At 39.6% G+C, this 542,644-nt stretch overlaps 8 protein-coding genes, 2 long non-coding RNA genes and 1 pseudogene across 21 annotated transcripts; 7 read left to right on the forward strand and 4 right to left on the reverse strand.

Annotated features, from left to right (window-relative positions):
* The first annotated feature begins 15,589 nt into the window (after positions 1-15,589).
* UNC93A (unc-93 homolog A) lies at positions 15,590-32,980 on the forward strand. Its single transcript, XM_068185193.1, has 8 exons — positions 15,590-15,885; positions 18,219-18,400; positions 19,177-19,406; positions 22,430-22,555; positions 24,967-25,184; positions 26,313-26,448; positions 27,984-28,115; positions 32,465-32,980. The coding sequence occupies exons 1-8, from the start codon at positions 15,799-15,801 to the stop codon at positions 32,728-32,730; spliced, it is 1,377 nt and encodes a 458-aa protein (XP_068041294.1). The 5' UTR covers positions 15,590-15,798; the 3' UTR covers positions 32,731-32,980.
* A 3,272-nt stretch (positions 32,981-36,252) lies between these two features.
* On the forward strand, positions 36,253-41,557 carry LOC137469945 (uncharacterized). Of its 2 annotated transcripts, none has more exons than XR_010996816.1 (3): positions 36,253-36,310; positions 36,817-36,920; positions 41,284-41,557. It is a non-coding gene; the product is annotated as an uncharacterized lncRNA (long non-coding RNA). The 2 variants fall into 2 exon arrangements; XR_010996815.1 differs by lacking the exon at positions 41,284-41,557 and adding an exon at positions 39,005-39,143.
* Positions 41,558-41,965: 408 nt separating this feature from the next.
* Positions 41,966-70,757, reverse strand: LOC137470022 (centromere protein J-like; annotated as a pseudogene).
* A 15,971-nt stretch (positions 70,758-86,728) lies between these two features.
* Positions 86,729-93,102, reverse strand: CCR6 (C-C motif chemokine receptor 6). Its single transcript, XM_068185194.1, has 3 exons — positions 92,098-93,102; positions 88,982-89,054; positions 86,729-88,339 (listed from the first exon to the last, which is right to left on the reverse strand). The coding sequence occupies exons 2-3, from the start codon at positions 88,988-88,990 to the stop codon at positions 87,254-87,256; spliced, it is 1,095 nt and encodes a 364-aa protein (XP_068041295.1). The 5' UTR covers positions 88,991-89,054; positions 92,098-93,102; the 3' UTR covers positions 86,729-87,253.
* A 16,176-nt stretch (positions 93,103-109,278) lies between these two features.
* CEP43 (centrosomal protein 43) lies at positions 109,279-133,578 on the reverse strand. Of its 2 annotated transcripts, XM_068185195.1 has the most exons (12): positions 133,251-133,578; positions 124,894-124,947; positions 123,022-123,076; positions 122,304-122,392; positions 120,243-120,377; positions 118,601-118,684; positions 116,915-117,132; positions 114,216-114,325; positions 113,563-113,631; positions 112,789-112,828; positions 112,055-112,148; positions 109,279-111,590 (listed from the first exon to the last, which is right to left on the reverse strand). In XM_068185195.1, the coding sequence occupies exons 1-12, from the start codon at positions 133,338-133,340 to the stop codon at positions 111,516-111,518; spliced, it is 1,113 nt and encodes a 370-aa protein (XP_068041296.1). In that variant the 5' UTR covers positions 133,341-133,578; the 3' UTR covers positions 109,279-111,515. The 2 variants fall into 2 exon arrangements, with proteins under 2 accessions (XP_068041296.1, XP_068041297.1); XM_068185196.1 differs by lacking the exon at positions 118,601-118,684 and having other exon boundaries at positions 133,251-133,561.
* Positions 133,579-137,377: 3,799 nt separating this feature from the next.
* RNASET2 (ribonuclease T2) lies at positions 137,378-160,791 on the forward strand. 4 transcript variants are annotated; one of them, XM_068185197.1, is made up of 11 exons: positions 137,552-137,570; positions 140,899-140,994; positions 141,640-141,744; positions 143,669-143,735; positions 149,205-149,260; positions 150,313-150,370; positions 151,204-151,274; positions 153,583-153,696; positions 155,935-155,980; positions 156,197-156,271; positions 158,345-160,791. In XM_068185197.1, exons 3-11 carry the CDS (start codon positions 141,656-141,658, stop codon positions 158,534-158,536), a joined length of 768 nt encoding a protein of 255 aa, XP_068041298.1. In that variant the 5' UTR covers positions 137,552-137,570; positions 140,899-140,994; positions 141,640-141,655; the 3' UTR covers positions 158,537-160,791. The 4 variants fall into 4 exon arrangements, with proteins under 4 accessions (XP_068041301.1, XP_068041300.1, XP_068041298.1 ...); XM_068185200.1 differs by lacking the exon at positions 140,899-140,994 and having other exon boundaries at positions 137,378-137,570; XM_068185198.1 differs by lacking the exons at positions 137,552-137,570; positions 140,899-140,994 and adding an exon at positions 138,020-138,064.
* Positions 160,792-182,984: 22,193 nt separating this feature from the next.
* On the forward strand, positions 182,985-458,369 carry RPS6KA2 (ribosomal protein S6 kinase A2). 6 transcript variants are annotated; one of them, XM_068185218.1, is made up of 23 exons: positions 182,985-183,175; positions 183,291-183,369; positions 186,525-186,569; positions 362,620-362,736; positions 366,780-366,861; positions 387,412-387,492; positions 388,282-388,361; positions 391,352-391,458; positions 400,531-400,568; positions 401,293-401,435; positions 407,711-407,781; positions 408,628-408,716; positions 415,531-415,595; positions 423,352-423,454; positions 427,923-428,053; positions 429,688-429,813; positions 444,223-444,312; positions 445,797-445,955; positions 447,111-447,272; positions 451,200-451,276; positions 453,734-453,851; positions 454,784-454,921; positions 455,298-458,369. In XM_068185218.1, exons 2-23 carry the CDS (start codon positions 183,307-183,309, stop codon positions 455,421-455,423), a joined length of 2,211 nt encoding a protein of 736 aa, XP_068041319.1. In that variant the 5' UTR covers positions 182,985-183,175; positions 183,291-183,306; the 3' UTR covers positions 455,424-458,369. The 6 variants fall into 6 exon arrangements, with proteins under 6 accessions (XP_068041319.1, XP_068041318.1, XP_068041322.1 ...); XM_068185217.1 differs by having other exon boundaries at positions 182,985-183,369; XM_068185221.1 differs by lacking the exons at positions 182,985-183,175; positions 183,291-183,369 and adding an exon at positions 229,746-229,815 and having other exon boundaries at positions 186,535-186,569.
* LOC137471142 (uncharacterized) lies at positions 440,636-475,719 on the reverse strand. Its single transcript, XR_010997431.1, has 3 exons — positions 475,479-475,719; positions 454,414-454,515; positions 440,636-440,817 (listed from the first exon to the last, which is right to left on the reverse strand). It is a non-coding gene; the product is annotated as an uncharacterized lncRNA (long non-coding RNA).
* Positions 475,308-486,201, forward strand: MPC1 (mitochondrial pyruvate carrier 1). Its single transcript, XM_068185224.1, has 5 exons — positions 475,308-475,486; positions 480,335-480,338; positions 482,610-482,706; positions 484,306-484,438; positions 485,199-486,201. The coding sequence occupies exons 1-5, from the start codon at positions 475,416-475,418 to the stop codon at positions 485,215-485,217; spliced, it is 324 nt and encodes a 107-aa protein (XP_068041325.1). The 5' UTR covers positions 475,308-475,415; the 3' UTR covers positions 485,218-486,201.
* An 8,373-nt stretch (positions 486,202-494,574) lies between these two features.
* SFT2D1 (SFT2 domain containing 1) lies at positions 494,575-513,602 on the forward strand. 2 transcript variants are annotated; one of them, XM_068185202.1, is made up of 8 exons: positions 494,576-494,743; positions 500,787-500,873; positions 502,669-502,751; positions 506,110-506,191; positions 508,577-508,612; positions 509,362-509,420; positions 510,751-510,780; positions 512,893-513,602. In XM_068185202.1, the coding sequence occupies exons 1-8, from the start codon at positions 494,681-494,683 to the stop codon at positions 512,930-512,932; spliced, it is 480 nt and encodes a 159-aa protein (XP_068041303.1). In that variant the 5' UTR covers positions 494,576-494,680; the 3' UTR covers positions 512,933-513,602. The 2 variants fall into 2 exon arrangements, with proteins under 2 accessions (XP_068041304.1, XP_068041303.1); XM_068185203.1 differs by lacking the exons at positions 508,577-508,612; positions 509,362-509,420; positions 510,751-510,780; positions 512,893-513,602 and adding an exon at positions 507,287-508,028 and having other exon boundaries at positions 494,575-494,743.
* Positions 513,603-514,789: 1,187 nt separating this feature from the next.
* On the forward strand, positions 514,790-517,251 carry PRR18 (proline rich 18). Its single transcript, XM_068185201.1, has one exon. The coding sequence runs from the start codon at positions 516,029-516,031 to the stop codon at positions 516,845-516,847; it is 819 nt and encodes a 272-aa protein (XP_068041302.1). The 5' UTR covers positions 514,790-516,028; the 3' UTR covers positions 516,848-517,251.
* Positions 517,252-542,644: the final 25,393 nt, after the last annotated feature.

Here is a 542,644-nt window from a genome sequence, read left to right on the forward strand (position 1 = left end):
ATCTGGTTTACTAAAAACAAATATTTAAAGTCATAGGTGGCTGCAAAACACTTGCCTTCTTCATTATACTTCCTCCAGACCCAAGATTTCCTGATTCTTAAAGTATAGTCCCCTCTCTTCTTTGGGCAAGATCAGACCTGTGTGCCTGCAGGAATGGAGACTGCATGTGGAAACCTCTCACCCTTTGTGCCCTTCCTGATCCCTGAACCCACAAGAAACCAGTACTCCTTTGACTTTTCACCTCCACGTTCCTGCTTTTTCCTTCCTACCCACTGCTAGCAAGGGTGGGCTGTAAAAACATACATAACACCAAAATACTTCCTGGAGAGATTGGTTTGGTTTCTGAATTTGTCTGGAAAAAGAAGTGGCATGCTGAGAGAGGCTTTTTTTACTCTCTCTCTCTCTTTTTCTGTCATGCTATTTGGTATTTTTGTGAAGTCCCAGTTTCCAGAATTATGTACAAGGATCTCAGCTCTCATTTTGAAAAACACAGTGAGCTGTTACCCTCATAACTAAAAAAAAGTGAAGCTTGTATCTCCAAAACTAGATGTCAAATGGCATCTTATACTTCTGATTCTTGAAATCTTACTGCATTGAAGACAAAATGATGATATTATCAGTTATAGCAAGGATTCTGGCTATAATTTTGACTATACAGAATCAGTAGTGCTGTCTTTCAGTTTTCATGAGCACTGAGAATGGAGGGCACTGAAAAATAATTTCAGACATCCTGGGGCTCAAAGCAGAACAGACTCTACTCTGACTTACCAGCTGCTAGGACAGTATCTTCCAGCATGAATGTGCATTCCTGAATGAGTAACATACATTGAACCTGAATGTTTTAGTTTGCACCTTGATCAACAATCAGAATATGTATTTTGTCCCTAGGAGAAAATAAACCTCACAATGCTTTTACTGAAAAGCTGATACAGGACTAAGCAGGACATCTTGGGTTACTGAATTCAGTCTGGTAGGTGCCATTTGTCACTTTGGTAAATTGACACCATTATTTTTTAAATTATCTGAGCTTCTCCCTAGTCACTTGCTCTGAAAAATACCCCAGAATGTTTTTTTCCCAGATGATTTGACAGCTTGCTTGTATGCAGCCTGTTTTTAACTGTGACATAGTTATTTGATCTTGCACCATCTTTGTCCTTTAACCTTCATAAAACTTTCTCTGCAGTGTGATTATTTGTAGATAGCAATCACATGTCTTCTCAGCCTTTAAAAAAAATTATTTATTTTGCTGTCTCTGTGTATCTTCCCATCTAACCCTCTCTTCCCTCCCCACCTCATTACCTTGCCTTTTTCTTCAGCATGGTTGGCTGGGATTGCATGTGATGTCTCCAAAAGAGGGGCTTAGGTTTTTTTTTCTGTGCTGACAATCAACATTCTTCAAATTCAGCACATTGGAATTCTGGGGGTTTTAGGATGGGAAAAAAAAAGTAATCCCAGTTGACAACACTCAGATATTTGATAGTTCAGCAGTGTAGTGAAGCAAGGTAGAAGAGAAGAAGCAATAATTTCAGATTCCAAATCATCCATCTGTAAAAGGACTCCAGGAATTTTTAAAACCTGTCCCACCCAACAGTCAATGAAATGTATGGATAACATAGCACAGTCTTTGTCAACCAGGATAGCACCTGATTTTACACAGAACCTTACAGAGCTGGAGAGTCTTAAAGTACTTTAAATAGCCTCACTTCCCAGATGACTGCATTTAGTAGATTACACCTATAATTAGCAGTAAGAGGCTAGGGAATGCTTCCCATAGGGCCTGTCTTCTCACAAGGACTTTACCCAGGTATGCTGAGATGTGCCTAATACACCTCTGTAGGACTGTCTGTGAGAAACAAATTCCATTTGCTCTTCTTTCTGCAGACTCGAGCCCATATCACTCACCTCCTGCTAGAAGGGTGCCCAGCCTGCCAGTTCATGAGCCCTGTGATCCACCCCTGCCACACATTACATGGGGGAAAAGCAGCAAACATATGGATAGTTTTGTAAACCAGTCATGAAGATATTCACTCCTTGGGGAAGGAGGAAAGAGGCAGACTGGGTACTGGATCCTGTGTTTTATGATATGTGGTGGTTAATATGAAAAAGCAAAACATGGAACAGGGACCACCTCTATGTTTTCTCTGCCAAGCACTGTAAGAGTGTTTCCAGAGACTTGCAAAGCCTTTTGCTGTTCTGTGGATCTGCTTCTAAGTTATCAGAAATTTTAAAAAAATGGTTTGTAATATGCTGTTTCACCTGTCCTATGTTTTCCTTTCAAATATAAAAAGAGAGAACTGTTTATCCTTTGAAGTATTTTGGCTAGACTAAGAATACAGCACTCCAATGCACTCATCAGCAAGGCAAGAAGATATGCCTGCTTTTACAGGCAATTCATACAGTCTCATTAATGTGCTTTGGCTTGCAATGGATTCCAGATTAGGCAGAAAAAACCCCAAACCCCACAGATTAATTACATCCAGGCAGTGCTCAGCTATGGTAAATCAGCCTGGACTCATTGACTTCAGTGAAAGTACAAGAATTCACATGGGTACAGATGTGAACTTAGAGACTGAAAAAAATCCTTGATTACTTTCCTCTTATTACAAACTTACTGGAATCACCTAGATTTCCCTCTGAAAGCAGTGCCTCTCCACAGACAATAACAGCTCATCAGTCAGCAACACAGCTTCCCATCCGTTAACTTTCCAGAGTAACAGAGAGGAAGCACCAGGTATGACCTTGTGCACTTGGTGGTGTACAACTGAATTTAAACTCACTGGATCTACTGGGCTGCACAGCACAAACACCCAAAATGTGTGTGCAGGTCTGTGCAAATGGGTGTTTTGGGCAATCAGTAAAAATTGACATTGGGGAGCATCTGAGTAAACATATGAGAAAGATTACAGTGTGTAATTCCCAGAAGGATTTAATATATGTAGGATGAAGTAATAATTTGTATTTTATTTGCTTATAAAGCAATCTTAGATGTCTGACAGTAGGAAATTTGTAAAGTAGACCTTGAGTGTTGATGAACACAATTACTTGTAGAGCTTTCCCCACTGTTTTGTCAGAAGCCAAGGATAAGCAGAAGTCATACAACAATTTTCTGCATTTAGCACTGGGTGTTAAACACTCCTTTGATAGTGGAAGATCTCCATTTGGAGAAAACAAACAGATTGGCTGACTTTGTTGAGCGGTGACTTTCTTGTGAACCACTGAAGACCCAATGCTGTCTAGGTAGGAAGGGCTGCCCAATGCACGAGATACATAGGTAAGTGCCTGTTCCTAGAGAGGATAAGTTTGTGTGAGGATGTGTTTGAGACAGTATTGATGCTGTGCCAAGCCATTGCTGCCCAGCTTCAGGGTTCAGACCCCATCAGATTCCCTCTGGCCCAAAGTGCCCTTCTCTGCATAAGGAAGTTCAGTGCCTGGAAATGGTCGGTACTGCAAAACAGTGCAGCATTGTAGTTCCTTTCTACCCAGCACTGAGTCTTGGGAATTCCTCTGCACCTGTTCCCTGTAGCTCTCCTGGAGAGTGGCCATGTGGTGCAAATGCATGATAACGCATGAGACACTACATGGTGCAGAAAACTAGGAAACAAATGGAAAACTTCAACCTGCTACAGAGGAAAAGAGGATTTGCTTATAGGGCAAACACATGGATCTTGTTGAAGGTTGATTATGGGCATCCTGTGTATCTTTTCAATGCAGACTAAACTGCTTTTCAAAGGTTCATCTGAAAACTGACACACTAAACTGCATTTTCTGCATACTTTTATTCTGAAGTTTGGCTGTCCTGATAAGAAAAGAGAAATTATGTTCAAACAAGCAAAAATAAAACCTGTTTTTCTAGATGAAGTTGTGCTGGCCAACATCAATAGCAGTAACTTCTATACAACATCAAGAACAGTCACTTCTATATTCCTAATTTAGCACTGACACTTCATGACAAGAAATGCTTTTATTACTTCTTTTCATGCTTCAATATGCAGGTCTGTTAAGTGATTTTCCATAACCCTTATTTCACATGGTTTGTTCCACTAAGACAGTTCTTTCCACCAGTGCATTTAGTTATGTGTCCTTAAATTTTGCATATTACCATTTCTCTTTCCAGTTTTTCCTGGAGACAGGTGAAGAGTAAAGATCACATTTATCTTCAGAAAATTATAGTAAAAAATTAAGGAAAAATTGTACAATTGTCTCTCACCAAAACTTCCATTTTCAAGGGAAAAAAAAAGAAAGAAAAAGTATATCTATTTGTTACCAAATATTTGTTGAAGGGAAAATGGAAAAGAGTAACAACCAGAATGGATTTGTTAAGAACAAAATATTATGTCCCACTGGTAGAATTTCCTTCCTATAGTGGGTAAGGGGCCTCTAGTACCTAGAGGAGAAGAAGTAGGAGTCACTTATCCTCATTTTGTTATGTTCCTGTCCCTGGTTCACGTGATATTTTCATAAGCCAGGTAGAGTGTTGATGAAGCAAGTGCAGGTTGTGTGCAAGCTCACAGCTACACTCAGTGACCACATATCCTGGTTCACAGCTAGAGTGGAAAGACAAACTGAGTGAGGTTTTGTTGGTATCTATCCTGGACCTCCTCCTCCTGTGTGCTGGTTTCACACAACATCTAGAGGTCTGAACACCGAAGGAGCTGACTACATCTTCAGAAGACATTGGAAGAGACCACAAGTAAGACAGGATTAGAATTTGAAATGAATTTACAAGTGTTATGCAAGACTTTATAGACAGGAGTGTCATCTGCAGGTCATACAAAATGACCTCCCAGTTCTGCCTGGCATTTGTGAGGTCCCAGTAATTGATTCCTACAGAAGGAATAATGACAAAAATTATCTGTTAAAAGAAGGTTGTAGGAGTAAAAGGTCTGAAATAGCATGCCAAGGGAGGTCCATACCAGCTTCCTACTTGGTCAACTTTAGGGAGAGATTAGACAAATGTTTAAAAAATGACTTTGGTAAAAATATTACTGCCGTGGGATAGACAGATGAACTAGAGGAGCTCTTTAAGTCACAGGTCACACTTCTTTTTCTCTTTCCACTCATTTTCTTGGTACCCACATTCTCTCTCCTGGGGAAAAACAGACTCAAAAATGCTGTTTGATCACCTATTTTCTAAATACAGTGCAATTTTAGGAGTCATACACAAAGTAGTATTTCATGTTACCAAATTGCCAAATATCTACCTGGTTTGTAACTCAGTGACTAATCCATATTAGATAAAAAAATAGGTCACTTGATTGCTCTGGCACCAGTTTATAAAGGGTTTTCTTATTAGGTGCCAAAGAAGTAGCAAATGCATACAAACTCAGAATGTTGTGACACAGTACCCACATATTAGCCACCCACACACCCCCCATCCTTTAAAAGCTGTATCGGCCCTCGTGGATATCCGTGCTGACTTTGCAGTTTTAAGTATGTCTGGCTTCCTTTTTCACAAAATATCAGCCAATGAACTTCTAAAGGAGCCTTTGAGCCTTTAGAAGACAGCCTCTTTCCCCCCCCCCCCCTCTCATTTTATACGCTTTGTGATACTAAGTAAATCCTCAGAGAAAGTTCTTAGTGAAAGCAGGAAGTCAGAAGCAGAGCTCTCTTTGGTAATTTGCAATGCCTGAATTTTGTTAAACAGAGTCAGATGCTGAAGAATCAGGTCTCCAGGTTCAGGCTGACAGGTCAACTGTATTACTATGTTCAGCTTTTCTCTTTATCATCTCATGGCTCAGAGACTGGAGAGGCAAAGATGATAAAATAAGCAGGGTAAAAGAGAGATCAGCCATGACAGAGGTGAGACTGGCAACCTCTGAATAAATATGGAAACAATCACTGAGGAAAATTAGTACACTGAGCAAGTCCAGGGAAGTTACTGAGACAAGGTGTCAAATAAGTTTGATATCTGAGATTTGATCTGGTGGAAGGAGTTCAACCAGACAGAAGGAGCACACCTGAGTAGCAAGTCAAACAAAGCCTCTGAATTCTTAAAGGAGTCATAAAATCCTGTAGTGTTTGGAACATCAGACTGCTCCACTCAAGAGAAAAGGCTCTGTTGTCAACTGTATTAAAAAAGAATATAAACCCCACAAAAACTAACAATCAGTTTTCTAAATCTCAATCTAGAACAGAATTCTCAATCCTCCAAAGAACAAGTTATTTTAACATAGTAATTTGCACTAGCCCATTACTTGCAGAATGATTCAAGATATGAACTCAAACGATGACTAAGGCACAATTCGTGGTTATAATCTGAATTTTACACTACAGTCAATTCTAACAAGTAGAGGACACTGCACTACCTACTGTGTAAGGCTGCAAAGGGTACCTATGGAGTCTGTGAAAAAGCAGGCTCTCTCTGTAAGCATTGTGTGTCTGAGCAAGATGGTCACTTGTGTCTCCAGGAAATGTCTCAGCACCAGGGCTTCCTGTCTTAGGAATAAATTTCATCAGCAGAATTGTCCAAGGGAAACCCCCACTGTTCTGTGTCAGGTCATTGGAGAGGTGTGTTGTGGTAGTCCTTGGAACAGGAGCACCAGCTTCAGTCCAGGCTGTGTTATACCAGGCCACATGGCTGATCTGACTTAGTGCTGGTGGCAGCACAGCTTGGAGCAGGAGGCAGGACTAGCTGATGTCTAGTGGTACATTCCTCCAAGATTCACGTGATTCTATAACTTTTGTCCAAAAGAACTGCTTTTGGATCTGCTGTGAACGAACAATACAATGCAGTTTGATTTTTGCTTCCCTCAGATATACATATGTTTCCAGCAGTCTCTCAATTATAAAAGTCAATTTCACAGTCAGTAAATGGTTCATTTATTGATTCTCATCTACTAAATTCAAGCAGCTCCACAAACAACAATATACTGGAGATGTATTGAGGAATAAAAGAAATAACTCACAGGTTTTTTTCCCTGTACAAAGCTACAAACTGGCAGCCTCTTTTTGGTACTGGAGCTATAATTTCAAATGTCAAAAACCTTTGACATGCCTCATATATTACATCTTTGAAGAGCCCTACTTCTGTTTAAAAGCTGAAATTAAAGGACTTTTACTTATTTTGAATTGTAATTTCAGCAAACTCTTTAGGCTGCAATATTTAATCTATTTCTCTGAGGTTTGCATTACTTATGCTGCCAAAGATCTCTTAGCAGAAGCCAATCTCCATTGAAATTCTGCACCTACACTCAAAACATAAATAGAAAGGAGAAAGATTTAAAAGTATAATTAATCAAAAGCCCAGATCAGGACCTTGACTTCTAAAGGGTAAAAGAATGCTTGCAACTAAAAGATAGGTATGAGCTCTTCTTGTTGCAAAACTAAGCCTCTGAGATTAAGGTCCTGGTGATTCTCCAATAGCAATGCCAAGGACAAGAAACAGATGACTTCTCCTGGCTGGGTTTTCATCCCTGCAGAGGATTCTGCAAAACAGACAGCTAGGTTATAGTCTGCACCATTACCTACCAAACCATGTCTCATTACAGCTCCAGTTCCTGCAAAAGCCACAATGAACAGCTAGATTCATATGAAAGAGTCACTTGTTTTTATCATTTCTCTCCACTACAGGAATGCCTTCTGGAGAAATGGCCCATGCACCCTGCACTGCTGCACTGCCTACATTCCCTGCTGATCAAAGGCACCACAGCTGTCCCAGGGGCAATAGCTTAAAATAGCCTCAAGGCTCAACAAAGGTTCAGCTTCAAGAAAGTGACAGTAGCAGGAGGAATTGGGCATATTTACAAACAAAGCAAAAGTAACTCATTATGAAAGTCAAAATTAATTGATATTCATTGCATGTTTTTGTAGCATGGATTTTGTACATTTACTGAAAGCTTCTTAATGTGCATTCTGCTCTTTTAATAGAGAGGTGTGAAAGTGTATCTTCCTCAGAAGATTTGAAGAGGATATGAAGATTTTGATAGTGAAGTATTTGGTAATCAGAAGAGCAGGCCACTAGTTTATTTTCTTTTCTCTAACTGCTCCAGTAAACTCCCTGGTGCTTCTTCTCCATAAGGTATAGTTTTACTGCCTAATTTCCTCCCCCCCTTGCAGAGAAGAGATCTCACCACAAAAAGACACTGGAATTTTCTGTAGTATACTCTGGATTTCTTCCTATTTGTCTGTTTATGAAAAACACTTATAGTCACTTAAAAAGCTATCTCTGGAAGAGAATGTTTCAGATAAAACTTAATTAAGCCCAACTTCAATGCTGAATAATTAAAACTACTGTACCTCCAGAGGTCTGGCATGGAGGAATCTATGTTTCACATAGTTTTTGTAATTTCAGAAAGTTAATCATACTGATTTTTTTAAAAAATAGCTACAGACATTCAGTCCACTGTCTGTTGGCCTTAGGGAATCCAGCAAACAGAACTGAAATGTCTTTTCTCACAAATAGCCTACTGAAGTCAGCAGTCTGTTAGGAACTAGATGCTGCATCTGGATTTCCTGCACACTGCTCTGAAAGTTTTTCCTCCACATTTCTTCAGAACTGTCCTAAAATGCTCAGAACTCTTTAGCCTCCTGCTTAAGCTGACTTCATCACACTTTAACTCTTTCATGCGGGAAAGCCGAGGGCATCCATCAATGGGAGTATGAAGAGATGAACCAACTGTTGTCAAAGTAGGAAGTCTTCGAGTGATTGCAGTGGATACTGGAACATGCTCCATGAGTGACTTTTAATAGGAAAAATCCCAAGAAGAATGACTTTCCGGACACAATGAAGGCTGAAACTCTCTGTATGCAGTGACTATTTCTGTGGCACTTCTAAATGACAAAGGAACTGATGGTAATTGGCTATCACTTCTCACCTTCAAGCTCCCACAGTGTGCCCATCATACTGTGGTATGGGTGACTGATAGTCCCCACTATCCTGAAGTTATGGAAATTAGCTTCTGTGAAATGGATGGAGGGACGGATTAGGAATCTTAGTACTTCTCTGGAAGTGGGAGCAGTTTGGTGGAAAAAAAAACATTTTGCAGTGAGCGATTATGCAAGCAAGAGTGCAAATAAAATAGTAATTTCTCTTTTATCAGATGATAAGCCAGAGGTGGAGTTGTATATGACCTGTCTTCCTACATACTGTTTGCTTCTTGGTTCAAGTTTCACATAAGGACTGACAAAACTGATGAAGAATTTCAAAACTCGGATGGTATAGGTGTTTTGCAACTCTCTTGAGCATATTGGGGCAGTTTCTGTAAAGATCAGTGCAAGTTTAGAAGCACACAGCTTGTTCAGAGCAGCAGCTATCAAGACGTTTCCAGCTGGACCCTGGTACCTGTTTCCAGGGAGGTCTATCATAGCTTCATATTTTCAAAGTACAGGAAGCCACTGGAAAAAGGTAATTTGATTTGTTTGAATGTAAGGATATGCAGACTAATGGGCCAGTGATTGGAGGGAGAAGGCAGGGCTGCAGATAGGGGGAAAGGGGTCAGGGACAGCTGGTAGATAAACAATGTCCTGGATGGCTGCATGATTTACTGATACTGGTAAGGGAAAGTGTCTATTGTTCGGACCTGGGAGAGACTCCCTGTCACCCTAGGGGAAGGTTATATAGTTTCCCCATGTTTTGTGTCAAAGAAAAGGCCATGTAAAACTGGTAATCACCAGCCCCAAGCACCTGATCATATCTACTGGAATAGGGAGGAAATTTTATCATCAAAATTTTCTGCAGGATTGCCTGTTCTGATTAATAGATACTCTGTTTTGTCCCTAAAAACACCTTTCTCCCATACCAGCCTGTACAGCTGCTTTTTCTAGTATTTCACTTTCAAGAGCCCCTGCTTACACTTCTGATTGGTAGCTCTTGCCCTTAGAGGTAGTTGTAGTATATTCATAGAAAGAAAGAAAAAGTGAGGCTTTCAGAAGAAGATACTCTGAAGGCTACTTTCCCTTTTATCTTAGATATCTTTATATAGATATTTACACTGATGGCAGGTGGGAGGTAAATAGGCTGTAAATATTTCCCTTATGGCAGTGTCCAGTCATGGGTGTAACCAATATACAAAAGAAAGGTGGAAGGCACCAGGGGTGAGAACCTTCACGTTCCAGGACATGTACACCAACATGTCTTTAAACAGCCCTTCTCTCTGGGATCAAGCCCCATTCTTTCTTTTTCTTTTTATTTCCATTGGCTGATAAATTCATCACAAATCTTAGTGATAGCCTTTCAACAATAGGGGCATCCTGACTGATCACTATAGACCTTTTTTTGAGCTAGCTTTATAAAGGTCATTAATAACATGAGCTGCCACCTCTGAACAAAAGAGAAAAGGTGAAAACGTGTATCATTTGGGTTGCTGAGTCCCATCCTCCCAGCACACATAATGGGTGTGTGCAAGGAATTTCACATGCATGCTCATGTGTACAACCAGTATGCAGTCATGCAGTTTCCAGTAAATGGCTCTAAAGATTTCAGAGCCACTGCCCTACAAAAGTTCATTGTTCATATACAGGATCTGCCTCCCTGCCCATTCATTATAAAATCGGAGATCACAACAGTGGCATGTTTATCTTAGCAGGGTGTTAAGTCCAACCAACTGAGTCACAGTCGCTGCTTTAGGCTTAGAAATGGGATTACTGCAGCTATTCTGAAACATCTAAAATGCAGGACAAGGCCCAAGTACTATGTCAGTGCTCAGGCAACACTTTAAAGAAAGTAGAATGTTACTGGGCTGAGTTTGAACCAGATAAAATCATTTTATTATAAGAGAATGAATGCAAGACCACTCTGGTGGAGAAGCAGGGGCTTGTTCATAGGCAGCTGTCAGCCTGGTGAGTCCAACCTCTTTGACTGTCCTCTGTGGAGAGGTTGGCTGCTCTACAGGGCAGTGTGTTACCTTCAAAATGCTTGAACTTCTCCCTAGGCTAGAATTAGTGTCTGTGAACACTCTCATACACAGGTTCATGCATTGAAAACTCCAGCCAAAAGAGATGCAAATCTCAGGAGGTGAGCAACAGCTATAAGAAGTCCAACAATTAAAGGAACTGTTTCTCCAGGTCATCAAAATTTATGAGTGAGTCTGGATTGGCATCACATTATCCTGTCCTAAACTGAGTTCTGTCTTTATTATAAAGACAGTATTGGTTATTTGGAGAGCTGCATTCAACAGAGCAGACAAGTGTCCTGCAGGGTAAGTCTCCTGCATGGCCCTAAGGAAAAAAAAAATCAATTTCATTCAAGTCTGTACCCTTCTAGGCTCTTTTCCCCTTTCTACCATGACCTTTCTCCCAACTGTCTTGGTTTGAAAAGACAGGAGTCTGTGAAGGAAGGCAAGAGTCTCCTGTGAAATGGAAAAGGTAAACCCCCTCTTTCCGAATTACCACAATTTCAAAAGAAAAAGGCTCTCAGGCAAAGATATGGGAATGGGAATAACTGTTCTTTACCAGAAAAAAAAAACAAACTCAAAAAATGTAATTAGTACAAAGAAAACTACTGATAGAGTCAGAAACCTGACATCCTAAGGAGTCAGGGTGTTGGTGATAGCCTTGTCAAATGGTGGCTTCTCCTCCTGGAGTTGTAGATGAAATGCTGCTGAAGTGGTGGTCCTGTAGCAGGGTGTAGTTTTCTCTGAAGGTCTGTTGATAGAGTAGATGGGCCTGGTTTTCTTCTGGGAATCCAACGGAGAAGAAGTTGCTCTTTTGGGAATCTAGCAAAGAGGCTGTTCCGTTGTCCCAAAAAATGCTGATTTTATGCAGGTAGGGATGCTTGGCTCCTCCCTCTGGGTGGAGCATCTCACAATAGGATGATGTAACATCAGTTATGTAGTGAGTCATTCAATGGCCCATTAACAGAAGATATCTCCCTGGAGGGAGACATTGTTCTTGGAAGAGATAAGAAAACTGCCTAACTTAACAGAAGATACCTGCCCCACGTCCAACAGATAGCAAATAGAATATATGCTTATCTTACAAGCTAGGACACCAACCCAGAAGAAAAAGTGTCTCTTCTCTTCTTCCCTAAGTAATAGGGAGTGGAGCTGGAGAAAATGGACCTCATGAGAAATTAAGAGTGGTGTTAAAGGAGGAGAGACAGAGACCTTACAGCCAGTGAAGCTAAGAGTAGTATAATAACCTGTGAAACAAGAACACCACCTGCCGTTTTCAAGCCACTCCCTTAAGAATCAAAAAGTCTGCTGGCACTCAGAAGATGAGGTAAGAAGAGAGAAGCAGCGAGACAGAGGCAGGGTGATGGCTAGGGAACAGCAAAGCAGGAATTAAGGAAAGATGGTATACATCAAGGACATAAAGGAAGATTGAGACAGACAGTTTGGCTCCTCTAGAGAAAGACAGAGGACATCAGCAGATAGGGTTCAGACAGAAGTGGTATACTCATGTCTATACAGCTGTTCTGGTTTGAAAGCAAAACCAGTGAGAGACTCCAAGTCAGAAATACAATTTATTGGGAAAAAGGGAAATGAAACAAAATACATGCAATAATACAAAAGGAAGACTACTGACAAAGTCAGAATACAACCTGACACCCCTTTGGCCAGTGTGTTGGTAGCAGTCTAAATTGGAGTGGCTGCAGTCCTCTTGGAGGGGCAGACGTGGTTCTGTTAGAGCAGTGGTCCTGTAGAAGAGGTGTGGTCATCTAGTGGAAACCCCAGTTGTGTCTTCTTGGAAACCTGTGGGAAGGCTGCCTGCCTGTCCAAAAATCCCCGACTATATCTAGGTGGGCAGAGCATCTCACAATGGGCTGATGTTATTGTGAGTTGTGCAGTGAGTCCTTGATCACCTGTTAAACAGAAACAGCTCCTGAGGGGGAGTTATCTCTGAGTCATGTGGCAAGATATTGATGGGTCCATCAACAGGAGATGAGGAAAACTGCCCAGAAGACAATTGCTACACAGATGGTAATAGAAAACATCTTGATTCTCAATCTCGGACAACAGCTACATATGCAGAGGGAATCCTGGGAGAAGACATGAAAGGACAGTACCTGTGGATGCTTTGCGCAGTAGGAGAGAAGTATTTGAAAGGGGAGATGGGAAATGCGGAAAATTTGAAAATGAGACCTCAAATACTGAAGAAGGGTGAGGTGTTCAAACCTTCATAGACAAACAGGAGCAAGTTACAGTTTTGAGCCTTTGACACTACAAAAATTATTTTGTTCCAACTTTGTGGGTAAAATGTGTTCACTGACTGGTAGCTCCCTTATAACCCCCTTCCTGGAAGAAAACAGCTTTTCTTGCTTGATCTGTTCAGTTCACTGTTACCTCACTTTCAGATTATGACCTTCTGTCAAACATGTAACAGGTAGTAGTTTCCAATGCCCCTGTCAGAAATGGCTGAGCTTTGCTTTTCCTGCTCCAAATCCAAAATGAGCAGGGCACAAACACTGGTGAAGGAGGAGGAGAATAAGGAAGTAACATGGCCAGGCTTTCACAGCAAGAGAGGAAATGCTGTGTAAGTAGTCATCCTTTCTATAGATAGATGCTAGGGATACTGTGTACCACCAAGGAAATAACCAATTAAAAGCCTCTTAAGACAGAAAACCCTATGATGAGTATCCTGGGTGTTGTGGGGCTTTCTTCTGTTATTGTTAAAATTACTAAACAATAGTAAACAATTGCCTAAACAATAAATTAGACTAGAATAAGTAGGGAAATGATAATTATGAAGCACAAAAGCCTCCAAAGATTAGCCTCTGGTGCTATAATCTTTTGAGCAAAGACTCCCCTCATTTACACTGAGAAAATAAACAGGTGAAAACAAATGTAATCACCTGTGGGATGGAGTAATGAATCTAACCACCCTCTTTCATCTCCTGTGTTTATGATTGTGCTCTGCAAGTAATTTTCTTTTGGTGGCTGTAGTCTTCTGTGTGAAACCTAATCCCCAAATACAGCACACAGCTCCTGAGGCTCACTTAATCTTGGACTGGTAGAAAGAATGAAAGAAGTGTCAAGGGTGATACACAGCAGGCCTGCTGGAGCTTTAGCTGCCTGGCACCAAAGGAAAAGATCCTTGGCCTTATCAGATCCCTTTGGTAAAGACTCTGCACATTCCTAAGGAGGGGCTTGGGACCAGTCAGTTGGATAACCCAAAGCTCTGGGCAATAGATGTGGAACAGGCTGAATGCCTTTGATCAGTGGAAAGAAGAGGAAAAAAAAACCTACACACAAATTACCACTATCCCCCATATGGTCTCCAGTATCATGCTGCTAAGAAGATGTGATGAATTAGGAGTCAGAAAATCCTCCAGAGCAGAAGTGCTGATCAGATAACCTGTCCAACACTGCATTTTAAAAATACTGTCCAGTTAATGATAAATTTTTAAGCTTTCCTATTATTACTTCTAATGTCAAGAAAGAGAACTAATATAAAGAGTGCTCTTTGCACTATTCCTGGTTCTTGCCTGTGCCGGAGTGGGTGATGATTGTGCTTTTGTTTAGGATAAGCATTATTTTTACATATTCTCAATAGTTGTTTTCAATTGTTTAAACCTATGACTGCAAATTCCTAGACTTTTGCAGACCTTTTCTAAGGGATCCAAAACAGAAACAAGCATGTTATCACCAGTTGCAAATTTCTTCTGAAATATTGTCACATGAAAATTGCAGGGATCCATAAACCTGAAAAGATGGGGGAAAAGTACCACCAGTTTGGTCTAAGCTCCTTGTAGAGGCTTATAAACACTGCCAAACAAGAGCAGCATTGTGATCTCATTCAAGGAGTTCGCATGCTGAGCATAGTAGCCTGTAAAATAAAAAGCCATTATCTAGACTTGCAACATAGAAGTACCAGTAACAATAGAGAATTAAAAGATTATGTTTTCTGCATTATTTCATTTGAGAAGATTATAAGGCAGAAGAAGAAAATGAAAAGGCACATACTGCAGTGTTCTCCAAAGCAGAAATTGGCTGTGACCTCTTAAATGTTTTAAATGAATTTATGCATTAAAGCTTCCTCCCCTTACCGATGGATGTCCCTGTGGGAAGCAAAATTGTGCCATCTAGTGGGATTTAGACTAAGTCTTAGCTGTGCATTCTCAATGGTCACTGTGGACACCCTACAGACCTGTTTACATCATAGCATGGACATTTTTGGATTCCACTTTGCTCCCAAGTTCAAATCCCTCCTCTGCCACAGATGCAAGAAGGGTCCATTCACCCTACGAGTCTTAGGGCCAGAGAAGGGGAGGGGAACTTGCTTTTTCAGTTATCTGCTCAATCCACCTTTCTTTCTATTGGCTTCTGCATTGATGAGAAAGATTGGGAAAAATAATTTTCATGAGTATGACTTGGTAAACTTGAGGAACCAAAGCCCCAAGGTTCCCCATGAATGAAGGCTGTCCCACTTACCAAGTAGCCACGCTTTTGTAACACAGTTAAGCAAGAGGTTTGACATAGATATCAGTACAGCGTTTAATCTTTGTCCCTTATGGACTTGTGTATCTTTATGACAGAAAGTGATTTCACAGCTTGCAATTTTTTTCTTCTGCGCTGATCACAGTGGAGAGACATATATTACTTCAGTACTCAAATAGGTGCAAGTGTTGCAAGATACTTATATACCTCTGTAAAAAAACATGATAGGTGCCCTTGGGACTGCTGGCTATTGCCTGAGTAACAAGTGAATGAGTAACAACTCCATAAGAATTTTTCAGTACTATTTAAAAGTAAAGTTCACTGGTCAATCTTCAAATAATTAGCAACTCTCTTCTCTACAAACACAGAAAAAAGTGACCTTTTCCAACAAGGCATAAGCTGTTTTTCTCCAACTCAAATCATCCCCTGGAATAATTGGATCAGCTTTGCCCACGAGCAGACCTTTTGTCTTCTATGAATCAACATGGAAAGGAATCTTAAGAATGTTTTGGTCATTTCTTTTGGATTTTTACTTCTCTTTACTGCTTACTCAGGACTCCAGAGTTTACAGGTAAGAGGGGCATCTCCCATTGGCTATCAGGACAGCTGGTCTGGAAGGGCACCAGGCCAGCTGGTAGTGTGAAAAACATCAGTCTTTCCATGGTGTCTGTGAGGAAGGCATGCACAGTATTTTTTATGAGGTGGGTTAGGACATTAACTTGCTGCAGGTTAATATTCCTCACCCAGATCCACAGCATTTACTAAATATTTTATTCTAGTATTTCTCAAATAGCTCACATATTTGTGTCATGCTACTACTCTAGATCCACAAAATCTGTTTCAATGGAAACAGAAAAAAAAATTAACCTGAGATGTCTTTTCTCAAAAGAAGGTATTGCCAAATGGAAAACAATTCAGTTTCTGCAAAGGATTTGTTTCGAATATTTCTAAATTGCTAAGATTTTATAATAATTATTATTGTACAGAAATGTGAAATAATTAAAAATTATGCCCAAACCATTAAATAGTTTAAGTATAAAATAATACAGTAATTTCTAGGATAATTATATAAAATAATAAAAATATTATTTTTTAAATAAGGCATTTATGTGGCTTTACTGACATTAACATCCTAAAACATAGTAGCAGAGATGGGTTTCTAGAATGACTTGAATCCTCAGGTTACCATTAGAGCTCACTTGCTCATCCAAAATAAAAGACTGAGGGGTTTTGTTGCTGTCTATGAATGCTTCTGAGTACATAAACACAAGTAGAAACTTCTCAGCCTTAAAGGCTCTGCTGGTCTAATGGCTGATAAATGAATAGAAGACATTGACAAGCAACTTTAGGCAGGACATTAACATTTGTATTAACATATGACCATGATCAACTGTATTGAATTTTCCAGCAGGAGTAGGTATCTGTATGCCTTAAAATTGAAGTATGTCACCTATTAATCAAATCAATCAGCAAAACACTGCTAAGCAGTATAGAATTGCAGAATGGTTTGGCTGGAAAGGACCTTAAAGATCATCTCATTCCAACCTTCCACCATGGGCAAGGACACCTTCCACTAAACCAGGTTGCTCAAAGCTCCATCCAGTCTGGGCCTGAACATCTCCAAGGATGGAGCATCCATAGATTCTCTGGGCAACATGTTCCAATGCCTCACCACCCTCACAGTAAATATTTTCTTTCTCATATCTACCCTAAAGCTCTCTTTTAGTTTAAATCTGTTGCCCTTTCTTGGCCTATCACTATCTACCCTTGTAATAAGTCACATCCCCACTTTTTAATGTCCCCTTTGAGTACTGTAAGGCTGCAGTGAGGTCTTCCTGGAGTCTTCTCCAGGCTGAACAATCCCACACCTTGCAGCCTGTCTTGGAGAGGTGGTCCATCCTTCTGATCATCTTCATGGCTCTCCTCTCCAATAGGTGCATGTCCTTCCTGTGTCAGGGAACCCAGAACTGGATTAAGTGCTTCAGATGGGGACTCACCAGAGCAGAGTAGAGGGGGAACCAGACCAGAGTTGCCCTGCTGGTCGCACTTATTTTTATGCAGTCCAGGATGCAACTGGCCTTCTGGGCTGTGAGCGCACACTGTTGCTCTTTTCCTGGTCTTCATGCACAGAATTCTCAAGTCCTCCCCTGCAGGGCTACTCTCAGTGAGTTCTTCTCCCAGTCTGTACTCATGTCTGGGATTGCCCTGACCCTTGAATTTGGACTTGCTGAACCTCATTAGGTTTGTATGGACCCATTTTTCAAGCTTTCCCAGGTCTCCCAAATTAACCTTCTCATTTCAACTTTCAGACCTCAAGACAAAAGGAGAACTAGTTTGAGCATAAAACTATAAAACCTGGTTAGATCAGTAAAATGTTACTCCTTCTTTGTGAAAATGTGGGTGAATCAATTACTTCCAACTACCAAGGGCCACTGCAAGCCTATTAGGATATTTGGATCTTGGCCTCTGAAAATCTTAGAAATTATCAGACCTATAGTTTAAAGCAAAGAATCTCCCACTATTGCTATGCCAGCCCTTGCAATGCATATCTGAGAATATTCCTGCCTGAGACAAAAAATGAAGGCCAAGAAAAGAGATTATCTTTCATTCAACTTGCTTTCAAAGAGAAACTCAAACCAATAACGTGAAATAATCTAAAGAATGACTTACCAAAGCTTTGAATGTGGGCAGTCCTCACCTGGTTTTGTATCATGTTTTCATAAATGGTCTATCATTTTGAAGAAAATTCCAAGTCCATAATCAGGCTGTTTTGGGGAGATGAGACAGTGATACCCAGCCCCAGATGCTGTGTATCTTTATTTCTGCCCAAAGCCACTCTCTGTACACCACAGCAATATGTACCTGTGATAAAATTTGTCTCAATCACTGTTTTTGTCCCTGCAGAGCAGTCTCAATGCAGAAGAAGGCCTGGGCGTTGCTTCCCTAAGTGTTCTGTTTGCTGCGCTCACCTTATCATCCATGTTCCTCCCTCCAATCATCATCAAGAAGCTGGGCTGCAAGTGGACCATTGCAGTCTCTATGTGCTGCTACGTCACCTACTCCTTAGGGAACTTCTATGCTAGCTGGTACGATTTAAATACTTTAACCCTCTCTGTTGTGTTCAAACAAAATAAGTAAGGGCAAAGATCTTCTTTTTCTTTTCCATTCCTACTCTAGCTCTGTGTTGCAGAGTAGAAAGTTGGATGCAAAAGGTGCTACTTTGAACAAATCAAGATAAATAAATCCAGTTTTAGGTGGACCAGAGAGGTGAAAATGTGCAAAGAGTCAGAATGAATAAATCCATCCACCCACCTGAAGCTGCTTCTCTAGCTCATATTTGTAGCAGAGATTCAGCCTTGGGGAAAAGAAACGACAGAAGTTTCATTTAAAAGTCAAAAGACTTTTAGGGTTGTTTTTGAAAAGGTTGAAGGGAAGACTGTTTTCCAGCCAGTAGCTCTGGGATAAGTGGACCACAGGTGAAGGCTAACTCCTGCCTAGCTCTTTCTAGAAGTGGATGAACAATTTCTGCTCTCCCAGACAAGGGTTGCAACTCTAAAGGAAAGTTGTCAATATCCATCTTCTGAAGTGCATGTGCAATTAAGTTCTCAGTTATGAGACGTTAAGGCACATGAGCACAGACCTAGCCAGCCTGGCCTAGGCCTAGTCCCTGCACAGACCTGCATATGCTTGCATAGCCTAAACTTCACAAGGCTGGCCTTTTCTTGATTCCATCTAGCAGATTCATTGTATCATAAAAAGGATGAATCTATTTCTTTGTTGTCTATTTTTGCTGCTGGATCTTTGGGCAAATGATTATTATGCTAATGGTAACAACTATGCTAAATAAAGTGTTCTTTGGCAGGTACACACTAATCCCTACCTCTGTGATCCTGGGCTTAGGAGGAGCACCACTCTGGTCTGCCAAATGCACTTACCTCACTATTGCTGGCACTTCGTATGCTGAGAAAGCAGGAAAAAATGCAAAAGACATTATCAACCAATACTTTGGGATATTCTTTCTGGTGTTTCAGACTTCCGGCGTCTGGGGAAATCTTATCTCATCCTTGATCCTTAGCCAATCTTCCAACCAAGGTAAAATGTAATTAAAATTTTGGCACTTCTTTCTATAAACATCAACTAGTTCTGGATAGATGAGAGGTAGATTTCTGCAGCTGAGTTTTCATAGTCAGTGGAAACAGGCACTTCAGATGAGAGTTAGTCCATCTGAGGATAGATGTCTGAAATAGATGAGATAAATTTCTCTCTGAAAGTGTCTATTTTTTATCAAAAATCAGCCATAAAGAGAGTTCAGACAAATAGCTAAAAAATAGAACTCTATTGAATTGTCTTTAAATTCTACCCCTGTATTGCAAGGCTTAGATAGGCAGCAGGCAGTGACAGCCCTTCACATCTGGCTTCTATTAAAAGTGGTTTAAAACAAAAGACAAAATACTGACCCAACCTTTTTGCAAAGCTTGTAATATTGGGTTAATTTGCTGTTATGCATTCAAAATTAGTCAGACTGGTTTCTGGGCTTGCTGAAAATGAGTGCTCTACAGAGCTGTCAAGAAGAAATAGCAGTAGCTGTTGGCAGGAGCCTGCGTGCCAGGGCTCCTATGCTGTATTTCAGGCTCAGACAGCAGATGCCAATGTAGCTTGAAGAAATCACTCAGCAGCAGTGCCCTCATTTCCCATGCATGCAATTGGCATCAATTTTAAAAGGGTAGTTGTGAAGATAAATTAATATTTGGATGCCACCTTAGAGATTCAAAATGCTGTGGTGTTTTATCTTTGCAGTCTTCTGTATGTTCCTCATCCTCTCAAAATCAAAACATGGTCATTCTCCAGACATGGAGAGAGCTTTCCATACACATTGCCACTATGAGTAGCAAGAAATTACCTCTCTCCCACCTCAGTTAAACAGTATGTCCTCTGAAGAATTCTCAAATAGCTACTAGGTTAAAGCTAAATGTCAGGAAGCTGGCATCAGGTTTTAATCTTTGTATCTTTGGATTTATGTCAAAGTAGTTGTAACAAGCTGTGATACTTACATAGAATCATGCTTCCTTTAAACCTAAGTAACTATAGGAGAAACACCATTGAAGCGGAATGCTGGCAGGCTTTTTCAAGTGCAGTGGAGCTCTGCTGACCTGATCCCAGAGCCACATGATGACTCAGGAGGGACTGTGTTCGATTTCACTGGCAGGGGAGAGGCAGTGGTGCAGCTGTGGGGCCTGTATAGACTGCAGCCGTTTGACTCTCCTCTGCCTCAAAGCACACATAAGTTTAAGAGGAATAAAACACTGTTTTTTGGTCTTGTAAATCCCTTCCTAGTTACACTTTTGTGGATGTTCCTCCAAACTCTAAAGACACTTATTTTTTTATCTATTACATAGAATTTCAAAAAATGATGTGTTCCTGTGAACAGCTCTCAAAGCCAAAGGCCTTGCACATCTTCACGACAGTGATGAGCAGTTATGAGTTTCACTACTGTGTCTTCTCAGTGAGACACAGCTTTAATCTAGAGGGAACTTCTTTGCTGGGGCAAGGGTGTAAGACTCTCCAGTCATGCAAATCTTGTTCTCTCCTCTGAGACTTGAGCAAAGGCATCCATTAATATTTTCATGTACTTAAAATGTATCATTTCACTGAGCAGTAGGAAAGGTACAGCATGTATCTGGAGAATCAAAATACATAAAATTCAGACATGTACCTACTCTTGACGTATTGCCTGCATCACTGCATCCAGACACAGCAAAGCAAAGTTACACCATGTGGTAAGACCAGAACTGAAGACAGTAATCAGTGTAAATTACAAGTCATCCTTCCTCACTCAACAATATTACAGTTTTAATTCAAGAGAAACAGTGCAAATCCTGCCTTGCAGCTTGCATATGACTAATTGCCTGTGCAGCTTCATCTTCAGATGATGCAGGAACCAATAAAAAACTTGTTATACACACTTCCACATTTCACTCATATGACTTATCTTTTGCATATGGCAATTTTGCTGAAAGTCTGTAGTAGACCTGCTGAAGGTCTGTAGTTGTAGTGACTATAATAAAGTAATAATTTTCTTTATATTACTACCTTTTATTTTATGTTGAACCTAAATTTGTTTATGAAGCTGGTTAGACAGCTGATTCACATCACAGCAGCTTTGATGGGAAGCAATGAGGAAAATACATTAAAAGTAGTTACACAATAAGCTTAATTGAAAAATTATGGATCAGCTCTTCCTTAAGGAATTGGCCAAGGTACAGCTGTATTGCCCTTTATTGTGCTTGGACCAGAGACAAATTCTGCAGTGAAAGCACTAAAATTATTGTGTGGGGTTTGGATCATCGTCCTCCAGTAGACAGTTTATTCAGGCTTACACTTTGGGTTAGCCTTTATTCTTTACCAATAGGGTACTGGAGGAAGTAGGCACAGTGTGCTGGTGACAGTGTGTGTGAGTACATGTGTGTTTGTGGCTTTGACATATGCCCTGCACAAAAACGGATAGGACTGCACAAAGCAAAGGTCTTACTCCAAACCCTGCTGAACTGTTAGTTTCAAGTGTGCTCTCAGAAAATTATAAAGGCAGTAGTAAAATAATAAAGTCAGGAAAAGCAGGCTACTTGGGAGACTGCAATGCTGAGTAATCATAATTTGAATTTATAAAAAAAAAAACATGTCTTGAGGTGGTTTCTGTCCCTATAACATATACAGAAATTATCTGGAGAGGGAAAATGTGGGGTGGCTGTAAGAATTGAAGTCTATCAGTCCCTTGCTGGTGTAAACTTAGAGACCTATCTCGTGAGGTATTATGATTAAGAGGTAAAAATATATACCCAAACTTTGAATACTGCAAAATGAGCTTGGATTCAGATTTTAGCCTCTAACATTAGTCCCTGTCCTCAGGTAACCATTAATTCAGTATCTCCTTTATTTCTCTTAAACCAAATTGTTGTGTGTTAAATGAGGATTCTGAAGTTAAATATCTCTAATCAGAAAAAACTTGAAACCAGGACCAATCACTAAGCACTGGATTCCTTATATCCTCATATCCTTACACATAGTGTGCATTTACCTTATCTCTTCACTGACCTGCCTTTCTTTTGGTTCTTAATTAGGGGAGATCTCGGAAGAAGACCTGGAATGCTGTGGAGCATATGACTGCCTGACTGATGCCACTAACAGCACTGGGTCAGAAAGACCCTCTGACTCCTTAATCTATACACTGGTAGGGGTCTATACTGGTGAGTAGTCCACACAATCTTTAATCAGTATCACTAATGGAAAGCCTAGTACTAGTGGAATCTAGCATGGCTTTGCAGATTAAGTTTCTGACTTTCTCCTTCAATCCAATTTGCTAAAGGAAAATGAGATATGTGAGATCTATAAACAACTCCTTCCTAAATAGTTCTAATGCTTTTTGCCAGAGCTGTATAATTTTCATCTAAAGGAGAAAGATATTCTTTACATTTTTCACCTGGAATAAAGCTGAAGCCCAGTGTGGTAACCCAAATTAAGCCAGGCAAATTGGCATATCTCCCATTTAGTAACTACAGCTGCTATAGACCTTCTTTGCACAAGGCTAGAAAAGAATTAAATACAGGGAAGCTGATGACATTAAAAAAAATAAATAGATGTACAAGGAATAGCTGAGTGAGGAAAGTTCCAAAAAGTATCCTATTCAAAAGATGGTATTCTCTGGATAAAGGAAAGTATCTGGTAAGGCAATGTGCACCTTAGCTCTGTCAAAATATTTTCACAGTCTCTGAACATAGATGTAGTCTCTGTGCTGAGACGGAAGCATAGAATTTGCCATTACACTCCAACAGTGTGTATGATCCAGGCAGGGCCAGGTCTCAGTGTACAAGGGCATTGCAGAAAATTCCTCTGTCCCCATCCTACATTCACAATTGGTGGGAAAGTGTAAAAAAGATGCCCCCACTCTCCTCCCAGAATGTACTGGAGCTGATGACTTTCTGCTAAAGGCATGTTTGTCTGTAAAGTTTAAATTTAAATTTGATGACTAACATATAAGCACTAAGCACTCCCTTAGGCTTTGTGCTTGCAAAGTGAATGCAACCCTGCTTCCTCCTGACCCTTCATCAGTGGGGTTTCATTTTTATTTTAAGCTCTTAATAAAAGAGATGTCTTTTCTTACCTCAAGGGAAAGTAACTGGCTAAATATTTCATTCACAGACATTTTTTAAATGTGTCCTCAATTTGATGGCTGAATACTTATTTCGCCCAGCTTGGTTGGAGACAATAATGGATAACTCTTCTGCTGTTTTGCTTTCTCAAAGACTGTGAATGTTCCAATTTATGATCATACCAACCACTATTAAGCCATGCCATTATCTCCTATAATTGCTCCTGATTAATTTAACATATTTGTTATATATATTTTTCTGAAAATGTGGATGTCCTGCTCTCACCCATTTAAGTCCAGCAATTAGTCCATAAGTACTAATAAGCACTCTGGCAGAACCAATAATGACTTGAATCATGAAGGGTTTCCAGCTCAGCTGCAGTGGGGAACCAGGATGCTGGAGAAATTCTAGGAGACATGGATGAAAAATAATAAGCAATAAAAAAATGAGGCAATATTAAAAGTTCAGAGTAGAGACAATATCATACACATAACATAGGGGCACATTAAACAAGCAAAGCAGATGGAAAGAGGTGCCTGATTCTCATCTTACTCTGAACTGTAGTTCTTTCCATGGATGGAATTCTAGTCAGCATAAGTGAGGAAACATTATCATGCCCTGCATCCATAATGAAGCAATCAGTTGTGAATCGATGATTGTCTCATGTATATTATGAGGCATGGTTATCTTCTTGATAACATGAAAAAAATAGTTTTGATTCTATACACAAGCAACGAATCTAGACTGATAAATGCATGATCATTTTCTGATTAACTACTCTATATATTCTTTTATATGCTGCTTCTGCTCGGAAATTATGGGTTTAAAGCTGTAACTTCCATCTTTTCAAGTTAACTAGAGCTGCTCACTATCATCTTCAAAACAGCATATATTCCATACTCAAAGCATGGTTCTGAGCCAAAAAAAAAAAAAGGCAGAACATATACTGGGTTTAAAGACGGCATTTATTTTTTCTTTCCATGTATTTGAAAGAAGAGCCCCGCTAGCCATGAAAACCTTGGCACTGGAAGTGAATACTCCTCTCTCTTGTTGATTTAAAGCCTTGTGATAGCTCCTGAGGGAGCTGTTTCTGGCCAGCTCCCATCCCTGTGCCCCTGGACTGCCCTGGAAGGGTGAGCCATGACCCTCTGCGGCTGTGCAGCTGGCCCGGCGGCTGTCACAACAGGCCAGCCACAGCTAAGCTGAGGGGATTTGCGAGTGCACAGCTGTATGCAGAAGATGTGAATGTAGATCAGGCCTTCTTGTTTATACAGAAATGGCCTTTACACTGAAGTGGAATCTGAGGCAGCTGCCAAAATATCCCACAGAGAGCTAAGCACCAAGTCAGAACAGTAACAGCAGCAAGCAACTTTCCATCATTCTTTCAGCATTCCTCAGTTTTTCATGAACTTTCTGTTTTGTTTTGGTGGTTTTTTTTGTTTGTTTTTGTGGTTGGTTTTTTTTTTTTTTTTTTTTTTTTTTTTTTTTTTTTTTTTTTTTTTTTGCAGCTAGTGGTGTGCTAGCTGTGTTGCTGGTTGTTATATTTCTGGACCAGATCAAATCTGACCAAGCAGAGACTGAGAACAAAAAACTAGAGGCATCATCCTTTTGGTCTACGTTCCTAGCAACTTTCCAGCATCTTAAAGATAAAAGACAGTGCCTTCTAATACCTCTGACAATGTACAGTGGGTTTGAACAGGCATTTCTTTCTGGTGACTACTCAAAGGTATGGATTTAAATGAAAATATATCTGTCTGATTTTTTGTGCTGTTGCATCTTACTATTACATCTGATCAATATTTACTTGTCAAATAAAGATGTTTTTAATGATGATTTGTGGATTGCAAAATTACTGCTTACTTCCACGTGAATGACCTCTGAGTGACATCTTCAAACAGCAGTAAATATGTCTCTTGGAACAGCCTCAAAATGAATGCAGTAGAGAGCTAAACTCACCAGTGGAGGCCACAGCAGAGAGCTACAGGTCCAAACTCTTCACCTTGTTGTAAATAGCAAACTGGGAGAAAAGCCAGAAGCCAACAAAGCTTTCATATCTTCCTTCCTCTTCTGGTTTCCCTAGAGCTTGTATAAATGCAAGTCAGCCACATTCCACATATTTTATTTTGACAACCTTTACGGTAAGAAGGCCAGCCCTCAACATGGCTGGCTGAAAGCCCTCACCAGTCACTACTGCAACAGGTCCAGAGCCTGACAGATTGAAGCGATTAAAACCACCTCTGCTCCTCCAATTTCTCGACAAACCTAGACATGCAGCAGGTGTGTTCTCCTGGCATTTGTTGAGAAAGCCTCAAAAGAAAGAGGGCAACCTTCCTGAGCTGCTTCTTTCATGCTTAAGGCTTTCAAACTTTGCATATAAATCGGATGGAAAGGTGCACTTGTTGCTGTGTTGGAACAGATTGAAAGGGGTGCTCCATGCCAACCTCCACTGGTTATATGCTCTTACAGAAGAGGTCCTCTTATTTTTTGGGAGCTGCTCTGTCATGACCGGAGTGTCAATTGTCAATTTCCATCTCTTGGGCTAAGATGGGAAGGGCAGAAAATTCCTAATGCTACTTCCAGGAGTTTTATATGTACAGCAAGCAGTGCTCAGATTTGTTCTGCTTGTTATTCCCCTGTTTGCATGACATCAGTCTGATTGGGAACTGGGGTAGCAAAGTTGCTGCTGAAGACCAGCTGTGTCAATGCACCAGGGACTTGTCAGTAAACTCTCTAGCTGTGCTTTTTTTATCTTGTCCATGCTGTCTATTTACCAAACACTCAGGCTAAGATCTTTGAACTTTAGCTGTTTATTTTTATCAAAGAAAATGTGACACCACTATCCCTTCTCTTCCAGAGTTTTATGACCTGTGCCCTGGGGATACACTACGTTGGCTATATGATGATCTGCTTTGCAGGCATAAATTCCCTCTGCTCTCTGCTCTTTGGAAAGATCTCCCAGTTCACGGGTAGAAAACTTCTATTTGCATTAGGTATGTAAAGATTTCTTGTATGACTGATCACCACAAGTAATCACATCCACTACTCCCTCCTTTGCATGTACAAAGGGATAGCTTACTGTCAGCTTTCCATTAAAACCAAAGTCAGTCTAGAGACAGACTTCAGAAACTTCATTCATGAGAAGAGAGGCAGCTCAGCTCACAGCTAAGCACTGTATTGATGTCTTTGCATCACTTTGCTGGTGATGTAAGTTCAGCCTGCTTTTGAGGGCTCTATCTATGCAGAAAGTGCCCTATAGCTTTGATGCTTTATAGCTGTGATGCAGCCAATGACAAATGATCTCACAATGCAGATGCTGAGACTTGCACTATCATAAGTAGGATTTCTCCACTGGGCTGAAACCTCCTCAGCCTTATGGAGTGAAAGCAAGTCACTGTTGACCTGAGTCTCAGGAAATTACAAACTTGGAAATTTGAGTGAAATTTCAGGAAGCTTTTTAAAGTTGGCCAGCTGTCCTTTTTACTACTTGTTCTATATGGAGAAAAGTCTTGTGTATGGGACAGTAATTTTCGTGTTGCCTTGAGAAAAGATTTGCATATTTAAGAACATCTCCCTCTCCAGACAACATTGTTCCAATAAGTAATGGAGGAATTAAGAAATACCAAGAAATATTTCTTTTGTGCCTCTGTATGCATTATGTATATTGAAGTGGACTAATACCTTATTTCCACTATGCAATAATTTGTATTTTTAGAAATATCACTGAATAGATCAATATGCATCAAGACATTCTAGGCATACTCTCCACAGGAAATTTTAAATCTGGACAAGGAAGAAGAAATTTAGAGCACTTTCTCTTATAGTCACTAGCTCAAAGATTCTTCTGTTTGTTCTAGGTGTGTGTCTCATTCTATAAAACTCAGATATAAAAAAACCAAAAAAAACAAAAAACCAAAAAAAAAAAACAAAAATTGTAGCAATAAACAATTAAATCTCCCCCAGAACTGTAGAGTTAGAAATGGAAGGCCTCTGAACCTCTCAATTCTGTGTACTGGTCATTTTAATCAGCCTGTGAATGTGCACCTGTGGGGGGAAGAATCTGTGACTCATTTACAAATCACTTTTCAAAAGAAAGACCAAAAGCCACCCCCTAGAAATCCTTAATCGTCCCCTCTGTCCCTAAATGAAAACTTCATTTAAGACAAGGACAGCAGAAGAGTGTTTGGTCCCCCTTCCCACATGCCTCACATGATGACTTCAAGTCTTTCAGAGGCTCCTTCTCCTACTCAGTGGTTTGTGTCCTTTGGGCTACAACCACATCAGCACTGAGGATCTCTCAGCTCAGGACACTGCTCAGAATTATGAATTAGACACTGTCAAAGGCTTGCATTGTCTTGTATTTCATGTGATATCAACTCAGTCAGCACAAAGCTCAATGAACCAGAAAGATTTTAAGATTACCTTGTGCTTTCATTGGGGGTAGAATAAAAAAGTGTTATCTACCACAATCTGTCCTGATTATAATTGCATCTATATTTCTCTTCTTTATTTCCTTCTAAATCAACAGCTGCAGTTCTGAACACAGGCTGTATAATAACTGTACTGCTCTGGAAACCTGATCCCAAGCAGCTTGCTGTGTTTTTTGTAATCCCTGGTCTTTGGGGCGTATCTGATGCTGTTTGGCAAACACAAACTAATGGTAAGTCCCAGTGACAATGAAATGTATTCTCTTGAGATATAAGAGTCTGCATATTTGAATCTATTAAACAATGCTGCATAACAATGATAATGGCTTTAAGACAGCATCTAAAAATGTTAACTCTTTGGAAAGCAGAAGAAATAGAACAAATTGGGAGTATGAATGCAAAATACACATTGAACCAATTTTTCCAAGACGAAGAGAGAAGAATACTGCAGAAGATGGTAACGGGTATTCAGAATAAGTATTCTGGAGGAGTATAAGTATTTCAAAGTAATTTAGAAACTGAGAAGAATCATACATTTAGTCTGTCTTTTGCAATAAAGGAGAGCATTCTGGATAAAAATTAACTCAAAGCTCAGCAACAAAAGAAGAAGAAAATTGTCTGTTATGAGATATTGAAAAAAATTTAGAAGAAAACCACAGAAAGCAATATTATGCAGCCAAGTAACTTCTTACAGCTCTGGTTTACTCCATTTCAAAACCATTTCAAATCCAATGTGATAACACATAAGTAGGCAATAAAAAGAAGCAAGGCCATGGAGCACTTCTCCTTTAAGAAAGACTAAAAAGCTAGAAATCTTTAGCCTGGACAAGAGTCAAGTATGGAAAGCAGTCACTTAGATAATTAATTATATGGAAAAGGTGACTTGAAATTCACTGTATCTCCTAACTACAGGACTAGTGGCACCAGATAAAGTTATCAGGCAGAAACCTTTATAGAAATCAAAATGAATAGTATTTCTCACACAATGCATAAGCAAAATATGGAATTCATTGCCAAAAAATTAAGCTGGAATTATATCACATCATTACCAAATCACTTCAGGGGAAAGTGCTCCTCTGGGCACACATCAGATTATGTGTCTTGGCCTTCCTTCCTCTGATTCCTTTGGTTGTTTTAGTACCTTAGAAGATTTCACCCACTAGATAAAGTGTCATGTTCCTCCTGGAGAGCCAGATGGAAAACATGGCAGTCCATTGCCTGGCACTGACAGTGATCCCCTTCCAAGCACGTCCCTGCCCCTACACACAAGGGCCAGCATGCTTCTCTGCCCCTCCAGCAGCTCTAGCTCACATCCCCTAGAGGAGAGCTAGTACATACATCAAGGGACACCCTCTCATCATCTCACATCCTTACCAGAGGCTTATGCCTTAGGTAAAAATTTTAAATCATCGCTCTTGATAATACTCAGGGTCATGGAAGGACAATATCTGTGAGGATTTGCTCTCTCTTAAGTAAAGTTGTTCATTCTTTACCTGCTTCTTCAGTCACAGTCTTTCTATCTGCTCTGCAAGCTTCTTCCTAACACTTTTGAGAACTTGTCTTAGTCTTCCACTGGGATAAAGGACCTGTCCTTCATCCTGCTTCTATCTTATCCAGAAAGCCTTCTCCCTGGATACTGTGCTTCTTTCAGAATCACAGTGGGGTTAGGGCTGTAAAGGACCTCTGAACTTCAACTCCCTTGCTCAAGCAGGGCCACCCAGGCACAGCCACTTACTCAGGACCATGTCCAGGGAGACTTTGATATTTTCTAGAGAAGGATACTACACAGACTCTCTGGACAACCTGGAACAGTGCTCAGTCACTGTCATAGTAGAAAAAACTTTCCTGATGTTCAGAGGTAACCACATGTATTTCAATTTATGCCCATCACCTCTTGCCCACTTTTCTTGAACACCACTGAAAAGAGCTGGGCTTTGTACCCTCTCTTCTAGGATTTACATACATTTGAGATATCCTTGAGGAGCATGTTTCCTCAGTAAGGTCCCTGCACAGCTGACAAGAATGTACCTGAGGCCCACATTAGGGAAAAAAGGGGTACGTACAGAGGACTTAAGCATTGGAGAGGGTGGCTGAGAAGTGACTGTAGTTTCCAAACCCCTCAGATGAGGCAAAGACAGTGGACAATGCTTCATGCTTACTTGATGGCAGAGTGAGCTCTGCAACTATGTGACAGGATTAATCTCTATTTACAGCACTGTTTCAGGTCATCTCCATTCCCAGATTCCTGCAAGATACTTGTGAAAATTTCACATTTGTGTGAAATTTTTCACATTAGGAAAACACCCAAATGTTCTTTTTCCTTGCATAGTGTCTTTTTTTGGTCTGTACCTTACTCAGCTGTTTCACAGCTCCCATTTATAAAATTACACAAAGTTCTCTTTGTCACATTGTCACAGTGAAACATCAACTGATGACATGAAACCTTAATAGAGAGGTGCAGTGACATTACACCACAGTGCTGCATCCCAGAATAGGATCTTCAGATTGACCTACCCATGTAGGATTAAATGTCTTATCTCCTTCAAAAGTTTGATACAGATATACATCACATAAGAAATTCCCAGCATCAAAGACTGTGAGGTGAGATAAGACCTCCAAAATAACCTTGGTTTACAAGGTCTGTGGTCCTTCCTTTGCTAAGCTCCCATGAGTGCTGCTTGGGCACCAGTAGATTAACCAGTGACTACATAAATGGCACAGTGCCACATACTTAAGGCATTCTTTGGTTTGCTTTGTGTCCTGTGGATATTTAATACTCGAGTACCCCCTAGAGGATATGTAGGCCCACGGTGGATGAGTCACTTAATCTTATAAAGTTTTCCTGACATGTTTGTGTTCATGTGTGGATGTTGTCACTTATTTCCAATGAAAGCTACTTCGTTTCAGAGCATGTGGTGCTCTTTCTTACCTAACTTGAGCACAGATGCTGATATTACCCGCTGACAAAAATTGTACCTGGAGCCTAACAATTGTGTAGCGCGGAACTATCAGGTGGACTACAGTAAAACCAAGTTCTTTCCAGGCTGATTTGTGTCTTTAGAAAGTATATGAGTCTAAAGAGTTAATAAATCCAGACTCAAATAATTTCCAGCAGTCCTGTTATATACCCATGCCTACTAGTACCAGGGGAACAAGTAGGAAAACAGGCAGTGGCAAAAAAACAGGATAATTTCCATGGAAGTGAACTGTGAAATTTCAGAACTAGCAGCCTCTCCACTCACTCAGCCCAGCAGGTCCTGCTGAAGCTCATCCAGGCAATTTGTTTCAAAATGCCAAACATGTACTAGCTGAAAACCAGACAGCCTTTAGACACAGAACGGCCATGGCATCAGAAACCTTCCTAATATCTTTCCAGAAGGTAACACTGGGCATATCACAGAATTAGTATGAACAACTTTTACTTTTTCATTTATTAGGTAAAACTATGAAGGACTATCATATCTACACTCCACTCAGCCAGTTTAATGAACTAAGTACATCTTGTGATGCATTTGTCCAGATTTTCCATCATGACTAAATTGAAACAATTCAGTAAATGTCCTCTTGCAGTTATCAGGACACACAAGCTTTTTCATACAGATAAAGTCTCCCCCTGCTTAACAAAAATGAAGGGGTAGTTGAGTCTACTCAGATTTTCAGAGAACTTTGCATTCCTCTTTGCCTTTTGGCTGAATGTACATATTTCAAACAGATGTGTTGTTAGACAAGTGGATGAAAAGAGTCAAAGTTCATTATATTCTTCTCCTTCCCTCTGTGCACACCATGACTCAGTCAGAGTAAATGCCCTGTTCTTCATCACTGCTGGTGCTAGCTCAGCACCCCGAGGAAAGCAAGCTCCCTCCCCTTCCCTGTGTGCTTCACTAGTCAGACCTGAAGGCTGGAATCCCTCCCTGGATCCCAGTGGTGGGTGGGCAACTGACTGAGCTCATTGGGAGCTTCCCAGTGAATACAACTGCATTAGGATGATCATTTGAAGTGAGTCTCTATGTCGAGTAAGTTTTCCAGTTGCTGCCTGGAAGTTCTGTATGCATCAAGGATATTCTCTTTGCTAACCCATCCCTGAGCTAAAAATTTGAAAACATGGTTAAGAGAGACATGTCTTACCTGCATACTTAATCTGTGCCCATGTTGTGAAAGCCTGTAAGGATTTGGTATGAGCTTATCAATAGTTATACATAGAGATTCTACAATGTCAAGGCCTCCTTTTTCTCCTTACTTACTTGTTCATCAGTGCACCCTTGATTTTTGTAGCTAATAGTTTGAAAAAGAAGTCCTGCCATCTTACTTCAATAGATCACATCCTTTCTTCCTCTCATTTTGTTCCCCTTTTCTTCCATGTTCTCTATTTTGTTATGTTTGTTTTGTTATTTCACTTGTTACAATTCACAGAAGCACAATTTTTTTCAAGACAATGTCTGTATTTTCCTTTCTCTGACATTTATGAGGGAGTGTTTGTCTTCCCCATTGTGCTCTATTTATTCCCTTTGCAGAAAATATATGGTTTCAGATTTAATCTTCACAAGACATGTTTTTGCTTCCTTTCTTCCTTCCTTCCTTCCAGCACTTTATGGCATTTTATTTGAGAAAAACAAGGAGGCTGCCTTTGCAAATTACCGTCTCTGGGAATCAGTCGGATTTGTCATCGCCTTTGCTTACAGCACCAAATTGCAAGTCTACATCAAAACGTATATTGTACTGTCTGTGCTTGTGCTGTCCATGGTGACCTATGGAGCGGTGGAATACCTCGAGGCTAAGAGCTCCCCTGGGACACCTGCTGCTACAAAGAAGGAAAATGGAGGACCCCACTCCCAGGAAACACACATGTAATCCAACAGGGTCAGAGTGATGGAGGTAAAGCAAATTGGTCAGCTCCTTACAGGCATGTCTCCAAGGGTGTTCCAGTGTGTACTGTATCCAGAAAGATGGTAAAGGAACAGATTTCAAGGCCATTACAATGCAAATGTCTCAAGAGTAAAAACCTCCTTTGACATCTCACCTTTATAAGGGAAGATTATCTGACTTTACCCTTTCATGCAGATGACCAACTAACTAATAAAGTTTTAATAAATGTAAGCAAGATTCCTTAAGTCCTCACCTTTTTATTTCTGTAGATAAGATCTGGTATAGCTTTACAGTCAAACCACATGCAGAATGAAAGAAGCAACTGGGGTTGCTCAGTTGATTGCAATTAACACACATCATTTAATGGAACCATTAATTTTAAAGATTTATGTTGTTTTTATGCTACATTCTTTAACACCTGCTGTAAATTATGTCAGCCTATAGACTGGCTATATCTGCAGTTCATATCGCACACCACAGAATCAACTAACCACCGAGTCCACCAACCTGTCTTAGGTCAGCACACAGCTGTGAATCTGCCCATGTCATCCATATAACTCAGCACTCTTTCTCTTTTGATTTTCCTGTCTCAAAAATTTCTGTCACCGCTTACAGAAACTTCATCCTAAAAGAGATGCCTTCTACAAGACAAAATACTTCAGTGATTATGACCTTGCCTCACTTTCCTATCCAGGGACAGAGCTATTTTCAAGATGAGCTGCCAGACCATGGGGAACCCCACCATGACAAGAGTGCAGGTACAATGTACAGACCTCATGCTCATTACTGGTAATATCACATTCAGATTCTCTGTGTGAGACAGCACCAAAGGAATTGCAGACAAATGCTCTTCATGTCCAAGACTAGTGCTGCCTCTGGAAATAAACTACACATAGCTAGCTAAGTCGTTGCCTGCCATGGAGATAACTTGAAACTACTTCCTCTCAGTTACTCATCACAGCAGGAGGATGAGACACTACACGGTGTGGCAACAATAACACAATTTGTGTGACAAAAATACCCAAATTGTTATGTCTTTTAAACAACAACAAACTTCATGCTACTTTGCCATCTTTCTAATATTTCTCTTCCCAACCATCTGGACTCCCCTTCAGACTTCACTAGTGTTGATTCATGGCTTTTCACATGATGAACTTTTTTCCAGATGTCATACAATAAAGTAAAATTCATTATGTCCTGCAGAAAAGAAGGTGACAGGTGGGTTGCCTCACATGTGTAGCTTTCTCTTACACCTTTGCCTTGTCAGCTCAAAGACATGCTGTTGATCTCTCTGTTGGAAATACAAATGGCAAAACTATTGTGGCTGAAGGATCCTGACAGCCTCCTTTCTGCCCAGCATGCACAGATGGATATTCTAGGCTGCTGCTGATTTTCACCCCACACTGCTTCCCTCTCATAAAGAAGCAGAGCATCGTGTTTCATTGCATCTCTGAATCCTCCTCTGATTCTCTGTTACAAAGTGATGTTCAATGGCAAGTGAAGCAAAGAGGATTTCTGAGGTCAACGTCATGATGGAAAACTCATCTGTGTGAATGTAATAACTTTTTATTTGTAACAACAAAGAAGTCAGGATCCTGCTACATGAGATGCTCTACAACCTCAGAACAAAAAGATGACCCCTACCTAGACACTACATAGCTTTTTTTTTATGTAGTTTCTCTTTTTACTTCCGTACTGAGTCTGGCTGGGATGGAGTTAATTTTCTTTGTAACAGACCATATGGTGCTGTGTTTCAGATTTTTACAACTAAAACAGTGTTGATAACACACCAGTGTTTTGGCTATTGCTGAGTAGTGTTTGCAGAACATCCAGGTTTTCTTTATTTCTCCACTCTTCCCCCTCAGTGAGTAGGTTGCAGGTGCCCAAGAAATTGGGAGGTGACAAAACCAGGACAGCTGAGACAGAGTGATGAAAGGGATGTTCCATGCCACATGAAGCCGTACTCAGCAATAAAAGTTCGGGGCAAAGGAGCAAGAAAAAGGTGTTCTGACCTTGTTGAGGACCTCAGCATCACTGACACTGAATCAGCACAGAAGATAGGACATTATGGCCTATGGTTTAAGGAGCTGGTTTTCACTCTTGATTTTTCACAGGACTTTATGTAGTCATTTCCTGAATGACAGCTGTTCCAATGCACAGGGACAATGAGGAAAAACTCTGTTACCTTGGGAATGAAAGCCACAGCTACAGGCACCAATGCAATGAACGTGCTTTTGCCTGGGACAGGATGAATATAAAGGTGCCCATCAGTTTTGGACATGACTTAAATGAAAATTGCCACTTACATTTTTATGCATGGCCAATACACAGTTATAAAACTTATATGGTTTTGTTTATTGGAAAGGCTGTAGGGATTTTGCTGCATAGTATATATAAAAAGTATTTAGGCAGCTAGCAACATATATTCACTGAAATGCATGAAAATAAATGATAGTTGAGGTTGCTGTGGCACAAGACATCTGCTCTCTCATGGCCAAGAAAGACTCCACAAGCCCTGCTTCAGTCTTGCAGGCAGCAAATAGCACAGGTCTGTCTGTGCTGAGGCCTCAACCAGCAGCAGAGTGCAGGCAGACTCACCCTGCTTCACCACATTTCACTACCAGACAAGCTCTTACCTCACCCCCAACAACAGTTTTCATTTTGCAGTGAAACAATAACTTTTATCAGTCTGACTCTGACTCTGTGAGGTTAACAAGAGCAGGTGTAGCCGCCTTAAAGGACGCTAGCTTTGGGGTTTGAAGGGGTAGCTAGATGAATCCCTCCCAGCTCAGTCATGTATCAGGCACAGCTCAGTCGTGTGCCTGAAACCTTCAAGAGCTCTAAGTCAGGCAATGGGTAATAAGCCTGTTGGTGTTTATCTACTGAATGCTCTGTGTTCCATGGTGTCACAGAGAACGGCATTCTGCTCTCCTCATGGGGAAGGCCAGGCTGGATGGGGCATTGAGCAACTTGGGCTAGCAGGAGGTATCCCTGCCCATGGCAGAGGGTTTGGAACTAGATGGTCTTTAAGGTTCCTTCCAACCCAAAATATTCTGGTTGTATGATTACAAGCTCTCTGCTTCTGGGTGTTGGTTGGCAGCAGCAGAACATGGGTGTTAAATTGGAGCACGGTCAGAGACAGCTGTGGTAGTTTCTGTGTTGTGGATGAATGTCTGCAAACTCACGGGTGGGTTTACAAGTTATTAAGGAAGGGGCTGAACATAGAACCCATTGGGAATGAAGGCTGGTGAAAAGATGAGGGTTCACCTGGGCACACATTTATACTTAGTGAAGTGAGTGAAATTTATCTTCATTCATTTAGACCAATGCCTAATTGCAGAGTCAGTGCTTCATAATTGCGCTTCAAGAGCTTCTGCTTACATGTGATAAAACTTTCCCAAAAGTTGATAGGTGTTCTTTGTTAGTTAAAGTGGTTTGTTTTCCTATCTTGGCATTTAATTATCTGGGAAATAGAAGCAGAAATTTGTTATATCTAGGTTTGGTGAGCCTGTAAACTGGCATTCCCTGAATGTTGAAGTTTAATTTCATTCCCTGAATGCCAGAGGTATGAAAGAAGTTCATTAATACAAGGTGATACAAACAAACTACCAAAGAAACTTCATTGTTCAGACACTATCAACAGCTTAATTTATGATTACCTAGTAGAGACTGTGTTGTCACAGTGTACCACACACTGGCTGCATGTTCAATAGCAGAAACACTGCTAAAAGCATTGCTGAGCAGTGCAGAAAAGACAAAGCTAACTGCAGTCTTTAAGGTGACTCATCCAAATTCTTACCATTGCTGTGCAAAACTACATAATTTTTTTCTTAATTTTATAATGTTTGCTCCTGGATTTGAATGAGCTACTGTAAGTCTTGTTTAGTTTGGTATGGTTGAGTTTTTTGGTATTTTTTGTTTTCTGGTTGGTTGTTGTTTGCTTGTTGTTTGTTACTCATTTTTTACTTAGCATGTGGCGTAGTGCTGTTTAATAAGCAGGCAAAGCAAAGAATTCCCAGGAAAGATAGTGAAAGGAAAAATAACCATCATTTTCTGGGATCATCACATTAGGTTTATATGTAAGATCAGCAGCAAGCCCTCAAATTTCTGGGGCTGAAAAGAATGACTGACTGCAACAGACACAGCCAGGCTACTACTCCTTCATGGCATTTTTTGTAAGTCCTATTCCATCATGACCATACTTCAGTAGCTGCTTACTGAGTTTATCTCCTGTTCCCTATGAGCCCTCACTCAAGGAAAGCTCTCACTAAGGATAATTCAACTTCAGTCTGTCTCTTATCTATAAAGGGATGCTCAGCAATAATACCAGTGCAGTTTAGATCTTGCTGCCTCCCTTCCAAAACCAGTTTAAAACTGAGATTGAAGGTTACTCCAAGTCTAATTGTAGAACATCACTAAATAGATTCATATACATATTAATATTGGAATAGAGAATTACATATTATTTTGCTCTGTGGAAAGTCATTGTTTACAGAAGTTCAAATTTTGGCCACAGTCGCAGCCATTAATGATGCCTGAAGTCTCTTTCCAATAGGAGCCTTATTCCTCCCACCCTGGACTAAAGCTTGCTTCAAATCCCTTCTTTTTTTAGGCAACAATTCCCTCACTAGAGAATGTGAGATGGTCCAGGACGATTTTTAGCCCACACACTACAGGGCAAAGGATTCACAGGAAAGAAAGTCCTGTGGTAACCTTATGCTTCTAACTGCACTGCCCTGCTTCCCAACCTTCCTGAAAAACCTCCTGGACACTTCTCTATGCATTGGACAGCTATGACATAGGTACATCATAGGAGAGAGTCCCAAATGTGAGAGTGGAGAGAGAAACATGTTTTTCATTCCCAAAAGATTTTTTTTCCACATTCAAATAAAGTGATTAGAATCCTAACTATTCTGTGACTTGTGAAACTTTTGAATTATGTTAATTTACATTTTGACAATGGCAAAGCATTTCATTTCATATTTGGGCTTTTAGTTTTAAAACTAAATTGGCATTTTAAAAAAGTCTTCCTGAACCATTGTCTCTTAAAAAATGAAAAGAGGATATTCTGACATTTTCAAAAAAAGAAAATTAAAGTTAAATTAAAGCTATCAAAAGACTACATTTTTTCTCTGGGAAAAAAAGTTTTCCATTTCAATTAAATGGTTTTTTTCCCATAGAAAAGTATCCTTCCCCAACTCAACTGCATATTGTTCATGGCAGTATATCCAAGTGTGACTTTTTCCCTTTTTTTTCTGTAGTTGTTTGAAAGGAAGAGATTACTTGTTCTGGAGTATAAAACTCAACCTGAAAAGAAAAAACAAGCATGCCACTACAATAACAGGATGTGAAAGTGTCTTGTCTAGCATACAGACCATCCACTTTGTATTTTTTTACTTGCTACTTTCTGAGAGAAGGTGAGTGTTGGTATGTTAATGTTTTGTCAGAATGGTCCTCAGATCAAACACTCGTCTTGCATCCAAAAAACTCTCTGCCTCAAATACAGAGTCTAATCTTCAGGGACAATTAGACTGTTGGATTTCACCACTGTAAGTTTCCAGAAAAATAAAATGGAGAGAAAAAATCTACAGATCCACTGGCATTTTTCCTCTATGCCACCAGCCAGTTGAACACGTCTTTAGTTTGAGTCTTGTGTATGTTGAACTAGCTGGGTAGGGAGGAGCACATTTCATGAGCTGTCTAGATGAGAATTGCCCTGTGCAATGTAGCTCAAAATGCACTTCCTACTCAAAAAAATAGGTGGGGTCCATCACTCACTACCATTGTAGACAGTGGGAAATGGTACTTCATTTAGAATCCATGTATATTTCTATGGAGCATTATTTCCTTCAGAGGGAAGTGATGAGACAAGAAGGTACCCTGCTCCTCAGGAATTGGAGGAGCTCATTGGTGGAATAGCAGAAGATTATCAGTGAGTTAAATCAGCACATGTCAGAGGAGGAAAAGAGAACTGGAATCAATAGGCATTTTCCTACTGTCTGCTGTTGGTTTTGCATTGGGCTTTATGACCTTAGCCAAGAGAGTTTTCTCAGAGCAGGGTAACATACTGAGTTAGCATAATGTGCCAGTAATGCAGCAGTGCAAAGATAGTCATCTTAAAGTAAGATGGAAGTGAACGCAGGTGACTATGATACAAGAGATATTTTGAAGCTGCGGGAGTTCCATCTCCATGAGAATGTTTATGACAAATTCAAACCCCGGCTTTTAGAACTCAACCAAAATCCAGCCTTGTGTTTAGGCTGTTCCATGGATGACGCTGTGAGAAGAAAACTTTTCCATATTATTGCTGAACTGCCGAACTACAAGCAGATTGACACTTGCAGGCCAAACCAAGTAGCTGGGATGAAGGCTGGCAGAAGGCGTGTGCCCTGGAGCAAAGCTGGTGAGAGTGCCTGGCTTACTTGCTTATGAAAAAGTGGCCAAATGTACTTCTGCTTCTTCTCTACAACCTGCCCTGCAGGCTGCAAGAGGATCGATTCCTAAGGTGGCTGTCCTAACTAAGAAAACTGCCAGAGCACTTCCAAGAAAAACACTGACTTCTCAGATGCAGGAAAAAATAGTGTGCCCAAAATACCCTTTCAAGCAAAAGGTGAAGCTAAAAATAAACAAATCCCAGGAGGCTGGGCATTCTCCACACAAGTCTGCCCAACTCAGTTGCTGGTTACCTACACCTGACTTCTGCAGCTGTGAGCTAACCACACATACATTTCCTCTGACAAAGACCAGAGGCCCACACCCCTGGCTGTCTGAGTGGAACTAGCTCTGTTCACAAGTCACAGCATATTCTAAATGTGAAAAAAACTGAGGGCAAATCCTGACTGTAGCATGTTTTTGCTAATATGAGGAAAATCTGTGAAAAGACAAAAGTGGTAATTCCCAAATATGTTCCATCTCCCTGAAGGATTAATGAAAATTTCATTGTAAATCCTCCAGGACAAAAAACATCGAAAAGCAGCTACGTGTCTTGCTACAGTTTAAGCACAATATACAGTCACACTTAATTTGGATTATTTTTGGATTATTTTTGTTCCTACAGCTATGAACTATAAATGGTAGAGCTATGCTTCTGGTTAACTGAGGCAAGCGGAAGGTGGAGGAGAGGGTGTGAGAATCAGCCTGTGAAAAACAAAGTGGGATGTGTCAGAGCTCATCTATGAAGAACTCTCAGTTATAACACACCTGACAGAGATTGTCATTCATGTGGATGAATTTCCTGCTTCCTTGTTTCCAAATCCAATGTGTGCCCTTTATGTCAAAAATCCATTTACTGTAAAATATCACCTGAAAAAATGAGTCTTGGTAAAACGATGGTCAGACACAGGCTGGCAAAAGTGCTACAAAATCTTCAGTAGGGTCACCCTTGTGCACAGCTCAAGGGACTGCCTTGCACATATTCCCCATGTGCCACACATTGTGCAGGGCCAAATTATTCCAAAATGCTTCCTGAAATTAGAGTCAAGAGTGCTTAATGAATGAAGCAAGGAGCAAGAAGCATGATAACAAAATTGTTCCTTATTTAGTTTATAATTAGGAGGGATTACTTATGCACAGGATTCTGTGATTCAGTGACAGGTTATTGAATAGTAAACAGTGATTTAAGGCTAAAAGCTGTGAGCAAAGCCTGTTTACTGATTTACTACAGAAACAAAAAGAATATCAGCATTTTAACAGGAGAACAGGGACCTTTTGTTAGAGGAATTCTTGGGAATAAAAACGATGGTCCTTTATAAAACATTGGTATCATATCTAGTTTCTCAGTCAAACTGAAAACACTAGCAACATTCACTTTATTTATGATGCTTAATTGAGAAAAAAAAAATCAACATAGATCTATTTTGGTCAGCATAAGGTAGCACAAACTGAAATTCCTACTGAAACACATGGAAGAGAATGATGTCTTGATTTTATTTTAGTTAGAGTTTTCTTTTACAAAACAAATAAAATATATTAACTATTTCTGTAGTTGAAAGCAGGAGTGTTATGAAGCAGTTAAGGGAAAACAATACAATTTTACCATTACACCAGCTGATATCAAACTGATCACATCTTCATAATTAAATTGATAAACTGAAGTATGTGTATGATCAATACCAGCAGTGCATCTTGCCCTTTCTTTGAAAGATGCTCTGCAATTTGAGTGGTGATTTGCTGATTGTCTGAACCCCTGGAAACAGAAGAGAAGAGGGAGCAATTGCAAAATATTGCAATTTTTGCACTTAGGTGTGAGAAAAGGCTAAAGCAGCATGCTGTGAGAGTGTATTTGTTACTACAGGAATTTGAAGGGCATAAGGAGATAATTTGCTATCTCAGTCAGTGGGCAGGTAATGAGCTGAGCTCTACAAGAGAAGAGTTTCAGTGATTTGGAAAAAATTCACTGGAAATGTTCAAGGCCAGGTTGGATGGGGCTTTGAGCAACCTGGTCTAGTGGAAAGTGTCCCTGCCCATGGCAGGAGGAGTTGGAACTGGATGATCTTTAAGGTCCTTTCCAACCCAAACTATTCTATGGTTTTCTGACAGGCAGTCTATGGGGAAAAGAGCTGAAAGCAACATCTGATAAATTATTAATCCCTCTAAGTATCAAATGCCATCCAAAGAACTTTACAGATGGAGAGATTCACTGACCAGAAATATTTTTGCACTACTGGAGCAATAAAAGGAATAGTGGGAAAGGTTATTTCAAAGACAAAGCAACACAGAGGAAAGACTGCTCGAGGAAGAAGATTCAGAAGATCCATATCTGTGGTCCAGAATAATCACTAAGATGGAATAAACATTACATTTTATTTTCAAATGCATAAGGCAGAGTTTTTAAATTATGATCATATAAATTTTGAATAACTTTGGTCAGAAGGAACATCCAGAGCTGTGACTGTTCTTTTCACTCTTGCTCAGGTTTTGGTCTAATGTCCAGCTCATGATAAGTCTTGATACATGCTGGGAAATTCTGCTCCAAAAAATCCAAACAAAGTGAAAACATTAATCATTTCCACACATTGTTTGATGATTAACTCAGAAAATAAATACCCATGTAGATTTATTTTAGTCAGCATAAGGCAGCACTGAACTGTATATTTGGGGTTCTTATAATATAGTTATTAATTGTTGCAATTTTCACAACAAATTGCAGAAACACTAGAGAAAATGTGATCAGTACCATGAAAGAAACACTTTGGTGAGAAGTACTGTGGGTATTTGTTTTAACGTTGAATACAGAAAAAGGGTGTGACAGCATCTCCTTCAGTCTTCATTTCATTCAGGTAATGTTACTCCAATCTAAGCACCAGTTGCTGAGCCAATGTAATTTCAGTCCTACCGATCCATCCATTCACTTTCACAAGTTAGATCTTCCTAACAATTCTGACCTGCCAAAAAATGCTTTGAGCTACATATGTACAGCACAGCCTTCTGCAGGGTGAAATCATCTCTTATCTAGGATGAGATTACCCTCCTCATCCTTGATTTGGAGTTGTCCAGTGGAGCACTTGGTTTCCTGTCTGCCATTCCAGAACACAGTTTTCACGGTGCCATCCGGCTACTCCCTCCTCCTGAACTGCGCAGTGTGAATCTCCCTTTGGCCATCACTGAAAACCCATAGTTTATCTCTGCTCCTGAAAGAAGTAGCAATGAATGAAGTGATGAGAAAACACTGTCTTTTATTAACCTGTCTCACAGAGCTGTCTAACATAACTCAATGAAATAGGAAAATAAAGTCAAGTGGAAAACCTCAGGATTTACATGGAATGGCATTAGAAATCTGGTCCCACAAAAAGACTTCAATACATAATATAATAGCTAACGGATGGTGAGATCCAAATTTTACATGACTTCATGCAGGAATCTCAAGGCATTTTGCAGGCAGAAAATCTTTTTTACAGCAGGAGCCTTCCTCTTCCCCAGAAGAAACGTGTAAGAGTCCCAAAGCTGTTTTTCTCATTTGGCATGGAGGAATAGAGAGATAATACCGATTCACAGAATATGACTAGGAAGAGACCCATAAGGACTCTCAAGTCCAGTTCTTAACTGAATAACCCTTTCAGGGATCAAATCCACAGCCTTGGTTTTAATAGCATGGTTACATCATATTGTAACCAACTGAGACAATCTCAATCCTTGCCCAATATTAGAGGGGGAGCCAAACACCTGGGAATAGAGTTCAAGAGCCCTCATCCTGAGTCCTTTAGTATCCATATAGCTAACACTGACAACTGGTGATTTCCCAGCTACTCTGGCCAGTGTAAAGTTACATGGAACTAAATGAGGAATATTTCACAGTCATTTTGCCAGTGGTGAATTGTCACCTATCATTCAAGGTGGAACTGAATTTTCAGTGCCACATTCTTGCAAAATCCTTGTTATCTTACAAATCCTTTTCCCCTTCATCTGGAAATTTCCCAGCTATGCAAAATCCAGCCATAGTTCTAAATGTCAGTGCTGCTGTACCTGTGTCCAGAGTGTGGTCCCTGTTATTTACACAGGACTTACTTTTCTACCTTTACTACTGTGCCATCTGAGAAAAAAGTTTCCTTCAGTCCATCACTGTAGAGCCATTTCACTGTGTAATCTGGGAACACAATTTCTTGTGTGCCATCGGGAAAATGTTTTTCTGTAGAGAAGAGGATGTAAAAAGTCTGTCTAGTATTCTTTCAGGCTGCCTTACATAAAACTAGATCAGGATATTTTTTGGGTCATTGTGGTATGTAGGATGTGAATTATATACGCAATACTGGTAAAAGAAATTAAAGAATCACATAAACAGATAATCAGAATTGGAAGAGCTACTTTTACATTCCATTATTATATTTGCTTTGTAGGAGGAAACTGAGAAGTGAAGTGATGGAATATACTGAAAGTGAAATGCAAAGACAATGTGAAATGGCAAGAAAATACCCAATCTGCTGGAGTCAGAATTCAGACCACACTTTCATAATAGAAATAAATCTGCACATACAGTTCACATTATGAGATCTTGCATACCTATCTGATTATTAGGGAATTGCAACACCTTCAGGCCATATGGATAAGCAGTGTGAGTTATCTGTGCACCTGCCTAATAATAAATCTGGAAGGAGAGTGAGATGATAGCAGCATATTCACAATATTTGCATAAGCAGATTCAACCATAACAATGTGCTCAAAAGTAAGCCATCTTTAAAAGGTCATATTCTGCATCTGTCATCCATAAAAGTAGCTATGTTCACATTGCTGTTCCTTTCTCTCATTCACCCTCATAGTTGTGTCCAGATGATGCTACCTCTGTAGCCTGCAGGAGAACAGTGTGCACATGAAAGTCATCCTCCCACCTCTATGCTCTCATCCATGAACTACTAATTTTAAAAAATCCCAGTGCTGCAAAGACCTCACTAATTTCCACTTTAGCCCCCATTGTTATTAGCTATTTATATTCACATAATGCCGACATGGAAGAAACCTCCATACTACCTACTCTACAAATGTATAAAAACCAGTCCTTGCTTCAGATGGCTGCCTGTGTCCCTTACCTTTGTTTAGTCTCCTGCTCAGCCAGCTACACATTTGTTTCTTCTTTGACTGTTACCTTCATGCCTTTCCATTTCTGTCTTTGTAGATGAAGCACTTTCACTGCTCAGGGTTGTTAAACCAACACCCTTCCTCATCTCTGAGTTTCTCTCAGAATTGATAGCTAAAGATAAATTACAGAACCTCGCTGGAAAATCAGTTAATCATTTTATTTTCCTTAAAGAAAACGGAAAGTTACCCACCACCCTCTGATCTGGCATGATCTTCTTTGCATCTCCATTGGATGATCCTTTCATCATCCTTTCATCAGCACCAATCTCCTTTTTAGTACCATTGTGGAAAGTGAGGATTTAGCGTCCATCAGAAAGCACCTCTTCTACCTTCAAACACCCAGAGCATCCAATGCAGATGAAGTCAAAGGAAATGAGCAGCACTGCACTGCCTTCCAATTAAATTCTACTGCACTGCACAGCACTGCACTTCCTTCCAATCTTGAAGGAAGTCATACTACATCTTTCTATTTCAAAAGATATCTCTGCAGAACAGGCATTATTTTTGCCTCATTTGTGTGTAAATGAGGATAAAAGAAATTTTCTTTTCACAAGATGAATTTACTTGTAGCACGTGTTCCAAGTTCTCACCCCACCACTTTGTTTTAATGTTAAGCAAAATAAGGTACACATCCCTGCAGCAATAGCAAAGACAATCAGGTTTCTTCTTGACCAACTTTAGTGAATTACTGACCAGATTAATTTCATATATTCTTGCACATATTCCACGCAGGTCACTTGGGAGATGCCTGGTTCTGGACTGAGTGAATCAAAATGATTGAACTTGATGTATTAACACAGATTGCTGATGTGGTAGGTTAAGAACAATTTCTTTCCAAGTAACCCTGTATGGACCTTCAGTGCTACAGAATTAATTTTGGCTGCATGCACAGACCTAAAAATTTGCTTGAGACTTCTTATTGACAGCAGGCAATAATGTCATTAATATGTCTTCTACAGAAAATGCACTAGTCAGAGAAGACTTCATACCCAGCATAGCCTCTGGTTAATAATTTTGCCTGGTGTTACTGTTGCAGTTGTTTCTGTTCAGTATATATTAAATACCATGGTATAATTCATTTAGTAACACTAAAGAAGAAGGCACTACACTAACCAGAAGATGGACTACATCTTTGTCATATTGTTCCAGTCTTATCAGAATTTTCACAAAAATGAAATATCTCCCAACCAAAAAAAAAAAAAAGCTATTTTCTCTTACCTTTCCATCATGATACTTTATTTTTTCCTGCACCTCTTCCACATGCTTTCCCCTTCCTTAATGTAACTTTGACCTTCTAGATAATATTGATTTTGGAGGTTATATTATGAAAACCTCAAAGTCAGTGTTATATAAACAGAAATGTTGTAAAAATATATTCACTAACTTAAAACAATGGTGCAAAAAAATTTATTTACTTTCACACACAGAAGAAAGATTCCCTTCTTACAGGTATTGCCTTATATTTGCAATGAATTTTCCTATTTTATTTGTAACTAGAAATGCTGCACATTAATTCCAGTTTTCTTCCATTTGCAAAGCAAAAGATAGCAAAATGGAAGTCCAAAAATGAGGGGATAAAAGTGCATTCTGGCAAAATTATGCTGCAAAAAAAGGAGAGAATAAACACAGGAACAGAGAGCAGAACTATCTCTGAGTGTTGGGTTACTGATTTACAAAGAAAGGTATTTGTATTAGCTAGAGTCACTCTTCCAAAACAAATTACACAGCTCTTAGCTGTTAGGTAGTGCTATCTATGTAACTAAGGGCCATTCTGGATGTTACAGTTCCAGTTTACCATTACCACAAATGCTCTTTGCCATCTGGCAGTGTGTAAAGGAGCCTTAAGTCAAGAGACATCTGGCACACAGCATCCAGGGCAGTTACAAGCTGATGTTAATTACAGTTTGAAGATGTGGTGAATTTTGAAGGAATAGGGAGAACTGCTCCCCACAAGGCAATGATATGCTTCACTAAATAACTATAAACACCATGCTTAAAGTTGCCAGATCCATCTCTAAAGCAGTGTCTACTGCATAGCATAGGAAGTGGGAACAGAATACTTTCTTTTTCTTAGTGTGTTTTATTTCTCCTCACAGATGGAAAGAACACAGTTGCTGCTCATGTAAGAACTGGAATTTTAAGTAGCTCAAACCTTTACTTCATCATCCAGAAAAGCAGGAGAACTGTCTGTAGGTACTTTGTTGTCATATGCAGTTCTGCCATTTCTCTTGTGTGTGGTCACAAAAGCCACTTTATTCTGAGCTCTTAGCAATTTTCCTGTCTTTTTAAGGCCTGCTTCTTCCTGAGACAAAATTAAAATGCTAACAAAATAAATGTTCAACAGCTGTGCAGAAATATATTGACAAAGGAATCTAACATATTATTTGAAGCCATTGCAATATTGTCTTAAAGACTGCACTTATATAAGGAGTAAAGGAAAAATAATAAAGCCAGGAGAGTACTGTTGTCAAATGAATGAGAGTTAGCATGCTGTTTATGAAAACTAAGACCACAGACTCACTGTAACTCTATTTTATAGAGTTACATGGCAAAATACCTCTGTTTCTTCATTGTTCTTGCAGGGTGCAAAGCTGCAAGTTCCTTTCCTGTAGTTATGTGAGAGGAAAGTGTCTTCTGAGCTATATGAAATGGGCAAAAGTGTCCCTGTAAGAAAAATTAAAGAAAAAGGGATCCTTGAAAGCACATGAATATTGATGAAAACATTTCCATACCTATCTCAGGCTTTTTAAAGATGCTAGCTCTCAGAGTCTTGCAGTACATTGCTTCTTACGCTGATAATGTTTGCTAACAGCTTGTCCATCTTCCCAAAGGTGCTTTGTCCTGGACCAAAATGAAATGCAGTCCACATCCATTCTCCCACCTCCTGAACCTCTGGGACAACAAACTCAGTGAGTAAGTAGGTGGCAGCACAATCTGCTTTCCCTCTCTTGTAAAATATGAATTTGACAATACTTCTGAGAATCATAGATGTGTTTTAGTGACTCACATTCCCTATGAGTCAAGAGCTAGGGACCAGTTTCTCCAAGGCATCTGTAGACCATTTTAAGCAGGCAGAAGGCTTCCACAGAACTTACCTTTAACACAGGAAGGTGAGCTGGGCTCCTTAAAACAACCACTTGTTGTGAGACAGCTCCAGGTGACTTCCTACCTTTATATCTTCTTCCAGTAGAAGAGTGCTGATGTACAACCTGAAGGAAAATGGAGAGGCCCTGCCTTACAGTCATGCTTCACTTCACTATGGGAGCTACCAGTGATATGGCAAGAGTGTGCCATACACTTCTCCTTCCTAGGAGCTTAGCTGTCTGTGTGTGGATACTGTACAGGTGTCTAAGCTTGGTTCAGACTGTTGCAGAGCATGTATGAACAGCCTCTTAGATAATTACTGACAAAATCTGCAGTTTCAGGGAAAGAAGGCCAAGCAGTGGGGATCAGGATCCCAATACAGATTCTGGACAATATCATGAAAATAAAATAAAGGCAGTTTAAATAGACCTTGCTGCTGGCTTACTTTGTCTGATTCAAAAGGTATCAGTCTTCCCTGATGAAGGGTCCCTCCTGCCAGCTGGTGTTGTGCTTCTGGAACAGTCAGATGTTTCCTCTTCTTGATGTTCCTTCATCACTAATCTCAAAGGATCAGCTTTTTGCACAGACCTATTTATGTCCTAAAAGGTGTAAATACATTTGTATTAAGTAAATATAAATATCTTCAAATAGCATTAAAAAATCCTCCTACAACGGGTACATCATTAAGTGGATAAAACTTTAGGCAAATGTTTAATTGTGTGTGTGGGCATATCCACAAAGACACACTCAAGAACACACACACATTTTATACATAACTCTACATTTGGAGTCTGGTTTTGCTTCCCACATTTTTCTGTGCTTGGACAACAATGTAAGTCAAGGCTAATCCAAGGGGCAGAGTGTGAGGCCAGCAGCTGCTGAAAGGCTCTCATCCCTCAGTCCCACCACCCTGCCAGCTCTCTCTAGGTTATCACAACTGAGCTGAATATATTGTATGACAGCTCATTTTTACTTCCTGGATGTCCGACCTTTCTATGTTATGATCTCATACATCTCCATCAATCAAGGCTGACACAAGACTTGCAGGACCCTGAGGGATGTGTGAGCCACAGAAGGGAAATGAGATGCAAAAATTTTCAACCAAACGATAGCAGTTGTTTAAACTGGAAAGATCAAGGAGACTCAAAAGCATTACCCCAATTTTTAATGCAGATCTTAGAGCAGAGCACAGAGAAAACATAACATATTCCTGCATGACCACCATGAGATACTTGGGATTTACAGGATTTACACAATGACTCTCAGGTGTTTACAGCTCCCAAGTATACGATGGTAAGAAACAAAGAAACAATCCAAAAAAAGTTAGAAATGGCATCAATAACTCTCATTTTGAAATGTCTCACACACTGAAGAGTGGCTGCATGAGAAGATGTGTGTAAGCTATTAATGAAAAGAATATATTTGCCATCAACTTAATTTACTCAAGTCCATGAGCTATTGCTCAAGGAACATGGGACTAGCGAAGCACAGACAGGAAGACTGCACTGCTCCTTCTCTGATAGCAATGGTCAATGTTTGATGGCTATAAAATTTTCTCCATGTCATCAGTGAAATTTAGGGTATCTGCTGCTGCTGTGGTTGGTGATGCCTTATTCATATTAATAAATGACATAACAATTTAATGTATGCTTATAAGGAAAGAGCTAAGAAAGCAATCCTATTGCAACACCAGAAAACTGCAGGATTTTAAAAGGCTAATTTTTTTCTCCAAGAATAAAACAGTTCTCAGCAGGAGAAAGTCAACTGATTAGCTCTTCAGACAAGGTTGCGAGAAAGCACATAAATTAATAGAATTTATTGTTAAAAAGAATATAATTTATATTTTACATTTGGTGATATTTTCTGCAGGCAGAGTCTATGGATATGTCTAAGTTCTTCAAACATAATCAGGTTTTCAAATAAAAGTGGATGGGCAAACTGTCAAAATATGCCTGGGACTTCAGCTTGAGACAAATGGTATAGACCTAAGGATCTTTAAGACTATTTCTGATGAAGAGACGTTAGCTAAGATATTGCAGAGAGATAGAAGGAAAGAGCATGCAATCCATCATTGCATTGCTAAATATCTCGAGATTGAAACTGCCAAATAATTTAAAACAACTTGAAAAGCTGTTGGAGCAGTTTCACAGCAGCTCAAACCAATTCCAGCCCAGACTCCTGGACTCTCACTCCTTTTCTTCTGTCCACAGCCACATGTTTCCAGACCCTCCCATCAGCAGCTACAGAGGGGAATTAACCTTGTTCACTGAGTAGAATCAGGCAGAGATGAACTATTTTCTTGCTGCCTGGTTAGTTTTGAGCCAGCTGGCTTACCATCTTCAGAAAGTGCCAGTAGGGCCACAGCAGCTCAAATATTCATCAGCTTCAGTGAGACACAAGCATGTGGCAGCATTTGTTTTCCTTGTGGTTTATTATAGAAATAATGTTGCAATTCAGGCTCTTAAAAACTTTACATAAGACTTGTAAATAGAAGATATTTTATGGCAAGATGGAGTCAGAGAAAGTAGTACTGTTTCCATGAACATGATGAGATGTATCAGCCAATTCACCTGAAGGAGCATCCATGCAGAACAGTGCTAGTACTCCAGCTTGTTACACATGCCATTGTAAAAGCCAGATTTCATTTTTTATGCATTGCATACACTAGCATACCTATTTTTAAAGCAATAATGTCAAAGGAATCCAGACAAGCTTACATGAATCAAATGCAGTCTATGTTTTCATTCAGAGGAATGTCATTCTAAGAGATAATTTTAAAATTTAGAGCCATCGCTGTATCCCAGGCAACCATTACAACTTTGCACTGCATTTTTTAAGACACTCATATACTAAGCATTTGGACTAATCACACATGACTGCATTCTTGATAAAGATTCTCTCAATTCTATCACTTTCATAAACAAAGCCATCAAATTTTCTCAATTTTCTTCATTGGAACTATGTGGATGATCAGTAAATGCAGACCCTTGGTGTAAAGGGGCTACAGGATTAGAGGAAGAAGCAGCATCCCAACATGCACAAGATAGATAATTTTTTTCCAATCTTCACTGAAAACATAAAAATTTAATCACCAGATCAGCTGGTGACAACAAAAGAGGTGTAGTTTAGTTATGAAACCCAACTTCATAAATGAACATGTAGGCAGTTCATTCTGTATCTTTGTCATGGGAGCTAGTGAAACACAGTTTGAATTGCCATCAGTGACACTGATCCTGCTCTTGGCAAAAGCAGGGACCTCATGAAATTCCTGTAGTCCTACAGATCTATGCTATCAGGAAGGCAGTGGAGAACAGAAGGAGATATTGTTATTGAGTGTCCACCTAGACCACAGGAATTCTAAAAATATATTCTCCTAGATCGTCATGCTCAACAATAATCAGTTATATTTTCTAATGAGCTTTTGCCTCCCAGCTGTTAATACCTCCAGTTCTTCATCAAATTCTCCCAGATATCTCTCACTTGTCAATTCCCATAAATAAGGGTCTCTTATTATCTTCAAATATCACAGTTTGTGTCATGTAGGGCTCACAGTCCCCCTACAAATCAAAAAGTTGAGAAAAAGCAACAACTACACATGGATAAAGCAGTGAAGTTCAAATGCTATGAAAGTCTGTTCACATAGTCACAGACCTTCCCTGCTTCAGAGTTAGTAATTTGTCAGCAAGAACGTTCATAGGCAAAGAAGTAACATGCTCAAAGGTCATCAAAATTCCTTGCAAGATTAGACAGCAAAACCCATCTAAGACTGGAAGTAAACATATTTGACCTTGGCTGAATCATTAAGAAATGCTATCAGTATACCTTTCAGTGGAATTCCCCTCACCTCCTCCACTTCCAACCCTGCCAGGCAAATGAATTCATGTTTATTCATTGAAATAATGAAAATCTATCCATAGGTGCACATTGGGCAGGAAACTGGCAACTTGTTCCAGGTAATGAGCTGCATTCAGAAATCAAGTTGTTTTCAGAGGATCCATGTTAGTAAATATTAATAACTAATAAATAATAACTATTCTGGCTCATCTGTTCATTCTTTCATAGTCTGAAAGAATAATTAATGATGTGCAGTTAAAATGGACATTTTTCTTGTCTCACTAAAGTACAACTTGAACTGAACAGTTACTCACTAGCTAGGTCATGTTACAGCACAAATAGAGATCATCCTTAAAAGTATTATAGATGACCAGAATGCATCTTTTCCAGAGATGTGCATCTTCTCTTGGTTATGTTTTTTTTTTTTTTTTTATATCATAAAATCATGTCTACAAAAAATTTTTGTCTTTAACTCGTATTGATCGTTACTCAGATTTGCTCGCCAACTCTTTTTGTGCTTATCCTCAAATTCTATTAGATTTGAAAAAAAAAAAGTCAGTTGTCAATTTGTTCTTGGTTACAGGTGACTAAACTCATCAGTCCAAGCTAGTTTTACATGTATTATAGAAGACATGCATGTCTTCTTCCAATCCTAGAACCATAAAATATTTTAGGTTGCAAAAGTCTCTCAGATCATCAGTTCCAACCATTGACACAGAACTGTCAAGTCCATCACTAAACCATATCCCAAAGTGCCACATCCACACATTTTTTGAACAGTGCTAAGGATGGTGATTCCACAACTTCCCTGTTCAGCCCATTCCCATGCCTGACAACTCTTCTGCTGCTTATCCCATTCACTTTGATGTGTTGTTTCTTAATTTTGGATAGAAATAGTATGATAGTTTGTTTTATCTATATCCAAAATTCTGAATTATCCATATTCACAGGATCTGTGAGGAAAAGCATCCACCAGCTATCAAAAGAGCTCAAATGCAAAGAAAATACAAGTGAGTCACCCTGTGCAGATCTACTGCTATGTCACGGATTTTGGGCTTCTGTTTAACATTCCATTTACCTGAGACTTCAATTCTAGAGTCAAATAACTGGCAGCCACTCTTTTCACTGTAAAGTCTTTCTGTGCCATCAGATCAGATAAAGAGCATGTGTCTCTGTCAAACATTTTAGAGTTCACTCAGGACATCTGGGCACTATGCCCACCAGTCTAGCTCATGCTTGTGCTGGATTCCAGTTGGACTGGATCCAGTCCTGGCTGGATGGTGAAAGCCTAGAGAGCAGTGAGCCCAAAAGTCTGCTGTCCTCAACTTTCCCCTTCTCAAAACTGTTGCTGAAGTCACAATATCTATTGCCCGTGGCTGTGTGCCATAGGAGGAAATTATCAATATCTCTTTTCATATCTGGAACTGTATAGAATTCACTGAATTTACTGTCTAGTGACTTTCAAACACATGCTGTCATGCTCACTATAGTGGAACAGTTGCCTCCCTTCTCATCTGATATCTTTTACATTTTATTTCAGTCCCTACACAGGCAGAGAGCAGAGTGTGTTGGCTAATCTAAGTTTTCCTTTAGCCAAAGGGATAGTTTCCAGTAGAGAAGATGAATTTCAGAGAGATTGTACACTTGTACAAAGCATAGATTTCAACCAAATCTGACCAAAAGTGAGAAAAAGGACTTGTAATATCCAAGGTGCCCATAATAGGAAACAAGAAATACAAAGCAAAGAGAAAGAAAAGCATAAAGAGATAGTTAGATATCTAAATTCTAAAAATTGAGATGTGTTAGAAATGTGATAAGATGGCTGTGGAGGAGCAGTCATCGGCACACCAGCCAGAAACAAGCATCTCACTTGACATACTGAGCTAACTTGTCACAACTTGTAAAAATCGGAGTGGTTTTCCCACTGAGATGAACTGGGCGAAGGACACTTTTACATATTGGCAAGTAAAGCCTAGAATGGCAAAATACTAGATTTATGGTTTGCCAAGGCAAGGGGATTCAGCCTTGTGGAGTATAGCCTTGTGTAAAGTCAGCCTGTGGAGTAGAAGGTGCAACAAGTTAGGAAAACTCATTGAGAACAACACACAATTCAGTTTGGTCTAGAAAAGAGGGGGAAAAGAAGTTTTTTCTCCTGCTACTGCAAAACCAGAAGAAAATTGAAAATTGATGTAGAATTATGCACAAGTAAGAAAACATGATCATGCTTATATACACTTTCATTTGTGGAAATTTTGATTCCAAAGAACATCCTCTTAAATACATATTTGAAACTCTGGAAAAGTGACTACTGGCAGTAGAGATGCATACCTTCTTATTCACATCTCTAAGGAAGTGTTTCTGCAAAGATATCTTCAGCACCACATGAGAGATGCTGTGGCTCTTGTGATTATCTCTCCATGAACTTTCTTCTTGGTTTGGATGAAGATGCTGTCCCTCGCAGAATAACTTCTGAAACCTAGTGGAGAATTTGTTATAAATATGTAATTTCAAGTTCAAGTCACACCTAGTAGAATCAAGCAGCCTTCAAAGCCATCTGATACAAATTTTAAGCCATTTTCTTTTCATAAAGATTAAGATATTTAAATACAATGAATGAAATTCCACGTTTTTCTGCTAGGGTCTGAAAGTCCCCAGTATTAGATGAAAACTTTGTAGGTACTGTCCTAGCATCTCCATATACACTATCCTAGTATTACTTTCACACAACAAAAATATTCAGTGTCTTCAGTAGTAATTTTACATCAGCAAAGCAGTACAAATAAAACAGAAATCTGGCCAACAGCAGAAGTCAATTAGCTTTTTCTTATCCTTGCTTGTATTGGAATTTATATGGATTTTAATTTTATACCTGTGACTAATAGATTTTTTTTTCTGACCTTCACAATCTATAAAAGGATGAGTCATAAGAGCAATTTGGTTCAGGAAAGGTAAAAATAGAGTGAAATTTAACTTCAAATTACATTTTCAATGAAATTTAAGTGTTAGGCGAAAAATTTCATTAACGAGTACATTACAATCAAATAAAAAAAGAGACACAAAACTTCCTCACTCCAATAAAGCAAACGACAAGTTCATTGGTGGTTCTATTATTTTTAAAAGATACCTTACTAGAAATTAGGTTAGAAAATTAGAGAAATGCCTTAGAGAAAATGGCTCAATTTTATTTTCTTCTAGGTTCGGCCATTCTGTGTAAGTGTAGGGTACCTCTCCTCAGACTGTACCATCTAGACATAATTATTTTTTCTAGTTTCCTTGACACACATAGGATGAAACTGACCCTTCAAAGCATGTCTTTTTCTCCCTTGAATACACACAAGGAAAAGAAATTATCCACTCAACCCAAATTTCAGGGTTTTTTTTGAATTCTAGTCTGAACTATTTAATTTCACCAAGACTTGCTCTCTCCTGTGTAAAAAGTGAGTAACTTTTATTTCCTTTAACTCTCTTACAAGAAGTTACTCAGTAATATAATACTAATGAAGCAAGTAAAATCCTACAAGTACATTAAACAAGTGGAATATTGAATAAAAAAATTACAAGACACTCTGTAAACCTATGATTAAATAATTTTGATTTCCAGAGCTTAGCAAAGACATTTACATTTTCCAGCTATATTTTCCACCCTGTTTATCCCTCCTGCTTCATGCCAGTATAACTCTTATTCAAGAATCCAACTTGTGCCTCTGTAATGCAGGCCACTCTTGGTGTTTCCTTCCAGAAAGTTTACAGCATAAAATAAGAACTAAGATTTAATAGAAGGTCCAACTATATTTTTTCCATGTTGAAGAGATGTTTTATCAAAAAGCTAAATGGCACTATATATATGAAGAGTAGAATTATTTTTAGGAGGCTTTTTAGGAGGCTTTAATTTAGGTACTGAAAGTAAATTAGTTGCCTAGACTTCCTTCCTAGTTAGTGGAGGGAGACATCTGACCTAAGCGTCTATGATAGGATGACTGTATCAGCTGGCAAAGCTGCACCCCTCGTGGATAAAAAGTCTAGGTGGAAGACAGCCACACAAAGAGTGCATTTTAACATGGCTCACTGTAGAGCTGACTTTCCCTGCTTCAGGCTGAGCAGGAGTGGAGGGACAGTATACACACATGACAGCTCCAAAGTAAAACTACTGAATTTTTCAAACAGTATTAAGCAGATAGTGTCTTCCAGTACCAGGGTCTCTGATTTTCTGTCCATGGAATTCATAGCTTTGGGGTTTTTTACTGCTTTCCGTCTCTGATGTTCTGAAACTCTGAGCTAATCTCGAAGCTTCATGTTCTGCCTCGTCAGCAACTCAACCTGGTCTCTCAGTTTGCTGCAGGCAGTACGCCAGTAGGGCTCAGTTCTCTTGAGCTCCTCCTGCAGTCCAGCAATCTGCTGTTTGAATATCTATCAGTGAAAAAATAGAAATGTGCTGTGCCATTGCCTATTCTGAGCTAGGCATGCCCACCTTACATATCCAGAAGCAAGCATAGAGCCTTTTGTTCTGCTTAAAGGTCTACAGTATTAAGGTATGCAATTAAAAAAAAAAAAATCACATTTGAAATTTTTTTCAACAAAGAAAAAAACCTCCCCTAAACAATAAAAAATATTACTTTGCAAACTCCTATATTTAAAACAAACCATTTGTTACAAAATGAGCAGAGACAAGTCCATGCTGATGAAAATCATGAAATTCAAACTAATCATGCAAATAATCAGCATTAAATGTCAATGTCTTTAAGAAAAGGCTAGAATACAAGGTAGATTTTAATGACAAGAATGTCAAGTAATCAGATCTTCTTGTGGCTAAAAGGGCACAGGAAAAGTTAGATCCTTCTTATAAAGAGTATTGCAAAGACATAATTTTCAACTGAAAAGAAAATGAAAGTAATGAAATTTGGAGACAACATTTCCATATGCATCCATCTCCATTATTTTTACCTTCTTCCTTCACCCATGCTGATGCAAACACTGAGTCCATTTCCTTAAGGCACTAATGCTGGATAGTGCAAAGAGAAAGGTGGAGTTGAGCTAGAAATGTGCAGTTTGCTCTGTAGTCAACCAACTGTCAAATGCAACCCTTTCTCACTTTCCCTCCATTTGTGTGTCTGCCCATTTGTTTCCTGATCACATTCCTTTCCTAGCTGTGAGCTGCCTGCTCTGAATTTGGCACATCCGTCCATTTTCTAGAAGCAGCAGACTTCTGAAGTTGGGAATTATGGAGATAAATAACCCCAAAAGTATTTTGGTTTTGTTTTGTGGAAAATTAAATTTTTGAACCTGCACTCTTTAGGTATTTCAGGTGGGATCATAAAATTAAAATAATTCTATCAAATTCCATCTCTAGAGCTACGCATAGTCAAGAAACACAACTATTCCCTGGCAAAAATTCTAAATTTTCTTTTTCTAAACCCAGGTGGAATGAAAATTGATATTTTAAAATAGTGTGCAGAGAGTACATTGAAAATATTTTTAATCAAAATACTAAAATGGCCTCACTGAAACACTTCCTATTGAAAATGCAACTTGTAGACAAATATGCAACATAAGGAGAAAAAACGTTCCCTATATGTATAGTCCAAAAATATGTATCTCAAAAATGTACAAATGAAAAATAAAGTATAGAAATTTTGAACAAAGTACTATGTTGCCAGTTTTAATGGTTCTGAAACTTCTTTGATGATGAGTAATTTAAATTGTCAGTTTGCTGTCAAATATATCAGTTTGGTTTAGACATCCTTTTGCAGCAGAATATTGTTCCAGACATTTCTGAGCATTACCATTGCCCATTCTTTTATTTTGTAAAAATATATCTTTCAGCTGCGTCATCTCTGTTATTGGTTTTGCATGGCTTACCATTTTTTTTCCTCTGTTTATCAATTATTCTTTTAGAAAATTGCCCCTTAAGTCATATAATGTCCAGCTGTTTTTAATAGGGATAATAGCCACTGATAATCAGAGATGATTTTATCACAAAGAAGTCTGAAATAAAATCTTTAAAAAGATAGAATCCCTTTAGAAAAAACCATAATAGGAATTCGAAGGAATTTAGAAGAAACCATAATAAATTACTTGGGGATGTTATTAGGCAGGTTAGATTGTTAGACACAGGGCTAGATATCATAAAAATACCTCAAAACCAAAGATCAGGATAGTTTAAAGAAAAAATTAATAACAAATACTCAGCACAGGAATGAGAATGATGGCCATTAACTGTGTTGTACGTGGCACAATGAGCCCTAATATTTACAAGTAGGAAAGTTCACTACGCAGGAGTTGGAAATTTTTCAAGAGTCAGCTCAGCTAAGCAATTCAGTACGTGGAAGTATGAGGAACATGGGAACATTTTAACATCCTTAAAAAATGGTAGGCACAACCTAATTTTTTTTTCTTATACAAAAGAACCCTTTCTTTTGTATGTGCATTTAAAACACAAACCAAAGCAGTATCTTATTAAAATTAAAATCTTCACCATATATCTAACCATCCTAAAGAAGTGGCATGAATAATTGGCCTTGTGTAGAAAATTGAAAGATACAGGTAAAAACACAGGACATTTCAATGGAAGGATATTAATTGATGAGAACTGCATATTTATTCTACAGAAGACAGCTTACTTGCATTTCTTCTGATTTCACATGTTCTCCAGTGACTCTAGCTGCTCCTTTGAACTTGCTCTGGGCAATTTTTTCTTTCTGCAGTAAGTGAGCTTGATCTCTATTGTATTCCAAATGGTGAGTCAGCTCCTGGCTCCTGACAGTCTAGAGCTGGTCTATTCATGTTCTCTTCACAAGGTAAACAAAGAGTATGAAATTGGCATATGAGACTGTAATGAAGGACTGTCTTCAAATGTACCTTCTTTGGGCATGATCTTTGGAGGGCTTGAGCATGTCCCTCATACGCTGATACTGCTGGGAGTGGCAAGCAGTTATCAGCACTTGTCAAAATTAAGGTACTTCCTCCCTGGGAGCACTCATGCATGCGTTCATCTGCAAAATTTGTTCTATTTAGCAGCTTGAAAGAATTCTAATTGAAATTTTTGACAATGTAATGACCATGAATTTAGAGGCTTTTAAACACATTTTGTATTTAGAGAGCTAAATTAGGGCAGACCTGTAGAAGGCACAGCTTGTTACCTGCCAATGTATCTGTGAAGCCCTGCAATCATGCAAAGCTGGGGACTGGGCTGTATTTTCATCTGCCCAGTCATTATCGCAAGTCAGATTAGCCATGGATCTGAAAGAAATGGGATAAAGTACTTACATTCCACAGGTAAATACGCTCCAAGAGTTAAATGTGGGTGTTCAGAAGAGATTTTGCCTATGAAGGCAATGGCTCAAGACATGACTGATCTGGAAATGCACTTAACACTCAGAAACGTGGTAAGAATACAAATCTTTACATATCCTCAAGCAGAGCTTATTTATATGACTGTGATCTAGCTTCTTAGTTAATTTTTAATCTGACATGAAATTATTTGTGAGTTTCCTGCTAACAAATAAATACTGAGCTTCCAGCTCCCTTCATGACATACAGCCACCATCTGTCCTTTGCTATTACTCAAAAAGAAACATGAACTACAGGCATATAACCTCAGCCATGAGGCAGCTGTGACTTCATGTTTCCCTCTCAGTAACAGAGTTTAGCACCTCAGGACTAAAATGTGAAAGTTCTCACAGATACTAAGAGAAAAACAAACTCCCTATAGCTACTGCTCTTTGTAATTAATTACCTAATGTCGTTGATGTTGCTGTTTTCTATTCTAAATCAGCTTGACTAATATTCTGGTTAAAAGCATGATGGAGAAAACCTCAGCAACGGTCAATATAAGTGTTAATTCTCCTCAAAATAATCAAATTGAATGAGTAAACAGAGCCCCTGTGTGGTTATGTCAAGCCTACCACTCCTTCACATCCAGACCAGTTACTCTGAAATACAATGCACTACAACAAAAGTAAGAAGCAAGATCTATGTATAGAATTTTCCACTGCAGACTGAACAGTACTGTGTTAAGTCAAGGCTAGAAAATAGGCTCTGCCCTGAGGAGATGCAATAACCAAGGATACCAGGGGCACTTGCAACACTTCTTTGGAGCTGCTGACAAACAGTTTGTAACCCAGCTGTAAATTACAAATAGGAGTTAGGTGCAGAACACAGATAGGAAACACATTAGAAATGGCTAAGCACTTTGCACAAACTGAAACTCTTGCTTGCGTGCTAGGCACACCTCTGCATGAGGCAAATTGAGGCAGGGCTGCCTGTGAGGCAAGAACATACATGAAGCAAGTGTCTTTTTTCCAAGACAAGGTTTTGCAACAAGATGCAGGTAGGAAAAAATAAACCAACCACCGACACGTTGGCTGTTGCCATTGGTCCAGAAAGTGTGCAAATTCCATACTATAAGGAAATTGTGCATTAAAAATGGCAAACAAGCTGCATTTTTTGGGGGAACAAGCAAATAACCATCACAGAATCCTCTGGCTGACACCAAGTGCCAGCAGAACAACCTCAGTGCTGCAGGGGTGGAGCCACAGGCTGATGCCTTGAGCACTGTCCAGGCTCTCTTAGGCACCAGATACACACAACACACTACATCCCAATTGGTTTTACCCTCTTGCTTATAAGACTTGTGCCTGGAAAGGTCTGAAAACAAAGCGCATGGAAACAAAGGAATGGATAGGTTTGGGCAGGTTTGGGCATGTCGTGCTGCTCTGAAAAGGACTTTCATTGCTTCCAGCGAGCTCAAGTTGTCACGCAGCGCAAGTGAACTGTTATCAATGGGCAGTCATCTTGTGTTCCTAACAGGGTTACTGATTTTAAAATGCAAAGCAGATTCTTGGATTGCATAAATCAGCACAGGGCCAACATAGCCAGGGAGGACAAGCTGCCTTTTGCAATTAGTTTCAGCTCATAAATTAGAAAAAGTGAGTAAAAAAGATGTATACATTATACTGGGCAGGCATTTTTGGATAAACATCTGTGTGGAAATGCTAGGGGCTACTATGGCTAATGACATTAACAAATCCATGCAAGTTCTTTTAAAAATATGCATTATTATGAAAAAGTCAAAGTAATTGCAATGGTAAGGCAGCACGGTCAGCAGGCAGAGAATACAGTGCTGGCAGAATTTGGCACTGCAGTAATTCTGCACCAGCACGTCACGCCACAGTCAAAATTTACAGCAGTAAAAGTAAAAGCAGCACTTAATTTCATTAGTAGTTCCATGAACTGCCAAATCCCACAAATACTCACATCTGGAACATGTATCATGGTCAACTAGAGATCCAAGAAGGATCTTTAATGAAACCATTAATTTTTAAGACCGTGAAAGAAATTTGCTGAAAGGCAGGTATAGGAGAAAAATTATACAAACTAATAAATACAAAAAACCTTTTGCACTATTACCATCGTCTTTGAAATGAAGAAGAATGGACAAGTAGATCTGAAATATAATTTTTTACTTTGCATAATATACCAAAAAAAATCAATAAATTATGCTAATTTTGTACCAGTTAATAGCTAGTTTTGAAATGAAAAAAGGAAAATAATCTCTCCTGTATTTATAGTAGATGGCACTTACTAATTCTAACAGATTTCATCACATTAAAGATTCTTATTTGATTTGATTGTAAGCAAGCTCAATTTTTATGGCCTACAATTAGTTAGTGCTGTGAAGACACTTCCATTACAAACCCCATTGCTCCAAAATTATTAATTGCAGGGATTTTGTGCTAAGAAATTATTTTTCTTCCATGAAGATATAAACAAAAACTAAACTAAAACTTTTACAACATTTAGTAATTACAAATTATAAAAACAACTCTCTTACTCTCTTGAATTTCCAACTTCTTAAATTTATATTGTATCAAACACATCCTCAGTCTGATCTAAAGATTAGTATTCCTGAAATAAGAATGCTGTTGGCATTGATTTGTCCTCTACACTTTTTGTTAACCTCAGAAATATGTGCTACCCTGATGTGAATGTGAGAAGTATATCCTTTACTCTGTCAGTACTAACCTTATTAAAAAAAAAAAAATTAACATGAGTTCTTACTGCCTTCACTGTAATCCGAAGATATTCAGCAAATTATGGGAAGCATTTGGCATTACTCAGCTTAAGACCCCAACTGCAGAAGTGTTTTGAGAGCTGGCCTCCTTCAGTGAGGTGCTTTACTTTTAATCTAGACGGCTAAATAAGTGTTTCAGTTAAAAAAAAAAAAACAAAAAACACAGATGCCCCTGGAAAGAAGCTAGCTGATAAGTAAGAATTTAGCAACCTGATTTTAAGGATTCTAAAAGAAATATTTTTCTCACTGCACACACAAATCAGTTTCTTGTGTATACAGATTTATCTGCAAAAATGCATTGCTTCCTCATGTTCTTCTCTCACCACGGTCAGTGAAGGGGTTCTTCTGTGGTATATGTCAGTCACTAATCCTCTGCTAAGGATGTTCCAGGTTTCTTCTGGACAGCCATCTATGATAATACACAGAACCTTGTGAATATTTATGAACCCTTGCTATGTTTTTAAAACCATGGACTTCATAAGTGCACTAAACTTTATTGCTAAATCTATCAAAAAGAATTAATATATTTTGCCTGTTTATGCAAGTATTCCATTCCCATAGGTCTTAGTAGTGCAATCCAAGCCCTACAAATCCCGCAAGTGAAACAGATTTGGGTGTTTATCAGTGTCAGTAGCTGAACTCCTTTTTAGGAATGTGAATGCCACATGATGATTCAACTTTAATACTAATGTAACTTTCAAAGAGGCCTCAGGACCCCTTTCTTAACAGCAGTCTGTCCCAGAGTATAGTGTGCTCAGTGGATTGTGACAGAGCATTTGAGAGCCATCAGAAATGAGTATTTCTGCCCTGGTGATCATTGCAGACAGGAAAACATATTCTGACTGATCTTACATAAAGAGAATGCCAATGGATTTAGGATGAGGAGTCAATGTGTGGGAAGTCCTTCAGTGGAAACTAAGAAAAGGCAAGAACCTGTTTAATAAAAAGGACTAAAGCCTGCTGAAGCAGGATACCATTTCATTACCAGAAGTAAGATCACTGGGCCCAAAGCTGAGAAACATTGATTGACCAAAAAGCTGGAACCATTTAAGGAAAAAGTGAAGATGTTCTTAGGAAATTGTAACATTGTCACTGATCTGAGGCTTCCTGTGTCTTAGGAGAAAAACATGCAAATTTGGGAGGTAATTTACTAAAAAGTTACATATGGTATCTCTGAGGAAGTTAAACAGAAAATGTAAACATTTCACTGTCAAGGGGTAAGTCATACCTAAGCTACAGGGAATTCTAGCCCTGACTTCAGGAATTCATTCAATACTGCACCCATTTCATCAGATCAAATGTCTGCACCTGAAAGTGTGCCTCAAACAACAGACTTAGGAAGAATGACTAGTGATGATGGAGAAGTAAAAAAAACAAGGGGCCTGCAGATGTATTCTTCTGTCTTCTCTGTTTTTTCCAGTTTAGGTCTGAGAAATACTGACAGAGGTGGGCATATAGCTAGAGAGCACAGGCAGAATGAGTAATAAATCCAAATCAAAAAATTTTCCCCACTGAAAAATAAACACAAACCAACACTTGGGTAGTTCTTACCTAATGTGTCTGCAAACAGTTTTTTCTGTAGTTTCTCCTTTTAGGGGTTTCTTTAATTTTGAAAGTAGGAATCTCCACTCTTGAAGATGACAGTGCTTTTAACATTGCCCTATTCCCATTCTTAGACTCAGGCTCATGCTGTCTCCTATTCAATCTTGTGAGGTGAAATAGGGACTGCTGAAAAGGAGAGCAAGCCTTGCTCCCTTTCAGACCAACAGCTCCAGCACTAGAATCACTGCTGCTTCTGCTGCAGGAGACATGTTGTTGACCTGAAATTGCTTGAATATATTGTTTTCTTGGTGGTGATCTGCTGTATTTCCTAACAGATTTTTTTCTGTTCCACTGGGTTTATCAGTAGCATAATCACCATCAGAAAGATCCAAATGTCTGTCAGTGTGATCTACTCCCTGGGGCACATGCTGGGAGGGATACTGAGCATGGTGAGATTTGGGGTCATCATCCCTTTTTGAGGGTAAGCAGCTTGACTCACAGGATATGATGCAACTTTCCGTGTTGAGGCAACTGCTCCCTTTCTTTGCCATTCTTACCTCAAGTCTGAGAATGAGCTTCCCTCCTCCACAGCCTCAGGTGAGCTACAAGTAATTGCCATTATCTTGTCATTATCTTGTCATTGACTATCTTAAACCCAGTATGGATTTGCCTTTTGCTTTTCGAGTTCTGGCTCTCCACAACTTCCTGTGGGCAGAGCTGAGCCCACTTCTGACCCTCTGTGAATGCAGGACCTGCACTCCACTCTGCCTCCTTGACATGATCTGTATCTACATCCTGGAGTGGATAACGCCTCTGTAGGACTTCCTAGGTGGTTTTTGCTCCCTCTATGAGATGACCTTCCAGAGGCTGATCCACCCCACCTAGGTCCTTTTGCAGAATACTGTCCACAGCTCTTCCAGCAGTTTTGCCCACTTTTCCTAGAGGATTCATGTGATGAGTCTCCATTTCCTCACCTACTTGTAGGTTTGTTTCTGGCACTGTTCTGGGACATGGTTGCTGGATTTCAGGCCATCTTCTCTGTGGTGAGTCACCAAGATTTTCCTTTGAGTCTTCATCTCCCCCAATCGCTTTTTTTTTCCTGCACTTTGCTCAACTACTTTTGTTTCACAATCAGTCTTAACGTTTTTCTCCCTGTCAACCAAAGCACAATCTGCCTTTTTGTTATGTGTATCCATCTGAATGGAGCTACTGACCTGCAGATTTAGCTGAGAGCATTCCCCTGGCTGCAGTATGCCTCTGTTCACTCTGTTCACAGTATGCCTCTGTCATCAAACCAGCTCTTTTGGAATACCTTCTGTCTTCTTTTAAAGGTTTGGGTTTAATTTTTCTGAGCCTTCCCATGCCCTCTCTTCATTTCAGAAAAACCTTTCAAGGTGTTATTTTTTGCTTGCTCTGGAAGAAAATAAAAACTAAATCCTGACAATCACAGACAGAATCATTCTCCAGAAAGGAAGATATTTGCAATAACTGAAAAAACTGAGACACCAGAACTCTGAAGGACCCTGGGTATGTAAAACTGAGTACATAAGTAGCCCTGACATTCCAGGGAAGGTGTGAGAAGCACCTTTTTAGAAGCAGTCGCTATGTGAGGTCTCTATTCATTTATTCAGGAGAGTTAATGGGTGCTAAATGTCTCTGTGATAGAAGATAAGAAAAGTTCTGTCCTTATTTGTTTTCAAAGGAAGTTCCAGTAGTTTTTACAATAATTTTTACAGTAGTTTTTCCAGTAGTTTTTACAATAGTTTTTAGAGAAATACGTAATTTTGAGATGTTATTTTGCCAGGGAGATATAGAGAAAATTTCTGAGAGATGAAACACACAAGTGATGAAACTTCCAAGTCACCAAACCGAACCAAATGCTGAGTGTGACACCTAGAGGTGTCAGGCATTAGATCATCTCAAACTGTACCCATGGCAAAAAGCAGAACACTCTCACTATACTTGACCTTTGTACAAGACCTGTATTTGGAAATGCCCCCATTCTCACAGCAGTGGCACGTGAGAGACCAGTTATTATGGAGCAAACTGAGTTAACCTTGATGTCTAAATTAACTGTCTCGAGACCTGGGCACAAACTATGACCCAGAAAATAGGTGGAAACAGAGGAATCCAGTGGGAAATCATGGATGAATGGATTGTGAGTGAATAATATAGCCCTTCTCTTTTTCACTTTGGGAAAAAGTCTTCCATTATCACATGAAAGAACAGTGGAAAAATGTGCTACTATGTAATGAACCAAAACAGAGCCCACACAATATCTCTGTCCATGAGAATTTGTTAAAAAACTAAATGAATACACTGATGGCCACAGTACCTGTTGCTCCTTCTGCTGTTTTTATATGATAAAAGTTTTAAGTTGTTCTTCAACACGTCAGCAAATTTTCCAGAAGTCTTCTGTCTAATACCAGTTGCTGGTGTGACTTGCCTAGGCAAGGAACAAGAAGGTACTTATTTGTAACATTCTAGTTAGAATTCTTTTGATAATTTGTGTGGAGGTGATACGGAGTTTAGAACTGTAAACGGTCTCTGAAATTCTTTTAAAATGTGAAGCTTGTTAGTAAAATGTCCCTATTGTGTGAGTCCAACTCTCACTTTAAAACATCCTATCTAGACCAAGCATTAATTGTACTTTCAGCAAACAACATTTTTTGGCTGATATCAGTCGGTCCTTAGAAAAAGGTAAAAAATATTCAAAAGGAAAAATATTTCAGTCATTTTCTTCAGACTAGAGTTGATGACAATCACAAAGAACTCACTATCTTTCTGATAGAGTGGCTTGAATTAGATGGTGAAGAGTGATAGAGTAGAAAAAAGTAATGCCTATAATGTTGTAGAGAGCCAAAATGAAATCTGGCTCAAAGTGAAGCGTAGTACAGCATACATTTTTCAAAGGAAATGTTCCTGAGCCTTGATTTAGTCTCTTATTCACAATTTCTACTAAATATTAAAAAAAATCTAGGGTTAATAGAAGTGCTGGTTGTGCAGCACATCACTGTCCTTCCTACACTCCATCTCTATCCAGCGCCACTGTGTTACCATGGAAACCTTTTGATTTGTCAGTCTGTCTCTCTTACCACACCATGACCGAATAGTATTAGCTTTGTAGGGAAAACTCTTGCTAAAGAGGACTCAACATTAGGCAATACTCATTTCAGAGAAGATTGCTTCAAACCAAATATAGCCTGGTGCCACAGTGAAAATGTCATGAAAGCTAGAGAACATTCTGTGCTTTAGTTTCATCCGGCTCATGGTAACATCACAATGTGAACCAAAACACAGCAAGTAGGGGTGACTGGGAGACAGACTTCAGAAGCTCACTGCTGATCCAAAAATACATTCATTGCCAAAGCCACTTGCCTAGTCATGGATATGTTCCTGCCACATCTTCTCAGCCTTCTGCTCTGGAGGTCCCTATCTTCCTTCTCTGTCCAACTCCCATACGGTTGACACACGAAAATTCTCATGACATTTGCTCTCAGTCTGTGCTTTTCTACAAGTTTGCTGCTTCTTTTTTATACTTGATGAAAGGCTCAGCATGCCAAACACCTGCTGCTTCTGTCTGCATCAGTTGAGGAAAGATAACAACTTGGAGCATTTTTTCCATCACCAGTGCCAGCCCAGCCATTCTTGCCCATTGTGAGGAGCCCCACAGTGTCCTTTTGCAGTGTAGTAATGAACAACATCAGAAAAGTGATCCAAGTTAAATGTTACACTTCTCTCCAGATAATTTTAACAAGGGATACTTTACTGCCCTGTTCAATATATAGGCATATAAAAATTTGCCTCTGCACAGATGAAGAGGCAGAAGAAAGACAGGGATGAACAAGCTGCCATCATAAACTGATGGCCACTGCAGAAGTGATGGCATATCAGTAGATTTTATCTCTCCTTGCCAATTTTTCCCTTACTTCTATGCTTTGAAGATCACAGTTACAAAACCAGTTCATTCATATGGTTAGATCAGCATTCCATTATACAGAAGTAGATCAGATGCCAGGCCATAGACGTGCCCAATTTTTGCCCATGCACACCTGCCACTCTCAAGCAAAGGAAAGAGCTGTTGTGTTGCATATATAATACAAAGAGTATATACACCATCAGTGGAAAATATGTATTTGCAATTTGACTGACTAAGATAATTTCTCACCTGGCTTCTATATTTCCAGTCTTCATCTTCCCCTCTATGCCAAAGTGAGATGAAGAAATCTCCTTGTTCCCATCCTGCTTAATGGCGACATCTCCTCTAGTTTTTCTTCTTCTTCTTTAGCAGCAGAAAAAGTTTCAGACAAACCCCTTTCTTTTAATTGACTACTCTCTAAGCAGCAGGAAAAAGGGCAATGTAAACAAAGCTTTTACAGAATGAATAAATGAAAAACAAACATCCTAAATTAATTAGAAATATTTGTTTTCAACAACATACACAAGGTTTTGATTTTTGAAAACATTTTACAGAATACAATTGAATTAAGTAGGTGGAAGGATGCAATCTGTGGGAAAAAATAGGGGTTTGATCCTCAAATCTAGTGCTGGAATCATGGAAAGGATAAATGGTAAGATGCGTGCTCCCTGCCTATAGAGATTTGTAGTGCTTGCTTAATTTGTTCACTACAGAATGTGGCAGTGAAGGCACTGCTAGACAGCTCTGAACAACTTGTGTGTCTATAATTATATGACTTGTGAGCCAGTTCATTAAACAGTTTAATAAGCAGTATTTGTACACATGAAAATTTCTAACAAGGCATCTTCTGGTTTATTTCACAAAATTGGAAATGTGTGTATCTTCCTATTTAAACTTACTGGCTATGTTCACCACAAGAAGGCAGCTTCTACTTCAATTAATTTTTCTTCTGAGTGTCAACTAGTGGTAAGTTACTCTTTTAGGTCAAGTTAGGGCTGACAACTGGAGCAAAAAGCCTTTACTTGCTCATTCATAACACACATTGTTGCTGTAGCAGGAACTATATAACTCACTTCATCACGTAAATACAGACAGTGCTACTGAAGTCCTTTGCAACACACTGGAAGGACTTTCTGGTCCAAAAACAGGAATACAAAAGTTTGTGTTCATCCCTCAGTCTTCCCTAGCTACCCAACAAATATCCCCGACATCTCCAGTCCCAGGGCAGACAAGCAGTGCTGTTTCAGCAGCATTCCCACCTGACTTGCACCAGAACATGGCTGAGGAGGCAGAGGTGACACAGTAGGTTGACAGCAGCAAGGGATGCAGAACCCACATGTCCCTTCTCACAGGTCTCACATGTGGGGCTGTGCCACCTCCAGAATGCTTTACTAGGAGAGGTGCCCAAGCTCTTTAATGTTCAACTAGTGCTTCCCAGTGCAAGGCAAGAGCAATGTGTCAAAGCAGCTGTGTGGTTTTCTTTTCTCTTTTTTTCTTTTCTTTTCTTTTCTTTTCTTTTCTTTTCTTTTCTTTTCTTTTCTTTTCTTTTCTTTTCTTTTCTTTTCTTTTTTTCTTTTCTTTTCTTTTCTTTCTTATTATCTTCTTGAGCATCTTGTCTGGAAAGGTTTTTTGTGGGGCTCTCTGTAGACTGCAGCAATGGCTCAGTGCTTATCCCTTTAAATCAGAATGTGAAATGTTTAGCAAACTGTTGATATGTTCGTGTTTGTGATTCCAGCAATAAAAATCCAGACTCATCACAACAGTCAGAGAAGTGTCAGCTAGCCCAGTCCTCTAGTGCAAATTCAACTGAAGCATATTTCAAAGACAGTGCACTGACCAGATCCAGCTGGAAATTACCCTGATATTATAGTGCCTCTGCACTTTCAAGCCTTAGTTTTACACACAAGGCAGGTTGAAGTCAGCACTGCTTTCAATAAAAAGCAGTCATACCTGCCCCTGTCCTAGTGTGCTCTTGCTGTCAGATTCCTGCTGTCCAGTCTCATTCAACTTGTCCATCAATAGCCTGGATGAAGGGATAGGAATCACCCAAAGCAAGTTTGCTGATGACCCAAAACTGGGGGGGAATGGCTGATCCACCTGAAGGCTGTGCTGTATTCAGGGGGACCTGGATAGGATGGAAAGTTGGACAGAGAAAAACCTAATGAGGTTCAACAAGGACAAGTGCAGGGTCCTGCACCTCAGGAGGAATGACCCCAAGAACCAGCACAGGCTGGGGACTGACCTCCTAGAGAGCAGCTCTGCTGAGGAGGACCTGGGGGTATTGGTGGATGACAAGCTGAGACAGAAGTGCCCTGCAGCCAGGAGAGCCAGTGAGATCCTGGAGTGCATCGGGAACAGTGTCAGCAGCTTTAGCCCTAGTGAGGCCACTTCTGGGGTATTGTGTTCAATTCTGGTCTCCACAGTTTAAGAAAAACAAGGACTAACTGGTGAGGGTGCACCAGGGGGGTCACCAAGGTGATGAGGGGTCTGGAGAATCCCTCTTACGAGGAGAGACTGCAGGAACTGGGCCTGTTTAGTCTGGAGAAGACTGGGAGGGGGCCTCACAAATACATAAAGGTATCTCAAAGGCGGGTGCCGAGAGGATGGTGCCAGACTCTTTTCCATGGTGCCCAGAGTCAGGACAGGGAGTAATGGACATAAACACAAGAAGTTCCACCTTAACACTTCTTTAGACTAAGCATGGCAGAACACTGGAACAGGCTGCCCAGGGAGGTTGTGAGGTCTCCCTCTCTAGAGACATTCAAAAGCCACCTGGATGAGCTTCTGTGTCACCTGCTTAAAGTGACCCTGCCTTGGCAGGGGGTTCAATCCTAAATGTTTTGTGGATCTGTCATTCTGTGATTCAGTGATTCATCCACCCACAGGCTATCTCACAATTCCCCTCATTTGTACTGTCTGAAGTATTTCTGAAGCTCTGCTGTACTCTTCACTGGGCAGTGGATCCAGTGTAAACCAGCAAGAAAATAAGAGTTCCAGGGACAAGAAGGAGACCAGATTCTTTCAGTGAGAGTACCTGCCCTGAGCTAGCTTGAAGAATATGAGATTAGAATTTCAATTGTACTATGGGAGTGGCTTACAGTATCACAGTCAGGTCTCACTATAGAAGTTCAAAGGAATCCAGGATGCATGTCTGGATTATATTTATATTCTCTTCCCTTTAAAACTGTTTATTCCTTCTTCTTTTTGCTCCTCTCCCCCATTTGGAAATCAACTTTTGATTTCTTGCAAATTGCTCTTTTATTCTTTCTTACCCTTTGGTATTTTTCCACAGAAGACAAGTCTGGCCAAGTATAGCCAAGAGAAGATGCCACGTAGCAGCTTACATTGTTTTAACTCTCAGTGATGCAACTATATATCACTGTGAGAAAAACCAAGATTGCTGACAGAGAGCAGGCCTTCTTAGCTACAGAAACATGTTCTCACACCTTGGGAAGCTATAGCCACTTATGTTATATCCTACTTACGCTTTTCCCCCTAAATATAACATATTCCTTACTTCATATAACTTAGCTTCCCTAACTTAATGACTTCTTCATTTTTATCTACAAGGTGGAACTTCTCTCAGTATGAGAGGCAGGATGACTATGATTCAAGAAGTAAAAAAAAAAAAGTTTACAATGCTATAAAAGCTTTTATTACAAGCCACCATAAAACCCAAACACCTTCCCCTGACCTGCAATAAAATCAGTTAGAATCACTATCAAAGGCAAAAATACACAGGAGTTGCACAATAGACTTAGGTTCAGATTTCCTTTCCAGCACCTTTTGTCCACCTGAATCTGAAAGCTGCACGTGTTGTCTTGAGATTTCTAAACTGCTCTCGTTTGGCGTGAACTCCGGGGATCGGCTTCACCAAGCAGAGCACATTGCTAAGGGAGACGTCTGTGAGAATTCCAGGGTCTCAGCTTGGGAAAAAAATTGTGATGGGAACTGGACAGAATTGAAAGTAGCTGGAAAGCATGAAAGGGGTGGCATCATGGCTGCCAGGTGAGAAGGAATTCCAGGAAAAACAAAAAAGCCTAAAAAAAATCACCAGAGAAGAAAAACTAGAAAAGCTTAAGACAAGTACTTTTGCATTGAACTAAAAATCTCTTGCTAAACTGTTAAGACATGACAACAATGTTGCTTTCATGTTTCCTGGTGGTTTGCAGGTTCAGAATGAAATAATCAAAATTTGCTTTTGTTATTTTATTTAAATTGCAAAACCTGCTTGCCGCAATCATAAGTTATAACAAAAGTTATTATATGATTAAAGAGAACTTACAAAGTACTCCTGAGCATGCAAAAAAACCCCATTTACCCTAGGACTCCTCAAGTCCACTAGGAGGTAAAAGTTGGTATCTCAAAATATTTCTGAGGCATACATTAATGGAAAAGTGGAGAAGGTTTTCCTTTTAGCTCTGGATGGTTACACATTCTGTTAGAAGACTTACCGGTGGAAAAAACATAAGCAGTTCTGCATAGTCAGCATTCATTCCTTCCAGGGAAAAAAAAAAAAAAACAACTTTATAAATTAGGCTGGCTTTTAATTTTCTTTCTTTATACCATTAATCCTCTCTGTCCTGTGAGTTAACTTCAACAAGTAGAGAGAGAATGGCTGAGACTGAAAATGCCTCACCCCTCAGTTAAGGCATTTTTTGTAAGAAGGCTGACCTGTGGATTTGATACCTGTCTGGCATAGACTCAGGAAGATCCCAACTCATTACTCCTGAATGCTGTGTTACTTCTTTAAATGTATGGCAATATTAAAGCAACTACCTTTACCATAATAAGATACATCATAGCCCCACTAGTTCTTCATATTTTATGTCTTTAAAGCTTAATGGGACCAAATTAATGCAATGTCCTTTGCTATCCTAAACCTACACGGCCTCCAGTAACAAAAGAGGACTTTGAGTGCAGGTTTTTCCTCCTTTTAATTCAAGTCAGCATTCTTTCTGTAGCCTTATGTGTTAGCTAAAGGTATGTAAATACACCCAAAGAGAATCCTATAAATATATTTCTTACTGTATGAGCTTTGTCCTGAGTTCACAGTACTAACTGTACTTGCTTTCTTCAGAAATGTATTTAAGGATTCACAGCACTGGGGCAGGGGAAGAGAAATTTGTATGTTGAAGCATAGCAGACTTAAGACACTTTCCTTCTCATGCTTCAGCCCTTCCTGAGAACCCAAAAGTGGCACAGCCACAGAACAGTTCTGCTCCCAGTGAACTGCTGGCAGTAACAACAAACACCTTGCTAATTGTGGCATTTGGGCAGAGATTAATGAGCAACATAATTACTCCTTGGAGGTTCTGCTTTGATTAGAAAATGTGGAAGCCACAGACTGTACTTGTTCCACCTAGTCACCCCAGACAGCTTGATGGCTTTTGCCTGCCATTTCAACCAGACTTTTCTCTCAGGTAAAAAGAACAAGATGATGAAGGTTTCATTTACTCAGCCATAGTCTCCATCTTCTCTCTTTCTCAGGCTGTCTCCCTAGTGCACAGAAGTGGGTCTCGACAGCTAATTCACAGTGGCATAGCTCCATCAGGAAATCTGGTACAATGACAGCCAGGCCTGTTTGTGCCACTGCTGCTGTGGCTTAGCTTCTGGCTGTGGGGTCAATGGCTGAAATCCTGCTTATCCCACCCCAAAAACTCTTGATTGTCACACACCATCTCGTTTGAAAACCAGACTTTCAAACAGATCTGACGCTGTGTTCTTCCTCAAGTTTCTCATTCCCTTCAGTCTCATACTTCTTTGTACTGCTGGCATCATCAGGAAGCTCAGAAAGGGCCCCACAATGCAAGCAGACAACCCAAGCTGCAGAAAGACTGATTTTGGTGGTCTCTGTTGGGATGGTGGTTGGCCCTTGCTTCCCACCTGGTGCACCTACCCCAGTATACACCTCCTGCCTGCACATGTGCTCCACAGCTCTGACAGATGCACAGCTTTTCCAGCTGCTGGGAACATGTTCAGTGACAGCACCTGCTGCACCCCAATGGTGCAATGATCTGCTTGTCCACTGTTTATCCAGCCCAATATTTTGTCATTCCTACAGAAGGTTCTCTGAACTCATGAGGCTGAGAGGGAATGAAGCAAAGCCCCTTTTATTTTGCTAGCTAACAACAGGTATTATACTCATGAGTGATGTAGATGAAACTTGCTAAAATTTCATTTTTTTTTATGAAAGCAACAATGCAAGGTCATATTTCCCTAAAACAGTGCCAGCTCCAAGAGTTTCCAGGATAGGGGACAAGGGGATGGCCATTAAGTCTTAGGTTTTATTATTGTCTTTAACTGTGCCTAAAGTTATGCCTATTGTCTTGAGTGAACCTTTGCAAAAAGATGTTCCTCATATGGCAACTGAAATAAATAGAATTTTGATTATGAATGATTCCATCAAAACTGGTCAAACTAGATGTGCTATGAAGTATTTTTATATGTGCATGGGGGAGCAACAAAAGACATGACTGTCCGAGACGACTTAGTCACACCCTTTATGATTAGAACATGGGAAAAAATCTTTGAAAAAAATGTAGATTTTCAATTCTAAAAAGCTCTTGCTGGAGGACTCACTCATATTGTCAACCCAACCTGGGTATAAAGAAGATGCAATCTTCTCAGTCATACTGGAAGATGGTACCCTGCTTGTCAGATCACCGGCAGTCTGCTGTGATGGATGGTCCTCCTTGTCAGATCACCGGCAGTCTGCTGTGATGGATGGTCCTCCTCCTTAAAAGTGTCTGCTTCTATGCCCTCATTTCCAAAATCCATTCTAGGGAAGTGTGTCAAAAGTCACCATGAACAAATGTGTCATACTGATGTAGCAAATCCTGTGGTTTATTTTCTTTCTTTATCCAAGAGAGGTTATGTTTTAGCCCAGGCTGAATGCAGAGTATCATCAGACTCCAGAAACTGTATGCAAGTTGGTTGTGATTTTGAGGGGAATTTTTGGTGTTTGTTTTGCCTGGGGTATTTTTTACTTTTTTTTTTTAATAGTATAGAAAACAACACTTGCCTACAAAAACCACTAAACTGTTCATAGGCTTCAAGTTCAAATGGTGAGCTGTCAGCTTCCAGCATAAAGGTTATGGTCTGTAATAAGGTACAAATAAAAAGTGTGTTCGTGGCTTGTCACACTGACATCACATTTTGTACCAGGTGCATGGAGACTTCATGTCCTGGTCGTGCTTTCTCCAAAGTATAAATGAAGGAATACAATCTTAAGACTGGGAATGGTGCAATCTGGAAAGAGGGAACATTTGCCCAGAGTCTCTCTCAACAAATACTTCTCTTTAGGCATCTCAAGTAAGGCATTACGAAGAAATGGATTTTGTGAGGCAGCTTTCTTGACATGATAGTCAAGGAAAAAGATATTCCAACCTTGACATTGATAGGGAGGTGTCTGAGTGGCAAATGTGACACTGTCAGCTTTTATTCCAGCAAAAATAAAAGAAATTCTGGTAACTGTCCATCATAATTTACATTCTTCATCCGTTTAATGTATTTTAAGTTCAGGAAAGCAGGGGATGTATTCTTAACACACAAGGTTTCATACCTAAGAAATTGTTTATGCTGGAAACTGCCTAGGCTGGTAGCTGACTTCAGTCTGTATAAGAAACTGAACACGAAAGCTGGCTCTATGATGAACCTTTTCAATGTTTGCTTTCTCATTGTTTCTGGTTGTCAGGGAATTATTGAATAAACAGAAGTTCTCTAAAGCCCTGATCCCTGCAGTTCTTCCTGATCTGCACCTCTCAGTCAAAACCACATGAAGCCACTCGTGCTCCTGGCAACAGAGTAGTTCCTCAGCAAATATGGCCAAATAAGTCCAACTGCTCCCTGTGAGGCAGAAGTACCACTTCTGCATGGTACTGAAGTGGTACTTGGCACCACTACCTTGGCAGCCAGCAGGAACAAGCAAGGAATGGTGGTACAAGTTGATGATTGGCTTGTGAAGTGTTTGTGAGGAATCTCTGCTTTAACAGACTTTTTTCATTTAAAAACGATCATATAGAGCAACATGTTTTATCTCAGGCAGTTACCTAATAAATATTAGACAAAGTAAATAAGAAAAATAATTTACACTTTCACAGGTCTTCCACCCTGGTAATTTTAAAACATCTGATGTGTTAACTGGAAGGGTTAACCAAGTCAGTATGTCTATGAATGCCTGATCTTTTAATACTGCTGAAACCTCACAAATTCCCCTAAAAAAAAGCATAAATCTGATTGAAAGCCCTAACACTTTTAATCAGGTCCCCAAAACAGTATTAGGACGTTAACCCCATGTAGCAAGGCTTGCAGACCTCAGCAGAAGCCTCACAGCCAGACTCGTAGCCCTGCAAAAGAACTGCCAGTGACAGGGGCACCCAGGGGAATCCCCTTCCCATTCCTCTCTCTGAAGGACTTAGGGAAGAAGAATTTTCCTAAACCCTGAAGCAGTTGCACAAGTTTCTCCCTACCGGAGATAGCAATGAGAAGTTACAATTTGTAAATTGCTCTTTTGCTTTTTAAAATCATATTATTAACAGTGAAGTAGCAGCCATAAACTTAAGGCATATAGATAAACAGAAAAAAGAGACATAAATCAGTGGTGGCAATTTCTTGTAAGTAGCACAGAATATAAAATATTCAACAAGCATTGAAATGCTGGACTTATCCTGCACTCACTGCATTCTCCAAAATCTGATGAATGATTTATTGTTCTTCATCTTCACTGCTCTGATACCTAACAATCCAGGTACAGATCTTGATCCTTCTGTGTTGAAAATCAGAGAACCCCAAAACAAAATTACACTTTATTTTATTTTATCTACTTATGCAAATAAGTATGCTTCATGTGTTATATTGCCCTTCTGTAAACATGGAGATTCATGGACTTTTGGAGCAAGTCCAGAGAAGGGCCACAGAGATGATTACAGGGCTGGAGCACCTCTGCTGTGAAGCAGACTGACAGGGATGGGGCTGTTCAGCCTGGAGAAGGCTCCCAGGGGAGACCTCACAGCAGCCTTCCAGTACCTTAAAGGAGCCTGCATTGGAGCTGGAGAGGGACAAGGGCACATAAGAGAAGGGGAATTTGTCTTAAGATAAAAAGGTTTGAAAGGTTTAGATAATATATTATTAAGAAATAGTTCACTTTTAAGTTTGGTAAGGAACTAGGACAGGTTGCCCAGAGAAGCTATGGATGCCCCATCCCTGGAAGTGTTCAGGGCAAGGTTGGATGCAAATTTGAAAAACTTGGCCTGGTGGGTGGCATCCCAGCCCATGGCAGGACGTTTAGAACTTTAAAGTCCCTTCCAGCCCAACCCATTCTATGATTCCATACAATATAAAACCCAACAATAACATGAAATGGATGAAGTCTGGCATTAATTTGCATTAACTTATGAATGCTGTGGAACGTGTCTAAACTGACACAAAGAAAAATACCATTCACAAACACAAAAATCCCATTAAATATTTTCTTTTAATAATACTAATTCCCAAAAATACTTAGCTAGCCAACTGCTTTTATAGAGAAAAACAGAGCTATCAGTAATATCAGAGCAATATCTAATGCTTCACACTTCACAGTGATTTTAGTGAAAAGCAAGACTGGTATCAACTAAGCAAAAAAAAGTTCCAGACAGTTCCTAGAATTAATTAAATTTAGGATTTAATTATAATCTTCAAGTCTTTTGTCATAAGAGATGGACTGACAAATAGATTTAGAAAGTATATAGATTGATCATGCTTTTTAAAGTTATTAATAGGTTTGTGATATGTTTATATTTGCCTGTTTTTCATTATACTTTGAGATTCAGTCTTCTTATACAATATGTATTTTTTTATTGCTTATTAGGAAATTACAAATTTATTTAAGGTGAGGAACACAGGCATTTATTTGTATAAAGTTGTTATTTGCTTCATGTGACCACAGTGGCTGGTGCATTTGATAACTGATAAAATTAATTACTGTGATACTGTGACCACTGACATCAAAGAGTGGCAAATTATTTCTGATCTATGGCCAGTTCTGCATGTGTTATTTGTCTCAGTATTTGCTACTAGAATATCCATCATGCCACTGGAGTCAAGAGGAGCAGCACTGGAGCCCTTCCTGTGTGGTGGAGTGACACTATTCCTCACTCCTAGCTGAGAGCAGCTTGGCTGAACTTGGCCTGCTGCAAAGTGTAAGCACCTTAATATTGATGTTCCTAACATTTTTATTCTTTCTCCAAGTGGATGGCAGGTCCCCTTGTGGCAGGATGCTGCCAGCTGCTTAACTAGCAAGCTGGAGTCTTTGGAAGCAGCCACAAAGTAGAGCATAGACTAGTTTTTCTCTTTATTTTTTTAAATCCCTCTTTTTCACCCAGCTGCTGATAGCATGGACAGCTGTCTGCCCCAAACAGCCTGCTCAAGCATGTAACAGTGGCGTGACCTCCAAACTCAGCTATATCCTGAGTAAAGTACTCAGTAGTTTATCCAGTACTTCCTTCTGGATTTTTGGATAAGCAGTTTAAGACTGAGCTCACAACTTCCCCTGTCTGCAACAGCACAGCTTGAGGTCTTACTCTTCCTGAATTAGTACTTGTAACTGTGATTTGTTTACTAGCTTTGAATGTACACTAATAACAGTATGTATGAATGTACACTAGTAACAGTACAACTTAGTATCCACAATGCGGTATAATAATTCAGTTGACATGAGCTGCTCTCATTGAAGCACGGCTCATTTACTGTCTACCATTTAGAATACTCCAGGGTGCTTGAATTATATGTAATTTATCCTGGCCTCTGTAAAAGCTCCCATGGAGAGATTTCTGTTGTCTTGCATGCTGCCCATTCAAGTTTCACCACAGCAGAGTTATGGTAACAGTGGCAAACTTCCAAATCAGTTTGGTTTGGAACTTTTTTTTTCCTCATTTCTATAACACACCTCCATTAATTGTAGGATGGTTTAGCTACCTGTTAAAGTTAAATATGATCAACATTCTGAAAATGTCCCAAATCACAGGAAGCTAAAGAAGATCTGTCAGCATGTCCTAGTAAAGATTTCTCTGGAAATGAAAAAGCACCCTACATTTTTTCCTGTAGTCTCCTATTAGATACATGTGCTACATTTTTCTCACTGCCCATTTCTTATCCAAGCTTCTGATATCAACTTTTTGTCCTAGAGTGGAGCAGTGGCTGAGCTGTCACATCCTTAGTATCCATGAGACTAACATGGTGAGATGTTAGCAATCCTCTGGTATCCAAATACATTCATATTCAAGAAGAAAATATAATGAGTGCTGATATAATGGGAGTAAAACTCAGTCACAAACCACATGAAGTCTACCCTGCTGTACAGTTAGTTAGGGGCTGTCTAGCAGTGGAAGTGATCCTGAAGTGATCTGCAAAGCCAATAAATATGAAACAGCAGGATGCTTAGGACCTCTGACAAAGAAATTTAAGGAAGATAAAAGCTGGATGAAAATGAGACCTGGAAGTTCACAAATAAGGAAGCAACACACAAGTCTACAAATATAAACCTAATATATACATATATAAATATATATATATATATATATATAAAATATATATATATATATATATATACATAAATGTACTTCTTGGTTACACAGAGTTTATGAAGAAGCCATCAGTACCATGAAGAAATAAATCTGGAGAGAAAGCTCGATGTATAGAGACACTTGCCTCTGCAGTGGACTGTCACAAGGTGAGTGCAATTCTTTCCAATGGCTCTGCTTAATCCCTGGCAATAAAACTTACGTGCAATTTTCTGGGTGGAATGAGGATCAATTTACATATTGGCCAGTGTAGTAAAACCAGTAACTCTCTAAGACAAAACAAGTAGGCATTGTTAACTGAGTATAAGCAGGGAGGTTGGACCAGCTGACCCACTGTGGTCCCTTCCATCTTTACCCATTCTATGACTCTGTAATAATTTAACCCCAAAAGAGAATAGTAAATAAAAGCAGCTTGAGAATGGATTTCAAACTTCCTCCCGTATTGTTAATTTCTATAAATTAATCCTAAGAAAAGGAATTCACCAAAGAGCTGCCAGCAAATGAGCCTGAATTAGACTTGTGATATTTTGTCCCTTTTGTTATATGTTGCTGTGTCTTAGAAGAACAGAAATTTACAGATAAAGTGAAAAAGAGGCAGAGATTTAATTCTCTGAAGACACTATTATCTGCTATGAGGAAGAAAAATTATTTCTGCTTACTGGACAATACTCTCACATCTGATGGAAAAAGCTGAAGTAACTGCTAATTTGTGCTGATATAACTGGATCCAGATCCTCTGTTAAACAAAGACAACTCCAGCCCTCAATGAAAAAAGATCTGACTTGGGGAAAAAGTAAAACATGTGACTACATTGTGCTCTGTGATATGATTCCCTTATACAAGCTGTACAGATTATTACATCTACAAAGTAATTACATCTATTTAAGGTCTGACATATGTGTGCATCCTTTTGGTGTAAAATGACAAAACTCTAAGATAGTACAGATATGACACTTTGTGCATGTTGTAACCACCAGAGGGAAATCTTGCACCAGTCTCAGTGTGCAAATAAACTAAACTGGAAGCGCACATATGATTTTTTAAAATGAAGCAATGAAAATAATTTCAGGCCTAAAAGAAACGTGTGCTCTCTGCACAGATCTTAAGGGATTCTGAAGAAAGTAGCAGTGTCTCACAACAAGTTATGATATTACATGTGAAATTTCAAAAGTTTGTACTCAAGGAACATTGGTACTTTTGTAAATCCTACTGCCTACTAAACTCAGAATGAATCCTGAGTTTGGGATTAGTTTGGGGCTAAAAAGCCCACATGGTTTCTGAATACATCCAAGCATCCACTCTTGCGTCAAGAAGACAGCGACAAAGATTTGTAGACAGTTTTTAAATTGTTTCTGATCTAGGTGATACCATGTAATTGACTCAGTTGTTTTATACCATGGCCTCCATTTTTCCATCTTGAGTGAAGCTCACCTTGAGTGAAGTTCCCAAGATGAATGCTTTGCCTGTGCACCTACACTGGCCGTAGCAGGCAACAACAGTAATAATGTGGGTACAGCTCACAGCAACAAAACTGACCTTCTGCCACTTACCACTACCCCTACTTCCTTTGCAAGATGGATTTCCATGAGCAGTACTACTTTGACAGCTGGATCCTTGGTTCCTAATTAGGTAAAGATATTTTAAAACCTCACCCTAATATACTTTTCACACAATGCTTATATTTATCTGCATAAGCTTAATGAGTTTTTGCAGAGCTGTATCATTACTACAAAAAAACCAATGTGTACCTTTATGAAAATAAAAAGAAAGAACAGAAAAAGTGAAGAGGAATTAAATCCTCTAGTTTGAGCAATAAAGCCATCTTAAAACCATGATTTCCATGTCTTTCTTCAGTAATGTGTTTTGAAGCCAAATTACAAATCAACAGATATTTATAGAAAATTTGGGAGGGATGAAAATTGTCTAGAGAAAACAACAGAGATTATAAATTATTTTTAAAGAATGCTGCCTCATGCAGTCCAAGACAAGAACAAAAGGTTAATGAAAACAAAGCAGAAAATGCTTCCTGCATTGACAAGTCTGTTAAAAAAACCCTCTTTTTATGAAAATCCCAGAGCACACAATACTTTTAACAACAAATACTATGCTCATGCCAAATTAACTCCAATGTAAAAAGTACATCGGGCTCTTCAATGTATGTTTTCACGATTAATATATCTGCTGATGTTGTTCTTTCTTAAAAGAAGTTGTTTTTGAAATGTAAACCCAACATATATATCCACTGGCCTGAAAATACCATAGATTGCAAAAAGCTTCTGAACACAGTACTATTTTTACCACTGTTGTTATGAGCTGAATCCAGTTTGAATCTGAATCAGAAAAAAAATACAAAGCTATTATAATTTTCTATTATAATCTTATGAGAAAGACTGTTAAAATACATTATAATTCACCTGAAATACATTAATAAGATGATTTTACTTTTCATAAATAATCTTCTCTTAAAAATCAAACTATCAACCATAAATACACATAATTCATGCATTCTTCCCAACAGTACATTTTCTGTATCTCAGTATCACTTTTTCCATTCTGTATTTCTATAATTGAATACAGTACCTAGAAGTTGTTTTTATAAAAACATTCTTGATCTAGCAAAAAAAAATTGCATGGATTAGAAGCAAAAGTTGGTCTGATACCTGCAAGAAATTCATAGGTTTATAACTGAATAGGAAAAAGATCAGCAAAGAAAATCAAAAACAGCAATTAGAGTCCCAGTAGTAACTACTTTAATGGCTCCATATTTTTGTAAAATTTATCAGAAATGGAACCACAAATCACAATAAAAACAGTACCTGGATGATCTAATCCAGGATAAGAAAAAAACAAATGAAAAAATGACCAATTTTCTGGTAATTAGATAGGTTTTTACTTTATCATTCCTAACCACTAGAAAGGACTAAGCACAAATACTTCAGAAATAATACTATCATGTTTTGTCCTGAAGCATCACAACTGTCTGTGGTTAGCATAAATCCAGATCACATAGTTTCTATTTTGAAAAAAAACATTAATTTCTGTGTTCAGCCACTGTTTCTTGTGGAAGAAGCAGTTGTTCTCTACTTCCTCTAATCCTGAGTGAATCACAAATTCATAAATTAATTCCAGTTGTTACAGACTAAATACATTAAATATATATTATACATATTATTGTATCAATTTGTATTAACTTTAATAAATATCTGGGAATGATGAAGCTACAGTAAAATGAAATAAGAGCTTCAAAGACTTTTGGTAGAAGAATATTAATTTGACTTGTTTAGCTGAGCCTAATATATATAGGCCAAATTGATAATATAACTGATAATAATTCAATATATATTTCCTACAAAAAGAGAGTAAATGTAATTGAAAGATGAAGATTTCATTAGAAATATGAAAGGTGCATCAGTATTTACAGTAGGGTTACATAATATCATCAATTCAAAGAAAACTAACTATGAATATCAGCTAGAAATTTGCACAGGCAATGGGTTATTTAGTTTGTGGGGAAAGCAGCCCTGATTTGGTGGATAAGAATTTTTACCTTCAAAATAGCTTTTTTATTACTAGATTTTGTTTTCTAGAGTAAATAAAACTTAGATGCCTTTTGACTCAGGTTAGGCAATGGAGTTCATTCAATCAAAAATGAAGAAATTGTTTTAAGGAACTCATCATAAAAGGAACTGATCTATGCTCCAAGTGCTGAAGAGAACAACACTGCTCAGTGGTCACATCATTACCACTACGTCTTCTGTCATTCATCCACACTAGAGGAGGTGTAATTTAATTTCCCCTTCAGCCTGAAGGACATGCAGAACAGAAGTAAGATCTACTGGTGTAGGAGAATTTGATGGCGAAATTTTCACCTTTTTTAGATGTACTTTGCATAGATTTTTCAAAGAGGCTATGAGCCCTAAACTCACAAGGGGTAACAGAGGATTGGTACCCTCTGCCTTAGGAGGCAGTTGGAGGGAATACCCTGATTACTTGACAGCAGCATAAAAATGTAGGTTAGGAACCACTTTCAGTGGTTTTGTGAAATCATTTCCTTGGCATTTGTTATAGTATCTGAAAACTAACCAGAAATGTCAAAATATTTTAGATGCTTCATGAGACAAACTGTTTTGACAAATTGAAACTGTTATCATTTTCACTTAATCTGAAAATTTTTTTCAATTTTGTCCAAATTTTTAAAGCTTCAAATACCATCTCTTGCTACTCTGTAGTAAGAAAATTTCCCCAGAATTTCTACAATTATAAATAACAAGTTTGCCCTAGAAAGATCCAAAGCAGAGTTATATCTGTTATGTACTTAACCATCATTAATAACCTTCCATAGCAATATGTTCTTCTCTAGACGGTTTTTTCAAGTTCCCCTTCTGTTTCCACTAATCATCAGTAAATGCTATCTACCTTGGTGTATAATTTTAATTTTCTTTCCTTTGCTATTCCTTGCTAGAAGCAAGGCACAGATGGCTCTGAACTTATTCTGTCCACTTTGACTCTCTTGAAGGCTCACCAATTTATAGTGATCACTCTTCTAAGAAATTTAATATATAAATAGAAGAGACACCACATGAACTTTAAATTTCACCCTGTGAAGAAAGTTGTCATTTATTGTGGAAAGAATAATAAATGAGGTCAATTTTTATGATCATAGATATCAGAAAGCAGATTCAGCTTTAGACTGTCTGCACTGACTTTATTTAGTGGTGTGCACTGATGACCTATGTCCTTCTGAACTGCTAGAACAGGAAGCATCAAGCAGGGCCACTGTGTACCCACCTAAAGCAGAATGGAACCTGCCAACAAGAGAGACCTTGTAGGTCCAGCCAATACCACAACTCAGCCCCAGTCCCCAGCTAGAGGAAGATATAAATCAACTTCTCTAAGCTTATCAGCCACATCTTCTCTGTGCAAGACATGATGCAACACTGCATATGTCCTTCTCTCTTTAAATGTGGTGGGAAACAAGGACCCGTGCAAAACTAAGTCTTATCTTTCCAAAAATCCCAGATGGAATGCCTGCAATGAAAAAGAAAATCTTACCATATGTTTGTCATACACAACTACGACAACAAGGAGAAAATCATAATAAAATGCAGTACGCATAGTAAGCTTTGAAATGTTGCTCTATAAGCATTAAAAGGAACACCAAGTTCCCAGGCTCCTCTAAATCTGTGCTCTTTTCATGCCTTGAACTACCAATATCAGCCCCAACGCATGAGCTGATTCTACTGACATGGCCACCAAAGGCATGATGGAATATCTGAGAGCCCACCAACCACATCCACTGGCCAGCCTGCCACTATGGCCATCTCCTTCTGGACATCGAGAAGAGTAATCCTTCTCTTCCACTACTTTTTCTCTGAATTGGTCTTTCTCTCTTACCTTATGGTAATTTTCACAAAAAATGTCAAGGAAATATTACACCTAAAATAAATTTCTGTCTACCCACCCTTCCATCCAGTAGTGTATGTAAAAGCGTAAGTGTAGTGTAAGTGTATGTAAAAAGGCCAGCATCCCAGTGGCTGGAGCTGTGGTTCTCCCTGTACAGCTGCCCCCTGGGAGTTGTATTGAGTTTATGTGGTCAGGTTTTGGTAGTGGGGGAGCTTTAAGGGTGGTTACTCTGAGAAACTGCTAGAAGCTTCCCCCACATCCAGCAAAGTCAATGTCAGCTGGCTCCCCCAGGATGGACCCACTTCTGGCCAAGGCTGAGCCCATCAGCCATGATAGTAGTGCTAAACAGGAAAAGTTATTGGCACAGAAGTAATTGCAGACAGAGAAGACAGAAGTGAGAATATGTGAGAGAATCAACACTGCAGACACCAAGGCCAGCAAAGAAGGAGGGGGAGAAGGTGCTTCAGGCACCAGAGAAGAGATACATTTGCAGCTCATGATGAAGACCACGGTGAGGCAGGCTGTCTCCCTGCAGCATTCAGAGTTCCACAGGGGCTCAGACATCGACCTGCAGACCCTGGGGGAGCCCCACATGAGAGCAGATGGATGCTTGAAAAAATGTTGCGACTTTGTGACGCTGTGGGAAGCCCACGTTGGAGCAGGCTCCTGGCAGGACCTCTGGCCCTGCGGAGAGCAGAGTCCATGCAACCTAGTTTCTTGGCAGAACTTGTGACCTCACAGGGAACCCACGCTGGAGCAGCCTTTTCTTGAAGAACTGTAAGTCATAGAAAAGGACCCACACTGAAGCAGTTTGTGAAGAACTGCAGCCCATGGAAAGAACTCTTGCTGTAGGAATTAATGGAAGACTGTCTTCTGTGTGAGGAACTCCAGGCTAGGGCAGGAGAAGGACTCCTCTTCCTGAGGAGGAAGCAGTGGCAGAAATAACATGTGGTGAACTGCCTGTAATCTCCATTCCCATCTCCCTGCTGTAGGAAGGAGGTCAAGAATCAGGAACAAAGTTACATCTGGAGAGGAAGATGGGGGGAATGTATTTTTAAGATCTGTTGTATTTTTCATAATCTTACTCTGATTTTGACTGGTAATAAGAGCAATTAACTTCTCCAAGTACCATGATAGCAATCAGTGAGCGATCTCCCCCTGCTCTTATATGAACTCATGAGCCTTTCATGACATTTTGTCTCCCCTGTCCAGTTGAGGAGGGGAGTGATAGAGAGGCTTTGCTGGATGCTTGGCAACCAAATATGTTAAACCACCACAGGAATCCATCCCATCCTCTACCTTCATCTTTCCTAGGGACAGGATACTCATTCATGGCAATCAAGATTTTGGCTGCACCTCAAGCAGAACTTTTGGCAAGGCCTTGGAACCAGCACCAAGTGCTGTTTTAGTCCCCACATGTGTACCAGGCTCCTCTTCACTCAGCAGGACTTCTCTCCTATATGCATTTGGGAGTAGCTGGGTACATTTTCTACACTTCAATGTCATTTCCAGTGAGAATTTTACCCTCACAAAATCCAGCAGCTGAGAAGCTGTGCTGCTCCTGCCCGAGGCAGCTGTCCCACACCCCCACTTCCAGCTTGCCTGGGTCCCTCACAGTTACGAGGGGCTGGCGACCTGCGAGGCCCCAGGCTGACCCCTCTCTCTGGGGAAGGCCCAGGTCTGCAGGACCATGCTTTGTTCTCTTTCTCTGCCCTCCCCCTGAGGGAGGATGCTCTTTCCACTAACCACTTCAGGAAGGCTATGGCACACTTTCCCTGCCCTCTCCCGGGGTCACCACTGGTGGGACAGTGACAGTGCCCGGTCAGTGACCGTCCCTTGGCTGCTGTCTGGCCCTCGAATGCCACTGGGGCAGTGTTTGGGTTGCTCAGTGGCTGAAAGCCAATGCAGGCATGGCAGTGGGGTGACAGGAGGTCGGAGATACACTCTGGAGCCTTGGGAGGTTCTGCCCAAGAGCCCCTGCGGCTGCTTCAGCTCTGAACCTCCTGCCCTGGGGCACGCTCCCTCAGGGAGCCCACAATGGACAGACTGTTCACATGTGACAGATTTTTCACAGAGTCAAAAAGAATGTTTCGTGGCAACATAGCACGGAACTCTTTGATATGAGGGGATCTTTTCCTTTTCAGTTACATTTTTTATTTGCTGAATTCTCTTCCAGAAAATCATCATTGCTACGTACAGCAAATTCATGCATCTGTATTTACATAATTTTCTACCATATTCTTGCAAAATTGCTATTCAGTTATGATAAATATATGTAATCTTTATCATATCTGGTACTGATATTTAAAAACCTGACACTGCAGTGGAAACAAGGATGGATTGTACTAGCCAAAGGGGTATTAGTTTCATTTGGCCTATTAATGATTTCCTCAAGGGATCTTCACCTCCTGCTTCTGGCTACCTCACTGTCCCACAGTGACTGCAACAGTGGTAAAGCTCACTCAATGAGCAGATGATCCACTGAAGATTTGCTGAAGAGTCAAGGCTGGGTAAAACTAATTGCATTTATTATAAATATTCCTATATTCATAGTGAGTCAAACACGGACTCAGTAAAAATTTCAGCTGAATTAAGTCAGATTTTGCTCTTTTTTTAGACAATAACTTCTAACTAATTTCTGAAACTATATATATGCATATTTGAGCTGGTAAATGCATTCCTAAGGAATCTTTGCTAGCAGTAGCTGAATACAAAGAAATGCTTCATATTTTGTCACCATTCACATCCCAACAAATTGTGTTGGAATAATTGCAGTTTTATCCAATTAGTTGCCTTTTAAAAAGTAGAGTGTGAATTTCAGGTGGAAAGAGGCAACCTTTCACAAAGAGATATTAATTGGATTCCAGCATCTGAATCCTGTGCCAAACAATGATAGGAAACTCTAGCAAAGCTTCACTCTCTGCTCAGATTAGCACTGGGCAAAGATTTACAAGACCAAGTAGCTCAGCCCAGCTATGTCAGCAGTCCCGAGCCTGTTTTTTTCATTTTGCAGTTTGCATTCCTTGTCATGCTTTGCTCAAATGCCATCGCTTTGGGTTAGTATTGTCACAATGTCACCTGTCTGCAATGTAAGCACAATGGAGAGCCACACTTCACTAGGATTTCCAGGTAGAAGTAATTAACAGAAACAACATAAATGTAAGAAAGAGCCTAGACATAAACTTATTAATTTACTTATTATTTTGGGGATATTTCAGTGTCGTAGGACAGATGAGATGCAATTTTTTCCTTACACAATGATGAGGGTTCCTCTTTAAACTTCACTTTCTTTATAATTCCAAGAGGATGTCGTTTAGAAGAGCATTAAGAGGAGTGAATAAAGTTTTAGTTTTACACAGGCCAGTATTATTCCTTTATCTAAATTAGTTTCCTGAAAGGAGGTGTAGATCATTGGATGTCATTTAGAGGCACAGAGAAGTTCAGATTACTTGCTGTCACATGCACAGTGACATCGGTTGAGGTTTCTTGGTGAGAAGAGTCCTTCAGTACTAATGTTGTTCAAATTTATTATATAGTAAAAGATGATCCATTGTCAGTCAGAATTTCACTAGTCTGTCTTGAATGATAAGTATCAGAGTTTGTCCTTGAACTACGTTTATTGTCTTTCTTGTATCTCTTGCACCATAGGTCCTTCATTAGCTTCACAAAATAACTTCTGAACTTCACTCCAATAAATGCATAGAGCACAGGGTTCACACAACAGTGTAAAAATGCTATGGCTTCAGTGGTGTATTTTGCATAAGCCATTATCTTGTCATTGTCACAAGATTTGTCAATCTTGCCCATGTTGACAGCTATTATAAGAAGAACAATGTTATAAGGTACCTGGCAAATTAGGAAAACAGCTATAATTAATACGATCACACGAATTGCTTTGTTTCTTTTGGAATTCTGAGCTTGTTGTAAGGATTTGACAATGAAGGTGTAGCAAAAAATCATGAATATGAAAGGTATAAGAAATCCAAATGCAACTTGTAGCCATAGCAGCAGCGATTTCAGCATCGTGCTTTCAGAAATTCTGGCAGATCTGTGATCACAAATCTCTTTGGTTTCATTCATGAAGAAGCTATAACTTTCACTGTACAGAAAAGAGGGACTAGAGATTAGAATTGATGATATCCACACAGCCAAACAAATGAGTTTGCTATGTGCGAGAGTCCTTGCCCTGAGTTTAAAAGACTTCGTTGCCTGTACGATAGCAATGTACCGGTCCACGCTGATAAAGGCCAAAAGCAGCATGCCACAGCTGAAGTTGATTGCATAGATACCTCTAGTCATTTTGCAAATGAAATCACCAAAAATCCATTCATCAGCAGCGTAATTCACTGCCCACAGCGGAAGAGTAAGAACAAACAGAATGTCTGCTATGGCCATGTTGAAGAGGTACACATCCGTCATGGACTTGGCTCTTTCATAAAAAGCGAAGGTCATCACCACAAAGATGTTACCAAAGAGGCCGATGATACAAATCAATGAATATGCAACTGGCAGAAATGCTTTTGTGAAGTTCCTGACTTCCAGCTTAGAACAAGGTGGCGTGATCAGAGAAAAATAGTCTGAATCATAGGGGTAATCTGTGGAACAAGGTTCTGTCTGCAGAAAAGGAGAACACCAGTTAACACACAGCTGTTAATCTTTAATCCCTGTATGGTAGAAACGTGATAGGTAACTGACCACACATTCCAATTACAAATGCATTTAACACTACAGACAAGGCTTGTAAGAACTATCTAAGAAATTTCATAAAATCATACTTAAAATACGAATGTGGAAATAATCCTTTTGGATGTCCCAAAGCCTTCTTATTTAAATGCACTGTGCAGAAAGGACTAATCTTCTGTCACAGAAGACTCTGTAAAAGTCCGAATTTGAATTAGGGGCCTAGTCTTCCTTTACCATCACACAAGGCAATGAGGCCTTTATAGCATGCTATGCATTTCATACTAATGTAGCTTGACTAAATCAAGCCCAAAAATGATTACTTCTCTCTACTCAGCTAGAAAGGCAATCTGTGATAGCTACCCTGAGACACATTTACCTGCACCATAAACAACACACCTGCAGTGAAAATCCACTAAAGTGTGTGCTTTGACAGTGAACTCTGCTGTCAGAATCATCTCTTCAGATTTTCACTCCTGAAATTACGGTGTTTGGATCTGCAACCTCAAGGAACTGGGTCTTACAGAGTCATTGCTTTATTGATATACTAACATAGTTTATCAATTAGGTACTTACAAAATTCATTTTGGCAGTACACCTCTCAGAAAAATATGTTCAGAAGGACCTCAAAATATTTTCCCAAGTATTTCTGAAAAGAAAATAAAGTAGATTGGATCAGGAAACCAGCACAAGAAGTGTGAACAAGTAGAAAAACAAAATTGGAAATGAAACCTACTCAAAACAGAATCTCATCGCTGTTAACAAATGTTAACAAATCACTCATCTCTACAAAATGTGCCGTTGTAGAAAGTGAATGGTTTTTATCAGTATTATTAAGAGCACAGACTCATATAGTAAATGTTTATTCATAGGCTAATAAATTATATATGAGAATATGTGACCGCTACTTCACATTGAATTTACACAAAAGAAATTAAAATAAATTAAATTTTACTTTGAGAACTTCTGTATGACAATAGCAATCCGTGTATTGAGGGAAATACAGAAAATATAAACAGCACTCCCTTAGTATACTTCATAATGCAGCAATTTACCCTTTTTTCCCACTCTGACCCTTTATCAGTGACCCTTTATCAGCACTTTCAACATAACATTATTTGTCCTTTATTATTACACTAGTGAAGTAATAGAAGAGCAACAGAATAATCTCCTATAGTGCAAAGGATAGTACACAATGTATGAACAGACTGAGCACTGGTGTTTTGTCTTTGTTCAGTGCACAGATTTACTGTGCAGTGCTCAGTGTGCAGTTCAGACAGCACCCTATGAAAAAAATTTGTTGTCTTTATCACTGTGATACCTATCTGGTTTACAGATAGGGCTTACTTAATTTGCACAACACTCTGTGGTGAAGAAGTGTTGCCACCTTTGTTTAAAAGTGAGAATCTGAGTCATTTAAGTATCCACTTAAGATGTTTGGTTTGAGACACGTATCCCCCTCAACATCATTTCTAAAATTATGAAGGACTTCAGCTAGGTAAAAGATTAAACCCATTGACTGTTTGCATCCAGGATCAGACTTCTGCAAATCAGATCACAGAGTCTAAAGTCATAGAAAAATAAAATGGGGAACATGTAATTGGTGACCATACATGGGAAGCTAGGCTTAGGTAACTTGTTCAACCTCACACAGGAGCTCATGGGCAGGAGATTTCATTCCTTAGGCTCCCCTTGCATGAGTTCAGTCCCTCCCTTCTTTCCATTAGCTGTTCTCTGAGAACTGCACCCATCAGCAAGGCAGTAATTTCAGGGACAGGATGACATGAGGTCCCATATTTGTCAGGGTTGTGAAGGACAGTTTTATCTAGAGTTTTTCTGCTTTTTGCTAGTCATGCTACCAATTGGGAAGAGCACATGGGTCAGCTTTAAGTCTACAAAACCAAAACCTTCTTGTTTGGGAATTACCTAATGTTGAAAATGAGAGAGAGAGAATTTGTAAAAGTGGGGCAGATGAAGTGCAGATACAATGGGGAAATTGAGGGAGGGAAAGGACAGAACACTCTCCAAAAGCATAATGAGGATGACTCATGTGGGGATGCTGGCTCATGACTGAGGGCTGCAGCTGGGTAAAGACCTGAACTATATGATGTAGCTAAGGCATCACAGCTTATCTTGATTTCCTGCCCTTTAAACAAATCTTTATCTCTCCAGCTTCATATATTGGCTTTTCAAAACTGATTTTTAGAAGCTGCAGGAATATGACAGCCTGAAAGTGCTCGAATACCTTCTGAAGCAAATCTCAAACAACTTAAAGGTGTCTCTCAGAAGTGCAGAGATGTATAGGGTAAGCAGGCAGGTTATGCAATTAACCAGGGGCTGTGGTCCCCTAGCCCATCTTTGCACAATTTTAGTCACTATCCACTGCTTTACAGTTTCTGATCTCATCCAGAGACACACTCATGACCTTTCTTGGTGCTTCTGTTACCCTTTGTACTTGGCAGCTACAGTAATTCTTCAGATGGACAGAATTAAAGGGGTACCTGTCTAGGTTATTATTTTTGAAACTGTTATTTTATCATTGCATAAAAAATACCATTCTAGGTGTCTGCCATTCATGGTTTTTTTAAGACCTACATGGTTAAAATATACAGAGTCTGACAGCATATCTTCTATCAGCCACCCTGAAACATGAGCATAACATACAGAAGGAAGGTGATTAAGTGAGGACATTTAGAAGAAAGGGAGCCATGAGTATTTCCTACAGCCTGCAAGGAGGGCTAAGAAGGGAGCTCTCTTCAGATGATCACTTAGAAAAGGCTCTTTAGTTCGCAGAAGAGCTCAGCAGAGATCATATGGGGAACAACAACTACTCATCATAGGAGAGATGCATATTCTCCCTGATCCTACAGGAATTCAAAAAGGCACCACCAGCCACACATTTATTCACAAAATTACTTCTACTGTCCAGCAGAAGCTTCCTGAGGATGGTTAGTATGAGAGTTGTAGCAAAGGACTCAAACTGAAATCAGAACTGCAGACATCAGATTTAGACCTGATTTAAATCTCTTGATCTAACTTCCTTTTCTGAATTTGAAACAGCATTCGGAGAAGTTTTTAAAAAGATGCACTGGCTGCTGAGGAAGTTGAATCAAAAGTCTTATAAACACAATTTCCTTTTCAATTTAAATCTTTCTAACAGTGTTTCAGTAGGCTCCTTTATAATTTATAATCTGCATATTTACATCATTATTTAGCATTAATGTATTAGGTAAATATAAAAATAAATTTTCATGTATATATGTAAAGTGGTGTGTCCTAACACTGGTTATGTACTACATATCAGTAGTACATGTCTGTGCATGCATGCTCAAAAACATGTATGTTCTGAATATTAAATATATAAGCCTTGAATTTTTGAGCTTAGTATTTTTCCACTTTATCCACGCCATTACATTTCTTTTCACTATGAAAGCAGTATGCGAGGACTCAAATGTAAGACTAAACTGCAATCTTAAGAGCAAATATACTATTTGAATTGTACAAACAAAACACAATGAATAAAGACAGACCTGGGGAAAAAGACAGAATTCTATGAAGAAAAAAATTCAGTCATTAAGTACTTTTAAGTGTAGTCCACCCTTGTAAGTAGAATCCCACTTACATGTTCAGTTTAATACATTCGCTGCACATATACACGGATCATAGATTACCTGTTTTATTTTAGTACTTACGCGATTTGAAAATTGTCTGAAGGGCAGGTGAAAGAGGATGTGTGATTCTTTTGGCTGCCTCAAGCACATTTACCAGCCTCAACAAGAGTACACTTTAATTTAGAAAACAAGAAATAACAGCATTAGTTAAAGATACAGAGTTAAATTGAAATAACCACCACTTCCTCCTCACAAGCAACAGCAATAACCTGTTTTTTATGTAAAGGAGAATGTTGCTGTGCTGAAAACATTCAAGCTGGAGGCAAATATGTTATTAATTTACTTATTAGTCTACCTATGTAATGATATTATTTTTAAAGTGATCAAGCTAGAATCAGAATCATAATAAGCAGGGTGTTAATTGTCATTGTGCTCAGAAATGTCCTGAATGATGACCTCGTTTTGCAAAGGGTGCACTTAATGTCATGCAGATGAGTAGTTTCAACATCAGTCATTTAAATCAACAAGACTGCTTAGAGTAAAACTGTGAAATGAGACAAGTAATTACCAAATTGATTAGCAGCTGTTTTAGAAGAAAAAAAAACACATAGTAATCTGTTATATGTCAAGGTGCACACAACCCAAATGTTTGTCCAGATCTACTAACACAAAATGTGTAAATGCAGGTAGGTAAGTAAAATGTGGTTACATTTGCCTGTTTGACACAAACATTTTCTATTCATGTTCATGCTGTTCAAGTCTGTTGCTAAAGCTAGTTGGAACAAATTTTAATTTAATTTCATGATTCCTGAATTTTAAAACCTAGAAATGTTTATTTTCCAGACCGGAGTTTGAACACAACTTAGGTGTTTCCATTAGCAGGAAGGGGGAAAAAAAAGGAAAAAAAAAAGGGAAAATGTCATAAATACAGACAGTCTTGTAAGATTCCAAGCTATGATTAAATTAATAGAACACTGGACCTAAAGAAATGCAGGATGACAGATGTTCTGCTCACTCATTTTTTTCCTAAACAGAGCATATCACAGGAGTAGTAGCTCTCTGCCAGCTTAAGTTTGGTGCTTCTTTCCACTGACCACACCCAGCGAATGGAACAAAAACACTGCCAGATGTCAAAAGGAGAACTGGTGCGTTTAAAGCACCATGTTGTAATGGTTCATAGTCATCTAAGCAAGCACATTTTCTCAATGGCTCATTTTCACAGGATCCAAGATTTCAGCTATTACCAAATACATGTGCATGGAGCAACACAGAGATACCTTGTTTTACTGAAATGTGCATGCATATGTGGTGAAAGCATGTTTTGATTGTTACCGCTGAACAGCAATCTTCACTGTTTGATGCATACAAAGCAAAAAAGTGTGAAATCTATCTGTGACTCAAATAACTTCAGCAGGGTCACTACAATATTAATTTGGCCTCCGTATCATTGTTTGGACTAAACCACTCCCTGTCATCACAGATCTGGAGCAGGTTGGGATTAAATCCATAACATGGTTAAGCACTTGAAAATGGTTTTATAAAGTTCAGTAACATGGAGGAAAGAAGATGTGGGAGTTTCAGTGCAGAGACAAGGAGGTGAAGACACAAGTCCTTGTGAATCTTTCAAGACATCCTTAATCACAATAGAGAAGTACTCTTCAGTCTTCAGTTAAGATTTTATAACTCATAACAATCCCTATCTTTAAAAGTCACAGGTTTTCGGGCCATCCTTTGAACATTTCCTGAAAGGGGCTTTGACTTTTCTTTTAACTGCATTTTTATGCTGGTTTGCTAACTTGTTATTTGCATGTCAAATTGTAATAATGGAAATCTAATTAACTTGAGATGAGGAAGGTACTTTCTGGACTTTCTTAGACAGAAAACACAAGCTTCATTTTCAAATCTCCTGTCCCTCAAGTGCTGCAAGGCACAGTACATTTACTCCTGATAAACTGAGTTACTACTCTTTGTAGTAACATAGCTACATATAGCAGCCTCGATCCTGTTTACAGAGATCCTGCTTACATTCTGTAAACACTGCCTGTAGAAAATCACAGATTGCTCTTCACAGTCTTTGACAGTTTGAAACAAGGTCTGAAACTCTGTTAAAAGCAGCAAATTCAGAGTAGGAACACATTCTGTTGGTAATGTAATTTGCTGCTATGTCATTGTGGGATATTTCACTGAAGCATTTCTAGTGCTTCTTTCTCATAATCTGGGGAGGGAAGAGATGGATCTGTGTCTTGCAAAACAAACTTCATTGCAGAAAGACAAATGTAACACATGACAGTCACGTAACCAGCAAATAATGAGTGACTGAAGTAGAAAATCCCTCTCAATTACAAAACCATCTGTGACTTCAAACCACCAAGTCCATTGTGATTGTAATACATATTCAGACAAGCACTTCTAATAACAGCTTCCAACATCTCTCAGATAACACCTTACCTTTGGAATACCAATATTAGGCTATGAAGAAACTAAGTATTATCAACATATTTTCATGGAATGAGAGTCATCAAAATATACATCAGATTTTTAATGCTTAATTAAAGATAAATCAGAGGCTAATCCTTTACAAAAACTATTGCTCACCTTGTTCCATAATCAGCTGCTTCCTAATTTAAATGTATCCTGTGCTTTTAGTCTGTAATATATTCAATATCCAGCATAAATAACAATCTTTCAGAAGGTGAAGAATTCACTGTTGGGTGAATTCCAAAGTTACCACAAGGTACCTAGCCCAACTTACCTTTTCAACACAGTTTCTTTCAATCAGTCACCCTTCTTTACAGGTGCTTTGTGCTTCACCTTCACACTGTGGCAAGTGGAAAGAGTTCGTTCTTTTCAACACAGCTATTTGTTAATCTCTGTGTTAGCTATTTTTGGTTCATATGTTAGAGCTCTGAAAGGAAATCTGCTCTCGCTTAGCTAATATGGTAATTGTGGTTTTTCAAATCTTACCACATTGTTAGTTTTCTGCCACCAGTAATTAAGGAAATAAAATATTTAAAGATAGGGAAAGCAAAGCCATTGTCTGAGTTGTTCCAGAATCCACAAGTTTCTTCTGAAATGACACAGTATGTCACCTTTTTAAATTCTAAAAGAAAGGCAGCATGCAACCCTATGTTCTTCCAACCTGATTTCATGTTTCTTCAGTTCAATTTAGATCAGTCTAATCTAATTCAAAAACCTAGCCATCAGCTGAAGTTGTAGTCTCTTCATTCTTTTGGACTATAAATTGTAAATTATCTATTTACATTCAAATTGTTTATGTTACCTATTTAATTTTCTTATCATGACCATCCTACATTGTCAACATATATTTTTTCCTCATTAATTCTATCAAAATTTCCTTCTTTTGTTTGCATCTAGCTTTTTACTTCTCGTCAAACATTTTTGCTGGTTTTGGTATTTCTGTTTTTTAGTTTTTTGGTCTCCCTATTTCTTCCTCTTTCTTTGCTCAGCTTTTCTAGATTTCCCTTATTCCCATCTCTTGTTTTTATAATTTCTCTTCAGCATTGTGTTTTGTAATTCCCCTCACTTCCTTCCCCTTTGATTATTTTTGTTCCCCTTTTACCTCACTCCCATCTGCTTCCATTATCCTCTTGCCAGATGCAGCCCTCCTCTCACATTATGAGGTGTCAGTGACTGATATCCATCCCGCACTGACCAGCATCCATCAATGTTTTTAATCACTTGCTCACCTCTGCCAAACCTGTCAGGGAAGACAGAGCCCTCCTAAAAGCCTTCTCTAGGGTTTTTTTCCTACAGGAGCAACTGGGACTCAGGGATTAAATGGGTAGCAGTTGTAAACTGAGCACTTGGGAAGGAGCCTGCACAGTCAGTACTTAGGGCTCGCCTCCAGCCCAAGGTATGACTGCATATGTCAGGTATCACAACCCATCGCTTTTCTTCCACCAATGCACTTGATATTTTTCTTGAAAATGAAGTCAGGCTGAAAAAAACATCTGATGGGAAACAATTTGCTGCTCATGGTAAAGATTCAGATGTGATTTCTTCTCAGACTAGATATGGAATTTCTGAAGGAGGAGCACAGTCATACTCATAGCACTCCTCTGCTGCACTGCAGCATCACTTCTTAGAACCAGCTGAGCTCATAGTGGGCCTGAGTTCCAGAAAGAAGCATGAAGAGCAGTAAGTGCATGCTCCTGTTGATAATCACTGACTTCAGAGAAGCTGGTTAAACAGATTTTATTCTATTGGAGAAAATGCTGATAAACCAAAGTTGTAAATTAAAAATCTTCAGTTTAAAAATTTAAAATACTAGTTTATAAAATGCACCAAGATGGACAGCTGAATTTTCATATGCCTGTTTATGTTTTTATCCTCTTTTGTAGTCTCAGCTTATCAGTCAGGTTAAGTTTCCTAGCTTTGGACAGAGGAAGTAGGCTGTGAGTAATGTCATTCCATGGTCTAAGATCTCACAGAACTTTAGACAGAAAAAGGAATAGAAATCATAAGGAACACCAGCTTCCATGAGACATAAGACCAACTTTTTCCAATTAACGCACTTCAATTTTTCATCAGAACGTTTCTGAGATAGCTAAAGGCATTCTGAAAGAAAAATCTGGTTTATTGAAATAATGGGGTTTCTACTTAAAGAAAAAGCTTTTTCTAGATTATGCTGTATTTGGTCTCTTTCTTCCTATTCCCTTTTGAGTGCTTATCTTAAAAAAGGTTTTTTAAAAACCATTTCTGGTAAAACATCTCCCCCTGTTATGCCAGAAGTAATGAACTCTAACAGTGATAAACACAATAACACAATCTTTGTACTGCCAAGGGCCTACTAAGTGAAGATGCCAGGCACTTGTAATCTCACTTTTTTACCTTTTCAACACAAAAGAAATTATTTTGCAGACCAGAGAATATAAGTTTGTTCCTGAAATTCCAAGAAAGAATGTGTACTGCAAGTCACAGTCCCGTATTTAAGGGCTTAAGATCATATTCTTGCTAAAGTGGATGTAAATATTTTAAAAATTAAGTATATCACATCAAAGAAGACAAAATATTGCAAAATATTTCCAAATAACTGCTTTCTGAAATCAATGGTCTAGTGAAAGAAAATTCTGCTGAATTGTTTACAAAGCTCTGCCAGTGTTTACATTAGGCTGTAGAGGACATGTGAATTTCCATGTCAGAAATGTTGCACACATGAGACAAAGATACAAGCAGAGTTAAATATGCAGATGCTGACATAATTCCTATGTTTTGATCCTGTAGTCAGATCATACCCATTGTGGTGACATTTTTAAATTGTTTCCCTCAGTCACTCACTGTCTATTTCATGTCTCATTGAAAAAACTACCAAGGTAGTTTCTCAGAGCCTGTCATCACTCTGTACTCCCAAGCATTTACATTTTAACCTGAATACGTTGAATTCAGTGACCTGATTTCTTTTTAGACTTGTACTTTCTTCATAAGACTGTTTTTTCCAAGAGAGCCACACCATGGAATGCCCCAGTCCCATCTCGCCAGCAGTGGGCTTCATAGCCTGAGTTAGAGCTAAAGATAGCTTAAAAGTTGTTTGTATACCTAATGCTGCAACTGGATGTGCAGTATGGAAGTTTTAAGGCATCTGTAACCCCAGCTCCCATCTAAAGCCATAGATAATGAAATGGAAGAATGAAATTTGAATTTGTGTCTGCACAATATGCACTCCCTGTGTTGGCTGGATAGAGATCAGAGACGATTTCTTTCCTTCTGCAGGGAACCAAGTTACAGCGCGTGCCTTTCAGCACGTGAGCTGTGATTTTGCTGATTGCAAAGACAAACTGAAGGTACTGGCTGGCCTCTTCAATGAGACAATGACATTTTACATCTATACCACTAATCACACCAATGATCTCAGGCTACCCAGAGAGAAACTGCTACAAGAGATTGCTCTGGAAGGAGGAAAATCTGCTTCCAGGTCTTCTGAACAGGAGGAATTACTTCTCCCATACAGTCATCACTGAGATGCCACTTGTGCAGGCTGGTATAGCAAGGAAGTTGTGTCCTAATCACACAGCTTCTCTATGCTCAGATACTAATCAGTAAGACAATTAAACACGTTTAAATAATTTGGCTTTTAACAAGATTTAAATGTTTCAGGCGCTCAATTTTCACAGCAGAAGAGTTGCACCATGATCCCTTTAGAGCATTGAGCATAACTATTTATTTCTGTGTGGATTAGGAGGGAAAGGAAATGCACAGAGCTGTGTTATGCCAAGCAGATGACAGGGAAAATACTTGCTGACACAGGATCCTCTCCTGTGCACAGCTAACACATCTGTCTGAGTTCATATTGCAGCAGATAGATAACCTTTCACTTCCCTTATAAGAGTGGGCAGCTGCTGTTATCATTTGATCTCAAGGTCTTTATGCATGAAATCACTGGTAGTTAGAGCTTTGATAACATTGATTTTTCCACTTTGATTTCAGAGGTGGTAAAAAAATTTAAAAAAAGAAACCAAAGAAGTAATGGGAGGCAAGTTACTGAATGTTTCCTCCCAGGAACAACAAATTGGCAACTGCAGTTGATTAATTTTGTGCTAGAAAGAGAATGCAAGCATGTGCTTACATCCATTCCTGAGGGATGATGGGTTTGTTTCCTTAAATATAATCTAGCCTGCACAAAGACAGGAACTTGCTAATGCTGTGGGACAGGTATGTTAGAGAATCAAGCAGCACAGGTAAATCTACTGAAATTATACTATCGGACCTAGAGTGAAGAACAGTTAGCCCAGTTACTCAGGTATAACTGTCCTGGTGAGACTAGGAGCACAAAGGTACAGGTCAGTTCTGTAGGCATTCTGGCACTGATTTGAACTTCAGTGCTGGTTGGTGGGTTGACCCTGGCTGGATGCCAGGTGCCCATCAAAGCATTTCTATCACTCCCCACCTCAAATGGACATGGCAGTGAAAATATAATGAAAGGCTCATGAGATAAGGGCAGGGAGAGAACACTCACTGATTGCTTTGCCTGGGCATCTCTAGAGCTGTTATATTCTCTCATAGATTCTTACTCTTCTTTATCTGCCATTGCTCTTGTGAAGGATTCCCCACCCCCCCTCCCCTTTCTTATATATGTTATCCCAGAGACTCTGCCACCATCGCTGATAGACTTGGCCTTGACCAGCAATACATCTGTCTTGGAGTGTCTGGCATTGGGTCTGTTTGACATGGGAAGCTGTAGCATCCCCCACCCACCTCCACCAAAACATTGCCACACATACCCAATATAACCTGGAAAACCAGATACTTGTTTATGGCTCTTAGCCTTTTCAAGGAAATTTCTTCATCTGCAGCAAAACTTTTTAACAGGTCTCTCAGTGTATCTTCCTTACCCAGGGCAAAGCTATGCCAGTTCAGGTGGCAGAAGCAGTACAGCCCCCAAAGGATCTATTCATCTATCTCCAAGTTAGATTATTTTTGATGACTGCCCAGACACCTTGCTCATCTCTTCATGGCATTGTCCCTGCTTTTTGCAGGGGGATTAGACTAGATGACCTTTGAAGGCCTCTTCCAAATCAAACTATTCCATGACTTTAGTATTAGGTCATTGTGCTGTGTGGCACAAATGTGTTCTTTACTGAAGGGGAAAGGTATATGTGTTTGGACATATACCTGTACCTCCAGGACACAGTGGAGAAAGCTGGCAACCCATGGTCCTTTCTTCCCAGGATGTTTTGATTGCCTCCACTGCTGAGATTTTGAAAAGTGAACTAGTATTAACCACGTCCTGCTTCACTTCATCTTCCTCCCAGTTTGTTGGCTAGGCTTGACAGGCATCTAAATTTGCATTGGTCTATCACTCATCCCCAGTGGGCTCTCACTATTCTGAAGCTTTAGTGCCTGTTCCAGAAAGCACCACATAAATGCTAACTGGGACACCCTCACCAGGATCTGCTGCTGCTCCCCATTGCTGCTCTCTGTGGTCCTCCAGGAACTCTTGGCTCTATCTACTTCCTCCTACAAAGATGACCATCGGACAGATATGTTTCTTTCTCTTGCCCCAAAATATTCTTTCTGTCCACGTTCAACTGACCCCACCAGTCTGTGTTCGGAGTGAGGATCACAACTCAGCTGGCAATATTTGGGACAGCATTCTTGTTCTTTCATTACTTCACAGGCACAATATTCCTTTTGCTATTTCCAAGCTCAGTTTCTCCCAAAACATTTCTAACCTGAACCATTGCTACCTGAAATGCTGAAGTGAGTCCTGGCCCAGCTAGGCATTTCCTTCTACCTGCTTTCAGTTGTAGGGCTAGAGGTGCTGCTCCTCTGCACTTTTTGTACATTTGTGTCAAGCATTCTTGCTCCCTGTTCAATCCACAGTGCCAGGACTAAGTGTCTTGACTCCAAGGCACACACCACAAGAACCATTTACCAGACAACCTTAGTATCAAATATACAAAACTGGAATCCAGAAAGGCTCCTCAAAGCAGTGTTGGTTACATGAGGTTTATGTGATCTGTTCCTTGACTTCTCAACATTAGTGTGAAGGCACAGGGTCAACACACCCACAGCTAAGCACTGCACTGCATTTAACACTGCAGCACTGACTCTTCAGCCCCTCCTGAGCCAGGGAAAGCCTCACACTAGTGAGGTGTTTAGATCTCTGCCTACTTCTAAATGCATGGATAATCTCAAAGGTGTTTTCCAGTCTGGTTTTAAATGATAGACGGGCCAACATGTCAGCTGCCACAGACATTTTCTCCTGGACTCTGGCACCTGCCTTTCTCTCCTAGTTTCTGTCTTAGTTTGGCAAAACAACAGAAAAGTGTTCATTCTCTTTCTTTGTTGTTTTATGCTGTGTTTTGTTGGTTTGTTGTTTGGGGTTTTTTAAGTGAGGAATTTCCCCCATGTTTAGCAAACCAGCTCTCTCTGGGATCAGCCAAAAGCCAACAAGAGGAGCCCAGACTTTGATCCTAAATACTGTTGGGTCTTGCTTAACTCCCCTACCTGTGCTTGAGGAACAAGGGTTCTTGGTGAGAATTGTCACTCCTATCTCCAACTGAGAGGGAACCACGTGGGTGAAGTTTGTCCACACTAACCCACAGTGAAATGTGAAGTCTGGAAAGGGCCCCCTAATCCTCACACTGATTGTGGAGAGAAAATTATGTCTTCCTGACAGGACATGATGTGTCACATATGCTAGTCATGCCTGGGTCACCCTGCCGTAGATGGCACAGAGCAGTCCATCCTTCAGGAAGACCAACAGAAAGACAATTCTGTTACGCTGGCATCAGTACCGGAATCCACTGCCAAACCATGTCTCTGAGGACATGTTCATCACCCAGCTCCATAGTGGGGTGTGTTCCTCGTGTCCAAGTTCACACAGCAGCTTACTGTCAGCCAGGGTGCATGCAGGGGGTTATTTTCTTTTCCTTTTTGACATACATAAGTGTTACATGATGCAAATTTTACTTACTGTCATTTATGAGGATGGAGGGAAAATCTGCTTCTCTGTCATTGGGGTTTCAGCCTTCATGGCTGAAGAAGAGAAAGATGTCATGCCACAGCAAATGTGGACAGCAGGACCAGAGGTGTTTGTTCTACAACAAATGCTGCCAGACCCGTCTGACCAACCTGATCCACACCACCTCTGGCTTTAGGCTTGTGCCCTTGTCAAAGGATCCTTCCTGTTAATACTTCAGTGGGGTTAAAACAGGCAAGCAGCTTTCACTAATATGGGATTTTTGCTACACTTTTCCCAGTGATTTTATGAAATGAGCACCCTGCCTCAGCTGTGCCAGAGAAAGGTATGGACTCCTACTTGTTGAGCTCAGTCAGAAGGTTCCTGGATATCCTTGAGTGATAATCCTTTGGTCTCTTAAAAAATCTAATACAAACAAATACAGCAAAAATGCTTGCACTGTGGTGCCTCACTGAGTTGTATTACTGAAGAGAAACTATTAAAGAAGCTGCATTGTAATTACTAGATTTGTGTCCTCTGCTGTTCAGATGATACTGCCTGATAGCCTTCAGTGACACCTCAGAATTCTGAGGTTACCTCAGCTCTACAGGAGTGGAACCAATAGCAGGATTAATGTCTCAAACCCCAAATTCTTGATAAGATATGGTATTGCAACCCTAATTTGCAATTTCCTCATCATCTGAACCAGCTGCAAAGTTTCAGTACTCAGGCAGACATTTCTTAGTGCAAAAGGCTGGTAAGAGTGTAAGAGTGTGAGAGAGAGGCATGCCAACAGCTGGAGAGAAACCCTTGAGCACAAAATGAAGCTCTCAAATGCAGCCACTTTGCCTGGTTAAGTGAAATGGAAGGTGAATGTGAGACTGGTCCAGTGTGAGACAAGAGGTGTGTGGGAAGAGTCAGTATTTTGTAGCTCTCCCTGAAGGCTTTTTTATGATTTAGAAATACCTTTTCTTTACACTAACTTTCCTTTTCCATTACTGCTGAGTGCACAAAGACTGTTAAAGGCAAGAGAGAATGATAGACTGGAAGATTTTTACAAGAAACAGGAGATAGGTGATTAAAAGTTATTTTGAACTTCTGCTGAGGAAGATGCCTCCTTACTGAAGGCAGCACAAGGCTTTATTTTTAAAAGCTCCCTTCTGATTATTAGTTAATTAAAAAGCTGCTGTTTGAATAACGAAGAAAGAAACTGCTAGAGTTCAATTTTCTATGACCCATAAACTAAGGTGCTTTTTTTTTTGGAGAGGGCTTAAGAGAATTTTTAATGAAGTTAAGATCTTATTATTCTAATAATTAGAAAATACCAGAATCATTGAAAAATACTAGTCTTGTATCTTTTAATAGTCATATATACAGAGATTTATGATTCCTTACAACTTTATCTTCTTGTATCTGAGGTGACAACATCCTACTCTAAAAGTCTTTCATCTTCTCTCTTTCTGCATTCCTGCAAGGCCCCGGGTGGTTTTCAGTCTGTGTTAGAGTACAGTAGCATCTGAGTCACAATGAGACTTTGAAGCAGTTGTCAACAGCAGATTTTTCATGGGCCTGCTGCCAGCCTGCTCTCCCAAGAAGGAGCTCTTCTGTCCCTATACCACTCCAATGCTCTGAACCTCAGACTGAAGCACAGCCCCTGCACAAGGACACTTAAGCACATTTCTGGTATGCCCAATTCTGTCTCACAGTCCCTCCTGAAAGTTCAGCCTCTCAGTCTACCTGGTTCCAGAATCTCTTCTCAGTTGCACTTTTGGTGGTACATTAAAGCTGCTGTACACAGCAGCTTTTGTACCACCAAAAGTGCAACATACATTGTTGAACTCTTCAGGAGCTATACAGTGTTCCTAAGGGGAAAACCAAATCTGCTTGATTTGAAGGCAATCCAAGGGTTTTCTTCCAGGTCCGTGGAAGACCAGCAAATATATTAGTGAGGCCCCTGACCCACATGCAGAACTATGTTGAACTGTCATTACTCACATCGAGAGCCTGCTGTATCTTTCTCCCCTCTGACTTACTCTAACAGCTCAGATCAACACCAGAGTAGGTTTTGTTTCCTTCTAAGCAACAGCGATGCCATCTCCTCAGACCCCAGTCAGTCACAGGACTTTTTAAGTAACCATTTTGTGGTTACCTGTGCTGCGCTTAGAGCAGCATGGTTCCGAGTCTGACAGACTTCACGACTAATGAAAGCAGAGGGCTTTTCTGAGATCAGAGGTTTCTACCTTTTCACAAACCATCAAACTACTGGGAAGGAAGAATAACTCAACTTCTTGCCAACACCACAGTGCAAATCTGGAAGTGAGGAATGTTCTGCACTACAGAGCTGGAGTGTGCCTCACCAGGGCTTCAGTACTGGTCCCACACTGCCTCACCACTGCCCGTTCCAACCCCAAATACGCAGGAGAGGATCCTCAACTGTACTTCATCTCCCTCCTTTCTGTGCCTGAGATTAGATCTAATTTGTGCTTGTGTAGTTTTATCTAGAAGTGTAGTTTTCTGCAGGTAGAGGTTAAAAGTAGTCCATAAGACAGATCAGTGTCCCTGCATTTTTTCACTTCAGTAGGTTTAACATAACAATATTAAATTCCACTTCCCAGTGCAACTTTGTGCACAGAGAAGACACTGCCCCTTCCCAGACAAATGGTCAGTGGGGGCCGTCCTCTCAGCACCTTGCTCTGGTGGGCAATACCTGTAGCAAAGTGGCAACATTTCTGTTTCCCCCAAGTATTGGCAAATTCTACACTCCTGAGAATTTTCTGCACTGCCACATCTTGAGATGGAGCCTTAAATTCTATTAAATATCATATTTACTAATAATAAAGCACACAGTTCACTAACAATCATTCTAAGTAACTGTGTGCCCCAGGCTGGTAGCTAACAACAGACTGCTGTGCTTTTAAACTCTCCAGGATAGGAAAGGGGCAGCCATTCTCGAGAAAGAAATCTGTCTTTAGCTATGTGATTAGCTTGTCACAGCTCAGCTTCTGCTCTCCTATACTGTTGGAACCAAGGAGAGAGAAAATAAACTCCAAGCAATTAGGTTTGATTGATTTGAATGATCTCTTTTATGTTCTTTCCTGTTGAAAGTTTGTTTCAATTCCCCTCCCCAACCCCTCAAGGAGAGGCTCAAGTAAATGTAAAATGATTCATTAGCAGAATTTGACTCTACCTGACAGAAAAAAACCAAAAAAACCCAACAGGTAATCAGTGTAAAAAAACAGTAGTGACAAGAAAATGTTTAGATGCTATTTATTTTCAAAGACCACACAATTCTACAGTGTTCAGTTTGCTTTCCATGACAAACAGATCCTTTTATCATATAACAGCATGAGTCAGGATGCATACATTTTTTAAAAATTCTAACTACATTGAGAGATGAGTAAAAGAAAAAGGCTGTTCTGCAAGATTTCCTGTTCCGTGATGCATGGGCAATTGGCCTACATTTGTGACCCCATTTTTCTTTCAGGTCTGAAGCTGTACTGCACAGACCAATCCTTTGCTTCAAAGTCTGAAGGAGTGGGAATGGCCAATGCTGGGTCCAGACTGAGTCTGGAATGAGCTGCACTGCTCTCTAACGCACACGATTTCTAGCTTCCACGTGGCTGTAAGCCTGAACCAGACATTAAGTTCTGCTCTTCAGCAAAGGAAGACATAGAAAGAGATGAACAGCCTCCTCCCTCGGGCACCTCTGTGACTCTCACTCGAGCCGGAGCCCCAGGCAGGGTGGGGCCGTGGTGGGGACACGCTGGGGCCGTAGGAAGAGAACCTCTGCGGCGCTGCTCCCACCATCGACACAGACAGGAGAGTCACTGCCCTAAAAATCACGTGTTTCACAGGCTCTTTACATGGCGTGTACTGCTAGAGCTGTAACATTACAAGGTATTTCTGTGACAAAGAACTGTAGGGCAGAGCTGTGAGATCTTGTAGTCTATATGAGCTGCTACAGCCATGCATCTCCTAAGCTCTTCCCAATTTTCTAGCTCATTCCCTACAACACCAGGCCACAGCCAAAACTAAGGTCCACCTTCTGAATTTTTCTTTACAAATGGGATTGTGACCTCCTGGTTCAAAACCAGAGTGCTCCTCACAGTTAATCTCTAATACGATGCAGTCATTTCTTCAGATTTTTATATTTTTAACTCAACCCTTGTACTTGCTTTTCCCTGCTCTAAACTGCCCAGCTTGGTATCTGCTTCACCATCAAGAACACATCCACATGCCTGTGGGAAGGAAGCACAGCCACAGTCATTCTTTTTCAGTGCAAAGGGAGTTTCCTGCACCAAGCCACAGCTCTTGTGTGGCTGCCAGCATTCTTACTTTGTCAAACACTTTTACATAACTTGCTCTCTGCTACCATCCATTGCCTTCTCAGCTTCATTGTTCTTTGGGTTAGTCTCAATTCGCGTGCATGCGCTTGATTTAATTTTCTTTGTACAAGCTTGATTGACTTGAGTTCTTTCAAAGAGGTACTTGGCACTGATTTCTGCATATATTGTTGCGCCTCTCTGGGTTCCTTTGCGTTTTTCCAAAGTTTATCTTAATACATGTTGATATTTAGTGCAAAAGCATGCATGCAAGGAATCAGTGCAGAAGAGCTCCTATGCATTAACATCACACTAGTGTATCCTAATCTCTCTTCCCAGACTAGATGAGACCTATAGCCCCAATGCATTTATTTGACTGGCACTTCCAACTCCTTCAAATCAAGTGCCATCAAATTAGCACACATTAACTGAAACCAGAAACTCATGAAAGTATTCATTAATTTTCTCTTTCATGGAAGAAGACCATGAGAATTTGTCCTCTTTGTCTCTGAGATCATCAGCACATCTGTGACCACACCTTAAAGAGACCTGCACTGCCAAAACTTGCTCAAAATTCAAACCTTTTTGTACAGTCAATAGTTTCTGTTAAGGTGCCAGATTTCAAATTTCAGTAGGGATTAATTAACATTAGTCTATTGAGTGAATGTAACTGAAAAACACCAGATTTGCAGTGCTACAGTTAACAACAGCTCGTGTTTTGTTTGTGTTGCTTTTTTTAGTGACAGAGCCTATTACTTAAAACTTATTCCATAAGAATTACTTTAAATTTCATATTTCTCCCATGATATGTGTTAAATTATGAAGTTTAAGTGTACATAATTCTCACCTCCAGGACTGCTTTAGCTTGCTTGGAATGCTTTGAACTACTTATCTTTCGATTTTATCAGTTTCTTTTTAATGAATGAGCACAAACCTCTTATTTTGCAGTTCAAAGGAGATGAAGAAAACATCATTCAGGATGTCAGGTACTTAACACCATAAAGGTGCTTTTCGTATAAAGGCTGCCAGAATAATTTTGTAAAATTCAATCTCTGTCTCATGTTTCTAGGTAGCCAAGTATCATATTAATTTCAAGGAAATGTATGCTTCTATATCCTGCCTAAATTCATCCCTAATTTATCCACAAGCCAGTATTACTTAGACAGTTTTAAGCATTTTATTCATGTTTTGAAAGAAGTGGAAAGAATTTTTAGGGAGAGCAGACAGTGCCGTGAGGGGTAGGCACAGCCAGACACACTGCTGAGCAGCAGCCTATTTGCACACAACTGCCCTCTTCCCTCTCTACCCATGCTTGTTCCTCCAAATCACCATGACCCCTCCCTTTCTCCCCTTTTGTTTATGGCTCTAAATATCCCAGAACAGAATTTATGCAACCCCCAAACAGTCTTCTCCAACATCCCATCAGCCCATGCATCTGTAGGTCACTAAACCCATGAGGTGACCCAAGGGCTTGCCTGGGGGCACCTCTCCTGAGATGGCCCAGGAAAGAAGGCAAGAGGTTTCAGCTTCAAGAGCTCCAATTCAGTATTGGGCTTCCCCTTGCCCTTGCTTCTCTGTGCTTACAAGAGCTGAGCCTTAATCCCAAACCCAACATTCACCAACGCCCAAAGGAGGTGGGCTGCACTGTCACCTCTCTTCATACGGTGTTTCCCAGCCTGTTTCAGCTCCTGCATGGGCAGCACTCCCCGCACAGAAGCTTGCTGCCACTGTGGGTTCTGAGGGCTTGCTGATGTGGGTGGCTCCAGTGTGCTGAGCCGCACAGCCCCACACTTCAGGAGAGAAGCTGCTGGATCACAGCAGCCCCAGCAGTGGCAAATGCACCTGCACAAGTTACCTCTTTCCTTTGGCCTGCTTTCCATTTGTGGAGCTGAGATTTTAACCACATAACCTAACACAAACCAGAATTACATGTCTGAAACATGATGAGAACATCAGTTTAAAAGCAAGTCTGCCACAATCACCTGAGCCAAAAATGCATCTGGAAACACTGCTCTACCACATGCCAGCCTTTTCCCAACAGTTCCCCTTGCAGCATGGCCTGAAGGACACCTGCCAGCCAAAACAGACCATGTTGTGAGCACAAGGTGAAAACTTTTCCATTTCAGAGAAAAAAAAAAAAAGCTGAAGTAGTTTCTTGCTATGAAAGTGCATGTGATACTTTTACAGGGGAACAGGGCAAATGACCTGATTTTACTACCTTGTATCTATTGTGGTTTCCCCATAGCACAGAGCAATTGAAACAAAACACTTAAAGCTGTTAAGAAACTGAAAAACAACTTCCAGAAAACTTATGCTTTGTTTTTAAACTTAGATCCAAGTATAAGGATCAGCTGCAGTTACTCACAGCACTATTCAATTATGCTCCATGTTTCCTAAAAGATTTCTTCAAGGACGTAAGATTTAAATCCTTACAGCAGAGTCAATGTTAAATTACTGTACTTGCAAACACTGGCCTTTTTGGCTATTCAGTTAAATTTCTTTTGGCTCTGCCTTACAAGGAAAACATCAAACCAAAGGGCCTGCCAAAAGACATGCATCTGGCACCACAAAGTTCTACCCATGGATTAATTTTTTCCTGAAAAGGAGGCTGGTCTTTGTTGATAGTATTTCATCAGTGAAAACAACTATACTTAAATGAAAACGAAGTAGTAAACTCCATCTTTACCAGCATCACCTAATCAGGTGTTTCAGTTGTCTCAAGAGCTAGGTGTAGTATCTATATGTTGTCAAGACAGTCTAAAGACGATAGTGATTTTATTATAGCTGGGGAAAGCATCACTTACAAGGAAATATTTTATGAGATATGCTGTGGTTTCCCACTTAAATTAAAAAGAAGTGGAATGCAGCAATTTCACTAAAAAAAAAAAAAGTAACATTTTTATAATCCATCCTTATTACAAGAGCCATGTTAATGCTATGAAAATGTCAGCCATAATCTAGTTTTTACTTCTGAAAAACCACAGAATTTGTTAAAAAAAATACAGAAAGCATTTAACAAAATAGAGTATTTCTACCCAGACCTAGTTGATACAGAACTGCACAGAGCAGTCATCAGTGAGTGGTTGTCAATTCTAACATGAGGTGGGGTACTCAACCACATTGGTCCTTCTGGGAGAAGCCTATGTGAAATACTAAACAATATGGTTTGAAACACAGAGTGAAACAAGCATTCAAAAGAGCTTAACTTGTCACTTATGTTTAAATACCTCTAACAATGGTAAATGAGAGAAAATTTTGCCAGTCGAGACTGATGGGTTTCTTTCCTTTGTTGAATCATAAACCATCTGACAAATTGGGCTGATACCACTAATGTAATTCTGTCAAGTCTTAATCAGATTAATTATCAGGAAGTGCATGATCCTTTGGGCTTAAAAGGATTCTCAATTACAGACTGGACTATAAAAAAAGCATTTTTCATAAAAACCCCTCAAATTGCATAGAGCTTCCTTATTTTATCTAAATATTAAGATTTCTGGTTCAACAAGTCTCAAAACATGATTTAGCCAGCACAATAGCTTTATTTTACAATTTGAATTATTATACACAATTCAGTGAAAATTCACAGGAGGAACAGCATGGAGACATACCACTTTTTGGTATTTCCTTCAATTAGAGCCAAAGTGCAAGGTCTCCAATTAACTGCCAAGATAAGAGAACAATACTTGGCTGTTAACACAAGTCATGTTAACATTTAAAACATCAAATTAGTTAATGAAAAGGCCACATCTTCAAATGCAATTATAAGTATTTTAATAATAAACTTTTGGTTTCTTTTGGTAAGATAAATTGCCACATATCCTACAGCTAACAGGTAATGGAACATCATGTTTTTCCAAGGCATGTAAGAAAGCCAACAACACTGCCTCTGCATTATTCCCTACACCTTAAAAATGAATGCCAAAAACAACTGTTCATGTGAAATTTTATTTCCTTCTGACATGCGGATACTCTTCTTAAGAAAAAATATAGGAGAAAAAGAAAGGAAAAAAAGTCCAATCCAAACTTTTCCATATACATTATCTTGAGGCACAGGTTCCCCTACCCTTAAATGAATTTTTTACACAGGCTATATCATATGTTACAGCATTGTTCCTATTTGAAGTTATGGCACATTGACTTCCAGGGGTAAAAAAAAAATCTCCTCTGTGTTCAGATGCTACAATATGGCACAAAGTTAAAAGTTAAAACCATTACTAAATACTCTGATGCTGTTTTGCTGGCTATTTTTGGGGTGCACATAAATAAAAGGCACACTTTTGCTGTCTCCTCTCAAATCATTTATGTAATATACAAGCCTAACTTCCTAGCACTGCTCCAGGCCTGCTGGCCCAGTGCAAAAAAATACTTAAGTCAGCTTCTAGTGCTAGTAGCAGCTTTATATATTTAACCAATGGCTTTAGTTTAGCATGCTACTTCCACTGTGGAGACTACTGATGACAGGCCAACAGTGTTCGTGAAAAAGAAAATTACAAATCCTCAAAAAAGAAAATGACGTTAAAAATAAAATTATTTATATTCACTTACATGTCTGTTTTCCAGATGTGTTCACAATGTTCAGAAAGTGCACATTTTGAAGTCTTGTTTCAGTATTACAAATGTCTACGACCTACACATTATAGCAGTGCCACTTGCAACAGTATCATTGAAGAAGTGTCAACCCTGCCACGACTGACCCTGTTCTGCAAGAGCATCATGAAAATACAAGAATTTGCTCTTAGCTAGAACTTAGTGTCCATAATGTCTTCAGTATGGTATTTTAACATATTTGCATTGAACTTTGTACAGCAGTCAGAATCTGAAAAGTAGAAGTTTAGTAGTTTCACTTTTTGGTGCTCATTTTTACTTAAAATATTTTCAAGAATGAAAGTAATCTTACAGCACATGAAGAACCCTCAAAAATAAAAACTCCACTAAATATTACACACAGTTAAAAACTTACCCCATGAGATTTAGTTACTGGTTTGTGAATCCTTACAATCCTTTTTGTGATTTAACAACAGATAATATTGATAAAATTAGCATATATAAAAACAGCTTAGGTCTTAACATCAATGGTCTGACAAACATATTTAAACAAGAATATTCTGGGTTAAGACTAGTGCTAAATTTAGCTCCTAAATATAGCTAAATTTATGTTTAAGAGTTTAGATACTCTCAATTTAATATGCCTTTAAAAAAGGTAAAATCCAACTTTCAGAGGAGTCTGTAAAGGAGCAGTTTCAAGTAAGTCTGGAATAATTAGGTATTGTGGCTAAAGTTACCATAAATATTGACTACATGCTGACTTGACAAGGTTGTGTTAAAAGAAGTGTAAATTGAACCACTACCTTTGAAGGTTCTTGCTTTGGTTATCTTTAAAAAAAAAATTGACTGTTAAAATAACAGTGCAAGTTCACTATAAAGCCACATACCTCTTTCTCAATGTTCTCTTACCAATTGGTTTTTATTATGTCCACTGCCAGCAATGGACATTCTGCTTGGAAAATCCACCTCCTTCTGTGAAAGGTTTGGCTGAACCAAATGAAGAAAGTAATTCTGATATCAGAGTCAAATGGGAACACACTATTTCATTGAGTTCTTGTTCAGAGTATTTAAAAACCTTCTTCACCTACAGTATTTTTGAAACACAAGGCACAAATAGGGAGTGGACATTCCAGCAAAAGGTGATTGTCTGAAATTAATAGTCCACAGCAGTCTTCTAGTCCAGCACAACGAAAGATTTTTGCTGTCCAATTCTATGCCACGTCTTCTAGATAATCTGCAACGTCGCTTAACTGAGAAATGGTAAGGTCTTGTGTGATGCTTTCGAGCTAGAAAATAAAAAAAATTGCAAACTCAGAAACCACAAAACCAGTAAGTATTATGTCATGTATTCCTTCATATGCTTTCATATACCTTTTGGCCTCAAGCTCTTTTAGTGAGATTACACAATCCTTTAGGAGGTACTCAGACAGATCTGGAGATACTGGGGTAAACCTTTGTATGCTGGGCACTGAACCAGCTTCCAATATATTTTACACACCTAGAAAGGCACAGTGAGTTGTGCTACTGAACAGCTGCTGCAGGGTTTTTGTTTTTTTGGGATTTTATTAATCAGTATAGCATCTAACTTAGCAAGGATACTAGGTGTAAAAACCAGAACGTAACGAATAATAGACCTTAACATACAACCTAGGAATTAAAGATAACAGCATGTTACTTCACAGAAGGTTGGAAACAAAGTCAAGACAAGATCAGAAGAATATAAAAAACAACAATTCAAAAATAATCATACTTTATCACTGGCATTTGACTCTTCTGTTCCCACAGAAATTTCATCTATTTCTTCACCAATACTGATGTCACTTTTTTCTGAACGATGACTTGTACTAAAGAGAAAGCAAACCATAAGCACAGAAATAAGGTTTCCTTATCAAACATCCAGGTATGACATTTACTTTATACCTGGCATTTGACTGGAATTGCACTTCCTAGCAAGTCAGATGTGAAGTTGGTAACAATGAAAGGCTTTCTACCTAAGCAAAGTCATAATAAATACTGAGAAATACTTAGGCCTCAATCATGCAATTTACAACACCAACACCTTCACATCATAGGCATAAGGTTATTAAATATGTGTCACCAATTACTCATGATGCTTTATTTTACAATTGAATATCTCAGCATACAACATAATTATTGACTAACTTCATTAATTGCTAAAACATTATTAAGTGCATGGTTCAGGAAAAACACCAAACCCTTTCCACAAAGAACCCAACATAGTATCATGCTGAAGTTAACAGTAGGTTTTTAAGGAACTCATTATCCCTATATAAAAAGAGACATGGTTTGGTTGTTTTTTTAACTGGTAACTAAATCTATTAAAATAGCAAACTGAAGTTTAAAGGAGTTCAGAAATACCCAGTGATAGTCTGTCTGCCGTATTATGAAATAATTAAAATATGCTAGTGGATATGCTTATACTGCATAAAGTACTACCCTACTGAGGTATGATCCTTCTTTTACCTGTTGAAGTCATCAGCATATTCATCATCATCTCCATTTCCTAAATAAGATTTAAAAGCTATTAATCAAACAAGTTCTCTTCAGGAAACGCAAAACCCCCCAGTCTATTCCTGCACCAAAATACATGGTCTGATGACCAGCAAGAGTGGGAGTAGATTAAATCAGTTACACTGATTAGGAAGACAAGTTATGTTTGCCATTATTTAATCTCAGTATTATTAACATAAACTGTTTCAAAACTGAACATACATTTTCAGGACATTAGCTGCATTGCTGAATACAAAACTTAAATACTTGACAGCTCTATTTTGAGAGAATTCTTCCATCACACCTTCATATTGCACCAAAAGAAAAGCAACTTTCAAAGGTGTGGAGGGCTTCTAAATATGCCACTGAAAAGCAGTAATATTTACCAGGCTATTTTTTAACACAAATATAAACCTGCTCTTTTCGTAGAAACCTCAACAAAAAAAATCATCACTTGGTATTAGTAAATGCATGCACAGAATGAATCAAATTTTTGCTCCATGTGTAAAATATTAACCCACAAGAGACCAGTTTTCACTTTTCTGGATTCCTTTAGATCACATGTCACTTTTAACCATATTAAGCTTCACAATCTATGTTAAATAAAATAACATAAGTAGAAACTGAAGATTTTAGCTCGATATGTGTATTTGAGTTTCTCAGATTCCTCTAAGAAGCTGGGCCAGAATTTATCAGTTATGGCCAACCAAAAATATCAGAGCTTCCTCATGTTTAGCAGTTACTTGCCTAATTCTAGTGATCCCAGCTTTGCATTCACCAACCGTAGGTCTTTTAAAACAGAGTTTCTATCCAAATCTGTAAACAAAAGCATTTATATCAGAAATTGGATTTGTCACTCATTAGTAAGATCCCACTTACATATACAAACTAACCATTTATTAACACCTGTTCTTTTATATCAACCTTATGTACTTTTATAGCATAGTACAGCAATATCATATTATGTATTTTCACAGCTGAACTCTGACAACAGTTAAAGACTCGAGGAGTAAACGGGAATAATTTCCTGCTACTCAGGGATTCGCAACATGAAAGCAAACACCTCTAAAGAATTGGTACAAATAGTTTAAGATAATACAAAGGAACAAGCCACTTTCATTTAAAACTGAGCAGTAGAATTATATAGTCCTTTATATACAGACAAAAAACGGGATGTAGGTAAGTATTTCATGCTCCAAAGCGTAAAATGCCCCAGTGGTAGCATAATATATCCAAACAAGTATGCCATCACTCCCTAAAATAGCACTAGTGTAAAGCACATTACAACCAGAAGGGGGCCACATAATCTATCATTCTTCTATCTGAACTTGTAGCTCATTCATTGCATTACAGAAATAACCTCTACAAACATCAAAACACAGAAAATTATGAAAACTTACTATCAGACTCCTTTAGTAAAGGTGCACCCGTCAGGGAGCTTAACCCACTTTTTAGAGCTGGTGCATCAGAAAGGGATGCTAGACCTCCTGCTTTATTAGCCTCAGTTTTCCTGTAAAAAACAAATAAATAAGTACTCCACTCCCAATAAGAGCTGTAAAATATGCATCATTACTTTCTTTTCTGTTATTACAATGTCATACAACTAAAACAGCAATACTACAGCAAAAAAGAGCAAGGAAAAAGCCCTATTCACTGCAACCTTAAAAGCAGTAGGCACTGGCACAAGTGTCAACCACAACACCGACTGAGAAAGCCACTTTCTCACCCATGCAAAGACTTCCACCTGTCTTCTCCCACAGACAGAGCACCTTCATCAGCATCACTATTTATGGCTAGGGGCCTTTCATCATCCCCACATGTAAATGCAGCCAAAAGAAAATAGATTCAGACATAAATCAGTACTTCAGTTTGTTTCACGGCTTAAAGAAATTACTTCTGATGAAGCTATTAATTCTAAGTGCAGTCAGTTTACAGAATGAAAACCTCTTGGTTATAGGAAGATAGAGCTCACCACATGTTAAAGTTCATTTGGCTACTACCTAGTTCAAATCCTACTTGCAAATAAAGGATAAATAAACACAAATAAAAAGAGACCAAGATTTTCACATTTAGTATTTCCAGAACTTTTTGCTATTTTGATTCCATTCCTATTAATAATGGGCATAATTTGAATCATTCATGATATCTAGATCACCAAAGTATCATGTGTAACATCTTATGTTAAAGTGCTTCAAAATTTTGAACAATGGGTCAGAGACCTGGAGATAATGATTGCCTGGATCATCTCTCACACTGCCATTAGCAACTGCTTGCTCTGAACCCATCTTAAATGAACAGGCAAGAGTTCCATAAGGAAACTACCGTTTTTGCAAAGAAAGCAATGCTGGCAGCTGTCCTACTTATTTACCCCTTGAGACCCCAGCACACCAGCACAAAGTACCACAAAGGGGATTCTACCTGAAGAATATGGGGGGGTTTTGCCCTCTAGAAGAGTTGTCTGGAAGATAAAAATGAGCAATTCAGCACACACAGCTCAGCTACAAATAGCTTCTAGCTCATTTGTTAGTAACACATTCAGCACACCTTATTATGGGATGTTACTAGAATAGCTGCATCACAGTAATGTGCTACAAAATACTACTTGTGAACTGTGACTCTAATACAGACAGGCAATCTGGAAACAATTTTTTGTGTAGGGAGTTTCTCTACTAGGAAAAAAAATCCTTACTTTACTAAATAATTAGCCTGTTTTTTGGATTGTCTTTAAGAAGAAATCTAGTTTACCCAGTTTCAAAGAAAATTTCCCTTGCTGTCATATGAAAATGCTCAAAAAATAAGAAATTAGTTAATATTATTATGCAAAAGTTTTTACAGTCTTTTCTAATTTACCCAACTTATCATTTAGACTATCTGCTACAACGGTTACTTTGGTTAAAGGCTAGCTAAACAAGCTCTTGAGTAAGGAGGAGTAAATGCACTCAGATGCAGTTTTAATCTTGATATTAACAATGAGAAAAGAAATACTATAGTAGGGTTAGTTGTAACACACAGTATTTTCCAGAGTACAATCACTGCCCTTTGAGGAAAAAAAAGTCTGCTCCAACGAAAAACATCCAACAAATGCTGTATTATAAATAATCTTTCACAAAGAGTCCATTAATTTACTAGAGACAGACTTGTTCACCTGGTATGATGACTTTGTGCTCTACCAGAAGGATCCTACTCCAAGACTAAGCATCAACTGTAGCACTAATACAAAAAAGCTTATGCTGCTCTGCCCACTATCAGCATAGTGGGGGAAAAGTCAACTGCCAAACCGACTTACAAATGATCCTGGCAACCTCTTCTTAACATCTGCTAAGCTGAAGCAGTTCTCTGATTACTTGAGCACAGCAAAAGAACACCATGAAAGGATCTTGCAGCATTGCTCAATACAGTGGTATCTAAGCTAAGCTTCAAGATAATATAACACAAATGTTTCAGTTTTATAACAAAGCTGCTGCATAGTTCAGTCACTAGTTCTTGTTTCAAATGGCATTTTCAGTCATCAGATTCCACAGATGAAGAATAAAAAACGTGCTTCATATGCATCTGCAAAATTGGCACATGCAGCAGTAACAACACTTCACTGAAAACACAAGTGTTGCCATGTGAAGAGAAAATCCTCAGCTGTAAGGAAACTTTCCTTATTATTACAGTCTGTGGAGCCGTTTAGAGGAATACAAAAAACACTGTTTAGAGTGGTTTTTGTATTCCTTACAAAGCTGTACCAATATTTAATGCACTGTCCCTGTCCCCTTCCTTTAGTACAGATCACCACTGCAGCTCTGTTGCAAGAAGAAGCACTCAAGTCTGTGCCTCACACATGTTCATTCCACCAAAGAAACAGACTGTTAAATTGCCTAACTGATGCATCTTGAAGTGATACAGGTTTTTCTACTCATAGTACATCCAAGAGATCCCAGAGAACACTGTGCATAGAATAAACAAAATCAGAGATGTTAACATTTTGGAAATAAAATATTCCAGATCTGAACACTTACAAGAGCAAATAATCAAATAACTAGTAACTCTCAAAGGTCTGCAATCATTCAGAGGACAAAATAAACCATGTATTAAGAACATCCATGTTACCTACCAGCCATAAGTTCTTTCTGGTTTGGGTACAGGATCATCAAAGAAAGAATCTCCCTCTACATCATCTTCATCCACAACTGGATCACTTTTTTCTTTGGTATTCAAGTCTTTGTTTTCTAGTTGAGGATCTAGTTTTGTTTCATTAGGCAGAAAATGAATACTTCTTTTGCTTGCTTCCCCTGATGAGACACTTGTATCACTCAGAGTGTTTTCAGCAGCCTTGAAAGATAAAGACAGGAGTAAGTATTCATGTCATGTAATAGTCTAAGTGCATATATAAATGCCCAACACATAACATACACCTAGCATCACTTCTTAAAATATTACCTCAAATTCCTGAAAAGGAAGCAAGTTCATTAGTATCGTCAAGAGTCACACCATAAAACATTGTTTTATCACTTTACAAAGTGTTCTTTATTGCTGCTGCTATTAATATCTTTTGTTCCAGCCTGTGCATTGCTATGCTATCTACATCACTTCTATTATAAAAGCAATTTTAAAACATCTTGGTTATCAAATAAAGAAATCTACAGACAGACTGATTCTTACACTTTATTCATGTAATTTTGCAACATCTCTACAAACAAAGGTTCTTAGTTATAGCCACTGTCTTCAAAACAAATCAATTTAAACCCATGAAAATTACTCTAAATTCCCTACTAAATGGTAATCTCTGCAATATAGTATTAGGTATTAAAGTAATGAGCATAAGAAAACTAGAGTCACTGACACATTCTCTCAAATACTAAAACCAAAAATTACAAAAGCGAGACTTTTGTACGTAAATTTCAGTCTTCTTCTCATGCTTATGGCTCAGTCCCAAAGTCTGGAACGTAAGGACAATTCCATGTGCAACCTTTCACATCAAGTCATACAACTCAAACTGCAACTTAGCATGGCTTTGTGGCCCAAAAAACAATATTCTAATTTACCTAGATAATCAAGGTGCTGAGAAAGAAAAATGTTTTTTTATTATTACCTAGCAAGGAGTACCGCTATTTTTACTTTCTCCTAGACTTATTAAAATTAAGCCAGTAAAAGATTTATGACACTAGCTTCCTTTCTACAAACTAATAGCAGCACAGTTTTGAAACAAAACAAAAAGTATTATTTAATCCAGATAGCCAATATGTATGCAGGTTGTACTATCTGAAGTATTTTTAGTATTTTTTTTATCAGTCATTAACTTGCATTCAGAAGGCTGAAGCCAAATTTTCAAACTGAAGGCCATGAAAGTTAAAATTACCTTCGTAGGTCTTTTTCATAGCAAGGCTATTTTATCTCAGTCAAAGAATCACATTCAATTGCTGGCAGTAGCTCAGTTTTTCTAGGGCCGGAAAAAGTACTTAAACCCACAAGTGGTAGTAATAAAAATATTTTGATTTCCTATCTAGAATAAGAGAATTGTTTTTAAAAATTAAGAGCTTGATGATAGCCTGGCTACAATAAAAGGGAAGCTACAGCTACTTTTTCTGTTCTGGGACCTGTACTATGTCATGTCAGAAAAGTATAAGCACAAAAGTTCATCTTTGCCTGGAATCATAGATGGAAGTTTTGCTGAGTGGAATAAATATTTTCAAATTGCAGATCATTTAAGTGAATGCTGTCATATCTGCAGTTTCACAAGAGTTCCCTCTTTTACTCATCTCATGTATGTTACAAAGCTTTTCATTATATATAATCTTACCTTATTTGGTATAGAGTGTGCACTTGACCGTCCATCAGATGATTTTGATGTGGGGCACTGGCTGTCACTTAGAACTGGAGCCACCTAAGAAGTTTCAAATAAGCACTTACTAAAACTTATATTTCATTTTGTAATAACTGGCACTGGTGAGGTTGCATCTCGACTACTGCATTCAGTTTTGATCCCCTCCGATTAGAAAAGATATTGAACATGTCCAGAGAAGGGCAACGAGACTCACAAAGGATCTAGAAAACATGTCCTAAGAGGAACCGTTGAGGTAGCTGGTCTAAACAAGAGGAGGCTCAGGGGAGATGTAGTGAGGTGGGAACTAGACTCTTCTACTGTGCCTGCAGTGAGAGGTCTAGAGGAAATGGCTTTAAGATGAGACAGGGGGGAATTCAGATTACATATTAGAAAAAAATGTTTCACTGTTACAGTGGTCAGGCATTGGAACAGGTTACCCAGAGAGGTGGTGGAGTCACCATCCTTGGAGGTGTTCAAGAGGCATCTGGATCTGGTGCTGGGTGCTGTGGGTTAGGGGTTACAGTGATGGTGCTATGCTGATGCTTGAACTGGGTAATATTTCAATGGTCTCTTTCAATCTCAGTGATTCTGTGATCCTATGATAATTGCATCCAAGAAGAAACAAGGCTACCACCCTCACTTGGACAGTATGCAAACCTTGACACTGGGAAGACAACTGAGGATAGAACTAGAGAAAACTGGGAAGTTCTAGTCACACACAGTATGGAAATCACAGAGTGAGGAGATCCAGCAGGGACTCTCCCTTCTAAATTGCACTATGGGATTGGACTCCAATACGCTGCTGGCACCTGTCCCGCAGTAAGTCAGTTAAACACCCTCCAATACAGTGGACTGCTCAGTGGAGTCCCCGTAACAGGACACAGACAGACTGGCAAGCACAAGAGTCTTGGCTTTCCTGGGGTATTCCCAGACAAATACAAGGAAATACAAGGGCTCAAGGAAATCCCACTTTCATGTGACAGAAAATTATTATGTTAAGAAGTCTATGACAACTACTCTGAATTTAAGCTTTCTTTGGGACACTGAATACATCCTGGGTGTAGAGAACTTTCTTTCAAGTCACAATCAAATGCTATTGGTTGGGTTTAATCCACTTAATCAACATATTTGTTATCTATTCCGTTCAAAAACTACTGTCACTGTCTTCAAATAGTTAAATACTTTTATATATTTAATTTTAAGTACATATGCTTTGCCTTAAAGCTTTTAACAAAACTCATTTGAGGCTTTTCAGGTCATATTAAAATTAGAAGTATGCTAAGGAAAACAGGTATAGATAAAAGTGTTACCAAACCACACCAAAAATGAGAAAATAAGTGACACAGTGTTTTGTGTCATTTATCTAGATGCACTCTGTGCTACTATGCTGTAGTAGAATATTACTAAAGAGCCCTAGGGTGGTATTAAAAGTAATAGTCATAAAGTTTATCTCTCATCTCTCTGATTAAGTTGAAGGCATAATATAATAAAGACCTGAACCTGAAACAGTATAATAGTACAACAATAGCCAAGTGTTTATAATTTCAGTTTATTTTTCATCATTAAAAGAAAGAATAAATAATTATAAAGAAAGAAATTTCAATTTAATATTACTTACTTCTCCACCACCTGAAGTCTTTTTCTGCTGACACTTCCTAACAACCTCCAACAACAGGGGGCCACCCACAGTACCTTCTGCTTCTGTAATTCCCAAATCTCGAGCTAAGTTTTCTCGACCATCAAGGCCATTTAGCTGGGGGGGATAACAGAAGAAAAAAGAATCACAGCATCAAAATAACTGTCAGAAAACAAAAGATAAATTTTGTAATACAAGAAAGTCTTATTTAACACAGCTCTACCTGAACTAAACAGTGATTATTTATGTTTTTTTGTTGCTGGTGGACTAAAGTAATAAAATCACAGAACCACTCAGGTTGGAAAAGACCCTTAAGATCATCAAGTCCACCATTACACCATGCCCCTAAGTGCCTCATCTACACCTCTTTTAGACATCATCTATTGCATAATTTACTTCTGATCTGCACCTGAACTTGTAACAGATTATGCAAAGTAATTTTAAATATGCAAGAAACCACCATTAGCGTGCTTTGGGATTTAAGAATTTATATGGCCAAACTACTTTAGCCTATCACATTTAAAAGTGGATCCAAGGACACCTGGCCAGTGGTCCCAGCAAATTCATGGATGATGGGGAGTCACCATTCCTGTGCATACAGAACTATGCTTGCACAGGTTAACACTTACTTTCAGTCTCTGTTCCACATTAAAAAATACATGGGTTTGGACAGAAAAAGGGATGAAAGCAATTTGGTATCATCCAAAAAACCCCCAACAACACTTTTTCAAACTGAACTTCACGCTATATGAGAAGCAGAATGCTACAGCAAACCCAGGCTGGTTAGCACAGCCCCAGATAGAAACACTGCAAAGGGCACCAGTTCATCTTGATCTCTTATGACCAAATAGTAACACTTCCTATCAGAACACAGGTCTAGCAAATACTGAAGTGAGCTACAACTAGCCAAGCACACTGGATAAAGAGACAGCACAAGAAACTGTTCAGAGGCAGAGGCTAGTAGAGAAAGACAAAGTCAAATCTCTCAGCACCCTACCCAGCAGTCTTGGCCAGCTCAATTAACTTTGGCCAAATTTCCTTTATGCTCTTCTATACATGAAATGGACACATTTATTGGAAAACAGAAGGGGGTGTTTCAAAGAGCATAAGATGCCTTTACAATGCAAATGAAGCACTGCTCCCAAGAGTGAGTGGCACCACAATACAAAGTGTGGCTGTTTTTATTTGTTTCTATTTGGTAGCATGAACATGAATCTTTGTACAGATGTGTTCTAGTAATAACTTAGCAACTAATTTGGCTAAGGATATTTGGCAAAGAACAAAGTTGTACAGGATTTTCTTTGAATAAACCCCTAAAATGAAACATGAATTTCTGAGAAATAGAAGTCAACTAACTGACTGATTTGAAAAAAATGGATTTTTAATATATTAACTATTTAAACCAACTTCAAGGAAAAAAAAAGTACTTGAGATATAATGAGAAATTCTGCAGTGAAATGAAACTGCTTCAAATTCAAAATTATTATTAAAACTTTTATATCATAAAGAGACAAAGATGATGAAAACCCTCTAATTCAGTACCTAAAGCCTTAAAGCAATCAGTTGTAATCACTGTAGGTCCCTCCCAACTGAACTATTCTATTCAAACACTTTTTGTCAAGTATATCTGCACGAAGTCCTTTTTGTCACTGAAACTTCTTTCAGAGCAGATGACTGACATTATTTTAGTTTTCATGTAACAATACTAACTTAGTATTATGATATAGTAAAGTTAGTGGCAAAAAATCTTGCAGGGCTATGCAGGATTCATATACCATTACATGTTTCCACAGAAATTATCAGCTTCTTAATTCAAAATTAAATTACTTTCTAGCATTGATTTTGATAAAGAGAAATATTAATATGAGTCCACTTTCCTGAAAAGTGTACTTTTTTGACACTAAGTATCTATTACAGACAAAACACAAAAACCACATTAAAAAAAAAACAAGTGGTTTAAATAAATCTGCCATAGCTTCTGCATTCATTGCCATGCACTTCAAACAGTGAGCACTGTATACAAACAAAACCAGTCTATCTTACTGTGCTTGATTCAGGCTGAAAAACAGCTAAAGTAAAATCAAGATTGAAAAACCGTAGAAATTCTGCAACAAGACCTGCTACCAAGCGACCTAAAAAGAAAATAAGAAGAGTTAAAATACACCAGACAGAAACAAATCTTATTTCAAAGATTTAACAGTAACACCAGTACACATGGCTTCAGTACGGACATAGTATAGACACTCAGCCATCTACCACCTCAGAGCAAGTTTTATACCAACTCCCTAATTTTGAACTTGGCCATCAATATCAAAATCAGTTAAGCCAGTAATACTGCAAGAGCATTATAGACTGCTTACAAAATTCACATGCAGCGGTTTCTTTAACTATTTAGCTGTTTTAAAAACATCATTTTGACATTTGTCATATATGTGCATTCACTCCTGTACCTCTACTCTTAAGTTTTCACTGGTTGCTGTTTCTATCGGTCTAGAATGTCTCTGAGTTAGCACAACCATAAGGCACCGTGAAATATTAACTTCAATTACTTAATCACCTTAATTAAAAATATAACTTCAGCAATATTAACTTTAAAAATTATATATTTAATTATATTCTGAATGAGTAGTAATTAGGGCATTTGAAAGGAACAAAAGCATACTTAATGTAAATGGAGACTACACTATTAGTAAGATTCAAAGATTTAATCCTTTGTCTCCTATTTTTATTATCAGAAGTATATACTAAACAAAGAACTTACCATCCTTTGTACCTAAAAAACTTTTCAAGCTTTCATTTACCAGAGGTGCTTTGTTCTGTCAAAAAGCAAAAACCAAACAGCAATTAACGTCATCTACATGCTAGCAACAAACCGAAAACCACAAAAAGCTAGTGTTCTGATGTACTCTGCTGCACAATGAAGCCCTGCCCATGCAATGCACTCCTTTAAAATCTAACTTTGTATGAATTCCATAACTACAAGTAAAAGCTATGTAGCAATAACTTTATTTAGGCAAATTAAATTTGTCTCGGAGCTAAAGTAATTTCACCAAAATTCTTAATAGCATATTGATTTTTGTTTATCTAATGACTGAAGGGGTAAGTTAAGCAGGTAACTTCCCACGTTGCTCCTCTAATATAATGCAAAGTTTAAGGCAATTCAGTCCAGCCTTTTAAAAAGGGGAAATTTACAAATCTTCCAGATTTTTGGATGATGATAATTATTAGAACACAAATCAATATTAATCTTCTATTAATTAAAACATCTTCAAAGGTATTATGAAAAATGCTTTTTTCTCCCTTGTTAGATTTGGCCTCTTCAATTTTTAAATAGAAATAAATCAATATGCTGTGTCTGGGTTTGTCAAGATTGTACTGGGATTTTTCAAAATAAATTTTAAATGCCATTCCTAAAATGGAATGGGTATCCTGGGTAAGAAAAGGATCAGTCTTAGGTATTTATCACTACAGTTGCAAATGCTAACACACAAGAAAGTGCTACCTGAAAAAAGGAAATCTTGCTTAATATTTTAGAATTCAGAGTCGTGGTAAGTATTAACATGTCACCAATGTCAGCAGTGCAAATTTTAAATATCATGATACATGTAAGCTTTTTGAGAAATGGTGAGCTGAAATACAATGTAGCAAATCTCTCTTCATGTTACTTGAACTATTGCTATTACTCTTCAGGTTCTATAATAACCTGAAGTTTCCCATAAAGAGATGGCACTGTTCTTCTATATTACTCTTCCACCACATCTTCTTCAGCAATCTTATGTTAAATTTCTGGAATATGGAATCTCAAATCATAGAATAACTACTATCCATCCTTACTAACATCCCAATATTGTCTGTTTCAGTTAACCAGTAGAGGAATAGAACAGTTTTCCATTCCTCACCTTTTGAAGCAGAGAGGCTGGACATACAGCACTCTCTACACCCCAATTCTAGAAAATGGAAAGACAGAGAAAATGAAGCTAAGTCAGCAGTAGACGAGGTCACAAAACTGGTATCTGTATACCACAGCAGTACTCTTATGCAACCATGTGTCAGTATCTCATTCCCTTAATATTAATATATTGCGGAGATGTCAGTACACAGTCCATCTCTTTATTAAGAATTCATCCTTAAGGGTTAAAGCAAATTATCCTGAAGCAAGCCTACAACATCCTTATGGGAAATACCATAAGCATTAGCATACTTGGCATTTTACTGGACTAAACTGCTTTTGAAATATACTTGTCAAGACACCCCAGTAAAATATTTTCAATTTCAAATGAGATTATTCTGATTTGATAAAATCTTGATCAGTCATGTAGATATCTTTTTTAAAAGATGTACTTGATGGAGAAAACATTCAGCCATTCTAGCCAACTACTGGACAGAAGCCATATAAACTCAGCAGAGACAGACACTTAAAATTATAACTTCAAAAGGCTATTTAACAATTCCTATTTTTAAACATCAGGAAACACCCTGATAGTCCCGTTTTGTGTTCTTTATACATCTTATGCAGAAATATATATTTTTATCTTGTTACATTTCACAAATAGAAAATATTAAAGCTAATATATTTAATTCTACACAAAGGATGTTTTTTTCATTCTGATTTGTTTTTTTACGGTTCTCTTACCTCTACTTTCTCTTGTTCTTCTAATGCCAAAAACACAGCTGCTCTTAACTCTGCCTGCCAAACAAAAAAACAAAACAAACAGCATTTCTACAAGCACCTTTTTCCTAAGCAAATAGGATGCAAAAAGCTAGCAAGTAGCTTTACAGCTATTTGTTTCTCCTCAAGCAACTTGGCATGGACTGTAATCTATATCAGTGCAATTAAAACACTTAAGATTACAGGCAGTGTTACTTGAGGCAGAGAAATAATAGTTTCCACTCTGAGAACAAGGCAGGGGGCAGCATAATTTGATACAAGACTTCCTAGATTATTTCTTTGTATGTAAAAAGATTCCAAAGTACCTAAATTACCTCCTATTCGTTTCTTCTGACAGTTAAACATCCATCTCTTTCAGACAGCTCCAAAACACCTACCCTTCATTTACAATTCACTCAGGAAATATGAACAAATAGGCCATAATAGCCCGTTAAAAACTAAACATTAAGCTATACAAATTGCTGTGATTTCTTGTCAGATTACACTCAAAACCCCAGAATTTCTCTAGAAAAAGAACATGATCACAGTCATTCAAATACTCCTGGTAGTAATAGTTTACCTACATGATTCTAAATATATTATTATAAAGAATCAGAATTCTTCTAAGGACTACTTTGAATATTGAAGCTTATGCCTTGCCTACTTTTTAAAAAAAATGTAAGCATTACTGTTCTTCTACTTTCACTGAACAGGTCAAATGGATAACATACATTTGATGAATTAGTCTGCCACTTTAATCAACCCTTAATCTGACATTTTGAAGTAAGTCAGTAGATAACACTGTTGTAATAAACTAGAAAAGACAGCATATTAACATTCTCTCAATAGCAAAAAAAAATCAGAATTTAAAAGAAAGATTTATTTCCATAACTAAGAATAAGACCAATATAAAGAATGTCTGGACTTTCTAATTTATATAACAAGAGGTAACTAAACGTGAAGTAACTGGTCCCTCCCACCAAAAAAAATAAAACCAAAAGCAAATGCCCACCCATAAAAAAGCCCAACAAAGCAAAAAACCCCAAACCCTATCAAAAAAACCCCAACCCACTCAAAAAACAACCAAACAAAAAAACTCAAACCCAAAAAAACCTTTCATGGGAAAAACAAACACTTCTTTTTTAAGGAAGCTTCTCTTTGGACACCTTACTGAAAGACAAAAAAAAATGCAAAAAAGCAAGAAGGATTTCTCACCAAAAGAAGAGTAAAATGCTTACAACAATTATACTCAATGGTCATACTGACACTGCAATCACATTTTTTCAGTTGCTGGGATACAGTATTCAATCAGAAAATCCTCTTATAAGCAATTAATTTATTTATTATTTTTACCTTTTTTCCTGATGTTGGGGTGCAGTTGTCAATCAGTGAGACCCTTTACACATCTCATTAACGTAAAAATTATTCTTACAAAATCAGTTTCCATTTAACTTTGCAACCAGCAGCTAATAACTTATTTATTTAGTCTTACCTCGCTAAATTAAACCTGAAAGCAAGGCTTTCTTTTCACTTTGGCCACAGAAACCAAATATATTTACATAATAGGATAATAAAAATAACAAAGCATTTCTGACTGGCTGTTAGAGCTGTTCAAAATAAAACACACCAGTCAATGCATGTGGGCAGGGTAGGGGTAAACCCCCCTAAGGTTCTGGATCATGGGACCAGAGAATAAAGCTGTCTGAAAGCAGTTGCCATTACATCAGCTAATCCAGAGTCTGACCTGTTTTGAGATTCTGGAACAATATCAAACACTCACTTTTTTTTTTTTTTCCACTTAACTGGGATTGTTTGCCTGTTCCACTCCTCTAGGTCCAATCCCCTGGCTCTTAATTACTAATGGAGGTGCTTTTCTTCCTCTTCTTATCTATTTAATGACACATGGTCAATTTCTCTCAGACGTTGCCATTCCCCATGAATAGCTAGTTCACTTTTATTTAATTTAGTGCCTAATTAATAAAATTAAGGTCAGGAGCTGACCACCAGAAGATAATGCCACTGGTATTTACATGTCCCTTTAGCTTACCTGTATCACCTAGAATACCACCCTAAAGCCTTTCCACAGATACACAGCCCTGCAATCGACCCTCTAACCCTGCAAGCATCGCAGTGTTTAAAGTTACATGTTCCTGTACTATCCCCACAAGGAAAGACCTTCATCCTTTGTGGTGGGTACTGCTGAGATCATAGCACAATATTCTCAAAATATCATCTCAATAAATTTAGACAAAGAACCACACACTAGAATTTGTGTGAGGTTAAAGCAGTAATTCTCAACTTCATGCAGAAAGTAAAAAGCAACAATAACAAAGCTGAGGCCAAAGGAATAATCACCCTACTACAAGATGAATCATACTACACCAGTAGGATGGACAATGTCATCTAGGCTTTTCAGGACCTGAGGCTAGACATGGAGAATTTAAACACCAGAGACTAAGATTACCATCATCAGGTTCGGCCACAGCAATTTGCTCCCACCAGCAGATATGAAGGTTATAACTACACAGATTAATCCACTTAGAGCGTTCCTCTCACATTTATTTTGTTTTTAATGGGTATGAACAGATCGCATTTCTCTTTGGCCTAGTACCCTTTGGCACCAGCCCAATATGTTTCACACATTGTTACAATCTATGCTTGTCATTTTCAACATTTCACTACTCCACACTGCCTCATTCTGCTAGCAGTATTCAAAACAATCCAAATACACTGTGAAGAATTTTATTCACAGTCTAGTAGAAAGGCAGACCAAAGCTCGATATTCCCCAGCCATATTCTTTCTAAGTCTTCAATAAAACAGGATTATGTCAACAGAGACAGATGTTGATGAGCCTATCACTTTTACATCCATCAAACTTACAGACTTCTTTCTCATAGTGTGAATGACACCCATTCTCTTCTATCACTAAGAAATTTTATCAGGCAAGAACTCATGTCAATGAAATGGCAATTTGGTTTCACTGAACTTGGCTAAAACAAGGAAGGCTATCATTATATATGACAAATACTGCCTGTTTTAGAGAAATGTATGGGTCAGTGTTTTGAAACAAAATTAAATTTCCCCTTTTCCTCACAGGCATTTACAGTTCATCAGGCAATACTGGTTTTTACTGACTGTTATTGTACTGTAAATCAGAAATTGAAGTCCATGAAAAAAAGCATGTTTTCTGCACTGAACTATAGCATCCCTCTTTAGAACCTGGGTAAGTTTATCCTATTCCAAATAGAGACCCATTTGCATGTACCCTATGGACTGTCCATGAAAACAGCTCCCTCAATCTGCAGCTCCCTAGAAAAGAGGCTAACAGTTCTTACTATCTCAAGAGCAAACACACTTTTTAGGTGGCATCTCAAAAAATGCCTATCTAATTTGGAAATATGCTTTTAATAGGAAGACAACAAGTACCTACATTAGGAAGGTTATTGGTCTGATTTAGCAGTATGCTTGTAAAGCCATCCACAGCATCTTACATAGCAGATACTGGATGAAAAGTGAAAGGATAAGACAGAGACAATTCAGGACTGAATGATTACCTGTGACCTGTAACAACCTTCCACTTGTAGACTCCAAAATGTATAATATTTAGCAAGTCCATGGAATTTCTAGTTGGTTTTTTTTTTTGGTAGTATTTGTCTTTGATTGTGCTAGAATAGATTTGTCCAGGACTTAAACAAGAGATCTGATTTTTCCTAAGAAAAAAATTGAGACAGTATTTTCCAACAGGAAAATACTTGTAAACTTCAAACACATTTCTACACCTCAAAGCACGTAGGCACATCAGTGGCCAAGATGATTTCTCATAACAAGCACAAACTCTGGATATGGCTTGCTTTTTGCATTCTGTCTCCTTTGTACAGCTACACAATTCACCTTCAATCCCCATATCCCAACACATTCCAAATAGATCTCATAAATTTTTTTTTTCCTATCAAACTTTATTCATATTTTCTATTGCTGGCGCAATATTTCATAAGAATGAGCAATGGTTTCCCAACACTGATCTCCAAATGCCGTGGAATACTAGGTAAAAAAGTGGGAACTTGAGCTTCATAAACTGCTTCGTACCTGTAGCACAGCTGAGTATGACACTGTCTGCTAGCTAACAGAGCCTTGCTGTCTGCTTTGTGCATCTCTCAACATTTCTACTAATGCTTAGAGTTCTGCAGCTTTTGCAGAGGAAGTCCTGGGCTTCTTTTTTCATCCAAGACTCATTAGCAGAAACCATAATATAAATTTCAGCCTGTCAAACGCATATGCTACCACTCTTCTCAACCCATTTCTGCAAGCTGAACACAGTTTTTGAAGCCATACAGGCAGCATTGTGTATTCCTTAAGAAACAAGGGGTAGGCAAGCTCGGCAAATGCCAATATGGGAGACACTTCAGAGATCTGCAATGGGCCAGCTGGAGGTGCAAAATCTCCTGCAAACTTGCACTCACAAGATGTGCATCAGAGGATGCTGTGGTTAAATGTGTGGTTTAGGGAAGTGAAATGATTAAAGTAATGCGTAAGATTTCTCAGAGACCTGCCAGCTAAATCACAGGAATGTGTAACCACCATCTGCTGCAGCATTGTGGAACAGGCCCATGCATGCCCAAGCATAAACAATCCCTTGCATTTGTAAAATTTAGTGGCACATGGGCACCCTTCTGCACAACTTTCAGTATCTCCGCTTCCTAACTCCAAAACAACTCTCATACACCTTGGTAGATAGAGAGCAGATGCATTGCACTGGAAAGAGACATGGCTGAATACTGAGCTGTTTAACTGCTGCTGATCAACCTAGGCTAAACCTCTGTGTGCACCAGGATAAACACCTCTCCCAGTCTACATGCAAATCCAAGGCTGGTGTCAAACCACAACCAGGAACATCTCTAGCAACATTACTCAGTAATATCCTTCCTGTAATCTCCATCTGCAAAATCTGTAAAGGTTCTCATCCTTGAGCACGTGGTGGGTACGCTCACCCCCACTGCCCACTATACTTTGGAATCTTGGCTAAGTGACATAAAGGAGTGATTGTGCACACATAATTCCCTAAACATAAACAAAGTCCTGGACTAGGAGTGGAACCAGTTAGACTTAGACTCCTCCCTGAGAATATGATAAGGACCATATTGACATATAAATGTTGAATTTGTTAGTTTATTTGAAATAATTAAAAATGGTTATATTTTACTTGACTTATAAAACTAAAAAAAAAAAAAAATTAAGTTGACTTTCTGGTATGAACTGCTTCAAAACAACACATCACAACACGCAGAAAACAGGAGGCTACACAGCAGTGCACAGCATGCTTACCATGACAATTAATAATTCTAAGACATTTAAAAGCACTGTTCATTACCGCACATGGATTGAAGAAGCAAAAGCAAACAGGACAATTTTAAATGACCTGTGCACATGCTCATATTAAAAAAATAGTACTTTTATCCTCTCTAACATCTCGCCACTTGCACTGAGCTTGTACCTCAGCTGTCCAGGTTTTGAAGCAAATTAGTGAGAAATTAGCAGTACCACCTGGCCAAAAGCTCTGCTAGGCATATGACATTAGTGATGCTAACCCCCCTCATATAATGGCAGCAACAGCAAGTTCCAGAGAAGATGCAAAATTCAGGTAATATATACTTAAAGTATTCCAAAGCAAGAGATTAAAAGATATAAACCAAAACAAAATAAGATAACAAAGAAACACACAAGAAGCATAATGGCTCCTCTTACTCAGATGACGACAGCTTCCCTAGGAGAAAGATCACATTCTCTTCAAGATAGAACACCCCTATTTGTACACTATCACACAGAAACAGTGATAATTTTCACTGAAATACAAACATCTACAGTTATATTGTGTGCTTACAGAATTCATTAGAAAGCTGTTTCATTCATCAGACTAATCCCAATGATCAACAAACTACATATAGTATACATCTGTACTATATATATACATTTAAGTGTGTATATATACCTATACACACATATTGCATTTTAGAGAATACAGGAAATTCTCAACTGCAAGCAGTAAATACATTTATACAACTTCCAATTTTCACAATATTACTTTATTAATTACCTCAGTGCTCAAACTTTAAGACAAATACAAAAATTATGAACAAATTTTTAAAATGTCATGTAAGTAATATTTTTGAGCTAAATAATTTACATCAACAACAATGCACCCAAGAAATTAATATCAAAATAAGAACTAATAAACTGCAAGCCATTATAAAATAGTGTCTTAGTAGAGAACTAAATTATGACAATAAAAATTACTCTCGTTATGTTACAAAATGTGTGACACCCTGATACATTCCATCCACTGAAATAATTCCCCTTGAATTCTAATCCTTCCAGTGCTTCATACCAATGCAGCTATACGTTGACCACATATTTATCTCCTCTATTGTAGTTTTCTAGCCTCATCCATCTTGAAAAATGGTCAGTTCTCATTCTACAGTATGAAACTAGCATCAATTTTGGTAACATGTAAATGTTCAATTCTACCACTTAATAAAAAATATTGACACATAATAGATAAGCACTATTGCACAAAATCAAGTTTAACTAATTTTAATAAAAGGATGACTGCAAGTTTTTTTAATGGATGGTGTAATTTAATTTCAATTAAAAGATGACAGTTTTAAAAGCCTTGTTCAATCTTAATTCTTCCAGCAACAGGGTTTTGTCAAGTAATAGTAGACCAGAATCTCTAAGTCATTAACACTGCCAAACAACACTCAACAAACTCACATGCCAATTAAGGTTTACAGCTAAGAAAAAAACCACCATGAGTTCTTCCAGTCAATAGCCTTAGTCATAAGCATACCAGTTATTAAACAGTAGCACCTTGTATTAAGGAGAGACATCATCTGGCAAGGAGGCTGCATTTTGTACTTTTCTAAGTCATTTGATAATTTGCTGTAACAGCACCTTACACAGTATTGGACACCACACACTCTAAACATTATAGAATAGTGAACTACAATAAATTTATTCACATAAAACTCAATGGACTGTCAACCAAAGTATGAAATTTTACATACTACACAAAGGTAGGAATTAAAAAATTATGGTTCACGAGCGCCATGTGACCCAATTGCCTTGCCATGCTTTTTTAAATTACAATTTTACTACCACCATACTTGCATTGTTTAATAGTAGGTGAGTGGTTAACAGGTGGCCCAAAAGGCCTATCTGACATCTATTAGAAAAGCCTCACTACTCAGAACACAGTTACTTGAGCTAGAATCTTCATTCTCTTACAGAACTTAAATAAGGATCATCCAATTTGAAAGGGATGAACAATGTGGTTTTGAATATTATTTTGTTGAAAAGTAGGACGAGTTCAAAATACAGTAAACTTGAAAGTACATACACAAAGATGCTCTCACTTCCATAAACCAATTCAGCTGTTGAACTGTTCTTGAAATATCAGCAATGACCATCTACCTCTGGAGACTTAAAGCAGCACTGTGGAAAAAGACCACCATCCCTCATCTGAAAACTACACTTCATTTCTCCTCCAACTTCGAAGGAAACTTGCTCTCTATTATACACAATAATTATTCCTAGAAGCTTTTAATTTGAACAAGAATTCATGGAACCAATTTTCCTACCCTTTCTGACACAAGCTCAGCCTGCACCACAGACTCAGTAGTAGCGCGCACTCCACTATCTTCTGTATATTTTCTTAACATAGCGCTATTTGTTCCCTGTAAGCAGGCAGCATCCCCGAGTTTCCAGACTTAGCAAGCCTTCAAGGCACAACTGAAGTAACCCACACCCAAGAAGAACAAGTGCTTAAATAGCGACCCACAACAACTCCCGCTTGAAATTTTCAGTAAGGGCTTTCCGTATCGAAGCAGTGATTAACTTCACCCACCCCGTCCCGCACCACGCTGCAGCCCACAGCTTCCAGCCAGTCTGGCGGCAGCAAGGGATCTTTTGCGGCCACACGCTACCCGAGAGCGAACGCGCACAGCCGGCGCCGGGCTCCCCGCGGCGGCGGCCCCGCGCTCCCCTCGCTCTGCCCGCCCGGGGGATCCCGAATTCCCGCGGCCGCGGGGCAGCGCCGTGCGATGGTCAGGCCGCGGGCCCTCGCACCAGCTCCACCACGAGCAGCCGGGGAACACCACGGGGAAAGCAGGCGCCACCACCGGGCCGCGACGCCGAGGGAGCGCTCCAGCAGGGAACACCGGCTGCAAGAGGGAGCGAGAGGGGACGAAGCACGGAGATCCTCGGTTCTCCCACACTCCGCAGGGCCGCGAAGCGCCGCCAGACCCAGCCAACACTTCCCGCCGGCGGGAGGCCCTTCTTCGCCCACCTTAATCTTATTGAGCACCCCGCTGCTCTCCAGCGTCTGCACCAGCAGGTCCCGCAGCTCCGTGTCCTCCTCCGCCGCCGCGGCCGCCATCTTGCTTCTCCCTGACAACCGCCCAAACCGCGCTAGCGGCGGGACCAGCCCGGCAGATTCGCCGCCGCCGGAGGCGCCAGCCTAGGGCGGACCCGAGGGAACGGAGTCGACCGCGCCGGTGGCCGCCCTCAGCACCGCCCCGAGAGGGGACGCAGAGAGGCCGCGGCCAGCCGGCGCTTTTGCCGCCCGCTGAGCCTGGAAACTGCGGCGGCGGACGGGCAGCGCGGGCGGCGGGCGGGAAGTTCAAAGCGGGGGCGGCGGTAACGGCTGAACTGCGCGGCCGCCCGCGCCCGCAAGCGGCCCCTCAGACGCGCCCTGTGTCCCTCCCTTTCTCCCGCCACGCTCGAACCCCAGCAACTGTACGAGGAGCGGCTGAGCTCATCTGGTCTGTTCAGCCTGGAGGAGACTGACGGGAGATCTCAGCACAGTCTACAACTTCCTCGCGAGGGGAAGCAGAGGGGCACGCAGCCATCTCTTTGGGGTGATCGGTGACAGGACCCGAAGGAACGGCATGAAGCTGAGTGGCGGGCGGTTTAGGTTAGATACTAGGAAAATGTTTTCCTCCAGAGAGTGGTTGGGCACTGGAACAGGTCCTCCAGGGCTCCCCATGGAAGTGGTCACAGCACCGAGCCGGTCAAAGTTCAGGAAGCGCTTGGACAGCTCCGACACCTGGCAGCTGCAGCCGCTCTGTGCTCGGGCTGAAGGGTGAGCAGCCCCCGTTCCGGGGCCACGCTCGCTCCAGCAGCTTCTGATGGCAGCAGCCGGCTCCGGGCAAGGTCTCACCCGCCTGCTCTGCTGCCCACAAGGGCACCTGGCGCTGAACAGCACCAAGAGGGGCTTCCAGAGCCCTCGTTTCCTAACAAGCGTGTTTGTTGTTGCTCCTTAAAACAAAAAGTATAGCTTTGTAAGTTGTAATGCTTTCTCTGCAGAACTACATGGGGCATTTTTTTCCATGCTGAACTGGTTACATTTTTTATTGAAGAGAAGTCCAATATATGACAAATAATTTTGTAAGTTAGGAATGCTCCAAGGGAGCACGTACGGCCCTCGGGCAAAGCAGGGTACTGCAGGAGGCTGGTTTTAAAACACGTACACCGACTGCTCCGGGATACTCTAAACACTTGGCCAAGCCTGTGAGGACAGGTGTCCATCACTCCACCCCATTTCTGCTGGACACATGGGAGGTACTGCTGGAGTCCTATGCCCATCCCCACAGCTGCCCAAAGAATATAGTGTTGTATTTTGAAATCCTGAAGTTCGGAAACATTAGCAGTGTTTCACTTCAGTACAAAATTGTGTTAAAGTAAATCCAAAACACTGTACTTAAGCACTTAACAATTCTTTCCATTTAATTTTTCAAAACCATGTCAGAAACAAATAGTAGAGGGAGAAAGATAATGTCTGGTGCTACCGTTATTTTTATTTGTTCACTAGATCTCTAAACTTAATGGAAAGACAAAACCCACTTGATAAAATAATTCATGAAGAGAGCAGAGGAAGACAAATCAGTAGACGTAGAAGATAGTTTATAATTTGTAAGATTCATTTAGCATTTCATAAACAGTGCCTTCCAGCTTTCAAATACATGTAGAATATTTTGAATCCATTCTACAGATGTTTTTTGAGCTATGCAAAACAGCAGACTATTATATAGCTAAATATCCATCAGCTTGAGGGCAGCAAAGCACAGTCCAGTGTCCTATTGAAATGCACTGCCTCAAATTGTCTCACATTTGAAGGAAATGTTTCCATTTTGAATTTATGTAATTCCCAAGTCAACTCGGTGGAAATCATAGAAACACATAGTTACAGGCTATTAAAACAATTTAAATAAAATTTAAGCTTTCAAAATAAGCCATGGACTAAGTCTATTGATTTAAAATTAGGACATGAGAATATACATATATTCCAAAATATGTACATCTGCTCAGAGTATTGTAAATGTTTCTTTACCACACTTTTAGGAATAAAGTCTAGCTGGATTTCTTTGTTCTATTTGCGCAATGGGAATAATCAAAGCAAAACAACACACTGTGTTATAGAGAAAAAATTTGAAAGTCTCTATCTTGACTCTTAAATCCTAATGTAAACTGCTGAAAGCTGGAAAAATGTATTCCTTTGAAGCGTTTCGACTCATTTTGGGTTGAGTTTTTTTCAGGCCACACATTTCAGCATATAAACATATAGAAATCTAGGGTACTACCACATTTGTTCAGATTTTTTTGAGGAGAACATAATTTTCATGAAATTTAAAAGAAACTTTTCAAATATTCTGACATTTCCTCTTTTTTTCATAGCAGTATGAGTGCTAATAGGCAGCAATCAGGAGATAAAAGACAAAAGAGAAACAAAAGATCATAGCAGACAGACAAATATGAAATAGAAAGTCTTAAGGAGATAGTTATCCAATGTAGCTGTCCGTTGTCTATCTCTGCATATTTCACAAAAACATACTTTTTAACAACAGTGTCCATTAACATGCACCATTTTATGATATTGTAACATAAAATTGTGGCTTCTTTGTCCTATTATATTAAAGGCGTACACTTTTTCTGAGTAGCTTTGGATCTCTCTTTGTAGTCACCCTAATGGGAAAGTTGTCATTGAACTTAGTTTTCACAAAGTGCAAAGTGTTAATTTTGGCACTCTCAGAGAGCAAATCCCTGTTGCACCTCAAACAAGATTAGCACTGGAGCACATGACCCTGCGGGCTGGAGAGTATGTGCAGTGCAGCCCAGTGTTTTCACCCCTAGTCTGCAAAGACAGAATCAGTCTAAGAGAACAACTCGGTGTGCTTATCTTCTGATTTAATGGGCAGTGACAAAGACTTCAGTGCCACATGGAGCCCTGGTGTCCTCAGCAGCAGGAAGAGCCTGCAGGAAGAGGACACTGCTTACAAGGATCTGGAGAGCTTCACTATTTTTCACTCTTCGAGAAAATTTCTGAAACTTTTGATAACTCTTAGACAACAACAGATGGATCACTCATTCCATCCAGAACATTTTCACGTTTCCACAGAAAGGTAGGCAAAGAGATTAGTTTTGCCTCATCCTTCTTCCTACCACGTAAATACGAAAACATAATTAAATTTTTTTACTAGTTAATAAAACTGAGACGTTGAACAAAGACATTATTACAAAGACTGTAATTAATCTGTTTTAAAACAAATGTTGTTTTGCTTGTGAAAGCAGATCTGCCCACGTATTTCTTAAGTGCATTGATGTAGGCTGGTTGTAACATACCCCCTGTAGTTCAAAACTTCATAATAGTAATTAATAATCACACTTTGTATTTATGACTCATGCATCGGCAGAGAAAGAAGGGTCAGAATATGTTTCATAGTTTAACATACCGCTGAGAAAATACTGAACCAAGTTCTGACTCATCCCTTGGGGCTCCTTCCTCAGGAACTTCCTACTGCTTCCAAACACGAGTGGTTACCATTTCAAACTTCTCTATTTGGAGAAGCACACCACAGACGCCTGTGTCAGCTCCTGGGCTTGCATTAGTCAGTAGTCTCGTATTTAGAGTCCCCATCGCACTCTCGAAGACCTCTGTGCCGCGCGAATGCTCAGTATGAAACCAACATAACTAAATCCTTGAATATGCTAAACAAGAACCAACCAAAACAGCAGGACGAGCCAAACCACCCACATAAATTACTTCGTCCGCAGCTCGCCGCTCCTTTCTTGCCCGCGCTCACAGTGCCCTGCTCCCGCGGTACCCGGCTGGCCGCGGGGAGGGCGCGGGGAGGCTCCGGGGACACCGCGGGGCCGCCGCCTCGACCGCGTGGGCCCCAGCAGCCGCCAGCGCCCGGTCAGGCCGCGGGAAGCCGCCGAGGCGAGCGGCAGCGCCGGCCCCGCCGCCCGCCCTCCGGGGCGGGGCCGTGCGCGGGCTGGGAGAGGCGCGGGCGCAGGGCAGCTCCTGCGGGCACCGCCGGGGCAGCGGGAGGAAGGTAACGCGGGTCGGGTGCGCGCCGCATGCTGAGGTCTGGACCCGAGGCAGCTGAGGTCGGATTTGAGAGTGTCCCTGCTCCGGCCCGCCTTGGCTCCCTCTTCCCGCCCCCTGCCCGCCGTGGGGCTGCGCTCCCGCGGTGGCAGCCGGGCAGGAGGGAGCTGCGGCTCGGCCCGCCCGAGGTGTTTCTGAGTATGGCATCTGCCATACCCAGGCTTTTCTGTCTGGGAGTGTGGCTCTCTGCCACTGGGATCCTCAGTTGCGCGAACTGCAGAGGTGGGACTTGCAGGCCTGGGACGGACCCAGATTGTGTTTGCTTTCACTTCCTGTGCTTTAAATTCCACGCGTTGCAAATCGTAAGCCAGCCAAATAAGTGGCAGCATTTCCCAGAGGCGGGAAAACTCTTAATAAGATTTTTGGTTTTATTTTTTTCACTTTACATCAGCTTTGGCATCCTCCTGTCGCCTCGAGGCCTCCCGCTTCCGGTGCTTGGGAGATTTGCATTCTTTACAGCTTGTGCAGACGCCTCTGTAGTGATTGTTTATCCGAGCAAAGGCTTTCTGCTGTCGGGGTGACATCGGTGCTGGAGCGGAGCCGTGTGTTGGTTGCCGTGCGAGGAGGGCGCGGTGCCGCCGTGCTCGGCGCTTCCCCAGGAAGCCGGCGGGGCTGAGCGCAGCCCCTGCTCCCTCCGGGCTCAGCCCGACACGGCTCAGCCATCGCACTGAACGCTGTGAGAGGGGCACTGCTGAACTCCTGCCGTGGCGGTGGGCGTGAGTATTGCCTCTGAAAAGGCTTCGAAGAGCCTGTTGCAGTTACTCGGACCAGCATTTGGGCTTGGCATGCATGGTTAGCTGGGAGTGGACAGTGGAGGTAAAAGTTGCCGGAGCTAAGAGCGTTGTTAGAAATTAAATTAATGCTTCTGTCATACAGTGTTGTGACTTGGCTTGTCCAACTCGCTGTGGCACATGTGGCATGCTGATTTGTTAGGGGTGCTACCAAAGCCTTGGGTGTTTATTTTTGTGGCTTTAGATGCCAGGCTAACTGTCCTAAATCTTATCTCTGGACATTGTTGCCAGCATTTCGCTGCATGCATCCTATGTCATAACCATGGGCATCTCCTGCTAATGCTTGAGTGCTCTTCTGCAGCATCTTCTCTTTTGATTTTACATGCTGAACTAAACTGTAGAGCAGGAGACTTTATATTAATGAGAGGTTTGCTAGCCAAGCTAATTGTTAAAAGCAAAACAGAAAGAAAATAAGGAAGTAAAATAAGAGGTGACCAATTGCTAGAGTCCAAAAGAAGCATGTGCTATATCAGCACTCCTCTCCAGATGGTATATTAGAATTCAAACTATAGTGAATGTGTTAAAGGAGGATTTCCTCAGTGTTTATTACAAGTTCTCTCTAGTGTTTGATAAGCCTGAGCAGATAATTTTGAAAACAGCATGGAACAATGCTAACATAACTGAAAGTGACCTTGCCCTGACTGGGTTACTAAAACACACAGAAACACGTGTTTTGCATTCCTTTTCTAGATACAGTAAATCAAGAGTAATCTCAAAGCTATTATTGCACTTTGGAATTTTATCCATAATGAAAATATGTTGATAGCCTAGTGTCAAGTAATAATTTTATGTCTGTGTGCAGCTTTTATTTTGCAGTTTTAAGTTTTCTATGTTATGAAATCTTTTGGAACTTTTTGACTTTTTTGTAACTTTCATAATATGAAATCCCTGTTTCTTATTAGAGAAGAGTTGGTGTAAGATTTGTTAAATCTGTTCTTTCTTGTATTAATGAAATCAGTAATCTAGTGTAATTTTTAGTAAACAGAAGCAATTTTTATTAAAAATGTATGTGCTCTTAGTTGTTAATACAGTTTTCATATGGATGCGTGTATTTCCTCAAATGCGCATCATTCAGATGCCTTTAAGGTGAGATTGATGCACTTTTCACCTGCCACCATCAATGTCACAGACAAATAAAAGGTCAGCTTGAATAAATCAGTCTGTCGTGATAGTGTTGTGGTAGTTGCAAGGTTGTCCTCTGAGCTAAATCCTTAGAGAGAGTTTATGTATTGTTTATCAGTGGAAAAAAAGTGAGAGCTACAGACTGGGGGCTTTCAAACCTGCTTTGTTGCTCTGTGTTCTGGTTTCATCGGTTCAGAACAATATATAGAATAAATCACAACCTTCTGCTGCTCTGATAGCAGCATTTTTTGAAGCCCTCTCTGTTCCTGGTCATCACTTGATCAAGCATAAGAGTCCAGTGAGAAAGTACACAATTGCCTTTATGCTTTTTTTGCAACTTAGTCGCTGAAAAAAAAGCTTCTTTCTGCCTACCAACTTACATCAAAAGAAATGCTATAACGCTTGCTGGGTTATTTTTCTTCATAATTGACTTCCTTAAGGTGTTTCTTCCACACCTTTGTAGAGTGCAGCTTTTTTTTTGGTGATGTGTGACATTACTATCTTTTAAGTGGTGCTTCCTGCTTTTTGTAGGTAGGGCAGAATTTTACATGAATCTTACACTCCTTACATCTCTCAGTATTTTGTCTTGATAGTTTTTCATGTAGAAAAGTAGTCTTGCTTGGTTGGTTTTCAGTTCAAAATAATAGAAAATGAAACCATTAAGCAGGTCTCTAAGGCAGAATCTCACATCATCATTAGTTCCTGTTGTTCAAATGATGAGACTGGAGATCACTTCAGGTGCAGAACTCTTGGGGAAATGGGCTATCCAGCAGTTAATTGCTTACTTGTAACTTTTTTTATACTTTATAAAGTCACGAATTACTTATGTGTGACTTTATAGTATGACTATATGAATTTCTTTAATACAGCATATATATCTTGCTTTGGCTAGCTTTTGCTTTTCTATACAAGTAGCACTCTCCAAAAGATTTTTAAATTTTTTTTTTCTTATTACCTGGTGAGTGAAATTCCTTCAGGCGTTTTTAAGAAACTAGATTGGGAAGTTAACAGTTGGCAACTAATATTTATCTTCTTATATCTTCTGTTAGGCCAAGTACCTTGATAATGTGTCCATTACAAGTTACAGAGGCATTAATGTATGAAACTGAAGAATGTCTTAAAAGTGTTAACTTCCTCACAATTTAGCATTTGTGATAAATGTAGCTGGTTAGCGGTTACTGTTGTTGCCCAAGCCCCTCACGAGTTTTGAAATCCCCACACATTTTGCAAGTCAGGGGGCTCCCTCCTTTGTACTTCAGCTCTGGCACAGCGTTTGCAGAACTGTGGGGTTCTGCAAGCTGGTCCAGAGCCACATAACAACTGTGGGAAAATGGGCTCTTCTTTATAATGACCTGTGAATATGAATTACACTGAGCTTTATCAATGGAATGGCAGAATCAGCCATGTCTTCACTGGTGTCAGAATAGGCTTTACTTGACTGTGGTGAGCATGAATTAAAAAAAACCTTCATAGAAAAAAAGAATACAACTTGTGTAGAGAGAGATCTTTGAAAGGTCACCTAAGTTACACGTGGTGTCTTGTGGTGTAGGGATTGTCATTTTGAGAAAGCTGGGAAGTAGGTTTGGTGAGGCTTTCATAACTTGCATGTAAATATGTGCATGTACATTCCTTTCTAGAAGGTAGCATTTGAAATGCTGTGAAATGACTGGTGGATTTGGGAGACAGTTGGGATTTTTGACCTGTGCCAAGTGAAAGTCCTTCTGTTTGTGAAGGTTGATTTGTTTTTTTTTTTTTATCCCATGACTTCTAAGGTCCGTGAAGTATTAGGCAAATTGTTCTTGGTTTCGTAGAGGCTATCTCAGGTTTATAACAAGAACAGAAACTCATGTGGTTTTAGCAGCATTTTAAAAAAATATTAGTTTAGTAGTCAAGGGGCATTTAGACAGAATTTAATCTTTGGACATCATACTTGGCTTCCTGTGAGTTTCTAATATCGGCCTTGGCCAATCCAACACAAATACTCAATATTAAATTCAAAGCTTCTGTAATGAATCACTTTGGGCATTTGAGCTGACTACAAGTAGAGTCTTCAATTCCATAAAGTATAGCTGTGCAGAAGATTTATATATTTCTCTTGATTGGAAGGTGGCTCTGTTGGAACCGTGTGCAAGTAAAGAAAAAAAGGAAATGGTGATCTCATCCTTGATGGCATTAGTTTATGAAAATTACCATACAAGCTGGGGAATCAGGCACAGCCCTGAAAGACATCCCGATTTTACCCATGGTTATAAATCTAATCTGGTGTTACCATTACTTGCTATTTCTGACATAGTGTTGTTTTTTTTTTTTTTTTTTCATTTTAACATTTAAGTGTGCTGGATTGGTAACAGATTTCTTCTTTCAACACCTTTTTACAGCTCTTTGGATAGCAAAATGAAACCTGCAAAGTGGCACTATTGGATTCTGGGTTGGTTTTCCATGGCACTGTGTTGTTGGTGTACTTCAGATACTTTTACTCAAAGGTAAGTTGTGCTTTAAAATGAAACATCTGACACCTCATTCTTAAGTGCAGATCAGAATAGATTAACTTCTAATGTAAATTTGTTATTTTGTACTATTCTACCCTTAGATGATTTATAGTAAGGCATCTACATTAACTGGAGAAGCAAGTATCATGCCTGAGGAAATCTTTACATGTGTTGGTATAAAGAAAGAGGGGAAACCTAAATTCCATTTGATGCACTTAAAACTTTTCTAATCTTGCTGTAGATGAATCATTTAGAGTTGTGATGTAGTAATGACAAAACCTGAAAATTATTTTGACACTTATAGCAAAAAAAATCTGGAGTCATCCCTGTGGCATGAATTGCACTAACTGTTACATTGTTTAGCTTTTTATTTATCTTTTTTTTTCTTACTGTTTTCTCAGTTCTGGCAATATAAAATTCTTTTTAATATGACATCCCGACTGAGGCTGTATCTGATTGCTGGTTGTTATATCTGATTTTGGTGGTTGTTGCCCCTTGGAAAAATCTGAACTTCAATATTAATGGGCCGTGGGAGAAACCACACCCAAGTCATACACTTCTGTGGTCACAGCTGAAATTCCTATTGCATTATATGAGGAAATAAACTTTTCTGCTTCCTTTTAGTGCTTTGGCAAGAGAAAGGTTAGGGGTGCTCAGTTCAGTGCTGAACTTCTTTCAGTGCCTACATTGCAGTTAGTGGGTAGCTTAGACACTGTGCTGATGTTTTCTTCAATCCCCAGGATTTAGGCTCTGGCTTGGCCATTTTGGCAAAGAATCAGCTCAAGAGCCACATTCCTGTGCTGCACAGAGCAGGATAACTCTGGTCCAGAGAAGGGGGGGATATCTCTGAAGCTGCATGGGTATTGAAAATGGCTTTCCTTGGATCCCAGTTCTGAGCTTAACTTGCTCTGTTTAATAAGTACTGCTTTCTGACCTATCCTTAGCCAAAAAGTGTGTTCTAGGACAACTCTTTTCGGCACAACTGACATTGCAGAAGTTCAGCTACTATTTCAAATACAGATAAAGGTCTAATGAAAAGTCTAATGAAAGATTGTTTCTAAGCAAGGGCTTTTTAAAACCAAATAAATTAACTGTTCTGCAATATAGGGCAATTTCTCTATTCAGGTTTCTACAGCAACAGTAAAGACCCCTATAAAAGTGTTAGTAGTTTTCATTGTGGCTATGCCTGGTAAGTTCCAGAGCTATTCTCCTAAATTATATAGAAAACCACGAATACATGTGAATGCTTAAGAGAAAATGTGGCCATTGCAAAGTAGAAAAACTAGAGGAAAAAACTGAGGTGTGATATAACATGGAAGCATACCTAGGCTGCTCTCAGGTTGAGAAGAATTAGCTTGGTCTTTTATTCCTTTTTTTTTTTTTTTCCTTTTTCTTTTGGTAATATACCCTCTAGCAAGAACTAATGACTGACAAGTGTCTGTTAGCTTCCAGAGAATAACAATTTATTTTGACAGTTCTGCACGTAATGTTGTCGGTTTAAATAATTTACAATTCTCTTTATTTTTTCCCATTTGCTCTTCTCTTTAATTACTTTGTCTGGTTGCTTAATAAGTAAATATATCTGCTGTAGTGTCTGATGCAACAGGTTTTTTATTTACATTTACTTAACCAGAATAGGTCTGCTCCAAACTGTTGGAAAAGGCCGCTATAGAAATGATACAACACTTCTTGAACAAATTTTTGAGTTTTTTTTTTTTTCCCTCTGCATACTTAAGAAATGCATACATATGGAAAGCATATGGAGATAGGATGCCAGAAGGAGAATTTACTTAATAATGGGGATATAAGCATGTTTCCTTATATGTTGTTTATCTTTGAATCACTAGTTTGGAGTGTGTCTGAGTGTTCCCCTTTTTAAAATACTTGAAGAAAAATAAATTTGTCTGTCTCTCTCCAGTGGCATCCACCCTCATGCCTGGAAAAAGCTGTATTTTGCTCATCATTGGCCAGTGACTGTATGTAAGGTGAGGTTTTTGTGTTTCTACTTTATCCTAAAAAAGGTAGCATTGGATAATAAATGTGTGAACAGATTGAATAAAGCCCATTAAGTATTTAATCTTGGTTATGCCTTTATAAAGGCTTTTCCTGATCTTGTTGCAACTTCTGCTACTTCCCCTGCAATGCAGAGCAGCCATAACAGGAAAGATTGTGGTGTGTTACAGATACAGTTGTCAGTGTAGGGTATACTGTACACTAAGCTTGTTACAGAATTTGTGACATTTTATAAGTTATAAACTTAATCCTAGACTTTCATTAGACTGTATAGGAAGACTTGCCTGCCTTGTTTGACTGATGACAGTTCAGTATTTTAACTATCTGCTGCACAATTAATTTTTTTAGCTTTGTAATATTGGCTCCAATATTTCTTTGATGTCATCAAATATTGATTCAGTCAGGAAAGAGAGCTGTAAAGGTGTTGTGGCAGGTGTCTCTGAGTATTTCTGCATTTTTTGCTGTATTTGAGGGGTGTGAACCCAAAATGAACCCAGCCTTCCAACATACATCTGTCAAAGCACAGCTAAGAGGTATACTGTTGCTATTAAGCATCTACTACAATCTGATAAGTAGAATACTTTTCCTATACTGGAAGTATTCAAAGGTCTCTTCCCATACAGTTAAGTTTAAAGTATTATCAGATTTACTGACACAAGGTTGAAGAACCTTGTGGATAATACATTAGCTTCAGGTTCAGCCAAATGAATGTGGAGGGTAATATCAACAACAAAAGTCAGATGTGTGTGACTGTGACCAAAGACCAAGACCACTGTTCTGTTTTTTGTTTGTTTGCATGTTTTTGAGTGGAAATAAAGATTTGATGCAATTTTGTTTGATTTTCTGTTGATTAAACGTCACCATTAATGACTTGAAGAAGAGGTGTTGTTGTTGAAGAGTTTGTAGTGCCTACCACAAATCAGTGTTCAGAATCAGCAGCTGTGCAAACCCTTGCTTGTATGAATGAGATGAGAACAATTGGGAAAAAATAAAAAAAATAAAAATGAAACAACCCGAAATTAAAAAAGCAAGCCCCTACCAACCAGTTTTCTCACTGTGTATTTATGCTGTTTACTCATCTGAATTCCAGGGTAGTGTAATTGATAAATAGACAAATATTTTCATAACCTTCTAGTGACGTTGTAGTGAATAATTGAAGATCTTGAACATCAAAAAATGTAGGCATCCTTGCACTTTGTTGATTTCTTATGATATCTGTAGTAAGAGGTGGACAGATGCATTCAAAGAAGTGCAGAAATAGGGATATTAAAATCATATGAAGTGACCTTTTTTCCTAGTTTCCCATCATTGAGTCATATGAAGAAACAAGAGCTCAACTATACTCCTATAACAGCTTTCTTGTTTTTCGTAAGAGGAGTTCCTAAATTCAGGAATTAATTGAAGTATTTTTAAGTAGGTAGATTCTTCTGTGTATTTGGTGTATTTATCTATGAGAACTGGTATTTTTTCAGGGTGTAAATATTTTTAATGTTATTATTCAGTTTAAAACTCCTGACGTGATGTTGAAAGGAAAAAGCTGTGAAAGAAACAGCAGAAGTCATTATATCATTTATGGCAAAAGCTGTGAGATACTTTTTTTTCTGAAAGTACTTCTTAGTTTATGCCTCCTGTGTAAAGGAGTCTGATTGTAGACTCTTGCATACACAGTGTGTTCTTGAGGTGTGTGGATGAGCTGCATCTTAACTCCTACCTTTTTTGCAAATCTGTGCTTGAAAAGTTTTTTTAGGCTTTTGAAGGCCCAAAAGGCCTTCTTTAAAATTTAGAGGGCACGGATCAGCATGCCAGAAATTTGAGAATACATCTCTCCCAGCTCTTCCTGGGCTTTAAAAAGTAAGTATTCAGCTGATGCTTTTTAATACTGAGTGTGATTGGCACAATTAAATTGGAAAGTGTTTTGTAATAATATCTTCCAAACTAACCCATTAAAATAAAGTGATATCATGGAAGGAGTGATAACCCCAGGACCTAATTACTGACTACTGCAGTGAAAAGGGTGAAGGAAGAAAAGAGATTTTCTTCCTTGTAAAGTGATTAGAAATTCCAGTACCACATAATTGACCTAAGGTGATTATGTCTTATACAAAGATATCTAAACTAGATTCACAGACCTGAAGTAATTGTGAATTTCATGTTCCCTTAAAAAATTGTGCCTGTGGCTAATTCATGCCACACTTTCCAGTAACAAATAAGTGTGACTTAAGAGCAACTCAAGGGCAAGAAGAGGGACTTTCCTACTCCCTTTTTGTGGAGATGTGAAAATCTTTTATTCCAGAACTTAAAAAGAGAACTATTATTTCAGCTTTTGCATCCTGGAGATTGCAAAAAGATAAAATTTTCTGTGTTGTTGGGTTTTTTGTGTTTGTGTGAAATGTGGAAAATCCAGTGCAAGTTTGTAAGTTATTCAGTTACTTCTCTGTTAGTAATGGGAAGGACAATAAAGAAATGGTACCTGCTGTCATCTGCCTTTTACTTCACATATATGCTCATTAAAGGAAAGAGTCAAAAAAAGGACAATAGAATAGAGTAATGAACAGAACAGACTGAATTCTAGTTTGAATGTTGTGTTAAGCAACAGATTTTTTTTTTTTTAATTTTTAGTTTTCAGTATGAGATAAAAAATTTCCTAAGTTCAGGCTTTGGCAATAATTTTATACCAGAGGCTTAAATGAAGAATAGAAATACTTGTTTTCCTTCTTTTTTTTTTTTGTAAAAAATAGAAGTAATCACATAATACAGAAAGAATTCAAATGACTAAAGGAGGAAGGGGGAGTAATTGCACACTGCTTGAGGGGAAGAAGTTGAAGAGGTGGACTCTGCACAGTTTGAAAAGCAAGAATTTTTATTTCCAATTGCCATGTTTCATTACAAAATAACTTATAAGTTATCTTAATTAAAGAGATGGTGTACTGAAGCAAGGTGGTTGGAAGGGAGAACAGGATTAAATATTTCACTTCCCAAAAGCTGATTTTTATTTCAATTTGGTATATCTGTATGTGATCCAGTAGCACTACTCTCGTCTTTTCCGGCTGCTGTACCAAGGGATTTGTAACTGGGCAGCTCAACACGTGATGCTTCTGGGACACATCAATGGTATTTCACTTTTTGGTGTTTCAGAGATGATAAAAGCTTCCATGCTTCTGGCACATGCTATTTGTGCAATGACTTGCTGTTGCAAATAGGCTAATCCCTCTGCTGCAGTGTTCCCTCTGAGTGTGGTGGGTGCTCTACAGCCTCACTAGAACTTTGCTCAGTTTTATAGGTCATGTATGGTTCATTTGGATTGGTTTGATTATCAGTTTGCTTTAAAATAGAATAAAACAGTGCTTCTTTTTCTAATGAATATATATATTCATTATATATATATATATATAATGTATATAGGGCTTTCTGGGCTCCAGTGCCCACCTGAAAGTATTTGTACCTCTGTTGCAAGTCAGTGGTTGCCTGAGATTGAATTAATCCTCCAGCAATCAGTCTGTGATAAACAGGTAGGCTGACAAGGAGTGGTTTTGCACCAGCAAGCAGGGACACCCAGCTTTGTTGCCCTGATTTCTTAGGATTTTCTAAAGCCTTCTGCGTTTACATTCTTGTAGAGAACTTTCTCATGCAACTTTCTGTAAACAATCTATTGTTTTGCACTCTTTCATAGAGGTGGAGAAATTTGATAGACTGGTAGTTTGTCCACTGTCATTGGAAAGGTGGCACTTTTACCCTTATATCCACTGGCACCTTTAATGCCAGAGAACTATAAATGATTGGAGTCAGAAGAAATTAATTAGTCTCTTCCTCATGACCAAAGCTGTGGTGCGTCGTTTTTCCTTGTGTCCTCTGGTGACACAGCTTGGCAGACCAGCATTTGCGTTTTTTATGATACTGATTTAAAATGAACATTGGAAAGACGCTAAGGCTGGAATGAACAAGGAGATTGAATGAATCTGGCCAAAGCATGCAGAGTGTGAACTAATGTGTTGTAGGTTGCATTGACCTCCCAGTTCTGCCAGCACATAGGGTAACACCAAGAGTCTGACGAAATGGATAGAAAAAAACTGCTAGGAATGTTAGTGCCATGATTTCAAATCTGAAATGCTTTGGCTGTTAGATTAGCATGTCTGAGAACTGCAGTTAAAGACTGAATAAGCACAATTGCACTGTTTTTGTTGCCACCTCAGCTGAGCAAGCTGTTGACTATTAATTTGCTGTACTTTGGGCTAGATAGCCCAACCCGTCCAGATCCACAGAGCTTGTGTCATGACAGAGCAATACTGTTTAGGCATTTGCAATGTGTGTTTGTTCAAAATACTCCTTTCAGAAAACAAAGCTGTTGCTGGGTGTAATTGCTTGTATTGTTGGTGGCAAGAGAGGAGAGGAAGGAAGTGGACACAGAACAAGAAAGTCTTGCACAATTTACAGATTTGCTGCCACTGGCCTGTGGCATGTGGAAGGCAATTAGTGAGATTACAGACCTGTCTCTGCTCCTCTCTACACTCTGCTCTTGCTCTGGCATCACATAAAAGGCATTTTGGCATAATTACGACAGAATACAGAGCCAAAAAGGAAAGCTATTATTATGGGAAAAGAATGTCTGGGGAGGTTGTTAGTTAATGGCAAAAATGTTTACTTGAAAGAGCTGTAATTCCTAAGAAAAATAATCAGGGAAAATACAGTAATGGTATTCTGTGATGTGTGACACAGATTTTTTTTTTTTTTTAGTTTGTTCATCTCAGGCATATGTCTCTGCTCTAAACAGTAATTAAAGTGTAGACTATTTCTCCTGTATTTTCAACAGTTTTTATTGGAGGCTCTATTTTTCTGGTTTTTGTAGGAAGGTATTTAGTCTTCCTTTTTTTCTCCATTCCCTTGTCCCTCAAGTCAAAATCTTTAAAGCATAAATCTGTTTTACTTAGAATAAGCAATATATTTAATATCTTCTTTGTATTTTTTGCTTTTAATACAATGATAAAACTAGTCCTGAATGCTTAAAGAGGGTTTTGTGCTTGTCCAATGTTATAGTTTATTTTGCATGTTTTTATTTTAATGGCTCTGCACTCCTTGAAAATATGTGGTAATGAGAAAAATACAGAGAGCTTCCACCTGGAATACTATAAATGCAGATAAAGCTCTGTTCATTTAGCGTGGATCAGGCTACTTTCTGTTACCTCAGAACCTGTCCGTTTGTCTTCTCTTTACGCTGTCTGTTCAGATTTCACCAATCTGCTTCAAAATTCTAATGCCAGTGGGTCCCTAAGTGGCATAATCCATGACAGCTTTAAGTAACTGGAGTTTACCAGTTCCTGATTTGGCAAATAAAAGTTGGCATGCCACAGTAGAACCTTGGGCAATCACTGAATGAGGTTTTACTTTTGCCTTTAAACTTTTACAGGATACATGCAGCAAATACTCTGTGGTTTTGTTTCCTACAGATGAATGCTAATGATTGTCATGACCCGCCAAAGTATTGGACAATCCATGGATTGTGGTATGATCATAGAGTGATTTTATTTTAGCCTGGAAAGGAAAAATTAAATTTTGTACCGGGATGTTTAGTGATTTGGTTTTGTTGGGTAGGGTTTTGTTTGGTTGGTTTTTGGTGTTTTTTTTTTTTTTTTTGGGTCTGTGTTTTGTTGCTTTTTTGTGGTGGGTTTTTTTGTTTTTTGTTTTTTGGTTGGTTGGTTTTTGGGTTGTTTTTTTTTTTTTTTTAATATTTTAATCTGTCCTTATGATTGAAACAAAATTAAAACCCTATGGCTTGACATAAAACTGAAATACACTTCTTTATCTCATGACTTGCTGAAATCCTCTGGCTACATAAGCATTTTATTTACAAACTTCCTCATAAGATCAGAAATAGTCTCAACCACAAAGGGAACTATTGTTTCCCTTCTTTTTGTCTCTCTGAGTAAAAAGAATTTGTTAATATCTCATGACTGCTTGTGGCTTTAAGTACCTTATCTCTACACAAATACTGCAAAAGTATAGGAAAAAGTAATCTGTTTCAAAGGAATCAACTCACTGGAATTGATGCCAATGGCAGCAATTAAAAAATTTTCTGGACAAATACAGGTTAGAATCAGTACAGGAGTTTAAGCTGTGCCTCCTGGAAAAGTGAGCAGCATTATGTATTGATTCCCTGAGAGTGTCTTGGTGATACTTGCAGAAACATCAGATGGGGCAGCAATTTAGGAGGTCATTGCCATTAGTGACACCAGTGACATCATGTGCAAGACCCTTCCAAGTCATTGGCACACCCAAGTGACTTTTACATAGAATGAAAGGAACCAAAGGGCCAAACAAAGAAATCATGACAAAATCTTTTAACCATTTTCTGAATTTTCATGAGAAATCTTCTGGTCATAATTAGTGTCTTGAAAGTTTTACTTCTAAACCACTGTAGGTTCTGATGGTTTACTTGCATTTTTAAGTAAAATCTCCAGCTGTAGTCGTGCATATTTAAAATTCAGGCCAATGATCTGTTAGTTACCAGTAGTGAGTTAGGAGACATCTTTCTTCAATTTTATTTTGCTTCCCTAGGCCTGACAGAGCTGAAGACTGTAATAGGACATGGCATTTCAATGTCACCGAGATCAAGGTATTGAAAACAAAACAGACATACCAGGCAGAGCTAAGTGCAATTACTTTTGCACATCCTATATGCAAAATTTGCAGTTTATACTATCACTCTTAATGTTTACTGAAGGGTATGGTTTTTTTAAAGACTCCAGAAATTCTTTTAGTGATTCTGGTACTATTTGAAGTTGCCATCCTTGTGATCATTAGCAGCTGTACCTATTTGATTTTGTGAACATGCAGTTTGGCTCATTCAGCCACATCCTCCTTAATAAAATCTATAGGTTCACCACCACATAGGTGATGGATCTGCAGTGACAAAAAGCACCTGTGAAAAGAAAAAGATTCAGTCAGTCGGTGTTCTCCCTTCACATTTTCTACTGCAAAATCCAAACAAAGAAAGTAAAAGTTCAGAATACTGTTTTCTGTGTGTTTTCTCCTAGGCCATTAGTCCTTTTTTGTTCTTTTTCTACTTAAAAAAAAAATCCAGTGTATTTAATTCAACAAAGTTCATTGATGTATTATAGACAGGGATAAGAGACTGGAGCTGACAAATGTGAAACACTGCATAATTGAACAACTTCTGCAGGAACAGTTGAAGGAAAGTCTTGCTTTGAGGCAGTGTTTCAGTATTAGTATGTTCAGATATTTAGGTAGGTGTACCTGTTACCTCCAACAACAGCATTTTCAAAATATGGGGGGAAAAGACCTTTTCTTTTTCTTCAACTAAATGTTTCAGTCATGGACACTGAAAGATGAGGCTTTAGTTGTAAAAAAAATTATCAATATATGTAGATTGCATAAGAAGTAGCTTTTCAGTGCTGTAGGTGCATTTATTAATTATGGTATTTTTAGGATCTTATGTCAGACATGAGACACTACTGGCCTGATGTGCTTCATTCATCTCAGAATCGCACCCAGTTCTGGTGAGTACAAAAAAGCCCTTAAAAGCATTTTGGATATTATTTTATAAAAATCTGTCTGAGTAATTCTTCAGGTGCATGAGAGGATATGTCTAGGAGGCCACTGAAGCAGTGTGTCTTGCTAGTCTCATTTACAGTATAGATCTGTTCTCTTATAAAATACAGTTGTTAAAGAGAGGGCTATAGCAGAAGTTTTAGAGAAATGAAACTTAGCGGGATAATGTTTTCTCCCTTTGTTCCCAGGGAGGAGAAACAGCTGCTGTTGACACATTAAATCTGATTAGCAGTAGCACTCCTGGGATATCCCAGCTAGCTGCAAGAACAGCTTCCCAGATCTCTTTCCATATCTAGTTTCACTGTGTTGCTGGTCTTCAGAGAGCTTTCCTTTGGGGCTTCCTCATAGAAGAGAAAATAGAAAAACAGAATGTGCTGTGTTGTGGTAGCCACTTCTCTGTTCAATAAGGTTACTGACAGCAGCTCTGTGCTACCACCAAGCTCAGGGGTGCAAGAGGTGCAGAAGGATGGAGGCCTTCATGAACACCTGCAGCTGTTTCAGTATCTTTTTTTTTTTTCTTTTAACATGGCTGTGCTGCAAAATAAAGTGACATTGTATCATCTAAAAGTCTTGGTAAATATTTGTGGAGACTAAAGTCTCTGTCCATTCTGGAAGCTCACAGGACTGATTAAAACACTTGGGCCTGGTGCATTCTTGGCTTGCTGCAGATGATGGTGCACAGGCACTGTCAGTGCAAACTGCACCAAACCACTCCAACAGCAGTTCCATGGTAGCCATAATAGGGTTCTTGAATGCCAGCAGGTTTTTGGCCCTCTATTTCTGCCTTCTTTTTAGAAAGAGCTTAAATATAAGTACTACTGAAAGCCTTCAAAAGACAGGTACATTACCATTAGTTTTACAGACATGCCTGTGTGCATTCTCTGAACTAAAATTGTCATCCTACATGCAAAGCCTTGCCTCCAGCTTGCTGCTGTTTTTTTAGTAGCCCTTTGGATCTGACTATTACCTGCTTCTGATGCAACCTAACTTGCTAAGTTTACCCCCAAAAGACCTTCTGTTTACTTAAAAACAGTGGTGTCTTTTCTCATTAGGAATTTAAAATCCCTTGTGGATAAATTTGCCCATGGAAACCAGACTCTTCCAGGCAGTAAACAATTTATTTGACATGCAGTTGTGTTAAATGTTACAGCCAAGATGAGAACTCTCTACAAGGCTAAGTTTCGGAATATACAGTGAAAATCTTACAGTAAAACATCTTCTCCCCTGCCTCAAATCTCCTGACACCGCAGTTGCTTTATTAATTTTCTGTTCAGAAGTAGTGCACCGTTTCTCCAAATCCAAACATAATTTATTTTAAGGTGTTTTAATTCCTTAAGAAATCTCTGAAGCTTTAATATGAATGGACAAATCTAAGGTAGGCTTTCAAGTGAATAATAGTTGTCTCCTTCTCTGATTTTTTATGATGTACTTAAGGCATTGTAAGGTCACAGGACGCTGTGATGATGGCAGGAGTTTGTGATTAGATAATCTTTGAGTACGTCTGCTGAACTGATACCTATATAGTACAAGTGGATTGTGAAAATTTGAAAATAATTAAAAAAAAAAAGACATCCACAGACAGTGTCACTAAAGATTATACTGCTTAGTCTTTCTATGGACTTTAGAATTGATAGAAACATTTTTGTCTTTTCCCCAATTTTTGTCCTGTTTGAGTATGTCTGCTGTACACTGCAAGAATTTCTTTTGCTCTCTGTTCCTTGCTCTTAGGAGGATAGTGGACTAGAAGCAAGACTTGAGAGGAGGCCTATGAAAATTCTGCAACAGGCCAGCATAAAAGCTGATGCTAAAATCTTAGCAGCTTGTGCAATTACACTGTTTCACCCAAAATAAGGCTTAATCCTTTGAGTTCAGAAAAAAATTAGTGCTTTAAAAGTGCATTTAACACAAAAGGTTGTACTAAAACTTACAAGAAGTGCAGAGATAGTAATTTTCTAGGCAATTTTTTTTTGCATTCTGACCTCCAAACATCTTTGTGTAAATACACTGAGGGGGCATTGTATTATAAGAGAATGATATATATTTATATATATCATATACAGATGTTGCTGTAATTGAAATGGTTGGAGTGATCTTGCTTGGGTTTACCTTTTACATGTGTGATAAATTTGAATGCAGTGTCCTACTCCACAATTGTAGCCTTTTGGGTACTTGATTTAAGTACAGTGGCTAGCTTGTACAGCACATGTATCTGCCAGTAATGTGTTCTAAAATTTGCATTTTGCTTTTCTCCTGTAGGAAACATGAGTGGGAAAAACATGGCACTTGTGCAGCCACACTTGAAGTCCTTAATTCTCAGAAAAAGTACTTTGGTAAAGCCATAGAACTCTACCAGCATGTTGATCTCAATGGGTACGTAAATGAACTCAATGATCTGGCTTTTATTTCAAACAGTTCCTAAAGGTTTCAGATCTAGCCTCAAATGAAAGTCTAAAAATCTCATGGCAGAGAGGAAATGAGAATTAGCCTAAATTATTTTTAGTACTGAAGTTCAGAGGAAGAGTTGTTACCCCAAGAAGCAGTCTCTGGTCGCTTCAGTCAGATAAGCCAGCATCATTCTTAGCAGCATCCTTCTAGACAGTGTGAGCTGGTAATTTTTTGAGCAGCTTTACAGGTTGTATCTTGGTACCAAAAGCTATGGTACCTGTGAAGTTCTAAATCAAGTGACAAAACCCCCCAAACTTCTGAGCCATGCTGAGCCCAAACACTTCTTTTTAAGACAGTGCTCTGCTCAGGGGAAAGGACAAGCTGCAGGCAAAATCATGCAGGACATCCTGGGAAAAGGCTGAGAGGCAACAACAAGAGAGGAGGTTATGAAGGGTTCAGTTGCTGCAGGCAGTCCTCTTTGTGACAACCTGCTGTTCTTTGTGACAACCCCAGTGTGACTGGGACTGCTTTGTCCTAGGGGCTGATTTCTCCTTATTGTTCCAAAGTACTGGCCATTCCAGATTCAAAGTCTTGAGGAGACTGTTGTGGCTTGTCCAAGTGCTGTATGCATGTGTTCTGGCTGTGGTTGAATGCCAGAAGGTTAGAGTCCTTTCCTGATCAGTGCTTGGTATGGATGAGAGGATGTTTGACTTAGATTCATTGACCACGAGAGGACAGTATCTGAGAGAGGAAATAGTTTTGTACAAAGAAACATATCTTAAAAAAATTCAATAAAACAACCCCAGAGGAACCTGAAACTAGCTCACCCCCTTTATGCTCTGCCAGTATGCTGTCCAAGCAGTCTCCTAGATGAAGTCTCATTTATTTTGCATATGCACAAAGAAAATAAGTCTTTCTTCCCTCCTACCTCGGTTTTGAAGATGTCCTTTAAAACTGTAGCAGATTTTACTGAGAGGGTTTTCAGTGTTTGAGCATGTCACGTGTAACGTTAAAATTAACGATGTCTAAGTCAATTTCCTAAGTAGCTGTGATGGTGTGACTAAAACATTTACAGATGGCACAGTGACCGATAATGTGACTCTGTATCACCATGTGCAACACTGCAAAATAATAGAGACTGAAGCATGTTGAAATTAATTGCTCAAAGCTTATTATCTATTGTGAAAATGAGTGCAATTAATTTTATCTTTACTGAAGAGAAAAAAGACTGAATATGTTCTCATTGTATGTAATTTCTACTTGAAAGACAAAAAATGCCACAAAAAAATTTAAAAAATTATTTCCACAAATCAAATTATTAAAAAGCGGACATCATGCAGCCTTCTATAAGAATTAACAGAACATCATCTATTTTATTGGCCTCCTTATCCAGTGTAAAATGACAGTGAAAAACAGCTTGTCATTTAGTCAGCTGGGTAAAATCTTCCATGTGCCAAAACTGACATTGGAAGGGAAGGGTTGAGCATTATCAGCATTTATGAATTAAATCCTGCAAGATACTCACTATTCCCACTTCTTAGAGAAGAAGCTGGAACTCACAGACTCATCACATGTTAGGTCCTGAATCTTGCCAGCTTGGAAATGTGAACTCTCTCAGGACTGAGCCTAAAGGAAGGGGTACACAGGCTACAGGTTCCTGAGCACTACCTCATTTCTCTCATGTGACCAGCTTTTCCTCTTCAAAAACATATTTATTAGGGACAGTTTCTGCCCTGACAGTAACGTTGATTCTGACCGACATGCTGTATCCCTCTCCCAGTGTGCTGTGTGTCTCCCACCACAGGAAGCCCATTCTGTGGTTGAATATGAGGGTGTCTGGAATGCCCTCACAAGTCTGCCCCGGTGCCCTCCGCAGTGGCAGGAGCACGGCGGAATGACTCAAGGCAGGGGAAAGGAAGCAGTTACACCCTGGCACTGAACAGAACACTCAAACTCAATTTCCCCTAGCTGTGTCTGAAGACTGAGCTATCCTAGTTCCTCAGATTAAGGTGTGGGAAAGGGTTCTTCCTGACCTTGCCAAGTCAGATGGGAAGTGTCCTTTCAGAAAATGGCTTTTCCTAGGCTGGCAAACAATGAAAGACAAGTTGCCCCTGCTCCCGTCACTGTAATGCTTGACAGGTTCTTAAGATCTGTTTTACCTAATGATTATGAAGGTATATTTGCATACATGAAACATGGAAAAATGTTTTATCTTTGTTTCAGTTGTCTCTTGAAAGCTGGGATAAAGCCGAGCAGTTCATATTACAAGGTAAGAGGCAATCTTTAATAAAACAAAATGATGTGCGTGGACTTTTTTTTCAGTTTGGAGTCAACTAATTTCTGTAGAACAAATGAGCTTTTTAAAATTTTGTAGTTCTTTAAGGTTGTGCTTTTTATAAAAGTTTTTGAGAGTTTAACCAGTGTGGGAGCTGTTGGAAGATGTCCTTGTGACCTATTAATCTCTATAAGCATTTTAATTTTTCAGATGACTGCTATAAAGGAAGCTCTTACAAGATTTTATGGTGTAACACCAAAGATCCAATGCCTTCCTCCAGAAGAGGTAAAAGCTCCCCTAACTTCCCAAAATGGGAAAAAAACCAAACAAACAAATAACTTACTTTTTTAAAGGAGCACTTCTATCAAAAATATAGCAAAAATAGAGTGAAAAATCTTCGATGTGGTGACACTTAGGTCTAGGTGGTCTTTGTGTATACAGCTGTTTGCATATAGGTATTGTTTGATTCTTGGACTTGGGTTTTAAAGGTCTCTTTGTCTTAAAAGATTTAAACTTGCATCTCTTGCATGAATGCTATAACCCCCCTGCTGAAGGTATTGCTGTAGCTGAGCACTTTCCTCCATGCCTGCTAAAGTTTAATTGCTGCATGGCAGATTACTAAACCAGCAAGAGTGAGCTGAATGGAGGCAGTGAATGTCAGCCTTGGCGAGGGTGCTGCTTTCAGAATCCTTCTGAAATAAAGCAGTTCAGAAGCTTGTCTCTGAGATTGTTCCAGAGAGCCCATACCTAAAGAGGTCACTGTAGTCTTTCCTTTTGAACCAATCTTGTCTCAAATTTCCATGTCTTTTTACTTTTCCTTGCCAGTAATTGTGCTGTGCATCATGATGCAGTAGAGAAGGTGGTACACAGAGACAGTGTTCTGTAAAGTATAGTTCGCCATATCTGAACCAAAAGTGCCTTTGAAAGAACAATTAGTGTTCTGAACATGTGTAGGTTGTAGAGCTCTTTCCTTTTTTTTCAGCTAGGTTACTCTACTCTTACAGAAAAAAATAAAGCAAAAACCAAAACCCACAAGGTTAGCTTTCACTCTTATGAGTGGTTCCTTCTTATCTCAGCTTGTTCAAGGTGATTTACTACAGAACTCCTGGCAGAGTTACTGCCAAGTTACTGTTACAGGCAGCAATTTATGAAAACCTGCTAAGATACTGTTGCTATTGGAGTGTGTTGTCAACTCTTGCTTTAGTAATGCTGTGAGGTTTTTGTACTTATGTTTTTAACATGAAAAACATCTATAGGTTACAATATTTTTAACATGTATTTATATGTTACTTTAAGGAACAAAGGAATTTTAGCTAAATGTGGGTTGTATACTCACCCACCTTTTGACATTAAAGAAATACAGAGCTAACACAAACCCCAGTTCCTAGCTCTCTTCACTGTAGTTCTGCCATTGCTTTTAGTACACTTGGCATACTGCTCCAATTGCATGAAAGTAATGTACAGCTTGGGTCTCCTGTACTTAACAGCTGAAGGTATTGGGTAATATAAATTAAAAATTACATCTCAGATATTTGAAGATAGGCCGTTTTCAGAGTTCTAGACCTGTCCATGCCTGAAGTGCATGATGGAGGCACTTTGTTTGAAATGGATTAGACACATTCTCTCTTCTTACATTTCTTTAAAAAACCCCAAAATAAACAAACTCCCCTACAACACAAATTCCAAACAAACAAAAAAACCCCTCACCTCAGTTACTTTTATCTTGTACATATCCTTTTGTCCTGCTTAATTGTATCAAAACCATTTTTTCCACATTTTGTTAGACCTGAGCATTGGGGGGGATTTTCCCGTAATCTTTTTGCTATATGAAAGGTCTCCATGCCCGCCTGCTTTATTCGTGGTCAGTATTTTTCTTCCTAGCCTGTCCTGTAGTCAAAAAATGACACTTCTGCTCCTTCTGTCAGCTTGCTTCTGTATTCTTTTGTGTAAAAGCTATTATAAAATTCAGTTTCTCTTCTCATGTATGGAGAATTTTACTTGCCTCAATTCCTGTCCTGCTATGAAGAGTTGGTGAAAAGTGTCTTTCTGGTCACATGTGCCCTTCAGTATTCACAGAGTTCAGCCAGAGCTCATCATTGTGCAGATGAGTAAAGGCCAGGATAATGTGTCACAGCATTTCATAACAAGGCTTACCAGTTAGACAAATCCTAGATTGGTACTGAGTAACAGTCTGCTATAAGCTGTTCAGAGTGGATGCCTTTTGTACTTTTCTTTGCATTTGTTGTCTGGTAAGTACACAAATAATCACTACTATATTCTATAGATAGGGCAGTGTAGCTGAAGAATTGATTTATTTTCTCCTTCCCATGAGGCTGATCTTACCTTTCATGTTTCTAGGGTGAAAAAGCACAAACAATTGGCCAGATTGAATTCTGCTTCACCAAAGAGCTGCAGCTGGTAAACTGCACGGCACTGGAGGGTGGATCCAACCCAGTGCAGGCTCACTTGAAGCTTGGAACTTCGGAGCTGTCGGTGTGCAATGATACTCTCCCAACCTATTATCCTTCAGAGGTCCAAGATGACAAATGAAGCCATAAGAGTTTGAAAAACTTTTTAAGCAGCAACAAAGCCTGAACTCGTGTAATATTACAAGTCTGTGTCCATATCACAGGCCTACCATGGCCTACAGTGAAGATTTCTGCTGGAAAACACAGTTCTGCTATTAAAGGAGAGTGGCCCACATGATGGGATCAGCATCTGATTTACAGCGTGGTCTGGAATTTTTGGCTTGCTTATGGTTTGAATCAATGTTCAAAAGAGAACTGTGACTTCTCAGTTTGACATGCAGTTGTCTGCCACTTTAACTCCTTTTTGGTTTTTACTAGTGAGTCAGGGAACTTAATTCTTAGTATTTGAAAGGATGATTGTCTCTCTGAGATGAGGTGACAGGTTCTTGAGAGGGAAATACTGTAAACAGAAAAAACTCTTGAGACCTGTCTGGAGGTCCATTTCCATATGTAATAGCCACTGCCTTGCATAATTCTTGTCCCAAAGTATAGAAGAGAGACCATATCCTCTGAGGTGCTGAACCTTTCCTCACTGAGGGATCACAGTGGACCAAAGACAACTTTTGCATAACTTATTAGTGAAGTAATAACATTCTCCAAGTTTGGGCTTTTCTACCTTAAAAGATCTCAGGGAAACTCTATTTGTAGCCTTACCCGTCCTTTATTTTCATGGCAGTAGCTCTATACAGTCTTGAGGAACAACCAATGCTAGAACTTACATGTTAGTACAGGAGAATGTTAGGCCCTAGAAATATATTGTTACTAATTTTTAGTTGTGTTTGAGCATTCAGCATTACCACTTGTGAGTGCCTGCACTTGTATATAAAAACAAGATTGTCACATAATCACTTAGTTCTAAGGAACATCTTTTTGTAGATGAAACAATAAATACTACAGGATTTTCAGTAAAAAGTACAGATGTTGGCAATAGTGCCTCTGTACCCCATAATGATGAGTAACATGCCACAAAGGTGGATGTTTCTAAAGGCAACTAAATTTTGATATCTTCCCCAAAGTGCTGTATTGATCTATGTGTCTCAAATTGTGTTTCAAAGAAAGACAATTATGGCTCAAGGAATTTGTTTGTTAGAATAATGTTACTGTGAAAACATGAAATGCTGTATTAGAAACAAATTTCTTATTTTGAGGTAGTTAGAAACCATTTACTCTCATTTTTGACTGTTCCTGTTTCTCTACAGCCTTTCATTTAATGCTCTGTTACCTTTCCATTCCAAAATGCTGTCAGTTTCTTTGGCCTCTCTTGAAACTCAGATATTTATTTTAACAGCAAAGAAATTATTATGGCCTGTCAAACCGATCGTTGGGTTTGCGTGTTTTTTCTGCAATTGCTTTAATGCCTCAATCCTGTTTCTCAGTCAAAGGTAAAGCTGACTTTTGCCAAAAGGAGTCAGCAGATACAGGCATGAGTCACAAATGACCAAACTCTGCAGCAGAGTAGATAGTATGGATTCCATGCATTTTCAGCCTCATTTTCAAATGCAAGAAATGTGAAGGAGCTGATAAGTCTTAAAACTTAGAGGAGAAAATAACATTATCCAAAATGAGTGAGGGAGACAACATGCCAGTAACTGAGTAAAAATTGACTAAGAAAAAGTAAAAGCTTGGCTAAAACAACCTCACATACTCTAAAGTCGCATACCTGAAGTACAGTGTTTGCCTTAAAAAACCGACACCCACGTACTTTTTATTACAGATTAAATAATTACATTTTCTCCAGTGAACTTCTGAGTAGTAGCAATAAAACACTGTGTATGTGATTACTCGTGCTTGGATTTGGCAAACCCATCTGCTTAGCTTCTGGGAAGATCCAAATGTCTCTTTAAAGCTACTTACTGATTTTTATACAGAGATGTGCCAAGACATTATGAAGTTTTAAGTGATATATTTAAGGGATGCTCTAAGGTCTGTATCTGGGCAGCCAGAAGAGCAGATGTATGAATGCTATCACCACTTCAGACCAAAGACCATTTCCAGCCCTTCATGTTCTTTCTAGCAATGGCTCATAGCCAGTTGTGAGCCTGTTAGTTGCTTTCTATCAGAATGTGTGTAATTTCAAGAGTTGGATTAAGGCAGTTTAAATAAAAGAAGTAAACAAAGGTATATTGGGAGCCATAAAATTCACTTCAGTTCTGAAAAGCGTCACTCACTTCCTTGTGCAATATAAATTCTGTCAGCCTTGAAAATTCAGCACAGCCTGGGGATGATGGGTCCTGTATTCTTTTCTGCATCGTTGAATAAATTAACTAAATTCCAGCAGAGATGTTGTGTATGCAGTCTCAGTGGTTTAAAATACTACTTAACTCCACAAAGGGACTTAGCTTGTTTATACCCTTAGTTCTTGAGCTCTCGTGCAAAATGCTTAAGCATCCCTTGGCATGTAGGTTAGAGCGTGGGTGTGTGTCCCTTTTCCAAGGACAGCTCCTCTTCCTGGGCCATGGGCAGGTTCTTTTCTCTCTGTTGTTTTTTTTTTCCTCTCTCTTCATGGCCTGTGCTGAGCCCTTCTCAGCTGCACCAGAGCCCAGCTCAAGCCAAGTTTATGGTGGGGCGGAATAGGAGATTGGGAAATGCAGCTTCTGCTCAGTTTCCTGAGGTATATATATCTTGTGCTTAAGGGCATATCTGTCTCATTCTACCAGAAGACAGCTGATCTGCCACTATCAACCTGAACAGGAGATGGGAGAAGCAGAGGGGACCTCTCCCCATCACTCTTGTTCTTAGTGGGGTCAGCAGCTGGTTGCAGTTGCCCAAGGGATGAGGAAGGCTACCTCTGCAGGCTGGAATGGAGGTGGCATAAGCCTCTGGCTGAGTCCCTACTCTGCCCTCTCAGTGGTTGGAGAGTGCTGGGCTGTGCTACTGCCCCAGCTGCCACTGACTGGAGGGAGGAGTGGGGGTAGGACTGCAGTGTCCATGCAACATGTTAACACACTGCAAATCAAGTCCCACCAAGGGGGACAGGCTAGGTATCTACAGCTGCAAAGCAGCAGGTTGGGAGGAGGGATTTTGACCAGAATGGGTCCTTGAGTTTGGGCACCTCAGTTCTGGTGTGGTTCTGCTTCTGTCAGCTGGGCTCTGGATCTGGCACTGAGCACTGTTAAGCCAAGGCCACAGAAGGTTAATGGTGCTGCTAACAGTGTTATTGATGCCCGATGATGCAAAAAGAAATTGTCAGGACTTTGCAAGTTGCTTTCCCAGGAATGGAGCAATCAATGATGAGGAATGTTGTACTTATTGTAAATTCAGACTCATGCTGATATGGCAGCTTCCTTCACAAGGGTCACTGCATGCCTCCTGTTCCTGTATATTCCCTGTTCCACGAAGTTGCCATAGATCACTCAGAGTCGATACAAATAATTAATTTTAGAAAGGATTTAAATTTGTGCTTTGAAGAATAAGAGGTTTTCTATACAGGCTAAGTGAGACCTGATGTGGGAGATAGGCAGATTATTTTGTGTTTGTGCTGTGATTTTCGTTATTCCTTACCCCAAAGTACACTGGAACATCAAAGACTGTTGGAGGAGGATTAAATAGACCTCAGGGGCAGCCAAACCCAACCATGCCCACAGATTGGTGGTGTAAATCAATACATCAATTCATTCAGCATGAAAATCAGAGTGCTGACATTCATTTGCAATGCTTTCTCTAAAGGACTGATATGTCAGTAATCTTTTATAAAACAAACGAAGTAAAAATGGCCATATTTGATAAGAAATTTTAAGGTGTTATTAAATTCTTAAGCAAGCTGGAGGATACCATAGTGCTATTTTGCAAGAAACACTTTTCTGAGTACAGCTCATTTACCAGAAAAGAGGCTGTTTGCTTAGGTTTTATTCCATAACTCACACAATTGTTCGTGTTAGAGACTTGTGCTCTGCATGCAAATCAGGAGAGATGAGCCAAAACAAAATTAGCAAGAATTAAAAGCACAGCAGTTACCTTGTAACAATTACAATCTCTGTAAGCAAGCATGATGCATCCCAGCAGGTACCTGCTGTTACATCACTTACTTCTGCTTAGTATTGAATAAAACTTGCTGCTGTCAGCCTTGGAGGGACTTCTCTCTATCCAAAGTGCTCAGCTGAGGGTGGAGAAGTTGTGTGTACTTCTGGCAGAGGTTGGAAGAGCTGTCCTGTCACCTGACTGCTGTGATTTTAACCCATCAGCCTTCCACAGATCCATCTCCCTTTCCAAGATTTCATAGGGTATGTTATGAAGGCTGCACATACCCAGATGACTTGTGCTAACAATTCCCAGTGCCAGCTGTTGGCTTTTGTTCCAAAGAATATTGTGAAGGGACTGCCCCTCCTCATAAACCCTAATTTGCAACTATTTGCTAAATGCCTGGGGTATGCATTTGTCAAGGATTTATTAGCCAGGAGGCTGGCTGACTGATGTGTGAAGTGGGAACCACTTCGTTTTCTCCCAGACTCCCAAATGTTTGAGGCTTAGAATACTCATATCCTACTGAGGGGGTTCTTTTACACGTAGCAGCTAGCCCTGACTTATTTTTTATCCTTCAGCCCCTGGATACCTGGAGAGATTTCAGTCTCACAATTTCTGTGGGATTTAGTGAGCAGCTTGTCATTTCTGAAGCCTACTGCAGGATAATCACTGTAATAAAAGATCTCTGGGACAGAAACTACCCTCTCATTTCCAATGCCTTGTGTTGTTTTCTCTTTGATTCCCTTCATTATCCTCAGTGACTTGAGGGATGAATGGACCATGCTTTTGATCTTGCAGAGTAACTGAAGGCGCAGATATTTTAAGAGAGAAAAATCTCTTGAATCTCATGGACAAAATATTCTCAAAAAAAACACCTATTTGCTCTCTTCATTTCTCCCCTTCTATGACTTTAAAGGATTCTAACTGCAAGGAACCCTGCAGGTCTGAAAGAAGGTAGGTGTATTGATGGATAGCTTTTAATCCTTTATTTGTTATGTGTCTGGCACCTAATTTTTGGCCAGCCTGGCTGATTAACAGACTTGCTCTCACACAACTGACCAAGAACAATATCTTGAAAACTGAAATTAAAAAGGTGGGAAAAAATGGATATTTATTAAAGTAGTTAACAGTCTGAGGCCTCTACAATCACTTAAACAGAAACATGGCATGACTAGCCTGGTCTGTCTGGGCAGATGGGAGAACAGGGAAATTGGGGTATGTTTTCTTACTTAGCTCTGCCACCATCCCCCCTGTAAGTGAAATTCAGCTTGAAATCTGATGACAATTTTAAGTCTCACAAATTAAGTAAGACTTCCACGTACTTGCTGTCTGCAGAGGATCATTTCATCCTCCCTAGCTCTGGATAAGTAACTTAAGTCTAAATGCTTAAAAATATCATGTCTCTTAGAGGTAATAGAACGTGTGGTTCCTACAGTGGTCAAAACCCTGGCTTAAGCAGCTGAGTTCCTTTTGCTTACATGGTGTGAAATAAGCAGCACTGCAGAGAGATGCCTCATGCAATAGCTGGACCGAGTCTTAAATCCAGCTTCTTCCCAGGGTGGCAAGGAGGAATGTCCTGCTGCTCTACTGCAGCCCTTCCTAAGCCTTTTGAGATAAAACAGGTATGGCATTCGTGGCAGGAGTGCAGACAGCACTGGTTAGTGTAAATGAGTACTGCTTAGTCACGTGGCACAGTCACACTCTTCCAGTCACCCCAAAGAGGTTTCTGCTGCTACAAAAGGCCTCTGGAGAAATTGCTGAAGCAGGTTTTGTAGCAGAGATGAGAACCAAGGGCTTCTCCCCACTTCAGGCAATATAGCCAGTTTTCTTCACAGCTTCACAAGGAGAGACTTGTAGGAGGCCTGTGCAGAAAAAACCCTCAGTCTGGTGGTTTGGATGCTCAGAGGGGAGGAAGAAGTCCTTGTCCCCATTTGACCCTGCCAAGGGGAGAGTGCAAGGGACCTCCTCTCCTGTGGCTGAGACCACTGCTTCACTTGCTGACTCCTGCAAACAGCTCCAGCACTTTCAGCTGTCTGTTAAACACAATGGATGTTGTCTTTTGTGATGAATTTTATCCTGTTGGGATAAGTGACATGGACTCTTAGAAAGCTGCCCCAAAAACTGATAGGTGAAGGAATAACCTACCTGGCGAGGAAGGAGTGCATTGGGTGCTGAAACTCCTCCTCCTCACCCAGATGGATGAGCCTCAGCAGTACATATCCAAGTGTCTGGGGAATGTCAGAACAAAAGGAGAGGTAGGACCTTGCAGAACAAGGTGCCAGGTGAAGCAGAGTTTCATAAAGTAAGATTTTATGCTTTTCATGCCTAAATCCCCCAAATTTCACCAGGAGCACACATGCTTTTTCTCATCCATCTCTTAAAATTTGCTTAGCAGTGTTCTGTGCATTTCCCCTTCTCCAGCTGAATTCTGGTGGAAACCACTAGTGGTCAGTGGTGGAAATTTTAATTACGTAGTTTATTTTATAAGCCACAGGGAGCCAGACAGAGATAATTCCATAACCCTAAATTATAAATAATGTATTATCTAATAGAGATGCTGCAGTCCCTTTAGGCTTGCAAATCAGCCAGTTAATAACTTTTTGGCTTAGATGTACTGAACACTGTAATAACCTGATGTCATTTTGAACACAGCAATTAAGAATTCAGTTTACAAGACAAATTGAGACTCATTAGAGTCAATCAGGGAGAATTACACAAACTTAAATTGCAGATATTTCTCACAGTTTCTCAAAAGAAAATTTTATTAGCTATTTTGAAAGAAAAAACTGCTGCTTTGTTATTCTGTCTTCTTTATAAAGAGCTTCTAATGAGCTCCTGTTCCAAACCTAATGTTTTTTAGTGATCTGACTGCACCATGTCATTATAGGTCATTGTGAAATTAGAAAGTGAGTGTGACAAGTAGATCACACTGGCAATTTCTTAGCAATTTATTTTAAGATTTTGCAATTGTGATGGCTAAAAGGAGGCAAAACTTTATTTTAGGTAATGCAATAGGAACTGATTCAGAAGCCAGTGACTTTGAGTACACTGGACAGAAAAAAAACCAAATAACCAAATAAACAAAGAAAACAACAACAACTCAGAAAAAGAAATAGTGAGATTTTATATGCTTAGTTCATAATCTTTGCTTATCTTAGAAAATGTTGGGAATTTTCCAGTACTTTAGAGCTCAGTAACATAAGTAATTCAAAGACCACTTAGTTAAATACACAACACACATATTCAATTATTTATGATTGCAATTTTTAATTATTTTAATACCACCCTTCTCTGTAAGCTTTGTACTATATTTATCTTTTTTACAAGATTGAATAAGCTGTAATGAAGCTGCCAAAAGCCAATTACCAATTAGGGTAATACTAATACTTCGTAGCAGAGGAATTGGAATAAAACTGTTTCCATTTAGCCAAGGATTTCAGATGAAATATTAAGTAGCATCATGGCTGGATTTACAGAAAGAAACCAGGCGGAGACTGCTTTTCAGAAACTTGCTTGACATATTTTTCCCCCTCAATTTCTTTACAATACAGAAGCCCAGTGCTATTGGCTCCACCTATAGCACTTGAGAGTCCTATTGCAGAAAGGCAAACTTTTATTATCAGTTGAATAAATCACAGAAAGACTCTGTTAATCCCTAACCTTTGCATCATTACGAATGCCTGACAATAAAACTCCTGTTTCAACTCCCTGCTTTCAGTAGCAGCATGTTTCTCTTCTAGCTTATTAGGCATCATTCAAGTTTCGGCTGAGAGGTTGTGTTTTGTAGTCACTATTTATGAAGATGTAATTTACATGAGCATTTCTTGAAATATCACAGTCAACTTCAGTTTCAATAAAGGATATTGGTATTACAAGACAACTGGAATTTGCATTCAAGTAACAGAGCAGAAAGGTTTGCAGAGAAAACCTAAAACAAAGTAGTTTTGCCTTAGAAAAGCAGTTACTTTCCATAGGAAGTTTTGTCTTCATCTTCTTTATTCCACACAGAGAATTAGATGTAAAGACTCTGAGATAGAGAACATGCTATGATGCAGCCTGACAGTTTATTACCAAATTTTATTCCAGACTTATTATATTTTCTGGAATTGGCTACCATGTGTCTTGCTCTCAGAAGCATTTCAGCGTAGTTTATAAAATAGAAAAAATTGTACTGTTGGTGTTGTTTATATGAGACACTAAGCAATTCCAGATTCTGCTAGTTGTGACTTTTTGGGAAACATTTTACTTTTGAGAAATCTTTTCCAGTTTGTCAGGTGAAAAGTGGGATTTGGTTAGAAGAGAAGACTCTCAATCCAGCTAACATATGGGATCTGTCCAGGTTGGCCAAATAGCTGATTTGTTCCAGGATCCCTCCAGAATATTTCGGAATCTCAGTTGTCCACACTGTGCTCATTGGCTGCATTTCTGTCCTGGGAGAACAACTTTTCAAGCCAACCACTTTCTACAGGTGTGAATTTTATTTCCCAGTGAGCTTTTTCTAGGCTTCAGCAACCACCAGAAAATATCCCTAATGCAGCCAAGATACTTGCAGTTCCAAGAATATCACAGTGCAGATCTGTGCATTGTTCTGTTGTAACTGGATCAAAAGATTAGCACTTCAGACAATTCAGTTCCGAAATTCTGAGACTACTTGTACTTCTAATCTGAACTTCTGCCTTGTTTAAATTAGCCTTCCTATTCTAGATTTTACAGAAGAGGGAAAGAAACCAAAGGACCAAGTGACTTGCTGCAGATTACAGAGAAGTAAAATCAGCCATGACCAGAACCTCATTTAGTGCTGCCTGTATTAGCTTAAATTAGATTTGCAGCATTATTTGCTCTGTTTCATTACACAGTATTGTTAGGGATTTGGCAGAGGATTTGTTTATGTGACGGAGAGCAGAATTATAAATAGCAATGTTTTGTTCCTACAGGTGCTGTTTCACAAATAAAATGACTGCAGGAGAAACAGAGTCTGAAAATAATGTGCCGTGTATCTGCTTTCAAAATGCATTAATTTATAACAACAAGGCAAGTCAGCAAGCATTTTTAAACATTTCTTATAAGTCTTCCAATTCCCCCAGACAACTTGCATTGCCCATGTGGAGATGAATCATGGCTGTCCTCAGAAACCTTGTACACTGGAGCTGGTGGAAAGCTGTGCTGCCAGTCGACCCGAAGGGCTTCTTTCTGTAAAGCACCCACTAGCTAAGAACAGCGGCCCCTTAGAAAGCTTTCCTATTTCCCAAGTTTTCCTGCTTAGCAAGCAAAATAAGCTCTTTTATCATGTTCTCCCAAAGACTAGGATGCTCCCTGCAGCCTCTGTATGCAAAGCGATGCACATGTGGGCCTTTATCCCTAAAGCTTTGTTAGAGGTGTGAGAATTTCTTTGAAATAAATTCTGCAATTTAAGAGCTACTGTGAGGCAGTACTTTGAGACTTGGAGGGACTGGTCTTCTTGGTGGATGTTTTACTCCTGATTCTAGGTCTCTGAGTGTTAGAGACTTGAAAACAGGTGGCAGACTCACAGGGATTTATCTAGTCAATTACATCTAGAGAGAAAGAAGTAGAAAGAAGAACTGTAGAAATTTTTAATTGCCATTTGCTTATTTTGTGAAACAGGCATGACTGCAATGAATAGGCTGAGCCAAATGTAAAGTAGTTAATTGACTCCACTGGTGATCTGTGGTGGAATTTGTATCTATTGATCAAGAACAGAACCAAACAGAACGGGAGACAAAAGAAGAAAATTGTCTCTGTTAAAACTGTTTGGAGAGTGCTGAGAGGTCTAGTAATTAGACATACATCTAAGTGGGGGCAGCTGTTTGCCTGGGATTGTTTTTAGCCTTGTGACTTAGCTACTTGGTCATGTTATATGGCAAGATAATACACTCACAGAAATGCTTTATATTGCTTTATGTAGGAAACTTCTAGTCAACCATGTCACAGTAATGTCTCAAGGCAAATTGCAGCAAAGCTTTAAATAATGTTTTGCAAATTACTTAGGATGACACAAACAACATTTTTCTGGTTTTAATGAACTGAGAAATCATAATTATTCAAGTAAGCCTTTGCTTCTCCAGTGGTAACAGACAGGTGATTGAGAAACTGTTTAAAAATAATACTGTCTCATATACTACTCAACATGGATAATTTTTTTTTTCTTTCAGCAGTATATTGAGGAGCTGTATTATTGCTCATAATGGAGTTTATGATATTAGAGTGGAAATTGTACCAGTAATTACTCAGGTCAGAATATCCTGACATGAGAAAATAATGTTTCTCAAACCTCAATTAACTGAACTGAATGATGATTCATAGCTGTGTACAGGATATTATTGGTGACCCATAGAAATGATAAATGTATAATTATTTCTAGAACATTTAAGGCATCAAATACCTAAGCAGTAGAATCATATTTGTAATTATTTCCAATTGAAGCAGTAAAAGGAAGTATTTAAAACAACAGGTTTTAAATATGAGGTAGAACTTAGGGCTTTGGAAAACAGCAAAATTCTAAGATAAAACTACTTTTTTGAAACAATTTAAAAGCTGAGATAATGTAAATTCACTATTAAGGTAGCTACAGCAAATATAATTTTTCCACATTACACACCACACAGATCAGCAATCATTACAACATTAAAATCAAAGAATAAATTAGAGATACTTAATAACTCCACGTGTATCTACTTCATTGAACAAGGTGCCTAAGAATAGGTATCCTAATACTAAGCATTGCAGAATTGTTGTGGAAACCATTGCAAAATGACATGCACAAATAGCTGTTACAAAAAAACCAAGCAAAAACCCTCAACAAAAGCATTAAGTGGAATACTTTTTAATAAGTGCTGGGGAAATGTCATGAACTCAATTTCTGAAAAATTGGTTATGCCCTTATTTGGAAAAGGGCTGGATTTCATTCTTCAGTGTATCAAAGCAATTAACTAAACTAGGCAGAACAAAATGTGTCCAGGAATTTTATAATTGGGTCTATGCCATCTGCAAAGTAGTTCTGGTCCCTGTGAAACTGTCTTCTCCAACAAGTTTATGGGCTAGAAATGGTATATGTAGCAGGTATTAGTTGCTAGCATGAAGTTTTTATCAATGTAATTCCAGATTTGGTTTCATAGAAGTACACAAACTGCTGAAATATTTGAAGGTTGTTTGACCAGTCCTGTTCAGCTGCAAATCTACAAATCTTTACATACAGGACTGGTTTACTAGTGAGCTTTGACTTCTATTTTCCCACTCCTAAATGTGAGGAGTGAAACCAGCTCAGATTGTACAGGTGACTCCTTAGGTCACTTCATAAGTCAATTATATGCAGGAGGTTACCACAAGGGCTAGTGATTATCTCAGCAGAAGTATAATTCTTGAAGCATCTCACCAAGAACAAAGGTTTCCTGTTTTTAAAATGGTTGGCACAGGATATCAGATACAAGAGGAAGGGAGCAGAACATGAGCTTCTCATTGCATTAGTAGAACTTTTTTTTTCAAGAAAGATCATTAAGACATTATGAACCTGTACCTAAATGGATTTCTAGAAGCAGTGATTCATACATCAGAACAGTCCCTCCAGCACATTCATTTGAAAACTTCTGAAGTGTAAAAAGATTTTTTTTTAACAAATCTGATTTATGCTAATCTCTTGCAGCATTTGAGGAAATCTGTGCAAGATGTAGACTCGTCTACTTAGGAAAAAAAATGTTTCTGATTGCAGCATGTTAGGGTCTGTATGAAGTGAAGCAAATAATTAAAACATAATGCATTTTCCTTGCTGTATTTCTGTCTGACATTGAAAATGTAGGTCACGTGACAAAGGTACTTCTGACCCACAGTTTCAAGTCCTATTTGTAGAATCCTCAGGTAATAATTAAATTTAAAAACTTCTGAGGATCCCTAAATATAATTTTCCTTTGTTTTATCTTCATGATACTAAGAAAGGTCTAGGAAAGTTTGAGCATGTGTAAAACCAGTCCCAATCCTAACTGGACACTGATTTCAGACTTGATTGGAAATGAACAGTGGATTGAAGAGTCCTTCTTTACTTGACAGAAATTCCTGCTTACTTCTGGTGGTTAACCTCGTTTTACAACCTTCTAGATGTAATATACTCTGATCCTAATGGTCTTACTTGGACTTAAAGTTCATTTTCAAAGCCAAGATAGGTGGAACCTAATCTGGCTTTTACTGTTACGTAATACTGTGTGACACTGTTCTGTGAGATTACTTAGGGATGTTAAAATTACATTTAAATTGTGACAACTTTGGTAAGAAGTCTGAAGACGTGAGACAGAGTAACACCTTTGATGCAGACACATGGAAAAATACTCCAGCTAATGTTGAGTGAAAGCATAGGATCCCAATGGCTTCAAAAAGTACAAATACCCATAGAAATTTGGATGTAAGGAAATTGTGCAAAAAAGCAACACAAATACTAAAAAAATCCATACTAAAAAGAGGCGATACTTTGTGTTTTAGTTAAGGGGCTAAACACTCCTGGAATGTAGAGATCCTTTATTTAGCTCCATTTTTTGCCCAAGAGGATTCACATTTTCCACCATTCATGAAAGTCCCTCACCTGACAGAACAGTCTGGTTTGGATTGCATCAACTGTTTGTATTGCTCTTTCCCTTTGCACAAATCAGCACTCTGCTGACAGGACTGGGTCTTGAGACTCTTATCCATCTGCTGAACTTTTGAGACACCACACACAGTCATGAATTGCCCCTTCTCTTCATCTTGGTGAAATTTCGGATGTTTTATGAAAGGCTAGGCAGTTTTTCAGCAAGACTGAGGTGATTCTCCATCCAGAAAATAACAACTCAAGACACGTGGTGTGAAGAGTGGGAAGTATGGGTTAAAGTGTCTCCAGGACAAAAAGGTGGCAGTGAGTCTTCAGCACTGAAAAGGAAATTAAAATTCTGCAATGCTCTTCTGTCTGTTGCTTCCTAGAAAACATTTTAATATAAAAGAATGCAGTATGGGGTAGAAAAGTACTGGGGGTAAGCTCTGTAGATACACTAAGAAGTACATGCCAATTAATCTGGATGCTCATTATTTTGTAATTATTTTGTTATAAGTGAACACTATTTTTCTGTCTTTCTCTGTGCTTGTTGGTTTGTTTGTTTGTTTATTTGAATCTTACAAGGGATGTCCTTCTGCAATGCAAATAATTTAGAATCCAGTTACTCTTCACTGACCTTGATAACTGCCTCCAGAAAAAAAAAAAAAAAACACCTTTAAAATGCTTTCTAGTTGAGAGGTTGGAAAGAAATTCAATGCATTTACTGAAAATTTCCACAGCAATGGGCTGCATGGTGGCCTGAGCACTGTGCACTTGTCACACGAGGTATCAGCCAGGCCACATCTGGCAGCCACCTGGGAAGCGCGAGGGTGACAGCAAGTTCGTGTGGTGTCCTTTGAGGTGCCAGTTCGATGTGCACAGCCCACAGAGGTAGAAAGTTGGAGCTCACTCCAGTCAAAGGCTGTATCCCAAAGAGATCAGCTCAGTCTGCTGTAGGAGAAGGCAAGGGGATATTCCCTGTGGGGAAGAGTTGGTTGAATATGGAGTTCCAGCAAGGAGGTGCACAGGACTTTTGTCATCATTATAAAGGCCCTAAAAGTCCTTACCAGTGGCACTCATGGGATGGTCCAGGTTAGCTGAACAGATGAACATGCAGGGTTAATTCCAAGCTTCAGCCTCCAAGAATCAGCTGAAGGCTGTTTATCTGTGTAGGAGTTAATTGAACCCTGAAGAGCCAGATAGGCAATACTAAGCTAGAGAGTAGGGAAATACTAGACCTCTGAGAGAATGAACATGAGTATGGATATGTTAAGCGAAGCTGGGAAATGAGGGAGGAATTATCCCTTCCATTTTGTTTTATTGCTTATTGAGTATAGATGAAAATGCTGTGAGGGACTTTTACCACCCTGTTCCAGATTTGAATTGACATGAGAGACTGTGCAATCCAGCTAAACTTGAACATGTTGCTAATATTCTTTCTGCTGCTACCTCGGTCTTATACAAATCTGCTAAAATTTGAAAAGCAAATTGCAGGTCTAGTGGGTAACAGCAGCCAAGAGCCATGTATGTCTGTTTGAAAGGCTCTAATGAAGCCAAGGGAATTTTGTTTTGAAATCTAGCAGCCTGACTGCTCTTGAAGAATTCTCTTTCCAGGGAGAATGTGCCTCATTTGCAGAATCGAAGACCAGTTTGCCTCTGGTTACCATTGCTCTGCACTCTCTGGTTGAGTACTGATGTGGAACAGCTGCAACACTGGCTTGATTTTTGTCTCTTTTTAAGTCTTTGGCCAGCTGATGGTCAGGCTCATTTGGCCACCTGTGTGTGAGGCCTCGAAAATTCTTTGGAAGCTGCTTTACAAATAACTCATGAGAATAAATTCTGCTATTCTTGCAGAACAACTGTGATTCTTTTCTAATACCAATAAGCTTTTATTGATTAGTACCCATACACCAAGTTTGGCAAGCTTTTGCTTTTCATGCCTTGCTTCATAAATTGGGCATTAAATTTTTTTGAGAAATACAAAATTAAGTTAGAGACATATAATGGTTCTTGAAGCAGAACACAGGTATCATAATATATAAGGGAACATCAAATATAAGTAAAATGTAAAATTCTACTGCAGGCTTAATTTTATTTACAGACAAGAAAAACATTAATTTTGGAACAAATAATATACTCTACTTGTTCCAGAACTTTTTGAACTCTCTTGATGGAAAGATAGCAAATTGATGATAAAAGAAGACCTAGGAATTCCATATCTTAAAAGTCAGGATTTTTTACTAGCTGAGATTTATTCTGTTGTGCCCTCTTCCTCTCAATCATTCTTGCTAGCAACAAAAACTCCACTATAAGTAAGTTACTACAATTTCATATGCATCTGAATCAAAATATCAGTCAGCCAGAGCTGATCTGACTGACAGCTCCATGGGGCAGATGTGAGACCACAGGGCTCTCTGCATTTCCTCCACTGCCCTTGCTCAGGGCAGGATGTGTATCTGACCTTCAACAAGAGGTCAAGAGCAGCAACTGGTCCCTTCTTGCCAGAAAGCTGTTCCTGGAAGGTCCTCCCAGCACTAACAGGAGTGATGTTCTTTCCCTCTGGAGCCTAGGAGCAGGTGGCTCTCCTCCAGGTGGCCCTCACCCAGGTGATCCTTGTTACACGAAGGAGGAGCTTTAAATTAGGGCAGGCTGGGTATATAGAAGCCCTCTCTGCTTTTGTGGCTGTGGGGTTTTCTGCCGTTGGTGTTGGTATTGCTGTACTTTGGGAAAGCAGCATGATCTGGATGGTGAATGTGGAAGTACACCACACCCATGGGCTCCTGGGGCTATGGTACTGCTGCACCTTGACCTGTGAAGGTAGGAAAGTGGCTTTGAGTATGCACCATTTCCTTACTGCTTCTCAGGAGGGGGAAGAAGGGCACCTAGAGATAGGCTGCTAGCACATACCTTCCTGACTTATTCATCTTGAAAAGTGGTAAATGGTATGGAAAGTGTATAGGCAGGCTTGTTGTTTCTGTCTGGGCCTTCCTGCTGTGTCTTGTGTGGTGGGAGCCTGGCTGTGTAGCAGAACAGGCTCCCCTCTGGACACCCCATTCCAGCCTTGTGTGTTTCTGCCTCACCAGTAGGTAGGAATTCTGGTTTGTGCATGCAACTCATCTCTGTGATATTGCTGTGGAAAGCACTTGCTTGACCTCTAATGTCTATTTTGGAGAGCTGCTATGTTATAGCTGGTGTCTCTCTGCTAGTGGGCACTGGAAGTGTTAAATTGTTTGGTCCCATGTGCAGCTTGATTTTAGCTTGCCCATCAAACTGCTTTTCTTTTGGCCTTTCTAAAATCTTCCTGGAAGGGATATGAAATGTGAGTTGGGGAGGGTGGTATACAGCTGTGCTGTGTAGCCTGGCTCTCTGTTCAGCCTCACAACATTAGAGGATTTTAGCTCTGCTCTATTGCTTGCTGTCCCCAGCTCTCCCCTCTGTCCTTGCCTTTGCTAATGGCAGCGGCCACGATGAGGGGGAATTCTTTCTGGAATGGTGCAGTTTACAGATACTGGCTGGGCTACAACCAAAAAACCTTTAATCATCACCCATAATATACTTCATATCTTGAGCTCAGATATTCAAATCTGAATCTCAGTTATCTCATACTTGTCTATAAAAATAAGCAGCTATTTAGTATTCATTTGGAAAAAGTAATGAAAATACAGCATGTCACATGCTTAAAATGGAAAGCTAAAAACCTGTTACTTCTGTCTGCTTAAAATTCAAAACACTGGAGAAATTAACTCAGTTCGGAGTATAATTTTTTACCAGAATTGGATATAAAGCACCCACAGAGTCCATCTCACCTTCAAGCTAAAGCCATCTTTAAAAAGACAAATTCAAACTGATTGAAGGGGAAGAAATCACACTGACTGCTTAGTTTTGGATTAGAAATTCTTGATTTCTGATTTAATTTGTGTTTATGCTTTCTGAAGTCTTTATTGATGTGAGTGTTCTGTTTGAAAGGTAATAATTCCCTTTGATACTAAAGACACCTGATGTTGCAAAGCTCCTGTAATAATGGAAGATTTGTGCTGGTTATGTTGAATAGCTTTATTAATTTCCAGACTGTAGGTTAGATCCCTTAAAGGGGAATTTATGAAGCTGAACTACATCAACTTCAGTTGGGGCTGCAGTCACTCCTGTTCTGAGTGTGTGAGATCATGGTTTACTGAGTGAAAACCTAAAGGCATGCACAAGATTTCAAAATTAATTGTAGATATTTTGGTCCTTTTCTTTGGTCAAGGTTGTGGCTTCCTTAGGCTCTGTGTGAATCTTATTAATTAATATGTTTTGTTTCTCCATTGAATATGCTTTGTTTCACCATTGTTTCTGCAAATATCTTTGCAGTTGCTGAAAATCTCACGTCCATTTTCTTGACACAGCTTTTTTCCCCTGACATTGAATGAAAAATGGGTCTTCTTTTAGGAAGGCTACAATTCAGTTATTCCATGTGTTTAAGCAGCTCTTTAGCAGGATCTAAACTGAAAGTTTGCCCACAAATGAACTAGTAGCTTTGTCTTCAATCACCTGAAGTGTCTGTGGCACAGCTATTGGGTAGCTTATTGTGAGATTTCCTATGACATGTAATCTTACATCACATTAACGTTACTCTTACTGAATTATGCTTGAAATATTGCTTAGAGTCCTCTCTCTGTATTTTAGGCTATCTTAAGGTCTCTCCTATGACAAGGTTTCCTTATCTGTTACAGGCAGAAAACAATTGAAGTAAGGTTTTTAGTTCTAAATTTTTTTTTAATTTAGAAAGTTCTGCACAAAAAAAAAAAAATTAGTTCCTGAGTATTCTGTCACCAGAATGCTTTTCTAGATCTAAAATAATAATTTTGTTATGTACTTAAGTTGACAATTTGCTTGGACTTCTAAATATAACTATTGACAGAAACAGTGACCTGTACAAAAGTAGTCTGTTTGGTCAATGAAAGATAAGACCCAAGTTTATTTCTTGAGGACAATGCCTCTGTGTAGGCTGGAGTAGGACAGGTGCTCTGACCCTGTTCAGTGCAGTCCCATCCACCCTAGTGAGATTCTAGTAGCAGTGCAGCCCTGTTACCTCTTCCTGTTGTTTCTGCTGCGTCTGCATGGTCCAACTGAGGTACCAAAGCTGTTCTTTCTCCTTTTAGTGAGGAAGTGTTTAAACAGTTGGAGAGACTAGGTTGCAGCTACCATCTCTTTGCTGTGTGCCCCACACCTATAGCACTGAGGTGACAGGGAAGAGTTTTTCCTTGGTTTTTTGGGGATGGAAGAAGGGTACGTTGGTGTGAGGATTGAAAGACACAGACCATGCTATGCAAGTAAAGCCAGTTTATTACACTGGTCACCAGTATTTATAGTTCTCTAACTGCCACACAAAATTTCCCACTGGGACCCCTTTGCCCTGTTCCCTTAGTAACACAGTCTTTTTGGTTATAAAGTCCTTGTTGCATTCTTTTGTGCCAGCAATGTCCTTGTTCCATCTTGTCTCGTCAGAGTGACCAGACATGATTTCTTCACTTTTGTTTTTGGCTTGAGTTTATCTCTCTCATGGCTTCCACTGTACCAGGGCTGAGAGGTGGGTGGTGCTACCCAGCTCAGCTTCTGCAGCTGTCTGATCTTCCACACACTGGGGTGGTATTATCTCTGGATGCAGTGAGTGCGGCGAGTAGAGCAAGTGAAGTGTCAAACATTGTCCCCCATCATCCTGAATTGCTGTATTGCCTCCAAATCAGTTTTCCTGGCCCTGAGTTGAGGGCAATGTGACTGTCCTTTTCCCTTCCTATCCCCTCATTTTGGCTGTGGTAATTGTTCAAGCTGTGCTGCAGCTGCTGAGAAGCCTTGATCTAGCCTGGTTGGAGCTGTTTGTGTTCAGCTCTCCAACCTCTGACAGAAGTGGCTGTGTGCAGCAGGCAAGTGGAAGCCTCTTTGTTCAGCCAAGGTACTGCTGCTGAAAAGGGAATGTGTCCTTGGAACTGGCAGAAAAGGGAATGTGTCCTTGGAAGTCTCTGCTCTAGGGCATGTGAGCGTCTCCTTGAAGAGCTATATACAGTGCATTTTGGGGAAAACAGTCTCTTCTGTGCTTGTAAGATAAAAATATGAAGTCACAAAACTCAGTGTAATCTTGTGTAGCAGGAAAGCTTTTGCTATAGCTTATCTTTGTTGAACATCTTTAACTAGTGTTTACCAGTGTGTATATTTGAGGGTCAGCATCTTTGCCACAGGAGTCCTTTCTTTCTTTCTTTTTTTTTTTTTTTTTTTTTTTTTTTTTTTTTTTTTTTTTAGGGACAGGATGTAGAAGGTAAGGCTGCCCTGTGTTTGATGGCTCAGCTCTGAGAGTGGTTAATGCCTTGCACGGTAAGGAGACTAACAGGTTTGGGTTTTGGGCAAACTATCAGCAAATCAGACCAGGCTTTCTAGCTGTGTAGGCTTGCAGTGCAAACATGATGCAGGTACCCAAATGGCTTGTGGAAAAACCAGTTATCACCTGGTTAAGTGTAGGTGGCACTCAGGTGGATTGTGGAGCTTGGCTGATGCCATGTGATGCCACTTGGTGCTGCTTCCAGTATCCTGCACTGGCTCACCAGCCCCACGGCATTCAGGCTATTGAAGCCAGAAAGCCAGACCCAATATTATACCTCAGCTAAACTAGTGGGTCATTGCAGGAACAGAAAGGGGTCTCTGCTGTTCTAGCCAATTATCCCTACTGGGGACATCAGCTAAGCCATGTCTGTACTGAAGGAGGCTGCTCTGCTGCAGATATCTGAACTAGGTTTGCTGTTTTCCGAGTTAATTCTTCCAGTATTTAACTATTTAGTAATAACTGATTAATGTAGGATGTGCTAAGTAGCTGCAGCCTTAATGCAGATAAGTAACAAATGTGAAAAGTGTTTTTCTACAGTTCCTAATAGCCCTCATCCCTGTTTGGCAGAGGCACCAGGCTGGCTTGTAATAGCTGTCTGTTACCCCCTTTAAACTGAAGAGTCTAATTACTCTTGCTGCTCTCTAAGCATATTGATTTTAATGTTCAGTCTAGACCTTCTCATTAAATACAAATGGTGAAGCCAGACCATTGCAGAGGTTAGGAATTAAGCTGACTTTCTCTCCAGTTTTGAGCATTTCTTATTTCAGGGGACTCAACAGACATGATTTTAATTGGAAAATATAAAGTTATGAGTGTTGCTGGGGGCAGATGCACACTGCTTTGATACTGAATGCCTTATCTGCCACTGTTTCCTCTTGTGCTTCTCAGGCATGTACTTCACAACCAAACAGTAAATTGTTTTAGCAGCACTAGGGATGCCTCTCCTATTGTAGTAAACACTATTTTCCCTGTGTGTGGCACAATTAGCAGTGTGTAGATACTGTTTTGTGTTTCTCTCAGGTTCTGCACAAGTGATGGTAGGTTATTCAAATGCTAAGTTTGAAGTACTTAATGCTGAGACATTGAACAAATAAGCTGAGGAGGAATGTATTCATCTTGTTTAGGAATGAGCTTAAATAATTTCAACACCTGCTCTCACAGAGAAAAAGTAGTGTGAGGTATTTTATTTGCTTTCAACCAGAAAGAGTACCTTTTGGTAACTTTAGCATAGAACCAAAAATGTATAGGCAAGTTAGACTTCCCTCCATCAAAGAATGATGTATAGATCCTGTTTAAAACCTGCCCTACCTTTACTAGTTCCTTCTAGTATTTGACACTTACCCATTTGCCACAGATTTCGTCCGTCTAACACAAGCTTAACTATACAGATTACAGGAAACTAGTCACGCCCAGCATGTTTCTTTCACATTTGGGATGGTGCAGTGAAAGTCCCATAGGGGCCTCAAAGACCATGCTTTCTACTTCCTCCCATAAGGCTGCACGTTATGGCAAACTAGAGCAGCAGCTGAAGGATATACCATTGTGATGGATACACATGATGACAGTGGTCTATGTGGATCTAATGCCATCACTGGGATGTGCTCAGGCTCTCCTCTTGTGCATGGTCTGTGTATGTCACCTTCTGCCACTGTGTGTGGCCAGCAGCGTTTTCTTCATCATGGGGTGCCAAATCCTTTAGCTGAAGGGTCTCTATCAGCAGGACTTCTAGAGAAATTTCCTCCAGTTTATGCCAACCATTTACTGTCAAGTGAGGTATTTTGAAGTATTCTTTCAATGTACCTTGGTCTTTTTCTGTTTAGGACATTAGGAGGAATTTTTTCACAGACGAGGCAATTAAACATCCTTCCCCATGTGCTTATTCCATAGGTACAAATATGCAACAGAATAAAAAGGCTACAAGAAGACTACTTGCTTGAAATATGTTTGTGTTGCATGAAAGAGTTCTTTCTGCCCCAGGTTCATCCTTTTTTGGCTGCAGTACGTAGCAGGAACCATTGGAAAGGACCAGAGAAATTCCTTTTTTGTGCCTTTGGAAACTGGATTAATCTGCAGGAAATGTAGCTAGTGCTCTACTCTGATTTTGTTCTTAAGTGACCTTTGAGGGATCTTCAGCACACATTGTATAGTCTGATTTCTTTGGAGGTTAGTGGATGATCAGTGGCCGGGTCTCTTGTAGTTGAGCATTCAAGGCTTTCCAGGAGTCCTTCAGCAGCCAAAAATGGCATCAGGCAAGTAATGCACTCTATGTATAATCTCTAGTGCAGCATGTGAAAGGGACAGTGGGCTGTTATTGCTTTGCTCTTGGTAATTTTTTCCTCCCACTTTTAATGATGCTAATGACACTTCAGAGACCAGATCTCTTTTCAGCACTGACATTTGGGGAATTCCATCCTTTAAGAAAATGTTCCATGTAGCTCTTACTGAAAATTAAGCTTTAATTTTGGCTGTGTAATGCTGCAGATGAGCAGACAGGCAAGTGGTCAGTCTTGCCCTAGAAAGTTATTTGGAGGAAAGGAGTTTTCAATTGAATGAAAACTTGATTGAAATTTAGAAAAGGGGGAAAAAACTCAAAAAAGTTGGGCAGGTGATGCTGGTTTGACAGTGCAGCCAGCCTAATAGTAGGTGATTGTACTGTGGCAACCAGGAAGAGGCTTTAAATGCAGAAGGGGATGGTGGGAGTGCCTTTGAAGGAGAGAGGATTATTTGCTGACTTCTACATTGGGTAGTATCTTTTGGTCGTTGCACAGGCAGAAAGCTAGCCAGCTCAAGCTTTGAGTGAGCTTTGGGCTCAAGCTGCATGCAGATTAATCATGTGTTCTGGCATGAGGTGATTCCATTCAACTGAACACTGAAGTCATGAACTTGGGTGTTGAGCTAGTGGCAGAGAATAATATTTCTCTGTGCTTCTTCCCTTTTGTGCATCAAATGGAGAAATAGCCCTTTCCTTTTCCACAAAGCAGAAGACAGTAAGTTATTAAAGTATCTTAATGTTATTTGTACACAATGCTCTTAAGAAACTTTCTTCTGTACTAGTGTATCTTCTGGTAGTGTAGGAATTACAGTGACCCAGCAGGATATTGATGTTTCTAATCTCCCACTCTGCATCTAGCAGCAATCATTAGCTACTAACTCAGGAGACAGGTAAAAATAGAAGAAAAATCACCATGCAAGTAGTCCAGTGCTTCCTTACATAGGAAATAAAAATGCTTTTATTATCTTGATGCAAGTTGAACTAATCTCCTTGCAATTCTCAGCCTAGTTAGCATATCTGTAAATATTACTTCTGCTAAATTTTCAGTGTGGTTAACTAGCATTTTTTCTTGGGAAAAAAAATCTGTAACTACTTCTTGCTCTGACCAGACTTCGTGTGTGTCCTTGGACACCAATTTCTTTGAATTTGTCTGCTTTTTTGTGGTTTTTTTGGTTTTTTTTTTTTTTTTTTTTTTTTTTTGCCTCTGTTTCATCCCTCTCTTCCCTTTTGTTTCTTTATTCTGCTCCTAATGAGGTCTTTTGGAAGTGGACTACTCCTGGTTTTGTGATGCTGCAAAATATAGGGCAGGGGAAAACTACACAAACCCACATTTTCGTTTAAGCTCACGTTAAAAACTTCTGTACTTTGTTAGGTGGGGATAAAAAATGGAGTATGAAATACATGCTTTGGCTAGTCCAATTATTTTTGAATGTATAATTTGGGTCCAAGTAACCTTGGTGCTGGAAAGAGTGTAGGCAGTCTCTACTGCACAGTACATGTATCGTGCTTATAACAGAAGTATGTATGTCAAAGCAATAACAAGTTCTTATCACTTGTTTTTCCCTGCTATTATTTTAGGCACATTTAGGCTGACCAAACTGGTCTGGAAATCAACTTGTGAGTTTTGATGTCCCAACTTGAGAACAGATTAATGCTTAAGGAAGAATTTAACTGTATGTTTCAAGAATTAAGTGAAGTTCATGGAAAAGTTGTAAAACCATTAGGTCTGCATGCACGTGTTTTTTACTTGATTACAGTGCAATGACCCCAAACCTTGGATTTGCCTCCCTTGGGATAATCTGGACCTCCCCAGTTCCCTGTTGTTACAGACACCTTGCTCTCAGCCTGTAGCATCCAAGATTTCTATCTCAAAGGTTAAAATACAGTCCTGTAACTTGGAATGGAACATTTTTTTCAATATCAAGATGGAATGTGATATAATCATGTACAATCTTCTTGGGGTTGATATGTCTGTTTGATAAAGGTCCTTGGGTTTGGTAAAACAAGTGGGGTTTGTGCTCTGAATTTGTTGTGCCTGGTCCTGACCTCACAGTTGTTGGTGCTATGAGGCTGTTTGGGAGTGCCTGTATGTCAAGTTAAAGGTAGGAACGCCTTCCCTCATGCGTTGCTGGGGAAGAAACGGGGACAGGACACCAGAGCCAGGGAGTGTGTTACAGCCAGGTACGGCAGCTCCTGACCTGTGTCTGTTATGTGATTAACATCACTCCCACTACACATTTTTGGTGAGCAGTGAGCAAAGGCAGTAATCTAGATATTTAACTGCTCAAACTGTAAAGCAGATGAAACTGCATAATTGGTGTTACAAGTTGTTACTGAAGTGTTGTCATGGATGTCAAGAAAAGTGTTCATATTCTAACACAATTAAAAGACTGAGTTCTCACAGCAGTATCTGAATGCATGGCTCTGTTTGTAGCTCTGGTCGAGGACTGATTTTTTTTTTTTTTTTTTTTTTTTTTTTTTTTTTTTTTTTCTTTATTGTGGTTGGTGAATTTGATTTTCCTAACCATGCTTAGCATTTGGACTCATGGAAAGCTTATTCGTGTTAAATAGAGTTTGGGGAAGTTGAGATGGGACTGGAGGAGGAACACTTCTCAAATGTTCCTTTATAGACTGGTAGAAGAATTTTTGTTGTTGATGAAAGCTTGTGTTGAATTTGTACAGCACTGCTTATATGGAAGCAAACTATGGCATTTTGAACATGGAACAGAAGAAAAATGTACGCAGCACATTGATCCTTCATTCCAAAATGGTTCTTTGAAGAGCAATGATTTATTGAACACTAAAACCTTTTCGTTCCTGACGAAGTTGTCCAAACAAATTAAAATGCATGTGTTGTCCTAAATTTGAGGAGAACTGAAGTCAGTATCTGCAAAAACAATGGTCTCTGGCATGTGGTGGTGGTTATGCTTAGTAAGGTTGTAATAGCTTATGAGATTTGAAGGAAAAGGAAAGGGCATGTGAATAAACAGATTTTACTACAGGCTTTGTAGTACACAGGTAAAATAGTAAAAGAAGTGATAGTCAGTTCTTTTTAGGACTGGACTAATACTGGGCTTTGTAAACCTTGTATATCCTTCTGTTAGCTGCACGCTCGTTCACGATTCCAACATTCCACGCAGTGGTTATAAACTCATTTTCCCGCCGCCTCTCCAGCCCCAATTCGGCCGCGGCGCCGCTCTCTCGCCGGCCCCGCCGGTTCCTCGGGCGCTGCGGGCGGGGCCGGGCCGGGCCGGCGGGGGGGCCGCGCTGCCGTTGCCATGGCAGCGCCCGCCGCCGCCGCAGCGTCCTCCGCAGCAACTTTCCCCCAGCTTAAAAGCGAGCCAAGGCAGTCGCGGCGGCCGAGAGGGACGGGACGGGGCGGCGAGGGTCCGTCGGCGGCTGCGGAGCGGCGGCCGCTGCCTTGTCCTGCCTCCCGCGGCTGCGGAGCGCCCGCGCCCCGCCTGCGGCTCCCCTGGGGGCAGCGCGGAGCCATTTTGCCGAGCCGGTGGGTGGAGGGTCCCGGTCCCCTTCGGCGCCGTGTCCCGGCCTCCCCGACACCTTCCCTTCTCCGCTCTCGCCGGCGGCCGACGCGCGCTCCTTGTGCTTGATCCCGTCCTCAGGCGGGAATCGCCCAGCATGCCGATCGCCCACTTGCTGGAGCTATGGAAAGGGATAGAGGTGGAGCCCATGGAGACGGAGGTGAGCGGCAGCGGGGGCGTGCGGCAGCGGCGGTGCTGCCGGTCCCCCTTTCCCGCCGGGGGAAGCACCTCGGTGCCCAAACCTCACGAAATATGGGGTGTGATGAGCATCCCTCGCCCGCTCTGCTCGCTGCTGAGGGCGGGGAGCCAGGCGAGGCTCGGGAACCTGTTGCCTCACAGGCGGAGCGAGTGGTTTGGAGCGGCAGCCGCGGAGCCCGGGCGGTGCGGGATGTTCCGTCCTGTCCTGCCCGCCCGGCGCCGGGCTCGGGTCGGAACCGTACCCCGGGGGACTGGGGTAGCTGGAAAGGAAGGAGTTTTCCAACAGATTGGAAACCCACAAAGTGGCCTGAGTCGTACTCGGGCTCACATTTAAGCATGAAGTATGTGAGCTGTAATTTGAGGCTCGAATAGGTCCATGGACCTCACTTGGGTTCTGATTACCCATTTGCCCATTACCTCTTAGCCTAAGACTGCTTTCCGTATCATACTGGAAACCTGATGCTGTGATAATTACCTGGCTGCTGTGTTACGTGTGCTCACAATTTGTCTTGCAGTGTTTTCATTGCCGGCGATCTGGGGTTATCTTGTGTCAAGAAAGGCATCATTCAAATTCAAGAAGTGTTTGGACAGTGCTCTCTCACATGGTGTGATTCTTGGGGTTGTCCTGTGCAGGAGCTGAGCTCTATAATCCTTGTGGGTACCTTCCAGCTTGGGTTATTCTATGATTTTATGGTTTTTGTACTGTAACGGGACAAGGTAGGTTCCTGAGTATTTCTGGGGCTGTTAAGCAGTGCAAAAACCCCAGAGTATTTCAGGTCAATTGTTTGTAGCACAGGATGCATATCTGTAACAGACAGGTGGTAGAAATAGATGAATGGAACCTGTGAGGTGAGGGATGTTGGTGTCTGTTTTTTAACTGCTCATCCCCTTGTTTGATTGAAATACTGTAGAAGGGTTTTGGTGAGAGGGAAAGATGGGAGTGTAACTGAGCCAGACAGGTTATGGAGAACACAAAACACTTGATTCAAAAGGAGCTGCTGAACTGCAGGAAAGGTTTCATGCTAGGTGTTAGTTTGTGCATGTAAATAATACAGCAGAATAATAATTTTACCAGCACAGATCATTCTGGAGTCCCTAGGTTAACAAGCTGTGGGGCACTTGCAAAGGTTTTAATCATGTAATTCACTTCTGAATACTGTCACTTGTTCCACTTTGTGGGATGCAAGGAATCTGAGGGTTAATAAATAGGTTATAGCTGGGAAGCTGTGTATCATTCCTGTTTTTGCTTTAGAAGTCAACTGACAGCTTGTTAAATCACTTTGACAATGAGAAGACTTGTATAGCTATATTTATGGTGAACAGTTTTCTGCTGGTCATCATAGAAATGGTATTCCCCTCCCAAGTCTACCTTTCTGTTGACTGGTATTCAAAGTGCATATGCATACCTGTTTTTATTTTTTCTTCCTCCTTTCCAAAATCAGTTCGTTTTTTGTGTGCCCAATGTTCTTTTCTTTCCGGCTCAGACAGAAAGCACTTCAGTCATTGCTTTTTCTGTTGTCAATTTCTGGGGAAAACTCCCTTAGATCACAGGGTAAATCCTGCACTAAAGCCCAATGTACATTGCCTAAGGCAACATCTTTTTGTTATATCTTTCCCTGGTAGAGAACTACTTGGACCTTTCTTTCAGACAAAACTGTGTGGATATCCTTACCAAGGATAATTGACCCATTGCAATGATAGTTAATCAGATGTGTGGGCTTGTAGATTTTGGTGGTGCTTTTTTTCCCCTTTCCTGCTTGAAAGAACAACATAGCTGAGCTACACTGTTCCATCACTTCCTGAGATTTCACTTACAAAAAGTTGAGGATTAAAGAATTGCAGGTATAAACTCCTGCAGTTTAGATAGGAACAACATATAAAACACCATTTATTGGCTCTATTTATTGCGGTCTCTAAACACGATAAAGATATGCTATAAATTTAGACCTTTTTAGATCGTGCTGTAGATAGAATTGCTGAAGTACTGTTTGCTCAAATCTAGTAAAAGCACATAGAAATTAATTTCATCTCTTATGGGCTCTTGTCCATGAAGACATTTTCAAACAGCAGAAACATTTATTCTTTAATGAGCTGAATGCAGCTCAAACACTAGTGGTTGTACTGATTCAAGAGAACTGTCATGGTCTCTGAATCTGTGTGGGATAAAATGTTTTCATGATTGTCTGCAAGTTGTTATTTTTCATGGAAGCTTTTCACAGTTAGCAGACAAGGAGGGAGACAGTTTAATTCTTTGATGCATATGGACCGCTTTTTCCTTCCCTTCCTTAATGCCAAAAACCCTTTTAAAGCATAGACATTTATGAGAGCCTGTGCATGACTCAGGTGAATGACTTGCAGATATTAAAGACAGCTTTTATAGTAAATCAATCACTTGATAAGGAAGAGTGCATCAAGGGCATGTTCTATATTATGTTTGTGTAAAGGAAGATTAGAGTGAAATACTGCTGCTTTCACCTGTTGACTCAGGAGGTCATTAATTGTGTTTGACAAGTAAGCAAGAAAATTGGGATATTTGCTGTTCTAGAATTTCTTTGAAAGTAGGCAAAGCTATTGATCCCACTCAAGCTGGATGGATAGGATAGTAAATTACAGCCTCGGAAATATTTTTCCTGAGAAAGCGTTGTGTGATCAAGTTCTATGTAACCTTTCTACCTATTTTCCAAAGGGTTCATCACTTAATGATTTTAAGTAAGCACAGCATTTAGATGGAAGCTGAGTGTTTAGAAAATTTGCTCCTGTATAAACACACATAGTCTCTCTTCCCAGTAAGAAATTATGTTCCATTTCTCTAGGGTTTTTTTTTTTTTGTTCTTTATCGAGTCTATGACAATTTTGGCTTCAACTATTCATCACCAATTTTAATAGTTCTTTAATTGTGCTTTCTTCTCTTAACATTTTATAGATCTTGGAGAAAGCAGGTCCCTATGGATTCAAAGGTTAATTTACCTATGCAAAGTGTGAAGAATTGAACCAGCCTACTATAGTAGGATAAATTGAAAGCAACTTAACTGCCTCAAACTAAATTTACTAGATCTTGGCTTTCTTGATAGTGTATATTTACAGGATTTTTCTTCTCTTTTCTCCTCTGTTTACTAGACTGTAGTGGAAGATGCTGCCCTGGATGAAGAACCCATAAAAGAGGTAAATCAGCTGATTCATGAATCACACAAATGTTAACAAATTATAATAATATCACCTTCTGTCTTCATGAAAAAAATGTCTCTGGTACCTATTCTCCACATGCTTGTAGCTGTCAAGGTACAAAGCCAACCCATTTTTGGTCTCTTATTGCAAGGTCAAGTGAGGAATAAAAAGATGCATTCAACTGGAGGTTAGGGAAGTTTATTTTACAGATACTGGCTGTGCATTTTTTCCAATAAAAAGCACACAACTTGAGGTATACAGTTTTCCTGCAGAGACCATTTTGTAATGACCTTAAAAAGAATAGCTGTCATGTTACTAAGGTTTGTGTGTTGTAAATTGTGCATGAGTTAAGTCATGCACTCTTAAATTGAAGTAATTACTGCTTGTTCCCTTGGCTGGCTCTTCACCACAATAAGACTGAGCTAACCCTTTGCTTCAAGTTAATCTGTTGTTTATATTATTGTGGCACTGTACTATCGTGCTAATTAAGACAAATCCCAACCCTACAGGAAAAGGTAAGTCTTGCCTCAGAGTGTTTAAATGCCAAATAAGTAATATGAAGATACAGAGCGGGCAAGGTCAAATCATCATTCACTATTATGATGAGCTGAGGGCAAAGCTTGTGACTGGTCCCATGTGTCAGTGGTCAGTGCTGCTGGTTTGTGTAGAGTGACCCAAGGGATGCTTGATAGATCATCAGCCATTTGCTGATGTCCAAAAGCAAAGCAGACTGAATCCCTTGAGGACTGAAGGGAGGCTGCAGAGATGTATGTCTAAGTAGCCAGCTTTTGAAGATCAACTTCCTGGTATCTCTTACTCCTTGAAATACAAAACTTACCTTTGATGTCTGGGTTTATGTGCAAGGATGTGGTTTTGGCAATTTTTACTATGTTAAAGGCATAGTTTAACCCCCTAATGATAGGAAGGAGGAAGAAATCTTAGCTTTGATCTCTGAAATGAGTGCAACTTCCAAATGGATTTTTTTCCCCTTCCAGTACCATTTCTTAAAAAGAGCAGTAAATTACTCTTTAAAAAGCTTGGGGAAGAAATTAAGTGCAGATTGCTTGGTTCATCACTTTCTTTGAGGCTATGGCTGAAGATAAAATTTCTGATTTGTGGATTTTAGGAGGACTCTTTTGTTAATACAGCCTTCATTTCCCAAATTAATTTAAACCTAGTTAATTTCCATTAGGGATGCTTCTTTTTTAAGTTTGAAATTTGGCAGAAAAGGCATGTAATAACTGCTTGTATAGAAACCTTAATCCTGTGTTCTCATTTTCTGATGTAAACATTGCAGTGTGCAATTTAATATCTGTCATGGTGTTTCTTTCTGATTTCTTTTCTCCCTTTCTCTGCTGCTGCCATGCTATTTCAGCCCTTTGCTGGCTCAGTCTGTAAGCCTCTTCCATTTTCATGGAACTTGTGTCCTGCTGTAGTGGTATTGTAAGAAAGACAGTCTACTCCTCAGGTGACTGATAGCTGTACTGTGCCCAACCCCAAAGAATTTTTTTTTTGTTGAGAGACATCGAAGAGTGACTTAAGGAGTGAATTTAAATCATGTAATGCAGTTGTTCATGCCTGCTTAAAGGATGTTTTTGTAAATTTCCTGCCTTAGGCTATGTTGGCCTCCTGATGTTTATCCCATGCTGTGTGTAGTGTGGACAAATGAGATGGTGGTAAAATGCATTGTAAAAACTGCACTTCTCATTGTTTTTTGAGATCTGATTTTCCTGTTGATGGATAACTTCTTTAAATGCCTTGGGGGCATAAATTCATGGGGTTGTTGGATAGAGCAAGTGTTCCTGAGACACATCTTGGCCTTAGAGCATTGTGTCAGCTCTGCTCTAGAATTGTCTCCCAGATTACCGAGGGTTGCTATCAGGGCTCTTTCCTAGGATGGGGAACACCCCACAGACCCTGTTTGTCCTGTCACAAAAGCAGATTAGTGGATGGAAATTTCCTTAAGAGGATTTTATACTCCTGCAGCATTTTATACTCCTCCCATCTTGTGGGATGCAGTTTTTCCTTAAGAGGTTCTTTTTGACAAAATGGCCTTTTCTTGATAGAGAAGGGTAAGTCTGACCATTTGCATTTGTTAGAGGCCCCAGCATACTTAAGGGTGATGTGTCCTGTGGTCTAGTCTAGGTCAAAGTGTTGGCATTCTATCTAAACTTCCTTGAAGGTGCAGCTGGCACCAAAATTCTTTGTCACGTTTTTCTAAAATAATATTTATATGTACAAAACAGCTCGCAGTCCTTTGAAATTACAACATTAAGAAGCTATCTTGTAACACTTATTTGAGCTGTTTTACCCTTTCAAGAGAATTTGTATCCTCTAGTTTAAATGTTGCATGGGGCTCTTGGGGAAGGTAGAGCAGATATGCAATGGAAATGCTGATACACAAACAGAATTGCCCAGCAAAACTGAAAATGGCAGTACCTAGGCTTATTTTTAACTCCTGTGTAGTTTTCAAAGACATGTGACTTCTGCTTATAGTGTGTGCACTGGTGAAAATGTGAGTAATAAAAGCGGAACATGAAGCTACATGTTGCAGGCTCTGCCACTGTCTATAGCAAGGATATGAATTTATTGGATCGTCACTGATAGATATAGTTTCTATGACTAATGGCAGTAACAGCCTGTGTGATACTTGTTAGGAACTGAAGGAAAACTGCATTAAATGATCACAATGAGGAAAACATGAAACCTGCACATCAGTGGAAATATCATATTTGTTGCTCTAGTGCTGCTGTCATCAAGGCAGTGAATGTTCAGGGCAACATAAAAAACTGATGTTTTCTATGAAAAACATAGAAAAAGAGATGTTGGAAGGTGCCTCTGGAGGTCATCTAACCCAACCTTCCCTGCCTTGCTGGAAGCAGTGTCAGTGGTGCAAAAGTGCTTGGTTCTGCATCCACTTGTGCCTTGAGTGTTCTCTACAAGCTCACTGGGACCCAGTTCTAGCATTTGATCACCTTAAGAGGAAAAGAAAATATTAATATCTAAAGTTTTCTGTGTTTTGGTTTGTGCTCACTGCCTCCTGTCACTTCACTGGAGATACCATTGCAAAGAGTCTTGTTCTGTCGTTTTTATTTTCTCTCTTTGGGTATTTATATATGTGAATAAGACACATTCTCCAGTCTTTCCTTGTCTCCTGAGTTGTCTTCTTCAGGGGCTACAATTCCAGCTTTCTCAGAATCTTTTCTGTAGGTCAGAACTGCTCTTCCATTGTTTATTTTTTTGGTGATTCACCTTCACTTGTTCCAGTATATTCATGGTTTTTTTTGTTTTTTTTTTTTTTTTTGAACAGCGTAAACCCAGAACAGGGCATCACTCAGATGTCTTAGCAGTGCTGAATGGAAGAGAGGGATCATTGCACTAGACCTGCTGGCAACACCTTCTCTAATACAGCTCAGAATGCTGTCAACTTTCTTTGCCAGCTGGCTCAATTGAGCTTCTCCACCAGGATGCCCAGGTCCTTCTCTGCAAAGATGAATTCTGGCTGTGTAGCCCCTAGCCTGTAGCATAGGGTTATTTTTCTTGAGATACAGAAGCTTTCATATTCCTTTGCCAAACTTCAGGGTAATACTGTTGGCCAGTTTCTTCAGTCAGCAGAAGTCCCTCTGAACACCACTCAACTCTCTGGTGTTACTAGCTGTTACTGCATTTTGTAACATCTGCAAACTTGTGTGTACTCTGCCCAGTCATGCAAATAATTTATGAAGATGTTAAATAATCCAGGGCCCAGTGTTGATCCCTGGGGTACGTCAGTGACTGACTCCAACAGAACTTTGTGCTGATCACAACCCTGTGGGTATTGAAGTTCAGTTTTTCATCCATCTCACTGTTCGCTTATCTGATTCAATCAGTCCTTCTACTGTTTGAGATGATGTAGGAGACAGTGTCAAAAGTCTTACTTGAAGCCTGCACCTTCATTCTTCAAAATGGTGAAGGCTGTCAGGGTGTTTAAGCACAATTTTCCTCTTCACAAATCTATGGTGACTATAGCAAATAATTTTCTTGCCATTCATATGCTTGTGAATTCTTTCTAGAGCAATTTGATTCATCACTCTTTCAGGTACTGAGGTGAAGCTGACTGGCTTGCAATTTGCTGGATCTTCCCTCTTGAAGAGAGGAACTACATCCTTTCTCACACCTCTCAGGAGCTTTTCTAATTTCCATGTGTCTTCAGAGTACTGAGAGTGGCCACACAATTATATTGGTCAGCTCCCTCAACATTAATGGATGTATCTCATCGAATCCCACATTCTTTTTGCAGGGCATGTTGTGTTTGTTTAAATGCCCCCTAGCCTGACCCTCCTTCACTAACATCAAATCCTTCTTTCCCACCTTTTTTGAGGGGCTTTGGAGTCCTAAAGGCTCAGAATTACCAGTAAAGACCATGGCAAAGAAAGTACTGGGTACCTTGGCCTTCTTGTATCTTTTGTCACCATATCTCCTTCCCTGCTGAGTAGCTGGACCAAAGGTATTCCTTTTGTTGCTGCTGGAACTACAGCAGTCCTTGTTACTCTCTACCTCTGGCACCAGATGGAATTGCACATGGGCTTTGGCTTTCCTGACACCACAACTACATGCCTAATAGTCTTCATGCTGCTCCTGGACACCTGTTTCCTTCATTTAGATTTACTTCTCTTGCATGTCTGAGGTTTTTCAGATGCCCCTTTTTCATTCATGCAGGCCTTTGGCTCCCTTTGTGTAATTTTTTTTTTCTTTTTTTTTTATTTTTGTTGGTCAAGGTGGCCAAATCCTGAGCTAGGTGGAAAGGTGATCCTTGAAAATTATCCAGCTGTCTTGTACCCCTCTTTCTGCCATGGGAGGCATCCAAGCAGGTGCCTGAAGGGAACAAAAACTGTTCTGATGAAGTCTGCAATTGTAACCTTGAGTTTTGCTTTGCCCTTTTGTCTTGGGATCTTGAGTTTCTTTTCATGATAACTGCAAGGAAAACCGCTCTGGAACTTCAGTCTTGACCAGTTCTTTCTTGTTTGTTGAGATCAGGTCCAGCAGAACCACTTCCCTTATTGGCTTGTTAATGACCTGTATCAAGAATTTGTCAATGCAGCAATCTCTTGGATTGCTTTTGATTTTCAGAAGATACGAGGGTCGATGAAGTGGGATTCTTTGAGGTTTAGGATCTGTGCATATGAGGCTTCTTCCTGTTGTCTGAAGAAGGCCTCTGCTTCTTCCTGGACAGGTTGTCTGCAGAAGGTACCTGCCACAGTGCTGAGGCACATCTGTGCCAGCGTAATGTTGAGCCACCAGCAGCAGCCTCTGTTTCAAAGGGACTGGAATCACATTCAGCTACAGAGACGATAGGGAGCGCTTCTAGGCTGTTTGTTGTCATTTTCACTAGGATTTTGTCAAAACAGCTTAACAGTGCACACCAGCACTAGAGTTGCTGGTGTATCTATTTGTCTCATGAAAAAAACAGCAGTGAACTTAAAGGAGGTCAGAACATTCTGGTTTGCCAGTAAAAGAGTTGCTTTTCTTGCAGAGTTGGAGAGCTGGTGGTTGTTTTTTCTTTTTTTTTTCCAGTAGTATCTGGTGAACTTACACTTGTCTCCCACCTCTATTAATTAAAGGTCTCATTACACCTGGTATGCAGTGTTCAATCCATTATAAAACTAGATGTATGTTGGTGATGATTTTTAATAGTAATTATAAATGACTGCACTGCAAAGGAAAAAATCTGCATCTCTGTGGTTGAGCTTGTAGGTCACAGATTAGCATGTGTATTGAGGTCTTTCAAACAGAATGACTTTATTTTTCTGCTGCTTTATGGGCTGCATTTTAGTTGTCAGGAATGATCACAGAACACGAGACATTTTTTGGTATATATGTTTATACATACACTCATAAGAAGTCTGTACCTTATTAAAAAACTTGGCCTGCAAGAGGAGCTTTTCATTTCAGGGAAAAATAAATAGGAAGCTTATTGTCAAATGAGTGGTATGGCACAAAGTGTAGAGAAATACAATTTTGTAATATGATGTAAAAAACTTTTGAGGAGGGAAGCCTGGTATGGGTTGCTAGATGACAGCAACATGTTTACTGAACATACTGGGCTTTTTGCTTCCTCCAAAAAACCAAGCAACCAAACCCAACAACATCCAAACACTCAGAATTAAGGAACCTTGTTTAAGAAAAAGGTTTGAAGTAATGGTGTTTTTTTTTTGTATCAAATAATGCTTTATAATCACAGTATGTAATTGTAAGTTTAGATATCATGCTACACACCTTTCTAAAAGAAATATTTGTAGGCATCTATCTGGGATGACTTTTTTCTCTCTATACAATTAGATGCTCAGTGAACTCAAATACAGGCCCTTACTGGAAAATTATGACCTTGCATTGATTCTTACAAAATGGCACTGGTAATGTATTTAAGAAAGAAATTACTTCTCCTTTCTATGCTCTTTGAGCATGTGGTGTAGGCAGTGTAAGCTGTTTTGCTTAAATTTTTTCATTTAAAAAAAGTAATCCCTAGTATTTAGCTCTTACGAAGGATTTGGTAGATAATAACTTGTAAATTGATTTTTAGAAACTGTTTTAATTCCCAAAATGTATTAATCTACAGTGCCTATCATCTAATACTTTTAAAAAGAGTAAATAACTGCAATTTGTTTTGGAATGAAGTTGATCAGGCAACCAACAGAATATTGGTTTCTATTTAACTCCATGAAAAATAGTGTATATTAACGTGTGTCCTTGATAAATATTAAAGGTTTTATCATTGACTTTGTGTGGCTAAAATGTGAGAGGGGACAGCTGGGGTCATGGAATAAATGAAATGTCTCCTCCTTCTCTTGCACCCCAGAGCCTGTGTTCAGAATCCCAGCAATGAAAGGGAAGCTGACAGCGCAACAGCTGTGCTACTCTTATTGAAATAGAGTTTTGTTACTTCTGATTCCTTGTAAATTGGTTTCTTGTTGTCACTGTCTCAACTGAATTAAGGCAGACCTAGGGGAGATATCAATATAAAAGGAAAGCCTATTATTTTTCCACTTTTTTCTTTCTCTGTCCCCTTGTATGTTTCATAAAGCAATTAGAGACACAGAAAACTTCCAGTTTCGTCAGTAACCAGGGTGTAGAAAAACTTATCACATTATCTGAAAGACTTGTGACATTTGAACTTAAACATAAGTTTAGCAACATATTTATATATAATATCCCATTCATATTACACTTTTTGGTTCTAGCTGTTATTGCCCCATCAGTGTTACTGTTTTGAATTACTGCTTTCAGGCAGTGTGCTGTTGTGGCTCTGATGCGTTAGAGAGAAGATAACAGCACTTTAAAAGAACTTCTTCAAAACCCTTTTCAGGAGTTTTCAATCCCTCTGGCTCTCTGCAGCCTTTGCTAAATGCTGCTGTCTGTGGTGAATGGCAACCTTCATTGAAACTATTTTCTCTGTGGCTAAAGGGTGACGGATTCTGTTTCTCACAAACCTTAGTCTTTCAGAAGCAAAAATGAACTGTCTCTGTATCTACTGAGACCCTAAAGGATGGGTTTTTAGCTGGTAGAGAAAGTCACTGACAATTATAGTTGGCAGCAGAGCTACCTTTGAGAAAACAGGTGATGCTCCCTCCTATTGAAGTGTAACTTCTACATGTGTTTGCCTTGATCATCTTGAACCTTTATTGAATCAGGACCTTGATGTGATGGTGATTTCTTCTCTGTTCCTGATACTCCAGGAAGTGCTGATGCATTGGGGTGGTGCAACCTGCAGAGTTCAGGGACAATGCGGGGGGGGGGTGTGGGTTTTGTTGGTGTGTTTTGTCATGTGTTGGATTTTTAAGCTTACAGTGTTTAGCAATGGAACAAACAGCTAAGCAAGCAAATATTTTTTGCTAAGTGGTCACGAAAATGGCCAATTCTGATTTAATCAATTAGGCAGGCACATGGATGCACAGAAAATATACTGTATTTGGAAACTTTTAACATAAATGTTGCAGACTGGAGTGCAGTGGTCACAACTGAGTAAATGTCATGCTGAATAGGGAAAAGAGGTTCTGACAGTATTTGCAAGATGTAAAATGCTTCATGGAATTAGGCTGCTTGATTTTGAACAAGGGTTATTACTTAAGACAAATGAAAGTTCATCTGGGGAAAACTATTCCCTCATAAAATAATCTTATACCGTAATGGCTGTTGGTCCCCAAGAGCATGCTGGCTGTGAGTGAATTGTGTCATCAGGAGAGATGAGTCACTTGGCAGTCCCTAGAGTCAAGGATAAATTGTTTCTCTGATGAGTATGGTGCCTCCTAGAGAGATGTGTTATTTAAAATAGAAACAAACTACAATTTACATGCAGATGGTTACAACTTTAGGGTGAAAAAAATAAATTTTTCTTTATTTCAATGAATTTGTAATTCATTTTACAATTGTTTTGCCTTTTTTTCCCCTACTAGATTGCTCTAATTTTCTTGCTCACTCTGTGGTTTGTTCTTTCCTTAGAACATAGTGTTTTGTATTGAAATAAGACTTATTTCTTTGAATCTTCTACTCTTCTTTCCTGCTACTTCCAAGGTTAATAAATAACTTTCACCATAAGGAAAAGTAATGTGACAAAGAAGCAAGATGGGCACTGTTATTTTGGAAGAAAGTCTTCCTCTGAATGCTTTCTTCCAAAGATTTGATAGGAAAAATCAGAAGGTAGCTCTAAATTGAAAAAAAAAATCAAATGGGCATGGTTAGATACAGAGAATTATGTTGTTATCGGAGGTATTTAGCTTCTGTTTCTAGGTAGTTATGTGCTTCATGCTGTAGTTTATTTTTTTCAAGACTTGACTACTTTTCCCTGCTGACTAGAAAGGGAGCTTTTGGTAATAAATTAGTCTGGCTTAATTTTGAATGACAAATTAATTACACTTGCACAAGTTTAGTGTTTATAAAATGTGTGATCAGTACTCAGGCATGCTTATTGTACTCAGGGTTTCACAAAGATTATATTGACATTTAGAAGTGGCATGTGAAGTAATCAGAGCAGCAACAAAACCAACACTGCATAAGTTTTGGAAGTCAAGAAGGAAGGCAAATTACCTCTTCTCAAGCACTTGGATGCTTAAAACTACCAGATGCTTTGTCTTATTCAGCCAGTTATTTCTGAGAGGTGGCCACAAAAGTCACATTGTGTATCACCTCTGTGGAAGAGGGCTGCTTCAGGAAAGTGTGGGGCTGAATATAAAGACCGGATGTCTAGGGTTGCAGGTGGGTGTTTTTACAATACTGTGTCTCTGAAGTTAACTGCAAGTTCCCAGCTGTTCAAAACTTTGATCCAGCATCTATGTAGAATTCCTGGTACATCTAAGTTTCTTGAAGTGTAGGTATCGTGATCAAATGACCTCTTTGTAATTACACAAGGTAGAAACCTGAAGTCTTCCAAAAATTTCAGTTTTGGATGTGAGGAGTTTTGTAAATGACAAATTCTGCCCCTGCTCAGACTTGTCTCATCAAAAGTGGATATGGATTTCTTGATTGCTATTTTCTTTTCAGTTCATTTCTCAATTTAATTCAGGTGAAAATGTAATATAAATATTTAACAATACCTCTTATGGAAGCAAACATTGCAAACAGAACAGTGAGCAGTATGGTACTGTTAAAGCAGATATACTCTTGTACATGAGACCTGTTATTTGAGTGGATTGCTTCCTGGTTTGTGCTATTAATCATGCATGTTTAGTTGGTATAACCTCCTGCATTTTCCTATAAAAAGTCTTCTATTATGATGAACAGTCTTGAGAGACTTTTTGCACAGTATATATTACAGCAGCTTTTAATGTGTTTAGCTTTCTTAAAAAAGAAATAAAGCAAAGGATTGTGAGTCACCCTTCCTATAAAGGAAGCTGTTACAACAGAATTAAACTGCATAAGTAATGTTTTGGTTATGTCAAAGAGCCACCTCTGAGTGTCTGTCATCTGAAAATTGTTTCTGAAATCCTGCTTGAAATGCTGCAGCAGTGGTCTTGAAGGCTACTCTGAGCACTCTGCACAGCTGAATAGGGAGAGCATGGTGAGAGAGGTGTTATTTATTTATGATTTCAGTTAAAGTCGTTGAAATGCTTGGTCTCTTCATTTCTTTCAACTCAATTTGGGAAGCTCCTTAGAAAGGGCAATGTAGCAGTAGAAGGAGGGCTGACTTCTCTTCCTAAAATAAAAACTAAAGCAAGGGAATGCTTATTGAATCCTAGTTTCCTAACTGCAGTATTCCTGACTGCACCTGACAAAACAGGGCTCTGAGGTGAGGTCTGCTTGGAGCCTGTTCTGCAGCAGCACTGCAGAGAAGCTGTTTACAGAGGTGGAGATGATGGGTTTTTTCCAGAGGAAGTTTTCCTAGGGCAGCATCTTTTGGGCTGTCCTGCTTGTCAGAAGGAGCCTTGGTCCCTTGGCTCTGTGGCTGCCAAGAAAGGGCTGGGCCCTATCCCAGCAGGGCTGTGTGCTAGGTAGCTTGATACACACAGGTGTTCTTAGGAGCTCCTTCTCAAATAACTAAGTTCTCCACAGATGCCTAAAGTGGTCTCTTGTCCTGTTAGTAGCCAAATACTTGAAGTGACAAACCTGAATGCCTAAGCCAGGTATGTATAATGCTGTTAACTTTTAGGAGAAAACTGAAGAATCCTTCATTCTCACTTCAAACTCATTTATTTGAAATTTGTTAGGCTGTAGATTTGATGCATAGGGCACACCTGACCCAAAGAATAGTCAGAAGATCTGTCAAGGTAGGAGTTTTGTGGTGTGTGTCTGCATTTATTTCTATATCTGATTGGTTTATTCTCTTGAATTTCCTGCTGTTGGTTTTTCCTAGCCTGGCATAAAGTTTTATCACACTTCAGGGAGAGGAAGGTAGCCCTGAAGCTCCAAAGTATGCATCTGGTTTCACAGAGAGATTTCCTCTGGAAATAGTGTATGAGAAGCAAACTTACTGCAGATATTAATATGTTTCTGTGGGCGACAGTCTTGTTGAGTGAAAGGAAGAGCCATGTAGCTCAGAGATCTGAATGGTATTTGTCAGTTTGCAGTCTGTAGTTTGTTTACTTCTGTATACAGACAAGATAAGTGATCAAATCCTACAAACATCTGATTCCAGTATCCAACAAATATATAAGCAGTAAAGCACAATATTAAATAATTATGACTTGATATCCAGGCTTGATGCATGTCTTGTTCAACATTGTTGTGGAGGTAAAGGTGAAGGAAAAGGTATAAGAAGGTTCCCCGCTTACTTAATGGTTTGAATCAGGCTTGATTTAGGGTTGCATGAAGAGTTTTGCTATCTGATAGCTCAGTGTTGGTAGCCATGGTGAGGAGTTCAGCAATGTTCAGATTAATAGTGTGGGAATGGTTGAAGAATTAATCTTTCCTTCTACAGGGTAGGTGTTGCCACCTGAAGCCTCAAGTGCATTAGTGGGACTGGTCTTGAAAGTCAGTACAACCTCTGCCACAAGTATGTCTCCTCTGAGCTACGTGTTTAACACCAGTGCCCTTTGACTAGGGGAGGGCAGTAACTGCATCTGGCAGGATGTTTTTTAATGGAAGCGAATCCAAGCATGCCTGTGAAAGACCTAATCTACTGCTGTACTGGGGACCTCATCTTCTTGCACCTCTGTTCTGCAGAATGTGTGCCCTCAGCTGTACAGCTTTCTGCTGACTGAAATGGTAACAGTGACATTTTGTTGTGTGAAGATTGTTTTTGTCCCCTTGTCTAACATGGTAAGCTAGTCATTCTGCAGGCCAGGATGTTGAGGATGGAGAGGCATACACTAATAGCACTGCAGGTGTGTGAGAATTTAATTATAAACTGCTGTACATATTTCATATTGTAAGAGTGCAAAGGACAATGACTGTGTTTTACTTGGGTTTCCTTGCAGCCATCTAGTGGTGTGTATGGTTTTTTTCCCATGTGCTACTGCTCTACTTTTTTTTAAAAGGCATGATGGAGGCTGATTTATAGCACATCTAATGTATGTTCTGTGGATCCTTCCAAACTAAATGTCTATTGTACATTTTTCTGTGGTCTTGTGGGACCTCAGAGCTCTCTTCTGTGTTCTTATTTACTTTAGCTCATTGCTGTCAGCAGTGGGAGTAGGCAACCTGTGGGCGACAGGATAACACATATATGTGCATAATGATTTTTATTTTAGCATCAGGGCTATTTCGTGCAAGTTTGAGCTCTTTTACTAGTAGTCTATCTCAATAAAGGAGCTCAGGATACTGCAGTGTATAATAGGTAACAGCATGGTAACCACTGAGCACATGCAGTGGTGTGCACAATGATGACACAAAACTTGTGCTAATAACACCATTACCACTGTCTCTTTGCCTTCTTCCAACAAAGGATGGAACATCGAGGATGTCTTTCTTTGTAGAAGACACAGAATGGGAGAGTAGTAGATCAGTGTTGCAGGGTCATCTGGCAGCACAGAGAGGATTAGCAGAGAGCTTGATGTCAGTGCCTCAGCAGTGACTGGCTGGTGCAGCCTCTGGGCTTCGAGTCAAGGAAGTTCCCTCCTGCCTCCCCCTGCTTCCTATCTGTGCTATGATGGCCTATGAAGTGAGGAGTATCCTCCTGGATCTCTGCTTCAGCAAGTCATTGTTCAGCTCTAGAAGTAAGCAGTTTGAGTTTGCTCCTGTGATCTAGCTTCCATGATTCATACTCCTGCTTGCCAACTGGAGTTAGTGTAAGGCTTAATTAAATGTGTAAAACATTTTGAACTTAGTGAGTCATTTTCCTGAAATATGCTGCATGTAGTTGGCAGACTTGCCCGCCTTTTTGGTTCTCAGAGCCAGCTTTGAATAAAGAATTGACTTTGAGCAGGTGAAGTATTTGGTGTTCATACTGTCAGCCTTGAAGCATCTGTGTAAAAAGAAGAATAACTTAAAAATGCTCAAGATGAACAGATGTATACTTAGCATGCAAATGAAGAACATGGTTTTTTTTGTTTGCTTTGTGTTACAAAATTTGAAAACCCCAGAGGCTTTGATGTCTGGGTAAAGCTTATACAATCCTTTTGATGAAGAAGCTAGGCTGAATCCAGGTCTTGTCCCTGGAGTCCTCCAGGTTTCTGTATTTGAAACAGGAATTGAAAAATTGATCTTCCTTCCTGACAGGTAAGCAAGAGTTCTCATGCACATTAGATGATCAGCCAGGAGTCTCTGACATTGTTATACCTGGATTCTCATTTTGACTTCTCGAACTCTTTGGTTTTGCAGTAAGCTCATTTGTAAATGTAGCTTTGTGAATATTTTCAGATGTAACTGTCAAGGAATAAAAAACTTTCTGGAATGTCTGAATTGGGAGAAAAGAGATTTTAAGTTCAGCTTCTTCATGGAATAACTGTTTATCTCTTTACATGATGAGTCACTGTTGTGTCTGATTAGATCAGTACAAAATTACCCTTCTTTAGTCTTATTCTTGCAGGTTTTGCCCAGTCCTACTTTTTTTTTTTTTTTTTTTTTTTTTTTTTTTTTTTTAAACTATTCTCCTAAGTTGCTCTATCAGCTTTGGGGGAAAATTTGACCAAGCTTCTTTGAAAAGCCTGTAATACGCATATAGTTCCAAATCCTATAGACTGGAACATACTGGGGGGACCTGAGCTTTTAATATTTAACTTTTCTAATAGTATAGATGCTAATTAATGGTACACTGGGCTCTGATTGCAGGTACAGAGTGGTTTGGTATGGCAACTCATTGCTTCTCTTGCCCATGAAATGCTTTATCTTGAAACCAGGGTTCACTTTCTGGAATGTCTAGAGCTATGGGAAGTTCTTGCTGCAGGTTTGAAGTGATGACTCCATCAGTTTGCCAGGTTTGGTGCTGTGACTGTGGTGGTTCTGGGAAGGTGGTGTAAGGGCATCAGCACAGCATATTTTAAACTGACTCTTAACTCCCACCTGCTGTGCCTGGAGTTGAAGGTCTCCGGGCTATTGCAGAGTGGGTTGAAGCAGGTTAAAAACCAGTAATGCCATGTTGCTTTTATGCTGTTTAGTGTGGTTTTTATGATTGTGTGGGGTTTTTGTTATTTTTGGGGTGTGTGTGTAGTTTTGTTTTTTTAGAGGGGGATGGGTTTGGTGTTTTGTGGCTTTTTTAAGTAGCCTGTATCTGGTACCTGTTCTCTAAATATTACTACCAATCTTTGCCTTCAAGGCATTACAGCTCTTTCATTGTATTACTAAGTATCTTGGTGGCATTTAAAAGTGCATTGCAAGCATAGTTACAGGCAACAAGTGGCAAAACAACTGTTACCATCTGGTTGGTGGCTTAAATGACTGTGATTATCAGAGAACACTTTGTGAGCTTTCTTTTCCACTGGCTTTTCTTATGACTCAATTATAAATGTTGGGTACAGGTGCTTCTGGAAACTTATTCTTTGCTGTATATGTTCAAGGAGAAAACTTGTCACTCTACAGGGCCTCCTCTTAAATTTAATATTTTGTGCCTGGCATAGCATTCCTTACACTTGCTGAAAGTCTTGGATTTCAGTTAGACTGCTAAAAAGCCAACTATATGCTTACTTACATGTTACTGACCGGCAAGAAAAGCATGTGTGCAGACCAAATGCTTCTAATGTACTTGTGAGGCTGATTTTAGCAGATAATTTTCTCCTTGAGAAGAAATACAGATTCTCAGCTGTACAGCTTGAATGAGGTGAGGTCCTGGGAGATAAGTGGATCATTAAAATACTGTTTTGCCTAGCTTGTTCCTTCTGGGTGTTTTTTATTCTTTAACTAATGTGGATGGACCCTGCGTGAAGAGTTGGAAGAGCTGCTTTTTATGAGATGAAACAGCTCTGGATTCCTGGCTGACAGCTGGGGGAAGCATTTAATGGCACAATAAGTGCTGTATGAGGCAGATGCTGACAGCATGAGAAGCAGAATAAGTCTCTAGCTGTCTGGAAATAATGGCTTGTGCAATTCTGAGCAGGAAATCTACTTGGATTAGGGTGTTTCTTTCATAATAACAAAAAAAATCCTGGAGGATGGGGGAGCACCTGAAAATCCTCTTCAGCAAAGAATACAAGTGCTGAATGCCTTCCCTGTGGTATCTGCAGGGTGATTAGTCTGCACCTCTATCTGCAGCTGACAGGGAAATCGGACTTTTTATCACAGTGAATGGAGAAATCCTCTGAGATTTGTGATTTTGATTTATTTTTTGCCAGAGTATCTGGAGATGTATTGGAAAAATTGGGAGAACTCTTCCTGCACTGTTTCTTTTAGCTGTTATTTCTTTGGGAGTTATACTTAGGCGTCATGCAATGTCCAGATATACTGTTGATCACTTGAATTTAGGGTCACAAACTTGTATTGTTAACTGTCTTTCACCTCTCTGTAAAAATAAAAGGAATTTAATATTGTCTAGTAGAACTGATTTTTTTTTTTCTGTTAGGCTTTCCACAGATGGGCAAGATAAATGTTTTCAGAAAATATAATGGAAACTGGAGTTTGACCTGTCTTGTGACTGTGTAGCTTAAAGATAAGAAATAATGCAAGATTAGCTTATTGGGGATGGGACTGCATAGTGTTTTGTTCACAAATCTCCTTGCTTATGTTGTCATCAACACCAAACTCCCCTTTAACCCTGTATCTGGCATAGGGTCTGTTTCTGGGCCTGAATAGCAGATTTTTCTGATGAAACTCCTGTCTGAAGACTGCATGCTGCAGCTTTTTAAGGGAGAGATAGTTGTCCTCTCTGTGAGGAAAGGAGACTTGCCTTGGGGCCCAAAGTTTGACAAGGAAACTTCAAGAATAGTTTTTTTCCCCTCCCGGTATTGTCCTTATGAATTAGGAAAAAGTAAAGAGTTTGGTATGCTGTTCATGGCGGGTCAGGTGACTGCTGATCTGGGCACCCAAATCTACCTGCACATTGTGTATGGCAAGTTATTGTGATCAAATGATCTATTCAAGACTGAAATGAGTAACCTAAGAGTTTCTTTCTGAAACATTTTTGCTTCATATATAGCAGTATAAATACTAGACTAAATCAGAGAAATAGAAGTGAAAGATCTTGCTGTGTGACTGTTCCAGTTCTTACAACAAAGCCAGTGTGTGAGACCAGAATCAACTATCCTCATAGCTTGAAGACATGGAATGAGCATAACTCCTTCCCCAGGTGAGTGTCTTGAGGAGACTGACTGCCCTTTTCTGCTACAGTCTGTGTGAATTAGCAGAAATATCCAGTGACTGAAGATGGTGCCAGCTCTATGCAAGGGATTAAATAATTTTCATTGCATTGCTGTGGCACAACATGAAATTTCACAGGCTTGCCAGAACTTAGTGTTCTGATGGGTAGATGTGAATTTTGCTTAAGGAAAGCAGAGATTTTGGTTTGAGTATCACCCTAATGACGTGAATTCAGACATACTCAGGTCAATGACCTTTTTAGCATAACGTGGTACTTGGAAACATTCATAGGCAAAAGGGCCAAATGAAGTGCCTGCTGGGCCCCTCTGCCTGTGGTTTAGGAATTGTTGCCTCTCCTGTTCTGTGTCTATATTAGTCACAAACACTTTAAGTAACTGGGTTGTGGGTTTGGGTTTTTTTTTTTTTTTTTTTTTTTGTGGGTGTGAGGTGGAAATGACTCAGGTACACTGTGTGCACTTTGTGTCTTTTATCTGAATACATGAATCTTGTAAAGTGCACACTGAAATAATTTCAAATAACATGATGTGCATTTCCTACCAGGTGCTGCTCTGCAGCTGGTTGTGATACTTCTGCAGCTGTGGGACAGAAAGTTTCAGTGTCAGAAGTAGATATGTGATGACAGCATTGAGCTTTAGCTAATGAGTATGTACTCTCTGTGTAGCCCCTAACCCATACTACTTAGGATATACTGCAACATTTTTTTGAACTAGCTAGACTGAAGCTGGCAAACAAACTGCAATCCCATCTCCTGAGTGGAGTGGGGACATGACTACATGATATGACGTGACAAGACCGTCCCAGCTCTCCAAGAACACATTTTAAAGACAAAGCATGTTGTTTGTTAATATTTGTCCATGAGAACAGAAAGCTGGTTTTATTCTTGTTCTCTGACCACTATGCAAGCTTGACCCTTAGTAATCTAGAAGGAAAATGCAGTGCTTTGGGAATACCTGTTCACTGTAAGCCTACATGCCTGCACCCGGACATACTGGGGCAGGACTGACACCTAGTGTGGGCTGGGTAGAACTGAACATTCAGCTCATGAAGCTACTGCAAAGCTCAATGAAATTTACTTTAAGCTTTGGATGTCACAAAGCTTTTGATATGTAAGTTTTCAGTTTGGACATCTGAGAGCTCATCTTTCCAGCTGCTAGCAGAGATGCTGCTGTAGTGAGGAACCTTGGCAGCTGGAAGGTGTGGTCCTGTTTTTACCTGACCTCCTTTCTCAGCTGGCTGTTTTTAGGCCATCAGACACATTTCTGCATTATGTAAGACAGTCATTCACTGTATTTTCTACAGATAGAACTGCCTCAGTCATATTACTGTCATACTTCAGGCATTGAAAATTGTGCCTATACTGCTGGCATTAATGCAATACTGTGCCTTTTAATAAGTGGTAACTCTTGAGTGTCTTACCCTCTTGAAGAAAAGAGAACAGGTCTTGGAAGGTTGAAACAAATCCAAAAAGCAGGGTGAAACTTAACCATGGCAGTTATGTATTTCTAATATTGAACTTAAGCTGCTCCAAAGCTTCCAGATAATTTTTTTCATTTTTTCATATCTATGTTTTGAACTGCTGTGATGCGCCTTGTATCGTCACACCATAATAAACTGGATGTAGTGTAACTCTGTTGCAGATGGTAACGCAGAGTTTTGTCGTAAAGAGCAACTATCATAGGTGTAATTATTTACTTTTTTCTAGCAAGATTTTAATTCTCTGGGTATACACACCCCAACCAAGTATTCAAAGACAGATATCCCTTGCTCCAGGTCCTACCTCTGAAACATGCCCCAGCTTATAATTATCTCATTTCTGCCACAGAGTCTGAGTGAAATCTGACTTTAGACTGACTTTTTTTGAGTATGTAGTTCATCTATGTTGCCTTGTTAGTGCTTGCTTCCAACCCAAGTGAAGTTATCAATGTGGATTTTAGCCTGTTTCCTCCTTGCTCTTGCTTTGAACAGTGAAGAAGGATAATTCTGTTTCTTAAAATCATAGTCTGTTATTTCAGTGGAAGGCTCAAGGGAAGATGCTGGTTGTTTCTTAACCAAATAAGAAAGCACACTTTCAACTCTGGTATTAGGAACACCATCACAGCAATGTTGCAGTCCATGGTAACTGTGGTGCGACACAGCGATCTGGCAGGGAGACTGGCCCCCTGGGTAGCCTGAGTACAGCCGTAGTTTAACTTTGACAGGGTTGGCATGCAATTTGGGATGCTGTGATGGCAGACATGTTAGTCCCAGTGTCATAGACCTCAGTTCAGGTCAATGGAAAGCCGACCTGAAAACAGGCATTTTGATATTTGTGGAATATGCATTCATTTTAAATCTTTAAATTCCTTAGTCTTGTTAATTGCATCATTTAATTCTGCTTGTGAGCTCTATAGCACTTTATTTTAAGGAGCAGCAGCAGTGCCACGAAGGGTAGCTTTTTATGACATTCTGAACGTTTGTTTCCATGAGATGGGTCCCTCAGGAAGAAATGCACTAGGAAGGAGGGACTGACCAGCTCATCTTGTACTTGGCTACCTCTGCCAACAAGCCATCTCAAATGCCACTATTTGGCATTACAGCAATGCCATTTCGCATTGCAAATGCCACTATCTAGCATTGCAGCCACTATTTGGCATTGCAAAGGTGCAAGCAAGAGCCTTTCTTTGCACTGCAAGCTATAACCTATAACCAGCTCAAGGGAATGAGGAAGTTTTGTGAAGCTTGCAGTAACTTCATCCAACAGCAGAGGTCTGTCTTGTTTGGGAAAAGGGTTTTTATCAGTTAAGAATGAATCATTGTATGAGAATTTGGGTAGCTTTTCAGTGGTTTTTAGGGTGGAGTTTTCTTTGTGTTTCTTTGAATACTAATTTAAAGTTTTTTTAATTATAAGAACTGACCTAAAAGTGCAGTGTGCAGTTAAGTGAATAGCATGTGCAGTAGCTGGCGAACTCTGGCAATCAATGAGCTGGTGTGAGAAAAGCTGTAACTGGAATATGAAGCCCGTGCCCCCTCCCCAGGCCCAGCATTGACAACAGAGATACAAACTGCTGGCAGTTTTTTGGGAGTGTGGGAAGTGGTATTTCAGAGGTAAGGAAGTGAGCTTGCAATTTTCAAGTCAGAAGTGAATTCCTTTCTAGAAAATTTGCTTTAGCCAAACCCCAGATATTTGGCTTCAGATAGGCACAAGTGGATGAAAGTTCATGGCTAATATTAGACAGGAATTGTTACAGCAGATGAAGGTAGGTTTTTTTTTTTATTCTAATGTTAGCTCATAAAACTACAAAGCTTCTGCCAGAATTTGTCTTTCAACATGAATCACCTCCAAGTGTTCTCCATATCAAATTATCTTTTACATCTTTGAATGGAGGGATTCTGTACAGTCTAGAAATGGCTTCACAAGATCCCAAAAGCACAGGTCTCTAGTGTGGGTTTTCTGTTACTTAACTCAAACCATCTCTAGTTCATCATTATCTATTAAGGCATGCAGTATTTTCTTTAGCCATTTGCTGGTACTGTTCTGGAATTATATTTTCCTTTACATTGTGGTGCTGTTTTCATCGAGCTATTGGAAGCTTATGTTTGATTTTGCTAAAGTTGTATGACTTCAACCCAAACACATAATTTGCCATTTATGAGTCAGAACTATGATAATTTCTGCAAATCATCCTGTAAAGCATCCTACAGCTTGGCTAACTACACAACCTACAGATGGTCCTCTTGTTCCCTCTGTCCAAACTTAATTCAAGTTTGCTGTTAATCAATATAAATTTCAAAATCCTGTTTCCTTATTCCTTTGCAATTTTGTAGATAAGAATTTGAGAGGCAATTGAATGACTTTCTTGCATTACAAAACAAATTTGTAATGGTAGTTCTTTGGGTACTTGTTCATATAGAAATTTTGAAAGGTAAACACAGTGTAAAATGCTGCATAAATTCAGTTAGAAAATACATCACATTTAGTGGGAGGTTATTCAGTGAAAATACAGTCCTGCATTTGCTAATCCTTAATTTAGGCAACTGCAAGGTCTATTTAATTAAGCTGCAGTTTTTGCTCTTTTCCTGGCTTTTTTTGGTTTAAGTGAATGTTGTAAATATAACTTTAGAATTATCCCTGTATTGACAGTGTTTTTGCTGCCTTATTGCTTTTAACATTCTGGATCCTCTGCCTCACCTGAAAGGTAAAACTCCTGTGAGAAGCACTATATTTTCCAACCATTGATCCCCTAGCACATTGTTTTGAGGGACATTATTTAGCAGAGTTTGTTTTACAGTAGGTTATGATCAACTGCAGAAATTACTGGAATTAGGGCAAAGAGTATTATTGTGCTTTGCACATGAGATAAGATAATAAAGTCAGTGGAAAGATGGATTTTCTTAAGTCCATGTGCAAAGAACTTCTTTGTTGTCATTGTGATAATATATTCTACACTTATATTTCTGGTACATTCACATAATGTCTTAATAAAAGAATAATGACATCTTTAATCAGATGAAAAAGCTCTGAAGGTGAAGAGAAAATGGCTTTTTTTTTTTTTTAAAGTCACTAGAGTAGCTATTTCTAGAAATCTCTCTCAAAATGCTAGCAGTATGCAGGGATGGCATTGTTATGCCAAGTACTGTGCCACTGTGGGAGATGCAGAGCACAGACTTTGGAGCATCAATTCTCTTTCTGTTTCTCAGGCGCTGGGGGACTACTGTAGGCAGGAGGAGGTGAATAGGTAATACCAGCAGAGCTATGCCACTGTGCTGATTCTTCTCAGTTGGAACCCTCTTTTCAGTTCCAGTCATTTCACCTTTGAAAAAGTATAGAGAAACACAGTTATTGAGACGAAAGAGTTGGTGGAAAATTATTAGAGCAGTTGAGAAAAATGTATATAAGGAGATGGGAAGAATATAAAATCACTTTTAAATAAATGTGAAATAGATAGGAGATGGTTCTTTTGATTTGTGTATTTTTGCTTTTGTGTGGGGAAGTGAAGATCAACTAATGTAAGAAATTAGAACTTTTTTTTTCCTTATATGTGTGTCTAAAATGTGTAAGAATCACAAATGAAATTAAACTTCAGGTAGATTCAATTGAATACTAATAAACAAAGAGAATAGGATTAAGCTTGTATTTTATCCTAAAGGAAAGATGTGACATATTTCCAGTTGTAGGTTTTTCTGCTTTTCTCCAAGATCTCTGGCTTAAGTCATGTATTACTTCTATTTTTATATCCTTTATAGCTATGAACAAGGCATAAGAGTCACCAATACAATAAATATTTTTGTAACTCTGCTTGTCAAGAGACCATTGCGTCCTTTGCACGTTCCCAGTGCTAAGAGCTATTCTGCTAACCTAGGGTGTGGTGCTTGGCTGGTAGAGATGGTGCATCACAGGCTTGCTAAAACAGTAATTGCAGAACCACAGGGTGTGTGGTACTTCAGAGCTGGGTCATCAGGAGAGCAGAGCTCATCAACGGTACATCTGAGCTTTAAATCTGGCAGAGCTCAGCCATCTGCATACAGCCCCTCTGGAATGTGCAGCTGTTCATTTTACAGCTGGACATTTGCTATAGACTCCTCATTGTGGATGAGGAGTGAAACTCCTCTAAGATGTCAGCTACTTCCTTGATGCTTTTCCTATATGTGAGAAGATGTAACTTGTTTCTGTTCAGAGGCAATTCTTTAAATGTCAGGGTCCTAAGTGCAAGTATTTGCAAGGTTTGTACTTCTCAGAAATTAAATTGCTTTGAAAGCTTGATAGCCATGTGTAACTTCTCTGAGGGTCCTTCTCTGAACTGTTGTCCTATGATTCACACTAGACCCTTAGAAAGAAGCCCTGGTTTCAATTTCAGGTTGAAAATTTAGGGTGCTGTCAAGACTGAGCTCTTACAGCATGGCTGTTGGTGTTGTGCTTTGTAAGTCACACTAGAGCTTCATGAGCCGTGATCTGATGCCACATTTTGATACATTTCCTTGACTCAGGCACATTTGAAAGTGTAGACCTTCATTCAGAGGAACAAGACTCTGATGATTCTACTGAAGGGCTCTCTAATGAGAACAGCATTAATTAGGGACCTGGATTAGGTTTCTGAATGTAAATAATTTCAACTCTATACAGTGTTAGAAAACTTGCTTCATCCATAGGGGTATTTGATCACTACAGAACATTTAGTGGCATTTATGAAATGAGAGAAAATACTGCATTAGAATATACTGAAAATATAGTCAGAACTTGTAATTTCCTCTCTTTATTTCCACTTATCAACACACAGTAGAAACCAAAGAGTAAACTGTGACTGGGGAATCACCTCCGAACATGTGTGGCTTTTGGTAATCAAGTGAAGTGCATGTGGAGAAGCATGGTGTCACAGACTTATTTATGCTACAGCCTTTTGTTGTCCTGTTGCTCTGTTTGTAACTTCCATCCCTTTATTCTGCCTCCAGCAAGGGGTGTTTCTAGTAGGGTAAAAGTGAAGTTATAGGGAGACTGTGAGCAGAGCTGCATGTTTGTGGACATGGGTATTTTCCTCTGCTGGGCTCCTTAACCCTATCACCTGCCTTCTCATCAATGCAGAGGTGCTCTCCTCTCTTCTTCCAAAGTTGAGCATAGGCCTTGGCTATGGTAGAAATAAGGGAGGGTTATCTCATGTTTTAACTAATGTGAGTTCTTTGTTACCAGGTGCACAGTGTAGAGTCTGAAATAACTTGAACTTGGTTCAAAACAGATCAAAATCTCAGGAGGGCCATGAATTGTAATGCCCCTTTTCAGGATAATTTGATTTTTGTCTGATGAGGAGGGGGGAAAAAAGAGTATGGATTATTGTCAGTTTGTGTGAAATATCCATTCCCCCTCCCATCCCCCCCCAAAAAAATCTTCACTCTTGGAAAGATTTGCAAAATAGCTGCTGTATATTGATGCTGCTTAGAAAGGCTTCTGACTAGAAATCAACTTGAAGGTGGCTTGCATTTATAATAAAGATTTAGAGAAAATGCATGGAGCTGTTTTACCCTCATAGAAATATAATGAAGAAGGGGAAATCTTGATTGAACCTTGATCACAGAATCCAAATTCACAGCAGAACTTGAAATGAATCCCTTAAAAACCTTGGCCATAAATCTTCTTAAGCTTTGTGATGCAGTAAGTTTCAAGAAATAAAATACACCTCTCTTTTCTTAAACGTTGTCTCCTTTCCCATTTAGTTACTTCTACATCTAGATATTTCCCAGCTGTGATGTAGTAATGTTTCTTCTTTCTGTTTGCAATTGCAGAGAACTGTTGTTTGTTTCTGGTATAAAGGTGATGCAGTAACTTTTTCATTGAGAGCATCTCAAAGGATAACTCAAGGATTCTTAGGGTAGCAAGGAAACAAAGTGGATCCTGTGGAGAAATGAATTCCTTGCTTTTATTGCAGTAATCCTTGGTATCAGTCCCCCAGGGAACTGACTTGGTGTTGGGTGCTGGGGAAGGGGTGAGGGGAGAGGGATTTCTGTGAGAGTTGTTTTAAAGGCTTGAGCAGGATCTGCCAGGCAGTGTTGTTTGTTAATTGGAATGAGAGGGGAAAATCAGGTGCTCTTGCTGCTGCCAGAAGTGAGCACTTCCAAACCTAAGCTCCTGTGGATTTTGGCACCAGTTATTTTCAAAAGGGAGTGCAGTTCTGTTTTCCAAGGTCAGTGCTCTTGACTTGCTCTCATGTACTCAGTGCTACCCAGACCACAGGCACTATGCACTGTGGTCTGCTCCCTTGTTTATCCCTCAGGGTGGCTCTTGAGGAGATGGGGTTGGTGTAATAGGACCAAAGAGAAGATGATATAATTGTACCTTTAGGCTTTTGAGGAGTGGGAGGGGAAAGAAAAAAGTTTTTCTGTAATCCAAACTTCTGATCAAATATACTTTTATCATTTTTAAGTAAGTTTGAGGGGGAAAAAGTGCTAAAACAGGTAATCATATTGGAATCTTTCTTGATCTAAGTTACCAATGATCTTTAAGAGAGCTGTATCTATCAGTTATTTGCTGTGCAGCCCAGGAAGGTTAAACAAATTTGCATTAGCTAGTTGTCTGGAGAAATCCTTTCAGCATCAAAAAGGGAAAAAAAATCACTTCTCTGTGTAATTACTTCAAATAAATTGATGGGGAAAGGCTGACAAAAATGGCAGTATCGATTTTTTGAGTATGCAGAAACTAACTAGTATTAAACAATTCTCCTAGTGTTTTGTAAGTCTGTGATTTTGTAAATCAAAACAGGAGGTAAAAAGGAAACCTGTCAGCTATCGGATTAACATTTGGTTAGGATTGCTGATAAAATCACTTATTTTTTTTGAAATTGTGCTTCTTATTCTTTTTTACCCATGTGAGTTAAAGCAGTGAGGTATTTTATCTTTTCAGATTTGAGTTACTAAGGAAAGGTAACTTCAGTGGGTGTAGAAAAGAGTATCTAATACCACCTACATTTGTATGGAACTCTTTAATATTGGTTCCAGTCAAGAGTAACACTGCATTGAAAGAAAAATCTAAGCTATATTTTTCTTTAATTAATGAGAATTGGTATTAGATGGGAGTGGGCCTGCTAAGAATGGTGTAGTTCATAAACAAACAAAAAAAAATAAACAGCAACAATAATTTGAAAAATGGTGTTCCTTTTCTTGGTTAGGTCAGAAAGATTAGGTGAGCATTCATCAATTAATGAAGAACATTTCATTTAAATTGCCCAAGCAAAGTCTATATAACATATAACAGCACACTGACTTGAAAAGGGCAGATAACTGCGCCTGGAAGGAAAGGTGTTTGTGCACATAGAGTTTGGAGGACCTGTTTATATGTGAAATGTTGCTTTTAGTTGAGAGCATTGTGAATAAGCAGGGACTGTGTGTGTTACATCTGTTCACTGTCAGATTTAACAAAAAGCAATTATCTACCATAGTAACCATGACAGAATTCAGAATGTATTCTGACATACAGACATAGATAAATATCTAAAAATAATGCTAAAGGTGTGTCTTCAGTCCTCAGTGTTCTTCTTGATTTTAAAGAAACACGAAGCAATGCAAACAACAAAACCACAGCAATTTGTAATTACAGCTGAAAGTCTACCTTTGACCTTTGCTGTAATACAGCTTATTTCCAAAACCTGGTTACGTATTAGAAGGCATGGAAGTGTATTTATGGTATTTTCAGCTTAAATCTAAATGTTTAGCTTGAACTCAACTTTAAATAACTAGATGAGTATAGAGTTTGGGATGATTATGTACTATCTCAAAGAAAGGAAGTCTCAAATTCAAGATCCCTTCAAAGTATCTTTATTTGCTTTTGTAAAGGAAAACCTTGCAACTTCTGTGGATGTGAGTGCAGAAATGAAAATGCAGCCAAATAATTCCAATAGGAAAAATGAAATTTTAGGTCAATGCTGTTTGGCTCTGGGGTATCTCCTGGCCAGAAGTTCAAATCCTGAGAAAATATGATGACCCTAGTGATCTGGAGTAAGAATTGTTACTTTAAAAAGTAATATGCTTCTTGGTAATACATACCCCAAAATAACAGGGGTTTTAAAACTTGCAAGGCTTCAGGTTTCAAAATGAAACTTGCCCATTTGTAGCAGAAACTGTTGAGAAAAATGCTATAGCTATATAGTATATTAGATATACTATGATATTTCTGCTACATGCATCCAGGTGGGTTTTATGGTGTTTTAACCATCCCTTTTTTTTGTGGTATCTTGGATTCTTTTCCACCTTACACAGTATACAGTGAGAATTTCTTAAGAAATGTTTTTTCTAACTTTTATTAAAATTGAGCCCAAAGGCTTCATACATCTAACACACCAAAGAATTAACTCTTGTCTTGGTTCTTGTGTTCCCCAGTTGTCAGTTTTGGAACAATTTCTTAAAATTGGACTTGGAATTATCGTCTCCATGTTGTTTTGATAGCTATCCTCATGGTGCAGGATGCTTCTCAGAAAACAAGTCTGGATTTCTCCATCAGTTTGAATGCCTGAGGGTCAGAAAAATCTAAATATTTGGTCTACTACTTATCTTCAGCTGTTGGTTTATCACAATAATTGTTCTGGGTCTCTAGCTTTCTCCTGACTGATACTTTGACATATGTTGCACTTCTGTTCTGTGGCATTTTCAGTGTGCTGCCTCTCCAGATGGACTTGGGGTGCATAGTGGCGTTAGTTCTCAGAGTTTGGTTCTGCATTTTACTGTAGTTATTTGCCTGTCATGTTTGGCCTTCCCTTAAACACAAACTTCTGGAGCTAAGTGTGTGCTGAACTCTCTTAACCTCCTTTTTCCTTGGCGTGCCTCAGACCTCACCACTTGCTGGAGGTTAAACACATGTGCCTTTGTAGGAGTGGAAATTTGCAGTGATATTTGGTAGGGCTTGTGGTACTTAAGCTCCCGAAGAATCGGCAGCAAGAGGGCCGAGGAACAAACATAGTCCTTGTGGTAAGAAAATTACTCAAATAGCAGAAAAATTATACAGGTAGAGACGGACTGTTAAGAGATTTGCAGCTTGTGGAAATAATATTTATAGTATAAAAACAGGAGATGGAGATTGGGGAGCAACTGGTAATGTTTGGACGAAATTCCTCTTATAATACGTTTCTGTGTATTCTTACACAGACTGACTCTTCAAACGCTAATCTGGGAATAGCTTGATCATGGAATGATTTTTTTAAACTGATTAAACTAGCTGCTTCAGCATGTGCTTAATTCTTAAACATAGGGATTATCCCATTGGCATAACTGGGAGTGACCACAGTATTTGAGATTAGATCACCCTACAGCACTTGCTGTTCTAGGACAGCAATGGACCAGAAGTTATGCAGCATTACTAGTGTGCTGCTGAGCCCTGTCTTTCCAAATCTGAAGCTGATCTTTAGTTGCAAATTCCCAAAGGGAAGGCAGCAATGCCCATGATTGCTGATTCCTATGGTATTGAATCAAAATCAGCATTGGTGTGCTCTATAAATACCTCCATATGCATCTGTATATAACATCTTTGCATGCATTCTCTCTGTGTAGAGTTTTTTCTAAATATTCAGAGGAAATAAGTCTTCCAATGATTTGAAGAGAACACAAATGACAGGCTCTTTCCTATGCTTGGCTGAATCACATACAGTGTGCTTAATTAACAGGTGCACAGTGACAAGCTGCACTCAGCAGGCAGTGCTGGGTTGTGTTCAGACACTGAGTTTCAGAAACTGGACACTGAGTTTCTTCTGTAGCATGGGATTTGAAAGGATCAGTGGGATACTGAGCATCTCTGTGTCTCTTTCATCTTGCAAATTCTTGCCCCTGTGAAAGCACCTTCTTTAACTTTGCAGCGTTTTTTAAGGGGGCAATGCAGACCTCATACCTATTATTTTCCTCCTTGTGCTGTCAACACAGCTGAAGTATTCAGATGGACCTGGAGTGTTTGCGTTAGAGCTTTCCTCAAGAATGAGATCCAGCCCAGCTCTTGTCTTTTAATCTGTTGTGGGGCTGGGCTGGTGTTTGGTGACGCATTGGGCTAAGCTGACTGCAGCGAGTTAATAGAGAAGGCAAAAGGTGTCAAGCCCCTGCAGAATGGCTCAAGGACTTGCAGTGCCTGACCTGTATCCCATATAGTGAAAAAAAGATGATAAAGCTGCCTCACAGGAAATTGCAGAAATTTTTCCTTAAAAAGGTAAAGTGCATCTTTTTTGTTTGCTTGCTTGCTTTAGTTAGGTTGGTGACAAAATTTGATAATTGCATTGTTTTTGTGCCGTCAGATTTGTGATTTCTTTGTACTGACATGCCTTGAACTGTTCTCTCAAGGTAATATTATTCTTGGCTTCAGGTCTGGGACACAATTAATATCCATCAAAAGCAGGCTTCAGCAGCATGCTGCAGGGGTTAGTTTGATTACAGATACAGTTTACAGGTTCTGTCACCCTGTTGTATTATGCTGGCTTTTAGCAGTGCTCCTTGACTCAGTGGTGCTCTATATTCTGAATCTGCCAAGTAATTTAGTGCTAAGTTTTTGCAGTGTACAAGACAGAATGCTGCTCATTGACTGGTTTTCATTCAAAAAAAGAGTTGATATTAGAAGATATATGTATATATTATGTGTAGGCTGTATATTTGCATTATTTTCAAATATATTCACAGAATATATTTGAAAATAAATCACTAGAGATATGGATACATCTAACAGAAAACTGTATACTTCCAGGTAGATCTCTTTATAAAATTGAGTTTAAACTAGGTTTAAAACTATCCCTAGATCATATGTTTCTATAATGCACTTTATCTAGCTAGGTATTTGAATGCTGTGGTAATTAGCTGTCTGAAATACCATTCTTTAATTTTAATGTCTGCATTATCTAGATCTTGTGTTGGCAACATAAAAGGATTTATCCCATAGGTTTTGAAAACATACTAGGTTTTTTCCCTCCCCCTCCTTCTCATCTTGGCTACTTATGTCTGGGGTTTATTAGTGGTTGATTAGAAGTGCAGTCTCTTTATTCTGTAGAGCATCTCAATTTTCATGCAGGGCATTTGCAGTTGTAGTCAATTGGCATTTGGTGTTTTCACCATGCTGTATAATTTGACTTACATGATATTTCATATTAATATCTGCAATATGGTTCTTCAAAATGAAATACTCAACTTGGTTGTGTACTAATTAAAACAGTTTTAAAAGGCCACGAGAGAAGACAGTTGCATTTCAATGCAAGTTAGATCTGGCACATGGCTCACTGATTTTTGGCACATTCACAGATGCAGGTGATTGGTTGTACCTTTTTCTCTGGAATTAATTTTCAGTATTTAAATGTTGATATTACCGTTGTGCTGTTGAACTATCCTTTTAGGGTTTCTTAGGCTGACTAAGAATTTTCCCATTTGCTATTTTATATATGCCTTAATGATGGCATATCTGATCAAATGGCTGTAATTTCACTGGTATATATTAATAATGGTGGATTTTTTGTTGTACTCTTGAATATAGGACTGAAGGCACCCAGTCAGTTAAAGTCGATTTAAGTGCAAGAGAGAAGACTTATGCTGGATTTTATTTTAAAGTAGTTATTAGAAATTTAACTGAGCTACTAGTCTGAAGTGACAAAGTGGAGGTGGGTACAACCAAGTTGGTGACGAGTGTAAGTTAACATGATATTAACAGTAGGTTATCGATAGTCTCAGGAGTCCTATAGCAACTTTCTCTCTCAAAAGGATGTCTGTATGGTGCCGCACAGCAGAAATCATATATCATTCATGTACTCATTATTGTTGATATTTCCTGGTATTTCTCTGGAGGTGGATGAAGTATTTTAAGCAACCTGGTTTTGTTTGTGATAATGTGCAAAATAAAATTGTGGAAAACATCTGTAACCCTTCCAAGAGTTATGTACAGGTTCAGTTTGGAGAGGCCTTTTTCTAGATGCTAAGAAAGGGAGGCACCACAGATCAAGTGGCCAGATCTGCCCTAAATTATGTGTGCATACTTTGTGCTCAAGTGAGTGCATGTACTTATTATGACTGCACCAAGTTTCTGTCCTATGCTGTTATTTGAATCACAGGAATCAATAACCTATGTCATCCTAGAATGCCTGAATATACCATAGTTAGTTAGTATAGAGAATTTTGTTTCTCTTATTCTTTAATGAGGTTGTAGGGTTGTGGTTAGAAAAAGTAATGTCCAATACTAGAAGGTGAATTAGGTCAACTAAGTCTTTGTGTGGTGGCTAGGAAGAACTTATGCATGTTTTTTGAGGGGGAGTTGCTGTGATAAATACAGACTTCAGCTAATGATATCTCTATTTAATGTGGCCATTCTTACTGCAATATTTTTTTGAAACAAGTTTTGAGAAGAACCCATAGCTTCCTACTTGTTTTTTGAATATAACATCTACCCAATGGCTAGCCTACATGAATATTTAGATGTTAGTGCAATTAAGTTGCTAAAATAACATGCTTTTAATTTTACATATGCCCCAAATTGACAAGTTTCTTAATATAAGTAGATCAGACCTAAGCACAGTCCTGTATTTCTGGGAAAAAAGTATCTACTGAATGACATTGAATTTGATTATTGCAGTAAACATCTTCAGAGCTTACTCTTCAATATTATATACTGAAGTAGCAATCGAACATCTTGGCAGAAATTACTCAGCTTGCTGTTTGTGTAGGCACCAGCAGCTCTTAGACAAGTGAATGATTCTTCTTGAATACACAAGGGGTGGTTTCAGAGTTGCATCTTCAATGGTTGTGTTGAAAATATGACTTTGCCCTGGAGAGTGAATGAAAAAGGACATGCTTCAAAGCTCTCAAAATCCCACAGTGGTTCCTAAAAGAATTTTTTTCAGGACCTGAAAAAATTAATTGTTAAGAAAATATTTAACAATTTTGTTGCTTACTGAACCTTGAAAGAACAGTTGTCCTTCCAAAGAAAGGGCAGCTGTTTAACATGTGAGAGCAAATTGTAAATTGCATTTCCATGTAAACTTATCTGCGCTGCTCAGTTTCTTCTGAAAGCTTTGTGTGAAACAATCATGTAAAGACAGAGAGGTGTTCCTCCTGTAGTGCTTTAACATTGAATTAGTATGCTTTACAAAATTGTTATGCATAGAAAATACAGTATCACCTAAACTGTTTGATTTAAGGAGTTGATCTGAAAAGTTTCTTGTAATAAATTATAATTCAGTAACTGAGCCAGCATGAAAATAAAAAGCTAGTGAAAAACATTTTGAACAGCATTCTGACAGAAAAAAAAAAAGATTTTATTAAAAATGGGTAATTTAGAGTTTCACTGTTTAAGAACAAGATGTAATGTCATCTAATAAGAGAGAAGCACTCAAGGAAAACAAATTAAAACTTCAGCTGATGCATTCTTTTACAGGGATCTGATGCTGTAAATACTGATTGCATTATTTATGGAAATGCGTACATACTTTGTAGCATTAAAAAGGAGGATCTTTAATTCTTTTTCAGCATTGTGAAAAACAATTTGGTAATGACTGCAGTATTGGCAGAATATTGCTCTGTTGTAGCTCGTGATAAATGCTTCTGCCTTTTCCCCATTGCCACCAATAGAAGTTTCTGTCCTTAAGGAATATATGACTGAGTCACTGATGCAAAGGACAGCAGAATGAAAAGATACCGAGCACCAAAAGAATCTGACAGCACGGACCTGTTAAATGTCTCTCTGTACATTCTCACATGGAAGAATCATACACATGGGCAAGGTATTTTGTGAGTTTTGTTTCTGGTATTTGTTTGTGTTTTATGTAAAACAATATATTTCATACATGTCTGTAAAATTAGCTGTTTGTCATATGCATGCTTATCTGTTGTGTTCTCAAGGACCCAGTCAGCTCAAAGGAACTGCTCTATATTGGTGATGATGCCTGTCCTGCTTGGGTGGAGGGCTTGTATCCTTCATAATGGAAGGGTTTTCCAGGACTCTTCCCCCATCCTGCATGGATGCCACCTGTAATATTCAGTGTCACAGTTCCTGTCCTCAGTAATGACATTGTTTGGTACAGGGTAAACTCTTGGGCATGTGGGGAATTCTAGTGGTGTTTAACTGATTCATACATTACTGTGTGACTGTGGCAGGACCCTGATTGTTGAGGTAGTGAAATGTGCCTGATCTGGCAAATAGTCTGCTTCTGTCATGATAGGGACAATGTTAGAGAAAAAGGGTGAAGATAGTACTTCCCAAAAATGTTGGAGAGCATAGAAGGCATGAGAATTAACTTGGGGAGCTGTTTCAAATGGGTGTGTGGGGTTTCTTTTATGCTTTGTTTTGTAAATAACTTACTAATGGCAGTGTGTGTAGGGGGTTTCTGGTATCTGGTCCAGCAAAGGTACAGAGGGGGGGCAGCCTCCTTGGCTCAGGTTGCAAGGACCTAGGTGTTTGATTCATGAGGGCTTTGATTTGTGCATGAGGTTGGCACATCATGACCTCTGTTGATATTGCTTTGTCTTATGAGTACATGCTAATGAATCTTCATTTTACTGCTGTTAGGACTCAGCCAAGCAAAATTACTTCTGGCAGTTGTAGGGATGCTTTTGAAGCCAGATATGGGAAAGGACTCTTTTTGTCACACTCAGCATACAATGCCTCAGATTGTTAAGCTGCCAAGAACTGTTGTAGTCTGGGGCCAGCAAGGCTGCTGGGTGGGTTTTGAGGATGTTCTTCTTGAGTATGAAGATCTGAGGCTAGTCAAACCAGGCATCTTCCCCCACGTGGTAAAGAGAGAACAGGTTGGAGCTGGGACCACCAGGTCAGGGGCAGAGTTCTAGAGAAGCAGCCTTGGGCTGTTGCTGCATCTCCTGGAGAACTTGAGGGATGGGACAGGTTAGAGAGTGCTTCATTTGTCACTTGTGCAAATATGAAGCAAACTGCTGCCTTGTGATCCCTATCCTGCATTTTGTAGGAACACGTGTCTAGCTGTGTCTGGGACTGTGCTATAGGCAGGATTGGGCAGGAGGGAAGACTGTTTTGCCCCATACCCTGGCCTGTTTCTCTAGGCAGCTGCATGCCTTGATTACACCTAGAGCTGACACCAATGCTGTATTGTCTTCAAGATATAAAATGGTGTTAAGAAATAACTGTAATCTTTTGAACGTGCAACATTAGCTGTAAGTCCATAGATGTTTTTATGAGGAACCTTGCTGAAAGTTGTGCTCTAGAAAATATGTAATTATTTAAAATTATCTAGGTCCTCGATTCCCAGAACAGGTAATGGGTAGGCATGATCACTTTGAGTAAGAAATCACAGTACAAGAGAAATCACTGTCAAACTAACTCTTGAAGCATCTGTTTTATGAGGAGAGGAAAGAAGGAACAACTGGATATTATTTCTGGTTGGTCTTTAAAAAGACAAGTTGCAAGCAGGAGCAGTTTGGATCCCTTACTGTTGGCGTGAGACATTAATGGTCAATTAAAAAGACTTGCCTACTTCACCATCATAATACAAGTCTTGGACTTGTCTGTGTGGCACTGGTGGGAATTAAAACTCCGTGAGTTTTTTGGTTCACGTGTTTTTGTAGCATTGAGTGGCAGAAAATGTATTTTGTTGGTAGTTTATTTTGAAAAGTTGCAGTAGAAGTTTTCTGAAGTGTACAAGTCTCCTAAACTTCACAAGACACTAACAAGACAAGTATGCTTTTGAATGTGTAGTTCTTATAGCTGAAGTACTTGTTCAGTTCTTGGTGTCAACAAAGAATGAAGCAGGCTGTTCACAGAAGAGGGAATTTCTATTCAAGTAAAGGCAAAGAGTTTTATAAGGAAAGCAATAACTTTCTGAGTTTAGCCTCGCTACAGTTGTGTGTTATAATGCATATAGCATACTGACATGGAATTAATATAACGACCAATGATGTGTTAATGTGGCCTTCACTTGTGTATAAGCACTACACCTGCTTTTGCATGTTTCAGCCAAAATGCTGTATCTTTATATAAAAGGAATATTAAGGTTGAATATAAAAGACTCCTGAATTTAAATAGTTTGATCACTTTTGAAATGACAATGGGAGCTCATCTTTATCTTTCTATTCTGTCTTTTCCTCATGGAACAGGACCTGTACATATTTCTGCCCTTTGTACTAGTCTCAGTGTTCCAAAGGGGTATTTTATTTGAGGGAAGCAAGGAATGGTTTGTTTTTGTCCTAAGCAACACCTTATTCTCAGAAATAGATGAGCTAGTTAAGCTTGAAAGTTTGCAAAAGAATTGAGCCTGAGGCAATCTTCTGGCATCAAAAACTTCAGTCTAAATAGACTTGAGTTGGTAGAAATAGAAGCAGCTGAAGCATAATTCTTTGATAGAGGTGCCTCAGTAAATTCAAGAGGAGGTGGTGCTTGTGGAGGCGTTCTGGGAGCCACAACACTGAGGGAGAATGCAATCCAGGTCTTGAGCACTGTCTTCACTCTTTCTTCCTCCCTCAAGCTGCATGTCTTGAGCAATGCCATGCCCAAGTCTTTGAGTACAGCTTAGAAACATCTACTTACACGTACCACTAATATGCCAGTGAGACAGCTCCTGCTGTCCATGGCTTATGTAACTGAATTGAAAAAGAACTGAGAAGTCATTTGAGTTGAGAATTGAGAATTCGTTTGTGGTGAATGTGCATCTGTGCAATCTGGGTGAGTTGTGTTGGTATGTCATTTGCTACATGTGATATAGCAATTATTTCAGGGCCTAGAAACAATAGGGGACACAGCATGTGGACAAGAAACTTTTTATTCTTGGACTTGATGTGGAGGAAAAATAGGTTGCTTTTTAAACTGGCACACTGGCCCTAAAGAGGGGTTTGGATGGAATAGCAGTAGATATGTTCAACAGATTCATATCAGAAATCCAGAGAGTTTTTCATATTTATCAATCAAGGAAGTAAAATATTAGCTGTACTTTCCAAGTCCAAAGGCTGGATGGGGCTGATCCATGGTTCTTTAATGACAATTCCCTGCAGGCTTTATTCTTCCTCCTCTTAAACAAACAAACAAAACCAAACAGAGCAACAAGTGAAACAAAAAAAAAAAGAAAAAAACACAAAACCAACACTAAAATATAACAGTGATACAGGAGGACCTGTGGAAATGCCAGCAAATTTCCATCTCCTAAATGTACCTGCTGAAGTATAAAATTGCTTATGTGGAGCTTAACGCTCTCTTAATGCTTCAATAAGTTTGTGATCTAGTGAGACAGACCTTGGCAGTGCTTTGAGAAATGTATTCTTTTGGCCAGGGGAAAAGCCTAGAGATGCTAAACACTACCAGGTGATCTCTGCATTCAGCCTGCCTCAGCTGCTTTGTGTTCTTTGTTTGCAGCATGGCTTGGGCTGTGTTGCCAGCCTGGTTCTTGCCCTGCTGTGTTCCACTGGGCACCTCTCCTGGCTGTGAAACACCATTGCCTCCCCTGGGAGTGCTGGGAGAGATTCTGGGGAGGGCAGGACCTTGATGCATGCGGGTGTGGGAGTGCTTCTGCCTCCCTGGCTGAGGATGGAAGGCTGCTTCATCTGTCTCCTGAAGTTTGCATTTCACCAACAGATTCTCATTTTGGTAGGACTGGGGAAGGCTGTGGAAAAGAGTCTGACTGAGGGATCTGACTGGGGCTCCAAGGTGGGAGGAAGCACTGATGGGCTGAAGAACGGAATGAGAGTTGTGACATTGATCTTTGTAAAATTGATGTGAATTTCCTGGCTATCGCTAGCCTAATATGGCTTTTAAGTTTGTCTTGTAATTTAACTTGTTTAATGAATTGGTAGGTAAAGAGACACTACTTGAAACACCACTGTAAGATTAAATGCAAGAAAATCAACAAAAACAATTATGTGTAGTGTCACATACTTACATACACTAACTTTGCCGCACAGAGATGTGTAGCAGAATAATATGATGTTTCCCTTCAAATCCTTCCTGCACAGCAGTGACCTTCCTCCCTGGAGCACAGAATTGTAGTAATATCCTTGAAGACTATTTTCTAGAATTACTGCTTGAAGGCTTGCTGCTGAGTGTGCACAAAATGTACAACTTCTCTTAGATGAAACTTTTTAGTATTGTGCAGATTTTTGCTCTGTACAGCAATTTCTTGAGATCTGCAGTCAAAAGTTAAAGTTCGGGTAGAGGTGTACTGTATATCACAGCTTTCTCTCCCCCTTGTTTTCCTACCAATTTCTCTCTCCTTTATCAATATCCTTCTCTTTGTGCAGCATCTCTTTAATAGATTGTGTGACCAATTCACTCTTAGTTCAGGAAAGTTTTCTCTGAAATACCTTTTCCTTTTGACTGGGGACAAGCACAGGTGCTTTAAGCTCCAGGTTTTCCCACTGGGATTTGGGAAATACCTCAGGGCTTCAAATATGTCCCTGTACCCTGTGTGTTGGGGCAAATGCTAGAGCAGTGTAATTCCTTTAAATAACATTCCTTCTGAGTTTCAAAAAGAAGCTCCCTGTGTGATGACTCCTGGTTTCACTCTGCTGCCTGCTACCCACCCCCAGGGGCACTGACTAGTTAACTTTTACCCCAAAGATCTACACAAAGATAGATGTGTATTTGTTTTTTAAAGTGAAATCAATACTGTTTTTACTGCTATGAATATGCTTTGCATCTCAAGTAAGAGAAATGTGCAAGAGATGAGGAATTGGAAGTCTGAGAAGTGCTACTGCCTTTGTCTGCTCAGCCACCCAGTAGGATGAAATACCTCTGAGTCTGTGGTGGGCTGTAATTGCCTTCTGGAAGGCTTTTCCACATACGTGTGTAATATCAGATGAAAGCCCAGATTTTAGGAAAGTATTGCATAAGAACTGTTCTTCTCCCCAGTATACTTGATTTTGGTGTGTTAGAAAAACAGGAAGAGTTGATTTCTTGGTGCACATGCTGTGGTGCCATTGTTAGGTGCACCAATACTGTAGTCACTGGGTGTGTCTCTGGAAAACAGCTGACATACTTTTATATTAAGCTGAATTTCTCCATACCTTTCTTTATTTTTGAAGGTTTTTGTGAGTAGATATATGGCTTTCTGTGAAGAGAAGCCTTTTTTGATTTGTTTATGTTAATGACTCTTGACTGTGGTTATGCTCAGGTCAGTTACTGTAGCTTGTTGCAGAAGATTCTGAGACCCAGTTCATAGCAGAAATGCTGAACAGAACTCAGCATAGCTGGTGTCTTTTGCCTGCAGTGTGTTTAGCCTCTCATAGCACTTTTAAAATAGCCCTATGCCATAAAGGGCTGTTCCCCTCTGTAGCTTCCATGGATACCAAGGCCAGAGCAGTCCTTATGCTTTTAAGCCCTGCTCTTCTGTAGCTTGACTGAGTGCTGTATATGCTTTAACTTCTGATATACCCCTAAATTCTCCCATTGCTGAGTAGTCCTATGCTGTCCACTTCCAAAACATTTCACTGAGAATTCATGAGGACTTGTGATGAAGAGGCATTTGAAAGGGGCACAGTGAAGCAGCAGAACTTGACATCAGGACATGCACAGGTCTGGTGTTCAAGAACCTGACTCTGGAGTAATCATCTTATTCATGTTTGCCATGAAAATAGGGCATAGGAGTGGAACTTGTCTGCAAAGAATAGCTCAGCAGCTTTTCTGGGGACGGAAAGTCAGTATGAAATAATTGATGTACTTTTCTCCATCTTATTCTGCACTTCTTTGCTTCTGTAGCCTGTTATCTGAGCTTAATGTGTGTACTACATTTGTATTGCCTTTCAGAACAGCAAAATGTATTATGGCTTGGAAACTCTTAGTCGAAAAGTCATGTTCCAATGACTGAGAAATCTACAGTCCTGGAGGAGAAGTCTGAGGCAGAAAGTAATGTTTGTGTGAAAGATACTTGAAATAGAGAAACTCTTTTAAGGAATTAGAGAATTTTTAATTCAGGGGCAGAGCACAATTCTGCATAAATTCTGGCAGCACTGCTCAGTGTTGGCATTAGTCAGTTCTTATTTTCTGCACAGGTAGTATGCTAGATTCTTTGTTTTAACTAGGCCTAGTGATGATAAATATCAGTTTCTTGTTCTGAAAATCAGAGCATTCCCCCAAATGACTTTATGATCAATGGTTCCAAACAGCTACTTTTCCCTGCATGGAAACTTGTCTATCAGGGATTGTACATGTAAGCCCTTTGTGCTCTGTTGTCATTTAAGTTATTTACCCTTTATTAACCTGCAAAACTCATAGTGTGTTTTAAAGAAAAGAAGGAATTAGCAGCTTCAGAAACAATTAATGATTACCTTGTGTAAGCAAGTTGTTTTCTTTGCAGAACTGCAGTTTCCTTTGCAGGTATCTTAAGAAGCAGTAATGTGTTTTTTATTGTTTTCTTAATCCTCTTTAATTTATTGCTCTATTTCTTGTCTGACTTTTTAACATACTTTTTTTCAAAGCTTTGGTCTATTATATTTCATATGTTTCTTTATCTTGATCTTTTTAGTGAATATTCTTCAGCTTTAGAATGTAATGAACTTCTAATAGCATAGTTCAGTGAAGTGAATTTACATTAATGCCAGGACAGTATAAATGTTCTCAGTTGTCTTTGAGCCCTTTTATTTGCTCTTCCTTCTCTGATAACTTTATTTTTCACTTCATGATTACAGTATCTGTGCTAATCCAATTGTGGTTGTAAATGATGAATGTTATCACATGTTATCTTCAGAGCCACAATATTCCACTTGTCACTGGGTATGACTTAACAACCCAGATCCTTTTCTGTTCCTTTTGTTGGCATGCCAGAAAGTCCTTCAGGAGTTTGTTGGTACTTGATGCAACATATGTGACCATTCCAATACTTTACCCTTCGTATGTTGCACCTGAGTAGACTTTTCAAGCTACAAAACTATGCTAATGGAGGCTTCAACTTTTTCTTTCTATTGTTCATGATAGCACTACTTTAGCTATCTCCTTGATTATACCTGGTTCTATACATCCATTAGAAAGGAACCAGAATTTGTACCTTGATCTATGCTGATATTTACTGGACTTTTTGAATAAAATGGGGCAGAATGGGGAGGAAAGAAAAGTAACCTCAGCTGCTGCATGATGTTCAAGCATGATCATCTTGCACACCTGCACTTAAAATTCAAGCATTTATAGAATTAGATGTAAACTAAATAGTGTGTGGAGGAAAACAATATCAACATACAGAAATTCAAAAATTGATCCTGAAGGCATTTTATCTATTATATGCAAAATCATTTAAACACTACTTGTAGTTGTGGTGCAGCTGGATGGCTACTTGCATAAAATTGCTCATCCAGTACAACTCCTGTTGAAATTTTTAATAGTAACTATATCTGGTCATGACAGTTTGCAGCATGCCTGAAGGATCAGGGCCTTAAATATCATTGGTGCCTTTGGACTAACTCAGAAACTTTGAAATGTGCAAACAGTAGAGTAACTGCTGGTCTTCTAATAAAGCAATATTAAGTTGACCTTTTATTTGTTTGTATGCTTTAAAAAATATTATTTGTAGAAACATAAGAGAGGAAAGAATCACGAGCTGCAAGTGAGTCATTACGGTGTCATTGCTAGCTTTGTTCTGTTATATTTTGGTTTAATGTTTTTGCATCCTGGGGCACAATCTCCTTATCTTTCAGTTAGTGGTGGTTGTGCTTTTATGAAATTAAACTTATGGACAAAACTGTTAAAGAATAGTTCTTTTTGTTTTGGAGCATTCCCCTTCTCAAGTTACTTTTTCAGGTATCTTCCCTGGCTAAAGTTTGGGATTTCAATGCCAGCAGCATCCTCCAACATGTATTCAGTGTCAGGTTCTCTGAATGGTTTAGGTTGTCTTGCATGTGTTGTTGTTGCTGAAGAGTTACTCTTTTGATGTGCAGCAAACACAGATTTTGTAGGATTCTTGTTTTGCCAAAATTTTTCTATCTAAGTCCAAGTAATTTCCTTCTGCAATCATTCAGTACTGAAGCCTTCCTACAAAGACAGGTAAATCTTGACTCCTTTTTGCTTAAGACATAGACTCTTTTGGAAAAGTTGTTTCTTTGACTTTAAGAAAAACATCACTCCCAGAATTAATCTAAGGCGCCTCAAGCTACCAATGTTCATTTATTTCTTAAGGAAAAACTAGTGGCTGAGCATGAAGATTTTTGTGTCAGCTCTATTGTACCTTCTCCTTGTATTACACCCAAGGGATGCTGTTCTGAAAGATGGAACTCCCTTTTCTGCACCTAAATGAGGCTTTAGCTTCTTCCTTTGTGGAATATTCAAGTTGTTTCTTGTCCTCTGGCATAATCCCTGAATTCTTTGCATTGATGTCCCATTTGTTTTGTCTGTATCCAGGATTCAGTACTGTTGCTAACAGCAAAGCACACATGCTGTGCACCTTCTGCTGCAAGCACAAGTCATCCTTCCTGTTATTAGCTCTTTCAATATTCTGAATGCCATTCAGGCCAAGTTAATTTTTCTTACTCTTTTGCCAGTGTGATCTGCCTTTGCCTTTTTGCTTTAATTAAGGTGGTCTTCCTGTTAATTAATGCATCCCCTTGAACATGAATATCAAGTGTCTGCAGCAAATATAATCCATATATATTTTTACACAGGCAGAGGCATTTTTTCCTTGCCATACTGGGACCAGCAGCACTGAAGTGTTTCACCTTCTTTGTAGTTTTCCAGAGTGATGCAGTGTCGTCTTTCAGCAGTCGTTGCTGGCCTTCAGAAATTATATTTAAAAGGGTGAAATATGCACGTGTTCAGTTTTCAAACTCTCAGGAAGTAAAAGCAGCAATCTTGGCAGAAATCTCTTCTCAATGACTTCTGGTGCTGCTATATAAAGGAAGGTATGAGTCATGCAATGAAGGTAGGCTCCTGTACATTTCCATGCAGGCATAACTTTGTTTTTTTTCTCACCTGTCTTAAGCTTGATGCAGGCTACCCAACTGGGTGACTCTTAGAGGGAGTATGAGCATATATACAGTGTTTTCTAGAGAGTAATAAATCTGCACTGTAGTTATGCAGGTATAGAGATAAGTTACCTGTTTCTTACTAGCAGTTGTGTCAGCTCAGCACTGCCTAATTTAACTTAAAAGGTAAGTTTGAGCTGTATCTTCATTTGCAGCTCCCTGATGGATATTAGCTGCATTCAATCTCTAACTGGTCTTCTGCACCAAGCAGAGTAATATTCTATCAAAACCAGTAAAAATTGTTGACATTGCATTTGGAACTTTGCATATAAACTAGGATTTAGTATTTTCTAACTTTTTCTAGCTTTTTTTTTTGTACTGTATACTGTATTTGCAAGACTGTACTAGTTTCCAAAAGACACTGGTAGAAGTAAGGAATTATAAGATATGAGATCAACATTAGATCTCCAGTGGTGCTCTGTACAGAAGTTGTGGGGTTGGTCTTTGGCACAAGCTCCCACAGTAGGTACCTTGGGAAGACCTGTCAGACAAACAGTCCCTAGAGGGCAAAGCTGGGGCGGATTGTGTGAAAGAAATGTAAGATTGTTATTTTACTAGCTCAAATCCAAGACTCACCATTTCTGAATTGAATTGTGAAGATAGTTAACTAAGATTTGAAGCACAGACCATATATTTTGTTTAATGTGAATTCCCCTCTCCCTTTTAATAAATTTGGGGGTTAATTACAATGTTTCAGCCTTTGACTAGAGTGAAGTCAGTGCACCATGACATGCCCTTAAATGAAAAATAGCTTTCTGGCCAAGTGGAAATGGAATTATTTTCCAAAGGAGATTATTTCCCTTCAGTTCTGCCTACAGGCTGGTGAAAGTTGTGCCATTCCCAAAGCAAGTAGTGAAGCCTTTTTCAAGTAGGTATCAGGTCATGTTCAAAGTCTGTGGGCTGGGGAGCTCAATAAGATGAGGAGTTGAAAGTTTACAAGTGTGGTTTTTCCTTTGTTTTTATAATTGTATTGAGATCAGGGATGTTTATTTAATCTTTAAAACATAAGGGGAAATAGGCAGAGTATAAGGAAAAGCAAATCTTAATATGTCTTTAATAGCCATCTAATAAGACAGTAAGTCTTAAAATGGATTGGCAATGCTTTACTGTATTACAATACTAGTATCCAACAGATGTATAAAGTTGTCAATGAACTACAATACATGTCTCTAGCTTGAACTGTAGTTAGCTTTCTCTTCTTTTACCATATAGTTTTATGTTGCAACCTCCTGCTTTGCTCACAGATCTTGGGATTCAGGTATTCCTCAGCTCTGCTTTCAGAGAAGTAAGCTAGCAGGAGCCATGCAATTATGCAACATGATTTTTCCTCCCCCCTTTTCTGACTGTTGTAGTAAAGTAACAAAGGAAATGTGGATGGGCTTCACTGTGGCATTTTATGTACTTTTTTTTTCAGAATTTGGACTTGCTGTGTCTGTTTTTTCTATGCTAGATTATTAATTCCCCTCTCCATTATGCTGCACTTGTGAAAAACTGCCATACACAACCCTTACAGATGTCTTAACGTGTCTTTCCTAAGTAAAAGTTTCTCTATTGCGCTTAGTCCATTGCTTGATGTTGTTTGAAATGAGATTCTGCAAACCAGGTGATAGACTTGTATAAAAAAATCTTCTGTTTTAACATTTTCTCATCCCAAATTGGTTTAAAATTCTGGTTTGTCCTCTCTATTATAGATATAGAAATATATTTGTGATTCACTCATGCAACCAAAATGGGAAATGAATCTAGATATTCAAAACAAAGCTCTTGTACGAGGTTATTCATTTGATGGAGCTCTTAGGCATCAGCTGCAAGGTTTGGTACTGTATTACCGTGGAAGGCTGCTGCAGCAAGCAAATAGTTCTGCTTCTTTATGACTGGATGTTTATAGGATCTTGTTCCCTTTTATTCTCCCTTCACTTTCTCCCTTCTTATTATTCATATTGTTTTTCTCCTTCCTCAAGGGTAAAAGAAAGCCCCGTTGAAAAAAAAACCTTAAAAAATAGTCTTCCTAGCTGCTTGCTCAAATATAAGCACTCTAAGTCTGGAAAATAAAGGTACACTTACATATGTCATGAAGTGACCAAGGCAACTGCTACAGATCCTGGCATTTCCTTAAGCATTTTATTCAAAAAGAAAATGAATGCATATTTAAATTTCATCTCAAGAGGATTATTTCTGGAGTCTTTAGCAAAATATGTTGTGGAATTCTGAAAATCAAGGAGATCTTGCAGCCATGTGTGCCCTTTTTCTTTTGTTGCCTCCCTCAAAGAGCAACTCCTTTACATGGGAAGGCATCCACTATATCTCATTTCAGACTCTGGTGGTAGACAAAGTCACCTTAATACAAGACTAAACTATTGTAAGCAGAAAGAAAACTGACTAGAAAGTCTAAAAATAATTTTTTGGCACGTCTTGCTTAGGAAATAGCAAGTTGTTTTTGTTTAACAGAAAACAATTGAAGGTACAGGGCTGTGTAGGGTAAAATGAATTATTCATGAAGACATTAAAAAGTACAAGTGCATATCAGTTTGAAGAGCTGTGAAATGTCATGGCCTTGTGTACCTGTTGTACTTTGTATGTATTCATAAGCTATACTGTATGTTTATTGTATGCTGAAGATTCAACCTCTAGTATTGATTTGCCTGAATTATCTTGCAGGATGGAATTGTAAACATCTTCATTTATCTGGGAAAGAACTAAGAGCTCAGGTGCACTGCAGGGATAACAGGTAGTTATGAAAGCAGCTTTCTTTCCATAGATGAACATATGTAGCAGTGGTGGAGGAGGACAACAGAACAAACAAAACACCCTCTTCTTCCTGCAAATACCCAATGAAACAAAAACAACAAAAAAAAGACAAAAAATCCAAACACCCTCCCCCTCAACCAAAACAATAAAAAAAAAAAGCAAAAACAAACAAACAACAAAGCCTCAAAACCAAAAAATCACTTAATGAACTTTGGAAGCTCCTTTTTTTTCCCTGGAAGTCAAATGGTTTTCTCATGCCTCAGATTGCATCAGAAGGTATCACTTCAATCTTTCATCTTTTGGGGTAATAATAAGATTGCATTATTCATTGAGTGACACAAAACATCTGTGAAATAGCTGAAGATAGCTGTAAGAGACCTGTTGATTGAAAATAATTTGCAGAAGAAACAGTGATAAACCCAACAAAGATGTTTTCTCAGTTTTGGTCTTGGCCTTTCTGTTTGATATTGGAAGAGAAGGTTTAACTCCCCTCACCTTCAGTGCTTTCTGGTTTATCACATTTAGCTTTATGTCAAAGAGTTTTTAAAATAACATTTTCCTATTAAAAGCTGCAGCTGTGCTCTCACTCTTAGTGTCAGACTGTAGTGAGAAAGACAATCTGCTTGATTCGGAGAGTCCTTCAGATGGTTGTGCGATTCCATTTGCCCACTTAAGTGAGTCCAGGCTAACAAAACCTGTGATTTTTCCTAGCTCAGAAGCAGACTACTTACTGTCAATGTCCTACTATTAAATGCTTCTGAGGAGGCAGTCAGCTGTTGCAGGTGATAAAGTTGGTTACCCAAGACTGGTATGTGTGTCTCAATCCTCATGTATAAATATTCCACTAAAAACTAGATGACATTTACTGGTCTGCAACTGATGTTTGTCAAGTCTGTGTTGAAAATGTCACAGTTTAGTCTTGGCAAGTAACAGTATGGGCACAAACAAGAAATGGACATTCTGTCTGAATATGTGGAAAAACTTAACTGTGATGGTGACAGAACATTGGAACAGGCTTCCCAGAGAAGTTGTGGTCTCTTCTCTGGAAATAGTCAAAACCCAGCTGGATGCCATACTCTGCAACCTGCTCTGGGTGAACCTGCTTTAGCAGAGGGGTTGGAATGGATGGTCTCCAGAGATCCCTTCCAACCCCCAACCATTTTGTGATTTTGTAATACAGGACAGAGAGGTTAAGGCAAGGGCAACCAAACCTACATTATTAAGGCTATGTAGTTACTTAATGTAAAAGAAAGTAAAGAGGTTAGGACTTTTTTAGTACTTTTTCCTCCTCCTGCCTGAGAAGTTTGTTCCTTAATAAACTAACACTGGTCGATATTGATAGATATAGGAAAAAAAGTCCAGCTATATTAGCTATTAAAACTCCAGCATTTCCAGATTTTCTTTTTCAGTCTGCTATGTACGCAAATTTGTAAGGAATAAATAGAAAGTGAAGTCCTTCCATTATTTCATGCTTAGAATCCAAAATATAAAGTTTTCTTTTAATATTGGTCCAAATTTTGCATGATCATGATGATAGGAAAATAAAATGTGAAAATGTCAGGAAGCTTTTGAACATTGGTGTTTTCAGATAATCTTTTTTGCAGTAGAATATAGATTCAGTGTTGTAATAAAATATTGACTCATAGCTACCATGGAGAAAGGAAGTAAATATACAGTTATAGTCCCTGATGAAAACTTTATCAGGCTCCTTTTGTGACTTGGCAGCAGCAGCCTGTCACGAGCATTTTACCAGCTCTCTCCTCTCTCCTGTTAGACTCCAGCATTCTGGTTTCACATTATGATCAAGGTAGATGGGGTTCTTGGGTCTGAAGCAGCATGCTGTTTCTGGTTTGCTAGGGGAAGAGTAATCTCTTGTTAATTTTCATGTTAACATCTGATCCAACTGTCTATTCAATATCAGCAGTAATGAGGAGTAGTTGCATGTTATGCTCTGTGTGTGTGTATGGGAATATCAAAGCTGCTCTCTGGTTTGGTGCTGATCTTTAGGAGTGAAGTTAAAAGTGCATAGCAGATGTTCCCCTCAAATAGCTCCAAAGCTAGCATGGCTGCATCAGCAGCCAGTCTCGTGGACAGAAAAGGTGTGAAATGCAAACAGCCTGCTGAATAAGCTATGCCCAACTCCTGGTTTTGTCCATTGTTTCCTTGGCAACATGGCACCGTGGCCTGATGCAGCTGAGCAAACTGGTCTCCTCAAACCTGGCCAATGACTCGCTTTCATGCTTGCCAGGGAGTAAAAGGAGAGACCTCCCCTTTTGGGCTTGTTGGCAGCAGTGCTTCTCACAGAAACAGCTTCAGCTTATAGAAATTAGTTTATGGGCTCTTAGAGAGGAGGAGGAAGAGAAGACAGTGAAAACAAAGCATAAGAGCCATCAGACACAGGTGGCTGACACTAAATATCCATTCAAAAAGACATAAAAGTGGGAAGAAAAGGTGCAAAAGAAAGATGTCAGCAACAGACTTTAGAGGACTGAGCTGGGAAAAGAAGGCATGGTGACTTAAGCAGGGATGAATGTCTGTTTTGGGGAAAAGGAAGGTAGGAGGGAGTATCTGTAAGCTGTTGTGAGGTTTGGGCTGAGGTAGTGGCCATTTTTGTAACCTCCTGGAACTCTCCTTTGTCAGGGACATGGCAGGCAGGATGTGAATGGAGAATGGGAGCCAATGCTTTTGCTTGGTATTGCTTTACAAGCTCCCAACTTGCATCACTGTACAAGGATCTATATAAGTATATCTTTAATTAAGAACTTGGCTTTGGAATCCTACAAGCCGATTTGAGAACCAGTATTTACAGATAAGCTACTTTAATTTTCCTCTTATGTTCTCAATGAACAGCATATGAAAGCAGAAAGGAAAAAAGATGCTCTGTCCTGTAACTCCAAGTAATGTTATAGATGTGGTAAGAATGCTTGTGATGAAATTTCTAGGCTTCAAAGTGCTGTTAGATTGAGACTAACAAAATTAGAAATAGCTCATAATTTTGGTAAGAAGTATATTTGGTGTTATTTTTGTAACTTATATGTGTGATAAGATAAAACAACCAAGTCTGCCTGTTTGAGAAGACTCTTCAAATAAAGCAGATTTTGACCTTTCATTACTAGTAAAAGTTTATTCACCTTTGCAAATAGGTAAATTAAATATAAACCAAAAGTGACCCATAGTGGTAGGCAGTTACTTGGAGGTCAGCAATAGGATAATGTTTCACATTAACTGAATTGAATGAAGGATGAGTACAAAAACATACAAAATTTGCTAATTCCTTTTAAGCCCCCACTAATCTATGTGATTGTGGATAATCCTTCAGGATGGCACCAAAATCAGTGTGTGGAGTGTAGTCATAAGCATGATGTTCAGCCTTGCAGCATTGCTTGTAGCTCACTAAAGATTTTAGGACACTGCACTGTATATAACTTTCTTCTATTTGACCAAAATAGGAGTGTCTTCAAATTTAGATGTGTCCCTATCATCCCCTTCTCCTTTGCTCTAGGTTTCTTCAAGATTAGATTGGATGGTGCAAAGAAGACAAACATGTTTTTCCAAATCTATTGACACAGGTTTTTTTAGGTTATAGAGACATTGAAAGCAGGAAAGCTCCTGACTTGCTAGGGAAAAAAGCAAATTAACACCTGCATATTCATCATATCTCTTTACAACTTATATTCTGGGGCTGTGTACTTCAGGGTTAGTGTTCTTTACCAAAGCTACCAAAGATTAGGAATGCTCTCTCTAATCAAAGGACTACTTGACCTAATATGGTTTCTTCTCATTCCTTCTGTTGTCTTTTCCATTCCTACCACTTGGAAGTCTTTCTCAAGACAAGCAAGCTGAAAATGAAAACCCTCAGCTTAGCAAGCAATTAAAAGGTGCCTTAGTTATGCCTAGACAAGCTGCTCTTGTTACATGCATATCATTCTTCCTTCAGTCTCTAGGTTTAATAGTGAGTATTGTTTTTAATAGAAAGATGGAAATGTACTTCAGAGTAGTCTTGAATGTGTGACACCAGAAATTGAAGGGGTGTAGATAGGGGGAATGTGTCCTTACAGTTAAAATATCCCATACTTCATTAGGAATATAATTTAATTGAAATAATTAATTGAAAGTCAAAAATAATTTAATTGAAAGTCAGAAGTTTTAAACTGTAAAAAACAGTTTAGCTTCAGAAGCTTTTGTTTACTCTGTGCAGCACTGATTTCTGTGCAAACTGCTCCTTCTAAGCTTTAGCAGCATTGCTGCTGCAACTTGTTCAGGCAGACAGATGGTGTGCTATTAAATCCACCTGACTGCCTCATCAACAGGGACAGTGGACGTTGGATGGTTTATCTGCTTTTAGGGAGGGGGAAGAAAAATCCAGCATTGATACTAAAACAAATTGGTATAGCGTTGTTTATGACAACCCTGAAAGTGATAAGGGGAACTTCTAAAGGACTTGCCTAGATGATTTTTTTTTCTTTAATTTCATTTAGATGGTCTTTTATCTTCATGGTTGCTCTCTTATTTTCATTCTGGATCTTTGGTTGTTTAACCTTGAAGAGAACACTAGAATACTGGAATAGATGAAAATCAGCCTTCTGCTTAAAGACAAAAGCTTTTATTCAAATGAGAGCAATTGATATCTAAATATGATATCAAACTCAGTAAGGTATCTTAAAGTTAAAAGCAGCACTTACAAAAAAAAGGATTGTTCTTGTGTGTATGAATAATTTGTAATGACTCATGCAGGTTACCAAATAATCTGATTAAAGGACTTTGTTACTGGCAAAAACTGACCTATGAGAAAAGGCCATGGCCATTAATCGCTGCCCATTCTAGACTTGTCAAAAGAGTTTAAGGCAAATGTACAAATGAAAAAAAAAAAGTTATTTGTCTATTTAGCCTTATCAAAAGTGTTAACTTGGTGAATCTTGATTAGTTCTTGATTTTCCCCTTCTGTAAGTGGTGGGATATATTTACCTGGCAAGCAACTAGCCCTGCTACAAGTTTTGATTAGAAGGGATGAAGGGCTTTTGGTTCCATTTTGTTTGCTGTACTGGAGTTCAATAGTATGGGGAAGAAAGTTTGCACAGCACGCATTTCTTGTGGTCTGGGAGCTTGGTCTCATTTTTAATGTGAAACTAGTGATGCAGGTTCCTATTTCTAATAAATGATCATTGAGTTCTACAGCAGTGGCATGTAGAGCAAGAAATGACATTGCACATATTTATGGGATTGTTTAGTCTTTCAAAACCTAAGAATGAATGTGGTTCTTACATCTACACCTGTATCAGTTATTTCTGTCTGGTAGCTCTCAAAACTGCTTTTTCTTTTTCTTTTTCTTTATGTTGGAGACTATGCATATTTTATCATTCACAAAAGATTCAAGTTTCATGATTCATTCTGAGATAAGACATTTTCTGAGACCAATTGATGCATGGTAATGTGTGAAAATAAAGATCAAAAGCAAGTGTCATGATACAGAAGAAAGACAGTGAGCTTAGGTTTTCATTATTAAATGGCTAAACCTCAGTTTTAGTGTAAGAATTCCCATCACTTTCCCATGATGCTTTAATGGTGAGGTAGGGTGGAGGACTTTAAAAACTGGATGGTAAAATGCAGTGCATATGAGAAATCCACAACAGCCAACATTCCTCAGATTTTAAAGTATATGAGCCCCAGAAGCAGAAATAACATGGGCAGATACTCCTATGAATTTAGATATTCATATTCAAAGTAATAGCTGGTGGTAAAACAGAGGGCCAGAATATGACTATATGACTCCAAACACACAGGATTGCAGCATTTTCAATCTGTGCCAAAGGTCACCTCTCCACCCACTTTCTCATGCCTCTAACTTGCTTATTTTGTTTTGCTATTGAGGTTCATTTACATAAAAAGTCTTATGGATCTCAGCAGTGATAGCTCTGACACTGTGCTGGTACAAGATGGTGTCCTGGACTTGTGCCTAAGACAGGGCTGATAATATCTAGATGTTTTTGTTATTGCTGAGCAAGGCTTGCACAGAGCCAAGGCTGTTTCTGCTGTTCAAATTGCCACACTGGTGAGGAAGTTGGGGCTGCATGGGAGGTTGGGAGGAGACACAGCCAGGACAGGTGACCCAAAGTGATGCTTTTACTCTTCCACTGGTGAGTGAGTGAGTGTCTGCGTGGGGCTTAGCTGCTGGTTGGGGTTAAACCATGACACACCCTTAAATGGTTTCTATTTTTCTCCCATAGGCTGCTTCACCCTTAATTTCACTTATTGGAACATTATCTTGCTCTATTGCTCTCCATTACCTTAGTTCTCTCCCAGTTGTGTGGTTGAGAATGTGGATAATACATGTCATTAACTTCCTGACCCTGGGCTTATGATGTATAGAGATGCTATTAAGGGTTTGAGGTATTAACAATCAGAGATGATGACAAGCTTTCCAAGTAAGTGCTGACCTGATGTACAAGGTTAATGTAAGTGTTTGATCTGCTTAATGATGGCTGATAACATTAAATATTTGCTGAGTAAACTTCCAGGAATCTAAATGGCTATTATACAGGGCAGGTAAAATGTGTGCAAGGAAGCCTAATTCATATGAGTTTAAGAGGATGGCCATGATAAATGGTCTTCTAGTTGTTGCAGTGTTTACCAGCCCTTGGTTTTGGGCTTTATATCAGGTACCATTGTAAAAAACACTGTCTTCCTATCTGATTTGTTTCTAGACTCTTTCTCAGATAGTGTTAATAATAGATGTTACAGCTAAATCTTTGAAAGAAACTGTGTTCAGATCTTGCAGTGGTGGCTCTTTTGGTTTCATATCCCCTTTTATGCATTTCAAGACCAGTATTTAAAGAAATCAGCGGCTTCAGTATGGTCTAAATGGCCAGACACTTGGTCAAATACTTGTATTCCCCTTTAGGATCAAAACATGTTTCGTTTCCAGCTGGCGAAGAGATTACAGTTCAGCTGCCTCTGAAGGAATATGCTATACATGCACCCAAATTGCTAGGTGATCTTAAACCAGCATCAGTTTTTGTGGATGATGGCAGGATTTGCTTCATGGCCCCATTACCACTCTTAAGTAGAGCAGTAGTGCAGGCATGGCGATGGGAGCAGATGAATGGGTGTTTTCTAATCTTGGGGAATTAATACTATGTTGTCATTAGTGCATGTCTGCCTTTCAAAGCAATGAGATGATAGTTTGTTTTCTACGTACTAATGTGGGCAGAACTGCCCCATCATAACTTCCATGCCTTGGTCTCCTTTGCTTTGGAGCTAATTTGTATTGTGCAAAATGGAGCATGTGGATTGATGCCTAGCTTGTTCATGCATGTAATGATGTGAATTGACTTGTTTATTCCCTGCATTCTCTTTATGGAGTCATTTTAAAATAAGTTTATCAGTTACAAATCTGAGTAGTTTGTGAGATGGTTGAAATGCTATAATTTTCCATCTCAGAAATGGAACGGAAAGTGCAGCAGCTGGAGTGAAAATGTTCATGTATGTTCACAAACATCAGTTTGCATAAATCAAAAGCATGACACTGATGCTCTGCATCTGGGGATCTAGGCCATTAGAGAGATAATGTACAGTGAATAAAAAGTGTGCTATGAGATTCACTTGTGAAAAAGGTGTTATTTACATAATACTACAGTGCTACTATCATGCAAAGCTGAAAGTATTGCTTAGGCAGACTGTTTCCTAAACAGATTTAGTAGCCAGCAAATGTGAAGTGTAAGTTGTAGTGGTTTTTTTATTTTTAACAAAAGGAAATGTTCTTTCAAGAGCCTTTTTTTTTGTTACTGACATTTGTAGCCATTCATAATTTATTTCCAAGCTTCATGGATGTGATCTCACTTCCCATAACAGTGATGAGAGAAGTTCCAGAACTGCTTCTTTTGACAGTTTTATAGGACTGAATACTACTTAAGAGCTTTGCATGGCTTTCTTTCCCCCTGCCCCCCCCCAATAATTTTCTTCAGTTGTGGAGGAAACTCTCATTTCTCTCACTGCTATACTCTTCCTCTGCAAGGAAGAAGTGCTTTGGAGCCTGGTGCATTGCTTTTGGGAAATTAGAGCCTCCATGTCTGACTTGGATAATTGTTTTCCATGCTCTTCTTTCAATTTTTTTTTCAGTCTCTGACAGCAGAGTATTGTGACTTTTATGTTCCTACTTAATTTGGTTGCACCTAGAGTAAGGTAGTGCTGCTTTTGTTATTTCAAACTCATTGAAAAACTTTATGCTATCAGAGTGCTGTGTAATTGGTGAGGAATATGATACTTGGCTAACATAGGTATTTCAGCTCTCAAGAGGAAAAGTAGATTTCAGGTGCCAACAGCAGAGAGCTTTTAGGAACAGGTAGATTTTTCTTGTATTTCTGATATGTGTTATTGGAATGAGCATGCATGATAACAAATATCGATATACTTACTTAAATAACCCAAACACTTCTGTGTACAGGCCTTTTCTGCATTTTTGTCTTTTACCGTATACATTTCAGCCTAATTCTCTGTGCCAAGTAAACTTTTCAAACATGTATGACGAGATAATGCTGCTGAGGTGAGCTCAGAGCATGGTGCTAATGAACACCAAGGTTGTGGGTTTGGTCCCTGTATGGGCCATTCACTTAAGAGCTGGGCTTGAGGATCCTTGTGGATCCCTTCCAAGTCAGAATATCCTGTGACTGTTAATATAAATATTCTCTTCTATTTCATGCTTTTGAAATATGCTTCACTGGCTCATTTAACTCTTGAGCCACCAGAAGAAACAGCTTTTCCCTGATGAGTGGAAAAAGTTCTATACTGACAAGCACTGAGATGTTGTTGATTCATTCATGGATTGATTGCTTGATTTGAACTAACTGTCTTCTGTTTCTCTATTCTTCTATAGATGCTCAGAATATAGTAATTTTTTATTCATAATCACTAATTTTGAAGCTTTTCTTCTGCATTTTAAAATAATTTAACATAGCAAATAAGTATTACCATTTTTTATTATCCTAGAATAATATTTTGATACAAATGTGAAAATAGGGACTGCTTAAGGTCCCTATTACGTTAGAATTACATTATATTTTAGGTTCATTAAAAAGCAAAAGGTCGTAAGGAGAATAGAGAAAATTGCAGTCTGGTTGTGTTTGTACCCCCTCTTTTCTCCTTGGAAATTTGCCTCAGTTTGAAAATCTCAATATCTTTTTAAGACTGCATCTTAGATAATTCTCTTTTATATATATATATATATATATATATATATATATATATATATGCTTGAAAAAGTGTAATTTTTTTTTTGGTATAAGTGTATTTTAAGCCTCTGTTAGCATGCATACTGTATCGAGAATTTTGAGGTACCAACAGTGTATCAAATGGACTTAACAGATTCTTTGCACTTCAGCAAAACAGTTTCACAGTTAATTTTCTTTATTCAATTACACTACATCAATTTTATTTCTTCTTTGTAAATAAACTGGAACTTTTCTGCTTAAACATATAACCATTTTTTTTAAAAAACACTTTTGCCTACAGATTTTCTTGATCATAAACTTTCATCCAATCTTTATTTTCTGTAAGCCAAAACAATTTTTCATAAGAGTTGCCTATATCATATGCCTTATAACTAATGTATATCTATTGAACACATCAGCAAATTTTTAAGGGGAACTCAGTAGAGTATAGAGTAATGTAATGTGAACTGGGTAGATGACTTGTGTGGCAATGCTTTTTTTGAATGATTTCATGTAATACTTAAACTATGCAACTACTTCAAAAATTGAGTAAAACACTCTTGAGCAAAGTTGATGTCTTACTCTTTGAAGGCTGTTTGAGCATTGCTATTTGAATTTGCATGGTAGGACATTAAAGTGTTCCTTCAATGCTTCACCCATTGAAGTAACGGGTGTTTTCAGAACTTTATTATAATGACTTCTTGTCAGGAAAAAAAGGTATTTTAACAGTACAGTAATTTGTATATTGTCAGAAGGATTTTTTTTCAATATTATCTCTAAACATGAGAATACCCTGGGAAACCTAAAAAGGACCTGTCAAGAAATCATAATACCCACTACAATAATTTAGTATCAGCTGATACACCTGATAAAGCTAAAGAGTGTCTATGTTAAACAGAGGACAATGAGGCCTCTTTTCTTGTTCTTTAAAAGCTTTGGTATTTTTTTATTTTATTGCAATATGTATTTCTCGCTTGCAGTTTTTATTTGAAGTTTATGAACTGCAAATCTGATAGCATTGAACTCTTGGATCCATTTTCCTATTAGTGGTGATAGATATTTTTGAACTGAGTGCCGGTAATGATGCACACTTATGATGATAAATGCTCTTTTATGAATGGGGGGGGGGAGTTCTCCAAGGTAGGGATGCAGCAATCACCTCCTCAAGTCCATGCCATGACAGCTCTTGAACACTGCTGTATCTAGTCTCATTGCTGCTTTTTAGTGCTTCCCTCTTTACAGGACTCTTAATTTTGACATCATGCACCATCACAACACACCTGCTGTTGGAAGATTTCAGGTTTTCCTAACTTCCCCACCAGGAGAGCTGCATCTACATTTTGTGACATGGGATATTTGTCCCTAAAATGCATATGTGCAATTTCTTCTCTAAGAATGCTCAGCAGTACTCAGTAAATAAGTGTATGCCACAGCTCCTGCTGCTTTGGGCAGTCAATTGACCATTTGTTGCTAGAAGCTGTGAGAAATCTGCATATTTCTCCTGTTACACTACTTCTCCCAACAGCTTGTATGATCATCTCTGAGGCAGATGTTGGCCTAATTGTTTTAAACCAAGATAGCCTCTTGCTTTTATGCCTGCCTCATATTTGCTAATCACATGTGGCTGCTTCACTGGGATACTTTTAAACACAAGCCTGAGGGAGACATAACCAATGCAGCCTTTTTGAATAGCTTTTCATTAGGCTACTGCTGTTGAAATTTAAGTTCATTGCTGTTAGGTGTGGCTTCTGATCAGTGTGTGCTGTAGTGATCTGTCGCTTCAGAGTTGACTCTACCCTTAAGGGCAGCAAAGTTCTTTCTCTGCCTACCCTGCCCCCAGCACCCACATTTTCTTCAGGCTGATGTGGCTTTTTTCCTGATTCAAAATGGCATCAGACTTCTGTTTCTGTGGCAGAAATACACCCACACAAGAAGTCTGCATCCCCTAATTTCAACAGTAACCATTACACAGACTTGTTTGTTTGCTGTAGCAGCTGTGTTTGAAACCTCAGGTATCTGTATACTACAGTCCTTAAGGAGGAATTTTTATTAGTTGTAAAATCATATCCATTATTAATTTTGATTTAGTATTATCTGCTGAAAGGTAACTAGAAACTAATCCCTTCTCACTACCAATGTAATCCTTCCATTTCCTCTGAAATAGATGCGTTTCAGACTAGTATTTAATGTATTAGAATGGCACCATTTGTGAGTTTGAATCAGAAGTAATTGATGTTTACACCATATGTTGTTTGGTACTCTATTTTGGGCAAGCAATTAAAAAAACATTTCTGTCTGGGGATGCTATAAAAAGAAAGAAAAAAGGCAGCTTTCATTAATTGTTCTCTCTACCCATTGTAAATCTATGCTGTTGGTCAGCCGGCTATTCTGTACCAGAAATTTTTCAAATTATTTTTTGTGTCTCCCTGTGTGAATTGTTTGGGCTAAATTAAGCAATCTATCAACACACGCAAGGAGTTTCTTTCAGAAAACAAACCATAAATCTTTCAGTCCCATTCCCACTGCTGTTTCACACAGTGTTTGTCAGTAGAAGTCACATTCCTATTTCTCTGTTCTGACTTAAAATCTGAGTTCAAGCTCCACATTCAGCAGCAGCAGTAAGTTCTTGCTCTGAGAGGCCTCTTGGCTGTGTTCACACTGCACCCACTGAAGGACTTGTGGGACAGGTGGCATATTCTAGAACATCACCTGTAAGCCCGTGATCCAGGCAGGCAGCGTTCCCTCAGCCCATGCTGAGATCACCCACACATCCACCTGTCCTCACAGCACTGCCTTGGTGCTCCTGGGAAGCCTCCTACAGATGGCCTACTTGGGTCCCTGGGAAATCAAAATGTGTGCTGGTGTTTCCAGCCTTCTGCAGGATGATGTGCAGCTGACTGGCATTGCAATTCCTGTATTGTCAGCTGTGTGGTTGTGTGCAGCAGGAGCAGGATCTCTGCTCTGAGAGCATGGGACAGTGTGAGGGGTGGGATGGGATGGCAAGTTTATAATATGTGTCAAAACGGGCAGCTAGGCATCTATTGTTTATTAAGCATGTTTTAGGTAGACATACCCCAGTTCTGACTGCTTGTGAAGTGGAAAGAGCACTCTATAAAAAACTTATAGATTTGAAGGGTGATCTGACAAGAATTTACCATTAAAATAAAATCAAAACAACCTGCAACCAGTAGTACCATATTTAAAGTAAGATATTTATTTACCATATTTAAGTAGATATTTAAATACATAGACTGCAACTTCAAGTGCTAATTTTGCACTCAAAACAATTGAAACAAATGGTGAAGAATGGTTCATAAGTTCTAGGAACAAATGGAAATTACTGCCTGCCAGCCTGCCTGGGCCTATAGAGTGTATCTTTTTTGTCTAATGGATATACTGGAGCCAGTATGATTCCAGACAGGTATACCTGGGTTTCTGAAATCTCTCAACAGTTTAAACCAAAACCAAACCACTTTGTTCCTATTACCTGTCATGTCAACCCACATATTTTCTCCCCATATTTTTTCTTCCCTCTCTAACCTTTTATCAGTGACTTTGGTATTGCAAGCTAAGGAATGAGTTTGTACCCTTTATTTTATTGAAGCAGTGTTCCTGTCAGATATGTGTGTAACAGTAATGGTGTTAGTAAAGGGGTGATTTTAAGAGGAGTGATGTTTGCTGATAAATGCTAGGAACCATTGTTCTGCATCTTACCTTACCCAGGGTTACTTGGCAGACGTTCAGAGCTCACAGACTAATTTTTACTATTCGGCTTCTAAAGACGATGGATGAAAAACATTTAGAGTTCTGAGTCAGAAACAAATGAATCTAGCTGTTTACCTCAGTACTTATTGCTAATGATTGAGTTTTATTGGTACTATATTTAAAAACTTAGCAGCTAGAATTGTGGTAACGCATAAGAAATGTGACTTTATCTTTTAAAAGTAAAATATTTATTTGCCCTTCTAGAAGAAGCTTTGAAAGTGAAATTGGATGTGATATACCCTGAAAAGCTGGGAGACACATAAAAAGAGTGCAGTATTAATTTCAGAATACTTGGTTGTTTTTGAGTGAGTCATGGGATTTTTGGGAGACAAGTCTCCCATTTTGAGTTTCTGTGTTGAGCACCTGATCAGGCTGAAGGCATAGGAAGGAGATGAGGGGGTTGGGGGAGGCTGGACAGGGCTTTCCCACGTCTCTTGGAGCTGCAAGTGGTCAATCACTTTTTCCTTCCAGCCCTGTTACACATCCAAGCCCAGTGCTAGCAAGAAATAGTTATAGAACAGAGACTTCTTTTCCTGAATGATTCAGTAATATGAAACGGCATTATTGCAAATAAAGTAGCTGTCATCATCAATAAAATTTTGGCACAATAGAATATTGGTCCAGGACTGGTATTTACAAAGAATTCTGGCAATGTATGTTGTTCCAAAGCAACTGATAACTGTTGCAAAATAAGACTTGGTTCAACAAATGTGTATCTTTATTTGTGCCAAAGATAAAATGCTTTGCTAAATAAAATCTCATGTTAGAAAAGGGATATAATTTTTTTAAATCCTTTATTCATCTTATGCTTCATAGCTTTCACTATGCTAGGAGATATCTAACATGAGTCTAGTCTCATTTTTTTAAAGAACATTGAGTTGCAATATATTATTTGACCACTAAATGTCTCTGAAAACCATATAAAGTGCCAGGAGCAAGCAGTAAGTAGATCACAAGTAGGGAGAAGAAAACCTACATAATTCTATTGAGTTCCACAATTGTCACTAGTGATGGGCCCACAGCAAATCTCACAAATTACGCTTTCTGTAATGTAGCATATTCTGATAATTTCTTTAAGTTATTCTGCTTCTTCCTGCTTCGTGTATTTGCGGAGCATAGCCTGGAATCATCTACTGCACTCTATCTGCTTCTCCCTGGGTTATCCTGGATGTAGCTTGCAATTGTACTTCAAAGAAAATGTCCAGAATGCAGCCAGGCCTCACTGAAAGACTTCAGGGGACAAACACATTCTTTGAGTCTCTTAGCACTTTTATCCTCTGTCTAGTAACTATAGCTCAAAAGGTTTTTTGCCTTGCTGGAAGTATGAAAGTGGTGGGCTTTGGCTTCAGCTATTGTTTTTTGCTGTATCTTCCTCATTTCAGGTATGAGTATAGTGGAGGATCAAGCTGTCCTTACAATTATGAAGCCTTCTTTAAAGAGCTTGTTCTAAAGAATTTATCAAAAAGGGGGAAAATGGTTCTTGGGGGTGTTCTCTAGCTTTTGTGGGTGTTCTTCATACCTTCTGCTACTTTGTTCTTTGAGATATGTGGAGACCAGACCTAGACCAGACCCATTTGCAAAAGTAAAATTCTCACTGAAGAGTAGTGGCAGGAGCGAGAATGTGGTGTCTTGAATTTGCTATTTAAATGTCCTTCTGAGTCGCATATTTTTTCTATGCAGTGGTGAATATCCTTTTTGTAATCTGTTGTCTATAGTACTACTCCATTTGCTTGATTTTTGTGCTTCCCATTGTCTAAATTTTTTCCTAAACTTCTCCATGGAAGATCCAAAATTTGTTTCCTGAGTTGTATTTGTAGTAACCTGGGTCTGTTCTTTTTGATCTAGGAATTGTTAAGCATTTTGAAAAGCTTTTCAATAACATTTAGTCCTCAACTGATCACCCCCTCAGGTTTCCTTTAAATACCTAATCAGGTGTAATCTTGTTTCAAGTGTGAAAGTCTTCATCAAGACTTTGGTTTGGAGAGTAATACTGTCATGAGGTATGAACCTGGGCTGTCTGTCTCAAGTCTTCAGCTAACAAGCACATGCCTATCTCAGAAGGGTGTTGAGATTTTTATACAAAAAATGTTTTTGTAGGTTTTAAAGGTCTTTGAAATCCTATGAGAATGGCTCTTGTATTTGTTTATTTCTGACAAAAACAGATTAGAAATTACTTTTCTCTTTATTTGAACTTTGGACATTATTGAGCTGTTTGTGTGAATTACTTAATTGCTTAAAGAATGATCTATAAAGTAATGAATTAAGAAGGAAAAAAATATCCCCAATGACAAAAAAGAGCTAAGATTTAAAGAAAACTGTTAAATATTGATAAAAGGCATGACTCATTGTGCTTAAAAACATAGTTGACATTTATTATTGAATTTTAGAATAACAGGTTTTAGTGGAGCTGAGTTTGTTACCAAATTTCCAACTTTTCGTGTTTGTTGCGAGGGAAACATGTCTATTTTGGTTGATTTCCCCGAACAATCTCCTTGGAACCAAAGCTTTTCACACAAACATTTTGTGAAGAAAGCTTCCCTTGGGTCAAGGTAAAAAAGTGTTTCTGGGGGGTGTGGATGACAGAGTAGGTGCATGTGGTGACATCCAAACCAGGGGCCCTGGCAGAGGGGCACAGGCTGCACTGGGCAAGATGTGGTTGCCTGGTCCCTGGAATCAGGGCTGAGTCAGATGGCACTTGGGGCAGGACAAATTCCTTGGCCAAGTGTTACAGGTGCTATGGTCTTTCAGTTGTCTGAAAAAAAAAATGGGAAAGATTTATATATCTAATATTATGTAGTTTCTATCCACGGACTGTTGAGTTGCCTCTGATGGATGTTGCTGAGAAGTATATGTATGTTTGTAAAGGCTTCTGGACACTGTGGTGTGCCTGACTGTGCTTCACAAAAGACAGACTGAGGTTTATATACTACACTGTTTTTTGTGTGTGTGGAGTTCTTTGTATAAAATATCTGAATTGTTGGTTTCAGCAATGACAGTAAGTCTAATGCTGCTGGAATAACACATTTCAATACAGTTCTTCTCCTATAAATAAATCACAACTGCATTTGACCCCAGTCCTAGGGTGGCAGTGGTAGAGATTCCATGGCCATGTAAGTGGAAAATATGTGGAAGCGATCCACGTGTGTGTTCATAGAAGGGTATGTGGGCAGATACAGCTACTGGGTAGCATTTTCTGTCACTACAGTTTTAAAGGCCTTCATTTTTCTGATCTATGTGTGTTATAAACACTGGAATACAGATTGAAGAGTAACTGCTGCAGCATTAATGATTTCCAGTGCTTGATATACAGAATTTGGCCTAGGATGGGAATATTTATCATCAATAAAAGGATAATATTTCTCTAAAGGGTAATTTTTTGTATTTGCACGTTACATTAACAAGATGACAACCTTCTTCCTCTCTGCCTCTGCAAGACCACTGGCAGTGGGTGTTTCCTGGGGCATGAACATGCATCAGAGAAGCAAGCTCCACGTTGAAATCATTAATATTAAATAAATTAAACTAGGAAAGTGTTTGTACTGTGGTGGTGTGGTTTATAAATGGTACTCCCCAACACAGTGCTCCCACTGAGACTCTTCATACCATGCTACCACTTGCTTGCTCTCACTTCTCACTGGGGTGGCATGGAGAGGAGAAGTGGAGGCACAAAAAGGTGATGATCATGGATTGGGATGAGAACAATTTACTGGAAACAGCAATGCCACAAAAAAAAAATGCAACAGCATTTTTCATAAAAGAGAGAGTGAATCACATGCAAAAATGCTCACCACAGCACTCAACTTGTCCCTCACCACAGCCTGGTACCCTGAGTGCTTTCTCCAGTTCAGAATTGGTGACACCTGACCTCTTCCTCCAGGCACAGGTGTTTCTGCAGGGGACACTTCACTGCCTGTCTTGCTTCAGCAAAACTTAAATGAGGAGAGCTTGTGCTACCTGTTGCTGCTGAGCTGACAGAAGTTTCAGCAGTTAGCAGTTTCTTTCTTTTGGATAATTTATACAACAGCTGCTATTTATCTATCCCACTCATTATGCAGGAGACTTTGGAAGGAATATGCTGTTTAAAACCACTGCCAAAATAAGAATTGTACAGAGTATTTAGTACTTGGTGTTGCATGAATAATAGCACTGAACCAGAGTTGTGTAGAGCAATGCTCCCTGTAACACTTTTGATCCTTTAGAAATTGTTTACAGTTCTCTAATCAGATGTATTTGCATTTAATTTTAATTTGGTAATTTATAGAGCAAGCTGTAACTAACACAAGCTAAGACAATAATAAGCTTGATTTTTGATGCTGCCTCTTTCAGTCTTTGTGATAAGCAGTTCACTGGCAAAAGTTATGGACCTCTGCTTGCCAAGAGATGCGTTTTTGTGGTTTTGAGGAAGGTACTTCTAGATGTGATCTTGAGGTGGGAAAAAAAGATGCTTCATTCACTATGATTTTTTTTGCTTTACATATTATGTTTCAAATTTATCAAAAGAATAAATTAATGAAGGCTTTATGGGAAGAGCTTCAGCTAATATCAAACATTTTTTCTGTCTTGTTTAATCATACTTCCTCTTTCTCTCTGAACTCTTCCAAAAATATTGTGTATTTAGAAAGTACAGAAAAATTACTTCATAAAATGACAGTGGTAATTTTTGGAATCAGGCTAGGCATATTTGTATTATTTCAGATGCTTCAATCCCCTGTTATTTAGACAGGTATCCCATCCTTATCTCAACATGACCATATTTTTACATACCAGTATTTCACAGGAAATGGTGCTTTCTCAGTGTTGCACAAGGAGCTGGTGTCTGAGAGGGAATTGAATCCAGGCTTCTCAAAGTCTGAACTTGATGCTGTTCCTCCTCCCATGGTAGGGTCAGTAAATGTAATACATTCTGCCAAAACTAAAGAGACAGGGAAGAGTTGTTCTATTTATATAAAATTCAGAGAAGAAAATCAGGGTTCTGCCCTCCTCTAGTGTTGAGAAGTTTAAGAAATCTTTCTGTCTGGTTTTGGCATTTCTCTTGCTAAGCAAAGCTGGGCCCTTTCCAGACATATTGGGAGCAGTTGAGTGATATTGTGTAGCCTTCTTTTTCTTCATTCTTTCCTTAAGAATATCAGAAATAAATCTAGTGTTCCAGAACAAAGAGTGAGGATTTGCAAGAATTTGGAGCCTGTCAACATGTAAAATTCCTGTCACTGCTACTTTTGCCATGGTTTTGCCTAAGCAGAATGAAAAGATTTGCAGATATTTGTTTTAAACATGTGAAAAAAATTCCGAAATCAGTGACTTGACACTGGGACAGAGTTCCATGTTGGTTCAAAGACCATAGTCTTGATTTTAACAAAATGTTGGATTTTGCTTTCATTCACACTACTGTAAATCTTAACTCTGTGGAAAGCTGTTGATTTATTCCAGAGTTCTGCTAGTGTGACAGAGTAGAAGTTCCTTCATCAGCTTTGTCCAAAAGCTAAGGCTGAGTGCCCAGGTAACTAAGTAGTTGTACTTGAAGTAAGTTATTCTCTATATTATGTTCTCCTTCCAAGAAAACCTTTGCAAGACGTTGTTTTGTTTGTTTAAGATTTGGGAGGATTTGCATCCAGCCTTGCCTGCCTGTAGCCAGCCTCTTTGTATGAGCTGTGTGCCACTGCTAGTGGCTTATGCTGTGGAGCTGATGGCCAGGGGGGTGATTTGGATGACTGCACATTGGCCCAGTTCCCTCTTTGTTCTTGCTGTCACTTTTCCCTTTGCTTATGCCAGAATTTTCCTCTGTGTTGTCTATTGGCTCTCATGTGTCAGGGAAGGGTCACCCTGAGGCACCTCCTTGCAAGCTGGTACCAAGTGTGGTGTGTGGCAAATACTGGAACAAGCCACAGAGTGACTTGGGTGCAAGGAGTGAAGCAGGTCTGTAGCTCCTCTGCCCCTTTGCCCTTTCCTTTCTCTCTGATCACTTACAAGTTCAGAAGAGCAAAGCTTGACTTTTGCATTTGGATACCTTTTTGTAATATTTCATCCTAGCACTTTCCTTGCCCTTTTTACCCAGGAATTATCTGTATAAATGTGTTTAAGCATTGTAGGCAGTAAGCATTGTAGCAGGATTTTCCTCCTAATTGTATAATAATCTTTATTTGTTCAAGCATTTTTAGTCCTTAGTTAAAACCCTTCAAATTAACCACTTTAATAACTAATAATTGAAATAATGTCTATGTGACTTAGTGTAAAGCACCTATGAGGCTCCTTTCTAGCACAATGGGAAAGGAAGGAAGTGAACCTTAGCTTTTCCTTGGAAGTCTAAGAAAGGAAAATGCAAATGAAATTAAGTTAATAAAATTTGGAAGTAAGCACTGACAACATTCCTGTAAACGATGCCTGTAAACTTATGCAATTACCTCCGTAGTGCTACAATTCATGCTATTTGTTTCCTTTCAAAGCAAGCAACAGGGAAGACACATCTTCACTCTAGGAAATAAATTGCAGTTTAAATATGTGGCTTCTTACATTCATAATTTTCTTTTAAGTCCTGACAGTGTACCTGTACTGTTTATGATACAGCATGAATTTGACAGCAGAAAGAGATTACAAGATTTAGAAAATACCTTATTTTCTCCAACCTGTGAGGTTTTTATTTCCTTCAGGATGGTAACTTGTTTCCTTCAGTATAATTCTATTTGTATCTTTGACACATCTGTTCCTCTTGGTGTTGAGGTGCTTTTACAAGATGAATTATGTAGTAATTGCAGAGTGCCAGGGCTAAGTGCTGCCACCAGCTGGGTGTGGATGGTGACAAGGACATGCAATCTGTGTGAATAGCTGCTATCTTGCCTTTTAGCCTGGTGCACACATCCTGGGGAGTATGAATGGAAAACGAGGTCTCCCTGCCTGATAAAAATCCTTAACTGTAATTCTGTTGGGATGGAAGGATTGGTGTTGCATCTTTCACTTTATGTGATCAGTCCAGTAAAATTGTGGCTTAAACTAGAGATCACTGTATGAACCTGTTTGGCTGGGGGAGCAGCTCTGCCTAACAATCCTAACTAGTTCCTTTTTACCAGGATAGGTAGGGGAGCTTCATTTTCATTAAAAAGGAGTGTTCATTAAATAGCACTTCCATTTATGAGAATACAAGTACTTTTTCATCTGTGTGCTCTTCTGTGTCTGATTAAAAAAGCCCTTACCTGTAAAGACTGAGTAAATATATTTCAATTATCTTTTTGGCATGCAGAAGAGAAAAAGAGGGTAGCTACAGTGAGCAGAAAAATTGATGTTGAGGAGTGTACAAATTAGTTGTTCTTGTCATGAGTGAGAGCTAGGTAGCTGACGGAGTACTTTTCAGGAAAAAAAATATTTGAAATACAAAGGGATTTTTTCCCCTGTAAACAGGAGAAGAAAAACAGCTCTTTAAAGATTTGTTAATCTTACAGCTCCTGCTTTATATTGGAGGAATTTAGATGTAGATTACCTTAGTATATGCACTTGTCACTGGAAAGATATCAGTAGGAAAATATCGGGATTTTTACTTAAAAATTGTTTTACTAATGATGACCATTTACCAATATGCTATACTGTAAGTGAATAATTGAGGAGTACAGAAATAGATGTATCTTGTGGATTTAAGTGAGGAGCTTTACAACATTATCACTGTGTTTTAGTTCATGTGATTTTATAAGCTGAAGCATAACTTAATACATCTTACATTGGGAAAAAATACTCAGCTGTTTCTTAACTTGGACAGCTGAAGGAAGTGAAGTTTTTCCAAAACCCTGAATAAGCATCTGTCCTGAGTATGCAAGTATTTGATGAAGCAAAGCCACATAAGATGTGAATAACAATGCCTCATTAGCTATCATTTGTTTCAGTTCAATTTTGTCACTGCAGTCTGTTTCAGTTCACAAATTAGCATGCTGGTGGCCTTTTACTGCATTCATTTCAATTTTGTCAAGGAGCAATAGCCAACTGATTGGGAGGTCTCAGACCAGATGGCAAGAAACTTGGAACCAGATTCTGATTCTGCTTGCATAAGGAGAAACAAGAAATATTGTTTATATAAGTGAAACTTCATGTAGAATAAAATCATTTCACAGGAAGCAGTAGGAAAGCCATAGTGTTTTCCCTACTCTCTAGAAAGTCTCACAAAGTCATACTTCCAAATTTATTCAATTTGAATTACATTAGCATGCATTTTAAATTTCTAAGTGAGCTCAACCTTTCAATGCTTCAGTTAATGCTCTGAGACAAATCTTACCCCGGTGCAACTCCACTGAAATTGGTAGACTTAAACTCAGAATTAAATTGGCTCCTAAATTTTAATTTGTTTTAGTCTTTCTAGCTCAATGTAAGACAAGTTCCTATAGAACTCATATGTTACATGTATTAATAGTTTTTTTTTTAATGAACTTGAGTTGTAATGTAATTTGGATTTTAAGTGTACTGGTTTTGCTTTCTCTTCTGTTTTTTATTCTACTCCTTTGTCTAGTGGTATTTGTCCTAATGATAGTTAGACTTTGTGATTTCTTGGAAGGCAAAACATTTCAAAAGCCATAATTAAGCTGTGCAACATTCTTTCTTCATATTGATGAAAGTACTGTCAAAACCTTTGGGAGTGATCAATGTATCTGCTCAAAACAAAGATGGATTTTTTTTTTCTGGATTTTAAGATCTGGGAAGTTCAAGCATTATCTCAAAAGTAGTAGCTGCTAATCCAGATATGAATTAAAAGGAGCTGCAATTTAATACATGCATCAAAAATTGTTTTGTGAAGTACTTTTGCAACATTGTAATTTGTATATTTTATTCCTTTTAAGTGTGTAATCTGGTGAGAGATTAACCAGTTAATTGTGTTTCCAGCATCTTGATGCTGATTCCTGTGAAGTGTGGAGTAGCTGAGATGAGGGAAGCTCCTATAACATCTTGATCTTGCTTGAGATGCCCAACCATAGAGACAGGCAAAACTTGTGTACCCCACCTGAGTTACAGCCAGTGCAGTGCATCTGGGTGACATCAATTTTTTGGGAATGCTCAGTAAATCCCTCTGTTTCTTGAGAAGCGTATCAAGGAAAAAAAAAAAAAAAAAAGACATGAGATGTTTCATTCCACTGAGAGCTTTGCTATGAGCCCTTCTCTTGAAGGGTTCTGTTGGCCTGAATTTATCCAATATGTGCTTTTGTCTCCCTTCTACTTTTAGTCTGTAAAATGAACTGCCTGGCCAATAATGCTGCTATTTAAGAGTGACTTGGAAGATCAGGGATATGTTGTGTTGACACTGAGTCAGCAGTTGTCTCGCTGTACATATGTCAGAATGACTGAGGCTTCGGCAGGCAGCCAAAAGCCATTTGTGACATATTTCTTCACAGAACTCTGATGTGGTAGGAAAGAGTTGGTAGACTTTAATTGCCAGACTCCCAGTTTGTGAAATATGTCTTCAATGTCTTTTAACTCTGGCCTTTCATAGTAATTTTTGTTCAGCTTTGTCTACACAATCCAATTATTGGTGATTTAATTAAATGATAAAGAGATAAACCAACACTAAGTGACTTAGTGAGAATGAAATCTTGAGTAGGTTTGCCCTGAGCACATGTTTAAAGAGAGCTTCTCCACGCCATAGCCACCTCTCCATGAGAGCACCTGGCTCTGGGAGCACAGGCAGACAGGTCTCACCAGGAAACAAGTATTCTGCTCATGCCAGCATGGATAGGTTTTAACAGCTTGTTTTGACCTGCAGTGGAAGGAGGCACAGACATACAGAAATGTTTATCAAAAGTACCTGCATGGAGAAGCACTTGATGCACAGCAGGCATCAAGTAAGAACCTGGCTCCTCTCATAGTCCAGGTAAGAGTCACAGCTGTTCACCTATTCTGGAAGAATTCACCTTAAAAAAATAATAGTTGGTAAAATTGTCCCCAATTTAAATGGAGCCAGAAAAACTGGAGATACTATGGTCCTGCTTTCAAACTGCAATGGGATTAACTTTGAATGAACTCATAGATAAAAAAAGACAAATTAAAATGTTGTCAAATTCCATTTGAATTACAAAAAGGCAACAGAAGGAAGTCATTTTATTGTTCTAAGCCAAAACTTTCAAAAGGTTAGGGTTAAAAAGACAAACTTGTGATTTTTTGAATACTTGTGACTATGTGGTCTGATACTGCATTTAATTATACAGCCACTAAACTCTTATTTTGGAAGTGTGTCATTGATTGAATGGAATTCAGAGTGCTGAGTTAATTGGTGTATGTTGTTTTTTTCATCCTCTTCCAACATATTTGAGGGGTTGAACATACTACATGTTACTGTTACCTGCTCTGAAGACCATGTTCATTTCTTACAGGTGCATTTACATACTGGGAAGTTAGAATCTGGAATGCTTTAGCAAAACGACAGTTATTAAATATAAGTGGGGCTGTTTTGCAGCTTGAAGAAAGGGAGACTATGGCATAGATATGAAAATGCAAATAGTCTAGAAAAAATAATAAGTTGTAACGTTTCAATTAAAACTTATGTACAGAAGTCCTGTGGCAGGAAAATAACTCTTTGGAGGGAATCTTCATATGGTAGTGTTTGCTAGTTAAAATGAGCTGAAATAAGCTCATGTAGAAGCAGCATCATTCCCAATTCTAGAAAATGCTGTAGCCCTCCTTATAACAGCAGCAGACCTGCTTGTTGATACTTTTAACATGCATAGTTTTTCATTCAGCATTTCCTTCCTTATTTTGTTTGTATATTTTGTCTAAAAAAAGTTAGAGTAATATAGGAATTGTATTTAAGAAAAAAAAAAAACAAGAACGCAAATATCTGTGGGGGTATGGCAGAGATGACTCATGAATCATATGTCAGTTTATGTAGTACATACTGGAGACACTTTGAGGCCCTATTGAGTAACATATTTTTACAACAGGATTCTAGTGAGTGACTGGTGTTGTAAGCTGTGTTGTTCTAAACTATTAGCATGGAGATGGGACACAAGTAGATAACATGGTTATGCTATGCCATTTGCAATACCTGTTCTATTTCGCCTTGAATCACAGCAGACCTGTTTCTGTGCTGCTTTTTATGCATTTTCAGCTTTTAAGAGAAGGGGTACCAAAAATGTATTGGTTCATTTGGCCAAATTAAACATGTAATATGCACAAGAGTTGAACTAGTCCTAGCAACTACATCAAAACCTTTAATTTTTCTAGTCCTTTAAGATGGTGAGATGAACATGGTGAAGGGTCTAAGCAGTTACCATTTGGTCTGTGATCCCATTGCTTGAACTCTGACAAATCCGTTCACAAGAAATGCAAGAGAGCTGGTACTGAAAAAGTTCTCTTAGTAATGTCACATGTCCCAGAATACTTTATGTTGCTGGAGGTGTTACTCTCAAAGGTATTTGTAATAACAGAACTCAAGACTAAATGCTCCAGTTCTTCCCCCAAAAACAGAGGCTGTTGTGGTGCCACAGTCAAGCTCTCTTTGGGTGAACCATTAGGACTGAATTTCATTTTCTTTTAGTTTACAAATTCTTGCAGGTTTTTGTTTCATGAAGCTCTGTGGGAAGAAGGATGTTGGAATTGGCCCATATAAGCATATGCAAGTAACAGTTGTGGTTTACAGGGGAGTCTGTGGCAGAGCAGCAAGTTGAATTTGAGCTTTCTGAGGAAAAGTCTAGAGTCTTGCCCATAGAAACAATCTAGGTTTGCTCAGAATGATCTGTAGAACTGGAGGAGACCTCCTCTGAAATGTTTATTTCTGATTGTCAGTAGTGGAGAAATGCTAAAACTTAGAGCACAACCTTTAAAAGAATCTCTTGGTGTCTCCATGGCACGTGCCATTTCTGACTTACCAATATCATTAAGAAAATGCATTATCACAAAGTAGCTGAGCCTTTTTCCCGAGCAGCTGAATAAACTGCTTTCTTGAGGCAAATATTGTTGTACCGTGAATGGAAATCTTTATCACAGTTTAGTCTGGGGCTTAAAGATTTCTTGCCTTCCTTTCCTCTTCCTCTCACCTCATCTGTTCCAATTCAGCCTCTTACCAAAAAGCTTTACTGTAACAAAATATGTGAGATAAGCAGTCTTAGGAAGCTGGCGTGTGTATCACAGCAAAGGCAATGTTTTCAGTTTGTCAGCTTAGAGCAGACCACTTCTGCAAATCTATAATGAAAGGGCAAGGGTGTTTCAAACACCCTGGCACTCATTTTCCTGACAATAACCTATTTTTCTTCTGTTTAGAAGAGGTACTAGTTAATGGCCATTCTTCCTTTTTGGCACAAAAACTTATTGATTGTTTCTTCATGAAGTCCATCTGTGGATTTGATGAATGAAGAAAGGAACAAGGGAGACCATAATTTAGTAATTGTTAGTATGAGAAAATACAGGGTTGCTGGAAAGGCTGGGGAATTACTAACAGCAGGATCAAATACATTTGGCAGTCCTTGACCCAGTGTGTTCTGAATATGCCATTTAGCCTGTCTCCAGCCAGCTTATGTGTCTCAACAACTTACCCTGACAACCAAAGCTGGTGCCTTGCACGCATCATGACTCTGTGGATATGGACAGAGCAAGCAGCCTACCTACTAGCTTTGGTACTTTTACTCACAGTGAACTTCACTTTCACTGGTTCAGTTTGTTCCCTTGAAGTTGAAGAGGGGACTGTGTCATCAGAGATGGAAATGAATATCAACTTGCTTTCCTGGAACAGTTGGAACATCATTCAATAGGATGTCTCTTGTTTTTTGAGAGACTTATATTCCAGAGAGCTCTATAGTCTCAATTAAGCCACAACCCCTCTCTTTTTCATCTTTTTCAATTTTCTCTGATTGGTGAGAGGTGATTTTTTTTTTTTTTTGGTACTTGTTTGCATTTCTTTAGTTTTGTTTTCTTCCTTTTTGTGTAATAATCTGTATTCCTTGTTGAATTCTACTGCGTTAACTTGTTTGCAGGTATCTGGATAAAGTTGGTAGGTTGCTTATTTTAAAATCATTGCTAATTAGCTGTGTTCCAGTTCATTTGTTAACTGGGTTTGTAATGGAGAAGAAAAAAGAAAAATCCAGAAGTTAGTATGATTGAAAGTGGGGAAGGTTCCCACACCTGCTTTTTTAGTTAACATCAAAGTAACACCCATGAACACCTGGATCTCCTTTACTCAGAAAAGGGACAGTACAAAATTGTTAGTAAAAGAGGCTCCAGGCCTGGAACTGCTTAGTGAAAATCCCTTCTGCAAGGAAGATACTTTTGTCCTTTGGTATCACATCTCAGCAGCCTTCAATAGCACAATGTGAGTTTGTGTTCTTTCCACTGTTCTTGTTAGGCTTTTCCTATACTGTAGAAAAATACTGATTTATTTATCATATTTTTTTTTAGTCTTTTGAGTTTATTTTTCATTTAGCAAGTTTTGATTAGATTATTTTTTTCTTGAGCATTTTGTAATTCTTTTGCTGAAAAACCCCAAAATGGCCACAGTGTGGAGTCCCTGTTCATCACTCACCCCAATCCAAGCTTGTCAAGGGTGGGTGGTGTCTGCTCATTTTGTTCAAAAGTCAGTCTCATGTATCTCCTCTGTACTCGCCCACTTGTCTGCGTTGGTGTGCCAGGGAGATGTTTTATTTGACAGGCTGTATTTGAGGGTTTTCCCTGCAGAGGTCTTCACAGCTCCCTCCTCCAAAAAGCATTTGCAAAGGTGCTGCTGATGTCCCAGTAAAACTATTTTCCTTGTGGTCCTTCACAAGGATGTAGGAGCGAGTGCCCAGGAGCTGAGCAGAACTAATTTGATTGCAAATGACAGCAAAGCTGTGGCCACAGAGAAACTGAGGCAGGAATGGTAATTACTCTGTGACTGCTGAGAGGGCTTGACAGAAAGGAGGGACCTGATAAAAGTCTGAGAACTGTTTACCACAGTTCAATATTTCAGGAACCCAAATAATGATGGTTGTTCCTTTCTTTCTTACTCTGGGTTAAATACAGACATCTGTAGCTTCAGCTGCAGAATGAGGAGCTACACAGGCAAATAATTAAAAATGCACACCAGATAAAAGCAATTCAAAACAGCTGTCTTCCTTTCTGCGGGACTTTGAATGACTCTCACTTGTCCAGGATTCCTTGCAATGAATAAGGGACAGGTAATGCAGAATAGAAAAAATATTGATGAAGCTACTTGTTTGATGTGTTATTAGAAAAAAAGAGGGTGAAGTGTAGAACCAGAAATGAAATTAAAAAGCAGGACATCAAATTCTACATTACATAATTTTTTATTTAATAAAATAGTATTTGAAAAATGCTATTAGAGGAATGTAAAGCTTTGGCCTGTTGAAAGGATAAGACAAGTAGTTTCTGAATTTGTATTACAGCTATCAATCCAGCAGAGTCAAGACAACACCAGATAACCCAAAAATTCATGGACAAGGAGTAAGGGAAATGTTCCTTATTATAATGTGTTCAGTTTCTGTAAAGATAAAGTATTAATAATTTGTATATATCAAATCCATTACGTTATTGGAATCCTTTTTACTTTCATTTCTTTATTTTGTTGTGAGGTAGGATGCAAATACTAGTTTTATAGAGCAGGAGATGAGTTGAAGTGCAAACAAGTTCCAGCCAGGTAGATCAGTCTTGGGATGGGAACACATTGTGCTGAATTGCCCACACGATGCTGCCAACGTATGTGAGTCATGAGTACCAATGCCACTTCCATTTATAGATTCCTTAGGAACAGAGGCATCTATAAATGCCACAGAGTGGCAGTTTTTTAAAAGAAGGTTTGGACTCAAAATTTTGAGCTCCACAGAACTAATTACATCAACACAAGATGTCCAAAGTAATTCCCCTTTGAGAAATTACTGCAGTTGCCAAATACAGCTCCCATCCTCTAGGGAAGTGCCAAGACTTCAGTAAAAGCTTTCATCCCCAGAACACTCAAGCCATCAGAAATGTTCACATAAAACATTAACAATGAAATGTGAAGTTTTGCATAATCAATATTTTGCAATACAAACTTCTTGAAACAAAATGTTTGATCCTTATTTTTCTAGGGGAAAGTTCTAAATTTTCAACAGCAAATAGTATGAGATTCACAGTCTGAAAATTCCCAGGCTAAAAGTTTTCTCAGTTAAAGTTATTTCACCTATTAAGGTGGTCATAGATTGAAAGAGTAGGGTACCTTGAACTATATGAGTGTACTATATGTGGAGTATAAGCTGTGAGTAACCATGTAGTGTAACATAATTTAACAGGCTGAGAACACCATATGTAATGTGCATATAGTAACTTAATACTTATGCACATGCTTCATATATATGCATATGTTTTGGGTAAATTAATTTACATTTTCACACACCAAGTATTTATTGAGAAACCAGGGAACTAATGGAATAGGAGTTGCAGATTCCTTTTCTATTACCTTATGAAAAAAATGGTCTTCATGGCCTATACAATTCAAACTTCAAAATATCCACTGTAGATGAGACCTTTGTGCGTGAAATAATTATCAGGCACTCCAATCTGTTGTTTCTATTGTTTCTATTTAGATGAGTAGTCTTCTTTTTCCTTCCACAATAAAAAAAGAATTTAGGAGATGCTACTGTTCATATGCATATACATGTGTGTATATCCATATGTATATTTTTATAGTTTTATCTACATTTAGGATTGTTTCTCAACATCAAAATTTATCACCTCTCAACAGAGGAAGTTTCTGGTATTCAGATGGGAGCACCTACCCTGGCAGAGCACACACACAGTGTCACGTATTTAAGTCCTGTGGATGTAGTTCAGGTTGAGAACTTGAAATTGTCACTTGTGTCCTATATGAATGTCTTAACCTTGAGGCATTTTTTGGGATGTTACAATTTCCGTCTCTCTTGTGAAAACAGCTCTGTTTTATGTAAGTAATTAAAATACTAATTGAATCTGGATCTTTCACAACTTGAGATAAGTCCCATAACCAGTGGGCTTGGAAAACCAGCCTAGTTAGCCCTGTGAACGGTGTAATTAGTTATACAAGATGAGGTTACTCCAGTAGAATAATTGAGAGCAGCTCACTTGAGAATAGCAGAAAAGTTGGTACTTAGTGCACTCACCTAGTCTATAGGAGAGCCACTCATTCCTAGTAGGACTTCAACTCCTGTGCTGGTATTTGAAGTATGGCATTTTGGATTTCCAGTGAGGCTGTGACTGGTTAAATTGTGGGAGAATGCTTGTCTAGATTTTCATAAGAATTTTCAAATTGTTTGGGGTTTCTCTGGATGAAGAGAAAAAGAGATCCTTAAATTTTTTTGTAGCAGAAGAGTTTCTTCTTGCATACCTCTATTAAGATTAGCAGCACAAGAAATTCAAGAACTTTAAAAAAGCATCAGTAATGATTCTTGAAATATTCCTTTGTTAATATTATAATTTATGATGATGCATAATGAAAGTCATTCCTGTTGCTGATAGGAAAAGTAGACAATGGGAAACATGATGTTTGCATTGGCCTGTATTTGTGTCTTGACTTCTCATAGTGTTTACATGTTTTTCTTCCTCCTGAGTTATGGAAAAGCCTTAGCACTCTGTTTATAATAGATTCGGCATCCAGCAGTTCCTTTGGGAAATCAAAACTCAAATACCTAGGAAATGTTTCAACCTATCTTGCCTTTCATAGGATGTGACAAACTTCCTCTTGACACAGTATGTGGTGTCTCCTGCAGTCCTGCTTGCAACTCTCTGCAGTCAGGTCCCAGACACTTCTGATATGGGCTCTTCCCTTCCAAGTGTTCTCAACCCACCAGGATGGATCTGTGGAGAGTATTGGCAAAACATTGTGGAGTAGCTTATGCTGCCCAAATTCTTAACTGTATTTGTTCTTTGGAATGTAGGGAAAGCTCCTCTCCAAAACAGACTGGGGCTGTGTACAACATAGGCAGTGATAACCTGAGTTCCAAAATAAATTAGCTCCTTACAGTATTTTGACAGAACACAACCTCACAGAAAATCTTTTTGCCCTCTCTTAAGGTGCACTATTTGCACAAAATCTATCCTGCCTTACAAAATAAGAGTGTAAGTGCTCCTGCAGTTAACTGGTGACTTAGGAATTTAGTATATAATATAATCCTACTTATGCAAAATTGTGCTTTAGTAGTCCAATACTATAAAATGCTGAATCTGTGTGGAAAGCTGATCTGTTCTATTACTTGCTTTGGTTGTCTGAGAGTAGTTTGGCTCCATAATTTGTACGAGGGAATGGATACATTGAGGCTGTTTTTGTTATCATGTGTTGCATATTAAATCAACAAATGGTTGCTGTCCTTAACTGCAAACTCTTGGGTCTGTAGTCTCTTAATTTTTTTAATTGAAAATTCCATTGTGTTGCGTAGTGCCAGTCAATCATCCCAAAATGTGCTCTGTTTCTCTCACCTAAGCAAAACCGTGATGCTGTGCCAGACTTGGCTGGAGCAGCCTTCTGACTACCACAGAGAAATAGTAGATGGCTCCTTCTGCGACAGCACCTTAATACTTTTTGGCAGCTCTTTTTGGCACTCAGAGACAAATGTTACTGAAGAGTCCTTGTTCTGCTTAACTGCTCTATCTGATGTTTAGTAATAGGAAGCACTAAAGGGAAGCTCAGATCCACTACAGTGGGTAGGTAGATTGATGTTCAGTGGTAAGATTAACTATTATTTTTATTGTAACTCCAAGCTGTCTGATGCCTGTGTATCAATATCCTCATTTAAGATATTTTGAAGATTTGGATGCAGGTTGTTTCTACTTTTGCACCTGTGGGCCAGTCAGGAGACCAAACAGTTTCTCCAATGTCACAGTCCCATAATTTTCTCTTTGTCAATTAACTGAAGAGGCACCTTTCATTCTGTGATGGTTCTAGCTCTCCTTTGCACTTGCACTCATACTTCAGGCTATCGCTTGACACTGTTAAAGCATGTACAAATGTCATCTGTCACTTCCTCCTTGATAGGCTTTAATAATTTATGTTCATGTGCTTAGCCTATGATACCTGACACCTTTTCTATCCAAGGGATTCTGGATTTCTCCCATGAGGTTGTGAAGTTCATCTTTTATCAAATGCAGTTGTTGAGTTCCATGACTTTGCATTGGCAGGGAGAAAAGATTTAACAACATGACTAAAAATTTTTTATTTAGTATCAATTTTGATTCATGCTTCTACTTTTATCCCCCTCCCTAAATTTTTAGAAGTTTATCAAAGCCTCTTTTTGACCTTGGTTTGCATTGCTTGAATTGCAGGAGGGTTTATTCATCATCATATGGTCTGCTTCCTTAAAGATAAGATGATACAAATGTAAAAATATTCCTTTATCTGCTGTGGATCTGGTTTAAAGTAATTAATAGGCATGGATTTTGGCTTCACTCTCAATAAAGTGACCAACATGTATTGCTATGTCTGCTAATAACTGATCTGATTATTCTCCTGGGGGAATTAAGTGAAAGTCACCCAAATGTGCCTTTTGTCTGTGAAACTTCTCAGCTGCTCACTGTGCTAATTTTGTTGCACTCCAATGATGACCAGTATTAACAATAACAGGGATATTATACACTCTGGTCTTATTCCAGTTATGGCGAAAATCAACTGGACTGTTTGACAGCACAACTGCTATACAGGCTTTTTGAAAATCTCTAATATTTTTCATGAATGGTTCTTGTCACTTTACATTAGCTGTATAAAATGAGAACAGCCACTTGACACTTGGCTTAAAGTCGGCTTGGTGCTTTCTGGCCTGGAAACATACTTGCTTCTAAACAGGTTGTAGAAGGAAATTGCTCTTGATTTTTATTTTTTCCTGCTCCCCAGTGAGGACAATAATACAGGGTTTGGTTAGTTGTTGAGGCTGACAATGCTGCCATCATCTGAAATGCCTGCTCTGGGTCTTCCTTCAGTTCAATTTGTATCTTCTGTATTTTCCATGTTCTTAAAAGCATGAGATGACTGAAGGTTTATTTGCCTCTTGTTTAGCAAATGCTCTCCATTAATTTTTTACTTTTTGTATTTGCTCAGTTTTATAATTTCTGACACTTTGAAGTTTTTAAATTTGTCAGTCAGAAGATCTTTATTGCCGAATCTAGTCCATCATTTAGGCTTGATCTGTTAACAACAATGTAAGCATATTCTGATTGTTAATTTTCATTTGAGCTTGTTATTTGTTAAGACTTTTCCTGCTCGTCTGCTGGACAGGCATGCTGATTTAAAAAGCACACATTGGCTGTTTGATCTTTTTTTGGAATCATTTGCCCTTTCAAACTATATTTCTCTAGAGTTTTTGTCACTTGTTTTTGGTTTGGGTTTTTTTTTTTTTTTCTTCCTATATTCTTGTTATCTAGACTTTGGTGTTTTTTTTATTGCTGCTACTAAATAAACAATATAAATTTATTCCTTCCTTTTTCATTTAATTCTCTTTGGAAAAATCTTTTTACTTTTCTGCTTGTACTATGAATAATTGTGGTTACCACAAGAGGCATAAATCTTCAAGGTAGTTTTTAACCTTTCAGGCTTACAGCTATGAACTGTAAACTTGAATAAATTTTTTGAGGTTCTTGTCTTTGATTTTTACTTTAGCCTTACAGTGATTATTGTTGCAGCCTGTATTTGCTTGTTTATGTGCATAAATATTTACTAAAGGATTGTGAAGTTTACTTTAAATGAAGTCATTTATATATAAAGTTGTATGTGAATTACAGTATTGCTTTCTATTTTCCTGCAAGAAAATAGAAATAGACTTGTGAATTTTCCTTGAGGAAGCTACATTGTTTTTTGTGAGAAAAATATTTTCATAACCAAATTATCCAATAAGGCAATATAATTATCCAATACCAGTAAAGGCAGCTTGAACCAAGAATATCTGCACCACCTAGGAGGTACCAACTCTTTTGTAATGAGGGAAGTAGACTTCAGTGTTGATAATGGCTGAATGCATTTCAGCTATTTTGTAAAGTGAATTAAGTATTCCAGTGATAAGCATTTGGAAGCAAAATCTCCTTCTTCAGCGGTGTGCTGAAAAGGTTTTGTTCATGCTGAACATGATAACTGAATGTTAGTTTAAGCTGTTGTGCCAGGGTGTGTTCATACTGAAGTTCTCAAATGCCATTATAAAATCCAGCTAGTTCCTTGCTTTTTTTGGAAATATTTTTAGTTATTTAAGATGCTTAATTTCACATTAAGGCAACTGACTTCTGTTCCTCTCTTATCATACCTGGTATTCAATTTCTCTGCAAAGAATTTGCAAGTATAGACACTCCTGTTCTAACAACAAGGCAGGGTCAAAGAACTTTTATGCTCCAGCAGCAATTAAAGTCTATGCAAGGCTGCTTAGATATTTTAGAGAGAGACCTATTTTGAAAATCAATTAACTGCTTTCACCTCAACTTGCCAACCTACCTATGCTCCCTCTAGTTCACTGCCTGAGAGAAAAATATTAAAAAGGAACACGATGTTTCTACTGGGAAATGGAGTAGTTTCACCCTTTCACGTGTGCCTCCTCATCATGTCTGGGCCTTGCTGCATTATGATTTTTTTAATTTTTATTTTTAATTGTGAGAGGTGTGCCACTGTTGCTAGGAATTCTCCCACAGTGGCACTGACAATGCACAGGCCTCCAGTTCTACAGCCATTTGCAGTGATAGATCACCTTAAGGCAGCTCAGAGAAATCCACTGGATTATGAAGACAGCTGCTGGAGCTAACAAGCCTCAAGTGCTCATTCTGACAGTCTGCATACATATAGTGCTGAGCTGCTGTTAGCTGTGGTGAGGATGCTTTTCTATAGATAATGTTATATGTGGGTCAGTTTCAAATACTCAAAATCCAGTTAAGACTGAGGGCTTTCAGTTTGCCCTTCAGCTACTATGAGGGCAAAATTATCTCATTTTTGCAAAGAAAAGTGTCATTATAAATGTTTGTCTTGACATCTGTGAAAGACATTTTTTACAGCAAACTGTACCTTCCTCATTCTGCTCTTAAGTAGAGATGAATGTCAGTGCAACACTGGGGTTTGCATAGTCAGAGAAAACACACTTGGCAATATCATTTAAAAAAAACCAAAACCAAACGACAAAATTTGGTTGTAAATGTTTTAGTGTGGATTTTATCTATCTTGACTGCTCAGGTGATCACATAGAAATTTAGTAGATGGGAACCAATTGAAAAACATGCAAATTCGATGATTTGTTGTTGCTTTTGTTATTTCAAGCCCTAACCACATAATCCTTAGCCCAGTCAGCTTTTGTGTTTTCCCATTACATATGCACCCACAATGTGATGAATGCAAATGCTTAGTAAATGGCTATAGTAATACACTGTACTCCAGCAGTAATGTCCTTTTTGGTCTCTTGAAAGCCTCTTGATGCAGTTGGTGCACATGCTACAAGAATTTCTCTATGAGAGGCAAATTGGAGCATCCAAATCACATGAAAGCTTTCTCATCTGTGGGTGAATATTGATACAATCCAGCAAGGTTAAGAATGAATTTGCTAACATTAAAAAAAAAAAAATCAACACTTAAGAATTTCTCTGGCTATTAGAATAGCTTATAAATGGATTCAGAAACACAGTTTATCTAAAAATCCAATATAGGAGAGGGGAGTTATATTTCCATTTATCTTTGTCTATGAAAATTGTCTGCTATGGCCAATGGAATTGTTTTACATTCAATAAAATGGGTATGAAAGTGTCAGCATTTGCAGCACTTCCTACACTTCATGTTAGGTGAATGGAACAGCAAATGTTACAGTAATTTGACTGAATTGTTTGAGACAAAGTGCTCACTGCATTGACTGGTCCATGGTTAGGACTTCCAGGTGCTGTGTGATACAGTTAGTAATATGCCAGTTTCAGGCAAAGTTAGATCCCAGCTGTACAGATAACTTTCCATGCTGGATGCTAATGGTAATTCAGTTTAACTGATGGTTATCTGACAACTAAAATGAGGAAAAAAACACTGATGAAAAGAGACTGGGAACAACTGAGAAATTAGGTGGACTGTTGATTCATTAGTTCATTTTTTAATGCAGTTATCAGGATTATCTTTTTCTCTCCTTTAATAGCATGAACTTAAGCTAGGAAGCTAATGCAATTATGCCTTCAAGGATAAATTATGTTAAAATCTTGCAAATGGCTCCTAATGCTTCAGACAGTATGACTAGAAGCTTTCCTGTGAGGGAGTTGTGGTTTAAAATTGTGCATTTGGTGAAAGTTCTGCAGTGGGAGAATCTTGTTTGAGCTAGTGTATGGATAGCAGAAGAGCCACAGAGTTTTTGGGACTTGGAAATTGAGCGTTATTACTTGAAATCTGTGACTGTCTCTCAGAGGCTTCTTATAAAATTTAGTAGAGAGAATAGCAGTAAGAAGATCCCTTCAATAAGGAAGAAATGTTTGGAAAATGAGGAAAAGCAGTGAATTAAATTGTAGTCTTTCTCAATATAATGAACTTACAGTTGTGACCTATGCTATTTATAAATATATAAAAAAGACAAGGAAAACAATTAATTTGGTGGTACTATGTTACTGAGGATAAAGAGAAGCATTGGTAATGAAGAAGTGGCAGGACCTTCATGTGCAATAAAATGGCAGATGATGCTGAGAACAGATAACTGTAACCTGTTGCATGTGTGAAAAAAATAATAGCAGTTTTATGTACACAGTGATTTTCCCTGGGTTGACTATTGCCACTCAGGGAAAAAAGGGTGCTGGTGTTATTACCCCAGTTCCATGAAAATGTCAGCACAGCACGTGGTAGCCGTGCAAAACACAACACACTACTGGAAATTATCAGAGAAAGTCAGAGAACAAAATGTCTTTTTGCCATTGTAGGATTGTATGATGCACCTGTGGCTCGAATTATGTGTGGATCTCAGGTCCTCCTACATTTCAGGAAAGAATGGTACAGAAATGAGAACAGCACAGAGACAGGCCATTAGGGTAATCAAAGATGTTCCCTGTGAGGAACAACTAAATAACCCAAAACTCTTGGCTTGAAAACGAGACTACTGAGGGAAATGAGATAGAAACCTACAGAATCATGGTACTGGGACAAGGTTAACACAGGCTGGCCAACTTCTCTCCTACTGCAAGGGCAGGGGGCTGCTGGGTGAAAGTAGTGAGGGCTTCTGTGGAGCAGTGAAATAAGCTACTGATTTACTGTCTTGTGTAATTAAGCTGTGAAACTCCTTGCCACCAGAAGCTAATAGTGTATGTGGGTTCAAATGGGGCTGTACAAACTAATGGCATAAGAAATTGTAACTGGCTGTTGAATGTAAACTAATTTTGGCTCAGGAATTCCCTGACGCATAGAAAAGTACAAGAAGGATATTCAGGAAATATCAGAACACTCTGATGCCACATTCTCTTGCTTATTTGACTACTGCTACAGCCTGCTGTTGAAGAGGAATACTCATCTCTGTGGGTCTTTGGTCTGAGCCAGTGTGTTTTGTTCCAGGGCTGATAAATCCCTTGCTCCCATCTTTGTTGTCTTTTGCTCCAGATGTGGCAGGCATCTCCAAGACTCCTCCTAATCAATTTCTACATCTATATATTTACCAGGGGCATTTAATACCTGTCATCATAGAACATATTACCAAGGGTTCCTATTTTGACTGCAGAAAAAGCTTATCAAACCTAAGATGTTTCTGAGAAAACATTAGGGGCTAAAAAATGGGTGTCTCTGGATGCTCAGCTTAGCAGAAAACATTCACTCAGCTCTAGTCTCCAGGAGTTTGTAAAGCTTAGCAGCTTGTATTCTGATAAAGGGCAGAAAGTAACACTGCCACGTGTGCCTGTAGGCTGTCCTGGAGCTGAGGCAGGGCAGCAGTGCCATGGGGCCAGCAGTTCTGTTCTCTGCCCTGTGGGGTGAACACTGCTTCAGTGCTTTATCATGTGAGTGAATGGTACTACATTTTAGGCAGTTCACTTTAATAACAATGCCCTTTAGTACAGCTGTTGAAAATCCCTGAAGCAGTAAACCTACCTGTTCTATATTGCTCAGAGTTACCTGATGGTAAACTATTCTATCTACTGTTTCTTTTTACTGTGAAAATCTGGGCATAATGTTTGAAGCATAGATGAAGTGGAAGTCGAGTCAAAAGGGAGAGACTGTGGGGTTTACAGGTAAAGGAGAAAAGGAGAACATTCTTCTAGTTCAGCAATTCTGGCCAGTCAAATTATTGACACATAGTGTATCTGAACCTGAAAGCCCTGACTGGGAGTACATGATTGGCTGCACAACTATTCAGGTTGTTCTCTCTGGAGACCGATGGCATATTCCTTGTGACCTGAAGCAGCCGTTTGCATCCAGTTAATATTACTACTGAAAATCCCTTGCTGATGATTAAAGCAACAGATTCATCTTGGTGCACAATGGACCTTTTTGAGCAACTTTTACAGTGTTGTCTTTGGTAGAGTTACTCCTGATTTGCTGGAAGGAGAACCAAATCATGCCCAAAATACTTTTGTTTATGTGGAAACAGCACGCAGCTGTTCCATGGAAAACCTTTGCCAATCTTACCCATCTACAACCAGACTTGAAATTGTAAACACTGTACAACTCTTTTGTGGTGTAATTCTCTTCTGTTTTTCTCTTCCTTCATTTTTCTGTCAATGTCAGTTTTGCTCAGAGTATTTCTAAGCCTAATCAGACAGAGTACAGTTAGGGTGAAAAATTTCTTAAAATAAGGTGCTGGTATTTATTCTTTCCCCAGCCTGCATTGCTGCTGAATTGCCTACATTTTGTGTGCAAATATCAGCCCAGCATCTGACCCATTTGTTTCTTCAAAAGTAACTATGTTAACTCAGTATCCTGGCCAGATTTCAACCTGGATAATTACAAACTTCTCTCCGTAAATTACCTTCTGACTTTCATTTCAATAGATGACTGTGTTCCGCCTGTTGTATTTCAAACCCTTTTAGATTACATTTTTGGTGTTCACTTGTCCTCTGTTACTTGGAAGTAACTTACTTTTGAATTCTGTGGCAATTCATTAAAATATTTTCTCTCTTGACACACAGTGCATATCAAAACCTTCAGGGAGGGAATGTACTTCTATGTGTCACTTTATTATTATCTCAATTACAATTATATAAGAGAAAATATGAGCATATTTTCAACTTAAAGCCAAAGTGAAACAGCAGAGGACAAACACCGAGAAGAACTTTTGTAATAAAAAAAATACAAGGCTATAATAATTGAATATTAAATATTTTCAGAATTTTGTAATACACAGAGCAAAAGAATTGCAGTAGCAGTTTCCCTAAACAAAAATTTTAACTTGTATTCATTTTTTGTCTTTTTGTACTGTTCCACTCTCATCCTTGTACTCTTGGCCTGGAGGAGAAGAGTAGATTCCACAGAGATTTTTGCTAATTTCCAATTAGATAATTTCCTTTTTTTCAGGAAGTCATATCTTTCCTTTAGTTTGTGCAATTGGAAAAATAGGGAATGGTCTCTACTTCCAAAATCATTGTCATTGTTCATCATTAAATTTGCAATTTGTCTGCTTCCAAAGTGGATACACTTCCTATCAGGCAGTGGTAATCATGGAATGCCTGCTGTGTTCAAGGGCTGTTATCTGTTATTTGGAATTAATTGCACTTAATAACTCATATTTTTAGCAGATTTTGTTGTCTCCATAGTGAAATATCTGTCTACAATAGCATGTGTAGATATAAAAATATACACCTGTAAAGATGAACAAGTAACAATGTGAAACCAATATCTGGTTTTACCTTGCCTTTAATTACCAACCTAAGGTGCTCTAGGATATTGTGTACCTCCACTTTGTCTAAAGTGTATTGCTCCACTTTTTCAGCTGCTCTTGTGCTTTCTTCTTCAATTTGTTCTCGTCTAATGCTGGTTCACTCATGCACCTCAGATGTTGATGGGCTAGACCTATTTGTTTTGTGATGTATATAAGAACTAAACTCTTATTCTAGGCACTAACAGCTGGCATCAGATTCTTTTGGGGGAAACATCATCTGTCTGCAAAAATCTTTGAGTTATCTGCCTATGTCTAAAAATCACCAGATAGTTATTTCTTTTTCTACCAGGAGATCACAGAATGGTTTGGGTTGGAAGGGACCTTTATAGGTCGTCTAATTCCAGACCCCTGCAAAATGCAGAGACATCTGCAACTAGATCATGTTGATGATCTTCAACATGACCTTGAATGTTTCCAGAAATGGGGCATCCCTTACCTCTCTGGGCAAACCTGTCCCAGTGTTTTACCACCCTCATGTAAAAATATTCCTTTCTTTTATCTAGTCTAAATCTACCTTCTTTTGGTTTAAAACAATTACACCTTGTCCTATTGCAACAGGCCTACATAGAAAGGTTGTCCCTATATTTCTTATGAATCTCCATTAGGTTTTGAAAGGGCATAATGAATTCTCAGAGCCTTGAGGCTGAACCCCCCCAGATCTCTTAGCCTGTCTTCAGAAGAAAAATGTTCCATCCATCGTTTTTCTGCCCTTCCTCTGGACCCACTCCGATGGGTCCATGTTGCTTCTGTGCAAATGACTCCATAGCTTGGTTGCAGTACTCCAGGTGGACTCTTACAAAAGCTAAGAGGGGAGAATCCTCTTCCTCCAGCTGCTGGTCAAGCTGCTTTTGATGCCACCCAGGATAAGGCTTTCTGAGTCACAAGCTCACCATGCCAGCTGAAGCTCAGCTTTTCGTTCACCAATACCCATAAGTTCTTCTCAGCAGGGCTGTTCTCCAGCCAACCTTTCGTTCCCCAGGCTGTATTGATTCTGGGAGTTGCACTGAGCCAGGTGCAGGACTCTGCACTTGGCCTTGCTGTACCTCAGGAGGTTCCCGTGGGCCCTTGAGCTTGTCCAGGTCTCTCTGGATGGCATCTGATTCCCCAGACATGTCAACTCCACCACTCAGCTTCATGTCATCTGCAAACTCGCTGAGGGCACACTTGATGCCATTACTGATGATGGATGGAGATGACAAAACAGTCCCAGTACGGACCCCTGAGGGGATACCACTTGTCACCGTTTGTCATCTGGATATGTAGTTATTGTCTACTATCTTCTATGTGTGATCATCCAGCAAATTCCTCATCCACTTAACAGTCTGCCCATCAAATTTGTATCTCTCCAGTTTAGAGAAGAGGATGGGGGACCATGTCAAAGAGCTTACAGAAGCTGGGATAGACAATATCCATAGCTTTTCCCTTGTCCACTGATCTAGTCACTCCATCATAGGTTGGTCGGTCCGGACTTACCCTTGCTGAAGCTGTGCTGGCTGTCTTGTATCATCTCCTTGAACTCCATGTGCCTTAGCAGAGCTTCTAGGAGGTTCTGTTCCATGATGTTCCCAGGCACAGAGGTGGGGTCAGTAGTGCCTGGGGTCCTCCTTTCTACTTTTTTTAATAGGTGCAGTGATGCCCTTTGAAGTCTAGGTAAGGTGGGTCAATATTTTATGCCTCCTTAAAATACTCTGCAGTGGTAGTATTGGGGCTGTTATTGCTATGAAATATGATACTGAGAAGGAAATGTTGGCATCTGAGGCCTTGTAGCATGCAGAGACAGATTTCATGATTTAGAGCAACAGCCATGGAAAGTGCATGGGGAGCAACCAGTGCCTGATGGGAAGAGAATAGATGAGGTTCCTTTGTGCCATGCAGAATTTGTGATCACCTACATACTTGTCTACTCAGGAGCTGCTTTCAGTCACTGTTAATATGATCACCAAGCTTTAGCATTTCATGCCAGTATTCTCTAGGCTGTTCTTTAATAGTACCAAGTGTATCAATGCTGAGCCTCAATCACAGCTTTTTGCTGAGTGTTGTACTGGGACCACTCAGTCTGTCACCAAGCTTGGTGAGCATTTTATGGTTCCCCTGAGGAACTGTTGACTATGTAGAACAAAAGAGTGAGGCAATCATTCATGTTCCTTTCGGCAGGTTAATTTATATGAAATGAGCATTGGATAGTACCTGCTGAGCACATTTTATGTGACTTGGTGGTAGTTCAAATTCATTGCCTTAAGGCACTCATCATGACCTAGTATAAGCAAGGATGTATGACTCAAGGAATGTGTTGGCTGCCATCTGTCCTGGCTGGTGCATGTTTTCAAATGTGTCCCCTAAGGCTAAGCAAAAGAATAAAGCATCTGGATGGTTTTGCCCAGTTTTAAATGCCCTCCTATTATCTAGGCATGACTTAATCTTTTGACCATTAATTTATTATGCAAAACCAGTAAAACATCTGTGGTTAAAATTCACTGGAATTCACGTGTCGTCTATAATCTTGTTTGGAATAGTAGTGCCTTAGTTTGAAGTAGTTATTCTTAGTAATATTCTGTGAAGAAGGAATTGACCAATCCAATTCATTTACAGCTGTATGAATGTTAGAATATCTGTACAGTTTTACCATCACACTCTTGAAGCAAACCATCTGTCAGCATGATTTACATGAGAAAACTGCTTCCCCTCTAAGCCACTTGTATAAGGAGAGAACAGTGCCATTGCTGCAGTGATCTTTGTACTGTGTCCCAGTGTCTGACAACATCTCACAGAAACCTGCTGTCATGTGTAGCTGTGCATGCCTGTCCTTCATCAGAGCATTCTTCCTACTTTCTAGTCATTTCCACTGCCGGTTTCCCCTTTCGTTTACCTGTGATACCATGTACTCAGCCTGTAGAGGATTTGGAGGCAAAAATAAAAGCAGTGCATTTGCTGGGTGGAGTGAAAACTGAGCTCCTTAGCCTTTCTGGGAAGATATATATTTAGAATTGTAGTCATTTGTCAGCTTCAATGCTTAAGCAGCACTGGCAGTTACAGTCTGAGGTACCAAATTGTTTGATTTCTCAAAATGGGAGCAAGAGTTACATTTACAGTTTTCCTCTTGCAGGTAATTTCCCTCAGTTTGTGAGGAGAAGGGGAGCCTGTTTGAGGATTTGTAAAAAGAGACTCCGCCAGCCTTAGAGTACTGTGGACCTGGTTCTTTCTGTCCTTGGTCCTTCCATGTGTGCTCTTCTATGAATTACTTTTCTGTTCAGGGAATAATCCATGTAGCAGTAGGTGTTATTAAAGGAGCTAAGCAGACCAAGGTTAGGGTGATCTTGTCTGGCCCTGAAGATGATTTAGGTGCTTTCAGGTGCTTGATTGAAATTTTAAACTGTTTCCAGAGTTACTCTTAAAATAGTTGCTCTTGTTGAATGGGCATCTAGACATCAGTGAGTACTGCTGCTATTTCAGTGCTCTTCCTCAGACAGCTTTTTCTCACCACTGAGTATCTTTTTATTTTCTTCTTCTCTACATATGTATTTCATATGCTTCCACACATTGTGTTGCAGACTCTAAGGGCAGGAAAACTGTTTTGCAAGAGGAAAATTCAGCTGTTACTTGTTTTGCGCTGTAACGAGTATTGTAAAATATGTTTCTAGGTTTTACAAAAAGTCTTCAACTTACAAACCACTTGTATAAATATGGATTACTTTCCCAATATATTTTTTTTAAATTCTGATTTGAGTGTTGCTTTCCTGAATAGTGAAGGTAGCGGAATGACAGAATTAACTACAGGAAGAGCCATGAACAAATACTGCAGTCCATGAATATTGCATTGACTCTGAGATGCAAGTTTAAAGAGTCCCTAAAGATGTTATTTTGTAAACAGTGCTAGTGTAAACCAGGTTTAGGAAATGACTACTGTTGCTTAATGGCTTTCCAGCAACATTAAGTGCTCTTTCACCCAGAAAAACAAATGCATAGCAACAGGAAATTTAAAGTGGCTTTTATTTATGTGATTTGTACCATTGTCAAAGCAGAATTTTTTAAATATTTAATGATCCAAGCAGTTATAATTAGAGGTAAAATATTCCAACCTCATGTTATTAACATAAATGGCAAAATATTTTAAAAAGTCTTGCTCTTGAAAAGTCTCTTCTGACATGCCTAAGTACTCCCCATTAATTTAACCATATTTACCAGTTGTTCTTCACTAATATCTCCCTATTACCATACCAATAAATTTTGCCTTGCTTTTGTACATTTAAACTCTGTCAGCTATTTCGTAATTGTCTACATATAAAGAGAAGTGTAAAATAGAATTGCTGTCATCTTATTTAATTCTCTGTGTTAACCTTTGCTTTTGGAATAGCAAGTAAGGGCTGCCCTGGCCCAGAGAGAAGGTGTGTTCAGGGGCTTGCTACCCTATGCACTTCTCTGGGCCATCTTGGGAGCTGCAGGGCTGTGGCAGTTTTGGAGGGTAACAACAGTCAGAGGATGGTCAGAAGCGAGTAGGTTTATAGCTTTGCCCTGAGAATTTAACCCATGGCAGCAGCAGCCCATGCTTTTCTCAGAGACACTTTTTCAAGGACTTGGGAGAGGGTGATGTGTGCTCTCCTCCTCAGATGCTGCCTAGAGGCTGCTTAGCTCTTTTCTGCAGTTAAAAGTTGGAGTTACTCTCAATGAGATAGTGCCCCAGCCCCCCTTAGATTGCATGATCTTACTATGTCACCAATGCATCAAAAATGTTGCAGAAAAAGTCCTGAACTAAATAATTCTGTTACTGGGGCCTGGGTTTTTAGGTTTTTTTTTAGTTCACATAAGCACAGAATAATAATTGCAGTTATAGGAAAAGAAATTTACTACAGATGTGCCATGCTGAACCTGTGTTGCAAACTCTGCTAGCTGTCCCTGTGTCACCATCCCTGTGTGGGATTTGATCAGCCACCTTGCTTCTGAGGAAGCAATGATCAGGAGATAGTTGGTTCTTTATATGGTATCTCTCATACCATCCTAACTGCAGAAACCTCCCTTATTAAAAATACCCCATACCCACCAAAATAATTGAAAACTGCAAATAGCTTGATATCTGGTAAACTGTGTGTGTCTAGGTACCTAGCATTTCTTTTGAAGAAAACAGCAACAGCAGAACCATTTTGTCTTGTTAACAGCTGAAATTCCTTCTGCAGCTTGTGTGATAGCTGTGACTTTGCACACCAAAAGAAGCAATCTGTTGCTCCTGCTAATCCTTTCAGCCTCTCCTCAGTAATTCTGAGGCTACATAGCCTGAGTTCATCAATGCTAACATGAAATCAAACATTTTTCAGAGTGTATTAAAAACGTTGTTTATAATAAAAGTCCCGTAATTCCCTTAGTCTGTTTTGAATGTGCTAGCAGATGGAAAGATCTCCATGCAGGCTGTGCTGGGAGAACACCATCTGCTTTGCTGGGCCACCATCTCTGTGCCTCTCTTGCCAATCTGGTTCTGAAGTGTGGTCTGAAAACACTTAGCTTTTTGTCTCCTTTTGGTGGATCCTATTCCAGCTGTTATATTTGGGTCTTTTCTTCCTGCATCTCTGTGATTCTGCTTCTCCTCCTGTGTCTACAGATCACAGCTCTCTGTGCTTTGGTGTCATAACCCCTTAGCAGTGATGACAGTCTTGACTCTCCAGTAGTTCTCAGGATATCCTCTCCAAGGACACATAATACTCCTGGTAGAGCAAAGCAGTTTTGAGACTTTTCAAGCTAATATAGCCTGTATAATGTTGAAAAATTATTATATTCCTACTTCGGGTATTTGGTTTTCTAACCTGCAAGTGTGATGGAGGTAGGGAGTGTTAGCAGCAAAATCTGAAGCACAAATGCAATCAATTTGCTGTTTTATTTCTAAAATGTGAAATTACAAATTGAACTAGCATTACATTATCCTGCTGGTGGCACACGAAAACATCATAATGACTACCTGCTTAGAACAATTCCCTGTCTTAGAGGTGTCATGCTGTGTCTTGAGAAAATCTTTATCGATATACTACTTTATTCACCAAATCTGCCAAATAGGACATGAACATTAGTTTCCTTTTCCAAGACATTCATTAAACAACATAAATATTGAAAAGTATCAACAAACTGAGTCACCCAGTTGCACCCATAGCATTGCATGTTTTCATTTCTCTGCTCTAGAGCAGAGCAATAAAATTGCAGCAAACTGCTGAGATTCAGTTTCTGGCAAATAACCTTGCAGGGATGCATATTAATTAATCTTCCAGGATTATGACCCATATCTCTGCTCTTCCTGTGTTGATTGGGCTTACCTAATTACATCATTTGTCACCCGATTCCTGGTGACATCGCAGGTTGATCTGACCTAAGCCCTGGTCTTAAAACAGGTAAGTAAAATGAGCAGAAAAGAACAGCAGCTTGAAAAAGACAAACTGGCAGAGATCCTTCTGCATCTGTCTCTTTTCAGGAGTGTAGTTTCAGAATGTTTAAGGAAGAGGCACAGCTCAAGGAATAGCTCTGTGGCTTTTCTTGGGTAGTTTTGGCTTTTAGAAATGCAACAGGAAAACAATATCAATCTTCTCCTCTTTAAATGGTCTTGTGTCTATATGGTCCTCCACTATCTCCAGCCTCCTTCCTAGGGTGCCTGCCTAGCTTCCCTCAGCACCACCAGATGCAGTGTAAATGACTTTGGCAGTGCTCTCTGATGTAGCAAGCTGGCCTAAATATTGCACCCTAACAACTTGGAGACTTCCATGGTGTGTTCTTGTTGCTTTTCCCCAGGTGTTAGGAGGGTTGCATGGGGTTTGCTGGATGGGCTGCATCCTCAGGAAAGCCTGTACTTACTTTCTCAGGTGTAATGTTCAACAAACATGTGCCAGCGGTTAGATTGGAAAATTCTCATTTTATTCAAGGGAAAAGGCAGCCTGCACCTTCAGAAGTAGTCAAAGGAGTAGTAATTTTGACCTGAATTCAAAGTGTACTGTTTTATTTTCCACAGTGTAGAGAGTCTCCCTGAAAGGTTTCTTCCTTTCTGTGACAAGTATGGAAAACACTTCAATTATTCTACTGCTATTCAGCCAGTCCTGGTCCTTTTCCTGCTCACATATGCTGGGGCAGAAAGGCAACACCCACTGCAAGCTTCTCTCTACCTTGAATGGACCCAGCCTGTAAGAAGCATATGCCAGAGAATAAAGGGACACCTGGAAAGCTCTGGTTTGTTCTCTGTCAGCTTCTAGGCGGGAGAAGCCAACAAATCCGTATTTGCAGGGTGTGAATTCCTATTTGTCATTCTTAGAGGTTTGCTTCCATGCTCAGAAACAAATAGGAATTTATAAATGAAGCTTAAAGATTCCTGTTAGAATAAAACTTGTAGCCACAAATGCACATTTATAGTCAAGCAAAATTCTACCTGAAAAAAATGATGGCTTGACCATAATTTTATAGTCTTGCCTTGTTCTAGGGTATTGATTGGTTTTTAATTCCATAACTTAATAGTATCTTTTAGTATAGTTGGTATCTTGAATGAATATTCAAAGCTAGAGTTAGATATTTGAATTAATTTTTTAGTGGAAAGATGTATAATATATATATATGCATAATAACTGAACAGCAAATATACCAGTAGGAAAATGTATGTTTTAATGACATTCAGGGACTCCAAGTAACCAGATTTGCTAGTTCAGGATGGGATTTTTTTTCATGCTATCTTTGCTTCTTTTGAAGAAAACTGCTGTCTCCTGAAAATTGTCTAAATTTTGGTCCCCCCACCCCAACCAACTTTCCAAAGAGCTGGAGAATGGGAGCTTGACTGTCTTTTCAACCCCCCTTTTCTTTGGTGTTTAGTTCTGAAAATTATTGCTCTTGTTTTCATCTATCTGTATTTAGAGTATAAATTCTTGAATACTGGTTTTCTAACTAAAGTCAGGAAGAACTATTTAAAATGTATTCAATCTGTACGGTGGATTTATAAGTTGATTTTGGGTACATAGAGCAGGGTTTAGAGGGAAGATGGTTAAATGCATGTGCGTATATCTAGATTAGTGGCTGTGCAAGATGCATTTTGCACTGTTTAAAATTGAAAAGTAAGTCTTGGTAACATTGATTTAATAATTTTCAGTCTGAAAAAAAAATCATTGTTCTGTGTCCAAAAAAAAACCTACCAAACTTACATTTCTAGTATGTTCATAAATAGTGCATATCTAGTAGAGTGTTTATTGCATGAGGGCCTGTGTTCATTTACAGTCTCACGAATAAACTAGTTGGCAGAGGGGAGAGGTCTGTAATGCAGGCACCACTTTTTCTTTTGTGTTTAGCCACGAGACTGTGCATTTCCTTGTAAGCTCCATAAATTGTGCTGGGACTCTGCCAGGTGATGGCAATTGCAGTGAGCCCTGGCTGGGTCAGCCGCTTCCATCAGCACCCGTTCCAGCACACGCTGTGGGCTCATCTGCACCTCGCCACGCACGGGGCAACTGCTGGCCACCACAGCATGACCCATAGAGACAGTTATTCTTCCCACTTCCCAAGCAGAAAATCTTCTTTTTGGCTGCATCTTTTGGCTGCAATTGCCACAATGTCGTTCATGACCTCCAGACTGAATTTTTATGTTTTATAATTCGGCTCTGAGTCAGTGAAGAAAAAACATGGGGTAATCGCTTCATGCCATGATGTGCAGTTAGGAAAGTCACTTAAATCTCTCTAGACAAATGATTTTTAAATGCCTTTTCAGTATGTATTAAATAGTAATTCACTATGTATTTAACTTAATTCCTGCACTGATTGTTTTATTTTTGACTAAGAGGTCAGAGTCCTTGAAGCAAATATTGGTTTAAGCTATTCTTTCATCATGTTAGAAACAATAAGGAATAGTCAGGCCTAAAATGGTCAAACTGTAGCTTGTTCTCAAATTTCCTCCTGCTTTGGATAGGAGCTGATTTGATTATCTATCAAAATAAAATTTAAAGATATTGCATGCTGTCTGCTAGCTTATACTTTTTCCATTTTGACCAAAAATATCTTATTATGGCTTCTGGCTGCACGTTCATATTTTAGTGTAGCATGTACTACAGCATTTTACAACATCTTGGTTACCTGTTGCACAGTCTACTTTTACTTTGTAGTCTCTGATCCCTGAACTTCTTCATACAGATTGAAAATATTTCTAGTAACAGTGTAAGGTCAGCTGGTTACTACTGGGGCTGTGCTGGGTTTGCTGAACAAGCTGAATCCCACAGTGAGAAGAAATTGCACAAAACAAGTAATGTCACATCTCTGATTCCCTGTTACACACTGTAGCTGGTCCTATCATGAACAAGGTTGTGGAGTCCTGAGGAGCCTGTAAAACATTCCTGGAGCTCTTCCAGGTATGTAATAGGTGCTGTCTGGACTTTGACCATCTGCAGATTTTCTTTTACAAGTTATTAGGTCATATATAGTGCCTGACCCAGCCATGATCTGCAATAACTGTTTCTAACAGTAGAAATGTTTATGTTTTAAAGTTAGGAGGGTATTATTCTCTTTAAGTTGCATGTAGGAGAAAAGGCGATAGTGAGCAAACTGAAGAAGTTTCTCCAGTTTCAGGTTCTGCCTTCTGATTTGTAGAGAGGATTGCTGCTGTCACCCTCATGAGGTCATAAGTGTTTCCCAGCTGCTGGTGTTTGGGCAAGTTATTTTCACTTCTGACCATTGTTTCTGTAGGGGTCATCACAAATTCCTTTCTCCTTCTTCTCATCCAGTGGCTCTGCAAAGCTGACACTGCCAATTGAATTCACTGCTCCATTTTCTAATCTGACAAAATATGCAAACTGCTGTACTTTTCATTAACTGACTGGTACTAAAGGAACATGTCTGAGTTGGGGTACAAATGACAAATTTGAAGCCAGCATATTGTATACCACATGTTGATTGATGTTAATGAGCTCCCTGTTTTCCTAGCCTTGTCACCTCTGATTCATTAATTAAATGACAAGACTCCAAAAAATAAAATAAATCCAGAGTACCAACAATTTGTTTTCTGCCATTAGAGAGGATTCTCTCTATCCATCTTTGGAAGAAAATCAACTCAAATTAAATTTTGTATTTGTCTTATAGGGGATTAAATTACAGCAAGAGGTGGTATTTTCAGGACAAGTAGGGGCATATCCTCCTACCTGGTGCTGATGTCTGGGAATAGAGCTTGTGTGGGACCCAGTGCTCTCTGGGGGTCCATGGCCATTGTGGTACTTCCCCTTGTCCTGTGTATTTGTTGCTTCCTGCCCTTGTAGTCCTTCAGAGGGGGCAGTAGTCTGTGTGGTTTGCACTTCGAAGCTGAGGTGATACAGATAGGTCATGCTAATGGCTGGAGTGATCCAAATATTTTTTCTTTGTCTCATGTACTCTGGGTCTGTCTCTACTTCAGCACAGTTTGCTGGAGTTCCTTGTGACCAAGGACAGGATCTGGGAGCAGGAGCTGGCAGTGAGGGGCATGTCTGTCAGCAGCCTGGGCAGCTGTGAGCATGGTTTAAGGAGAGAGAAGCCCCTTCCTTCCATGCCCTGCTGCCCCTGTTGGGGACTGGCCTTCATATCTCATCACCAGCAGCAACACAGGCAAGCATGTGCAGAGTCAAACACAGACACCATCCCACTAAACTTTTTGTTTTCCAGTCACAGTTGACCTTGTACTAAAGTCTTAGTTGAGGCCAAGGCTTTCTGGGCTTTGCCTTGGCCCAGAACTCAGTGTTTTCTGGAAAGCTTGAGCTCAGTCACACAGCTGGTCAAAGTATTATTTTTCTCTCTTTGGTTTTGCCTGTGAGTCTGTTTGAATACAAACTGCATTATTAGCAGCTCATATTAACCTTATTTGTGACTAATATATTATTTAAGATGAAGATGAGAGTAAATGACCATGCATTCCCTATACAAATTATAATCCAAGTGCATTAGATTATTTCCTTGCTTTTAAGAGTTTTGATTACTGTGAGATAATGATGTCTTAACACTATGAATAAAACCCTAAGTAATGTGCAAAATAAGTTATGTTTATTTTATATCCCTCTGATAGATACTTGGCATAATGTAGAGCATAGTCCAAAGCAACAATTCTCGTTCAGTGGTGGGAATTTAATTTCACATAATTTTTCAAGGTCACACTATCTCTTTCACTTGGGATTTAAAAAAAAATGAGGGTGAGCTCATAAAATCATATTGAATTCATATACACAGGTTTTATACATATGTTGCATGACTATATAAAGTAATTGTAGTGTTTTAGAGATGCTATCATTCTTTACTAGTATTAATAGTCAAAATGGGGAGTATCTTCAAAAAGTTGCGTTCAAATTCAAAATTCAGCCTTTATGGTGCGCCTGTTTTGGATTTGAATCTATTGATGCATAATACACACATATCTCTTTACTTTGTTGCATGTCTGCAACTAATCAATAACTTAAAATTTGGCTCTTGCATTTTTTATGCTTCCTCTTTGATAAAATGAAACTTTTGAGAAACACATTATGCAGTCTCTTAGACTCCTCAGAAAGGCTTTTCCACTAGATTTCTGAAGAATTAGGGAAGATATTAAAATTAAGACACTTTTTTCAAAGACAAATTCTCTCTTAAAATTGTGAACCGTAGGTGTTGAGCTGTTACTGCATTTTGAGGCAGGGTGTGCTCATGTGCACACGTACGTGTCTCAAGAAAAGACACGGGCATTCTCAAAGGCACAGATGGCAGCAAAGCTGTTCAGTCTTTCTTGGCCCAGCCTAGGACCAAATGTTCTTTCACAGCTGTGGGAATCGATAACATAGCAGGAAAACTGATCAAATGTTATAAATGAGTCAGTTTTTATTTCTAAGACTCAAATAGAAATGAGAAATATCTTTGAGTACTGGAACTTTACCTATTTGAATCGGCTTTTTACCTTCCTTCTGGTGATTTGGAGGTATAGGTTGGTGCAAACTGTAGTTCCATCCACTTTTAGGTATCTTTCTGCTGATGGGCCAGGTCAAGGGAGGTTTTATTTAAAGGGTAATGGTTCTATTAATTATAATGTTCTGCCTGTGTTATTTTAATGAAAAGAAATTTCATATGGGAGTGTGAATTTGCTCAGCTGTAGGGGATGTCACCTATACTGCACTTTCTTGAAGAATAACCATGGCTAATGCATGTAAAGTGCTTTGATTAGGGAAGGGGCTAAACTTAGAAGGTGCTGAAAAGCACTCTGTGATGGATGTGGCAAGTGAGTTTTATGAAGGCACTTACAGACCAGCTTCCCTGAACATCACACACCTCATTGCCTTTGTGTGCAAATTTTTTCTTGGTGAAAACTGAGGTGCAGGTTGGGAGTAAATGCAATACAGAATCACTTCCAAAGTCTGCAAGCAGGGAAGCACAGACATCTGAGAGATCTGGTGATGGGGGACTGAGTACTAACCCTGTTTTGATTCTGAACATCTCTATAATTGCATAGCTGTCTTTTCAGATGATGTGTGTATAATTCTGCTGTGTCATCTGCATAGTGGTTTAGGGAATTAGAAATAGATTATGGTATTACAAGACTCAGTCCTGCTAAGATTTATGTGGAACATTTTGCTCTCTTTCATTATGGGGTCATCTATGTCATTCTGTAGGAACAAAATTTACATTTGTTGTCCTTACTAGGAGACTATTGCAGGAACAATAGTGAATGAAGAGTATCATATGAAAGATACTTAGTAACTGGTCCTCAAGTTTTGTTTCCAAGAAAAACAGGCTTAAGTACTATATTCTGAAATGAATTTTCATATTCTGATATTTTCTGTAAATGTGTTTGGTGCTAATACTTGTTGGATTTAGCAGTCTAGTAAAATGAAACTAATATTTGAAAATGCTCGTATTGCTTATAATTACCTCACTGACAAGAAATGTATAAATCAAATGGGAAATCCTAAAGCTGTTTTCTTTCTGTGATCTGTTTTGATTGGTTTTGTTGGTTTTTTTCCATGAAAATGCTTAAAACTGTAAGGAAGCTTCAGTCTTGGCATAGATACTTGCTGGTTGCATTGGCTTCCAGGAGGTCTCTTTAGCTTCTGAACACAAGCATAATTTACTCTGCATGCCATACCTTTTCTGACCTTGCAAATTTATGTCCTCTTTTCTGAGCTGGGAATATGCCTTCCCCCATGGTTGTCTGTCAGTTAAGTCCAGTGATTAGCATATGTCAAATTTCTGTGACTTATAAGGGAGAGGGAAAAATGTTCCAAATGGAAATCGTCATTCCAATGGAGGAAATTTTTAGAGGACACTTTGGTACTTAATTGGTACAGAATTAAAGCATTACTTTAACTGAAAGTCTCATTAAACTTGAGAACAATGAAAACCTGTAGCAGAAGTGACATTATTTTCACTCACTTTCTGTCTGCAGCAGACCTTTGGGGATTGCAGGGGAAAGATGTATTTGTGCATGGCTTTCCATGCAGTGACAATAGCATGGAATTAATATGTGTTGGTCATTCAGAAACAAAATGAGTAACATTACTGCTCCCCTGCTCCCCTTGCTAATTTGTTGATTTATGTTCTCTGAACATGAACAATGCCTTCCACTGCACTAGCTGACTTTGATTTCAAGTAGACTGTTCACAAAGTTACCTATTTAGCACAACTCTGCCCAGCTGGCAGTGTACTCAGAGTGGAGAATTGTGCGTGCTTTTGAGTCATTCAGCCTAATAGATTGCAGGAGTGTTTCGAACTCTTTATAGAGCCAATTAATGTTAGTGAAAAGTGAAAGCTGAAAAACTTAGGAATTTGTCTTTGAAAAATTGTTGATGTTATGTGAATGCTTAGCAGTATCACCCAAGTAGCAAGTGTGACAGCTGTACACTGGTCTAATTAAGTTTTTCAGGCCAGGTGTGCAAAAACAAAATATCAAAAGCTCATATATTGTAATGAGTAAATAATTTTCTAATCCTGTGTTTACCAGTCCTGTGGGCTGAAATGAAAGAGTTACCTGTCTTTATTCTGGACTCTGTCTGATCCCCTCCTTGTTTAATTTGAGCATGTCTATTTTACACATTCAGCTGTTGCCACTGGGCCACATGTGGCTGCACATACTCAGCCACATGTAATATCTCTATCACTGGGCAGAAATTCCTATTAAAGGAAGAATCCTTAATTCATGGATGCTTCACAACAAAACAGACTTTTGTGGGGACAGTAGCAGTAAAGTCTTTGATATGACAGAGAATGAGGACTCCACTAAAATTCAGCTTTCCCTTTGGAAAAGCATAGTTATACAAGGGGAAAGGATGATGGTGATGGTTTTGAAAAATTGTCCTTAGTGGCAAAGCAAGTAGTAACTGCTAAATGTGTGTGTGTCATGTTATCTGTTGTTTAATTATTGCTATGGAAAGATTCATTACAGAGTAAGTGTGAGGCATCTTACCTAGACCCAGGAAAGAGTGTGGAACAGATAATGTGGACAAAAGTAAGACAGGGTTTCTCCAAAAGGAATCTTAAACAAAAGGCTAATCACAATAAGCTTTAAAATTAAGTGTTGCCATTCCATCTTGTTCTCTAGGTATGAGAGATAATATTTATCACTTAGAGTATTTTGTCTTGCTTTTTCTGACCTTTTTCAAACAATCCACGCAATAAATCCTTCTGAGCATTGAATCTTTAGTGCCTGGATTGTTAAGAAAGTCCCACAGGAACTGTCATTAGCTGAAAGCTGTGATGACATTAGTTGGGCATGGCAGCTATAGAGTGACTCTGCATCTACTCAAACACAGTGCAGATCATGTGTATGTATCTTGTTATATGAGGAGGTCCTATGCTAAAAATACAAGAAAATAACAGTCCTGCAAAAGCTAATTCTTTCAGGAATTTATGTTAGAGTCTTTTTAGTGTGTCCTGACAAACCTCTGTGAGCTGATATAAGCAGTGATATAGGAAATCTTAAATACCATGTCAAATGATAGAAGAACTCATGTATAATGATTTCTTGTGGTAGATTTAGTATCTTTGTTTTTTTGGGTTTTTTTTTTTTTTTTGTCTCATGAAGAGATTAAGAAACTAAAAATATTATTTTGAAACTCCATCTTTACTCAAAAATTTTATAGACTGAAATGTAAGGGTACATACTACCACTTTTCTCTCATGCAAGCTTATTGCATCTGAAACAAATTTTGGAAAATGGTTGATAATGAAGCTGGATCATCAGTTGCTTACACAAACCTTTTTTTTAATATAAAATGCATCTATTGGAAAAAAATAGTTTTAAGGGGCAGTGCATAAAGAAAATTATTTTCAAGACTTGACGGATTTTTCAGCCACCTAAAATTTTCAGTGAAAAAGGAAAGTCTTCAGTTGAAGCTATAACAAACTTCCAGTGATAAGTTACAAATACAGTGATGATTATGCTGATTATTGAGCATTAGGTGTGCATGAAAACTGAGTAGAACTTACACTCAAGCATGTTTTCATTATCTTAGACTTCCCTGAATTACATTCAATTGGCTCTTAACTTAGGTTAAAGAGATTTTCTTTAATTTGGGATATGGTAAAACTCAGATCAATGAATAAGACAAAAAAGCATATGAAAGCATAATCAACCACTATTCCAGTGAGTGAAAAAAAAGAGATAAGCTCATGCTGTTAAATATAACATGTTATTATTAGATACACAGTGAAACCAGCTATATGAAAGGAAAATTGTTGAAACATGCAATTATTAAATAATCTGTAACTGTTTTCCCATATTTGAAATAATTAAAGGTTCTTATTTCTTTATCTGTGCTTTTCTGCATTAGTAATAATCTTTGATTAGTTGTTTCTATGTTTTACGAAATGTTGTTGTTTCTCAATTAGGTTGCAGTAATTATTGGTTTCTGTGCTGTTATTTGTGCATTGCTCAAGCACCTAATATGTGCTTAATGCAGATGTAGAGAACATGTATCCTCTCTGAAGAGTTGACTGTAATAAGGCTGTGATCCTGGGATCACTGAATGATGCAGGTAGCTTTTGGCAGATGAGTAATCCCTTCCTGGCCAAGTTCTACTTGCTTATATTTCACTCTGTTGGTTTAAGTGAAAAAATGCTAGTGTGTCTTGCTATGAGTCCTAAATGAGAAGTAGAACGGCTAAATATTTGCATTTATGTTATGTGTACTCTCTTTTCTGTCCACTTAATTTAATCCAAGATTTAAATCTGCATGTGTTTCGAGGGGAGGGGATGTGGTGGTGTTTGGTGTTGGTTGGTTTGGTTTGAGGTTTTCTTTTGTTTGTTTGTTTTTTTGGCTTTTTCTAGATGCACTACTAGATGTGGAGACTGAGAGGGATTTTGTTTGAAGGTTTAATTGTTTGAGTTTTTCATCAATTAGTGCATTACTTTTACCCCAGTCATTCACAGTATTGAATACTGCAAATCTATATAATGTTAAGAAAACGTAGTGAATTTTGTGGTGAACTTTCAGAAGGCCAAATGGCATTGTTGGATGCATGTGGTCATTCTCCATTCCTTCTTTTCTAAAGAGGGGAAGAGGGGTTGTGCCATTGCCTGTATCAATTGGTAAATTAATAGCTTCTCATCAGGCGTTTTAATGCAGTAATTAAAGTCACTTCAGGTCATGTTTCAAAGCTTGGCAACCCTGCAGTTCAGTAATGTTTTGCAGCTGCCTGGGGTCACGGGAAGAGACATGGTGACAGAATGGGTAAAAGAGGTTGCTGTTGGTCCTGGTCTGTGTGCTTGCATGCTCTGGATCTCCACTGTGCATAAGCACAATGGGCCCACAGCAAATGGTGTGATTGGTGTGAGCTCCTGTGTGCACACTGTACATAGGCATGTGCGTATTTACCATGGGAATTCCTAGAAGGAAGAGTGGTAGCCCCAGCCTTCCTGCCCTAAGTCAGCACTGGGATCATCAGGGCCATGAGACTAGTGATAACTACTGGCTTTATCCATGCAGCTCTCCTGTGTGCTGCTGGCTGCACAGGCTGGCCTACCTTGCCTATGGAAAGCTTAGGATAGACCTCGGACAGCTCTAAAACAAAACACCATGTTTTTGTCAGAGATGAGAGTAATTATTTTCTATTCAGTTTAAAGAAGGCTTCAAGTAACATATATGCTAAAAAGGTAAGGTCCTGTTTAGCAGTGCAGTTAAGCCCACCCCATGGGCAGCTGTTCTGGAAGGGCTCAGACTTGCCCTTCTGCTCTTGCATGCTTCCAGCATCTCCTTTTGCTCAGGTACTGAAGCTCTTCCAGATCCTCAGGGGTCAGCTCAGAGGAGCTAAACCAGCAGAAAATGTGTGTATGTAGAGTATCTCTGTTCCTTGGACCAATTCATTGTAAGCTCCCCAGCAAAAGGCAAGAGAAGGTGTTAAGGGAAAGGAAGAGGGAAGGTGACAGAGCATGGGAATCACTTTATCAGTAGCAATGGGTAATGACCCATTAATGCATAATGTCAAACTGTACCACTGTAATGATGTAACTAAAGCAGAGAATGCCCATCGGTGTAGCAGATGGTGTTCTGTGATGAGGCATGGAGATGTAAGGGGATAATCCTGTATTTAAAATGAACTTGGTTTTGTTCATAACTCTATCACAAACGTACTGAGAGGCCTTGAGCAAGCAGCTTCTCTCCTCATTTTGTGTTTCTCCAATTGAAGAGACAATAGTATTGCCTTCTTGTCAACAGCTGCTATTCAGGTGCTTAGCTGTCCTCTGCTAGAACATTATGAAAGTAAAACTATAAAGTGCAGCACTCTAAATATGGAAAATTAGTAAAAGATGTTAATCTCCTGTACTTTAGTATTGCTTGGACCTACAGGCTTAAAAAAAAGAGCTTTCTTTTAATTAAAATTAAAGCTTCATTACTCCTGAGTACATAAAAGCTCAATATGAAAATATCATTGCTATTCAGAACTACCATAATCTATTGCAAGTCATCTGTGAATCATCTCTAATTAACAAGGTGCTCTATTACAGGGCTTTCTGAATAATGGCAGGCTATTCTTTGCAACCCTCTAAGCTAAAGCCTATTAGCTTTTCATTATCTTAATTACTTTTAATATTCTGGAAAAACTGTTTGTGGGGTTTGCCTGATGAAAAACTCCAAAAAGCAAAGTTGCCACTGGAAAATAAGGGCATGAAGTTTGCCTTCCAACTCTACAAGAAGGATATGCGGGTTCCCTTAAATATCTAGAAATCAAAGTTGATGTGAAGTTTTTGTAAAATCTTAATGTACGAGCTGTAGACTCACTGTTTATTTTCGGATGGTATCATCAGAAGGTGGGCTTTGGTTACCGAAGGCTTAAGGCAGCTGCATACCCACTGTGACCCATTTGGTAGATGTCAGATGTACCTATATATGTTGTTCTTGTATTTTCCAAACTATGTTTGCCCAATCCTCATGCTGTTGTTCACAGATGTTCTCAGAGTTTTTCTGAAACTTTACAGGAAATTTTGCAAATGTCTCTTTTGACTGCCATTTCATGCATATTTTTAAGAAATACCATCTTAACCAGCTCTGACTCACAGTGTTCTACTGAGCCACTGGCTTTGAAACTTTAAAGTTTTAAAAGTGATTTAAGAATTGTACATTTATCTAAGAAATATTAGATGGTATTATTTATTCTGGAGTTGCTTACCTTCATTCTATTCAAATAAAAATCCCCAGGAAGTATCCAAACAAAACTCAAATCAGGGTTAAGGGAAAATTCAGATTATGCATTAGTGGTTGAGCAGGGGAATTTTCTCACAGCTATGTTGGAGTTGTCACCAAAACAAGCACTACTATGTTCCAAGTTAATAAATAGTATCCTGAAAAGATATGGTTATTTATCAAGGAAAGAGAATGGAATCATAGGGTTGGGTTGGAAGGCACCTTAAAAATCATATAGTTCCGGCACTCTGCCATGGGCAGGGGTGCCACCCATTAGATCAGGTGCCCAGGGACCCATCCTACCTGGCATTGGACACTTGTAGGGATGAGGGAACCACAACTCTGGGCAAGCTCTTCCTGTGTCTCATCACCCTCTGAGTAAAGAATTTCCTTCTAACATCTAACATAAGTAGTCCCACTTTTAATTTAAAGCCATTACACTTTGACCTATCACTACCTGCTTATGTAAAAAGTCACTTTCCATCTATTTTTATCAGCCCTCTTTAGGTACTGGAAGGCTGCTGTAAGGTCTCCCCAGAGCCCTCTCTTGTCTAGGCTGAACGATCCTAGCTCTCTCAGCCTTTGTAGGAGAGGTGCTCCAGACCTCTGATCCACTTAGTGCCCCTCCTCTGGCCTTAGTCCAAGAAGTCCATTTCCTTATGTTGGAGGATCCAGAGAGGGGATCAGAGAGCTTTCTGTCTTATTCCATTGAGTACACAACAGGTTTAGAAGTCCCAGTTAGAGCATACCACCAAGGAAGACTGGCTAAGTTTCCTGATTATTTTACAGGGCAACAATGAACTAGAAATTTGAAATAGTAATGGAAAAATTGAGGAAAATCCTAAGGTATTTCTTATGGTGAAGAATTACTAATTATTGCTAATACTGAGGGTCCAATAAAAACTCTTCTGTTCATGACATCTACAAAGAAGATAAACATAGACATCATGAAATCTAGGACAGGGCTGTGTTTTGGGACGCAAGCAGGGAGAGATGGTGGAGTGAGGGGAAGTTAATATCTCACTCTCATTTAGTATAGCCAGTCAAAACTGTGAGGAGATATGACTACCCTTTGAAAAAGAATCTGCCTGGAAAGATGCTACTATAAGAGTAAAAAAATTTAGCTGTGATGCATCTAAGGTAGGCACTAAAATGAATAGGAAGGTGAGTTTCTAGGCAGCCTCCCAAAAAGACCAACAAGTACTGAAAACTTAAATAACTGCATGATGATTTTGTGATGGCATTAAAACAACTTCATAGGAGTTCATGAACGTTGTGTTACCGCCTGTGGTTACATCCTGTGGTTGCCTGTGGTTACATCCGTGTTGCATTTGATAGTGGTTCTCAAATTCACTGAGCAATGTGCATCAAACACATCCAAGCTGTACAGTTCAGGTCATGCTGTTTGCATTCACACAGGTGTCTCAGACCTGTAGCACCCAACCTGAACTCAAGTTCTGCATTTATGCTGACATAAATACTACATACCTATAGAAATTTGTAAGAGGTGCATACTTGTGCATGCAGTTAAACAGTTCTGGGAGAACATGTTGCTACCTGACAGGGAAAGTGTTAGCACCCATAGGAGATTAAATCAGAGAAGTGCCAGAAAATATTGTTCAGAAAATCAATTGAAGTGGTGCCAGTTAACACCACTGGAACTTGCAGTCTTAGTTCTAGAAGTCTTACTACACTCCCAGTGGTTTGTCTTCAGCACTAAAGAGGAGCCCGGTCAGTTCTAGTAGGGTTCTTGGCTTTAAACAGCCCTCTGAATTTCTGCAGGGCAGTTATAGGTTACTCTGTCACCCATCTGGGGATCTTTTTCCTTTTAAACAATCCACAAATCTTTTATAGATTCAACTTTTTGAAAAGCACATTATCTCAAAGCATAATTCCAAGTTTTGCATGTTTTTAGCCAATTCACTTTGTCTAGTTTTATAATAATAAAAAATACTTCAGGACATTTTAAAGTGTCCTTTCTATACCAGAGCTGTTATTTTAACTTTCACTGTGATTGAAAGAATAGTTTGACATGGCCTGCTGGGTGATTCCAGTTCTGCCAGGCAGCTGCAGCATGCCAGCTCTGTGTCTGGGAAGCCAGCAGTTAGTGTTGGCGTTAGCCATCCCTGCCAACGGAGGAGGCAGAGCCGACTCACAAGCACATGCATTCCTGTCCCCTCCACTGGAAAAAATATTGAGTAGGCACAGATATTTGTTTAGTGATTCAGATCACGGAACTGAACTGGTTTAAAATTAACATTCTGGGGTGGTATTTGGACCAGTTCTCCAGTTCGGTTCATTCTGTGGCAGTGGGAATATTTGTGCCAATAGAGAGGAAGTAGGAAATGATGGCCTGGAGATGGCAGAGTGAGGCCACAAGCGAGGGCTTACGCCAGGACTAATGATATTCCTTTAATGAGCCAAAATTTTTTTTTCTAAAATAAAGCAAACCTCTACACAACCTCCAAACCCATGTTTATCTCTGTGAGAAGCAGGTGCCTTTAGTTTCACTCCTCCTTCCCATGAAGAACTTGTTTCCGTTCCTGTTTCTCAGCATCTCTTATAGCTGCACCCATCTTTCAGCAGATTGACTGGGCCAGGGCTGTTATATTTTCTTCTTCGGTGAAATCATAGAATCATTTAGGTTGCAAAAGACCTCTAAGATCATTAAGCATAATTAACCTGGTACTGCCAAGTCCACAACTAAACCGTGTCCCTAAGTGCTGCACTTAGACATATTCTAAATACTTTGAGGGATGGTGACTCAACCACATCTCTTGGCAACTTCTTCCCATGCTTGATAACAATTTTTGTGAGCAAATTTTTCCTAATAGCCAATCGGAATCTCCCCTGGCAGAGCTTGAAGCCGTTTCCTATTGTCCTGTTGCTAGTTGCCTGGGAGAAGAGACCATACAACCTCCTTTCTTCAGGTACTTGTAGAGAGCAGTGAAGTCTCCCCTGAACCTCCTTTTCTCCAGGCTGAACATCCCCAGCTCCCTCAGCCAATCCTCACAGGAGTTGTGTTCCTAACCCTCTCCCAGCTCTGCTGCCCTTCTTTGGACTCACTCCAGCACCTCCATATCCTTCTTGCCCAAAACCTGAACACAAGGATTTGAGGTGTAGCCTCACCATGGCTGAGTTACAAAGCACTGCCCTCATTCTGCTGGTCGCACTATTCTTGATACAAGCCTGGATGCCACTGTCCTTCTTGGCCACCTGGGCACATGCTGGCTTATGTCCAGCTGGCTGCCCACCAGCACCCCCAGATCCTTTTCCACTGAACAGCTTTCCAACCACTTGCCCCAAAGCCTGTGGCAGTGCAACAGGTCAACACTCCTTCCCTGACTCGGTGTCATTTGATGCAAACTGGATGGGAGTGCACTCAATCCCCTCATCAGATCATCAGTAAAGATATTACACAGGATTAGCCCCAGTACTGAGCCATGGAAGACACCACAGGTGACACAGCTGGATGTTTCAACTCTGATGTTTCCCATATATCACTATGACTCCAGAAGCCAATAGATTTTAAAGCTCTGTGTGCTCAAAGACACACAGTAATGCTTCAGAATTCAGTCATGCTGCTAAAAGGATTTCTTTCCATCTATTACCAGTTTAAGTGTTACTACATAACAGATACAGCCCCTTGAATATCCCTTTCTGATTTGTTCTGTCTCATATTTCTTCTTGCATGTTTTTGGATCTTCTGAAGTCCAGAGACATGCCATAAAATAGTCCCTAAAATCAATTATCAGGAAGCAATTCTCTTTTCAAGCTCAAGTTTCACTTTTTATTTTTTTTTTAAATTGTTAGTTTTATTATTTCAACTTTCTTGAGTTAAGAGGAGTGAGTCATGCTTTTGAAGAGACGATCTGGGGAGTAGGAAGTAAAAAGAGATGAGGAGAGGACTCTGGAGTCAAGGAAGCGACTAAATATTGTAAATATTAAGAACATAGTAAAATCACAGTGGAAAAAAAATACAGCATTTTTCAGTTCCCAAAGCATTCAATAGCAAGGTTCTGCTGTGCCTTTCTGAAATACTCCTTGATGTCCTTGCTTGCAGTTCCTAAGCAGCCCAGCTAGACCAAGATGCCCTTGAAAAGCTTTTAGGAAGCTCTAAAAATTCTCTTTTTCCTGTGATGATGGGAGGGAGAACCTTTTTACAAATCTGTATAGTAGTTCCATTGTCTTTTGCTCCTCCTTGACATATGCATCTATTTTCTCCTTCGGGAGTTGAAGCAAAAGAACAATCTCAGTCTCCTAATTGGTAGATGTTCTGCCCCACATCACTCTGCATGGTAAGATTTCATATGTTGCAGATGTTAAAGGAAGTATCAGAATAGAAATCAGATCCCAGTAGCATATTAGGGCAAAGGTGTCACATTCCAGTGAATGTATATCAGGTGAATCACACGGTATACACTGCAAACTTTATGAATATGAGATGACTGCTTTGTGACATTAATTATGGTTCAAAGGTAAGTGGTTCTTACAGGATTTTTGATTGGTTAAAAAAATATTGGAGACAAAAATCCACATTGCTAGTGAAATAATGAATTTAATGTTTTTGTTGTGATTTAAAAGATGTTCCATTTTGTTTGAAGAATGTCACTGTATTTAAGTAGGCAATATCACTTGGGAAGCATTTTATATCATCTTGGCCACAACTGTACATCTTCCCTGTATATTGAAGCATATGAATAAGTATTTGAACCTTTATTAAATAGCATGGCTTACTCTATGATATAATTAATTGCACACTTTAATCTCTAGTTGATGAAAAAAGATAAAACTGCCATTTTTGTGTTGTGCATATGGGGAGTCAGATTCTTGCTTTGTTTGTGTTATACATAGTGTTGCTTATTTCTCTGTGTGTATCTCATGTTAGGGATGTTTTGGGATTTGAAAAGCTATATGAAATTCACAGAAAGATGTCAAAGGATTAAAATTACTTAATATGATGAATTGCCTTTTTTGGTCCATTAGGTTAATCAAGAATCTGGATGTTGAATATTCCACATGTGCTCTTTATAACTAATTTTGCACACTTCTTAGATGAGTAGGAAGACATCTACAAGATGTTGAAATTTCTTGCAGATATTTGATGATGCATCACCAAGGAAGACTCACTTCCAGTGTGGGCAGGCTCAGATATGCAGGAAGAACCTCATGCACTTCCTACTGCCTGGTGACTTAGGTGTGAGAAGTGACACTGCACTTAAGAGAAGGTGATACTTTGTGTATCTGAAATTAAATAAGGAAAAGGTCATTAGCATACTAAATATATCCAAATAATAGTGCAGTCTCGTGACAACAATCAGTCCTAAACCGAGACATTTTATGGTTTGTCTTTCTTGCTTTTACTTGTCAGCAGTAAAATAGGACCTCAGACTATATTTTTCTGGATGAATTAAGAAATCGTTATGTATTTTGGTGAATAGCAAATGGAGCCTAACTAACCTTTTGAGGGGTAAAATGATATTGTATTTTTTTCTAGTTTTGTACTTCCTATGTTGCTGTATTAGACACAGAATTTAGGACTTTTTTTTTCCTCTGATGGTTTCTTCAGCTTCTATTTAAAAAACACGCAGGGATAGATCTGCCTCTAATCTGGAATTAAGTACTGACACTACATTAATTTAAACAGTCTTTGAAAAATTGTCTAAACAGCCTGACAAGTCCAACAAGAGAGAAATTAATGCTAAAGATTTAAAGTGATCAATGATATTTTATTTAAAAATCTCATTTTTGTTGTGTCTAACATGGGGTAGGTCTTAAGCCAAATTTTCAGTGCGTTAGGTGTGTAATATATTTTGAAGATACTCCATGTGTCATTTGTCCTGCTAGATGTAATGCCTACCAAGGTAAATTTGCATGTCCCATTTGTTTATTCTTTGACATTACTCACAGTTAACCTCTTTCTGTAAATAAATCTAGCAAATATGTGACAGCCTTCAACTAAAATTTCATCTGTGAATCACATAATATCAATCATTGTGTTTTCTCTGAAAGAGGTGTCTTGCAGTGGCAGAACATTCTAGCCCCATTTTATGGAAGGAGATTTAAAGCAGGGTTTTTTCTCTGTGTTGCAGTGCAGGTGCAAACCTTTAGGGTCCTGAGTTTACATACCCACTTGTCAGAGTGCTCTCTGTCTCCTTTCTGGCTGAAAATACCAGGAGGTATTTTCTTCACTGGGGACAGGAGATGGCAGTTGGGAAGAAAAAGAGGAGAATGGTACAATCTGTACCCTCATTCTGACAGAGGATCCAGGATATGGCTGGATTTTGTACAAGCCCTGGAGCTAGGAATAGCTAGAGAGTTTAAGGTTCTTCAAGGTCATACAAATAGTTTTAGATGTAAAAAAAGGATATTAATTCAGGTCACTCAGTTCAACTAAATATGATGCTTTTGTATACCTCATTAACTTTTGTGCCTTACGTGTGTGGCTTTATTAAATAATTAAAGGGAAAAATGTTACCTAAAATTGGTACTTCGCTGAATAAAATTTGCAAGCTCCATTATACACTTTTCTGTTTCTCAGCGTTTCAATGGCAAACAGTGGTCTGGTTTTTCTGCTCACTTTAGTGTCAGCTTGCTCTGTCAATGATTATTAGAAGAAGATATGGGTGCTCCAGTAAATGTTGCATGCACTATTTCTCCTGTTAGGTGTAGGATATCTTTCAGAGACTATTAAAGAAAATTGCCGATTAGCAGATTTTTAACAAATGCCTCTCTTTTTAATATTGTTCACAGCTAGTCTGAATAAACAGTAAACATACGCTGTGCATAATGAAGTTCTTCCATCCAATTTTCTATTGTATAACGTTCATTCAAAGTGATATTTGTAAATATTCATGTGATAAAACTGTTCATAATTCAGTTACTAAGTATCATCCTTCCTTCCAGAAAACTTCCATTCCTTTATAGGACAACAGTATGACTGTCTGATTGTCCAAAGGAAAGAAAGCACAATCGTATCTTTGGCAGTCTCCTTCATGTTGGAGTAGAAGCTTTTGTAATATGAAGGAAATTGGATTTTTGCGTTCTTTGTCTTACATTTCTATCTAAGCCATCAAAATCCAGCAAGACCAGTATATAGTATCAGCAAAGAAAGTAAAATGCTCAGTGACACTGCTAAAAAGCAAAAAAAAGAGAACTGGGGCTGATACTCTTCCACTCAGATTGCTAGACATGGAAATCTCCATCCTAAGAGCAGTCCACAGCTGACTGACGTGTGTGTGGCCAGTGAAGCTGCTGCACGTTCCCATGAGTCTGTAAGAAGCAAAGCACATATGGGAGCAGTCAGTACAGCAGCTGTGACACTTGCCAATCTGATGCTCCATCACTAACATAAGATGCTTTTGTAAGAGTTAAAATGTCTGTCATCTGGTGAAAACACAATCAAATATTGTTTTCTTATTTCTGGAACTCTTATTTCTGCAGCACTCCCGGGTCTCCCTTTACAAATAAGAACAAGCCACATGTCCTCATAGTGCAGCTCATTTGGTAGTCTGAAAGTAACACTGTAACCATGTGACTGGTGGGTGTTTAGGAGGGATTGGGGAAGATTTTTAGGCAACTGAACCGAGGAGACATCAGTGGTATGAAGGAGAGATTTAGCTTGTATATTAGGAAAAGGTTTGTCGCCCAGAGGGTGGTTTGGCACTGGAACAAGGCTCCTCAGGGAAGGGGTCACAGCACCAGCCTGACAGAGCTCAAGAAGCGTTTGGACAATGCTTTCATGCACATGGTGGAATTCTTGGGGCTGTCACATGCAGGGCCAGGAGATGGACTCAATAATCTTTGTGGGTCCCTTCCAACTCAGGATATTATGATTGTTCTGCTCCAGCAGGCACAGAGATGGTTCACCCTCTTAGTGCCACTGTCTAATTTTTTTTTTTTTTTTTAATCTTACTGTTGATGTAGTCTATTGAAAACTCTTCAGGACTTTTGTCTCTATCTAAGCTACTTGCATCTCTGCAAAATACCGATTTCAAATCTATCAAGAACTTTTGATGCCCATTTTTAGGAATGTTTAAAGGTGTTGAATGGAATCCACTAAGTGGAATATCACCAGATCAAGCAAAACAAGTCTTTTTAAAGTCACTCTCCTGTGGTTGATGTGCTTCTATTTATACAAGTTACTCTTCATAAAATTGCCAGTGTGTTGGATGATGCTTTTAGCAACAAGGGAATGACATAGATGGGGGTATAAGAGATACTCTGCTTTTGCCTTGAGGTTACAAGTGCAAGATTAAACGGAAATGTTTATGTTTCTCTTGGGATTAGAGAAGACTGTGTCCTGCCAGTTCATCAGACCCAGTTAGACAAGATGTATGACTTCGCTTTACCCTTCCTTCTGAGCAGTGATTTTAATTCGCAAGATGGCTGAAGGGGCCTGCACCTCCACTGGAATAATACATGTACAGAAAAGGATCAAAATTACTGAAGCTTGTGATACACAGCCAGGAGGTGAGAGAAAGGGGGAAAAAGCACTTCCTTTCCTGCCTCTTCCCTTGTATCCCCATCCAGCCAACATGGCTGATCACTTGTCAGTGCTGGTCAGAGATGGTAAGTCACTGCCTGTATTCTGCAGTGCTGGCAGGGCAGTGTGCCTTTTTGAGAGAGAAAACTCCAGTGAAGTGTGTGCTAAACAGGACAAGGTACTTAACTATGTACAGCAGCTGGAAGGGCTGAGACCCACATTGGTACATTGGTGTAATGAGAGCAAACCCAAGCACTTCTTTGGGCAAAGCCCATCCCGTATTATTGAAAGAAAGATCAAAAAGAAAAATAGCCACCTTATGTATTCACTGAGGAAACAAAAGCCATATGGCAATTTGTCCTGCATTCAAGATGAGGAAACAGCAGTCACTGAAAGAGTCATATACAATCTAACCACCGGGGGGAAAGTGTTGTTCCTTATTCAGCTGATTGGTGTCCCTTGGAAACATCTGCTCTTGCTCCAGAGTTTCTTTGATGAGAGCATAAACAATGCTGCGTAATTCACCTTTTCTGTAGCATTGTCTCTTGGGCCTCTATTGTGGGAGTCTCATTTTCCTTTTTTCTGCATGTTGTGTTCTGATAGTCTTACTTGTTCTGTCTGTGGTGTCTCTGCTTCTGATACTTTCTTATTTCTCTCTGGATTTTTTTTTCTGGCTTTCTGATGGACTTACTGAGGAAGGATTGGTAATACTGATTACATTTGCAAGGAAGATACTATCAATTCATAGTTTTTACTTTTACGGTGGTGGCTAAATTTTCTCAAGTAGCAGAGTCATTCTGGGTTTGCTCATAAATTGTTGATTCACATAAAAAAAGGCCTAATTTTGACATAGGGCCTGATGTTCTGTGTAATACAAAATTTATCTTGGTAATTATATCATCCAGTTTGTGGTAGATATCTTGGACTTGCATGTTCTATCATTTAGAAATTGATGACTCATCTGGCATTGGCTACTGGCATCCTTCTCACTTGGGTGCTGTTCAGGCTGTTCTGCTGCCCCATGTTAATTTTTTAAGCCTGGGTCCTTCAGTCCTTTACTGCTCTTGGTATGGTCCATCTGTACACATGAGGAAAGGACCTTTGGCTTTCTTTAGATATTAATTGGGAATTCTCCATTTTTCTTCTAAAAATTCAAACCCAGGCTATGTAATATCTAATTTTTGGGGATTCCTGTTGGAGAGTTTGTCTTGAATCCTGGCTATGAGCTTTTTGGTTTGGGAGTTTTTTTTAAACCTTTTTCCAGCTGAAGTAAACTTTATTTTGCAATTAAACTTACTGCGAGGAGGGGCAGATAGAATATTGTATTTATTTGTTTTATGTTATAGCATATAGGAGTCTAGTTTCAAAAAGCATATTTCAGAATACAGATGAGTATTACTGGTTGATGCCAATGGGTCATATGTCCCCTTCACCATTTTTGTTGTTTATCGTTGTCTTAAACAGAGACATTTGGAGATTTTTTTCTCTATCAAGTTCCTCAGTAGTTAAAATTGCTCAGAGAAGATAAATAATTTAAAGACATGAATTTCTAAGTGCAGTTAATATTTCACATTGTAGATTGATCTGACCGTAGTGTGTTTATAAATGTTATGCTGAATGTTCCAATTTAATCAAATTTATTTTTTGGCTTGCACCTTTTTATTAGAATCACTGTGAAAAGTGGTTATTGCCTGACTTATGTGAAAGTTTCATCTAATGTTCTTGATCTCTCTTATTTGTTTTTCTGAAGAAAAGTTCAATGTCTTGAAGCATGCCACATGGAACTGTAATAGAATTTGCTTTTCACATATTTATCTCTATGCTTTAATTTTGCATGCATGTGTATTTTGTTTAATTTCTGCATTTGTATTTTTTATGCGCATTTTAATGTAAATTTTACATCTCAGTTGCTTTTGCTTTCTTGCAAAAGTTGGAATATATTCTGCAATATCTCTGCTGCCCAGTAGAGTGAAGGTGGTTGGTTGTCCTTCTGTATTTAATCCCTAATCACCTCTCTGAAAGCAGAGTAAGAAAACCAGAAGAACATGCCTATTTCCATGCCTTTTTCATGTCAGGGATGTAAGAGAGTTACTTCCTAACCCTGGGCATGGTGCTCAGTGTTATAGTCTAACCTTTAGCATGCAAGGCTAGTTTCTGCTCTGATGTGCACAATAAATTGCCAATATATAGTGATAGATTTTTTAAAAAAATATTTATTTTTGTGGTAAAGAACAAAATTCTGAATGTAATAAATGTACTTGATGGTTAGGTATTAAGTCATGGCCTGTGTAATTTTACTGGAAGTTTATTGCAGTGCAGGCACAGTTAATGGTGAATGCATGTCCCTGTATGTGAAATCACCACTGATGTCATGAGAAGGGAAGGTTGTGATAAATCTGCCGGTGTAATAGTAACAGGCACTCATAGACTTCATGCTACTACACAGAGCCTGTATATTCACAGTGGGAAATTATCACCTCCTCTGCATTAATAAAGATGTCAGTGACCAGAGATGTATCTGTGACAGGAAGGGTTCAGGGACCTTTCCCTGGACTTGTCTGATTGCTCTTTAAGGCTGAAGTAGCTTTCACAGGTGGGAATGTGTGAGGCTGCCAGAAGCCATTGCCAGTACAAAGCTTGGTCCAGCGTGTGCCAGGACACCTCTTTGCTAGGGAAAAGGCAGGACAGAAGTAGCAGCAGCTGTGTGGTGTGTCAGGACAGGTGAGGGGGAGGTCAAATAATCAGCTGAGTGCCTGAGGCCTTTGTAACACTGCAGATTTTACTGCAGCAAGGTTGTGAGGAGATACAAAACTTGACTAGAGAGACTGCATCAGCAAGTAATTTTGGCATTGACCACCTAAATTGCCTTTTAGCCTATTCATTGTTTTGCCTGTGTATAGGTGTACCTATACACACCTGAGGTTTTCTTCTTGGACACTTGCCCCTGCTCCAGGATCTTTAGTTAGGGAAACAAGGGAACTGTAATGGCAGAAGGCTTCTAGGCTTGACATGGCTTGCACTGGGGCAGCACAGTGAAAGCAACCCCCAAAGGTATTTTTGTTGCAAACCAAGAGAATTAGAGAAGCAATCAGAAGGTGTGCTGAGAAGGGATAAGGAAGAAGCAGACTGTCCAGATTGTCACTGCGAAACAGTTACCTTAGGCTGGGGTAGCACCAGGGTCCAGGCATAGCAGAGTCAGGCTCAATGAGATTATAGAGCCCAGCAGTAATGGCAGCCTTTCCAATCTAGCCTCCTTTCCAATTAAACCATAAAGGCCAAAGTATGCTTTTCCTTTTTTTCTTTTTTCTTGTTAATACTTCTTTGGATGGATATAGGCCATGGTGAGCTCTAGGCAGAAGAATAGGACAAAGACCCTGAGAAAAAAGCAGATATTGACTGGCATTGCTAGCCAAGGTAGTTCACAGCAGAGCCCAGATAAGCAAGTAAAGCAAAATACACCCCTCTTTTAGAGCAGATGGACTTGAGAGTCGTCTCAGGCTGTAGTGATGTCTGAGGTTATTGGGAGAAAGGCATGTCTAGGTGCTCATTGGTAGTCAGAAAGGAAAGGCTGACATGGAAAAAGAGACTGAACTGTGTGCAATAGGCAGAGAAAGCTCTTTGGTCTCAGGAACACACTGAGATGCATTAGTTTTTGAAGAACAGCTGAAAAATGTGATTTTGTTGCAGGGAGGTGGGGGTGCAACTGTAAGTCTGCATGCTTGCCGTGCAGCTCAAAATTACAGCCCGTAAATAGATGTACATACTCAACCCCCTAGAAGAACCCCCCTACTACAGCTGTAGCTCCCTGCTGTAGTACAATAAGAATAGTTATACTTACCATTTAGATTGTGCTTTTTATTTTCAGAGCTGTGCCAGTGTTAGGTATTTCAATGTAAAGCGGGCGGGTGATTGTGAACAGGATATGGCGAGCTTTTCAATTTCGGGTGTTGGGGGGGACAGTGCTATTTTCCATACTCCCTGGAATAAAAGGAGACTCAAACCCTTCTATTCTGGCAGTGGGGGCACGGCATCTTTCAGCTTTCTTCCAGGAGCGACTCTCACAGGGGAGCCGATTTCTTCTCGGATCTGACCACCACAGCCCTCAGTAATTATAGCAGCGTCTGAATTCTGAGCTAAAAACAGAAGTGCAGCATGTGCCTATTCCCCATGTGATTCAGAAAGCAGGAAATTGAAAGAGCCTGACTGAGAGGAGAGGGAGTGCAAAGCAATAGACACATCCAATATTTGTCTGAAACCTGCTACGCCTGGGACGCAGGAGCTGTCATCTGCCGGCGCTGATTCTGCGTGCAGCCTCAGCCGAGCCTGATTGGGCGTAGTGGGACCGAAGGCAGGGGGAGAGGCGGCGGGGACAGAGTTGGGCTCGCCGCACCGAAATGTAAACAGTGCGAAGCGGGAGGCAGCGCAGCGCCTTCATGCTCCGAGGAGCCGGCAGCTGGCTCCGGGCTGCCCCGGCTCCGGCAGGGACCTCCGGCGGCAGGTCTGGCTGTGGCCGGCTCGATGAACAAAACCAGGCACTTCGGAGGATCTCCTGCCTGTGGATATAAATAGGGAGCAATCGGGATGCGCTAGCTTTCTTCGCCGGCGCCGCAGCTCCTTCGTGCTCCGCGCCGCTGCTGGGACGGGGCGATGGACATGAACATGAAGAAGTTCACAGTGCGTCGCTTCTTCTCCGTCTATCTCCGCAAGAAGTCTCGGTCAAAGAGCTCGAGCCTAAGCAGATTTGAGGTAAAATTCCCCTTAACTTTGTTAAATGTAGCAAATGGTGTTAGGTGCAGGTAGCAGAGGTCCAAGAGAACGCCTGCATTTACTGATGTGATAAGTAGTTAAAGGTGCTCTTTCCCTGGAGGTGGTGATATTCGCACCCAATGTTCTTAGTTTCGGTACAATTCAGTGCTTTTCTCGGTAGTATTCAATACATTGCATAATATATTTAGTGTGTTGCCAGGAGTCCTTTTATCAGCCTTTCAGGGGAGGAGGAAGCTGGTTCAGGACATCATGAAGTTGTAGGAAATAATTACAGATCCACTTAAATTAGCACAAATGACACCATAGTTTGAAATAGCCTCACATTTTAGTCTTCCCCTGCACGTGTACCATTCTTTCTTAGTGCTAGGTTTCCAAATAATTAATCAGTTTGCTAGTGCCTTTCAAATATATGTGGTATGTTAGACAGGGATTCTCTTGATTATTTCTCCATAGGTTCTCATGTTTGCACATATTTTTTTGCATTTATCATCTCTCCTGGTATTTTTTCATTTACTTTGTTTTAGGAGAAGTTGTTCTTTAGGAGCTGGGGGGACAATGTCGAATTAAACCTTTCATGATTTGGCAGTGTGGGGAGATGAAGGCAGCTCAAGTAGGAGGCATGAGCAAATTGGGATGTGTGAATGGGTTAGAACCCGGATTTCTGCCTGTCTTCCTCAAACCATTGTTCTTCAGCCCTGTATTTCGAGCTGTGAATAGTCGGCAGGATGTGAGATCTATTGAATAATGTCAGTTATATTTATTTTGTTCACTTTACCATTGTGGATGATCTGCAACCTCTGCATTAAAATAGAGGTAGATGGGGCCTGATTCCCTTCTGTCTCACATTTATTTTGAGCTGGTGTACTTCAATTGACCTCTGAGGAGTTACTCTGATTTGCACTGGTACTCCCAAGAGGATGATTAGTCTTATGCTGTGTGAATACATTTTGAAGCATTATTCTCTTAGTGTCCTATTTAAAGCACCAGGTAATTGTTTGAACATAAAGTTCTTCATGTGTCATTGCTTAAACAGGGCATGCTGAAAGGCCAAGTTTTTGACCTGTGTCTTTTGTTGTTTTTTTATTTTCTTTCCTAACTATTTAAAACCAATTTCCTTGAAAAAATGAGCATGTAAAAATTTATTTTCATCATCAAACAGACATGCTAAGCATTTAAAACAAACTAATAACTCCCTCCTTGGAAAAGTCGCATCCCAGTAGGACCGAGGGGAGAGATGGGGATACCTTTCCTTTCCTAATTGTCTAGTCAGAATAACAGAGCTTAAGCTAGAATAAATGTTCATTGTAACACATTGTAAATTCTCTAAGCTTGTGGTCCAACAGAGACAAGTAGACCTGGAGTTACTTGAAGGAGTTCTGAGACAAATGAGTATCTTCATAGGCCACCAGTGTCGGGATGGGATCTTGGGAGGGGAGTTGGATTGGAGAGAGCAGAGCCTCACCAGACCTGATAACTACTCATTTGACAGTGCCATAGTCCGGGAGAAACAGTTTACACCATGCTAATTATTTAATTTAGTAGATAATCCAGTGTCAATGACCAATACAACTCAGCACTTGTATCAGACTAGACTCCTGCTTCACTTACAAAAAAAAAGAGTCTTTGCAATCCCTTTGACCACCAGTGTTAGATTTACTGGACTTTCTCAACAATTATGAGATAGTTTTCCCTTATGTGAGTTGTATTGTAATGATTTTTTTCTGTTTTTAAATAATTTGCTTCAAGAAGCAACCTGATACATATCCTGTCACACATGTAGCTTCAGAGCATTTCATCTACTTCCCTCCTTTCTTCCCTGGCTTGTCAGTAATGACCAACTTGATGGAAAGTGACTCAGTATTATAGTGGAGTGGAGAATAGGGGCTGTTACAGCTATGAAGAAAAAAATATTCATAAATTCTGTTCTGCTATTTAATCATCAGAAATGTTTGTTCTTTGGGCAGAGGGTGACGGCCAAACATGAACATCAAGTCTCCTCTGTGGTTTTCATCTCTCAGTACTTCTGTGTATTAATTTGTAATTGTAGGCTAACAAGTGCTTATCAGACAAACAAAAAGTGTGAGGAAGCCTGTTAGATGGCTTTTTTAGAAGTGAGAATATTCTTCATCCTAGTAGGTAGATATTTTGAAAAATGAAGTAAAAAGGTAAAGGTTGTTACATCGTGGAATGAGTAAAATAAAGGAAAGAAATTTGGAAAAAACACATGGGGCATTGCTTTGCTTAGTGTGCATTAGCTAATGTACCTGGCAGAAATTTTGTTGCACAATGTCATTTGAAATTTGGAAGGGAACTGTTTTTACTAGGTTTTGTGGGATTTTTGTTATGTTGTTATCTTGGCAAGTTGGGAAAGAGGGTTGAAGGGTTTAAGATAGATACTCCTAGGCTCAAGCATTTAATATGCTTAAAATACCACTATTAGAGTAGATTCAAAAATAAGACAATATTAGTTATAAATATCATGATTAATTTCTTTTTCTACTGTGATATTCTGCACTTCAAATTCATTTGTAATGAGAGTGGTAGCTTACAGGGCCAGGATACAGCTGCAGAAAAGGACTTAGCAAATCACAGCTTGTAACCTGACCTTTACTTGATTGTTTCAGATGCCAGTGTCATTGCTATACATGAAACAACAAGATGATCACTTGGGTAAACAGCTGGGTTTCACACTTTGTCCTTCTAAAAGAGGCGGAGTGCACTCTGGTAAATGGAATGGTATTAGGATTTCATTTCATCTTGCCTAAAATTCACGCCCTTTTTATTATTCTGGAAAAATCTGGCTGAAATTTGAATTTATTTGGCTACAGTTTAGGGGTTTCAGTTTATATTATTTTTCAGTATGGCCTGCATTGTCCTTCATTGAAAAGGTATCTAGTGATGTAATTTTATTGAATGTGCAGAGCCAAGTTTTGCCCTTCTATATGCACAGAGTTCTGATTGAAGTCAGCTGAAAATTCAGGAAAGTCAATGGGAATTGCATGTGTGCATCTGAGAAAGGGCTTTGTTTATGGTTCTTGCTGAGTGTTGATGAACATGAATGTGAAACCATCAGGATAAAGTACACACAGTGGGGATCTGCTAAAGACTTTGAGACCCAGTGGAATGCATCTTATGGCAGTGAGCAATATCCCTTGATTTATAAATCAAAATTTAAATATGCCATTGGAATAAGCTAGGAAATACCTAAGCATATAAAGAATTTGATAATATTAATTTCAATGATGCAGGAGTATCTTTTTTTTTTTTTTCCTTTTGAGAAAACTACCACTTAAAACATTACCTTTTATTCTTTTTGGAGACATTTCTGACTTTTGTGTTCCTGATGTATTTTTAATTCATTATTCTTACACTTTAAGTCTTCTAATTCGTTTTTAGTCTTACTGGTAATGATGAATCCAAATTATGTTTAATCTATGTATGGGGCTTAGAGCCTAGCAGAGTTCTTGGAAATTATCTCAGAATTAATCTGGGGCCTGGTGTGCCTTGGCATGGTCAGTTTGAGAGGCAGGATCTCCTGAGGATGATTCAAGCGTGGGTCCTCCTTTGGTTCAAGCACTGGCACGAAGGAAATGGAAGCAAGCCTATGAAGGCTTGTAAGTAGCAGTGCAGAAGGACTGGCACTGGCTTTGTAATACTTTGTTACGAGGGATTTTTGGTTCTAATCTTAGGCTCTGATTCTGATTTCCTACAAGCTAAAGTTACAGCAGCCTTAGGAAAGAGCCAAAAAAATGCTGAGCTAGACTGCTCTGTTTCCACAGTGGGCTGGAGCAACAACGCTTTGCTTGCAAACGCTTGTGAATTCTTCTGCACTTGTATAAAGAGAAATTATGTTCCTTATCAGCAGTATGTCCTTTATTCTGTCTTTTTAAAATTATTTTTATAGTTACTCACTTGGTAGAGGAGTAGAGTCTTTCTGTCAAATGTTAGCCAGAATAAAGGCAAGTTAAAGAAAGGAGATGGGGATTATCAGCCCAGGAACATCTCTGCAAGGTCTACGTCCTGAGGCAGCTTTAGTTTTTACTTTTTTTCTCCTGTGGTAATGATCATATTTTTGATGTGTGTTCTTGTTACAGCAGAAGGTACTGACACTGTTGCAGTGTCTAACTTCCCCCAGCTGCAGGCAAGACTTTCAAGAGAAAATGCTGCAGTTCTTGTATTCTTTCATGACTTGCTGGGGGGAAGGGAGGCAGGGAGGGGAGAGAGAGCAAGAGCAGGAGGAGTGTGTAGTCCCTCAGACAGGTCACTTGAGGACCCAGGAAATCCATTTTTCAGGCTCATTTTGACAACTTGCTGTGTCATTACAGATGGTTCAGACCTTTGTGCTTTGCATTTCCCATTTGAAAAAAGGAAAATTATGATAAATATTCAAATCCTTTGATACTATTCTACCTATATACCCTGGGTTTGAGAGCAATACTGATATGTGTACACTTTCATAATAAAGAAATTGCTTCCAATTCCCCAACTGCTTCTGACTTTATCCCAAATAAAGCCTCATGTACCTCAGGCTTGATATGTGCTCCTTCCAACAAGCCTTAAATTAACTGCTGAAAGGAAAAACTAAGCAGGTAGATGTAGGGATAACGTACACAGAAAATTGGGACTGAAAGGCATCTAAAAGCCCTTGATCTAGACCTGTCTTTCCTCCTTAGGCAGCATCAGCTATATCTAAACTTTTCCACCAAAGACATTTTTCTAACCTCTTATTGAAAGCCTCCAGTGGTAAATGCCTAGAACCTCTGTACGTGGTATATTTTGCGTTATCCTCAGCATCTGAGGGTTTTCCTGATATCTAGCACAAGTTTCCTTAAGGCAGTTCAAGCCTGTGTCTTCTTGTCCTCCCCACTGTAATTGTGAGAAGGAGTTTCCTTTTCTTTGCAGCATGATTTTTATGCATTTGGAAACTCTTCAGGTCTCTTTTCTCAGTCTTTCTGGAAGGGTGGGAAAAATTTTTTTCTCCTTTCTGGAAGTTAGGGATTTCCAGGAAGAAGAGCCCTGGGTCAGTTACAGTGACATTGTTAGGGAGTATCTCTTCCATTTTTGGATGCTAGTTGTCCCTCATAAAAATCAATTATATCTCAAAGGCCCCTACCCTGCCAAAGACCAATCCAAATTGTCATTTTATGCTCCATTTCCACCATCTCAGTGTCTGCATGATTCCTTGATCTGATGGTATTTGGCATCCACGCCAGTGCTGACAGAGTTGATCCATGGGCTCTGGCATCAGATGAATTTCGACATAGATCACACAACTAACTCTCAGTCTCTGGTCACATAGCCAGGGTACACGAATGTTTGGGCATAGAGCAGGGGCATGGGATTGTCATATAACAGAAGAGGTCTTCATTTGGTTGTGGGATAAGTCCTCTCTGATCCACAGATGGGACCCACACGTGCCTACAAACCAGTGATGGAATGCTGAGAGGGAGGGGCAGTGCCCGTCACTCTCTGAGCCAGCTAGTGCCCTGATTCCCTGTGCCTGGAGCATCTGTGTCTGGGTGTACAGGAGATGAAGAGCTGAACCTCAGGGACTGGATGGAACCTGTGGGCAGCTGAGCATTTATTTGCAGTAATGTAGATTTATGCAAGTGTAATTTTATTTGAAGTTTTAGCTCATAGTATGGTGACCTGTCTGACCCTGTGGCACAAGAAGTTTGTTCTCAGAGGGTTTAGCTCTCCTACATCTATTTTTATTAGTAGTAGCATTTGCTTCATACATTTGTCTGCTAGTCTCAGGAGAAGAGTCCTTTTTTGTGTGCTTTTGCATTTGTATCATGACAGGTAACTGGAAGTATTTCTAAGGTAAGACAGAAATTGGAACAAAAGCTCTCCTTATATTGATTTACCAGTTATTCAAGTACAAATAATTTTCATCTAAATATTTTCTAGTAATTTCCTTTTGTTCATTTAACCAGACTTACTGTCCCAGTTCAGCAGGGATTCTGTAAAAGTGTTTGCTGTTAATAAAGTCTCCAAGTAATGCAGGTAAGCAGCAGTTGGTTCTGCATACAGGACACACTCTGTGTGTGTGTTACCATCAGCTCTTACACAGAGCTTTTCTGTTTTGCTTCCTGGAGAACAAAGTTTCAGGAAATGAAAAAGAATGATGTGATTACTAAACCTGCTTTGAAAATAGCTTTCTGACTGAGGATATGTAAGGAAGCAAGTGATCCATCCATTCAAGGTCCTTGCACGACAGTTATGATTCACATGCAGGGAAATGCCTTCCAGGCAAACAGTTTGGGGTGCACATTTCCTCAGTGAGTGCATGGATGGTGATGGGGTAGCCACAGCATGGCTTTGGAAGGCTTGGAAGGGAGCAGCTGTCCTTTGCTGTTCAAACTCTCTCACTCATTTGAAGTGTATTGTATTTGAAACATATCAGTATTACAGCAGAGCTGCTTTTACTGTGAGATGTGGGAGAACTTACAGCTCTCTTCTAGCTGAGAGCAGGAGTTCAAGGGTACTGGAAATGGAAACCTTTTAGAGCACAGAAGACAAAACTACAAAGTTATAGTGAAGAAAATATTTTCCTCAGATTACAGATTATTATTAGACATTGTGTAGCAGTTCATAGGCAAGAAGGGAAGATACAGTTTGCCTGTGCCTTCAGGTGGTAAGTAATGATAGTAATAGGCAAAATGACAGTTGACTCATTAAACCTTAGCACATGAACTCATATAAAATCCAGATGTAATTCAAGAGTGTCATGCCTCTTTCCTGCAAGGCCAAATCTGAGCCTGTGTATGACTGGCAGAAACAGTAAATAGTTTTACTTTCAGGAATTGTAACGAGTAAACTGGGGAGTGAGCTGAATGTGTGGCTTTATCTATAACAGTCATCTTTCTTTTCTTTTGGTAGAAATTTCTGTTGCTTTTTTCTAGTGAGTAACAAAGAAAATCCTGCATTAGTTCAACTTCGTTCTCTCTACGTTCACATTGTCAGCAACTACTGGACAGGTTTTGTGACTCTGAAAGATATCTTAGTCTTAAACTTCTGCATCAGTAGACCTCCATGCCAGTCTTCGCTGTATTATACAACCTCTGTGCTTAGAACGTGTTGAGACAGCAATTAAACATAGTAATTGCATTAATTGAAAAGCCATCTCTCTGAGTATCTGAAACCCTGCTGGATCTGCTGCTAGTCTGCACAATTCCTACTTTATGGTTATGGTATGGTTATGCATTGCAGTTATTACTGAAGAGTAATCTGAAAGCAAGCCTTTATGTTAGATTATTTCTGTTACACAGTTCAAGACCAATTCATATCACAAGATTTGAACTTTTTTAGTATTTAGTGTGTGCAGATGTTAAATAAAACACACTTCAGAAGTTTTTTTATAACATTTCATTATGTCGTAAAAACCTGAAGCTCTTTTCTGGCAAGTAAATCACTTATTTTTATCCCAAAACAAACTCCTTAATATTCAATTAAATCAACACTATTAGGATAGCTAAACCAAGATGTTTTCAAAATGTGAATGATTTTCATGTGTTGGCATTGTATGGCTGATTTCAAACACATTGCGGTGCCTGATTTGAAAGAATGGAGAAGATGATGTATCTGTTCTTGTTTTTCAGACTCTTGTACCCTTGAGAGTCACCTTCTTTGTATGTGGCAACCAGTGAAATAGGCATAAAAGGAGGGAAGGAAAGGGTGATAGTTAATCTTAGCTTTTACTTCTGCATTCTGTCAACTTCTCTTCAAATTCTACTTCCAAAGGAGGACCACATGGCTGGGCTTACTCAAGAAATGGGTGAAAGTGGGTTATATGAGTCCACACAGAAAAGTGCTGTGTGTTGTAAAGGCGAGAAAGTCCCCACTGAAGTCGGCATCAATTAATCCCTCTCAGTCTCTCCAGCACTGTGAAATTGTCCAGGTTTATGAGGATAATACTGTTCTATTTTCGTTATTTAATCCTCCTTTGTTCATCGTGAAGTTTTAACAATTGTAAGGCAGAAAATACGTAAAGCTAAAAAAGCAAGAGTTGGGTCAAACTAAGCTGAGGGGGATTGAGGGGAGGCTTTGCTTTCTCCTATAAAAAGTTTTAATGTGCATTATCCTTAGCTTTGTGACCAAATCAAGCTATTATAAGGATAAGCACTTTGGGGGCATTTTCTCTGGTCGGAAAAAAGATGGTTGTGCTGCCATGTTAACTGTAAACTGATCCAAGACCAAAAAAAAAAAAAAATCACCCATTAGCAGAGCTGGAGACAAACCAGTTTCCCAAAATCAGTTGCTGAGATTTGTTTTTTCCCCCATGATTTCAAGTTTTTATGCATTTGCAGAATTGAAGAATCCATACTAAAAACATACTTCAAGTGCACCTTTTTTTTTTTATATAATTTTGTGGAAAAATTAATGTCACAACATAATATACCAAGTGGCAATGCTGATAAGGATGGTGGGCCACAGAACTTACTCTGTCTCCAAAGTAGAAACGATTTATTTACCCACTTTTCCCAGTTCCAACAGCACAGGTACGGCAGCATCCAGATGTCTTCTTTTCTCTTCCTATGGCTGTTAATGCCATTGATGCTACAGCATCCCTTCTCACACACCAGAGGAACTCCATCTGTATTTGCTTTTCTCTGAAAGACCATGTGCTGAAAAAAAAAAGCCTAATAGCATCTTTTGCCTGATGGTATGAAATGAATTTCTGAAAGTCCTCTCTGCAACAGGGATTTTTTTTATTCTAGAAAAAAAATTTTTCATTTTTCCCAGACAGGAAAACCCATATGGGACATTAGAAGGAATACTGTTAATGATTCTGAGGATTGTCACTTCCAAAGCACAGACTACCTCTTGTGATTATCTGCCAAAAGATACATGTGTTATCCCAACTGCCTTTTTGAAAATCTCTCCACACATCAGGATAAAGCTTACATACCAATTTACTCTTGGAGATGGGTATTCCACTGTGAAATGGTGTAAGTTACCCATAACAAATAATTATGTGAATGGTGCCAATTGCAATTTTTCCCTTGCTTGGTTTAAAAGCATTTTTCTCTCTCTAACAGGTTGTTAAAGAAGCCGTAAAATTAATTTGAGTAATGTTTGTATTGAAAGAAATGCTATAATAGGCAGACATTTGTGATGTTATGGGAGGAGTTGTTTCCCTGGAGTTGTAAGGAAAGTCTTAAGGTTTTGACTTAGTGTTTCTGTCTTTCTCATAACATGTGTCAAATGAGTGAATTAAACTGTAATCTTTTCCAGTGCAGATGATCTGGGTCATTTCAAAAACATAACTTTTATGAAGAGTCTTATTTATGAAAAACAGATCAGTCCTTTGCTTCTGCTCTTGACCACTTACTCTTCTATTGATCAGTTTGGGGTTTGCTTTTTGCCTCCTTTTTTGTGTTCATCTCTTCCTCCTTGTTGTTAACCACAGGCACAACCATGGTAATTATAACCTATCCCCAGAGAAGTGGGGACTTAAAAAACATTTAATGGGCTGTATGAACCACAGCCAAGAGAAAGTTTGCCCTTTTACCCTAGCTTTTAAAATCCTTCTGATGGTGTGAAATTCGTGGGACTGAGAGAGAAATAAGAATAGAGCTCTCTCCATGGAGTACCACTATGGTCTACAAGCACTCATTTATCTTCCTGGTGATCAGAGAGCTGGTTTTGTCTGGGATTTTGTGTCATCTCTTCAGGGAGGCACATCAACTCCCCATTTTTCAGTTACTGAAGAGAAGAAATTAAGTTGTTTTGCCCTCCTGGGATATGATTTTTTACTCTTGTCTGCAGGCTTTTCTTCCCTCTTGTAAATAAAGGTTGAAGATTTGAATGTGCTGGTGTAGAATCACGCAGCTGGGCTGCAGAAATGCTGAGCTCCATGCTCGTGGGAACTGTGCCCTTGAGACCAGGCTCTTGTGTCCTGGTGTCTACTGAAACTCACTTTGCCTTCTCAGATGTTTCCCTTGTAAGGTGACAGTTCTACTTTTTCCTTCTCCCTCACACTATCACTCATCTGATTCAGCTTTTTTTGTTTTATGCTTTAGACTCAAACAATGCAATCACATGCTTTTGCTTTTCTCATACTGTGTCTGTTTTGGTACTTTCCACCCTCACTTCACTGAGGTAACTGGGCAGCCATCAGTAAAAACAAAACTTTGTTTGAGGAAGTGCTGATTCAGAGATGATACTCACCTCTGAGGCTGGGCAGTGGTCAGATGGCTCTGGAGCAAATCCCAGATGCAGTACTTACTGAATATCTCAGAAATGTCCCCATCTCTTATACTTCAGTCCTTGCCTATTTTGCTTCAAATGTCTCTGCATTCTGGCTTTCTGTAGTTTAAATGTCTTGTGATCATTTCTCCTTCAGGGAGAGCAGCAGAAGAAACTCCTAGGGAGACCCCTTGCCTCACAGCTCCTGAGCGTGTTGCTGAGGGTTTCATACCTATGACTCAGCTCTGTTCCCAGTTGAGCATGAGCGTCTGTCTGTCTGGGATCTTAGCTTTATATAGTACAATTTTCACAGCACCTCTACTCTGACTGTGAAGCATGGTTACTATGGCATCTTCAATATCTTAGAAAATAGTGAAATAAAGATAACAGTGTTCACATTTTGTGTTGCATGACAGCTTTTGTGCCTGTTTTGCCTCTGTTTTCTTCTGAACCTTGATGAAAAAAAAACTCACAGTGGAAATGAGATCCTTTGTCATTTTAGATATGTGAAATCATGCAAAGTTGCATGGTTTCTGCTCAGTCATCATCCATTTCAACTTCCTGAAAGAAGTAAACTGCGTAGTTGTTCATCTTGGGATTTCCATGACAAAGTTAAAACCAGCCTGCATTAATTTATTCTTTTATGATAAAAAAATCTCCCATTAAAAGCACCTTACCATTGTAGTAAACCAGTGCAAATGGACATGATTCAGAAGAAAAACAAATCAAATAGCTCTATTTCCCTCCCCGGAACTGTAATGAAATCTGAATCAGAAGAAAACTTTTATTGCTTTTGTTGGGACAATTAACACCACAGCAGACTGGCGTTGTTGATAGTGCATCATTCCTTCCTCATTTCCAAAACTTGAGATACAGCAGAATGCTTTAACAGCCTACTCTAGGTAAACTTCCTTGGCTTCTCTGTCTTCTGGCTGGTTGCCAACGAAGACTATAAAAAACAAACAAAAAAACCCCACGTAGTTTAATGTTTAAACGCATCTTGTATTATTACCAACTTCTGGGCTAGCACAAAATTAGTGTCCTCATAGCTGAATGTGTAAAAGAGTGTTATCCCCTGGCCAAGCTTGTGAACGTAGAAGGCTAAATTTGATAGTGTTGTTGGGTATTGCTTATGGCAATACATCTGGATCTGAAATCAAAATATTTCATCCATTTGGCCTCTAAAATATATTGAGATTGTCAAATCAGGAATCTCTCTTTTTCTCAGTGTAATTCAAACTCTTGTCTTGAATCTTAAAGAGTGTCTTGTTCTTTCCTCCTAAACTAAAAACTCTCAAGGCGTATTGATTAAATAAAACCAGCAAAGTGAATCTTGAACTGCTGATGTTCCCAGCTAGTAGTGGATGAACGAGGTATTCTGTTAACTCCTGCAGGGATGCAAACCAAAATGTCAGAGTATTACACTGGTTTTCCTTTTCTTTTCTGAAATGGTGATGTGTCAGTGTGCTGTGTGTCCATCATGTAGTCATCTCTGTGAGCACAGGAAATTGACTGAAAAACTCAATTGTTGATTTGGACTCTTTGTTAGCGTAGGTCCCTAAAAAAAATGAGGCTTTATACATGCCTCCACTCTCCTTTCTAGCCCTTTGCTTTGAAAGAACCATCATATTTAACAGAGAAAGGGAGAAAAGTGTTCTTGAAGTGTTCTTGTTCATAATGTTCCTGTAAGATTCTTGAAAATAGGACCCTGGAGAAAGGACAACGCTGCTACCCCAGAATGAAGGAACAGGGAGTGGGAGCAAATTATTTGCTACTAAAGAAACCAAACAGAGAGAGATGGTGGGAGAGAAGGGGACAGCTTGATAAGAAATGGGGATTTCTCACTTCTCTCTTTTCAGAACATTACTAGACTTTGATGCCAGGAAGCAAAATAGGATTTTTTTGTGGAGAAATGTGTTTGGATTTACCGTAGAAACAAGTGGATTAGTCTATTTACCTGTGTAAATATTTGGGCTTTGAAATACTATAGTCCCCAGCAATGATGTCATTTATCATAATAGTGCTGTCTTTTACTGATGTTTTTCCCTTACAATGAAGTAAGCAAGCTCTTTTGTTTTAACAACTCCTGCTTCTAATGTAATGGGTGAGGCAGAAGAAGTCACTAGCAGTGCTAGTTTATCAAGGTTACTGAGATGCGTTTGCTGTAAGGGACGGGCAATGTAGTATAATATTAGGGCTTTTTCCATTTGGAAACCAGTGATCACCTTTGTGTGGAAATGTATTAAAGATATTTGCTTGAAGTCACTTGAAGTGTGATGTACCAATGGGGAAAAAGAAGCATTTGACTATAATTTGTGGAGTCAAAAGCTCACAGAACATTAAAAAAAAAAAAAAAAAGACTAATTTATCAGTAAAATTATTTTTAAAATCCTGTAGAAGTTAGTAGAAAGTATAGGCTGGCAACGAATTCATCAGAAAAAATTATCGTAGTATTATAACTTAAAAGGTTATAGAAACCTTGTTACAGAATTATAGTAGAATATCAGTGTTTGCTTGAAACATCCTGTCTTGCTAGCTCATTGTTGCTTTGATGACATGAATAATTAATTCCTTTGGATAAAAGTGGATATTTAGACTGGCAAGAGAGGCTTTGCAGGTGCAATGATGAGTCCTCAGGAATATTGAAGTAAGGAAGTCTGGGAAGAATATTGGTGTTTACTGATGCTGTAAATGAAATAGTGCATTATAATAATTGCTTTTAAATTCTGTTGCATATAACTAAACACTATCAAATTACTTGGATTGGTGTCTCATATTTGCATGCTGAACAGTCAAGTGGGTCAATCTACAAAATTTTGACATTTTCTGATGTTTGCAGGATGTGTAAATAGCAAAGCAAGATCTCTGCTTGGTGACACTCACTTGTTGAAGCTGCTAAATTTCTTAGCCAAGACCTTACTACATACCTGTGCCCCACAAACTGGAGTTAAAACTGATCACTTTTGTCCAGCCTCCTTACATTTTGCCTCTGAATTGCAAATAAGACATCAATGCATACAGGAGAGAAGGGGAATTGTGTGGGCACATATAACAAATGTTTTACACTAACCAGATTATGCACATCTTTTTAACAGACAGTCTGTTCTGTTGTTTGCAATAAAGGAAACATAAGCAAATAATGTCTAGTGGTCTTTGCTCTTTTTCAGGATGGTTTCTGAACAGGATTCGGATGATACAATTTCTAAGGAATGTGTTGTGATTACAGCCGTATTTTGTGTGTATATATATGGCATTTACATGAATAATGCATTTAACAGTGTAAATACATATAGTGTCGCAGTTTTTCCATGGAAAATGCTGCTAAGAGGATTAGAGTTTGATCCCATAATACTGTACACAGCCTGTCATTGACTCAGAGCAGAGGATTGTTTAGTTCTGGCAGTCACCAAACAGATGCATTCTGTTTGAACTGATATTGCTAAAAAGATAACTTCTTTATTTTAAAACTCATGAAAATCTCTCCCCAAACTGATATTTTGCAACTTATTTTAAACATTTTTTTCTCTATATCACGGTTTTAATTCCTCTTAAAATGATTTTTAGGGCATAAATGAACAATTTCTGACCTTGTTCCTTCACTTTTGTTCTCAGGGTTGAGCCATTTTTATATATTGTCTCCTGTCCCCACAGGTGTAGATTTTTCCCTTTTGGTCTGTTAGAGGCTCTTCCTGTCCCTGAAAAGAGCTGCTAATGATATAATCTTTTTCTCAGCTGCTTCAGATGCATCTTCTGTTCTACTGCTGAGGCCCATCCTGTAGACTAAGCCACTTACCTCCCCTTGTTTAAATATCTTATAAACAACCATTCTTGTCACTAACTGAAGCAAACAAGTTCATTTCATGCTGCAAATGTACTTTATTTGAAAGTTCTGAAGTTTTTCTGCTGCCCTCACTTCCACTCTGCAGCCCTTCCCTTTCTCTAGAATGGCAGAATGGCTTGGGTTGGAAGGGTCCTTAAACATCATATTGTTTCAAGTTCCCTGCCATGGCCAGAACACTTTTCAGTAGACCAGACTTCTCCAAACTGTATCCAGCTTGGTCTTAAACATGGGGTATCCCTAACTTCTCTGGGCAGGCTGTTCCAGTCTCACCACCCTCACAATAAAGAATTTCTTCCTAATATCTTACCTAAATCTAGCCTCTTTCCGTTTAAAGTCATTATCCCTTGTTCTGTCACCACATATTCTCCCTTCTGGTGTTGTACCAAAGGTTAAAGACCCTCTTTGGCCAGGGAATGTCTGCAGGTCATGGAGGGCAGCTCATCATTCATATTTAAGTCCTAACCACTGAGAGATGTTTTTGCTTTTGCACTGAAATTTTCTAATACACACTGTGCACAATTTACTAGTGACACACGTGGCTTAAATATGAAGTCACCAGTTGCATACCTCTTTGGTTTTTCAAATATCTATGCTGCTTTACAAAGCCTTCCAGCTTTTCCTTTCACAGTTCATTATGCTAGGGAAGTGAATGGCTTGCACCCAAAACTCTCTCTGGGTTGCCAATGCATTTATTAGCATAATGTTAAGGACTATGAGAGTTTTTGATTCTGTATGATAATCAAAACTATCTGCATGATTATAATGGTAAAACTCCAAAACAAAATTCATACATTCTTTTGGTTCAAATAATAGATGTGTGTGTTCTCCACTGGGCTCTGTTTCTTCCAGATAAATAACTCTCACTTACAGAGAACACCCACACTATCAAGCTTACCCAGTGTTAGTACACCCCTGTTTTATTTCACAACCAGTCTGTTCACAAGCACAACAAATAAATGGAGTTTCTTAGAAACTTGAGGATGGGAAACACTCCATTTATTTGTTGTGCAAGTGTCCCTCAGATGAGATAGACACTCCCTGGTCACTGCACTGGAGTTCTTTACTGTGCCACCATGGTGAGCTCTTGTGTTCTTATCTGTCCTGATTTCAGTGGTACTGCAGCCACCTTCTAGAGAACCAGGTTTATGCTTACTACTCCTACACTAAAAGCACTTTGGTTCTGGACCAACCAACATTGAACTCCCCAGCAGTCTTTAAGTACACTTTCCTAGAGCTTACTTCATGTATGCATTCTGGATTAATATTCAGGGGTTCCTGGTAGTTTGAGCAAAGAGATAAAAATACTGTAAGGTTTCCAAACCTAAAGAGCTTTATCTTATGGAGAAAAAAAAAAGTGCAGTGTCAGAATAAAGTTTGTACATGTTTCCTTGCCTTTGTTTCTTCCCTTGCTTAGGTATTGTTGAGTCTTGATCAGGGTGCCCTAAAGGGCACTTATGGATGTATATTCAGATCTCTGCATCTGATTAATCTTAAAAAGTTTTTTATCCTACCAAGTCCTGCACAGCTTCCCATCCCAGATACTCCTCTGAAAGGATTTGTGCTCTGACCACATTGTTTCTCTTCCTGACTAGTCACATTCAACAATACCCCCTCTCTGGAGGGGTATATAAACAGGAAAACAACTAAATATAGATCACAGAGAAAGAATAGAATGCAACAGTGTGCATAAAGAGAAGGACTGCCTGCACAGATGGTGTAAGGCCTAGAGGAAATGTGGAGGGGGGGGGAGAGAGAGAGAGAGAGGCTTGAGAATGAACAGAGATGGGGAAAAAATTACCTGTGGCATAAACTGTTATGGGAGAAAGGAGGCAGGCAGGACATCCATCTGTTGCCTGGAGCAATCTGTAATGAACTGGGTTAGCATGATCAGAGAACAGAGGTCAAACTAGACTTGAAATCTTGTTTCCTTCATGATTATCTACTGCCTTGATTAGAAGCTGGTCAGCAGAACAGTCTTGAATATTGCAGCCACCTCCTTGGGGGCAGCCTGCTTTGGTGGAGCCTTTGGTCAGCCTTCATATTAAACAGAACATAAATATAATCTCATGGAATGGCACACCATGAAAAATTTAGGGAGGTGCTGTTGCAGGCATATTCCTGCCTTGATCCATTACATTTTTGAGTTTCATTCTCTTATGTATTAACATAAGTTGCTGACCCAGAGCAGTCTAACAGCCTCTGGTCAACTGACTGGCTTACAGGAGAAAGAGGAACCTTACATTTCTCCTTCCCCTTCCTGTAGCCCTTACCCAGCTCTTACCCTTTCTGCCCAAGCAGGTGGGATGTGACTGCAGCACACTGCTGTGCCCTTACACATATGCAACAGGATCCATCTGTACTCCCAATTTCCACTTTCTCAGCAGGCATGCATTGCTTTGAGTGCCTCTGTAAATTGGGAAGATGAAGTGCTTCTGTGGTAAATTACCCACTTTGCAGCAATGGCAGCAGGAGGGAATGGGTGGCCGTGTTTTGGCAGCCTGCAAACAACGCCCTGGTGTCTTGGCTCAAATCTTGGACAAAGCAGGGCTGACACTGATACCCCAGGCTGCGGACTAGGGCAGTGATGGGCAGATCTCTATCTGTACTGCCTCTGACACAGCAGCCGTAATTTTCAAGGGAGATGGAGGAACATATTTGGTTGGGAAGCAGAAACATATTAGATTCCCATTGCTAAGTCTGCAAAAACATGATGGTTGGAGCCTTGGTTCATTTTTGGAAGGATACACAGAAATCTGTGTAAATTAATGCTGGATTAAAAACCTTCTTCTGCTTCTTTCTGTGCACAAATAGCTTCTCTACAAATAACATGTCTGTCTTTCTCTTCCCCAGCATCCTTCCAACAGTTCTGCACAGGCTAGACTGTTAGTCGCTGATGACCTCTTTTTGGAATTGATGGTTATGTGGGGCTTTTTATATTGCCAAGCAATTTTATACTGTTTTGCTTTCTGGTCTATGTATAAGTCTGCAATTACTCATATTTTTTTGTTTAGAAATATATTTGGAAAAAAATTATAGTGACAGAAAATAGCCATCCAAAATCCCATTTAAGTTTAAAACTATTCTTCATTCTACCTTTTATTCTTGAAATAAGACACATGTACATTTGAGGAAATTTGTTCTTATTTGAGCAAGAATGAGGAAAAAAGACTATTGTAGAAAAGCTTTAAGGGGTCTTGTTTTTCTGGAAATTAAACAAACAGCACATTTTATAATGTTCTAAAATGGAGAATAAGTTTGGTTTTTTTTGGTTTTTGCTTGTTTTGTTTTTATTTAACTCATTTAGAAGAATATTATTTGACAGTTAATTTATTTTTACAAATCAAATATATCAGTATTAGCTTTGTTGGATTTAAAGCACCAGAGAGCTAAGTCTGATATTAATCTGTTTGTGGAAAGATCATATTTGAAGATATTATACTGCAAGTATTTTGATGAGAAATGCTACTTATTATTGAGGACGAGCCAGTAATTGCATTTATATTACAGCAGAAAATTATGGGGAGTAAAATCAATGTATACCAGTTGTTCAGTTGTGTTCAAAGTACTGCCGACTGACTCCATTCTCCACTCTGCATTCTCCTGCATGGTAAAACCTATTGTGTGTACCTGCACGGTTTTGGTTTTTTGTTTCTTTTTCTGGCAGTCAGGAAAGGTACCTTGCTGTTTGAAAAGATTAGACTGATTATAGCACAGTAATAAAAGATGACACATCTCACCCCTTCTGTCCCCAGTAAGATCAAGGTGGCCCAGCAGTAGAACCAGTGCAGAGAAGGGTGTACAGAGAGTGCTCTACCCATCCAGTGTCCAACAGAAATATGTTATTGGTCCTTTAGAGATGGGAGTCTGCTTCAGACTCCAAATTGTTCCATGAGTTTTATTCTTTTTCTTCTAACAAGGAGTTTCTCTAAGGAAGAATTGGGATTGTTTTTTAATATGGTATTAACTGGCATTACTTCTCAGGTTGAAACTCTTTAATGGCAATACTTGCCACATAGGTCTAACCTAATATTTGTTAGACAAGTAACTGTGAATTAACAATAAGGTAAATGGTTAAGAATCTGTTTTGTATATGTCAAATAAAGGCTATTGTCAGTTATTGTTAACAGATATCTGCATTTTTGTTGCTTTACATAATATCTGTTATTCTAAAAGTATAAAAGTGCTTATGCAGCTTTATATGTTCTGTATTTCATATATACTATATCTCATCTGTATGAGAAATCACAATTCAAATGGACAATTGGGTGGTGATGAGTTGAAGCCTTCAGTTTTTTTATTTAGCACTTACAGAGAGCTGTAGATTCTCCATGGCCCCTGCCTCCTTTCCCCAGTTCTGGCCCCTGATGCCACCAGCAGTCCTGCTGTGCATGCAAATTAATGCGCACATATACACACACGTGTGCCTGTCCTACCTTGTCCATACTCCAGACAGCTCATATCACAGGTTTCAAGCTTGTCCCCACCTTGGGATCACAACCACCACAGCCTGAGCCCTTTGGTCCATACCCTGAGCCTTGGGTGTGTCTGAGAAGAGGCTGTGATGCCTTTCCTTTTGGGATGTTTTGCCACACCAGAGATGCAAGAGGAGCGGTGGCCTTTCAGTTTATTTGGGGAGCTGTTTCTGTAGCTGTGGCTTCTCTGTGTTGGTGCTCACCAACAGGACATGGCTGTGCCAGATGCTTTGATTGTGAAGACAGAAAATGCCCTGTGGACTTTGTAAGTAAGGGGTGCGATGGCAAAGGTGGCAATAGGGGGCTATAACAGAAAGGGGGAAAGTTCAGCAAAACTCAGAGCAAAGATGCAGTGCTTCAGAAAGGGAGGAAGGCTCCCTTTGAACTCTTACTTAAAATGAGAGGAGAAGGGAGGAGAGAGGAGTGTGGCAGAGGGAGGAAAGGAGGCACACTGAAATAGAAAACAGAGAAACAAGAGTGTGGAGATGATTGGAGTGAACACTCAACACAAGGCTGAGAAGCTTGTCAGAAACCTACAGAATGCTGGATGTCTGGAAAAAGCTAAAACCTGTTTTGACTGTTTCAGCAGCTGTTCCTGCCAGCTGCTTTTGTACTCTGCAAGTCTTGCCCCCCTCCCCCTACGCTTTCCCCGAAGTTCACTGTGGTGAATCACAGCTGGTAACTCCTCCAGCTGTAGATGCTGTTTGAACAGAGGAAAGCTAATATCCTCTGGTGTTTCCAGTTTTTGGCTGGAAATCCTGTGAATGATAGACAATCTGCAGGCTCCTGGTTTTTCTAGCATAGCAAGGTCCGGCAAAGAACATGCAGATTGTGCCTGCAATATTACAGAGGAATGCAACAAAAATCTCCCTGTAAAAGGGAAGCAAACCCAACAGGAGGACGGTGGTTGGTCAAAGTTACATCTCTGTACCAGACAACATTTCTTTCTCATGTTCACAAATAACAAAACTGGGCCAGCAAAAACTTGCAGATCAGACCTTAAATAATAGTGACATAAGCCCAGCAAACTCAATTTCCTATTTTCAATGGCATCTTTTCCAGGTTAGATACTGCTGCTCTATAACACCTTCAGTAGAGCATCACAGGCAACCTGCCATTTGAAATTTTGTTTAAGGGCTTTGCTGGAAGAATAACCTTTTACAGCAGTCACTGCATGTGCATGGGACTACAGTCACAATCTGGAAAATAAATACCATTATCATGACATTACTAAGTTACTGTCCACCTGTGTTTTTCTAGATTATGTTGTTATCCTTCTTTAATACAAAAATGCTAATAATTGTTACAAAAATGCTAACAATTCCACTTGCACTGTTCTCTTTGCATGGTTCATGTACTTTGCATTCCCCAAAACCTGGATAATGAACCTAAGTTGACAGATTTGGGGTTGGGTTTGGTTTGGTTTGGTTTTCTTCAGAGTCAAGAGTTCCTTGAGTTAATTTTTTGGGAAAAAATTGGGTCCACAGTCTGATGGACTTGTTTGTCAGTATATGGTCCATGCCAGTTTTTAAAAAGATGATGGGTTAATTTCTGTAAAGTATATGGGACTAGAGAGAAAAAATACTTACGTACCTCTGCTGCTACAAAGTGTTAAAGATATGCACACATACCAGAAAAGGTCCCTTATTTAACTCTTCAGTAATTATTTCATTTATTAAAATTACCACCAAAACTCTGAAAAGCAATGCTACTTTTTTCAAAGCCACTTCTACTGACTTTAAAAATCTATTTTAATATAACTTCCATCTATAATATGTTTAAGCAAGGCCTTCAACATATAATTTTAAATTCAAGGTGTAAATTTTAACATGCATTTTCAAGACCTAAGCCAAAATTACTTGCTGAGACCAGGCTGCATTTAACAAGGAGTATGAAAGTAATGCATTAGAGTACAATGAAAGCTAAAGCTCAAGCTCAGCTATTACAAATTCACTCTGAGGCCTTGAATGAGGCTTGGACCAATATGATGGCCTTTGAGATCAAGTTTTCATCTGAAGGGAAATTTTTTCCTACTTTTGTGTAGTGCTGCAAACTGTAAAACAGCAACAGTAAATTAAAAAAGCATGCTCCCAATCCTGCATTTCCAGAGGCATGCAAGGCAATAAGCAGCTGATAGCAAATTGGAGTGTGTACCGAGTAACGTTTGCAATTTCAGGTCAAAAGAATGAGTTCTTTTCAGTGTGCATGAGGTGTGTGCAGATGATCAGTTTTCTGCTGGGACGGCAGGTTAAGGTGCAGTTGTTAACTGCACTTGCCAGGAAAGAGATTCAGGGCTGCTGACATGTGAGTTCACTGCCGTAGGCAGCATGGGCTAGGTTTTTCTAAACCTTCCCCTGTACTTCTAGCAAAATATGATTCTCTTCCTTTGAGCTCTACGTGTGTAAGATCACGAGATCTATAGTGTTGGGTGAACTAAGAATTAATGTGGAAAAACAAATCAGTAACACATAGCACATTTGTGTAAGCAAATGACTGCCCAGTTCTTAGCCTGTACTGTGCACTAGTTTTACCACCAGTTAATGTAAAAGCCTAATGCATCCTCTTCCTGGTAGTTTTCTCCCTTCATTGTTGACAGGATGTGCTAAAAATAGTCTCCAGTCTATAGATATCTAAACAATGAAACTACAAATACAATTTTGGGAGTGGGGATGTTGCCACGAACTACTTATTTACACTAAGCAGCAGCAGCAGGAGGCAAAACTAGTTTCTGTAGATGTAGCTTAGCAGTAATGTCTCCTGAGGTTAGAATATAATTTCTTCCTCATTTTGTTTTCAGAGAATAGTTGAGATAGGCTGGAAATATACTTTCCCCCTGAGGAGTGGAGCAATTTGTTTTAAATTTTCATGGTAGTCTGTACACAGCTCAGAAATTTATCTGGAAGACCTGATGGATAACTCATCTCCAGCATGTGGAAATTAATGGAGTTTCAAGTTATGCTTTGGACAACTATGGCTTTTCCAGTTATGGTGCCTGATTAAAAGGCTGTAAGTCTTAAGGGGTATGAATAAGTTTACCCTAGAATTAGGTGAGTTATTCCTGGTTCACATTCTAAAATTAAATAATAGGGATGAATACCTGTGCTCATCTCGAGACAGAGAGTGAGATTCTGCCTTCTTAAATATGTTTCCTGTACCAGTCTCTGTTATAGAAGCTTACACGCATTCCACTTGTATTCCTACTATTTGCAGTGAGCATGATTAAGGCTTGCAACCTCTGTGCCAATGCCCCAAAAATGGCTACAAGTGAAGTCTTTGGCCATCTCCCACCACTGCAAGTTAGTGCTGTGGTATGTAAGCCATCATTAAGAAGTATTCAAGGGTGAGGGGGACCATGGGAATGGAAGTTGTTACCTGCTAACCTGCTGGAGGGATGTGTGGAATCCAGGCATGAGAGCAGAGTTACCAAGCTGTGGCCATTGGAAAAATGCAACCCATATTGAGCAGTTTATGAGAGAGGCAAATTGGTTTTTTCCCCATCATATTATAAAAGTGGATATAATGTATGTTGGAATGTACAATCTGAACTGTATTTACGATGGTGAATGGGAGATAGGAAACATGTTTTACTATGAAAAGCAGTCTCTGATCGTGTAGTGCTATTATCAAGCTTACTAGTAATGACATAGCCTGTTGCATACTAGGAAAAGAATGCAGATTTTACGCTGCTGCATTTGTCATACAAATCATAATCCCTAGATAAGTCCAGGCAAAGATTGCTAATATTTTTATGAATAATGCAGAACTATATCTTATTTGTGTCTGTCTCTACAAAAATTTTCACTAGTTCAGGAAAGTGAATGAGCTTCCCCTTAAGTAACACTTGCTGACTCTCAGAAGGAAAAGGATTTGTTGGTCTGCACATCCTGTATCTCTTCTTACTGCCACCCATTACTTTGTCCAAGGACTGTTTTATTTTATTGTTGGTGGGTTTTTGGTTTGTTTTGTTTTGGGTTTTTGTTTGTTTGTTTGTTTGGTTGGTTTTTTGTTTTGTTTTGTTTTAGCATTTTTTGGTTGGTTTTGTTTGGTTGGTTTTTGTTGAACTCAGGCTGTCTTTTCTGTTTTGTTTTCTTCCTCTCTTACCTTTTGAATGGTCCCCTGTGCATTCACCACTGCTGATTTCTCTGTATTTCCAGTAGGTCAAAAACATTTTCCCTCTTGAGTGGAGGCACAGAGGTGTTAAAGCAAGGAGACTGTCTATATGTCATGCAGTCCATGAATACCAGTGCTAGACATGAGAGGAAGAAGGATGCCTAAGCATTTGTTTTAGACACACAGGCAGTTGCAAACCAGAAGTCTCCTCTCATCAGTTCTGCTTCCAATTTCATTTATGTCATGAGGCTGAAGAGATGCAGTGTCACCCTGTGCCCCAAAGCGTATCTCTACCCATGACTGTGCACAACTCAATGCCATGTCCCAAGACAGAGACAGGAGATTTCAGGAACCCTCCTTGCCCAATGCAGTAGGCATACAGGCTGACCTTAAATGTCCTGAGCTTTCTTTTCAGGCAAGATAGTATAAAACTAAAACTGAAGAGTTTAGTTTAGCAATAAAACAGTGATCTGGATGTAAATGAGACTGAATTTTGGAAGCAGCTTAAAAAAGGGAATTTTACAAGGAGGGATTTACATCTTGATGTTGGATCCCAGTGTTCTCTCTCTCTCCTTCTTCTCTAGTTGTTTAAGGGATTTCCTGCAGCATGTGTTAAAAACGTGCTTCTAAGCACTTGGCTGGTGAATTGTTCCTTCATGACGAAGTGTGCCTGGAGTGTTTTACTCTTTTGCTGTCATTTGATAGAATGGTGTTTCTGGGGAGTGGGTACAAATTGTGATGAAAAGCCAACTTGAGAGCATCTTTTAGTGTGTCTTAAAGATGGTCTCGTTTCACTTGACCTCATCATCTCTGGCAATGCCTTTTACAGTTCAGGGTTTTCATTCAGGAATCTCTGATTCTCACATGCTTTGCTGTGCTCTCTGTGTGGATTCTGTATGCTGTGGTGGAGTTCCCCTAGGGGATTGCGAGGAAGGAATCCAAGTCATGGGTGACTTCACGCCTTCCACCCTGAGGAGAAGTACTCAATTCCTAGATCAAGTGACAAAAATTGCAATGAAAAGGACAGCAATTCCTATTGACAGGTTTCCAGAGTAGATGAAATTATTTGCCTCTTTATCTAAAGCTGTGTACCAGACTGTGAATGTTAAAAAAAATCAGATGAACTAACTTAAAAATATGTTTGGGAAAATCTTAATTCTGAAATGGTCAGATATTACTTGTAAGCTTCATCTTTTTTCTGTATTACTGAAAACAGAACTTTCCTCAGTAATAGTCATGAATCATTGAATACAGGGATTTGCCTGGCAAGTAAGTATTTATAGTATTTTCATCAATAATAAGGCTATTGTTTTCTACTGTTTTTTTTTTCTTTTTTCTTCTTGTCCCTTGTGAGGACTGCAAGCAAGAAGAAACATTTTAATTTAATTTTTTGAGTGCCATGTCACATCTGACTGCCTTGCAGCATGTTGGTTCCAATAGACATATGGGTAGTAGCACAGTCCAAAACTGCCATAACAGAATAACACATTTTAATACATCATTTGGGAAGTGTGAAAAGGGCAACAGTCTGTGGAGCAGACAAGCAAAGAACTTGGGGTTTCAAAGAAAGAATGACCTTTAGGCAACCATGCCTATTGTTCTTGGAAGGAGTTGGAATGGGGAATGTAGCTATTCAAATAATCTGGAAAGTGCAGGAGATTTTTAGTCTTGCAATTTCTTTTCCATTCTTCATCCCTTTCTTGGCATTTTCACTCACCCCCATCTTTATGATGCCTTTTACAATTGCAGTTACCATCTGTTTAGAAAAAAAGGCATGCTGAAATGGTGACCTCAAACAGACAATTGCTGTGTGTATAGATACTGGGTGCACAAAAGCAGCACTGTCAGTAAGTCCAGGGCACAGGAGACCTAGCGCAAATGTGCAAACTGACTTGCATGTTCCTGGGTTAGCAGGCTGAATCTTATGTGCTGACCAAAAAATCAGCATGGCCAAGTGACAAATGGCAAGGAGGCAGCCTGTGTGTCACTGTTAAAGCTCACACAAGTCAGTGGAAGTTGCCTGCACAGGGACTGTTGTATTACACACGTAAATAAGGGGTTTAGAAAGCAAGCTGGGGATGCTGGGGGCTTTTTCTCTGCCTTACAAAATATGTGGCATGCAAAAGGCACCGAAGAACTTTGCCAGCTGCAACAATGAGGTGGAATTGCCACTCACGCTGTCCCACATTTCTGGAAGTGATGGATGAACATCAGGACATTTTGAATTGACCTGAATGTCCAGCAGAAGACAAGAAGGATGTTCAAGTGCTTTAAGTTGCCTTAGCTCACATCACTTCCCAGAGGTTTACCCAAGCTTTATGAACAGTGACCGTTTTCTTCTCTCCTTGTAGGAATTTAGTGTGGGGAGGAAAATTCATGGGTTCACAGCTTTAGAAACCAATAAATCATTTTGTTTATGAAGAGCAGAAGCTAGCATCTCTTTGCTACGTTACCATTGGCTTCTAATAGAAACGAGACAAGGTAGTAATTAATTTTTTATACCCAGTCGTATACCTGCTGATAATATGCCATGTGGTAGTAGTGTTTAACAGACACAAATTTACAAGGAATTCATTGCAGAGAATAAAAGTCATCTCCACAGATCAGTTTGTTTCTGACAACTACAATCTGTCGGCATTTTAATGAGTGATAAAATTAATATCACCAGTCAGTTCTGTAGGCTTGGTCTCACAAGGTAGCAGTTTTGCTTTATATATTTCTATATTCAGAAAGGGGGAGCTTGTTCTGAGTCTCAAAAATAGTCAGCAGCTGCAGCAGGAAAAAAATCAAAGTAATGAAAATGTTTCAGAGGATTTTATTCTCAATTTCTTTTTTCTTCTGTTTCCCTGCTCACATGTTGTTACTATCTTCCCTCACCATGGTCTAGGGAAGCAGCTTACTAGCTGCTTGTAGTAAGCTGCATGCAAACTACAAATGGGACCTGGAGGCAGCTGCTCATAAACATCTGGGGGGTTATTTTTAAATTTTCCTTTTTTTTTCCTCCTTTTTTTTTGTTTTTTTTAATCTTCCTGACACCTCAAAGGTTCCACAATTGTATTTCAGAGGATCCAGCATAGATAGCAGCTCATTAACAGTCTTCTTTTGAAGGCAAGTCATATGCTGCTGGTGACCTCTGTCACAACACTTTTGTTCTTTGTCACTACTATCTGGGCTTGCTAATGAAATAAGACTTTTGAAGGTTTATACTGCACTGCTAGCAGTGCTTCTAAGGTGGCAGCAATTCAGAGAGTAACAGCAGCCAGAGTGCAAAATTTGTTGGGTTGGTTTTTTTTTTCTTTTCATCTTTTATTAGTGCATCTTTAATGAAGTAGTCAAGAGAGATTCCTCATTATGAATAAGATTGTTGTATTTGGCATCAGGAACCAAATTAAAAAAAAAAAAAAAAAAGGAAAAGGAAAGAAAAAGAAATGTGGAAATACAGATCTTTCATGTGGGCAAGGGCAGTATGAAGGAATAACAGAAGCCAATTGTGAGCCATTGGACAAGCACAGTCATAAAACTGGAGAGAGAAGGGCCCTCAGTTTCCTCTTGCGTCACTGGAATTCTTTATCTGCTTCATGGCACTGAAAAATAGTAAAAGGTCATGGAAAAAATGTATCTCAGCTCTCTGTTTCTCTGTTCCATAGATGAGAAGGATGAATGGGAGGTGCCTCCTCGGAACTGATGACTGAATTTGACTCATTGTATTTACTTAATTTTTTTCAAATGTTGATTTAGTGGTGATTTTAACAGTTTACTTGAAGCATGCAGGGACTAGGGATATTCTGTCAGAATCGCTGAGCTGTGCCTCACCCTCTTGGTTCCTGTGAGATTTTGGTGTGCTGAACATTTCTGCCTCTCAAAATACCAAATTAGGCAGAATTGTGGAACTGTTTCTCAGTACATTTTCTTTATGTACATTTTATAATACAAATTTATCAAATTTGTATTATAAAATCTTACTTCAAGACTGTATCTGCCATTTCCTTTTATGGGACAATATACTATCACACTCTTTTCCACCAATTGATTTGCAATTGATCGCTTTCTTTTCCTGAGGCTGGAAAATTAACTTGGATACACATGAAAGTAACATTTAAAATATAATACACTTCTGTTTCCGTGGATGGGAAAAAAGGCTTTTGGTGAAATTACACAGCATATCCTCTGAACATGTCTTTTGCTAAATGCAAAGCCTTTGTTTCATTGCTACAAAGATACAAATTTTACAGTTTTTTTCTCCTTTGTTAAGGGTGTGGATGAGAAGGTGGGAGTTAGGCTTTCTATTGCAATACCGTGATAAATATTTTCAGACACATACAGCAGAAAACACAGTGTGTTACATGTTCTTGTAGTGGCTGGAGTCTCAAGAACGCTATAAATCATAAGCATAGGCATGCACAGTCCGGTGTAGAGACAGGATTAATGACTCTGGCAAAGTGTTGGCAATGATGTGATCTGTGCTTTTCAGGTCCCAAGCTGGAGTCTTTGGTTTAGCTCTGTGTTATGTGAAGTACTCGTGTCCCTGATTGTCATGTAATTGTTCACAGAGTGATTTGGCACTCTGGTGTACTGTGAGTGACTGGAGTTATTTATTTTTGTTCCAAAGTATGGATGTGAAATATGAGTGAATTGAAAGGAGGCTGGGAATTAGGCCCATATCCTGCAGATACTTCTGCAGATGTGGCAGATGAGTAGGCATGCTTATATTTAATCATGTACATAAATGTTTACATGAATAGTGCTTCAGTTTCTATTTTTAAAGAGAGGAGGAACTTTTAAATAGTTGCCTTTTCTTAATTCAGTGCACATATTACAAAAAAATATTTTTATAACTTCTTTAAAAATCTGCTTGTAGCTTAAAAAGTCAATTTAGTTTTATTACAATATCAAAGGAACTAGAATAGAGCAATGAACATTGTATAACTCTAAATAAGTGGTAGAGATAACAAAATTATCCAATATAGTAATTTTGGTCAAATCAAAGTTAGAATTCAGATGCGTTTCAAGTAAGAAGAGTGTACAGCATATACTTTCTGACTTTCTGAATGAAAGCCCTAAATAATTGCAAATGCAGCCCTAAATAATTGCAAATGCATAAGATGCAGGTAAGTTGCTCCCTTGAACTTCAAATTACTGTAAATTGCTTTGAAAGAGTCAATCTGGAACATCACGAATATGTGAATGTGGTGGACTGACCCTGGCTGGATGCCAGGTGCCCACCAAAGTCACTCTATCACTCCCTTCTCTGCTGGACAATCAAGAGAAGAAAATACATTGGAGAAAACCTTATGTGTCAAGACAGAGGCAGTTTAATAAAAGCAAAAGCTGCTTGTTGAAGCAAAGGATAACAAAAGATGTAGTCTCTATTTCCCAGCAGTAAGCAATGTCCAACCACCTACTTCCCTGGAAGCAGCACTGCAGTACATGTAGTGGTTGGTCTGGAAGACAAACATTGTGATAATGAATACCCTGGGACCAAAGTCTAGTGTCTGCTCTTGTGTGGCTGCCTTTGCTTTGTAGGTAGGATTGCACAAAGTAAGTAGTTAGTTTCATGCCTTCTTCCAATAGAAGTGGTCCTAAACATCTGTCATTTCTTGGGTGAAAGGGGTCAACAGGTATGTTATTAAATAAACATACCAATTTTCATCAGACTGTGTAAACTCAGAAAGTTGATGTTGTCTAAGCCTTTATAGCACAACTGATAAAATAGTCTCTAAACTTCATTTGTGGGATGGCGGGCAGGCAAATATTTATAGAATTTATTTGGTTTTAAACATTAGGTTTTAAATAGAGGAAGTTGACAGCATGATTTATTTTCCTACAAATCGTTTCTCAAAGATATGAAAGATAAGGGAAACCAGCAGATTTGAAGCAGTAAAAGTATGAGTCACAATAAGTAGACACATTGCCTGGAATTTACAGAGGACCCCCAGGAATTAGTTAACTCCATTGAAAATCCTGGCTATTGTATTTATATCAGCTTTTTTTTTTAATTTATTTTTTTTAATGTGTCTTCTATGACTCATCATTCTTAAAATAGTTCATCTTGTAATTCAGCAAAGACGATATATCACAGAGATTTTTTTTCCTGCAGGTCTGCAGGATGATAATCACAATACAGGGTTGGTTTGGGGAAAATATGCGAATTTACGGATCTGTCTGCAGAAGAGAGGAGAGCTGAGTCTGGCTCCAGGAAACAGTAAAAGTTATGTCTTCTGGATAACACACACATAGAAAAAATGTCTGTTTCAGTATTTTAAAAAAGAAAATTGAAGTATTTAGCTAATAGGAGACTGCCAGACAAGTGAATCAATATTTACTTCTGATATCAATCCATCTAACGGAAGACTATGTGGCCAGAAAAAAGAAAGAGGACTTGGGCTGTTTTGTGATTTTAATTATCAAAATACCACTGAAGAACATGCCCAAATCCCACTGTACTCTAATGAACTGCAGAAGACAGCAGAAGTAGGAGGCGAGAGAAAGCAAACAAGGGCAGAGAAGCAAGTTACAGGAATGAAAACTATTTTCAGAATCACATATCCAGTGAATGAGTTCAACTTATACAGGGACAGGGGAAAACCAAAGGATAAAAAACCTGTTTCTTTGTTGTTGATACTGTGCAGGATATTTAAGTTACTAGCATGTAATAGGACCACAATGTTTAAATTGACGTTTAAAGCATGCAATATAATACATATATCTATCAGCTTGTATAACTTTTACATTTTGTTTTCATGTTCTTACTTTACTTGGAAGGACTTTTTTAAATTAAATTTTTATGAAGAAGTAAAATCCAGATTAGAAATTACTGTCAGCCAAATGCAGGGAGTTAACCAGATGATCAGCTACTGCAAGAGGCTTAGAGGAAAACTACCTAGTGTGCCAACTTGGAGTTGAGGGGCTGACCTTTTGTTTGTCTGCAAGTTTAAAAGCTCAGGAATTTAACTGAAGTTTCTACTATAAATTAAAATAGTGAAGCTACTGTCAAATGCTATCTTTCCAATATCAAATTAAAGTTACTACAGTTTGTAAATAATAAAATATATTAAATATCATAATTGCCACTCTTTGCCTCCTTTCCCTAAGATGAAAAATCTGTCAAAAAAAAATCTTGGCTTGGAACTCAAATGCATGGCTATATTTAAAGTATGGTCTACAGGCTCCTATGTTTTGGGGGATTTTTAAACAGTATTATTTCTGTTGGATTAAAGTGTGTACAGTCTTTTGAAAATGTTCAGGGCAGCAGAAATCTAGGTAGTAGTCACAGTCACTCAGTTTCAGCATCACTTCTGAAGTCACAGTTGGAAAACCTATCCCCCCTTACTTTTTTTCTAGTTGCAGGTTTTCACCTAGCCACATTTTGAGATACAGTGAATAACTTTAACATAACAGAAGGCATATGTTATTTGAAATAAAATGAGCTGTGGAAATTAAGACATTCAAGGCTTGAACTGCATTAGTCTAGACTGTCTGTTGGACCTATTGAAAAAGACTATGAGAACGTGTTTGTGTATCATCCACACTTTGCTGCAGTTTGTATTTCTCTGAAAAACAGTGTTGTTGCAGTGAACAGATGTGTGTTAAGGACTAGCTTATAGTGGTGTGTTGTAACTGAGTGTAGTGAACCTGCTTCTAGTTTTTGTGAGCTTGAGTACTCCGAGCAGGTAATAATACAGAGTCCCATGGACTTCAGCAAGCACTTGAATCAGACTCTAAATCCCTTATTTAGGCACATGTTTAAAGATAGATTTGACAGCAGCAGCAGTTATCTCCATGTAGTTAGTTGTCAAGTGTATTTTATATTTGCTTGGGTACAAGTACAGCGTTGCACTACATATTGCTTCCTCTTTTCCCCACCTCCCCACACTCATGAGAAATGGCATGCTAAGTTATCTGTCAGACTGTAAACAGTTACGACATTTTTGTGGAAAGATCTTGCTTAGAGGATGAAGCTGCTGCTTCACAAAACCAAGAGTTTTTTTATCATCAAAATACTGGATCATTTTGTTGCTTGACTTGCCAAATGCATTTGCAAGTGTGTCTCTCTCACTAATAATTCAAGGCAGCCTGCTGTTGTTGCCCTACTCATCTTTGCTTCCAGGTGTACAGGACAGGAAGTATATGCACATCTCTGCTGGGGTAGTGTTAGGTCTGAATAATGTGATTATCCTTTCTTTGACTCCGTAGAAATGTGTTGGTGGACAGCATACACCTAAGTGGTTTATTCACTCTACATTAATAGCATATTTTCATATACCCAGGTGTAAATGAAAGTTGCCTGACAACATTGTATGATTCTATAATTTCCAAGGTGGAAACCTTGGAACAAAGTCAGAGTTGGAGCTTGTAAATTCAGAAGCTCTGTATGACCCCTGATACAGATTAGATTTTTTTTGGCATACTATGGGATTTCTTTACAACGGAGGATTAAAACAGAATTTAATAGGTCAGCAGCATGTGTCTTCCATGGAAGCCAAAAGGAGTACACAGTGGAGACTTCTAATGTGTTTTATGTTGGGAGGGTTTGGGCTTTTTTTTACCTCACTGTGAAATGCAGTGCTTTACTTGGGTGTTAGTTCTTACAAGTCATAGGCCTTGTTTGGCTTTTGGATCTAAGTTCAACATTGCCACCTTTTTATATATGCAAAGTGGTTCATGTTCTAACTTTTTTATCATCATTCAGAAGTGAAAATAAAACTAATGTTTTGTCAACTGATTGTACTCTCTCCTGGATCACCTTGGAGCAATGTAAAGCACTGAGGTGTTGCTATATATATATATATATATATACACATATATATACATATATATACATATATATATATATAATCATAATATAATATATATAATCGTAATCATAATATATGATTATGGAGAAGGATCTAGAAGCTAAGAGATGTAATGGCAAAAGTCAGGAAGTGTTTTGCATGTGGTATTTTAATTACTTAGGTAGGTAACTAGTGAAGTAGCTTGGTTAGGCTGCACAGCCAAAGCAAACAAGATTGCCAAATACTTCCACCTTTTTTAATGCTTTTCAGATGAAAATCAGCACAGCAGAAAGAACACTAGAAAATTCAAGAGGACTACTCTAAGTTTTGCTAATCGCTGGAAAAAAAATCTTAAATGTTTTAGCCTCTGAAAACTACTTTCACCTTTTGAAGAAGAGGAGAAAATCTTATTGAAGGAGATGCATAATGACTTTAGTTTTCTATTTAAATATTGATATTGATATTTTGTCCCATTAAATAAAGACAAAGAGCAGTGCTTGAATCATGTTTTAAATCTGTATGTGCATTTGGGAGAAAACAAACAAAATTAAAGATACTTAAGTAATGTAAAATTTTATTATGGCCATTTGGGTTTTGGGCTATGAGATTTTTATTTGAGAAAGGAGATGCATAGTGTTGTGGGAGGAGAAATAAATAGTAGTTGACCCAGCAATGACTGAAAATAAGATTCATGGTGTCAGGTTAACTAAGAATATTAGTAACAGCTGCTTTTCATGTATGCCAAACAGGATCCTTGACTATCAGCTATCGACTTTTCTAACAGGCATCTGGACTTCCAAACATGATATGCAGCATCCCATTACTTTTTGGAATAAGACCTCAAATTTCTTCTTCTGGTGATATATGAGAAACTGCAGTTCTGGTGACCTCTAGGAGACCTGTATGACTTAAGCACCCAGGATCTCATTTCTTCCTTGATAATTGTTTTTCTGCTCCATATCTCCCTTGAAAATTGAAGGTATTAGCTTGTTTCAATCATGTGTGACAGTGGTACTCTCTACGCTCTGCATTAGAAATCAGTGATCTGAAGCCAACCTGGCCTGTCACATAAGAGGAGGTTCTAGGGGATGGAAAGTGGAGGGGTCTTCGCTCAGAGTCCCTCCTTAGTAATCCCAATTTGTAATGAGGAACTTGCTGAAGTGGCATTTGTGTATAAATTAGCTAAGTTTTTAACATAGCGCATGTGCAGCAGAGTAATGCCAGAATACTAAAAAAAAGTAACTGTCAGCAACTACTTGTGTAAATACCTTTCTTACTCTGTGCTGAAGGAGAAGATGAGAGAGTTGCAGCAAAACAGGGAAACATGAGTTGCTTTCCAATGGTTGACTCTTGAGGCAGCCAGTGAGTTCTGTTCTTGGGCCCAGACCCTACTCAGAAAAAAAAAAAAAAGTTGACTCTGGCACAGATGTGTGTCTGTAGCTGTGGGAATAACCTGTCCCTGAGTGGCATAGATTTGCATTCAGTTTTTATGAACCCTCATAAGGCCATTGTTCTCTAGTTTCTGATTGATTGTCTTTATGTAATAAGGACAGCTAATATAGACCTGTCAGAGTGACTGAGGAAGGTCAGCTGTCACTGGTTCAGTTTAACACAAGCTGCTAAGGTTGCAGGATGAATTATGTTTTGTTGCCTACTGCAAAAAGCACATTATTTAAGTGTTTTGTTTTTTTTTTCACTGATGCCTGATGACTTATGTTTTCTCCCTCTAAATCTTATTCTATCGTACAATAATCCTAATCACAGTTTAATTTATGTTGATGGATGTCCTCTGGCCACAGTCTCTGTCAGTTACGGAAGGCTGATGTGGAGTACAGGTTTTCAAAAGTCCCTGATTAGGGGTTCTCATGAGGAGGTGTGTCAATTTTCAGAGGAGGTAATCAGTCACAGCTTTGAATGAACAGGATCCGTAAGTATTCAGCATCTCAGAAAGCTGAGCCCAATTTTTTTCTTGTGGGCACCTCATAGTATTCATTATTTGTTCTGCCAGAGTGCAAGGGTGGGAAGGTTGAGAGACCATAGACTCTGAAGCAAAGTCGTTGTAAGGCCAACAAGTGGACTTTGTACAATCCCCAGCTCAGCTGCATTGTATTAATTAGAGGGTAGTGCAAAGGGTGTTTTGATGAGGGTGTGACAGTGGTGTCTGAATCACCTGTCTGGACTTCTGCAATAAAAAAATTCCTCACCTCTGCCAGACAGTCTTGGTCATAGACCCAGAGCCCATTACATCAGCCCTCCACAAAACCTAAACACAAAGTAAACAGTTCTGCAGGAAGTAAAATAGTGTTGGGTGCACCATTGTTCCCAGGCTGCAGTAGCAGAAGGAGGTACTGGCTGCAATTAAGCTCTGATGAGATTCCCCGATGTCTTTTCATGGAGTCTTTTCTGTTCCTTCCCCTGCACAGTTCAGTGAAGGCCCCCATACCAGGCCCAGAGCCTCCCAAAACTTCCACCTATTCTGAACTTGCCCACTGATCCTAGCATAAACCTATTCATAGTCCTTGAGCCACCAACCTCAGCTGTTGTAGGTCCCTCCCAGCTATTTCCATCCACTATTTCCTCTTCCAGTCCCAAATCCTTGTCCACCTACACCATCTTCCCAATGCCAGCCTTCCTCTTGCATTCCTCTCCATCCTCGTCTCTAGGTCCCTGGGGTGCTACACCCATCTTTACCCCTCTGCTTCTTTGCTGCTGCTACTACTACACTTCTGGTGGCCATTGCTGCACTGCTGTAGCCACTGTGAACCCTCTTTTGGCCACCCCCATTCTGGGCTTCTCTTTCAGAACAAAACTGTCTCCTGCTGTGAGGCTGTAGAAAGCCCAGCTGCACCCACCAAAATTATACAAGACAGAAGGCAGATTACTTGGGAGGTTTGCTTTTCTTTCCATTTGCTCTGCTTCCTGTTCATTATCCACCTCAGAGAAGTTTGTTTGGTGGGCCAGTTGTGACTGTGGAACAGTTTGTTCAATTCTTGAGGCTCTACAGCCATCCCATCGGTCTCCTCAGTTGGTAAGTGTTCTTTATAGCCTGAGCCTTTCCACTTCAGCCTTAGTCTGCCTGTCCATTGGGCAAAGCCACCCCTTGGACAGGATAAGAGGCACACAGTTCTAATGTCTTAAAGGGAAAGGACTCTTACTCACTGAAACACTTTTCCTTTCCATTGAGGAAAGGACTCTTGAAGACAACTTTGCCCAGCTCTTCTTCACACCAGTAGTGAAAACAGCAGCTGTTCAGGACTGGAGCACAGACAGAGAATGGTTTGCCTTTTTTTTTTTTTTTTTTTTTTTCTGATTATGACTATAAATGTCATAGTTTTGTGGGCACCACTCAGCTGTTATTACCAGAAAATTACTCTAGATGTAGCAAAAAATACTGCCTATTGCAAGCAGTTCCTGTTTTTCAAGTGTGGCCAGATAAATTTGCCTCTCACGGTGCGAAGGAATGGATTGCATTGTCTTCTCTGGTGATAGGCTGCTAGGCTTGCATCAAGCGTAATAACTTTGTCTTTCCACACTTAAATATATAGTTCTGAGGCTATTTTTGGTGATCTGATTGAGTTTCCAACCCTTAGAGCAGAGAAACTGGAAAACCATTAATGGGAATCTTGTCAGGGAAAGGGGCATTATTATGTGGATGACGAGAGAGTTCCTTATGAAAGGCATGTTATTGTCTCATTTTTTATGGCTGACTGGCTCTTGATTCTGTTGTAATGTGAATTACTGTTATAATCTAAAATCTGCTATTAGAGGTAGGTGCATATTTTGGAGTAAGGTAGCACTCAAGTTGACGTTTTCTCTAGGTCTGTTGCAAGGAGGATTTAGATTTACTGCAGTGGTGGGTAGTGACTGCTGTCCCAGGGTTTGGTGGGAAAAGGTTCAGGAACCATCTTGGACTCTGCCTGTACAGCATGGCTGCATGTTTTTGGCACCTAGTGACCGCAGCATTTCTGTCTGGACTATTTCTCTGTCCCTACAGAAATCTTTGGTGGCAGACCTGTTCACACAGGTGATTAAGATGTTTAACTGCATAAAAATGAGCCATGAAATAGGTGTTGCCTGTAAATGAAACCTCTGTTAAAATAATGGTAAATAAATCCATTTGATAAATCCATGAATTGCTGCATACAAACAAAGCTGCCTGGATTAAAAACTGTCTGGATTAAAGTACTGTTGCATAATCCATGGGTGTGTTGTGATAATTTTAGAATGAGGTGATGTGTTCTGTACTGTCCTTCTTTACTCTGTAAATAATGTATGAAATTGTGAAGATAGATGTAAAGGACAAAACATTTCTAACAGTAGGGAAGAGGTTAGTGTGTGGAAATGGGTGTCGTTTAGATGGTGGGTCTGGATTCCCGTGCTTGTTGTTGGGACCCATACTGAGAATATATATATAAATATATTTATAAATAAATTTTAAAATATATATATATATGTTCCTGCTACCCTGCTACAAGGCCTTTTTTACATTTCCAGAGAAACATGATAAAACAGTGTATTACAATTAACTTCAAAGTAAAAACTTTCTCGTAGACATTAATTTTCATTTATATCCATAACCCCAAAGAAATAAAACAAAACAAAAATACTATAAAAATGCAGTTGAATGTAGTAGAGGAGTTGAGAAGCTGAGACTGGGAAAGGGAGAATTTATTTTTATTGCCTTACAACACTGCTGTCAGCATCATGTCCATTCCAGCCTGTGACCCTATCTGGTCGCAGAGACTGCTTCAGTGGAAACAACTGTATTTTCAGCAATATTTTATACCAGGCAGCTTTTTGTTTTGTGATATTTTATATTTCTTCTGCCTAACAGGAAATCTAGTTATAATTCTGTTGATAAATTTATTTTTAAGTTTTCTTTGAAAATGAATGTTCCTATTTGGTATTGTTGCTCTCTTCTGTTCTGCCATCTGTAGCTTTTCTATGCTGACAGGATAGAGGCTGGCTAGAAAATCTGATTTAGGATTAGGGTCAGCTTCTAGCTAAATTTGACCTGGATGGCACTGAACACTTTAGGACTCATTGTAAATAAAAAAAATGATCAGTTTTCTTTTCAGAATCATGATGAACATAGTCCATCAGAGGATTAATTAATTATATTAACTAAAGAAGCTTGTAATAGAAACTTTGAAACAAAAATTCAAGTATGTTTTATGCATCCTATATTTCTACAGAAATTCAAGATTTTTGTTAACCAGTAATTTTATCATTTAAAAAGAAAAAAAAAAGATTTTATATTGACAAATTGATAAGAAGTGATTACTTTTACAGCTTAGCAAACCTATCTATAAAAATATTTATAAGTTAGAAAATACTGTAAATGCAAGGTATATTAACTACCCTGTCTAATATTGTGTTGTCTCCTTGAATAAAATCCATGCATTTCAGGTAAATGTTCTGTCATTTGATGTGACTGTTGCTTTGTGACCAGAAATGCAGTTTCTGCAGCACAGGGCCTGTTCTGCCCATGTGACTGTGTAGTGTTTGTGGGTGTATGATCTCTAATAGAGTTAAGTGCCTTTGAAGTACAAGAGGAGTTTTTTAATGAGACTTAATCTCATTATTTTTTTTTTTATCTGATCCTATCATTGCTTGTTGCCTACATAGTAGGAAAAGAAAAGCTCCCTGGAAATCTTGTTCTCAAGTGTGGAATTGGTGTGAAATCAGTCTTTCTTTTTGACAGGAGGCAGGCAGGGAGGGAAGGGAGTGGATAACAGATCAGAAGCAGTGTGCACCAACATTTGGCTTTGGTTTGAGGTTGGTTTGTTTGATTGCTTTTCCTAAAGCTGCATAGGTAGAGGAGTTCAGTTTTGTTGTAATCCTCATTAATTGCATTGTTAATCTCTCCACTTTAATTTAAAGCTCTGGTTCCCCTAAAGTTGCAAACCAATTTTTGATGTATCCATTGTGCCTGCTAAGGATCTAACTATAGCAATTTTAGGGTGTTATTACTTGCTCTAGTTGTGCTGAAGCCTACAGTGGAACAGATATATTACTCAGCAAATGTCTGTGGCAACAGTGGGTTGTAATTGCTTAATTAGGCAAATGTATAGTAATTTAGCCAGTGAAATATTTTAGCCATCCTTGATTTAATTCTATGCTGTATGAATTTGAATAGCGCATGAAGAACTGAGGGGGAAAGTGCATCACAAATTGATCAGAATGCTTCGTTAAACTGAATTTAGATTTTCCTGAGGATACAGCTGTAATAAACCAGTTTAAGTAGACTGTTTCCTGTAGGAATTCAAGCATAAGTCACTGTCAAAAAAATGTCATTAATTATTCACTGCAGGTCTCAGTCATTGCTGCACTTTGGTCCATACTTAACAGGGTACTCTCTTTCCATGTGTTTGCATAGCTAGAATTCCTGCATTTTTTTTTTTTCAGTAGGCAGGGAGCACTGCAGATTTGCTGAATTTATATATTGTTATTTCCTCCTTACATGTATAACCTGTGAAATACCTATAATCTGTTTAAGTAGTGAGTGTATTCTTTTCTTCCAAAATAGATTCATGGTGTGTGGGGGGACGGGAGGAGGAAGAGGAAAAAAGTAGCATGATGCATTTTAATTTAGGAACATTTTTGAATATAGTGAGCTGGGAACTCCAAGAAGTTTCTTTGTATGACAAAATATGGTGTGTAGTGCATGTGGAAGACAAGTGGAAATCCTCATGGAAAACTTCCTCTGTAGGGGCATGTCCATCTGTGTAGGGTCTCTTCTGTGGAGCACCTCCTTCCTTCCCCCTCTTGCAATAGATGAGGCAGAACATGTGATAGAAGGATATGGTTTCTCTAGTGGTGCTGCTCTCATATTTTGCCAGAAATGGTGTTAAGAGCTCAGGAACCTGCAAGCAAATCTTTCTGCTTCTGAGGCTGCTGCTTTCTGGAGCACAGCCTGGGCAAAGCAGAATTGAGTGTGTTGTTAACTTCAAGGTATTTTAGAAGGTTTCAATGTTTTCTAAGCATGAGGTGGATGGAGCTGCACCTGGCAACACAGCTGCATTAGGGCTTCTCACATCACAGCAAAGCCCTACTCTCCCACAGTATAGTATTGCTTCCTGGATCTGGTGGATACAACATGACATTTTTATTTTTGTTACTTTTGCTGGGAAGTCATAGCAGATCTGAGACAGTCAAGGCTTCACACTCGGTGCTCCACACTTCAGGTGCCCTTTAGGGAGATCCAAAGCACTGGGTTATATGCATGGAGTCTGAACTCAGGGCAGGAAAGAGGAAATTGAGAACAGCTTTCTGATCTTAAGTTTCTAGAAGGTAACAATATTTTATGCTACTAGTTTTATGTCCCATGAAACGTATGTCCTGTAAAAATTTGTTATAAATTATTTATTGCAGAAATATGTTTTCCCAGAGTTTTATTCTCTTACCCTTTCAGAGAGTATCTACCTTTCTCTGCCTGATGGTTCATCCTTATTCATGAGGTGCGTGAATGAAGCAGGGGTATGGGTATAATGTTACTTTGTTTGCACAAGAAATACCTGCCTATAGTACTCATAGTTCATTCTAGTGAGGAAGAGGCATTGAGGTAGACTGTTGAAAATCAAACCTGTTCTCTCTGCTTCTGGAAGGTGTAAATAGGTTTCAGTATTAAACAGAAGAACTTGATTTCATCAGGTTGTAGCAGTACATAGTGGCAGCAATCAACCCTGAGAAGCAATTAATTTATGCAATAATTAGGAATCACTTTCCCTTATATGGAAATCAAAGGTTAACAGCCTTTCTCAAACACTCAATAATCTGAATCCAAATTCCATGTCCCAGCTTCAGCCAGCTAAAGTTTTCTGTAGCAGGTTTGCTGCCAGACGCTGAGGCTGAGTGACAGTTCTTTATTGGTAGCAGGGCTGCAGATCTGCATTTTCTTTTTCTCAGTGTTTTCTTTTGTTTACTTTCTCAGTCATACTTTTGTTTATGCTTCAGCTTTCTGCCATCTGTTTATTTCTGCCTGACAGCATTTGTTTGTCTTGCTGGCAGGTCACAGGTAGATGGCTAGGGCTTAGTTAAGTGCATGGAGCAGGCCACTTCAGTGGTACAATTTTAGGATTTTGAAAGGTGTTTCAGTACTTGGAGCATGGGAACTGAACTTTTTCAAATATCAATGCACATCTCTGAAACATGACACATAAAATCCTGATTAATGATTGCCAGGAGGTTGTGATAGTAAGGTATAGATGTCTATATATTGTTGAAATGTGTGTAATTTTTATAGGGAGAAAACCCCAACCAGGTGCCTAGTAACAAGGCTTCATTCAACCTGTACTGGATAAATTCAGGTCATATTTATTTTAGCTTGACTTCCAGAATGATGTCTCTTGGAGTGTTTCCAAAAGATAATCAATACACATGATGTGATAGACTGTTTTTAAAATGTGTGTGACCATTTTCCAGTTTCAGATTGGTCATGATAGGCAGATTAGCAGCTCTCAGTGAACTCCTAAGCAAACTAAATAATGTAGCAAAATAATGGGGACACATTCCTATGATTGGGGGCTGGCAAAACACAAAGGGGTTGCGCATGACATTTGATGGGAATAAGCAAGTTGTCCAACCTGTGAGGTTCCTTGTAGGGACTTTCTCCCTTCCTGCTCCTCTCAGCTGTACTCTGAATGGGAGTTTGGGCAGGATTTTGCCTGGGGACAGAAGACAAATATAAACACAGAGGAGTAACAGTCAGTGGCTCCATTGAATGGAGTGGAATTTTCCATCATTGTTACTGCTTGCTGCACGTACTGCCAGAATGAACATCATCCCTGGCAAGCAGCCATGGTCCTCCACTCTGGTGCTCCCAGGGGACACAAGATGACCCTACCCAGGGAACTTGTCAGGCACCCACAGGACAGTGGAAAACAAGGCAAGGCAGACAGACACTGCAGCAGACGAGAGCAAAAAGAAACAATGAGAGAAAACTGAGCAAACTGAAAAGCAGCCTGCTCAGCTGCCACTAGCCCTAATGATGGGCAGTTTTGATTTCCTTTCTTCCTCTTTTTTTGCTCTTTTTTTTTTTTTTTTTAGCCTTAAAGTAGGTGTTTGATAATGTTTCTTATTTTTCACTCGTGAAATGTTAATCCTGCCAGTAAATCTTCCTCTGTGTCAGTTCCTACTAAGTAAATTTTGACAATTTTCCAGAATACAATGCCTATGATGGAAAAATGAAAATATTAGTCTGGATGTGGGAAAAACTTGCATACTTGACATTAAGAAAATGAATAAGAAGATGAAAACCTCAGTAAAAAAAGTATATCTGGCATGTTTCAGTAGTTTTCTCAGGAAAGGGTAGATGGTCAAGAATAGGGAAACAAATGTTTTCACCCTCTGCATCTTAACATTTTCTCATCAATGGTTTGCTTGAATATTTCTCAACATGTGTCTAGTGCTGTTAAGGGCTGCCACAGTTGCAGAGGAGCTTGAGGACTGTTCTGTTTTGCAAGTGATCTTTCCGTTTTGACAACTTTTGAAAGTCACACAGAATTTATGACAACACATAAGGAATGTCAATAGTAAATATTAAGAACAAATTTTGGGATATTTGAGGAATTTCCTCTGGGAAGGGTAACTGCCTGCTGTGGAATGTTTTATGCCAGCATTTGCGGGGGAAGAAAATGAGTCCAAGGACTGTTAAATGGTTAAGAGGCATCATACAGGTCTAAAAGGCAAAGAGTTACCATTCTCTTAATTTGATCCTTGATGAAAATTGCGGATTCAAATATTAAAATATTTAATCTTAAACCATGGGGAGTCTCATAGATCTTTAAATTTCTTTAAAATATTTCTATAAGGTACAGTAGAAATTTTCAATGGTGAATTTTTATTTCATAATAAAAATGATAGTGACCTATATGAATGATCCAAAGATGTGACACTGTGGATCTTTTCTATCAGATTCTATTTCAGTTTCAATTAGAAATTCTTACTCAATATATATTTGAATATGCATGTATGATTAAATAAAAAGAGACTTTCCAAGATGCAAAGGGCACGTGATAGTGAACTAATAGATATTGTTAGGAAAAGCAAAGCCACCAGTTCTAAAGTCTGAGGGAGTGATCTGAAAAGATTATAATTTTCTAAAAATGAGAAATAAAACTTGCTTATAGCTTTCAGATTCTAACACTGATGGGTACTCAGTGTGTAGGTGGGATTATCAGCATAATAAAAGTCCATTTTCTATGTAAAATGAAAAAGAAAGTTACTTTGCCCTTGATGATAATGCTGCTAGACATGAGTAATCTTTAGGGTTTTATTGAATTTATGAGCAATCATCTCAAGTAGCTGCACAGAGCTTTTAAAATTCAGTAGAAGTTTTTAATTAGCTTTTTTAAAAAATGTTGGTCTTAAATTCAATTCCCTGTGGAGAAAGCTAATATGAAATTGGCATTTGTGTGTTATTGAAATGTTACTTCACCGAGAAGTTACCCAAGTGTTTAATTCTGCTAGGAGCTAAGACAGATCCATTTGATACTGGTTGACTGGAAGAGATAAAGCCAAAGCATTGCAGCATTATGAACATTGTGCAGCTACACCTGTAGTAAAATTTAGACAACAGTACTTTTCAGATGTGTGTTATGCTTTGCTCTATGCTCATTTATTATTTTCTGCATACTATATAACTATAAAAAAATTAAAAGTTTGATTGATTCTTCTGGAGCTCTACGGAGTAGAAACCAGTGTCCTGCCAGATTCTTCCCTGTAACTTCAGTTCAGACCTTAATTCTCTGACAGTGCTGGACTTCTCTTGGTGTGGTGAGCCTCTGCTGTGAGCTGGGCCGTGGAGCACCTGCCTCTCCAGGCCTGGCTGGAGGGGGTGGGGGTGGGTATGGGAGGGCTGTGTGTGTCTGACCCAGCCTGGGGCTCCTTCAGCCAAGGCAGCCCTGCTCATCTCCCACTCATCCCAGTTTGCCGTGGCAGTGGGGAGGAGCTCAGGGTTTGTACCCAGCAGCACAAGCTGGCTTGGTTCACATTGCTGTCAAAGTGCGTGTCCTGACTTTATTTACTTTGGGCCTAATGTGAGTCATTGCATAACTTTAATTTTGGTCTTCTTGCAGTGCTCAACCAGTGGCACTTCAGGCTGGGCGAGACAGTGTCCTTAGCTGCCTTTATATGTAGGTTTTAGGGCACTGGTTTATGTAACCCACTTAGTGGGTTTTTTCCTTATATTGCTGCCAGATGGCACCCCTTGTACGTATTTGCCCTTTCCAGCTCATTTAGCTTTCCTAGACTGAGGCTCTGCCTCTCTGCTGTGCTAGCAGAGCTTGCCCCCACCCAACAGAGGGCAGACAGTTCAGAAAGGGATGGTCTGGTGCTCTGGAGAAAGGGCAGTGAAGCACGGTCCCACCAGTCCTGGCAGTTGTTCCACAGCTCTGGCCAGTTTGTCCGGCTGGGAATGAGGAAGCTCTGAATCTCCTCCACACAGTCACACTAGGACTTGAGCAGGAAAGAGAGCTCCTGTGCTTTCCACAGTGGCTATTGACCTACATCAGTTCTGTGGGAAAACCAACCCCTGTATACAAGTTTCTGAGTGCAATGACTCCTGTAAAAAGTGAGTCAGTTGTGATCAGTGCATTTTGTTTGTTTTAAACAGCGTTGTCATATCCAAGATGCTGTCACAAAATTTTGCAAGAATTTGAACTTTACAGTGAGCTTTAAGATTGTCCCTTTAAAAGTCCATGCCAGGTGCCTTTCTTCCTGTCCCCAGCTGGTAGGGTGGCTGTGTGCAGGGCTGCCAAGTGAACATCCACTTTCCTGGGACAAGTGTTCAGTAACTGGCATAATTCACATGACTCCATCAGACCCCAGGTGTGTCCAGCAGCATGGCCAGTTTGGTCTCCACCAGGGTGGCTTGATCCAGTCTTAATTTTCTAATATGAGAGTGAATTGGTTTGTATTGTGCTGTTTCCCATGTACAGAGAGGTGCTGTGAAATTATGTCATTTGAGGTAACAACATGCCTGGCAGATCTGTGTGTGTGTGACTTTCATCGTAATCATACCCATATCTCCTTATCTTTACTGCTACGATACCAAATTTAAATTGCAACTACCCAACCAACATGATTGTCCATTCAGACATTTTTTCATTTAGCTAGGAGAGTCAGCAAGTTAAAGTTTTCAAGTCACCAAGTCAATATATTTCTAGCAGTTCAAAATTACTTTAATTTTACAAACACTTCCTTACAATTTTTGCTTCAAAACTATATCACGCTTTTTGTACATAATTCTTCAATTTTTGTCTAGGATGTTCTTGAAAAACAACATCCTAGTTTTTTCAACTTGCCTTTAAACTAAGATGAAAATAGAATTTTAAAACAGGAATGCAAACAAGTTTTTACAGCATCTTTAAAAGATTTTTTGTAAGACTGCAGCTCAAAAACTGTTCTCAAAACATGCTTGATAAAAAAAAAATCTGCTTCTAGTTTTATATATCTATATCTGTATATCTCAAGTAACTTTTGTAATGAAATCCAACATAGTTAAATAAAATTTCCATCAGATTCTTAGTTGAATACAATATTCTTTCCAATAAGTAAATGCTTCAAATTAAAAATGAAAGAGGAATAAGTCTAGTAGCTGTTAAAGAGTGATCTAACATTAAAGTTGAGCTGGAGTTCCTCAAGAAAGAATGTCTTTATTTTGGCATTATCCAAGTAATGGATGTCTCTGGCTCCGGTATGAAACACATGCACACTATTGTACATGCAGGTAGTGCCAGACATTCATGAAGAGGTGATTGTCATTAAGAGCATAAGCTGTTATTTTCTAGATGTCTTTTGGTTTTCTTTCACTCATACTAAATCATCTCTTATTCTGGTTAATCCCTAGAAGTATGACATAACTTACATTTAGTGGCATTGCAAGCACTAATTCCACTGTTTATTTCCTGAAATACTGGAAGTGACATTTTTGGAGCTAGAGAAACCTATTTCACTGTGTGTTCTAATAAGATTAAAGTACTTTTTCTATGCAAATACTGCCTTCCTCTAGGATTACTGTAATTGATGGCTCTGGCCACTGGATTTGTGGAGATGGCTATTTTCAGAATGTCTGCAGGTAATGACTGTTCTCTGACTTGTTAATCTCTTCTCTTCTGATTGTCTGAGCAGATGTTGCTTAACCCCCCAAATGGGTAGGACCACTAAGAGCAACAAACCATGCAAGTCAGGGGAAAAATTTGCATCAAAATGTGGGGAAGTTAGCAAGAGAAATAAAGGCATAATAAAGATAGGGAAGGTAAAAAGAAATTTTGAAACTGTATTTTTTGTGTGAGAAACTCTGGAATGGCAGACTTTGGTTTTGAGTGAGTGCTGGAGGTAGTTTCTGGACACAGGAAGGGATTGTCTATTTGTATGGTGGTCTTAGGCATGTGCTTCTCTGTGCTTCTTCTGTGAGTGGTGTAAATGATGAGTCTCCAAAGTGTGGGTACCTGCAGCTTGTCCTAGCTCTACATATCTGGGTGCTCTTACAACCACTGGAAAGAAACAATTTGGAGTTCTTCCGGAGAAATCTTGGACACTCACTTGCATCAGCAGAAATGGGACTGGGGAATTGAGGCAGTTGAGCCCTCTAACTGTTCTAATGAGCCACTGTTTGATCTATTGGAGCCAGAATATCCTATGCCTGCAGGTAGCCCCCTGCCAAACCCACTGGATACCCTCCCACCTAGTGAGGGTATGCTGAATCTAATGAGAATGCCCTCTCTTGGTGGCATTTCAGGCTGAGCTGGCAAGGGTTAGGTCAAGGTTACACAGAGAGGAGCTGTGTGGAAATGTCCCAGGGCACCCTGTGCAAAGCTGGCCTGGGCACTGCATTGCCAGCTCTGATGATGGGTGATGGAACCCATCAGCATGCCCATACAGTTCTGTAAGCATCAGCATGTTCTAACAGTTCGGTGGTTAGAAATGGGCCAGTTCATTTCCATTAACCTAAAAACAGCTTTTGGTGTATGTCGTACTTTTGAACCTGAAGTAAAGCGTTAATACCTGCTGGTACAAACTCTGGAGATTTAGAAACATGAATTGTACAGCCCATTAAATTAAAATAAAGCAATTACATCAGTGTTGCCTTATGATAGGACTGGAGAATCAGGAAATTTGGCCTCTGTTTCTGGTCCTGTCAAATTCGCTGTGTGACCATAGGCAAGCAGCTTAACCTCACAGCATCTGAGGTTAATGCTTACTCACCTTGTAGGGTTTTCTGAGGCTAGATTAATGTTTCTGTTGTTTCTTTGGCATCCTGCAATGGATTGTATTTGCAGTGCATATGCTGTTGATAATAGAATGAAACAAAATGAAATGTAAATTGCTTTGTTATAGATGAAAAATGCAGAACTCCTGGCCCGTGTTTTAACATTTTGAAGAACGCTGCAATGATTTGATAAAAATAATTGCAGACAGTCAAGCCAGTAAATTTATATAACAACTTTTTGTTTGTTTGTTTTTAAGCATGTGATTAATCCTAGATTTTTGATGACCCAGATTAGGTCATCATTGCAGTTACTTTAGCAATGCAGTAATACAGAAACTTTCCAATGGAAAATTATAGCAATGGATTCCCTGAGGAAAGAAATGTACAAAGCAGCCATTTCTATGGCAGTCAAAAGGAAACCATCAATTTTTCATTGCTTCATAGATGTAGCTCCAAATTGCAAAACTCATCTTCTTTCAGTGTAAGTGGTTTTGGGGCCTTTGGCATTAGTGGTCAGTGGAGTAAATCCTGTATGTGGATTGTTGAAATGTTTTTTCAATGGCAGCAGAAACTCTCAAGGGAATTTAATTTCTCTTTCACAGAGAGAGAAAGCAAGATGAGGGGACATTGCAGGACTAATGCACTGCTGGGCTGTTCCTCAGGCAGTTACCTTATACATTTATAAACAAAGGTTTTATATTCACCCTCTATAGGCAAACGATTCTGTTTGGCAAATCGTTTTGCACTGGATAACTGAAGGTTCTGAGTCTTTCATAAACCAGGTGAACCATGCAGCTTCTCATTTGCCTTTCCACTGAATTAGTTTTGAAGTACTGGATTTTATAGAGCTCTATATTACGGAAAGATTTTTGTATGGATTGCCATGTCTATTGGCATCCTTTGCAAGAACCTTTCAAATCTGAATGAAAACCTAGATTTTCTTAGTCATTTCCTGTATAATTATATAGGCTTAGGGTTTTTGTTGTTTAAGTGATCATGTGTTAGACCTGTATCACTTAAAGAAAAGTTTCTTTAGATACCTAGGCCATTTTTAATCCAGTTTGTTTTGTTGGGTTTTTTTGTTTGTTTTTTTTTTTTTAATGGCTGTTCTTTGCAAAGCATTATATTCTATTACTGAGGTTTTTCACACTGAGTAGCTAAAATATAAATGGATATGGTTCTGGAGGTCTTCTGAGGGGATTGGTGTATCAGGAGCTGTGGGAATTCTCCCTTGCAGATTTTTAAGTCAGGGATAGATTGTCCAAGCAAGGTGCCACCTTTTGAATACCAGAAGAGTTGGCATTTAGTTATTTCAGAGAAGATTTGCATTCTGAAGGAAGATAAGCCGGTACAATTCTAGATTTTCATTCTGCTTTTTTTTACAACAAGAGGTGACATAACACAACATTATCTGGTTGTTTAGTCAAACAAGTAAAACAAAAGCTTAATTCCTCAAACTTTTATTTCTTCATCAATACAATGAAGTCACATTTTTGAAAATCCACAATCAGGATCTAATAACTTACTATTTCTCAAATAGCTTTTAAACACCAAGTGATGAATCTGCTCTTCATCCCTGACTTTTCTTCATGGAGTGATGCTATTTATGTGTTTTGATGATGCTCTGAAGTCTGTAGAAAGTCCTTTGATGGTCGAGCCAGTATTTTGTTAACAAGATGTTTCCATCTTCTTTTAGTGCTTTAAACTTACCAAAAACAAATTTAGAAACTCTCCCTGTTTATAAAGGAGATGACAGTGCTAGCTGATTAAAAGGGGCATAATTTGTTGCCCCACTTATCTCATGTTGTTGATTAGCTGCAACAGATATTGATGCCAAATTCACTTTTTATGTGAGTAAGTTTGGCACATATGCATGACAGTTCTTCCTCTTGTACCATCATTACCAGACTCTAACTAACTGACATTTTGCCACTGGGGAAAAGGAGAGTTGTTTTCACTCAGTGTGCATCTTGTGTTCACCATCTGTTATCCTCTGTTTTTAGGGCCTGATCCCACAAAACTATTACAAGAACAGTTAGTTCTCCAATATCTGCTTGTGTTGCTGGTAATTAATTATGCCTATTTATAAAGAAAGGGGTTTTTAAGAGCTGAGGCTTATATTTGTAAGGTGGATTCTGAATATCTGTTAGAAATCTTGTAATGGTCATTTGTTAATGGAATTTGTATTTACAGCCATGTGGAGATCATTTTGGGTTCTTGAAAAAACACAGCAAAAGAGTGTCCTATCAGATAGGACAAAACAAAAAAGAGGCAATTGAAGGGTGCTAGAATACAAGTTATTAACATATAAGTGGCATCTGTTCTGATGTTTTTCTGCCCTTCCCAGTGAAGGATTTTCCAGACATCTAACCTGAATTTTTCATGCTGTAGTTTGGTTTATTGCCCCTGACTGTGTCCATAGTATAATTCAGGTTTGGTACGTGTCTCCAGTCTCGCACAACTGACAAAATACTGCAGGTTGACATTATAACAGGCTTGGTTTAGGGCTTGTGTTTCTATGCACGTGTTAGATGGTGGAAGACAGCTTTTGTTTAGGCCAGCAGTGTTATTCCCAAGTCCCAGAGTGGCTTGGGAGGGAGTTGCAAGACCAAGTCTGTGAGCCTCCCATGTACCTGTCTGCATTGTTCACAGGGGTTGCAAACTTGTTTCTTGACTTTCTGTGGCCTTTACCCTGCAGTGTTGAACAGCTTTGTGGCTGTGACAGGCTGGGAGATTGTCAGCTCTGCTTAGTGTGACTTGCCACAACCCAAACCATTCCATCCTCACTTTGAGGGCTTGCTACTAGAATGTGCCCTGTGTGTTTTGCCTTAGGTTTCTCCCAGAGCTGGCCACAAATACAAAACAACCTGGCTCCTTTCATTACACCTTGTGTGAGCTGCCACCTCGCTCACCTGTGGCTTGCTTTCAAGTTGGGATTTAAAAGACTCCTTTATAATTTCCCAAGAGCAGAGCAGCTGGAGACCTTTCTGAGGCAATACCTCTCTGGTTCTGAGAAGCGAAGCGTGGGCTGAGAGGCAGCAGCTCTGCTCGTGTCCCCATCATGCCCTTCATGATGCTGGTGTGGATCCCAGGAATCTGCAGCTGCATCCCATTCTGGTTCGGCCCAGCCCAGCCCTGCACTCCTCTTGGCACTCTCCCAGACTTAGCTTACCACCCAAAGATTTACAACGGGGTGATTGGAAGGCAGGCAGGAGGTTTTCAGCTAGGCTGGGTGGCAACTTCGTTTGCTTGTTTGTTGGTGAAGAAAATACTGAAAGTGATTATCCTTTCATTGGTGTCTTTCATAGGTGACTTTTGAGGAAGAGAGATGCAGTAGCTAACTTGGCTGATAGGTGCTGTTTAGTGTGCAGTGGACTCCTTAGATCTTCAGATGAACTTTCGTAAAAAAGGAAAAAAATACTTCTGATTTTGCTCTAGATAAAATCCAGCATATTCATGTGGGTATACATCATATACTTTTTCCTTGTTATTAATGGGAATAGTGTTGTGCATTTTCTATAATACTTATTTGCATTTGGTATGTATCATCCTGGGTCAACTTGCAGCATGTGTATTAAAGACTGTTAGATTCTTTTGCTCTCTGCAGTTCCAGGAATTTTAGTTATAGTTGCATCTAATCAACCTTCAGTGTCCTTAAAACATACAGTTACAGCTTGATGGCATAGAAGGTGGTACAAAGATGAGAAGCTGATATGAATTTTTTGTTACTCTTTACTCTCAACCTCCAAATGAAGGCTATTTACACAGCAGTGTTATATGTCACCCAGCTTCACTTGGTACTTCATAGAACTGGAAGCTTAGATATTGCAGCTATGCAGAACTGTAATTCTTGTGTTACCTGACTTTTTAGATGGTTTCAGTAACATAGTTTAATCCAGACTCACTCATGACGTCCATGTGTATCTTCACAAGCATAAGGAGTTCTATGAAGACAAAATATTTTGGTATTGACCTGTACAAAAACGTTTCAGTTGTAAGTTCTGAATAAAATTCAAAGACAGCAGATGACAATTTACTCAGCCTTTGTGGGTAAAGAAACATTCTGAAGATTGAAAACAAATCAGAAAAAGCAGAGTCCAAAAATAATGTTTTTTGGACAGCTGGGCTTTTAATAAAGCAAGCTGGAACTCTGCTGTGGTATAGCAGGACCCTGCAGTGCAGTCAGCAAAAAAAAAAAAAAAGCTTTTAAATGCAAATAAATTTAAGAATACAAACAAAGCAAAATTTGTGGCAAATTCATAATTAGCTTTTCACTGTGTTTTACATTAAAGAGTTTTTCCCTTACCATATTGTCTTAAATTGCAGAAACTTCACCTCCCATGATGTCTTTGAAACACTTTTAATTGCTCTTCTTTGATGACAAGATATTTGTTTTATGGGAAAAACAAATGAGCATTGGACTTGTGTGTTTGATTAAACTCTTCTTTAAAGAAACACTTTTGTGTGGTTTCAGCTTTCCTCTTTGGCTTTCACTTGTCATCTTCTGGTTGTGTTCTCTGATTTTCCTTTGTCCATAATATTAATTTCAGCTTCCTGTCATTACTGGTTGATTGAATTATTTCACTTGCCCCTCAGTTGTCTTCTTGCTGTTGTTTATAAAACATCACTATAGTTACATGTGATACAGATATGTGTTGGCTGGCTAGGGTTATAAAATAAGTCTCACTATAAAGGCTATACTACTGTTGGCACAATTGTCCAGGACTCCCTGAGAAGCACAATAAATGCCTTATCTGTAAAGGAGCAGGAATAGATGTTGCTTGGTGCCCTGTGTTCATACACAATTATTGAATTCAAGTGATTTTCAAATTTCTTATGTAGCAAAAAAAATTGTTGGTGATTATAATGTGTCGTTAGATTCTTCTTCAGAATTCTGTCTTCCAGCTTCGTTAAGGATTTCACTGACGTTGCAGCCCAGTGGAGCCAGCTGGTGATTTTGAGTGTCAGTGGGATAGCATCCACCATATGGAACACTAAAAAGCATTTTTATTTTATTAGCTTGATATTAAAAAAAAAAAAAAGAGTAACACCTGTGTAAAGTGTGGCACTGTATTTTACTGTTCATTTTTCTTTGTTCAGGTTACTAATGGAAGCTGTATCCAAAATGAATGTTAAAAGTCGAATAGGGCACATTTAATCTGTCCCCATTCAGTTTTCTCTGAATGGGAGGTTAGTCTCTTCCAGGAGTCCCAGACAGCTCTGTGGCTGCTCTGAGCATAGGAACAATCTCACAGTTTACTGTATAATAACCTTTAACTTCTCCAGCTCACTGGGGATAAACTTGTGAGAGAGGTTGCGATGTTGCGCTGCAAAGATCTTTATCTGTGCTCTGGACTTTTTGTAGGCACAGTTCTGTACCTGTACTTGAGAGCAAACCTGTCATTTTAGTAAGACAGTAGATATAAGTTTGTCTTCTCTCTCCACCTTGTCACTTTACGGTGTGCAGCAATCTGATTTTCAGTAAAGCCATTTGGATACTCTTTTATTAAAAAAAAATAAAACAACAAAGCCTTTACCAGTTAAGATGCCATGTGAATTTGTTTTAACAGTTTTGAGCCAGAACAGAAAAATATTGAAATAGCTGCAGGTCAATGAAAACTACCTAGCAGGAACTTGGTAATCTCCATTTGACCTTTTTCTTGCTTGTGTATATGTTAAAAAAATACTTGTAGAATGGAGGCTAAAGCAGTAAATTTGCTCTAAAACTGGTATATTCAATATTTTAAAACCTCAGAAGCTTCTGCACAAAAATGGGTTAAAACGAAAGAGCTCCTTTCCACCGCCTTCCTTCATCACCATCATATACCTTTGTTTTAAGTAGGGGTTTTGTGAATAAGGTGTCTGAAGATAAGAAGCAGGACCACTTGATGTAAAAGTCCCTTTACACAGTTGAGTGAGTAAAAGAGCTGCAGGGCAGGTGGAAGCCAAGCCTCGCAGTCTGCAGGAGCGTGGTGATGAGCACTGCAGCTGGGCTCAGCTTTCAGTTGACTTGGCAGTTTTCTAACTGATGCCAGGTGATCTAAAGGGTCAAATGCTACAAGGACTGTGCAAATAAGTAAAATTTATTTTGAATTAATGGACTGAAGACACTGGTTTTTTTCCATACCTGTTAAAGTTTCTCCCAGTGTAAAAGTTTAGCATGATATCTGACACAGGATTGTGGGTTTGCTTTCAGTTTCATGGCCAAGAGCCCTGATTTCCCTGACTTGTGGTGGCAGATAATGACAGTAGCCACAGAGGGTGAGAATGTCTCTGCAGGATATTTCAATAGTTTGTACAAGTATATGTCAGGCCAGAAAAATGAAACTATGAGAGCATCATGCGTTGCCTGCTGGAGACTGTAGAAAATACATAGTGGAAAAGGTGGGTTGATCAAAAGCTGGCCTAGAAATATCCAGTATAATGCAGTGTATGTCTTGCAAAGTGCATATACACCATCTAATGCTAAAGGAGTCACTGAGGAATGAGGGAAGGAAGAATTAATATGAATCTGAGCTTATAGACTTCCTTTACAGGCAGGCTTGCTAAGTCCTGCTTTAGACTACTGGAGATGTACTGTTGTCTAAAAGGAAGAAAAGCCTAAAAGCACCCTTTTTTTGTCAGCTGTACAGAAGTTTAGACAGCTAACTCAGAGTTTGGTTGTTGAACAGAGTTTGGACCTATGTTTGGATGACTCCTACTCTGGCAATCATTTTCAGTAGACTTCAGTAGACTGTGGATCAGCTTTGGCTGAAGTTTTGCTGCTGTGATGCTGTCATGATAAGTTTGTCAAGATCCCTGTCAGCTGACAAACAACTAACATACCACCCCCCCCCCCTTTTGTTATACAAAACCACATTATCCATTGTAAATCTCTGCAAAACACATTGGTGCAGCAGTTTGACCTGGTTGAAATAAGAGAGTCTTCTAAACAGTGTTGCAAAGGTGTTCTTTGCATCCAGATGGATTTTTTTGTGTTTTATTTATTCTCATTCTCAAAATACACATCTTTTCAGTCAGTGTGTGTACATAATGCATGCTTCTGTTTAATGCAGTAATTGTAAACAACTATTCCCTTCACAGAAAAGAGGATGTGTGATAATTATTTAGCAGCTTCTTCCTTGGAGATCGGCTGTGTGAATCTTTGAGGGACATGACCTAAACTAAAGGTTTCTTAGTTAAAAAAACACAAAATATTATGAGCCTTTTCCTGGGCCAGTTTTTCAGAATATTGCTGAAACTCTGTTTAAGAGGTACTTGTGCATGGTAACAGTCCTTAGACACTGAAATATGAATGTCTGCAAATAATGACCTAACAGCTCTTAGCTGTGGTTGTAATAAAAGTATACAGCTGAAGAGATAAGTTTTATTATCCCTTGCTGAATATTTGTCCATGAAACTGGAGCCAGCACGAGAGGAGTTATTGTCAGGTACTTTGTGTAACTTCTTTTTTTTTTAATTTTATCTGTGTGTTTTTGTATAACTTAAAAAATTGAAGCTGGAGTCTATATAAATAAACAGTCTAGATGCACTGCATTCCTACTGTGTTTTGGAGGCCCAGTTGAATTAATGGAGGAGGCTGGATGCCCAAGGCCATTAACCAACTGTGCAGCAAAGCACTTCTGGTCCCCACCATGCTCTCACCCTTTGTTTTGAGTATGCCAGGACTGCTTACCAGTAGATCACTCCAGTACATACATGCATGCCTGTACTTTCTCCTCATCCCAAGAAGATGGTTAGGTATTTCAATTGGATTAAGCTGCTGCATAAAAGGGGCAAAATTTGCATTTCAAGTAATTTAATATTGCAGTTCTTCTCTTGGTTTAATTCTCTGTTGGCCTAGGCGCAAGCCAGTTGCCCTTGTCTTACGTCCTTTTTGATACCCCTTTTTCTCTCTGCCCTCCAAATCTTATTCCTCTGTCCATGTTGCTAAATTTGTCATATCATCTCTTAAAATTTCCTTTTTGCCATCTTCTTTCTGCCTCATTCAGCTGCCTCAGCCTCTCTCCTTCAGTGCCTTCACTGATGCTCTATGTCATGAACAGTAACATTAAAACTAATTTGTATTTGCTTTGATTCCATAATGGCCTCACATTAGTCTATTTCCCTATTAATACTCTGCCTGCAAAATGCCACTGAGATAATGAATGTCATTAGAACACGTTTTTCCCTAACATGATGCCAGCAGGACTCCAGTTTGTGGAGTACAAGCTGTCTGAACCCTTGGCGGATGCTTGATTTAATTAATGGGAGGATGCAAAATATGCAAGCAGGTCAATATTCCTCTTGGAGACAAAATGATAATTACCACGGCCTACAAGTGATTTGTAAACATCAGACGGGTATATTTCCTAAACTAACTAATCCAACACTTCAGTAATGTGATTATCTCTTATTACAGCCTTTTGTCGACTCTGCCTCACATTTCAAGATGAAACCTGGTATTTTTCCTTTAGTATGCATATTAAAGATGATTCAGTTCTTTAAAGTCACCATCCAAGTGCCCCAGGGCTTTGTATTTTCTACTTACTGTGTTGTGGTGCCATTTACACTGTTGTGGTGGGCAGTGTTTTATTTGGATAATGAAACAGTGAGGAAATGGTTCAAAATATGTTTTGCTATCTTCCTAGTCCAGCTGGAGTTTTTATTTCACACTCAAATGCACTAGTAAAACATCAGGCACCTTTTTTTTTTCTAGTCTGTGAAGCAGCTGAGTACAGCAATAAGAGAATTGGAGTAATTTAGCAAGTATTTATATTTCTTGAATAGTACTCTTAACATATAGACCTTCTTTTCTGTCCTCCTCCTTTTTCAAGCCTAATAGCATAGTATCTGAGCATTTGGTATCTTTCCAGTGCCTAACCACATGAAAGAGGAAGATGACCTTACCTGCATTTCACAGGCGGGAAGACGGGACATGGGGATGTGGGGGCTACATCCCCCATTCTGTATTCTGGAAATGCATGGAGCAGAGGTTGCTCTGTGTAATTTCCAGAATATTTCCAGAAATTTGTAAAAGAGGATGCAGTCCTGTAGTCTGGAAATGCGTGGAGCAGAGGTTGCCATCACATTAGGACTGTCCCACTAGAGCTTTCTTGTGTTCCATCTGTGAGTGCTGATGCACTGCAGCAGGTGCCAAGAGCTCTGGTGAGTGGCTGCAGTGGTGGTGGGTGGGGGCATCCCTGGGAGGGTCTCTGGCAGGAGTCACCCAAGCAAATCACAAAGAGTTTGTGAGTTGTTCAGACTAGAGTGCACAGGGAACAATACTGATGTGGGAACCAGCCCTGAGCTGTGTTATAATGTAAGTATTTTTCAGTGCAGTCGATTATATTGGCCCCTACCACTGCATGTAAGACTGTTCAGGTTCCTGTTCATAACCTGTTCAGTGGTGACATAGAATCATCATAAGGAAACAAGAATACTTAACCCTTCTAAGAGGCACATTTTCTGCCATGCATTGGCTCCAGACACACTGGGAGTTAGTTCCTTGATGAAAGAGCAGCAATTCTGATGAAAGAGCAGCAGTTCTTCTTTTGCCTATTCACCAGCAGAAACAATCAACAAGGAACCTTACATCTCTTTGGAGTTGTAAAGGCTAATGGCACACATGGAAGCCATGCCAAGTAGGATGTTGGTGAAAACATTTCTGCTCTTATTTATTGTAGAAGGAGCAATGTTGTTGAGCTCTTTGTCCTTTAATGGTGTGACTCATTTTGAGACTGTTTTTGGTAAAGTTCACAAATGTATTTGAGTATTAGTAGAGAGCTGCTGTATGAGTAAGGCTGGCCAACTGTTTGTATTTTTTTTTTTTTTGTGACCAGATGGTTCTGCTTTTGCCTTTTTCTTTTTAACCCTTTGCTTAAACATTTTGTTAGGCACTCTCTCTACTTACCACTCCTCATAAACTATTGCAGTTTGCATAAGAAATAACATAAAAATTAGAGTTACCCTGTCTAGTGATTTCTGTCCAGGGTTGAACGTTAGATCAAGAGTTGCTGTCTCCCTGTACATAATGCATATCTACACTTGGAATAGAAAGATGTTCTCCTCATGTAACTTTGCAGTCATAGGGTTGTATATATTTGTCCTAGTCAGGGATTGGGTCTGTGAAGGTACTACAGTCATCAGATAAAGAGCACCAGACTTCAAAATGCTTCAATCTGAGCTAAAGAAGAATTCAGTTGTAGGCTGCCTGGTATCTCATGTGTACTGGATACACTACAGATAATTTATCTGTCCATTACTGCAGTATGAAAATGCCAATTTTTTCTGTGTTGATTCTCATGATGTTCCCACAGCATAGCAAAAAGCAACTATCCCTATTTTTCAAGTTAGGGAGGAAGTAGAAAAAATGCCTAATTTACCGAGCTGCAAAATCCTGACCAGTGGACTATTTCCAACACCTTAGAGTATTTTTAATTGTCTAGAGGTTTCAAGTGTGTAAGTTCTTTTGAAAAATCTTCTATTTCAATGGAAGTTTCATGGCATTTATCAGCAAATGTCTTTCTTGAAAAGGTATTAAAAATCTGACCACAGTACTTCTCTATTTAAGTGTGTTTCAAAATCAAATGATAAACGTGAATTCATCTCATGCAACTGCAGAAGACCCCAACTCAACAAGTTATCTTAGGCTTCCTTCATAGTAATTGGACAGAAATGTGCACTTTTTAGGATGTGATTTCTTTTAAGGATCTGATCTCTTTTAATCACGAATTCCCTGCTTCTCTCTGTTAACTGCAAAGTAAACCTAGTTCAAAACATTGTCTCCTGTGCTATAAATGCTTGCATTTATTTAGCTGAATTCAGCCTTCAGTGATTCATCAAAGACACACAGGATGCCTTGTAGCACAAAAGATTTTACCCAAATCTCCCGGATACTCAAGCCTCCACCTCATGGCCTTCACCAATCTATCCAGCAGATTGTATTGACTGCCTTTGCTCTCTCTGATTCATCTCTTTCCATTTAGTTTGTTGGACTGCAGCTGAACCCCAAATGTACAGTCATATATTAGGGAGAAGAAACTAAAAATGTAGGATAAAAAACTGGAGCTGGAGAGAAGTGCTAAAACGTTTTAAAGAGAGCTTAGTAGTTACCCTCTCTAGAAGAAGGTCTGCTGAATTTAACAGCTGATTTCCATAGAAATTGCTCTTAAGGTTTTTGTTTTCCACTAAGTAATGACATACTTGTTGGAATTCCAAATTCAAGATAGCACATTCTGTTCACCTGTGTGAAAGATCTGGGGAAGAAATCCCAATCTCCCTTAAAATTGTAATATATTATTTAACTCCATATTATCTTTTGAGAAGATAGGTAAGTTTATGCTGGAAAGCCAAATACAGACCTGGTACAATGTCCAGTGAATTCACTGTGAGTTCCACATACTTCCTTAAGGGCTCAGTAAGTCAAATTCATTGTTGTTAAAGCAGATGTTTATTTGACAGTAGAGAACAAAGCAACCAGGCCCATTTATGGCATTATTGCTGTTTACATCTTTCCAGATGATAGTAGAGGCCAGAATTTGGATTATAACCCATTTAAAATGGACAATTTCTTTTTAAATTTTTACTCCAGCTGCTGGGGACTGGCTTGGGAAGAGGCTAATGAAAATGCTCCTATTCTTTTTTCTTTAATGTAGATACTTGTCCTCAAAGAACTGAATGCAGGCCAGCAATTCATTTCCTGCCCTAGGCAGCATTTGAATAGCCTATTATGTCTGTGACACAAATTACTCTGCTATGGGCTGAGCCAGATTAGAAACTGTGAAACAGAGGTAGAAACCTGGCCTCATCTTTATCAGACACATCCTGTCCTAACTATTCCCATATCACAGTTTTAAACCTGCTTTCTTAATGAATCATATTGTTTTGAAATGCTGTGTTGCCCGTGATTCTTGGTAGTTAAACAATTGTGGTATGGGTTTAGGTTAGGTGGTAACCTGCCAAATTGGAAGATTAGTAACAAAATACAGTCTGTATCCTGAGCATATACTGTAGACAAATAATGATTATCTCGAACAACAGTAAAATGTCTTCTGAGTTATCATTATTTCTTATGTCCTCCTGCCACATTCTTGTTGATTTCTTCATTGACCTCAGATCTTAAAGCACGCAAGCCTAAAGACTGTAAAACTTGTACACCAAAAGTGCACATACTTTTGTTGGAAAATGAAGTTTACCCTTTACAGCCATACCTGTACACCAGTCTTGGTCCTCTGCAACTGAGGATATGACCAGGCAAAGAATAAAACTGGGAATGCTTTCTTGCTGATTTTTCAAAACAATAATCATACCAAATTAGCACCATGGATTTTTGCATATGATATGGTAGCATAAATTTTTCCTTTGCTAAAAGTAGCTGATTCTTGAATAATCTCCTCCTCCTGATATTTCAGGGAGTTTTGGTGAGGAAAGTTTTTATGTGTGGGTGAAATATATCTGGCAGTTAAGGTGGTCTCTTTCTTTGGTCACTTTAGCTCTGCTTGTTCAGAAACTAGTTGGGGAGTAGCCAGACAAGACTCCAAAAGCTGTTAAACCTGTCCATTTTCACGGAGGTATTCTTTCCATAATGTTTGCTGAGAGGCTGTAGAACAGGCAAGATAGTAAATTGAAGAGTTGCTCTCCAGGAAGGACTGCCTTTTTGAATGCATTTTTGTACTCAACTGCCAAATCCATACCCCTAAACTTCTCAATCCTCCTCTGACATGAGACAATGAGTTGGGAAGTATTGTTGCAGTTAGAAGAGTTTTCTGTGGTTGCTCTCAAGCAGCCACTGAGCATTAGTGCCTCTCTTTCTCCAAGGTTGCATGAAGAAGTCTTGGAAGTGAGCTAAGACTAATGCTACAGGGACATGTTGCCTTCCAGAAGCACCAAAGCAGATGTGTCTGTGCTATCCACAGTCACAGGGCAGGAACAGAGGCTCTCTTCTCCTATGTCCCAAAGGAGAAGAAATCAAAATGGTTTTTCCATTTTAATAGTGAGTTATGTTATGTCCAAACCTTCTGCCAGATTTGGGGGAAGCCCTTAACTGAATAATGAAGTATAGAATCAGACCCAGAACAGATCTTTCTTGTATTAACATAGAGAAGCACTCTCCATTTCTCTTTTATCCTTCCAATTTATTGCCCTCCCTTCTCTGGTCTATCCTGCTTGACCATGTTAATTCTTCAAGCCACTAAGAACACCCATCTCACTTTTGTCACAGGATGATGTTTTTTGTGTGAACATAAATATTTGGAGAAGTTTACAAAAGATTAAGCATCATCAAGTCAAGCATTCCTGCTAATGCAGTGTGGGTCAAGTCAGCAGGGAGCAAGAGCCTGGGCTGGTGTGCGCAGCTGTTGCAAGATCAAACTGTGGAACATTCCCTTTTGATTCCACCAACTTCACTGATCAAAAGCAGTTTTGAAGTTGGCTGTTTTTTTTTTTTTTTTCCAGAGTGAAATCCTTTCCATCAAAACAGCTTTTTCAGTGTGCAGGCTTTGTTTGTATTGTGATTGTCTTGTCTCAGTTTTATTGCTGTTATGCAAATTCTTGATGCAGATATGGTGTCCTTGCTGGAATGGTGAAAAATAAATCTGTATTGGAGAAATTTCTAGTATGCAACCCAGACCAAAATAGTTGGGAGACCTGCCCAAAATACTTGTGCTTTGATAGTTTGGGCTTCACTCTGATCATCAGTACCTGAGAAAAATTAAGTCAGATTCCATATTAGCATAATACAGGAAGAAATGAGAAAATCTGATGTAATTAAGAATGTAAGGACTATAAGAATGATTTGTGCTGGGGTTCTTTGCTGGAAAGGTAAAACAAATAAATAGAAGTTATTCCGTAATTTATGCAGCCAATAAGTAATAAGATTATAGAAATGCAATCAAGGCAAATGGGTGCACGTGTGCAAGCACACCAGCATGTTTTTCCTTTAAGGAGCTCTGTCTGTCTTCAGTCTCAGGAACTGCCAGTTTGGCTTTCTGCTCCGGGGGAAAGTGGATTTGTCATACCAGCCAAAATACTATCTACCTCTTGGACAGCTCACAAGTGACACCACTGTGGTGATGATGGGTGAAATAAAAGATGTCTGGCATGCTTTTTCTTCAGTGCTGCCTTGCTGCCCCTTTCTAGCAAGGCGACCACAGGAAATCCACAGGAAATCCTACCTTCCTAGAAAAATATCCTGCTTCCTCCTAAGGGCGCGTGGAACAGCCAGCTCAACTGGACTGTGGGCAGATTGAAAGAGAATAATCTTTTGTAGGAAGTGGCGCAAGCTTCAGTCTTTGAGACACTGAAAACCACTGTGGACAAAAACCAACTGGTTGGAATGATCAAGTGTCAGTGATTTTGATTTTGGGCAGGACTGCTGAAGTAGATGACCCCTAGAAGCCTTTTCTAACCAATGTTTTTAAATTTTGATAATCACAAAATCTAGCATTTTTCTTCTGTCTTTAAAATCTGTGCTTCTCTGATAAACATTGCTAGGCCTTGTATTTGGTTCCATTTTTTGTAAATAGTCTTTTTTCCCCTGAGCTGTTAATTAAAGATGCATATAATTTAAGTACTGTTTTTATTGCATGTTATAAATTATTTATGCTATTTTGTGAGTGCAAGAAATTTTTAAGCATTCTTCCAGCAAGCTGATTTTTCATCATTGTAATACTTTCAATATATTCCTGTAACTGAACGTGTTTCATGAACCTAAAGAGGTTATATTAAATTTAGTAATACAGTGAGAAATATGCTTGGGGTTGTAGGTCTTTGACTTTGATGAGTAGTATGAATAGGAGAATTGAAACTCACTCATCATTTAAATTGCAAATGTAGCTGAAAGTGCCTTCACGGTTCATGCTGGAGTACAAAATAATTGAAAAATATTATATATTTAATATCAGAAAGTTATGCTATCTCACACAGCAATTAAAGAAAGAAAAATGCAAAGAGAGATCTTGACAGTTCTGTACTTAGAAATCCTTTAAATCTCTCTGTGAAAACTGTTCATTGGTTTCATGCATTTCCTTTCAGGCAAACCTTAAACTGTAGGAATTAGGATCAGAAAAAGGAGTTGCCCTGAAATTATGATTATTTTCCATGATTGTGGTATCATGAATGAACTACAGGAAGCTTTCCAAACCAAGAAGAGGATATAGTCCACTGTTCCAAAGAATGTGAGTGTTAAGAGGCAGGGTAGGAAAGAGGAGGGTTGAAACTACAATTTAGAAAGCAATCTGAGTAATGCAAACCATGTATCTGTCAAATTACAGCTAGTAGAAAGTGATAGCAATTTTTTCTGGAGGAGAAGAAAGTCAAAATTATTTTTATTTAGCACAGAATGTGTTTTGGCCAGATGTTTGGGGATTTTATACATGTTTATTTTTAGGATATTATTTCTATTTTCTCAACATTAATTTTTAAGAGTGGGAAATAAATGTTATATTTTTAGGTCTTATAAGGATTTTTTAGGGGGAGAAAGGAAAATTGCAGGAAAAGTCCACATAAAAATGTTTGTGAGATTGCAATTATTTTTGCTGGATGCAGAAATATTCAAACTTATTCCTAAATGAGTAAGTCCCTTCAAACTGGGAGATGCTAAAAAAAGGTTTGTACTGAAAATCCATATTTTTGTTGTGGAGAAGTTAGAACAAGTAGTTTGGGGGAAAAAAACCAAACCAAACAAACCAAAAAGCTCAACTGTAGGTGTACAAAACATTACAGAAATAAAAAGGTGCGTAAGTATTATCTTTCCTTATCTTTGTGTCCTTGAGGAGCAGGTTCTTTCTTCCAGGTTCTTTTCAGTTCAATGACTTTCTGGGTTGATGCAAACACTGTGCAGTCCCACTGGGTCTCAAGTGACCTAGTTGCTCTCTTTTTAGAGGAACATGCCAAAATAACGAGGAACAAAAAACTGAAACTAATGTCATATGTCACAGCTTGCAAGATGAAGGTCCTAGTTCTACTGATGTCTTTGAGGAATGTGCATCTATTGACAGAGGAAAGATTTTCACAAAAGAACCTGGACAAACCCAAAGCATAAAAAAACTAATTCTTGCAAGCAACAAAGTGTGTGTCAGTCTTCTCCCACCACCTCCTCATTTTAATCTAATCATTATTTGCTTTGTGTTTAAATGGTTACCAGTAGTAACTTTCCATTTTTTGAGGTAAATAGGAAGAGGCTCTTTTAGCAATGTCTTTCCTTGTTGCCTACTCATTAGAAGAATTACTGCTTAAGACTAAGAAAGCTTTTTAAGATTGACTTAAATGATGATTTGAGGGGAAGCTGAGAAAGTATGTGGAGAGATGTGTGATGGAGCCTTTCTAGTGCAAATTTGCGTACATGCCACTCTGCTGTCAAGGTCTCTGATGGGCACACCAAGTTCTGCAGTGTATTTTGGCTTCAGCTTGTATAATCTGTCTTTATCTAGTCATATCTTGAGGCTTAATAAACTGAAGTACCAGGTCTTGATGTCCTGACAGTTACCCTCCCCAGCTGGTAACAGGCACGTGGAATATTTAGACAAGCATTTGTTTCTATTTTCAAATTTTGCTACATGACTGTAGCATTACAGAAGACAAGATCTTAATAAACAACATGTTTCCTTAAGATAATGGCTCTGATTTGGGGGTTTTGTTTTTTTTGTTTTTTTTTTTTCCTTTGCAGGAAGAAGGTATTGTGAAGGAAATAGACATCAGTCATCATGTCAAGGAAGGTTTTGAAAAAGCAGATCCTTCTCAGTTTGAACTGTTGAAAGTATTAGGACAAGGTTCATACGGAAAGGTAATTTTTATTGTCACCTAATCAGCCAGAGCAACACTGAAAATATTGTGTCCTTTCTCTGGGTTCATTTACACTGCTGACATTGTCCATATATAAACTATATTGTAAAGGCAGATAAGGAAAGCCCTTCTTCATTTCAGTAATGCTTCAGTCTTTTAGCTGGGTTTCTGCATATGAACCAGTCTATAAAACAGCAGCTATGGCTCTGGACCTGGACTAATGAGCACAAGTGATTGTTAGTAAAGCATCACTGTTTACAAACAGTGATAAGTCATATTTATGTATTATCTATCCACCAGGGAGGTGAGTGTGCCCCTGCTGCTTAGTTGGTGGGTGTAAATAGGAACATTCAAAGACTTAAAGAAGTTAGCTGCACAGTTCCCACTGAGGGTAACCTCAAGGATATTTCTCAGTCCCAGACTTCTGTTTAGTTCACACTCAGAGGCCTTGAAAGGTCCTGGAGATAAACCCCAGTGCAGATAAACCCCAATAATCATTATAGCAAGAGCATGGGGGAAAAAGCCCTGCCTGGATGACCACAAGCTAATTTGTGGAGAAGTGGCATTTGCCACGTATCTTAAGACAAAGGATTTTCTTCATTCCAAAGACAGTTCTTCAGCAGGGCATGTTGTTTGGAAATGAGAACAGGAAGGAAAGATGGAGAGAAAGAAGGAAGAGTCAATTCAGCCTTAAAGTCTTTCTGTGGTTTTAATAAGACATTGAAACCTTTGGAGTAGTAAACCTAGCTGAAACTAGGCATCAAAGTCCTTATAATTATATTATTCTGTGGAGTTTTAAAGACATGTTTTCTAATCAAAACCTTTAGTTTTATTCCTAAAGAAAGGTATATTAAGAGTGTTTATCAACTTCCTGGTTATTCTAAAATTATATTGATAATTAAATCTACTGGAAGTTCCCTGAGATGAGAGATATCAAGAAAGTTAACATTCAATACCAAGTCTTAAACTCAAGAATTTCTTCAGAGCGCAGTATATTTAAGTTTTAAATATTAAATGAATGTGAAAAAATATTAAATGAATGTGAAAAAGCAAACAGATCAAAATAAGGTTGACTGTGGGACTTAGTGTAAGAAGGTGAAGAACAGAAAGTAACATCTTTGATAAAAGTAACAGAGGCAGAATAGTTGGTTTTCATATATAGACAGTAAAGATTTAAGAAATGGTTTGCTGGTTATCTTAGATTGTATTGATGTATTTTCAGTATTGTTTGAGTTGGCCTTCTAGCCTTAGGCATTTTATAAGCAAAATGTCTGGTCTGTGCAACCACTTCCCAAAAGGAAGTCTGATTTCTTGGGCAACAGAGTGTGAGTGTGGACAATGTACCTGTCTGGAGCTGCATGTAATTACAAATCACTTTCCATATCTTATGTGAGAAACATCAGTAAACTCCCTGGAGCAACAAAGACATGGGGAAGAGAGATCTTCTCTGTGTTTCTTACGCAGTCCCCAACCACCTACATTTTCATCACCTTAGTATTTGAGCTAATGGTTCAAATCAGTGTCTCTGGGGATGCAAACCATTAAGTTTTCAAGTTGTTCACCCAAGGCCTAAATAATTAGAGAAGATGTCTTTGGTGTCAGAGGGAGTGCCCCCAACACTCTTGAGATGCAGAGCATTTGCTTAGCTTTTTATATCAGGTTTTGGGTGATGCACCAATTGCTCCAGCTAAGGGAGTTTTGCTAGTGTAAGTGTTAATAACCTTACAAACATATCAAACTAGAAAATTGAAAGTCGTGCTCAGCCACATGCACATGCTATTCTGACAAACTAGTATAGTCCAGCTAATATAATATGTCAATTTAGCACTTCAGGGTTACTTGGTGGTTTCCAGAAAGACGTGTAGCATTACATTTAAGAATAATCACAAAGGTAACATGATTTTGCAATACAATGCATTTCCATTTGTTATGTTCCTTTATGGTTTGGTGGTTATTTTGATGTCCTCTGAAATAGAACACAGTGTTCTTGACTCATCTCTTTTGGAGGGAATGCAGACAAGTGCCCTATCCCATGCTACAGTGAACAGCTGACTAGTGACTGGTAATGTAAATTGATAATTTTGCTTATTACAGCAATGTGGGTATTACAAGCTTTGCAAGATTATAGGGCAGAGAAGATATTTCTAGAACTGCAGCCTAATATTTCTGCAGATGCAGCATGCTGTGCTATTTTATGTGCAGTGCTTCTGAAAACCATTTTCTTAAGGGTTTGGTTTTTTTTGGGGTAAAGAGCCCAAAAATGTTTTTAAAAAATAATAATACAGCTGAAAATCTAGTGTCTGGAAAAGATTGCTTTTGACTTTCTCCTCCTTTTCAACGTAATACAAAAACTAAATCTTTTACTTGACCTGGACAGAAAAACATCCCAACTTTCTTCTGTAAACTTCTAAATGAATTGACTTTTCCTGTTAATGCTGGAGCAGCTGAGCTTAATTTATCATTAATAACAACAAAAAACACTTCAGAAAGTCTTATGTGTATCTGTTGCATCCAGATTTCATCATTTTTTCCCACAGTTGTGAGCACTGGTGGTGTTTTTATGTTCATTAGAATAGGAAGCAGGAGCTGGGAGGGAGTGAGCAGCCTGTGCCCAAGCTTGGCTAGTCAGGGCAGCTGGGCTGAGGAACTGTGTGTATCTCCTAGGCACAGGAAACACTTTCACAAGGAGAGTCCCACCAAACCCCTATGAGATCCTGTTGTAGAAGTGTTGCAGCTGTGGTGCTGTCAGATATGAGAAAGTCCTGATGAAGTTGTTAAGAGAGAATTGAGAATTTACTTTTTTTTTTCCCCCAACTTCTGTACCTGCTTGATAACAGTTGTTCTCCCTTCCCACAAACAGTTCCTCAAATGGGTTTGAGAAAATCTAATCTGTTTAAGGTTGAGGTTTTTTAGGAGGAAGAGTCTTTCAACTTGCACAGCTTGTGCTAGAAACATATTTCTTCCTTTTTTTTGGCTTTTTATATTTTAGGTGAAGACAGTTAACAAAGCTTCATGGTTCCTGGATAGGCAATTAATAAAATAATTTAAATTTTTAATCCAAATAGACATTCATTAGTTAGATAATTTCACCTAGCCTTTGTTAATTTATATATTAATGAGTATAGGGGACTGTATATATGTGGGACTATCTTTTCATTTCTACTTTTGGCTTTACTTCAGCTTCTGTCCAGTAACACAAGTGCTGAAATAGAAAAAGAAGAGACACTGTTGCTTGACTTTTGAAGTTCTGAGAATTTCTGAGGTCACACTTCTGACCTCAGCAGACAGAGTGTGTCCTAGGAACCAGCCTAGTCTTTTAGACTTGTTTGTTTATTAAAACACTGAAAGTCTTATAAAGACCAAACTGAACCACTAATCCTGTTGTTCACTACCCCTGCAGTGCTCAAATGCACTGAGGGGCAGATAAGAAACATTTTCATGTAGTACAGTAAAAAGAGTACAAGTTTAGCTACAAATTTTATTTTATGTTAATTAAAATTTCAGACTGTCAGAAGAGGAAGCATAGGAGATTGTAACAGGAAAAACTGTCTTTTTTTATAATAACAACAGATTTTCAGCTGTATGAACTTCTGCTTCAGCTACATCTTAGGCAAGTTGCTATTCATGACTTATGGCGTGAATGGCACCAAATTGACTTTTTTCTTTAATTTAATTGATTGCAATAATTTTAAGACACTGCACATTCCTAGACACAAAGGAGACATAATTTTTTTTGTGTGTAAATCTGGTCAGAATATGAAGAGATATGTGCATACTGATTCTAACTTTTCACCTATCTTTAACTGAATATATGAGGCCAGTTAATAATATTGAAAATGGTTTTTTTGTGAGGTGGTAAAGGCTTAAAACTGGAAATTTCCAAAGCTAGCTCAACCAATTGCAGGTGAAATAGATATGAAATGCTTTCAGCTAGTAATTTTCATTAGATTTCCTGAACCATAGTATCTATTCTCCTGTCGAATGCAGTAAGTATAATAAGTAGAAATTCAGTACTCATATATACAAAACATTTGCTTTTTACAGGTATTTCTAGTCAGGAAGGTAAAAGGATCTGATGCAGGCCAGCTTTATGCCATGAAGGTACTTAAGAAGGCAACTCTAAAAGGTAAGGATTGGGACAGTGGCTGCAGTCTCTATTTCAGTGCTACACAGTAATTTGTTTTTCTTGCTATTTTTTACATTGTTGCTGCCTTGCAGTATATGAATGCATAAATATGTCTGCCATCCTCCAAAATTCTGCCTCACTGTAGGTGAATATTCTAAAAAGAACTTAAACAAAAATATGTTACCTATACAGTGTGAGAGGAGGAAAACAGGTTTGCAGCTTCCCAGCTGCATGCTTTCTTTATTGGTGTAATTTTTAGGACTTCTCTTTGGTATATAATAATTTGTATTGAAGTGTCAATATCTTTCTGTTGCTGAAGTAAATAAGGATATTGCTAAAGTAAAACCTGGCTCCTACTGGGCAGAATGGCCTTCCCAGCTGGTGCTTCTTTGTGTGCCTGAAAAACCATGGGAACATATTTCCAAGTGTGAGGAGTCATTCTGAGACTGTTTAGATCATGCTGTTTCCTAGCTCATGGGCTGTGGGAGGCTAGGACCAAATGACTGATGTTTAAAGCTCCTCATTCTCTTCTGGGGCTGCTGCCTGCTTCAGACAAAAAAGAAATTAGTTGTCAAGCCCAGGACTGAAAAGCAAAGAGAGTAGGTTCAGTCTCAGGTGAAGTCCTTGCTGGTTGTACCTGCACAGAGTAAGGAGGATGCAGTCATCTTTTTGTTTCCCTGACTTAGCACTGTTCTGATCTTTCCCTCAAAAGCCTGACACTTCTTGCAGGTAACAAGGAGAGCATTCATTTTGTCTGGAGCAAATATTTTGCTTTGTCTTGGACAGTGTGGGTTTGTGCAATGCAGTGTAGTGTCTAAATTTCTGTCCTAATGCAAAGAATAATCATTAAGTGACCAGATAGTTCTGATCACTTAAAAATCCAGACTTCTTTAGCATACCTTGTTTTGGGGAACCAAAATACAAGTAAAATACCAGTAATTGCAAGCTAGACACCACTGCAGGTGGTGTCAGGCAGAGCCAGCACCTCTTCTGAGTACTGGTTAAAATGGGGAATGGGCACACCCAGCCGTTTAGACAGTCCTTTCCCCTCAGAAAGCCTTTTCAGGGAAATGAGAGTTTGAAGTAATGCTGGGTTGCTTATCTTTTTGTTTGGGATCTAGATGAGAATGTTTGTTCTAGCAGAACAGCCCAAGGTAAATAAACAAACAGTACTGGACATAAGACATGCAAAGTAATAGGTCAGGCGTGTGTACATCACATGTATCACAGAATGATTCTCTGACTTCTCAACCAAGAACAGGACCGTGAAGTGCCCAAACTCAGCTGAACTTGACTGTTAGATTCTTCCCCCTGAGGAATGTCATCTTGTGATGGTGTCTGAAAAAGGTCTGGGTAACCCCTCAGACATCGAGATGTACCAGAAACTTATTCCTGTTTCTTTTGACAATACAGAGTTTTTTTACCAAAAGGGAAAACTGTGTATTCCCTCTTTTTCTGTATAACACTAAGGAGTGTTTAGCAGGAAGAGCTTTGGCACAGGGGACAGGGTTTTTTTTGCATCCCCAAACACTTTATTGTTATTTAATATTTGATGGTGAAATATGTAACATTAGATTCCACTGTAAAAGAACACACCTTTATTGTGGCAGTATTTCAGGAAATGTCAAAATCTAGGTTTTAAAGTACTCAGTGTGTTCCCTCAAGTTTCTTTTCTGTCAGGAACAAGTACCTCTTTGCAATTCTGTGGTTCTTTATAGCACAGAAAGGCTATTTATTGTCTTCTCAAGAACGGGTCACAAGATCAAAAAATTGAGGCTACTTTGTGATTTTGGTGGATTGCATTTCTCTCCCATTCATACTACTTACCCCTCTGACTGCTAGCTCTGGATTTCCCGTTAATCTCAAGATAACCAGCACAGGGCTAGGAACTAATTTGTCCGCACCAGTTTCTACAAATAAGTTAAAATTGACAGCTGTTTAACTCAAAGTGCAAAAATAAAGACAGAACCCCACTGGCAACAGGGCGAGTGAGATGAGCAACACTGAGGATTGCTGTCAGTAAGCTTACATGTAACTTTTGCCACAGACATAACATTTCTGACAGCTTAATTTCATCTTTTAAGTGAGAGTGCTGTATTACTGCTGACTACCTACACTCAAAAAGACTGGAAGTCACTCCAATTTGAAGTATTTATTACCCTGTCTAGCAGTGGGAGCAAAGCTACAGGTACGTTGGCACTGCGTTCAGCATTTGCTGACAAAAGGCACGCTACCAGACAAATGTCTGAATGATTTTGCTTTCTGACCTGCAGTATGCACAAGTACCACATGGAGCAGGAAATTCAGAGCTCTCTATGCCAATTCCATTAACAACAGCCAGACAGCCTAAATGTTACAGCAGTTATTTTTTATAGTGAAACAAATTTGCAAAGCATGTAAATGGAGAAGTCAGAAAGAAAATAAAGAGGATGGGATAGCAAAGATGATTTCTTTCCTGAATTAGTCTGAAGAAATAAAACCTGGATAAGTAAGAGACCTTCAGGAGTGATGGGACTTGCTCTGAAGAACAACCATAGTAGGTCCTGTTGAGGGATTTCCTACCCTGGGAGCCTGACTGTGGCCATGGCTGGCTGGTAATGTTTAGGATAAAGCAGTAGTACAAAACGGTGCTTTCTCCAGTGAGCCTGTTGCCTCCTGCCCTTTTCCAGGGTAGTTGCCCCTTGTTAGCATGATCCCAACTTCACTAACAGCAAAGGTTAGAATAAGAAGGGCACAGCAAGCAGCCACAGAATTCTTCAAGCATTTACAGTTCAAAAATGGTTTTTTATATAAAAGAGACTTTGTAGATCAATCACATATGTAGATTTGAGCTTGAAAAAGATCTGCTAATCAGCAGGACCACTTCTGCTGTGAAAGGAAAATTAGGCTCCAGAATATTACAATTTAGATTGTAAAAGTGTGCAGAGCCACATGCTGTACATGCGAATATTTGTGAAAATTAAATTAATCTTAAACTCATGAATGTTTATTTTAAACAGATGGTATATCTGAATAAGCGCCTATAACAGCATGAATCCTTGAAAGAGAAAAAGCCACTGTTACTTTTTTGTTGTAAATGAGAGCATCACACATAAGTTTCTTTCCCTTCTGCCTCATTTCCTTTTTCAGAAGCTTGTGGGTATCTGATTTTAAAGCAGAAATCTTTCTGGAGAAACTAGATAAGCATTTAATTCTAATTATTATCTTTAGGAAAACCTTCTTCAAAATGTTTAAGGATGTTAGGTTAGGTGTGTTAGGTGCCAGATATGGAATACATCAGATTTAGGGCTGCACGTATGTGTAACTCTTAACTTGTCTCTCTGTCAAATACGGTGTATTACATTACATTACCTTAATAGCTTCCTTTGCAAATATAAACTCTTCTGGGGGCATCTGGGTGCTCAAAGATATTTAGGCATTTAAATACCTTCCAGGAGTGAGACTTTTGCCCTTCAGAATGTTATTAAATAGTACTGTTAAAATAACACATTAAAATGTTGCTTTCAAGTGTTTGTTACACTCTACTTTTTCTTCAAAATCAGAGTTTTAGTTAAAAAGTTGACAGGTAATAAAGTTGATCTATATGTTTAAACACTTACAGAGACGTGTCAGTGAGTCTCTACTGCCCATCCTGAATACATTGTAAATCTGAGGGAACCAGAAATAAACTAGGGAGTGTTAATTCTGTGTATATGTGTGTCTGGTATTCACCAGGAAAGCTGGAGCAGAGGAACAGGGCAAACTATTCTGATTCATTCAGTATTTCTCTCGAGATGTCTCAGGCTCCATCAGCTTTACTGAATGTGCTTCAGAATTCCATGATCAAGAGTTGTTTAGATTGGTTATGGTGTAAGCCTCATTAAACACCCATGAAATGCCCATAAATCCCCAGCAGGTTGCTGTGCTGAACTGTAAGGGAGCTTGAAAATCAAAGACCCGTTCCTCCAGCAGACATGCAATCTAAGAGAAAGTGCCACGAAACTGTAATTCACTGACATAATGCTCATGAACTTTGTAAATATTGCAGTGATGATGTAGCGACGGTTATGTGATGGATCATGAGGGTGCAGTTTGCATCTACCCATCTGGTTGGCAATGGGGTGTGTAAGTCTTGGCACTGGAAGCTGTTTGACCCTGAGATAGCAATCTACCTTTTTGTGATTATAGGGTTTAGAAATTATAATCTGTTTTGTCAAAACCTCTAAAGTGCTTTGCAGCTTATGATCCCCTGAGTTTAAGCCAGCAGGCTTAGGGGTTTGCTGATGTGTGGTGGTTATAGGTGCAGTAAGCTGTGAGAGCAGCTTTAGAGACTCGCGGAGAGCTTGGGTGTTCTCGGGGATGTAGAATCGAAAATATCACTTATACCCAAAATCGAAAAACTAACTTAGATGTTACCAGTTGAAGTGGGATTTCTGTATAAACCCCTGATGAAATTGTAGTGGTGGCTTCCCTGGTTGGACACTGACCGATGTGGCTTCTTCTGTTTTCCTCTGTATGTGACTTCATTTCCCTGTAACAACAGTGATTACATATCAGATACAGAATCTAATGGTTTCCCTCTGGTTTGAAAGGAATAAAATGTCAACAAAATGAGAAATTATAGACAATTTTACTCTATAAAGCAGGACTCAGAAAGAGTCTTCACCTCAGGTAAAACTTGCTCTGTTGTGCCAAGGTTTTCAAGGTGTCTTTTTCTATTTTGTGCAGTCCTTGTGTTTGATGAAAGGCCCTGGTACTCATCCAGGTTCACCATTTAAACTTTGGTTTATTATTTTTTCTTAAAGTATTTTGCTATATTTTTTATATCTTCTTGGGCCTCTTATTACCTGCTTCTGAAAAATTCACCAGGGAAATCCTGTCCACTAGACAGTTCAAACCCAACAGCAGAGGTACCCTTGCTCTGAAAGTTTGGAGGAAAGGTTGTGTGCTCTGCATCCTTGGAACTGCTGCTTATGCATGGCTTCTTTAGTCTGAGAATTGTAACCCTCCAAATGTCAGGGCTCTGAGCTCAGGAAAACACAAATATTGCTGAACCTGAAAGTGCCCTAAAAGATCCAGACACAGACTTGCCCCTCTCCACAAATAGCCATACGCTAATTTTTCGGTCTTGGAAAGAAATAGCAACTTCTGTGTGCACAAACACAAAAATATTTGATTTCTCTGTATATTTCCCAGTGCTTCTAAAATGTAAAGATCAGCCTAGTGAGTATGTGCTGAACCAGACAGTAATGCCCTTGGGTCACCATCTGGACCTGGCCCATTCACATGCACGTTTTGTGCGGGCTAGGAGTCAAAAAGTGCTATGGAATATGCCAACCTTCCTCACAGTTTAGGAATAAATTGGATTTAGTAGCTGTCATCTGAGGGAGCAGAGCTTTCTTTCCTCTCTGGCAGTTTTGAAAATGAAACCATGTTCTTCAACAACCAGTGCTTAGGGGTCACTTTTGGGCTGTGTTTTGACAGTGCCTTTGCAAATTTACTTGCAGACCACTTCTTCCTTCTTCCCCTAAAAGGTCAGCTTGGCTAGGGCTTGCTTTCTGAAGAAAGAGAAGGCTCACTTGGGCTGATTCTAATGGGCTGTTGAGAATAACGTGCATTTGTGAATTATAAGGAAAATGAACCGTGTTTAGGCAACTCATTGTGTATCAGTAAATATTAAAGTGAGTCCTAGCCTGAATATACAGCAGACTGGACAGGTCAAAAACCACAAAAAGCATTGCTGGAAGTTTGTTTTCATAGCATTTGCTGAAGCGTTCATTGAGATTGTAGCTACTGGGTTGGATACTTAATACTTCTTAGTGACTCTGTACAGTGTTTGGATTCAGATTTGGACAAGAAGGAAAAACTTTTGCCTGTAAATATAAACAGAACACGCATCACTTAAAGATTTTATCTGTTTTATTCAAACCATGTGGGAGTTTGCATTGTATGAAGTCCTCATTAAATTATAGTGTCTTGAAAATGCCAGGTGCATTGTGAATATCCTGTTAGGAGGCAAAAAAATTCCCACTGCTATGACATTAAAGATGTTACTGGATGTTAAAAATGCTCTCTTATTTTGTAGCAAGGTGACATTTTGGCTCATTTATTTTTACATAAAAACCTGTTGTTCCTTTTGGGGTTTTCCTAACTGCCAAAGAAGATTGAACTTTGTGAAAATATTGGCTCTTGAGTTCTGTATAGGGACCAAAGAGGGGCAACAGAGCTGGTGAAGGGTCTGAAGCACAAGTCCTGGGAGAAGCTGCTGAGGGAGCTGGGAATGTTTAGCCTGGATAAAAGGAGGTTCAGGGGTGAACTTAGCACTCTCTACAACCACTTTAAAGGTAGTGAGGGGTTGGCCTCTTCTTCCTGGCAGCTAGTGATAGGATGAGAGGACATAGTCTTAATCTGCACTTGGGGAGGTTTAGGTTGGACCTTTGGAAGAATTTCTTCACAGGAAAACGCTGGACGTGGCACTGAATGCCATGGTCTAATGACAAGGCGGTGTTCAGTCATAGGTTGGACTCTGTGATCCCAGAGGTCTTTTCCAACCTGGTTGGTTCTGTGATACTGTTAAAACTGCTGCTCACATAGGTGAACAGCAAGTTTTTCCTGTTGTTCAAAGCAGGGCAGAATTATTAAGTCTTTGCCTAAATATTGGTAAAAAATTAAAATCAAACTCCCTGTCTTTCTCCCTGTCAATCAAACGGACTGATTCAGATAGGAGCACACACTTCTGTGCTTGTGATTTCTGCTGTAGGTAAATACAGCAGTATTGGCCAGTCCTTTCCTGTCCACACTTTTCTTCCAGTGTAACTCTGCTGTTACAATAATATCAAATTATAGCTCCATGCACAGTTGTATGTTCACTTGGAAAGCAGCTTCAGCCACCTAGTATGCTGCTGCCTGCAACAGCTCTGTTTTAGTCTTCCCAAAGAGCACAAAGGACAGGACTCAGAAGCAAACTCCAGCTTTCTTCATGAACAGTTCAGCAGGAGAAACTCTGATGGGTATCCTAGCATCCAACAGCATTGGTGCTTGGGTTTGACTGAGCTTTTGAAGGAATTGTTCCACTCAACTCCTTTTGCTGTGCCTTGGTTTGCCAAGCACAGCTTTTTGGAGCACACAGACAGAATACACTCCTGATGAAACTCACTCAGGAGCCCACTCAGTGCCCTCATGCCTCTCCTGGCCATTCAGGTCAAGGCCCCAAAGTGCAGCATAAAGGGTGGGGCAACCTCAGGTCCCAGCACACACTGTTATTTCCCATAGGTTGGAACCACACTGCTTATTAGTGCACCCATAGGTTTAAGCCAAAGTTTCAGGCTTTGCTGTGAAGACATTGAGTGCACCCATGTTTGTGTTTGTCACAAGGTATAGCACAGTTGTCTTAATTTTTTCATCTTTTTGTTAGGTTAAGGTGCCCACAGCCTTGACTTTTAATCCTTGAGCAGTTCCATGGGCCTTAGCAGTATCTGAGGATTGCATTTATTCAGGTTTTCATGTGAAGATTCTCTAGAGAGGACAGAGGTGATTCAAATCTGAAGTCAGAGGAAGAAAGCACTGAAAAAACCTGCTGATTTCTTTGGCAGAAAATATGTGTTCTTTACCTGTGATCAAATTATATAAGCTTGTTCTAAATGTTTGTTGAGTCGGTCTTCTGTCAGTGAAATACAGAAAGAATTACATTTTTAAATAAAAGAACCCTCAGTGGCTCATGCAGGTTGCATTTGAATTTGCTCCCTGGCTATTCTGGACAGTAAAGGAATGGTAGCTGTTTGTTTGGGTTTTTTTCAGGAATGAGTAGTTCATCATACTTATGGCTTTTCTGATGGTAGAAAGCAATTTTTCAAATCATCTTATAATTTTCAGTCAATTTGCCATCTACCTCTTTCAAGTTTCAATTGATCTGTGTACTTGCCATGGTGAATTAGAAGCAATGGAGCTAATTGAAACTGCAGCTCCTGTAGGTACCACTGTTAAAAGGTTTTCAGACCCAAACTCATTCTTCAAACTCTCCATCATAGACTTGATCAAGAGTTTCACTATGACTTGTCTTCCACTGGATGATTCTTTTTATCATATTCATTGCATTGTGTATCTAATGATAGATATTTGCAGTTACTCCCAAATTGGTTATTGTTTTACAGAAAAGATCACATTTGATATTTTTTTATTGTCGAGTAGCAGATTGCTGTTAATTGCTTTTGCTGTGGATTCAGAAATGGAGAGACTACACAGGCAGTTGCTCTGAAGCCACAAGTGAAATGTTTATTCTGTTTGAAAATGTGATGCAATTCCATTTTATCTTAGAAAAAATCCTTTCACCAGGAAGTGTAATGGCCTTTGTGAGCCCTCACACCCCTCATCAACACTAGCTGGAAAGCAGAGAGAGGAGAGAAACACACAGCTTAATTTAATTGGAACAAATCTATGAAGACTGACATGAAGCTTCAGCTAAAATAATGAGATTGCCACTGCTGGCCATGTACAGTGTTCTGCCTGAGCCAAGAACCTGGGAATGAGGAGTAGATGAACTTCAGGACACTCACAGAGGCTCAGTGGTTCTGCTTTGGAAGCAGGCCTCGTGTCCTTGCCTGGATCTGTGCCAGGTGAACCCACTGGTGTGGTACTCTAGGAGGGTACCCTGTGCCTCGCACGGCTACTGTGGCATCATCTGGAAGGCACCTGAAGAAGTCCAGTGGCCCACCCCTGACCTAGGGTGGTACGGTGATGCTTTTGTGTCATTCCTCACAGATGTTTGCCTAACTCATTCTTAGACTGTCTCTAGCACTGTATTGTTACAAAATGCTTCCTAGTATCTGTCCAGTGTCTGCCTTGCCACAGCTGAAGCTGTTAATTCATCTTCTCTCTCTCGAGAATAGTTTCCTCTTTGCGGTTTTCTTCCTTATCTTGAAGCTTGCTATGTTCAGCTTCCATCTTCTCTAGGCTGAGAATCTTTTATGCTCCTTTCCTTCCTCAGTGTTCATTTTTCCTAGGTACTAATTATAAAAGAATTAGTTATATACTAGGTAAGTCAGACATTAATCTGCTCTGGCTGTATGTCCTACCTTTCAGGTCCCCTGTGAATGCTTTGTTATGCCAGAGCAGAGATACTCCTGCTCTACCACAAAGATTATGGAAAATTCAGGGGGTGTAATTAAACTGGTAGAAATGTCTTTCTGCAAAGACAGCAGAGTGGTCAGATTCTCGAGATGTTTGTTCCTTTGGAGAGTCCCATTCAGAGAAAGTTCCTAGAAGAAGCCCTTGGGTAGATGGATTTGTTAAATGGTGTGATTCTTGGGGTGTCCTGTGCAAGGCCAGGAGTTGGTCTTGATGATCATGATGGGTCCCTTCCAACTCAGCATAATCCATGAGTCCATGATGCTCTGAGGATTTCTGGAGGGTGGTTGCCTGCAGCTGTCAACCTCCACACTCCTTCTCCCATTTAGTTTAAGAAATAAGCACATTATCAGTGGACAGGGTGTTCCCAGGCCAGCTGGGCTTTACCAGTGACAAACAAAACACTGATTACTGTTTTACCTTCCCTGCTGCCCTTCTTCTTCTGCATTTCTAGCTGGTGTTCTATAAGTCAAATGAAAATAATGTGGAAGTCTACTTTTCTGGTTTTCTTTTGTCTTAATCTTGAGGGTTGAAATTTTTTGTGTCTTGTTTGTCTTGCACTGTCTTAAAGGAGCTTTGTAAGCTTTGTGCTTGCTTGCAATGCTTCTAATTTTAAGAAACCCACTGCCAAAAGAGAGAAGCTATTGCTGGCAGCCCATCATGTCAGCTGCGCAGCATGTGAATGAACCTCTGGAAGTCTTTTAATCCTGCCTGATGTCCAAGAGCTTGCTGTTGGTACCACAAGGCTTTGAATGACAGGAAGAGAAAAATTGCTCTTTTGGCAAATACGGGCTCGGATGCTCTTAGTCTCCATCTCCTTTGAGTTATGTCATGTAGTCTGTTCTTTCATGGCAGGCTTTGTCTAGCATGGGAGCTGGTACCTCGGCTTAGAAATTACAAGTCTTTGGCTGTGCTCACATTTCTGCTGCTAGCCTGCTTCATGAACATGACCCAGGTACCCTTACTGCTGCTCCTCTGCTCATCTCCATGTCTGTAATGCTAATCCAATTATGCCAGCCTGCTCTTCACAGTGCTCACTGCCCTTGGAGGAGTAATAGTCAGATATTAATGGGGGATGTTATTAACACCCCGCTTCACTGAAGTGCAATCTGTTGCGTTATGGAATTTAATGGGTAAGGATTCCAAACAAAGAAATTTTTAGGAAATGTGTCTTGTGTATAGTGCATTGATTATTTGAAATAATCAGAACTATGAATCAACTCAAAATTGAATTTTGAATCAATACTCAAAATCAACAGCTTTTGAATAAATTTACAGCTGTAGTGGAAAGCTAGACTGAAAATACAATAGCTAAATATCCCTGGGATTTTTAACCTCCCTGATGGACTCTGCAAGTCTTTGGCTGTGGTACAAATCCATTATCTATATGACAAGCATTTGTTTGTTCTGTTCATTGAATAAGTTGCACCATTTGTAACAGCCAGGATAATTGCTATTTAACTAAGTTCAGCTGCCTGCAACTGCAGTGCATTTGTAGTTGGTTGGAAACCAAATTCGTAAGCATCATCTGGGAGTTGTATCCAACTGCTTTTATTGGTTCCCATAACACAGCAGAAAAACCTTATTTCCTCTCAAGCATAAGGACAGATTAACAGTGAGGTCAATGCTGTCACTTGATGCCACTTCAAGTCAGAGTGACAGCAGAGGAAGGGTCAGTTGCACTGGTGATGGTTTTCCTCACGGCACTGCAGCTGGATCGCTTGTAAACCTTCACCAAACAGCTGGCCAGGCATTCTGTTCACAACTGCTCCTGGAGGTGTGCTAGCACTTAGCTGGCTCTCCATAAAAGTTAGATGGCACTGTGTGGGAGACTACCATGTGGGATTTGTTTCTACAGAAGCAAAATTATTCTCTGCTTTCGCTTTCACATCCTTCACGTAGGTCACACAATGTCAGTTTCAGATTCTGTGTGGCTGTGGTGTTTGCTCCAAGAAGAAGGTTTTCATGGTTGAGAAGAGACCAGAAATCAGCATCAATGACAGCCTCTCCTTTCTATTTTCTCCACAGCATTTTCTATCCGCATGTGATAGTAACTGGCACACTCAAAAGGTTTCCATGGCACATTAATTTAAGTGACATTTTCTCAGCAGCAGTAGATTACTTTTGTAAATCCAGGCAAAGCCTGAGTTGTTCAGACAATTGTAGTGTGTCCCTGGTCATCTTTCAGATCTTTGCATGGACTGTGACATAGTTGCCATTGAGTGGGAATTGTCTTCATCAACACTGTAAACTCAGAATTGATTTTTCTGCTGAAAGAGAGGCTACATTTCCTCTTTTTCTGTTTCACGTATCTCCTTCTATTTATATTCCTTTCTTTCCTTTTATTTTGATAAATAAGTCTTTGTCCTACATTTTGATATCCTTTAAATATTTATCTTCTATATAGGTTTTGTCAATGGTTATCTGTTCAAATTTGGTTTCATTATGGATATAATAAGCTCTGCAGTGTAAAATGTCAATGTCATCCAGCTAGGTACTATCTTGTAAGTTATCCTAAGAAAGAAATAAATGCAAATGTACATTTAGAAGTACTGTTTTGTATTTCTGTTTTTACATGATGTTCCCAGCACAAAGCAAGCAACTTCCAAAGCAAAGTCTTGAGGAAGCCTGAAAGTTTGCACTGTGTGTGTGCGGAGTTTGGTTTGCTAGCAGGCACTGGAAGGACTGTCACAGGGCTGGGTGGCCCCAGAGGGCTGCATTACCCCTCTGCCTTACCCACAGCTATCACCTACAGGGTAACAGCCATAGAGATCAAAGATTCTTGATAAGGCTATCTGAGACCATAAAATTAAAAGCACTGTGTGGAAACACAGTGAAAACTGTGTGAAAAGTGCTTGTGGTTATTCAGAGGGTTTTCAACTTCACTTCCAACATGAATTTTTGGTTTCTGATATTTTTTCACTTTGGTGGAATGTTCTGATATAGTGCTATGGTCATTAATCCTGCTATAAATGTTGTGTTTCAGACAGCCTTCCAAACACTTGTGCATAATAATGAAATACAGATTTTTCTTAAGATGTTCTTTATTGAGGTGGAGTCACTGCAGTAAAGTAGCACATAGTGAAAAGTGCAGTCTCATTCCCCTGCAGACAGGGCAGGCTGGTTTCTTACTGAACAGTTATTTAACTTTTCCTGTTCAGTTTTGTTTTAAAATATGTCAGTAAGGAGGTTCCAATCCCAAGCCATTGCTCTGCTCCATAGGGGTTCATGCAGTTACAGTTTGCCCAACATAGCCTACATTTCCTCTTTTTCTGTTTCACATACCTTCTGCTATTTATATTAATTTCTTTCCTTTTATTTTGATAAATAAGAATTTTTCCTCCATGTTTATATCCTTTAAATATTTATCTGCTCTCCTCCTGTCTCCCTGTAGTCATTGCTCAGTAGTGTTTATGTTTAGCTTTTGGCAGTTTCTCAGTAACATAGGGAAAAAAAACAAGATTTCCTTTTTGGTTAGGTATTCTTTTAGAGCTCAAGCAGCTACATATATTTTTAGAGCTGTATATAGGGACTGAGATGTAGCTGGTGAGATCCTATTAATGTCAACAGTGGTTTTCACTATTGACTGCTTTAGGGCCATGATTTCACCCAGAAGCTCTCTGAACTTAGTCATATCTTCCACAACAATCCCTATATGGTAGCGGAGTCCAGGCTGAAAAACAATTCACAATTGTTTGAGGACTGTGTTTCTCTTGTCAATGGAGAAAACAATAAATCAGCCTTTTTTTTGTTATTGTTGTCTGTGTGACCAAGGCTTGCTGATTGCAAAGCTTTAATGAGCATGTTGATAACAGCAAAAGAGCAGGCTTTTCTTATGCTCTAATTTAGGAAATGACCTTGCCTTGACTTCACACCCTGCTTGCTGGTGGGACTGGAGGCTTCTTCAGTGACAGACAGCCGTCTCACAGATGCTTTTTCATTTTTATGAGGCAAACGTATCAGCAGAGCTATATTAAGTATGTCTGCATCACATCAGGTCCTGGGCAAAGCAGAGGTCTGTTTTATCTGAATGTTAACATTAAATGGCACAATTTTACTGAACTGTTTAAATTCTAAATTCCTGTCTGTTTTGTGTGCAGGTAGCATGGAGGGCTGGGTTACAAGTAACCTGCTAAACCTCATCCTGTGTGGTTTACAAATAGAATCTGTCTCAGGGCTTCATATCTCCTAAATGAAGTGTGCCTTCAATGTTGGATGATAAGCCACTATTCCAGCTTCCTTAATGATGCCTTAGATATAGTAGTTATTTGTTTTGGAAACCAAAATTTTTTGCAATTCAGTAACTGAAATGTTCATCCAAAACATTTTGTTAGAACAAGTCGGATTGGAGTGGCTCTGTGTTTACCACGTCCAAGTAGCCTAATGGAAGGAGTGTTTAGAGTGAGAAGTCAGCATAGTGCAGTTGTGGTCTGGACAGCTTAGGGAGAATGTTAACATTTGCCTCCTGTCCTTTGACCAAATCCTTCCAAACCCTCCCTTCTGAGAAGGGAACCTCTCACTGTCCAGCCACTGCCTCATGTTACCCGTATCAGAGCTAAGCTGGTAAACAATCACAAAAACTTCACTTCAAAACTTTGCATGTTTACCCTAAGCCTGGAAGACATAGGGATTCTGTTTTAAAACTTCCTGATGGGTTTTTTTATTAACCATCTTCTGAATTTATGTTACAACTGATAAAGAAAAGATGAGTTTCTGACAGTGTCTAGCCATAGGAAAAGGACAGTTGAGGGAAATTTTGCTTGACAAAATATCAGTGATAGGCATTTCAACAGAATTCTTTGGTTTGATTGTATACCTTTTCAAACAGTATTTTATAGTTGTACATTATAATTAGAGCAAAGAAAGAAGAGATAAAATACAACCCTTAACAAAGTGTACTTTGATGCAGCCAAAACAATTTTCTCCATTTAATTTTGGCAAAACTCGCCAAATTTAGGCTTTCTGTTCCAGTTTAGAGAACAAAAACCCACAGCAAAAAAATCTTAAAAAATACTCAAAATTACAAGTTTCAAACAGGCCTACAGAAAACATTTACTAGGATTACTTCAGCCTATGGCTAAAACTGCCCTGGTGGCAAATAACAGCATCCCAGTACATACGTTCTATGCAGAGAAGAAATACCACATTTCCTCTCCTTCCAAGAATTCTCACTTAATATTTTATAAAAGATTATTTGTCTCATCCTTGAACATCTGGGCTGGACCAGGCAGAAGGTTTCATACTATGCCATTAAACAAAATAGTAGGGGCTCATATAACAAAAGAGAAGGGACTTGGGTGGGCTTTAAATCACTCTCACACAGGGAAACTTTGCCCTGAGTTCATGTGCCAAGAGTTCTTGGGGAGACCCTGTGCCACCCTCACACCCTTTTACTAAATGAATTAGTAGTTGCACAAAGGTCCTGAAGGAGAGGAAATGCCCTTTTCAATCCAAATGGCTTTTCAGACTTGGAGAGACTGAATGAAGGGGACAATTTTCTTTCCTGTAGAAGGCAGGCATAAGAGGGAATATCTTTGCATTTTCATCCCTGAGCCAGTGTTCACTCCTCATACTTTTCAATCATAAAAGCTGTATTTTTGCCTTTGATGATATGCTGCAGGAAGTATTTGTGGTGAATGCCAAAGCACAGACAGCTTTCACACTTCCAGAGTAAGGTGATGCACAGACTTTACTCAGCTCTCCCTGTAAAACCCACCAAACAGGTGTGTGTTTTCAGAGCAAAGAGCAGCAGTGCTTGATTAAACCATGCTGGGCTTCAAGATTAAAAGGCAAGCGGCAAAACTCATTGCCCTGAGAGACCCAGCAGTTCCTGGACATCTGGATCATCTGCATCTCAAGCAGGACAAGTAAAAAAAAAAAAAAAAAAAAAAACTTCATTGCTTCTCTTGGCTTAGCAACTTGTCCATAGCAAAATACAAGGCAGACACTCATTTGACACTGGAATGCCCCATGGATAGGAAATACGAATCTTGGTGCTGCCTCTTCTTTGCAGCTGCATGCAAGTTAGCCAGCACTGCATCAGGACAGGAGCTGCAAGGGAAAAAAGTCTCCCAGAAGATATGAGACAAGGTTGATGGAAAAAAATTCATCCTTCTTTAGATTGTATTTAAGAGTAGGACTGAGGACTATATGTCATGGTCATCTTTGTGTTATTGGTTTCTTGCATGCTGGAGCTAAGTCTGAAATACCTGTTTTGTGTGGGGAGAAAAAGCCAACTGTCTCATATGTGTTTTAAACAAATTTTCTTATTGCAAAACTATATGAAACCAGTTTCTTCCTTCAGTTCATCAGAATTTCCAGAGCTGCTGATGAATAGTGTTTACAGGGACATCTGAATTCTAAGGCCAGCCTTCTTATTAATTTGTCATTTTGAAATTATGCTTATTCCTAGAGCATAGGTAATTATTGCCTGTCAGTAAGAGTTAGTACTGAAATTGTTATTTCCTGCAATAGTAGTAATAATAAAAAACAAATAGTTATAAATCCCACTTCAGTACAATTAAAGCAAATGAAGCATAGGAGCATGTTGCACTCAAATTCAAGAAACAAATACTTTATTGATGATTTCACAGGATAACACATCCACTAAGGTAAATAAATTTAAATCAAACATATGATTTCCATAAAAAGAAAAAAGTTCCAGGTGCAATTCTGCAGAGGTGTTGAAGATTTCCAGTTTTGCACAAGTTGTGAACAGATGTATTTCCAGCTGTTGATTTTGGATCTTTAGAGGAAATTCCCTTCTAGCAGATGGCAGCTTTCTTTTCTCTTTGTCAAGCTGTTTATTGAGTCTGGTTTCAATGACTTTAGTTAGAACTGGTTTACACATTTGTGAGGGGTGTAATTCTGACTTTTCTGGTGACGTACATCACCATAGGATTTGGCTTATTGGATACCATTTCACGTCTGCAGCTCCCAGACTCTGGTGAGAAACAGTTTCACCTGGGAGCTATGCATAAGCAAATCTGTAGATATTCAGTGGTCCAGTTCTGCTTAAAAATACACAAAAATTGAAATTTCACCTCTGCATAAGGACATGAGATTTATGTGATCGTCTGGCTGGTCTGTCAGTCTATAATATTTCTCTAATCATGGGGTTGAGCCCAACAGCTAATTTCAGCCAAAAATCTAAAACACACTTAATCTCCTGCAACATCTGTGGATTTTTTTGGTCAAGAGGAGAGATCCAAGTTGGTGTCCCAGTGAGAAAACAGCAGGAGGTTGCAGCTGCCAGAGGCTCCATGGGATAGGAAGGAGGCGATTGTGCAGCACCCTCAGCTCACCAAGCTGCTCCTTGCTGGTTAAGGCTATGAGGAAAATATGATAAGGGCTCAGGTTATTGCTCTGAGGATTTATTTTCAGCTGAGTTTGTATGTCCTAGAAGCCATGTTTGCACCTGACAAGTCCCATGTAATTTTTTAAATTTTTTTTTTTTTCTGCAGCATCAGACTTCATCAATCTGTTTTTTAATTCTCTTTGTTGGAAAATAGAGCAGAGATACTTCAGAGGGATATTGTGAGATTTAATTAACTTTTACAAACAGAGAGAATAATGAATAGGTGATAAAGACTAGAAATGGAAGTTCAATACTAAAGTGTAGTATTGATTTAGAGACATCTATCATTCCAAATCTCAACATCGGAGCATCAAGGCTACTTTAAAATACAACAAACAAAGAAAACTCTTTGATTTCTTTAAAGCCAAATGTGTTGTTTCATGTAAAAGGGGAAAAAAATGAGGGGGGTAGATAAAATGACCTCCCCCAGACTCTGGACTCTTGAAACCCAGTCTGCATTCTTACTGATTTTTCAGAGTGCCCTTTTACAAAGGAGTGTCTCTGCTCTGTAGATCTGTTTTTCTACCTTTGCTGCAGAAGCATGGGGCTGAGTGGTAAAGTTGTGGTATAATGGCTCTTTCCTCATCTCTAAAAGGTTCCATATTTCAGGCCACAGAGGAACTTTCTTCCAGAAAAATCACCTTCACAGAATGATATGCATTTCAGAAGAAAAACACATGAAGTCCCTGTGTGACATTATTGGTACGCTTCTGCATCCAGTGTGTCAACAGGATGCTTTTCTTCTTTTTCCTTTGTGTTGTAATAATGCTCTGCTGATGAAGGTGCAACATGAAAGGCTGCTCTTTAGAGGATTTGAGTTTAGTACTGTGTGGAAAAAGAACACAGTAAAGCAAATAGTATTTCCAAGCAGAACCACTGAAGCGAGATTATGGTCACTTTCAGAAAGCCTGTATTTCTCCATATCTCAGGTAACTAGGCACCACACACATATTTTGTCTTCTGGACATAGGCAGTGTGGATTTGAATTTAGAATTTAGCTCTCTACTTTTGCCTACAACAGTAGGCAAACATTAACAGTAATAAAAACAGATAAAAATAACAGCAATAGAATTGAAAAGGATCTCACAGAGAGTTCTATGTAGATAGTCTAATTGCATTAATTTTTTTTGTGTTCCTCTGCTATGTGAAGAATTTGAAATTGAGTTGCAAGTTCCTAAGCCTGAGTCCTATTTTGGTTTTACTCCACTTGAGGCAAAGTGCTGAGTTTTAAAGAAGTGAGGAGGGTAATGGATGAAATATAAAGCCATTGTTTTGTTCACTGATTTATTTCTCCTGCTGCGATACTTTTTGATGCTGATTTAATTAACTTAGTTTGTAGCTCCCCTTATTCTTGCTTAATTAATTAATTAATTCTTCACTTCTGGTTAAGCAGTGACATTTCTTACTGAAAGGTAGGAATGAGCAAATAATTTATAATTAATAATGCTTTTTGCCAAACATCTCTGGGCAGATTGTGAAATTTGTAACCTTATTTGTGTATTTTCTGCATGTATATTCTTGCAGAAACAGCTTTCTGTAAGTGGCAGATGCTTTTGTCACACATGCAGGGGGATTTCTCTCCCTGATGTATCAGGTCAGGGGATTCAGCAGCACTTTGGTTAAAATTGTCAAAAAAGACAAAAAAACATTGATAGAAAGTCACTAAGACAGCAAACCTATTATCTGACAACCCATTCTTAGTTTAAAAAAATTTAAACTTTCAAACATCAATTTCAGCCTGGTGACATCAAGAAGACAGTTTCCAAAATCAGTGGGAAGGGACTGACCCACTCAGAGAGGCAACCAAATCACCAAGTGCTGTCGTGAGCCACCTCCAGAGGACTCTGGGGAGGGACCAGGCTGCTGTACCTCAATGCAGTCAGCAGATGCTCACACTGGGACTTTGCTGTTTATCACATTTGCTTTGCAGCTCAGTGCCCTTGGCCAAGGCAGTCCATTAAGATGTCTGTAATATGCACTGTCTTGCTGGATCTTTCTCTACATTAGATTTTAAAGAGAAAAGCTCTGAGTGGAAAATGGTATCTGCCATGGGAGCACTAATTTAGAGCATCCATACCCTGGCAGGACCCAGCTGGCCCCGAGGGAAGCATGGTGGGGCACATGCAGGGCACCAGGGGGGTCTCAGCCCAGGGAGCAGGGCAGAGCCCATGCCACTGCCACGCACCCTCATTAGTGTTCTTGCCACTAAATGGTGCCTGAGGGGTCCTGGGCTGGCCCAGGCCGTATAAGGACAGCAGTGCCCAGGTGGGGACAGTCTGTGGGGCTGCTAAGCCTCCAGCTTCACAAGCCCAACTTCTGTTCCCAAAAGACAGGTTTGCAAAAGGAAATGAAGCCCCTTAGTGCAGCAGCTACAGGTTCAGGGGCCATGACTGGAGAGTGAGATGTCTTCTGTGGTGACATCACCTTCTCTTTAAGTCTGGTGTGCCTCTTGTGTGCATGTGGCGAGAAGGGTGGCTTGTGTGGTTACAGGTCCACACCTGGTAGCCACCATGGCAGCAAGCAGGGCATGGGGCTTCAGCAAAGCACTGGGCTGCACAACTGAGCCTTTGCCTGTTGAGAGGTTAAAATGATGGGTGGAGGATTGATATGATGATTGATATGAATGATGTGCTGCTGTTCTGACAGCCTGTTGTCACAACACTGCAGTGCAAATGCAGGGAGGCACTTTCTTGGGCTACCTAAGCAAGCTTAATGGAAATGTCCCACGTAGTGTCCAGCAATGCCCACCTATCCAACACAAATTCCCACCTGGGATCATCCCTGATGGACAGCACAAGAAACAGTCTGCCTTCACATAGGTTAAGAATTTTGTGAGTGTAGGATGTGTGATTTTTACTTGTGGGATGAGATTCCCTCTGTTTTGAATTTATCTACAAGGTAGCTTGAATGAGCTAGTAAAGCTTACATCGCTATTGGCCTAAGTTAAGCATCAAAATAGCAAGAAACCAAAGTATGTCACCTGTGCTATTTAAGGTTTTCAGATCAGCTGGTTTGGACCTATTTCTGTCAATTTTTGAAGTACATCAATTTTTGAAGTACAGCAGTAGAGGAGGGTTTTCTTATGTATGTTCCTTACTCAGGTGCTGAGAGTACTCAGCTCAGTACTCTGAGCAGCTCCACAACACATGCCTGCAATGACAGAGTCTGACAAATCTCAGGCTTTGCTACCTAAAATAGTTTCTTAATATGTCTTCTAGATGCTTTCATCTGAAAAGCATATTGGCAGTGTGAAGAGAACAAAGAAACTGTCAATATTTTTCAGTAAAGTAGTGATTGACTGAAAAATGCAAATGCATCTTTAGGATCAAGATTTGGTAACGTGGGGACTTGAGTCCTCCTCAGTGTCTGAATATTCTGTTAAATGGCTTTGGTATGAAATCTTCAGCATTAGTTTTGTTTAGCTTGAACACAGCTCACCTCGGAAATCATGATTTCCCTTACTCTCTATTCATCTCAAACACAAAAAGTATTTTTCTCTCTGCTATCAAACAATAAAGTTATCTCTACACGTAAAAATAATTAGTTACTATTTTTATTTTGAATTTTTCTTTGCTATGATTGTTTGGGTGGTGGCTTATTGGAAGTTTTGAATATTGTATATACAGACCACTTCCAGAAAGTGCTATTCAGTGATACGTCATAAATGCTGCTAGCATCAGCAAAATACTATAACTTAATTTGAACAAGATTAAACTGACTTGCTCTGGGACTGGTACATTCTGTTTCATTTTAAATGAAGTAAAGTAATTAATTTTGTGTAGTTTTAATTTTCACATTAACATTCTCTTCTGTGAAGTGTAATTGCCTTCTTGTTGTTTGCAATACTGTAGTCATTTTAGTTAGGGCAGCTCTCTATAGGGAAAGACACAGGACCTTCCTAGAGAACTTGCTACACAGACCAGACAGTCAGAAATAGAGGACACTTAAGTGGTCTCATTTACCTAAGGTCATACAAGCCATCAGCAGAGTGAGAATCGGAATCCAGATTGCCAGAACCTTATTCCAGTACTGTATCCAATGACCATGCTGCTTCTTAATATGTCACTGTTGTTATTGTTCTTTCTTTATAGTTCGTGATCGGGTACGATCTAAAATGGAGAGAGATATTTTGGCAGAAGTGAACCATCCTTTCATAGTCAAGCTTCATTATGGTAACTATAATAAAATATAATTCATGTTTGTTCTTAATTTGGGTGGGGAATTGTAACTAGGTGTGTTACACTTTGGTGCAGATGACCCCTGCCTACTTATGGCTCTGTTGCTAACAAAGTCATAGAGGCTACCTGTGTGAAATTCTTCATTTATGCTGAAGTAGACATCCAGTACTAGTAAGTTTCAGCCGTTCCTCCATTGAAATAAATTTATCATAAAGTCTGACCTGATAGGTAGTGCTGGTGGGGTAGCTGCTGAGTTTACATTTGCTAAACTCTCACCTGCTGTCAGGTATCGTTTAGAAAGACAGAAAATTTAAATAAAGGCAGGTTGTACCAGTCTAAATCTTTATAGGTGTGTACATGAATGTGATGTCTTGCTGGACTTGGCTCCTGCCACACCAGCCCCATCACTACTGTGACAGGTATTCTGAGGGTGTTTGGGTATGTGGGCTCTTCTCTCACACAGACATGGAAACCTCTCTCTATGCCTCGTTCTCAGTGACTTCTGATACATTGTGGAGTGGGAAACACTGTTAATTCATAGGTGCTTAACATGGAAATGAATATATTAGTAACACACTGTTGTCTCTCAACTGACACTATTTTTTCCCATAGCCAAAACTCAATTGCTAAATTCTATACAGAAATGTTTTTTTTCAGTTCTCAAAGCTTTGAAGTGTCAGTGAAGCAATGGCATGGATGATACACTGCTAGTCAACAGGACTTACTCTTTGGGCACTTTATCTTGATTCAAACTTCCAACATCTTCATCCTTTTCTAATGCAGCATTTCAAACAGAGGGAAAGCTGTACCTAATACTAGATTTCCTGCGGGGAGGGGATCTTTTCACCAGACTCTCCAAAGAGGTAAGATGATAGATCTTTAACTCAGAAATGAAAGACTGTCTTGGATTTTCAGAACTCAAATTGAGTTCATGGGAATGAAAAATGGCCTTGGGAATAGTCATATATATATGTAATAGAGCTATCTCATCTTGCATGGTTAAGTGGGTTCTTAATAATTGTATGTGAATTATGCCAGAGGTAATGCAGCAGATAACCATGTAGACATCATTTCCAGAGAAAACTGCTCCACTGCTAAGCCATTCCTCTTGCAAAATAGCCCCAGACTTGATGCTTTCAGAATAAGTCTTTGATGTGATAAGAAACAGTCTGAGAAATCAATCCCCAATACATTTTGCCCTAGGGATGAGCACAGAACCTCTGGAAAAACACACATACACTACCAGGGAGGAGGGAGGGATGGCCATGGGTCAGGCCAGCCTCTGCAGCTGCTGGGAGCAGGATAAGGGCCATGCACCCTGAGATTGACTATCATGTGTCCTCCTCCTGCCTGCCAGGAACAGCTGCTGCTTCATTCCACCCACAGGCTCTCATCTCTCCCCTGTCCTCTGCATGCCATGCCCCTGGAGAGGGACTGCTGCAGGTAGGGAACATCCCAAACCCGAGTCTCGCTGGTGCCTACGCAGAGCAGCCACAGCAGGTTTTATAGGTTTGTTTAGCTCTTTCCTGTATCTCCAAACCTCTGTGAGCCAGCAGTCCCAGAGGGGTTCCTGCAGGAGTGCAGGATGCTCCAGTGAGGCAGGTTGGCAGCCCTGCAGTTGTCTGTGTTCTGGTGTTTTCTGTCACCAACACGATGTCCCCAGCCTTTGGTACTTCTAAGGGTATGGGAACAGGGATGCAGACAACCACTTATCACAGAGTGTTTAAAGGCAGAAACCTTTCAAATGCCATCTTGAGGGGAAGCTCTGTTGCTCTTCTTCGGTTTGGGGAGCTACTGATGGACTAAAAAAGCTGTGAAAACAGTATTTTCAGTCAAAAGTTCCCCAGCTCTCCCCTACCCCTGTTCCATTCCTGATTCAGTGTCATGCTGCAGGATGCTGTGTGCACTGCAACTTGGGACCCCAAGCTTTTGCTTTTAAGGTTTGTTTGCGAATGCAAGAAGACATTGGTAACAAGTTAATTACACTGCTAAGTAATGATCCTTATATAAATATTCAGTCCCTGGTAGCAGTTATTTTTAATATGAGAAAAAAGATTTTAAATATTTTAATTTAAAATGTCCTTCTGCTGTTATTATGAGACCAAGCTTTATTAGTGAAGCAGTGCTGCTATCTCAGCAAGGGCCTCTCTGATTCCATGGAAGAAGACAGAAAATGCGGCTCTTGCCTAAGAGGGCAGGTCCGTGTTCTGCACAGCCAGGGAAATCAAAAGTGGAAGACAACAGCTCAGACTTTGTACTTCTTTAAAGCTTCATGTTTTCCCCAGAGCTTGTCCAGGGCAATTCACCAATTCCTGTACAGTATACTGTCATTAATGACTTATTAAGCTGACAGTAAAAACATACTTCTCTTTTTTCAGTGCTTGCAGCTCACCTTGCCTGCCTATATTTTGCAGCTGTTTAGGGGCAAGGTATTGCAAGGGAAGAAGTACTGGGAAAACTTGAACTGTTTGCAATTTGTAGTTATAGTTTTGGTCAAAAGGTATTGATTTCAGTGGACTTCAAGTCAGATCCCCTATACATATATTGTGTGCATGCATGCAGAGCTTGTCTATTTCTTGCTCTGTCTTTTTGAGACATCTGACTTTAACTAGGTGTATATGTATAGATTAGATTTTTCCTGGATTCTGTTGATTTAATTTCTTGCCTACAGTGTTTATTTTAAATCTTATAAATAATTTAAATTTCTTTAAAAAATAATGTCATTTTTACATTCAATACAATTAAATTTGAGAGCTTTTGCATGTGTATTTATTTATTATTTTCCTTGTGGTTTTGTTTCTAGCCTTTGCAGTAAAATTCTTCATTAAATTACATGACATCTGTACTCTGAATCATCTCTTTGTTTCTTTCAGCTGTCTGGAACTTCTCAAAGCACTCAGATATTTTGGCTACCCATTTTTGAGAGCAGAGACTTAATTTTAAAATTAAGTTCTACAACTTCTACTGTAGAATTTACATTTGCATATGACAAATAAATTAGTATTCAACTGACTCATCTTACTTCTGTCATGCATAATCACACTTGTGTATCCAATATATCAGCTTCCTTTTCTGCATTATTATCTCTGTGCATATTGAAATTTAATTAAAGAGAACATCTCAGATGTAATGGAAGTTGAACCAAAGGGGTTTCCTGCCATCTGAGTTTTTCAGAGCTTAATGGTTTTTTGATTACAGAAGTTTCTTCTCACCTAAAACACAGCTTTCAGTGTTAGCAGTGTCCATATCAGCTGTAGAAAACACTGTCTTCAGTTGGCACCTCATCAGGCCTTGGATGTTAGTCAGCACATCACTGCCTAGGGCATCTGCACTGATATTCCTTGGACCTCCAAGGCATGAGGTTTTGAATCCACCTCTGATTCTCTCCATGCTGGGTGTTCTGCTCAGACTTGGAAGTATTCTACTTCCCCAAAAAGGCTTCCCATGCTATTTCATGGGAATTTGGTAACCAAATGCCAAGACTTTAGCAAGTTAAGGGATATGAAAGCAATATGGGCTGCACTGAATGTGTTTAATTTTGCTGTTCGTTTCCAAAGGCTAAGGAGTTATAATTTATTCCTAATATTGTGACATAATATCATCTAAATAGATCAGACAGATGAATGAGAGCAGCATATTTTAAGGAATAGAGGTGCTCAACAGATCAAGTTTTGTTTTATAGGGAGAATCTGGTAAGAATTGTTAATGTCAGTTCAGATAAATTATGGAAAATTGAACCTGATAGGATGGTCCTTTCAGCATTCCCAGTTTAGATAATTCCTTCCCTGTGTCTTTTTAAGGCAAGCCAACCCACCACTGTCCAATAAATAGATGTGGTCTTCCTTCTCTCTAGGTGATGTTTACAGAAGAGGATGTCAAGTTCTACTTAGCTGAGCTGGCCTTGGCATTAGACCACCTCCATGGTCTTGGAATTATTTACAGGGATCTAAAACCAGAAAAGTAAGTTAACAAGGAAAAGAGAACTGAAACATAAACACATGAACTTTTAGGTTGCTTTTGCTCCTTGTCACACTACTAAATGAGAAGGTGCCAGTGCCAGGGGCTCTGCCTTTCTTCTTGTGAGACTGCATGAGACCATCTCTAACAGCAGCAGGGTTTTCCTGTCATACCATCTTAGCGTGAGGCCAAATGTTTTGACTGTGCTCTAGTATGATGGGACCTCTGTGTGCCTGGCCTTCAGTTTTGTGAATGATTTCAGTAAAGAATTCAGATCCCTGTGCCTTTAACTTCAGTGGCACCGTTCTCTGTTTGCAGCATTTAATCTGGCCTTCCCCTGATGCAGTGGAAACCACTCAAAGCAGCTCCACTTCCATCTCATACAGAATATGGTGTGGCACCATTCAGTTCTACTGGAGCTATTGCTTAAAGTAAATGAGCATGTCGGAGAACTTGTTAACTCATAAGAGACATGATAATCAGGACTTTTAAAACACTTGTATTAACTGTGCAAAATATTTTCCAAAATATTTGTTCTCACTTGTATTTGCAGCTATTTTTCACTCGTAATGTAGTCCTAATTTTCCTTTCTCATTTTTATTTGCAATACATCAATAAAGCAAATGACACCCTCAGTGCTATCTCTGGAAGTGACATGATATTCTTTATATTCTATGTCCTTTGCTTGGTGCTTTGCTGGATTTTGCTGTGACCACTCAAATCAGGCTGCAGCATTCCAAAGTTCTTTTTTAATGTAATGGTCACCAGCATTTATAAAAGATAACCACTGAGGGCAGACTTTTTGGCTATTGCTTACTCTTTCAAAGCCCAACAGCACAGCAGCATTTTCCTTCTGTGGCATCAAACTGAAAAATATGCAGGTCTTTCTTTAAAATTGAGTGTTATCACTTTCACTCGCATGGACAAAATATGAGACCAAAAGTGATGGAAGGTGAACTTTGTAGGTGAGAAGTTGAAGGAGAGGAGACTGTTAATCTCCATTGCAGTTCTATGTGATTTAAATTTTAAATTAAATTTTATGTTTTGGTTAGAAAAATAGTAGTAGCAGTAATAGTACTATTTGAATTCAACAGATGTATATAGCAAGTGCTCTCGCTCTTTTGGGCTAGCAGACTTTTTGTAGTTGACCAAATTTTCCAATCTTGCCCATTTATGCAACCAAAACTGAAAACCAGAGTCTTTGTCAAATATGGGAAGTCATCCTACAATTAAAAACTGGAGGGAGAAAAGTACCAGTTTGTTCCTGATAGGAAATGCAGGTAGGCAGTGGTGACACTCCAGCTGCCAAAGCCACAGGCTCTTGCATCATCTGCCAGCAGCTCCTTGGTTTCAGTTTAGTTCTGAATTGCTGTTTTATCCATTCAGCATCAACAAATATGTACACAATAGAATAACTCCAATTCTAGGTTTTCTGTTTTAAACTTTGATTCTAGTGACATTCTAGTGACTTTTCTCTCTGATATTAGATGAGGCTGATTTTTGAGATAACACATGAGGTATGAATCTGCTGTTATATGGTATCCAAACATGAGTGTGTATATTCAGATATGTCACAATGCCATTACATTTTTAGGCATATGCTGTAATTTTTTGCTTTAGAAGAAGTTAGAAACCAAGGAGAAAATTTGGTGTATGTAAAAACTGTTCATTGTATTTGAGATACTGAGACCTGGATTCTTCTGAGTTCTCAGCAGGAAGTGCCACTTAACATCTCAAAAAGCATCTCTCAATGACTCCAGTTGCAAGTGACAGCACTTTATATTACTGCAGACCAAGCTGAAGTGCTTCAAATCAGGGATCAGTGAATCGAGAAATTGGAGCTCATCTAAGGAAGGAAGGTGTCACTGATTTGTCATTGTCAGATAGAAGCATGTTGAAAAGGTACAGATGGAATGCAGTTTTTTCTATATTTTTGTCTGAGCTGAGACCAGCCATCCCCTTCACTGTACTGCTCTGCTAAAATCCCTCCCTGAGTGTTACCAGTCTGCCAACTGAGACAAGATTTCTCCAGAAGAAAAGAAAAAGTATCATCACATAACTAAAGACCTCTACACAGAGAGATCACTGTGTAAAGTTAAGGTAGCAGCCCTCACTCTTGCATTTTCTAGCTTTTGTATATGTGGTTTATGGCCTTTGATGCACAGTTAAATGGATTAACTGCAATACAGTTTAATTTGGATGCAATTGATGTAGTGTAAAATTAGCTTACATGAATATAACTGTTGTATAGGAAGGACCCCAGAAGTTCATACCTGGAGATAAAGCAAGGCTTCTGACTGAAAACTATATCCTCTAAAAATAGCTCTCTAAGTGCAAAGCCTGTGTGTAGTCACACGTTGGAGAGCAGAGCATGACAGCCTATGATTTCTCTGGAACTTTAGGTTTACTTTAAAGAAATAGATACAGCAGAATAAAATAATTACTCTCAGGGGGAAAAATGCTCCATTTTTGAGTTACATCTGGGAAATAATATCTTTCTAAATGAGATGATAAAAGGAAATTAGGACCATGTCAGGATGTTCTCATCTTCCCCTTGCCCCCTGGCAGGATCAAGACCATAACAGGTGTATTGCTAACCTAGGCTTAAAACAGCTGGTGAAGACTGTGCTCTACACAGGAGGCTTCTTGGCAGTAGTCCAGCAGTTGCTTATCTAAAATGTTGCTCTTAATACCTAATTTGAAATTTTTTTGCTGCCACTGCAGGCCAATGCTCCTTGGCCTGTCCTCCTAGAAGCCCCTAGAAGCCCCTGCTTGTTCTGCTCTCAGCAACAGCCTCAGAGGATTGTGAGATCATCCTTTTCCTTAGACCCTCTTCTGTACCCTAAACAATCCAGGTACTGAACTTGTCTTCACTAGTCAGTCTTTACGGGGCTTCAGTCATTCTCATTTATTCCCCTTTGGTTTCCCTTGATTCCTCTCTCCTTTGAAGTACAACATGCAGAATCACACACACATCTTCAGCAGAGGCATTACCAGCATAATTACAGCACGAGGTTTGCTCTGTCAGATTTGCGGAACTGGAGATAAATTAATTAATTCATAATTTCCCAGTTCTCCCTCTCTCCCCTTTATTAAATATAGGCACTGCATTGGACCTTCCATTGTTCAATGCTTTTGCTGTTCTTCAGAAGCTCCCAAAAGTAGCTGCTGATAGGTTTGAGTTTGCTTATCAGCTCTGTTCAAACCACTTGAACCACTTGGAAGAACCCTGAGTACGTTAAAATTTAAGGTTCAGCTTTTTTTTTTTTTTTTCCTAAGATTCCCTGAGCAAAAATCCATGTTAACAATTCAAAGCTATGAATTTCAAGTGCAGCTGGGAGTTGTTCTCAGATCAGATGTACTTACTTCAAAAAGACAGGTAATTGAGCTTTCTGGTTAAAGTCTTGTTTAGAACAAGCAGATGTTTGTCTTGAATTGTTGCAGACAAATTCTTCTTGAGTTGTCTTGATGATTTCAGTGACATCCCTTGTGGGACAAGATACTGTTCAGTCACACTGTGTCACAGTTTGATGCTGGCGCAATGCCAGCGCCCCCATGGAAATGCACCTTCCCAAATAAACGCTGTGAGATGCGATCAGGAACAGAGCAGAGCAGGGCCAAGCTTAATAACAAAGGGAAAAGCTTTATTAAGCTACTACTACTATAAAAAACACACACACTAAATCCAGGATGAAAACCTTCCAAAATATTCCTCCTCTCTGCCCCCCAGTTTCAACAAACCACAGTGAGACACAACTCAGACTCTCAATCAGGTTCCCACCCTTCAGATAATCAATACTCAGTCCATCAAGGGAGAGACGAGTCTCTCCTGTGCCATAGACCCTCAGGAAACACAGCTGCAACCTCTGGTGTTTCCATGTCACACATGGCACTGCCCAGAGAAAATCTGCCATGGTGACACTCTCCTTTCCATGTCACAGTGCTCTCACCACCATGCATGGACAGACTGCTCATAGGGTTTCTTTTCAAGGATGCTTTGCCAAGGACCAAACAAAAACAACAGTTCAGTTTCTCATTTTGGGATCACAGTCCCCCCCATTCTCCCCTGGTGTCAAGGGTCCAAGAACAGAGATCATCTTTTCTTCTTCTTCTCTGAAGACAGAGGGCATCACCACACCCTCCTCAACTTTTCTCTGTTCACTCCACTCTTGTCACTCTCAGCTGCTGACACAGGGCTCTTGGCTCACCACTGCATCCCCCTAAAAATGCAGTCTCTGTTGCAGGAGAATTTGGTTCAGTCTATGGCTAAACAAGAAAAGTCCAGCCAAGGCCACTCCATCATCTCCTCCCACAATATAATTCATTTCCCCATCTTCTTCTGACCTCTCACTCCCAGGCCATCTCTTTTCCTTCAGATCAAGGAGGAGTAGTATTTCACAAAGCTTTCATCATCCAAGAAGGGGTTAAACATCTCAAATTCCCCCGGATGGCCGGGTTCTCTGCCCAGACCTCCAACTCCCACGACTGGGCACCTTCCCCCCCTCCTCCCCCCACCGGTGTACTGCTGGCACTGTCGCTGTCTCTTTCTCTCTCTCCAGAGAGACTCTGGTGGGGGGTGGGGGGGGAACACAAACATCCCAGATTTCCTCCACCCTTCCATCCACAGCGGGGGCCGGCCCGGTTCCAGTCCCTCCACCCCTTGGCCTACCTCAGCCTGGGCCGCATGGCTGCCTGTGCCCCACCCAGCCTGAGGTGGGGCAGGGGAGAGTCTGCACCCCACACTGACCAAACCGAAGAGCCAGTTCCCCTGGGAGTTCTTGCTTTTAACCCCCTGCTTTCTCAGAGGCGTGTCCATGCATTCAGTGGTGAGTCCAAATGCCAATATCCAACCCTGACCACTGCTTGGTTTGACTACCAACTTCCTGAGAAAATTCACTTCCATGTCAAACCATGACACACTGGAAGCCACTGAGTTCCTTAAATGGTGAGGCACATTTTTACTTAAGAACTGCACAATCAAGCTATAAAGTATGGTGTATATATACCCTGGGATATATGGTAAATACACCAAAATAGAAAAATTGGAGCTTATTATAAAGTATTATATGATGCATATTTTGTTTCTTATGTTGTGGTTTAAGGGCATGGGTGACTTAGAAATAACTCTACCATCTGAAAATGGACAGACTATTATTTATCTTTACCATTTCTCTTTTCAGGAACCTAGATGCACTTTGAGTTCTGAAATAGGGGCTTAGATTAACAAGGAGTGATGTACATTTTAAGGCACTCAGTTGTCTACACAAGGGACAGTGTAGACACTCTACTCTAAAAAAGCCAAACACCACTTTTTAATGCAGTATGTTGCCAACCATGACTACTGATTTATGAATGTAACTGCCCTGTGTAGAGAGGGGAGATCTGAGAATCAGTAAAAGATAAAGGCCTATGGTGGCAAGCTTCCATTGATGTAAGCAGTCCCTTTTTGGCTTCGTGGTGTCAACAAAGCTACAGCAGAGAGGAATTTGTGTTCAGCAGTGAGATAACATGGGGTCATGTGAGATAGCATGGGGTCATGTGAACACTGAAATGTTGCAAAACACAATTTGTGAGAATCTTCATCTCTTTAGTAGGTATTTGACTACTTCATCTGGTACTTTGATAACAAAATGAAATAAAACACTCTTGATAAAGTCTCAGATTTTATTTGCCACCTGAAAATTTGGCTACAGTTTCTGATTAACATAAAGTGTGGGTTGGATCTTCTGCAAAACTGCTCTCACTTAGAAAGGAACTCATGTCATCCAAAAAAAACCACCAAAAAAACCAAAAAAAACCAAAAAAACCCAAAAAAAACCAAAAAAAACCCAAAAAAAAAAAAAAAAAAAAAAAAACACCAACCAAACCAACCCCAGAGTTCCAGCTTTATTAGGTTTGGCAGAACATCACATTGATTTGGGGATGTTGGATCTCAAAGTGAAGTCCAGAAGACATGACTCAAAACCAAAAATAAAGAGAGAAATGGGAGAGAGTTGTTGATTTAAGACATTGTATAAAACAATGCCAACAACTCATAACAAAAACTTTTTTCCCCCATGATAAAGCTGCAGTAGAAAAGTTGCAATGGAGTTTGCAGTCCTAGCTCTGCTATGAGACTTCTCCTGTAATTCAGACTGTGTCATTCCTCTACTACAAATGTAGCTGCCCCAGCCTCTAGCATGGAGATTTCCGGCCTTTATTTTCTCAAGGCATACTTTTAAATGGAGGTCAGTGAAAGCAGTTTGAATGCTTGTGGGATGGTCCTGATGCTAAAATGTTTAATCATAGAATAATAGAATATCCCCAAGACAATCCCAAGAGTCACACCATGTGTCTGAGAGCATTATCCAAAAACTCCTTGAGCGCTGTCAGGCTGGTGCTGTGACCACTTCCCCGGGGAGCTTGTTCCGGTGCCCAACCATCCTCTGGATGAAGGAATTTTTCCTAATATCTAACCTAAACCTCCACTGACGCAACTTCAGGCCATTCCTTCAGGTCCTGTCACTGGTCACCACAGAGAAGAGATCAGTGCCTGTCCCTCCTCTTCCCATTTTGAGAAACCTGTAGACTGTGATAAGATCTCCCCTCAGTATCCTCTAAAAGACACCCTTATTTTGTGGCATTTTTTGTTCCAAGCCTATGTGTGCTTCATTTATTTATGGTGTTGGCATATGTTTCACCTAATAACTGTTACTACTGCTTTGAAGAGAAGGTTTACAATGACATATCCTGTAAAAGCACTCAAGCATTAGACTGAACAAATAAAATGAAAAAAGCCTCCTAGCTGAAGTTTATCATTCAGTGTGATTGTAACCTAGTTTAGCATTTAAAAGTAGTCTACTTTTTCATGTTTTTTATAATTTCAAAATGCTAACTTAGATGAAAGATTATTCTCAAGCCTGAGTCATATTAAGAACTTCTGGTTGGTTTTCCCCTTCCATAAAATAATACTATCTTATTTCAGATTAGTTTATCCAGCAAACCATAACTAAAGTAATTGTGATTGTCACAATAGAATGTCTGCTATGGATATTTTGGGATAAAAAAGGAATTGTAAGGTGACAAAGATAAAAAGAGAGACAGAGTGTGATCAGATAATAAGTTTGCTTCTACTGTCACAGGAAAACTATTTGTCTGTTGTAATTTGCATTCTTAGAAGCAGGTACTTTGTTCTTTTCTTATTAATTTCACTCTGAGGTAATTCAGTGCAACAATTGTCCTTATTTTTTTACCTCACTATTAGCATATTGTTTTCTTTTTACATGAAATACAATCTTTGGTTAGTAACTGTAGTGTTATTTGTGCTGCCAGATGGCAAATGTGGAGGCACCCAGATGTCTGAAGGGTGCTGCCAGGGGCCACAGAGGAAGCTGCCAGCAGCTGAGGCATGGTAGAAGGTTGATTAGGGAACATGAGATGGAGGAAGGAACTGTAGATCACATTTTAGGGGATGTAGGATACACATCCATTGGAAGCAAGGATCTATTCATTTTGCTGCTCATGCAAACAGTCTGAGAAGGCTGCTGTATGTTTCTGACTCAACCTCAGGCAGTATTATCAGTCTGAAAGCTCTGTTGGTGTTGCCTCTATCCCTTTAATGAGGATGAGGTGTGAGCCCTTTAATTAGGGCAGAGTATGGGAAACACACATCGTGTACATACCAAAGCAGCATGGATTTTCAATAGGAAATGATGAAATTTTAAACCCATTAATTGTAAAATCAGTGCTTCTGGGGAAATTCCCACACCTTTGAATTGCATAGTTATTCACAGGGGCTTCCTGGGTGTGGGGCAAAATTTTGGGTGGTTTTTGTGAGCTCTATTCCCCCTGCTATTTTTTCAGATCCAGGTCTGGGGAGTTCATACATTCATGCTCACTTCATCACTGGCAGATGTTTTCTTCTGTTCTCTTCTGAAGCACAAGTTTAGGGGTTGCAGTCACAAAAATACATTTAAACGTGCCTGGTATAGACTAGTACTTGAAAATTATGTGTTCAAGGAAGCTGTGGAGAAAGAATAAAGATAAGATGCTTTTGTTGAGAAGAGAAGGCTTTAATTATTGGACTCATGGTACTGACTTAGTTGCTGGCCTTTGATGACTCGCACAACAGCTTTTTCTAAACACATGAATGACAGAAGAACATCTTTTTTCAATTATGTTTCAGTTCAGACACAACTTTTCACAAAAGTATAGCCCATTATATTTGGTTCACTTCTATCCTTTTTTCTTCCTGAATAATTAGATTAAAGTGATTCTCTAAGAGAAGAGGAATATAAAAATAGCTGGCACTATGCTAGATCAGTTTGAAAAGAGAAATATACTGAGTCTAACTAGGACTGAAGAAAGACCACCTTCATTACTATGTCAGTTTTTATTTACCAAAAGCATTCCTTTTCAAATTCAGTGTTCCTTCTTGTTTTCACAAAAACTAGCACTGTTTTTGTGAACTACAGAAATGTTGGAGTGCCTTTGTTAGGAAAAAATATGTTGGCAGGTGGCAAATGTGAAAACACTTGAATTTGGCTTCAAGGCCGAATTTTCATCTGTGCTCTGGACAGAAAAAATAAGCAGAGGCTGAGATCCATGCAGTTAGGCTGTGACTAGTCACTGTGCTCTGCGATGACTTTTATTACTTCAGCATGAATCTTTGGACTTAATTTTAGGTCCAGTGAGTCCAAGACTTGATTATTTGTGCAATTGCCTTTTCTTGTGACAAGAACAGGAAATGTGTATCTCCTTCTCCTGCTGGAAGCATACAATCTGCAGCTGTTGGCTTTGAACACCCTGTTCTTTCTGAGCTCTGTTTGCATGCCCACCTTGACCATCCTATGGAGCACAGAGGAGGCTTCTCATGGAACTGCCTCAGGCTGTGCATGCTTCAGACATGAGATTAAAAAAACCTTTGAGGTTCATTTTTCTTTCTGGAGCCATAGAATCCACTAAGGTTTTGTGTACATAAGTGTTTGAATCTTGCAATAGCTCCTTACCTGACTTAAACATCTTTTATTCATGTTTTTTTAACTGCACTTTATGCGTGGCTAATGAATGAATGTTTATTTTTTTTTTGCTTTATAGCATTCTTCTTGATGAAGAGGGTCACATTAAGATAACAGGTATGTGAGAAACAGAAAACTTCATGCCTATAAACTGATTTGTTTTTCTGCAGTATATTGTATGCATCCTGGTCTTTGGTTGGAAAGAGTTTGCTTACAAAAACTAGAAGCCAGAAGAGTTTGAGTGTTGAGCTTCTCTGTCAGTTTGTCAACCCCCATTGGTGCACAGCACATGGGGAACATATAGCATTTTCTTGGTAAAATTGTGCTCTTGACTGATGTGAAGCAGGCAGGTTTGGCTGCTTGCCATTGTGGATGGAAGGATACTTCCAGTATGACTATTTAATCCAGGCAGAAGATGGCTGGAAAGACATCCCTTTCCCACTCAAGAGGCACGTTCTAGCCAACCTTTTCACTGGTGTAATCTGGAATTATTATTCCTAATACTCTGGAATATAGCTGCACAAGAATCCTTGCTAACATTGCCTTTACCAAACCTGAACTGTATATATCTGCTTATTTAAACTCCCTTCTGCCTTGGGCCAGAACCTCATTCTGAACAGGGAAAATGATATGCCTGTTTTCAGGGTGTATTAAGAAGTGCCAGGCACTGCACATAGGCAGGGCTCCAGCACACACGGTTCTGTGGCCTCTTTCTGCACAGGGACAGGAGGGCACTTCACCAGCTGGTTGGCATGTTTTGGTCAAACAATTTAAGCAAGCAAAAGCATAAATAATAATTTTTAGAGACCTGACAAGTCCTGTTCTCCTTCAATTTATGTAGATTTTGGTCTCAGTAAAGAAGCCATCGACCATGACAAGAGAGCGTACTCATTCTGCGGGACAATAGAGTACATGGCCCCAGAGGTGGTCAACCGGCGAGGGCACACGCAGAGTGCTGACTGGTGGTCCTTTGGTGTGCTCATGGTAATGCAGAAATTGTGCTTAAGGGGTGGCTGTGGGAGGGATCAGATCCCACAGATAAAAATTGCAGTATCAGTGAAGTTTTTCAGAGAGGTACTGCACTCTCCTCAAGCCAGCCATTTAAAATTATGTGTTCAGATGCTACCCTGCCCCCACCATGCTGCACCCCTTCAGCCTCTTCAGCCTGTGTGCCATTGTTGCTGAGGTAGATGAAGAAAAGATCAAGAAGTTGGTTTGTGACACTGATTTTTTTCAAAGCTGCATGAACACTGTAAGTTTTTGGAAGCATTGTTTGATCAAGCATAGTGCTGTCCCTTGAGCCCAGACACCAGGCACTTGCTACTCTCACAGGGAAATGTTTGGGTAACGGAGCTGGTGCTGCTCTCTCCTGAGGTGTGCAGGCTGCAGATCTAACCTGTGCTCAGGGCATGGCCATCCCCAGGCAGCTGTGGCTCACAGCAGAACCAGGGCAGAATCAGATAGCAATAGCAAAGTGCTCTTCCAATACTGCACCATTTCCTGTGGTATGGAGGCTATTTTTGGTAGCTATATATTACACTACATTACAAAATCCATAAAATATGTTTAAATTTTTTTCACCTGAAGTAGACAACTGATGCCACCAGAGGAAGCATAGGAAGCAATGTGAAAAACAGTGAGAATTTGGGCTGGGGAGGACCCACATCACTGATCTAGCAGTTTGGCAGCAGTTAATCTACATAAATATTGTAATTTATTGCCTGAATTATAAAAGGAATGGAATATCCTTATCTCCTGTGGCCACAAATCCATATGGGGATGCTCAGCACTTCTGAACCATGTAGATTTATTCACAAAAATCAATAGGGTATGTCTCATGCAATAAATCTATCCCTACCCTTTTACTTTTTATTGTATATTTAATTTGGTGAATAGCTGAGTCTTCTCACTCTTTGTCTCCCATTAAAAGATGGTACATATGGTGTATAGATTGTTCTTTCACCAGCTGATAAACTCCTAATAAACTGGACTACTTCCTCCCTGGGTTTTCTGGGATTTCTTTTTTTTTTTTTTTTTTCATTTCCATTGCTCTTTTCAACTCTCCCCTAAGGATTCAGCATATTAGAATTAGAAATGATAAGAATCCCTATAAAAGGAGATGAATTAAAGAAAGTAAAACCCTTTTAACTCCAAGCTAATGTTTTAAGCCTTTAAGTGTTACCAGATTATCTTAGAGAAAAATATGTCAATCAGTTCAACCTTTTTTCCTTTTCAACATTTAGCTGATTGGGACCAAAAAAACATATTTCCACACACTAAATGTCTGGGAAGATTTTCTGATGCTGTCTTTAACTCTTCTCTTTTCTCCTTGTTTTCCTTGTTCTGTCATATATATGTTCTATTATGGAAGCTGTTTTTATCAGTCTGAGAAACTTAAGATAATTAAATGCTATTCAAATGATTTATTATCATTTCTTCCTAAGCACTTTGCAGTATGATGTAAAATATATGAAGAAAATATGCCAGTTGATGAAATATGCATAGATTCAAAAGAAGTATATGTGACAGTGTAATTTTCATATCTAAAATTCCTATCAAAAAAGGGAAAATATTAGGCTAATAGTTATAGCATGGCCAGTATCTTCCTCATCATCAGAGCAACCAAACACTCATTTGTCTGTTCTCTGTTCTGTTCTGTGAAGAGGGATTTCTGCTTCAGCATGAAGAGTTGGCTTGTGCTGGCAGCTTCTTGCCAACCCACATTGACCAGGGCACAGACTAGAATCAAACTGAATGATCCTTGCACACTCCTTAAGTGTGGCATGTTGTGATTATTAATAGCAAAATCAACTGGTCTGAAAATTACCAAGTTCTGGTCTTATTTATTAATTGTGTTGTTAATTATTTCATGAATTATTATTCATCTGCCAACAACAATGCTAACTGTCAACAACAGTAAAACTTCATTTACTGCCAGGTCTTTGACACAGGCCACACAACTGAAACTGTTACCTGCTCTTTTTGTTTACTGCTGAGTTTATTTGATTTTTTTTTTAATGGTAGCTTACTGTGTGTCAGCAGGTACAGTTACACAAATCTTAAAATTCGCCCCTTCCAGCATTCCAGAAGACAGTCCCTGCTTCTCATTAAGTATGTGGTGATGACTGCTGAAACACTTCTGTAATTTCTGCTGGTGAAATTATGTGGTTTATCATGACCAGACAGTTTTCCTTTTCTACCTTTCTGTATCTTGCTCACTGCATTGGAGGTTTTGGGTAGGATATGCTCTGCAAAAGCTTTGTATCAAGAGATCTTCATGTACAAGTGTTTGGCCTACATGGTTAAAAAGTTGTGTATGAAATATCTTTTCAGCTCCACTACAAGAGTTTTGATGCCCACACTGCCATCTCTGAAGCCCAGATAAACTGGTCTGCCTGATCTAACATGTGCAAACCTCTTGGAAGGCCTCACAAAGCAGTGCTTTTGTAGTTCATCCTACCAGCTGATTTACAAGGTCACAGACCTTATGAAAGTTGTGTCTCTTTCAGTTCAGGAAAAAAACACTGTACACCTTTGAGAGTCATGTGAGCAGAGAGGGGAATATAATTACAGAAATGGCTGTGATGACTTGGTAGCAGTCCCAAACAAGAAAAAATTTGTTCATATGTGTCAGCAAGTAGTTTTTCACAAGAAAAGAAGATGTCCCTTTGGTATCCAAAGTATTCAGCTCTATACTAATTTTGTGACATTGGAAAAATCAATGAAAAACATCAAAGTAACAATCTTCTTTTACAAAATCCCATTATAACACGTTTTTTATTCCCAGTGCAAGAGATGGTCTTCATGAACATTATTTTGAATATTTATGCTTGTTGTTGTGTTAAGGGGTTCTACTCTTTGTGAACACTAATTCATTATGTTTCACACACACAGGCAATGAAAAATATTTAATGTATTTTGCAAGTACTAAACTGAGTGCTTGAGCAGTTCTCAGGTACCTGAAAAATGACTGGAAGTGTTGAGAGGACAACCTGGCCATTCTGATGAGAGTGTCTCTCTCTGTTTTCCAAAACTGAATGGTTTCAAGTTTCTTTGTAACTCTGAGTTTTAACCTATGCTCGCGGTATTTCAGCAGACTTGGGCTGAAGTAGTTTGCACAAAATGCTTTCCTTCCATCTATTAGAAAGATTCATATGGCAGTTACCCAGGCTGAGGATTTTTTTTTCACTCATTATCTTCTCCAATAACCTTCCTGGGTCACTTCTTGAATCCTGAATTTCCTCAGGAAATGTGTCACTCTTTTCCAAGGTTTTCCCACACCTATATCTTCTGGGAGGTGCTCATGCTTTGCCTACTGAAATTGGAGACTGCCCTGAAAACTAGAGAAAGGGAGCACTGCATAGTGTATTGGGACCTCAGCAGGGATTATGTGACTCCAGAGGTCCATTAAGCCTAATTCTATGGTTCTTTAAATAGGCAGCTGAACTGGAACAAAGAATATTTGCCTTTCTTGCACTTTCTATGGTACAGAAAGGAAGTCAAGGTTGGAGGGAGGCACAGCCTTCAGAAGTCTTAACAGAAGATGGCCCTCCAAAACACCTGGGAAGTGAATTGGTGGGAAGGAAGGAACAAACAGATGGTTTCTACAGATGGAGAAGTAGAGAAAATGAAAATTGAGTTCCCCAGCAAAACTATAGGGACTGCTTTAATAGACAAAAATACTGCAGAGTTCATTCACCCCTAGTCTCAGCTTCTTGTCAACCTGCTGTGACCCATACAGCTCTGTATTTATGTGCAAGAGTGTGAACAGCATGTTCTCACTTCTGTTTTCATTTTCAGATTTAGTAAGATTTTTGACTTTTTGAAAAAATAAGCAAGAAGACAGGTCACTGTGCAATGGAATGATAGCTTTAACAATTTCAAAATTTTTCAGTCTTGTTCTTTCATTTTGAACCTTCAACAGATTCAGTCAGGAGTGCAGTTGAGAAACTAATCCTTTCTTCCAGACGCTGCTTAGCTAAGTTCATTAAAGTTAAAAGTTCTGGTACACTTAACTTACATGGCTGCCTTTCACTTTAAATATTGATGTTAACTGCATTTCTTCTGAACTTGAATTAATCTCAACATTAGGCCTGTACAATTGGAGATGTAGTAACAAAGTGCTGGCCTTTACAGCAGCACAGTAAATGTTTCCTGCAGCCTCCAGAGCAGTCATTCCCCCTGCTGCAACTTAAGTTTCTTCCAAATTCCTTCTTTCTTGTTTCTGTCCCTTGCAGTCATGGTGCATTTGTAGGTATTCCTGGGATATTGGGGTGAGTGGGAACTACATTCCTTTCCCACGTAGTCACTGACCAAGTAGTTGCTTTTATCTGTATCATCTGCATCAGCAGTGTCAAGCCCATTTATGCCAGTTTAAATGAGACGTAGCAGTCATTGTTGGTGCCACTAAATTAGATTTATTATAATAACAAAGTAATGTGAGCAAGTGTAAGTGAACATTAGGTACATACCATAAGCATAAACGCTCTAGAAATCACAAGGAGGGTTTGGTACAATCTGTACCATTGCTGCTGCTGCCTGGGAAGCAATGTTCTCTGCCCTTCATTCCCAGTATATTTGAGCACTTTTATGAGAACTAAGGCTTTAATAAGTCAGAATTACTTTGAAAATGGTATTTAAGCTCCAGTGTCATCTAGGCAGATTTAAAAATTCTCCCCCATTATGTTTCTTTGTAGAAAACGAGCTGCTTTCCTCCAGGTCTACCAGGCAGCTCTTTTCTTGCCTCTCCTAACCCAAGCAGAAGTTAATAAATTTGTTTTTTCCAAATTTTGTTTATATTTGGCTGCCGTATAAATTTTTAAGTGGTTTTATTTCTGTTCCTACTATGTGTTTTAGTGCCTTGAAGTAATTTGTTGAAGGTTAATCCTTAAATTAACTATATTCGATTAGTTATCCAGCTTCTAAACATCTCTGTCCTCCTCGCAAAATTAGCATCACAGGTTCACCATTAGTTTTCTTCTGTTTTCTATATTTTTCTTCTGGTATAGCTGTATTTAATCTGGGCAAGAGGAAGGGTCCGGCTGTGGGGCAGTCTGACACAAATTTTGGTAATGAAGGAATCCATCTTAGCACAAATGTGCTTTCTGGGAGCACTGTGGTTTCTTGTGGGATAAGGTACAACAACTATATAAGACATGGAAGAATCATTCCTGCCTTAGCAGGTATTTACTTATGGCAATGAGTATTAATTATTAGATTAATTAATTACACTAATTATTTAGCTATAGCAGAAGAGATCCAAAGCCTGAGTGACAGACACAAACAAGTAGCAGTTCACCCTACCCTCAATGGACACAGTTTTCCTTTGTGTCCCAGCTGAATTATGTTCTTGATATCTTTATATTTGGTGATGCACAGCCTTCAGCCTCCCTTAGTCAGAGCAAGCAGCTGCCACTCATAAAACACCATGGTGAGGGCTGTGTGAAAGACCTGGTGTTGAATCCAAGTTAGGCAAGCTTCTTCAGCTGGGGTTCTGTCTTTTTTTTTTTTTTTTTTTTTCACTTCTTACAGATGTGAAATTCCTGTCAAATTTACTGAAAGCACTAATCTGTCTCCAAGGAACCATAACTGATTGATGTTTCAACACTTGACATAGGCAAATAATTGATGATGACTGTTGAGTTTTGCTTTGAGATTTGGGTTCAGTTAAATGTGACACTTATGAGATTCATCACTGAGTACAGACAGAGGAACCAAAGAGAAAAGGCACACTCAAAAGCCTTGAGAATGTGGGGTCTCGTTTAGTCTCGTTTCTTCTGCAAAATATCAGAGAGGCATCTCTAAGTGTTGCAAATACACAATGAAAGAGGTGGTTTGACTCAAAAAGGTCAAAAGGTGGGGAGTGGCATGTCAAATCCATTTTCCTTGCATGGTGGAGCATGCCAAACACCTAAGAAGAGCCATATCCATGCAGGTTAAGGGTCCCTCTAGCCAAATACCTCATTGCCAGTATCGGTCATTGGTCAAAACAACAGGTGCTGGAGAAAGCATCGTATGTGGCACTTCTTCTCAAACATACCAAAACTTGACAACAAATATCAATGTAAACAGTTTGTAGCACAACTCTGAAATGGAACAGTCATCCAGACATGCTGGGCCATTTTTAATTGAAGCGCAGACTGTTGGATCATTTCTTTTCCTCTAGTTTTCACTTGTCTTGGAAATAGAAGATAGATGTTGTCAGCTATGCAGAGCATCCCAATGCATGTTTGATTTACCATTTTGTTGCTACTCCACAGTTTGAGATGCTGACGGGATCATTACCCTTCCAGGGAAAAGACAGAAAGGAGACAATGGCACTCATTCTCAAGTGAGTATCAAAACTGCTTTCATTCTTCTAACTGTAAGTTAACTCTACCCTTTGGAGACTCCATAGGGCCTAAATATTTGATAAGTAGAGAATAATGATGCGCATAATGAATTTCCAAAGTCATGCAAGGCATGAATTTAGTAAGACACACACAGCTGATGCCTGTGTTTAACTCTGAAATTGCCTTCAGACTAAACAGGTGCTGGAGTAGGAAGTGCATTTCTGAGAGGGCCTTACAAAAGAAATTTATCTTACTTTTTGTGATAATGCCAGTATCCACAAAATGCGGGAGAGTCAGATTTCTGTAGGACATCTTATATTTTGTTGTGGCCAAGTTTCAAATCTTTTCCTTTGCGATGTCCCATTCATTTAACGTTAAATGCAGACAAAAGTATTTGAAGCTTAGCTTTGCTTTCTAGTGCTTTTTTTTATGTAGTAGTGAATGGCCAAGAGAAAAGCTGTATACTCTTTAAATAGTATGCAGTTTAGTATACATTTTTTTCATTAAGTTTGAATGTTTAAATTCCTCTTGATTGCCAAATTTATTCCAGCAAACTAAAAAAGTGAAAAAATTCTGTAGGAAAATTGCCTATTTAGCTTGCAAAAATCTTATGAGATTCATTAGATATGTTCTACCTCTAGTAAAGTTAGTGGTAAAACCTTCCTTAAGATCACCAGAATAAGATCAGCTTCTCACTCTGCATTGCACTATGCTTAGGTAGCCTTTGGTCACAGATTTCATGTGTCTGCCCATCATGACTACTACAGTTCCGCTATTTCCGCCATAGTGGGATGGAAAAAAAGCTTGGAAAATCTATTTTCTTTTCAAGTGTTGTGTTCTTTCAGAGCCAAGCTGGGAATGCCGCAGTTTTTGAGCATAGAAGCCCAGAGCCTGCTGCGAGCGCTCTTCAAAAGGAACCCCTCCAACAGATTAGGTATGTGTGTGTTTGATCAGCACATTTGTTATGTGCTCCCTGCTGTGTCAGGGGGTTCGTTGTACCTCTCAGCTCATCTTTTCCAGTGATTATCCTCTTCATTAGATGGCATTTGGCATTCCTTCCCAGAGCACAGTGAATCTTCAGCATCACTAGAGGGAATTTGTAAGGAGTACAGGCAAAATCTAAAACATGATATTAACTTGTGTTTCATTTTTTTGGTAAAGAGGGTGAGTGAACTCTCAGCTTTTATGAATGATTTAAGATACCTGCTGTGTATGATAATATAGGGAACTGAGAAACAAATGCGGTTTAAAATCTGTATAATTTAGCTACAAATCTCAGGTTTCATCTCTCCCATTCTCAAATGCATTTCAATCCTGTCTCATTCTGTTAGCTAGGGGCAGTCTTGCAGTAGACTTTATTCTTTATTAGCCAAATACATCATGTCCTTTTTACTGATGTTGATGCCTTGGAGTGGCTACCTAGAAAAGAGGCTAGACAGAGTTAATAGAATAAAGTAGGTATTTTTTTTAAAGGCTTTCAATAGATACACCTTGGGCAGTGCAAAAGCCCTGCAGAGGCTACAGCCAAGATGGACAATGGTCGCAAATTTTTCAGACAGTGTAAGTTTGGTCTATTTGCATATGAGGGGTTAATCCTCCAAATACAGGTTCAGGTGATGAAGCCATATTCTCCCAGCTCACTCCCCACAATTCACTTTTGTTTATACTTTTCGGGGCCTGAGGCTGTGCTGTGTCTTTGGATCTCAGACTTAAAGGGATTGTTTTGTCTGACCAAAACATGAAGACAGTTAACTACACTTTATATGGAGCTTAGACCTTTGCACTAATGCAGTATAGGATTTGAAAGATATAAAAGCTAAAACCTTAAAGCATCAATATGTCCTCACCCTTTGTTAATAATCCTGTTTAGATTGTGATAAACTGTACCTTTGAGTACGGGTTTTATGAAGAAATCAACTGCATTTGATGAGGTCATGGATCATGCCTATGGCATGACTGCCACTACAGATTTTGTTGTTGTTCCCTACAGGCATGTGGGGACAACCCAATCAAGCCCAGTGCTGGGTGGCAATGGGGAACCAGTACTGCAGCATGTCACTGTGGCCCCTGTCCTGCCAGGGGGATCCCATATGGCCCACAGAGGGAATGCCTTCCCATTGGTTTTACCTCTTGATCTAAATGGTAGCCTTGTATTCTGATATACTGCAAACACGAGAGTAGAAAAACACATTTTCTCAGCAGGTTTCAATTGCTCTCAAGGAATTTGTTTTACACAGGGAAAAATAGAGTATTGGGATTTCTGGGTTTAGTCTCTCTTCAGAAAAATTGGGTGCTGCACCAAATATGAACTTTTTCCCACTCCCTACCTCTCTTTCTGCTGTTTCCTCCCTGTCTCCATCTCTTGGTTTTATTCTGCTCTGCTCGTTTTGTGGCTTCTCAAAAATTGCTATCCATCCAAAATGGAGCTCCAGTGAAGTCAGTGGGAGTTTCTGGATATACCAGTCCTTAATTGCTCACTAAAACTTAGTTTTAGCCAAAACAATTCTAGCCCTCATATGTTAATAATGGGGAATTGCTAGGGGTCAGGTTTTTAAAACCTAAGGTGTATTGAAATACTGGGAAGGCTTGGAGGAAAAAAAAAAAAAAAAAAGAATGACATTATTTATATTACAAATGTCCAAGGAAATAAATTCTAAAAGGCTATCAGAAAAAATAGATCTTAATATTTCAGGGATAATGGTGGAAAGCTCCTGAAGGCATTCTCTGTTTTAACTGATTTAGAATCAGCACAAAGGAGGATGGAAAGGAACCTGTTAATAACAAAAGAAGAAAAGCTTGAATAGTTGGCCTAAATACTGAACAGAAGTCAGTAGATAAAAGGACTGCTTCAGTCTTGTGGATTTTCGCTTTTTCTGGGAAAGAAATAATAACATTTAAAGAAAAGTAGACATAGACATCCCAATTTGAAAATTCATTGGAAAATTAATGAAGCATGCTAAAATAAATGAACCATATTATGGATCAAACACTTGATTTCAGCCATTGTTTCATAAATTTGCTAATATGGAAAGTGCATTTAGTTCCAAAATGCAATTTTAAACATTTGCAAGATAAAAGATGCTTTTTGCCATTTGATTTTGGTCTCTTAACAAACAGAAGTAAAGATTGATGATGTATTCTGAAATTTTGCTTTGAAATTGTGTTTTGAAGCTTTGAATTATTAATGGAAGAAATATTAGGGTTGACGCGAGTTAGACAAGACTGAAAAGAAACTTAATAATCTGATTTACCTGCTTCTATTTTTAAGTCTGATGCCCATATTAATATTTGTGACAAAGTTTTAAGTAATGGAAAGTCTTCTTTTGGTATCCCTGGTTTTGGGCACTATCTGTTCTTTTCTGAGCCTATTTGCTGTACAAATAGTCTGCCTAGCACTGCTTTGGTAGTATTGCTCTAAGTACAACAATTTCAGATTATGGATAAGCATAATTTTAAATTCTTAAACTAACTGAATACCCAGACAAATAAGGAGTAAGCACTCAGAAGTAAAACTTTAGGATAAAAGTGTTAGTTCGTTACATTTCCAGGAACTAGGTAAGGGACTTGCTCTAAGACCTGGATCTCTCAGGTAGGTAAAAAAAATATTTATTATTTTACATGATGATTTAACAAATACATATTAAAAATATATTTTATGTAAAAAACATATTATCTAACAAACTCCCTGTGCTGCTGAGCAGTATGAAAGTGTCCAGGGTCCTTATAATTGAGACACTCAGGCAAGAAAGTTTAAAATAAAAGCATATGCCCATAGGCTCAGAGTAAAAGCCAAGGAAATCATTACCATTTTCTTAATCACATGTTCTCAGGTAAGATACATTCTGCTTTGGCACATAGAAAACTTCAGGCTTTAACTTTTTAAAATTATAAGTTTAAACAGAAAAAGCTTTCACCTTTGTCAGAGTGACAGTAAAGCTTTCTTGTAAACCTTAGAAAAATACCTCAAAAATTCTAGCTCACTAAAAAAATTCTGAAGCTGTAGAGACACTAAAATTTTATTATCTGAAACTCAGATGTTAGAAACGCCTTCTAATGAATTTGAATATCCAAGTAATCAACTTTCAGGTTTCTTAGGTCTTTTTTCCCCCTTAATATTTCAAGGCTCCTGTTGGCCATAATGATTCAATAATCAAAACCAATTGAAAATAAAACATTCTACTCTTACTGTTTGCAGGCATTTTTATTGCAGGCATAAAACTTAAATAATTAAGTTCTCACTTAGTAATGTGAGGCTGCTTTTATATAAATGCACTCTATAATGTGTTTAAACTGGCAATTTGATCTGAAAGAATTATTTATCTTCTCGGACCCTCAGGGGACTGGATGGCACATAAGAATATTTGCAGGCAGTAGGTTTGATTGTGCTGATTATTCTTGACTGATAGGTCTTATTGCCAAATTGAAGTTGAAGTGAAGTTTAAAAACCCAAACTCACTAGAAACTTTGAGGAAGGTGAAAAGTTTGTGGTCGTGCAGTGTTGCGCAGCTGTGTGCTGTGCTTTAGATGTTTGCTGAATAGCCATCTCTATGCCAAGAAATGTCCATCCCCATGCTGCAGGCCTTTCCAGTCACAATCTCTGCAGTGCTTTTCTTTTCTCCATGAAAGCACATTTTCTCAGTACCCCTGTAGATTTGCAGGTGGTAGATAAGTGGCTGAAACATGCTGAGCAAATCCAGAGAGACCATAAGCACTGATGCCTAATGTGTCCTGAGGACTTTTGCAGTGAGGTCTGGGCTGTCCTCCTGGTTCCCAGAGCTGGTTCTGAATGCACCCTTGGGGCGCTCCCCTTCTCCAGCTGAGGAGAGGACCAGGCCATATGCTGCTGCCTGCAGCCACAGCACACAATCCAGGAAGGGGTTGTGGGCCACACCAGCAATTTTCATGGCAGGGAGGGTCAGGGAATAAAAACTGAAGTGCTGAACCTTCTCCATAGCATAAAATCAGTTGCTAAGAATTGGAAATTAGCAACTCCCTGCAAAAAGAGGCTATTACCATCTTAAATCTCTTTAATATATTAAGCCCTTGCACTTTACAACATATTCCTTCTGTGCCGGAGCTGAGGTGGCCCCTGCTGGGAAATGAAACTTTTTCAAACAAATGCCTGCCTCAACTGCATGCTTGCATTTCTTACTAAACACTGCAGCCCCCACTAAAAGAAGTAGCTGTGGGTGGACTTTTTTTTCTTGGTCCTTATGTCTGTAAGTTTGTGGGAAAAGGAAGAACAACAGTAGCAAAAATTATGGCTTTCAAAGAGATTACCTGAAAAAAGCATGTCATTCCCAACACACAATGACATATCCATTAGGCTAAGCAAGAGGAAAACAGAAGCGGTAGGGAAAGGGCAGAGCAGAGAAAATTGAATCCATTAGCAATTATCCTCAGTCTAGGATATGCTACTAGTGTCTTACAGTGTCCGAGCATTTATCCCAGTCCTGCAAAATCAGTCTGGCATTTGGGTTTCATCCTGATGTTGTATGGGACATTTACTGCATGTTGCAGTTTCCAATCACCACCACTCAACTCAAAGCATTTTTCACAGATACTTCTTCTCTGAAGATTTGCTTAATGTAATTCTCTTCAGAATAACTCTGTTGGTTTTGTGTTCTGTTGGCATTGCTAAAATCAGAATGAATCAGCCAAGGGAAACTTGCAGACTTCAGACTCTGCATTGAACAAAAATATGCTAGGGAAATAATAGAACAAGTCCTATTCAAAGACTTATTATTTTCTTGTTCAATACCCATGGACCAAAAACAACTGCCTAGGGATATGTAAGAACAGGATAAACATATGTGTTGCTTCACCCAAATTTTCTCCTACCCTATTCCTGCTTTAAGGTCAAGCAAGGGGTTTCCTGAGCCTCTTGTGGTTTGTCAATGAAGTAATCTTCAACAGATTCTTTTCAACAGACTTTCCTGGCCTCCCCATGAACCCATATAAGTATTTTGTGCCACATCATCTTTTCCAAGAAATTCCACATCACAAAACTGTGTTTCCTGAGGAAACATCTCCTCATTCCTGTTGGCATCATTTAGTGATCTATTTTATACTTCCTTGGTCATCTGTTTCCAGGCTGAAAAGTCCTGACTTACTCAGTCATTCCATTATATTACTTGTTGGCCTTCTTTGATTCTTCCTAACTTTAATCAGTACACCATTATACAGGGGAGTGTGTCAGCTAGCTACAATCCATACTTCAGTTGCAGAAATGCAACAGACTTACACAGTGGCAGTGCAATGATGTTGTCCCTTTTGTCCTCTTTTTCTAAGGTTTGATTTCATGTTGCGTTTGCCTAGAAATGTCTGTCTGTCATAACTCACAGACTCCTCAGCAGGACTGGTCACCTCTGAGTGCATAATTTTGTATTGCAGGCTAGGATTGTTCGCGCTCATGGGCATCACTTGCCTATACTGAAAGATTACCGGGATGGGGAATTAATCAAGAGATCATCCCTCTCTGCTGTTTTCCAGCAGGCCTGACAGACAATCCTGCATGTTATGTTTACAGAGTGTTTGCTTCCCATATCCATTCATCAGTGAGTGTTAAGCAGGTTGTAGGAAGCAGTTCCTGATCATTGCATTTTGATAAACATCCATAACGGTCTTGTACACAAGGAGAGCAAACATCACATTTTACCAAAGTTTCAATTGACAAGCCTTTGTAAAGATGCTTGTAATGTTAATCTTCCCAAAGTACAAATATTGCATGTATAAAAAGCTGAGTCCTCTGAGCTGCTGAGTGCCCCTTGCAAGGTGCTTTGGAATCCCAAATCCTTTTGAGAATCAAGGTTGCTCAGCATGCTTGAGAAGAAATAGGCTGGGTACCCTTCAGGAACTGATTCCAGAATTGCAGTGCAAAGCCTTTGCTTCCAGAGTTTAATTCTCCTTGAAATGAAAATGAAAGGTGCTAATAATAAGGTCAAATCAAACCCAAAAATTGCATTCTAAATCCTCTCTGACAGTTCTTTTAATTATTACTGAATACCGGTTTAGTTCTGTGATAGCTCTGAAGCAAATAAATTGAGCTGAAAGAATAAAAGTCAATATTCAGTGAAAACATAAGGCAAAAGTGATGAAGGAATTTGATTCGTTACCAGATCTCAGATGACTTTGCCACAATTTCCTGCAGTAATGTAACAGAAATTTAATAGTGAAGGAAACATAACACTGAGAGTGATGATTTTGGTACTCACAGGAATTTGAAGACAGTATGTGAAGGCAGGGAGCTAAAACCCTGGCTTACCTCAAAACATTTTGGAGCATTTTGGCATTTTGAGTCTATACATGCCTGTAGTGCAGCTTTCTGTGCCAGTGGAGAGCAGTAGCTAGTCAAGATCTAAAAGTCAGTGTGGATAGAAAAACTGCCAGTGGTGGAGCCTTGTCAGAGTATCAGGATATCCTGGGGCCTTTCCTGACCTTGCTGATGCATGCCCTCTGCTGTGGCTGAAATCCCCTGTCTCACCCAAAGCCTTGGCAGCAGCCTCAATTAGAGAAAAATAAAAGATTCTTGGAATCAGTCTCCTTAATGAAGTGCTCTTGTCTGTATCTTCGTCAGTTTATACTGTGATGGCACTTGCACCATTCAGAATTTCTTGACTAGAACCATTTAGATGAGGACTCCACTTTGTCAGAAGAAAAGTGGGGATAAGGAGGGAGAGTGGATAAGAGACATCAGGCAGCTCTCTTATAAGCATGACGTCATTTTGATTCTTTCATTCTCTTCTCAGGTGCTGGATTTGATGGAGTGGAAGAAATTAAGCGTCACCCTTTCTTTATTACTATAGACTGGAATGTAAGTGGAGCAGCATTATTTTATTTTTAGCTACATTTTTTGAAGACAAACTTGCCATGCTTAGGAAAAGGATTACTTTCTCTTAACATAGTGAGCCTAACTTGTCTAACACAGAGGAGTTAGAGCCTTTTCAGTGGGTGCTTCTGTCTCTCTTGCATGCATGTTGGCTTCAGTACTCAAAATTGGAACAGTTGATCAAATTAAACATTATTCAAGTAAGACATGTCAGATGTGATTAACAGAATGGTAAACAAGGATTTATTTTATTGCTGTCAGGTACAGGTCATAAAGGTGGTGGTGCAGATTATCTGAGTATTTGATTTAGACTCGTAAGAGGTTAAATCTCACATTTTCAGCATCGTAATTGTTCAAATTAACTTATTCTTAGACAAACCTGAAGGCAAACATTTTTCATTCTTGATCTGGACATCTGCCAGTGCATCAGAGCTGCTGTTTGCCACATCCCCTAGCATTTTCTAGTTTAATTTTATCTGACTTGTGTCATGCTATTGTGTCTCTTCAGTATTTAATGCATTCACTCATGAGTGCTAGTACAACAGGTAACACTGATGCAGTTCTTACCAGAAATTCTGGTAAAACTGTGAATCTATGTGACAGAGCCATTCTCAAACTGCTGCCCAGGACTTTGCAGTAAAGCTAATTCCTCCGTGAGAGAACATTTCATGGTGCCCAGGTAGCCTTTGAAATGCCCACAAAGCCATTTATTTTTGATAAACTCATTAGAAAAATCTAATTTGGGTTGCACGTTGAAGAGTTGTCATGACTCATAAACATATTAAACATAATTAATGAAGGTGGGTTTTGAGACTTTCCTTTATAGTCCAGCTGACTTTTAGAGCCATTAACTAAGTTGTAGAGTCCACAGTGTCTTTCCTTTTCTGCTTCTTACTAATCATGAGATTCTGTATGAAGACTTTACATTTATGAAAACAGTAAGGGAGAATTTAAAAAACAGAGAATCAAAAGACTTAGGTTGTTGACGATTTTGATAATTATTAAATGTTAATATTAATATCAATAACAATAACATTATTTTCTATATTTCCCCCAATATCTCCACAGTCCTCAGCTTTGCAATCAAAATATAGGTCAGATAACTACATCTTGATGTGATAAGAAGCACTGTAACAGTGAGAGGGCTTTTCCTCTGTGTTTGTTAGGGGAGCAGCTCGCTAACTCATAAATAAATGAGGCTCTGCATCTTGGAAAGATTTTCAGAAAAGTCAGCTCTGTCCCATGAGAATACTGAAGACCACCTTCTGTCGTGATAATTGTTGATTGTTTCAAACTCTGTTCTTTAGGGAGCAATTTCATGCTTGTCCTAAGGAAACTCTATTGTCCTGCATCATTTGAAAAAGCTCTTACGGACAGGGAAATATCTACCACAAAGAAGATAGGTATGCTTGAACATGCCTTGGGGCTAGAGAGGAAGGTAGATTTAATTGCCTTTTGATGTGTTATCAAGCCCTCTAACTCTGCTGTGAAATATAGCTGTTAAAATCCATTTTAATCCAACATAATTAGTGCTTATTGCACTCTCTCGGAGACAGATCACCATTACACCGATCAGCTATCATCTTTGTAATATATTTCCTCATTTTATCCTAATTTTAAATCACTCAAGGAGATCTTGGAAGGCTTATCTTGTTCCAGCAGCTGCAGTACTGTATGTATTTCAGCGCAGTGTGAGCCTGGCCCTGAGCTGAAGCCAGAACTTTGACTCTCAGTAATCATCCAACCAGTTGTTAACATGTTCTCCATGTGCAGAAACAGAACAGGGTCAGAGAACAGACATGGATGTTTCCATCTATAGCACTGATCTCTGTACAACTGGAGGAGAAGAGTCCCTGGTGCCCTCATTTTATTCTCCCATAGTCTATACAGAATCTCCCACATCAGTTTGCAGACAGTCAGCAAACGGCACTGTTGAGATGGAACAGAAATGGTGATTTACTTTATGCCTTGGCAATATAAAGACCTCAGAGAGCAAGAGGCAAGCTCTTTTGGAGAACTTCTGTGCTACCTTAGCAGCTATGATAGACAGGACTGCTGTGACTGACAGCACAGAAAATTTCAGCAACTATAGTAAAAAAATGCTCCATCAAAAGCTCCCTTATCATGAAGGGTAAGAATGGGTTAGTATCTCCTAGAAATGCAGTGTGAAACAGGTTTGCTTTTAAGCATGATTTTTCCTACAAGAGAGACATGATAACCAGGAACAAAGCACCAAGTTGCATCATCTAATTTTAAAGACAGATTCGAAGCAGAAATGAGTTAGCTTTTTCCTTCTAAGTCATGTGTGAAGTCTTGGTGTTGCAGTGGTACTAGAACTGCAAATGGAACCCTGTGACTCGGGCTTTCCTTTCACAGTATTTTCAGAGCTGTTCCCTTGGTGTTTGGATTGGAGCTGGTTATTTGCTCTGTCCCTGAAGTGTTTACCTGTTGGGGCAGTCATTTCCCATCTTTTACTGTCTTCAAACAGACACAACCAGATATAATGTCTGGTTTGGATGAACACCCAGTGGAAACAGCACACGCAGTGCAGGAACAGCCCCTGTCATGATGGTGCAGATGCTGCTGCCAAGCACAGCGTGCTGGTACCATGTGACCACTGCATGCAGAGGCACTAAGGGCAATCCTGGAAAACTTCAGTGTGGCCAGGGAACCCTCCTCCTCCCAGAAGCCATTCCTGTGTTCCAGGGTGCCATCCTTCAGCAAAATTGCCAGCCACCTTAGGTTTAACTTCTGGCTAACTTCTGCACTAAATGAGCTGTAGACAATCTGACACAGAGTTTTTTGCCCAGACTTAAATGGTGGCATGAGACTTTCTAAGACTCATATTTTTACAGCTGTTACCCTGTAACAAAGCCCTAAGTTCCCACGTTTCAGAGTGAAAAATAGCTGGAGGTTTCTGCAAATATCAGTCTGGCTGCTCTGAGGCATTTAGCAGGCACCACGACGTAAATTCAATAGATCTGTTGTTAAATGAATGGACTGTCTTTCATGATCAAGGCTGGGATGCTCAGGAGAGAGATTAGATGTCCAGCTCCTTGACAGTTTTACCTGCTCATTAACCTTGCACCTCCTTTTCTTCTGAAGACAAGCAGACCCAAAACAAGTTGACCTCAAATAATTTAAGTCATTGGCTCTGAGAAAGTACAGTCTCGTTCCTGATTTTTTACTACTGTTTCTTCTTTCCAGGTCATGCATAATGAATTTCTGGCTTTTCATTGAAAATGAAAAATGCAATCCCTTTTTGCAGACTGCTGTTGGAGGAGTGGGCTATAAACAGTAGTTTTTGTTTGGATGACAGACTAAATTAGAACTAGAGCAAATGACATGCTGGAAAATGAACTGCCAAATACAACTGAGGAAAGGAATGGGAAGAAAGTGGATTCCAGTTCTTTTTCCTTTAATATTAATCAGAGATCAAACTGAACTGAAACTAAATTATTTTATTGCCGATTTTACCAACAGCAAAAAATTAATCCTAGGGTCTGAATTTTGCTAGCTTTTCTGTCATTTGTAGGCAATAACACTGAGTCATTAATCTAGGCGAGGACAAACATTAAAGAATGTAGTTCATCCTTTTGTCTGCTTATTGGATTTGCCATGACAGGTATATGTATCAAGAGATTTTATTCACACACTACAAGTGCACCACTGTGGAGGGTATCATCTTTCTATTTCTAGAAGGTGTCTAAGGAATAATTCAATTCTTCATCAAAGAAGCTCAGTTCAGGAAATGACTAAATAATTTTTAATGAAATTAAACCATTTTCTTTTTCTTGATATTTGTCAGGCATATGTACAGAGCATTTACATCTCTGGGGTTTTTAGCAGTGTGTTTTTTCAAAGATGATGAAAAATTAAGTACTCATAAATAAGAAGAGAAGGAAACACAGTGTTGCAACATTGTATTATTAGTCTCTCTCAGGTATTACTGAAGTTCCAGCTGAGGACGTGTTCAGATGAAGGTCATACTAGGGATGTGGCAACATATTGTTAGAAAAGGTCAGTGCCACTTGGATGAAAATTAGTTATTTCAAATAAAAATGTTTTTGTCTGAAATCAGAAGGAAAGTCTGTAGAAGCTTGTAGTTTCTTAAACTGCTATAGAAATGGTTTCTAGTTAATTCATAGGTACTTATTATGAAAGTCTCAGGAGGACATGAGGGGTTGATAAGTGGTCAGAAGCATGGATTTGTGTCCAGGTGTGAATATCTAAATCACTGTTTTCATGGAGGCCATCTGCCTTGTTCTGTGGATCATGCACTCCCTCCGCTCAGCCTCTGGACCCCACAACACTGTGTGTTATGCAGTGATTCTTCATACCTGTCAGTCACATTTTTCTATGCTGAGTCAATGCTGTGGCCAGTTTAAAAAAATGGTGATGGAATGTGGGAGTTTATTCTTTACTGGGAAAGAGAAATAAATAGTATTCTCATTAAAACATTAAGGGCTAAGGAGTGCAATTCTCCTTTATGGATATGGGAACAATGTGGAAGAAAAAAAATCCTCAGCTTCTTATACCTGTGCAAGATAACAAACATATAATGATTCTAAGTACACAGACTGAAATTTAAATGCTGCAGTTATCACTGTGGTATCCAAAGTCCATTTTAAGTGCCTAATAAGATGCCCCAAAAGAAAAATTTGGATATCAAAACTGGAATTTAAACCAGGAAAACTGGGACCCTGTTCCCATTTAAGCAGATAATGGAACTCACTGTAACTTTTGCATACAGCACTAAGATTACCATGACTTAGAAAGTACATAACTTCTTAAACTTCACCTGAAGTTATGGACAGTCTGATAGAAATAGTCAAATGCAAGATTTGAAATTTAACTGGCTGTCATTTCCTACTCTGGTTGTTTTCTGCCAGAAGAGGTCATGGTCAAGATACATCATTCCTGAATAATTTGGGGACCGTGGTAACAGATAATATATTCATACATTTCCTAAAATTACAAATATTCTTGAAAAATCCAGAAGGATCTCAAATCCTCCAGGAGATTCTCTCTCTTTGTGTATACAAAGCAACACCTGTGATTCTTACTATTTTTTAGATCAGCTTGTGCCACGTTGAGTTTTGCAGTCTACAGGAGGATGCAGGTTTTTAAAGGAAGAGGTGTTCTGCCCGCAGCAGGCCTTTTTGTTTAATTGTGTTGGGCTGCCCTGTAGTTTAATGATTTGGCTTGGGTGGTAGTGGCTCACTCAGAGAACTGGAGCCAGTGTTGGATGGAGAAGTCCATAGATGATGCTACTCTGCTTTTCGTGGTCCTCAATGATTTCATTTAGTTACCCTATTCTAGAGCTTGAGGGGGAAAAATGTTTAGGCAGTTTACCTTTTGCTGTTCTGTTGTCTAATTTTTGTCATAAGTGGGTAAGGAAATGGAAAAGGGAGTCATCAGGGTTGTGCTCAAAGGGAGTACCTTTCACTCACACAGGCAACTTCTTTGTTTCCATCCCCTCCCAGAAAGCAAATTTGTGATTATAAATCTTTTGGTGGCATGTGACTCAAGATGAATCTTAAATCCCTCCCTAGCAGTGGAGGATGTGGGTTCGGGATTCAAAATACAAATGTAGCTCCAGCAGCACTTAAGAAACTACAGATGGGGGAAGGAATTAAGAGGCCAGGGAGAATACGGTTACGATAATGAAAAGAGAGTGCAGTTCCTGAATGATGTACAGCTCTGAAACATTTTCCAACTTTTGGACCTCACAGGATGAGCTGTGTAGTTAATTCCATGAAGAAGCATGTGCATGTGACCATATTGCTTTCTGCAGTAGAAGCTTTGCAGTTGTGAATTAAGAGAAATAAAGGGAAGCTGGGAAGCAAATAGCTTTCTCAAGGTGAAATCCTAGCAACAGAAAAACCTTCAGCAGGTGCTGAGTTCTCTTGCAAAGTTCTGTGCAGACAGAAAAAGATGTATGCTAATTACTAGGTTGATACTGTTCAGTTGATGAGTGACACTTCCTGCGTAAGATTGCAATTGGCTTTTAATTATTTGGAAGACTGGCTTTCCATTGTGGCTCACAGCAGTTATTCATCTCCTTTCCTCTCTGAAGATATGGAGCAGTTTTACGCAAGCAGGAACTTTTTGGTAAAATGGCCATTAATTATTGCAGAGTCTTTTCCAGCCTCACTGTTTCACTTTCCCAAGGAATCATAACTCAACCACAAATATATCTTTCATGTTAAGGTTAATACTATGCTACAGAATGTTCTCCTTCAAGAACCTTTATTTATGCAAAATCATGAACCTTTATGCAAAATCAAATTCAAACTATGGTGATGTGTATATCTTAGAGTTGACCACATGCTTTGTATTACAAAAGTTAATTCCCCAGAAAACACACAGATAAAAAGAATCTTCCTGCACGCAGGAAGATGGACAAGCATTTAGTAATGTCCATTAAACATTTTGAAAAGTCAGCTCATTAGGAAGTTGTTTTAGGAGCTAACCTAAAAATACATATTGCAAACAGTCATAAAGTTGAACTCTCCAGTTCTTATCATGACTTGAAAGATTGCATTAAATGCTGTATTTATGCTCAGATATGTTAATTATGGGGAACTGTCTGTGGCAACTAATTCAGCCCTTTGAAACCTGAGAACAAAAGCATTTCTAGAAAGGGGCTGCAACACGGGGCAGGGAGTCAAACTGGAGCTCTGTTCCCCATGCTGCCATCAGCATGATGTTCAGTATTGGCCGTTTCAGGCAGAGATGATGCAGAGATGGCTGAAATCAATGGGGCTCTTTCCATTAACCTCTACAAGCTTTGGATCAGATCCAGACATCCTCACCTCAGTGTGCTTGTCTGTGTTTGTGGGAATGCTTGCAATGGAGCATGGGGTAGCAATTTCTTAAAGATCTCTGACAATGAGTAAAAAGGCCACAAAGTCCCTCATAACAAAGGCAGGAAATATTAGGATGAACTTATGGTGCGTGTTACCTAGGTGATTCCCTACATGACTCCTCAGTCACCAGCAGAAACTCGCACACCTAGAAGTACTTACCTGTTATATACCTTCCTGTCTTCCTTATGTTTTTTCTTTGTTTTGTTCCTCAGTTCAAGCCACATGTAGAGCTTCAGTGTGATTGCCCACCCATCCACAGTGCTTTCTCCCTAGCATTTTTGGTGGGAATTTCATGTAATCATCAGCTGTAAATCCCCTTCCCTTTTACCAGATATGCTAAAAGAACAAGTCTCTTGTTTAGGTTGTAAGGACCAGGCAGCCAAGCCTGTTGCTCAGCTAAGTCTGGCAGCATGTCAAACACATTGCTGGTTCTTGACAAACAATAAATGCTAAAGCAGTCATGGCTTCCTAGCAATTCTTTGTACTGATTGCCATTGCTGTACTGCTGAAGTTACCCTGCTTCCTGGTCTTACCATTGCACATTCCAGTCCTGCCCTTAAACCAGTGAATTTCCAGATGCCCCAGCTTGGAATACTGTTCCAGCCTATGGGCTAAATTTTTTGCCAGGAACATTTGTGTTTATATTCATGATTCCAGTAGCTAAAATGTGCGGGGACCATCCAGGGCACAGATTTTAAGCCGAGCGGTTAAGCAAGAGCCAGAACCACAGCTACGTCATCCTTGTCTGTCAGTCCAGCGAGGATAACATGGAGCTGAGAAAGGACACCCTATAGAAAGCAGGGAGTCTATCTCCAGATGCTGAGAGTGTACACATTGATGCTGATTGTGGTCTGTTTTTCTCCTTGTAGAAATTGTACAGAAAAGAAATCAAGCCGCCTTTCAAGCCCGCAGTGGGGCGGCCAGAAGACACCTTTCATTTTGATCCAGAGTTCACATCTCGGACCCCTACAGGTTAGTAAGGTGGCACATGGGTAATGCACCTTTTCAGCTAGTAAGTTCATTCTTCCTTTCCCCTCCGTATTTCAACGCAGTCTAAAAGTCTGATCACTTGTGGCATTACAGGGTTTTGCCATATCCAGCAGGAAGCAATGACTGGTTTTGCTTTTCCAGCAAAGAAGCTCATAAGTATTTTACCAGCTTCATATTAACTTGTCTTCAGGAAAAACAGATTTCACATTTTTTAAAGGAAAAATAACTATAGTTTTGCTATTTTATTACTCATCTTTGCTTAGACTAGCTGAATTTAACTATGTTAAATTACCTTGGCTTCAAAGAACTTTATATCTCTGCAAGTTAATATATTATTATATATTGCAGAGATGCTTTATTTAATTACAACATCCCAGGGACTGTGGACTATTGGAAGTTAATGTGTGGTTAAAAGCAATGAAGAATCATCAAGTTCTCAGGTCAGCAGAGTTATGCCAACAGGAAATTTGGCCCAGAATATTTAGAAAATGCTTGCAGATAGAATGTTGTTCCTGTAAATTCTCTTTTCTAACTGAAATACCACACTTTGTACACTATCTATATGAAGGTGACTGTTGCATAAGATTCAATCTTTCCACGCTTTTACGTGGAAAGCAAGAATATCAATAATGTCAGAGTGGTAATTCCACTTATAATGTTGCCTCCTGCTAGACCTGGGTAAATTACATTACATTTCTGCCTGTGATCTACCTGTGTAAAGAAGTACCTGTTTATTTTTTCTAATGTGTAAACATTGAATTAGTTGTTGTTGTAAAACACTTTGAAGGTGGTAAGCACTGTAAATGTCACATAGTATCATGGTAATAATCAAGTATAAGGTCTCAAGCTTCAATCCTCAAACTGCCCCAGAACTGTTGCAGTGACAGGGAAAGATCTGAGCTTTCATGATGAAAACACCTATATTATAGCATGTGAATGAGAGCTGAGATTTCCTCTAGTTTTTGTTCAGGCTTATCATGACCTACACCATTTTTACTTAAAACTAGCCCAGACTTCTATTCAAAGCCTGGCTCAAATATCCTTTCATGGGGTTTGAAATAAGGATATCTACTCAAAATCTTTTCTCAGTCAGACATTTCACACATCTGATTTTAGCTTTAATTTAGATTTCAGAAGCACTAATTTCTCTGATTTATTGGAGACTGCAAGTTAGTCTGGTCTTCAAGGATGTGTGTTCTGGGATGTGTGCTGCCATGGGAAGTTTCACTGAAATGCAAAGAAGCATTAAAAGTTTGGATTGCTTTGGAAGTTCACACTTCATTGCTTTTACTGATGCCTGGGGTTATAAATTACACTCTACATGTTACTGCTGTTGCCTAATTAAATTTGTTATTTCCTACAAGACACTCACTTGGAAGGTTTGTTTTGGGGTGATGGCAGGGCTGGGGAGATAGCCTGCCTCAATTCTGCTTTGGGCTACCATGGATAGTGGCCTGAGAATCAAACATTTCAAAATAGGTGTAATTGGAAGTGTAAGTCCATTTACACTTTCAGAATGATGGAAAAGCCCTGGCAGACTGGCAGAGTATTTTGCAGCCCCTGACTGTTGACTGGTTGGGTCAAATAAATTGGGGAGAGTATCACAAATGTATTTAATACTGGCTCACATTGCCAATGGAATAGAGCAATAACCTTTTTTATTTTGTCTATCAGTACACACAGACCCCAAACAAGCTAACCCTGTTACTGAGAACATCCTCAGATAGAAAGCACTGTAATAATTCCCGCTTCATGATCATGCAGTTGTATTTTAATGAAGCTGTCAGTCACTATTTTACACTGTCATTATGAATGAGTTCTCCTGTCTGAAAGCAGGTTTGTGTCAAAGTTTTGCATCCAGTAAATCTTGTCAGTCCAGTGATTTGCTGTACCTCAGAAACTTCCTTTACCCTGGAGGCTGAAACTGCATTCTGTGGATTTTTAACTTCTGATCTGAGTGTGCCAAAGATGTGGTTTCTGACACTGACAGATCATTTATGTGGGTATAGTTTCACATCACTTTTTCTCAGAAAGTTGTCCAAGTTGGAGTTGCTTTTTTTGGCCATTTACTTCCTAAATTCACCACTGTGGCCCCACATCTCATTTGTGGTGACTCAGCTTCTTACAGGAAGCTGGAGGCTGAAGCAGTCTAGGTTAGAAATGGTGATTTGAACAAGGATCAAACCAAGATCATTCTTGTGACCCAATTTAGACTTCAGTCCACAAATGTTTGTGCTGCTGTAATTGATGGGACAGCAGGCTGTAACTAGCAGGGATGTTTTAGACTGGCTGTACTGCTGAAAAAAAAGCATGTGAAGTTTCACCTGAAGTATCTAAATATCCTCCTTTGCAGATAAGATGTTTGCTAACCCAAGTGAAACATGATGAAGGAAATAATTTAAGAGTTATGAAGCCTTTGAAAACCCTTATACTTAGATACTCTAGTGGAACAAAGCATTTTCACAGGAAGAAAGATAACCATTAAAGAAGATAGGTGCTTGTAATGGATTTAATTCAGATATATGAAATTATTCTGATTTATAAGGCCTAGAAAAATTATTTCGGTTTCTCAGCTATCAGTTAATTAACATGATTTATGCATAATTTTGCACTTAGCAGAAATGTTTTAATGGGCAAATCAGTTGTTGGTGATGAATATTTAATACTGAACACCAAATCATCAATAGTTCTTCTGCAGTATTTGCTGGAGTGATTGGCAGTGAATTATGAAGGAAGAGTTGTTTTTAAACAAAATGACCTACCACTTTAGTTTTAGGGCTGCATCACAGCTTTTCTGAGGTTCAAAAGTGTTCAGATGTGAATTATTGTCATTCCTATTTTTTAAACAAACATTCTTTCCTCTTAATTAATCCCTTGTGTAAAAATCACTGTTATAGATATGTCATGGTAGGAAGTATCCAGTGATGCAAGATGTCTGGTGTGATTCATCCACATATTTACAATGAGAGTGCCCATCAAAAACACTGAGATAAACAAAAATCCCATGTTATTTTACCAAAAGACAATCTTCTCCATCTGAACTCTGCTTGCTGTGCTGACTCCTGACTCCTGTCAAAGCTGAGGCAGCTTTGTGATGAGAAATGGAATTAGCTGAAGTCTCAGTTTTGTTTATTCCCAAGCAGATATATATTGGTTTTATCAAATTCTGACTTCATTTCTTCTATTCATTTGACCAGTAGATTTATACAGGGTGTGTGCACGCTAAGAAGTACACATTCTTACATATTTTCAGGGCCTCAAGTAGGTGAGTCAGATATAAAGCTCACTGGGGATATATTTTCTTTAGATAACTGAGTATTTACACACTTTACTACAAGGAAATAGCTTTCTAAGAAAGTTTAACTCTGTAACTTTCTCAGTAAATCACATGGTGTGTTGGAGGAAATGTGAAGGGAAAAAGAGAAAAAAATCCCACAAGCCCTCCAAAAACCAAATAAAAGGTTAGCAAATTTTAGTAATACAGGTTTTATAATACCCTGTTGCCAAGGAGTAGTTTACAAAGTGATTCTTCTTGCTGAGGAAAATACCCGGGATAAAACATACACTGGGGAGAAAGATCTCTTCAAAGCTTTTCAGAATTTTAAGTGAAGCACAGCTCTGCTTGCTTCGTCATGCTGCTTCTCTCACTGAGCGGTGCTGCAGGTACAAAGTACTGCTCTCAGGTTACTGCATTCCAGAGACAGAATAATACAGGATTTTTTGAACTTCAGCTATTCCTTCCCTCCTTTTGCCATGTCAGGGGAGAAAACCTCCATGAAGGTTAGTTAAAACAATCCTTGTTGTTTTTTCCACCTGAAGATAAGTCAACCACGGTCTTCCCTGGAGTAAGTCCCAGCTCCTAAAGCTGCTCCAGAAGATTCCAGTAAGGCCACTACTGGAGTATTGTGCTTTTACATTGGTTTCATGCATTCTCTATATTCTCCTGACCCACACAGTGTGCCACTTCAGTCTTTGTAATTTCTGTAGTTAAGTTGTGCTGCAAAGGACAGACATAGCAGCCTGTAGCTTTTTTCCAGCTTTATAGAAGCCCGTACCTTCTCCCTGAAGAACCTCTGATAAGGCTCTGATAAGCCTTGCAAGGTGCCGTGCCCCGAGTCTCCTGTCTCTCACCGAGCCTCTCCGCCCTGTGCCTTCTCTCTCTCTGTGCACTCTTGGCACAGGCAGTACTTTGCCTAAGAATGCCCTGTGAAAAAAACCTGTATCCAACAGAGATATCCTTGCAAATAATACCCCTGCATTGTTCAAAACAGAGGAAAGGAGTGGAGAAGGCACACCAAAGCCTTGCTGTGGAGATGAATTATATTCCCCTGTGTCTGCCATTTTATCAGATCTGCTATTGACTGGCAGGGGTGACTTCGTTGTAGTGCTGTGCTATTCCTTTCTGTTCTTTTGTGCAGCTCATGAAGCCATTTTCTTCCTTCTCCTACAGATTCCCCAGGTGTTCCTCCAAGTGCCAATGCTCATCATCTTTTCAGAGGGTTCAGCTTTGTTGCCTCTAACTTGGTGCAGGAGCCTGCACAGCAAGACGTGCACAAAATCACTGTTCATCCAATTGTGCAGGTACTGATGCTGGTTACATTTCACATCTGATGTGCACATACGTTTGTGTGTATTTAAACTGCCTAATATTCTCTCTGGTATTTCACAGCTATCTAGTGTAGGAAGGAGGTGTTTTAAATGCAGCATGTAGGTGTTGGAAAATGAGATTTTTTTTGCAAATGCTTTTATGTATAAAACGTTCCTCGCCACCTTTGCAAAGGAAATAGGAACTGCACTTTGTCACAACTAAAATGAAAAGTACTTCTCAATACCTGAAACAGGATTCCAGTTGTGCATGCAGGGCAAGTAATGAAATACTGTTTTTTCACTGAATGTATTTCATTCCCAACAGTTTTGTCTTCGGTTATATGAACCAGTCTGTGCTGACAAAGGCGTTTGATGAACTACTGCTATAGGCTCCCAGAGACACAAAGCCCAAGCTCCTGGGTGTAAGAGGCCACCGTCCTCCTGTTGCTGTTGCACAAAAGGCTGGATGTACTCACCTAAACCGGGGTGCTTGATGGGGGAGCATACCAGACAATTGGTTCTTTGCTGCCATTCTCCTAAAAAAATCTATCCAGTTGTACTTTAAACCAGAAATAAATTGCTACAAGAGGTTCAGTACATCAGAGGAGAAAGGAACAGGGAGAGCAAACTGGGCTGATTAAGGATGCAGCCAATTTTCTCATTAGGAAAAAGCTCCCTCTCCTACCCACAGCCACAGGTATACATACCTCAAGGCGGGGGAGACCCTGCCTGTGGTTTTTGTAGGTTTTCATCTCTGTTTTAATTATTTACAGTGGAATGGGTCATACTTTTAAAGATGCTCTTATGGCACAGTAAGTGAAATGTTACCCAAGCCATTACATCTCAGAAATGTTATATATATTCCTGTGATTTGCTTTGTAAAAAAGCATTGAATATTGACATATGCATGTCTTAGAATTTAGCAGGTTCTGTGTGGACTTTGTTAGCATGGCTGCATTTTCAGACAGAGGATTCTGGAGTATTTTTGGAAGTGCTGGTCATTTGAATCCTGGGATGGAATTTGCAGTATAGCCTCAGATTTGGGGTTCACCATTGAACCAGTCTACGTACCCAGATATTTTCCAAAGAGCATATGAATTAATGGCTTAAAATATTAAGTTCTCTCTCACAAAGAAACTACAGGTAAACATATTCTAGACAAGGCCTCCAGTGATCTGGAGGCACTCTCCATCTATGGGGTATGTCTCTTGAACACAGTGAAACTATTAGTATTTTATGTTATCTGCCCCTCAGTAATTAGAAATCAGTTTATATTGTCAAGATACGTGGGTTTATCAGGAGATTTGGGCCCACAGTTTCCTATGAATTTCTAATATATGGTGATTTTCTGCATCCCAGAAATAGTTTAGAAAATCACAGCAGTTTTGCCACTACTTCTACATAGACAATTCCATCTTACAGACTGGAAAAAGGTAGAAGGGGAAAAGACATATTTACTTGTTTACATAAAGAGCTTCAGAATTTTTAAACTGGATTTGGAAAAGCTGCTAAGGACAAGAGAGCTCTGTGAAGGAGAGGAGATCAAGGACCTCCTTCAAGAGGAGGCTAGTCCTTGCTTTTACATACTCAAGTCCTGATTTCCTTGTTTCTTTTGTCTTTCCCTGTAGCAGTTACATGGGAACAACATTCACTTTACGGATGGATACGAGATCAAGGAGGACATAGGAATTGGCTCCTATTCAGTGTGCAAGAGATGCGTTCATAAAGCTACAGAAACAGAGTTTGCAGTGAAGGTAAGAAAGCCACTGGTACATTCCAGAAATGCAGCTAAGGCTGCTCTACTTCTTGATTTTTTGTTGGCTTATTTCTTTTTGCTGGGTGTTGCTTGGCATTTTTTTCTGTTTTGTAAGATGGCCGGTTTCATGATAAGTCTTCCATATTTTTCACACTTCAATCCCACCACATAGAATTCCAAAAGACCTTTGCTGTCTTGCATGGAAATCCTGTTAATCACTTCAACCCTGCTCCTTGCAAACAGAGTAAGTTTTTTAACATAGCCTACACTGAATCATCATAATTTTTTAAAATGACATATAAAATTATTGCAAAGTTGGAACATGATTTATTCTTCTTTCTCAAGTTGTTTAGATCTGAGTTTCTTGTAATTAGGGAGGTTTTTTCAGTGAAAACCATGATCACCTAGAAAAACTCAGATTTCCCTTGGTCTTCTTCACATTCAAAACGAATGCTATTAAAATGAGCAAAAGTCAATCTTCAGCAGAGATTTAAAATATTGATTTAGTTGGGCATTGAGGACAAGTCAGTGAACTTCAGACTTGGTCAATCAACAGTGTATAGAACAGAGTCATCTCAGCCCCAGAGGCCAGGGAGCTGCTAGGATGAGGGAAGAACTTCAGTAGAACTAGTTTGGAAGGCCCTGCTCAGAGAACTGTCATTATGTCTATTCAGTGCTGTTGAATAAACAGCATGCAGCCATTGCAGGCGGCAGTACAGACCAGTGGCAAGTGGTTGTGAGACAACAGCTCAGAGGAAGAGTTTCAAATGTGCACTTTTCTTTAAGGAAAATTTTAGCAATGAAAACACTCATATGTTAGAAAAGTACTTCGTGGTTTTGTTCTTCTAGCAGAAAGGGACAAGTGATGCCCTGATTTTTTAAGATTTTCTAAAGCCTTCTGAGTTTACATTCTTGTAGCAAACTTTCTCACACACTTTCTGTAAATAACGTATTGTTTTTGCATTCCTTCATAGAGGCGGAGAAATTTGATGGACTGGTAGTTTGTCCAGTGTCATTGGAGAGGTGGCATATTCACCCTCCAATCCACTGGCGCCTTTGGAAAACTATAAATGCTGGAGTCAGAAAAATAAACTTGCCTTTTTTACCTTCACAATAGCAGCGGCACGCGTCGTGTTTTCTCGTGTCCTATAGTGACAGACAAGATTAGATTATAACACAGAATTTGAAAGGACAGGGGAAGTTAGGTCAGATCCTTTCACTCTGTAGCCTCTCATGGGAACAGATTGCAGTACACAGAGAAGAGTATTTACCAAACTTGCAGCAAATGAGGACATCTAGCCAACTGCCAGTCTACTTTTGCTGTTTTAAAATTTTAGAAAAGAGATGTAAATGTTGCTAATAAATGAGATTGTGTCTTTGCTACTAAATGAGATGATGAGAGCTTAAGGAAGTGATCCAAACTGCAGCTCATGAGATAAATGACCTCCAGATAGTCAATAGAATAATATGAAACATTTTATTCCATCTTATTTTCCACTACTAGACTGATGGCAATACAGAATCCTTGAAAATCCATGAAACTTTTCATGTTTCCTCATGGTGGCCACAAAAATCTGGAAACCACTATTAACCTAGAATCTGTTGATGTCACTGTTCAAACAATGGTTGATTTTTCTAGGCTACACCATAATTAAGAGCATGGAGTTACCAGCAGATCTGTGGGCTTGCATATGAATGTGCTACTATTTTCATTTCTAATGAATGAAAAAAATCAGAGCTTTTCAGTGCCCAGGTCATATGTCAACAGATGGCATGTTATAGTAGGTGTGGGTTCTGTATAACTTTAATATATTCATGATGAACAAAATGTATACTAAATCTAAGTAATAACTTTAATATTCCATTTATATCAAGTGTTGTGGACAGATTTATCGGTTTAATACAGCCAGTGTGAAACCAAAATAGAAAAACGTCATCCCTTGAAGATGTCTGAATGCCCAAATCAGACATGGTCCAGCATGCTCAGCAGGCTGGGTGTTTGGAGTACCTCAGAGGATCCAGAACAAAGACAAGGCATGGAGACACTCAAAGCTCCAGGACAGTTCAGCACTGTGATTGCTAGGTTTATGCTCTTTCCCTTTTTTTTTTTTTTAATATTTCCTCTTTTTACTCCTTTCTTCTTCCACTTCTTACAATTATTTTCTTGTCATGTAAATATGTCTTGATTTTACTGCCAGTGTAGGCAACATGTACAGCATCTCAATTTCTGACACAGTGTGAGTCAAATGTGTAGCACAGATTTGGGGTTGGAGACAGTTGGTGGGTTTCTGTTTGTTCTGTCTTTCCGGCACATTTAGTGCTGCCTCTTTGGTTATTACTTCTACCAATATATTAATTTTATTTTTCTTTCAGTTTTATTGTAATTTCATAATACGATTATATAATTTTGTTGTCAGAGTAGCTCGCTTTCAAAAAAACTTGCACAATGTCACCCATTTCAAGTAATTAGATAGCACAGGAGTTGCAACTGATATTATCATAATTATATATCAGTCCCTTTTGACATGCATCCTTTAACTCTCTCTTTAAAAATCATTGTAATTAGGCCCTTTTCATTTCTGTTAGTAAGTATAATTTTCTCAGTGTTCTCTAGTATGTAATATTCACAGGAAAAAGTGTCTGCAGTGACAGTTTGTGTGATAGGCAGCAGCCCCATTTGCCTTGCACACCTCATTAAAAGATCCCTTTTTCAGAGGAACTGCCAACACCTCAGAGAACATCATCCTGTCTCCCTCAGGGGAGGCTGGTGATAGGGAAGGAGTTAAGGACATTACGTGGTGGCATCACTGCGGGAAGACACACACCATGTCACTGTGTAAATAAATAATCCTTCCATGGAGCCTGCCACTCACCTTTTTTACTATTGTTCTGTGGTGTCTTACTGAGACAGGAGATTACCTGGCCAGAGTAACTTGAGTCAGAGCCACAGCCAGAAAAGCAAAACCTTTCCTAGCCCAGAAGCAGAACATATTTTATAAAATGCAAAACGCTTCTTCCCTTTTCCTTTTGCTGGCCATCTGCTGCTAATTGGAGGGCATCTTGTAGAGGTAATTAGATGTCTAGCAGTGCAAAGAAGTATTTTGCTGGTGTTATAAAAGCATTTGAACAGGTCTGGAATTTCACTCTTTTCAGAGCTGATTGAGATTAGGTACGTTGCTCACTGAGGAGCTTTTGGAATTTCCCCCAGACACCTCTCTGCATCTGTAGGCAGCTGTACTGCCTCTGTAAATCCAATCATGGAGCCTGCTGAAGAAAAGAGTTTCCTTGCAACCTGTTCCTTCTTCTTCCATGTCATCTGTAAAAATGAAATGCTAATAATAAACTCTAAAGCTATTTTAGATATGCCCTCGGGCTCCTAAGTGCAATATTTCAGATTTGAGACATATCTCCACTTCTGAGAGCATTTCACTACCCTGCAAGAGAAAACCCTGTAGACAGTCAAATTTCCTGCAAATTGAGTCTACCCTGAAACTAGTAACCACCTATCTAGGTCAGTGCAGGTAGATGTTGGTTTAGCAAGTCCATGTGTCATATTCTACTTGCACGTACATACTCTGAGGAGCTTTTAAAATTTTACTCTTAACTTTCTTTCCATCTCATTCCCAAGTGAAAAAAAGTAAAAAGCTCTGAAACACAAGTAAGGATTTGTTAATTCTTCTGAATCACAGAATATTCTGAGGTGGATGCTTCATAATACTCTGGTAGAAAGAAGAGAGATGGGAAAAAAGAGTGTTTCTCCTTTGATGGACTTCTACTCTGTTTAAGATTCTTCTGCTGTAATATTGACCATCCTGACTACAGCAGGCCTAATGATTTTTAATAACAAAGAGAACTGGCATTGTCAGTCATAGTTACAAACTTCACATGGGTATAAATGTAATGGTGAGGTCAGAAGCAAAGGAAAATAAGATCAAAGAATTAAGTCACATTGGTATCTCTAGAAAATAAATTAATTAAGTAAAAGAATGATGCTAGAAGAGATGGTAGGGTTTATATGGGTAGGAGAAAGTTTAAAATGGAAGCCTAAACAGATCAAGAGCTCTTATTTGGAGATCAGAATACTTGGTGAATCAGATTTTTCAAAACCTTCCAGAGATGTGATGCAATTAGCATATTGAAAATGTTTTTCTTTTCTTAAAACTACTGCACAGCTTTCAAGCTTGGAGCACTAGTGAAGCTTTCAAGCTGGATTTTTGGATGTGCTCCTTACTGATGCCAGACAAAGTTAGAAAAGGACTTCATTTCATCTCCCTGTTTCTAAAGGTTTGTCTATTCAGATTGACTCCTGACCCCCAGCAGAGATTACTGGTGGATAATAGCCAAGTAGAAATTTCTGCTGCTGAGCCTATTTCTATCCCTAGTACTGCCCCCAGTATTGCAGAGGTAGGTGGTTTAGATGCCAGATTCAACACCTTGATATCAACTGGCTTTTTCTCCAGAATTTCCAGCTGGTTTAGTCTTGTGGGTCTTCAGTCCCTCCATGCTGTTAGAGGCATGGCAAAAAACTAGCTTGTATATCCTAAAAACAGGATATACATTTTTCCCTCCTTTGAAGAAGAAAAATACAGTAGAGATAGTCCCAATTGACAAGTCCAACTTTGCAGATGCCAATATTACAGTGGAATTTGGATCTTGAAACACATGTGAATCTCATGACTTTTCCCTATCTCTATAATGTACTAACCAACTGTTTGGCACCAGATGTTCCACATCAGTTTGGCTTTGCTCAGTTGTGAGCAAAGCCAAAATTTGCAGTCTGTGTCTGCCACTGGAATACAAGTTGTGCTAGAGTCCGAGTGAATCCTACAGCTCATGTATAATTCTGGTAGCTGCAAAGCACTGAAAGCACATCTCTCTGGCATGTTTTGGTGCGTGCAGACTGGAGAGAAGGTGCATTTTAATTAGCTACAAAAATTTGATAGCAGCAGCGAAGTGATGTCAGCATGCTATCAATAAATAGAAATCAGTAACTCAGGAGAGCTAGTGTTAGCAGGCCTGTGTAATCAAACTGGTTATATATATCTATTTGCTAATAATAGTGAGTGACATAGTCACCAAAACCCATTTAAATTCCAGAGTTTTTTCACAACTTTGTTTTCCTCTTCCGTTGATGTTCATGATCTTAGTTTGTTTCTAGGTGGTTGGTGTAAGTAGATAAAATTGCACACTGATCTGAAGGCAGGAGGTTGCACAGTAGTATTCAGTGGCTCTATATTTTCTCCTTAGCCTGTACTATGGTTAGGTCAGGAGTTTAGTGCTGAATGCAGTAAAGAAAATAGGAATCTTACTTAGTGAAATAAGAGTTTAAAAAAAAATCAGTCCAAACATCATTAAATCTCCTTGAAAGTTAAGGTGTCTGTAGATCTAGAGAGATTTGCTTAAAATTGTTTCTCCTCAACCATAAAAAGTAACTAAAGTGAAACAGACAGTGGAAATTTCAGGGAAGGCTTTGTATCTATTTTTGTCTGTTTGGGAGGTACTTAGTGTCTGACGGAAAATGAATAAATATATCAGGATTTAAATAGGAAGGTCAATGGCAAGTTTGCTAAATGATCTCAGATTTCTTGGCCCTGAGTCGGCCAGCTTGTCAAACCAGCAGGTACTCAACCACTGCTTGTCCAAAATTGCCCCCCAGAACATGGTACAGAGGTCAGGCCACAGGGTATGTGCACCAATCTCCGGGCCAGAGCCACTGGTAATGCATCCCTTTTAAATTTAGCAGAAGGTACCTGCTGCTGGAGCAGAGCATTAACAGGGCTCTGCCAGAGAGAGGATGGGCTGCATGGGCATGGATCAGATGCTGAGGTGCTGTCTCTGTTCTTGCTCAGTCCCTAGCAATGGAAACCCCCCTTGACTTTGCTGGGTGGCTGTCACAGTCCGGTTTGTGCAGCCAAGAGTAGGCCTCTATCACATCTCACACTTGGGGAAAAAGTGGCACCAGGAAGAATATAATGTCATGTACAATGACCTCATTATAAAGTCTGCTGATCAAGTGGCAGGAAATGAGAGTGCCAGTTTAGTGCTTCCAGAAGCCTCTAACTGTCCTTGCTCATCCTCAAGATGGCTTATCAAATTATTTATGAAAAGCATATATTTTTGCCTCTGCAAGATCATACTAACAATACTTACAGATACTTTCCCATATTTTATTGAGAAAGTGTTTCTGACTGCAGTCTGGCCAAAATATTTCATTATTATTTGCTTTCCTTCCCTGAATATGTAATGCAGCTATTTAGTGTTCTCAAATAATTCATAGAATGGAAATACAAATATTTGAATACCCGCTCCAGATAAGTATTTCATAAATATGTTGCTAGTGTAGTTACAGTTTTATTAATACAGTTCATATGCAGACCTATAGATTTCTATCTTATTAACATGCTTGCATATAAATGAATTTTTCTTTTAGCACCTGAGTAGGAATACTAAATCCTGTGAGATCATGTGCTCTTTTGATATCTGTGGTTTAAGATAGAATATAAGTAAATTAGAGAAAATCTGTAGCACAAAATATTCAAGAATTACAAGGCAAGCTCTATCAAGAGAGCTACAAATATGTGTGATGTAAGACAGACAAGAGCTCAGTGGGATGCGATCAAAATCTATAAATATCTCTAAGGTGATATAAATGATGGATGACAACCATTTGGCTGCTAAAGACAGCAAGGGAAGACAGAATGTCTTGGAGCTAAAAAAGGGAGCTTCGGGGGAAAAAGAGTCTGATTGTGAAAGCAGTTGGTAAAGCAAACTCTTCAAGGAAATGGCTGAGATGTCTTTCCCTTCACATGCCAAGCAGTTGGATTTGTCATAGTAGTGGAAATGTAGCCTTACAAAATGCGGGGTCAGAGGTACGAGACCCCTTCTTACCTTGATAAATTACAGAAAACACTTACCAGGTTTTCCCATAAAATTTGTTTTATAAAGCTGGGCATCAGGAAACAACATGGCCCAGACATTCACAGCGTCTGAAGCCTACTCAAGCTTTTTGGCAGTGGGGCACCAAATTCAGAAGCCTATAGAGTGCCATTTAGGAGATACAGGCTTTAGAGCAGATTTAAGCACAAATCTTTGTCCTTTTCTGAATTGGCATAAGGAGGGCTGTTTTCTAGAGTGCTCTGCAAAGAAACCAGCATTAATAACCATAATAACGGGCTAGTTGCCATACTAAGAGTGCAAACAGCATGCAGGGTGTCCTCTAGATGTGATGGAAAATGATTTACAGTAAAATGGATGAAGCAGCAAAGGGTGATAGATTATTGTTGTCTATGAGGATCTTATATCTGATCTGTGAGAGTATTCTTGAAGGCTTTCTTGGTTTTTCCTTTTCAAAAACTTCATCAAAGGGCCTGACTTCCACCCTGGACCAGGGTTGTTATGTACACTCACCATAACAGGAGGCAACATAATGGTGTTCTCATTTTTTAAAATTTGGGTTTTCCAGAATACCTACAAAGCTTCACTGGGTCTCACTTCTCTGTTGTTTTGAGTGTGTTCAGAAAGGAGTTGGACTCAATGATCCTGATGAGTCCCTTCCAACACAGCATATTCTGATTCAATGCTTTCTGCCACATAGTTTCCCCAAAGAAATAAGTCAGTTCTCCAAGGAGACACTGCTCGAATACAGCTTCAGAAAGGATAGGCCAGTACAGAGTGCAGGGCTCTGCTGGAAGGATGTGGGAGAAGGCAAGGCAGAGAGGCAGGAGTGGCTTGAGCATTTCTACAAGTAGCCAGCTTGTTTCTAGCAGCAAGAGCCATTGCTGACTTTTGGGGTAAATGGGGTCGAAGCACTGCTTAAATTCTTAACAAAATAATCAGAGAGGGCAGGTAGAAATACAGAAATGTGTGCAGGCCACCTTTTAATCTCAGTTTCTAAGCAAATCTTAAATGTGTAGTGGTTGTAAATCTCTGGTGTAAGGATTCCTGCAGCCTCCTTCCCATTTCATCACAAAGCTCTCAGTGTCTCTTTCCTTGGCATGGCTGAACCTCTGAATAATGTGACAATATGGTATTTCTCTCTGCTAACTAGATCTTTTCTGAGACCTAGGATCAGGCAGCAGTTTTTCTACGGCTTAGTAATATAGTTTCTCTTTGCTAATTTGCTTGCCAAATAGCTAAATTATTTTGGACAGTATTTGGTCCTTTGTGCCTCCGTTTCTCTTTTGGGACCATTCAAACTATGTTTCTTGCATTTGTCTTCCATACTGATGTAATAATTTTTCCCCTTTATAAGTTCTGAATATGATTCACTGGTTTCCATCTCTGAAGCTTTCTGTAGAAGGTGAGAGCAGCATTACAGTTGTTTTACGGACTGAAAACTCATCAGTCTGATCCAAGGTTGTCTGCTGAGCAGAGCAGACCGAGTGAGTGCTGAGCCTTTCCCACCAGATTATTCTGCTTCCAGAACTGAAGATTTCTCCCTAAAATGAGCTTTTCTGTTTCATGGGTGCTATAGAAATAAATTTCTTAATGTTTCTGCTCTGCTTAGAAAATGTGTGCTACCATATAAGTGCTAATTAACAAGAGCAGTTAATTAACAGTTGCAGCTGACAGCTTAGGAGCGCTAAGTCAGCAAACAGTGTCGGCAAGTGGGTGTGCTCTGTGTGCAGAAATGTTTAATGTCTCACCTGCACAGCTTGATCAGATGGGCAGTCCTTATTTCAGAAAAGTATTGCTAATTAGGCATGTTTCTTCTTAATAGTAATTTTTCACTATTTTCCTGAAAGATTTAAGCATGGATAGAGGGAATGAATTTCTGAAGCTAATCAAAACTAATAGCACAGCAAATAGTCCCTCAGAAACTATATAGGCTTGGAAAAGTTCTCCTTGGAGGCATCTTAAATTTAAAATTATACCATGTTCTTTTAAATAATATTAGCCTTTCTGCAGTGATTTTCATCCAGCTTGAGTTATTTGACATCAAAAAAGGAACCAAATTAAAACAGATGCTTGGCATGAATAGACCTTATTTTTAGGAGGAAATATTACTGAAATGGAAACCTGTACATTTTCCAGCAGCACAGAACTGCAGAACTCTCTCTCTGTGACACTTTCATTAGAAATAGTATTGTAGATGAAATTGTCAGGTTAAAATCTGTGTGCTGTCACACCTCCTTTTTTCAGAAGAGAAGCAAATCCCACCTATAGTCAGTTCCACTAGTGGTGCCCTGAATTTTCAAATACATCACAATGTAGATATAATGTGCAAAGGGACACAAAATTAATTCTCCTTTTGCTCATCCCTGCCTTCCCAGAAAAGGAAAGGATTTTTACAGAGACTATCACATCACACTATGTAATGAATCTGTTCTTAAAGGAGATTAACCCATGCTTTTTCTCCAAACAGACTATAGAAGAAACTGCATATAACAGGAAAAAAAGCAGCTTTAAAAAGCATATAAAACTCTTTTCTTCCTCAATGCTTTTTTCACAAAGACATTCAAAGTTCCCTAGTGCTGGTCAAAAGGAGCTTTGCATCATCCCACTGCCTAAATGCACTGGCAGCCTCAGGTGTGGCTGTACAAGGTATGACAATGCCCAGGTGTCTGCCCTGCCGTCTGCTGGACTTTGTGTTGCTGCAGCTGGAGCGGCAGCTCGGGACTGTACCAGCAGCTCAGCTGCCCCAGTTCACACTCTGGTATCTCAGTTTCAGCTGCCAGGAAAGGTCACTTGGGGCAGTTGAAGACAAGGCAGATTAAAAGATCATTTGATTGTTTGGTCATTAAAGAGGCACAAGGTCCTTTATCCCCAGCACAGAAAGACCCAACAGCAGTTTCCTTGCTGCTAGCTTGAGCATAGCCTGGCCAGAGCCCCATTCTTTCTCCTCAGACTCGTATCACTGCTCTTCCCATCAGGGTATCTCATGTTTCTTTTCTCACTCCTTGCTTCTCTCTTACCTTTTCTTTTAGGCTGTTCATTTTCCAGACATCAAAGGCAGTTACACTGTCTCCTGCCACCTCTTGCCTCTTTCCAATCTCACAGCTGTAGTGATGGAGAACTCCACGTGAGAAACACAGCCATTCTCCATTCTTCTCATGCACAGTCATTCAGGTTAATTTCAGCATTGGAAAGGGCAATTTGTATTAGCAGGGCTGGTTCACTGAAAGTGGATTAGGGAGTGCTCACATGTACTGTTTCTTTGGCAGGGCTGTAAGCGTTGTAAGTCCCAGCTGGTGGGTGGTATCAAACAGCTGAAGGCTCCAACATCTGCTGATGGCATAACTAGGTCCAGAAGAAGAGATTTATCTACACAGTTGGAAGCATGCAAATACCTTCACAGAAAGGCAGCAATCAAATATATATACTATTTAGTTGCTGTGCCAATTTCAGCAAGGCTTTACCCACACAGAATTTTATTGATACTCTCTTTTATACTCATTAGTCTGCTCTGGCAAGCCTAAATCCATTGAAAACCCATTAGTAAAGGAGAACTAGATGATTTTTTTCCATGCAGAAGACTTGTAGAAGGACTTGTAAAAGCTGGACAGATGCGTTAATTGGGATTTTGAAAGTATTCTGTCCTGCTCCTTTCTTCCTTAATAGAGAAAGTGTTCAGTATTGTCCTTTAAGGGAGCTTGACTCATTTTAAAATATCATGAGGTTATTACCCTAAATCCCACTGAGGAAAGAAAATGCACCTTTTCCTTTCAGTTAGTCAGTTAGTCACACAATGGATGTGATAGTTAAAGAACAAAGAAATCCCCTGTCAGAACAAATGACACTATTGATTGTGCTGAGCCCATTTTACTCTGAAATTCTTTCATACACTGTTTGACACAGGCGAGTTTCTGAACAAAGTATCCAATGCACAGAAAAAAAGCTATTTGCTTTATGGCTCAGTTTCTTTCTCTTCTGAAGGGCAATGGACGACCCTTGTGCATCACAGCTCTTCTGGGCAAAGGTACAGTAGAGCTCCTGTTACATTTTCAGTTAAGTTACTTATACATTATGGTGGCTTTTTGAGTTGCTCTTCTTCACCACATATCTAAAAAGAGAAATAGAAAAGTAACATCATAACATATTACTCAAATTCTCAGGACTATTAGCTGAGATCTTCCCTTAATTCTGTAATAGAGAGTGTTTATATGTACATTTTAGTTGAATTCAAATCAAAATGAGTTTCCTAAAGACAAGACATCATTGCTTGCACAGAAAAAGCTGCAGGAGGTTCATGGGCTCTCCCAGATAGGAAGAGAGAAGAGTCTGTATTCATGCAAAATACAGTGTCTCAGAGGAAACAGGGACCGGGGTGGAAAATGCTCTTTTTTACCACAGGAAATTCTGGGTGGATTTAACAGCACACCAAAAAACTCTCTGGAAATGTTGTAAATCACTGCACAGACTGCCCAAGGAAATGGCGAAGTCACCATCCCTGGAGGCAGTAAGAGACATGTAGATAAGGCACTTTGGTTTTGTGATGGACTTGGCTGTCGCTGTAGAGCAAGACGATAACGAGAATGACTCCAAGTCAAAGGCAAAGAGAATGAACTGATTTATTTCAAATACACCGCTCTATTTATAGAGAACATCGTGCAGACTAACTTCATTGGTCCTAGAGTAAAAACATCTCACACCATTGGTGTGCAGTGAATGACGCACAGTGGCAGAACATATCTACAATGTTAACAACAAGATAGATTAGAGAATTATTTACATTCCTTTCCAACTGTCTCTCAGGCTCTTCGCCTGGTTAAAAAACCTTCTCTTTTTCTCTTTGACTGAACTGAGAATATCCACGCTTGACAATGCTGGGTTAATTGTTGGACTTGCTGATCTCAAGAGATCTTTTCCAACCTATGACTTTGTGAAAAGAAAGATCAGGAGAACTGAGTATAGAAGTGGAGCTGTGGGGCATATCTAATGGACTGCTGTGGCCATTGCAACATACAAATAAAGAAACAGTACATACTGCAGCCAGTCTGAGCTGCAGAGGGATTTCTGGTGAAGTTGCAGCAGACACCTCCTCTGCCTCTTTAGCAGTCATGGGCCAAGTGTAAGTCCCAGGCACACTGAAGAGAGGCACTGGCAGGGGGACAGTCTCCTGCTGTGGAGGAAAAAAATGGTTCTTTCTGGTCTGCCCAATTAGACTGCCTGGGGACTGAGAGGAATTTTGCAGGTCCCTTCACAGCTCTGACGGTGATTTGTGGTGCAGTTTGGGGCAGTTTGTGCATGTATCAGTATATCACAGGTTGCACACACATTAAAACAAAAAGCATGCATATTTAGTGTGACTGTCTTGCAATTTGTATTTACACTGCATATTGTGAATTAGAAGCATTAAATGTCATCTGCCGCTGTTGCTACTACATCAGTAGCAGAGTGCTTCGGGTTATGTTTGTTTTAGTTTTGTCAATAGCTGAGACTATTTTTGGTTTGGATTTTTTTAGGCCATATATATGCATTTATAGTCCTGCATTATTAATAGTCACTTAAAATTTTCCACTGGATATTTGCTTTCACAGGGAACTGCAACAGAAAAGGAATCTGGAATATATAGCTTAGTACAGCAGCACAGTGATAGTGGTACTTCACACTGGTGGTAATATTTGCCACAGTAGGTTCTGCTGGTTCGTACAAGGCAGGCAAATGCTAACAGGGGCACATGTGAGTTACTCCAGTTACTTGACAAGAGGTTTATCAGTGTAGCCAAGGAAGTGACCCTGAGGATCTTTTTGTATGTTAGGCTTACTGGTTGAGTGGGACACATTCAATCACTGTGGTTGTACTCACGTGGAGTCAGTCAGTCAGGGCTTCATTGGCTTCTTCATAATGTCTCAACTAAACTGGGAGAACAACAGCAGAAATTTTTATTTCATTCACCTATTCTTGAGGTTTTCCTTTATTTATTCAAATGTGGGCAACAACCATTTACGTGCATCAGCTCCCTCTTGCACTTTCATTTGTCACACTTCTATTAATTCAGAATCAAATCACTCATATGGCTTCAGAGGCATACCTGAGCCATGGACAATTACTGACCATCATTATCTCTATACATACATGCCAGTCACGATGACTATGAAACCTCTGATTTATATTCAGTTATGCATTATTATGGCTAATGCACAAGATTCTACTCATGTACTTGAATTTGTATCACCATAAATAAACCATGAAAAATGCATGTATTTTATAAAAAAGCAGGCAGGTATTTATCCTCATTAGCAAAAGAGGTTTTCAGAAAGCTGGTTTTTCCCTGCTAACATCATCACTTAAAATTTGTGCTCTGTTCCTAGCTCTTGGAGAGAACTTACCACATTTAAGTTTGGAAGCCTTGAAATCTAAGGCAGTAGTGGAAATGATTTTCTGAAAATGCCACCCATTCCACTTGGTAAACTTGTTATTCAAAAGTACTGCTGTTGTTTTGTAGCAATAAGAAATAGAGCCAAAATAGTGTACTCCTATTTCTAGTGTACTTCTCTTTCTAGTAGAATGAGTCTTTCACCATTTCCTGTGCAGTTACTTTTGAGATTCCAAAATGCAGAGATTTCCCTTAAGATTATTTTTTTGTTCCATATTTATCATTTAAATCTGCAAAGTGAGAAACATTAATCAGTGCTCTCAACTGGACAAATTACTAAAGCTCTTTGCCTGACATGGCAAACAGAGGTACCAGAATCACTGAGAAGTCAGTGCTCTCCTGATAGCTGGCTTTCCATGCAGTGATGCTCTCTAAGCATCAGATGTCATGTTTTTCTAAGACCTGTTGCTACAAAACTTAAAATTGTGCATGTCTTAATATATTTTCTAATAAGGCAAAAGACACTGGCTACATAGAAGTGATATATTAAGCAGATTTCTTTCCAGTTTAGGAATGTGTAGAGAGTTTGGTTACATGGCCAAATACAATGTCTGATCACTCTGTTGTTCACTACAACAGCTTGGCCCAAAGAGCCAAATGATTACCAATAGTTTCAATTCAAATCTCCTCTGACAGTAAATGTCCATCCATTTTCATTTCTGACAAATACATATGACAATTAATTTCTATTAATTTATCAGCATATATACAAGCGTATGCCAATATTACGATTCTATCATTTTCTTACGTCAAAGAGGTAATTTTTAAACCATGATTATTTTAAAACTCTCAGTGTTGTTTGATTTCTACATGACACTTCTTGTAACTGCCATTATTTATGGATAAACAGAACTGTAGGCATCAAAAAGAGGACCTACTCCTCCAGAATCTAAACCAATTATTGCTCCATCTGGCTTTGGCAGGCAGTCAGCATGGCTGTTATTTGCACATGGTTAGAGCTGTCCTCTCATATAATAATGATTAATAGAAGAATTTTGAATAGTAATTTGTTTAAACTATAGGAGTTGGTTGTTTTTTGCTTTGTGCTGGTAACTGATATTTGACTACACTGTCCTTCATTTATTCCAGATAATTGATAAGAGCAAGAGAGACCCCTCTGAAGAAATTGAGATACTCCTGCGATATGGACAGCATCCAAACATCATTACTCTTAAGGATGTGAGTAGTCTTTGAATACTTCAGCATTAAATGATTTTCACCTTGTAGTCAGGCCCACTTATTAGTCCATGTCTGGATAATTCTTCAGTTGAAGGTCCAAGCTAAAACCAGACCCATGGAAATCAAGGAGAAAAACATGACTTAACCAATTACTGGATAGCGTTCGGAAAGACTGGTCAGGTTATGAATTCACCGGTTACTGTCTAACAAACTGTAAATAAAACCAACGGGACACAGTGCCAGAGAACAAAAAAATGGATTTGGGTTTGCAGCACTATTTAAAAGGAGATCTCTCCAGCTGGGTGTTTTGCGGCACTGCTGAATACACACAGCAGTGCTGCTGGGCAGGGGAATCATCTTTCTCAAGCAGCAGCCAATCTTGTGTAGTCTGTGCTATCTGCTTTGCTGGGAAGAGGAGAGCTCACAGAATCACTAGGACTTCCCCCAATAGTGTTTTAATGCCAGGGACTATTTGCCTTCTACTCCAGCAACCTGAGAAGTCAGTAAGGTATTTTTCATCAGCATTTCACATGAAAAAAATAATCCTTCACTGTGCTTAAATGAAGGAATGGCCTTTAGTCAGAGGTGTTTTACTTTAGCTGCCGGAAGACTCACCTAAGATTGTCCAAACCATGTTAAATTCAGAGTTTACAGAAGAAAACCCTGCTTGTGTCAGTGGCCAGTACATTATTGTTTAGACCTTTGGGAAGTATATAAGAGTCTCCTAATCACATGCCCTCAGAAAAGTCTCACCTAATTCCAAAGTGTTAAAGAGTATCTCAAAATCTGTGCAAAATAAGGTTTTTATATTCCTTTCCAAAAACATTTAGCATTGATGACTATAACACCACCTATTATTGCAGTCCAGACAAAGGATGATGACATGAAAACAGTTGTCCTCCAATTTAAGTGATAAAATGTCTTTTACCAGCTGCCATTGACATTGAATGTTAATATGTCTTGCAAGCTGATATCAACAATATATTCACCAGAATTGCAGATATAAACTAAATAATATCATTAGGTGCAAGTGTTGGCCAACAGTATAATACAGCTCTTCAGCTGATCATGAGTCAAAAGGAAATATTGATATTTGAAATGGCAAATGTCACCCTGTGGAAGTGGAAAGAGAGAACACTACTAAGAATGCTTGGGTGGGAGCCAGCAGACATTTGAAGCTGTGTGGGGTGGTGCTGTTTTTAACAGCTGAGCCTGCTCTGTTGACATGATAGAAAACCAGGAAAGCTACATTTCTGTGTGGACAAATCAGCAAGCTGCTACAGACACCAGAAAAAAGTAATGATTAAAGTCATTTAATAAAGTTTTCTTTTTAGTTTTTGAGCGTAAGGAGCCCATTTCCCACACATTTGCTGATATTTTCTTCTTGCAACTTCACACACAAGCAAGTCAACACTGTGGTTAAAGGACCAACCTTTACCAAGTTGATGGGTCCAAGACATGTATTTATTGTGTTACTGTTCCAGGTCTATGATGATGGGAAGTTTGTGTACCTGGTGATGGAGCTGATGCGGGGAGGCGAGCTGCTGGACCGCATCCTTCGGCAGAAGTGTTTCTCAGAGCGGGAGGCCAGCGCTGTGCTGTGCACCATCACCAGGACTGTGGACTACCTACACTCTCAGGGTGTAAGCCTTGCTTTTTTGGCTTAGCTGCATCAACCTTCTTAAAATTCAATTTCTTGAAATAGCAAAATAGTTGTGATTTTGCTTCTCTGAAATGTAAATATGTTTCCTACCCCCTAAGAAAAAGTATCTCCATATTTATAGTTACATTTGTTTTGTGAAATAGGGTCATTGGCTTTTTATCCACTTTTCACTGAATTGAAGCATGTCAAAGTAGTACTTTCTTTGCTACACTACAGTGATTTTCAAGTTCATGTACTTTCTTGAGGTATTAGTTGTTGACTTCTTATCACAATCATTATTGCAGGACCTGAACTTTTAGCAACACTTCAAATAGGGTAGCTGAATCAGCAGATACGTAGAAAATCAAATGCTCAGCTCTCCAAATTAAGTGACAGTTTGAGCAGCTGATGGGAAAGACTTCTGACATGCTGTTAAAATCTGACTTTTAAAGTCTAAGCTCTTTATATACAACAGTTTGAAAGTCTCTCCTTTTCTGCATTTCAGGGACAAGCAGTTTGGATAACTAGTCAAATATTTACTGCTTTTCCTGCTTCATGGTTAAAACAAAGTGCATTTTATGCTTTGGCTTCTATGCTTTCATGGTAATTTTTCAGTCTTGCTAGAAAGGCTGTTTTCCTGCCACTGAAATTCAGCACGTCTGGTAAAACACACAGTCACATGAAATTGTGTGAATACATTTTGAAATTAAGAAAGAAATTAATCCTTCCTTTCAGGTGTGAGCCACTCATATGGACAACCACAAGAAGACCCTGATACACTTTTCTCCCATGATGTGATTTATTCTTCACCTTTCAGCTGAGTATTCAGGGCCATCAAGCTCCAGGAGATTCTGCCACCAAGATGTTTGTACAACAGCCCACTTTGACCACCCTCAGAAGTTGTCTCCTCTTAGAGCAGCAGCTCCATCTTAATACACCGGCAGAGGCTGTTAAACATTTTGTCTCTCATTGTAACAGACATTAATTTTTTTTTCCCTTCATTTTTCCAAGGCTTTTAAGTAACTTTTTTTCCAAAACTTAAATATTTTCAGCATGAGCTCTAGACCTACCTCAACCAGCAGACCAGAAATGGCAGCCAAGCCCCAGTGCTCCCTGACCTCCTCTTCTCACTTGTTTCTCACTGTTCTTTCTTAAGGTCGTGCACCGAGATCTCAAGCCAAGTAATATCCTCTACATGGATGAGTCAGGAAACCCAGACTCTATCAGGATCTGTGACTTTGGGTTTGCCAAGCAACTCAGAGCGGAGAACGGGCTGCTTATGACTCCCTGCTACACAGCCAACTTTGTCGCTCCTGAGGTAGGATCATATTTCAAAGGCTGCAATAGTAAGTGTGTCCTAGGAAGCAGTCCTTCCTCCCTTGCTGGCTTTACGAGAGGAGCAAGGCAGGAACCAGGCTACTGGCACTCGCACAGCCTCTGTTACCATAACTTTCCTATTCCTGGTCCTGTCACAGCAGCTGTTTTTCTCCTGACAGAAGCTGGTGTCTGTGTTGGACTGGTGCACACAATGCTTTGGCTCATTAGTGGGATAAATATCTTTTTTCTCTAGCTGCTTCTGATCAGACTGCTTTCCCTCTAGTGTGCTACATCAGAACAGGATTAAGGTTTAAGAGGTAAATCTTGATGTCAGGTTGCCCAGAGACATTGTGGAGTGTCCTCTGGAGATATCCAAAAGCCATCTGGACACAATCCTGAGTGTTCTAGGGCACCCTGCTTGAGCAGGGAGGTTGAACTATATGACCCTTTCAACCTTAACTGCTTCTGTGATAAAACTGAAAAGAAAAATCCTTGCACAAAATCCTTACTATGTTGAAATCAGTGAGAGCTTTATTGTTGACGTCACTGAGCTAAAGAAACATCTCTCCTCTTGAGCTTTCCTAGTACCAATTCACCCCTGTTCTGGGGGATGTAGGAAATGCTTTCTCATTTTTACATTCAGGAAAGTGGAGGAAGACCAAACAGCTTGTGCCAAGCACAGGGAGAGGTGGCTCTGCATCACTGGCAAGTGCTGCTCCTTTCATGCAGCCCTGCGGGAGTGGGCTTGGGTCAGATGGCTGTTTCATGGCAAGACACAGCGAGACTCTTTGCTGTACTTGACCCATGAGATGTTCATATCTGCTTCCTCACAATGAAGGAGCAAGAAGTTAATTTCTTGGGTAATTACCCATTTCTTGGAGGGATGAAAATGAAAAATTTTAGTACTTGCAATACACTGCTTCAAAAGTGTGTCTTCCTTTGTTTGTTTTGATCCTTATAAGAAAAACAAAAAAACTACTGTCTTTCAATACTTCATCTGTTCTCTGCTATCAAATACCAGTGTCTCTCTGTTGGTATCATCTAGCAATCTTTTTTTCTCCCTAAGTTTTCTCTTTCTCCCATGCACTGTTCATCTGTGACTGGGAAGAAAAAAATAGGATGATCTTTCCGTACAGGATCCTTTCATGATACCAAAAGTTACAGGAATCACAGCCTTCCAGCATCAGAAGGAGAATTTGTTATATAGAGACCATTGCCAGAGCAGTGTAAATTCAAAAGAGATTTTCTTCAGCAAAAAAACCTCCTTCCATTGCCAAGATAGATTGGTTTGGGGTTTTTATTGAGGTTTGGTTAGGCTTCCATTTTAGAAATGGGAATGAGCTGTTTAAAATTATCAAAGTAGATTGAAAAAGTTGTGTGGCACCACAGCCATTCAATTTCTAAACCACAAAAAAAATCATGTTTGCAAGATTTCAAGCACTCAGATTTCCTCCAAGGTACAAGATGCTTAAAATAGGTATAGCTATTTTTCATGATGGGCTCTTCTCTTTTCATTATCAGGCTCTTCTGATTTGAACTGAAAGCAGAAATCACACTCCCAGACATTCGTGATGAGTAAGACAGGTCCTGCTAATGCAGGAGACATTGGAGATTAATTGAAACATTACCAGAACTGGCAGAGAGCTTACATAAAGCCTTAAGTGCTTTTACGTGTTACCTGTGATATAATGCTGCCCTCCAGCCTAGATTTGACTTTCACGTTCCCTGAGTCCAACTGCATCGTCTGCCACATGCTCATGAAACTAATTAAAGAGGCAGAAGGTCAGCTGAGCTGCTGACAAAGAGGGCAGTGACCGAAGAAGGAGGACATGTTTGCCCACTTGGAGCTCCTTTATTTTGGAAACAGTTAATTTGGGGTTTAGGTGATAGCAAGAGCAAAGATGAAGGCTATGTGAAAGAGGCACGCTGCCACCTAGTGCAAGTCATGCTGCATGCGAGGAGGAAAGAGCCAGGCTGTTGTACTACTGATGCAGTAGGGTGCTTCTGGATAAAGTAAAAATATTTTATTCTGCGGGTTTCCTATAGTATTTGTGAAGTACTACTGCTTTGTGATTTGAAACTATGAGGTTTTTTATTTGCTTTTGAATCCGTTTGCATCCTTCTTGTTACAACTGAGAAAAACCTCTATTTGAAACTCTGTTAACTCAGTAAGTCAAAGCCTACAGAAATAAAAGTAGTTGGACAAATATCTGAGCCATTCTCAGAATTGGATGAATCCAGGTTATCATTATCTCCAGGATACGCATTATCCCTACGATGTCCTGCTATGGTGTGGCTCTAAGAACCAGTTTCTGCCTCTATTTCAGATCCCACTAAATTCTGGAAGTGACCTAATCATTTTGGGGTTGTGTAACCACTTGCTTATTAACAGTCTCCACTAAGTATCATCACTGCCCCATTTTTCTGTCGCTTACCTTGGACTTGATTGTCCTTGCTTATTGGAGGAAAACAGAGAAGAAGTGAAATTGTAACTGCTCAAAACGCAATAAGAACAACCACAGCAAAAGATAAATGTTGAGTATTCAGTCTCATGGGTGAAGCAAGAAGAAATTGAGTTTGTCAAATAGCAAAGAAGTTTTTCCCATGAAAACGAACATTAATAGAGGGGGAATTAATGCAGGAACTAAAGAAATAGAAATAAATAAATCAGCCCGAAAGCCTACATCTTATGTGCAGAAGAGAGAGGCAGAAGCAAGATTTTACCAGCTTTGTCAACAGGAGGAACTGCAGCTTTTTCTCTGGTTTTGTAGCTGTGGGAGTTTTTTTGGCTTGTTGGGTTTTTTTCCAGGTAGCAAATGTTCGCTCAGCAGCATACCTGGCAGATGGTTGCTTTGCCACTCATCATTTATAAAATCTGTCAAGGCAACATTGTCTCAAACTGTTTTTCCTAAGCAGAATTTGGTCTTTTCTGTGGTAGACATCAGATACTTAAATCACTCCTGGGTAATAAGGCTGTAGGTCAGAGAAAGACTTGCTGAATTTTTCATGTGCTTTGCAAAAAGATGTATCTACTGGTCCATCTAAAGGGGACAAAATTCCTTGTGTGTCAGAACTGAATAAACAGAGGGTAGTTTGCTTTTGTGGGAAAATATGGAGGTGGTCCTTGAGCTTAGTTGGTGACTTCACTTTCACTTGGACCTGCACTGACTCAATAGGCATTTCTCCTAGTGTGCACTAGCACAAATGAAATCTGGACTGTACCCTGAATGCTGCACCTTGCCATCCTGTATCAGTATTGAACCTACTGGTCAGATCTTTGCTGACTACCATGGGTCTTGTTTGCCCCATGGGAAAAGGGGGTCAAGTTTTAGCCTGCTGTAAACCCCAGTCTAAATGTGCCCACTTTTCTTTATACAGAAGTAAGAGAGGCCTTTTAGCATGCATCTTCATTAGTCTGACATTAGATATGCTTCAGTGTGCATCCATTTGCTATATCAAATCCAAACTGAGCTCAGTTGGAATACTTATCACTGTCATTTAGCCCTATGATGCATCCACAGTGTTGTTGGTAACTTTTATGTTAGGAGGATATGTTTCAAATTTTTAATGAGTGCTTTTTTTATGAAACATTTTAAAACAGTGAAATATTGTTCTGCTTTGCTGTGTGTTGGATGGTCAGAGGAGCTCCCAGACTCCCAGGCTCCCACAGACTGCACTCATCTCTCACACTGTGAAGGTGAAAGATGTGCTGAGTTTAACCAGCTCATTTCAGCCTAGGCTTTTCCTTGCTCCGTAGCATTACTGGACATTCTGATCCCAAGGTAGCCACCTGTTCGTGGCAGATACACGGCTAAGCCCTGGGAATGTCAGCAGACACAAACACCAATCAGTGTTTTTTGTAGATCAGAAGCTAAAAATTTGGGAATGCAGATTAACCTATTTTCATCTCTCTCTTTTTTTCCCACAGGTCCTTAAACGCCAAGGTTATGATGCAGCCTGTGACATTTGGAGCTTGGGAATCCTGCTGTACACCATGTTGGCAGGGTGAGTGATGAGGTTCTCCTAGAGCAGCAGTCTCCAGTGGGCTCAGTACTGATTAAACAGATAGGGATTCTGGCCTCCTTGAAAGGTGTGTTCAGTTGTATAAAGCCAGAAAACAGATGTCAAGACTTAAAATTAGAATTAAGGTTTTTTTAGGATGCATAAATATCTTTGACACTTGACAAATTGTTTAGGTTTTTAACAGAAAGTGCCTGTATGCACTGACACCTGCACTCCTAAAGGGTTCACTCATGACTTAAGCAGTGGGAAAGTTTTCCATTAGGACAGGTACATAGGAGTTTGAAGAGCCTCATCATTTTCACCTTATCCTTGGAAGAATGTTAATTCATTCTATTGGTATTCTCTTCAGCTTCATTATTCTTCATGTGTTATTGTTACTGAAGTGTCTGAGCACCTTTAAAAGCTAAAAAAAAAAACAAAACACTCAAACATGGTTTTCAGATGCTGTTTTCAAAATAGGATTCAGAAAGTAAACTAAGAGATCGGCAAGAATAGCTGAAGAATGAGAGGTACTTGGTAAAAATACCCCTACCAATGTGTTGGCTAAAATGAAATATTAACACAAGAAGATCCAGGGAAAGACATAGATTGAAATAAGCAGTGAAGGATAGGAATAAGATGTTCTGCGACGACTGGGAAACAAAGTGTACAAACCCAATCTTGAGTTACCAGGCTCTGAATTTCATTTCTCAGACTATGGTATGTGCACATTTATCACACCTAAGCACAGCTTGCAACTTTTCAGTGACCTCTCTAAACTGTTTAATCTGTTTCATGATCATTCAGCTGTGACAAGAAGATTGGATTAATTCTTAGGTTTTCTACAGAAAACAAAGATCTGGACTCTGATGTTCTGTTATTCTGTTATTTGTGGATTGTAGAAAAGGTGCCAGGGGCCTCTATCTCATCTATTTTATTCTTGATTACACATGTGTTCAAGGTCAGCTGAAATATATAAAGACTTTGTGGGGAAGTCTCCTAGTCTGCTGGATCTCCAGGAACCTGTTTCTATTTGGATGATGCCCATGGCTGCTACACAGCTGGAATCAGTAAAATAAAATTAACACATTACCCACAGTTACATTTGTTTGGTTGATTCTATTAAAAATGCTTCTTTATTGAGTATGAAGAAAAAAAAAATCCAAATATATTTGAATCTGAAATACAAATAGTACAACTTAGTGGATATTCAGTTTACTGACAGGTGCCAGTAACTTGTATCTTTCTTTTTCTGCACACCAGAGGAAATAATAGTAACACAGTCAGTTGAGAAATGCTTTTTTAGGTGCCACCACTGCATTTATGAATTTATGCATTTATGAATGTTCTTCCTCACCAGAGATTAGTAGGAACTGACAAGTATTTACATCCAGGACTTTTTTCTCCTCCTATAATCACTGTGAGCAGAGAGGTCTCAGAGAGCCAGGACTAGAGCACTGGCCAGGGATCATATTAATGGAGCTAGTGATAGACCTCAGAGTTTTTGCCAGTCCTTAACTCTTACTGCATCCCTCCTGATAGCTATAGATGGGAATAACATCGTGTATCTCTTTGGGATGAACTTCTATGAAGACTGAAATCTTTTTGAAAATGAGAAAATACAGCATGAGGAATTGAATTTGCTACCAGAAACCAGATGGGATAGGAAGCTGTGGCCAAACCAACTGTTAAACAATCTAAAAACTGCTCTGGCAAGTTTGAAATAAAGGCAGATTGAAGGAAAAATATAAAAATCCAAAATACCTACTTCTTCTAAACCTACACAGCTGTTCAAGATTGCAGAGTGAAATTTGCCCTGGTAGATATTAGTGAGCTGCAAAAACTTTATCTCTTGTCACTTTCTGAAGACAAAAAGTGTACCTTCTGCATATGACACTGATTTTGTCACAAGCTTGGGTGCATGTTACAAGTTATTTCTGACTGGCTGGACAGGGAAATAACCTGTTGCAGGTAATCTATTTTGCCCAACTGACTTGCACATTAGAGTTAACAAAGCATTGCAAAATAGATTCGAAAGGGTTCTTTTTTCTTTTCCTTTTTTTCTGTTTCAGAGTGTATTTTTTTCTGCTTTATAATTTTTGTCCTTTCTTGCTGTTACCAAGGCACTGGTAGTGGCAATAAAGCAGAGTTAAAACAAGAGGTAAAAACCTGACTATTTTTATGAAGAATATTCCATTTCTAAAAAACTGTAACAGAACAGAAATTTAAAAAACAATTAAAGAATTTGTCTTTTCTTCTACAGACCAATATAAGGAACCACCAGCCTGTGTAGTTTGAGTGACAATGAAGCAGCAGTATCAGTGGTACATTCTGGAACTAAATTCCTGTTGTAATAATTGGCAATTAATACTAGAACCTAGAAATCATGTACTTGCAAATTACATAGTTTTCTGTCTCTCTCTCTCTTTTTTTCTTTTCTTTTTTTTTTTTTTTTAATAGATTCACACCTTTTGCAAATGGTCCAGATGACACCCCAGAGGAGATTCTGGCCAGGATTGGCAGTGGCAAATATGCTCTTACAGGAGGAAACTGGGATTCAGTATCTGATACTGCAAAGGTCAGTGAACCCTTTCTCAGATTTTCTCTCAAGATTTAAACATCACAGAACTCTTTTTTTGGTGCAGCTGCACTTCTGAAAGAAGTGTAGTTTTGTCAAAGCTACACTTGTATAGTCTATGTATGAATCACCTTTTTGCTTCTCAGTGAACCAGGAGCAGGCAGTTTTGATTCCTTACAGTTCACAGTTTAGGCTGCCCATCTATCACAAAGCAAGAAGAAAAAAATCATCTCATTCTGAGATCTTTAGTGCATGAAGCTGTGCACTAGTCTGCAAGACAGGTAAATGGGCAGGAAAGTTGCAAGCTTCCACTTGCCCAGCATTAATCAGAAGCTTTGACAGGCTTTAAAGATTCTTGCAAGAGATTTCATTTTTAGCAACTGTTAGTATCCAATGGAAGAACATTGATACTTTCTACCACAAAACTGCAAGCAATCCTAATAGCACAATAATCTTGCTACCAGCATCTATGAGCCTCACAGTGGATCTTTTTATCAGCTGTCCAGTTTTGAAATTAAAATGTTTAGATGTTGTAGAACTAACCTAACTGAACTTTAGTTACCTGAGTGTTGAGTTTCTCTTCTAAGTTTTTCTTGTAAGCATGCTTTGAGGTCAGTGAGGAGATGCCTGCAGATGGCATCCTCTCCCTAGGTGTTCATCACTCCTACAAGGTCACCAGTAATTAACAGTTACTCAATAAGATGAATGCCCTCCACATTATGTTTTGACTGGATTATTAGCTGAGAGTTGAACATTACACTTGAAAATTTTGAAGATAAGACCTGACACTTAAAGAACATAAAGCCTGTCTAAAGTGCATCACTCTCTATGGACATGGTAATGATGACACCACCAACAGGAAGATCTTAGTAAAACCTGCACAGCTATTAATTACTTTCTCCCTTGTACTGCTTTCTTCCTTTTCAACCCAGGACATTGTGTCTAAGATGCTTCATGTAGACCCTCATCAGCGCCTCACAGCAGTCCAAGTCCTGAGACATCCATGGATAGTGAACAGGGAGTATCTGTCTCAAAACCAACTCAGCAGACAGGATGTTCACCTAGTTAAGGTACCTCCTACACCCTTCCCTCATCCTTGCTTGCAGAATGAGCCGTCATTTGTGTAAATAGTCTGAAAAGTGATAAAGGAGTTGGGAAAATTACTTGCCACAGAGGCTAAATTTAATATGGCACTGTATTAACTGTGTTTTTGACTGTCACCTGCTCAGGATTTTTAACTTTAGGCTGCATTGTAATAACCTGGTGGCACATACAGCTCTTCACCATTTTGAATCTGAGACAACTCTAGCTGTCTGCCAGCCTAAATGGTATCATTTCATGGAAATTGTGCTTGTGTGACAGTTTTTTAGGATGCTGAATAGAGGAAGGGAAAAGCATCAAAGAAATTAATTTCTGCTCAAAGTTTTCTCTTTCTCTGTTTTACAGGGTGCAATGGCAGCCACTTACTTCGCTTTAAACCGTGCACCTCAGGCACCAAGGCTGGAGCCTGTATTGTCCTCCAATCTGGCTCAGCGGCGAGGCATGAAAAGACTTACCTCTACCAGATTGTAGCACTACCCCCAAAAGGCCTCCTTGAAAACCCACAGTTTATTATTTGAGAAATTAATCTTTACTTGGCTAGCAGAACCTTTTTGGACAACCTGCATATGAAATTGCCAGAGCTAGCAGAAGCCCACGTAAGGCAAAGTTCTCATTTGCTACATCTTTTCTTTTACATTCCAGCCAGGGTCCTGAGTTTAACAACTTCACGAAGATGTGCCAGTTTTGCCAGTAGCTCCGTTTCTTTATTGAGAAAAAGCCAAATAAAATAGGCAAGCTCCATCCTTTCCACCCTAGGAAAACTATTTTTGAGTCCGTAAGATGTTCCATGGGAACAGTTTTCATTTTGTTTCTCAAGAAAAGCACTTTTTGCTATGAAGAGAGCAGTTGGGTTAGAATGCTGTTCCAGCATGCATCATGATGAAGTGACTTGGCTGGTCACCAGTAGACATCTACTGATCTCCACTCACCCCAGGAAGAGTGAAGGCTGCAGACATGCATGACTAATACCTTATTTGAAACAAGTGCTATACAACATGAGGTAGAGAGAGCTGGTGGTGGTGGAAATACCTTCTGTTCTTGAGGAATCTTTTGCACTTTGCCCCCGCCTTCTCTGGAATGAAGCCAGCACCTCTCTCGAGTGTGCTACCAGCTCTGACTTGTTCAAAAGTCTCAGAAAGCAAGAAACCTCTGAGAAGCTTGGTCTTCAAGGAAAAAAAAATGGGTCTTATGAGACTATGGGAAAGCATTCATGTAAAGCAGTGTGAGCAGGAGCCTGTGGATCAGGCAAGAGAAAGGTGTCTGGTCTAGGCCAGCAAGCAGGTCTGGAGGATTAGGTGAGGGGGCTGGGGAACTGAACAAAGGCAGGGAAAGGTGTGAGTGGCTGTGAGGACAGTAGGCAAAACAATCCAAAGGCAACTAGTGTACAAGTGGCTGGGGGCAGACTGTGGCTCCCTCTCAAAGCAGGGGGCAGTCCCCCTTCAGTGACTGGTGCAGAAGACAGTGGGTGTCTGGGCTGCCCAGGGGCCAAGTGGGTCGATGCAGCCATCCTCCCACACCATCACCCCGTCTGCTCACCGAGAGCCGTTCTGGCAGGACAGAGTGCCACGCTGGAGCAAGAGAGGCCATTTCCAGTCACTGCTCCCTGCCCTCCCTGGCTGATCAGCCAAATCTGCCTCCATCACCCAGCATGTCATGTCCCTGCCTGGGTGTTCTGCTCTAGCAGAGCTAAACTCCCCGTGCCACATGTGTGCAGAGAGTAGCCACTTCTGAAGAGTTCAGCCAACTCTGTTACAAGCTTTAATAATAATAAATTATGAGGAGAAATGGGAGGATGCTCTGCTTTTATATTTATATGAATATGTACATGTGTATTTATATACATATAAAACAAAAATTCTGTGCCCTAATACCTGGATTTTCCAGGAACAGGGAAAGAAAACTTTTGTTGAAATGGTCTCTGCAAAACGGACTTTTTTCTCATTCCCTGGTTTCAAAGAAAGCAAGCAAGGTTTGTGGTGCCAGATGTGAACTATTTTTTTATTCCTTTTCTTACCCATCTTGGCTTATTGGTGGTCACAAGCTGACCAAGATTCTTCTTTGTAATGCTTTTGTTAATTTTATTTTCTGAGTGAATTTTGTCACCTCAGATGCTTCGTGGGAAAAGCTACTGTGCTGTGTTGGCTTTTTTCTGTTGTGACAGGGGAGGAAAAAAAAAGAAAAATGTGAACATGGAGCTTCATATGCTAGACATGGTAATGTTTGCTTGCTGGGTAGTTTGTGCATCTTGGTGCTGAACTGGAATTACCAGATCACTGCCTCAGATTGTCCAAGGGGTTTCATTTGCTATAGTAATATTCTTCCTAAAACTATCTCTGCTTCAGTGTTGACTGAAGTTTGTTTGTTTGCATTAGTCTGTTTTTAAATTTAAATTTATTCTTAATAATTTAAACTGATATTTAATGTTCAAGTTCATGTGCTGTGCACAGAGGATCGCTGCAAAGCAGCTCTCCTTTGAAGCCCTTCTCTTTTCTAAAATAAACTATGCTGTGAAACTTCACACAGAGGCTGAGTTGGCTGGGACTGATGAGTGCAAACGCACAGGTGAGTGTCTATGCTTGTGTACACAGCAGCCCACATTCTCTCCTCTGGCTAAGCTGTTCTCAGTGTCAGCTTTTTGCTGCCTTTAGAATTTTCTGCTTGTTAGAAGTTGAGTCTAAAACGTTTCTGCTAACAGCACACCGTGAGGATATCCACTGGCTGGGATATCCTGGCTGGTGCAGAACAGCTCTGACCCAGCCTTGTTTCCCTTGAAATTACTTCTGTCCTGGAAGAAGGCAAGGTGGGCACAAGGGTGCAAAGGGCAGCCTGGAAGGAGGGGCAAAGGGCACCCTGGATTTTCTGGGGTCCCAGCTGATATGTGCTATTGCAACAAAATGTATTTTTAATGGTTGGAGTAATTGTATTGTATTGTATATGGGCAGAAAGACTGTTGAAAATGTTATGTACAGTTTTTATCTCCCTCTGAGATTTCTTGGTCATCTTGCATTGCTTCACTTTGCTTTCTCTCACAACCACTGGAAAAAGTCACATTCCTTCTAGATATACCCAGTCTTAATTCTTTGAGCATTTTTTTTTCAACTGAATATTACTGTAGGCCAAGTTACAGGATGTTGATCTTCCCAAAGTTTAAGGGTTTTAATCTCTTCCGGACTTTCCTCTTTCTAACCCACCAACTATTAACATAGAGACACATACGGACTCATACATCTTAATGCTTATTAATTACTTTATAAGCCTATAAATAATTATGAGCCCATACATATAATGGGCTTTGTTTATTAAGGTTTTGTTGCCACTGTATCCAGATGTGTGCACGTATGTGTCTGTATGTAAACACATGCACAAAAAGCATTGTCCAAATAAAGGTAGAAGTGTAGTCAGAGGTGGAGGTGATACTCAGAGAGTTTTGTCTGCAGTGTTCTTTGAAATCTGTCATTGATAATGGTAATGATTACTCTGGGTGTAGAAAAAAAGGCTGTGCCTATCCATGGAAGAAACTTCCCCATCCAGTCTCCCATCTGCCCCAGATGTGCATCCCTATGCACTTCCAAGGGCAGATCATTCTCCCCTCTGCAGTCCTGCCATGGGAGGTGCTTTTCTGAGGGTTTTCTGACCTGTTCCAGTCAAGTGAATCCAATAAAACCTTTTTCACTGTCAGTCTTGCAGATCCAGCTCGTTTAGACTGAAATACAAGAGCCTCTATCAGCAAATCCAGGGGAGGCAGAAAGGGAGGAATATGCCACTGGCAGTCATTATTTCAGATTGATAGCACCCACTGGTTCCCCTGGCCCAGCTGGATCCCAGAGAGTATGCTGGGCTGTGGCCTAATTACTGCAATGGTTGCTTTTACACCAGCATCTCCTTCCTAGACTCCTGGCCATGGTATAGCTCAGCAATAAGCACTTTTTGTTTTTTTTTCCTGGGAGAAAACTGAAAAAGGCTTAGCCTATCTCTTTCTCTCTCTCTCTCTCTCTCTCTCTCTCTCTCTCTCTCTCTCTTTATATAACCTTAAGAGACTTTTGCTAAATGTTATGTTTAACTCCTGACAGTCTAAAAGTCTCTTTTAATTAGAACATACCATCTTGCAAGTTTTTAATCCATAAAGTGACCTAGTGCCTTAGGCTATTACAAATATTGTAGTTAGATTTTTAACCATCAAGATGCACAATGCAATGAATGTCCAAGGCATACCCAATGTACCTGTTACAGACATAGTCAGCTCATCTGGTGGCCCACTTCAAAATCCGTCACAGAATAGTTAGGGTTGGAAGGGGCCTCTGGATCCCATCTAGTCCAACCACCCTGCTAAAGAAGGTTCACTTAAAGCAGGTTGCGCAGGACCGTATCCATGCAGGTTTTGTTGTTCAGTCCAGGAGAGAAGTATCTGCCCAGCAAGGAGGAGGCATATCCCCACATTTTGCAGAACTGGACCCCACCTCTGCAACTCCAGGACTCTGAAGAAGACAAATGGCCCTGATGAAGAATATCATGGGAAGCGTTACCCAGTTCCTACACAGCACACTGCTTGTCTGTATGGCAGAGATGTGGGAGATGCTGCTTAAAGGGAGAGCTAACCTCTGCCCCAGCCCCTCATGAATTTTCACTTATTTAAAAGCTGTTTAACTTTTTCTAAGCAAGCAAGATAGCATTTATAAAGCTGAACTATTTCAGCAAATGACAAGTGACCCTCACAGACATGTTGTTATAAATCTCTACATTTGAAAAATAAGTCTACCTGAGAATAGGTTTTATTTCCTCAGAAAAAAAATCTTCAGCTCCCTGAGAGCCCAGGGTGCTGGGGGTAGCCTAAGCACAGAGAGCTGAGTGAAGCACGTCTTGTGTGACACAACATCATGACATCTCATGTCACACTCATACAAGGTACAGATTGTGTGTTCCTGTACTTCATCTAACCCTGGATGTAATACTGGGCTCTCTTTTCAGCCAGACCCATTCAGCTCTCTCCAACAACTTGTACCCAGCTCTGGTACCTCTGAATTCATCCAAACCTCAGTCAAGTATGCAATTGCTGTGTGTCTGTGATATGAATTATGACAGGGCTTGGATCATCCCTTAAGCCATGGATGGCACAAAGGTTTCTTATGCTGCTGCTCTACTGCACTTACACCAGCATATGCAAGTGCTGACACTAAAAATGGCAGGCAGTCACTTTCTCTTACTTCAGCTGCTCATCTGTCATTTCACACCTCCCTTAGCCAGGTCACCACTGGGCAAAGCAAATGTCTGTGTGTCAGAACAAATGGCTGGGGACAGCAGGAAGGCAACAGAAGCAGTTTAGCCAACAGTGCTGTCAACACATTGGAATGGCTACAAGTTTAGTGTCACCTCTGTCACTCTGTTGCTGCATTATGCTGAGCAGAGACCAGGTATGGCTCCGAGTCAGGGCTATAAATTATGTGATTTTTGTACAGCAGCAGGTTCCCAGTGCCAAGCCCTGTGCACACAGAGGGAGGACAAGTCCAGGCTTCTGAAAATTGGCCACAAGTTCATACAAAATCCCTGTAACCAGAAGGTGTAGGGCCACAGATGGCATGTCATGGGGAAATAATGTTGACTGTATGTATTTTTGCCACTACCTTAATAGAAGTGATAGAAAAACCCCAGGGTTTGTTTTTAAATCATCAATTTTTGCGAAGAAATTTCTTGATTTTGGGGCATGCTACAGCTTTCTCGATCCCTAGAAGGAGTAAGGCAGTCAAACACAGAAGATACAGCAGATTACTATAGCAAAAAATATATTGTAGCTTCCACTAGAAAATTATTTTCAGGCAGGTGTTTTGAAGCCCTCTCTTAGGATGCGTGTATTAGAAGTGCCAAAGCAGATATTTAGAAGCAAAATTCCCTTGTTGGACATCCAGAGATGACACCTTTAAGCAAGAGCCATGTGAGCTCCACACTCACATATCTGAATCCTAAAAGACAGGCAAGCAGCACAACCCTTCCAGTATTCCTTACTTTAAAATAAAAAGGCCTAAAATAATGTTGATAGATGCTTTAGTATAATACATTTAAAAAGAAAAAAAGTAAAATGTGCAAACCCATTTTTCTTTTCCTCTTTTGAAGTATACTTCATTGTCCTTTAGAACTGTATATTCTCACCTCCTAGCTGACCCTGATACTGAAATCTTGTGTTACCTCAGAACACTGCAGCTAAGCTTCTTCAGGTACCTCAAGTCCTGTGTGAACACAGTCCCACACTCTTCTCTCCATGTCTCTCCACAGGAGACACAAACTATTGTACACCACCTCCTATTCTGAAAGTTAACAAAAACATGAGAATTTAAACTCAGAAGATAAAACAAAGTTAAAAGTAAAGTTCTCAGTATGTACAGAACTAAAACTCATAGTATTCAGATGAAGGATGGATTGAAGCCTGTGCAGAACAAAAATGTTACAGAGTAAATAAGTTTACACTAATTCTTAGAGCCAAATTTTATCTAAACTCTCTTCATACATTTCTGTGAACCTAAACCTTGCATTTCCAAGTGCAACGAGGTGACAACACATCTATGTCAACCAGCATCTGATTATGCATGTCATCACAAGGCTTGCTCATGAAGGTATTCTGCAGCCTGAAGTTTAAAGTCTAAAATTAGGATTTTGGCCCTTTTTGTCATCCTGTATTGTGTAAACCATGATGTTCGGTGTTAAGCTATTCGACCTCTACTTCTTGCTTTGGTATACATAATTACAGAGTCAACCTGTGCTCGTTATGTCTCCTAAATGGATGTTATGGACATATTTTTGCTTTAGCCTGAAAGAAAAATGAAAATGCATACCCTCCTTGATGAAGGCAAATTTTGAAAGGAGAGGCTAGAAAATATGTATTTGAAGTGCAGAAAATGAAAAAAAAGTTGCTAAAAGATTGTTTCTGATTTGCTACTCAGAGCCAGATCTTGCTGCCTTCATTTTTGTGTTAATTCCTTAATCCATATGCACCTTCGGTGACTCTGGTGGGAGAGCTCGAAGTCCTCTTTCCTGTTGCAGTAGTGGAGTCTGGCCATTAGGTGATGATGTGTGTAAGGGATTTACTTCGGTAGTACTAAATTGACAAAATATGAACCATGATCTAGCACTTTGTTTACAGGCTCCATATTCATGTTTACAAAATGATGATTTCTGAGACTCATGCTTTTTATGTTTCTTGTATGAAAAGGGCAGCCAGTGTACAGATATTTGTTATGTTTACCAGCATTTTTGAATAGATTTTTTTTATAGTACATGGTTTTATGAAGTGTAATATTTTTATAGCAGAATGATGATCTTTGGACTTTCTATATTGTTACCTACAATTGTTTGCAAACAAGCTCTTGGCTCCTTTTTTTTTTTTCTGTGCACTGTATCCCATGTTGCTGCTGCTAATGTTGCTGGCCTCAGCTGCTGCTGCCCCACCATGACATGGGCCGATGGTATTGTGAAACTGTGCAAACTAACTTCAAAGAGCTGTGATTGTGCTGAAGGGCTGGCTGCATGCTGGGTTCCTCCTGGCAGGAGGGATGGGGAGCTGTACCCTACCAAGGCAAGAGTTTACTGTTGATGGCCCCCAAGGAGAAGCCTCAGTGCTCACCTTTGTCTGTATTCTGCCATTTTGGTTTGGCATGCCCATCCTCTCCTTTCTTTATAAAGAAATAAAAAGAAAAACATAAAAGGATCCTGCTTGTTTTTACATCATTCCTTTACAGTCCCCGAGCACTGGCCATATTCGAATGCCATGTGTTGGTCACAGTAAAAGCCCACAGCTACCTGTTCAAATTATACCTGGAACTGTTATCTCTGTGCAGCCTGAATACTCAGACCTCTGTTTTGGGAAGCAACAAGCAAGCCTTTAATGCCCATCATTCACACAGTTCAGCCACTAGACAAATTTAGGATTTCAGTGCCAGACAAATGAGTGCTTTCACACAAGCTGCCTCAGCATGAATTTCCCTTGCCCCCCCTGAGATCTTCCAAGGTACTATTCCTCTGGAAACTGCTGGTGTCTGGCAAGCAGCCTGCATAGCCTTTTCTGTTTGCTGGACTTACTAGTGACCACAGAAGCAAAATCAACCCCTCCTACTCCGAGGGATTGGTTCTGCTTCCCTGGCATTACATCTGAGCCTGCACATGGTTACACTGGCGTTCACATCTGGATTGTCATCAGACCCGGCAGCATCACAACAGTGGTGAGTCTGGCTCAGAGTCCTTGCAGGAACAGCATGCGGTACCAGAAATGGAGAAACAGCATATGATTTAGGTCCAAGCAAGCATAACTGAGCAAACTTGGACTTCAAGAATGTTGTTCATAGGATTTCTGCTCTGACCATAGGCAGTCTCATGCCTCTTTTCTCCTGCCAGCTGCTCCTGTCCTACTCCCACTTCTGTCCTTCCTTTATTTGCTCTGTTCATGAAAGTTCCTGTTCCTTTAGTCCTCATGGTCCTTCATCACTGGGACATGCATGTCCCTCCCCATCCTCTTCCTCTGCATCTCAACATCTACCATGAGCTATTCCACCTTTCTCTTACCACGTTTCTGCCCCACAGGCCCATCTTGTGGGTTTATAGCCTCTTCTGTTAGGAAGGCAAATAAATCTGGTACACCCATCTTTATAGCCTCAGCAGTTAAAAAAGGAGGCTTCTCTGGAGAACCACAATCATATACAAGAACATCCAAATAGGAAAACTGAAGAGGGAAAAAAAAAACAAAAACAAAACCCATCTAGGCTTTCTCTTTCATTCCCACTTCTAATTCCTCTTCTAATATGATCATGACAAAGAATGAGCCAAGTCCATCCATTGTTGGACACACATTAACTTTTCAGAGGACTTGGTTAGGAAGCCATGGGTCATGCCAGACCCTCGGCAGGCAGATGATAGTCTTTCCCTCCAGTGCCAGAAAATTAATAAATGAGATATCTGAGAGAAAAGCTTTCCAGAATATACTCAAGTGCCTAATCAAGACACAGCCCTTTTAGGAAACTTGTATTGGCAACCATCTTAAACCGCTGCACATAATGAGAAAATAACCATGCTTTTTTCCCCCTGAGGTACACACTTAAAATAAAAAAAAAAAAACTAACAAAAAAAAAAAAAAAAAACCAAAACAACCAAAACAGCAGCCAACAACTCCCCTCCCCTCCCGTCCCAAGAGCAACTTGTAATTTTGCTCTTTAGTCAACATTCATTTCTTTCTTATATCTTTCCTCTCCTTTATCCCATCCCAGTTCACCCCCTTTTTATGTCCCACAACAATGTACCATAAGAATTGTCCTGAGGCTCAGAAAGTCCTGTTATATGCCTGAATAGCATCATCTTCCAGGGCAGCATAACTGCTGGCTGAGCACCTCAGGCAATACAGCAGGGCAAACAAGAGGCAGTAACAATAACAACTAATGTCTGAAGATCACAAGCAAAGATTTTGCATTAAAAGCTGTGACAAAGAGCTGAAGACAAGGATTTTAGGCTATGTCCAACTTTTCAGGTTACTCATAGATAACTTCAGTGCATTGTTTGTTAAAGGTGCCATACTCCAGCTGGCTGGAGACAAGATAGAAAAAAAAATTATCTGTTCATTCATCTAGATGGACAGGAGCTCTTTGGTTTTTTTCCAAAACAACCAATGCTAGCCTGAGATCAGTTCCATTTTTTGTTGAGGAAAATAGTTTATTAAGAGGCTGGTGACTCACCATCTGTGGTAAGCCTGTGCATTGTTTTGGCCTGGCACACTCCTGCCTAATTGAGTCTTCCTGTCCTTCAGGGTCTGTGGTCACTGGTAAAAACAACTGCAGCTGTAAAGCCTAACTCCTTCCCTGCTGTAGAATTTTGCAGTTTCAATTTTAATGCTGGTCTCCTTGCTAAGGCATGCAAAGGAAGACTAGTGATTTCCAGTGCATTTACCCAGACTTTCTAATGTCATGTTGTTGTCTGGGTTCTTGTCTCTGTTGTAAATTCTGTTATAATCAGTTATTTACTCATCCAATTATTTATTTCACCTGTTGTACTAAAATAAATTTACCCTGTAGGAACATCAGCTGTTACAATGGAGACAAAGAGAACAGCATTTCCCTTTAGAGAAGTGACAAGGATGACCCATCAGCTTTAAGAAACTCTTGGCAGTGCTGATCTTTTGCAATCTGGTCTCACTTCAACCACCAGCCTGTTGCCATCCAAAGAGATTAGGAAGTATATATTAAAGATGAGAAAATGTCATGCAAACCCCACCATTCGGGCCTCAAGTATAATTTTTTAATGGCACCAACTAATATAACTTTAATATTTTTAAATGGTCCAGGGTTCAGTTGCAGGAAAAAAACCAAAACAAAATGCCTGCCATGGAGATTACATTAAAGACCGTGATCTGTTCAGCTTAGCTTGGAGATGGCTGAGAGGTGACTTTGATTATTGTCTACAAGAATCTTGACAGGGAGAAAAATCACATGTTCCAGAAGCAGAGAGAGACACACCAGAGCACAAATGCAGGCAAATTTCTGGGTGCAAAATTCATGGAGCTGCAGAATGGAAATAAGGTAACCGTAGTTTCAAAAGTGAAGCTGTTATTCATTGGAATAAAACATAAAAGGAGAAAAGGGGTTTGTCATTCCCTTTGCATCATGTTTAGTAGTGTCCCTTAGTAGACAGAAGGTTAGTGCAGAAGCAAGTGGATGAGTTCAACAGTCTGCAGTAATCTGGAAATCAATTTTAAATGCTTGTGATGGTCTCTTTGGGCCTCAAATATGACATGTATTCATCTCACCCTACCACAAGCAGTTGGCACTGAATGAGCAGATCAAGATTGATGGATGAACTCCAAAGATTAATTCAAAAACTTTTAAGCCACAAATAACTGGAACAATCAACTTTCTCTGTTTAAATCTGTATCTTTACCTATGGTACATGTGGAGAATATTTGCTGTCTTTTGGTGCAATATGGTTAAAACCTGTAACAAGACCAGGCAAAACGGTGTTCCCTAAACATAGTAAAAAAACTCACTGCCTTAAAATGCAAATAAGTTATTATAGTATAATAATACTATTAATAGTGCATTCATAGTGCACTATCCTATGAACCACAGGAAGGCCTTACAGAAATAGATGTCAAACATGAGTGAAACCTTTGTGAAAAAAAAGAGATAAATAAGACTTTAATTTCAAACGAGATCTCCAATTATAATTCAGCTTTCAAAAGAGAGTGAAAATTAGACCACAAAATCTTGAATTTTTACATTATCAAGGTCTGGGGCTGAGTCACAATGTGTGAACTGACTGGCTTTGAAACAGCTTCTGAAAATCTATGAGATGTACATTGAGAGAGAGAGGGTGCAAAATTCTGATCACAGTGACAGGGAAGGGAAGGCAAGGCAAGGGAAGGCAAGGGAGGATTATCAAATAACAAGTATAAAAGCTGTTCCTAATAATGCATAGTGACTGTTAAAGAAGGTGCTTCTCCAGGGAAAACACAACCCCACTCCTCTCCTCAGCTTCAAGATGGTCAATATTAGGAATTCCCAGAAGAAATATTTTTGCTAACCTAAACACTGAGGATTACATCTAGTGAGACTTTTTCCAGCTCTGTGATAAGCACTGCTGTAGCAGCCTCCTTGAGGAATGATGTGGCAGAAATTTGTGCAGAGCAGCCACTGAGTATGGAAGTGCTGCATAGCAACCCCCATCAGGGCACCCTCCTGCAAAGTGACAGTCCCTCTTTTAGTCCAAAGAGCATTAAATAAGCCTACACTGCTGGAAGCTTGCAACATGCTCCCAGGAGGCTGTTGTGTGGGTCTGACCAACCCAGCCTAAGGAAGGAGCTGATGGGGTTCCCTACCCTGATCTTAGCAAGTACTGAGATCACAGGGTTTCCATGTGATGCAGAGGTGATGCTCCCACTGCCTCCTCCTGAGCTTTGAGAGAAAAGAAGGAACTGCTTTCAGCAGGTTATAAAAATGTACTTCTGCACAGCCTTCAAGAGGGACAATCTGAGAAAGAAAGCAGCACCAAAGTCACAGAGGGGGGTCACAGTAAGGGCATTGATCTATTTCACATATCTTCTTGGTTTGGTTTTATTGAACTTCCTGCTATGTGTGAAAGGTTTAGCTTCCACTCTGCAAGGGCTAACACTCCCTCTGCATAGAGGGCAGACACTACTGTCCAGCCCAGGTGCGAAGGATCAGTAGCTTTTGGATAGAGTATTTAATTTATATGGCACTTAGTGTGAAAAACAAGATATCTCTTGTAAAAAACAAGATAGCTTTTGTGAATTGAAGCTATAGAATCACCAGCTAACATTAATGTTTATTGGAAAGATCAATATCCATATAAGGGTGAATTCGGACGTCTGTGGGACACAACATTTTAAACGTTTCTAATATGAAAAGATCCTCTCTAAATAGTTTGGAGGTTGTCTATAACAACCCAATTCAATTTGGTATGTGCACATTTGGGTACATGAGTAAAATGCATCTATTCTTCTGTAAGTATACACACTTGAATATTTACCTATTTTTTTTTTCTTTTTTTTTTCTGTTAGGCCTTGTGCAAACCTAAATGACTCTATGCTGAGTCCTGAATGACTTTTTAGAACTCCGCTATGACCTATTGCTTATTTCACTTTGATCCCAGTAGCTTTGGAAAGGACTTTGGCATGTTTACCTTCAAGTTATTCATCATGTATGCCCTGGTTTGTTTATACATTGCCTACTGAATTTTCCCCTTTTTTTTTACTCAAGGAAATAGGCCAAAGGTGATTTCAGGGTCCCTGTTTGGATATGCATCACCAATTCAGAGACCTTTGGCTTCCTCTAGTAAGTCAGGGACATCTTAGAAACCATCTTGCTCTCCCATTTTTCCAGTGAGCAAGAGAAATGCCAATCCATTGAGAGAAAAAACTGACCTGAAGTTTAAAACAACTGAGGATACTGTAATTAGACTGAAGTGAGCCCTGGTGTAATCATGCATTTCTGTCTCAAACATGATAATCAACTTTTTGTTTTCCCCCTAGAATAAGTCTACCAATATTTATGTTCAGTTTTCTAGTGGCAGTAGTTTAGGTGGTTGTTCTTTAACTGGGGAAGGACTGAAAGAGGAGAGAAGCACAGAACTGTACTTTTCTATCAGGGATGATCCCCTGCTCCTGGCCATGCTCCAGCCTCACTTAGGTTGTTTAGACTGAGGAAAGCAAAGGTTCCAGGAAAGAGCCTACAGTAAGTTAATTTATTAGTAGCAAACCATGCCAGAAACCTGTATACTTATCACTTTCTACTCAATTTATACTATATGCAGCTCAATAAAGACCCATGGGTCCTGAAAAAAGGATTACATAACTAAAATGATTGTCATTATTTACCACTGTCTCTCAGCTTTGACACCTCCCTTTCTGCCATCAGTCAGAACCCTGACTCTATCCTTTTCCTTATAGTCAGTGGATGTTTGTATTGGTCAAAGCACTTTAAGAAGGACATACAAATCTTGGGAGAAAATCAGTGATAAAGTTTCTTCATAAAGCACGAGTGTTTCAGCACACACTTTGCTAGGCAGCAATGGAGAAAGCAAGTCTCCTCCCAGCCTTACTTGAGAAGTCCATGTCACATCACTGATAGACCTTCCTCAGAAACTGGAAATAGTTTTTTTAAAACAAAATACAAAAGTATTTTTTCCTTGTTTTTTTTTTACTCCTGTTGGATTCATCACCAAGGCAGCTTTTCCAGGATGAGGAAATCAACTCTGCTTTGCAGCCCAGTTTGATACCTGTTAGGAGGTACAGCCTGCTGAGAGAGCATCACCAGCCCTCCCGTTCTGCTCCTCTGGACATGATAACAGCAGCAATGAAGTGATTATATGTCATTTAACAGGAGTTTCCTCAGCTCAGTGAAGGAGGTGAATTTTCAAGCAATTTTATAAGAAAAGGCTCTCTTACCCCAGCTGACCTGATTTAGGAGTATAAAGTACAGAGTGCACCTGACTGAACAAGCAGCCCTCATCCCTTCCTTCCCAAACACAAGATAATCCTCCACAATTGCTCCAGGGATACCAGCAATGCAGTGGTGTGGTACTAGAAACAACGGTTTGGTGCTTCTTCTCACAGGGAGGTGGGCACATGACTATTAAAAATGACCATTTATTGTAACAACTTCTTTACTTAAGAGGATTGTGTAAGTTAAAAAACGAAGACACTTTTAAAGGTCCATTTATCGCATAGTAATCAATATATCCATGTAGTCCAGTACTGTATCCACATTACCAACTGCAAGTATAAACAACTTGTGAATAAACCCATTAATCAGACTTTCCCCTATGTTTAAAACCTGATTTCTTCTAAACAACCCTAGCAATATAGTTTTATGTTTAAAAATAGAATCTGAAATTATCTAATTTGAAGCAATATTATATATAAGTAAACTGCAAGATGAACTTCAGCCCAGAAAATACTTTTAAAACACTTAGTATCAGTCTTCATGACAGTAAAACACACATCAGTATAGCCATCATTGCCACACTTATTTCAGCAGGAAGTTGGCATATACAATTTCAGTTTCAAATTTGTCTCTCTCTTTACCATGCTGACTAATTGAGGACTGAAAGCAGTCTCATCATATGAAGGTCCCATCCTCCAGCTGCCTGAAGGTTCTGCTGCACTGCATATATGCAGTGCTACTCAAGCAGGGGCCCTCCTTCATCTATAGCTGGTTGACTTCTAGGAAAAAAAAAAAATTCCCAGGAGAAAACTTGACCTTAAGAATAGCTGTACTGTAAGTTTAAGCAGGGGTTTTGTTTGTTTGTTTCGGGTTGGTTTGGTGTTTTCCCACCCCTCACACAAGGTTTCGTTCTGGCAGTGAGCCCAGCAGTGGGGAGCTGTCCCACCCTTGAGCCGTGGCCTCCAGCCCTCCCAGCTGCTTCTCAGGCACCGAGCAAAAGAACAGCCTCACTACAAACCCAGCTGCTTCTCTGCCAGACTGCTGTACTCTGCTTCCCCTTGTCTATATGATTTTGGACGAGAGCTTTTCACAGCACAGAACTAGCTGTTTCCTATGCACGTGTGATATAGACCAGAGCCTGGAGCTGGTGTGCTTTCTACCTACAGAGTTTATACTAACAGGAATAACTATGCTAATAAAAGTTTCAAGTATTCAGCCCCACCCACCTGTAATCTAGTCATGACAGGTCTTTTTGCGTGTAACGCAAGGGACAGCAGTGATAATTGCAACAACTGCCTGAAATGCTTGTCTTCTATGCTGACAAAATACTTTCTTTTTTCGTTGTTATAGGTAGTACCCTTGCTTTAGTTCCTGCTGCCCAGATGTTGCTTGGCTTGCCTACAATCATTGTTAATCACAATAGCTGCAAAATTGCCAATATTTATGTCTTGGCAATGAAAATTTTTTTCCAGATCCATTCTGCATCTTTTTTACTTTTTAACTCTTGATTCTGTCCATTGCAATGCCCACATCATAATGTTCTTTTGGCCATTCATAGAGCAGGTTCTTTTTCTAATGGTTTTGTAAGACCATTGCCTTATTTGCTAGGCCTCAGCTGGAAATACATGTTTTATTTTGCTATTTGATCCTACTCCAGATCCTACCATACCGCAGATGATGAAATGCCTCTAGCTCCATAATGTGCTAATTTATCCTAATTGATCAGATTTTACCCATAAAGTGTGGATCTCTCAAATGATACATGCTGATTTTGTGCATTACTGTGCTCCACTGTCAGTCACAGTGAGAACTGTTACCTCTAGAAGCTGCAGCTATATTTTTCAGCACTAAGTACTTCTGAATTTCAGAAAGTGTTTTCTAAAAAGAGGTATAGATTCTTCTTGGGTTACTTAGGTTTTAGGCATTTATTTCAGTTTTTTAAGACTAATACTAAAGTCATATTTCTACTAGGATGCCTTCACAAACATGTCAGCACTGAGCATGCATTTTACAGATGTTATTCATTATTTCTGTAACACAGACTCCCTTCTCAGTGTTCTCAGGTGTTCAATCTACTTAGTTACTGCTGTGTGCTCCACATGGAATAAAACTACTCAAGCATCATGCCAGCATGTAGGGATAATGTATTGGTAATCAAAGATGCAAAGAGAAATGCATGTGTCACATCAAGCTGTGCTCTCACTTGGCTCAGTTTGAGATTGCAGCTGATTAAATGTCATAGTGGCTCTAGTCAATCTTGTCTACCTAACATGGGATTTCTGCCCACTCTAATGAACAGGTATTCATTACAAGGTCTAGGAAGACTGTCTAAGCAGTGTATCTTTTCTTCATATTTTTCTGCAGCTTTGGAGCTACCACAGCAGGGAAATATTAACTCCTTCAGTCCTGAAGTCACAGTTTCTTTAACAACTCATTTAATTTTTGTGCCCTTGTCTGGCAAGCAACATTCCAAATAATGTTTTATTGCAATTCTTTTCACAGATGGGAAAAGGCACCGCTCTTATCCCCTAAAAAGACATTTGTTAAGATTTGTATTAGATACATCCTTTAGCACTGATTTTATTGTCAAGCTTAACTACTGCATTACTAGCATTAGTAGATTGCTCTGCAATGTCCATTATTGCCAGGAAGGTGGAACACCATCGTGCATGTGCCTGCAAAGCCATGTCAAGAGGAAGACAGGAGGTGCCTGAAAATGAGAAATATTGCAGGCTGCTTTACTTAGCAACTGGATCTGAATCCACTGAGGTCAAGAAATACTAATTCCTGAGGTGCATTTCTGGGATGACAGCAGGAGGGCATATTGCCATATGTATATGTCCCCTGGAGCTAGGAGGATTGCCCCTGCCACCTGCACACCCAGAAATGAGGAATGGGATATGGAGACTCCCTTCTCAGGGAGAAGCAGCATTCATTTGCTGAACAGACCAATCATCCAACAGCTCACCTCCGCAGAGGGTAAAATTTAGATACCACTAAATATTATTAAAGCTCATACAGCCCTGGCTACCTTATCTATGTGTCCCTGTGGGCAAAACCACCAGCCCTGGGGGCACTAGCACTAAAGACTTGTGGAGCCAGGAATGGAGGAGTCAGGAATGCTCTCCTCCATCCCCCCAGCCGCAGACAGCAGTTCAGGAGAGTGCAGATGTGTGCTGGCAGCAAGGGATGAGGGGCTGCAGAACTGCTATCTACAGAAAGCCTCTGTTGTTAGAGTATCCCATGCAGAGTAACTGCTGCACAGCTTAGAGTCTATCAGCTAAAACCTGGAAGGGAACTCAGGCGCACCAGCTTTCAAATCCAGCAAGGAAAAGTTGTAGTTTAATGACTGACAGTAGCAAAAGTCAGTAAGTGAGTTAAAAATGTGGTGACCTGGCCAAAGGCTGAGGGAAAATAAGGAGAATAACAGGACAGCCAAATAATCTTCAGAAATCTCTCTTTGCAAAGGTCAGAAGTACAAGGCTAACATGAAACGAAAGCAGTGAGAATGCCAGGAAGAAATTCCAGGAAATGGCAGGCAGGGTATTTGTGAAGATAATCTAAGGGATAAAAGATTGCAGAGGACCTGTCTGTTTGAAAACCAAACCAGCTACAACTACTTGCTCTGGTTAGAAGAAAGACAGGAGCCATCCTTTGACATACATGGCTTGTCTTATTCAAAAGCACATAATGGCCTAAAAATTAAAAGGGAACAAGTAAATAGCCAAAAGGACATATGAGGAGATCAGAAAGGTTGAGCTATGAAATCAGTTTCAACTATCATGGGACATAAAAGACAATTAAAGGAGTTTGACAAAAGCATTAGCAAATAAGACAAAGGAAGTTGCAATCATTAAATAGTGCAGAAACAGACCATAACAGATAAAAGCAGAAGTGTGGTAATAATAACCCAAAATACATATGAATTTAGCATGAAAAAAATAGGAAGAAGCATAGTTCAGACTAGGAAAAAAACAGGTGGAATATATTTTAGAATGTGTGGCAAAACCTAATGAAACTTGCTCTGAAATCCACCAGGCCCTCACAAAAGCAATTTGAAATGATCAATTTGAGATGATCAGTGATTTTCCTCCAGGTCCTGGAAAGACGGGAAAGTCCTGCACTGGAGAAAAGCACGTGTCTGAAGAGAAGAGGTTCACAAAAACTCAGAAAATTATAAGTCAAATGGCCTAATTCTGACATTAAAACAGAGCAAAACAAAACAAAACACACCACAAAGAAAAACCTGCTTCAATAATTTATTAAATTACCACTTAATGTTCACTCAGGGAACAACATGCTCAAAAGTACACTTAACATGAACTTCTCAAGAGCAACTCATGTCAAATCCAATCTAACTTCTCTACTGAACGGGCTAAAAGGGGTAAAAGAAAAGCTGTGGATACATTAAGGGGATCTTTTGTACAGTTTTTGATATCCTTTTAAAAAGCTAAAAAAAGTATGCAAATAAAAGCTCTATAAATATATACAGAACAAAATCAAACTTCCAATCCTTGCTAGCTGGTTTTGTTGTGTAACTGGTAGAGCCTGTCATGTGGGGCTGCTTTCTTCTGGACGCGTTTCAGGTTAATGATTTTTCCATTAACTGCTTTGAAAACAAACAAGCAAAAAAAGTGAGATACTCTCAAAATTGGAGAAGAGTACTGCATTGCTGGTAAGGCTTTGACTGAGACATGGTGACCCTTGGCTATGCCTTAAGAAAGCTAAACACAAATGGAGTAGGCAAAAGGTTAAAAAATGTAACAGGCACAGCCTGTGGGAAAAGGCTAAAAGAACTTGTTTACTCCAGAAAGAAAAAACAATGCCTCCCAATGCCGACAGATTATTGTTTTGCTCCCTACATGGAGCTAAGAAAAAAAAAATTACAAATTTTCAGTAAAGGAGAATAAGACTACATTTTATGACTTATTATGTCAGGTTCAAAATTAGTTCTGTAACTGTACCTGTATTATTAATGACTGGCCACCTAGGATATGTGGAATTCTACCACATGAGGATTTTGTTTGAACATACTGATTTCCACAGAGCTTCCTTGTGTCAGTGCATGCCAAATCAACTGGAATAAATGATTCCTTGAGATCTCGTTCAGATTCTCACTGCTGCTTTTAAATAGGAATCTAAGTAGTCAACAGAAGTATGCTAGGCTACATTTTGGCTTTTCGTAATGCAATATGCCAAGGAGATTAAAACACTTCCACAAAGGGAGGCGTTGTTGTGGGGTGTCATATGCTGAATATTTATAGAAGGAGAGGTTACCCAATGCTTCTCCTCAAACCTGCTCCTCTCTAAGCAAGCAATGAGGGAGGAAATGTGAAGAGAAGCTTTTTTATGGGACATTTTGGTACAGTTTTTGAGCATTTTGGGTTTGTTGTGTGTCTTTTGTGGTGGGTTATTTTTGTTGCTTGGGGTTTTTTTGCTGCTGTTGTTGTTGTTGTTGGGTTTTTGTGTTTGTTTTAACTTGTGATCCTGCAGGGAAGAAGGAAACAGAAGGAATCAATGCAGCCACGGCATCCAGGGCTTCTTTCAGAGCGTAGCTGTGCCCCAGGCTGCACTCTCAGCCCAGCTCTGGAACTTAAAAACCGAGGCTGCAAGTCTTTGGAAAGCACAGGAGATAAACATCCATTTTCACTATCTCTAGTGCACTTAGCAAAGATATAAGATTTTGTTTGTATGGCCCAAATTTCCTAAAGATAGTATTAGCAAAGGTTAGAGTTTATCTTCCCCTCTACATAAGTAACCTCTGCTCAGGTATGAAACAGAAAGTGCTGGTGAGAGATGAGATCTTAGACCATTCCAACTAAAATTACTGAAGTACTTGTCACAGAACCACAGGACAGCTGGGGTTGGAAGGGACCTCTGGAGATCATTTAGTCCAGCTCCCCTGCCAAGGCAGCGTCACCCAGAGCAGATGACACAGGGACACGTCCAGGTGGGTTTGGAATGTTTGCAGACAGGACAACTCCACGTCCTCCCAGCTCAGTCCGTCCCAGAGGTCCGCCAGCCCCACCGCGTCACCCGGCCCCGCCCGTCCCCCATTCCCCCTCACGCCGCACTCGCGCCACCGGGGGCGGGGCCACACGCCCGGCGAGGGGCGGCGCGCGCCAATGAGGAGCCACCTGCCGCGGCCCCGCAGCCAATCGCGGCCCGCGGAGCCGCCGCGCGACGCAGCCCCGCGTGCGGCGGAGGAATGCCGGCGGCTCGGCCCACGGCGACCCCTCCTCGCCGCGCTTTGCGACGCTCTGCCCCCCTCCCCCCGCCGCGTTGCTTTACGGCCCCTGCCTTTCCCCCTGCCCGTGACCGTCTCCCCAGGCCGGGCGCGCGCGGGGGGCGGGGCTGCCCCGGCCAATGGGCTGCGAGAGCGCCGCGGGGGCGGGGCGGGGCGGGGTGGGAGGGCGCGCGCGCTGCCGTAAAGCGGGCGGCGGGGGGCGCGTGGGGCACTTGTCACCGGCGGCGGCGTCGCGGCGCGAGGCGGCCGGGCCAGGCGGGCGATCCCTTCCCCCACTGCCGCCGAGGCGCCATGGCGGCGGCGCTGGGCCGCAAGGCCGCGGACTATGTGCGCAGCAAAGAATTCAGGGATTACCTGATGAGGTGAGCGCGGCGCGGGGGGCGTCATCGCCGAGCCCACCGCCCTGCCCGGGCGGGCGGCAGGGACCAGCGTTCGGTCCCCGAACCCCTCAGCTCCCCGCAGCCTCGGGGCGCCCGGGACGGGGTCGGACGGTTGGCACCGATTGACCCCTGGCGAGGTCGCCCTCACCGGCGTCTGGCCGGGTGGAGAAGGCAGCGAGGAGCCGGTCCGGAGGTGTCGTGGTCCCGTCGTCCCCCTTGTGTCGCCCGTCGTCACCTCAGCCCCCGGGAGCGGTCGGGACTGTCACTGTCCCGCCCCGGCCCGAGCAAACCGGCCTTGACCTTGAAGTGACGCGGCGCGCTTTGAAGCCGCAGCTGCGGCCCTCCGTGACCTTCCCGTCCCGGCTGTGACAGCCGCCAGTGCCGCCCCGCCGCGGGCAGGGCTCGCTGAGGCACGGGGTGGCAGCGGGCTCAGGAGCCCGGGACCGGGACAGCCTGACTGCTGCCTGCCACAAGGGCAGAAAGAGCTTCGCTCTGCCTTGGGCAGAAGCGAGCTTGGTCGTGGTTGCAGGCTGAAGATCGCTTGTTTGGATCTCTTGAGTACGTGTAAGTAGGTGTCTCTTTCCAGAGGCTTGCTAGAGCCCCGCTGTCGTGGGAACGTGGCTTAAGTCACCTCCCAGACAGCTCAGTGCTTGTGTCAAGCTTTGTCTTGCGTGCTGTGGTAAGGGATATGGCACTCTGGACTGAAACTATACGACTGCATTAAAGAATAGTTTTGGCATACTTAAATCTTGCTGAGCTGCTGTGCAGGAACAATCTTGGGTAGGCAGGTTTAAGTTTCTCTAGCTGACAGGCTGCTTGACAAACTAAATAAATAAAAATGATCTCTTCTAGTAAAGGTGGTTGAGCAACCTTTCACTATAGCTATTGCTTGCTGTTTTACCTGCATCTATTGCAGCTGGTGTTCGATGTTGAGCAAGCGTGTAGGAGGACATCTGTTTAGCTGAGAAACGTAGTCTTGGTTAGTAGCAGGACATGGTGTAAGGCTGCGTGGACAAGGGATTATAATGTAAAGCCTTAAACTTCAGGAGGATAGATTTAGATGAGATACTAGGAGGATGTGTTTTACCATGGGGATGGTGAGGCACTGGAAAGTTTGCTCAATTTGTTTGGTATTCACAAAATCAAAGTCCACAAAAATAGTGGGGCAAAAATATGAGAAGGAAGAGAACAACCTTGAAGCAAAACAGAAGTCCAGAGCAGGCTTCTGTGGTTCCTTTTGAAAGTCTTGAGGATGCCATGTAAGCTTCATAGACGCATATGAGTGTTAACATTTAGTTAATTGTAACAGCATTCATGTAAAGCATGTAAATAGCCATTAAACCAGTAATCTGCTTCATAATTAGAAAAACAAACATCCAGATGAGATAACAGCTGCTTCCTAATGTCATCACAGTTACTGAAAATATCTCTATCCTCACCCTAGACTGAGAGGGTTTTTCTAAAATAAAAAAATAGATGTATTTAACTTAGTTTTCAAACAAGCTGCATATGTGACTGTATTTCAGTAAGAAGAGCATTCCACAGGTTTCTACCATTGTGGATGGAATGTCTTTTGCCTTGCTGTATACCAGGATACCTGCTTAATTTTTAAAATTAAGTTTAAAATTTAAATAGCTGTCAGTAAAAGACTTGTCTGTCTTCTGCATAAGAAGAAATAGAGAGTTATCTCTTTGCATGTCTTCCTGAAGGTGTTTTTTTCCCCCAGACTACAGGACTCTACCCTGAAGACAAGTCCTTTCTTTGCTCATGGAGTGTCCTTAAAGCTCTGGAACTGTGGTGTCTGTTCTAAAAATCAGCATCTAATCGCTGCAGAGAATCAAGGCTTTATAAATGTGAAAGTTGTTTGTCAGAATTAATGACTTAAGGTACTGTTTGGGATACCAGTGATAGGCTTTAGATTGCTTGACCCTCAATAGACTAACTTAGGTTACCCAAAGTGGTGGATTAAGTGCTCCATTATTATGGCTTGGGGCAATCAAAAACTTGAAGACATCTATTGGAAGAAGTAGCTTTGATTTCAGCTTCTTTGCTCAGGTGGATATATCTGGCATTAGAATTGCACTATGTCATGGGTTAGCATTTGGATCTTGCACAAAGAAACAGGAGAAATTGCTTTTAAAACTGTCATTAAAATGAATTGTTCTGCCAGTTTCACATCTGGCTTTTCTCAAGTGGTGATTAATAGGGATCTGAATGACTGTAAATCATATGAATACAAATTTACCCTGTGTCCTAATGCTTCAAAATGAGCATAGTAAGAACATAAGCTGTCAGTAGACTTTTCCTGCTTCTTGTAAAATGCAGCAGTAATGTAATTTAAAACTAGCTGATTAGCATATTAAAGACTGGTAGCTCTATGTATTGTAACCTGAAGTTGCATTTTTTCTCCAGATTCTAAAAATGACAGCTGTCACTATAGTCATATTATCTAAGCCACTAATAGTAGGCAACTGCATCCTCTTACTTCCTATCCTATTGATTTAAAACCTCTTCTGAAAAACATCTAATAAAACAGCTTCCCTCCTCTTCTAAGAGTGAAGACATCATTCTAGACAAGCTGTCATTTTCTTGTGGTAGAAGCCTAAATTGCTTTCATCACATAACGAATTGCAAGGAATGCAAAAATCTCCTGATAACAGAAAAATAAGCACGGACATTGCAGTGTGCTGGGGCACTTCTGAAATGTCTCTTCCTGATGACTCAGCACTAATGCAAATGTAGGGACTCTGTTAATATAGAGGGCTTTGAAATAGAGATAGTTCATTCCCTAGAAAGCCTGAGCACTTAGACTGATGTGAACTGTCTAGGAACTTACCTTTTAATTTAAGCAAACTTCAGAGGAGTTAGCATTGGTCATAAAACTGAAATTAGCTGATCTTCAATTTTCTTCAGTAAATCTTTAAACATGAGGACGTAAGAACTTTAAAATAAAGTTCTGTGATGCGGGCTAGAAACTGAAGGACCCAGCACCTGCTTGTCTTGTGTGCTCTGAGAACTGAACAGTCGGCCTTTTTGCAGAAGGGTAGTGCCCTTTCCACTTAGGGGACGGCAGTATGGGGAAAACACATAGTGACAGTTCACCTATATTTGCAGAATGGTCTCTGGCCTATGAATATTCTTATTGCCAGAATGAGGGAAATAGATGCAGAAATTTTAGAAAACTAAGTCTTTCCCACTGTAGCCTTTTTGGAATGAACTTAGTACTGATACAAGGTCTTTGTTGCTCATGGGTTCCTCTAGTCTTGTCTAGACATTTTTACAGAAAACTGACACTTGGAAACTGAGTAAATCCAACAGTTGTTGTTCACAGATCTGAAAACATTAGTACAATGTTTTGTTTGTTAAGAGACTGAATTTAGTTCTTGAGGTTCTTGGAAACTAATAATTTGCAATGGAGTCACTTCAGAAATAGATGCGTGTGCAGGGTGCAGTATCCTCACTATTGGATGTGGTGCATGCGTTGCAACTCTCTTGGCTGCAGGGCTTTGGGGCTGGATGCCTGTTGCCTGGGAGAGTCTGTGCCCTTGGTTTGCCCTCCTCTCTAAGTGTTCCACTCCCATGTGATTGTTAGGACAACCTTGTAAGACCTTAGCCAGAGCTGACTACTCTGTTAAAGTTGTATCAGTTTGATTCTATTTTAAGCTTTCACTTCCCTGGAAACAACTTGCACTTTAAAAATTAAGGCTGACTTCTGTTGGCACAAAAACGTGGTGCCAGAAGACACATCTGAACTTGTTTAGTTCAGGTTTTATGAAGAAATTGAAGTTTACGTTGGTCTTGTGAACTTAGTCAACTGATGCTGCAGATCAGTTAAAGACAAAACAAACAATAAGTGGTTACACTAGTCAAGAGCATCCAAATGAAGCACCTTGAACCAGCTTGTAGTGAAGACTCACTGAAACGCACATCCTATGTGATTTCCCAAGTACACCTGACTGTTCCCTTACCACAGCTATTTATAAAATCATGATCTAAGAACGTGGAAATCAGTGTGAGGGAAGGGATAGTTACAAAGTGTTCTGCAACTCAGGCTTTCTATTAGCCTACCTATTTCTCATAAGAAATGCCTTCTTGTAAGTCATAATTCAGAACTAAGTCTTATCAGTATCTTTATAAGAAAGAAGGTGTTTAAAAGTTAGCAAGCTTTTGTTACAAAACCTTCATAACAAACAACCTTAAGTGTATGATGTAGTCTATCTTTTGTGCATAGATCATTAAGTTATTACATAAACTGGTACCTAGGTTAACACTAAAAAGAAGCCCATACGTGACTGAAGTGTAATTGCATACATCACTGAGAATGTGTTATAGCTCATGTTTGGTACAGCCACAGGAAGGAAGAAACGCAGTGACAGGAAGGTACCTGGCAATCTTTAGCTTGACCTACTTACTGAGGTATACAGAGAATGCCAAGCGACTTCAAAGCTTTCACTGAAGAATTTTAGCTGTTTAGCTTTGTCATGACAAAGCTTGATGTCTTCTGACATCCTTTAAAGTAGTTGGGCCGGGATCTTGGGTGCTCTGAAGAGTTGAATGTCTTCCACTGACCATAATGGGATTTTATGTAGCTAGGAAGAAGAGCAGCAAACACTCGTCACAGTGATAGCTCTTGTGGGAAATGGGATTTTTTTTTTTTAACACTAATACATTATTCAAAGTTAATTCCGTGACAGCTTTCTGACTTCTACTTATTTTCTATTTGTGGTACGCTTTTGTCTAGATAGATTATGAAAGAAACTAATGTGTTTTTTTTTCTTCTTTCTTTCATGTGCTTTTTGAACGGAAAACAATGATGGTGCACTCGAACAGTACGGTAAGAAAAGGGAGGGGATTTCTGGTTTCACATTCTTCCTAACTTCACTAACTTGCTGTCTTTTTCCCTTAGTATTGTTATGACTCTGTCTGCACCTGAAAGGCATACTGCAAACCTCCAGGAGAGATGCTCAAGGAATATTTGATTGCAAGTCTGAGGTTAAGATGACCAAGTGTTAACTCCTTCAGAGTGTCTTATAAAGGGGCTTTGTTTTTTCCATGCTCTTTTGCTAAGGAGATCAGAGCAGTGTGAAACCCATTCTTCTATGTAACAGCAATACTGTTACATAACCAAACCACCTGGCTTATCTCTAATGGCCTTCACACCAGACAATAAATATACAAAATAACTCACCTTACACTCTTCTTCTGTCCTGGACCCTTTCAGTTTGCCCCTGAAACTGGAAGTGGGAAATTTGTGCCTGTTGTACTGTGAATCATAGTGTTATGGAAGATTTGCTCTTCTACCTAGACAAAAGACAAACTTTATAGGTGTATTTTAATTCTTGTGAGACTTGAGAAGGCTGCCTGCCTGGAGGCACTTAAAGCCTGATAGCCATCTCAAGGTTCCAAATAAAACTCCTTGTCAGCAGAGAAAAGCTACTGCTGCAGTACTGTTGTTCACTGATGATTCTTCAGCTTGCACAGCCTGGATTTGAGTGGTCCATAATCTGTGGTGTATTATTTGGTTATGTTCTAATGGCAATTAGTTAAGTAAAAATACCAAGTTGATTTCATTTACTTTTCAAAACAGAAGTTGTCACTCAGATTCTTAAAAGCTGTGAGTATTTCAGAGATTCAAGAAAAAAAGCTTATTTTTCATAAACTACAGTTGTTCAAATGAGACCCCTGAAATTACTATAAAACCATCACCAAGTACAAGTAGTGTCTCTCCACTTGAAATTGGCTTTGGTGTGGTGGTACAGTCTAAGTACCATGTACTCATGCAACTCTCCACAGTTATGCCATGTTACCTCTGATGCGCTTGAGAGGCTTTAACCACTGCAGATGTCTATTTTCCTACCATTAGGAATATAGCAAACAAATGCTTTTATTCTGTTATTAAGAATACTGTTATAAATCTGAACTTGCAGAAATACTATGTTTTGCATATTGCACTGAAGTTGAGCTATCAAAACTGTGTGTAACTTAAACTCACTTTTTTCTATTTAAGTTTCTTCTATTGCAACTACAGGAAGCAAGTGTGGCTTTTAGTCTGACTGTATTGTTACAAGCAAGACTGGAAAGAGTATCTTAGAATTAAAATTGAAAGAAATTTAAATACCCCTCCAAATCATTAAACATTCCAGTTACAGAAAATGTCAAAAGAATGGATATAGCTGGTATCTGCAAAACTTTTTCTTGTGAGGTGCATCTCTTTTGTTGTATCTGGCCAAGTTACTTCTGAGATTGAGTTTCTACTTAGAAGAAGCTGCGGCAAATACTGTGTGCATCTTCTGTGGAAAGAATTCTGGTGAGGCCTTGTTGCTCATAACAGTAGCAGAAATTGAACTTAAGACACTATTTTTCTCAGTTTAGAGTCTTTTAGATAATACTCATCAAAATAAACTTGTCATTTTTTCTGATTTGGTCCTTTACACTTCTTGTCTCTAGTCTGAGTACACATCTGTTGCTAACTGCTCTCCTCTGACATTTGTTCAATCACTGAGTTTTAAGTAATCACCAAATTGTTTCAGCAATTGCAGGTGAAGCTCAAGGTAACAGTTTGCTTTGCTTGCTGGCCCTGTTCTTTCAGAGAGGATGTAAGCACTCACAAGAAGATGTGAGCTCAGCACTCACAAGCTTGCTGAGCTTTTCTTCATCCTCAGCATAAAATGAAAACACCTTCAGTTCTTCACTTCATCAAGTCCTTATGTTTTCATTATATTTTTGCAGTCTTAATTGAAAGAAGGAAATGCTAATTCTCTATGCAGAAGTGAGCTATAAATGTGACGTATCTGACAATGCCAATCGAGTGGTTAATGACTGCTGAGCTATAATTACACTGAATTCTATTTCAGTGGCTCTAGATATTTCCTCTCTGATCAGAAAGAAGATCTAGAGTAGGTTTCTTTACCTTTCCTTCTGAGGAGTACATCTCACCAAAAGAAAGGTTTCATTTCTCTCTTACATTAAAAATAGTCTCTGTCTTTTCTTGGAATTTTACCATTAACTGTGTCTTCTAATTTTGTGTGGCTAAGAAAAAAACGTAATAATACTGCAGGAGATTTCTGTTTCTGTTTAACTTTATTTTTGTTTTCCCTCTTCACAGCACTTTTGGGGGCCAGTTGCCAACTGGGGTCTTCCTGTCGCTGCTTTTAATGACATGAAGAAATCACCAGAAATTATTAGTGGCAGAATGACATTTGGTAAGACCTGAGACAAACTTCTTGTTAGGAAACTGACTCCAGAACACAGGTTCTGTCATTTAAGCAGTGCTATGTTATTAGTTGTTAGTGTTATTAGTGATCAAAGCAGATGTAGATATCAAGTATCTTATGTAATAACTTTAGAGGTCATTTAAATTGAGATACTGAAAAACTGCAGGGCTCTTTTTTGGAAAGCTTTCTGCTAATTGGGAGGGGAGAGTGAGGCAGCTCTTGACCCTTAGCAGTTTTCAAGACCAGACTGTCTCCTGAAGTATAACTCCTATTATCTTAAGTTATTGCACACACTTGTTCAAAATGTATCTCTATATTCAGTTTTGTTCTTTGTATAAAGAACAATGTTCCTTTGTGGTTAGTGTGAGATTTAAATATTTATCAGCACTGACAAAGTGAAGAAATGGTAATGATTGGTCAGCAGGGTGCAAGAAGCAGCAAAGAAGGCTTTAACTCCTTGCAAAGCAGTTGTCTATGAGAAACTATTGTGACTCTTAATGAGAAATTATTTTAAAATGCATAAGCAATATTTTTCCACCTCTCTTTGGAACATGTGTAGTTTTTGCCTAGATGTCTGTCTTTATATTTAAATTCTAGGATTAGAAATCTTGCAGTTTTACTTTATTATCTCAACTTTGGCATTAGATCTCTTCCTCAATTCACTAAATAACTTAATTCTGAGTAATTCTTCTTCCCACAAGCAAAATACTTTTGGCTTACGAAATTTTGTAGTTCCATTATCATTAGGCTCTGCTTAGAGTAATTCAGTCCCTTAATCAGCTTCCATGAGACAAAAGACTAGTTTAAGTAGTCTCCAGTACAGCAAAGCTGTTTTGGTGGCAGCTACCCAGCTCAGCAGTGTTGAGACACCTTTTAAAATTTTTGCAGGTATATATAGTTTAGTGTGTGTATGGAACCTGGGGGATGAAAAAAGAATATTTGTACTTTTAAAAAGGCTTTTTTCCTTGAACAATTAGTTTACCAATTTTATCTTTAAGCCTGTCAGGACATTACAAAACTAGGGAATTCTTGGGTTGTAATTTCCTGTATTTAATTATGGTAGGAGAGAAGATCAAAATAGTTTCTCATCTCTCTGGAAAGCAGATAACAAAGCTTCATGTTTCTGAATGTTCATGATTCCCTGGACATTGATAGCTCCTAATCTTAAAATGTTCCCAGAAAGAACTGTATTTAAGTGATTAGTGTCTTTAAAAATAATTTGTCTTAGAAATTGTCAGAATAATAGTATATGACAGACTGTCTCATTGAGATAAACTCTTATTTTCTGGCTGAGATAATTTAGATAACAAACTAAAGACTTCAGTTGCATCACAGGATAGTGTATGAGTAAAATCAATTTTTATGGAAAGCTGCAGCCATGTAGATTTTATTGTGTAGTAGAAATGAGCACTATTTTGTGTTTTCTTGCACTGGATCCTCAAAGTGGGCATGTTTGTAGGGCTGTTGGAAAACTCATAAGCAACAACAAATCTTCTGCCTGTCATTACATTTTACTAGTAGGAAAATTGTGACTCAACAAAATGCAGATATTTACCATCTCTTAACAAGATCTGTCATCTTTTGCAGCACTGTGTTGTTACTCCTTGACTTTCATGAGATTTGCCTACAAAGTGCAGCCAAGAAACTGGCTTCTTTTTGCATGCCACTTCACTAATGAAGTTGCACAACTTATTCAAGGAGGACGACTGATCAAATACAGGCAAGTCACATTTTTAAATGGGGAAGTCATAAACTGATGGCTCCTGGAATGCTGTGTTAGTGATTTTTAACTGTGGTGCAAAGCTCTTCATGGTTTCTGAACTTGTTTAACTTCACTACCTTTTGCAAACCTGTTAACAAGCTTGTTGTCAGTAGGCAGAAAGTAGGCAGAACTTTCTACTTTGCACCTCCTTTGAACCTTCTGAGGTCTGCACGTAGAAAAAACAGGAAGCCCTTATGGTCATGAGGAAATGTAGACAGGACCTTCAGCAGCTGCTGGCTATTTTGGGGATTTTTTTGTGCAGTCTGTTGGTTCATCTGTGTGTGTCCATCTTGGTAACTAATTCCTGAGATGGAAACATCCATAAAACTGTGAAGGAGATTGTATATCTGAAAGAGAAATCACACAAAACCTATCAGAGCTGACTGTTCCATACACAAGTGGAGCCAACTGAGTGTGCCTGGGGAACAGACTGTGATCAGTCTCGCACCCTTGTTGTGTAGCAAGCAGTGCAGACACTGCCCCAAGCAATCCTGGTGATCAGGATTATATGTTTTTTCTCTTCTGCCCCAAGAAATTACTGTGGAGCAATAGAGGATGAAACCGTCTGAAATATAAATTAAAAAATGAAACTATGCAAAACTGGAAGTGGGCTTGTCTCTGTATAAATTACTGACTGATGTCCTATATTCATAAAGTTTTTTTAATAGCAATTGTATTTCAATATTCACTCTTACAAAAGCTGTTTTTCTTTTCGCAGGCTGGAGAAAAAGAACTAAATATATTACTTGAAATAAGCCAGGGAATGTATTCATCGTGAATGACAACCAAGGAAGACATGCCATCTACAGTTGCTGTGACAATTACAATGGGGATGAAAGGGAAACACCCATTATGACTATGACCCTACCAAGAATTCTTCTAATAATTTTATCTTGCCTTTTAAAAAGTACTAATCAGCAATGTAAACCATTACATTTAAAGTCTTGCTGCCTTACTGATCTTTAATAACTACCCTTTTAATAAAACATTAGCCACCCAAATAACAAGCAATATTTGAAAACCAACTATTTTATCTAACAGTCTACAAAGTGGCCCATGATAGTTTGACAAAACTCATTTATAATCAACGTGAACAGAGGTCAGTAAACAGAACTGTAGGTGGTATCATTGTTTATGTATTAACATAATCTTAAAAGCCATTTAACTTGAGTGCATTCATTCCTATTCTATTTTTTTTTTTTAATTTAAGCAGTGGCTTGCTGATCTACAAGAACAAATGTGTAGATAGGCAGCCTGGAAGTGAGCAGCCATCCCTCTTTCCTCACTGCATGCCTTTTCTCAGTAAAGAGACTTCATTAACATCCATTTTTATGTCGCACACTATTTAAAGAAGGCTTGGAAAAACAAAAGCATGGCACTGAATAAAGGAAGGCAACAAAGCCTGATTCTGTTCTTTAAGGAGTTCTAAGTGAATTTTATTTTTTCCTACTGTTTGAGTTATTCTAGATGTAAGTAATTCTTACACAAGCAAAAACTAAACTTGTTTGGAGTCTAAGATCTGAAAGACGTAAAGTGCCTTTCAGTAGTTTTTGACTTCATTGTGAGAGTGGTTTTCCTGCATGATCTGTCTGAAAGTTACATTGCTGTAAAGGTTAAATTGACAAAGAATGTGAAAACATATGTTATGGATTTTTTTTCAGTGCAGTGGTTTTGAATAAACATATTCCAAATGGCAATAAAACTCTTGAACACTTGGGAAAGTTTTGTTTTTAATACTGTGATAAGAGACCCAAAAGTGTAATTTTATTATGGAGTGTTGCTTTATTACTGCAATAGCATGAAGCAAAAACAGGCTGAAAAATAAATGGTATGTACTGAATTTAAGTAAGTGGCCTGTGGATCCCAATACCTAGAACTTTTTCCCCCAGCAGGAAAAAGTGTGTGTGGGTACTTAGACTGAGTAGTTCTAGTGTGATAGGCAAGGTTGGATTAAGAGCTCTCATTATGCAACTAAGTCAGTAATACATACTGTCTTCTAGCAATTAGAGCAGGTCTTAATTGACCATCTTCTAATTCTATTGTGATGGTAACATTTTTTGATGGACATACATGAAAGAGGCAAATGGGTCATGTCTGCTGGATGGCTAAAACAGGTACTGACTGCTGCTTCTTGCTTTAGAAAAGTTACTGCATAAAACTGCCCCTTCAGCACTGCTGTCTTGTCACAAAAGTAGTCACCCCCCACCCCCTCCCCTTTCTCCCTATCTCCTGGAATAGAAACACTGGTAGACTTCTGTACAAATGAGTAGTGAGACACAAGCAGGTAAGGACAGCTGCTTATCTTGGCACCTTATAGTTTGTAATATTACTTCTGGAGAGGAAAAATAAGCTATTACTGAGTTTGAACTTCATAGGGGAAATGTGTTATGCTGCTTTTGCATGGAGCTTGCAGTCCAGGCTGTGCTCTGCCCTCACCTGCTTTGATCACTGTTCATTAGCTCCTGATTATCTTTGCTCCTTTACCCAGAGAATACCATTTGCAAAAGTTCCTTCTCTCATTTTCCATTATTTCTTTCTACCTTTCTCATTCTTTCTTCCCCTTATCCATTCACTGTGATAAGGCTCAAATTCTTTCATACTGGACTAGAGCAAGAGTGAATTACAGGTGGAAAGTGGGCTTTGCCTTGTTTTGATTAGGTGTTAAAGCAGGGATGCTTCCAGCAGCCCATACAGACTTAAAAAATGGGAAGGGGTGGCAACAAACACCCATTTTTCATGGGACTTGAAGGGACCTGGCCCTGTTTGGGAAGGGAAATCCAGTGTGGGTGGGATTTCCACTGCCCATTAGTCTGCCTAGTGACAAAAATAGTTTATATGGGCAGAGTGCCACCAAGTGGTTTGTGGCCTGTGTCAGTCAAACCATTAATTATCAAGCTGTTTACATACCATTTCTTTGTTTAAAGGTGCTGTGTGTAAGGGGATCATTGGAATATATTAAAAGGAATTCTTGCAATAAGTAACTGTATGATTAGTCTGCACCCTACTCCTCTGGCACAGAACACTGAAACATGCTGGCATATGGCTGTTTTAGGATGGGGCTGCTTGGGATAATCCAAAGAGGGGAACGATAGCTCAAAGAGGACTGGAGATGGTGTATTCTTGAGTTTGAGTACCTTAATGGTGCTAATGGCTTCCTTTTGTTCTTTTCTTATTCCCCTCAGGTAGCACTGGATGAAAGAATGGGGCTATGTGAGTTTCACTGATTAATTATAAGTTAGAGCTCAGTATTTGCTTTTGATTTATAAGATTATAGGGCTTGTCTGTACTTGCTATTGTCCTGAAATACCTACTTGGTTTTCATTTCACAGCTTGCTTTAATAACAACGTTCATCTGCAGGACATGTCCTGTCACTAGAAACCTGTGCTGCTCTGCTCCCAGGCACTGCCCTGAGTGTTCTGCTTCTGTTCCACCACAGTAAGACTGGGAACTGCGTGGCCTTTCTTGCTGCAGTGGTTACTGCTATAGCAACAGCTGCTATCTTCTTTCATGTCTTCAGACAGAACAGAATTTCTCACCTTTCTGAGCAAATCCTGCTGCACTCCTGGTAAGGATTACAACACCTTTAGGAATTCAAGTGGGAGAGAGAGTACCAGCTAAGCTCTCAGTCCGTCTGTCTCTTCCCCCTTTCTCCCCAGTTTGAGCTGGAGATGTCTTGAGTCACTTTTGAAAGGGAAGACTTAAGACTATAACTGACCATGGCATCAAATTAGCTCTCTTCTGCTATTGCAAGATTGAGTGTCCTTGATGTGGAAGCTTGATGTTTTATGATTCAAACGTGGGAATAATTTGGTAGCATGGTAATTACATGACAGAAAGCAATAACCGTAACTATGTGGTCAGGAGAGAAGGAATTACTTTGCAAGGATTCTTTAATGAGTGTAATAACATCTACTGATAGTGGATTTTGTTCAACCTCATACAACTGTCTCATGCTTTATAATAATTTTTGCCAATGCTGCTCTATATGGGTGGTGGAGTTTTTTGGGGGGGTTTTGGAGTTTGTTTTGGTTTGGGTGGGTTTTTTCTGTGCTTTGCTTTGTTTGTTTGGTGTCTGGTGTTTTTTTGGTGTTTTTTGGGTTTTTTGGTTTTGGTTTTTTTGGGTTTTTTGTTTTGTTTTGTTTTTTGTAATTTTTTTGCTTTTGCTTTGGAGGAGTTTTACTTCGAAGACTTCTATATAAAGTGAATGTTCCCTACTCTAAAACCAGCAGAAAAATCTCTTGGCCCCAGTGCTACCAATACAGCCTGCCAGCTCTCAGAGAAAACACACTTGTAGTAAAATGTAGTTCTCCTTAGCACTGAGGGTTACCTTTTGTTCTCCATACAAAGTCACAATGGTGTCATCAGAGCAAGGACAGCACAGCAGAGAATTGGGTGGGGAAAGTCTCAGTAAGTTTAGAGACTGAGGAGGCAGTAAAAAAAATGAGTTTTTCCTTGGGACCAAGACAGGCTTTGACATGGAAATAAAGTGCTTAGAAAATACTGTCCCAGATTAGGACAGACCAGTCTTACAACTACTCCAGTGTTTTCCCTGAGTTCTTGCATGAATGCTGACACAAACTCTATTATGGTCAAACTAATATGTAGAGCATCAAACTACCAAATGTATTTACTTCAGCTGTGTGTGTTTCCAGTGTACATGAATCTGTATTACACAGGTAGCAGTGCAGACACAAGTTATTTCTTTACCTGCCAGTTCTAAGAATGTGAAGGCACTCAAAAAGAGCAGGAATAAAAAGATGAGATAAAGACAAGTAATAAAATAGCCTATTAGAGTGATATGTTCGTATTACTTAGTCCAAAGCCTTTAATGAATACAATCTGTTTCTTCATGCTCCTGTGACAGACTTCAAAGTTAGCAGTAGAATATAAAACAGTCATACAGGAAATATTCACAAGCACAGTTACCAGCTCTCTTAGGCTTTCAGCCTGTGTCTCACAGGATGCATTGGTCCTATCTGCATTTGGGGAAGAACAGTGCTCACTGCCTGATGCAATATGACTGCAGTTCTGCTTCTGTAGAGCTGGAGTATTTCTGCTGCCAACTTACACAGAGGCTAAAAGGTTTGTTCTGATTGAGCAAGACATTGCTGCAAGTTTTACAATCTCTATAAAGTAGAAAAGCAATCAGTCTGATGTTTAAAATTAGGCAATTTCTTTATTAAATTACTTGTGGAGAAGTCTGTCTCTCCCCACCCAATCCCTTTCTGCCTCTGCAGATCTAATACCTACCAGTGCATTGCATTTAGTCACTGTGGTAACCACTTAAAAATAACCAATGTCCATGGAATCAAATCAATGGCAGCCAGAAGGCAGAAATATTGGTTTTCTGGATAACCTGCTCTGAGTGTCATCACTGGGGTTCTGCTCCTTCCAGATCATTGCCTCTCTTTATCACATGCCCTAAGCCTGACCATGATATTGCTCTCTTCTTTTCCTACTTTTTATCCTTTTCCCTTTCTTCCCACTTTCTTTAACAGCAGGTTTCAAGTAACTATGGCAACAAGGCTAGGAATTTTCTGCTAATTCGTTTCGTCTGAAATCTGGGTCATGTCTTTCTCATTAAGTGAAACTTGTATGGAGATAACTGGTCCAAACCCAGCCTTTGGTGCAAGAGAAGGCAATGTCAGTTATGGCAGCACTTATATGGTGGCTGTATTTGGTCCATGGTGTTAGAAAAATGTAAAGGCACAAAGTAAGCCACTTATAATTTCGAAGTATTTAATAATTTTGAAAGCATTTAGTACCTAACTTGCTCTGGGTAGAACCATTGCTGTAACTTGCTCTAATTGATATTGATTTATAGCCTGATGGGAATAATTTCATATTGTGTTTCTAGTCCTAAGGTATGTGTTAACTAAAGGGGTGCCTTCTCAGAGTGGTATTGAGTAATGTAAATGATACCAGTAGCCTCTTTCAGGAGGAAACGTGTTAGTGTGAAACCTTAAATGTGTCTCCTGACAGGACAAGATATTAATCCCCTCTAATTTGTCACTGCAGTCTGGATCTGAGATCACAGTTTCAGGACAGAAAGATCTCCAGATTTTAACTTGTTTCAGTGCCAAGGGAGTAACAAGATTATATAAATGTTCCTATCTTGCCGATTCAGACATACCACATCTTCTTACACCTAGGATGACTTAAAATCCTAAAACAATTGCTGTGTTTGTTCATGGGGAAGCCATGCAAAGCAATGATTACAAGGGTTTTTTGTACACACCTGATTCTATGGGTCACCTGCAAGCAAAGCAGAAAGCCAGCAGTATGATCAGTAACCTATCTATTACTTTGTGTGTCTTATACTGTAACTCGGTAATCATCAGCATCACCTCTCAGCTGGATTATTGTTAATAACAGGAAAGGTTCAAACATTTGGCAGGGCATCCAGTAGTGTATCAGCTGACCAAGCATCTGCACTACCTGATCTGAGTGTATGATGCCACACAGAGAAGAGCTCACAAGGCTGTCTGGTACTTCCTTGCATATGTGTTGTTTTGGCCACAGTGAGCTAATAAAGGCTTTTACCTTTCCCTCCAAAGCATTGCAATAGCTCACAGTGTTCCTGTGAATCACACACACACCTGGCTACTACCATGTGCCTGCTAAGCACACTGGGAAATAGCTCATCTGTAGCTGGTTTTTGTATGCCTCAGTTTTCTACATCAGAGACCTATGAGAGGTTATTTTGTGTCCCTAGAGAAGTGATGACTCTGGAAAGGTTTGAGTCACAGCAGAAACAATTACCATGAAGCTGGATGAAGCCTCCATGTGGCCTGTGACTTGGGCTGATCAGCAGAAAAATTAGAAGAGATGGGTTTCCTGAACTGAGCTGTAAGAAAGGAGATAACTTTTTCAGCTTTTCCTTCCTCATTCCTTTGTTTTTGGATCACCACTACCTGTCACTGTCAGCAATGCGGGCTTGTTGGAAGATGTTTGTAGTTGAATTTTCAGAAGCACAGGATCTTTTCAAAATATACAAAGGGCATTCATTCCCCACTGTTAAGCTCCTTTCTCTTCAGAGGCCTTCAGAAGCTGCTGCTTTGTGTGATGTGAGCTGCTTGCACCACACAGCAGAATTGAGGTGGGGTCTCATCAAGTGGAATAGGCAAATCCCCAAAGCAGCCCTACATTTTGTTTTCTACCATGCTCCCAGTAGGTCTCTGTAGGACAACTTGTTTAACATTTCTTATAACCCTTGATCTTAACCTTTCAGCAGTATTCATTCAAACATCCCATTTCCAAAGGTAAAGAATGCAAGGGTAGGGAGGGATACAGGACATTAGAGCCCTACATTATGACCAGAGTAATCACAGAACTGTTATTTTTGTGGAGTAAGTGTTTACAGCTGTTAGAGCTACAAGACTGAATCATACAGACACTGCTCTATGTACATTAAAAGTATGCCACCAACTACATCAATTGGTAAGTTGGCTGAATTCACACATTTTTCAGGAAGACAATATTACCTAGCAGATTTTCTAGTTAGCTTCAATTTTAGATGCGAACAAGTCAGGTCAAGAATCAATGAAACTTGTAAGCAAACCACACCATCCCTTATGAACAGAGAAACTGAGAATTGAAAATCGATAGCACTGTCATAAAACCAGAAAAGATCTTCAGATGTGGTAGGTTTGTGATCTAAAGCCATAATGATACTTTGTAGCAGCTATTTTGACTTGTGTTAGCAAAAGAATTTTATCTTTTTAGAAAAGCAGAGTAATTTTTTTCATCCTTCTGCCTTATCAGCCAAAGTTCATCAGCACAGAAACACTGAACATAGGCCTTCCAAACTGCCTCTTTTTCATGGCAAAGTAATGACTGTCTCATGGTATTCCATGACAGTACAGAGAATTAAGAATTTCTGTTGAGCAGAGAAACTAGGTAAAAATACATTTGGGGCGACTAGGACAACCTTCTGCTCAAGAAAATAGCAAGGAAACAAAGACCACCCTTTGCCCCATTCAGAAGTGAAACACCTGTGGGTTCCAGGCAGGCTGCACAGCCCAGGCAGCTGCAGGTGGGAAGAGGGGACAGCAGTAGGATTCAAGATGGATGCCCCACACTGCCCAGGTGTGCACTGCTCTTCTCTGCTTTCTCTGTGCACTTGTTCACACAGAAGAAAAGAACAGCTTCAACTTGCTCTCTGCCTGGTGCTTACCTGCCTGTATTCCCTGTACTACCAGAAAGTCATCCAAGGCACAGACAACCACTCCTGCTTAAAGGCATGCAGACCAAAAAGCTAGACTCAGATTGAAATTTTCTGCATCTGTCCATATCTATCTATAAATTGGGAGGGGAGAAAACAATCAAAGAGAACTTTCTTGGTTTTATATTTTGCTCTCACATATGCTTTGGAATTAAAACACTTCTGTAACAAATAATTTTGTACAATTATGGGGGCTACTAAGAAAGATGATTTGTGCACACTCAGACACACCCTCATATACCCTGTCCATTCTTTCTCCCATTTCTCCTCCCCTTCTTGCAGTGTCTTGGTTATGTTGTTCCCTTACACACTGCCCTCCCTGCACAGGTCCTCACAAGCTGTGAGCAATGCTGCCTGGCTCAGATGACATTCTGCAGTTCTTTGGTTACTTTCATGCAGCCATGTCTGCAAGTGTTTCTTCCATTATTAATTTCAGCCTTAACCTAAAATTTCCTGTGATGCTAATGGCCTGTTACCAGGCTGGAAAGGTACAGTTTGTTCCAAGTGTTTCACCTAAAAGCCAAGGTAGAAGGCACATGGGAAACTTCCTAAGTGTGTGTGGGAAGGGGAGGAGGGTGGGAAGGGAAGGTTTCCGTCCTAAGGGCCTCACTGGGGGCTCTGCTGCCCTGGCTTTTATCAAGTTTCATTCACACAGCAGCATGTTACACAGCCCTTATCACCCATCTCCCTCTTCTGTCCCAGCCCAACACTGCTGCCTGCTGTCACTTTGCATGTGACACCTCGATCCTTTTCTCCAGCCACCAGCCTCATTCCCCCTGCAAACGACCCAGGCCAGTGGTGACGTGTTGGTTCAAGGGCAGACACACACATGCAGACACAGCCCCAGAGGACACACGGAGTCAGCATCTGAACAGAGCAGGACAGGGAAGACTCAAAGGGAATGACCAGGCTTGAACAGGGCAGATGGAGGACGGAATGTTGCCGGGATCGCGCAGGCGATCACCGGGCAGCGTGATGGCATCTGCCCCACCCCTTCCTACAGGGGCAGAGTTTAACGGGGCCCCACTGGGAATCTCTGGAGGAAGGTGTGAACACCTTCTCTGAAATCCCATTTCTCCCTACCCCACCCATTCTAGCTGGAAAAACACCTGGCTTGCTCACAAGCGGGCGCTGGACGCCTCAGGCACCCCCACTTCAAGGAGGGCCGAAGGCGCTGGCGCTGCGATGGCAGCGTGCCTGCCGGCCGGCAGTCAGGGACCGAAGGCCCGGCCCGCCTGCACCGTGCCCGTGAACAGCCGGGCGACGGCACACACCGCCGGCCGCTCGGAACCACACTGCCCCAGGGCCACCCGAGAGCACACGCACAGGGTCGCATCCAGATGGCTCTTGGACACATCCACTGAGGGAGACTACACAGCCTGTCGGGACAATCTGTTCCAGTGCTGGGTCGCCCGCATAGTGAAGACAACTGCCCCGTATTCAACTGGAACTTCCTGTGCATAATTTGAAGCGCCAGGCTCTGGCTCGGTGGTGCCATGCAACAGGACCACAGGCAACGGGCAGAGACTGATGCTAAGGAAGTTCCAACTGTACGAGGTACCCCAGCACCAGCGTGTCCCAACGCGGTTCTACGGGGGCCCTGCGATGTCCTGTGTTTTATCTCCTGTGTTCATCTCGCTCATGCAAGTCACGCTGCCGTGCGAAGGCCGATTCCGCGGGCGGCGACGAAGGCGGGACCAGGCTGAAGAAGCCCTTCTTCCTCCGCGGTGCCTGCAGCGAGGGCTGCACCGGGGCTCGCTGCCGCACCCGCGCACACGGCTGGGCGCTGACGCCCCCGCAGTCCCGCGCGGAGCCGCGGCAGCGGCCCGCACTGCGCAGGCGCGGCCCCGCCGCCGCCGCCGCCGCCGCCTCGGGGCGCGCGTCACTTCCCGGCTGGGCCGGCGGGCCGCGGCGGAGCGCCGCCCCGCCTCGCTACGCCCGACCCCCGGCGCGGCCGTGCCCAGGGAGGGCCGGCATGGAGAAGCTGCGGCGGGTGCTGTCCGGGCAGGACGATGAGGAGCAGGGGCTGACGGCGCAGGTACGGCCCGGCGAGAGCCCGCTCTCCCTCCCCTCCTCGGCGCGGGTCGAACGGCGCTGGAGCCTCCCCGCTCCGGGCCCGGCCCGGGGTCGGTGGCTCGGGCGCTGCCGTGTTCTCCGCGCCGCCTTCCCCCGTCCCCGGCCTGCGCACACGCACACCCCGCTTCCCGGTGCCTGCCCGACCGTGTCAGAGCGGGGCAGAGATCCGCAGGCAAAGCAGAGACCAAAGTTTGCGGCGTGCGCCGAGGGACGAGGGTCTGTGGGCAGCAGGCTCTGCCCAGAGGATGAGTTTTGGCGAATTACTCTTGTGTGAAGCTTTTAGCTGTGTTGGTGGCTTGGGGTCCTTCGGTTTTTTCTTGTGCTTCTTAAGCAGGGAGCAGATAACATACTGTGCTTCTTTCCAATACTGTGCTCCTTTCCAACCCGACTGAGTTTGCGATTCAATGTAAATTGCTTCTCCATTCCCTCATGCCCTTAAATCTGCAGAAAAAAAGGTTTTATTTAGACAAACATCGTTTTGTGAACGTTCTGCTGAAGTTACATTTTGCTCCTTACTCCTTAAGTGTGGTTTAATTTTTCTATTTCCTTCCCACTACCTCCCTCATCGTCAGCGGGTTTTTTTGTTTCGTTTTTACTGTGTTTGAAGACCATACATTCCTGAGAACTAATCTCTAGGTTGAAGCAAAGCTGAGCATGCTTACAAAGAACCATTTATTCCTTTAGCTCCCTCTTAACTCATGTGACTGCAGGTCAAAGTGCCCCACATCGAGGAGTGTCTTGCTACTTCCAGGGTGCTGGAGCATGGTGGAGGAGGAGGCTGGAATGTAGCTGGGATCTGAGCTGCGGCTAACAAACCTTGGGGGACCAGCACAAGCTGAGCATAGCTGGCATAATTTTAGTTCTAGCAGCTTGCTGCTGGCATGCTTCACTTAGTTTTACACTGAGTTGCTGTTGGTCTTCAAGGTTCATGAATTTGGCCTCTCTTCCACAGCAAAACACCTAAATTATGTCCACTGATCCTGGAAGCAGTGTAGAATCTGTGCCCTTTCACACCACAGCTGGCTGCCAGCATTTGGGAGGGATACTTCACCTTCTGCTCTTTTCAGGGTTATCAAAGAATACTTAGATTTCTGTTAATCTCAGTTCAGTTCCTAGAGAATTGATTATCCTGCCATCGCCAGGCACGTTTCACACAAGGCACATGATAGTGACATGGAGTTTTCCTTTACTTGGTGCTGTGGTAGTTGTTTTAACGTGCCAATCATTAGATAAATGCATACATATTTAATGCTCTTATATTTGAGGTTTATATCCTGAGGAGAGAACTGAGCTAAGAATGTGTTTCATTTGTTGAATGTCAGTAATTAAACTATATAGGATTTCACTATTGCATGTAATGCTACTGTTATAGCCAGAAAAGACTTTAAATAAGAAAAATCTGCCTATACTTAAAGCCTGTCCAGTACATGATAGAAGAAAACTTATAAATGTGTCTTTGGACCTTCATGCTGAGATGAACCAGAAAGATCTTTAAAATAAAGAAATACCCCTTGACTTAAAAAAAAAGTCAAGTGTTTAGGTCAGGGAGTTTCTTAGCTGTAATTTTCTCTCAAAGTAGCAATGTGTTTGTAGAACAGTGAAAATCAAGCCTCTTTGTAGAGAGGAAATTTATATGTGACATTCACTAAAGCTAGAGCTGAGTGGTGCTGGCTATTTTTAAAGTGTGTGTATTAGAGCAAAAAAAGTATGTGCACCCATGCAGAGAGGAGCACTTGGTAAGAGGTGAAAGAAAGTGTGAGGTTATGCATTGTGTGTGTAAAATCTTCAGCTGTTTCCATGATCTTTCTGGAGACGAGTCATGTGTTTGGCTGAAAACAAAGGCCCTCTCTTTGGAATATCTGATAGTTGTGTAATAGCCATCATATGGTTCATGTCCATAGATATCTCTGGATTCTTTCCCTTGGTTTTTTGCAGAACCGTTATTGTGAAGTCACAAGTCATTCCTGCTAAGTAGAAGACAAGTCTGTAATGAAAGAACTGTGTGATGATTCAGTGAAGTCTTTCTGTACTTTCTAAACTCTTCAGATGACCAGCTGTTGTTTCTTGCTGCAGTTAGATTCATTATTCTAAATATATTTTTAAAAGGAATTAATTACCAAAAATATCAATAATAAATAATAAATGTAGCAGTGCTATGATGTTTTCAGAGCAGCATTATGCTGTTATTTTTATCAACACCAAAACTAATGTAAATCAGTCTGTGTGACACATTGGATGTTGTATGACAGCTGCTTAAAGCACTCAATAAGATTTCACTGAAGATGTATAGACCAGGTATTTCTTATATTTTTATAAGAAATTTTATATTACATATCTTAATTGCATTTCTTATATTTAATTTCTTATGTTACACTTCTTGTATTTTAATCTTAACTGGTGATAGAAATACATATAAGAAGACCTGTTAGGGAAAGATGAGAATTTATCTCTATAAATATTTTTTCACTATGGTTTAGAAACTCAATTCTGCAAATTTACTCAGCGTTTCTTTGAATTTTCTCTATTACTTGCATATTTACCATAAGGAAAAGAGGTAATTGTTAACTTCTAGATTAGTAAAATAAAGTGGTTCTGTTTTTCTGTTTGCCCACATGGAAAACTGTTACAAGATCATTAATATATGGGGGGAGCCTAGGTGGATGTTCAGAGCCACAAGAACTATTTTTGATCAAAAGCAGTCTTGTGGATTATCATTCATATTGTTTATTGTGTGTCCAGTGCAAACTCCTCAGCAGTGATGCTGTTATTGCAAGCCTGTTCCTTATGTTTCAGAAAGTCTCCATTCCAGATTCCAGTTGCCACTTAGGGTTTCCTCTTGATTTTTGGATGTCTTGGTCATTTCTTTCATATGCTATTAGTTTGAATAGCCTATGAATAAAAAGCTTTACTTCTTGCCCAGCAGTTTGGCATTAAAATTTAGCAATCGAAAACTAAGGATTTCCTTTTGTTGGTTTCAGTTTAATTTTTCTTTTTCTTGCTAGAAACAAGCTGATAAGCAGTATAGCAAGAAGGGTATGTTTTACAGGAACTCCCTTGCTACCACTACTGTTCTCCACACGAACTACAGATGTGGAACATGCCTGGAAATTTTTTCCGTTGCCTAAGTAAAAGCTTTTGCTAAAGCAAATACCATAGACTGCAGTGACAACTCTTTTTATCTGAAATCTGGGATTAGCTATATAATTTATGTCAGATGCACAAAAAGAATCTTTAGCACCTTTGCGTTGTTTCCTGCTTTTGTTGCAAGGGCAACTTAGACTTCCTTTTTGTTAGGGTTCATAGTCTCTGAGAACCTAAGCTGTTACCTTAGGGTGTCCCATGGTCCCTAGTATAGAAATTACTGCCTGCAGCATGTGTGGCAGGGTTCCTGCAGTGTCAGGTCCTCAGCTTCTAGAGTGAGCCTGGCATTTGAGCACAAGCTAGTGTCTGTGGTTTACACAGCTGAACTGTGTATCTGTACCTCAACTTTTGCAGCAAGGTGCTTCTCTGCATTGTTGAAACAGGCATCTTGGAAAGACAATGAGTTCCATTGCTTCCATGAAACCCAAAAAATATAAACTGTAAAATATCCTGACATGGAAGGGCCCTACAAGGACCATCGAGTCCAGCTCCTGGCTCTGCACACCCCCAAGAATCACTATGTGCCTGAGAGCATTGTCCAAATGCTTCTTGAGTGCTCTCAGGCTTGTACTGAGACCACTTCCCTGGGAGCCTGTTCAGTGCCCAGCCGCCTTCTGGGTGAAGAACCTTTTTCTAATATCCAGACTAAACCTCCTTTCACAGTTTCGACTGTTCCTTCATGTCATGTCACTGGTCACCACAGAGAAGTGATCGGTGTCTGCCCCTCTGCTTCCTCTCATGCGGAAGCTGTAGACTGCAATGAGGTCTCTTCTCAGTTCCCTGAGGTATTAGGGACTAAGAAAATGCATTACCAGATCCCCAGTTGCAGGATTTCAAACTGTATTAAATAGGTTCAGCTTGACAACATAAATGGTGACATCATTGGGAATGATTGGAATGATGATCCTTCATTTTAATACCATTTAATGTATTTAGTCTTATTATTGCACAGAATGCTCTGGCAGCCCTCATGACACAGCTTATCTTCCTGTAGTTCATGTGCATATATTGTCAATCAGTTTTTAAGAATTAAATCCATAAAATGTATCAAACTTTCTAGGGTTTGTGATATGTTTTGCTCCAAGCCTTTGTGTGGTTCTCCTATTTCTTGTGCTGGTTTTTTTTTTCACCTCTTAACTGTTAGGGATTTTACTGAAGATAAAGCTGTTTTCAAAATTACTTGAAGAATGAAATCTCCTGGTAGTCACTTCAGGAGCACTGTCAGATAATAAGATTAGAAGTAGAAGAGCAGTAAGTGGGAGCAATGAGCCTGATATGCACGTGAATAACGGTTTTATCTTCATCCTTTCCCTGTTTTGTAGACAATCTGCAATGTGTGTGTTGTGTTTACTGATGTTACTGGCCTATCTACACTTCATTTCTGAACACAGATGGACAGGATTTTTACTCTTTGTGTGTATGTGTGTTTGTGATTAGTTGCATGTCTAGGTGTAACTAAAGGCATGATTGAAATGGGTATCTTCAGCTATGTGCTACCATCTATTCTTATTCTTCTTAAAATTGCAGGCATTCAGGACTCTTGACTACCAAATACGATTTTAAATACTAAACCATTTTTCAGTTACTGTTTTTGTCTGTTTCTTTAATGCATACATAAGGATAAAGTGTTGGACCTAGCAAGGTAAGCTGCATCATCTGACCTCACAGCACTTTTATGTGTGCATGTGACAGTTTTTAGTTAAACTAGGTACAGATTCCTCATTTGTACAGATGTGAAATTGTTCTAAGCAGTAACCAAATTTCCTTGGTTAGCTTACCACTGCCTGAAAAATAAATTTCTCAAGAGATAAGGAGAAATATCATACTCATTGGCTGGGGAAGGTCTGTCATGTATATTTCGTTAATAAGTCTTGACTAGAGTACCTGTTGACTAGATAACAAGAGAGCAAGTTTGCCTGTGACATCTGAACAAATAGGAAAGTTGTTTTTTTAAAGTAATTTTGTGTGAGCTGCAGCAACACTTCAGTTAATAGGCCGGTTTAGAACAGAAAGTACATTTAATTGTAGTGACCTGGAGTAAGATGAAATGCATTGTTCTTACAGCATGGGTGGAGTTGAGCTGAGCATATCTAACAAATCATTTCTGCTGAAAGGGGCCTTTCTGCCAGATATATGGCCCTGCCTCTTTCCTTACATCAGCCCTGCTGCTTTTCTGACAGATTGCAGAGCTGGCTTGGCTCATTAGCAAAGTCATCAGAGTAGAAGGAACCCTAATTCTGTTCTTGTGTCAGGAGCTGTGTCAGGCAGCTCAGCTCATTAGGTTCTGGGGTCACTCTGGAGAAACAGGAAGTGAAATATTCCCTTTTAGCAAGTTAGCTTAGTCTGATGAGACAAACTGTGTTAATTTGCCTACACCTTCAGGACGGTAATTGGAAGAGACATGGGAGTTGTAATACTTGCAGTGGATACTGGCATTAATATGTACAAGGGATCCTCTCTAGTAATAGGAGAAGGTGGTAATGTCTATAGGAACCTACAGTGTTGCACAAATGCATAAATTTCTCTGCAAATTGCTGGAAGGTCCATTAATTATTTTGATTTTGTACAACTGTGGCTATTTTCAATTGTGCGGTGATTTAAAAATCTGTTTGAAAGTGAAGCAGCATTGCTTGCATGCCAGGATATATCTTTATGGGTTTTGTCTTTTTTGTTTGTTTGTAAATATGTTTCCATGTGTTCCAGATTGATAATATGATTTTGTAATATGAAATAATTCATACACAATTTCCAGCTAAAAATGATTTTGTTTGAAATTAAGGACTTCATTGGTAAATAAAAAAATGTCCTTCAGATTGTTCTAAACTGGGTTTGTAATTTCTTCTTTTTCCTTGCTTCTTATTAAGGTCCTTGATGCCTCAACACTCAGCTTTGGTACTCGAGTCAGATGGTTTGCCATATGCTTTGTTACTGGCATTTTGTGTTCTTTTCTTGTAAGTAAAGTTATTTTTTTCCTTGCACTTTATTATTGTTCTACAGTTGAACCTCATTCATATTCCTATTTTATGTGTGATTCTGCATTTGCTTTGTCCTGCATTCTAAATTTTGTGTGCATTTATTTAACTGGACATTTAATGTGTAATTGGCTGTTGATCTCTAAATTATGATTTTGGCCATCTTTCTTCCAATTACAGAAGTGAGCATTTTTACTGTAGCATAATACATTTTATAACTAAAGGTTTGAATACTGACAAAATATGGTCTATTTTTGTAACTGATGTATTAGGAAAGAGGTGTGTATCCATCTTATTTTTTCCCTCCAATAAAAGGAGAAAAAAGGGAGGAAGCTTGACAGGTTTTTAAAGGCTGAAGAAACCACAAGTATAGCATGTCACACTCAGCAAATCAATAGGTGTGGTTGCGTGTTGACACTTGAAAAACCTGCTGCACTCCTTTACAGTCAGCAAATCATGTGTTCATTCCTGAACTTTAGGTGCTGGCAGGAGTCTGCAGCCTGCAGTTAAGAGTTGAGATCTATTAATTGCCTGGCTCGGTCAAAATCTGACACAGGTAACTTGCACAAATAAGGCAGATTTTCAGATGCATGGAAACTCCCAGAAGTAGCTGAAAAAATTCTGGGGAAGTCCTCTCCTTTTCCTGCTTCTCACTTTTCCTTCCCCCCAACCCTTTTCCTCCCTCCCTCCTTGTTCCTCCCTCTTTTCCTTTCTTTTCACCGCAGATTTCCACAGAAATTGAGTAGAATGCAGTTGCTTTTTTGTTTGGTTGGGTTTTTTCTCAGGACACAGTGTGCAAATCACAGTTTGTTTTGCTTCTGGTGGAGGCTTTCTTTAGGCTCTGGCAGGCCTAAAGTTGGAGTACTCTGTACAGTACTCCGTACAGCCTGGAGGAGAGAAGGCTGTGTGGAGACCTCATAGCAACCTTCCAGTATCTGAGGGAGGCCTACAGGGAAGCCAGGAAGGGGCTCTTCATTAGGAGCTGTAGTGATAGGACAAGGAGAAATGGGTACAAATTGAAAACAGGGATATTTAGGATGTAAGGAAGAAATTCTTTATTGTGAAGCACTAGAACAGGTTGTCCAGAGAAGCTGTGGAAGCCCCATCCCTGGCACTGTTCAAAGCCAGGCTGAATGGGGTTTTGAGCAGCCTGGTCTAGTGGGAGGTGCCCCCAGCCCATGGCAGTGGCAGTTGTATCTGGGTGATCTTTAAGGTCCCTTTCTTATGATTCCTTTTCTCCCTGATCATCATAGGGAACTGTGATCAGCAGAAGGCTTTGAATTTTTTAAAGTTCGGTGGAAAGAAGAGATATCTGGAAGTAAGAGTTCTAAAAAGTTTCTATTCAGCCTCGGTGTGTATTTAGGCTGCAAGTCTAAATGGTTGATTGGAGGAAAAAGGAGATGGTGAATATTAGTGCAGCTTTATGACATTTTATCTTGTGTGCAGAGATGTAGGATGTACAGTGGGGCATTGTAACAAAAGTGGAAGTGTTGTGAGATAGGATATAAACAGTACAAATAAATGTGTTCAGTAATATAAATAAAGTACCTAGTTGTAAAAATATCCAGAAATCCAGTGAACCAACACATTGTTTGCCAGCAGGTGGCAATAGAAGTGTGCTGGGTCATGACTGCTGCAACTCAAAGAGCAGTGTGCTCTCCTAGTGTATGTCAAAATTATTTTCTTCATAGTATGAAGTTGTGAGTATAGACTATAAAATCTAAATAAATTGAATTAACTAATTGCAAACATGCCAATAACCTGTCTTTTATAGGGAACAGCATTGCTATGGCTCCCAAAGGGGATCAAACTTTTTGCAGTTTTCTACACCCTGGGAAATATTGCTGCTCTCGCCAGGTATGGTTTCCTAGTTACTGGTTTTAGAAATGTACCCTCCTTTTCGGCTACATTTCCATTTGCTTTTACTCTAGAGTGCTGTCTACGTTGTGTGTAAGCAACATTGTTTTATATTGAATGCTAATAACAAAAACTTGTTTGTTTTGCAGTTTTATTGTTTATCAGTTACCTCACATGCCTGTTTTTGGGCACATCACAACTGGTATCTGAAGTATGAATAACAAATTGCTAGCTGAATGTTTTGTATTTTTTACATTTAAGTCCTTCTGCCAGGTACAGAAGCACCTCAGCTTCATGAGCAAACTGGTAGTCTGCCCTCTCTGTGGATACTTTGTTAGTGGAAGGAGCTTTTTGCTTTTAACAGAGAGATCATCCTGTTTCCAAGAAAACTTTCAAAAAGGAAACATTGAGGAAATCCTTGTTTTGACTATAAGGCTGAAGGCAGAATCTAAAATTTGCTTATAGTGTATTCTTAAACTCTCTGATTCTTTGAAATGTTCCACATAACAGTCCTAAAAGATTTGCCTCTAAAAGGGGCCCTCTTAAGATTGAAAACTTTGCTTTCACAGTTTGAAAGACACATAAGAAACAACCTAATGTCCCTAAGGTATTTTCAATTTCTGTTTTTCCTCCTTCTCTTATTGTCTTAGTGTAGTTGAGGCATGGTCATGGGCCTCAAACCCCATGGAGTCTGGTCTTGACTTTCATGGACTCTGACTTTAGTCAAGTAGCTTAACTTTTGAGTCAAAGCTTTGTTAATTTGTTATAACTCATGTAATGTGGCATTAACATTTGAGAACCATAAAGATACTGCTTTTCCTCAACAAATTTGTTAGGAGACAATAATGTCTATACTGACATTGAGTCTCAGTTGTGGAACTATTCCATCTCATACTAAAACAAGACAAAAAGTTAATACTGGAGATAGGCAAAGCTAAGTGTTTGTCTTTCTCTCCCTTATTTTACTCTTTATTCTTTTTTTGTTGGTTTGGGTGAGGTTTTTTGGTTGTGTTGTTTTTACCTGGTACTTTGAGTGTGTTTTCACTTCTTCAAATTAAATGAGCATTTTAGAAACTTAGTACTAATCAAGCCTAATTGATTTAAGAGGAAAGTTTTTGCAGACCAGTATTTCCTGAGGGAGAATGCTGAAAAACCTTAGTCTGCACTCCAGCTAAAATTAGAAGAAAAAAGAGCCCCATTTTTCCTTCAATACTTATGTTGGATATAAAAAACAGGCAACTGTGTTCTAAGAACAGCAGGAGATGACAATGAAGTCCCAAATTGACAAGCAGATTTAAAATTTTCCAGTCTTGTTAGCAAGTCTGTATTTAAACCAAAATGCAGTTACCACTCTTACTAGCCTGTTTAGTCCCCTCTAGCTTGTTTTTACTGTTGTTTTCTAACCATGAACACAATGATACTTACTAGATTGTTTTCAGGGATGATAAGTGCGTGTCTACAGAATGGTGTATCTAAAATAATTATTCTGTTTAACTGGAGGATGTCTAGAATTTTTTTCCAGCCTTTCTTTCTGCTCCATATGGAATCTCTTCTCGTCTCTGGAGCAGCTCTTGTGATGTCGGTCTTCTTAATATGAATCAGTTCACAAACAATGCATTTTGCTTTCTATATTTTTTCTGTGTATTCTATGTGGCCAAAACTTAATTCCGTCTTACTACTGTATTTTCCTCATCCCTATCCTTCCACTAGCTAACTAGTATTTTCTTCTAGTTCTTCATGTCCCCTTTTCTTTTGTCTTAATTTAATTTTATGGCTCAGCAGACAAGATGAAAAAATACGGAGAGTAAATTAGTTTGGATTGCAGTGAATGTAAAACTTTCTTTTTCTGTTGAATTGTGAAAACTTTTTTTCATTTAATATGGACATTTGAAGTCTGTCTGCATAAGATAAAAAAAGTGAAGGAGATAGATGTGCAAAGTTGCTGGTAGGAGAACATTTGGATGTGGAAGATTGAGTTCTGTTGACTGGCTGGAATGGGGATTCCCATATTTCTTCTGTCATACAAGGCTTGTGATTGGTTTCAGGAGGAAGCTCTGTCAAACTCTTCCCTGCTTCATTTCATATAAAAATGAATTACTAGGAGAGAAGTTAGACTTGGTTTTCTGCTCTGTAGTAAAGCATTCAGACCACCACAAGATTTACAGGCATTTGAACTCTCTCATTAAATTGTTGTGTTTTCTACAAAGCAGAAGGACAAGGAAGAAAGAGATTCATCTCAAATATTTGAAGCCAGAGAAATACTCCTGAGGTTGTGAACTCTTAGTTCAGATGGCATTTCTTTGCATAAAAAGGTACAGCATGTGGTGTTGCTGATGGTTTTCATTCTCCCTTCAAGTTAACTACAGAATAGAAAAAAGCAGGAGGATTAATACAAACTGCTGAACTTTTTCCTGCCTTTTTGCTTGCCGAGTTTGACTAAAAGAGGTAGAGCTTCCCTGTAATCTTGATTGTAGTTACTTGCATCCTGCCTGGGTAAAAAAAAAACATAGTTAAACAAAAATTTTCTACAGCAGGTTGGTCTTTATAATCTTGACATTATTTTGGCAAGTCAGTTGTTACAACAGCTTTAACACAAAATTCACTAGACTTCAACTTGATAACTCTGCTGCACTTAAAATGTTTTGGTAATGTAAAAAGCTCTGACCACTGTATTTGTTCCCATTATCTTTCCTGAAATCTTGGATATGATCTCGTTTACTTCTGCAGTTGAGTTTTCTCATTTTTTTTTCTGTCTATTATGGTGCTTGCCATCTTAAAATAGCAGTCAAAATATCTTTGGCCACCCACCCATCTCTAAATTAATGTAGAGCTACTTATAGTCATTGTTCAATCTCCCCCCATTTAGTATCTCTTAAGATGATTTAAATTTAACTGTAACTGCACTGCTTTCTTATTTATCTTTATTTATAAATGGCATTCAGTGCCATCAAACAGATTATTAGTGGAAATGTGGTTTTTCTTATTTGATGAAAGAGTTCATGAAAACTGCTTTGCTTCCATGCTCTTCTGTTATTCCTTAAGTATATCCTTGTCACACTCTGTCCTCTCTTATCTCAACCAATTTAAGTGTTCTTGTATTTGCCTGTTACTTTTTTTCACTGTGGTAATATTTTGGAAAGAATTTCGTGACCAAGGGTGACTCATAAACTGTTTCCAGGGCTAAATTCATGGAGTATTTCACCTTCTGTTCTAGTTAGTCTCTGTTGCTAAGCACTAAAATATCTTTTTTTAAAGCCTTTGTAGTCTTCTATCTGTTGGAAAACTGGTTAATTACCTACTATCTTTTAGAAAGAGTTATATGATTTACAATTTATTTTGGTTTTTTATCTCCTATTAGTACATGTTTCCTGATGGGGCCACTGAAGCAACTGAAAGCAATGTTTGATCCAAAACGATTAATAGCTACGATTGTGATGTTGGTAAATATACTATCTTTCTTTCCTTTTATTGAAAAGCTTTCCTTTAGCCTCAAAGCTAAATTTGATGCTTTTCTAAAGGGAGGTTATTTCTCAGTCTGCCTCTTCCTTCTGCAGAGAAATGACAGTCAAGCTGTTCAGCTCTGTATGTCACAAAGATCATCTAGCTCCTTTCTATGAACATGCGTGGTTTTGTTGTTTATGATTTTTTTAAATTAATCATTTGGAGTAAAATGTTCCTTACAAAATATTTCTTAGTAAATGCTAATGGCAGGTTAATTATTTTTAATTTATTTTCTAAAATATTTTCTTCAAGAACAAGGGGAGAGACATTTTTACCTACTGTGGAAAGTCAGTGGCCACCAAGTGTAGCTTGACAGTTGTTTTTTGCCTGCAGCTTGGTCTGTAAAGGTCAGAGGTTCAGCATTTTCAAAGCAATGGAGAAAATTTATTTCCCCAAAGTCTGGGAGGCCACATGTTCAGCTTTGAGATTCTCCTTTGTGACATCTCTGGCTCCTTTACATCCATATACATCATTTCTTCTTCCAGGAGGATGGAAAAAATCTCCCCAATATCAGAATTCCTATCCCAAAACTCTATATTAGGTAGTTCAAACAACTTTATCCCCTTGCTGCTTCTCTGTTTAATACTTTTCTCTCTTGCTCCTACTGATTTGTTTCAACTTTGATTTTTGAAATCTAGTTGGCTTTCCTATTCTCTCTATCGTATAACTTGTTCTTCTAGTTTAGTAAGAAAGTCTTCATAAAGTTTTTCTGGATAGCTGTCATATGGAGGTTACATGTTCTTCTTCTCACACACCTACATAAAAAATAGCTATAATCTCATTTGAGAAGCTTACATTTGCCCCTGTCTTTTGGGGAATTCACTTGATCATTGCATGGACTCCAAACTTTGTTCAACAGAGGTTTGTTTTGTTTGAGTGTTCTTGTTTTTGTTCTGTCACTATTTTCAACTCATACCAAGTTACAAGTCCTAGGAGGGTTACGTTTTGTAGGCATGAATTCAAAATGTCCAAGAATATCTACAGTTCTCCCAGAGTCTGTATTTGCAGAGCATAAATTCTCCAACACTTTACAGCTGTGGGCTTTTTCCAATGAAACCGAAAGCCTAAGCCAGACGCTTAAAACAGCAGGCACAAAAATCATTTTACTCTGATGATCCTGTCATCCACTGTGTTCAGTCATGGTGACAAAGAAAATAACTCAATTTGAAGGCTGTAAAAACAAAACACATCAGGGAAATGGAAAGAGAACAGAGAGCAGAGCACACATCAGAGACCTACCTGTGCAGAGAGGCTACCAGCAAAGTTGGGAAAATGAGAATGAAAGGTTTCATCTAATAGTGAACATGAACATTGGATGAGAGCCAAGACTTTTAGTATAGAAATTTCAGTAAAACACAGAAGAACTGGTAAATTTAAAGCTTTGAAAACTTTGGATGAATTAGACTGTTTTAATCCCCATGCTAACACAAAGCTAGAATTGTAGGCAGTTCAGAAGTCACAAACATGTTTGGAAAATTTCAAGTGTGTGTTACTTTTCTTCCTTTCAATAAAATGCCAACAGATTTTTTTTTTCAAATGAAAATTGATATGTGGTTTTGTACTATGTGTAATGAAAAATGGAGGAAGCCACATAAGATCTAGTGGAAAAGTTCTAAGTGATGGTTAATCTTGCACAAATGGTGTGATTATTTGGCATAGTAAACCATATCATTGTAACGTTCCATCCAAAGTGTTTAAGTACCTCAAACAAAGCTTCATGTGAGCTTTTTCGCTGTATCTGAGGCAGCTGCTCCCTAGTGGACTCTTCATTAGTGTCAGAAGATGAAAAAGCACTGGCAGAGAAGGCGTAGCCTGTATTTACCAGATCCTGTAATTGAGATTGGATGTTTTTAATAAAGGGTTGTTTGTAGTGATACAAACATCCTTCTTGTCAGAGACAGGTGTCATGAATACCAGGTTCAAAATGATAGTCTGTACTGGAATAAGAGAGTAGCAGTTACCAGACTTCTTGATTCCTTTCAATAAAGCTTTATCATCTCAGCCCACCTCTTAATTGAGCAAACAATCAAGGGTACACACACCAGCTTCTACTCCTGCTGGTTCCTCAAGTCAACTCCTGCCTTGTCTTCCTTTCAAGACTTGTCCCAGCCCTTCTGGCCATGCATACCTCATACTGTGCTTTGAAAAAAAGCATGGAGTTCATCATATAGTCACTGTGAGACAGCCTTTGGATCTGCTTGTTCCATAAGTCAAATTTCAAGTGCTGATTGCCCATTGAAAACATGGAAATGGTTACTGTACTTGCTTTGTTGTGTATTTGAATATTCATTCCTTTTTTTCTTTGTCTCTCCTTCTCACCCCAGCTTTGTCTAATATTGACTCTGTGTGCTGTATTCTGGGTAAGTGAGAATACTTTTTTTTTCTAAAAAGTTGGTTAGTTTATTAATTGTATTGTAGCTTTAAGATACAGTTCAGTGGTGAAGGAAAGGTGAACTCGTGTGTGGTGTTTTTGTTGTTGGCTGCAGATGAACTCAGGTGGAGTGGTGAGCCTGCTGGCTGTAAAAGCAAATGCATCCTTCCACCTGCATGTGATGTAGATGAGAATGCAAAATCTAGAGCATCGGGTTCAGTCTGCAGATCTCTAGAATAAAAACTAAGAAAACTAAGTTCAAATATTGTTTTGTTTCAGTGATGCATACTTATGTCAGAAAATACCAGAGAGTGTATAGTCGTCTTCAGAAGCCATGGATACAGAATATTAAGCTGGTTAAGACAACTGAAAAAAAAAACCAGATGTATCTTCAGGCATCTTGGTTGAAAACTAACTGTAGTTGCATTCCATAGAAGTAAATATGTCACTGGAATGAACTTCCATATTGGCAGAAGTACAGTGAAGCGAGTGAGTGTTAACACTGATGTAAGGTGTTTCCAAAGCTAGAAAAGGTTTACGTAGCATGATGCTAATGGAGTGATGGATAAAATGAATGGAGAGTTGTTGGGAAAGAAACAGCAAACTAAGACAAGGAAATTTAGGCATTGTCAGTTAACTGAATTCTTGATTGATCAGTCTGTGCCAATTGTTTGCAGTATATAGACTGGTGTGGTGCAAGATGTACTAATTTGCAGTATTTGCTTTATTTTTGCTTAGTGGAACAAAAGAGGTTTGGCAATGTTATTCTGCATATTGCAGTTCTTGGCAATGACCTGGTAAGATTCTTAAAATTCCTTTTAATTTCTTCTCCCTGCCCCTACACCCGCATGATTATAAACCTATATAGATATGATTCATATATAAGTGTGCCCAAATGCTAGCCTCAATCTGTTTTTTCTCAGCTAGGTTGTGTAACTCCAGCAAAATCTATATTCAATCGTCTTCCAAAAATGGTAATTTCAAGTATATTCTGCAATGTGTGAACATATCTGAAGCCTTATGAAAGGAATACATATGCAAAAAAAAAGTCATGCTTTTTCTGTATATTCTCCTCTTTTTTGAATTCTAACTACTTTTTGATTTTTGAAGTGAGAGAAACTAAAAAGCATTTTCATAGGGTATGTCCTGCCCCAGGAATATACTAGGTAAGGAGTGGGTGGATGTGAAAGGGTGAATTTAGTGCAGCAGGTGCTGTGATGACCAGGGTTCAGGGGCTGGGTTTGGCAGCGTGTGAGTGCAGTCAGGTGAATGCTTACAAGCCTGACAGAAGTTCTGGAAGTTACTGCCTTTTCCACAGAGACACATGCTTGGTGTCCTTGTCCCAGGTGAATTACTTGGTGCTCACTCTCAGGCAACCAAGGTGACCACAGTTCCCACTTGATCTTGCCCTGAGTACACAGAGTCTGTACTGAACGTGGGTCTGAGGACAAGGAGCCATTTGTCCAGGACAGGGACTGTTTGGCATGGTGCTAGATAGAGGGAGGACCGCTAGCTCAGACTGTGCTCCATGTGTTTGCAGCAGACAGTTCACATTTGTTAAGTGTCCTGGGATTTGATCAGGCTGGGCATGAAAACAGAACACTGCCTGGAGGCTTGTGAGAAGCAAGTTTCAGAGAATAATAGAATTGTCAGCTGTTTGAATGTCACAGTTGTGGAATATTATTCATCCTACAGTATGTATCTGTATTTAGTTACATAAATAATATGATTAGATGTATATTTGCATAGTAATTTAGATTGTCTTTTAAACTGGAAAAAGTTGTCTCTATCATCTTGAATACCATTTTCCCACAAATCTGTTCCTTTTGGATTTGACGATAGTAAGTCTATTTAAGTTCATGTGCAATAAAAGTTATGATCTACATTAAAAAAAAGAAAAAACCTCAACCAAACAGAGAAACAGTAAACCACCAAATCCATGTCACTGTTTAGTTCTTGTCCAAACATGTCCTCTTTTCTCAGGTAAGCATTAAATTGAATAGGTAGTTTTGTTTAAAATTTTGTTACAACAGGTTGCTTTTATTAATGCTGGCCTAAAGTGAAATAATTAGGTTCTAGGAGAGACATGAACACTCTTCAAATATACTTTTTTCCTCTTTTTTTCAGGTATAGTCTGTCTTATATTCCTTTTGCAAGGTGAGTCTGCATGATAATTTCCATCTTAACAAAAGTCAGTTACTTTTATGCTGAGGAAAGGCATAAAGTACTTTACGTGTGTGGAAAAATATAACATCCTCCTTTTTCTTATAATTTTTAGAAAATGGCATAGCTGAACTTAAAAGTCGTGCTTAATATAAGCTTTAAATGGGAGTACAATACATATTAATTCTCTTTAATAAATTTCTCTCTAGTTTCCACCACTGAAAAGGTTTTGTTTAAATAATGTTTCCAATGATTTAACAATATAGTGATGCAATAGTGACTTTTCTGGTACTAAAATTAAAGGTAACTTACGGATCTGAGGTCCTAGTTAAAAGCCAACAAGCAACATAGTTGCAGCTTCTGTTTCTATTTCTGAATTCCTCCATCGTTTTTAGAAGGGGAAAAGGCAATGCTTTGTCTTTACTTTCATTTTGGCAAACTCTTCTCTTTTCTTTCATTCTTGTGTGTACAAAAAGGGAATGAAAGCAGACCAAACACTTAGTGAAAACACATGCACATAATCAAATGTAAGAATCTGTTTTGTAATTCATGTAAAATGCAGTTTGGTCTTCCTGACAGTGAGTTTAAAAAAAAAAAAAATAAGCACTTCCATATCATTTAATGAGGCTTGCTGTAGTAGAGGTGTGGGGAAAAAGAACACAAAGTATTGTCTATCCCTTTCATCTGATATTTTCCTGAGCAGCGCCAAAAAAACTGTTAAGTTTTTTATAGCTTCAGATTTAATCTAGGAAAGATTTTTTTTAAGACAGTCGTTGATAGTTATTTTATTCACTGTGATTGAGCTCAGGCTTCAAACTGTCATTTTACTATTTCTGACAACTCAGACTAACTCAGACAGAAGTAGTATTCTGAATTCTTATAGGTCCAGTGGCTGTGAGACAGTCTCAGTAGGTTCATTTCTGTTTTTTTGTCTTTTTTTTTTTTTTAATTGCTTTCTCTGTTGAGAAAGCAAGTTGAGCCTCTGGTCTTTCTGACATTTTCTTCCCTATCAAAAGTACTTCTACGTTCTGGGCAGAAAAATATTAGGATATGTGCATCAGTTAAATTCTTTGGGTTTATTTATCTATTAGGTGTTATGAGCTAAAGAACTGAATTTCAAATTTGTTGTATAGACTGTCTTTCTTATGGGAACAATGATCTAAACCATGCTAAGTGCCAGTATTATGTCATTTGTTTAAAGTATGCATTTCTCTTGATTTCATGAAATTCTCATTTCTTGGTTTAACTCTATTCATGGTTTACTCTTCAGAACATTTTACTTGTTCATGGGTTTGTTGGGGTGGAGGTTGTTGATTTCTGTTTGTTTTTTCCTGAATTAATGGTAGCTCTCCTGTTGGCTTGGCAACAAAAAGCCCCACCAAACCAGACCCAAATGAAAACAGCAACAAATGTAACAAAACCAAAACCCATACAGGCCAAGTGACTTTAAGGAGTGATGATAGTATGTTTCTTTATTTTTGGAACTGACTAGCAACAGAATACAAATTCTGCTCCTTAGTAAGTTGTTACTTTTCTGGGAAAAGGAAAAATAATGGAGACTAAACCAAATTATCTGAGTGTAACAGTCAGAAAACAGTTTATTGTTGATTGAGAAAATGGAACCCTCCAGAACTTCCACACCTTAAGGCTGAACCAGCTCTCTCCGTCCTGCACTCTGAGTGCACGCTTGGAGCTCTTCAGCCTGTGCTTTATTTCCTGCACTGTGATGGTCCAGCTCCGATGTGGCTCGGAGCCCTGGCAGCTGTGCCCTGCTGGGGACTGGGCACTCCTCAGCTGAGCCCTTGCTGGGCAGCCTTTGTGAAATTGGGCTCTGCCCTTTGCTCAGCCTCCCAGTGTGCTGCAGAGCACTTCCCAGCGCTGTGTCTGCCTTTCAGCATGGCCTGCATTGCATACAGCGTGGAAACCCTGGCACCGACCTGGCCTCAGCCTGGGTCGGTGGAAGCACTCACACACAGATCCTGCGTTTGATCATCTATTGACATGACTTTAGTTTCTGCCATATTTGTAATTGTAAATAGGTAATGGTTTACATGTTTATAAGCAATATAACAAATCTTAACTGACTTTTTTTTTTCTTTTTTTAAGGGATGCTGTGATTAAATGCTTCTCATCCTGTCTAGGGTAAATTAAATCCAGGAACCACTGTCCACTTTAAAAGGCAACTGTTTTCCTCTGTAAATTTTGCTTAAAAACCTCTACTTTTCCACTTCTGAAATACCCAGTGGCAGTTTAGCATTTTCCTTGCTTTTTGCACTTGGGAGAGTAAATAATTTTTACTAGAAACAGTTTTTAAAATAAATTTGGAGAATGAGTTGTGTTTACCCTGGAACTTCCAGGCTTTTTTAAACAAGAAAGTACATTTAAATACTTCATACAGAGTAGTCTTAACACTACTTTGTATCCAGTAACAGTTTATTCCCCAGTGGAGGCAAGTCACTAAGGTCTGGGTAGTATGCATGAAGATTTCATTTACAGTTCTGTCTAAAACTTGCAATGTGCCATTTATGTTTGTATATTATCCATTGTATGCTTTTCCAAAGACAGAGTTTTATAAACATTGTAAAGATTTGGAAGGTTGTAATTAACTGCTCCTTTGAAATGTCTACACATGTGCCTTGTGGAAAAACCTTAATGAGAATGTGAAAAGGATGTTTAAAACTTGTTGGATTTTATTAAAAAAGTTGTATTTTAAATGTTAAAAAAAATAAAACCTTTCATACTTAAATACTTTTTACTTAAAGAACTTATGGCTAATGTATAAATGGTATTTGTGAAATAAATTCATTTTAAAAGTGCCTAATACATTTTTACTTAGGAATCAGCTATAGAGGGCTGGAAATTTCAGCATTACACTTGAATAAAAATGGAATCATAAATGTGTGTATATGACTGTATCCAAATTTGTTTAATAGATTTGCAGAAGTGACCTTAAAGGTTCTTTTAGTATTTAGACAAACTGTTCATTCTGACTTAATCTGGTAATAGATTGAAGTACTCTAACACTTTGCCTGGCTCCAGTAAGATGTTCTCATTTCTAATTTTTTCAGCTAAGAACTCTCCAGTTATTCTGGAGCAAAGTTAATTCTTTAATGTTTGATGGTTGTTAATATATTGCAGGAGGTTCTTTTTCATGCAGGATGGATGTGCTTACATATATGTGTTCAAAACTGAGTTGGTTTGGATTTTTTTTTTTTTTCTGTTGATCCACAAATCTAGAAGAAGGAATGGCTTTGAAAAGATGTGATCTGCAGTGTCAGGAAGGGGTAAACCTCAGTATTTTTAGTATTCAGAGTTCAGGCTAAAGAGACAAATTGAGGTACAGTATGTTCCTGTTAAATCTCAGTGTTGCAAAACATAGCAACAACTTTTGGGGAAGCTTTGTACAGGGTGATTGCATTATTTTGCAGCTAGACTTCCAACTAAGCCACGCCTTTTAACTGATTAGTAACAATAAATTGCCAGGGAGGCACCCTTCCTGCTGGTGATAGAGGGGGGCAGGTAGTCCTGGCCTCACAGCAGGCTCTTGGGCTTGCTAGTGCTATGTGATGTAGGGACAGCTATTCCAACTCTGCCCACAGCCCTTGGGTGCTGAGGCACCCTTGAGTGAATTTTTGGTTCCTTCTAGTTTTCATCTTGCATTGAAGAGGAAGTAGGATGTGCGTAGGCAGTGATGGGCATTGTCCTGGAAGTGACTGCCCCTTCCCTAGTCGCTGCTGCTGACTGGAAAGATCCCATCCCGTCCCGTCCCGTCCCGTCCCGTCCCGTCCCGTCCCGTCCCGTCCCATCCCATCCCATCCCATCCCATCCCATCCCATCCCTAGTGCGTCAGGGCCAGGCTTTCATTTGCTCCGGAGCTGCTGTTGCCCATCACCCACCAGTTCTGGTGGTACATGATCACCTTCACTGTAGTCTTTAATTAGAATTACATTGGTTAGTCAAAATTTAATTATTTATTTACCCACTGGTAAATTATGAAGTTACCATTCATCTGTTAACACTTAGATCACTGTGAGAGAATGGGTTCAAGAACCAGAAGTTCCAGGTACTGATATTCTTCCATATGAACTTTGGTCTGTTAGTTGCATCATGTGCCTTCCTTGGTTTTTTTCTCTCCTGAACATTTAAGGGTTTACTTCCTCCATCTGCATATAGAGCACACAGTCTGTGTTGTTTTACCAGTGTCTTTTGCTCCTTCTCATCCTGTCTTTGTTTACTGTGTCTGAGTATTCCAAGAGCTCACAGTTGGGGAATCTTCACAGTATAGTAATACCCATTGTGATAGTGTGGAACCATAGGTGTGAAGATCTGTCCCTGTGGATTGCATGCACACTACCCATTTTTTGATAAAGTTTTGGTACCCTAATTAAAACAGTACTTTGAAGTAAATGCTGTAGAAATTATATGCCATGACTTCTAAGGCTAACTTTTGGAGTGGTGGTAATCATCTTGGATCCATAGGAAATACATGTTTGCTTATTACTGCTCCATGAAGCTTCTCCAAACCTCTGTTGCTGGCTAGTGTACTTGAAAAGATAGGACATTGCTGTCTTGGATATCACAAAAACCCAAACCAAACCCCAAACAAACAACAAACCTCCAACGGGGGCATGAGCATTAGCTCTGTCACAGCAAGCCTTGATGCTAGAAGAAGGATCTCTGGACTGTACTCTACATTACCAAACCAGGCAGCGCTTGTCCACTAAGTCTGAGTGAGCCAGACCCTAGGTCTGAGTGTGTCTGTCTTTTCTCCTGGCTGCCTGCCCTTATTCACGATACTTCAAGTAATCAAAGAGCTCAAAGTATCATTCCTGTTTTTAAGACGGCAAGAGAATTAACATTATTTTAAAATATTGCTTTTTCACGCTTGGACGCTTGAGGACTTCGGGAGGAATTTAGAGCCTTTTTGCCCTCGGGGCGTGAGCCCCGCCATCTCCTTCTTTACTTCGGCTCTGCTTTAGGGCGGGCGGGAGAGGACCGGGAAAAGGCGCCGGAGTAGCGCTGCATTGAGCCCGACCAGTGCGGCTCGTTCGGGAGCGCGGCCAGTGTCGGCACGACCCCCGTCCCCGCCCGCACGCCTACCCCGCGCTGGGGAAGGGTGTTCCCGGGGCGGGCGAAGGGCGGGAAGGGGGACGGGTTATCGAGAGGAAGAATCGGCGGCTGTCGGCACAGAGCGAGCTCGCATTCCGCGCCGGCGGCTCGGGCTCCTCGTCCGCCTCTGGCCATGGGGCTGCAGCCCCGGCGCGCCGCGGGGCCCTGCCCGCCCGCGGGACGAAGCGCCGCCCTGCCCGGAGCGCGTTCCGCTCCACCCTGGGCCCGCAGCGACGAGCCGGAGGGAACTCCCGGGCGCCCGGCCACGCTGCCGCCCCTCCTGCCGGCCATCCTGCCGACCCCCTCCCCTTCCCCCGCTGCCGCCCGGGCGCAGCCCAAGAAGCCGCCGGCGGCCGCCTCGGCCCCCAAGAAGGCAGCGCCTCGGCCCGCAGAGGAGAAGGTGGCGAGGAAGGCGCGGGGGGCACCCCCGGAGCGGCCGGGCCCCCTCTCCAGCTCCTGGCCTTGCTCGTCCCTGCAGCGGCCGCCGCCGCGGAGACCGCCGGCCGAGCGGGCGGCGCGGCCCCAGCCCCAGCCCACCCCGCCGCAGCCGCGGGGCCGCCCGGGGGCGCCGGGGGCGGGCAGCCGCTCCTGCGAGAGCCTCGGCGGGGCGCCGGGGGAGGCGGCGGGGCGCTTCTCGCTGAGCCTGCCCCCGGAGGCCATCCGGGTGCTGCAGCGCCGCAGCCTGGAGCGGCAGCGGGGGCAGCCCGCACCCTCTCCCGCCGGCAGAGCCGCCCCGGCCCGGCGCGGCGACCTGCGCGCCCTGCTGAAGGTTTCGCTGCTCAACGACCGGCACCGCTACGACGACGAGGAGTACGAGGAGGAGGAGGCGGGGGCCGCGGCGGACGAGGGGCTGGTGCGGAAATGCACCGAGTGGCTGCGCGGCGTGGAGAGCGCGGCCGGCCGCGACCACCCCGAGCGGCTGGAGACGCTGCCGCACTTGGGCACCCTCTGAGCCCCGCCGGGACTGGGGAGCGGCACGGCGGGGGCGGCCGGAGCGGTCGGACCGGGGGGAAGCGGGGCCGCCATCCGCGATGTCGTGTTCGTGTGATGTTGTCGGCGCCCTGGCAGCCCGGGTGGGTGGCGGCAGGGGCCGGGCAGCGGAGCCCCTGGCCCGGAGCCGATCCTCGGGGCGCCGCCGCCGCCGCCGGGGCGAGGGACAAAGAAGCGGCGCCGGCCTCCGCCCGCCGGTGCCCGGGTGCTGGGAGGGAGGGCACCGGCTGTGGGCGTCTTGCCTCCACCCTCGCGGTTTTTTTAAAGATTTCTGACTACTTTATAAAATGTGCGTAATGGTTTTGTATATTTGTACATAAAAGTTCATTTTTATTTATTTGAATAAAGGACTCTTGTGTTGCGGTAGCCTTCGCGCCTTGGTAGCTTCGCGTTGGGCTGTCCCAGCCTGGCGGTGTCCGCTGTCGCGGTGTCCATAAGGTGAGGATGGCGGGCTGGTCACCGTGCGGAGAGCCTGTGCCGTTCACACGTTTGCTCCTCGGAACAGTCGCCGACAACTCGGCTCCAGGGAAAACGCAGAGCCGCGGGTTGGGCGAGGCGGCGGAGGCCGGGGACCGAGCAGGCGGGGCCGAGCCCGTCGCTGCTGGGGGCAGATGGCCGCAGAGCCGGCGGGGAGCAGTCCTCCCGGGGAAAGGCAGGCGCAGCGGGAGGAGGATGGGGCGGTGCGGGCGGCCGCGGCGTGGACAGAGGCTGCTCTGGTTCCCTGCGCCGGCGAACCGGAGAGGAGCGGCTGGGTTTGTGCATGGACTTGGCGATTTCATCCCCTCCCAGTCAGTAATTCAGATACATCCGACCTTTCGAGCCACTGCCAATGTACGAGGTGGAATAGGAAGGAAGGAGGGAAGGAGAGAGGGAGGGAGCACAGAGGCAGCATCCTTTGTCAGCGTCCCCTGGTCTCCCGTCCCCGGGGCCCGCTGCAGTCTTCCCCCCTCCGGGCTATGGCCATGCCTGGTGCTCTTCCGAGCTCTGTGTCTTGGGAGAGGTGAGGAGGGGCCTGGGAGGCCAAATGTACAGAAATTACGGGCGGAAAGGGAAGGGTAAGTCTTTACCAGGCTTACACAGTCTCTCGGCCACCTACTGTTGCTCTTGTATTGTTGTTATCCAGCTTCCCAGAACAACAGTCAGACCTGAGCATTTTCTGTGATTCTATAAGTATTTTGCAAATGAATGTTTGAACATGTAGGAACACATTCAGCTGAATTTACTTAGCGGAGTAAACCAAGTTTAGTGCCACAAATTGTGTATTACAAATTTCACTAAGATATCAGTTGTTTACACCAAATGATGTCTGTACTGACTTCCATTAAATCATGTGAGATAAACCTTTCTGTATATTAGTTACACCATGTAGCCATGTGCTGCATTTTGTTTTGCTCCATGTTTGTTCAAGTACCTTTTTCTTTTTTTCCACCTGAAACTTAAGGAATGACTGGGGAGATGGTTTGAGAAAATAAATATTTATTAAATGCATTGGTACTGACATTGAAAAAAATAATGAACCAATATAAGGCAATTGTGAAATAGCTATGCTCAAAGGCCAGAGACAAAATCATGGGGCATGAAAATTTATGGAGACTAATTCTATTTCATTTAAGCAAATGTAGAGGCATTTGTAGTGATAGCTATGAAACACATGCATTTTCATATCATTTTAGCTGCGTTTGCATGTAGGTCTGTCATATTACCAGTTTTCATTAACATCTTCAAGTAAATCTGCCTCAACAATTGCAAATTTCCTGCCAAATTTAATATATGCTGGATTGATGTCAGAACCACTTTTTACTGTTGTTTTTCCTCTTCTAACAATGATGGAAGTGGTAGTAGTTGAGCTGTTAGCTGAGTTTTCCTTTTGTTTCACTTTTGGGAATGTGAATTTTATAAATGAGCATCCTGGACTCTTAACGTTGTTCCTTAAACTGCTCCATGGTTTCATATTAACTACAATCAGTATCTCCAGTTGCAATGAAATGTGATTCACTCATTAAGGGCTGAAGTATGGTAAAGCTTACTTGTGGGGCTGAAAGCTGCTTTGTTCAGAGTCTGAAGAGTGGCAAAAAATTCAATAAATTTGAATGCACAGCTGCAGCAAATGCAGTGTGAACTGGGGGTAAGAGGGGCTGCAATTGAAGGGCTGCCAGCTCTGAAAAAGAAAGAACCCGCTCCCAGAATGAAGAATTTGAGAACTTGGGAGTTGCCTGGATAGATTTTATTTATTTATTTTCCCTAAAGAATTTATTTGAACAAAGCTGATCATACAGCTAAGATCTTTTAATTTAGGTAAGTCATTGTGCATGGTAACTAGAAGCAGGTCTGAGATGAACTCATCCCAAAATGGGGTTATACAGTCCTGCTTTTGGGCTGGATGCTAAGAGCCATTGGACTCTCTGGAGTCATATAACTAATGTCTGCTTGGAATAGTACCTCCCTCACTAAATTGTAACATCAAAATTTATTGGTTTTGGTATTGCCACCTTTCTGCTCTCTTCAAATGAGAAATTATGCCCTTAGTGTTCTAAATACTTTCAGCTGAAATGCCCAGAAATCTTACAAGTGGTACTGGAATAGACAGAGGAAGTTAATTCCCACAAACCAGCAGTGACTTGTGTTCCTTTTGCATGTTGCTTACCTCTTGGTATTTTTTCAGTTTGAAAGAAAACTCTTGGATTCCAGTATCTAAAAATTGTAGCTAAACATAATAAAATCACTTATTTAATTCATTAATATGTGTTATGATAGACAATTGAGCCCAGTAGCAGGTTCCACAAGAAAAAAAATGCCTGTGGAAATTTAGAAAGTGGTGGAAACCCTTAAATAAGTAATTGCATTGTCTTAGTGCAGAATAGATATTGCTGTCTAAGATCCATTATTTAATTTGCCTAGTGTATGTCACTAGGCATCATATAATGAACTAATCACTCTTCCTTTCCTTGATGAGAGGGCAGAAGCCTTATGAAGTGTTGAGAACCAAAACTCCCTATCCCACTGATCCCCAGTCAGCCTCAGCCTTCCTCCATCTCTCATACACATGGGCTCAGGACAAGTTGTGATTGGAAAATTCAAGTGGGATTTTCTGTCCCTCTGCTGCACTGTGCTCAGTCAAGGTGAGAGAGCTTTCCCTGGACAGAGAAGGACACTGCCAGCTCCCCCCAGTTCTCAGCCTGTGGAGCTGCACCCCAGTGTAAGTATTGCTGTAAGAACCCTTCTGGTTCTGTACTGGTGAACAGATCAGGTGTCTTCAGGAACACTTTTCAGGTGGAATAGATCTGATTTTGCCATAAGAACCAAGAAGCAGCCTGGAAGTCACTACATTTGCTTTTTACCATTTGTATATTAGCCATCTTCAAATTGCCTAAGCCTCCCACTCATAACCCTTTTAGGCTGAGAGTTAGGAACAGCTGGGGCTGTGAATGCTTAAAATAATCAATAATTCCTTTGGGATAGATAGGCTCTTCTTCCAAACATATCAGCATGATTTACAGTGGAAAAACACCCGGAAGCAACACATATTCTGGTATTTTTTTTTAAAGTAGCTAATAAACAGTATTACCTTCCTGCTGCTCCTGAGCAAGGCTGAGAGGCCAGACACAGGTGAAGCCCGTGTTTTTCTAACTCAACAACCTCAGCTCTGTGAATTGCTGAGCTTGCTCTTGGGTTCTAGCCCAACTCTCAGCTTCCTCACTCCACTGATACAGTTAGTACCATTTTTATTTTTATTTCAAAGCTGAGGGGGGAGCATGTTATTGGCCAGCTTTTATCTTCTTTTGTGAGCTTCCTCACCAGCATGCTTGTAAAGCCCTGACAAGCAGTATTCCCTGAGCTGTTGTCAAACATCTCACACCCATTCCAGGTGTGCCTAAGGGATCTGACACACAGCTGGGTGAGGGCATCAGTTTGGGAGCTCCTGTCCTGAGAGGACCAGTGGGTAGTGTCTGTCTTGGCCACAACTGTCCTTTTGGTTGTGGGGGGCTCTTTCTTTGGTTTTGTGGGTGTTTTTTATGAGGTAAAGGCACATTCTGTTTTCTTTCTTAAGAGAAGCCTCTTCCCATTGGTGGTTTTGTGAAGAGAGGAACAGATTGTTGAGAAGGTTTGGCTTTGGCACTTCGTGGAAGAGTAGTCACCATTTTGCAATGACCAGGTGTGACAGTGTGTGAGCTCCCGGCTGACACTTCTGCAAGGAAGGAAGCCCAAAGCAGTGCCAAGTCACTACCAGAACAAAAGTTACTGCTGTTCACTTCTTGGCCTTCAAGAAAGATGTGAATGCTTCTTTTGCCTTCCTAGGGAGGAAAACCTCCAGCAACAGTCTCTGGAAATAGTACTGGTAATTTGTTCAGTGCTGGTAATTTATTCACAGGTGCTCTTGCTTCTTCTAAGAGCATGGGGAAAATGCTGTGAGCCTCGTTGAATGAATGCCTGCATCTGTTGGGCCCTAGCCTGGATCTCACCTAGCTGCAGGACTAAGCCAGCAAATGGATGTGCTATGAGTTAGGAGCCACATCCAGAGAAAGAAGCTGGCACCCAGTGATAACAGTAAATTGAGGATATAGATGATGCGATGGGGTCTTTTAGTCCTTTTTATTTTATTTAAGAAGCTGTTACAGCTTATGTTTGAAGGACGTTATTTTAGAGCAGTGTTTTTTTCCTTGTTCTTACAACATAAAATGAGGGATTGAGAGTTCTAGAATGGCTTAAAGATTTCTTGGTTTGTTTTTATTTTTTATAAAATTGGAAATATAAAAAACCATGTAGGCTGTGTTTTGCAGTCAGCTGTCTTGAGTTAATGACTGTCCTGGTTTCGGTTGAGATAAGAGTTATTTTCTTCTCAGTACAGCACTGTGTTTTGATTCAGCATGAGAATAATGTTGATCACATACTGAAAGCTTTTGTTTTTTGCTAAGTCATATTCATCCTAAGTCAAGAACTTTTTTTTGTGTCTCATGCTCTGCCAGTGAGGGGACACACAAAAGGAAAACTGGGAAGGGACATTGCTGGGACCGGTGACCCGAACTGGCTGAAGGGGTGCTTTCATACCCTAAAACATCATGCCCAGTATATAAACTGGGGGAGTTACCAAGAAGGAGAGTTGATCTGGGTTTGGGGATGGAGACTGGCATCGGTCAGTGGGTGAGAGCAATTGCACTGTCACTTGTTTGTTTTGGTTTGGTTTTGTTACCATTATTACTAAATATATTTTTTAAAATTTTTTTAAAGTTATTTAACTCTTCCTATATCAACCTGCATGTTCTACTGTTGATTGTCCTTCCCATTGCATGGATGGGGGTGGGGAGGCTGGTGAGTGAGTTGCTGCTTCGGTGCTTAATTGCCAGCTGCACAACAGTGACAATAGGCTGTTCTTATTGTGAGGGCTCACATTTTGGGTGGAAGTGCTAGGGGTGATAAAAACTCTAAGAATTACTTCTACACCCCAAATTAGTTTTGCTTTTTGGATAAATGAACTCTTCAGTGATGGTCAACTGATGCTCAGCTCTCAGCACTCTGACTAACAGGAATGTAATGCTTCCATTACTTTTCCTGTCACCATCACAGTTCTGAGTGCTGGTAAAAGCTGAGTTTTGAATGAAAAGGAAAAAAAAAAGGTTCCTAATTAAACATAAAAAATAAATTAGCACTGAAGCTGTTACCTTCTTATCAATTAGCACAGGACATAACAAATTATGGTAAATTCTGGTATTCCAAATTTATTTTTTTTTAACATTCTCTTGGCTGCCAGAGCTTCCCCCTCCAGCATGGTCCCAACAGCCGGGCAGGTGCGTCACGCAGTGAGGGGCTGGGAAATGAATCACAGCACTTGCTTTGCCAGGGAGTTTTCAGAATAGCAAAACGCGAGCGGCAACAGCTTTAAATTAAAACTAACAGAGGCTGTTTAGCAGTGGGAGCAGAAATAGGAGCAAAAAACCGCAAAATTCTGCAGAAAAATTTCTCGGTGCGTGAAGCAGCTGAGAGCAATTGTGAAGGGAAAAGCTGGTGGGCGGGGGTGTCCCGGGTTGGGGCTGTGCCGCTGCCCGGGCACGGAGAACCCGCGAGCCTCCCGGGGCTGTGCCGGGAGCGAGCGGCGGCTGCTCCGCCCTGGGGCCCCCGGCCCGCTGCCCCTGCGGCCGCCCGGCCGGCAAACAGGTCACAGTCTCAGTAAGAACCCGTGGCTTTAATTTTCTCGCTCGTTTCCTTGTTTTGTGAGTAGTTCTTGTTTGTTTGTTTGTTTGAACACAATCCGTGCAGTAATTACAGCTCTGTTCTTTGAAAGCATGTTCTTTGCTTAGTGCCTAGTATGTGAAGATCTAGTGCCTAGTATGTGAACAATTAAATAAATGTTCTGGTGAGGCTGTTGTGTGGGGCCATGTGTCACTGGGATTTATTCTTTTACCACCATGTGAAGTGCTGAACAGATCTTGAGAGTGAATTTAAAGCCTCTGACCAAGTGGTCTGTCTTACACGTCCACGTGCCTTCCCCATATAAGTTTGCAGTGCTTGAAATCTCTTCTTGGGACAGGCACAAACACTCTGCACAACCACCATTAAACAGGAACACTGATGCCCTGGCGTGAAGTACTTGTTATGAGGATATTTTGCACTGCTCACTTTATTCAACCATGTGGTCTATGGAAAATGGATATTTTTCAATTCACAGTGGTCACTGAGTTTCTTTAGCTTTGAGGAAAATGTGTGTAGACTTCACTCAGGTCATTTTAGGGTAGAAATAATTTGGCTTGGCAACCGTATCTGAAGGAAAGCACAAGATGTCATTAGCAGGCAATTGCTTTAAATTACAAGTACATGGAAAACATTAATCTATTCTTTTTAAATCTCATGGCTTCTTATTTTTTTCCCAGCGAGGCTACAAAAAGATTCTGTCAAAATGGAAGGTAGTCTGACCCAGATACTCTTAACAATCACCATGATATCTTAATTTACACTGGCAATATTGCAGGGTGCAATTACTGTGAAACAGCAAATACTGAATTCGTACTGATGCTTACAATGCCTTTTGGACTGGTTTTTGGTTCCTAGCATTTTGGGAAAGTTTACTGTGCAAGATATGTTATTCACATGCCTAATGGTAACCTGGTTATGGGTCATACTGACAGTTTACTGCAGGGGTGTCTTCTTTTTTTATTTTTCTGGAGTTCTTATGAAATTTGTGCTGCTATATTGCTTCTCTCAGGTGTCTGAGATAAAAATCTTGCAATTTGTGGATTATTTGGAATATGCAGGTTATGTCTTAGGGTTTAATGAAATTTCTGAAAGATTAAACCAACGGCCTATAGGCTTAAGTGTGGTAATCGGGAATCTCTACCTCCACTGGCAAGATATTTTTAAAATGCTGAAAGCCAGAGGAACATACACTGAAAATGTGTAGCTGTCAAAACTATAGAATGGGACAGAGAAGAAAGAAAAATGGGTTGTCTAGGGCAGTACTGAAGTGTCAGTAGAACCATGGATTACAAAAAGTTATCTGCCAAGTGGTGTTTCAATGGAATGAGCAACTGGAGTGTCTTATGTTAGAAATGCTAAACATACATTTCTTGAGTTTGAAGAGCTGATATTTTAGGTGAAAATTGTTCCTTTTTTTTTTTTTTAATTTTATTTAATGAATCTCAAAAGAAATTTGAAGGCAATAGCTGCATCTCTAACCACTGGTGAATTAATACAGAACATAAGCAGAACAAAAGGAGCTCAACAAACTGGCTGTAGCCACCCTGTGCCACCACTGGCTGGTCCCCAGCTGTGGCAAAGCTCCCACCTTGGCTCAGCTGACTGAGCTGCTTAACATGCCTGCCTCCCAAACCATCACATCTCATGAGCTGGAAACCTTTCCTCATCTGGTTTGCTTCGGCTGGAAAAACCAGGGAGAGCTTCCACAAGGGGTGGAGTCAAGAGATGCAAATGAGATGTTTTGCTATAAACCTTGAGGGGAATTAGAGCGGAGGGCTTAAACCATTGCTGGTCAGAAACAAATTAATAGAGATGAGGTGGGGTTAGTAGTCATGCAGGAGCCTGTTTTTGTTACCTCTTGGATGGGGTCACATGAAGAATGGGATTTCATTGCAGCTGACACAGACAAATGTGTCTACATTGACTGGTTCAGTTGTTTTCAGGGACAACAGCCAGTTGTGTGAGTGATCCTTGCTCTCACTCTTGTCTGGGTACAGCTAAAGAGCAAAGGGGTTCAGCTTTGCTTGTGAAGCAAGCAGAGTGGGTCACTAAGGCTTCTTTTTTTTTTTAAATTTTTTCAAGGAAAAAAAGACAACTCTTTGTTTACAAGAACATATCTGAAGGTCTTTGGTGTTTATAGCTCGTTCATAACCTGTAATTTATCCTCGGTTAATATAACAACAGTGGTAACAAAATAACCTCTGTTTTGATTCTCTGAATGGTTCACCATCCCTCTTTGTGGCTGTTTTGTTCAAAAATAAAGGAGGGGAGGGGGGAAATGAGCATATTGTAGGTACAAAGGGAGAAGATAAAAGCATCAGTCTGTTTCTGTACCTCCTATGTAATATTGCCATAGTAACGAGGAGCTGACTGTGGCTGTTCATCACTGAATGCTGAGGTAAAGCAGACACTCTTCTTATTCAAAGGAATATTAGTAAAATACAGATTTTTAAGATGTCAATAAAGAATTAGGAAAAATGATCTGCCTTACATAGCACACTCTGAAAGCTAATAATAAAGTGCCACTTTGAAAGAAGACAGGGCAATTAAGGCATTTAGCAAACATCTATAATGCTGTAAATCAGAGTGTTTTGTCTTCCACACAAAGCCATGCTGAGGTGTGATGTGCAGTCACAGATGATATATTTTGACATGAAATGTGCATGAAATGAGCAGCTCTCTCTTCTCTTCTGCCTAATACATTTCTGGCATGGCAGTTGGCTGTGGCTATTGCCAAATATTTGTGCTGCAGCATTGACTGGCCATGCTCTAATCCAGATTAAAGTAGAAGTGGGTAAAGTATTTTATGCATTTAGAACTACGTGATGTCTCCTAGATCCTGGTGCTATTTTTTAATCATTAAGACACTTGAAGAGAGAATTAAATTCTGTTCCAGGTGTGTGCATCAAAAATATCTCTATTTTTGAAATTCCAGTGAAAAGAGGAAGAGTTCAATTGCTGTTGGGAAAAATCTGGGAAGGATAAAAATGTGCACTGATTTTGGTGCACAATTACAAACATAACTTACTGTTACTATTGTAATTTCTCTGTGCTTTACAGCAAGAATTTGACATTTAAGTTGTTGCATTTTTGTGTCCGATAGCAGCCTTTTTTTCTAAGTCCTCTGTATTTGATCGAATGATAGATTTAACAGGATGTTTTACTCTGCACACACTCTCAAAGGTCTTATTAAATTGAAAGTTGCAGGTTCTGGTTTTCTTTTCTGAAGGCTTTTTCAGGCTGAAGCGTGTTTAAAATGAGGGCTTGAAGCATGGAGCAGAGCTTTGGTAGCAGCCACGACTGCCTTCTGGGATCAGGAGGTCAGAAGGGGCTGCAGGAACAGATTTTCCTACACCACCAGTGTTCCCTGCCAGCCTCTCATGCCTCTCATCGGGGTTACAACAAGGACAAGAGCTCGAGGCAACAGCTCTGGGGAAAGTGATCTGTGCTCAGATGCCTGGGAAAATGATACAGATTCAGGTCAGAGCCAGGCTGAAAGGATGGAAGACTCAGCCAGGAGGAGCAATAGCTGGAGGCTGTCACTGTTGCAACTTGCAGAAGAGGAGACTGAGCTGAGAATGCTGGCAAATCTCTGTGAAATGCCAAAGAAAATGGATGTCCCAGCTCTTCCCATGACTTACTCAGGTAGCAGGTGACAAACTGGCTCCACAGACAGAGCCACTTTATTCACTCAGCTCTGTGCTGGCAGGAGGAAGGCCAGCATTCACTATTTCCTCTTTGTAAGAAGCACACCAGAATGTCACACACACCTGCACACCGTGGTTGTGGGGCCAATCACACTGAAGTTAGGTATGAACTAGTTCATCCACATCCCCCTTTATTTATATGTTCATTCAGCCTTTTTCAAAGTGATTTCTACATCACTTACTGCTCAGGCTTTGCTCTTCCTTGTGCAGCCTGGTTGTATTTCTAGAAGTTTGTTATGCTGTACTCTGATGGGTTTTATGACAGCTCCCTGCAGTGGCCACTGGAAAATGGCAGAACCTGCCTAATTATGCAGCCTGTTGGGCTGCACATTGACATGTTCTGGTTGGTGTTGTCCGTGTTGCCTGGTAAAAAGCTGGCAAACCCAAGCTTTCACCTCCTGAGCATACTAATGGGGTCTTTCTTGTGTTTCATCTGCCAGGGAGTCTGTGTGTGGGAAGGGAGCAAATAGAGATCATGTAACTTGGTCTCTTTCCACAGTTTGAACAGTTGCCTGAATGGTATTTTTATTACTTGGCCATGGGTTGTAAACACTTTTTTGTTTTCTGTGAAACTGTGTCCTATCTGACTTGTGGAGCTCCAGTTTTAAAAACAGTTCTTAGGGTTTCAAGGGCAGCTTTGTGTGTGTGAGAAACTGTGTGTTCATTAAGGAGAAAGGAAACAAGGATTTGGAAGAGGGAAAATTTGTGGATTACTGTTCCTTGACAGACTACTGTAGTTAAAAGAAAAAGCTGATAGTTTGAGGAACGCATAAAGTGCAGGGTTCTTCTCTACCCGGTTCATGTCCTTTCTTAGGAAGAATTATTGTGTCATGGGCATCCTCTTTGCCTTGTCTAGTAGCCTCAGAAGAGAAGTTTGAATTCTCCCTCAGTATCACCAACAGCCTGGTTATGTTGCTCTCCTGGAAGGTGAGAGGATGTGAGTGTGAACTCCTTCATGCAGAGGGCGTGAGTGCAGTGACCACCGCTAGCATGCTACACAAAGTTTGCCACTTGGTAGGAGAGTTTTCAACCTCAGAGGGATGACAGTGAAATGTTTCTGCTTGTAAAAGAACCCAGCTCTTATAGATAGTAATAAATTAATAGCTAATTCAATACAAAAATGTTGAATGCAACATCTGAGCGCAGATTTGAGAAACATTTTACTTGGGTACTTCTCTGTTACTTTAGGGGTTTTTCCTTTAGGTTTTATTTCCTCCCCACCTCTGCAGCGAGGGTATGAAAAAAGTCAGTGCTCCTGTGAGAGGGCAGATCTTCAGCCCTTAAGCCCCAGGCTCTCTTGGTGTCTGGCTTGGGTTTGTGAATGCTGTTCTGTGAGCTGAATACCTCAGCAGGATGGGGCAGTGCCAAGTGTTGCCTCACTGCAATTACATCCCTCTTCTGACTGCTGTGGATTCAGGCCCCTGTCTTAATTTATATGTGTTGTGATGCAGGTGCTTTTGCGCAACAAAAACCTTTTTGTCTGGGGGAAAAAGATAAAGAAGTGAGGTTGGGACTATAGTGTGTGCTCTCTGTGGGTCTTTGTATAAATTCTTTAGATAAAATAGACAATGCATAATCTAACAGAAGGATGAAGCAATGTTGACACAAGGAAGTGTGGGTTCAACACAGTGTCTCAAGTACAGCCAGCAGTTAATCCAGCAAGTGAATGGCTAGTTGAGATGATTAGCAGACAAGCAGGCAGATTTGAACTTGGATTTAGTAGTACATTTACAGTGACTTCCCAGCAGTTGTGTTCACTTGGAGTAAGATTTGGGTCACACATAAAGGAAACATGGGTATGCTGACATGGATCCTTGTGGGTCCCTTCCAACTCAGTGTATATTGTGATTCTGTGATTTGTCTTTGATTATTCTTCTGCTGAATACTTTTTCTGCTTTTCTTTGTGTACATGCCAGGATGCTGCACACTGTAACTCACTCTTGTGCAAGGCCAGACTTGTATCACTCATATCATTTCCTCTTCTTTCAACAACCACCTGTTGATTTATTCCTTGCCTTTCTCGAGGCTGAATTACCCTTGACAGGTGCTGCAGGAGGGATGGAAACTCATGGTACAAGATAGACTGCATACTAAGTCTTAAGCTGTGCAAGTGGAGAGTTTCATGAGCTTAAAAGGAGTCTTAGACTATCTTCTATCAGAATGTTTTCCCATGGTAGTTTAATTACTTCTTTGTTTCTTCCTGTACTTTTGCTGTGCTATCTTCAAGCCCATTTGAAGTTGGATCAGAAATAAACTTCAGACTTGTATTGGCAGGGAAGAGGTGAACAGCCACTGGCCCACAACAATGCCTCTTGACCTTGGCTTAGCTATCTGTCTGTTCTGTGCATTCACTGCAGACAGAGCTGTGAGCTCAGCTCCAGAGAGCTTACTGAATCGTCTTAGAGTGGTGCTGCTGGGGAGTGGTGCTGCTCTCTGTGGAAAAAGGCAAATGGGATGTCACCAGGGGGCTGCTGCAAGATGGAGTGGGGGAGGGGGAGATAGAAAAATAAGGTTGATCTGAAGAGGAGTAGACAGGAGCTTAGGGACATGGCAAAACAACAAAATATCTCAGTCTGTGGCATGGTTCCATTTCTCTCTTACAAATTTTGCACTGCAGACACAATTCTCAGTTGCATCATCTTGCCTCTAGAGAACACGAGCACCTGCACCATCTGTCAGCCTGGTCCTCTCTGAGGCAGGAGATCCCTGTGCTGTTCGCTGGTACCTCGGGTTCATCTGAAACCACAGCATAATCAGTGCCTTTTCCCCCTGCTGCTTTTCACAAAACTGGAAAGGTTTGCTTCACTTCTTTGCTCAGGATCCTTCAAAGGTTGGATTTGAAAATGAGAGGAGAACTGGCATGGGTGGGATTACTGCTGCTGATTTTAAGTTTCTCTCTTTAGCCCTCTCACTTACAAAACACTGACTGTGCCATAAGGTAGTATTGCTGTGCCTCTTTGTCCCAGGCAGTGTTGCTGCCTCATACTTGCAGGGTGAGGGCTTCAAGGTGGGTGCCAAGGCTGCCTTCCACTCTTCTCCACACCATGAGTGCCTGCAGGCCTTTCTGCAGGATGGGAACCACCAGGATTATGCGTGCTTGCTCATGTCCTTGGTAGCAAAGGATTATTTGTAATGAAAGTGGGATTCTTCCCACTGCAAGCAATGAGCCTCCTGAGCAGTGCTTTGGTGTTTAATCAGTGGGATGGATTTTGCAAATAACCTGGAGGAGGAAGTAGTGGCATTTTATGCTTACGTTTTTGTGTTTTGTTTTTGTTGTTTTCCTTTAACAAAACCGAGCTTCCTTTTATATGTCAGTCCTTTTTATTGTACTGTCGTTTTGCTTGTTGTCACATCTGCCTTATTTTGCTGCTTATTAGACACACATTAGATATTCACTGACTTTCAAAATCAATCACTGGCATTCTTGAGATTTCATAGCAACAAATTGTACTACAGAGAGAGAAAGAGGGAGAAGCGATGTTGTGCAGGAATAATGTCAGTAATGCCAGGTATATCTGTGAGATGGCAACTATTTTCTTTGTAGTTGTCAGTCTCCTGCAAACAAGAAAGGTGTGGTCAGACTTCATCTCAAATAGCACTTGGTAGGGATGAGGGTATGCATGTTAACTGTTCTGTGCTGCCTCTTGACCTCTGGTGAGGGAGCTTGTGCCACCTCAGAAGCTTTGTCACAAGACCTATGGCTTCTATGATTTGGATTGAGAGGATGCTTTCTGTATGTTCTATTTCTTGGGATGGCACTTAGAAACTTGGTGAGCCCAGAAAGGTATCAGGCTTAGTCAGGGCTGGATGCTGAGCATTTGATAGTTAGAATAAACCAAAAAACCCCAACAGATAGAATATGCTAAATAATATGCTAAATAATAAAAAAAAATTCTGTATCTGGTATATGAATACTTTAATTCCTCAAGCCAGATCTGAGGTCACAGATCAGTGCTGGACAAAGAGCTGTTTTGTGCTCCTGCTTGCCTGGAATACTTGCCCTTTCCTAAAGCTTAGAGAGGGTCTGTCCCCTGACAGAAGATACCCTCTCCTGTCAGGTAGTACAGCTCTTCTAGAGTAGTCTAATTTTAGTGAGACATTTATGAAATATTTTTAACAACTCTGTGGCTTTTTTGTTTGTTTGTTTGGGGTATTTTTGGTCCATACTCATAAGAATTGCTTTGATTCTTTGATGTCCCAGTAAAATCCTGTGTGTTTTTAAATGTGTGACAGACACTCAACCAATTAACACAGTTTACTTGTTTGTATCAAAACTTTGATCAAGTCTTGCATACCTGTGAGCCACCAGAGCTGTTCTTCTGCCACAGGCCATCCCTCCAGACCTCCAGCTGTTGTCCATGACCTGCAGGTCACAAGTTACAGCTGCCTACCTGGTATGCATGTCCCTGACACCCTAATTGCATCACACATGGAGCAAGAAATCCTGCATTTCAGCAGGATTTATAGGTTGTTTATGGCATCTTTGTGGTTTGCTGGTGCAGCCTGTAGGATTTTGGCCATCCAATTCTGTTCTGTGCAGCAGAAGATTGTGTCTGCTGCGTGTTAACTTGTCAGTAAGGATGCACAGCTTCCACTCCAGTTTACTGGAGATGTCTGAGAGCCAAATGCATGTTCTTGGTATTTAGGTGTGTGTAGTGGGGATAAGTGTGTTATGGCCAGCTATAGTCAAGCTTCATACGTGGTTTGAATTATGTATTGACAAAGACAACTGAAGGTATCCATTGCCACAACTGCACAGCTTCTCCTTTTGACACCAATTTATCCTAGTACAGAATAACCACAGTAAGTGACTATCAAAGATGGCAAACAGAGAGGATAAGTGTCAAATCAGCATTTAGTGAGGAAGATGAAGAAGGTGTGATGAAACGAACCATGATGGATCAGGTGATGCCATTATGGAAGGCTACCTGGTAACAGCACTAAATTTCAGGTCTTCTGATCAAGTAACAGGGGAATCATTCAGTTGCCTAAGGGCTGATACTCCCTTTTTAGTACCCAGATGCCAAGACAGTTTCCATATTGGTGGAGCACCTTGGTTTAACTGGTATGAGAATGGAATCTGACATCAGTTGTGGTTACTCTACCAGCATCTTTAATGAATTTATTTTTATTCTTTGTTTATGTCTGTGTGGGGAAGAGCAAAAATTGATTATAAAGCCTAAAATGCTGAGGGCAGTCTTCAAGAAACCTCCCATGTACTAAAGGAAACGAGATTTTTAGGTGTTGTGTTTTGCTGTTACTGTGCCCATTGTTTTCATCAGCTAGCAGGGGAGCGTCTGCAGAGCAAGGCTGGAAAGGAGTTCTTTGGTCATTTTTGGTACAGCGTATTTCCTTGTGCATTGCTTGAGAGTCCACCCTGGTTAACCTAGACATTAGAGGGATGGTATGGATGGTATTCAACAGTGTTTATTTGCATAATGGCACATGAAAATACATGAAATTCTGCCATGTCAGAAGACTCTTTTTTAAAAAAAGCTTTTGTGGTGACTGTTGTGAGATACTCTCAATATTTTCTTACAGCTTTAGTGTTTGACACAGCTGGGTCTCAGCTCATGCCTTGCTGATAACTGAAAGAGATTTGTTTTAACTTCAGGAACCATCATGTCACTTGCAGGACAGTGCATGCAGCAGTGTGACAGCTGTACTTCTGTGGTGCCAGAGACAGGACTTGTACACAGCTGAAAAGACACCTTGTATTCCAACTTGGTAGCAGGGCCTGTCACGATAGACAAGAGGTAATGGTTGCAAACTGAAGGAGGGTCAATTTAGGTTAGATATAGAAGGAAATTTTTTACAAAGAGGGTGGTGAAACATTGGAACATGTAGCCCAGAGAAGTGGTGGATGTCCCGTTCCTGGAAACATTCCAGGTCAGGCTGGACAGGACTCTGAGCAATCTGGGCTAGTTGAAGATGTCCCTCCTTGCAGTGGGGTTGGATGAAGTGACCTTTAAAGGTCCCGCCCGACCCAGACCCTTCTATGACTCTACAATTCCGTTGCTAGTTTGAATGTACTTTTCTTTCCGAAAGCCAGCTCCCGTGGCTTTTCTTTCCCTCCTTTCACCGCGTCTCTGGCCATACATCGCTGTCCGGCATATTCTGCGGCTGAAGCCGCTTCTCTGCGCTGTAAGGCAGCTGCTGATCCCGCCTCCCGGAGGCTCGGGCAGCCCGTGGAAACAAGCGTCTCCCAAAGGCCCTGCACGGACTGCGGTGCCCAAAGACACTCGGGTCAACGTTGCCATCTACTGGGGCTCTGCCGGAGCTGCCTGCAGCTGGAAATCTGCCTTCTGGTGCTCAGTCTGCGGCCGGAGGGCGTGCGGATAATGAATGGTGTGTGCCTGCCGGCAGCTGAGCGGCACAAGCCTCCCGCCAAGGCTGTTTTAAGATGAGTTTAGAGAAAAGAGGCTTCCAGAAACTGGGGAAGGAAAAGGATTCTTGGACTAAATCTGCTGTTGCCTTCTCCTTTCCCCAGGAAAAAAGCCACCACTGCTATGGACATTTGCTTCAAGCAGATACTCCTGGCCTGTACTTTACAATAATTGTATTCTGTACAAGGTGGTTTTGCTCATATTTGTTCCTCTGCGCCCCAAATGTCTCAATGTCCAATTTAGCCAGTCTGTACTTGCATCGAGTACAGATGTGCTACAGAGAGAGAAAGAGGGAGAAGCGATGTTGTGCAGGAATAATGTCAGAAATGCTTGTGCTCCTAAGAGGTCTATAGCACTCCAGAGAGTTAAGCATCGTCTTCTTTCTTGCATTGATTAATTTCCTTTAACTATATGTTGCAGGTAAACTTCCTAGGTGTATATCAAAGACAAGACTATCTCTTCTGTTTTAAAGATGAACACAATAAAACAAGTAGGTGAAATGACATTTCAGAGGGATTATTATTTTAATAGTTTCAACTTTCTAAACAGCTTGAGTTCCTTCAGCTTTTCCTTTTATTTTCCATCTATCCAGGATGGATGGATATATATATATTATATATATATATATATATATATATATATATATATATATATATATATATAATATATATATAATGTGTATGTCTGTGTGTATATAAGATGAAAAATACACTTTTTAAATTTAAAAAAAACTGCCAAGTGTAAATTAGTTAGTGAGACTTCTTCTTTCTCCCATCCCTTCAAGTACCAGCTTAAAATGTAAAAGGATCTCTACAGGCACAGAAATGCTATTTATACTCCCAGGACTTGCTGAATAGGGAAGTTCAAAAGCAGATAAATCAGATCTCAATGTGTGATTTTAGTGCCAAACAAAATCTTGAATAGCAAAAGAAGAAAAATTTGTGAAGTTGAGGAGCAGGAGGATGTTGGAAAGAGGGGGTAGACAGTATTTATTTATGCATTAAATTCTTTGAATTATAAGAAGAAATTTTTTCAGAAATATTTTATTTGTATTTTCTCTGAGCTTTCTTGGTGCAGGAAAGGATTTTTTTCTCTGGTTCAGCTAAAATAGAACACCTGGTACTGTGGGCTTTTATTAAGGTGCAACTTCAGCATAGATGCATTATTACTACTATAATGCATTAATTGTTTCAACAATTTATGCATTATAATAGTAACTCACAGGTTTAAAAGAGGAAAATAATAACTGTACAAAAAGCACAATAAAAATAAAATAAATCAGGTAAAAGGAAGACTGTTTGTAGTATAACTACAAGAGTAATTTTTTTTCCAATGCTAGGAGCAAAGAAACTTGAGATACTAAAACCACTTTTCTAGTTATACAATCACTGAAAAAATAACCTGAAAAAAAGTAAGAAGTGTGATTTGTTCTGTTTTCTTGCTTTACTTTGGTTTAGGAAGAAATTCTGAAATAAATAATATAAATAAAATAAGCTCTTTTAGCAACAGACAGAATTAAATTGCTGTCCCCAGAAACTGCAGACAACCCAGCCAATCTCCAAACAGTTTTTATAGCTTGCAATTCACCAAATGCCAGTTGTGGAAATCTCCTTCCTGTCTGTCACTCAGGTTGCTAACAGTGACATCCCTTTATGGACTCTTACCCTTTGCAGCTGCTATTCTTTTATTTTTTTATTTTTTTTTTCCCTCAGAAGAGGAGAAAACCTTCCAAAACTTTCAGGGGTGAAGCATGCCATATTTTCAGGGAGTACTGGGGAACAATCCTGCCTGGAGTGAAATAACACATTTATTTTGGTGACTTGCCAATCCCCAAAATCCCTGTGGGTATCAATATCTAAATGTTAGGGGATTTTGTAGAGGTTTTGTAGGTTTGGTCTGTCAGTTGTCAGTAAAACAGATTTGCTACATGGTAAGAATTCTCCCCCATGTTTGAATCAAAGTTTTTGCTCCTGATGGTGTTATTTTGTTTAGCTATGGATTTCCACATGCTGTCTTGGTCTGTTACTGCCCAGCTTGCGATTCTGTTTTTACACAATGTTGCTAAGCTGGCTCGCTGACAGGAATATAGTCAGAGCTGCGGGCTGAATTCTGTTCCTTTACTGCTAACTAGTCTGCAGGAAGAAAGAGTTCTCATCCTCTCCTCTCTCTCGTGTGCTCTGGCTTCTGTCAGCTCAAGGAGTTTGTGATGAGTTGCCCTGTTGCTCCTTAGCAAAGCTTTCCCTGGGGTATCCTCTCTTTTTTACACTATTCCTCCAGCAGGATCAGTGAAGACATCAATGTGTTGGTCTCTGGAACAGATGCCACAAATCAGTCTAGCACTTCTTTCTAATTTTAATGGAGATGAGCTGCTTGTCGTAATTTCTTGAATCTCTCATTTAGGATGTAGAGAGACCATAAATCTTAAAGCAACAAACATTCCCAAATCCTACACTTTGAAGTGAATGGGAGCTCCTGGGTCATCAGCACATTTAGGAAATAAGCTGCTTAACTAGGTGTCCAAAGTCATTACAGTCTTTTCTTTTTTTCTTTCTGAAAACTTTGGTCTTAATATTTGAGGGAATATACAACAAAAAGTTTGCACAGTGTGAACAGTGCTTCTCTGAACAGCCTCAGACAAATCTGTTGGATACTGTAGCATCCAAACTCAGCACTCCTGAGTGCCAAGCCAAGAGTTTGGCTTGAAGATTACATTACATTTATTATTAGATTTTGTTTGGTGTGAGGGATTTGGATTTTTTTTGCTTTCAATGTTGTTATTAAAAAACCCAAAACAAAACCAAGAAAACCCAACTCAAATATCAGGCTTGTTGTGATATTTTAAAATTGGTTGGGTTATTGTTTGTTTACTTGGGTTTCTTTAAGTTTATTCTATCAGTACTTTTCATTCCCTGTCTTACATCTTCTCTTTTGAAAACTTAGTATTACTTGACTGTGGTGTGGAATGGTCTAAACAACTGCTATAAATATCTGCTAAAATGTGTTTCTCTGCAGAGTATAACATAGCTAAATTTTGCAACATATTATTATTATGTTCTTATTTTGCTTCCTCATTTTTGCCTTTAGTTGAAAATTCAGTTTAACTCCATAGTCTCTATTGATGAATGAGTTAATCAAGCTGTGTGCTGTTACTTGAATTGGAGACTATTTTTAAAGAACAAGTACAATTTTTCCATAAATAATGTAGGAAATATACTGAAACATAGACTGAAAACCAGACCAATTTCTGAAAAATGCTTGCAAGTCGGTTAGGAAAGGAGGGGAACAAACATGAAAGTAGTATTGCTTATTATCTATTAATGGAGCATATCTTGGCACAAGTGTTTACATTTCACCTCAGGGCAAACTCTTCAGCCTGTTGGCTGACTTTTGAGGGCTGACTCATCCTGGCAGCAGCCTTCAGCAGCCTGGCTTCTTGGAGTATCCCATGTGGTATGGGACTCATGTTTTAATGGCACAGGAACACTTCCGTGACAGCACTTTTGTGGTGATCTCACTGTGGGCAGGTGCTCGTATTTTGTGTTGGGGGTTATTCTGCCTGAATAATCTTGTATTATTATCTGTGCTCACAGTAGCACAGGAGTTTGGGGTGCTCACAGGTGCCCAAGCACTTCAAAGAAGTAGGTAAGAGCTGGACTACACTAGTGGAGGAGGTGAGGGGGCGTTCCCTGGGCTGGAAGTGTGGTGCTCTGCTATCGCTTGTAACCCTGCAGCACTATTTGTGTGTTGGCTCTTTGACAGGCTGCAGCAGGGCCATCAGCGATCTGAGTTCCCCCTTTGTATCCACACAATCCACACCTTTATTAAGAGGAGGCCCCAAGCTGGAGCAGCCTGTTCCCGAAGGACTGTGCCAGGGCCCCGTGCTCGAGCAGTTCATGAAGAACTGCAGCCCATGAGAAGGACTCACCTTGGAGGAGTTCATGGAGGACTGTCTCCTGAGGAGGGGATCCATGCTGGAGCAGGGAAGTGTGAGGAGCCCTCCCACTACAGAGAAAGAATTGGAAGAAGCAACATGTGATGAACTGACCACAGCCCCTATTCCCCAACCAGGAGTAAAGTTAAGCCCAGGAAGAAAAGGTGTTCTTATGATTTGGTTTTATTTGCCATTATCCTCCTCTGATCTGATTGGTAAGAAAAGTAAACTAATTTCCCCAAATCAAGCCTGTTTTTCTGTGACAGTGGAAGAATTGAAAAATCAAAGGAAAGACAGGCAATATAGGGCAAGATAGACAAAATGTGTCACCTCTCACTGGCAGTCTTACAGTGGTCAGTAAAACACGGTTAACATCTGTGGGATGTAGTAAGACAATTAAATAGATTTAGGATTTGGTTTTCTGTTTGAATGTTAGATTGAAATGTGGATGTCTGTCACAGGAAAAAAAAAATACATTTGTGGGTTTCACTTATCCACTATTCCCACAAAAAATATACTTCCATGATGCAGATGAAAGCAAGATTGTTGTTGTAAACCTAAATAGCCCAGATCAAATAAGCTAAGTTGTTGTACCTTGGGGTTCCTCTTCCTCTTCCTCTTCCTCTTCCTCTTCCTCTTCCTCTTCTTTCCTTCTTCTTTTTTATTTATTTAGCTTTATCCTAGAAAGAGAAATACAGTTGCCAGTACTGGTTCTAGACCCTTTAAGATTTTCTTCTGGGACACTAAACCTTTTCTCCACTGGTGAAAAAAAGTGTGGGTTTGTGTCAGGGCAGTTAACAAACTTGCATTGTCTTAAGGTGCTGTGAAGAGAATTTGCCAGGGTTAGTTTCCTTGCTGACTCATCACATTAACCTCAGGGTAAATGAGCATCTCATCGTCCCAAAAGTAATGGTTTGTTATACCTTGGGCTGGGTCCCGTGTGTGGTATACGCAGAGAGAGTTCCCCTGAGCTACAAACCAGTCCTGAGTGGGCTGATGGAGGGAGGAAGATGAGGGTGAAGATGGCTTGCTTAGGTGTCAAAACTGGTGAGAGGCAGGAGAGCAGGACTCAGGTTGTGGCCAGTGATGGTAGGATACACACAGTCTCCCAGAGGAGCTGTCACAAATTTCCACAATGGTGGAATTGTTGCAGCCACTCTGATATCTGGGACCCTGACAGCAGAGATCAAAATTAACTTGTGTTTGCACAGAAATGCCATCATTTCATTTTTGACTGCAGGGTTGGCCATCACCTACAGATCATGTGCATTTCCTAATAGTTCAAGTGTCTTGGACCCCTCCCAAAGGCATTCAGTGGATTCTGTTACTCCCATGTGATCTTTAACAGCTGCCACACGTCAGAATTTGAACTGAGCCTGTCAAGGTTGATGTGAATGTTTGGTAAGCCACTGGAAGAAAACTGGCTTGATTTTTTTTTTTTTTTACAAGTGTGGGAAGCTTCTAGGCAGAGGGTCATAAATGCTCTACTGGTTTCAAAGATAGTGCTTGAACCAGGAAGACAAAATGGCTTTGGAGCATTTTCTGAACAGCACTCAAAGGGCTGCAGGACATCTGCCCAAGGGCTGCAGGCACACGTGCCCTTCACATCTCACAGCCTACAGTACAGAATGTGACCAGCAGTGCCTTTATATAGGTTTTGTATGTTACACCAGCATGTATATGTGCATTTATATCTGTGTGCAGCCTGCATAACGACACAATAGATTGAGCTCTGGTTTATGGTTTGTCTGCTTTGTGAAGATTTAAATGTTCCTCTTTTGACCCTGACTTTTTAAGTCCTGCAGCTAGGAAACCAAAGTAGATTTTGCAAGAGGTAATAGTGCTTACTTGACTTGTTGCTATTTTTTCCGTGTCGCCTTTCTGGACAGCCTTCAAGACACTGTGGAGGTCCCCTAGATCTCCTCCCTCTGCAAGAGAAACAGGTGCCTGAAGCTCTGGACCTTCCTACCTGTCTTCTCAAAGCTGAATTTCCAGTTTTGTGAAGGGGGTGGGTGGCTCATGTCCAGCACAGAGATCACATGGGCAGGTGAGATTTACAGAAGAACATCTCTATGTGAGCTGTGGTGGCTGCAGTTGTGTGAGTGAGGAACAGCCCCTTGGAGCAGCACAGGTGCCCCATTTCAGAATGTCCTGGGTTACTTTTATGAGAGCCCTTTGAAGTCAGTTGCATAGACACGAGGGCATCTTGAACCATTTGCAGGCATGAGACATCTTTGGGTGGCACTTTGTGTCTGCTCTCCTCATTCCCTTGAGGAGAAGGTCAAGTGAACAGATGAAACTCCCTAAGCAGAAATGTCAGGAAAGGGGAGGGGAATCCCATTTAGTCAGCTTTCAAATTAATAAGCTACTCTGTAACTTCAGAACTAAACTCATTTATTTCACATTAAGAAATAGAAAGGCTGCATTGATTTCTTTAAGCTGTCAGATAAGAGCAACTGATGAGTGACAATTGTCCATTTTTTTTGTTGACGGCTGAAGTCATTGTCAGTAGAGCCTTAAAATGACGGAAAGAAGTTTGAAGCTGAGAATCATCCCAGGACAGCAGAAGATATTTGACAGAGTTTTGCAAGTAGCTGTATGCATACATGCTTGTCAATTGACCAGACTGAAAATATAAATATATTGAAAAATATATATCCGTATCTGTCTATATATTTTTTTTTAATTTAAAATCCTTAAGCCATATATATTTTTTAAACAACAAAATTCATTGTTATATTTTTTTAAGTTTCATCAAAGCAACAGTTAATAAAAGGGAGAAGCTTCCACGTTGACAGGTTAAGAACAATCACACTTTTCCAGAATTTTTATTTCAAATTAAAATGAAAATCATCTGTGCATTGTGGGTTTGTGGTTTATTTCAGTTGTTTTTTTAAATTCCATTTTGCATGTGCTGTTCAAACAAAAGACCTTTTTGTAGTGTCTGATGATGAAAAACAATTTGTCTAAATCTATTTTTGTTGTTAAAGAAATATGAAAAAAATCCCCAAGTTGAAATGGTGAAAACAAAATTTTTAGGAGAGAAAGTATATGGAAACCTTGCTTGAATGTGCGGTTAAATTAAATTTTAGGATATGTGGCACCAGTTATAATAGATGCAATTTCTGGACTATTTTTTAAATAGTAAATAGAAATTGGGATAAATACGTGGTTGAGATTAGTTTTACCTACTATTTTTTATTATTCTTTTTATTACTTTTATACATTTTTCAGTATTGTTTTAAGAAGATTTAACTTTGAAATATCTCTGCAGTTTACAGCTAGATAGAATCTCCCTCCAGGTTTTCCATGGGATGCAGCAAGCTGTTGAAATAAATGCTGCCAATTTCTGTGCTTTTGATACCAGGATTGTTTTTTGTGACCTAGTAATTTACGAGGGTTTGCAACTGAGTGGCCTCGTTTTTCTTGTAAGGTTACCAGTGAAGAGCAAAAGCTGCTCCTGGTTAGTCTCAAAGGCTTGGGCTCTATTTCAAGGGTTTACTTTAACTGAGAAACATTTACAGCAAAATTAACAGCCTAACTTTGCACAACATTTTCATCTGAACTTGTAATTTAAAAATATGTCATCTGATTGACCCCCTGTGTGAGAGGGAAATAAATCTCCTGCTTAAGACAGCTATTATATCTGGTGCCACATATCAGGTTGTCTCTACAGGTCCCTGTCAAAGCAGAGTTGTAGGCTTATTAGCATCCTATTAATATGTGCATAAAATGTAGTCTGTGTCTGAGCCCAAATACACAAGCTGGGAAATCAAAGAGAAATCCTTCACACCTTTTGCTGGCTTCATCCTGAACTTTTATTTAGCTTAAAACAACTTCCTTAAGAGAATTTCCTCTTCTAAAGGAAACACTTTTCTCCATACTTAGCAGGGGAATACTGCATTGAATTATTTTTGGAGTGACACAGTCACCATTGGGAGAGAATTGCTTTAATCATGACATATGAATCTTGATTTTTGTCTTGTGTAAAGTATCAATCGATGTGAAAAGTATTGACCCATCTGTGGCTTTTTTTCTTTGTAGGTAAAGGCTAGGGAAATGTTGAGCAGAGAGTATTTTCACTTGTATTTTATCAAAATCTTTTAAAGAAAGGTCTACAAAGGCTGCTCTGAGTTACAAGCTTTGTTTTATTTATACAAACAATAGTAGCATACTTGTTTCTGAGTACTTTAGGGCTTTATGTATGCTACAAACCTCTAAAGCTCAAGTCAGATTCATACTGACTTAGATATTGCAGTGCAAAAACCTTGTCTTTAACAGTCATTGTAATTTAGAAATCCATCTATTTAGCTTATGTTAGTAAGCAATGGATTTAGACTGAATTAATATAACTTACACTAAACTGAAATAAGAGGTTTATAAAAGTTTATAAAATTCATTGTTTAGTTTAAGCAAGAGCTGAGAATTGCAGGTGGGGAAGGAATAGGATAGATCCTTGCATGCACCCTTTTTTCTGGTGCCTAGTCCCAAATGTGCCTCATGAACTATTAGGAATTGTTTAAAAAAAAACTTATATGATTCTGTTAAAGCTTGAGGGTTAAGAAAACCTTCATTTGGTAATGGAGGCTGAAGTGTTTTTAAAATCAAACCAGCTATTTACGTTGTTTAAATAAATCTAATGTAACAGTTCAGTTTCCAATAGCTTTATGTTGCTCAAACCATCAAAAGTCCATTTTTATATTTTGTTCTTTGGGATTTTTTTCCTAAGTATTTTATCCCTTTATTCTCCTGACCTGCAGCTGCCAGTGAAAGTGTTCCCTGAATTGCCTGCAGCTACTGTCCTGCAGAACCAGCAGCCTCCAGGCAAGCTCTTCCCACACTCATGTGCCAATAGGTCTGGAAAAGTTGCTGTATCCAATTACTAAGTTGTCATAACAATTTGTAAAAGTATGTTAATGCTTCTTTTTACAGGACTGCCTCGCACATTATTGCTCAGGGCTTCCACAGCATGATTCCCCATTATATGTTATGTCAAATAAACACATGGGTGCCTGGAAAATGCAGACCACCTCTACCTGGGCCTGCACACACAAGATGGTTGAACTTTTGTAGTCTTTCCACTGTGTCATGAGTGTCTCTGTTGGCAGGCCTCAAAGCCTAAAAAAACCAACAGATCAAGTTCTCTTTTAGTATCTAAAGCTTGTTTAAATTGTATATTTTCCACAGTGAGTTATATACATGGATTTAAAATAAGTATGGAAATTAAATTAGATTTAAAAATAAAAACGAAAAATTTCCTTTCTGCCCAAGGTCTACCTTTGAGGGAGACTACACTTTCAGAAATGAATAGCTCAGCTTTTTTGTTGCAAAAGCCTGTAGATGTCTAATTTCACTCATGTTCATTTGCAGGCATGTTTGCATGGCTATGGTGTGCCCTGGAGTGGTTTGCGTATAGAGCACGAAAACAGCAGGTGATGAAAGTAAGCATATTTAATTAAGTGTCCATGGCTGCTGACAAACTTTAAGTTTGCTTTATGCCAACCATTTTAAACTGGAAGTACCTGAGATACATTAAAATATTGCTATTT

Source organism: Anomalospiza imberbis, chromosome 3, assembly GCF_031753505.1.
Source record: "Anomalospiza imberbis isolate Cuckoo-Finch-1a 21T00152 chromosome 3, ASM3175350v1, whole genome shotgun sequence".
NCBI classification, from domain to species: Eukaryota; Metazoa; Chordata; class Aves; order Passeriformes; family Viduidae; genus Anomalospiza; species Anomalospiza imberbis.

Coding starts and splice junctions, on each gene's coding strand:
- UNC93A (XM_068185193.1), top strand. CDS start 15,799: ATGGAAAGGAATCTTAAGAATGTTTTGGTCATTTCTTTTGGATTTTTA. Junction 19,407..22,429: donor TAGCCAATCTTCCAACCAAG/GTAAAATGTAAT, acceptor GTTCTTAATTAG/GGGAGATCTCGGAAGAAGAC. Junction 26,449..27,983: donor AAAACTTCTATTTGCATTAG/GTATGTAAAGAT, acceptor CTAAATCAACAG/CTGCAGTTCTGAACACAGGC.
- CEP43 (XM_068185195.1), bottom strand. CDS start 133,340: ATGGCGGCCGCGGCGGCGGAGGAGGACACGGAGCTGCGGGACCTGCTG. Junction 123,077..124,893: donor AAGAACAAGAGAAAGTAGAG/GTAAGAGAACCG, acceptor GCTTTTTGACAG/AACAAAGCACCTCTGGTAAA. Junction 112,829..113,562: donor GCTGGGATCACTAGAATTAG/GCAAGTAACTGC, acceptor AATCTTATTTAG/GAAATGGAGATGATGATGAA.
- RNASET2 (XM_068185200.1), top strand. CDS start 141,656: ATGAAACCTGCAAAGTGGCACTATTGGATTCTGGGTTGGTTTTCCATG. Junction 143,736..149,204: donor GGCCAGTGACTGTATGTAAG/GTGAGGTTTTTG, acceptor TGTTTCCTACAG/ATGAATGCTAATGATTGTCA. Junction 149,261..150,312: donor TGGACAATCCATGGATTGTG/GTATGATCATAG, acceptor TTGCTTCCCTAG/GCCTGACAGAGCTGAAGACT.
- RPS6KA2 (XM_068185217.1), top strand. CDS start 183,307: ATGCCGATCGCCCACTTGCTGGAGCTATGGAAAGGGATAGAGGTGGAG. Junction 362,737..366,779: donor GACAAGGTTCATACGGAAAG/GTAATTTTTATT, acceptor TGCTTTTTACAG/GTATTTCTAGTCAGGAAGGT. Junction 454,922..455,297: donor AGGATGTTCACCTAGTTAAG/GTACCTCCTACA, acceptor TCTGTTTTACAG/GGTGCAATGGCAGCCACTTA.
- MPC1 (XM_068185224.1), top strand. CDS start 475,416: ATGGCGGCGGCGCTGGGCCGCAAGGCCGCGGACTATGTGCGCAGCAAA. Junction 482,707..484,305: donor TAGTGGCAGAATGACATTTG/GTAAGACCTGAG, acceptor CATCTTTTGCAG/CACTGTGTTGTTACTCCTTG.
- SFT2D1 (XM_068185202.1), top strand. CDS start 494,681: ATGGAGAAGCTGCGGCGGGTGCTGTCCGGGCAGGACGATGAGGAGCAG. Junction 494,744..500,786: donor AGCAGGGGCTGACGGCGCAG/GTACGGCCCGGC, acceptor CTTCTTATTAAG/GTCCTTGATGCCTCAACACT. Junction 500,874..502,668: donor GCATTTTGTGTTCTTTTCTT/GTAAGTAAAGTT, acceptor TGTCTTTTATAG/GGAACAGCATTGCTATGGCT.
- PRR18 (XM_068185201.1), top strand. CDS start 516,029: ATGGGGCTGCAGCCCCGGCGCGCCGCGGGGCCCTGCCCGCCCGCGGGA.